We start from the raw sequence: 567,500 nt of genomic DNA, 5'->3' as shown, positions 1-567,500 counted from the left end.
TTTGTTTCCAGTCACTATTTTTCAGTGTTAGCTTACCAGCTCACAAAAGCGTATACTTTTATTAACAAGATGTTAATTGCAGTATTCAAACAAAGCTGATTTATTCATCACTGTCCCATTTCTGAAATCAAAGCTATCCATTTTTCAATTTCTTCACCCCAAACTCTCCTGGAAGAGTATTATCTTTACCTAAACTTAGCGACTAAGTTGAGCCCCGTGAATATTTGAAAGACATCAGTTGCTTGTACCTCAGGTTAGCATCTGAACTCGACACAAAACTACACAACCATGAAGGAGGGATGATAGGAAACATGGGAGAAGTAATGCAGCAGGGCACAAAGCTATTACGCCTACCCTGAAAATAATTCACAGGGGACAAAGCAGCTTTACGGCTTCATTCCTGGATAAGAATAAAAGGAGGGGGGGGTGGGATTTTGTCTGGGGAATCACGAAAAGGGAGGGAGGGGGTGGCATAATTAGATGATCACAAACTGTACCAGCGGCTCAGTTTTCACTCTGTGGTCCAAATTACAAACCGTCATATTTTTAAAGTCATGCTGACATTCTTTCGTCCCCAGCAGCTGCCAAGAACAACCGAGGCCGAGCTTGTTTTGGCATCTGATCAAAAAGAAGGACCAAGCTCCAGTCACACAGCAACTGAAAACATTTACACAGCTGGGACCCTCGAACCCTGAGGCTGCTCTACCTTACTGCAGAGACCTGTGCTGGGGCAACGGGAGAGAGTGGAGGGTGGAGGAGGGACCAGGTGCTTCTGGGGGAATGCAGGAGCTCCAATGATGGGGCAAAGGATAATGACCAGAACGAGCTCAGTGTTGTTCCCCCATGTTCCAGAGTTCATGTTTACATCTGCCCTCATTTTAATGGAACAACAAAGTACCTACATGGTGCATACAGGACAGTGCATGTACACAGATATTGACTTAACTCATTTATAAAAAATACACATGCATATTTTAAAGATCAGATCAAAAGAAAACATTGATAGGATTTATCTTTTTCTTCGTAAGTGAGTCTTTAACTATGTGTGCTCACGTGTATATTACGAGTATTATTCTGTTTGAAAAGCTGTGTTTGTTTTTTTATGGTGGGATTACAGTAGTCTCCTCCAGTGGATCAGGAGGAGTCTGCTCCATAGATTACTCATTCCACCCGTAAACCAAATGCAAATACCAGATGAGCTACTTGTTTATGCATACATCTCAAGCCTGGACTCACTCCCAGCTCATCATATTGTTGCTTGGCCAGAACCCCTTTGGTCTTACATCACATTTCTATGAACTGAGTACCCTTAAGAATCTCTCATTTCTCAAGAAACTGTTATCTTTCCCTCTATCCACCCAGCAAGTAAGTATAACGCTTAAGAAATAATAATAATAATAGAAATAATAAAAACTCCATCCTACCTCATTATTTTCACTTTGTGATCTTTTCTATGTTTCTATGTTGTAACACTAAAAAGATGCCTTGACTGTTTCTCAAAGTCAGCAGGCAGTTTTACAAGTATTCTGACGGTTTTATGCATCAGGGTTGAAAGCTGGTTGTTTATAAATCAATATACCATGCTTGGATAAGTGTAATTTATAAATAATTTTAAGTCCTTTACAAATTATTTCTACACATCTTAGTAAAATGCAACAATACAAAATGCAATACTGCTTTACTCTGGCTCTCCTGTCTGGTCAATTCTTGTCACCGGAGGTATACTGGGAACACCTGTTAGTATCAATACAAAAAAAACAAAAAAACAAAACAGGAGCCTAATTCATGAATCCCATCAATTTAATAATTTGTCTTCTAAAGTCTTGATCAAACACTGGGCCTTTATTCACCCAAGACGCTGCCATCTTTTTATTTGTCTGTACTCACTAATAATGGGGGATTCTGTTTTAATTCCAGGATTAAACTTTGAAAGTTTTGAATCTACTCCAGCTGAGAAGGAGGTAAGCGATTGAAGCTACCATAGTAAAAAAACTTTGGAGAAGAAAGGTAGCGTGTTTAGGACATGGCGTTGGGGAGGGGGAGGTGGGGAAGAGCAATGAATCCAAGGTTGTGTTGACCCCTCATGACCTCATCCCAGTAACTCAGAAACCCCAGAGGAACAATGACATCACTCCTTCATTTCAAGACAAAGAATCAAAGTACTGCAGTGCTGGACTCTGCACTCTGCACGCTGAACTATTGCACCCTTTTTCTAACGTGCGTATGTTCATGTAACCATCCACAACCATGGAAACAAGAGAAGAAGTGGGTTGGAACTTCTCGTAAGTAGAACCAGATTTGATTTTCAGGCATATAGGCCCACAGTTGCTTTTGTGCTTGAAATCTACTCTGTGAAAACGATGACATATGAACTGACATGACGATGACTTATCACTTCAAACACCTTATAACTTTTTCCTCTTACCTATATTCCCACAGCTAATCCTATAAAAACAGGAATACCCTATGTCATGATTTATGATCAGAAAGTGAGAAAGCTTAAATATCTCAACACCACAGACCACCAGACACCCTAGTAATTCATGGCTAGTCTATGAAAGGGCTCTTGAACTGCTGACATTTTATAAATAATTCCTTTCCTGCATTTAATTATTTTGATGACGTTTGTTTGAACCGCTAAAATCATACAACCTAATATCACAACAAGGCCCATTGACCTGCCTGTTACTGCCCAGGAAAAAAGGTTAGTGGTACACAGCAAAATCACCAGTGTCTTTGACACTCTTTTAGTGTTATTTTAACAACATTTTGTGTAAAAGTAGAAATTTTAAAATAAAATTCATTCTTTTTTTATTAATTCGCCATGGTATATTTAACACTTTAGGTGTTAGAAAGCATTTCATTCTCAAACTATAAACTAAAACTTGATGAATTCTACTCTGAAAGTTTTACTTTTACAATAAATTGTGGTAAAATAACACTAAAAACAGTGGGCACATAGACACTGTCTAGTGTTAATTTAACACGGGTAATTTTACTGTGTACAATTTGCCTGCTCAAAAAAATCATGCTAAGCAGTCACATAGCAACGTGTATGTGTGTTTTCAGAAACAGAAAGGAAAGTCCAAACTTGAATCAACATTTGAAGGGTGGAGTAAAACTCAGGATGTTCACCCTGAAGTCTTGGGTTGAAGCATTGTGTGGGATCAGCAAGGCCATTATTTTGGGACTTTCAATTTGCTTTACTTCATTTCCACTACAGGAATTTTGACTGTTTCAGTTTTTAAGTCAGATGTCAAAACCTACTTGTTCAGACAGGCATTTGTCTTGTCATGTTCTGCTGTTTTCAGTTGTTTTAATTATGTTTTCTATGTTTTGATTATTGCACAGCTAGCTTAAGTGCCCTGAAAGGGGTCTTACAAATAAAATGTATAATTAAAGCTGCAAGCAGCGATGAACGGGCCCTCGCGCCCTTGTGCACATTCAGGCGTGCTGCAGTGGAAGTGCTTGTATGACTTGCATGTAGATGTCTTCAGGCCTGGACATTTAGCGGATGACACCAGTCACGACTCTCTATGTCAAACCATTCAAAAGTTATGGCAGAAAATAGGGACTATCAAATATTGACCAATCAGAAGAAGGGACAGGGCTAATTCAGGCCAATGAAGGTCAAGTACTCAATACCGAGTCCGATGACACCACCCATATGTCTTTATCACAACCTGTTGAAAAGTTATGGCAGATGAAGGGGCGGGGCTAATTTGCAGCAATTATGTTCAAGGACTCAAAACCATGTCCGATGACACCACCCACGAGTCTTTATGTAAAACCATTCAAAAGTTATTGCAGAAAATCGGAACTATCACACACCGACCAATCAGAAGAAGGGGCGGGGCTAATTTGCACCAATTAAGGTGAAGGAATCGAAACCGAGTCAGATGACACCACCCACGACTCTCTATGGGACACCATTCAAAAGTTATAGCAGAAAATAGGCACTATCAAATATTGACCAATCAGAAGAAGGGGCGGGGCTAATTCAGGCCAAGGAAGGTCATGGACTCAATACTGAGTCCAATGACACCACCCACGACTCTTTATGTCAAACCATTCAAAAGTTATGCCAGAAAATAGGGACTATCAAATATTGATCAATCAGAAGAAGGGACGGGGCTAATTCAGGCCAATGTAGGTCAAGTACTCAATACCAAGTCCGATGACACCACCCACATATCTTTATCAGAACCTGTTGAAAAGTTATGGCAGAGAATAGGGACTATCAAATATGGACCAATCAGATGAAGGAGCGTTGCGCTTTTTGGCGTCTATCGTCGCCACGGTAACGCTTTGACTGAGAAAACAAATGTGCATTGTCGCAGGATCTAGACGCACATTTTGATGTATAACACACCTGAGTGCACGTTACGGTTGGGGCCGCATTAAATGCCGAAGGAATGGCATAAATTGCGTCAAAATTACCCGATTAATTCAAAATGGACTTCCTGTTCGGTTTCGGCCATGGCGCCAAGAGACTTTTCTTTAAGTTGCAACATGATACAGATGTGTATCAATTTTCGTGCATGTACGTCAAACCGTATTGTGGGGCTTGAGGCATGAAGTTTTATCTGTAAGTTTTCTAGGGGGCGCTTTTGAGCCATTAGACCACGCCCATTAATGCAAACCATTAAATATAAATTTTTTCGCCAGGCCTGGCTTGCATGCAAAATTTGGTGACTTTTGGAGCACGTTTAGGGGGGCAAAAAGGCCCTCATTTCGTTGGAAGAAAAACAAGGAAAAAAAATAATAAATTCCTACAGATACACTAGGGCCATCGCACTGTAAGTGCTCGGGCCCTAATAATAATAATAATAATAGTATTTTCAGCAGCAGGTGCCAAAGCCTTTTGAGTCTATTATGGTAAGTACACTTTCCAAGATGGTTTTAAAAAGTGTGACAGTATTTTTATGGAACTCATAAAGATATCACCATCTTAGTGGGATGCATTAGGAAAAGACATGGAAGGTAACAAAAATTTCAAAAAAAAGGATAAAAGGTGATTTTAGTTTGCATTTTACAATATTGCATGAATAAAATCAATTTCTATTTTATTTTCACAAATAAAAATTCTGTTCCCTTCATGTCATTAATAGTTGGTCAGAATGTGAAAAAGCAGGACACTGCAAGCAGAAATTTGTGGCTGGACTGTGTTCTGACAGGAAAAAGGGGCAGACATGCAGAAAGGGACAACAGATCCAGACTTGAACTTGGGCCAGCTGCAGAACTGCAGCCTCTGGGAATCCTGCTCAACCAGGTGAGCTATCTGGCACCCTGGCTGTCTTTGGCCATAATGATAGAGCCAAGATAAAAGAAGGACTGCAGTACAAACACAAAGCTTGGTGAGTACCGTATTTAAGAATGATTGAATGTGGAATGAAAATTAGGGATGGTTTTCATCTGTCCCGTTATGTCTTACATACTTAAAAACTTTACTTCTTTCCCTCTCTTGATCTGCATTCATGAAAGAAACTCAGTTGTTCTTGTGTTACTTTCTTTAATTATTTACTTTAGCCGCTTGTTTATTGATATCTGTTACAGTACATGCGTATAATTTATTACGCTAAGAAAGGTTGAACTTCTTTTTGATTGTGGCTTTGTGTGAGTACTATGCACGGCTGTCAGTACACTTAACTACATAAATTATGAATATTACGTGTCTTTCTTTGCCACAGCTACATTTTGTCATAATATAAAGCCACGTGTTTGTAAAATGACGTTAGACCCACTATGTCGCTGATTAAATCTGTTGCCAACTGCGATGTTAAATGTGAGATCTGCAGCTAGATGAATACTATCATTTACATTTCTGAATGTCTTGCAGATACTTACCACATTCATATTTGTTTCCAGACACCACATACATATCATAAAGACCAAATACATATCGTAAAGAATTAGTCACTGGCTGGAATAGATCAATGCAGAATTGGATTTAGATTTTATGACGGGAATGGACTGTCCATGTAAGTTGCTTCTATCAGTAGCCCCTTTTACATTGGCAAATACCCTGTGTTTAACGTATGGATCTAGCGTGTCGTGTGCCCCTTTTACATTGACCGTCACGGGGTGTCCATCTGCTCCGCGAATAACTCACTTCTGAGAGTAGTCTTAACCGTAGGTCAGGTTTAATGTAAACAGAACTAACGCTGGGTGGCGGGTCGTGGGAGGGGTTTGTTGATCACGTAACCTGAATACAACCCACAGGGAGCTGTTGACCTCGACTGGGGACATCATCTGACGGTGGAAGTAATACTCCTTTGAGGATCTCCTCAACCCGACTGACATGCCTTCCACTGAGGAAGCAGAGAGTGGGGACTCGGGGACGTGCTCATCCATCACCCAAGTCGAGGTCACTGAGGTAGTTTGTAAGCTCCTCAGTGGCAGGGCACCGGGGGTGGATGAGATTCGCCCTGAGTACCTCAAGTCTCTGGATGTCGTAGGGCTGTCTTGGTTGACACACCTCTGCAACATTGCATGGAGGAAGGGGACAGTGCCGATGGAGTGGCAAACCGGGGTGGTGGTCCCTCTTTTTAAAAAGGGGGACCGGAGAGTGTGTTTCCACTATAGGGGGATCGCATTTCTCAGCCTCCTCGGGAAAGTCTACGCCAGGGTACTGGAGGGGAGAATACGGCCGATAGTTGAACCTCGGATTCAGGAGGAACAATGCATTTTTTCGTCCCGGCCGTGGAACACTGGACCAGCTCTACACCCTCCGCAGGGTGCTCGAGGGTTCATGGGAATTTGCCCAACCAGTCTACAGTACATGTGCTTTGTGGATTTGGAGAAGGCATTTGACCGTGTCCCTCATGCCATTCTGTGGGGGGCGCTCAGTGAGTATGGAGGCCCTCTATTAAGGGCTGTCCGGTCTCTGTATGATCGGAGCAGGAGTCTGGTTCGCATTCCCGGCAGTAGGTCAGACTTGTTCCCAGTGCATGTTGGACTCCGACAGGGCTGCCCTTTGTCACCGGTCCTGTTCATAATTTTTATGGACAGGATTTCTAGGCGTAGTCAGTGGCTAGAGGGGATCCGGTTTGGGAACCACAGGATTTCGTCTCTGCTTTTTGCAGATGATGTTGTCCTGTTGGCTTCATCGGACCGGCGACGCGGCGGGGATGAGAATCAGCACCTCCAAAACCGAGGCCATGGTTCTCCACCGGGAAAGGGTGGCGTGCCTTCTCCGGGTGGGTGGAGAAGTCCTGCCTCAGGTGGAGGAGTTCAAGTATCTTGGGGTCTTGTTCACGAGTGAGCGAACAATGGAGCGTGAGATTGACAGACGGATCGGTCCAGCGTCCGCAGTCATGCGGTCGATGTACCGGACCGTCGTGGTGAAGAAGGAGCTGAGTCGAAAGGTGAAGCTCTCGATTTACCGGTAAATCAACGCACCTACCCTCACCTATGGTCATGAACTTTGGGTAGTGACCAAAAGGACAAGATCGCGGATACAAGCGGCCGAGATGAGTTTCCTCCGCAGGTTGGCTGGACGCTCCCTTAGAGATAGGGTGAGGAGTTCGGTCACCCGGGAGGAGCTCGGAGTCAAGCCGCTGCTCCTTCACATTAAGAGGAGTCATCTGAGGTGGCTTGGGCATCTGTATCGGATGCCTCCTGGACGCCTCCCTAGGGAGTTGTTCCAGGCATGTCCCTCCGGGAGGAGACCCCGGGGAAGACCCAGGACACGCTGGAGAGACTATGTCTCTCGGCTAGCCTGGGAACGTCTCGGACTCCCCCCGGAAGAACTGGAGGAAGTGTCTGGGGTGAAGGAAGTCTGGGCATCTCTGTTGAGACTGCTGCCCCCGCGACCCAGTTCCGGATAAGCGGCGGAAAATGGATGGATGGATGGATGGATGGATGGATGGATGATCTTAAAACGTCATTTGAGGAATTGGAGTACATTTCAACCACAGCAGACATCTGGACTTCCCACAATAGAAGCTTCAAGGGTGTGACAGCCCATTGGATCAATCCCAATACCATGGAAAGAGAGAAAGCCACTCTTGCCAGATGGTTTAAGGCAGGGGTTCTTAACCTTTCTGACCTTGGGGCCCAATTTTTTCAGTACAGAGTGGCCCGGGGCCCATTAAATATTAAAATTGTATAGCAGGGGTATTCAACAAAAACTTTAAGAGGTCCATTTAGAGAGGATTTACTCAAGCGAAGGTCCAGAACATCATTATATATATATATATATATATATATATATATATATATATATATATATATATTTATATTTATTTATATATATATTTATTATGTGTGTGTGTATATATATATATATATATATATATATATATATATATATATATATATATATATATATATATATATATATATTATGTGTGTGTATATATTCAAGTAGCCTCATAGTTGTATCAACATCTGCATCTGACTGTTATATTAAAAAAAGTAAATTTCAAAAATATTGCCACTTAACATGTGTAACTTGAATTACACATATTTTTTTCTCTTAAAAATAAAAATGATTTTATTTTATTTTTCAAATGCTATCTTATTTTATTTCTCTACCAGCAGTTTGAATTTCCCCTTTTCTTTGTTAATTGTCTCAACACATTTTTATAATAAATGAATATAAACACATCTTAGCAATTGAACAGTTTTGCCTTGTTTGTCTTTCTTCCCCTTAATCATATGCCCCCACGTTCTGTCGTTCAGTGAGAGAACTGAGCTCTAATTTCTCCTGTCAGGACTTTAAATCTGGGCTGGATGGTGTCAGGTTTTCATGCACATGTGAAGGTGCTCATTGGTGAACCTGGAACGATATTTTTAATTATGTTCATTGTGGAGAAAGCTGCCTCACAGCTGTATCTGGACTCAAACATGTGTGTTTTAAGATTTATTTTATTTAAGATATTAAATTAATCAGTTGTCAGGACTCAGCGTGTCGGGCTTCATCCGAGCCTGATCAGCTGCGACGGGCTGCGACGCGCTGCAGCCCAGTCACTTTCCGATGCTTTTGCAACAACAGTCCAGTCCAGACCAGCAGACACTTCAGCCCACGCATCTACCATCCTTCAGCAGTAACGACAGAGCCCGCCGCCGCCCGAGCGGCAGCCGACCTCCGCGGCCGCGGGGACGCGTCGGCTCCCGCTCAGTCGGGCGGTTCCACCGGCTCTCCGGCCCGCCTCTGCGGGGCAGCTCCCCCGGGAGTCTCGTCTCCTTCTCGGCAGCGAGCCCCAGGTCTCCCGCGGCGGACACCTGGGGCGGACGGTCCGCAATCACTGGCAAATCAAGCCTCCCTTCCCCCTTCTCATGGTGGCTTCAATTACGTCCGCCTTAAGCCTGAATTATGGTTCTGCGTAAATCGACGCAGAGCCTACGCCGTAGAATCCCTGATCCTGGTGGATCTAAACATACTCTGTGCAAAATAAATGATTTTTTCTGTAAATACACACCATTTCTCTTACTATTACACGTACAGCTAGCTGAGTGTCTTCCTCTCCTCATTTGGTCGGGAGTTGCTATGCAGTCCCGCGGCCCTCGCGGCCCACACGTACAAAACTGAATTTTTTTTGCGGCCCTCTAGAGGGCGCTCGCGGCCCAACGTTGGGCCGCGGCCCTATGGTTAAGAATCACTGGTTTAAGGGGCATCATAGTCATGATGCCATTACAGTTGAGCTTGACAATATACAGTCAACATATGGGATAGCACACAAAATCACAGCAACAGTGACTGACAATGGCTCCAATTTTGTCAAAGCATTTAATTTTTTTTTTTCCAAAGCATTTAAGAGGTACCAGCCACTTGAGAAGAGTGATTCTGAAGACGATGAAGATGAGGTGATATTTAGACATTAATGATGCTCTACATGCAACTGATGATAATGATGGTGATTTGATCAATTTGCCCCCCCACAAGTGATCTGCATCACACACACTAAACCTGATTTCATGGACAGATATCGACAAGTGGCTGCTGTCAAAACCTTCAACAAAGGCTATTTACAGAAGTGCTTCTTCCAAATGTACAGCCCCATGGAACAAGACCAGTCGATCAAGTTTGGCTACTGAAACAGTTGATGAGTTGGTGTCGAAAAACTGCTTGTACAACACGAGGGGATTCCTTTTATGATGCCCTGGCTCGAATCTGCGAAATATCCACCTTAACACCATCTCCTCCAAATTAGGACTCACAGCAATAACAGAAAGGGAAGACCAGTTTTTAAAGGAGTACTATTGTGGCAGGGTGGAGGATTGGGCGTGGTCTGCGGGGAGCAGCACATAGGTGGCGCCTGGTTCTGCTGATTGGACACACCTGTGCCCAATCAATCTCTCCACCCTGCTTGGCTATTTGAACAGCGGCTGCACATCAGCAAGCGGTTCTTCTGCTCTACAGGGACACAGAGCAGTGCCGATCGGTGTCTTGGTGAAATTAAGAGCCAAAGATTTCTGCACTAAACCCTGTGTCCTCTGTCCTGTCGGTCCACCCCAGTAGCACGAGCGTACTACAGTGGTGCCCAACGTGGGGCCCGACAGGATGACGGAGGAACGGACCCTCGAGACGCTGGCGCAGGTGCTGGCGGAGGTGCTGGCGGTCCTGGACGCGACGGCTCCGGAGGCGGTCATGGACGCGATGGCTCCAGAGGCAGTCCTGGACGCGACGGCTCCGGAGGCGGACCAGCTCCTGGAGCAATGCTGCATCGGGGAGGGGGTGGTCCTGGGCGCACCTCGGCCGGGGCCGCGGATTCCGTCTGACCCAAGGCCACCCTCGGCCCAGTCCCTGAGGGCGACCCCCCGAACGGTCTCGCCGGTCGGCCCAGCCCAGAGGGCAGCCTCTAAAGCAGTTTCGCCGGTCGGCCCTGCCCAGAGGGCGGCCTCCGGAGCTGTCTCACCGGTCGGCCCAACCTGGAGGACCCGAGAACCTGGAGGACCCGGTGGCCTCAGGCCCGGGGGGTCAGATGGGGTCCCTGGCCTCTTCTTCCACTCCGAGGGGAGGGGGAGTTGGCTAGGCCGGACCGTCCACGGCCTGAGTCAGGGGATGGGGTGTGTGGCAGGGTGGAGGATTTGGCGGGGTCTGTGGGGAGCAGCACACAGGTGGCGCCTGGTTCTGCTGATTGGTGCCCAATCAATCTCTCCACCCTGTCTGGCTATTTGAACAGTGGCTGCACACCAGCAAGCGGTTCTTCTGCTCTACAGGGACACAGAGCTGCTGAGTGCCAATCGGTGTCTTGGTGAAATAAAGAACCAAAGATTTCTGCACTAAACCCCGTGTCCTCTGTCCTGTCGGTCCACCCCAGAAGCACGAGCGTGCAACAACTATACTGCGACAAAGCCCCCTTGTTATAATAATAACATTGATTTGTATGGATGCATACATTGTATGTGACTATTTTTTTTCATTTAGCGCTATCAAAATCAGATTTGCAGATGTCTTGGGAAATGAAGAGGCTATACTTGCTGCCGCAACTCTTCCAAAATTCTAATTTTGCTGGCTGCAGTCACAGGAGTTAAAGGATGAGGCTAAGGCAAGTTTGCTGGCAGAGTCCCGGAAAGTTGCCCTTGAAGAACCACAGCCAGGTACCAGCGCATATTTACATCACACAGATTCAACCAAAGAAAACAATTTATTTTCCTTTAAAGAGGATGAGGACACCTCGTCTTCAGCAGAAAATGAAGTGGCAGACCATTTTAGATCTTCAGCACAAAACTCTCTGTGTGGATTTTCTCATCAAGAAAATTTCACTATGTTACAATGCTACTACTCCATCCAGTACACCTGTTGAAAGACTGTTCAACCTGGGCAAGCTTGTCTTCTCTCCGAAGAGGAACGACTGTCTGACAAAAGATTCGAAAGGCTTCTCCTCCTACGTTACAACTACTGGTTTAGTTGGAGTATTTTAGTATAGATTCATGTATTGTTAATTTTCACAGAGAACGAACATCATGTTAATATACATAAAGAAATGGATAGCGTTTATTGTTCAATAGAGATTTGCACTACTTAATGGCCAGGTCTTCCTTTGTTTCTTTTTACCCAAGTTTACATTTGTGTGTCTTAGTTTTGCACTTAATTGTAAAGTGTGTGAATAACTAAATATTATTTATTGTCAATATTTAACTTTTATTACTTTACTGAATATTTAAGAGTTGGATAGTGCTCTGTTTATTGTGCAGTGGTATGAAGGTACAGAGAATTGCACTACATCAGGGGTTCTTAACCTTTCTGACCTTGGGGCCCAATTTTTTCAGTACAGAGTGGCCCGGGGCCCATTAAATATAAACACTCTATAGCAGGGGTATTCAACTAAAACTTTAAGAGGTCCATTTAGAGAAAATTTACTCAAGCGAAGGTCCAGAACATCATAATATATATATATATATATATATATATATATATATATATATATATATATATATATGTGTGTGTGTGTGTGTGTGTGTGTGTGTGTGTGTGTGTGTGTGTGTGTGTGTGTATTCAAGTAGCCTCATAGTTGTATCAACATCTGCATCTGACTGTTATATTAAAAAAAGTACATATTTGCCAATTAACATGTTTAACTTGAATTAAACATATTTTTTTCTCTTAAAAATAAAGTAGATTTTATTTTATTTTTCAAATGCTATCTTATTTTATTTTTTCTCTACCAGCAGTTTGAATTTCCCCTTTTCTTTGTTAATTGTCTCAACACATTTTTATACTAAATTAATATAAACACATCTTAACAATTTAACAGTTTTGCAGTTTTTCTTTCTTCCCCTCTTATAATCTTATGCCCCCACTTTCTGTTGTTCAGTGAGAGAACTGAGCTCTAATTTCTTCTGTCAGGACTTTAAATCTGGGCTGGATGGTGTCAGGTTCTCATATGCATGTGAAGGTGCTCATTGGTGAGCCTGAAACGATATTTAGTTTTAATTATGTTCACTGTGGAGAAAGCTGCTTCACAGCTGTATCTGGACCCAAACATGGGCAGGATGTTTTAAGATGGTCAGTTTATTTTTCTGTGACTTCAGTTCAGACTTGAGTGGATATGTTTGATGAAAAACTTTGTGTTTTGTTTCAGTGGCGTTTCACTTTCGCACTTTGAACGCCACGGTCTCTGAACGTATGAGACACTGGTTTTGTCCCAGTGGGAAGACTGAACAGGATGAATTTGTCCATTCCGGGTTGCATATTTAAAAATACAGCGAGGACAAAACTTAGTTTGATTTTACTTTAAGTTATTTACATTAATAAGTTGTCAGGACTCAGTGTGTCGGGCTCATCCGAGCCTGGTCAGCTGCGACGGGCACAGCCCGCACCGCAGCTCTCTGGTCGCGCTGCAGCAGTTACTTTCCGATGCTTTTTCGAAAGCCCGAACAGTCCAGTCCAGCAGACACGACAGCCCACGCATCTACATCTACCATCCTTCAGCAATAACAACGGAGCCCACCGCCCGAGCGGCAGCCTCAGCCGACCTCCCCGGCCGCGGGGACGCGCCGGGATAAATGATCACGCCGCGCTCGCTCGCTCTGGGCGCAGACCCAATTAATCGATCCCTAATCCTGGCGGATCTAAACCTACTCTGTGCAAAATGAAGGATTTTCTCAGTAAATACACACCATTTCTCTTACTATTACACGTACAGCTAGCTGAGTGTCTTCTTCTCCTCATTTGGTTGGGAGTTGCTATGCAGTCCTGCGGCCCTCGCGGCCCACACGTACAAAACTGAATTTTTTTTGGCGGCCCACTAGATGGCGCTTGCGGCCCAAGTGTGGGCCGCGGCCCTATGGTTAAGAATCACTGCACTACATAAAGGCCACATTTTCATTTGTCTGCGCATATTTTGCATTTGAATTTTATTTTCAATATTTATTTTTTATATATTTTTATTTCTATCCATATCATATGCCAGGCTGCACTCTATTTAGTTCAAATACATACAAAATGTAATAAAATACTGTATATAGTGTCTTTATTCTTCAATGAGTGAATATAAACATCTTTGACATTAAAGATGTTATAAAATGTACAGTAATAGCGTATAGGACATGAAAAATAACATCAGTTACTTTGTTCAGTAACTAGTTTCTCTTACAATGAGGTAATTGAGTTACTAACTCAATTCTCCCTGCAGTATATCCATTGAGTTACTAACGCAATTACATTTTGGGAGAAGTAATTTGTAGCTATAACTAATTACTTTTTTTTTTTTTTATAATTGTATCCCAATTTTTTCAGATTTTTATCACCCAGTGCTCCTACCTAAGTCAGTCCTGGGCATTGCTCCCTCTACCAACCTCGGAAGGGCCCACACTGAGCTCAAGTCTCCTCCTTAACTTAACCCTAGATTCACACCGAAAGCGTCAAAAATCGCCTGTGGTGGCTCAGGACGCCTGCATTGCGCTGCTTGCCAATGTCTGTCGTTGCCTGTCGACGCCTGCAGTAGGCGGGGCTTTCAAGCTGCACTGCAGAACTGGAGTGAACTAACTGCATATAGCTTACATATATCTATATATATAGCGTGCACATCTTCAGTTTCCTATTTCACCATGGATCACACTTTGGGAAGCCTTCTTTATATTTTGGCGTTATTTCCGCATAGAAAAGAGTGAATTTGATGCTCTCCTTAACAAGGTTGGTCCACGGATCAACAGCAACCATCAGCGAGCTGTTGCTCCCGGTGAACGCTGCGTCTGTCTGCGGTGAACACCACTGACAAACCGGGTCGTAGCGGATTTGGTCATATTGTTTACACTGTGTTTTGTGATTAATAAGCACGGTTTTTAATTATTTAGCGTTAGATCGATGTAGCAAATAAAATAGTTCAGACCATACAGCTCCTCAACCATCAGTTACATGTTTCACATGAGCAGAGTTCAGGTAAAAACGGCAGTCAAACCAGCAAAAATGTCAGTTTGCTGGATGAAATATATTAATTCCTGATAAAAAGTTTTAGTGCACAGCTATGTGCATGTATGCATGTGAATGAGTGTACATGTGTGTGTACACGAAAGTACAATCTGCATTGAGGCTTCTTGCTTCGGGAATCCCGGTCTTTGATTGGATGCTGCTGCGGCGTCGCCGCTCCTCATTTGCATAAAGTTGAGATTCTCTCAACTTCAAATTGACGCTCTGGACGCCTCCAAGGCGCTGCTCCCGACGCCTCCAATGCCTCCAATGCCTCCAATGCCTCCGTGGCCTCCGACGCCTCTCGCAGCGTGCTTTCATACAAAATGAATGGCAGCCGGACGCCTATGAGGCCTGTGATGCTTCTGGTGTGAATCCACGGTGAGGAGTGAGCAGGCCCCTTCTTTTCACCAGACAGGGTGGGGCTTCTCCGGCCGGACGTAGGTCGTGGAAGTATCAAGTTATTCCGGCCAGATCCTCCCCACCCCATCTGGCGCCCCAGCTGGCCAGAGGGGGCAGTGTATAGCCTAGGACTGCTGCATGTTTTTGTGAGTAGCTCACTTTTTTTTTTTTTTTAAAGGAAGATGCCCAACACTGCTTAAAACCTGTATACCTCTCACCCAACTAAAGAGTCTCGTTAAATACACTGGGCGTTTTGTGTTCTCAGAAAAGTTTCAACAGTTCTAAATGTGAAATAACTTCTTAACTCATATCACTGACACAAGAAACACTATTGTCATCCAGGTCATGGTAACCCCTCAAATAAACTTCTGGATGCAAGGTGGATGGAAGATTCCCCCTTCTTGCTGGCTTTCTCCATGTCTTTGAGCCCAGTTGTTGTTCTATCTATGTTTTGCTTTCTTAGATAATAACATATATTCATCCACATTTTACTCTTTCTAATTATCAGATACTACCGTGGGCATTCTTCTTATTTGGCATTGTGGTGCACCAAAACATGATGTTTCTTTTATTCTTTTTTTATTTAATTTTTTTCAGCTGGCCTTGGTGCACAAACGAAGAAGATATACACACATATACACTCACACCCGTCCACACACACAGTATAACTGAGCCTTTATATTAATGTACGCACACACAAACCCAAATATACACTCACCGGCCACTTAATTAGGTTCACCTTCTAGTACCGGGTTGGACCCAATTTTCCTTCAGAACTGCCTTAATCCTTCGTGGCAAAGATTCAACAAGGTCCGTATTGACATGATGGCATCACGCAGTTGTGGCAGATTTGTCGGCTGCACATCCATGATGAGAATCTCCCGTTCCACCTCATCCCAAAGGTGCCCCATTGGAACGAGATCTGGTGACTGTGGAGGCCATGTGAGTACAGTGAACTCATTGTCATGTTTAAGAAACCAGTCTTAGATGATTCGTGCTTTAGGACATGGTGCGTTATCCTGCTGGAAGTAGCCATCAAGAGATGGGTACACTGTGGTCATAAAGGGATGGACATGGTCTCAGGTAGGCTGTGGCGTTGACACGATGCTCAATTGGTAATAATGGGCCCAAATGTGCCAGGAAATTATCCCCCACACCATTAAACCACCACCACCAGCCTGAACCGTTGATACAAAGCAGGATGGATCCATGCTTTCATGTTGTTGATCCCAAATTCTGACCCTACCATCTGAATGTCGCAGCATAATTGGAGACACATCAGACCAGGCAACGTTTTTCCAATCTTCTGTTGTCCAATTTTGGTAAGGTTGTGTATTGTAGCCTCAGTTTCCTTTTCTTGACTGACAGGAGTGGGACCCGGTGTGGTCTTCTGCTGCTGTCGCTCATCCGCCTCAAGGTTCGATGTGTTGTGAGTCAGAGATGCTCTTCTGCAAACATCGGTCTAAAGATTGGTTATTTGAGTTACTGTTGCCTTTGTATCACCTCGAACCAGTCTGGCAATTCTCGTTTGACCTCTGGCATCAACAAGGCATTAGCGCCCACAGAACTGCCACTCACTGGATATTTTCTCTTTTTCGGACCATTTTCTGTAAACGCAAGAGATGGTTGTGCGTGAAAATTTCAGTAGATAAGCAGTTTCTGAAATGCTCGGTTTTAACTACAGCAGATAGTCTTGATCATGTCTACATGCCTAAATGCATTGAATTGCTACCATGTGATTGGCTGATTAGACATTTGCGTTAACAAGCAGTTGGACAGGTGTACCTAATAAAGTGGCCGCTGAGTATATATATATATATATATATATATATATAGGGCACCTGTAATAATAATCAGTAAATACATTCACCTACAAAAACAGGCTCCAAATGAAGTTGTGTGTGGACCCGCACAATTTCATTTTCACATTTTGTCGAGACAGTTTGTAAAATAATGAAGAGCCCTAAAAATAGCAACTTGCTAATTGTGGTATGCGGTTGCCACTTTCAAGTTATGTGGTTGGTAATAAAGTGACTGTGTTTAGCTCCAAATCATCCAGAAGATGCATGCTGAGCTGTCTAAAGCAGGCAGAAAGGACTGCTCAATTAAAGAACAGATTTAAGATGAGAGTGTTGATTCCCAAGCCCAATTAATTAGCACTAGAAGCAAGGAAAGGCAGCCAGAGAGCAGAGGAGATATCTAGCCAGAAGGTTTCCAACAGGGACTTGCTCTCCTGGTCCTTCTTTCTCAACCTTGCTATGCTCTATTTCCATCATTCTCCTTCTCATTCTTTTGTTCTAACACTCTGCTCTTTTGACTCCTAGTTTTCCTCCTGCTCTCCTTACGTCATTGACAATTTTTTAGGGTCAAAGATACAAGTATAATTGTGGGGCTATCGACACCATTGCACTCTGTCCAAGTTACACTAAACATTCAGTGTAAAATCTTCTCATTAAATACGTTGAGGAAAACTGTATATAAATATATATATATATATATATATATATATATATATATATATGTAAACAACTTAGCTTATAATCAGCAAAAGGCTTATTAATTGTCTGAAAAACAAAGAAATCTGCTTGTGAGACATTGTAAAGCCAGCTGAGCGCACAAGATAATCTCCAGAGCACTAAATCAATATTGATAGACATTTGAGCCAATAGTTATCAACTGCCCAAATAAACACAACTGTAGACATTTAAAAATTACTTCCACGGCCTTGTGTATTGGAGTGATTAGCCCAACACTTAAGCCCACCATCAACTTGATGAGTTACTAAAAAAAACAGTTATACTACTTTACTTTCCAAGTTTAAAAGATCTGTCAAGGTATTCACTGAGAAAGAAATGTGGCATCTTAAATTAATTTGAACAAAGGCCAGAGTGTTGCTTGGCTTTCCTCTGCGGCCCGGTTGTGCTGGGAGTCGGCGTGGCGTGTGGCCGGGGGAGCTCGTTTTGGCTAAGTTAACCCTGTTTGCTGTCTTGTGCTTGGGTTCAGAAAAGAAATCCATAACAGCACGAACTAGCCATGATGAACTCAGCCGACACTGAGCGTGGCTCATTGCCAGCTGCCCTGGAGAGGCAGATTCGGATGGCCAACAGCCGTACTCACCAGTTGGAGGCAGCCGCCATGGCCATGCAGGTCCAGGTCCAGCCTTTGCAGGCTTCAGTGGCTGGCCTGATCCAGCGGCAGGAGGTTTTTGCAGCTCAGCACACGGAGATGATGGAGAAGCTGTGACGGTTGACGGCGGCTCTCGCCAGTCGGCTGCCAAGCCAGCCAGCGTGGGTGGTGGGTCCGCTTCCGGGGAACTCTTCCCCGGTTAGTCCGGCGGTCCGCGACCCAGTATCCCGGGAATCCTGCCAGTGGCCGCCCCAACCTCGCCTTGTTCCTGTTCCAGCGGTGGTGCCGGACGCACCTCGCTCTGTTCCTGTTCTGGCGGTGGTCCCGGACGCACCTCGCTCTGTTCCTGTTCCGGCGGTGGTCCCGGACACACCTCTCCATGTTTCTCTACTGAGACCCATGGGCTCAAGTGAGCTCAGCCCTCCGGCCATCGCCTCGCCTCCCACCTGACTGATAATTGGTCACCCCGCCTGCACAGTTTCCCGGACAAGCCGGGTAGAACGCCGGGTGGTGTTCGTTGAGGGGGGGGTACTGGACACACCTCCTCATGTTCCAGTGGTGTTCCCGGACGCACCTCAGCCGGCACCGTGGATCCTGTCTGCCCTGAAGCCACCCTCTGCCCTGTCCCGAGAGTTTTCCTCTGCCCCGTCTGCTCAGTCCCGAGAACGGCCCTCTGACCTGTCTGGCCGGTGTGCCCGGTCCCGAGTTCGGCTCCGAGGTCGGCCTCCTGAACTGTCTCTCTGATCGGCCCGGTCTCCTGGACGGCCCCTGGAACTGTCTTGTCGGTCTGCCCGGCCCCGAGGACGCCCCCCTGAACTGTCTTGCCCCACTGACCTCCTGGGGTTCAAAGCCTTTATTTGAGCCAGATATTTACTTCTGATTCTCATTTTTATAAGTATGACCTAGCATATTTTTATGCCTTATGCATAATTAAAACAATTTAAATAATGCCTTGATGAACACTTTGTGTGGGTTAGCATGTCCACTAACATCTGTGAGAATTCTCATAATCTCAGATGCTACTGTTTGGAAGAGCTAACGAAATACTAGCTTGACAGTGAAACTGATCGTAATGTTTCTTTTGCAGTAATGCCATGTGCATAGTCCATAAAAGCAGACGGCAAAACTGCAAAAATTTCCCTTTCTCAATGCTGCAGTGAAGTTTCCATTAACCCAGAAAGTAAATACTATCCCTAAAGCAGGAAAATATTTTATATACCATCCAGAGTTACACATACTAGTGCACCCTTAACACTTCCTGAGCCATATCTAATCAGTTTCTTCTTACCAGGGATTTTATAATCGCATATTTGCATTCATACCAAATATAACAGCAGAAAAAAGTGATATAAAATGGTTGAAATATATATTGTTTTAGGCATGCACAAGCATGCATTTTTGTTCATAATCAGTGCAACATGTTGACATGCTGAAATAGCTAAAAATACCTCAATGGGTCCTACGGGTTCTTACAGGGTTTGACACCGAAGGTACTTTACGCAGCAAAAAGACAAGAGAGACAGACATTCGCCAACGCTCTCAACATTCCTGACAGCTGATTGTTGACTTGGTGTCTTGAGGGCCCTAACATGAATGCATTTAAACTGCAAGTGAAAAATGAATCATCCACAGAATACCTAGAAAGACACAGGAAGAACATGCAAACTGCTTACATCAGGGAATCAGCCGACCAGCAAGTCTGAACCCAGAATCTTCTCGCTGTGATGTGACAGCAGTCATCACTGTGCCATCTCATCTAAACATCTTTTGAGTACATTAAAGGATACAGTGGCCAATATTTCCAGATATACACAAGAATACTGTCCTTGAGGATGAAAAGTATTACAGAAAGAAACATGTAAATTAACATGCTATAAGTAAAACACTAGAAAGTCCCTCATGGAGGCTATACCTACTATTTATTTGTGCAGGATTACTGATTGTTTCAGTGATGCTGACCAGCTCTTGATAAAGAGAGGAAACTCTTTCTTATGTGGAGGACTAGATTGATCCACAGATTAGGGCCCGCCACCAAAGATTGTCTGGCTCCTCAGATTTTGAGCCTGGCTCTGAGAATGACCAGCAACAATTGTTTTTTGGACCTCAGTGTTCTGACCAGAGTGTGGGGATATTTAAGTGCAGACAAGTGTGGTTGTGGCAGTCTATTGATACTACAGGTAGTACAGATCCTGCACCATGGAGTAGGTGTGCTTGCCATCTTTTCCCATTCCAAAGTGTAGGTGTAAAGTAAATAGCCTACCGTAGTCACTGTTGGCAGGTTTTAAATATGGTGGATGTGGAAGAGATGCCTTCAAGACTCATCAGATATGTTACAATTAGGCTAAACATTGGCCTGCAGCCTGGCAACATTGCATTTTCAGCCTGACTCAGCTCATTTAGAACCCTGGTGCAAAAACAGGAGTTACTAACAGGTACTATCACCTAGTGGAAAACCTGTAGTGTAGAGCTGAGCAGAGCCAAGCTGAATAGTGTAAAAGCTCAAAAGATATTGGACGCGAGACATTAGAGACATTTTGCCACGAGTATATTTGATGTACAGTACATGAAAAAAACGATGGATAGACCCACAAGTCAGTTTAGGTCTTGTTGCCATATTACACCAATAGAGGTCCGGCGGGGGTGACGGGGGTTCTTTTAATCTCAATCGCTACAACCGCATTGTATGTTTAAAAAAAAAAAAAAAAATGCAAGTACAATCTGTTATTTATGTTCTTCTTCGGTCGGCTCTGTTAGAGGTTCCTGTCTGCCAGATTTACACTGAACTCGTACTAGTGGAAATGTGCCTAAATTAAGTTGATAACGTTTATTTGACTTGGTGTGATGTGGGCGATGGGGAGATGGTCCAATTTATTGATTTAAGTTGTTGACATATGCTGATTCAGGTTACAAAACACTTTTGAATTTGTTATAGGCTATTACTTTTTTCTTTTTACAAAAAATATTTTGCCTTTGTCTGTGTGAGACTTGCTAGATTTTGTTACTGATGGGAACTATTGACAATTGCAAAACATTTGCCATTTGTAGTTTAGATTTAAGAATGTTTGATTTCATGTTAAACAACAGTAATGTAAGTTAAGCCAAAGTCCAGGGTGTGTAATGGAAAGTTTGCCAGCGTGAATATATAAAAAAAGTAGAGACTCTGGCTCAGTATAGTCAAATTATACTTTTTGGGAAAGTTAATCACTCTCTTTTTTTTTCTTTTCTTTGTGTAATTCTGTCGCCAAGTGGTCATGAAAATTTTAATTTTACTACATTATATGAATGTCGATCAGTCATTACAATGAGTGGATTTCCACAAAGTCCCAATGAAACTCAAATGAAGATAATATTATTAATTTTTAATTCCACAGACTTGTTGGATATTAGGAGTCATTCTTTTGTCACTGAAGGAAAGCTGAGTTCTTTGATTTGAGCATACCCGGTAGTTGAAGTAGAGTGCACATACTCTGTATACACATATATATATATATATATATATATATATTAGGGCTGTCCAAGTTAGTGCGTTAACGACGCGTTAACTTAACGTTCTCTTAACGCCGAAAATTTTTTTAACGCACACAATTAAAAAAAAAAAAAAGAAAAAAAAAAGGTGCATATCATTTCAGGCGCTTGACGGCACCCGTAGTTCGAGGAAAAGTCTGGTGAACTGAAAGATGGAGAATGAAAAGCGACTTTTGAACAGCAAGTTCACTTTCAAAAAGATGCCAGATGGTTCGCTGGACAAGACTGAAGTTATTTACATGTACCATCGATTTGAAATGAATTACCACCGAAGTACGTTGAGTCTCAAATACCAGAGAGCGCAGCGCTGCTCCGCCCTCCCCCCCTCGTCAAAATCAGACAACGCTGGATAGCAGCTTGCAAAAAAGGACGAGTCAAATCAAATCAAACTGCATTTGTTAAGCGCTTTTCTTACAAAATAAGAAATGCAACGCAAAGCGCTTTACATAAAACATAAAACTCAACAATGCTCCCCCCCGCCGCCGCACACACACACACACGCGCGCGCGCGCGCACAGACGGGCGCACACTGCGATTCGCACTGAGGATTCAGGTGAGGAAATGGCTGAGTTACTCCCGTTCCATTACATGTGCACTTTATTTGTTTGTAATTCAGTTTTTGTATCCCCCTGTTTTTAACCCACTTAGGAGAAGGGGATATTTTTTGAGCCTTTTATTTTCCTCCATATGAGAGACATAATTACAGGGAAAATTTAACTGACCAATGCACTTCTTGATGCATATGGTTCATTGTTTTACACTGAGCTGCTTAAAACAGGAATCTTAAATTAGTCTTTCCAAGTGTAAAGTTGGGGACTACATTGTGTTTGTATTTATGTTACATTCAGGTCAAAAGCCTTTTTTGTGGAAATTGAATAAACATTGGCATAAAGCAGCATATTTGCCCTTTCTCAGGTTGTTAACGGTATTAAAAACATTTAAAAAAAATACCTTGAGGTAATTTAGAACAGCACAAAATGTGTGAATAAATATGAAATAAATATGCGATTAATCGCAGTTAATTACAGAAATCATGGATTAATTAAGATTAAAAATTTTAATCGTTGGCCAGCACTAATATATATATATATATATATATATATATATATATATATATATATATATATATAAATGTGTATATATAATTTTGTGTAGAAGATGGGTGTTTTACATGAAACAGGTTACTATAACCCTGAAGTTGTTGTGAAGAGAACATATTTATAATCTAAACATTAAAGCTGATTGCAACTTGGCAGTTTCAGTAAAGTCGACTTCGGAGCTGCGGACCCTTCAAAGACTAGTGGATTAGCTCTAGCTAGGGCTGGGCGATTTTGGACAAAAATAAAATCCCGATTTTTCTCTCTGAAAACCCGATTTTCGATTTCGATTTTTTTGGTAAAACTACAAAAGACTATGGAATAAATTGTTTAAAATATTTTATCTTTATTTTTAAAGAAAAATAGCAAACAAATTTCCCTATTGGGAATGAAGTGCAATTGAAAGATACTGTAAATCCTCCTTGAGTTTAGTAAAGTGACAACATTTACAATTTTCTTGACCAAAGATGACTAGACGAGCTCTGTCTGTAATGCAGCCAGCTGCAAAAAAGGAAAATCGATTTTCCGATTTTCCTTTTTTAACATCGATTTTGATTAATAAATCCGATTTAGATTTAAAATCGATTAATCGCACAGCCCTAGCTCTAGCTTAACTAAATGTATCATTGTTTTGTTTTTTTTAGCCTTGGCAGCCTTGTTTCAGGGGTAGTTTCAGTAGCAGCATCTGAAATGAGGATGAACAGACACATATGATCAGAATTAAGATTGCATTTAAGGAGATAAGGGGATTGCAGCTAGCATCACAAGTTAGCATGAGGTAAGCTATGTTAAAATAACTAGCTTGGGTTAACTAAAGTCACAGCCAGGCTATTTGATCCTCCCATTGGCCCATTTTTGGATCAACCGGGGTTGGGCAGAGTCAGCTCCTGCCAACATGGCAGCCCCCAGACCTTCAAAAGATGGACTTCAAGGCCCTGTCACACCTTGATGTACACAACATAAACTTGACAACTCGACATATACAACATAAGAGTAACTTATACAGAACATTTCAATAACATATGGATGACTTATACCAATGTTTTCTTGTTGGCGGTGTTCACAACTTATGTCCACTGATTCATAGCATGCTGCAGCGTATCGCCGACAATGACCTGAAGTAGCCTACAAATATTTTGCCCCTTGAAGCCGTGTTAGATATCGCAGAAGTCACATTAGCCACATCAACATCATAGTCATGCCAAAAACCTTGAGGAATTCTACCAAGAAGCCTCCCGGCAAGGAGTATCCACCATCCAGTGGCGAAACTACCATATATGCAGACAATGCGACTGCATAGGGCCCCGCACGTAGACTCTGCGTTGGTTTAACACGGAACCATAAATCAGCCTTCAGAGTTGAACTGTTGTCAGGAAATAATTAATGACTTTGCCCAGCGGAAGGCCCGGAAAGTCAAACTGTAATGGTAAGTAATTACTAATAGTAATTATTAATATTTGTTATAGTGATAGTCTATCACTAGTTTGTTTGTGTTTATGCGTGTTTATGATGTTTTTATTTGTGGGTTTATTCTCAGCTGTTGGCACTGCTGGTGTTCTGTCGCACACCGGCGCACTGTGTGCGTTATGCTGTTGGTTATATGTGCTTTTTGTTGTGTTTATGCGCTATGATTGTTTTTATGTGGTGTTCTGCCGTGTCATCAAATTGCAATGTGCTTGTGTTATTGATGTGGATTTTTTTTAAACATATCTATCTGCGCTGTGGTTGTGTTAAGGGTTAAAGTAGTGCCCGTTGTCATTTGAATGGTGATGCATATGCTGTGAGATTGCGTCAATCACAGTGTGTCTGTTTTGCATTGTGATGGGCAGGGCCCGGTTTAATGATCTTGCATCGGGGCCCGGTGCTGAGTTGTTTCGCCACTGCCACCATCACCCTCATGCTTACTCTCTGATGGAGATGATGCAGGTCCCAAACCCTCTCGGGCATCATTAGTGGCCACCATAAGCTGGTCATACATATCAAACTTCCAAACTACAGCACAGGGGAGCTGCACTGTGCTCCAGGGATGAGCAGCGCTCATGGTTAAACCCCCTCACAACTCAAAAACAGTAGCTGGTAAAGAAGACCCAGACCCTCATTTAGCCTGATGAGCCACGGCGCATCCATGCCGTACCACTCATCCCTCTCTTCCACGCGCCTCTCATGCGCATGCACAGTCTCACACACACCAGGCCCAGCCTGTTAAAGGGACCATGACACTCTTATGACAAGGTCATGTTGATGTTGGAGGACAGCTATTATGTATTCACGTGTCAGTCTTGCTGGATGCTCATTCCCTCAGATGGACATCTGCTCACCAGAGTCTTGAGGCAAGTACTGATGTGTTCCTCCTGTGAACACATCAGTACAAATGCGCCTTTATAAGGTAGCTCTAAGTTGGAAATATGTTCAGTAAGTTCTGTGGTCATCCAGAACATGTCAAATACGTCTTCATACCTCAGTATACGTTCTCATCATTAAATAATTAAATTTACCACTAAATAATTAAATATATCATTAAATCATTAAATATATCAACAAATAATTATATGCTCATCATGCTTATCATGCTATTAAAAAATGTTACCTACATTTTTACATAATTAATTTAGATACTAAAATGTCAGTTTTTAAGAAAATAATGCATTTAAAAATCTATTTAATTATTTCACTTTGTATTTATTTATATCAAGCCGTTGTCGGTGAATAATTTAAATTGTCAAACCCAGCCATCAAACGCAGTGGGCGGGACTTCTGTGGCTTGTCCACAGACCCTGACATCTGATTGAAAGGAATTGTTACATTTTTTTTGGTTGATATTCGATCCACCTTACTTACCACTGCATCTCCTGATGATCCTTCTCGACACTAAGATATTTTTCTTGGTTGTTTCCTTGCAGTCTCTTCCAAACCCACGTAAGGACAATTACAACCCAAATGTTTTGGAATATGTATTCTGGTTGTTCTAAACCCATAATCTGACGTCGATTTGTCTTGAATTGCTGTGTGCGGCAGCCAATCAGACATCAGTATCTGTGGATAAGCTACACAAGTCCTGCCCACTGAGTTGGATGGTCAATGTCAAAAATGCAACACTTTTGGGGGCACGGTGGCGCAGCTGGTAGTGCAGCCAGCTCACAGCTAGAAGATCCTGGGTTCATTTCTGTGGGTGCTGAGTGCTTAAATCCCCCATGACTTCAGCACACCCTGGGTGGGGTTGGCAAAGGCTAGCTAATTTGCCCCTTTATTAAAACACTGCCAGATGGGGTGGGGAGGATCCGGCTAGAATAACGTGATCCTTCCATGCACTACCTCCGCCTGGGAAAAAAATCGGGGATAAAAATAATTTTGAAAAAAATGCAACACTTTTGAAGGACAAGCTGTCTGTAGTTGCAGGTTTCACTACAAGAATAACTGAGTTTACTTATTATCTTATAATGCCCATACTATGCTCATTTCAGCCATCTAATTCTAATCCCTGGTACCTCTGGAATAGCTCTGCACCCAATATAACTCCAAAAGACCTTATTATTTCAGAATGGAAAATATGGAGAATCATAAGGAGAGGCTCTTCCTGAAAATGAGCAGATTCAGTTCAAGTGATTTTTAATTGGTCAAATTCCTGGAGGCTCACCCATGGGCAGAGCTAATGGCTCATGAACATGCACAACTCCTGTTGCCAGTCAAACACACATTTTCAACATATCAAAATTGTTATTGTCATTACATTTTCAACATTTCCTGTAAATGGCCTCATCACATTAACCCCTTCATTACATGTTCAGTGAGAATCAGATTCATGATATGAAAGCAGACAGAATGATGAACTGCAACAACGGCCAGAGATCTCTATATGGTACATGTGGTGCTGAACTACTATGGTCAATGTTTGCAGTAAAATTCATACACACACACCAGTTGTTAACACAACACCGTGTTAATTAATAATAGAGTAAATTCATTTTTAATTGAATTTTCTACCACTTACAGTTGGAAAACTACTAACTTCCATCTGTCTGCAAATTCAGCAGCGTACAGGTCCTTGTTCATAAACAGTTCAATGTGAAGTGTAATAATTTAATAATTACAATACTGTAGATAAGAATAAAAGCATGGTAAAGCATAATTTGGTCACTTAAAATCCAGTTCCACTGAGAAAACTTTTTAGAATTGGACTGCAAAATATGTTTCATCTCGTGTTTAACTTCATCTTTAAGGTTTATGTTTTTCTGGGCACCGCGTGCCGCCATTCATAACCATAACAGCTCCTTCAGTGGCTCTCCGATATTTGTGCAACACAGTGTGGAGCCCAATTAATGCTCTTTTATAGCCATTAGTGTCTGTATTTCCAGAGCTAATGCAGGTTTCATCAAGCCAAGTCATAGGTTTGTTATTATCATTCTTTTTAAATTTGTTCATAATGATGTGAGACCTTTCTCTTGAGTTAGTAGCTCAACAATGCACATGACACCTATTATTTGTGCATTGAAAAAAATACCAATCTACAACATACATATTTATTATGGGACGTAGCCAATAGCTGAGATGGTTTGTCAATAAGCAAGGGTTGTGAATATATAGCGTGTGGATCCATGACCCCTCCTTCTTTAATGTCAAATAACTTAGAGCATTACTGCCACAGTCCCTCGACCATCTATCACACCACAGTAAAACGTCAATAACGCAGGCCTGTCCCAAAACTTTAAAAATTACCTGGTTAGGAGGAGGAAAATAAAAACTAATCAATACTTTGCTTGAAAGGAATGGCCACTACTCACTTTGCTGTATGAATTTTTGATGCGTTTGCTGCTTAAGTTCCAGACTATCAATTACAAGATAAACAGGGTCTAGGTGATTGTTGTCATGGTGCGCAGGGTTGCCATCCAATTAGACCCTTCTCCGACTAATGTGTTAATATCTTACATAATTGGCGTTGGGGGCTATTTCTTTCCTCCCTCTCTCAAATGCCAAGCCGATCCTTATAGAGACTAATACTAAACCATTAGCACAGTCTTATCTGGGCAAAGTAATATAGATGAAATATACAGAAAGACACTGTATAATTCAAAAACCCATTTCAGCGCCTTGACAGACTATTTTCTCCTAATCGTCACCTTTCTTAGATTCCACTTTCTTCCCTTTTGGTAAGCCAAAAAATTTAAACAATCACTTGGACACAGTGTTCCTGCCGCAGGTCACGTGACTCTTCTGATGATGATCATTCCTTTAGAAAGCTCTCTGATTAAACAAAACCAAATTTATAATCTGTTTTTAGGGAGTAGAAATGGAAGATAAAACTTACAAAGACTGGAAAGGATAAAACTCGGATACAATGATGCATTGAAAGAGAAAGGAATAAAGAAACAACAGAGCAGAGAATATATATGAAGAGCAAAACAGGAATCAAAAAAGGAAGGGCCATAAGGAAGAATAAGAGAAGAGAAAGAGAGAAGGGAGTAAGGGATGAGACAGCTGCCTGGAAAGACGATTAGTATTCATGCGGCGTGGCGCTCCAGAGAGGATTAATGGACTCTGATGCCTAATATCCTGGAGAACAATTAATTTGCCCACAGTTTTGTCATGGTTGAAAGTCAAATGCTGGAACAGATCGATGCGCACAGCCGCCAGTGAAATCGCGGCAGCCCCTTCTGCCAGGCGCAGAATTTTAATTTCATCATCATCATTTTCCCCGGCTGCCACCCTCAACGAAGCTGTCCCTGACATGGCTGAGAGGGCCGCCACATCCCGACAGGCACGGTATACACACACACACACACACACACACACACACACACACACACACACACACACACACACACACACACACACACACACACACACACACACACACACACGCACGCACACACACAAAAGCATACAAACTCACACACATGCTTAAAGAGAGTACAGAAAACACACAAACATGCTGCACACACTTATCCATTCACATGTCAGTGAAGAACTCTCACGCAACCTTGCACATGTACACAAACCCGTTCTTCTGAAACAAACATAAATAGAGAGGGTCACCTCAAAATTATGCACTTTTTACGTTTAAATAAAAAACAAAACAAAATCTGCATGAAGAATAAATTAGCTAAATTTCAGTAATGAATGTCACATTAGGAGTCATGTAACACGGACCTACTGTTTAAACAGGACCTTTTTTTTTTTTTAAAGAAGAAAAAAATTGGGTTAATCAAAATTTCAAAACATTGAAGCCTAATCCTGAATTTTCGGAGACATCTAGGATTTCAGCGAGGGAGGATCCGGGCTGATAATATCAATAGCACAATGGCATGTTGACATCACCATCAGCAACACAGCGCTGATCGCCACGCATCAACGAACCATCGTCAGAGAGGCAGTAAATACTTCATCAGGGATGCGGATGTGTCAATTTAAGATATGTAGAGACACAGCAAGATGCCTCATCTGACTCTCGTTTTATTTGTCTTTTAGGTTCTCTGCCTAGCTCAAGGATATTCTTATTAGCACATTAATGCAGCACAAATGAGAAGGACACAGGAGACAGCCAGGAAACCAAGTGGCAAAAAATTAAGACACACTGTTGGAGGCCATGTTCCTCCTCATATGGGCTGGCACGGTAGCTTACACTGAATTTCAGTTGATAAGTCACTGGAGTTTTCTGCATTTTTAACTGACATAAAGGACTGTGCAAAAGTTTTCGGTATGTTAAGTACATATTTATTCTGAAGTCTATTTATTCAGATACAAACAGAAAAGACAATAAATAATAATATTTAAGCTAAATTGATTAATAAGATAGATAGCTAATTATTGGCAGTTTTTTCTTAATTGGTATCGATCTTAAAACCCACATAGGTTGACCTGATAATATGTACACAAAGTAAAACCGCACAGTTTTCAGATTAGCATGACTCTTCAAGCAAATGTCAGTAGTTAGTGTGACCTCGGAACCAAGCACATATACCGTAGGTCCTTATATGAGACTGTCTCGTTCAGATGATTGCAGTAATATTATTCCCTGGTTCTTGTATTCTTTGTTTGAATCTTAAAGAAATGGACAAATCAATATGTATTCATTAAAACTTTGAGATGACAAGACTTGAAATGTTTTTCACAGTGCCATGCACATCTAAATCGAGCTATTGGCAATAATCCAGCTAAGGCTTTAAGTGGAGTTTCCGGGAAATCTGAGTATACATGAATGAATGAATCTTTTATTTTGGCTTGTACACACTTTTTTACAAAACAAGAAGAAAAGGTAAAATAAACATTTCTTTTGCCGAAAAGGTGTAGGCTGAAGCCGTGGCTTATAGTGCCTACCCCTTTTTATCTTATGTTCAGCTTAAATATGAGACATTAACATTACTCTGTGGAAACAATACATAAAGAAGACAAAAATAAGTAAGACAAAATATAAAATTGACGTTTCACATTCTAGAATGTTTTTGATAATATACTTTATAATTATAGTGTTTTATATTTATTTACAGTATTTTCTTTAAACATTTCCTTAAACTTGAAGATAGAACTGCACTTTTTAGGTCGTTAACACAACTATTCCATATTTCTCTAGCCTTAATTGATGTACATCTCTTTTTAATATTAGTTCTTGCTGTAGACATCTCAAACATGAGTTTCCCCCTCAGCTCATAGCGGGTTTCTTTTATTTGGAACAGGATGCACAGGAAGAGAGTTGAATTATTGAGTGAGGTGCGCTCGACTCCACGATGCTAGGTGGCGCTAAACGCCTTTTCACATTGGCATTCTTCCGGTACATAGATAGAACAATTAGTAAATAAGCATGGCAGATTGGAAGCAAACGTAGAAGGAGGTAAAAAAAGTGAGAACAACACGCGAAGATATGGACGCCAACAATGCAGCAGCTCTGTACATTTCACACATACTAAGCCTGATCGTGTTGCACGTAACCAAAAGTCTTCCTCTTTTTCTTTTGCTACTGTGTTGTTCTCATGCCGTGACTGTTGTTATTTCCTCTTTCGTGGTCTCGTCACTTCTGGAAGGTGGAGGTCTCAGGCCAGTCAATAGATCGGCTAACCGTACTTGCCGTATACATGCTGAAATATCTCAATTTAGAACCACATTATCTGGCTCTAATAGCTCGATTTCAAGAGCTCCAGTTCGGTTTGACTACAGCCCGACTAAGGTGTATACATGGCTTTTAAAACCTGGCTTTTAAATCAGTCGGACTAAGGCAATAATTCAACTTTTTGTTAGTGCCTGTAAACACACTAAGGGTTGTACATTAATTCAAATGGAAATGGAACCAATTCCTGGCATGTGTAATAGAAATAACACTCTGCCTCAAAAGAAAAACAAGTCTAAAATGTAGTCATGTAAAAGCTGTTTTGTTTTTACTGTTATTTTTAGCATTCGAGTTAAAACCGTGTGAATCCTTCACTCTGACCTCCTCCTTTCATCAAGGCTTGTCATTATTACTTTACAATACATGCCTTCATTTCCATGATTTTCCTTTTTTCTTTTTTAGTAACCCTCTGTAGAGGCAGACAAAAAATTAGACATCATTCTATGAATTATTTAAGTTCCTAGTGCTAATTTATTTAATGAATTAAGAAGAGTCCAGTGGGGGGTATTTCAATAATGGAGCACTGTTAGAAGTGTTTTAATAAGGATGGCACACACTGATTGGGTAATTACATCTCAGCTCTCCCCATGCTGCTTCACTCCCTCAAGAGGAGGAACTGGTGTGGCAGTGGAGAAGCTGCCTGGCCTCTATATTTATCTTGAAACACACATCATGGCACGGAGCTCCACTCACTGGGCTCCCATTAGAGAATGAATTGGGTAGTGCCTCAATGAAGTTATTGGTCATCGGATAAATGGGTGTGCAGCGCACAATCAATCAACAAGCAAATGTTTGTGCACATAAAACTTGCATGCACAGGCACATTGTCTCCTTGTAACTTCATTTGGAGGGTTTAAAGGTGCAAAAATGACCTTTTGTCGGTTCTGTAAAGAAAGAAAAGATAGAAACTATTTTTTTTTGTTGATTTTGATCAATCTGAAAACACGTTGAGAATTACAGTAGATTCCAAGGTACTTGGCTTGTTTTTAAGATGAAAGGAAGTCCTTTCTGCTGTTTTAACAGTGAGTGATTTGAAATGGAAGGGGTTTGGTTTTGAATCTTATAAAAAGAACAGTAATGAACTCTTACAGTGTGCAATTATTCGGTTGTAGGAGTTACTAGGAATATGGCTCTCATTCACTTCTACAGTCATCCATGTACCATTGTAATATAGATCATGAGGTTTTCATGAGTCCATCACATTTGCGGACGTGACTGCTGGGATATAAAGCATCACTATGTGATAGAACCATACTTCATTATTTCACTGGGATGTGTTTTTATTAATTTCGGCATTTAGAGTTAATAATATTCATTACGACAAAACCCATTACTTACAGTATAAAAATGCATTTTTTACCATTAATGATGCATTATTTTTGTCAGCAAGTGAAATAATGTATTTAAAAAAACTGCAAATTCTATTTCCAATTTCTGTACTGTATATGAACATAAAAAATACATAAATTAGTAAATATATCATTCATTAATTAAGATTCGTATTGAGTCTTAAATAAGTTTTGATGAAGTATTAATTGATACAGATGAAAGCATCTTGAGAGGATGTGAATAAAAGCTTACTGAAGTTAGGTAAAACGTCATTAAGTTTATTAAAAACAACAACAAATTAAAGCTGCAAGCAGCGATGAACGGGCCCTCGCATTCATGGCCACCGCCCCCCCATAAGCATATCAGAAATGACACCACCCACGACTTTCTATGTCAAACCATTCAAAAGTTATGGCAGAAAATAGCAACTATGAAATATCGACCAATCAGAAGAAGGGGCGGGGCTAATTTGCACCAATTATGGTCAAGGACTCAAAACCATGTCCGATGACACCACCCACGAGTGTTTATGTCAAACCATGCAAAAGTAATGGCAGAGAAAAGTTTTCTAGGGGGCGCTGTTGAGCCATCTTGCCACGCCCATTAATGCAAACCATGAAATATCAAATTTATCGCCAGCCCTGGCTTGCGTTCAAAATCTGGTGACTTTTGGGGAACTATCAAATATGGACCAATCAGATGAAGGGGGGCGCGCTTTTTGGCATCTAGCGTCGCCACGGTAACGCTTTTGAAAGAGAAAAGTAATGCGCGTCGTCGCAGGATGGAGTCGCACATTTTGATGTATAACACACCTGGGTGCACGTTACGGTTCGGGCTCTGAAGTGGCTGAAGAAATGGCATGAATTTCGCCAAAATGACGACGATTAATTCAAAATGTTCAAAATGGCCGACTTCCTGTTCGGTTTCAGCCATGGCGCCAAGAGACTTTTCTTTAAGTTGCGACATGATACAGGTGTGTAGCAATTTTTGTGCATGTACGTCAAACCGTATTGTGGGGCTTGAGGCACAAAGTTTTTTCTGTCTGAACCAATCAGATGAAGGGTGGGCGTGCTTTTTGGCGTCTAGTGTCGCCACGGTAACGCTTTTGACTGAGAAAAGTAATGCGCGTTGTCGCAGGATGGAGACGCACATTTTGATGTATAACACACCTGGGTGCACGTTACGGTTCGGGCTCTGAAGTGGCTGAAGAAATGGCATAAATTTCGCCAAAATGACACAATTAATTCAAAATGGCCGACTTCCTGTTGGGTTTCGGCCATGGCGCCAAGAGACTTTTCTTTAAGCTGCGACATGATACAGGTGTGTACCGATTTTCGTGCATGTACGTCAAACCGTATTGTGGGGCTTGAGGCACAAAGTTTTCTAGGGGGCGCTGTTGAGCCATTTTGCCACGCCCATTAATGCAAACCATGAAAAAAAATCTAATTTTTCGCCAGGCCTGGCTTGCGTGCAAAATTTGGTGACTTTTGTGGCACGTTTAGGAGGGCAAAAAGGCTCTTATTTCGTCAGAAGAAAGAATAAAAAAAATTCCTACACATACAATAAGGCCTTCGCACTGTAAGTGCACGGGCCCTAATTACTGTGACACCAGGACTGTGATGGTTGCTGGGCGGACTATTCATGTGTCAATGTAACAGGTGTGTTCAGTGTGATTCTCTGGCCATTAAAATTAAATCAAGTTATTAATATTAAACCAAGTTATTAATAGTCTCCTTGACCTGTATCAGTGTCACCAATATTTATATCGTATCATCAAAAGTAATATAGAGACAATCCAGATGCTATATGGATTTGAGGAATTTGGCTCTCTTGTTCACCTTAGTCTGTCCTGCTGCAACTACGACTGATTCAGGTTCTCATTTAATATTTATTTTCAAAGTTTACTTAAATTTTTAAAATCAGACATCAGTTCCAATACATCTTTATGTTTCAAAGGAAAAAGTGCGTAAAACTATACAGCTTCTATAAAACATCAATAGGGTGTTTTGAACGGCAGAAATGATAATAAAATAGTCCAGATGCTCGTATACAAAACCATGGAATATCAATAAACATATCTAATCACGTACAATATCAGAGAAGTAATCAATTCCAAACACTGAAAGGACCATAAAGGAAAGGAGAACGAGGGAGAGACAAAAATAATCATTCCTCAGCAAAAATGCCACCCTCAGTTATGAATTTTTTAGAAAGCAATAAAGCCCACGAGTCACTTCTGGCTCCTGTCTCACCATTCAACACATCCAATAGTTTGCAGTGTAGAATAGAAAGGGACAGGCAGCCAGAGGGAAAAAAGGGAAAAAGACAGACCACAAGTGAGAGCGAGAGAGAAAGAGAGAGAGTGCCTTTAATAGGGGCTTCATTGGTCCAGGCTAGGCCTGTAATAGGACTGGATCCCAATCAATAGAGATGCTCCTCGGGCCATTCGTGGGCGTAATGACTTTAGGTTTCTCAATAATTAAGATATTGTCACTGTGCTGACTGCAGGGTCAGCCAATCATTAACCTCATGTTAAATATGCCTTTGTTTTAATTGCTTTGCCTTAACTCCTCAAGATATGCAGCGATGAAAATTAAAGAGACAGCAACCATTTTCTGCATGCGTGTACGAGTTAGGGAGGGGGAGACGGGAAGAGATACAAGCCCTGCAGCACAGTTGTATGTGCACTGTTAAAATGTCTGTTTTCCGCACATTACCAACCTAATAATTATGTCTATTTATAGCGTCTAGGAAGGTGTTCGTTCTTTTAACAAAGGCATCAACTGTGTAGTTTTCCTTTTTTCTTTTTTAAAAGAAAGATGGGTAGACTTCTTAAGGTATGACATGAGAAGATCCAATGCATTTTTTTTACTCCTTTTCCATTAGACTAAATCCTAAAGCTAAATTACCTGTTTTTTTTTTTGTTTAATTCTTTTCCCCCTTTTTTCAAAAGGCAGTTGTAGTCGAATCAGTGCGCCAAAGCTGAATGTGGTGCCACTTATGGTAAAAGAGGGGTGCTCATCTCTTCTCTCACGCATTCACAGCGCACTCAGACGGTAATGTTCCTACCTCGCTCCCCCACATCCCAGCAATCATTCCCAGCCACTCATGTCCCAGCTGTGTGATGAGAAACAATGAATTTATATGTCATTCTTTGCTCTCTTCTACAGAGAGTTCCGTGCTTCCCTCTCTCTTGTCTGCAGCCTCGCCATTGGTTGTTGGTAAATGGACTAAAGCGCTATTCAATAGGCTGATGCACTCCGTCAAGGCGAGGGGGCTTGACCTTTCCTGGTGTGGGGAAACGCAATTCATATCGGCCCCAGACCAGCTGCCCGCTAAACGAACATCTCATCCAATTTCCAGACGCCTGCAACACAAAAAACAACAGTGGTGTGTGTCTATGTGTGTGTGCATGTGAGTCTTCGGTAGGTGGTGGTTGAGTGGGGGGTGTTAGAGGGAGAGGGGCTTGTGGGCAGGAAAATCCTGATGGATTTTAGATTGGTTTCTCAATTTCTCTTCACTCAGGAGAGGTGGGGGGAGAGATGAGACAAAGAGGAAAAACAAACACCAAATACTCAAATGTGCACACACGCCCACACGCACGTGTGCGCACACACACACACACACACACACACACACACACACACACACACACACAAAGAATCTTGAAAAATGGTTGCTTAAACTGATCACTTGATTTAGTGATTATTTATTTGCTTGCAGAGATGTTTATTATTCTAGGTTGTTAAATGATTTTATGGGCTATGACTTGATATATCTGACTGGAACCTTTCTCTTTTTTTCTCTCACTCTATCTAAATCATCAACACGAGACAGCCTATTAATGACGGACCACCAAGAGAGACGGTTACTGTGGAGACAGCATTCCCTGAGGACTCACTCATGACAAACACACAAACAAGAATATAAACACACAAATGAACACAAAGGAACCCAGATCCACAAATGCAATAAACTCTACTCCGGTCTGAATGCACGTGCACTCATACCCGGATACTTGCAAACACACAAAGCGTGCACAGTGATTCGTGCAACACTTTGTGGCTTTAAAGCTTGATCATTTATTAAATAAGAGAACTCGGAGTGTGCTGCAGAAAGGCAGAGTAAATTAGATATAAGATTTGTCATCATATACACACGCAATGTAAGACAAGAGCGCTCGGATGCAAGGCAAGCAAAATGTCTGAGAGAGAAATGAGCATCTGCCCTGAACATGGGAATATTTTGCAACAGGGGGTATGTGTGTCAACAAGATATGTATGAAACAAACAAAAACAACGCATACACAGATTGAGAAATTAAAACAAAAGTGTTTTGTGCATTGATATAACCATGGCTCTAACACAACCCAGTCTTTTTCCCTGTGGGGTCATCTGACTGCCGTCTACTTTATATGCTGCATACACAATATACTGTATTCTCTATGAATACATGCCCGCCTTTATGTTCACTCCTTTTGGTATTCTTGATGTTTGAACAGTTTTCGATGATTTATATTTTATTCATCAACGCTAGCATCACTGATTGAGTGGAAGTAATATGGTTTAAACTATTTTATAGCTGGGACTGTGTTTCTTCATTCGCTCCTAGGAATGTCAAAGAGGCTGAGTTTGAGCAAGCTTTGACAAAGATGTCTTTACGGGACTAGCATGCAAGCAAACATGCATACAGCATACATAGCTGGCACAAAAACACACACACACACAGTCACAAGGAGTAAACAGCTCCCTCTTTTAACAATTAAAGGTATGCCATGGGCAATAAACGGTAGTGGTAGTGGTAAATGGTAGTTCTGCTGCGTGAGCATGTTTATTGATAAATAACGAGTACTGGTGATTTGGTACAGGTCCCTTGAATAAGGCAACATGTAAGTAGAGCAGCGTTAAACTTTGAGTGTACCAAACAAGCCACACAGCAACACTGAGTCATCCACACAGGGCTCGATGTCTCTTGGGCACACTGCTTTTCCCTGTAGCCCTGTTTCTGTCTGCTGGTGTCTGCACAGCAGTGTTAGACCTGGCCCAATTAAACCTATTTAGAAAGCCCCTCGCCCTTGGGTTCACCAGGGAATCAACATGTCATCCCACCTTCCACAGATGTCACTTCTTGGCTTCTTGAAAGGCATTTCTTGCGGTATGATGTAACCATTCCCTGCTCCTTCTTACTGCTTGTTTTTACTTATGGCCGGGGTATCAGTAATACCTGTTTTAGGGTGACTGTCCTCATAGCTCCCTTCATTCTTGGCGGTAGTGATGGGTGGGATGTGGGATGCGGGTTGGCTACGAAGACAAAGATCAAATTTCCTACACCCCGCAAAAGCAAACACAGCCAGTCAGCAGTGAGTGCCATGCATCCCGGGAGTCCAACTGCAGCTCTGAAACCAATTTAGCAGTCCATGCTGCACGGAGTAAACCTCTGCCCCCTCCCATTTTCCTTCTATTCATCCATCTCTCCCTCCTCTTCTTTTCCTATCCCTTTTGTGTCTACTCAGTTCTCTCCCATGGCGTTACTTTTTGGAAGACAAGGAGGGAGGAAAGGGTGGGAGAGTTTGGGCATTAGAAGGGAAAAAGAGGGGAAAGGCTTCTCTTCTTTCTGAAATCATGCTCTGGATCAGTCTGGAGAGGCCTAGTGTGTTTGGATTGGCATGGCTGCTGGCAGACGACAGAGGGAGGTGGAGCTGGAGGAGTTATAAATAAACATTTCAACTGGGCTGCAGAGAGGTGTCGGCAGGCCTTAGGCCACGGATCTTCCACGGGCTCATTGGCGCCCCTCCAGGTCACATTACATGAGTAAACTGCCACATAAAAAACACTGTGTGTGTGTGTGTGTGTGTGTGTGTGTGTGTGTGTGTGTGTGTGTGTGTGTGTGTGTGTGTGTGTGTGTGTGTGTGTGTGTGTGTGTGTGTGTGTGTGTGTGTGTGTGTGTGTGTGTGTGTGTGTGACAGTAAGGGAGCCAAAGAAAGACTAGACCAGAGAGGGTTGAGTGTGTGTTGCCATAGCAGCAAACTCAATGAAAGCCTCACTACATGTCATCCTTCATGCAGTGAGAGAATTAGCATATTATTTGATAATGACAAAATGCTCCATTCACTGTTATCTCCCTGAAGATGTTGTTTTGTGGTAAAAACAAAATACATGTATACATTTATTTTATTGAACATTAACATAAAAAAAGTTTCATGTTGCTTTTACATGTTATTACAAAACAGAATGCCCAGAAAATTTCCAATCTCCTTAATACTGTGCAAAAAATGATAAAAGCAGCAGCCATTCTCACAGGAGTTATGGAAAATACAGTTGTATTTTTAGCTCGTATCAGTGGTTGAAAGCAGTACCCAAGTACTGCACTTATGTTAGAGTTTGGAAGGCATTATCTGAGTTTCTACTGTCATACCACTTTTCTTTTCTTTTTTTTTTTACTTCAACTCCACTTCATCTCAGAGCAAAATATTATTAATTTATATAATACATGTTACAATTTTGTTTTAAATAACACATTTAATAAATCTTTACTTCACAGCATTTATCTGAGAGCTCGTGTTAGTTTCAATTGCGTTACAATTGGTTTAATATCATAAATCATTCCCCTGTCATAAATATGTATTCATGTTATATATTTTTTTAACCACAGCCATCTAGTGACCCTTCGGAAATGCTATTGTGACCACTGATCAGGTCTTGAGCTTCAGGTTGAGATTCCCTGATTAAAAACATTTTCATTTTAGTTTCAGATGTTTCACAAACCAATCAATCAATTAAGAGACACATACTTATTTTATGGTATGGAATTTGCACTGTTATTCAAGAAAAGGGTGAAAATCCTCGGTCAACCACTCTCTAATGCCAATTTCATAAACATTTCAGTCAGTGAACTCACACTCCAGTCATTATTCTTGGCATCTAGGCTCCAAACTCCCTCCTCCCCATAGATACTAGGGGAGATGAACAACAACTTAACCCCATCTGTCTTGATCCTTACAGTTGGAGCCTACAGGTGGATGCTGGGATGCTCGTGGGATTTCTGAGCAGCAGCCAGTTTGGCACTTGTGCATCAGTTAGCAAGACAGAGATGAGCACAACCTGCTCCTTCAAATAGACTAGAGGGTGTAGTTAGAATGAGCCCTGCAGAGGTGTGTATGATCATTAAATGTCATTCTCATTCTGGCCTCACAGAACTATTGCTTTGGGGTCATCACAGTTGTGATTTGCATCAGGGGGACGCATTACAGTTCTATCCAAAAGTCTTAAAAAACCCCAGTCTTGTTGTTTAATGACATCCATATTTATTATAAAATAAAGAGACAAATAAAAGGGACAAATAAAATATGAGAACTCTAAAACCTAGTAAAACCTCATTACTATCATTTCAAACATGTGTTTTGTTGTTGGATTTTTTTTCTGTTTTTTTTTTCAGTTAAATACTTAAATCCACATTGAGCACTTGTGGATCTTTTTCAGTCTTTCTGATTCTTTATTGAGAAGAATAAATACACAGGTTAATGAGATTATAAGATAAGATCATCGCTCCTTGAAAAGGATGCATGAAGTACAAAGAAGTGGTCACATCAATGCCTGCAAGGCAATATGAATATAAAGGAAATTAAAGTGAGAAAAATGTTTGGATTTCATTAGAAGTAAATAACCATTAAAAAAATGATGTAATTGTATTGGTCTTTAAAAATGAATTTATATCTCGATAACAGCCACAGTATACTAAATACTTTCCCTTTGGGGATTGATAAAGTATTATGGAATTGAATTGGACAGATGTAATTTTCACATAATATAACATTTGATTTGATAGGTTTTTCTTATGCTTTGCTTGTAACTATTTAAATAAGCAACTGTCAAATAAAAGCTCACAATACTTATTTATAATATGATGGTGAAACAAAGTTAAAATGTTGCGACCTGAATGTCAGAGGAATAATCCATCGTGACGTACATCACATACATGTACTACATGTACATTAAGAGTAAATAAGGTGAAAAACACCGAGTGAATAAATAATAAATGAATAATACAAATCGAGCAAAGGGATAGTGCAACTGAGTGAAACCAGTTCTGTGCATGAGAACAGTACTTTGCTTACCCCGGGTCAGAGCTGTGCAGTTGGGCACCAGACTGAGAAAGTGTTGGCAGTAACACTGCAACTCTGCACTTTAAATATTTGTTTTGAATTGCCAAAAATGCATATCTTTTTCAGGTGTGGCCTGAAGAACGCTTACAAGAATGTCATGTAGTGTATCTCTATTTACAGATGGAGCCTCTATGAGATGTATGTCTCACAAAACTGAAGAGAATCTCTATAAAATTACACAGTATGTGACTTCTGTGCACAAATTTCTTTGTCCAGTATAAACTCAGCTTCCCAGAAAGTTTTCCACTCAATCAGACCTCAGCACTTTCTCCATGTTCCCCTGTGTAACTCAGGTTCACAGCTTGGGGGCAGATCCCTCCATAGAAAAAGAGACATTTTGGTTTTGTGGTTACTCATTGCAGGCAGAATTTTATGGTTGTATTTTGGCAGAGAGAACTGGTGTTTTTGGCTTGAGCTCTCCACATCTGTGCACTGCAGGAGTTATCTTGAGCTTTCACTGAAACGTCTTTTTAGAAAATTGAGGTATGATAATGATATTTTGCTGGATACTCGACTGTGTGGACAACAGGCTGAAGGAACCATGTACAAGGAAAAAATGTCTGTAGAAAATTTGTGTTTGACATTTTCATGGCTGCACTAACTTTGGGACTTCTTGAAAACATTAAGGCTTTTGTGGAAAAAAAAAGAACTTTGGTTGGACATCTGTAATGATAAAACACTGTTTTAAACAAAGAAACTATGAAAAAGAATGATACATCTGCATTTTGAATTAAGATGAAAGGGAAAAAGAACAGGGAAAAAAAACAAAACCAAGAAGAATTCAGAGGGAAATATAAACCACAAAATGCTATGAAGTCAGAGAAAGTCTATCTCTTTTTAGTCAGTTGTGGTTTTGCTCCACAATTTATTATAAAAACCTGGCAATGTCCATGGGGGCTAGTTAGCAGCTCCCACCAAAATGACTGGAGTTGGGTGGCTTCACCACATGGTTGGCCAGGGCTGGAGTGACTCATAAACACCAGGAAGTGTGTGCGCATGAGGGCGTGTGTAAGTGTGTGTCTATGTGTGTCGGGAGGATTGGGGGGGGGGCATTCACCTGTGGTCTTTAGAAACCAAATGATAATGATGATAAAAGCAAATCAGATGTTAATAATCATTACAAGTTGACAATTTCCCCATAGACTTAGTAAAAAATATTCTAGGGTTTAAAAAAAAACAGTTTCTCAATTTCTATTTGCCTTCTCTGACGGCATGTAAAAATAAAATCAGATCCCCACTTCCTCACTCATTGTGCAAACTATTGGTAATACATACATTAAAGGTTGTATTTGCTAAGAAAGTGTCTTCTGTGTATGAGAACGGTGATGCACCAATGACACAACGTGTATTTTTTACTTCCTACATGGATTTAAAGAAAGTAAAAAAGCACAGTGTATACTTTGGGTCTATTTCATGGCCCAAGTCCATTTTTCCACACATATATGTTATTACACATCTGTTTTTTTCTCCTTTTTTTATTCATCGAACGAGAGAGAGAGAGAGTAATGGGGATACAGATAGGAGGAGGAAAAGCAGTGCAATACTATTACCATTTCCTGTTTCTGTGGAGCCAGGGGTCTTCGGGGAGTGAACTGAGAGGAGCTCTGGCGGCCCACCACCTCAGATGGGCCAAGACATACTGTGGAAAGAGGAGAAAAATCAAGAAACCTGTCTGCAGAGAAACCACATGTAAATTATCCCAACACAGGACTGGGAGCAGTTGATATGCACTACCAGAACCTAATGAGAATTTTACTTAGAATTAGATAAGCATGCAAAATAATAAATGGAATGGCTTCACAATTTAGTTCTCTAACTGCAGCCACATTTTCTATGAAAAATCACTTTTCCTTTAATAGTACTTCTCAGTATTTTCTTTGTTGTCAACTGTAAATACTTGCTCGAGGCAACTCATCTTCACAACACTAAAGCAACTGTTTCTAATTAAGGTTTAGTACCATTTTCCGAATAGTCTTTACCAAGAAAACATTCTTGTTACTCTGAGTCTTTTGCACGGTGGTTTTTTTTTCCTCTATAAACACTCAAAATATTATGCTACAACTCTATTGCCAAAGGACAGAAATAAAACGGAGGCAATAGTCACAGTGTTTACGTGGATGTTAAAAGAAAATAGTCAGTATATATTTGAGCACTTATCAAAGTGCTTTAAAGCTCCACATTTGTAAAAGACTGCTGCAGCAGTAGCTGCTTTATGCCCAGTACAGAGAAAAAGAAATTCATCAATGACAATATGGTGAATGCTGTAATTACCGGTGATGGATTCAAATTAATATATCTGCACAGATTTCATTCCTGCAGCTTTGTATTTACTTAAACAAATGAAATTATCCTCCAAAATATGTCACTGAAATAAGTGTGTTTTACACAAACAATGACAACACGTTTTTGCCTAACTGTTGAGTCAGGATTTAATAAAAGTTGTACTTAACTAAAAATAAACTAAAAAATCTGTTCGAGAGAATGAGGGATCAGTTAAGTAAATAAAGTTAAATAGGAGATACATTTTGAGGAGCCCCTGAAACCTCCTGACCTGCCTTGTAAGAAACCCTCTCTCTCCCCAAACGGTGCTACCAAACACAACCTCCACCACTCCCTGCACGCTGCTCTCCTGACAAGCTCAGACTCTGAGGCCTAAAGAAAACAAACTGACTCTGATTATGAAAATAGTGCCGTAAGGCCCTCCTGGTGCCCGGCGTGTATCTTGCACAAGGCGAGCTTTGTGCGCCGTGGGGGCTTCTTGCTGGCCCTCAACCACCCCACCAGGTGGAGACTTCCAGGGCCAAACTCTCCTCCATCACTTTCTCCCTCTCACTGCCCTCGTGTGCGTGGTGTCACCTCCACGGAGACTGCTGTGTATATTTTGAAAGGGGAGCATCAGGAAATTGATCCACAGGCCCCACACTGCTCTGCGGGCTGAAGCAGTTCCTTAACAGTTGGAGATGATGAGACTTTCTAACCACGAAACGCCAAACATTGTTTCATGCATGCTGTATTTTCAATAAAGTATTGACATATGAAGAAACCATTACCTCAAGATGAGCATATGATGATTTGTTGAGTGATAAAGAAAAAAAAAGAAACACAAACTCAGGACTTAATTCATCAAGTTGGATTAGCCAAGTATGAAAATAATATAAAAACAAATCAGGAAGGAATGACAAGGAAAAACTATAAACAACTACTTAGGGTGACTGTCCTCACGTAGAATTTACATATAAGGATAGGTGTAAAATAGAGATGAATGTAAATACGATCGCTGCTATCGTTGCTGAATGTTTCTCCAGGAGACAGATTTCGACAACGATTATGGAGCTGTCAACTTGTTTCATGGTCCACTATGAGAACAGATGTTTCATTGTTTCTGACCTCAAAATAGCTGGATACAATATTTACATCGGCATCATTCGAAAGTCAGCGATAACACACTCCCAACCATGAGTTATGTTTCCCTTAATGTAACAAGCCAAGTCAAACTTCCAACAGTGCCAAGCTGGCTGGATTTTAAAGTTAGTCACCGTGGGCTATTTGCTGAGACCATCAACAAATATGTTACAACAGCATTTTAGGCCAGAAACCGATTAGAGCTCATAATTTATTTAACATATGATCTGATTAGAGGGTGTATTGCATAGACAGCCCTCCGATTTTAAAATAGAGATGACCTCTCGAGTCATGGCAGCACATTTGTGGGTGCAGGTCATTAAAAAAGTTCTGATTTGCACTCCTCCAATTTGTGGAGTCAAGTAAGGATTATTATTTAATTTGTGACTATAAACTGGACTCACAAGTTTTTGACCGCATACTCAAAAATAGGACCAAAAAATTCTCTCAAAGCAGATCAAAGTAAGGAAAGTCAAAATGAATGATATACCTTTCATCTGAATTTATTATTTCTAAGATTAAATAATGTGGCTAAATAATTTCATTAAAAAAAGCTCTCTAATATGAATATAACATTTCTCAAATAAAAAAATAAAACTACTAAACTTGGGGATGTTAGAGTTCTCAAGATTCCAATGCCTTGTTTTAGGTTTCAAACTGTACTCTGAATTTGACCTAATTTACAGGTGCGCGGATGAAGTGCTCACTGTGGAGAAAAAAAAGAATCTTTTTTAAACAAATGCTCCTCAATAACAGTTTCACAAACAGCTGTTGTTAAGTAAAGTGCAGGCTCTTCGATGTTGTGACATCTGCCTGAACACTGAAGTGAAACTGATGAGTTAAAGAGGGCAATGCTTTTGCAGTCGACTGACTGCAGAATTTGATTACCACTGATCATTTAGATGGCTGAACTTTTTCTCCACATTCCACAGCTGTCAACAATTTTGAAACAATTTGAAATCATTCTAATGATTCTGTTTTCTGAGGAGGACTTTTGCGAGTGAGTTTCCCAGCTACACTGCAAACTTATCGTCATGCAGTCATTAGTGTCTGCTGGGAAAATTAACAACAGCAGCAAGAAAATCATAATGTCAGTATGAAGTATGAATCAGAGATGTGCATAAGATGTGTTTGTTAACAATTACTCAAATTAAAAGCAACGTTCCCACATGCAAGATTTTTTGCATGGAAAAATGGTTCGAAGACCAGTTGTTGTGAGTCGTTCCACTACTTCTTCAAGATCTACAATGATTATGCCAACTTGTGTTCTTGCGAATAAAATGGAAATGTTTGTTTTTACGTTTAATTTTGCAGTTTTATACAACATAATTTGTCATTCCAGTCCAGCAGGTGGCGACAGCACAAAGACCGCAAAGGTTTTCATGCAAAGCGAAGGTTGCGCAAAGCTGTAGCTGCAACAAAAATGGAAATGGAGCAAATTCAGTCATCTGCTGGTAGTAATTTACTCATTTGTAAATGAGGTTACATTTTCACCTGTGGAAAAGAGACTAGCAGCAATAACAAAGAGAACTCAAAATGCTCGAGACAACGACGATGCTAAAAGTTGGAAGGAAAGGGCTTGTTGAAATAAAAGTTTGATACCAGGCAGAAACTTCTCGCTGTTCCCCTGTTCCTGGTTATGGATGAACATGGAACATCTTCGGAGGTTCTCAGACCCTGGGTAAAGTTCTTGCAGTGGGAACATGGTTTAAAGCCCCAATTAGCAATTTATTATGTCTTACCTTTGATTCAAAAAAGGCTGTAATCCTACTCAATCTTATTCAATCTCACCAAATATCTTCATGAAGACAAGCAATACTTATCAGAATTCAATAAAACTCTGGAAACCCATCTCAGCATGTGAGCTGATACACGGCAGCTGTAAGCTGCTGCAGTCCACCTTGAAAGTAAAGCGCAAATAAGCAAACAAGTGGTATAATTAGATGAGTAAACAAAAACATAATTCCAGTGTCTTTGTGGGCAAAACCTTAATTAAACAGCAAGTAAATGTTATACTTATCTTCATCATCAAGCTTATTGTTTACTGCGAGAAAACATTTTTTTTTAAAGAAAAACCTTTATATAGGGTATTAATACTAGATGATTTATGTGTTTACAGTTAACTACATTCTTTGAACACATACTCGTCTGAAACTGCCTCTTTACTATGAGCATTAATGTAAAAACAATTATTTTTAGCATTATTTTCAAAGTTTTAAAAAAACGTAAAAATAAAAAACGTAAATAAAATCCTCCTGTGGGTTCATGAACTTTTGTGTTTGGAAGAGGAGCACAGAGGACGGGGCTGTGTGCGGGCAGAAGCCAAAGGTGTGCATTTTGACATTTGGAACCCATGTTAATGAAACTGGGCCTTGGAACATGGACTTGTACCTCTTCAGTGGGGAAGAGACGAGTCTGGGGTGCTGGAATGGGCTCACTCATGTGGAAGCGGAGGTTTCAAAAGTAGTGCTAAAGCTTCATGGTGGCACAGCTCCAGGACTGGGTTCCTCGAGGCTCTAGCTATTCTGGGGTTGTCTTGGTTGACTCATCTCTGCAACATTGTGTGGAAACTGGGGGCAGTCCTCCTGAATTGACAGACAGGGATGGTGGTTCCCGTTTCAAAAATGGGGAACCAAAAAGGTTGTTCCAGTTAAAGTTTCATTTTACGTTCATATTTTATTTTGTACTTATGTCTGAAATTCCTTGGTGTTGCCTCAAATACAGAAGCACGCAGCAGGTGGAAAGCTTTCTTTTTCTTTTCCTTACAGGCCTCATTTTGTCACCTTTGAACAAACTGAAGTGCATCAATCTCTAATAGCTCTGCTTTGATTTTCTCTTTCCATAATTTTTTTTCACTGAAATATTTTGCCTTATTTTTGATCTTGTCTTTTATGCGTTTTTGTCAGTAAATAAATCTTCCTCGGCCTTGTATGCTACGGGTTGAAACTGCTCCTGTAGATTGTTCCAGGTCAGCCTGAACCTTCACAAATGTTCTCTGTTGCGCTTTCACCACACACCACAAACTGCATCAACCTTCACACACTTCTGTCAGTCTCGCCTTAGCAACACATCCTGGAAGCATAGTTTTGAATGTAGTAACTAACTTTTTTTTGTTCCAACATATGAGGTTTTGAAACGGTAATATATTTGGAAACTGTCTTGTTTACTTTGCAACTGATATATTTTTGGATAACTATCCAGATAGCTGTCTCATCCTCAACACTGTGAGAAAGAAACAGTGAAGAATCAGCACCTTTTCATACAGTAAAAGATTTATTGGTCAACTCAGGTCCTGTCAACGCAGAAAATAAAGTATGAGGATTTGTTTAAGTAATTTTCACTTTCTGAAAATTGGTGAAAGCTGTGTCCAGAGCAGTGCCACTAAAATTACTTTCTTAACATAGTTCTTGCTTGAACCAGATATTTTTCACAGTCATCAGAGTAAGAAAATCTGTATGATGATTATATATGATTCAACTCTGCTGGCAGCTGTGTACACAGTTGTAAAACACGAGTTTGCAGGAAGCCTGCAGTTTTCATTTTAAAGAAAATGGGTACAAACGAAGATGGTTATATTTTTTAAGTAAAGTTTATACTTTTACTAAGTGTTTATTTTTTTCTCACTTCATCCACAAGAATTAAACTTCATTGATCACATTTGTAAGATTGCATGATGTACACCATATGTTATATGAAAATGGGGAGCTGAAAAGCCATGTTTGAGCTACCCGCTATTGCGTTATCCGTACTTCAGTTGGGATTCATTACGAAGCTGAAGTTACATTTTTTTTCTTTTGGAAAGCAAGAGAAAAAGGACTTGTGGATGAGGCTGTTTTTTCCGAGGTCCTTGGAGAGCGTGTAAGTGAGACACTTGGGGTGGCGTCTATGAGAATGGGTTTGGATCAGGACTCTGCATCTGGGGCACATGTGCTTTCAGCAGGGACAAAAAGATAAGGAAAGAGAGCCAAAACATTTTTCCTTCCATCACTTTTTTTTTTTACTATTTCTCTGAATTCTAAGGAGAAGTCTAATTACTTTCCTTTTCATGCTGTGGATGTGCATTTACCCTCCTTCGGTCCTTCTCTTTCACAATACAGCTCTCGTGGCAGTCAGTATCGTGTGGACAATGAGATTACTTACAATCAAATGTGTTTATAAAACAACGCTGTTGACATTCTCAGCTGCAAAATGATCCCTTCATGGCCGAGTTCTTTGTGGGTACATTTGTTTGGTGGTACAGAGGAAACACAAACAGATACACAACACTACTAAAATCAAGAAAAGACAAACAAAAGGAGAGAGATAAAGAAAATGCAATGGATGTTGTAGTTCTCTGGCTGACTGTAAGCCACATCGAGTCCCCCTGGCAGTCTCTTGGCACAGTTGTTGCTAAACCTCCATTCGAAGCATCTGAAGGCCCAGGACAGCCGACAGAAGTGTGACCAGAGATTATTGTCCTGTGTGCTTGTTTGGGTTAAGGCTTTAGATCAGGAAATGGGATTAGGATAGGCCCGGCTGGAGAGACACACACTAATGGGAAGCAGAGGAGCACTCGGCTGATCCTGCTCCACTCACAGAGAGCAACCCTGTTATCCCACCTGATTGGATTAGCCCCCTGTTAAATGTGCTATGATAAGGGCGTACCACTGCTGAGACACTCCACAGTGCTGCCGGGATGGAGGCACATAAATATCGTACAGGGAGGAAATAAATTCCTTCACATTCTTTTTATTGTCTCCTTCAGGTCTGGCACTGTGTGGGCTGTGATTACACAATCATGGTGTGTATGGATGGTGAATTACATTTTGGAAACAACTCTGTAATCATCTCTGTCATTGGAATGATTTCCCATATTGATATAATTCAAACAATACCCTGTTTTTTTTCTCTTTTTTTCCAACATTAGTGCCTGGAGTGGACCACTGGAGAATCTTAACAGCAACTGCGTCTTGCAGTAAAAATCTTTAATATGTATGCAAATCTTCATGCCTTAAACTTACTAATTGCAGCCACTCTACCAATCAGACAGTAATTACTGGTATCCTGCCTGCCTTTCCTTCCAATGGCTGAGCAGCTAATTTGAGCAGAGGTTTAAACAGCTGGAAAACAGCATCCTGTGGCAAAACTGGATCAAGTCTGAGTGTGCTTGCATGTGTGTGCTAATGTGTTACTATTTATGTATGGTGCGTGGCACCGTCTGGAGTAAGCAATGTAAGGTATGAAGAATTTATCTAGTAGGAAAATCTGGGCATGTGTATATAATGTTACATTTGTACATATATTTGGATTCAATACCTCTTTCTTTGCACAGAAAATCAGTGCCTATATCAATATTTTATCATTTTCTGACCTACCTGTCTGTATTACCTGCTCTTTGTGATTGATTAACATTTTATTAATGTTTCCTTTTGCCACAGGTACAGGTGATATGCCATGACACACATTGCCTACACTAAGCGATGATTGGATTTAAAGGTTACTGATCTCCTAATTGCTTTTAAATTGCACTTCGTGGCAGCGCGTGTTGATAATGTAACGATTATCCACATCACACCAATCTTACCTCAGTGAATCTTTAGCCATTTAGTCATGATGAGGTGACATGTCACACTCTTCATCAAACCCAGACCCGCTCTGCTCCGACAAAAACATTTAGAAATCAATTACCATTACAGGTCAACGCTGCAAACTTTCAGTCCGCGGGCCAGTTTTATTTCTCCCACCAACTGGACATTTTCGGGTCACTTTGTCACAACCTCACAGCTACATCTTCCACATGAATTGGATGAACCGTCTAACGGCCAACAAGGCAGATGTGACAGGTGTTTGCCTGCTAAACCTGAGTTATGAATAAGGTGGTTTAATAAAAGGGATGTTGGTTGTCATAAGATAAGTAGTGCATTCAATCCTTTTCCCATGACACCCATGACTGAAAAGTTCATAATCACTCTGTTATCTCTTTGGGCAAAAGGCGGGGATACACCCTGGTCAGGTCACCAGCCCACCGTAGGGCCACTAGACAAAAAACCACACACTAACCTGACATAGATGGCATAGGGAGAACATACAAACTCCACACAGAAGAGCTTCAAAGCAGGAACCTTCTTGCTGAGACATCAGTGCTGTCCATGAAGACACCATGCTGCCAGAGATCATGATCACAAAGTTGAATGATAAAAGGCCACTTGTCTGAATCCACTTTTTCCTGAGGCTTATTTTCCTTAAATTGTTTCATTCATAAAACATATTTACTGCTCCAGAGTCATTTCATAAATGTACTATTTTCCATTTATACCACTTCCCTTTTTTATTTAATCTCTCACCCTTTTTCATTTCATGTCTTGGTCATTGTTTGCAGGTCTGTGACTTCAGCAGAAGCAGATCGAGAACATCCTTCAAATCCTGATTTGTCTGTTATGTTGTTTTGTGAACAACATTGAATCTTTTTTTAGTTTTTTTGGGAGGGGGGGCTGTTTTTAAAATATTATCATAGAAGTGCTCATATGGTCATTACGAAAAATGTTAAGACATTGAGCATAATTAAAAGTTACTTTGCAGCCTTTCATATTGGGGCAGAATATTTTCCATGAGGTTGTGTTTCCTTCATTCAGTAATCTCCCGAGATGAGAAGTGCCTCATGCTCCTGCTGTTGGTAATGAATGTGTCAGCGAAGCAGAATTTTGGCGCAAGTAGTCACAAAAGAAATTTGGCTCAGGATCCAATTGCTGTTCTTGTATAATGGCCCACTGACTGTTTCAGTCATTGGGTTTAATGTAAACCTAAACTTGAACTAACTTGAACTTACAACAAGAAAACTGAAAGGAACATACTGTGTGACGTTCAGCAGAGGCGTGTGTATGTGTGATGTGTTTCGAAGTCATTCCATTAGCAAGTAACATATTAATTACCTCAAATCAAATAGGGCATCTTAGCAAGTGTGCCGTCTGAGTGCTAATTGACTAGCAAGCCCTCACAAAGAGCAGAATAATCTGTAGCAACGTAACAATGATGGAGGGTCAGGAGACAAACAGTAGACATGTTATATACCTTCAGTGATGACAGAAGACTGCAAAAATGATCGTGTTTTCATTTTTTTCTGATATGATGTTTTTTTCCACTGGAAATAACAGGGGACATTTCTGTTTAGTCTATTTCCTCTGAATTGTGTTGCTTTCCCTCTCTGATTTTGTGTTATTCTGCTGGATAGTTTCACTTGCAACTAGTAAACATTGCTGAGGATGACACATCATTGCGACATATTTTATTTGCGCAGGGACTGACAAGAACAAAACGTAACAAAATCTCTCTCGTAGCATTAAATGGAAGAATGTGAGTCATGTTTTGAATGTTAGCATGTGTGTGCAGACCACCAGTCGAATGAGTAAAGTCAAGTTTCATATATTGTTTGCATAGTGTATTTTTAAATTTGCACATGCAAGTCCAACACAGAACACATCCGACTTTTGTGCATATGAATACATGTTTAAATGATTGCCTGTTGACTCTACGTTCATCTCTGTGTTTGTATGTGTGCTTGTGGATGTCTGTGGGTCTTTTTCACCCAGAGTAAGTCGTGAAAGCTAATTGTTTGCATATGTGGGTTTTCAAGTGTTTAGAATGAAGTTGGTTTCAAGAAGAAGCTCGAGGGGGAGCTGGGGTTTGGCGGGGGGGGGGGGGGGGGGGGGGGGGTCTGCAGCCAGAGACAGCCAGCCAGGACCCTTCCTCCCTCTGCTGAAACCAATGCCTTTCTCTTTTTCTGCTCATAGGAGTAAAAGGTCAAAGGTTGCAGGGGATGATGTGTGTGATTGGACACAGGCTGCATTATCAAAAGTGGAGGACACAGTTAGCCTGAAGTATGTAATGTGACACCCCCCGCATCTGATGAAAGTGATATTGTAAATGAAAACACCACAGCCAAAATTCCCATTGTCATGAGCAAATATAAAGGAAAGAGACAAAAAAAGAAGAAGAGAAAAGTCAGTTCTTAACACGTCCCTTCCCCCAAAGTCCTTCTTGGGAGGAGATAAAGTGTTCCAGAGACATGGAACCTAGTACAATTTTAAAGATGTATCAGAGGGTAAAGATGGAAAAGTGCTTTTAATCTTCTGTAACCCTATAGGGCTTTTAAATGTGAGGGGCTTCAGAGAAAGACTCCTTTAAGAGGACATATAATCCTAATTAAAACTCGGTGCAGGCCTACCGCTTGATCTAAGGGGCCTCAGCTGTAGTCCATCTATATTCTGGTTCAGGGTCTTTAGAGTAGAGCACAACTTTAATGTCCCAGTAGGGTCATTTTATTGTTGTTGAAACCACACTAATGAAATGGTTATAGCCTAAAGAAGCGAATCAAGCGATCATCATTGCTATTCCATCCTGCTGTAATGAATGCCTTCATTTCATGCAAATCCTATGCAGCATGTTTCGGCTTCAAAGCTCAAAGCTTCAGAATGAGTGGATGGAGGTGCTCTTTGTATTTACCATGAACACCCCGGAAAATATTTAGTTATTTAGCGTGATAAAAGTAGCCCTGTGAGAAACCTCTGCCTCCACCTCTATGAAACCTGAAGTGAGTTATAAAAAAAAGTCCTCGTTCAATATTGATACAAGTAACATTTGTTTCTGTGATTCTCCTTTTGTCTCATTTCTCCCAATCTGTGTTCCTTCTTTACAGTGTTCTCACACAGTTGAACATACACATACACAGATGCACACCCCACCTCCCTTTTCCATTGATCAAGGTAATTGAGAACAGGCATCCCCCCCCCCAACTTCTCTGCTGTCCTCTCGCTGTGTCCCGCCCCAGACTCTTGAAAGCCCAAACATCTGGTCTGCATACACCCCAAGTCTTCATCCCCCAGTCACCTCTGAGCTCCCTGTACTTCTCAACCAGACAGAGTCCCAAGACATTTCAGCATTTGAAGAACAAGAAGACGAAGGAATAAAAACAAAAAGACAAAGAGAGAGAAAAAAAATATGGAGATTACCTTCAACTCACAAAAAAAGTGTTGAAATGGAAGCCGCTAAAATCTTCTATTTGTAAAGTTAAATGCAAAAAAGGGGCGTCTCGTTTTAAATTTTATGTATCTCCACATGTGTCTGTGTGCTCATGCATTTGTGTTTGTGTGTAAGAAGGAGTGTGTGTGTGTGTGTGTGTGTGTGTGTGTGTGTGTGTGTGTGTGTGTGTGTGTGTGTGTGTGTGTGTGTGTGTGTGTGTGTGTGTGTGTGTGTGTGTGTGTGTGTGTGTGTGTGTGTGTGTGTGTTCATCCGGCAGTGGAGGCAGTGTAAGTTACGTGTTACAGATAGAGATCAGGCTGGGACAGATTTAATTAACAGATATCTCTCCTTAATGTAGATTCTTTTGGCTTCTTCCAATGCAACCCCTTGTGCTTATCCAACCAGAAATAACTTATCTTGGCTCTGCACTAGTCCTAATGTGTTTCTTACAGCGTTTAAAGAAACAGCATTTTTGGCAGACAGTCTACACCTTCATGTTTACTCGAAGCAAACAGGAGTGGACAAGATTAGCGCCCAACGTATCCGTCCTAATATCCACAGAACATTTTACAATCGCATAAATTCTGTATCCTGTGCAGCTTTAACTCCCTGTCTTTGGGAACTGGTTGTGTGCATATCTGCATTTGGGAATGTGTGGATTAATTTGCACCACACCCCCACCCCCCCGCCACCCACCTTTATAAACTAAAGCTAATAGAAAGTTGCCCTTTTAACTATCCCTCAAGGTGACCAGATTACTGACATCAATTAAGCAGGTCCTGTTGGCGAGATGCCCAAAGCACACGCTGTCCCTCAGAGGAAAAGAGAAAGATTGTCCAATAAATAACCAAAGGAAAGGAGAGAAGGGGAAGAAAATGGTTTGAAACTGGAAATTACAATACAGGGAGGACTTTGGTATCTGCATCGAACCTATTTGCCCTACAGCAGGTTACACAAAGTCCATTACAATCATTCCAATAAAGTAAATAATGAAATAAAATCCAATGCTTATGGGTAGCATGCATGCATTCTACAGTAAGTACAGACCGGTTAGTTATCACAGCTCAATGATCTGGAAAAAAAAAAATAGAAGAGAACATTACTGACAAATACATGAGTTTCAGCAGAGGAAGGCCAGGGCCAGTTTCCTGAAACTTTACGGAAAATATTGATGAAATCATGAAAGCAATAAGTTGGTTTTATTTAACGCCTCTGTTACAAAGTGCTTTATAGCTGTGCTTACAATTTGTGCTATTTTCAAAGTCAGTACAGTCAGTACATAATATTCTTTATACTATATAATAATCATGCACCTGTGTGTCAAGCCATGTGTGTTTTACAGCATATATTTGAATGCAATTCACCTAAACTATTTTTTATTATCAATTTTGCAGTGTTTATACATCGTATGTGTTTACAACTGAAACTTTTCTTTTATGCTTTTGCACGTTTCAGCATGAGTCACAGGTAATTACTCATCTCCACTCATTCCACTGATAGTCCTAAGCTGAAGTTGCGTTTGTGACTGTCAGCGAGCAGGCAGCCCACTTCACTCATACTTAACCCCGTGGATTCAAAGTATTACACATCATTATAGAGGAATGTGTGAGCCTGTGGCTCACAGGCTTGTTTAAGAAACACATCCGTGTAGTGAAGTGTAGCTCCTGTATTTATCCTCAGTATCCCCCTTTTGCAGTATTTGCCAGTTGCCATCAGGTGTACAACTACTTAAAAGTGAATCAATAACAAGTGTCTGGTAAATTCATGACGCAACATCTTTGTACATGTGAGGATGGGGGCTAATAATCATCACCCCCATTATGGAAATGTATATCACTACTGCTAAAAATATGGATACCATATGGCTGAATCAAACTTAATTCGTCAAAGGTTGAACATTTTATTGTAAGAAAAGTCAGTTTGTGAAAGATGGGTTAGTTTCAAATGGTGTCAAACATAAATGCACACGCCTTGCATGAGCAAGAAGTTAATTAAATTAAATTTGCAGCAATGTGCACACTCACCACATATACACACAATGGATCCATCATTAAAAGGACTGAAATACAATCCAATGACACATAGCACTCTGTTTAAAAGCATACTTTGAGGAGGGATGAGGAACTTTAATTAACCTGGGCTGCTGATAGGGGAGAAGCAGCAGTTATCCACCGGCCTTTGGCACGGTGCCCATTCAGCCTTGAGTGGTGAAATATATTCTTATGGATCTGAAGTCAGCACTGTGCGATATTCCCTCCCTTCACATGCACATTAACCTTGCAGGTATATGCACGGATAAAAATTGGGATATATGGAGAGAAGGCATACAAGAAATAAAGTCTCAGATAAGCGCAATACAATCAAGCCCCCGCACCCAAAAACGTTTAAATACAAGTCAATTTTTTTTTTCTTTAAATTTCTAATTAGATGTCTATTTTTTTCTTCAACAAAACTGCACACCTATACTTGTCAGATTGTAGTGTACCTCCTGGGTCTGTGGCCTACACAGTCTGTACCTCCCCCCTTCGACGTTCCCCTCGGGTTAGTGACTCTGTAGACCTTGGTTCCAGCTTTCCCAGACGGTGATTTAAAATAACAATTGCATGCATATCAGGTTTCAGGCCTCTGAAATGCATGTGAGATGAGGTAATGTGATCAGTGCAGAACGCCATGCAAGCCTCTCTACCCCCTTTGTGCATGTGCATGCTTACGTGCACATGTGTGGCTTAACTATTTGTCTTGGTGTTTCACGTTAAATGTAATCTATGTGTCATCACAGACATATACATTTGTTTGCTAAACAGGTTCTGTTGTATCAATTCATAACAAATGTAGGGTGTGTTAAATAAAGTCTATACAAAACATCAAACCAGTCAATTTTCATCATTTCGTGTGCTTAGTATGAGAGTTTAGTGCCTGGTTTCAATTAGATCCAAAGTTAAAACAGCATTAAACTCTTACATGGTGTCATTGAGTCAAAATTACAACTCAATTAATACCTCATAAAATGGTCACAGAGTTAACGATTGAGCAAAGCGACAGAGCCATAACATTACCCATAATATTAAAATCAGAAAGTCAGGGTTGCTTCACTGCACATGGAGAGACACAGGACGCTTGTCGACCCTGTAAGTGCCAGTGAGTAAACACTAATAATAGCTTCCATAAAGCCACTCATATGGCACTGTGGGCCAGGCCTATGGGGACCATTAAAAATTCTGCAGCACAAGGCATCCCTTGCAAGATCTGGGCAGAAATGTTATGGTTTATATGACACTGGTGGATGGAAGCGCAGTGAGGTGATAATAGAGGCTCTGGGAAACAAAGAGCCAGAGGGACAAGCAATTAGAGAGCATAATAAAAGCAGCTATAATGCTGGCCGAAAAAAAGGTGGAAAAAAGGTGAAAACTGGGCATTGATGGAGCAGTTCTCTGATTAGCAATACCAGGAGACCTGTTTTTTACTGATTAGCATTAGGACTTGTGGACTTTACAGCGAGGTCTGCATAAAACACTACCAAACTACTTGAGTACAGTTCATTAATAAAACATTAGAGAAGCCAGAAAGGATCCATGGGGAACCATTTTTATGCAATATCCTACAGTACGTACAGGACACAGCTCACAGATTATTTTCTGAAAACCCATGCGTCGAGATTTGTGCCATCCTCTTCCGTAATCACTCACCATCCATTCCCTCTTATTTACAACTTTACTGAACATGTACTCTTGGTTTAATCGCATGGTAACATGTTCGTCTTACTGCAGAGACAGGACTAAAATCGCTCACTCTCAGCCTCCCACATGTGTCTCTTCTATTCTTCTGGCCACTTCCCTCTCATGACAGGTATCCTTTCAGCTGGATAATTATTGGTTAAATAGCCGTTTTCCATTTCTGTCCCCCATTGAAGACTGGCCATGTAGAAAAGGCAGGGGCTTGTAGGGATGGCTGCTAATGGGGCGACAGACAAGGCTTCCCCATTTTGTCAGGGGGAGCTGAGAAGGGGAGCCTCTTATCAGCCATCCGCAGACACCAATTTTTCACCAAATTGCTGTTTCCTTAACACCTCCCCCTTTCTTCCATTCTCTCTTTTTACTTTCCACCATTCATTGCTCCTTGTGGACCCCGTCCCCTTGTAACCTTTGATATAACTGAAGAATTCAACTGTGTTTTTATTCGAATCGTTACTTTGCATGAGCACAAGTTACAGGTTGCTCTGAGAAATAACTCTGGAGAAGGACATCCAAAAGGGTCAAAAAAGGGTCAAAACTTCCCTTTAACAATGTCTTTTTTGTCATTTTTCAGTTCTTTTTACATTTCAAATTCTTGCACCCATTTGTAAGTGGAACCACTGATAACTTTCTGCCATAAAATGCAATTAAGCATTACGCATTACTCCTATTTTTCTCAATATTACCCAAATATTCCTGCATATGCTCTTTCATCCATGTATGTATGCAATAATGCTGCAATCTCCTCTCATGCTCTCCCCTCAGTCCCATATGTTGAGTGGTGAAACTATTGAGAAAGAGAAGTGTTAACCTCCTCTCCAAACCGCAGGCAGAAGGGCTACATTCCTGCCTGAGAACTCAACGTGCTGTTTATCTGCATCCATGCACTCTGTGGCCATAGCAACTCCAACCAAATACACTGGCCCGTTCAAGTCTGTTTAATTTTTTCCTCCCTTTTTTGATTTCATCACTGGGCTCCCATGCTCACTCTCACTAAGATAAACAGAGATGGAGTTCGTACTCAGCCAAGCCTGCTTGAGTTTATTTTGAGTCGGTGCCCAGTTCGGTCCATGACGCTGTTTCGCCATCCCTCTCACTTTTCACAGCTTGAAAACTGGAAAATGCTCTGGGTTTGCAGAGGCAGAGGGGAATGGATCTGTGGTTTGAGTTGGCTTGACTCAACTGAGACATAACGCCCTAAATAGTTTCAGAGCTTTGCACGACTTACGACATGTCACAGATGAGACTGGAATTTAAAAAAAAAAAGAAGTGTGGCCTCTGGGAGCAGGGAAGATTCATTATTTATCTGTTTACGCACTGTCATCACAACTAAAATAAACGTTTTTATTATTTTTTTAATACATTTCATACACTGGCTGCACACATGCAATCACACACAACCTGTCAGTTCCAGGAAATCCGGGGATGCCAGAGAGACAAACCCTAAAATTCACATTAATGGAGGAGCCTGCAAGACAACACTTTGTTCTCTTAATTAGCACTTCTTTTACTCCATTCAGTTGGTGTTCCAATGGTTGACTATCCCTTTATTAGGCAGGATTCCATCTCCAGCTTTCCAATAGGCACTTAACTCCCGCCTAATAGAGGATTTTCCCACACTTCCTCTGACAACCCATTCAACTGAGAAGAGTTAATTTGTTTCTAATGCTTGGCTAATGGAGGATTCTGATGACAGGAACTGAGTGCTGTTTTTTTTCTCTCTCTTTTTTTGCAGGATTGACTTCGATGCCACAGAAAGTGAAGTCCAAAAGATTACAATTTTTTCTCATTTAAACCACTGAGAGACAGTTTACCTCAAGTTTATAAGACTGGGGAAGATGGAAAAATTGAAGAGAAAAAATTAGCAAGTGCTACACAGTTTCATCTCACTAAGTCGAATTGAGTTTTGAAAAGCTTTTAAAGTCTCATTGGGAGGCAAACTTTTTTTTTTGGTAAGAAAGGAACTCTCTTGCAACGGTGCATATATTGTTGCTTATTTTCTCGCAGCGGATGTCAAAATGAGACTCTCCGGGACTATCTCAGCCCTGCAGTGGCCAGTCAGTTAGTGTCTGATTGACAGCCTGTGGCACTATCAACTGTCCTGCTGCACAGCAGGAGTGTCGGGAAGGGGGAGTATTGGCTGAGGGTGAGGATGAGAGAGAGCGAAAGGAATGAGGCCCAGCAATAGCTATCTGGAAATAGCCCAAATATGGCTGTTCTAATCAATCTAATTCTGTCGGCAAGCCCTGGCCTTCTTTCTGAGACGTTTCACTGTGTCAAGATAACCTTATCTTAACCTGCCACATCCTTTACAATTAGCGCTTTCTCTATAGACACACAAAACTCTCTCTCAAACACACAGATGCCTGCTGTCACGTTTGTACTTACACAAAACCCAACCTGGCCACAGGAATACAGTAGAAACAGCAGTACCAGCATCATAATAATTATATTAAAGCTTTGACTTTGGCTTTCGAAACCAGTTTTATGCAATATTTTGAAAATACACTGTCAACTGTCCAACATGATAAAAATTTGCCGACCACTTCCCCTTCATATTTAACAAACGACTGTGTTCAGACTTTTGACTGGTACCTACCAAATCAATTTTTGCGTCCTGTATCTTCTTCCACATCTTTGGTAAAGTCTGTTGCTGTTGTCAAGCATTAAGCCTGGTCTGGGAAATGAAGTGCATCCACTGGGATGATGCATGACAACAGCATGAAAAGGCAACTGCTGTATCATAGAGAAGCTCTGCGCTGCTTAGACTTCACACCTGTGTTCTGGAAGAGCAAGCAAACAGAACAGAGCATTGTAAACCTGTGACAGATGATCATCAGAGCATTTTGATATGGCTATCTGGATGTAGGGAGGGGTGGCTGATAGATCTCACTAGTGATGTGGACTCTGTCACCACATCTGAAACAGGTGCGGGTTGAAGGCTATGAAAATTAGACGTTTTAAGGTGAAACACCTAACACAGCTGTTCAACTCCTTTTTGCCATCAGAATAGTCAGTTTTCCTAATCTACTTGGAGGCAAAGCAGACAGAAAATACAAGTGGAACCATTAATGTTTATGCTTTCATGCATCAGAAAGAAAATAGATGCCTTTTATTTTGTTTCCTAATAAACTTGCTTTAACATAGCCAATTTGTGAAGATATCACGGCAGAATATAAACCTCTGCAAGGTCAAACTAACAAAGACTTTACCTCCTCCCTGTGTTCTCTGCGTTGGCTCTGATAAGGCTGTGGATTTCAACTACCTTCCATGAAGTCAGGGACACGAGCTGGTTATTGATCCACCGCTTCACAGTGCTTTCAATGTATGGCTGTGGCTGGGCCAAGAATAAATGAGTGTGTGCACTTGTACACCTTTGTTTGTGTCTGTAAAATTAAGAGAAGCAGACACACACACACACACACACACACACACACACAACCACAGGCCAACGGTGACTGAAAATAATTAGGAATAGTAATGAGATGTGGTGGGTGGTGTGTGTTTACTTCACAAATGCAGATGACCAATGCCCTTGAAGTCCATCACTGAAAGGAAGGTGATATACACCCCGATCAGGGCAAAGACAATAACACTGTTATGCAGAATGTTCAAATTAACTCTGTTTTCTTTATTTTAATGTTACAATAATGGATTTTGTTTGAATTAAAAGTAACTTTTTTGATCGTGTTACTTTGAAGAGCACCTGCTGTGTTCAACAAATAGTTTACAACAGTGGACTAACTCGCTTTCCTGAAGTGGACCATGTGCAACAGACAGTGCTTTTTTTTCTCTCGTTAATGACTGCACTATTTTATTATGCAATATTTATCTTATTTTGCACATAATATTTGAACAAAGGGTGAAATAGGTCGCACACATCCAATATCTCAACAGGTGCTGGTCTCAAAACATAGATGCAGGAAAGAACAAGAGAGGAGACCGCACACTTTTGCTCCCTAGTGCAGATTTATTTAGCACATCAATCGTCGTTACGTTTTGAGCACATTTTGCTCTTCTTCAGACAGAAGAAGAAGTCTGAAGAAGAGCAAAATGCGCTCGAAACGTAACGACGATTGATGTGCTAAATAAATCTGCACTAGGGAGCAAAAGTGTGCGGTCTCCTCTCTTGTTTTTTCCTGCACATAATATTTGATGCAGCTTGCAGATTTTCTTTGCACCTTACGTGGGCCAGTAGACCACTATACTAACATTCTTCACATTGTATGTTGGTACAATGACAACAAAGTTGTATCATATCTTATCTTGAGATACTGAAACCACATGATTTGCCCATATGTGACTTTTAATAGTAATTCAAAGGGTACTGAAGGCGTATAAAGATCATAAATCTTGTTCAGACCTCAGAGTTTTTCATGACAACTAGAGGAAATGTCTCTTCTGCTTTGTGCATGCACCGTAGGAGTTGCCTCTGATCATAGTTCATGAATCCCCCATCACCCCCCCACCCCTCCGATGTAACTCTGAAGTAGTTAGACACACTGCATGAATGCCACATTGATGGTGAACCATCAAATAAATAATTGCTTTGTAAGTGAAAATTGCAAATGGAAAAGGGAGGTATTTTTTTAAGAGAATATCACAAGTAAAAACTGTAAAGCTTAACAATGTGTAGATTGAGATCTTCCTGATCTTATTTAAAATCTCTCTGTTGTTGTTTCACACAACTGTCCCAAACAAAGAATGCCAATCCAAATCCCTCAAAAAATATATGAACTGAAAATGGTATGAACCCATGTTTTGTTGATTACAGGGCTTTTAAAAACATGTGAAAAACAAAAAAATCATAGAAATGCTGAACACCTCCGATACCTCTGATGGTACTGCATCAAATACAATCATCCATCAATTACTTTGCGACACCTTTGTCAAGCCCCCAAAGCTAAATTCACAAATGGCACTTAAATGTTACCAGACAAAAATTACATTTCTTATTAACCCTGTCTACTTGGCCCTGCTGTCTTTGGGCTTGAATGCACCTGCGATGGGCCGTTACACAGTGAATAGTAAGTAAGTAAGTAAGTAAACTTTATTTATACAGCGCCCTTCACAGACCATGGTCACAGAGCGCTTCACAATAAAAATAAAAACACAGTTAAGAGATACAAACAAATTTAAGATTAAAAGGCCAAGACAACACATTTACAATCATAACAGCCCCAAGACAATTAGGCAAACGCCTGCACAAATAAAAATGTCTTTAGTTGCCTTTTGAAGGAGTCAACAGACTCCATGGAACGCAGAGAGAGCGGAAGATCGTTCCAAAGCCTGGGAGCAACGGCCTGGAAGGATCGGAATAGATTACCTGTGTTTAGACAAGTCAGTTTTCCAGATCTTTTATTGGAAGAAATTATGTTTTTTTGGCTCTGGACCAAAGCAGAAAAGGACCATCCACATCATAATCTAGAACAAGTCCAAAATCACAGTCTCTGTAATGGTGCGAGGTTGTATCGGTGTCTTGCAGCTTATTTACACTTATACGGCATTATTAGCACAGAAAGAAACAGGGATATTTAGCACATGCTGCCTTCAAGATGAAATCTGTGTAGGGAACATCCATGGATATTTTCAACAACAAGATGCAAATCCACATTCTGGACACATAACAAAGAAATGGCAGGGGGGGGAAGAGGGCACAGGTGCTGGCCTATCTTCAGTCCTGAGCTGCACAGAGAATATGCAGATAATTTTGAATCAAGAAATACAACAAATACCTCTAACTGCAGGGCTATTGCACAAACCAACACCTGAAACATTCCTATCAGTTGGAATTTTCGATCCAAAAACATCACTGAAATAGATTAACTGAAATAAATGACACTGTACTGGATTAAACCAAAATGTATTGAAATGATTTGAATTAAATTGAAAAATGTGTCATATACCGTCACATACTGAAAAACAGTATGTTGTTCCAATGAAAATTATTGAGAAAAATGTAATTAACAAACTAAAATAAAAAATAAAACAAATCTACTGACAAACCCTTGGAAGTGTAGAAATAAAGACTTAAGTGAACTCTCCAGGAATGCATGACGTTTTGTTTGTAGCCTGTTAAAAACTGAGCTAATGACATCACATAGAGCACTGGTAGGTAACACAGGTGAATTCTCTTCGTAGACAACATTGTCAACCATGTCAGTCTCTTATGAACATACCAGATGGGGCACATACTGTATCAGATAGATCACTATGTTCACACATCACATGAGCAACATCTGCAACACACATTGCTTAATAAAGATACACTTGGGATTTATTTGTCTGCAACAGGTATTTCTGGGCAGCATTTCAGCTCCTAAATGACTACCTATCCTATCCTGGGGGTAAAAGGTGATATGACACAACATTTCAGGCTGCTGCTCATATCCTATCATCTTGCTTGTTAAAAATGCTCATTTTAATAGATATCTTGACAATATAATCAATAAAATGATCTAATGATCATAGACGTTTTTCTAATTCTGTTGATCCACTTAGTCTATTTTTCCAATGTTTTAGACTAAAAGAGGGGGAAAAAAACTAACAGCTTTACAAATGCTTTGTTAAAAGCCTAGGGAACATATTTAAAAATAGTAGCAAAGAGAACAACAGAACTAAATGTTTAACCCAAAGCACTTTGCCCCTTATCTGACACCACATTGCCAAATGAAAAAGGAAAAAAAAAGATTAAAATAATTGATCAATTTACTCAGAGACCAAACTGATCAATGAGATACATTATTAAAAGAAGGCTATTGATCAGGATGGAGGCAAGCCGGGGTAAAATGTTTACTGCAGCAGAGAGGCTGGGATCAATTGTGCGGCCAGTGCAGCTGAATAGAGCCCCATATGGATCACTGTCTGATGGTGCAATAGGGCATATGGATCTGACCACTGTCCACTGTCCCTTTGTAGCAGATGAGGAATGACAGAGTGAAAACCCGAGAGAGAGAGAGAGAGAGAGAGAGGAGCTCAAAGATGAGGTTCTGCCACCTCTGGTAGAAAAACTGATACTTTGTAATAAGGGGAATATGAGAAAGAATCTATTTAAATGAGGCCTTTTATAAAATATCCTTTTTTGTGTATGAGATGATACATATGTTTACATTCCATTTACATTCCATCAGTATTCCGTCTCTAAAATTCTTATCAGCAGTTATAAGTCTGTTATTTTTTAATAAGTTAATTTATCTAGGATAACAACATTTTGTTTCATTATTAACCCTTAAAAGAGTACAGAACTAAGTATGTGTCTGTGTGTATATACATGTACACTTATAGATGCATGCACATCCAAACGCATCAGTTAAGGTATTGTGCGTGTGTGCCCAGTATGAGTGTGTATGTGTGACTTCAAGGGTTATTGATTGTGGACACTACTCCAGCATCAGTTCAAGGAGCTATTTTCCACACTAAAGAATGCTTTTAGAAGAGAAAAGAGAAGGGCAGAAAAAAGAGACAGATTTTAAAATGTGCTCTAAAGAACAGCAGACTCAAGGCTCCTCTCTTCCCTCCCTTCTTTTCTGGCTCCTTTTCTTTGCAGCTTTAGAAAGGAACAGAATGATTGTGGGGTGCAAATGGAAAGGGAGGAGGGGGGGGGTTACTGAATAGACCTCAACGCTTTTACAGATTTCCTCTCTCCCCACCATGGAGGACATCTGACCTTTGAGGGGGGAGCACAAGGAGCACAGGGGAGACAGAGATAAAGAAGGTGGGGTAGATGGGAGAGAGGGGAGGGCAATCATAATGAAATGTGGTAATTCCTTAGAGAGGGGGTGAGAAAGAAATGGTTAAGGGCCAGTAATGAGATCGTCTGACTACCAGGTTCCCATAGCAACCACCACAGTATTACTATACACCAAACTGTATGAATGAACGAAAAACTATCTATTGTGACCACAAGTGGATCAGTCAGAGAGAAAAGAAACAACTAAAGGGAAATGTCAGGATCCAATGATTTCCAAAAGGTACCAGGCCATATAATGTAGGTTTGGTTCTTTTAAACTAAACAATGATTTAATCTATAGTTTAAGAGATGAGGTCCAAGCTGAAGACACAGACTGGGGATCTTCCTTCATGGACCATCCAGGAATCCAGGTGGAGCAACTTAACCCAGTGTAATTGGTTAGTGATTAGGTTGGTGAGGGCTGGACTCTCCCATCCCTAAACTAAGCTGTAGAGCTAATAATTGAGGTACCGTTGGAAAGCATGCTTCCACCACCTGCTCCCACTCTTCTCCTCCAGCCACTGATAAACGATCATCGCTGCAGATTGAGACAAATGATCTCCTTCGTTCCTGAAGTCCCACTGCCCATCTGTTTGCGCATGTGTCTGTGTATAAATGGGTGTTCTGGAAAAATGTAAGGGGAGAGGGAAGCGAGGGGAAGTTTTATTTATATCCATTTTAATATGTTTCTGAACTAGAATGCATTTATGTGAAAAAAATAATAATTTTGTTACCTCTGCGTAAACACATCGATATCCGGGGGACATTCATTACAGATCCATTTACAGATTTAGATTTTCAGTCCAACTCGCCTTTTGGAGTTTGTACAGTGCAATCGTGTGACACCGGCCTATGGGTACATTTCCTTCCTCGGAGGAAGTACTGGTTCATGTGAGCCCCGGAGACAGGAGGCGGTGTGGGTCAGTGATAATCAAACTGAATGGACAATGCTGCAGATAGGTCCGAGTAAGCTAACACGCATGCCGGGTGAGACAGGGAAGGCCTGAAGGAACTGGCTGTGAATACGCACTCACGCTACGGGGTCAACAACAAAACAACCAGATAAGACGTACAGACAGGCCACTTCCACTTTTTTAGTTGGTTTGTGTCGATATCATGGGAAAAAAAAGGACAAATTGAACAGGCCATTCACCATTCCTCAGCCCTGACTTATGTGTGAGAGTGACAGAAAGTGGAGAAGAAAACAACGTCAATAAAATAGCTGGATAACATTTTATTGCGATTGCACACTACTAAAATTACTTTATTTATTTGACGCCGGGCTGTTTTCGGCCTCAGTTTCCAAAGTTGGATTAACAGTGATTTCTTTGAATTGCAGCTGCCTGGAAAAAATCCGTCCCACTGCGACAGAAAATGCCACGAGAATGTTTTACAGTATTTTCATCTTCTCTGAGAGGAGACGGAGAGGTCAGCAGGGAAGGATGAAGGAGGAGTAGGAAGTGTGGACCAGTCACAGACACAGTCAGATTTTAAGAGACATACTGACCTCTTTATGCTCTTTTCATGCTTGCAACCAAGTTACATAACTGAATAGTGAGATCCAAAGGCTTAAATGAGAAACGCTTCTGAAATTTTTGCACATTGCATTTTGCATTGATTTTAAAAATGATTACGAATGGACAGCTATCAGAAATGTATTACCTGACTGTAAACACACACGAAATATTTAAGGCTGGTTGCACCAAATGTAGGTGAAAATCAGATTTTCTTTTGATATGATATAGAAAAATCAGTCTGTACTTTCTATGTAACAACTCACAACTGGAAACCAGATTTGATTCTTCTCCACCTACTGTATGTTGATTTGAAATTCTCTTCTAATACAGTTTTGCAGCTGATAATGAAACTGTAAATGCAAGATTACACTCCAGTGGAAGTGTTAGGCACGCTGTGAACACAATAAAAAAACAAAAAGAAGGCAAACAATGCCGTCATGATGGATTTATAAGTACACTCAGCCAAGTACAGAAAAGATTTGCACATATAGATTTTATCTCAACGTGTATCAGGAAGCACATCGAAACAACACTAAATAATCCACTGATCTGAGCACTTTGCCTTCCTAAAAACTGAAACGACATTGATAACACCGACAGTATCAACTAAGTCTTAACTGGTGCTACGTATCAGTATCAACTAAACCATATTAAACCAGTCATGTTTAATTTAAAGGATAAAATACATTTTCTGTGCAAAACCAGGCCAGCATGTGATGACGATGGAAGTTTGACCGGTTTATTTCCAAACTTTGCTTAACCTCAACATAAACATGTAAATAGAATACAGATTGAATATACAAGAAAATAATGACCTCATGCTACTCAAAAAGTCAAGCGCTGGAGCAACCGTCAACGGTTGCAAACCTAAAATCCTCCCAAAATTATAAAACAGGAAAAATTAATGAAGCCTCTAAGCAGCCGACGAAAGAAAATGTTACAAAGTGATGCCAGTCATGCCAATGAAACCAAGAACTGATGTAAAATTAGTGGAACACACTGATGCTAAGCTGATTCTCTCTTTTTATTGTTTTTTCCCCCCTTTTTTTACTGATCGTGTCTGTCTTTCCCATCCTGTGGAGGTCTTTTCTACTGTAAGGCTTACAAACAAAAAGGGGCATTAGGTTCCAAAACATCTGGACTCCCTGCACGTGGTGTAACTTTGGAATGAATTCTCTCAATTCTTAATTCATCAATTTTATATATTTTGATAAAACAGTAACCAGGGCAACCCCAGGATGTTTTGTTTTCCAAAAGCGGTAAGAGTGACATAAATGCCATTTCTATCTATGCTCTTATCAGCCATGGACCGGAGGACGCGGGCTGCCCTTCCTTGTCCCTGCGACTACAGCCTCTTTTTCGGAATCTGGGGCCACTGCTTGCCATTGTGCTGTCCAACAGGAAGTACGGTTCACTGCTCACTCCCAGCATTCACTGGGTTTCCTGTGTCAGGTTACCACGTCCTGTGTTTATTTTCTTTGCTTTTTGTCTGTATCCACCCTATAGAATTTTTCTGACATCCACCAAACTATACAAAGGAGAGGATGGCACTATCTCAGCTATTGGGAGGAGGCATTTCACATTGACCACTGTATTCTTACCCCTTAACCAGTGTACAGCATCCCTCCATGAAGGATTTGACCTCATCTTACTACAATCTAAAGTTATATATAGCCAGGAAAGGAATCAGGAACAAATAAATAACTGATTTCTTCAGATGGGAGAACATCATATTAACACAAACCGGTCAGGACACGGGTGCAGATGGATGAAGAGTGTGATTTAAATAGCCAAAAGCCTGAGCTCTGCAGAAGAAAAGTATTTTTCCTCACCTCGACCAAAAGAACCTCAATCAATTTCAAATTAAGCAGTTCATTCAATGGACATTGTCTTTGACAGATAAGCTTGTTACACCTTTAGAAAAAGACTGAAGGAAAGACTTTAAAACAATCTCTTCAAAGTAATTATTGCCCAGCTTTTTTTCTACTCTTCTAAAACAAACAGCTTTAGAAATCTTGGAGGGTGTGATTGATAGAGAGCATGAATGATGTATAAAGTCTATTTTGTTGAGATCAATACTGAATTTCATTAGAACACACCTTGTGGACACACACACACACACACACACACACACACACACACACACACACACACACACACACACACACACACAGACGCTCAGTATTCCGACTGAGAGTGTTGGAGAGTTTTCACTGACACAATCCCTCCACTGTATTTACATTGATGAACATAACGGGGTGAGTATGTGCCTGTTATCATCTTATATCAGCGGCTCCAAACAAGGTGACCTCTCTGATGCTGACTCTCACACTTTACCATAAGTTGTACTGATACGGCGAGGCTTTCCATGTGCTCCCACGAAGCGTCCACCTGAATGCTAAACACCACCATCTCAGCCAAAGTAGCACAGCCCCTCTTCATTTACCTGCGTGAGATTTCCCATGAGGATAGCTCACCTCTATTGTCCTTGCGCCTACTCTTCTGTATGCCCTCAGTGATGACTATGCTGCTCCTGCATTCACATTATCCACTTTAATAGCACCGTTGGAACCTGTAAAGAGGGGGTGGATCTGCAGTTATAAAATAGGCACATTCAAGGGAAACGTTTTGGTTACATGTTTCAATGAAACAAATCCACAACCAGAAAGACAACAGGAAGAAATAGCGTATTCAGTCATTTATTAGCAAAAGTAGCAATACAGGAAAGATTCTTCAGACAGCACAACCTTGACCTTGAAAGCTCACATTAGCCCCTGTGGCAGAAATAACTTTCCATACCTGATTTACATAATTGTCCCCTGGTCTATGACATTACTTCACTAAAAGTTTTTGCCATTCTTCCAATGGAAAAATCCCTTAGGTGTGAGAAGTTAGAGGAATGCTTTGTGCATTCACTGCCAAAATCAAAGCAACTCACAGTTTGAGCTCTTCAAATGTAGGTGTGGATTACCAGTCCTTGATTGGGTCAGGCTTGCCTAGGTCAGCTAGTAGGTAAGCAACAATTGTCCAATCAACTTTGACTCCAAACTGATTGCCCCATATTATGTTCAAATGCTTAGTAGTTGGGGAATGAGTCCAAGCTGCCTAATTCTTTTGTTTTGTTAGTTTTTTTCTTTACTTGCTTCCCCCAGTATATTTACTTGTCACTGTGGCCAAACAAATGTGTTTTTGTTTCAGATGTTCAGACCACATTAATCCAAAAGGCATAGGCTTTGATCAAATGTTTATTGCACTAATGTTCTTTTGGACAGCAAAAGCTTTTTCCTGGAACGTTTTCTGTGCAGGTCAACTCTTTCTGAGTCCGCACTCATGCACTTTGACACCAACAGCTGTAAGAATTACCTGCAGACCCTGGTAAAATTGTTAGGGCTGCTTGGTGATAAAAAAGAAAAATAAACAATAATAATAAGAAAGAAAGCTGCAAGCAGCGATGAACGGGCCCTCGCGCGTGCAATTTTCACCAATAAAGGTCAAGGACTCAAAACCATGTCAGATGACACCACCCATGACTCTTTATGTCAAACCATTCAAAAAATATGGCAGAAAATAGGAACTATCACATATCGACCAATCAGAAGAAGGGGCTAATTTGCACCAATTAAGGTGAAGGAGTCAAAACCCAGTCCGATGACACCACCCACGACTCTGTATGGCATGCCATTCAAAAGTTATGGCAGAAAGTAGGAACTATCAAATATGGACCAATCAGATGAAGGGTGGGCGCGCTTTTTGGTGTCAATCGTCGCCACGGTAACGCTTTTGACTGAGAAAAGTAATGCGCATCGTCGCAGGATGGAGATGCACATTTTGATGTATAACACACCTGGGTGCACGTTACGGTCCGGGCGAAGAAACGGCCGAAGAAATGGCATACATTGCGCCAAACCGTCAAACCGTATTGTGGGGCTTGAGGCACAAAGTTTTCTAGGGGGCGCTGTTGAGCCATTAGGCCACGCCCATTAATGCAAATCATTAAATATCCAATTTTTCGCCAGGCCTGGCTTGTGTGCAAAATTTGGTGACTTTTGGGGCATGTTTAGGCAAAAAGGCCCTCATTTCGTCGGAAAAATAAAATAAATAAAATAAATAAATAAAAACGAGGATAACATCTCCTACAGATACAATAGGTCCTTCGCACTGTAAGTGCTCGGGCCTAATAATAAAAAGAAGAACAACAAGAACAAGTCATTTATGGTGGAATTATTAATTTAAAAATATTATTTAGAGATGCAATGTTTGTTTTATGGCCATTAAAATCTCTTATATATATATATATATATATATATATATATATATATATATATATATATAAAAAGAAGAATATAAAAAAAGAGAAAGGGAGGTTTCACATGACTGGGGACAAACCTATCCCTCCAGAGTCTGAAGTTTTTAAGCAATGGAAAGAAAAACCATGGAGGCTGTGTGAATGGAGAACAAAAGACAGGGTCTGGAAATAATTTCCAACTGAGTGTTTATATACTGAGCCAGTACTGGTCTAGATGATGTTCAAATGCATGCTTGGTTTAAGGGGACTTCAGATATCCTAGCCAGAAACACCCAGGACAGAGCTGGTGACAGATGGGTACATGAAGACTGAGTGTTCTTGACCCACTCACATGGCTTTTACTCTCTAGAGAAACTGCACTTCTGCCCAACGTCTCATCACCTCCCATGTTATCCATGAAATACAGGATAAAAACAAGATCCTGCTCAGTAATCTCTAGAAATATTTGTCACACATGTGCTGGAGGGTAAATATTGCCAGTTGGGATGGATCCACTCAACAAAGAATATCAAACAAATTCAGAAACGAACACAAACATTACCCTACAAAGCCCCACAAGGCTATGCACCCTCAGATGTGGATCTGTGAGGAGACAGCATTTGAGCATGCATCACACTTGGCATTTTACAACAGGGGTCAATCACTGTGACCCCTTTAGGCTCATATTTCATGGCAGGACTTGGGCAGTGGACTGTGAGGCGGTGCTGGAGGGAGGTTAAGGATGTTACAGCTCAGGATCTCGTCTGCACGACTCCCAGGGGACACAGAGCCTGGGCTTGTAATGAGGTGCTTTAACTTATTTTACTTCTTATGGAAGAGGAGCGAGGAGCCAGGGGGTGGAGGACTCATGAGAGAAGCATGTGAACATCAGGCCTGCTGATAAATAATGACTCTTTATATGTCACATGCCATATTGCCACTTAAAATAATATTTTTTCCACCATAAATTATTTACTTCTTCTGCTTAGTTTTGTAGGAATTGAAGTTGTGGATAAAAGTGATGAATGCAACCACTATGGTTGAAGATTGGCTTTCATATTCCTGAATCCAGCTCTGGTTAGGCAGTCCATTGTGAATCTTTACAAATGAAATAATACCATTCATTTCTTTGGTTTGGCGTGGAGTGTTTGCTTACCTGACAAATTTTGATACTATGACCCAGTAATTCTGTCGGTATAAAAAGTCTCCTAGCTCACAGCTTCATAACAAAATCACAGACACAGAGAGAAGAATACTGTAGGAGTCAGTAGAGAGCAGGCAAACATAGCAGTGGGAGAAAGGTGCCGCTGCCATAACAGTACACAGTACGACACACTCCCTCATGTACAGCTCATTCATGTCTGCGCAAGAGCAGAAGTCTTAGTCCGCTCGGTGTATTTGTGCGCCTGTGAATACATGGAGGTGACGAAACCAGCAAGGGGTGAGACGATTTATACACACAAACCTGATGATCAGCTTTCTCCCTTGCCCACACATGCACATACACACACTCACGCTGCAAACATCTAACCGTTTTCTGGGAGTCACATTCCAGACAAAACATAGCCCAAAAGCCTCCGGGCCCCTTAAGAAATAAAGATGATCGTTACCGTGGTAACCTTCAACAACAGCAGCACACAACATCTCTGTGATGGACAGCATACTTCAGGAGGCCCTTGTGCAGGTGTTATTTTCTTTCAAAGCTAAAAAGAAAATATATACAGTATATATATATATAACTGTAATGTAGAGTAGAGGAAAAAACTTCAGCAAATGCTAATTTTTCCACTGAGCCCTATGAATTTTCTGGCACTGATGTTTTGCTTTCATCAAGAACAGAAATCACAATTTTTCTTATCTCTATGCTTAGATATTCAGACTGTTTATGCATTCCCCAGTCAGATTGTAAATGTTGTGTGGTAAGATTTTGCACCAGTCTGATTACTTTTTTATTTGAAAATTGGAAAAACTCAGAAACTTTTGGTCGTAAAATTATTCTTTCCTAAGATCAAAGACCGGCCACACCATTATAAGTCTGTCAATCGTTAAAAGGAAACAAACACACAACAATGGCGGTAAGGATGCAACACAGTATCTCAACACTTACAGTTTAAAGGTAAAACATCAGCTGGCATGATGCGGTGGCAAATTAAACAAACATCCAGCATGGTAATAATAAGAGATTAAAAGCCCAAGGAAACATGTGAAAGATAACAGGATGCAGAGGGGGAGTTGGAGTCGTGCTTGAGGATGTGTTAGTGGTGTGGAGTGTCGGTCCAATACTCACAAAACACTTGATCAGCCTAATTAAAAGAACCTTGGCATGATGCGTTGCACACAGTGGGGAGTCAGGCCCTGAGCCAAGTCTGCACTCACCTCCTCTCTCCCACACACATTCATGCATCTCCATCAACAACATGAAGTATGAAAGAGAGAAAGCAAATTTCTGGGCAAATTCACAATACACTGCGTTGCGATCCAGCCACAGCAAGGCAGGAAACTGTGTATGAAGCACAGTTGAGACATGCCGTCAAAGATGTATCTGCTGTCACCAACTATTGGCTCTCCTGTTTGTCCTCTTAGTCTGAAGAGTGTTCAGATTCCCTGCAACAGAGATTCTCGCATGCAAAAGTGAGTAATCTTTGGCAACTCAAAGTGGTCTTTTGGAGCACTACTGTATGTATGAATCAAACTTATGTATGTGGACGGACTGCCAGAACTTAATGTGTTGCACATTTCTGTAGCATGCACATTTCGACTGTATCTCAGAGTGTGCACACACAAATGCACAGAGATAGTACACACATGCAAACAAAGAGCTATGCATGTTCATTTAAATGTTTTTTTTTTTTATTGTTATTTTCTCCAAAGTAGATCCACCACGGGTTGCTACAACAGAAGGAGACCATTTACAAAACAACTTTGCTTAGGAGAGGAATATTATCTTTCACTGTGGGGGAAAAAAAGTAGGAAAAAACTCTTTCTGAATTGTAGAGAGGACTCTTCATTTTATTGTTGTAAATAATAAAGTCATAGTGAAAATAAAAAACGGCTGCCTTGTAAAGTACTCCATAGGTCTGGCTCTGTGACGTTTGCAGGTGAGTTGCAATGCAGCGCTTTTCGGATTGCGGTCTGGGGAGTCCTTTTAAGTTCATCAAGACATTTATGAGCAGTTTTGCTATATGGGAAGTGGTCTCCACAGCCTTTGTCAGGTTTTACAAAGTGCTTCACAATTTATTGGCTACACACATTCACACCTTACATATATGCTTCCTTATACATCTTTTCATGGTTGGCCTTCATTAGGAGTCAATTGGGCTTTAGTTTCTTGCTCAATTATATTTTAGCACAGAGGGGCTTGGGATTGAACCATCAACCTTACGATTAAAGCACAACCCACTCTAATACTTGGCTCACAGTTGCCACAAGCATTGTCCTGCAGAAGGTGGCTGCTACAACTGGAATTGCTACTGTCATGAAGAACATCTTCTGCTCAGGTGAGCATTGTTCATCCACATAAATGACAGGACCTTAAATAAGTTTCCAGAAGACATTAACCACATTATCAATTTTTTCCTTTTATGTGTCATTGTTGTTCTTTTTAAAGTATGACATTAAAATCCTAAATGAAATACCTAACAATAACCACAGAAAAATTATCTCATTCTTTCTTTCTTTTTTTAAAATGTCCACTAATGTTTTTTATTTGAACATTTTACCTGTATAATTAAACATACTCCAGTCGCAAATATTTGTCCTGTAATGTATATTGTATGTCCGCATGTCACCTTGAAAACCTTGAGAATCTAAATAGCAGTCCTCTTTAGATTCTCTTTAGGATGGGCAGATACACACAGTCTTGTCCCAGAGACTCTATTGGCACTTTTCCACTAGTACCTACTCGGCTCTACTCATCTTAACTCGGCTCAATTCAACTTGGCCTAGTTTCTTTTCCATAACAATTCAGCACCTGGAGCAGAAGTAGGCGGGATCGGAGCGAAGCTGCTGTGACGTATTTGATTGTGTGATCTAAATGGAGAAGACAACAACACTAAAGATGTAGAACCTGGAGGAGATGATATATGTGCTGCTGAGTCTGTGGCTTGTGTTCGATATCAACTTAAAAAATGAGAGTGAGAGAAGCTTCAAGCAATGACGCTTTTAAATTTTTTTTAGTTTGTCTCAGCGCTGCTGAAAAGTCAGCTGGGAGCCGCGAGCAGCTATGAAGTGACAGAGCTCCTGGTAGATCTGGTCGTTCCTTATCGCCCGTCTAGATCCCTTTTTAATTCTCTCCTCAGCCACCGGGTTTATGAATATCTGCACCTCAGAGTTGGATCACGAAACAGACTTTTGTGCTGCCATTGCCTGTCGAATAAAATGAACAAGAAGCCGCCGTCAGAGTCGCTCTTTCGCTGACTCCACATCCTGACTCAGACGTTTGACTAGCCAACCTCCTGACCAATCGGTGGCATGTGGTTTGATGACGAAAGATACAGGGCAACTCAGCCAGCTTAGAACCTTGGCAGAGTAGATACAGACAAAGTATCTACTCGGCATGGTAGACCCTTAGTGGGAAAGCGCCAAACCGAGTGGAGGCGAGCCGGGCTGAGAAGGTATAGTGGAAAAGTGCCATATGTCTTAGCTGTTGGACATTGATGTGGGAGCATCAACTGTCTGCTGGAATTATCAAAACCTGGACAAGTCAATGGTTCAGCAATGTTTGTTTTAATTTATGTAAGGATGATAAAAAGAGTGCATTGAACTAAACCTCCCAGGGGGAAAAAAATCCCCAAGCACAGTATGTCTGTATGCTGGCATATATGCAGAAATATGCATGCACATAAATTCTTACACAGTATGATGACATAGTTGTTTTTTTTTCTACATCTGCAACTTTGAGATAGAATAGACGAAAATAAACTTTGGTGCTTATATTTGCCTGTCCTCTAATCCTTCTCATTAACTAATACTATAACACTTCCTCTCCATAGCTTTCTCTATCAATAGAAACCACATTGTCACAGTTAACTTCCAGTTTCCCTCGATGCCCAAAGCCTCTAAAAAATAACCTTTGCTCTTAGGACTCTGTATTGTTGAGGTAGTCACAAGATGTTTATTATGATGATCATGTGGGCTGGACTTTCTTCTTCTCAGCCATGCATCATTTTCTTGCTCACCTTTTCTTGCTCACCTTTCAAAAAGCTCAATACTGAATGCAGCTGTGTTCTGCCCTCCCTGCAAACCATTAGTTTAAAAAAAAAGAGAGAAAAAAAATCCTTCATTTACAGCCTGCAGGTTACTTCCCTTCCTACTCGAGACATAATCCTGACCCCTCCGTCACAGAGTGGGGTGTAGAGGGTGGCTGGAAACAGGAGAAAGGGCATTACTGGGACAGATGTAGAATACAGAAACTCAGAGGCAAAGATGGAAACAGTTTGAGCAAGATATAGCACAGAGGAAACAAAGACAAGCGACATGAATACACAGAGAAACATGTATGAAAACAGATGGCGATACTGTTATGTGAAAAAAAGAACACTTTTTTTTCCCTCAACAGCTTCACTAAAAGGGGGGTTGGGGTGGCAGGAGGGGAGAAAGGGGAGGTCACCTGTCATCGATTGTTAACACATGTGTCCAGTTTTCCTATAGTATACTTGGAGAATGAAGGAGGTTCAGCACTAAAGATTTATGGCTCCTTGGGAAGAGGTGGAAGTGTGTTATTGATAAGTTGCAGGGAGAAGGTGAGGGGCGCCCACTGCAGTAATTAGAGGATGAACTTGCAGCCCATTGATTGAATGGAGTCCTGGACAGCAGCTTTAGTCACCTCATACAGTACAACAATCACAGTATGACCTCATTGTGGACAAATGACCTCTGAGCTGAGACCACAGCCCAAAGAAGGGCATCATCATAGGTCTCAGGGAAGGTACGATGGATCTAATTATTGTGTTTTTGGTAACAAACAAGCCTCTGTGTCTGGTGTTGCATGAGACCTCAGCAACTTACAGTCGGACTTGGTGATGAGGGTCAATTTCCCATTGTGTTGTCCATGTGTTGTCTATATATATATATATATATATATATATATATATATATATATATATATATATATATATATATATATATATATATATATAGGCAGGACTCTCACCCCTTCCACCCTCTTGTATAAGTGTACGGACAGAGACACACACACACACATTCCCACAGATACAGTATACATACATACATACATATATATATATATATATATATATATATATATATATATATATATATATATATATATATATATATATATATACATATATATATATATATAAATGTATGTATACTGTATCTGTGGGAATGTGTGTGTGTGTGTCTCTGTCCGTACACTTATACAAGAGGGTGGAAGGGGTGAGAGTCCTGCTTCTGTTAAAGCCTAGTATTATCCCAGCGTTCACCAGTGTTTCCAGTGACCACAGCTTTGGAGGTCTGCCCAATCTTTTTAGACGCTGCTTAGCAATGGGACCCACCATTGTTTGATTTGGCTCCATATTCTAATGTTTTCAGCATTGCCTGAAAAAGGAGAGGTCAGTGAGAGCAGTGAAGAAGACTGAGAGAAGGAAGGAGGAAGAGAAGAAATGAGGCTACAGTTGGCCTTCTCCCTATTCCCCGGCATAATTACAACTAAAGAAAAAACAACAGAAGCAGAGTATGACTTTAAGCTTTGATTTTTTCTTTACCGCCTTTTTTAGTAACAGAAAATTTTGGGGCTTGTTTCAATTGGCTGTTGCATCAGACGGATCAGGTTCATTTCATCAAGCTTCCTAAGATGCCGATAAGTATCTTTAATCAAGGAAATTGCATTCCTGTGATCCAGGCAATCATCTGTTCAAACTATTTTACAAAGTCTACACTTTTATGTTGTTTTTTATGGGGGGGGGGTCATCTCTGCCTTTTGCTCACAATGTCACTTGTTTAACTCAAAACAAAATCCAAGTGTGAGTCATAATTACATATAATCAATCTTTTTGTAATGTGTCTTCAGCATTTTGATATTTTATCTGATAGGAGTAAGACTTCATATACTTTAGGTACACTACAGTATATACATATATGCAATGTATTTTACCTGTAGTCCTCCCTCATATGGCACTTTTACACTAGTACCTACTCAGCCCGACTCGACTCGCCACGCCTCGTCTTGACTCGACTCGCCTTGCCCTCGTTTATTTTCGATACCCAGATGAGAAGTAGGCGGGATTGGAGCGAAGCTGCTGTGACGTATTTGATTTAGTGATCCAAATGGAGAAGACAAAAACACTAAAGATGTAGAACCTGGAGGAGATGATATATGTGCTGCTGGGTCTGTGGCTTGTGTTCGACATCAACTTAAAAAATGAGAGTGAAAGAAGCTTCAAGCGGCAACGCTTTTTTTTTTTGTTTGTTTGTCTCGGCGCTGCTGAAAAGTCAGCTGGGAGCCGCAAGCAGCTATGAAGTGACAGAGCGCCTGGTGGATCTGGTCCTTCCTTAGGAACATCTGCACCTCAGAGTTGGATCACGAAACATACTTTTGCGCTGCCATTGCCTGTCGAATAAAATGAAGAAGCCGCGAGTGGCTCTTTCCACTGATTTCCGCCTCCTGACTCAAACGTCTGACGGCCCCGCCCCCTGACCAATCGGTGTCCTGTACTGTGATGACATCAGATGCAGCTCGACTCAGCACGCTTAGAACCTCGGCAGAATAGATACAGAAAACGTATCTACTCGGCATGCCTCCACCCGCCTCGACCCCTAGTGGAGAAGCGCAGGTACTAGTGTAAAAGCGCCAATAGACATGTAGAGGTAAAATCGTCCAGTGTGTGGAGATACAGTAGCTCAATAGGACTAGTTTACCATTACTAATACTTTCAGGACACAAACTTACCTGGATCCCCTGGAGACTACATTTTAACAATACAGAGCTCCTAATTGCTGCAAGAAGCAGCCCTGGAAATATGAATGCCTGAATCCCTCCATCTCATTAATAGTTGATGTCCTCCATCCAGGATTGAAGATGTCGGTATATTTCCCTCCTTGGTTTTTATAATTCAAATGTATTCCACCAAAATATACACGGTTCTGGATCTTGGGTTTACTTTGCAACAACTTTGCCATCTACCTTCCTCCTGCAAGCCAGGAGGCTCGCAGAAAACACACAGACTAGGGAAACTTTCTAAGGACAGCTTACATGCCAATATTTTAACTTATCTTCCACAAGCTGGAAGCTATCAGTATTCTGTACAGCTAAACACCTTTAGCAGAGGGAGGAAAAAAATGGATCCACTCTGACTGTAAAACAGATTTCACAAACAGCAGTAAGTAAAGTATACTCCTCTTCATTTTACCAAACATACCAACCCCCACTCTCTGCAACTCCCTCCTGTGTCCTTACCCTCCTCTTCTGCCCAGGTGAGCGTTGTTCAAGCTGCAGAAGCAATGGAATTACACAAGCAAGACGAAGAAAGAGGACAATTATCTTCAATATCTGTCAGACACATGACAGCACCAGCCCCCTTCCCACCCACCAACACACCACACACACATGAACACACACAAAAGCCAAAGAAAAGTACAAAGAATGGGAGTGTGCTGCTCTTTTGATTGTTCACAAGCACAGAAATTGTCTCTATCTCTACTACTCCCCGCCTCACCCTCCCCCCCTTCTCTTCTCTGTTCTTTCAGTGCCTTTTTCTCCTCATTACCCACCACATTTGCATGCAGGCTGCCAAAGAGCAGGCAACTATAGGAAGGGAAATAAAATAAAAGGATTACAACAATGGTAATCACTGATGCTATGTGTGTATTTAAGGGTCTGTGTGTGTGTGTGTGTGTGTGTGTGTGTGTGTGTGTGTGTGTGTGTGTGTGTGTGTGTGTGTGTGTGTGTGTGTGTGTGTGTGTGTGTGTGTGTGTGTGTGTGTGCGTGCATTCATGCAAATGTGCCAGAAAGTGAAGAACAGAAAAAAGCATCGAGTATGAACACATCTGAGACTGCATTTTAAAGAGCGAAAAAAGACTAACAATATAAAAAAAACGCAGCTGGCATTAACCCTTGCTTTATGTCTAAAATACCATAACATGCATTATTTTTAGCTTTTCTATAAAAAAAAACAAACATTTGCTTCTCTGCTTCCACCTAAAAATGTAAACAAAAAGGAAAGATTTACAATTATAATTACATGTGTACAAACGTGTCCAAAATATGGGAGAAGGAAGAGTTTATGGTTTGAAATATTTTTGGAAAGAAATACATCCGAGTGTTCCAGCACATTCAAAAAAAAAATTGAAAAGTTGCAACATTTTCAAACTTTCAGGGTATCCTTTGGGTCTTTGCCTTCCAGTTACACCTTCTGGGTACAGAGGTGAGACCTGACATGAGCTCAGGCATGCAGAGTCAGACAAGACCTAATAAAGCTGGGCCATATCAGCAGTGCTGTAGGGATGGCAAGGACCGGCCGTAATACAGTGCAGGGTCAGACTGCAGGAAAGACTCTTTCAGAACGGGAAGGTCGATGAAAGAGCCCCATGAGCCACAGAATTGATTATGTCTCCTTCCCTCTCAGCACACTGATAACCACATCAGCTTCAAGGACCCCTCAGGGCTAGTTCAGGTGAGGCGAGCTATCTCTCTCACTTACAATCATGAATCCTTGATGGATTAACTGTTTCAGGCACATGTGAATGTAAAGTTGTCCAAGCTAAAATAAACAGAAAAGATGGGAGAGGAATCTGTTGGCATGGAGGAACTGGAGATGGGAGACCAATCAGCAGAAGCACAACAATGCAAAGGAATGCCAACCTTTGAAGAACCAGCAGTTTTAAAGAGGAGTGTGAGTGGGGATGTGTGATAATAGCACACACTTGATCACACCATTACCTCGAATTAGGGATAATTAACCTCGGTAAACTGGGCACAAAACACGCCTATGATGTTGGGCCCAGAAGGCATGCTGCGGTACCTTTTACAGCCCAGTGGTTGATTTTAGGCACACACAACTGCTGCTAACAGCACAGCGAGGAAGCGATAAAGAGAGTGGGCCCAACTGGCTGGTAGCAAACTGGGAGTAATTATCAAAGAGAGCTTATAATCAAACATCTGAATCACAAACATGGACTATAAAACCCCCTTTGGCATACATCCAGGAGTCGTTTTATCCAATTAGGTAAATGGCTGTAACGTGGGGGAAGGAGGTGGAGGTGGTGGTGAGGCAGACTGAGGCAATAAATGAATGGAGATCTGCAATCATACATTACTGAGGATATTTGTCAATATTTTTCTTCTCTCTGTTATTATCCCTTTATTTTCACTTGAAATTGCGTCATGCAACAGAAGCCCTGTTTTAGATTGCACATTGTAGTGATTTCAAATCTGGTTCCATCACATTTCTAACCTGGAACAATTGATCCAATTAGCATTCACTAGAATTAAATATTCTGGATGTGTATGTAATTAGCAAATGTTACAGTAGATGAAAAAGAAAATGTAGCTCATTTAACAACCTTGCCATTGCACAAAACACCTGGTTAAGACCTGCTATACTGTGAGCAGATGCTGGGTAATCCCAGTAGCCACATGATCTGATGCCAGATTTACTCTCTAAATACTGTATGTACATAGTAATCATCATCAAGCATAAACCAGCTGCCTGCAAGATAAACTAGTGAATTCAACTCTCATGTTAATATGTCCTGGTGGTTCTGATGTACCCTGACCCTTGTCACTCCTTTTCAGCATCGGTGCAAAAATACTGAATGCGACAGCACTCAGTTTAAAGAGAACTTGCCTCACTTACCTCTTCATGTGAGTTAATTGTGAGCAGGATTGTTTGGTACTGATGAAATCCAGATACAACCCCAGTGTGTGAGCAACAACTCCCCACATCTGCCACACCAGAGAGGAATGTACCAGGCAGGGTAAAGAGGGGAGAGTTGCTAAACTTGTGGCCTTCGGAGCGCCTAAAACCTGACAGTCACATTTCACATCATCTTGATACATTACAAGCTACTCGACAGTTTGGGTTCCTGTTTTGTGAGTGACTGGCCTTTACACAGTGGGCTGTTGCCATGCACTTGTTAACCCTGCCGCCCGTCCTTTCTGTCACCCAGGGCGCTAGTTACACTACACCAATACTGTGTTAAGAGTTACATAAATAGAAATATATATACCACAAAGGTGTCCGAATATTAACGAGAAAAAAAATGTCATAATCATGTAGAAAAACATGTAATGAGCAATTACCAATCTCCATTTGGGGACATTTGCTTATTTGTTGAAAGGATCAATATGGTTTGTAATCACCCATTGACATATTTTGCTTCAGAAAAAAATGTCATTTCAGCGCATACTTTTTATATTATTTTATAGTATTTTTTGAGGAATTATGCCCCCCCCCCCTAGCAAAAAAAAAACAAAACAAAAATATTGTTTTGATATCTCATAAGAGAGCAAATGTCCGTGCCTTTTGTTGTGGCCATGCCTTTTTTATAAATGTTTTTTTTTGTGTGTTTGCATATGTTGCGCCTGTGTTATGATGGTTGAATTCATGCATATGTGTGTCTGTCAGTGAAGGAGGCAGGCAATGACTCCTCCAGACGCACACAGCTATGCTGCACTAAGCCTCCAACTCCTCCGCTAATAAACAGCTATATAAGTTACAGCGTTTAAATCCAGGAATGTGGCATTTTAACTCTTCCCTGCCCACTGTGGACTCCTCCCAGCCCAGGACCTGCCAGCAGACTCAGTGAAGCATGAAATGCTGGCTGTGCATCTGTGTACAGGGCATGTCTTACATGCGCAGACACATACAGCACTACTCAATATTGAGGTGGCCTCAATCCCTGCAGGGTTTGAACAGGCAAACAAAAGAGCAACAAGGATGGCGTTCCCTGTAAACACCTCAATGTTACAGTGCAGGTGTCATGCCGACCTTAACAAAATTGTATATACGCGTGTGTTCGTCTCTGTGCAGGTAGTGTGTTTGTGTTTAGATCTGTTTTTTACAGTTTTGCTTGGAATAGTGTATAATCAGGCTTTTATTACATGTGCAGACAGTCGGTCGGTCGGTCGGTCGGTCGGTCGGTCGGTCGGACGGACGGACAGACAGACAGACAGACAGACAACACAACACCTGTTTGGTTTTGACCAGTCACATTCTTTTCTTTCGCCCTTCATCATTTTGTCAGTTGATGAGGAGAAGAAACCCGTGTGCCAACTAACCCATGAATTCAGAATGTGAACTCATTAAATTCACGTTCTGCTATACAGGGGTCTGAGTACTATGAGCCAGATAGCGGTAATATAGTTGTACACTTTTTGGTGGCTGCTTGGGTATGAATGTGGCTAAAGTTTGTAGACATTGGGGGGGGATGTGTCAGTCATCTGTTTCATCAGCCTCTGACAGGATAAATTTAAGCCTTTTTCTGGGTTCACCATCTTTTTGGAGGAGTCAAGGATCACAGATCACACATAGAGTGGCTTATATGCATCATTTGTGTGGATTTGTTTTGTTGTTGTAAGGACTAACTGGAGCTGGTAAAGGTGTACCCCCGCCTCTAGCCTGATGATAGCTGGGGTAGACTCTGACCCCGGCACAAACCTGAGTAGGATGAAGCAGAAACTATATGGATGGATGGATATATTTAGTCACACGCCAAAAGAAAACTTAAAGACATATACTGTAAATACATTTTGTAAGTATGTGCACATGTACAGAAGAAATATCCATGAAACTACCTTACAGGACTGTGTGTTTTTGTGTGTAAGTGTGTCTGCATGTGTAAAACAATCAGGGGTAGTAGCCTCCTTAATGAGGTCATTAATCCGCAAAGGAACCACACAGGTAGCAGATGCGGCTGCAGGCAACTTCTCTGAGAACTGCACAGGTGGGAGGAAGAAGCTGGGCCTGAGAGGGGTGAGTGGGTGGGGTGAGGGGTGGGGATCTAAGAACAAGTGAAATAAATATTACAAGGTTCAGAGATTAGATATGCCCTATAGTTTTTCAGTAGCGTTGAAACAACATAATCCTATAAGATGAACAGACAACAGCAGCTCTATGGGGAATTTGATCTGCAAAAGGTCAAACATAAATTGTGTGCCACATTTTTCCTGTTTGTTTCCACACATACATGTACCATTCTCCAAAGTGAGCTTGAAAATCTGCTTCACTGTAATTTTATAAAAGCATGAAACAAGCAAAACATTCATGTAAGCCCTGTTTTTGCTTGACATTCTCCAGTTCAAGTGCATCCAGCCTTACAACAGCCAGAAAGAGGATGCTCCTGCCTCTTTTTGTTGCAACTCTAGTGGCCTTTAGTTTGAAAGTGGCTAGACAGGAAATTTGGGTAGACAGAGAAGACGAAGACTCACAGTAAAGAGCCACTGGCTGGGATTCGAACCATCGCCACCTCCACAAGGGCGATAGCCTCTGTATATGGCGCGCCTGCTCAACCAACTGAGCAATCCAGGGCACCAGGATGCTCCTGCCTCTTTTTGCAGCAGAAGAACGGGTTCATACCATTACCAAGGACCGATGGTCGGTGTAGTCTGTAGATGATTCATTGTAGATTTCTTTTTTCTTCGTGGCATACTTGTAGATGATTGTTGACAGAATAGGCCTTGATCAGTCGCACAGATTCATATTGTTTTAATGTGACACTTACTCCTGCTGGCAAATGCTTCCCTCTCCATTAAGAAGGGTTTCTCCTCCCTTACAACCTGTCAGCACTTTGGGGTAGCTTATGAGACATCCACAGAAGAAAGACCAGACCCACTTACATTTTGATGTAACTCCCTCAGAGGTAGCAGCCAATGGCACTGTGAATTGGGATGCAACTCCAATACTATGAAACTGAGATTATGTCATAAGGATTTACGTAAATTGTTTTATATAGTAATAACAGACACAATTGAATATTTTTATGCCAGTGTGTAATTAAGCTGAAACCACAATAGGTTGGTGGGTTTAAAAACTGATCCACGTTAAGCTGGTAAATAGTGTTGTGTTATTATAATGTTAGAACTAAAATCTCCATCTCCATCAAAGCCTACATTTAGAATTTTGTAGGTTAGTGATGCTTTAAGGAGATCAGTGTGTATGGGTGTGTGGTTAGTGACACACTTTAGGAGTCAAGAGGATTGAATGTGTTCTTTGGAGCAGGCTAACAGTGTTAAACTGCGAGGGCTGCAGCAGGGCAAGCTCATGACTGATGTATTAAGAGGAGTATACATTTGTGGCTCCAATCAATATTGCTTTATTTGTTTGTGTGCTCGCAAGTGGAAAATTGTGTGTTGCCTCTCTCTGTCTCTATTGCAAGTTGTATAAGTTAGGGTCTTTCATTTAGGAAGCAGCAGTGAACTGCTGAGAGCAACGAGGGATGCAATGGAGAGATAGATGGCATCTAAAATCCCACAGAGAGGCAAGTGAGGAGGTTATTCTTGACTTAATTCACAGATACAAAAGCCCCTCACTTTTTCCAAGGCAGCAAAGAGGACATCTCATCCTTTGCCTTTACCTGCTGAGAATCAGGATCATGTTCCTCTAGTTCTCTTCAGTCACCGGTATCAAGTGACTTCTCCTGTGCCACTTTAAGACTCTTTGAATGAAGATGAGCAGTCAGGTTGCCAGAGAGGGAGCCTTTAGCACAACCATGCATTACACACATGAATTTGTGCTGTATTATTGTCACAACCTGCACTCTGCTTCCCCGGCCACTCATTCCTTTATTGACTCTGCCACGCCCACACTCCACTATTCCACTGCAATCAGGACTGATCACTCACACCTGCCGCTCATTACTCTGCCACTATTTAGTCCCCTGCTCCACTCACTCTCATTGCCAGATTGTTCTTAGCCATCTCGATGCAAGACGCTCCAGCATTCGCCGTTCTGATTACCCGTTGCCGACCCTGCCTTTTTTTGGACTCTTGCCTTGTCTCCTGTTCCCCTGTACCCGACCTTGTCTTCCGAACCTGACACTGATTATTGCCTGCTCCTTGTCCTGCATTCCTGCCGGTTCTTTGCCTCTGTTGTGGGAAATAAAGTTAACCAGACAAGCTACCACTGTGTGCTCTGTGTGTTGCATTTGCGTTCTCTGCCGGCCGTTACAATTATATTATTTCCCCCATTTACTTCCACACCAACCCAGAGCTTCAATTAAGTCTTCCCAAACAAAGTGAATGTCAAAGACTTAAATTAATTCTTGCTTTGCCTGGGGCCTGTGTCTAACAGAAAGTCATTCCTTGTAAGCAGCATGAATTTACATTTTCGAATGAGGTAATTTAAAACAATGGTCTTTTCACAGTTGCAGTACATAAGCACAAGGCTCCTTGTTTTAAAGACAAAGCTAATCACTGATCACCAGTATTAGATATTTTGGATATTACACTTAGTGTCACTGTTGGGAGTATCAGATCCACTTGAAGGCAAGACCATAGCAAATGAGTCAGCTCCTAGCCAATGGAGAAATAGTAATAAGACAGTGGGCAAGCAAACTTCTAAATATAACAGAGTACCTCCCATCCAATGCCAGGTGTGCCAGTGAACTATGGTTGTCACGCAACAATACTGACCTCCAAGAACCAATACCTGGCTTTTGGTGGACCTGTATTGATGACACTCTGGGGTACGAACACTGTATATAACACCCTCCTCTACACACTCTTAGACACCTATATAAGCCAGCCAGTACAACCCAGTAGGGTTCATTATACTTGTCCCTAATAGAGTCAAGGTTCTAAAGCAGGGCCTCCGGATACATGGAATAGCCTGGGATGATGTTATCAAACCTTTATAACTTCAAAATTTGTGGTCCACCTGCATAGGCGAGCTCAAGGACATTCTTCATGTAAAGCTCCACAGAACAATATGGAGATGCTCACATAGTCTTTGTGTTGGCCTGGTCCTGCTTGGTGCCAAATAAGTGCCTCTCAATGCCTTACTTGAAGCCACACTGACTAGAGATAAACTTGCCAGAAAGATCCAGACTGAGTTGAGACACCCCATCAACAAGGTTATCTGCTGACTATCAGTATGTTGCATTAGCTGAAATCCAAAGTCTTGTCACTTTGAGGACCTCAATGGCACTCGTGGCAGAGATTGAGAATCTGATTCAGAGCACTGGTTGGAGGTATATGAATTCAGCTAGTTAACTATGACAGTGCTGATTTTGACAGCTTTGATGCAAATTCACCCATAAACATCAGGTGTTGATTTCTTTAAGAGGTCTTGTGACCAATGGCCAAAAATGTCTGATCCCTCGGCTGAACCCAAATCAATGAACTCAAGAAAGGTGCCTTTGTCGGACTGAGCTTAAATGTACGATATTACTTGAAAGTATGATATTACTTGAAAGCATTTTCTAACATTGTAAGTTCCTTCCCAGTGTGGCTACCTCTGGAAATAGAGTTCTGATTACAATACAACTACAAAATCTCATCTGGCTAAAGTACATGTAGATCTAAAGTCCTAAGGCCAAACAGCCCATTCCAAAGAACCATCACCTAAGATATTTTGTACGGTACATGAGTTTGATGAAGTAACTGGCTTTGTCTGAGTTAGAAGACCTTGTCAAGCATTGAACCTTAAGTTATAGGCTACACACCCTATTCTTCAATATGCGAGCAACCATGTCACTAAGTTCCTAATTAGATACATAGAAACTACTAAACAGATTCTGGCAGAGCTACGATGATAGCATTAGATTGTGAGGCCATCTTTAAACACCAGCATTCATTTGCAAAGTGTAGGTATAGATTAGTTTGGTCCATTCTTGGCTAAGACGAAACATCAAGGCATAAGAAATAGGACGACCAAGAGACCGATGCTACTTTCTCACTTCTCTGAGGAGGATCGACCAAACCTATACAGTGTCTCTGTGCCAGAGACTTGATTTTTCAAATATTTAACATATCCAGTACATCTCAGTGGAAAATCTAGCAAACATACACTTGCACCAAGCAGACCACTGTGGCAATAAGAATAAAACCCAGATGACAGACCTATGCTGTGAAAGGCTCAGTGCCATAGATGGCCTCCTGGCAGTGGAATACCAGGATGATATGACAACTGGTGAACTATGGAACAGACATACTGAAACCAGACATGGTCCCCAGAAGAGTCCTTGAAAGAAGGCCATCTGTGCCACTGCAGAGGTGAGCTCCTCCAGCGTAATGTCCAAGCCCAGCGTATTACGCTCTGCTGCACTCAGCTGTGGAAGACCCTGAAGAAGCTCAGCAGCAGCATCCGTATCACATTCTTCTCCCTTGAACAAGTCCTTGTAGAAGGACACTGCATGCCTCCTCATCTCAGCAGGTTCTGACGTGATCCGTCCATCAGGCAGACCAAGACAGACCATCTTTTTTCCTTGACCCACAGACCTCTCCAGATTGAAGAAGAAGGCAGTGGGCGCGTCTATGTCCCTCAGAGTGGTGAAGCGGGCTCGGACCAGAGCTCCTTTGGCTTTCTCTTACAGAAACAAGTTCAGTTGTTGTTTTTTTAGGAGCAACTGGTCCATATTCTCAACGGACACACTCTCTAGCTCTCTTATCTCCATTTCTAGTTGCTCCATTGCTCTGCTAACATTTGCAGTTGAGTAGGATGTGTACTGCTGACAAAACACTCTTATTTGAGCCTTTCCTACTCCCCACCACTTACTCAGAGAGGGAAAAAGCTCTTTTTTTAATCTCCAGTTTTCCCAAAACAGTTTAAAATTCTCACAAAAAGTAAAATCATTAAGAAGTTTAACATTAAAGGAGCCGTCTGTAAGAAATGGCCAAAACTGGTACTGCAGTCACTTTCAAAATATTGTTGAGTGGCGTGTTCCCTCCCCCTCCTCCCCCCGACCAGAGGTTGCCAGGTAGGCTGCAGAATGCAGCAGGAACGTAGGCTGCCATGGCTGCGATAATTAGAGCCGAGCTGGCAACCCGGATGCCGAAACAATACTGACTTGGTGATTGGGAGATAGGTGGAGGGTGGAGCTTCAGGCCAAAACAAAAAATGACAACATAAACATCAGTTGAGGGCTGCAACTCCTCTTTTTAAACTGGAATATCCTGGCTTGAGTGCTATTGTCAGTGACATAAGTATTTGAAATGAACATGATTTTTAAATGTCTGTTGACATATCGGGATCATTTTATGATTCGTTTTATTATTGCTCTTACATACAGCTCCTTTAAAATGCCAGAATGACCTAGATTTGCCAGCAGGAGATAAAACCAAATCTAACACTACCAAATGATGGTCCGTAAAAACAACAAGGTGTATCTGACAGTTTACTGTCCGTTTAATAAAAACGGCAGACATGTACAGCCTGTTTAACCTGGCTGCACTGACACTCCAATCCACCATCCTCATCCAGGTGTACTGCTTAACTGCAGGGTTGTTCCTCCTCCACACATCCACTAAATCAGCCTCCTTGGTCATTTGTGATACAAATGAGGATGACTGAGGATGAGACTCCTGTCCTATCCTGTCTAAAACACCATCTGTGCAACAGTTCCAGTCCCCCCCCAGGATAACCCATTCCCCCAGTACACTGCTGGCTTACTCGTCTTTTAAAACCTGAAGCACAGATAACTGTTCAGGGCCTTGATTAGGTAAATAAACGTTGATAAAAATTAAAGTAAACTCTAATACTTCTACCTTCACCATCAGCACTCTACCTGCCACTATCTCTGTGCTGGATATGATGTTAGCATGGAGGATATGATGTTAGCATGGAGAACAAAACAGCAACTCCAGCACTAAGGTTTGACCCATGGCTGAGAGCATAGAAGAAACACACAGTGTTGGATCCTCATTTCGAAACTACCTAAAAAGTTTTCAACCTTTCAATGTCCGGGAATCTAAAAAAAATCATTCACCTCCTTCAAGGAATACAAATTTGCATTCTGAGAGTTAGAAACGCTGTCTGTAACAGAAACACTGTCAGAGTCAGCCTCACCGTCTGTTTCCATGTCAGTCACCTGACTGTTACCTGGAGCCAGGGCTCCAGAGTGCGACCTATTAGGTCGCATATGCGACCTAATTTATTAAGGTGCGAGTTAAAATTTAATGAGGTCGCGCCGGTGCTACTTGCAAGAGGACTAGTGGAAAAAAAAAATATATGTATATTTTTTTTTCACTCGGCTGTGTTAGTGCATTAATGGAGTGGTTGATAATACAATCTTACTTTCTGGCTCATTACTGCGAGTCCTATTTTGTCCTCTCTCTCTGTCTGACTGCACCTGGTACGGTCTGCGCACGTTACGTGCGTACACGCAGCGCGCTCAAAAAGGTAAACAAAGCGCAGTATGAAGCGGTCTATAGTCGATTATTTTAAGAAGAAAGATGTGCCAGAGGCTGGTGGAGGAGGAGGAGAATGGTTAGCAGAGGGAACGACAAGAATCGGATTCTTCTTCTTCTGATGAAGAGAGTGACAGGTTGGCGAAAGACCCGGGGGAGAGTGGGGAGAAGAAAAAAAAGTACAGCTTTCAACAACAATGGCACGGTTCCCGTGGTTAAGATACGAGGGACAGGCCCAGGCCCGGTTCTACGAGGGTGCATCAGCATTGCACCCTCAGTTTATGTGTTTGCTCAGTTGAAAAGACGAAAAGAAAACTGATAAATGCGCCCGCGTTAAGCCTCATTTATGGTTCCGCGTTAAATCTACGGCGTCGGGTACGCGGCGACGCGCAGGGTACGCACCGTCCCCGCGTATCCTACGCCGTAAGATCTGCGTTGGTGTAACGCGGTACCATAAATCAGCCAGTGTCCGTCACTCATTTGCGTCCAGCGCGCAGTTTCCTGCAGCAGCAAGACGCTGCTCTCTGCTGCTCCGTTAACACAAAGTAACCATGGATATTCAGAAGTGGTTCAAGCACAACCACGCCAGCAAGTTTACAGGACTGTCTCAGAAAATTAGAATATTGTGATAAAGTTCTTTTATTTTCTGTAATGCAATTAAAAAAACAAAAATGTCATACATTCTGGATTCATTACAAATCAACTGAAATATTGCAAGCCTTTTATTATTTTAATATTGCTGATTATGGCGTACAGTTTAGGATTAAGATTCCCAGAATATTCTAATTTTTTGAGATAGGATATTTGAGTTTTCTTAAGCTGTAAGCATGATCAGCAATATTAAAATAATAAAAGGCTTGCAATATTTCAGTTGATTTTTAATGAATCCAGAATGTATGACATTTTTGCATTACAGAAAATAAAGAACTTTATCACAATATTCTAATTTTCTGAGACAGTCCTGTATATTAATGGTTATATTGATTTTTGTTGCTAGATTGTCTGATGGGTGAGGTAGTCCAGACTAAATGTAGCATTTTCTTGGTTCTGCAGCGATATTGCTGCAAAAATGCACTTTACCATAAAGTCACCTTAATTAGCCTAACATTAGTTAGTACATTAACATTACTAAGCATTTATATAAATTATATTATCCAACTTTTAATTTATTAACTAACTCATCACATTAATTAGCCTAACTGTAGGCTATATGTGTTTCCTATACATAATGATTGTTAATCTGTAAACAGTTAATTAATGCTTAATAATGTAACTAATGTTAGCAGTGAAAAATATGGTGCTACCTAATTTGTTTTGGTGCTACTAAATGAAAAGCTAGGTGGCACCAGTGCTACCTGTGAAAAAGTTAGTCTGGAGCCCTGCCTGGAGCTGCCCAGACCAGCCCTTCCTGCTGCCCAGAAACAGACTGCAGCTTCTGCTCTGTCTCTACAGCCTCCACTTGTGCTGTACAAGCCTCCACCTGCCCTGCAGCCTCCACCTGTGCTGCACCAGCCTCTTGTCCTGCAGCCTCCACCTGTATTGCCCCAGCCTTCACCTGTCCTGCAGCCTCCACCTGTACTGCACCAACCATCACCTGTCCTGCTACATCACCCTCCACCTGCTCACCTGTCCCCACCACCTCTCCTCCACTCCGCTTCTCTTCCCTCCCCACTGCTCCTGGTTCTTCTCTCTCAGCCGAGGCCTCGGCCCCCCCGCTCACAGCGGTCCCAGTGCTGTCAACCCCAGCGGGTCTCACCGTGTGTGGTCTGTTTGAGCACGCAACATGTTTGTGTCCTACATCCCCGCACTCGAAACACTTAACGGCCCCAGAACTGGCATAAACCATATAAAAGCCGTCCTCATGTCTGACTCGGAACGACACGCCCAGTGTCTGAGTCGGAGAGTCCAAAAACATCAGCACCTGTCTCTGCAGGGACTGAACATGCTTCAGTTTGTCATCCTTGCACCCCAATCCAACCGACTGAAACCCGTTCGCAAACTTACCGAAGCGTTTCAGTTCTCGCTCCAGCACTTCATTCGGGATGAATGGGGGGACGTCAGACACGGTGATCCGTGTGGACGGCACTGCCAGCGGTGGCACTTGAATGAACTCATCATTCAGTGTTAATCCGCTCTCAATAATGTCGGTCACATATTTCAGGTCCTTAAAGAACACCACCACCGCTTTGTTCATGCGGGAGGCGTAGACGATGTTCCTGAGACCTACCTGTTCCCCCACAGCCAGCAGCACCTGCTCCACGGTGGAGCTGGGCTGGGCCACCAGCCTCACTCCGTGTCTCAGAGACACCGGCGGCGTCCCGGAGGACGCCATCCTTGCCACGAGACACGGAATAAACACTTAAAACTGACACTAAACTAAAACAATACACAAAAATCACAAACAATTAGGCTATGATCCAAAAAAGAACATTAGGAAAACAAAAAACTAACGAAGTTGGCAGACACCCTCTTCCTTCTTTCCAGACACACCTCCACCACCGAAGAAGAAAGCAAGAAAAAAAGAAAGAAAGAAACCTACATGTGATACCACAAGCAGAAGTTTTGGGGGATATGACCAATCAGCCATGGTTTTCCTCTTTTTGTAATATCTGTGGATTCTGGGGCCAGTAGATTCTAGAGCAGTGTTTCCCAACCCTGGTCCTCGAGGCAACCTGTCCTGCATGTTTTAGATGTTACCCTGCTTCAGCACACCGTGATACAAGTGGCTGTGTCATCAACAGAATTGTGCAGGCCTTGATGACATGCTAATTAGGACCATTAATTAGAATCAGGTGTGATGATGAAAGGAAACATCTAAAACATGCAGGACAGTGGGCCTTGAGGACCAGGGTTGGGAAACACTGTTCTAGAGAATAGCTGCAATATTCAAATATAATAACACCACTTGAACTCATCAAAAATAGATGTGCTTTACACATTTTAGTGTACCTCTTAACACGCTCTACATTCAAGCAGAAATGTCCTTAAACAGCAGTCAAAAAAAGCACAACATGCATTGTCAGCCCCTCTGCTGTTTTCAGGTCCATGATGGAGAAGAAAGGCCAAGTGTCAGCACTGGGCACACACATAGCCTCTGACCTAATCCACGTCACAGAAATACAAATAGCACATAACCTCAGAATCATTTAATGGCTTTGAGAGAACTATTTCTGAGAATGATGAGAAGCCTCTATAATTGGAGCAGGAGTTTGACCTTGCACCTGTTCTGTATGACATTAATAGAATGGGGGATGGAGGGGGTAGGGTAGTAGCTGCTCATGTGAGTGCCTTGTTGTGCACCCCTGTGCTTTTCTTTTTTGGATCCTGTGGATATTTCATATCAGGGCAACTTGATTTGTATTTATTTTTTTATCTTGCGTGTACTGGTGCAGTGCAGCCATGTACATGTGCACGGTTTGTAATCCTCCTTACCTATGAGCTTGTGTGTGGTCTTGTGAGGAAAAGTTGTGGGCGCAGTGTATGTGTGTGGTGCTCCCCTGCCGGTAAAACTTCAACCCCACCCCTGCCCCCCTACAGGGACAATGCAATCAAACGTCACCACGGGAACCTGTTATAATGATCGCTTTGGAGTGTGCTAATTAACACTGAATAGAGCTCATAAGTACCATCCCTTTGCCAACAAATCAGCTGACAGCACAGCACACAGGCATTTGTCAATGAGCGGCACAGCTACAGGGTCACATACACAAAATCCACCTCATTACCAACCATGCTGGTACCTACAGATGCATGTGCAGCACGCTGAAAATACATGCTACTTTATCATAAGTGAAAAAAGCATGACGAGTTAAAGGCCTTGAGGGAACCGTGTCCTTATTTTGGTACCCAAAGGCTGTTTTCAGTCCCTACTGCAGTAAACAGAATCATTATTTATATCACTGTTGCCTATGAGGATGTGTGAACACACTGAGAATGCACAATACTAGCTGTTAGCCTCACACGTACTTGAACACACACTCATACACAGCCGCTGGTCTCCTTTGAGATGTCAGCGATCTGCTCACGGTTTGGTGGAGCCATTGTTTAGATGGGCTCATATTCTTTAACGGGAGGGGGGTCCTTTTGTTGTTGTAAACAGCATGAATTTTTAATCCAGCCCAAGATTCTGGGCCGGTAATGAATGTGTCTCGGCAGCAAGCCTCTCTGGGGAGGGAGGCCCCTGGCTCCCGTTGCTAAGTTTCAGCAATGCCTAAGTTCTGGAGGAATCAGACTGTTACGCCCCACCAATCTAGTACACAAACACATACACTCTAAATATGGGCATGTGGACACACATATATACAAAACAGCGTTCACTTGAGAACACAATCCCTGATTTATACAAATACACAATAGCCTTTTAGATAATAAACAGAGTCTATCAGCAGGCAAAGACAATACAATACATATATTCTATAGTAGATATTAATCTTCTAATGAAAAACCAATCTTAAAATATATGCAAAGATATACACTGAAATTCAAATGTGTAGTTGTTTGCAGAAAGAAGACAACATGTTTCAATTAACTCACTCCCCTTCTATTAAGTCTCTTCCCCTGGCCAAGCTGATTTGAAGAGTTCTGTCTTTTCCAGCTTTGCTTTTTTTCTCCTCAGAGAATCCATATCTTCGATTCTGCACCAGAGGCTGTCACTCATTTTATTAGCCTAAAGCTTGCTTGTTCAATAATGTCAATTCAAAGCCTTCACACATTGCCCTAAAGGAGCTCCTCCTCAACACGCAGCACAAAATCAACCACTGTTTCCATAGAAAATATTTTCCATCATCTTGAATGTCCTCCTTTTTGCCGAAAGTTATTAGACAAAATTTATAGTTTACCTCCAATATGACAGCTCCAGTTTGAGTAAAAATGTATGTAGTCATGTGAAAAGAAAAAGAAAACCCTCACGTGAAATGTGTGTTGGAAAATTACAGCCTTTTGTTTTACTTTAAAGTTATAACTATAAGGCAAAATATGTAAAGTTTTTATGAGATTAATGCTTTTTTTGTTTTTTACCAAAATGGAGAGGCAATGTGTGGAAAAAATAAGTAAACCTTTTGAACTATGGAATAGGAATTAGGAGGTTAAGTAGCTGCTCAACAGCTGAAAAAATGTGTTTGATTCATTCAATGTGTTTACGTGACATTAGAAAAAAAAATTCATAAGTCTGACTGAAATTGAACTAGACCAAACTTCTCATAGTTTGAATAACACACCTAGATATTGTGGTTGAAGTTGAGCTAATCCCTGGTGCGAATGTTCCAACAATAAGTAAACCGGTCTGATCCAGAGTTCCCACCCTGAGCTTTAACTTAGAAGTACTGGAAGAAGATGATGCAGAGTGATACAGAGAAAAAAATAAAAACTAAAGTCTACTGGACTCAATAAATGTACAGAGCTGTAAATCTGTTTAATTTAACAGTTGCCAAACCCAATGCTAACAAACTGAGAGAGTCATGTGCAATGTACTTTGGTAGATATTAAATCAAGTTACTTCAAGTGCTTGTTTATGTGGACAAAGAAAGGAATCCAAGTCAAGCTATAGCAACATTTGATGTCATAGTAAAGTATTCTTGCTGTGTACTTATTGATCAACGAGTATGTTGAACACGTCTTTAAACGCAGAGGTTTTGGTAGTTTGCTGTTCTTGGCCGCTTAGATGTCAATGTCAAGGAGAAGTTTAGCTACAAGCTGAAAACACTTAAGAGAGTGACCAATTTTCTCAGAGATGCATACCAGCAGGTTCACATAAAGGGCAATCCCTGCAATTGTCAGAGAAATTGAAAAAAAGTAAAAGAAAATTCCTCTGTGATGGAAAAAACTTTTTTTTTCCGTCAAACTTTAAGTTTCATCTCCAAAAATGAAACCATAGTTTAGCTTGTGTTTCAAAATAAATCTCGTTCTTGTGGAGCCTTTCACAGGAAAAATACATTCCTAGAGATATACATAGTGTGTTGTACTGTATATAAGGGTTGTATCAGAAGACTGCTGATTTGCTTCACCAGTCAAAATGAACAACTGCAATTTTTTTTCCCTCTGTCAATCTCTGTCTCTCTCTTTTTTCTTTTTTGTGGTCCTCCCCTCCCAAAGCGATTAAATTGCTGATTGATTTTTGTATCTCAGCTCAATTCCTTGCCCCTCTCCCTCTCCGTCTCTTGCCATTGATCCTCGCAAGGCTGCTGACTCCAAAGTCAGAGGACCCATCCTCTCTGGCCTCCGGAAATGAACTTGTTAGATGGGCGGTGCGATTTATTGCTCATGAGGCTCGGGTGTCTATGTGAATGTGTAAGAGACTATAGGGGCTGAAGAGTGAGTGTGTGTGTGTGTGTGTGTGTGTGTGTGTGTGTGTGTGTGTGTGTGTGTGTGTGTGTGTGTGTGTGTGTGCATGAGAGGCAACACTGCTTTCACAGGGCCTGAAATTTATTGCATGTCTGCATTTCTCTGCACACAAGTGAATGTGAAAGAGAGCAAAGAGTTGACATCATACCTGTGTGTGTGTGTGTGTGCGTGCGTGCGTGCGTGCGTGCGTGCGTGCGTGCGTGCGTGCGTGCGTGCGTGCGTGCGTGCGTGCGTGCGTGCGTGCGTGCGTGCGTGCGTGCGTGCGTGCGTGCGTGCGTGCGTGCGTGCGTGTGTGTTTGTGTGTCTCTAGATGTTAGCTATGCTAAGAGTAGTATTCATATTCCTTGTTGTGGTACATGCTATGTTTAATACAAACTTTATAATATATATCTTTGCCTCTCATGAAATAGGCTTGGTGTATCACCTTCACAATATAAAATTGAGGATCAGGTTGATTTATTTTTTAGATGTTTTTTGTACCAGATGTTGGGGGTGGAGAGCTTTGGACTTGGGGTGTACTGGTCAACTCATCTGCCCAGTCTACCTGTGTGTGGTGTTAGACACAGCCATGTCCTCTACTGCAGCCTCCACTGACATATTGATTGGGTTCCATTTAAAAGCCCTGTTCTCCCACCGTTATTTACTCCAATAGTAAATCTTTACAATGCCGTAAAAGACTGTTTTACACACTTGGGTTATACAATCTCCTGCTGCAAGAGCCAGACAGGCGTGTGTCGGGAGAGGAGAGAAGAGGAGAGGAGAGGAGAGGAGAGATAGTTTTTTGGGGGGTTTTAACAAGCCCTTTATTGACTAATTCACAGAATCACAACGCAAAAATTAAAGCTGCAAGCAGCGATGAACGGGCCCTCGCACCCTTGGGCACGTGCAGGCGTGCTGCAGTGGAAGCACTTGTATGACTTGCATGTAGATGTCTTCAGGCCTGGACATTTAGCGGATGACACCAGCCACGACTCTCTTTATCACATCATTCAAAAGTTATGGCAAAAAATCGGAACTATCACATATCGACCAATCAAAAGAAGGGGCGGGGCTTTTTTGCAACGATTAAGGTGAAGCAGTCAAAACCGAATCAGATGACACCACCCACGACTCTCTATGTCAAACCATTCAAAAGTTATGGCCGAAAATAGGGACTATCAAATATTGACCAATCAGAAGGAGGGGCGGGGCTAATTCATGCCAATGAAGGTCAAGTACTCAATACCGAGTCCGATGACACCACCCACGACTCTCTATGTCAAACCATTCAAAAGTTATAACAGAAAATAGGGAGAACCAATCAGAAGTAGGGGCCGTGCTAATTCAGGCCAATGAAGGTCAAGGACTCAATACAGAGTTCGATGACACCACCCACGACTCTCTATGTCAAACCATACAAAAGTTATAGCAGAAAATAGGGACAACCAATCAGAATAAGGGGCGAAGCTAATTTGGCCCAATTATGGTCAAGGACTCAATACAGAGTCCGATGACACCACCCATGACTCTCTATGTCAAACCATTCAAAAGTTATAGCAGAAAATAGGGACAACAAATCAGAATAAGGGGCGGGGCTAATTTGCACTAATTATGGTCAAGGACTCAAAACCGAGTCCGATGAAACCACCCACAACTCTTTATATCAAACCATTGGAAAGTTATGGCAGAAATTAGGAACTATCAAATATGGACCAATCAGATGAAGTGGGGGCACGCTTTTTGGCATGTGCGTCGTCGCAGGACGGAGACACACATTTTGATGTATAACACACCTGGGTGCACGTTACGGTTCGGGCCGTATTAACTGCCGAAGGAATGGCATAAATTGCGCCAAAATTACACGATTAATTAAAAATGGCCGACTTCCTGTTCAGTTTCGGCCATGGCGCCAAGAGACTTTTCTTTAAGTTGCGGCATGATACAGGTGTGTAGCAATTGTCGTGCATGTACGTCAAACCGTATTGTGGGGCTTGAGGCACAAAGTTTTCTAGGGGGCGCTGTTGAGCCGTTAGGCCACGCCCATTAATGCAAGCCATGAAATATAAAATTTATCGCCAGGCCTGGCTTGCGTGCAAAATTTGGTGACTTTTGAGGAACTATCAAATATGGACCAATCAGATGAAAGGGGGGGCGCGCTTTTTGGCATCTAGCGTCGCCACGGTAACGCTTTTGAAAGAGAAAAGTAATATGCCTCGTCGCAGGATGGAGACGCATATTTTGATGTATAACACACCTTGGTGCACTTTACGGTTCGGGCCGTATTAACTGCCGAAGGAATGGCATAAATGCCAAAATTACACGATTAATTCAAAATGGCCGACTTTCTCTTCGGTTTCGGCCATGGCCCCAAGAGACTTTTCTTTAAGTTGAGACATGATACAGGTGTGTACCGATTTTCGTGCATGTACGTCAAACCGTATTGTGGGGCTTGAGGCACAAAGTTTTCTAGGGGGCGCTGTTGAGCCATTTTGCCACGCCCATTAATGCAAACATTAAATATCAAATTCCTACAGATACAATAGGGCCTTCGCACTGTAAGTGCTCGGGCCCTAATAAAGAAAGAAAAAATTCCTACAGATACAATAGGGCCTTCGCACTGTAAGTGCTCGGGCCCTAATTACATCATCAACCCATCAAAAGTAAACTCTCAAAACTGAAACAAAAGGTCGTCATTCTCCCACCCAACACAGCACAAGACCCCTTCGACAGACCATCTATCCACAAAAGCCTCCAGGTTGCCCATCATTTTGTAATATGAGTAGTCCACTCGAAGACGGGACTTCAGAAGACCCTTCAAAACTGCAAGTGGATCCAACACTACCAGAACCTGAAAACCGGTTCTTCCTGGTCAGCCAAATTGAAAGTTTAGCTAAACCACACACAAAATTAAGAAGCGTGATGACAGTCTTCTCTTTTGTACTGACCAAAAATAAACAAATGAAAAGAAAACACCACACCAAAACAGTGAAGCCATCTCCACAAAAGGTCAAAAAGACCAAGATGGGGACACTTGACGAATAAATCTGCCAGTGTCTCAATCTCTGAACAAAATAAACAGGCCTCACCCACACTAGGATCTAGGTGTGCTCTGTATCTCTTCATAGTAAAGTCCTCCACTGGAGGTGGGTTTGGGACTGGAGCTGACTTGGAGTGCTGGGATGCGGGCCTCTGGTGGCCCTTGGGGGTGGTCGTTGCGGTGGGGCTCTGTCCCTGACCCGGAGGGGACTTTGGTGGTCTATGGGGGGGGTTACCTCGTGGCGGTGGGTGGGGTGGTTGGGGAGGGCCTGGGTGGGGGCCGCTGCCTTAGGCGTCTCCGGACCATTCCGGGTGGGCTGGGGTGTGGGCCTGGAGCTCCCGCTGGGGGGGCTCGGCTCTGCCTGGGTTGAGGGTGGCTGCCTGCACTGGGGGGGCATTGCTGCCTTGGGCTGTCGTCGTTGGGTGGGGGACACGTGCCGCGGCGTCTGCGGGAACTCTGGGGCTTCTGGGGTGTCCGCTGTGAGGGCGCGGGGCCGGGTCCGGGGGGCTGGCCTCCCCCGGCCGGGGGGTGTGCAGGCAGGCGCAGTTGTGGGGGGAGTCATTCCAAAGTTTCTATGTTTTCTGTCGTTATTGTGAATGGACGGATGTTGTGCCATCTCCCCCTTCGCCTGGGGGCTCCGGCGGCACCGGGGGGGCGCTCCTGGGGGTTTGGTGGGTTCCTGGCCCGGCTCGGAGAGACTGGCCCCCGTTGACCTGAGGTGGCTGGCGGGGGAGCGTGGGTGCCTACCTCCTGGCTTCGGCCTCCTCTCCTCCTGCCCCCACGACATGACTCACGCCAAGGACACTTAGGGTCTTTGGAGGGGGGGGGCCATTGTCAAATGTGATACCCTGACTTCCCCCTCCCTGTTTTTATCGCATCAGTCAAATCCACTCAACACCAGGGGCGGGAGCGGGGCTTACTCCACCCGCGTTCCCGCGTCGGCCTGGGGCGGGGTGGTAGCGTGCCCGGGTCCTGGCGTGGGCTCGCCGCGCTGCCTGGGGGGGGCTGCCGGTCCCGGACCCCCCCGGGGAGTGGGAAATGGTGAGAGAATGAGTGTCCATGTCAAGGGTCCTGCGAAGGAAGATGCACAAAATTCATCAGGAGGACAAAAAAAATAAATTATTAGGGCCCGAGCACTTACAGTGCGAAGGCCCTGTTTTATCTGTAGGAATTTCTTCTTTCTTTCTTCTTTCTTTATTTTTAATTTTCCAACAAAATGAGGGCCTTTTTGCCCCCCTAAACGTGCCCCAAAAGTCACCAAATTTTGCATGCAAGCCAGGCCTGGGGAAAAATTTTATATTTACAACTTAAAGAAAAGTCTCTTGGCGCCATGGCCGAAACCGTCATCTGATTGGTCCATACAGAAAAAACTTTGTGCCTCAAGCCCCACAATGCGGTTTGACGTACATCCACGAAAATCGGTACACACCTGTATCATGTCAGAACTTAAAGAAAAGTCTCTTGGCACCATGGCCGAAACCGAACAGGAAGTCGGCCATTTTGAACATTTTGAATTAATCGTGTAATTTTGGCGCAATTTATGCCATGTCTTCGGCCGTTAATACGGCCCGAACCGTCACGTGCACCCAGGTGTGTTATACATCAAAATGTGTGTCTCGATCCTGCGACGACGCGCATTACTTTTCTCAGTCAAAAGCGTTACTGTGACGACGATAGACGGCAAAAAGCGCACACCCCCCTTCATCTGATTGGTCCATATTTGATAGTCCCCCAAAAGTCACCAAATTTTGCACGTAAGCCAGGCCTGGCGATAAATTTGATATTTCTGGCCTCTCGGGTGGTGAGGTTGCGCCCTCCCTCCTCCACTATAGTTACAGTTCAGGTAAAGCATAATTTTGGCTTTACACACACACAGTTACACAGACATACACACCTGCATAATGTTGATGTAAAGCACTTTGAATTACCTTGTGTTGAATTTTGCTATACAAATAAACTTGCCTTGCCTTGCCTTGCCTTGCCTTGCCTTGCCTTGCCTTGTCTTGCCTTGTCTTGCCTTGCCTTGCCTTGCTCACTCACCTACATGCTCACTCCGCATTTTTGGGGGACAGATAATCGCAGTAGCCTAGCTTTGATTCAGTCTCAGGGACCTGAAATGGTTGCTGCCTATGTCTCTGCCTGTTCTCGTGTCTGAATGTTTTTTCTCTTACAGATCTCCAAGGCTTGTGTGCTCGTTGTGCGTTTCCCTGTGTTTTCCGCGTTTTAGACTAGCAGTGGATGTCACCCCTCACCCCCACAACCATAAAGCAGCCACTGTGCAGTCTGAAGCCAAAAGGAAGCAATCTTGGACTGAATGTCAATGGGACCTTGTCATCCTTCTGCAACAGGTAGATAGAGTCCTGCTGCCCCAATCCAATGCCGACCAGACTAGAAGACGATCATGAGGGCCCTCTGTACCTCCTCCACCAGACCTGTGGGTGGTGATAGAGTAACAAGTCTGTGACAGAGTGGAGGCAACCAAGTTATTAGCAACCAAAACCTTTCCCCTACAAAACAGCTGAGGGAGCATCCAATTCCACCTAGACAACCAAACACACACCTTCTCCAGACTCCCCTTCCAGTTCATTAATCACCCCTCCCCTACCATAACCCCCAGCGAGACCAGGTACATCCTGTCCCCCCACCATTCCACCAGTAGATACTTACACTCTTATCGCAGTTCACCCGTGCAGAAGAAGCAGTTTCATAAAGAGACAGAGCACTCGTCAAATTAAGCATGTCAGACCGAGATGAAGTCAAGATGTGTACATCATCAGCATAAGCAGACACGTCAAAAGAATGAGAAAAATTGGGCAACGAAAGACCACTGAGCCGAGCCCTCAGCCTGCACAGCAAGGGCTCAATAGCGAGGTTGAAAAGTTGCCCTGAGATAGGGAATCCCTGCCTGACCCCCCCACTGCACACCAAACATTTCACCAAACATTCAGCACCATTATACAATAACTTTAACCAAGACAAAAATACATTACCAATAAAAAAGGCCCCCAGTGTAGAAAATAAATATGAATGATCCACTCTATCAAAAGCCTTCTCTTGATCTACAGACAAAATGCCACAATTCAAATCATACTCTTTACACAAATCAAATACATCCCGCATCAAAAAAAATTCACCATATTGTTCTTTCAGGCACACAATAAGATTGATCCAGATGCGCAATGTTATCCAAACAGATTTTAAGTCTGTTTGAAAAGGCTCTAGAAAGAATAGTGTAGTCCATGCAAAGTGGCCTCCAGTTCTTAAGCAAGACCAGATCCCCTTTTTTCGGCAGCAAAGCTGCCTGTTTACAGGAAATGGAATAGATCCCATCCTATAGCCATCCAACAGAACTTCATGAAGATCCAAACCAATAATGTCCCAAAAGTGCTTATAAAAGTCTGAGGAGAGACCATCAATTCCTGGCGCTCATCTAAGAGCCATCTGATTGACAGCCAGCGTCAACTCCTCTAAAGTCAGATCACCATCCAAAGCAGCCCTCCCCGCCGCGCTGAGCTGAGGAAGACCATCTAGGACAGGGGTTCTTAACCTTTCTGACCTTGGGGCCCAATTTTTTCAGTACAGAGTGGCCCGGGGCCCATTAAATATAAACACTGTATAGCAGGGGTATTCAACTAAAACTTTAAGAGGTCCATTTAGAGAAAATTTACTCAAGCGAAGGTCCAGAACATCATAATATATATATATATATATATATATATATATATATATATATATATATATATATATATATATATATATGTATGTGTGTGTGTGTGTGTGTGTGTGTGTGTGTGTGTGTGTGTGTGTGTGTGTGCGTGTGTGTGTGTGTGTATTCAAGTAGCCTCATAGTTGTATCAACATCTGCATCTGACTGTTATATTAAAAAAAGTACATATTTGCCAATTAACATGTTTAACTTGAATTAAACATATTTTTTTCTCTTAAAAATAAAGTAGATTTTATTTTATTTTTCAAATGCTATCTTATTTTATTTCTCTACCAGCAGTTTGAATTTCCCCTTTTCTTTGTTAATTGTCTCAACACATTTTTATACTAAATTAATATAAACACATCTTAACAATTTAACAGTTTTGCAGTTTTTCTTTCTTCCCCTCTTATATATGGGGGTATTATTGTTCCAATATTATTTGTGTGTGCGTATCTCAATCTGTGTGTGCGTAAAAAGATTTGTGTGTCTGTATTCAGATTTATGTGTGCGTAAAAAGATTCGTGTGTCTGTATTCAGATCTGTGTGTGCGTAAAAAGATTTGTGTGTCCGTATTCATATTTGTGTGTGCGTAAAAAGATTTGTGTGTCTGTATTAAGATCTGTGTGTGCGTAAAAAGATTCGTGCGTCTGTATTCAGATTTGTGTGTGCGCAAAAATCAGCCAGTAGCTCTCGATTGGCTGTCTTTGCACACGTGGATTTTGACACACTTCTGCCGCTGCAAATCTGTAAAAAGATCTGTGTGTAAAACGATTTGTCCGTATCTTTGGCTTTGCCCTGAGCTCGGACTCACAGGCTCACGCCAGGCTACAGTAGCAATGCAGCCTTCACCACTAGTCGGCGCGTAGCTCTCAGTCAGTACTTTACCTGCAGCAGTTCCATCGGGTTTCTGAACATATTACTAGACATCGTTTGGACTTTTATACTGCATGCAAACACCTGAACCCCATCTACTTCGGACCTATGTCGGACACTTAGTAATCGGGTTGCATATGGAGTAAGATAACTTCCAAAAAGATGTGTTCATGTTATAACTATCCGTATTCGTAATGATAAACATTTGTATGTAAATAAAAACGTTGTACTCAAAATTCCGCTGTCACGCACATGAGTCTGACAAATCATTAGGTTAAGAGTAAGAAATTAGGTAAGAAATTGACCTTTTACGTCTCATTTATTCATTCACACACGCACTAATATATTTGGGAAACAGTTAGGCACCAAATATAATATATTTAATTTTCTCAGAGGGCAAAAATAAGAACTTTATTGATCCCACATACTGTAGGAGTAATTCATGTCATATTAGAGAACAAGGTAGTGCCGAAAAACAATATATAGCCTATCCCCCCTCACAAAAATAAGAAAAATATATTTTCTCATCAACAAAGCATATTTTACATAAACATATAAAAAAAATTTCCAGTAACAAAATAACATATTTGAACAATTCTTCAATTTTTTCAGTTCTTTTATTGTCTGAAAAATGGTTCAAATGTGTTATTTTGTTATTTGAAAAAATTTAAATTTGTTTTGTTGATGAGAAAATATGTTTCTCTATTCTTATTTTTGTGAGGGAGGATAGATTATTGTTTTTTTTTTTCAGCACTACCTTGTTCTAGTACCTAGTTCACTTCGAGAAAAAAGTTGAAATGTCGAGAAAAAAGCTGAAATCTTGAGAAAAAAGTTAAAATGTTGAGAAAAAAGTCGAAATGTCAAGAAAAAAGTTGAAATGTTGAGAAAAAAGGTGAAGTTTCGACTTTATTCTTGAAATTGTATTTCAACATTAATCTCGACATTTTGACTTTTTTCTTGAAGTGCACAATAGAAAAAAATCTTAATCTCAAATATGTTTTCTCCTGCATGGCCCTGATACTCTTCTGTACAAATCTTCGTTAACAGAAATGTAATATTTATTCTACACATTTTTACAGCATTGGAAAACATTAAGAATGTTTGTGTCATGTTTGTCCTCCTACAGAAACCATATTAACACAAAAAAAATATATTTCCCTCCCCCATCTATTTCTATTTTCAAACATTTTTTAAAAAGCTCCAGGGAGCCAGTAGGGCGGCGCTAAAGAGCCACGGGTTGCCGACCCCTGGTCTAGAGCAGCCGGTTGATCTCAGAGCTGACTGGACTATGAAAGTTTAAAGGCTCAGATAAATAAGGGCAGCCATGGCAGGGGTACCGTGCTCACGCCGGTGCCTGCTGCTCTCTGGACAGCTAATTTTTAACTCAGTATTTCTTTCTTTTTCTTCTTACCCGTGACTGGCACCTCAATATCCAACATAGTGCGCTCCTGGCGCAGGATGGCGGCGCCCTCATCGATGATGCGCAGAGCCACGGCCTCCTCCAGCCGGCCCTCCTTGGTGAGGTGAGCTTTGAGCAGGTCCACCCGCGGCCGGCCCTCCGCGTCAAACACCTCCTTCATGGTGAGCCGGTGGGCCAGGGGGAAGGGGACCGCTGGAGAGAAGGAGGGGAACGAGGGAGGAGGGAGGCACAAAGCAGGTGCCAGGATAAGAGGGAGGTGTGTGAGAAAAAAGAAAGCTTCATATACCACGTCATTGTTTATCAAACATTAGTTCCATTAGTTGGTCAACTTAGCACACACCCAAATGCTCCAGTTTGCTAGTCTGGAGCATTTAGCTGTGTGCATTACAACAATGCCAAAGAGGAACAACATCAGCAGTTGTATATATAAAAATATAAACTAGATGGCGCTCGCGGCCCAAGTGTGGGCCGCGGCCCTATGGTTAAGAATCACTGATCTAGGAGATCCGTCCTGCTCTCCATGCAACAAGGCTGTTTTCCAAAGAAGGCAGAGTAAAAATCCATGGCATTATTCAGCATCTCAGTCTGATCAGTGGTTAGGCGTCCTCCAGGCATTTTCAAACGAGAGATATTTTTTTTTCTGAGCAACAAATTTTTCGAGGTTCAAAAAGAAAGAAGTCAGAGCATCCATGTCAAGTTGGAGGAATTGGGATCTGACCAGCACTCCATTCACACGTTCATGCAGAAAAGAGCCCAGCGCTGATTCCTTCTCCCATAACAGATGACCAGCTCCAGAATCCGGGCACCTCAGCAACCCGTCTTCAATAGTTTTAATAGAGTTCTCCAATTCACAAACGGTAGCTTTTAATGCACCAGGGGAATGTGAAGAATATTGTTGAAAAAAAATACGCATTTGAGCTTTGCCCACTTCCCATCAGTGTTTTATAGAGCCAAAAGAACTCCTACGGGCCCTCCACTGCTCCCAGAAGCACTCGCAAAAACCATTATCCTGAAGAATTTTATTATTAAAATGCCAGTATGACTTAGTCCCTACACCTGGTAAGATCACTAAACTCGCAGTGACGAGATGATGATCCGTGAACCCAACAGGGCTTATAGTACTACATGTAACAGCTGAACTCAAATTTCCCGAGATGTAAACACGATCCAGCCTTGCAGCGATTACTACATCATCCCTAACTCGAACCCATGTATATTTTCTAACTTGTGGAAATTTAACCCTCCATGTATCCAATAAATCCCACGGTATAATAACAGTCTTAAGGCTCAGAGAAGAAGGTGGATAAGGTTCCTCGTAAGTTCTATCCAGAGTTAAATTTAGAGTACAGTCAAAATTGCAAGTTTGTCCGGATGCCAATGTTCCAATTCAACATTAAGTTTATAAAAAAAAAAAAAACTCACACATAACCATGATTTGGAGCATAGACATTCACAAAACAAAACACTGAACTATCTATCTCTGCTTTAACGAATACCAGCCTGCCTGGAACAACCTCGGTCACCGAAAGGATGCTCACAGATAGATCTTTTCTAAATAAAATAGCTACACCTGCACTAAGGTTTGAGTCATGGCTGAGAACGAAATTACCGTCCCACCACAACCCCTACCTCATCTGCTGGAGTAGAATGAGTCTCCTGCAGAAAAAATATATCTAATCCCTTTTTGGACTTCAATTTCACAAATCCAAGTTCTCTTATTACTGTCCCTCCCACCCTTCACGTTCAAAGTTCCCACCCTAAAGTTATGCATAAGAAGGTCAAAGAAAAGAAAAACAGCAAATAGACAAAGGAGAAAGCCAGAGGCCCATATGATGCATCATCATGTAAACTACTTCATGTTCCTAGTCCTCATACTCATTTTACCTATAGCAGCTTTTCTCTGAATTGTTACATGCTTCTGAAGACAGAACCATGTCCTTTAATTGAAGATGTCAAAACCCAACAGTCTCTTTGGCCGATTGAATGAATTTATCAGAAGTAGGCGCTGACTTTAACTGACTTTTTACAACTCTCATCCAAAAAACTGTGTATGTCCTCCAAGGAATACAGATCCTTGGACCTAGTACAAGTATCCGCAACAGATGCAGCATCTGATTCAGAGTCATAATGCATTTCACCTTCATCCACACAAGAACTCTCCTCAACAGTCACAACACTGCTTCCAGCACCATCCACAGAAACACCTGCATGGGAATGTTCAGGATAGACTGCTGAACTCTGACTACATGAAGGTCCAACTACCTCAGGGTTTCTACTCAGAACACCACTAAACGTGGCCACATTACCAGAGGTAAGAGTCGTACTACATACAGTTCTCTGATTGGTTCATCGTTGCCAGCGATAGCGGACACCTGAAATTAGTAAGAGGTTGGAAAAACGTTGTATTCAAACATTTGATTATAATTGAATTATGATGTAGATTTGAAAATTGGGTTCATGCTAAAAAAACACATAGTAATTATAGTAAGGTTACATGGAGTAGATGTTGGATGATGGTTGCTCGCCAGCACTACATAATTAGCTATCTAACGTTGTCTGACGTTGGACCCATATCCAACCAAGGACCAACTTTAATACAACGTCCCTGTGTCAGCCTGGAATTGTCCAACAATCAGTCAAGCAGAGCGCATTAAAAGTTGTACTGAAACATTTTGACAGATTTTTGAGCGCAGTGTACCACACAAAATTGGTTCGAGGTCAGTAAGCACAACAAAATTTCTACATAAGGCACACCTGATTATAGGGAGCACTGCGACTTTTTGAGAAGAATTAAGGATTTTAAGTGCGCCTTATAGTGCAGAAAATACTGTATATGCTTGAGCTTAGGAGACTTACACCCCGAACTCACACTTTAATACTTGCTGGCAAATTATTCCAATTGGCTGAGTTCTTTCTCAAGTTGTTCATTAGAAAATATACAGGGGTACATCAGACACGGTTACCATGAAACTAGGACCAAGTACCAATTTGTCGCCAGTCCCAATAGGTGTAGCAAAATATTTTTTATATTAAACGCCCATCCCAAATAAAGGCCAGGTCAAACATTCTTTTTCTGGTGGCCCAAAAAATGTTTTACCGTATAATATAGCCTACATAAACACAAACAAATAATCTTAAACAAATTGAAAAGTGTGTGACTATTTGATTTTTAGATTGACCTGACTGATCTAAACCTGACTCATCTAAACCTGACTGAAGACGTGTTATGAAGTTGAGCAGCTTGTGCATCAAAGAGAAAGGCAAAAAACCAAAGGAGGGGAAAAGAGGTGAGCTTGTAGCGTCTAGCTCCTTACTCACCTCTTTTCCCCTCCTTTTTTTTGCCTCTCTCTTTTTCTCTTAGCTTGGATACTTAACAAGCGTGCCAGACACCAGCGTAAGTCGCAGAAGATTATACGAGTGATGGAAAAGAGTTGTATCACACCGTGGATGACAACGAGAAGCCGTTCGCGGCTAGTGCTGGCTGGCTAGATCGATTCCTGAAGAGGAACGCCTTCAGTGTCCGAAGACGATTTGGATTGCATGGAGACACACACAATAAATGCAGGTCCCAAATAAATGTAGGTCCCTAATAAATGCCTGTTGATTTTAGCAATTTAAGCAAATAAACACCCGGGCCTTTATTTGGTGTTTTACGGTATACATGTCGAAGGAACTGTCAGCGGTGACACCTGCACAAACACACGATTAATAAACACCCCACGTCCTACTAATTCGTGAACGTGAAGTTCATTGGTCATAAACGCAACAACACCCTTGTTCATCCGCAAAGCAAAATAAATGTTATCATTTCTTACCTGCTCACTTACGGCCAAAAGAGCATCCTCCATGGTTTGGCGGGACTATCCTGACTCCATGTCGAATAGACGGACGTGGCGTCGCAGAGGACGCCATCCTCCAATAAGCCACCAACTAGACTACAACAACGAAGACAACTGCAAAGTACACTTACCCGATTATGTGATCATGTACCTGAAGATGTATAAACCAAATCAAACTTCGTGCCTCTCACACATTACACCTCCGACTCACGCACCCACTCACACCCACCAGAAACAGACGAGAGGAGACGAGTGGAGATGAGAGGAGAAGAGAGAAGACTTCTTAGAGGCAGATGCAGTGCAAAAACACCAGAGAGGGTATTGGCATCACTTTAAAGGATAGTCTGGGAAAATGATGAACCTGCTCTCCCTCCACTTCATCCCTAACTCTCCACTGTGTTCGGAACTTCTTTATTCTTTTGTTTTAATCTGTTTTTTGTTGGGGTTTTAGCTTCTGCAGAAAATGATGTTGCAAAATTGTTCCACTTTATTCAAATAAGAAAAGGCAATTTTTGTGTTTTGTTTATTTAAATAATGATGATTAATTTGAGCATATGCCACAGCTAAGAATTATTGACACTCTGGACAAGCTGTGGAATGGATGAATGCTCAGTGTCCATTAGGATGTCTGTAACAACGTCATGCCTACCATTAAACTCACAAATTCTAGAGGTCACAATGCATCAGTGTTAATCATTCAGCTTTGATACCACTGAGGTCTTTATTTCATTAGAGGACATATGCCCTGATTGTTCCCACTGCATGTTTTCATAGACTACCCCAGGCCAGCCTACCCCAGGCCTTAAGCCTTGCCCAGGCGCATATTACTATCATCCGCATTGCCAAGTCACACCAGAAGTAATAATTACTTAATTTAGGAGAGGGACGGCAGGCCATGCTTGGTGTTTATTGGTCTTGATGCCAAGCAGACTTCAAAAAGCCACTAGGCCCATAATTTATCTCTCTCCATGGACCCTGAGTGTTTCAGGAACAGTGTGAGGAGACATAGAGTGTAAATGAGTGTGAGAGAGAGGAAGGGTGAGAGTATATGTCTTTCAGTGAGTGTTTAATACTGCTTGGCTGTTGACTTTGGTGTACTTATTCTTTGATGTCAGTAACATGATCATCAAGGATTTTTTCCCCAGCCCCCTGCAGTAGTTTTGCACCAGCAGCACCACATTCCGCCTCACAAACTCATCTAAGTTAGCAATCCTAATCATATGCTGCTCCTGGTGCTCACTCGGGATACCCAAGCTGAAAGTGTACAGTCAAAAAAGATCATTTAGAATAAACAATAAATAATTCAGAAGACTAGTTGAATAAATAATGGTGTGATATCTATTTCTTTGTTGGTGCTATTGCCTTCCTTTACTTATTAATAGGGTTAATACACATTGTCTTGCCATGAAGAACAAAGCCTACAAAAACCAAGAGTGAGTCTCTTGAATTAAGTCCTAAAAGCAAAGTTATAGGTTTATTCATCTTGTCTAGATCTCCATATGCTGTGTGCTGAGAAACAGAGCTCAGTCTAGACTTTTTTTTTATTTTGTGGGGGATATTTGGGGGAAAGGGTCAAAGAGTGACATGAGCCAGCTGTGGAATCCAGATTCCCCAATTCTTCCCCTCCTTCACTTCACACACATTCAAGCACACTCCCATCTCCAAATCTCCCGTAATGAGCATGAGATGCTCCAAAAATACCCTCCCCCTCTACATCCAGAGGAGGATATCCACCCTTCTCAAGGGGAGATAGAATGTCTCTCTCCATATCTGGCAACCATGACCACAAATTAAGTCGGGGCTTCTGTGAAATATTCCCTTCGTGTGGCTCTGGGTTTAGAAGCACCCAGAAGGATTTGGAAACTTCTCAGATTTTATATAAGCATTTGTTTGAACACTTTTCAGTTCGCAATTAAGTATAATACAACAGCCTCCTCAAGCCCTCTCAAACTTGAGAGCTTATTGTTTCTCAGTCACCCAGCCTTTGCTCTCGAAATTGGAATAAGAGCATTGGAAAATATCCAGTTCACCACACAGTACATCCCTGAGCTGAGCAGATGAAAGGAAAACTGTTACCGTGTTGGTAGCCCGCTGACTCATTTCATTTCTACTGTGTTGATGTTGGTTTTAAATGCCTAATTACAATCAACTGACAGCTAATTTATTCAAAGTTGACCACAAACCACCAAAAAAGTATTATTATAACCTGCTTATGGATTCCCCATCCTGTAATTCTTGGGTTAATAAAGGTGAACCAATGCAGCTGGCAGTGAACTGAGGTGGCTGAGCCTAATGATCTCCCGTTCATGTGTTGACACCTTCTAATATGTTGACAAATGTCTGCTTTAGTGGCCAGTCAACAACTTGCTAATATACAGCCAAAATACTTTGTGTTGCTGCAGATGGTTGAGGCAGTAGAGGCAGTGTGGAGCAGCAGGAGTGTAAGTGTTTTAGCAGATAGGTGCACAAGAACACACCGTCATCCTGAAACACGACTGCCTGCAGCCAGAGGCCGTAAATCTAGCGGTGCCTGAACTTCAGCACTGGCTACAGTGTCACCGTGCACCTGCACATAGTCTGCAGTCTGTTACTGCAGTGTTGTTGTCTGCAGTTGAAATGCTCACTGCACACTACACAAACATATGAGATTATTATAATACACTACTGCATGCTAAAATATGCAAACATTTGTTGTTCAGGTACACAAAATGACTCACACTGTCGTGTGCAGTCCTCACCCTCTTGAAATTTCCATGGGCAGTAAGAGGATAAGAAAACAGAGCTAGATCTGCACCCTCTGGCCTATGGCTGTTGGGAAGAGGATGTCTCTCACCTCCCATTTCCCTTGGTCCACAGGAGGCCCATCTCCAAACAACCATTGACCCATCTGTCCCGCTTGGCTAACTGGGCTCCTGTGTATTCACTGCTGCAGAAAAACAGTGAAGAGAAGGAGGGGTGAGTGGGACCTACAACATCTGGGAACCATCAAGCCAAAAGAGCCTCAGATCCTGAGATTCCAGTCTCCGACCCTTCTCCTCTTCTCACCCCCCCTTGCCTTCTCTCATCCCCTCCACCGCCACCTTTTCTCTCCATCTGTCTCCCTCCTTCACCTCTCCTCTCCCCCTCCTCTTCCTCTCCTCCTCTTGTCCAGGCTGCCCATCATTTCCACGTCTCTTCGGCAGTGGGCCTAATCCAAACAGATTGTCTAACTGTTCCAAAAACATACTCCCTTTCTCAGCCCCCTCTGCTCCCCCTTTTTTGTCCTGTGTTCATCCTAAGGAACAGACACTCTCTTTCATAGTGGAGGAGGTGCCAGTGTCAGACTGGTGTAGGTTAGCAGGTTACTGCTCCGCAGTGCTCCGCAGAACCATTTCAAGGAGAGTAAGCTAGCCAGCCCCCAAATCTCTTTGACAGATCCCCATTTAATACTCGAGCCTGACACATTACACGCCATCTAACCTCCTACTCCCCACCATGTCTGCAAAGGAATGCCTACAGCTGGTCACAGAGACACGTTCTGTGTGTGTGTGTGTGTGTGTGTGTGTGTGTGTGTGTGTGTGTGTGTGTGTGTGTGTGTGTGTGTGTGTGTGTGTGTGTGTGTGTGTGTGTGTGTGTGTGTGTGTGGTTCAAAGCCCATTGTCTCTAGCATATTGTCCAGCCACCAGTTCCACAGGCCAGTGCTGGGCTCGAGGGAGACCCACAGGGGACAGCCCCAGTAGGGAGCTTAGAAGCAGAGAGGTATCCCAGGAGACCACCATGCCTCCCACTGGGTTGCCAGCCTAGATCAGAGGCTTCCCCTGCCACTGCATGCTGAACTCCTGCATACTGTGTGTTGTTTAGAAGGAAGCTCTGTCCCTATTTACCATAATTGAATTAAAAGGATTAACATGGTTCCAATGTTGCTCACATCTGTGTTCTCTCTGATTCCACTCTTTCCCTGCATCTTGATTCTTTGAAGGAGAGGGACGAGCGATTTGCAGCTACTTAGAAAATCGATCCGATTAAATAAGTTCAAGATTTTACATGACAGAGGCACATTTAACAAACACAAAAACATGCTGAGCTCTTTTATTGAATGATTTAGGATTTTCTCTGGTAAAAATCTACCAATTCAATTACAAAAAAAATATTTCTATTTACATTAAAGTATAACTAACATTAAAGGGATGTTGTGAAAATGGACGGGGGTTCTCTGGGTTGATTTTAGCTGAAACATGCAGCTGCTATCCCAATTAGATTGTGACAGAGGGTCATAAGAGCAGTGGCCTCCAGACCAGAGGCTTGATCATTTGTTTACAGTCTCCCAGTGCAAACAGAACCCTCAACACCTCATTACACACACACACACACACACACACACACACACACACACACACACACACACACACACACACACACACACACACACACACACACACACACACACACACACACACACACACACACACACACACACACACACACCGTCCCAACTACATTCAGGTCTTGACAGACGCTTTGATTTATGTCTAGCCACCAACAAAAAAAAAGAGAGAGAGAAAGAGAACAAAATCAATTGGCTATTACTGCACTTAGCACTGGGCTGTCACCACTTGGGAGTAGGGTGTTGAAAATAAAAGACAGAGTCCGTACAACATGTCTATCCCACTCCATACACACGATCCCACCGGGCTCACAGAGCAGTGCTCAATCTCCATATACAAAATCTCCAAACGAGCCTGTGCAACACTTGCACTGCAGTGTTACAGTGGTAGCCAGGTGGTCAAAGAAGCTGGCTGGAGGTTGAGGTGTTGACGGTTCAAATTGCCAGAAAAGCCAGAAAACTGTGGATGGAGAATTCTGCAATGCTACTACAAGCCCTTGACAAGCCACTAACTTCCATCCTGGGAAATATTAGGGTTGGACTGGGATACATGCAGGTCAGAGTGATTATAACTGTGTCAATCTGAAGAAAAGTGATGTTGAAACATGACATGCGTTGCATTAAATAAGTGTTATATTTGTATGTTATCGATGACTGGTTGTGGTTAAAGTTGATATATGACACATTCAGCTTCAATTTCATCTGTCTGCACACTTTAACTTATCAGTCCAAGCTTCTCCTTCATTTCTTACTCTGTCTTGCTTTATGAAATAACAAAAAAAATCAAAGCTGCAAGCAGCGATGAACGGGCCCTCGCACCCTTGTGCACGTTCAGGCGTGCTGCAGTGGAAGTGCTTGTATGACTTGCATGTAGATGTCTTCAGGCCTGGACATTTAGCGGATGACACCACCCACGACTCTCTATATCAAACCATTCAAAAGTTATGGCAGAAAGTAGGAACTATCAGATATCGACCAATCAGATGAAGCGGCGGGGCTAATTTGCAGCAATTATGTTCAAGGACTCAAAACTGAGTCCGATGACACCCCCCTTGAGTCTTTATGTCAAACCATTCAAAAGTTATTGCAGAAAATCGGAACTATCACATATCGAGCAATCATAAGAAGGGGCAGGGCTGATTTGCACCAATTATGTTCAAGGACTCAAAACCGAGTCCGATGACACCACCCAGGATTCTTTATATCATACCATTCAAAAGTTAGGGCAGAAAGTAGAAACTATCAAATATGGACCAACCAGATGAAGTGGGGGCGCGCTTTTTGGCATCTATCCTCGCTACGGTAACGCTTTTGACTGAGAAAAGTAATGCGCGTCGTTGCAGGATCGAGACGCACATTTTGATGTATAACACACCTGGGTGCATGTCACGGTTTGGGCCGTATTAACGGCCGAAGACATGGCATAAATTGCGGAAAAAATTACACGATTCATTCAAAATGGCCGACTTCCTGTTTGGTTTGGGCCATGGCGCCAAGGGACTTTTCTTTAAGTTGCGATATGATACAGGTATGTACTGATTTTCGTGCATGTACGTCAAACCATATTGTGGGGCTTGAGGCACGACGTTTTCTAGGGGGCGCTGTTGAGCTATTTTGCCACGGCCATTAATGCAAACCATGAAATATCAAATTTATCGCCAGGCCTGTCTTGCGTGCAAAATTTGGTGACTTTTGGGGAACTATATAATATGGACCAATCAGATGAAGGGGGGGCGCGCTTTTGGCATCTACCGTCGCCAAGGTAATGCTTTTGACTGAGAAAAGTAATGCGCGTCGGCGCAGGATCGAGACGCACATTTTGATGTATAACACACCTGGGTGCACGTTACGGTTCTGGCCGTATTAGCTGCCGAAGGAATGGCATAAATTGCACCAAAATTACACGATTAATTCAAAATGGCCGACTTCCTGTTCGGTTTCAGTCATGGTGCCAAGAGACTTTTCTTTAAGTTGCAACATGATACAGGTGTGTAGCGATTTTCGTGCCTGTACGTCAAACCGTATTGTGGGGCTTGAGGCACAAAGTTTTCTAGGGGGCGCTGTTGAGCCATTTTGCCACGCCCATTAATGCAAACCATTAAATATCAAATTTTTCGCCAGGCCTGGCTTGCGTGCAAAATTTGGTGACTTTAGGCCCCTAAAGTTTAGGGGGGCAAAAAGGCCCTCCTTTCATCAGAAAAATAAAAAAGAAACAAGAAAGAAAGAAAGAAAAATTCCTACAGATACAATAGGGCCTTCGCACTAAGTGCTCAGGCCCTAATAATTTCTTTTTTTAAGGAACAGATCTTTTTTTTCTTTTGCAATTAATTTCTTTACACTGACAGGATGCAACAGTTTGCTGTGATAAGGTTGGCTAAAACGCCCTCCAGTGTACCCATTTCATCTTCCTCTGACCCTGACGTCGTACACTTAAAATTGTCCTGGTGTACTTAAGTCTTTTTATTTCTAGTGGAAGCTATTCTAAGCATGCATCATGAAAGCAATAGAGGGATATTTTTATGGTCCGGCTTCATGTGATGCAATGTAAGAAGGTAGGGAGCTGCAGTGTGGAAAAAGAGGAGACGTGTGATCTCAGAATCCTTGATGCTTCATGTGAAGCAAGTCAGGTGCAGTGAAAGACTGAAAAAGAGAGACAGAAAAAAAAGTACGTTTGGGAGGGGGTTGGAGTCAAACTACGTGTGTTTGCTCTCCCCTTACAGAGGTGTTCCGACTGCAGTTGTCAGCTTGTCCCTCACCAGCAAAGGAACCATGTCTGACCCAACAACTGTGTGTCTGCCAGCTGGAATGCAGGTCAGGGTCAGTGAATGAGGCCTCACAGCTTCCATGGGACTATTCTGAGAGCAAGAGCTCATCTCTGTTCTAACTCTATACTGGCGTCTTGTGACTGTGGTTAAAAATGGACCTATGTGCTCACTGATTTTAAAACACAATCGTACACACACGTACACACACACACACACACACGTACACACACACACACACACACACACACACACACACACACACACACACACACACACACACACACACACACACACACACACACACATATATGTATATAAATGCTGGAGATGTGAATATTTAAACACATTGGATGTGAACCCACAGAAGCATCATGTGGTTATGTGCCCTCAAAGTTGAGCTAATTCCATCTTTCTGGAGCATTATCATTGGAATCACTAGTAGAATTTGAATTTTGTATAAGTTGCATGTTGACCGGGAGTTAAGATTACAATACATATTTGTGGGCACACCTAAACAACTGATCCCATCACAAGGGTACTGTTGCTGTCTGAAAAAAATAAAAGCTCAATTATGTAGTGCAGTCACAATGTGAAAATCATCTCAGTGTTCGTCTGCACTTCTAAGTTCCAGCCCACTGACCATATGCTGTAATCACAGAGTATTTAGCTTTATCTTTAGAGTGCTGGCATTCACGACTCTTCTTTATGGCACCTAGGCAGTTAAAGTTTAACTGCCTGGGTCTTACTGTTTTAACACCAGTCCAGCGACCCTAGGGAACAGAGGAGCTTATGAGATTGAATGAGAGAAAGTCACCCACACCCAAGTTGGCTGCAGCAGCAACAGCATGACAAGAAGCAGCCAACTGCCCTGCAACTGCCATGTAAACAATGAGATACTATACCTTTATCACATCCAAATGTAACCCAAAAATGTTATGCTTTTATTTTTACTGAAACAATGCTTGTAATGTCCTCTCAACACAACCTTTACATGCATCCAGCAGTGGGTCTGGGGATGGTCTCAGACATGTTCATATATGTTTTCATGAATTCTCTCTCTCTGTCAAATTAGTTTTTAAAATATATAGATAAAACTGATATCCGTTCTCTTCAGCTCCATTTGACTTTTATCTCCAAATCTGCATGTGATATAGAGGCTTCTTGCTGTTAAAATCATCTATTTCATGAGTAACTGGGACTATAAAGGGAAAAAAATGCAAGAAGGCCATTAAAGCCTGACTGTGTTAATGCAGCCACCCATTAAAAATCCCCATGGAGTTAAGAGCTTGGATTCATACACTTAACCATCTGAAAACGTGCCAAAAGCCATGCAATCATGGATACACATAAAATGTAACACTGCAGACACAGATATATATTATTTACTTTACATACAACTGATATTGGACCACCACTGAGTCTTTGTGTACACTTAATAAAAAAATTAAATAAGAATATTAAAACACTACACAAAACAGTTCAATAATTTCATTAAAACTTATTAGATATTTGGGCATACACAAAACCTGAAACAATGATACAATATATGCAAGAAGTGCAACACAGAGCCTGAGAGACACCTGTTTGGACACTAAGATTGCCATAGCCCCAAGATAGTCTGTCATCTTTGGTGCTTGCTCACGTGAGCTCCTGGGGGTTGGGACAGAGTGGGCCTCTGGCGCAACACAAACAGGACTTTTATAGGCATGTTTACGAGCCCGTTGTCGTCGTCCCCCGTTTTAGGAAAGGCCAGACTGAGTTAGTGTGTGTCCAGCTGAGCAGGGGAGGCAGACCAGGATTGATGGCAGGAGGAACAGAGCAACCCTGTCTGGGCGGCTAGGTCATATACCATGGCCTCTGCTCTCTCTGGTTTCAGCTCGGGTTGCTGTTTCATGTGGGCTCTTCTTCAGGGGGACACTAACTGTCAACATGGCTCCCCTGTGCATGGCATAGGTCAGTACATACATGTGGTCGCAGAGGTTCTAGATGGTGCTCTCAATGGATCAAGAAGAGACAGCACCACACTGTGAGAATGAGCCCAATAAATAAGAGTTAACCAGGCTCCACTTAAGTATGATCCCAACCAAACATATATCTGTTGCTTGAGTCAGAGTACTGGTGTTACATTAACTTGGGATTAAATTTAAGGACATGATGAACCTTTAGGAAGGGCAAATATTCTGTCTAAGCCCCTGGGTTGTTTTGCACGACTGTAGCTATGTTAAAGGCCAGATGAGGTGTTGACCCCATGGACCAACGAATCATTATGGGCTCAAAAAGGGCCCTCTGCCAAGCCTCCACTCAATAAGCATGAATCCACATGGTGTCGATGCAGCTGATTAATTAGTCAAGCAATCAATGCACCGTGCCCTCAATCAAATGATTTCCTCCGCTATTATGCCCAGGTACTGTAGCATTTACTACACATACACATGACATGCACTCGTGCATCCACAGGCAGCACATGAACACATCATGTAGAAAAGTTTATGCACAAATCAACAAATTCACACACACTTGCTCAAAAAATGATAATGAGATACGAAAACAAAGAAAAACACTTTGAATTGGGGATAAGAAGGGACTATGGAAGAAAAGCTAAGGGAATAAGTAAGAAAGTTCTCACCTTCAAAGCAGTGAGAGCAGTCGGGCTGTCAGTCAGGAGAGGGAGGTGCCATTTGAAGGATCAGTCATCCCTGACAGTGCTGTCATGGAGAGCCTTAATTAGCCAGGATTACTTCCTCACTTAATGAAGCATGCGCTTCTTCGTCTCGGCCCGAATACCACTCTCCCCTCTTCCTATTTTTCCTTCCCCCAGGTTTTCTCCTCTGTCTAACTGTCTCACTCATTCTCCGTTGCTCTCCCCTGTTCTCTGTGTGTCTCTCTAGACAGGCTCCTCAAATCACTCTTCATACTTGAGACTTCTCACATCCTGTATCACAAACGCTCTGTCACTTTCGCTAACCCAAGTGGGTGTGTGCTCATTCACCCTTCGCTCGGTTTTGTTGCTCATGCACTCCTAATTCTTGTTCAGGTACAGCTTTTTTTAACACATTTTCACAAAGTACCTCTTTAAGCAAGAATTTCGATCTTGTAGTTGACTAAGCTAACAGCGCTTGCAAACCAATCATGAATTAATTGCATGGTCCAAGGTTCGATACAATTGTAGTCACATCTTAGATGTAAATTTAGCTGAAATGCCCATTTTTCTAAAACTTTTGACAGTATTCCAACTCATAAAGTAGACATGCATTACCATCTTTGAAACAACATAAACAGAACTTGTCACAGGACCAGAGAAGTAAATTGAAAAGTTGAGTTTGTCACTAAAGATGAGGCATGAAGGGAAAAAAAGGTGGTGATAGATAAAACTGACTAATAAAGTGGGAAGACGAGCAGAGAATCAAGAGAAGAGGAGGAGTGAAGGTGAGGTATTGGCTTGAAGGAGCAAGGAGAGTAATTTGCCGCCACAGCGCACACAATGTCCCCTCCATGCCTGTGGGCCATGTGAAGACTGCTCCTTCAATTACACTTCACACTGGTCAGGGAGAAAGAGACAGAGAGAAAAAGGAGGTGGGGAGATGGTGGTCGGTGAGACAAATATGGGCAAAGAGAGCTGTGTCTATACAGACTACACATTAAGGGGTCATGTCACAAAAAGGCAAGAAATGATCACAACCTGTTAGCAGGTCCAAATATCAGATATTGTTGTTGTTGGTAAGTTTGCATAAGTTCCCATTAACGGAAAGAACAAAGCAAGAAGTTACATCCACATTATACACACCTGCAAAAACCATGTAAGACATAGGTTTAAGGCAAATAATCTGGACAAATAATGTTTCTGTTGCCAAAGATGCTTTCACTCAGACTTGGAATAAACAGCTATCCAGAGTCGCACTAAAAGTTTGTGGGACATGGATATGGTTCCCGTTCCTTCCTCATTCCTTTTCCTTTGAGACCCAAGGTCACCTGCTCAAACTGTAGACTTTAGTCTAAACAAGTGAACACATTAGTCTGAACTAATTAATTGTTCAAAAACAGAGTTTTATTAGTGAAATGGCAAACAAATATCATATCCCTGTGTTAGTAATAACTGTAAAATGGTGAGTAGTAGAGAGGATAATTATTGCATATCTGCTGCTAGACAATGATTGCTCAGTTACCATATTTATTTTAAAAATTTACAATTGAGGCCGATGACAATTTTTTACAGTTGCATGACACGTAGCCTAACCCATCAAAGAAAAATAATGAACTGTGTTTGACCAGATAGACTTTGTAAATGACCAATCTTGCAGCAAAGCAGAATTTTAAGAACAAAAGTTAATTTTGGCTTTGATTAGTTCATTTAATTAATTCACTTGGCATGCAAAGAATGCAAGCATGACAAATCACCTGTTCTCTTTTCAGTATCATTTAAAATGTCTGCATTTTCACCACCATTCTCTTCCTCATTTGTCTTTAGTCATATTTAAGCTTGAATTGCTTGAAATTTACAATTGTATTATCAATCCTTCCCCTTTATTATAATCATATCTTGCATGTCACTTCGATGACGTATTGGCTATATAAGGACTTGTTATGGGGAAAAAAAGGCGAGCAGGGCCTGTAGTCAATACCATGGCCATGTTTCACCTGAAAAATGTTTTGAGATTTTATTAACCTTAAACTGCTTCCAATTGAATATTAAATGGGTTCAGTAGACCAAATGAGTGATCCAACTCAAGTAAATCAACTTGAGTAAATCAACATAGAAATACTTTCCATATCCATCCATCTATTAACTTCCACTTATACCGCTCACGCGTTATTGAACTTGGATATTTTCAATAATACCATAGCATTAAAAAAGATAGTAATTAAGGTTAAAATTTCACTGTCAGTCTTATTGAATGAATGAAAAATTAACAACACTGACTGGTAAACCTTCTTTTTTTAATTATATTTTATTAACATACAGTACAAACAGCGACAAAAGACGACATCAGTTACAATGATATGTATCTCGGTGTGTGTGTGTGTGTGTGTGTGTGTGTGTGTGTGTGTGTGTGTGTGTGTGTGTGTGTGTGTGTGTGTGTGTGTGTGTGTAAATAACAAAATGAAAGTAGATAAATAGATTAAGAATATTCATTCGAAAATAAATAAATAAACAAATAAATAACTATAATATAGAGTGATGTAATATAGCACGATATAATATAAATATATGTAATACTATAATAGCATAATAATATAGTAATATCCTAATCCTAATCCTAATAACTTTTATAATATTATAACATATAACAAAATGATATCAACATACTATAATATATAACAATATAATAATACTATAGTTTAACATCCCATGATATTTCATAACTTAATATAATAATACACTATGAAACAATGTATCATGATAATGCCAAGAATAATTATTAGAATTAGAATTGGTAATTTATATATTGCATATCTCTGGCTCTTTCAATGTTAAATGAGTTCAACCGACACTATTGACCATAGATAGGTTTCTGAAGAGTCATTTTAAAGCCTCTTTTTCTTTGCACTGCAGTCTGCCATGTTGCCAGGCAAGCCAAAGGGAACATGGTGAATGTATGCCAGTCAAAGTAGATGTGGCTACCAGCTCCATCAGCCGATACACTAAACACTAAAATAGCTGCAGAGCTGTCGGTGGACGTTTACAGGGAACTATTCCACTTCAGATATTGTTTTGGTGGCAAAATCAAAAATGACTGCTATGTTTAGCCAACATTGAGTTGTTATAAACCGCTGATTACTTCTCTTAGCTTTGTAGCATTATGATTAATGATGAGAAAGTAATAATGGATAGCCATTGCCAGAGCCAGCTGTCAATCAAAAAGTTTTGTCTTATATTAGAAGTAAAGTAATTGCTTTAGATAAAGTCCCCTGATGTGAAATCAAACAATGGGGACAAAAACTGTTTTTTTGAGCCAGGCTGTAAATATGTTTATTTCTGCTCTTTAGTTGTACATTTTCACATTTGAGACAATGAAAGTTGACTTGCTTTTGCAGCCAGCCTCTATTGGTCAATTGAAGAACTGCAACCAGTCTTAGTTCTGCATCGGTATCAAGCTGAAAGTTAGATGGTTGGCTCAGTAATCAGTAATCAGTAAGACCCCCCCCCCAAGCACTGAAGAGCAAAAATGCTGTTGAAAATCAGTTCCACAGGGACTGGAGCTCTGACTTCTGTAGCTTTCAGCTTCATAGAAAAACACCAGAACATCCTTAATTTGAAATCTGTTTAACTGAGTTTATGCCAAAAGAAAAATCAAATTAAAACTTATCGTACTTGTGGGGTTTTTGTGAGACTTATTCCAGGTTTCCCAAGAATATGTGCAGTGGAGTTTATGCTATTCCATTTCCTAAATCTAAACAAGACAGACCTCAATGCCTGCTTTGGATTAAGATGCCAACTTTGCATCCTAAAGATCAACGACAATGTCTGCATTTGTTCTGTGGTATATCAAAGCAGCAATGCTTTTAACTTTATTTACATTACTTAAATTGATTTAATTGCAATTGTTATGTTGCAATGCAGTTTTTTCCCTGGATAGGTTTGTTAGCTCACACTAAAATTAGCTATCAATAATTGCCACAAGTGTTGTGAGTTCAGATAATGGAGGTACCGAACACCAGTTGTGATAACTTTAAATATAGTATTTGGCCTTTTTTTGCTTTATATAGGTTTTATCATACACCTTATAACCCAATGCGCCGTATGTCAGAAAATAGACCTGTTCATTGATATTGCGCTTTATAATGCAGTGCGCCTAATGGGCCGTAAAATACGTTATGATTAAAATCAACACAGTTGTAAATTAAAGATCCAACCATTTCACCAGAATCTCCCTTTTTTCTTTACTTACACTTCTTACTAGCAAGTAAGCAAATGCAAATCTTTGATTTCCCATTTTAGTTCAAATTACATCATTAGGATGACTTTCTCAGGTATGAAAAAAGTCTGACACAGCAGCAAACCCCATTATACAACTGCGTACACAAATCTAAAAGTACTAAATAAATGGAGCTCTGTAGAGCTAGATGATGAAAATGTGGCTATAATCTATGATCCAGAGGAGATCCAGAAGAGTGGTGTAGTGAGGGTGATGGGGGACATGTTCTAATACAGGCCTCAGTCAAGATGGTGGCTTACTCCCACTCCAGCACCCCTCATCAATACATCTCCTCTCAAACGTGCCCACCAGACATGGGTTGACTGCTGGAGAGGGGGAGGAAGGAGGTGGCGGGTTGGAGGGATTGAGGGATTGAGGTAGGGGTTTGAAAGTGTTGGGGCAGACGCGGAAGGGTGAGGAGTGCCTGTATCAATCCGTCACTGGCTGACAGCTGACTCCTGTGCCTACCATGGCCATGGGCAACTGACCAGAACCAAGCCAGAGCTGGCCAACTGTTTGTGTGGATGCATGAGTGTTGGTGTGTGCAGCATTTCACACACACACACAACAACACACATACGTATACTGTATATCTATACATATGTTGTGTATATTTGAGTGTATCTGTGTGTGTGTCTGAAATGCTGTAGCCATATCTTTTGCCTCTCCCTACCTCCCCAGCCTGCCAGCCTGTCCGTGACATCTTACAAGTCAATCAATCAGTTTCAGTGTGCTGGCATGAGTGCACTGGATTTATACAGAGCGCACCCTGCCTGTCATACTTGCTCAAGTATTTTTATTTAAACTGACCTTCAAACCAATCCACTTTTCTCCCTCTGTAATGCCTCAGGTATGTGCAACAACACAGGATTCAGAGAGAAAGGAATGGCAAAAGGGAACATCTGGCGTCTTTCAGTTCCACTCTCAGCAGCTTGCACCTGAACTCCCAGTATTTGAAAATCTCTGTCTCTGGCATGCCCTCAGAAAATCAAATGATTGATTCATCGGTATCCATGTATATAATAGTGTGAAAGCTTATGTGTGCCCAAGAATTCACTCAAGTGATGGCCAAACACATTATGTGATGTACTACAATGATCTATTGGAGCTGACTGTAAACACTGTTGCTTGGTTGAGATGTTTTGAATATTTTATTTTCCATTACCTTATGATTAAAAGTTATATATCTGTAGCAGTTCATGTTTATCAAGAGTATGTGTTTCAATACTGTTTGCTTCAGTAATGAAGATTTACAAATACAGCAGAACTCAGCTGCTCCAGTTCCTCCTCTAAACCTCCGCTACAAATTTAGGAGGACCTTTTTACCCTAAAATCTGTTTTACCCCTCATCCCCATAATCCAACAACCTCTCACCCCCAACAATACTCCCTCTCCAACATGCCCCAGAAAGTCTCCCTTTCTACCTCCCAAAGCAGTTTCTGACAGTACCTCAGCAGGAGGGCTCAGCTCTGATGGATGCCACAGATGGGCCTTTCCCTTGGAGATCCCAGCCACAGCGCAGTGTGTGCTCAACAGGGTCAGAAGCCATGCCTCCCTATGAAATGTATGTTGTAACAGGAAACAAAAGGAGGGCCCCTGTCCCCACCAACAGCCACTCCATCCCCTCAAGCCTTTCTCATCTAAAGAACATGAGAGAAGCTGTGGAGCTAACCAGTGAGGGTGAAAGAGAAAGGGATGCTTGTAAGTTGAAAGTTGGGGGGGGGGGGGGGGGGTGATGAGTCAAAAACATGAAAGAGTATTGCTCAATAAAGAAAAACAATAGAGAAGGAGAAAAAAATTGTCTATAGCTTTTTATATCTCAGAATTGTGTCCTCGCCAGTGGGTGCATATACAGGTATGTTCATGCTTGTTTTTTGTGACTTGTTTTTTTACTTACTTTTAGCTAAATTGTATTCTGTCAAATGGCCAGCTCTTCTTAGGATGCTGAATATCATTACATTCATTTTTCTCATGACATAATATACACTTTTACACTATGCAAAACATTTATTCTTTGCTCCGCTGCTGTCAAGTTTTCAAGTTTGCTTGGAGCGAGATATTTTTTTTTTTTTTTGTTTTTGGGGGGGGGGGGGGGGGGGGGGGGTACACACGCAGAGGAATGTCTCCAGCCCAGTGTCCCATCGACCCAGCTTCTTCAGAAAGAACAGATTTGACTATATGAAATACACTGTTTTATTTATTTTATGACAAAGGAAAACACTGTAGTGGCCGTTGTCTCTTGACAATATTCCTGCTATATTAAATAATTTGTCTTAGTGATGTATCATACTAATAAAAAAATAAAAATAATAAAAAAAAAAAAAACAAATGGGCCCCTTGAACAGCAGTGGTCTCATTCTGTGCTAAACAAAGAAAAAAACACATTTAGCATGTGTGTTTAAACGTAGGTTACCTCCACTACGTCATTGAACGCTTGAAGCTGAAACTCAGACCTTGCTTGGCAACAAAAAATGGCTGAGACTGGCTGAGAGATTATATTTTTCTGATTGGCTGATAGGTTGGCAACTCCAGACAGCTGCTCTGAGCTGAGCACTCAGAGCACAGCAGTAGTCTACCCTTGACCTGTTTGTAAGATGGGCTGTTGGAATTACTGTGCGGTTTCTCAGTGTGAGAAATGCTGTGTGTGGCTTGAGAGTGTGTGAATTTTTTGAAATGGGTGAGTCTCACGCTCAATGTGTGAGAATTGAGCCCTGGCTCTGCAACTCTTCAGGTAGTTTGTATGTAAGGTCTACTAGCTTAGAATTTGATGCCAGCAATGCACCCATGATACACTGTTCAACCAAAATGTATCAAGCATTAGGTAAAAAAACTGCAGATAAACTTTACAACAACAAAAGAATAAGAAGAAACTCTAAAATTGTTTTTGAGTTTTATCAAAGATTGCTACAGTACCCCAATGGCTGATCCAAGGGCCACATTTTACAGCACCATAACTCTTTACAGTGTAACTTTATAATGACTGGGAGACTAGGAGCTGACAAAAAAAAATTAAAAACTGTATCCAGATGACCTGAGGAGTCTGGAAGGTTCGTACTGGGTCAGGAGGTCACTGATGTATTTTGGTCCTAGACCCTTCAGAACTTTATAGACCAGAATCAGAACTTTAAAGTCTATCCTCTAACGGACAGGTAGCCAGAGTAAAGACCTCAAAGCTGGACTGATGTGATCCACTTTTTTGGTCTTCATGAGGACTCGAGCAGCAGAGATCTGAATGAGCTGCAGTTGTCTAACTGACTTTTAAGGTGGACCTGTAAAGATGCAGTTACAATTAAAGCTGCAATCAGCGATGAACGGACCCTCGCACCCTTGCCGCACTTTCAGGCGTGCTGCAGTGGAAGCGCTTGTATGACTTGCATGTAGATGTCTTCAGGCCTGGACATTTAGCAGATGACACCAGCCATGACTCTGTATATCAAACCATTCAAGTTATGGCAGAAAATAGGATCTATCAAATATCGATCAATTAGAAGAAGGGGCAGGGCTAATTCAGGCCAATGAAGGTGAAGGAGTCAAAACTGAGTCCGATGACACCACCCACGACTCTGTATGTCATACCATTCAAAAGTTATGGCAGAAAAAAGGGACTATCAAATATTCAACAATCAGAAGAAGGGGCTGGGCTTTTTCAGGCCAATGAAGGTCAAGTACTCAATACCGAATCCGATGACACCATCCACATGTCTTTATCACAACCCGTTCAAAAGTTATGGCAGAGAATAGGGAGTATCAAATATTGACAGATCATCAGAAAAAGGGGCGGGGCTAATTTGCCAATTATGCTCAAGGACTCAAAACCGAGTCCGATGACACCACCCACGACTCTTTATATTAAACCATTCAAAAGTTATGGCAGAAAGTAGGAACTATCAAATATGGTTGCGACATGATACAGGTGTGTACTGATTGTCGTGCATGTACAGGGTTTTCCCTGGATACAAAATTAGGAGGCGGCCGCCTCCACCTAATTTCGTGCCGCCCCCAGCTCTCAAAACTCCGACGTCATGAAAATTGTTATTTTCTGGCAGGCGTTGGACTGGATGGATGTTATTTTAACTGCAGTTACAGCATCGCGCCGCTATGGGGGTGCTGTATCAACGACAGTGCACCAGTAGAAGAACAAGACGGAATCTCGAGAATTATTTTCCGCGTTTTTCCACTATTTGTTGTATTTAAAGTCAGCGTCCTGGCTTTCCCTGGCTGTTCAAACAGGTAAATATTGTTTCTTTTGCATCCGAGCATGTCTTTTTTATTTGTCTTATATTCGGACCGATACGGTACTTTAAAAGGCGACCTCGCGACCAGGAGAAGCAAGAGTGCAGGTGAAATGGTGCAGATAATTAACGTTACAGGCAGTTAAAAAGTAATACCGTATTTTCGCGACCATAAGGCGCACATAAAATTATTTTTTCTTTTTAAAAATGTGCTGCGCACCCAATGAAACAGTGCGCCGTATCTATTACCTGTATTACGGTAATGTAAAGCGGACGGCCACCATGAGAACGGTAAAGGGAGAACGGGGCGTATGAAGCACCTGTGAGTTGCGGACGTGAATGAGACCCTCCTCAGACTGAAAGCAGTAGCGCTGGCGGAAGAAATGGAAATTGAACATTTTCATGGAGGTCCGTCTTGGTGCTTTCGCTTCATGAAACGGTGCCAGCGCAGCAGCAGCGCCCGGCGGATTATATGGAAAAGATGGAGAGCTTCCATTCATTCTGCAGCCGACACATCACCGACAAACGCATCCAGCCCAGACACATCACCAACATGGACGAGGTGCCGCCCACGTTCCACATCCCGGTGAATCACACGGTGGAGTTAACAGGGACCCGCGCGGTGGATAGACGGGACCAGCGCGGTGGAGAGACGGGACCAGCGCTGTGGAGAGACGGAACCAGCGCGGTGGATAGACGGGACCAGCGCGGTGGAGAGACCCAGACAGAGGGACACATTTTTTTTTTTTTTTGTCTGCACACATATTATTGGTTGATACCATGCCGGTAAAAACCTAAGGCATATATATATATGTGCATTATTACTATATTTAGTATACATACATATATATACGCATACATACGCACAGGGCCGCTGCAAGGGGTGTGCGAACCATGCGACCGCACGGGGCCTCGCGCTATGGGCCGTTTTTTTTTTTTTTTTTTCAATTTTTTTTTTTTTTTTTTTCAAAATGTTTTCCTTTTTTCTCTTATAAATATCAAGAGTCACGTTCCATTACAGACCTAAATGTGTACTAGTCTTTGCATATCAATAAATATATGTGCAATGATGCGCGTGTCTGTTGTTCAATACAACTGCGTCAGACCAAGCGCATTGAGACAAGCTGCTCTGATCCAGACGGGTGGAGTGTGGAACAAACTCAGTACGTACACATGCAGCGATTCAACATGGTTGGAGATCTGATCAGATAATGACATGCAGAAGATTGAATCAACTTGTCTGATCACACATGCTGTTCTGAGATCAGACTGAATCAGATTGAATAAACCACTGTAACCAGAGCATGGCTGACTCCGTGACGCTAGGTGGCGCTGTACCCGAGGTAACCATGGTAACCATTTCAACAAAGAGCCACTTCCGGTTGACCTCCGCTTAACAACAACAAGGAAAGGAAAAAGTGCATTCTAACTGCTTTCCTATTAATAATCTGTCTAAAACAGCCTTTCTCAACCTTTTTTCAGTCATGACACCTTTCAAAAGTGAATAAAATCTCACGACACCCCAGAGTAAAATATAATTAAAAACCGCACTGCATCGCTCTGACTGTAAATGCATAAGTCCTGTTTATTTTGTAGCAATAACTTGAACACGTTAACTGCTCCAGAGTAGAAGTCATCGTTCACTGTTGTGCTTGGTTGCCACGCTGATGGACAGAAACTATGGTGACTTTTAAAAGAAAAGACTGCCTAAAGAGACTTTTCCAGCCGGCTGGAAAAGTGAAGCCTGATTTATGGTTCTGCGTTAAATCGACGCAGAGCTTACGCCGTAACGTACGCGGCGAAGCGCACCGTACGTGTGCGTCGCTGCATAACCTACGGCGTAATCTCTGCGTTGGTTAACGCAGAACCATAAATCAGCCTTAAGGCTGCAGGCGGCGTGTGAGCGACGGATGACTGAGAGGGAGAACAGTTTCTCCAGGAGTGGAAGGCAGCGCACTGGCACTGCTGATTTAGCGGAGCTCTTTAATGCAGAAACAGAGGATGAGACTTCACTGCTGATTTAGCGGAGCTCTTTAATGCAGAAACAGAGGATGAGACTTAATGGGTTTGATTAATGTAAAAACTGAAATAAAGTAGCCTACAATCAAACAAAGTTTTGCTCCCGCTGTATTTTTAAATACGCACACTTGTGTGCGTGTGTGTGTGTTCTTGTGTGTGTGCCGTTTCGGTCGGTGCGCCGTGTATGTTTTAAATACAGAAATGACACAAGACTGAGGGTGTGCCTTTCCACACGGCGCCCGTATGGTCGCGAAAATACAGTATTTATATAGAAATGTCAGAATAGGAAATATTTTGACGACACCCCTGAAGCAGTCAAACGACACGGTGCGTCGTCTCCTTTCACTTCTGGGTGAATCCCCTCCCCCGGGGGAAAACCCCACCCGGGGGGAAATCTCGAGCATGCGCAGACTGTAATATCCATGTCCCCGTACACATGGCATTAACAAGGCGGTTGCGACTGGCTTGCGACTGGCTTATCTAGGTGCTGCAAGCGGGTTGATGAATCCGGTCTGATCAGATTGACTTGACTGACTTAAGGTGTTCACATGCAGTTTAAAAGTCAGTACGATGTGTGCAAATGATCTCCAACCAGCTTGAATCGCTGCATGTGCAAGTACTGACTGTCACACACTGTCGAGAGAACGACAGATTTAGGAAATCTGAAAAAAGAAAAAAACAAAAGAAAATGGAAGAGTTTAATGCCTCTTTGAAAGGCTCGTTTGATAAATTTGTTACAAAAATCACTGATCCGACCGGGTCTCCAGCAGCCACGGGGCCCTGCGTCGAGGCAAGCCCAGATGATGATGAGGCAGGGGAAGGTATCCAGTATTTTGCTAATTGGAGAGTTGAAATTGCGGTGTGTACCGATTTTCGTGCATGTACGTCAAACCGTATTGTGGGGCTTGAGGCACAAGGGGTTTTCAAGGGGGTGCTGTTGAGCCATTTTGCCACGCCCATTAATACAAACCATTAAATATCAAATTTTTCGCCAGGCCTGGCTTGTGTGCAAAATTTGGTGACTTTTTGGGCACGTTTAGGGGGGCAAAAAGGCCCTCCTTTCGTCAGAAGAATAAAAATAAAAAAAAGAAAGAAAGAAAGAATTCCTACAGATACAATAGGGCCTTCGCACTGTAAGTGCTCGGGCCCTAATAATATAATAAAATAAAATAATTCCAAAGTGGCTGTGAAATATGGTGGTCTCAAAATCAGTATTGGTTTATTTCACCCGGCTCTGCCCCCGGTAGCTCTGACCAAAATCTTACTCCGCTCAGAAGAAACTAGTCCCATTTTGTGGTCTCGTTTTGAGCTCTGAACTTTTACTAATGTAAGGCTGGTGTAGAGTTAAGCCTTACCTTAATAAATTAAACCTTTTTCGGGTCGTGAGTAGGATAAACACGCGCGGGCAACTTCTCCTGAGCTCCAGTGTACTTTAATGTCCGCTCAACAGCGTAGGATTTTAGAGCATCAACACAGCACCTAGTGCTGTGTCACTCCGCCCAATCTAAAACATATTAACAACTACAGATAAACTGACTAGTGTCATTATAGTCCCTGATTTACAGAATATAAAGAATATATTTATAAAATAATGAACCCTGAATTACCAAAATAAACTTAAGCTGCTGCTGCGCGCTCCCGTGGGGGTGCGCGCATGCGGCCCGTGGATGAAAACAGCTTTCCGATCCAATGTATTGAACTCAAAAAATTCATTATAAATCGCCTGTTGCACATACATTGCTCAAATCGACATATTTTTTTATATCAGAGTAAACAACATCTTTACAAAGTTTGAAGTTAATTGGACATGGCATTAAGGAGATAGGAGGGTGACTTTGTTATGGCCTTTGTTATGGCCTTAATGTGTTTTTCCAAATTTAGATCTGAGTCCATTACTACACCTAAATTTCTGGCCTGGTAGGTAGTTTTTAGGTGTATAGTGTCGAAGTTCTGTGGTGGCCTGTAATCGTATCTCTTTGGCTCCAAATCATCCTCCTTTTTCTTCTTCTTCTTCTTCTTCTTCTTCTTCTTCTTCTTCTTCTTCTTCTTCTTCTTCTTCTTCTTCTTCTTCTTCTTCTTCTTCTTCTTCTTCTTCTTCTTCTTCTTCTTCTTCTTCTTCTTCTTCTTCTTCTTCTTCTTCTTAAAATCTTCCTTTGAGGATTAATAGAATTGAATTGAATTTTACAGCTGCAGCAGTGTGTTGATTTTAACTGGTTCAGGCAAATACTGTATAAACACGAAGTATGAATTGACCTTGCATGTTTTCTCCTTCTCTTACTCAGTGGACATGTATTTGTGTGTCCGCCTTGAGTTGAGCTAAGCTGATCATAGGTAGATTCCAGCCTGTTGGAGCAGAGGGTTGCACCAAGCAGCACAGTCTGCCTCTGGCTATTCACTAAATTAAAGGCCTAATGCACAATCCTTCGTTCAGGCTGACAAACTAATGAAATGGAGAAGCAGGAACCCCCGGGAGGATTGACCAGCAGATGAAAACACCTCCAATGGGGGAATTCAGCCCAGAAGCAACCTCCCAACCTTATCTCCCCATCTATGTCACTCCATCCCTCTTTCATTTTCTTGCTCCTTCTCACAGTTATTCTCTGTCTTGCACAGACCCTTCCTTTGGAGAGCAACGGATGTCAAAATCATATTCAAGTCTATGGGAAAATACAATTCTGCATCAAGAGTGTTTCACTGGATTTTCATTGTATGGTTGCATGATACCTAAGAGACAGGAAGATGAGGAACTTTTTTGTTGTTGGTTTTGGCTGTATTCTGTTTGTTGCTACTAAACATGATGGTCCCCACAGAGAACTTAACAGACTTAACCCAATAACCTTGGAAGAGCTGCTTTGTCTATAAATAACTGCCACCAATTAAAGCTGTTTTTTCCAAGTCCTCCCCACTGAGCATGGCACCTCAGAATCCCTGACGACTCATCTCTCCAGCAGCTCAGCAAAGAAGCAACCACCCTGTTAATTAGAGCTCCTATCATTCACCTGCCCTTGTGTTGGTGTTTGAGCCTTACCTTCTGTCTCTCACATACAAAATCACAAAGTTACGAATATCCGCCAAAAAACAATCTCTATGATATCCCAAGCAGATCGTAAACTCAAAGGAGACGCATTACTACTTAGCGCAATTGCTTGACATCTGTGATTTATCAAAACTGTCAACAACAAAGTGCACTTGGAAATTTACCTTAAAAGAACAATGTTTAACAGTGTTTTTGGTAAGTTAAAAACGAGCAGGAAACAAGGGGAAAAGACTGCTACTGTTGGAAATGGCTGGATTTCACTTTAATTGCCATCCGTATTAATTAGAAGTCTTGGAAATCTGTTGTGGTTTGCCCCCCCCCCCCCCCCCCCCTCCAGTTTGTGGTCCTTATGAAGCTATCTATTAACATCTTAATTGCTGCCTGGTCGACTGTGCTGCGCTGTGGCAGCCCCAGTGAGTTAAACATACCCTCCCTCACACCCAGCTCGGAAAGCTGGCTGACTGCAAGCTGGAGGGCTAGCTGGTTTGTGGGTTCAGTGAGCACTTTTGACTGGATCATTAACACAAACAACAAAATATCCAGTATGCAGGCCTGCATGATGCAGGCCCCGTCAGTTACTGAAATGAGTAATACTGGAGCAAAAAATAGATCTACAGCTGAAAAATAATGGCCTGCTTAAATGTTTCTTGTTTCTTTTATCTCCCCTCCCTTGTATTTGTCACTGTCGTGGGTGTGAAATTGGTCAGTCAGATACTGATGATTAAATGGGTGAAATGTAATGAATTCCATCTAGCCCGTAAGTGGTTGGGCCTAGGGTTGATCAGAGGTTAACACCACTTCACCCCTAAGACAGTTCCCATTAGCAATTATATTGGGTTAATACTAGAGTTTGTGCTATGACTTAAAATAGTCTGATATTGTCTGTGTGTTATTGATTTTTGTTGTTTTTTGTTGTTTTTTTTTAGTAGTATATTATTCATCTATTTTCCCATCAGTGCACAAGTATTCCAGGAGTATACAGCTGGCTCTGTGTAAACATGAGGAATGTCATATATGGCATTCACACCCACAGACAGGCCACAGCCGGGAACTGTCAATCAAACCCTATCTGTCTACAAGCATCCACTAACCAGCCTGAAGTAAGGAGTGTTGTGCTAAATGACATTTTTACACATTAATGCATTTGATTACACTGAGGGATGGCTGGGAAGCAGTGGCAGCTACACAATAGGATCTGTCCCCCAAACGCGATGCACAACAGCTTTGAACACACACAACGCTAATAGCCCTTTGACATTTCAAATAACAATATTATAGAACTCATTTGGAGCACAGAAGCCCCAGGCAGGAAGCTCTGTTCATCAGGTAGGCCAGAGATTTTTTGGGGGAGGGGGGTCAGGTGAGGTGGGAGGTGTAAACCAAGGGGTCGATGGGTGGTGGGTGTCAGGGCCTCTGGGTTTGACATTCTCTGCACAACAGACAACAGAGATGAACGCTGGGTTGCATTCCATGTATGCACACATGACAGAGCCCTTCCCTGCACACAACCAGCTTCAATCCCATACATGACCTTTCAAGGAAACTGAAGTTGACTTCAGGGTTCTTTTTTTTTTCCTTTTTTTTTCTGTGCTTCCGTGGCCCCACCTTGGACATGTTTTGAGAGTCGACGCAGCAGGTTGGCTGTGTGGATTAGTGCCAAGCTGCACACTATTACTAGTAGATCTAAAAACTGGCAACAGGTTGGTTTGTATGGATTAGGATCAAGGTAATCTCTTTGCTGCGGCTCTGTGTTCTTTCCTAGTCTTTAGCCTTTGGTCAGTCATTTGAATTCTTTGCGTATGGGTTTATATGGCGACTTTTATTTTTATTTTTTTTTATCTGTTTCCAAATGTGTGTCTTTGTGTGTGTTTTCTTTTGCAGGTGCACGCGGTATGTGTGTTTGAATGTGGGTGTGCAGGTTAAATGGGGCTCGAGGGTCAGGAGATGCTGCAGGGCTCTGCTGACGGCTGCAGGAAACCAATCAACCTTGTCTGTGTATTCCGCGACCCGTCGTTTTCGTAATGACCTGCCCTGACAGGCCCGCTGCAGCCCCAGCCAAAGCTTTCTGCGTTGCTCAATGGATGACTGGCCTCCATCAGCAACATGCTAATGATCGAAGGAATGGGAGAGAAGCAAAGGGGGATTATGTGGAGGATGCAAAAAGAAAAAAAGTGGGTAAAATCAGCAAAAGATTAGATTATTGCCCCTTTCTAAGAATTAAAGCTATTAAAACAGAGATTTCTACCTGACCTGTATGATGTCAACACCAGTGCTTTTAGTGCTTTTTAATACAGATTAAACATGATTATGTCCTGAGAATTAGTTTATTTATACTATAGGTACTTACACAGGCTTTGGGTAACCGGCACATTGAGCTTTCCGTCCAGCAGACAGCCGGCCATGTTTTGTATTGTCATTTTACTGCTGCCCATGTCTTCTTTTATGTGGAACAGAAGCAATTTAAATGGCAAGTAATTTCCACTATGTTCACACGACAAGCCACATTGAACAATTCGAATGCTGTTTGGATTTGTTTCAAGATCTGATTTGACGTTCACATGTGCCAAGTGTCTTACATCAGACTTTCATGTAAATGTAACAGCCGTGAACTGGCATTCCTGTGGACCAATACCTGTCAGCATGTACAGTATCAACAGGAAAACAAAATGCCATATTTGTGAGACCATATTGAACTAAGGTAGGATACAAACAGAATAGAAAAGATCATCAGTTGTTGGTGTCCATTAGCTCCAGGACATCGTAAAAAGGAAGAAATCTTATAAGAACTACTTTGGAATAAGTTGAACTGTATTTTTGAAATTCCTTGTTATGACATATGTCATGATTTGGGGCTATATAAATAAAGCTGAATTGAATTGAATTAAAAAGCTGTGTGTGAAAAAATCAAGGAAAAGACGATAGATTTTTGCTACTATGTTGTACATTAAATGCCAAGAAATGCAATGCTTCCTGCACAGGAACATGCATGGCAAAGACAAAAGCTGCACCAACATAAAACGCTCATCCAGCTGCCTGAAATTGTCTAAAAACAAACACTGATGAAGAAGACATGTCTTCATTCTTATTAATAACTCCAAAGTCTTTGTATTTTATACACTTCTGAAAGAATATTACACTGTTAAGCAGTTAGTTGTGCGTGTTCTCTTGATGAGAGATACATTTCTCAGCACGCATGCAGACCTGGGCACAACAGCTGTACAGCTTGATGATGACAATACCCAGCCCTTACGTATAGGCAAAAGGACGCATAAATTGTGATATACCTATCCTTATTAGTGTCGCCTGGCCACATGATGAAGGATCAGACATTTTAGTGACATAATCCAGAAAAAAAAATTGAACATGGACTACATCAATGGAACAACTTGGATATGGATTATTTCAGGCAGGTAGTGTAGACCTAGAATTAGGCATCAATTTAAATATATTAGTGAATAAAAACCCCAAATCTGAGAACCAAAAAATCAAGTGACACAACAATTAATTTCCCTTCAGGGATTGATCAAGTTTGAATTGAAAGTCTTTAGCTGAGAGAGCTGTAATCTTTGTCAGTTACGCTTTTCTTATCTCGCCAACAGCTGTAATTTGTTTTTGAATCATCTTTGTCAGTTGCGCTTTTTCTTTCTGCCTTTGAAATTCTGAAACAAGTGTAAAATCAGCACTGCGTTTATCTACAGCGAGGAGGTGGGACATAGCAGAGATCTTTTTTGCTTGGGAGTCATGTCCTGGGTCTCTGGAAAGCCCCTAGAGACAACTTCTGTTGTAATAGACGCTATATAAATAAAAATGAATTGAATTGAATTGAATTGAATTGAATTGAATTGAATTGAATTGAATTGAATTGAATTGAATTGAATTGAATTGAATTGAATTGAATTGAATTGAATTGAATTGAATTGAATTGAATTGAATTGAATCTAGCTCATTGGCTACTGAATGATTCAGTGCCTTTCATCAGCATCAGAGTGCCAAAAACATGGTTGTCACAGTCCTGGAGAACCAGCAAGCAAAGGTAAGTTATTAATGTCTGTCCCTTCTTTATCATATGATAAAGATGTTAATGTCGTTAATGACATTAACAACTTATCTCCATAAACGTTGACAAAAGGTGCTAATCATCTTTAAGACACCACACTAAGTAAATAAAATAACACACAAATCTCAAAATAAATATAAATGAAGAGTTTTTTTAATATTCATAAACAAATACATAATAAATCTACTTACTATCACTAAAACACTTTATTATCAAGCCTGATGATGGCACACATGAACAGCAAAGGCTGATTAAGGTTCACGGTTTTGTAACAGTGTTTTCTGTCACAATCTCCTGAATTGTAAACTTTTTTGTGACATTTCATGGTCACATTTTATGGCGCCAGTCAGAAATATTGTAAGAAGCTGCCTTAATAAAAATGTTTTTTGTCTCCTTGCGTTCACTCTATGCCGTCTTACTTTTGCACTTCTGCACCTTATTCATGCCCTTTGACATATGTTGCAGTGAAATTCAAGTACACTCCATCAGAGTTATCCTTCCATCTGTCCACCCCCATGTCGAAGCATCAATTTAGTGAGCCAACACACTGTCCATACTTGTGTTCATTTCTCCACTTTCTATACCTGCTCTGTGCTGCTGTCTGGTCATTAAGGTCATTGACCTGAAATCTGATAGCAGTCAATGAGTTAACCAAATGAGCCACCTAATATCTGAATCCTGCTCTAAGCACACACACTCTCAATACTGCTGTGTACATTACCAGCTTTAACCCAGAGGGGAGGAGTAAGAGGGGAAAGGGGGTCGGGCAGAGAGAGGGAGTTAAAGAGACAGAAAGGTAGGAAAACTGAAGACAACTGAAAAGGAAAAAAAAACCCTATGTATCAATGAACACAGATTTTATTTTCCTCTTACAAGAGGCGCCTGCACATTCAATTTATCATTTTTTATTTACAGGATGTACTTTGCCCCATAAAGCCTGGTAAAATGAGACACGTCTTTTGAATGAATTGCAAAAATTCTGTGTTTTCTGTCTGATAGAACTGTATTTCAATCCCTGTCATTGTGATGCTGCCAGAATCCCCTGGCAGGCACAGGGAGGTTTGGGACTTTTAAGCGGTTTGTTTCATCTCAGGTATTAACCCCAATTTTATACCTACGCAGAGAGATAATCATGGTTTCAAGCTGGTACTGTTTTCTTCACCGACTAAATCTACACATTTTAATCCCTGGAAACTAATTAAGATTTATATAATTATCACTTTTGCCAGTTTAGTTAAGTCACTTTGTGTGTCCTGATTTTGTGCATGTTGGTGGGTTGAGGGGAGGGAGAGAAGCCATAGGAGAGGAAATTAGAGAAAAGGATGTGGAAACCCAATGTCTTTAAGTGGAAAGTAAATGAAGGTAGAGTGTTAGACAAGGCTTCTTTTATATGTCTTAGGAGGCATCATGCTGGTGCAGGGCTTTCGGTGGGCACTAGCTGACCACCCTCCTGAACCCCCCTCACCACACACAAACTTACACACAGTCAGACCCTGGAAATACCTCACACTCCTTCCACTTCTCTGGCTGCTTTAGAGCCAAGGAGAGATAACAAAGAAAAATGCAGTCATTGAATACCAGCCTGCTGTGTGGCCCCAGAAGCTCTTTTTTTTTTGTTTAAATTAAAATGAGTGGACACATTTTGGACAATCACTGAAGAAGCATGTGGAGTTGTTGTCACCAATCTGAAAGTTTGATCCACACGTTTGTGTGCTGTGCGTTCATAAGGGAAACAATGAACCAGATATGCTTAAGGTTGTATGATGGTGAAGAGAAAGTGTTTCATACTGCATATACAGTGCATGTATAAATAACGAAGCACTGTATGCGTGTGTGGATGAATGAAAAACACACAGTAATGCATTTTGTATTACTGTAAAACAAAATTAAACGTCACTTTAGGTGGCTTGCCACTGATTTCACCCATACAGAGATATCTGGCTGTTCAGCTAATGAGATAGAGTGCACTGTACATCTGTATCAACCACTAACCCGACTCACTAGGTAATCCCATTGAAGTGAAACCTCATCCTACTGTCTAAGCAGCACGTTGTTCTTGTACCTGGACCCTGGCTTATAACTTGGCCTCCTCCAACCACTCTCCCCGGGGATGAGGTTTTCTCTTTCTCTTGGGATCAAGTTGCCAGCTCAGGTATCCTGGATTCCCTGGGTCTGTCTCCTCCTCTTTCACAGGAAGTGAAATAGGAGGTGAAACTATTTTGCTTTTGCCATGCTCAGGTCATCTACACCATTCTCCTCTTGAGTCTTCATGAAGATGACAAAGAGAGATGCCACACAGATGCACTGTGACTGATTCACTTGAATGTTTTGGTCCACTGATGCACAATCAAGATTGAATAGATGGTATTGCTTGAACAGGAGGTTGCAGACTGATTTCATGAGCCAGTTCATTATAGTGTAAGTGCAGAACTTGACAGTCAGGCGATGTTCTGGCTGAAGTCCCTCAAACCCTCTGTTGTACATTGGCCAGAAAAGAGGAGCATATAAACTGGAAGTATGATTCCCTTCTAGACTGACAGGTGGAAATACACTGTGATCCAACCATCACTACTGCACTCAAACTGTACCTAATTCTCTTTTCACACTATTAACTCTCTAAGACATGTATAGCCTGTATAGCCACTGACAGAACTAAATCCCAGCCTAGAGGACATGATCTTCTACATCATCAAGTTTATTTGTATATACTATCCAGTGATTCTTAACCATAGGGCCGCGGCCCAACGTTGGGCCGCGAGCGCCCTCTAGAGGGCCGCAAAAAGAATTCAGTTTTGTACATGTGGGCCGCGAGGGCCGCGGGACTGCATAGCAACTCCCGACCAAATGAGGAGAAGAAGACACTGAGCTAGCTGTACATGTAATAGTAAGAGAAATGGTGTGTATTTACAGAAAAAATCATTTATTTTGCACAGAGTACGTTTAGATCCGCCAGGATCAGGGATTCTACGGCATAGGCTCTGCGTCGATACTGCGTCAATCGATAGAACCATAATTCAGGCTTAAGGCGGACGTAATTGAAGCCACAATGAGAAGGGGGAAGGGGGGCGTGGTTTGCCAGTGATTGCCCGGCGGCGGCTCTGGGCGGGACACCTGGGGCGGACGGGGAGACCTGGGGCTCGCAGCCGAGAAGGAGACGAGACTCCCGGGGGAGGTGGGCCGGAGAGGCGGGCCGGAGAGCCGGAGGAACCGCCCGACTGAGCGGGAGCCGACGCGTCCCCGCGGCCGCGGAGATCGGCTGCCGCTCGGTCGGCGGGCTCCGTCGTTACTGCTGAAGATGCGTGGGCTGAAGTGTCTGCTGGACTGGACTGTTGCAAAAGCATTGGAAAGTGACTGGGCTGCAGCGCGGAGGGCTGCGGGCTCGTGCCCGTCGCAGTTGATCAGGCTCGGATGAAGCCCGACACGTGGAGTCCTGACAACTGATTAATTTAATATCTTAAATAAATAAAATCTTAAAATACCCATGTTTGACTCCAGATACAGCTGTGAGGCAGCTTTCTCCACAATGGACATAATTAAAACTAAATATGAGCACCTTCTCATGTGTATGAGAACCTGACACCATCCAGACCAGATTTAAAGTCCTGACAGCAGAAATTAGAGCTCAGTTCTCTCACTGAACGACAGAAAGTGGAGGCATAAGATTATAAGGGGAAGAAAGACAAACTGCAAAACTGTTCAATTGCTAAGATGTGTTTATATTCATTTATTATAAAAATGTGTTGAGACAATTAACAAAGAAAATGGGAAATTCAAACTGCTGGTAGAGAAATAAAATAAGATAGCATTTGAAAAATAAAATAAAATAAATTTGATTTTTAAGAGAAAAAAATATGTGTAATTCAAGTTAAACATGTTAAGTGGCAAATATTTTTGAAATGTAGGCTACTTTTTTTAATATAACAGTCAGATGCAGATGTTGATACAACTATGAGGCTACTTGAATATATACACACTAATATATATATATATATATATATATATATATATATATATATATATATATATATATATATATATATATATATATATATATATATATATATTATGATGTTATGATGCTTGAGTAAATCTTCTCTAAATGGACCTCTTAAAGTTTTAGTCGAATACCCCTGCTATACAATTTTAATATTTAATGGGCCCCGGGCCACTCTGTACTGAAAAAATTGGGCCCCAAGGTCAGAAAGGTTAAGAACCCCTGATATATACTATATACATATACATATGAAAAATGTGAAAAGTGAAAAGGAGGGAAAAAAGTTACAGTGCAGTGGCAGGATTCTTTTTTGAGAGTTACAGTTTAGTACAAAAATGAACATTGTTTAAAGTTAAATTCAGACTATTTTAAACAATTCGGTCAAAAGCAGCTGTAAACAAATTCATGTTTAACCTTGATTTAAAGGAACTGTTTCAGAATTCCTAACGTTTTCTGGAAGTTTGTTCCAGATCTGTGGAACATACAAGCTGAATGCTGTTTTTCCATGTTTAGTTTTGATTCTGGGGACACAGCTACCTGTACCAGAAAACCTGAGAGGTCTGGATGGTTGATATGTCAGCAACAAGTCTTTGATGTATTTTTATCCTAAATCATTCAACGATTTATAAACTAAATAAAGTATTTTGAAGTCTATTGTCTGAGGTACAGGGAGTCAGTATGAAGATCTCAGAACTGAAATGATGTGATCCACTTTAATAGTTCTGGGGAGAACTTGGACAGCAGTATTCTGGATTAGCTGTAGCTGTCTAATTGACTTTTCAGGGAGACCTATGAAGACACTGTTGCAGTAATCAATTCGAAGTTTTGTTAAACGCATGGATGAGATTTTCAAGGTCCTGCTGAGACATTTGTCCTTTGATCCTGGAGATGATCTTCTGGTGCTAGAAGGCAGATTTTGTAATTGTTTTAATGTGTACCTGAAGGTTCAGCTCTGAGTCCATGACTACACCCAGATTTTGGGCCTTATCAGTGTTTTGTAGCTGTAATACCTGAAGCTGTGTGCTGACTCTTAAACACTCTTCTTTTGGTCCCGAAACAAAAAAACGACTTCAGTTTTATTTTTGTTCAATTGAAGAAAATGATGGCAGATCCACTCAATTGGTGTTTTTAGATTCGATCCCGCTAATATCGCTGGATGATGAACCTTGTTTAACGCATGTTGGTAATATAAATGCAAGGTGTGTTATTTGTCACTTCGGACCTGAAAGCCCCAGTTTGTCATTGTATGTCCACTTGTTCAAACAATGGACCATCCTTTGTGGTTCCAGGCCTATGCAGGTTTATGGTGTCCTCCGCTCTGAGGCTGAGTAACTCGCAGATCTCTTTGTCCCCCCAGTTGCTCATCTTGCAAATATAAGCCCTACAAGCTGTTTCCTTATTTTCTAAAAGAATAATAAATTAAAGCTGCAAGCAGCGATGAACGGGCCCTCGCACCCTTGTGCACGTTCAGGCGTGCTGCAGTGGAAGCGCTTGTATGACTTGCATGTAGATGTCTTCAGGCCTGGACATTTAGCGGATGGCACCAGCCACGACTCTCGATATCAAACCATTCAAAAGTTATGGCAGAAAGTAAGAACTATCAGATATCGACCAATCAGATGATAGGGCGGGGCTAATTTTCAGGAATTATGTTCAAGGACTCAAAACCGAGTCCGATGACGCCACCCACGAGTCTTTATGTCAAACCATTCAAAAGTTATTGCAGAAAATCAGAACTATCACATATCAACCAATCAGAAGAAGGGGCGGGGCTAATTTGCACCAATTAAGGCCAAGTACTCAAAACCGAGTCTGATGACACCACCCACCACTCTCTATGTCAAACCATTCAAAATGTATGCCAGAAAATAGGGACTATCAAATATTGACCAATCAGAAGAAGGGGCTGGGCTAATTCAGGCCAATGAAGGTCAAGTACTAAATACCCAGTCCGATGACACCACCCACATGTCTTTATCACAACCCATTTAAAAGTTATGGCAGAAAGTAGGAACTATCAGATATCGACCAATCAGATGAAGGGGCGGGGCTAATTTGCACCAATTATGTTCAAGGACTCAAAACCGAGTCTGATGACACCACCCACGACTCTCTATGTCAAACCATTCAGACTGCAATAGCGTCGCCACGGTAACGCTTTCGACTGAGAAAAGTAATGCACGTCGTCGCTTTGCACGTTTGAATCAGGAAGCGGGAGTCAGCGCGAGAACGACTGGCGGCTAACAGCGATTTTATTATACAGCGCAAACGTCTGTTTGGTGATCCAACTCTGAGGTGCAGATGTTCATAAACCTGGTGGCTGACGAGAGAATTAAAAAAGGGATGTACACGGGCGATAAGGAACGACCAGATCCACCAGGAGCTCTGTTTTCTTCTTAGCCGCTCGCGGCTCCAGCTGATTTTCTGATCAGTGCCGACACGAACAAAGGGGTTGCGCAATCGAGAACGTCACAGCAGCTTCACCCCAACCCGCCCACTTCTCACCTGGCTGTGGAAAAACAAACGAGGACAAAGCGGGTGGAGCCGGGACGAGGCGTGACGAGCCGTACCGAGGCGAGTCGGGCTGAGTAGGTACTAGTGGAAAAGCGCTATTAGGGGGGCAAAAAGGCCCTCATTTTGTCAGAAGAAGGAAAATAAAAAAAGAAGAAAAAAATAAATAAAATTCCTACAGATACAATAGGGCAGGGGTCGGCAAGTAAGTTTGGCCTTGGGCCAAATTTTTTTGGAGCAACTGAATGGTGGGCCAGAAAATCACATCAATCAGGCGAAACATGTCTATATCTATAGGCTACTAGTATTATTATACTATTATATCTTGTACAAAAAAGTAATTTAAGAAAGTCATTAGTTTAAATAAAGTAACTTGAATTTGCTACGGACTGTTATTAGTGTGTTATTACTGCTTTAGCGCTACTCTGTGGCTGTGTTATGAAACCGCTTATTACTAACTGGGTAATAATATTATTATTTTCTGTCAAGCTACTAACAAATGCAGTCCTTCTTTAAAATACACAGAACGACATTAAACACATGAAAAACCCATGACGCACCTATGAACAGTAGTACGTTTACACGGAGCAGCAGCTCTCTGTCTGCTGAAGCGAGTGAGAGGATATGCAAATGAGGCGGATTTTCCGACGTATTTTTACACATATAATGGACGTTTTACCATTTAAAAGACCAACAGCAAAACTCAAGGTAAGTTATCGTCTTACCATTTCAACAGCTTCAGGAGTTTTGCGGGAGTCTGTGCCTACGTCACTCCTGAATATTTGTGTGCACCTCTAATAAAGGCCCCCCTATGCTACAGGTGACAGGGAACTATACAGAATTGTGTGCGTCCGGAATCATGAAGATCCTACTTTTATTTTATTTTATCTTTTCTAAATAAAGGCTTTGAATTCTCTATGAAATTGTCGTTTTTGTGATAGTAAATAATTTAAAAAAAAAAAAAAAAAAAAAAAAAAATTATAAAAAAAAAATATATATTTATCAAATTTTCAATGTCATCTGGCGGGCCAGATATTATTGGAGACAGACCAATTCTGGCCCGCGGGCCGCCAGTTGCCGACCACTGTAATAGGGCCTTCGCACTGTAAAATCGGCCGTCGGGCCGTGGGTGAGCGTCGGTGCTCGTCTGTCGGGCTAGTTTCCCCAGTGTGTCCCGCATGTCGCCACAGGTCGGGCGCCCGTCGGGACCTTTTCAGCCGATTCAACATGTTGAATCGGCGTCGGCGGGTCGGTCGAATAGCTCACTGTGTTAGGCTGTTCAGGTAGCGAATCAGTGCACGAGAAGAGAAACGGAAGTGACGAAAGTAAACAAACGGCGAAGGATAAGAGGACCATGGATGTATTATATTAGAAGAGGACACACAGGCTGTATCAGAATTCGGATCCCCAGCCTGGGCTCATTTTATCCAAATAACGCCTGTTAAGAAATAAACCAATATAAATATTGGTTTAATAGATGAAATCTAACAGTTGGAGCTGCCACATTAGTTTGTCTGAATATAAAGTGAAGCTTCATGTTTTTACTAGATAGATAGAACTTTATTCATCTATCTAGTAAAAAAAGAAAACATGAAGCTTCACTTTATATTCAGACAAAACTACAAACTACAGACAAAACAAAGCTACAATTGTTACATAATTATATATATTATATATATATATATATATATATATATATATATATATATATATATATATATATATATATATCCAGTACTCGAGTTGTAAAAAAAAACATCAAAGCTTTCACATCAAAGCTTTCACAATTTTAATAAATGTATTAAAATGAACATATCAGTCTATTGAATTTCATTTTATTATTAATAAAGTTCTTCTCCTGTCTGTCTCCTCTCTGTCGAGTCGTCTCCTCTCTGCAGCTCCTATTTCAGCTCCCGGACAACTTCTCTATCAAAACACAGCAATGAAAAGTAGTTATTTCATGAAAATACAACAAAGTCCCGATATATAACGTTGTCATAACACTTAAATCACTTTTATTTACCTAGCAAGCACGCTAAGACAACTAACAAAAACCTAACATACTATTAAAGACCTAACTTTTAGTGCAGCATTTGGCCGCCACTGAAGAGACTTCGCTGTTGTATTGAATTTGTGTTTTCTCAATAAAGCTTTGAAAAAAAAAAGCGCTTCCCAGAGCTTCCGGTTTTCCCTTGTTTTTGAGTGAATACAGACTACCGCTGCCTGCTGGTATGGAGGGGAATTACCTCTCACGCATGCGCAGAACGTACGTGCTAGTCAGGCCGTCGGGTGTCGTCTTTGCAGTTTGTTCAAAGAGCCGACACAGCCCGACACAGCCCGACACAGCCCGACACAGGCGACGCGAGCCGACACAGCAGTCGGCAGAGAGTGGGCAACGTCGGGTTGGTGTGTCAGGGCCTTAAGTGCTCGGGCCCTAATAAATAAAAACTTCCCTAGTGGGTTGTACTCAGGTTACGTGATCAACAGACCCCTCCCATGACCCGCCACCCCACGTTAGTTCTGTTGACATTAGACCTGACCCAAGGTTAAGACTACCCTCTTAGGCGAGTTATTTGCGGGGCAGCTCAACACACCACCCTGGGTTGGTCAATGTAAAAGGGGCACACAACGCACTAGATCCACACATTAAACGTGGGGTATTCGCCAATGTAAAAGGGGCTATTGATTTGTTCCATGCATCTACTCAACGGTTGTGGGGGCTCATTGTCTCCTGGTTACATTGTAATGTAAAGCTGTGTGTCATCTGCGATGTTATGGCAACTTATCTTGTTGTTTATTATTATTTGAGCCAGTGGAAACATGTAGATGTTAAAAAGGAGGGGTCCCAGGATAGAACCTTGCTGGACTCCACATGGAATTTCTGTTGATTCTGATGTAAAGTTATCTATTGACACAAAGTAGTCCTTGTCCTTTAAGTAAGACTAAAACCAGTCAAGTACTGTTTCAGACAGTAAAGACCCAATTCTCCAATCGCTCTAGCAATATATTATAGTCAACGGTGTCAAATGCTGCACTAAGGTCCAATAATACCAGCACTGTGATTCTTCCATAGTGTGTATTTATGTGGATGTCATTAAACACCTTGACAAAGGCAGTCTCAGTGCTGTGGTGAGCACGAAAACCAGACTGCAAGATGTCAAAGCAGTTGGTTAGAGTTAAGAAGGTATTTAACTGTTGAAACACAGCTTTTCAATAACCTTACTGATAAATGGAAGATTTGAGATGTGTCTGTCATTTTTTTAAAGCAACTTGTCCAGATTGTTCTTTTTCAACAATGGTTTGATGACTGGTGTCTTCAAGGTCTGAAAACACCTGACAAAAGGTATGAGTTTATTATTTGAATCAAATCCTATGCCATGAAGGGTAAAACTTTATTGAAGAAAGCTGTGGGTAAAATATCAAGATAACAGGAGGATTTGTTTAGCTGATCCATAACATCATCCAGGTTTTTTAGCCACATCCTTACTGCTTCCATGGGATTCAAGAGGGTAGTTGCAGCCAGGTGCTCCTGCTAATCATCAGCCCTTGAAGAACCAATCATCAGCAGAGTGAAAATGTCTATCAAAGTCGATGTTTTGCTGGTCCAAAGCCTTGTGCCTGTGTGCCTGTGTGTGTTGATACAATACCAAGAGGGAAGAATGTTATCAATGCTTTTGAAAGGGTTATAAAACAATTTTCAAACAATTTGGATGTCTTCATACCAGTTAGAAAGACTGTTTTGCAGAAAGTTAATAACCTTCCCAGCAGTCTAGGTCCCAACAAATATACCCCAAGGTCTAACTGTGCAGCCCTGAGAATAATTCAATAGTAAGCCAAGAGATACATCTCAGGAGAAAGCATCTTCTGTCTACAATTAATTTGGAAGTACAACTGAGGTTTGCAAAACTGCAACTTGTCAAATGTTCTGAAGCAATGTCCAAAGGACCACTGAAAACTTTGGAGTTGTTTGGCGATAACGTACAACACCATATTTGGAGATACAAAGATGCAAGAGAGTGATAGAGTCATCTGGAAAATGACTACCTAAAAGATATTGCTGCTGAATAATGGGTTAACATAGTATTGCCCACATTATTATTGCCATCAATTATTTTGGGATTCATTTTTGTTAAATAGATTTTGCCACTTTGAAAAAAAGTTGTTTAAAACAATAAAAACAAACAAATACTACTTTGTTGTTGTCTCTGAATTGAAATTACAGTGTATCCCCTCTTTCCTTGTGGGTTTCCCTGCAAGTAACATTACCCCATATCTTGCTTTCTCTTTTGCTGTAGTTCAGACTGCCCCAGATAATTAGCTTACTTTATATCTGTCTGCTGTTGAAGATGAATTGGCACTTGTCAGCTGCTAGGTGTGTCCATTTCAGATTTTTCTTTGTTGTATTTAGGTTTTGTGCAATTCTAGTGGTAATGGCAATTCACAAGTTGTCTTTGATGCATCTTTGAATAGACCTTACATAAGCACATCCAAGAAATGACATGGGAAATTACCCATCTACCATAACGATTGACTGCCAACTCGTAACTGCTGATCACTCCCTACTTTGCCTTGATCAAGGGTGTTTGTTGGTGAGCTCAGTGACTTGCAAATCGGGCAGCTTAAGTCACAGCTGGAACACCTTGAATCACCTGTGTGTAAAAGGAACAAAAGAAGACAGCCTTCCCTCATATTTTATGTCTTCACACTCCTTTGCAGATGCAATCAGCATGATCCTTGAGTTTCCACTAGTGTGCCTGCTCTGTATAAGTTAAGAGGAATGGTAAAAGTCAGCCTTAAAAATACAGACACATGTAGAAGGCCCTTTCAAACAGCATTTTCAAAGCAAACTGTGGCACTGTACGTAAGGTTTAAACACAAAGTGGAAGACAGCTGGTGTCACAGAGCTGAATCACTTTACATATGAAATGGAAACCCAGCATAGTGGGACACTGATGCTGAGGATATTGTGTCATCTTGATTCCACCATGCACCAAGTATAACAGTGACTCTGTGAATGAGTTAAGATAAGCAATAGCTTGAGTTTTCTTTGCTGCAATAATAAAAAAAAAATATGAAAAGGGCTATAGATTCAAATTAGGGACATCTCTTGGAAAACATCCAAGAAAACATCAACCATGAGTTGGAAGTACTTCTCCAGCCATTTATTTTCCTCAATTGTTATCAATTTTTGTCTGCCACTGATGTAGCCAATGTGACTGTTGAAACACTTTTGTGAGACACAGTTCATGAGGCATACTGGTCCCCTGCATGCTGGGGGCAATTGCAGAGACTCTACATCTATATCAATATGTATATCAAATATTTGAACATAAGTATATATAATACTCAACTAAATTTCAATATATACATTTCAAACTGACAAGCAATATCTGTTAGTGCATGAAAATCGTGAAAATGCTATTTCTCCGTGTTATCCATGACCTCAAACTCAGTGAGGTTTGAGGAGACAGACAGAAAGGAGGAGTCACTCCAATTTGGGTGAATTTTCGAGGCATACGAAATAGGGAGGGGTTTCCTCATTGGATGGGGCTGAGCTGTGAGCCCAGCAGGAGGCCATCACCCCCTCTGGAAGGGGTTCCACACATGGTACACCCTAAGGCAAGACAGGCAGACAAAGCCCCATAAGGTTGACATGATGGTAACACTGGCCGGCATCAGCCTTGTTACACATTGCCACATCCTCTTAAAAATGCCAGATCTTTGGGTGGGGTGGGAGTATTATTTGGAGGACAGAGGGTGGATAGTTTGGTGCTAATGTGTTCCAGTGGTAATCCCAAATGGCACAGGAAAAGCCCCAGGTAATGTGTTGGGAGAGCAGTGGCGACTCTGTGTCATGGCAGGCCAGGGCTAATGTGTCATCTGGGTGTTTCCCCAAACCAGCCTTGAACTCCACCGGGACAGCCCTCAAATAAAATAGACTACTGGAGATGGCATATGACATTGGCAAAGACTGACGCTGTATGCTTGTATAATGTGTAATTAATGTCACTTCATACACGCTAACTTTTTATTCCTCGGAAACACATGTAACATTGAAGGTGTTTGTGTGTGTGTGTGTGTGTGTGTATGTGAGCATCTGCATGCCTGTCAGCGCGTTTGTATGACTGAACCAGGGTGTGGCGTGGTCTCAGACGGTGGTTGGTGAAGTCTTGTTAATGTTGATGCAATCCAGACATCTTTATTTAAAGATGATGCGGTTAAAGTCCCCTCTTTCCTTGGTTCTGTGGTCTAAGCCTGTGTAAAGAGGTGTGCTAATCACTCTGTAATGTCTGCATGGAAGACGAGTGGGAATGCTCCCTGTAGCCCAGCAATTTGATCGCAGCTGATTAGAGGCACAGCCACGGCCCACAAGGCGAGCAGGTAGAAGGCAGATTAGTGCTGAAAAGCATGTAAGAATAGAGCATTAGTTCTCAGCTCAGGGGCAACAAAACACCTTTAAAGATAATTTGAATTGGCAATCTGAGCCATTCATGGAGCTGCCGCCGTTTGTGTCCCAGACGGTAGAGAACAGGAGCCATAAAGAGGTTGAGTGCTGCTGTATATCCTTCCCTTGCTTTTACACTCCTCTCCTGACAGAACTGCTGCTGAGCATGCTGCCTCAGGCCTGTTGTGTCTGGATGCTGCCATCCAAAGCCTACATGTCAGTGAGAGAGAGGTTCTTTCTGACCTCTCCAGCGTTGGGGGCCCACCAGCCCCTAGGAGACCACCGCCCCCCCTAACTCCATCACATCCCTTCCAATTACTGACATCCTGCCGCCTTTGAACACACAGGAATCATAGTGAAGAATAGCAGAGGTCAGACTGCAGATGGAGAGGGGTGGAAATGGCAGGGTCTAACTAAGAGGGAAAGAGAGAAAAGGAGGGAAGAAGAGTGAAAAGCTATTTGTGTCACTGATGCCTCTGTAGCCCCCTCCACCGAGCCTCCATCCTTTTCAAGGCCTGTGACTGAACCCTAATCAGGAGCAACTGTTTCAACAACAAAGAAAGAAGGGAGGGGAGAGTTAAAGACGGGCTCTCAATCGATTAAAACTGTGAAAACAGAGCACAATTTTGAGTCAGTTTAAACCTGCTCATGAGATTTTTTGTTAACATTTTTTTGGTTTCATCCCAACAAGTTTATCTTGTCCCAGAGAACATTTCATTACTTTTAAAGAAACTTTGTCACTGTGTGACATGTTCAGTAAATAAGTTAAGTTTATAGAGTTCCGTCAGGGACAACCAGTCACAGTGTTTCACAGCTCAAGTCGTTGTTGATCGAATGACTGTTCACTGGGAATAGCGAGGACCAGGAGTGGGGGAAGGGTTCGGGTGGTTGCATGTTTGAGCATGTGTGCATGTAGGCTGTGGCAGTTCTACAACAAATGGCATCTGAGATTTTTCGGTGCGCCTGGCAAAGGCCCAGTGCCCTTAAACCCAAATTAGCCTTTTCAAACCCATATTCCCCCCGGCACAATGAAAAATCCCACATGTACATATAAGCCCACACATTTTCATACATACACACTCACAAGAAAACCACCAATGACCTCACGCTCCTAAACTGTGGTGAGTAGTGTGAGGCCAGAACTCCCTCAGAGGCCTCCCTTTCAGACTGTAGGCAGTGTGCTGCTGAGTAGCCGTATCAAGGGTCATGATAGGTTCAGAGTGGGCCACTACTACACTCCAACAGTCCCTGCAATGCAAGCATAGAAAATGTGCATCACATTTCCGGTAATGGCTTACATCAGACAAGTTTTGATATGTTCAATACAGCATGAGAAGTTTAAAAATAGCTCCATGCTAAAAAACAAACCTTTTCTTTTTGTATTTTTGCAGTAGCAAAGAAGTTTTGTGTGCTCTCAATTCCACTCAAATGCAAAAAGCGTGTGTTTAAAAGAGAGAGAGCATGGTTGTGTTTGTGAAAGAGTTTAAAGGGTGTTGAAAACTATTAGCCAGCTGAGGAGAGGCACTGTGCAGAGAATGAGTGATGAATTATTGAAGTGGCTCTTTGGTGTGAATGAAGTGTTGAAAATGTCCGTTGCCACGGAACAGTCTGATGTTCCTGCAAGTCTTTCAATAGTCTCTGTTAAAATGCATGTGTTGATTTAGTTACAGTTCCACACCTATTTCTTTGTCAAAATTAACAGACAAGTAGGTTGCTACTGTTTCTCTCTTTTTCTTTTTTTACATTAATCTGCACTTCTCCTTCCACTTGTCAAAACATTTCACATCTCGTTTTATACTATTCTTATGTTTCCTTTTCATGCTGTACCTTTTCTGTCTTTTTCTCTCAACTTCTTGTGTTCTCTTCCTACAGCACCTTCAGATTTTTCTCTTGTTACAGCACATCCACTGATCACTCCCTGCGATTCCACTCTTTTATGTCTTCTGTGTTTCAAAGAGCTATTGCCGTCGGGGATAGTGTGAACAGGAATCTGAACCAATGCTTTTCGACAGCAGGGCCGCTTATGCGTGTTACACCCCAAAAGCAGCGGCGGAGAAAAGCAAGAGGGGGATTGGAAAGGAAAGAAGAGGGAGGCTCAAACACACATAACACATGAAAGTCACCTCACTCCAACCGGGAGAAATCGCGGGTCTGACAGAAAGGTAACAGCCAGCTGCAGGCATTTGGTGAGTTGCTAGGAGACAGTGAAGCACTATATGGTTGGCGGCATGAGTGGCTGGCTGGTGTATTCGCTCAAATGCAGCTGACTGACACTTACAACCATGTGACAACATAAAGCTAAATGTTAAACCGACTGAAATATGAAAAAACCAGAACATAAAGAAATTGGAAACATTAAATGACTGTATTCTAGTATTCCTGATTTGCACAATAACATGTATGCATTTAACCTAATCATTCACCTTATAACAGGAACGTGAATACAAAGTCTTAATCTACGCTGTCCCCAGCATCTATCCAAACTCAGTTGTCTTTCCAGAATGGAGGTGTTTTATAGGTAAGGGTGATAAGATAGCTGCTTTTCTTCCTCCTTCACCCATTAGTAAACCTGCAATGGTCGAAACGACTATACTAGAGGGATGGGAGATGGCAAAAACCATGCAACTACACCTGACCGTGTTCAATCAACAAGACTATGCTCTCCCTCTTACTAGAACTCTCTCCTTTCCACGGTTTCATCCTCTTGAGAAGAGCATTCAGGGCACTGTGAACTGCACAAAGCGTTTCCAATGATTTAGGTCCTTCACTATGTGGTGAGAGATGCTCTTTGGAATGAGCCAGCCTGCCCACTGATAGGGGTTTTTGGATGGAGCGGTGGGGAGGCTAACTTGCCTTATCTAAAGTATTTGGAAGGGAGGACGCAGACGCCTTCTCTTCCATTATGTCATTATGTAAACACAGGGCCGTATCACAGGTTGACAGGCTGTATTTCATAAATCGACAGAGTACAAGTCCGTGTTGATTATTGCACGCTTACATCATAGTGAGAAATCAATCAGTTTAATTGGTCAGCTTTTGTCAAATATACTAGATTAAGCCCTGTATGAGACCATTATATTGAATAGTGCAAATGAAGCTCTCAGCGGTTAAGAGTCCGAGCTTGTTGTTATGATTTATTGTGCTTACTAAACATGTTTTACCCCACTTGACTACAATGAGACTGATGGGAAAAGAAAGGGTGGAACTGCCTCAACTTATTTTGAAAGTGGTTCATTGTGAGTGAGTGGTTATACCTAATGAATGACAAAAACTTTAAAAAAAAAAAAAAGATGTTACTCTTTAGGGTAATGAAGCAGAAGAGAAATTTGTCAACGAAGCAGACTGGGTTTATATTATCCTGCACTGTTTTAAAGTCATGTCAAGCATTTTAGCATTCATACCAAGCACAGTGAGGCACAATAACAAGTAGTCTATTCAAATTAAATCAGTAATGGCATTGTCCATATTTCAGGCAGCTCATGCGTTTTTATTTATTCAAAGAATGAAGACAGGTCAGTTCCTCTCACAATTATCTCTTTTCATTTAAAGAATGGATGTGGATGTCAGGTCTTCTTTTAGTCTCTCTTTCTATTCTATGGAGCCCCCCCTCCTTTCCTCGCTGCCCCCACCATCACTGGGCGACAGTAGAGGTCGTTAGTGGAAGAGGGATGATGCCAAACTTGACTGGAGTCGAGCCTTATCTCTATTCTTTACACTCTCGCTTTTGTTTCAAGGGCTTTGTTTACACACGCCCCATTAATCACCTTCTGCCTTCCCACAATCCCGCAGCATTTAAAGTGGGTGCTCGTCTTCGGGACAATGTGCAGCACAGGTGCCAGTGTAAATCTCTCTTTTCTTTTTTTTTTTGCGTGCGTAAGGGAATTAAGACTCACAGAACTTCAGAACCTGAAGTTAAATTCAGAACCTTCTCTCAGGTTGCTCTTTTCTCTCTTTTTTCAGTCGGCCCTTGGCCCTGATTACTATCTCGACATATCACACTTGACCCTAGAGAAATCGCACAATGTCTAACCCATCCCATCAGCTGACTGACACTGTCCTTATCCAAATATGAACATATGTAGACTGGGTGCTGTTTAGCTAACATTAATCACACCACAGGAAGCTGAGGCAGAAGGGAAGCCACCCACCAATAGCGCCAAGGACTGCTGGGTCACCTCTGAACAGACACATCTCTCTAACATGCATAACAGCAAATGGCATGGAGACAGTTCTGATGCTACAAGTTTTTCATCCATGTTGCATCCATATACTCTGTCTTGCTGTATCAGTTGTTGAAGCAAGAAATAATACACTTGCTGCATATGTTCTCTAACTTTAACACTCAGAATATCAATGAGTTTGCATGTATAGGTGAAAAACAGATGCAATGTTACACCATAATGAGGAAAGAACTTCTTCTGGGGGCTTCTGTGTAGATGCATTTGAATATTGGTCCAATAGAGTACATGTGCAGAGCGTGTACAGCAACTCACTAGGAGTGGTTTAATGCATAGCCCTGTTTAATTGCGTAGTCAATTCATTCATCATTCAGAATGCAGAGCTTGGCTAAAATGAATTGAATTATCTGGTGCGAGAACAAAGAGATGTACATTGAGTTTGTACGTAATTTATTGTTGCAGAGAAAACCAAGCAGGGAGTAAAAGAGGCTGGGAAAACCAGAGGGAGAGAGGGTAGACAGGAAGACACGGAGGAGTCCAGGAAGAAACAAGTGGAAGAAAGAGAAGGAGAGAGGCAGAAACAAAAAAAAGATGAGGCAGGAGCAAAAAGATATAGGTCTGTGGCTGTGGGGAGGAGAGTGAAAGAAATGAGGGGGAGAGAGAAGATAGGGAGGTCAAGAGGAGTAAGGGGGACGAAGAGGAAGACAGGGAGGATGAGGAGGAAGAGAGATAATGGTAAAGCCTGGAGGAGGAAGAGAAGGGCGAGCAATGGAAGAATATGGGAGGAGAGGGAAGTGTGTGTGCAGAGTCAGAGATAGACCAGAGACGGACCTGACACCTTCCTCCAGATTCCTATGGGGATAAAACTAGTAGTCTGCATGCAGTGTGTCCAGGCCCACATCCGTGTACAAGTACAGAATATGACAACAGAGGATTCTGGGAGGTTTTACCAGTTGTTTCACAGTCGGCTACAAACCTACTACACAACCATCTAAATTACATCATTCATGATTCATCTCAGTCAACACACAAACACAGCCGCACGGACACAAATTTACTCTGCCAAGTCTCCATCTCTCTTCGTTGACTGTGAAGTAATTGCAGTAAGTATTGAAGGAGAAGGCGGTGGTGGAGGTGGGTGGAGGGCGCCGAAGAAAATCTATTTCCCAATACTATCTAACTGCTGCTTTCCTCTGAAAGGACTTGCATTCCTGGTACTGGCTGTGTCCCATTGATTCCTCACCAACATCATCTGAAAATCTATGAGCATAAAGGGCAGCTCCAAGAAGTACAAAGCAGATAAGTGCACATCATGTTCTATATGGTTGCTGTAGAAGGTAACTCACACTTTAACCTTCTCTCACTCCCTTGCTTTAAGCTCAACCTGCTACATATTATTATTATTCTTACTCCTGTCCTCAATCAGCAGGGGGTTATTCTGGATTATTCTGCATAAATTGTCGCATCCTCTGGTAGTCTGGAAGGTAAGAAATAGATATGCACATCCTACTGTTCACATCCTACTGTTCACACCCTACTTCTGTGGAAAGCCTATTGTGAACATACAATATAAAATTGTTGACTAATTGTTCTATAGTTAAAATCTTTTTTTTTTTATCCAATTTTCTTCACCTCTGCATACACACGTTCTGGTCAATGATAAAGCCCACATTTTGCCCTAAAAGCATGTATACAGTAATTGCTCTTATTTCTTTGATGGATCTATGGTATGCCTGAACCTACACTCCGTCAAGCAGATTGAGACTGTGCCAAATACCCAGTTCCTCCTACTTCAAATGTTTGCCAAGAAATGAATACCGTGGAATGATACACTTCTTGCACAGCTGGGCATGAGACAACCTTTTGGTGACAAGATCTTGAGGTTTTCAGTAAAAGTAGGTAAGACTGAGAAATATGTTAAAATTTCAGGAAGAGACCTGGGAAGCTGTCTTGAAGGATTTTAATCCCACTGCCGTGTCAGTCAGAGTTATAACTATTGATTACCTATACCTTGAACCACCCACTGATGATTATTTCCTGACTACAGGCTCCCTTTTAGCCAATTCAGGAAATATATAGAGTACTAAAATATTTATATATTATGCTGATATTTGTAAAATACCTTAGATGTGGTCAGCATTTCAACAAGAGGGTTCCATCTTTTCTGTCGTGGGTGTAATGAAGGCTCACTTCTCCCAATTTGCTGGTAACATGTTTGTGCACGGAACAGTTGCCATCATTGAGCAGCTATTCTTGGTCTGTGGCTTATCTCCTAACAGGGGTATCGTGCAATGCAATTAACATTTCAAATTGTATTTCCCTTTGACGGCTGTAGACATATTTCTCTCACTTGATAATTAGACTCGAACTGGACTACCCAGTTTTTTTTCCGCAGCAGACAGGACAAGCAGTTGAGATCTCACTACTAGAAATGAACAGCTAATTCATTATGCGTGGTCAGTGCCTTGACTGCACACATCACATGAACCTAAATCAATTTAACAAGTCCCATAATGGGGACTTGCCATACTTATGTGCAGAAACAATCCCCCTTGATGACAATGACTTGTACAGAGTAGGTCTGAGGAAAAAATGTCTGTGGCCTGCTGTTGGTCCAGGACTTTGATGTGCTTGTACTTAACGTATATAGTACATTTTATACTTATGTCTCCACTACATTGAATAGGTAAACCGTAGTCAATACTCACTTTAAAAATAGTGTTTTACATGTTTTCTTCATTCCACCGAACTTTAGTCTTCCCATAATCCTTTAGATTTATCTGGTGTCTGTATTTAAAAAAAAAGAAAGAAAGAAAAAACTATGTGAGGCAGATCAACTGCTTCCACATAACAATCTCTGCTTCAAAAAGCAACATGCTGCTGGCACTATTCAGTGCACGCATTTAATAATCTAATTATTTCATATAGCTTATGATCATGCAGTCAAAAGGACCAAACCAGTGAGCTACCTTTATTTTATTGCTTTAACATCTTCTGTAATATGTATTCATATTACAGGTGCATTTCTCAAACAGAATTTACTTAAAGTTAAAGTATCGGTAGCCGCCAAAGGCTTGAATGATTGGAAAGTTTATTTTAACATAAGATATTTGTAAAATGTCAAGCTGCTGTGCATATTTTAACTTTTAAAGCCACAAATAGTCATAGAAGTAAAAACCTGTATGTTTTTTTTTTGCTTTCCACAGTTAGATCCAACAAACTAAAGTAGGCTATAAAACTACAATCATTACAGTCCTAGTTTTAGGACCCTATGTACACGTACGTATGTCTTACATCTTAATTTGCTAACAAGAATTTAAACAAAAACTGCACTCTACATAAACCTATGAAGCCCATTACAGTCATTGAGACAACCATGTGAAAATATCGCAGATAGAAAACCTGAATAGCCAGCCAACAGGGGATAAACCAATCAAAAACTGTCTTGCTGTTTGTTTTTCATATATGGGTTCATATATGGACTTCACTGAACTATTGATCGTAGATGCTACTTACCGTATATGGGCTATTTTTCTAGATGTTTAAATTACAGTTTAATGTTGTAATGAGTATACCATTGATACTGATGATGATGATAATCAGTGACAAATGGGAAGTCAGAATATCTAACTTTCATCTGGGGAAAAAAATTTCACTATATGAAACTTTAAAAAAAGTACTTTATATAGAAGTGTTAGCTACAGTACGTTTGGGCTTAAGTTAAGTGAAACATAACAACTGATGACATTTTGAATGACTCTCTGAATTACATATTGCCATATTAAAATAACAAGGCCGTAGGTTTTAAGAAATTATAACCAGGTAGCCACTTTAAATGTAGAAATATATCATTTCAAGCTCAAAAAAGGTTGTCTGTTTTTTTTATTATATCAATTCATCCAAAGGAGACCTTTATAAAAAGATGTGGCTTTAATACACTAAAATTATCCTCTTGTCCTAAAGTATGTTGGTTAAGTTTTAATAATATGATTCTATTATCATAATTAGATTCTAAAATCATCCAAGTTTATGTTATATACACAATATATTTTGTGCCTATTATGTTATAGCTATACTTCACCTTCGCTATTCCACTAGTGTTACAACTTTTGGTGGACAAGAGTAAATATGGAAACAGTGCAACATTGTCCTTATTCTGGTTTTATTTTCCCCTTAAAGAGTAAAAAGGGAGGCGGTGTGTGTATTCACAGCTTTGCTATTTATTAGAAAATTATAAAAGGAAACATTCCCAAAGGACAAGTGGTGGTGTTGCAACATTTCATCAGATGTACTTGATATATATAGTAAACTGAAAGCGCTCATGGGTACTGCTTCTTTAAAATTAAATAAAAAAACAAAACAAAGAAAAGTGCTATGATAGTCTCGAGAAATTCTCTCAAAATATAAGTAAAGTTCCCAATATGATTTGCGTCCCAAGGGTGTGGCTCTATGTAAAAAAAAGTCCTAAGAGAGGAGTATCTTAAACCAGTGCTCTGCTTCAAAGATCAGAGCTCCCACTGACTGTTATTCAGCATTTCACTCTTCCTAAGCTGCTGGTGTCTTGGCATTAAATTGAAAACTAACCACACGGACTGAAAATCACGAATTACACGGAGCGCTCAGTCATGGTTGTCTGTTGATAGTTAAACCTAACCCTGTTCTCAGCCTTCAAAACCAGAGATCATAACAATTAAAGTTCAAAGACAAGACAACTGAAGCACAAGTGGATCAAAATGGACATTATGAACTTGGACTTACAGTAATAGTCCCATGAGTGTCACCATAAAACTGTGGGCCTCCTCCTTTTCCCATCACCAGCCCATGACCCTTCCAGAAGTCTGCCCATGGGGGTAGATTTAATTGTTTTGTCGTTGACTTCCTTTTTTGACCTTTATTCAATTACTTTTAGCTCATTCTCTTTAGTACTGTCCACCCGACAATGATGTCCAAGTTTAAAACGAGTACATCAGTTCAACAGCTGGTGCATTTTCATTTCCACAAAAACTATCAATTGTATGAGAAAATGTTATCGTCACAGGAATCATCGCGGGATATGCCCGGGGTTAACTCACCCTTTTGTGTCGGTTCTGAGCAAACTGGTTTTGGAGATCTTCTGTTGTCTTTCAGCAGTATTTTTTTGTTCTACGTATCATCTGTTTCTGAGCCAAAGTTTTTCTCCAAGCTATGGTCAACAGCCACATATCAAGATTCAAGTATTGCGTTCCTTCCACAGTCTCCGTTGCTCCGTCGTTCATGTTGCACCAATATGTCAGAAGTTGCAGCTGGTGACAGAAAGTAAAACATCCTGCCTATGTCATTAAAATGTCACAAATGCAGCAAAATAGGGAGAAACAAGGAAATACTGGCAGAGTCTACAACAATGTCAGCGACAAATTACCCCACCACCCAAATTAAAACATAAGTCATGGTTGAAAAGAATTAGCTTTGTTTGGGTCTATGTTTGTTTTTTTTTAATAGGAAGATTAGTATGACCGTAAGTGAGAATATTCGCCTGATGTTGGATGTCACGGATTTAAATACAAGCAAAATGCGGATTGCTCATAAGAGGAGATGTCGATGGTACGACAATGTTACTAAGCTTGAAGCCTGTCGCCTCTCCTTTAACTTTTCTGGCTTATCGCGTAAAACATGTGACGTCATCTGACAAACAAGATGCGATTTGTGGTAGAAGCAAGTGCTCCGTTGCTGACAGGTCCGAGTTTGTCAGACATGCAGGTGCCCATGAGTCAGAGGAGTTCATGGCAGTGAGACAGGTGAGGTCATATTCTCCTTTACCACAGGAAGCTTCCTGTGTTTTCAGCCTCAGGTGAATCAGCAAGTTGAAACTTAACAGAGTCGCAAGGCAATGCATCTATCTTCATGTGATCTATTCATTATGTTTTGTGTGTAAAGTGTGAGGACATAAATAAACCGTGTCAGCATGTTGCTGTGTGTGGTTGTATCTCACTTTGTCCTCTATGTTTAGTAAATCTCTGAGCTATTTTTTCCCTGTTGAAAGACGAGTTGTTGCTACAAGCTGCAAGTAGTGAACTGAAAGGCACTCCCATGATTAACTTGACTTTAGTAAATAGGACTCTGAACGCTTTTAAACCTTGTTAAATACTTACCACCTCAAAAGTGTGAATGATCTAATTTTACACCCCTACACAAACAGTTATGTGATTTAATAGGTTTTGACACACCCAACATGGCTACAAAATAACTATGATGCCTTATAGAAGAGTCACATAGCTTTGCCTCACACTTGGGCACAAATAAACCATGTGTAATACAACCAAGATACCCTGTGGTAAAAAAGCAGGCACAGAGCCACAGCTGTGTCCCATATGATCACGAATGGAGGCCTCAAGGACAACATGTCTGTGTCAAAAAATGAGAAAGCAGTGTCATGTATGCCCGCAAGCTGGAATACAGAGATATAAGGATCATGAGAGGTGTTAAATCGACTTAAAGCCCAATGGAGGACCGAAGGTATGTGAAATGGGGAACTGAATGGAGAGACAGGGTCAGCCGGGTACAAAGTAAGCACTGGTGCAATGTTAAACCAGACAGTGGAAATGACACGGTAATTCAGGTTAGCTGGTGCTGCTGCTATTACAGACACAACTATCCTACGGATTTTGCTTGAAGAAAACTAGTGTTTTCAGGGAAGCTTAGATGGGATGATGAATGGAAAACAGAGAAGGAAGCCAGGGAGGGCCGCGGGCCCAGAGGAGGAACACAGAAAAAGGATGAGTTCTTTCTAAGAGGACTTGGGACAACCGGAGCTGGATGCAAAAAAAAAAAAAAAAAAAAGATCCTGTTTGGTGTCCCCTGATACAGTATACACACTAAATAGACTTTGCAGCAGATTTCAGAAACAGACCCTTGTCTTTGTTCAGCTAATAGGCAGACCACTCTAAATGGGCTGTTTTTCAACCCTCTGACACAAAGACACTTTTTCATGACTCCTCAGTGCCATCGTTTTCCTGTTCTTCTTCTTCAGATATGCGGAACAGAGTCCTCTCTGTGTCTTGATGTGCAGCTCCCACAGCACAGGGCTTCTGAGCCGACTCTCACACTGCTCCGCATTGCCAGGCTCACATCCCCAGTAAAGCTACACAGTACTGCAGGACGGAAGCCAGGAGTGAGTAACTACAGGCACCCTCAAGGGGTCCCATAGAGTGAATATGTGAGCCATTAAATGACCAAAATGGTCAGTCATAATACCCAATTGCCGAAATCAACATTTTACTGCAGCACATAAAGTTTTTGCTCATAAAAATGAAATCAATAGTAGAAAATTATATCCCTCTGACAGCCTTATACGAATTTGTTCCATTTACAGAATAGTTGCACAAATGAATCATTCTGCACAATGATGATATTCATTTTAATAAGGTGTGTTGACCTTTTCCAAGATGATCTGTGCTTGTTGTCAGTTGCACAGTATACCCAGGAGTTGTTGTTACTTGACTGCTCTGCACCCTCAGGCTGTTTGGCTCCCAGTGGAAGTGAACTGAGTTCATTATCTAATAGCAATTTCCAGTCTGTATTCTTGTATGCAAACAGTAAGCTCCAAATGCATGCAAGGCAGAAAGCAACAGATTACATGCAGGTATCACTGTATATTTAGGATTTTTGACAAAAGAATTCATGCGTTGTGTTTAATGCACTGTATGTGTGAGTGCATTGGTATTTTCCCCACTTTCATTTTAGGTTTTAAGTGGATTTTATGAGCTAGACGACATGACGCTCGTATAATGATCTGTGAAAAAAAACCCTAAGGCGTATCCATAAAATGCTCCAAAATTTACCAGTTGTTTCTCTGACACCTACCTCCTTATCAGTACCTCCATTTAAGTGAACTACAATTAAGTCAGTCCATTTCTCATGTCTCTTTAAACTTTTTTTATCCTCTAACATCAAACCCATCATGCTGACCTAGTTTATTTCTTAACAAGGGGATTTTACATCTGGCTTATTTGCAAAAATAACTTATTCCAGGTTTTATTTTCACACATTCGCCATTCTTAATGGTCTGTTTTCATGAGTTTGGCATCAGATGTCACATGGGCTGTCTGTGGACTTTGATGGATCAATCTCTCTCCCACCAGCCATCCCCCAGGGTTTCATCTCCTTATCTCTGACCACTGTCGGTCTGCCTGACCGCCTCACTGCTCATTCACACACAGAGACTGCTGCAGCAACCCTGCAGCTCTCCCTTTGCACATACCATACTTGATGACCACACTGTTAGTGGAGGTGGGTTACATGGTCACATGATTTTTTTTTTTTCTTAAAATGCTTAATTTGAGTCAGAGATATAAGAAGTTGTTGATCCTTCTGCAGAAAATGGTCATCCGATTCCACGCTTCTCGTCATTTTGGGGAAAATGTATTATTTGTGGTATTTGTTATTATTTAAATCTGCACTTATCAAGTTAGAAGCATGTTTATTTCATCTGTATTTTATACTGTTGTCTGTTTGGTTTTATGATTCACTTTAATCAAACTCTCAGCAAACCTAAGCTCTTGATCTCCATTTTCTATACATGCACTTTTCCACTCTATTTATAGATTATTTTCCTTTTTTTTAAATGAGCAAGCTTATTTACATTAACTAGAGAGCCATATGCTAAATCTGACTGCTGCTGCTGGAGGCTTTCCCACCCTCTCCAGAGGGCCCTTTCAGCCCCGGGGCTGCTGTAGTGATGGGATTAAGGGAGGCCTGGAGCGTGTCCACGTCTGCAGCCGAGCTGGACTGCGCTCCAGCAACCCACCAACCTTAGCGTCATTGTTCTGCTTCCCAGAGACCCACTCCAGGTGCCAGGCAATAGGGAAGATGCTCCAAACTTTCCCAGGAATGAGGCTGACTGACTAAGATAGTTTCTTCAGCACCTTAAGCAACCTTTGCTACCCCCCACCATCTTCACTGCCGGCATCTCATTGAAAATCTGAAAAGAAGACTGTCATCAAAATAGAAACAGAAAAGTTGTCCTCTTGCTGTTTTTCTCTCTCATGTTGCACTCACTCACTCTTTTAAATATAAATTCTTTTTTTTTTTGAAGTTTTTTTGTTTGGGTGTGAGAGCCAGTGGGAAGACAGTTGTTTTGTCTTCCTCCATTGGGTGATTTACATCTCCACAGCTCCTCTATCAAAGTGGTCATTGTCAGTTCTGACCTATGAAAATTACAGAGGACACTGGGGGCCTTTCTCCTTTGACAGGCTGGTGAGCACACAGGCAGGCATGCACACACACAAAAACACAAACACTACAAACACACACTCTGTTGATACACACTTTGCAATTCTTTATTCTGATTTTCCACAGATGATCGACCAATAGCTCTCATTTCTACTGTGCTCTCTCTTTCTAAACCTCCAGAGACTGCAAAAAGGAGGGATGCCGAGAGGGAGGAGAAGGGGGAGGGGAGGAAGGGAGGGGGGTTAGAATCATCCAGGAATAAGGAGAGGCATCCATTTGCACACCAATTGTTTTTCCTTCTCTCTGAGCCAAGGAAAAGAGAAAGACCACCTCTTTCCCTCTGTGACCACAGTCCCCCACCTCCTCTTCTCCTCCCTCTTCTCCCTCCCCCCAACACTGTGAAAGCAGCGTGAATGGAGAGCCACATTCAGGGGGGATGAATGGGATGGGGTGGAAATGGGTAGGGGGTCATTCTGACCACCCCAGCCCTCCAATGCCAGAGCCACATGTGCAGCATATTAACATATGAAGCCCTGTCACTGCAGCGTCCACCCTCCCAACTGACCTCATTCACATTCACTCACGCACACACACGTACACAAACACTTGGAGCCTTTGGGTCAGGTGCGGTGTTGTTTTATCACTAGAAATTTCTGGGTGAATTAGGGGGATTGTGCGCCAGCGTCAGGGTGAACTTATGGGCAGCAGAGAGGTAGTGGGGGCCTCTGGGCAAGCGAGTGGGACTTGTTTCCACAACCTGCGTTAAAAAATTTAAGTAAAAAAAATAAAAGTAAAATGTGCCCTGCAGCAGTAATCAAAAGAGAAGCTTTCACAATCAGAATTGAAGGGGAAACCATGAGGCAATCTACAAATCTAAAAGCCATTGGACTATCGTTAAGCTAAAAGGAAGAAAAAAAGCAAGTTCAAAAAATGTGAGAGGAGCGCCAAAGAAAATGTACCTTGGGCCTTTGCTGCACAGGGACCTTTTTTAGACTGCCTTTCCTGTTAGACTTTCCCTCTTCGAGACAGTGCGTCACACACAGCGAGTCTGCAAGCCCAACAGTTTTAACCCTTTGCAAGCTAAACGGGAGTCTTTCCTGAGGAGGGCTCCACAGGGCCTGTTCACACACTGTCTGCCGAGTCCGGTATGTTTGCACTGAGTGTCTCACTGCTGCACCGTACTCCCCTCAGGCTCTAATCTCTTTTACAGCACAGAGGATTTAATGATCACATAACAACTTTTTTTCCACTGAAGAGTGTCTACTATTAAAAAATATAATAATGACAGATCTGGTTAGCAGCCAGGAGGCCCATGTTGAACCCTTAGAGTCATAGACAATTGCACTGTAATAAAATAACAAAAACGCGTGTATAGGGTGTGTGTTTGTTGGTAGGACGTGAGTTATTAATCACAGCCCGAGAGCTGACATCAGGCAGCCAGTAAGCGTTAATTAGGACCACCCTATGGCCGGGCCGGTGTCATTAGCTAATTGAGTTTGTTTATGTGTTTGTGTTTGCAGGGACAAGAAAAAAGCACGAGCGAGAAAAGGCAAGGCAGGGGAGGGAAGTTGGGAGGCTGAGGAGTGAGGAAGCGGAAAAGAAAGAAATGTGGGCTTGTCTCATCCAGTGCACTGTTGTGGTGACATGTCCTTCAGCTCAATTCGTTGGGAGAAAGAGGGAAAAGTGAAGGAAGGTTAGATGGAGTAATGTAAGATAAGATAGAAACCCCACACACACAAACACATGCACACAACCCCCCTACTGCTTGATCTTGGGATCCTGAGGCCTCGGCCATGCCCAGAAACTTACTCCATGGGAAAACTATGGGAAGAAAGGCATAAAAAGGTTTGACAACACGCTTTCTCCACTTTCTATCAGATTTGTTCCAGATACATTAAGGGCATCTGCAACTTCTAATTTCCACAAGCAAGTATGTTTATGAACAATATAAACAAACTCACATGCATAGAGTTAGTGCAAACACACACACACAAACATATTTGAGCTCATGCATCCTTCAGCCTTCCCTTTGTGTGTTTCACACACCACCTCCGTTGCCTCCCCAGGGTGTTTAAAGTGATGCTGAGTGCAGAGAGCAGCCAGCCAACAGCGTTGCACGGTCTCAGAAGGCCTGGTGTGGCTGGCTGTGGTTATGCCTGTTGAGTCCTCCTGACCACCACATGATGAATCACATCCCAGCTCTATCCAAAACCTCACACACATACTGCACAGGGCAACGCAGTTCTCTCACCAGCGCAGCTAGCAGAAGCCCAGGAAAGAGGGACAAAGGTCTTCGTCGAGTCGCCGTGCATGGAGATTGTCAGAGCTAAGTCAGAGCTCTCAACAGTAGTACAGAGAGCACAAAAAGCAGACAATCCAGCAAGGATTGAGCAAAGGGGAGGAGGGAGAAAGCTGAGCTGCAGCCCTCTGCTGTCAGGGTCTCTCTTCTTCTCTCGCTCTGATTTGTGCCCTTGGCCAGGTCCGATTCATGTCCCACAGATAGCTCAGCTCATGCCCTACTAGGCTTGTTAGAGCAGTTGAATGGATGCCTACATGTAGGGATTTGGCCCAAAAGCTAGAACAAAAAACAATAACAAGAAAGCTAATCTAGGCAGACAGACAACAAAGTGAGACCTTGCCCGATTTGTTTCACAACTTTCTGCTGCTGCTTATAGGCGGCACAGCGGTCACTGAGATCATTGTTGTCTTCAATTCTTGACACAAAATATCAGTGATTGTATAAAAGATATATAAACAGTTCAAAATCAATAATATATAACTTCTCCACTGCACCTTCTGTCTTACTGATTATTAAACAAAACCACAAAAAAAAACTCACCTCAAGCAACAAACGCGGAAAACCGCTTTGTTTAAATTATCCATTGTGAATTCTTTATCCTTGTCAACTTAAAATTCTGAAGCAAATCTGTTGTGGAAATCTTGGGCAAATATTGTCTTTGATTTTACAAAAGCGTTAACCCATGACATTAAATAATACACAGAAAATCCTAAATATGTTTTCATTTCATACTGAAATCCAAAACACCCACAATTTTGTCTTGAACAGATTCTAAATGATATATCTGTTGTATCGTTATGACTGCACTGGGTCATTTTATGTATGTATTTAACTGCGTAAAACTTTTTCATTATGTTAGTGGTGCAGAGGTCTTAGTAATGTATATACCAAGTATGATACACTATAGGGAAAAATGGAAGAATAATCAGTCCTTTTCATATTTATATAGTCACAAAGTAACTGGTCATTGTTTAATCTGCCCTCATGTTGTCTGACACTACATGTAAAATCCTGTCTCTTGTTCAATTTTACATTTTGTTTTGTAAAGGTGGTTTTATTTTTCGCCAACTGGACCTCCTGATGATTTCCATTCAGAATGACAACAGTGACGTAGGAGGCTCCCCATCATACGTTGTCCAAAACTCTACACAGCGTACATGACAGTACTTTGTTGGGTGAAAGGATCATGTTAAGGACATACTAGCTGCAGAGGCCCGTGCATGCATGTACACTGTCTGTGGGGTGAGATTGTTCAGCTCTGTGTGTCTCTCGTCTGGAAGAAAGCAGCCTCTTTCAGTTTTCTCTAAATCATGTGGTGTTCTGTCTTACTGCTAATAGATCACCAGGGAATCAGCCGAGCCAATCACCTTTGAGCTTACACCCGCGTGTAAGGAACACCACTCTTCCGGAGAATAGGATAAGCAAAAGAAAGAGGGAAAAAAAGAAAAATAATGAAAAAAAAAACATTACAGAGCTAGATTCATTGTTACCATGGCACCTTGGCATGGTTAAAGAGCATAAGCTTCTGAACTATACTTACAACCTCCAGTTTTCACAGTGTTCCGTCTTCCTTCCCCTGCAGAACACCTTTAATATGCCCCGGAGGAGCGTTGAAGAACTTATGTGGAGTACAAAAAGGAAAGATGCTCCTCCGCCAGGCAGGGGAGGAAAGACAACTCCAGCTGGATACTGGAATCCAGGGAAGTAGCTCTAAAATTAGCATCAGCATGGGGTGCTGGGATCGGCGAGGGTGGAGGGGTGGGGGCAGGGTTGAGGGAGGGAGTGTGAGAGACCTGTGGAGGAGAGGGAATGATGGCAGACAGAAATGGTGCGGAGAGGGTGGTGACAGCGCACGTCTAGAGACGCCCCTGTGCACATTCACTAGGCTGTGGCAAATTAAATGTCTGATGTAGCACTTCATAAATATACAGGCATACACACGCCTCTCCACACACAATTATGCATGCCCATAACAACAGCGAACATCCATCCACACATTTATGCCTCCACACATACAGCATGCTAGCACAGAAGTAAGGGACACATTTGATTTACTCATTGTGAGAATGCTGCGTGACTGTGCCGGGGCTTAAGCTCCTTGAATGGTCCAGTGTCAGTGGGCATCTGTGTCCCCGTGTCCCACTTAGTCCCCTGCCGAGGAGCCCAACCTGCTGCTCAGTGTGGGAGAGCAGAGGGCAGATGGGTAGAGTCCGATTATAGAGCTGTCTGACCTCACTCACAGGCAGCTAACAGCAGTCTATGCCCAGGGCCAGCACAGAAAGAGTGTTTGTTGTTGGTATTACGGGCTAAACGGCTTAACAGTTAGCAGACGTGCTTCTGGAGGGTCGAGCACACAGTTTTGACTCGCTGCCAGATCCTGAGAAACCAAAGCAATTCAGGGGCACTACATGGGCTGACAAAGGGGAAGGAGAAGGATAGTGAAAAGGAGAGGGATATGGAAGAAGGACTTAACTGTAATTGAACAGCACTTGGAGTGAATTTTGTACTTTCAGCACTTTGTCGTCGAACACAAATAGACATACTCACCTGTTTGTTATCTTCCATCCAACTTTTTTTTCTTTCCTGCTGGTATGCTTCTCACCCCGTGAGCATGCCTTCTGGAGACATCTGCTGTAGCTGCTGGATCTACAACAAAGTTACTTTTGAATTATTTTACTTGTGTGTCTACTTTCATCTTTTTCTATCACCAGTCGGAGTTTCTCAGCCTATGTCCGCATTCGTTCATTTTAGTTTTAAAATGCAGTTTAAAAGAAAAAAAAGATTAAAAAAGAAAGAAAGACTAAGCTGCCCCCACATTTGCTTTTCAACTCTCCGTCAGAAAACATCATCAAAAGTCACATCACACTGCCATCCCCGCTATACAGGCTTCCACACATACGTGAAAACAGGCTGAAACTTCACTCGAAAGAAACTTGATTGCAGACTACTCTCATGATGGCTTTCGTCTTTGACTTTTGACAGTTATGAAATGCTGATTAGTAGCCGTTTAACGCCTGATACCATACATGGATAAGTCAGCAGCTCGTGCTGCTCCATCTTTACATCGTTGTCGACACCATTACTAAGCTACATTTAGGTGTTATCTTCCAGTAATGGCCGTTGTTGAGGGTCAAACTCGCCTGACTATAGTGTCGATGCCAGGTATAAACTTAACAAAAGTGGATTTTTTAATGTTTTTTAATGAAAGATTGACTCATAAAACAATACATTTATTAGCGTAATAAAATGTATTGCATCAATCTGAAAACCTTGTGTGAAGATGGTTTCCCTCGGCTAAGTAGTTAATCACACATGGATGTGCGTGTTTACTAACCTAAGTGTCAGTGAAGAGTACATCCCAGTTGAATGTGAAGCCAATCGTGTCTGTTATTTCCGTAGACTTCTCAAAGATTAATTCTATTTGCAAACCGAGGCTAAATACACAAAGGAAATAGTAAACTTCACTAAGATTAAGTTAAAGTACTGCTAACAGATTGTGTCAACTGTGTGTGGAGCTAAGATGAAAAGGGCTACAGTAATCTCTTCTAGTCTGTCAATTTCCCTAATCTCCTGCTTTTGTTGTTGCTGGAACCCAGAGGAGGGTGTGACAGGGTCAGGGGTGAAAGTTAAGAGTCTATATGGATGGAGGAGGGGACAGATGAGGTTTCATGGCCTCAGAAGACAGTGCCTTTGGCTGAAACAGCTATTTCCTTTTTAACCCCCCACCCTGCACTAGAAGAGAGATAAGACCGAAGGCGTTTTAAAAAAATACAAACAGGTTTGGGACTCTGAAAGGGTTGAGGGTCAGTACAAAATCTTCTTGTGTTGAACATCTACTCCATCATATCCCAAGTAGTCCTGCATACCTGCTGGCTGGTTTACATCAGAACATCTTTAATCCCACCACAGAGGAATTCCAGCTGATGAATATTTATTTCAAACTCATTTAGGTACTCGAAGATCTAGCAAAGATTAAAGTCGAATGTTTTGTGAAGCTGCAGTGTGGTGAACTGTTGTACTGGGAATTACAAATATCACCTGAATGTAGACTAACTGGAAGAGTTTAGATGTACAGCTCAACAAGAAAGACGGAGAGAGTGATTTTACACACCTGCATGTGCACACGCTTGCTGACATACACCAGTTTGGAGTGAAGGTCCCTCCCTCCAGCTAAATACCTGTGGGATTATTATAGCACAGCCCCAAACAGGCTTGTCCAAGAGACATACCCACAATCTGGGTAAAAACATCCGAGCCGGGGCACTGGAGAAATCCCCAGGCTTTATGTGAGAGGCGACCAGAGGAGATGAGGTTGCACTAGCATGTCTTCTCCTCTGTGACCCCAGGGGGGTGATAGGTTGAGAACAGTGGTTCACATTGTTTGCCTGTGGTACCTTCCACTCTCCCCCACCCTGCCTTCCCTTCGCCTCGCACCCCACCCAACTGAAGATCGAGTTAACTCTTGCCTGCGGTCACTCCACCTCACAGGAACTCAATCCTGCACCGCTCTGTGTCTCCTTAGCCAGCTGGCGAGAGGTTAAAGCGTCAGCTTCTTTTCTCATATGATTCATTACCACCAAAGCCTCAATGAGGAGAATAATCACCATGAGACAGGCTGACTGCCCTACTGTAGGCAGATTTCAATCATCTGGTATAAGAAGGTGATATGCTTTGAGTTTTTTGCATTCCCGTAAGAGCCCGAGTGCAAATGTATTCCTGGGGAGCCGTATAACCATCGGCTTGTGTGTCAGCCCTTCAGAGATTGCAAGGGTGATAATGTACATCTTGTACATGAGTAATGCATGAATGTGAGCTATGTGTGCACAGAGAGAAGAGGTTTCCTTTGTCTTGTTCCCAATGCTGAGGGGCAGAGCGGGGCAGCGGGGCTGGCCAACAAGTCATAAATCACAGGAGAGGATAGAGAGAAACAGCTCAAATTAAGATAAAACCCCCTTAATTATCAGCTAAACAGCCTGGTGTCCCCTCTCTCCCTCAGCTATCTGTCACCCAGCAAGCAGGCCCAGTCATGAGCAGACAGGCTTTACTGCTCCTCACACTCAGAGGAGAGCTGCTGAAACACACACACACACACACACACTACAAATACCATCTCTACAACTCTTTTACAGTTATCTAACACACACACACATGCAATAAGCAAAGTCCCATTCAAAAGTTTACAAGTGTGTTTAGGCACAGCCAAATCACTATTCAACACATGGCTGTCAATCAAATTAACTTGTAATGTCTTGCCTCTTTGCATCTGTTTAATGTGCCCCCCACATTCACTGACACACACACACACACACACACCCACACAAACACATGCATGCACTACACTCTCTTCCTGCTTTTGTCTCTTCACTTATTCACCCCGCCAATTATCATTGCCTTAATGGCTTCTCAATGGCTCTCAGTCTTCTCTCTCTTCAAAGGCTATCTCTACCTTGTCCTCCTCCTCTCACTCAATTTGCAGCCCAATGAGATGTCCTGACATTCTTGCGCACTCGCAGCAACACACACAAACATACATGAGCAGCTCCCACTGCTTGCCCCGGAGGTGCGTTACGAGGCAGTCAGTGGGGAAGTTCGGCCGCCAGGGTCTACTCCAGCTGGAGAGGGTGGCTGAAGCATACTGACTCAATTTGTGTATCTGTGCACGCGTGTGTGCGTGTGTGTGTGCGCGTGTGTGTGCGTGTGTGTGTGTGTGTGTGTGTGTGTGTGTGTGTGTGTGTGTGTGTGTGTGTGTGTGTGTGTGTGTGTGTGTGTGTGTGTGTGTGTGTGTGTGTGTGTGTCAGAGTGCATATTTATTTTGAAGTAAAAGACAGAGCGAGAGAAGGAGGAAAAGAAAAAGGAGTGGGTGAGGAAAAAAGGGAAAACCAAATATGTCTCTTTTGGCATTTGTGGTGTTTGAATGTTCTTTTTTTCACCATCTCTTTTTATCTATCACACACACACACACACACACACACACACACACACACACACACACACACACACACACACACACACACACACACACACACTTCTCTTGGAGGCAGCATATTGATTTTATATTAGGCCCTGAGCTACCATCTGGCTGCTTTTCATTCCTCTGTTTTTATAAAGCAAGGAGAATAGAGGGAGAGAGAGAGAGAGAGAGAGAGAGAGAGAGAGAGAGAGAGAGAGAGAGAGAGAGAGAGAGAGAGAGAGAGAGAGAGAGAGAGAGAGAGAGAGAGAGAGAGAGAGAGAGATACAGAGCGAAAGAGATCGAAAGAGACTGGGCAAAAGAAAAAAAAGGAAAAAAAATTCATTATGCTTTAAATAAAGATTGAGAGACAAAGGGGACGGTTGGTGCTGTGTGTGTCTGTGTGAGAGGCAAAGTGCACCCGCTCTTTAGCATACACTTTCACTTTCAAGTATTTTGTTTTGTGTTATCACACAAGTTATGTGTTATAAAAATCCATGTGGGCAGCGAATGACAGCCAAACAGACTGCTAAGCTCACCAATGAAATGCAAATCATTTTCAAGATTTTCTCAGAGTAAGCTCTTCACACACTGCATCTCCCACCCATGGTTGTCCATCACCTACAAAATTAAAATTAAATTAAAATTAAAATTAAAAAAAAGATTTTACCATCAAGAAACATCAGTGTCTCCAGTCTGCAAGGACTTTTTTCCTTCCTTTTCCTTGTCTCTCCCCCTCCTCCCTTAGGAGCAAGGTAAGCAAGCACAGTCAGTCCCTTCCTATCAGACATTGATTTGTTTCATCGATGTGTGATCACTGGATGACAAATATTTAACATCCTGCCATAGTATTGATCTGCATACTGTGGGTATAAAGGGAATTGAGGATGTGTTTTTTTCCTCAATAGGTCAGGTTTGTGTTTACCCTCTGCCTGCAGTGCATTCTGCTGAATGCATGTATCATTTCTATGACTTCACTGTAGAGCACCAAACCTGCAGAGTTCCCCTGAATCTGTAAGTTAGAGGTTACATTGTTGTTTCTATTGTTACTATTATTATTATTTTTCATAAGTCAACCAGGCTGTGTTCAGCGGACAGTCTCCATGGTGGGGGACTTTTTTATGGCCGTGGACCAGAACTAGCCCATTTGCTGTGTGGAATGGTGGTGCCAGATCTAAAGACACGCCATAGCAACACTTCATTCAACCCAAAAATGCATGAAATGAAGCAGAACAGGCTCTATTCTATGACATGTCTGATTTTAAGTCAGGCAGTGATCTGGCTGGTGCCCAACATGTTTATCTGGAAATGTAAAGGCAACTGAAACAAGAATAATTGCAAGTATTAATAGGTTATTGACTGACACTTCTAAATTAAGTCTTCTTGCGAAACACAAGCTAGCCTTTTGCAAGAATACTTGAGAAGTGTAAAAGGTATTTATGCTGAAAATCAGAGTACATAATGAATATATATGCAGTCAGACTTAGAACCTTTTCATGATCAGTAGATTAGTGCAAACCTTAAATATCACAAAGAAAAACCTGTAATGCAAACATCTAGAATTTAAAAAAAAAACTGTCAAACGTCTCAAAAACCTTTTTGCCCTTTCATGAGGTGTCATTCACCACTCAGCCTGAGATCAATCATTAAAACATCCTCCGAGTCTATGAGATTAGGTTAAAAGATAATGGTAAGTGCACTCTGCGCTCGGCCATCGTGCATGCGGACCTGAGGGACATTAAACAGTCTAACTGAACTAGAAGAGCTGAGCTGGTTTAAATGAAACCAAACTGCTTAGATGTGAAAGAGCAAATGGATACTGTTAAAAGAAAGGTATTTTCATCACTTTCACTGTGTGAACAACGCTCATTTAAAAAAAAAACAACACAAAATAATTCAGTTCCTCTAATTATTCTTCACCTTTAAACCCACATTGTTCTAGAAATTCTGGCATACAGTGAAGAAGGTGCTCAAGAATGATAAATGTTTGATATCCAAAACATTTGTGTCATGAAACTATTATTTCTAACCCACTCAAAAAAAAAAAGATAAAAATTGTTTCCATTCAACCGCCTGTACATGGCTTACTCTGACTTTAGCATTAAATGGCCACACTGTATATGAGGATGCTCCTGACATGAGGGTGCTGATGCTGAGCAAGTTGACAGTGAGTGTGGCAGTGGGATTCTGATACAGGGCTGTTCTGTGATTAATGGTAGGGGACGCGCCCTCACTAATTGTGGTTCCTGACACAGGCACACGTCCCCAGACAAAGCAGGACAGGCCTGGAGCAGGCTGCCATGCTCAATCACCTTCCAGCAGAAAGTGTTGCTTGCTCTGGGGGGTTTAAGAGCAAAGAGAGGTCACAGGATATCTGGAGATAACAGTAGAGGGGAGCTCCAAAGAGATTTGAGTGTCCAACCACATGAGAGAATTGAGGAAATGTTCAATCTTTGGCATACAGCTGGGACAGGGACTTACAGGAGAGAAACACAGAAGACAAAGTTACAGAAACTTGGGATTGTCCTGAAAATGGCCTTACTTTATTATTTACAACAGTACATTATCCTCATTGGATTCGAAAGAAGTCTTCCTACAGTCTGCTAAATAACACAATGGAGTGTGTTATTTTTCTCAGAGACTGCAGTGTCCAAGTGCAATTCTCTGGATTTTTTGTGTTTTTAATACTTTATCCCCTTACAGCACAAGTAAAGATGTTACACAACTGACCCTAGCTCTATAAAAGTTGAATAAATGGCCCCAAAATGCAAATGCATTGTGCTTCCCCTCCACCTGCCGGCATCCTTTTAGAGCGAGGACAGATGGAAGTCATGAATTGCTGAAGCGGGGGACTCCAGACATTCAGCTCTATTAAGAAATCCCTTTATAGAGGGCGGGAGTTGGGCTGTTTTCATATTGTTTCTGTCAGCAAAGAGAGTACCACAATGGGCCAGTTCTCAGAAAGACAAGCACAGCCGTGTTCTCCGCTGATGTTATTTCACTTAAGACTGGGGATTGGAATCAGAGCTTATATACGTTAAGTCAGTCGCTAAATGTTGACTTTCATTGACAAGGCATCTTCATGTGTAATCATTTAAATAAAAGTATGTTTGAAACAGTATGTTTGCATGTGCCTGGACGTTTTTAATCCTACCTTGGTCTCTCCCTTGCTGTGTTGTCCTGGGTCCGAGTCATTCAGGCAGAGTCCCCCCCTTGTCCCTCTCTGGCCCCGAAGGCCCCCAGGCCCCTGTGAGCTTCCCACAAAAAGTCCACAATGCTATTCAAACAATAGGCCAAGGGACAAAGAGCACATTTACACAAGTGGAGCTTTCTTTGAAAGCAAAAAGGCACTGTTTGGAAGATTTCCAAATGCCCCCCCCCCCCCCCCCCCCCCCCCCAAAAAAAAAAGATCCCCCTTTGCCCCTCCATATCCCACCTCTCAATTCTCTAGCTTTACAAGAAAGTTTGCTATTCCAGTGATGGAGACGTGGGAGCCAAATATACTACACCCAGTCCAATCCCACCCGCCAGTCCACAAGCACCCCCAATTTAGCCAAACCCCCACTTTACAGGACAAAAGCTCTTTAGAGTCTGAGTGTATGTGAGGGTTCTGGTGGATACCATAGTGGCTTAAAGACCGTGGAGGCCTTTAAGAGACACTTCTTTTGCTTCCATTCCTCTTTCCTTCTCTCTATCTCGTTCGCTTTCTTTCCCAGTCTCTCTGAGGCAGTGAAAGGTTCAGTAAGGGGGTAGAAAAAGTTTGGGCGGAGAGGGGAGGGGTGGCTGTAAGCGGGGGTGGAGGTGGGGTTGTAGAGGGTGCTCTTGTGTCAACATTGTGGTATTTTCCCAAAGATGCATATCGCCTCTATACAAATAGAGATGTATTTATAGGAGCACATAGAAAGCTGCGTGAGTGGAGAGTGGTTGGCCGGACTCTCTGGCCACGGCACCCATGGCTCCATGGATGGTCTTGATGGCGAGTGAAATTGTTATTCTTTAGATGCACGTTGGCTGGGAAACACACAAGTTCTCAGGCGACCACACAGCATTCTCCCTCCCAGTATGGCTGCAACGGAGAGGAGCCCATTGACGGAAAAGGTCCAGCATCATTCATCTTGATCGGAGCCGATACCCCAATGTCTGTTTGTCGCTTCACCCCACAAGGGATGTGGTTTGGCAGACAGCGTGGTTGGGAAATCAGGGTATCTGGCATATTTGGAAAATACACGCAGAAAAATGTATCCGTTCAATCTAAATAGACTATTACTTTTAATTTTCAGAGCTGCAACGAACGTGTGCAGACAATGGAGAAGCATGTCACTTTGGAATTGTTTTATTTCTAGGAAAGCAAAACTCGTCAATAGAGCTTCAGGTACTGCTTCTGATAATTATGTGGGGGTCGATTGTGCATCATAAAACCTGTGAGAACAAGTTCTTCCTGTCCCTCCGTGACAGAGGTCAGCCAAACCAGACAGGCAAGTAGTGTGTCACAGCACAGGAGGAGTGTCCTGGTAAACACAAGCCGTTGTGACTCTCTAAGGATATGTGAAACTTTGGCATGAACAAATACAAAGCAGGAATCTTAGCTTCAGCAAACAATAAAGAAGCTCTTTTATTTAATATGTAACCAGTCACTCAATCCACCTCTGAAAATATTGGACTTGCCATTTGCCATTTGACTTGTGCTACTTCAAGTGCTTCGGTAATATACTAGTCAAACCAGCATCATCCATGACAGTGAACTTGCTCTTTTGTGAGGTAGGTTCTGCAGACATTAGAGTGGTGACAGTTTGACTGACTCTTAAAAGTGTAATAAAGATGTACACATTTAAATTATTTCGTTTAAAATAATGTGCACATGCAAAAATGAATATTTGAGTACTCAAATCATCTAGTGATTCAGAGTCTGAATCTAACAGGATTTCCAGCTGCAGCTCCATAGTGAGCAGTTGCAATCAGCTTTTATTCCCCTGCTTTCAACTACTTCCCTCCCAACAAAGACTCTCCCAAGTGACACGAGAGTCTCTCACATAACCAGCCTCTGCTGTTCGTTAACGCTCCAGCTCTCCGTGCATTACGCTCACAACAGGCTGTGCAATCCTACACAGCAGGCACCAAATCCAGCAGCAAGCTCAACCACACCTGAATAACACAGACAGGGTCCTGCGGGGAGCAGCCATTTGTGTGTGTGTGTGTGTGTGTGTGTGTGTGTGTGTGTGTGTGTGTGTGTGTGTGTGTGTGTGTGTGTGTGTGTGTGTGTGTGTGTGTGTGTGTGTGTCCCAGACAGCAGTGATGCAAGTTGATCACTGGCCCTGTTAGGTAGCATTGACGTCTCCACTTCAGAGCTGGCACACGGGGGAGTTATTGATTAGCATTAAGCATCCATGCAGATGGCCAATAAAGAGCAGGTGAGCCAAAGAGGGTCTGGAGAGTGGAAAGCGAGGAGGTTTGTGTGTAAGTGTGTGTATATCAGGACTGCGGGAAGACGTGGAAGCAGCAAGATGCCAGAAAACAAGCATAGACCTGATGTCATGAGAAAGGAATACAGTAAACATTTGTATTTTTGATATTAAACATTATTATACATGTTATTTAAGATAAACACTCTTCTTTTGTTTATCTTTTTATCCGTCATTTGAGATTTGCCATAGTTGCAGCACAGATTGTGAGCAGGTGGAAATGGATTTAATGATCTTAGTATCCAAATTAAACCAATTAATAAAAAGCCATTTTCTGAGATTAAAATTAGTTCCTACATGTTTGTCTGGGATTGTGCATCAATCAACAACTTCCCTGTCATTTTTGTCACTTTGAACATAATGTAGACAGCGATAACCCAAAGCACACACACACAAAATCCAAGAACACTTAAGATTCGCTGAATAAAAATTCTATGTGGTATATTGTGCAATGAACGCAAAAGATTACTGCTGATCTCTTTGTGATATTTTTCAAGAGTCGTCAGCACAAATGAAAGAAGTACAAAAGCCACCTTTAACATCATATTTATTGTTATTTAGTTACTCAATAAAACATATACAGATATATACAATATGCAGGAAAACAGACGACTGCACTTTACATATTATTAAAAAAAGAAAACAAAAAAAACAAAAATCCATTTGTAAATTGCCGTCACAGTCCTCCATCTATTGTTTGAGAAATTCAAATTCAACAGAAGCTTTATTTAAAGATTACAAGATTGCCTAACACACAGCAAATTTTCTCTTATTATACATGTGCAATACCAATAGTCTTTTTTTTTTCAATTCCCTTATTAAACAAAACCCTTGACCTCCGTTCCTTTTTAAGTTCCCATTGGCTGCATTGTATACAAGCGGTCGAGCTCACGAGATGTATAGAAAAGGAGAGGGGAAAGAAAAAGGGAAAAGAATGAGAGTAGGAGACTCTCAGCACCACCAACTAAAGAGAACTACAACTTACAGCAAAAGATGAAGGTCAAACTTTGCTATCAAAGACGGAAAGAGGCTGGGTTCACAAGAAAATTGCTGAGTTACATTCATGCATGATCACCCCTCTTCCTGTCCTCTAGTTCTGCTTCTCAGTGTTTGGGCCTCCTGGAATAAACCAGCAGGTCTTTTCCAACTGTGGGTTCAAGATTTCCAGTATGTTTTAGGATATGATGTATTTAGGGTAAGAATGCTGGGCCGAGGATGCTTAAATTGCTTCCATCAGAAGGATAAGGTACATAAGGCTGAAATACAAAATACTTAACACTGGTATACAATAAGAGCCAATGACAACTGGAATCTCTTCTTCTGCTTTTGTATTCTCTTCCTTAAGCATTTCTTTATTTTTTCTTCGACAAAGAAAGTAAAAAAAAAAAAAAAAAAAAAAATGATTTGAGGTTTTCCAGATGTGAGCTTCATTGAGTCGGGCCCACGCTGTAACGTCCAGCAGTGAGAGTTTTACTGCACGTATCGGAAAAAGAAAAAAAAAAGGTATTTGTGTGTGTGTTTGTGTGTGTTTGTGAATGTGTGTGTTTAATTGGGTTCATGTTTGCGTTTATGAGTGTAAATGTCTCTCTCTCCCTGAACAGGCAAGAGTGGCACACAACAAATAATCAACGTCCTCGTCATTGTTTTATTTTTTTTGTCTCCGAGGCTGTCCTCCTCCTGGTTTTCTAAACCTCTGTCCATCTTCCTCTGGGCTTGCTTCTCAAGTTAGCGCTGCTACAAACGTCCCAAATCGGTTTGAAATATCAGAGTGGAGTGAACGCCAAGAGGATACGGGCGCCCCTCGGCCCTTACTGTCCCCCAACTCGTCTGTGCAGTGGACGGACAGGCACTGCAGGTGGTTCCCTCCGCCATTCCCGCCGTTCCCACCTCCTCCTCCTCCTCCTCCGCCGCCTCCTCCTCCGCCTCCTCCGCCGCCTCCTCCTCCGCCTCCTCCTCCAGCCCCGGGGGTCGCTGCTCCAGCCTTACTCTGGCAAAGTTCTGATTCTGCAGACGAGCAGAGAGGAAAAGGTTAATTAAGACCACGCAAAAATGGAAAACAACTTCAAGCAGCTGGCATGCTCTGATACAGATGAATCATCAAAAATACACACGTTTAATTAAACCAGTGTCATCGTCACATCCCACTCTAAATCTGCACTGTGAAATTAATTCAACACCATCCCACCCCCTATCGATAAGACCCGAAAAGGAGCCTGTAAGCAAAGCTTCCTCTCTTCACAGTCCACCTCCTCACTTCTGATATAAATATGTGAGAACGAACACGCGCGCACACGCACACGCACACGCATCCAATAAACAGGCAAACACGCATGTATTCATTTGGTCCCAGCCAGGCATACAAATCTGGAACGGTCCTGCATGACCTCCCATCAGTGGGTCAAAGGTCATGGAGAAAACTGGCCTTTAACCCCGCCTGGCCCAATTTCCTGGTATAATGACCATGACACAGTATCGACCCTGTGTCACCAAGGTGTGAAACCCTCATTAGATGGTCTCACAAGGCCTTTGGAAAATCCATATCCAGGTTGATTATACTTCATATAAAACAATATATATATATATATATACATATATAACAAGTAGATACAATTAATACTGAAGCTGAAAACTGACAGAAAATCTTTGATTTTTCACAAACTAACCAAGAAGAAGACTAAACTACACCTGTGAGCTGACACAAGGTAGAAACCATGAAAAGTTTTAAAGAGGACACACAAAATGAAAGAGGAGGAGAGAGACACAGAAGCGACACTGATGGCAATGCCGCTGCATCCTGTGCTTTGGGTTTTGCCTCCGAGCACGCCCTGAGCACAGAGAAAATGTGTGTGAAGATGTTAGCGATGCTTCGTTTACATCACTTCGATTAATCTCCCATCTGCACAAAACACAAAGCACACCACTGCTTTGCTCCATGCGGATGGTTGAAACATGTCGGATCAGCCGGATCACACACACAAAGCTTTGCGGAGCAGGGACAACGTGGTGTCTGAGTGTAGAGGCAAGTGGAAAACAGCTCTGACAAGCTAAGTTACATGTGTCAAAGGGGGTGGTGGGGGGTGATAGACGACAGTCTGGGTACAGAAGCTCCACATCACAACACTCCAGTCATGGTGTTGCTCATCTAAAAGGAAGAGAGAAACACTGTGTGTATCATCCACAACCTTATTCTTTCTTTTCAGATTATCCTGCGCTGCTGTGTTTTTATCTTAGTTTCCATGCCACTTCCTCTCTGTTTTCTGAGAACTTGTAGCAGGACTAATGCAGTTTTGTACAAGAAAAAAAAAAAAGAATCAGCCAGGGAGGAGATGGCCAATCTAGTCTAGGAGAGACGAAGCAGCTAGGACAACCAGGAGAGGTAGGCAGGCAGATTTGCAGACACTGAGGCGAGTTTGCCCCCCAGCCAGTCTGGGCTGCAACCACTGGAACGGAAAAGTGTGGGGATTTGTTGAAAGGTCATGCAGCCAAACCTCCCGATGCTCTCTGTTTCATCCGCCTCCGTGGCTGCTAGTCTCTGTAAAATTCGCTCCATCTCCACATCGGGACCAGGGACCTGGTGTAAGCGGGGGCCGTCGGTGCGGTAGATGAGAGAGCAACAAGGGTTTAGAGCAGCGTCGGTGGTGGCTGTGACAAGATCTCACATTTGCCAGAGGGTGCAGTCATACACCTCAGATTGGCTGATCCCCCACCCCCTACCAGTTTCACCCCCCACCCCCTCACACTCCCTTCTTGCAGCTCTGTGCCCTCAAGCAGCAGCCAGCGGCTCATGCTAGCTGGGCACAGCAGGGTCCGCGCCGGCCTGAATAGGCAGCCAAGCGTTCCCCTGGCTCACTGCTGACACACAGCAAACTGACAACACACACAGCCAAAAACACACAACACACCAACCGCTGCTGCCTCTGCCATACTCACACCAGCTTTCAGCTGCTGCTCCGCATGCACACATGAGGCTGCATACATATGGATGTGCATGCACGCGCGCGCGCACACATACACACACACACAAACACAGCTACACACAATACTAGGCTTCAAAGCAAGGAAGGCACTGGATAAAAAGTGCACATAGCTTTGAAAGAAAAATCTCCAATGCTGGTTGTATAAGAATACCTATTTAGCTGCGATAATATCTAATATATACCAAAAAACACAAGAAATCTTGTCACATCTACACTGTATATCCTCTAAAAGCCACACTTTTTCAATTAACATCTGTAAAATCCGCCACTTGTAAAATAAGCCAAATACTTGACCACAAAAAAAAAATCTAGTAACTACACTTACATTGTCAGTATTATCCATGGCAGCAGATTTTCTCAAAGGTGGAAACGAGAGTGTGAAATTTCAAATCACACGAGCTTAAATCCCAGATCACCATGACATTTTACAAGCGGGCATTTTTTTTTCTTTCAGTAACATCTATCTGGTTATGGTTGTTCACTGACTGACGCAGAATTCATATCCATGGTAATATCTCAATAATAGGCTATTCATCCGTAGGAAACAAGCGCTTAACTCCAGCCAGCATGAGGGAAAATGCCTAATAAAAAGAGAACGGTGACAGCACGGGTGTTTGCTGCGCTGAGCTGCAAATACACCTTAATATTTTTAACCACATTAAAGTCACAAAAGATGACCAAAGATGTGTGTTAAATACATGATGCATTCAAAGTGATGTATTTATAAGCCTATCATTCTTACCTCAAGTGTTGTATATTTTTATTTGGTGGCTTGTGATGATGCACACACGCGAACACACACACACACACACACACCCAAAGCAGCAGGGATGTGAAGCTGTTTCACAGACACAGCCAGAAACGATTTACAGGCAGATGAGTAGAGCTCGGATGCCATGAAGGCAGAAAGCACAGCGCACAGCTCCGGTTGTCTGGATGACACCAATGTGTCTGGGAGCTGACGGCCTGACACGGATTTACATGTCATACCACACACACTCAACACACCCCATGCAACACAGGAAGGTAAACAAAAGCTGTGTTTTCCACCAGCTCAATAATAAGTGCTACAGCGGGCAATTAATTTTTTAATTAATCTTAAAAGCAGCCACACTGTTAAAAAAAGCTCCAATAACCTTTGAAGCTGACACAAATATTGTGTTTGTAAAAACAAGTGTTGCAAAACAGAAGCTGAGCTAAATGAGAAAAAAGAAAGTGTGTCAGAGCGATTGAGTCCACAAAGCTGCTTTTTGGGGCAGGTCCTTCGTCACACCGATTTCCCAGGCCCCAGTGTCTCATGCGGCCGCCCCGGTGCCCTTTCTATCCCAAGCCCTATGCTTCCATGACGATACTTCACCTTTAACCTCAGGCTCCCAAGGGCACGACCCCATCCTCTCTGAACACAAACCAGACCAATCAGATTGCTCCGCTCGCTGACAAAAACACCCAAAGGCCTTCACTCCTATGACAGTGTGTGACATCAGGTCAGATTCCTTTCGCATAACAACTACCACTCTGGTCTTGTGTGAGGACTCTGGCTTTGTCAGCACAAAACAACCATTCCAATCCATAGAGAAAAATTCAGATTTCCTTTTTTTTCTTCTTTTTTTGTCAAGGAAAAGGCCTGCGTTCAACTAGTAGTGGGATAAAACCAGAGGAAATCTTTCTGCAAGATCGATCTCATATCGTTTTCGCAGAGTTTCAAAAATGACACCACATGTGGTTCTGTCATCTAACGTAATAAAAGACAAAAATAAAAATAGTAGTTAGAATCTGCTCTTATGTTCTGAGGATTCTCAATGAAGCACATGGGGGCTAACAGAGGTATTGTCTCAGGTATCTATGCCCTGGGGTGGATGCAAGGGGGGGGCTCCCATGCAACCCCACCCCCTTCAACTCCACCCAACTGCCGTGGCGTGACCTTTCCCCAGAGCAGTGAGGATATCTGGAGGGAGCAGAGGGCACATTTCTCAGGCAAGGGCACGGGGTTTATTTTGGTTTGAATTTCCTCTCTGTTCTCTGCCCTGCAACATGAAGTTAAAAAAAAGAAAAGGAAAAGAAAAGAGAAGACAAAAAACTTGTCCAGGCAGGCACTGCTCAAAGTATTTTTTACCTTCTCTCGAAACAACACACACATTCCCAACCCCCTGTAACACACACACACACACACACACACACACACATATACCTCCCCCTCTGGCCACAAGAAGTGCTTAGGAAACAAGACACAAATCAGAACACGGGAAGTGATTTAGTGCCTCCTACATAACTCACAACCATGTCCAGGATCTGTCCGACATGTCATCCAAGTAAGTGACATATTGATCTACTTCACTGTCTCTATTTTGTCTCAGCAACAGTGCTGCACGATTTGTTTTCTGTGTTTGCGTCTCCTTAGAAAACGATAAACTACACACAAACATAGTTGGCATTTTGAAAACAGCAAGGGTCTCCGCGAGAGAAGCTTTTATTTTGAATAAAAATAATAGGTTGGGTAATTTTGTGCTCAAGAAAATCGCCACTGCTGTAGAACATAGAAACAAATCATTTCAGTGTACTGGGGCCCAGAACATTTTAAATGTATTAAGTTTTCTTTCGAATATTAAGTGGAGTATTCCAAAGATATAAATAAAAGTAGCTAAAAATGGATTTTCTCTAATCTTTTCTCTTCTATAAATGAAAATGGTAACTATTACCCATTCACTCGCTTCATAAGTGAAATTACAGATGTTCTCTGGAAAACAACTTCCTTCCATCTCCCTTACCGTCTCTTGCACTCCATCAGTCTCTACTTCTGTCTCTCAGGAGAAAAGGCTTCAGTGTCATAACTCATTTGTCAATTTCTCAATACAAATTAAACGACGCCTGACAACTACCTGTATGGCAAATAACATAACCGCTGCTGGCAGCGTGACAACATCCACACCTCCCAAAACCTGGAAACATGCGCACACACCTTTTGAAAGTTTTATCACGGAGAGCAACTACCAAGAGCTATGTGTCAAGAATTTTTTGGTCTTGTTAAGACGACTGTGACAGACGCTCAACATGACGGTGAACATTTGAGGGTTCGCGATACATCCACAATCTAAGATTTGGACCGTTTCTTTTCTTTTTTTATTTTTGCATTATCCAAACAAATTCAGCTCTTTATTCCCTGCTGCATCCGAAAGAGAGTATTTACCACATGCTGAGACAAGTTTCATTTTATTCGAACACCCTTCCCCAGGGAAAAACAAAATGCCGGCTTCTATTTTTGAAGAGTTGAAAATCCAGCAAAGCAAGCGAGAAGCTTGACACCTTTGTTCATCTTTTTCCCTCTTCATCAGTCACAAATACGCTTCTTTAACAGGCTTCCTTTGACTGTCACTAATGCTCAATGTCTGATATATAAACAAACTCAAATGCACGTACACATACGCGCACTCTCTTTCCAACACCGCCATAAATTCCACTTTCAATGCAAGTCAGGCGTTTTTCAGTCCTGCACTATTTACAAGCCGAGTAAATACTCTTAAATATTTTCAACACATTAGAATTAAGTATGCGTGTTCCACCCAGCGAGACACCTGAGATCGGAGGCTGAAGCCGCAAGCCTGACACTGAGTCTAAATAAATCAAACTTTATGTCTGCAGCTGACAAATCCACACTATCAGCTCGTAGTGCCGACAGTCCTGCCCTTTGTCACATACTGTGCATACAACACACACGTATACAAGGAAATAGTAAAAATGAGATATCTAAATATTGAATATGTAATTTTTTTTTTTTGTCCCCATCAGATTCAGTTATATAAAAGCATTAGTTATATAAAAGCATGAGCTTCTAGTAGTTGCTGATAGACGAGTTATAACTTTGGAGAAACAAAATAACCTGTGTTAATTGCAATGATTGTCACATTGATTATCATTACTGTAGTGTGTGAGAGGCTGGTTGGTGCATGTCGTTGCAAAAGTTAATACAAAACATCTTGTAATGACAGGTAAAGAACACAGACTGCCCCGAGCTGTTTTTACCACGTTTAAGCACGTGTCAATCACTCCCTTCTTTTTCTAGAAGAAAAGGAAACCAAAATTAGTGGTGTGATTTGTGAGGCTGTTGTCGTACTGAAATGTCAAAGCCAGGTAGTCCCTCAGGATTGTCCTCTACGGTGGAATATTAATACGGCTCGTTCTCCGCTCTCTAGGAGTGATACGATGCAAGTTCCTCCTTTTGAAAGCTGTCAAAGTTAGAGCAATGAAGATTTGATCATTATTTGAGCTATTTATGGACTGATCAGCGAATGTGAATGGTAAAACTAGTGGAAGAGGTCGACTGTGAAGTGCCTTCGCCGTGCTGATAGAAGAATGTCACACAAGTGTGTGCGGCAAAGAAATTGTGAAAAGTAGAAAGAAAAATAACTGAATCACTTCCTTCACCCGCTGGCTGCCTGTTATCAAGACGGCACACTAGCTTCAAATCGAACGGTCAGCTTCTGGTTAAGATATATAGTTGAGAAGGGAAGAGGAAGAGTGTAAAAAACTGTTTTTGAGAAAAGGAGAAATAATATTAACTGACAACGAAAAAGGGAACGTTCGTGAGCACTTCTAGACGTTGCATCTGTGGTAGCGTGAGCTGCAGCAGCATGCCAGACTCTGCAGGCCACAGGCTCTTAACAACTGGAGAAAAAAATAAATTGAGCAACACAATGTCACAGAGAGACAAGGCCAACTATTAAGCCCAGAGACGGATATTACTGCCACACGCATCACTTTAAACGGGCGCAGAGGGACTATAGCGCGGGTGAACTGGGACGCACTGAGTGAACAGACTTCAACTATGAGAGCAAAGCTCCTGCAAGCACAGACCAACTTTTATCAGTTGTCGACACATTTGAACATTCAGAGGAAGTCAGTAAATATCTGCACAGGGTCTCACTCGTGTCAAAGTGAGCTCCTGCCCATAGTGCTAAAAAAAGCACAAAAGGGAAAAAATTAATACATTTAAAAAAATCTGATGCGTCATTGTTTCACACCCATCATTCATCATTTCTCCTCATCAGTTCTCCTTATATGAATCAAACTGACCCTTGACCCCCCCTCAGCTTTTTTCAGTTTTCTGTGAACACGACGGCGTTATTCAGCTACAACAGCTCTCAATTACTGTTCTCTATGCTGCAGAGGAAAAACACACTTTACTGAAAAACAACTCATACACAGCACCTGCAACAGATTATCTCACAATTACGCACACTCTCTGTACAGCTAGACACATATCGAATAAAGTCACATTTATAATTTTAAATGGCAAAAAACTTCTTTCATTCAAAATACACTTTTTTTAATTCCTCAAAACAAATATATTTTCATATACACACACACACACATATATATATATATATATATATATATATATATATATATATATATATATATATATATATATATATATATATATATATATATATATATATATAAAATATACTTTTTCTAACTTTATAAGTGAAGGAAAGAAACTTTAAAAAGGTTATGTAAACTTGTGAAAAACAGCTGATGTTTTGTGCTGATGATTAAGATATAATTTCAACTCACTTTAAGTGCCAGTAAATAATAATTTCCCCAGGCACTGAAATTAAATCCAGTCAATCAGTTTCTTCCTTATTAGATCTTCTTTAATCAAGGAATATTTCATTAAAGCTAATGGACTATAGGACTTCCCTGATTTGTTTGAAATTAGCGCCACTGGCATCCTAATGCTAGTATCAGACTTTTATACACGAAATCGCAGACTTAAAACTAGACTGAGTCGTCAGAGCTAGCTTTTTTTCCAGTGAGAAAAAGCCTATGGGATGTTAGCCCTTATGGAACTACACTGCAGGCTATGACTTAAATTATTATGTTATTTTGCTCTCCTCTGTGTAGCCTAAGCATCAGATTCAATCTCAAAATCCTCCTCCCCTCCCAAGTCCACCTCCAACCTTTTTTCATCTTTGCTGTCTGAAGCACTCAAATGAGAAACTGTCAGGACCTGTGATTTGTGCTAACTAGCTATCGATTCCTCCAGAGCTGCATGCCTTGTGTCCATGCAGGGCGGGCTGGGAGAGGAGAGGAGAGGAGAGGAGAGGAGAGGAGAGGAGAGGAGAGGAGAGGAGAGGAGAGGACTCAATGCAAAAAACTCCTAGGCTTTCAGTGACTTTACTACTGATTTTTGTGAATTCATTATGTTTAAAGTGCAATCATTTCCCCAGGAAAATCTAACACAACAGAGTGAATGCCTGACTGCCAAGTAAAGTTGGTTCAAAATATTACTCATTACTAATTAATAAAAAGTATTGATTTTAAATTGTCTTAGGTCTGATAATACAAATGAATATTCACATTTGTTCCTCTAGTTTCCAGCTGAAGTGATCAAAGATACCATCAAGGTAAATTGCAGTCCACTGCAATAGTGATGGCATTAATGTTATAACCCGACACCCCGAGCTCAGTCTCACGCAAACAATGTGCCTGGTCAGTCCGCGCGGTGCGCGCCCCCGCTCCTCTCGCACCCGCACCCGCACCCGCACTGATCTGAACAAAGACTCTCAAAAAAGACGCTCTGCACGAACATACCCACAAATCCAAATGCTATAAATCCTGACATCCGCAGCCTTTTCTCCAGCTTAAATATGGCACGGCTTTCTGGACCGGTTTTGTGTGCACGCACACACGTGTACAACAATCCGTTATTAGAAAAACTAAATAAATAAATGCTCGAGAAGAATTAATGCTGCTTTTCTTAAGTAAACGTTGCAAATCCTACATTTAGGCCTACTTTTTTTCTGTTCAAGTTAAACTAAATCAAATAAAACTTCTATGTAATAATGAAAAAATTACGTTCATGATTTGAGCTTTTAAATTTGGCTTTTTATAATAATAACAATAATTATTATTATAACTATAATAAAAATAATAATAATGAATTGAAAACATAACCCAACATTGGTAAATAGTCAAATTATTTAAATTCAATTTTGATTCAGGCCCGTAACAAGAGCACTGCAGTAAAATTAAATAAACCCACTTTGCAATTTATAATTATATCTAGCCTTACTAAAAAACAATTTTTTAGCGTCGGGGTCTTCTGGTTTTCCGCTTTTTTGCATTTCAAGGAACTCTTAATGTATATCAAAATATTTTAACACATTTAAGTTGGGAAAAAATCGTTCAAAAGACGCGTGATAAAAAAATGCCATCACGCTGAATGACTAAATATGTCATTTTATTTAGTCAATATATTAACTATTTCGCATAATAACCAATATTGTTACTGAATGCAAGTAATTTCAGCATGATATTTAATCCTGGAAATCCCGTCCAGCCAATCTAAAATCAATCCACTTTCACCAGCTCGCTATTATCCCATGATAATGACAAAAACAAACACGCAACAAGGCGAGGGAAACCCCGCTGCGCAAACGCACATCCGCAGAAAGCTATTAATCTTCTCAATGTAGTTGTTCACCCTGAAAACCGAGATAAAGAACCACAGGAAATGTTTACTTTTCTTCAACTGTTCTTTTGAAGTGCCTGTAGGCTACAATGAAAAAGCCTATAATGCTCTGTAAAGAAAGGAGTCTACAACGTTTATTCTGTCCATTTAGGTATAGTATTTCTTAGAATGTATACATTGTGATGGATTTACAATACAAAACACACATTAATCTTTTTTTCTGCTTCATTAAAACTTGAATAGTAGATCTTTTTTCTCATAACAGCTAAATCTGTTAAATTCAGATATCAGAGCTAAACAAAGACAGATGCTTTCTGCCAAAATATGGACAAAGAGTCCTCTATTATCAGTTTCACCAAGACATTTTACCCTATTATGTGTGACTGAATTTCAGATGAAAAAAAACTATTCAAGAAAGAAAGTGTATTAACTTAACGAGTAAAATGTATCCGTTAATGTAAGTAAGGAGAAATCATTTACCTTCTTTGCTGTTGTTTTGGCTTTTATTTTTTTCCCAGGGTCCCATTGCCTTGTCATCCTCTGACCCGTCCATCATGGCCTTGTCACTGGGCACGTACCAGGTGGCGTGCTGCTCTGCCATGAGGGTGTCAAGGTCAATAGAGCCCATTGAGCCCTTCCCTGCATCCGGGCTGCAGCTCGCCAGCTCATTGTCTCCATTCTGTGAGGGACAGTCTCCACTCTTCTTGCCATTCTTCATGGCCAGGGGCTGGTCTTCAGAGATACTGAACTGCTGTCGTTGTAGCTGGATCTGGGCCTGCAGAATTTCCAGAGGATGGATTTCTTCCTGGCCAGAGGTGCTGGATGGGGTACGTACCTGCTCCACCCCAGGTGTGCCTGGGTGGCTTACCCCACCGACACCTGTGCCAGTATTCAGTCCATAACTGTCTGGTGTGGAGGTAGTATGATTGTTAATGCCCATGCCAAGGGGCTTTTGTCCATTTATCAACCCATGATCACTCCTCTGCATTTTAGGTGAACCTGTGATCATAGGGCTGCGATTGGGCTTGGTGGCAGAGGCCCCTCCTGCGTCTGAACTGGACGACACCTCGTCCTCATTGCCATAGTGGGTGCTGACATCGTCAGGAAAGTCCACTCTAGGTGAGCTGCTGTCAGACTTAGCAGCTACACTTTGAATCCCACTGTCTAAAGAAGACATAAGGTCAGCCTGGTCCCCCAACATTAGGTCACCTCCTTTTCCCCAGGAGGGTGACTGTTTCTCATGGGGCGTGCCCCCACCCCTCTCCCCAACGCCAGCCAAGGGGGTCTGCTGGCCTGGACTTACAACAGGGTTACCGCTTTCAGAGGAAAAAAAAATTCCAGGGCTCACATGTCCGCTGTCTCTTTTTCTCCTCCCTCTCCCTCTCCCACTCCCTGTTGTTACCTTACCCTCACTGCATGGGGTAGCGTCCATGTTGTAGTTTGGGGAGAGGGCACTGGCTTCCCCCTGCACCGTCTGGCTTTGACTTGCAGGCTTAGAGTTGCTATTCCCGGTGCCAGGCATCTGGCTGTTCTGAGAAGTGCTGCTCTGAAAATATTCAGGACCAGCACTGCCAGTCCCATTAGATGTGTTGCTATTAATGTCCTGCTCCGTCTGACTTAGCTTTCGCTTGCCCTCATTTTGGTTCTTCTTGTTGAATGTTACATTAAGATTTGGGGCCCCTAGGCTAGCAATCATGTTCTGGCAGGCCGTGGACAAAGCTGCCAGGCAGCTCTGGCCGAAAACACTGTCTTTAGCGCTGGTTTTGGTGAAGTTCCCGAGGGACAGAGCTCCAAGCTTACTAACAGACGACCGCTGGCCTGAGGGGAACTCAGGCTGAGGAGGATAGCTTCCTGGTGAGGTGCTCACCCCCTGAGGAGCACTGTGGGCCGGCCCCTGGCGGTTAGCGCCCCCATAGGGAAACGTTGGCTGCGCTCCCATCGGAGGTGCAGGAAAGTCAGCGGGCCGCCTTTCTGCTGGTGCATTTGGATGTCCTGCTCCTGCTCCTGGAGACTGCATTTGTGAGAGGCTGCCCATGTTGCCACTAAACTGCGAATGCATGCCAGGGGAATGAAGAGTCTGCACATGTCCATCTCCTGCTATTCTCATGGGCTCCTGCATGCCAATGCCTGGTCTAAACATCATCCCAGCCCCGTTCTGCTGTAGCCCCATGTCATGAGGCCCTGACTCATTACCTGCTCCACCCATACGCCGTGACATCATATCTCCTGGTGGGTGTGACCCCTGAAACCAGGAGTTCTCCTGAGGTACATGAGGATTTTGTCCATCAATGTTAGCCAGCCTGCCACTATTTTCCCTATCAAAGTTAGGCTGAGGCATGCTCCCAACTGGGCCCCCATGGCCCATTGGACCAGGAGGTACATCGCCATGGTGACCCAACTGCTGTAGACTTGGCTGCCTCATCCTCTGCTGCTGGTTGCGAGAGGCCATCTGCTTTATCATCATGGCTGCATTTTGACGCTGCTGCAGAGACTGTGGCTCAGGCCCTGGATGCTGCAGGGGACCCGGTGCAAAACCTTCATTCAGAGGTGGAGTGAACTCTCCAGGGAGACCGGGGTAAGCAGAGGGAGAAGGATGGTTGTCCATCGTGCCACACCAGCCTTCACCGCCATGAGAATTTGGAAAGTCAAATCTGGGCCGTTTCGCCATGTTCATATAAGGAGAGTCAAAGTGTTGCAGCCTCTGATTTGGGGGCTGCTGGGAGGGAGGAGGAGCAGGCTGTTGCATATTAAACATGGGGTCCCCATAGGGGTGCAAACCCCTATTTTCCAGTCTGTGAATGGGATATTCAAACTGGTTATGTTGGCCAGGCATCATGACTCCTCCATCCAGAATGTTAGGGTTAGTGGAGCCGGGTTCAGTCTGAGGGGGTCGGGGGAGGCCAGGGGGGCATGAGTTCTGTCTGGCTATCAAGCCAGGCTGTTGTTGCTGCTGCATGAGGGGATGTCTCGCATTGACTCCCGGCTCCATTCCCACAGGCACCTTCCGGCCGTTTCCAAAGCGTTCAAAAAACACTCCATGCTGAGGCTGCTGGGGATGTGGTGGTGGCTGGTGTCCCTTTGAAATGCCCTGCATGCCTGGTGTCCGCGGCATGCCAGGGTTCCCTGGGAAATTACCACTGGGAACTGGCCTTCCTGGCCCAAAATGTGGTAACTGAGATTCTGATTCTGATGGGGAAAATACAGGTACATCAAAATGTCCAGAGGGAGGTTCATTTGGGAAATTGTACTCTAATCCCTCCACAGCTCCCTGGTTGGGCATCCGTCGAGGCTCCAAACCATGAGATTCAGATGAGGTGGATGAGGAGGAAGGAAGACCATGGAAGGATGCTGCTCTGTTAGGTGACTGGTCCAGGGGTAGACAGGGGGCAGGAACGGCATGGTTGCCACTGGGAGGACCATGGTGTTGAAAGTCAGGTATATTAACAGGCCGCTGCTGTTGCTGCTGCTGCTGGGGAAAACCATCCCCTGCCTGTCCCTCAGCAAGAGGATCAAATCCTTCTCCAAAGCCCTGCTGAGGTCCCATCCCATTGTTGTTGTTGTAGCCCATTATCCTGCCACCATGCAGGCATGATGACCCTGGCTCTGGGCCTCCAAAATTCCCACTGAAGTGAGGGTGATGTTGGTGTGGGTGAGGTTGATGGCCGTGTGGATGTCCTTGATGAGGCTGCTGGTTGTTAAAAAATCCATGCATTGATCCTTGCTGCTGCTGCTGAAGTCCGCCGCCTGCATGCATGTCTGGGTGTCCCCTCGAATGAAAGCTCCCATACGGTTCTCCGTTCATGTTCATGTTGAGCCCGAGCATTTGTGGCTCGCTCATAGGGCCCATGCCGGGCTCAACGGCTCCAGGAGGGCCTCCAAAGCCTGGGCTTTTATAATGGGAGCCCATGTTTAATCTCTGTTGGTTTATGTTTCTCTCCGACTGGCCAGGGTTTCTGCTATTAATTTGAGAACCAAACTGCTCCAGCCCAAACATACTCCTCTGCAATCAATCCCACATGACGGCGACTTTGCCAGACATCGGCACACTGTGTATTTTTTTTACGTCTGTCCCCAAAAGCAAAAAGGGGACAAGTTATAGACCTACACAATAAACTATTCAAATGTCTGTAAGACTAATATGCTTATTATATTTTAAATGTTAAAACTTACCAAATAAAATTTAATTTCTCTGAATCAAGAGGTTTTTTTTAACTCCTCCAAGAACGCAGAACAGAGAGGGGGCAGACTGTGTCCAAATACGCACGCGAACTGTGTTTCTGTTCCTGCATGAATGCGCGCAACTGACTGCTGTTCCTTCTCAATCTTTGTTTAAACAAAAATGAAATACTGCTAAAAACTTCTCACACTCGTGAACTATGACACTCCAAAGTTTTTTTCTGTGCACATTTCGTCAGGACGAACGTGACACGAAACCAGCTCCCTAATAAACTAAAAAAAAAAGGAGAGCGCAAGATATATGGAGAGATAAAACAGTGAATATCAACAGTTTTTCTCAATTATTTCATTATTCCAACTCGATAAATGTCCCAGAGTGACTTTTTGTGTAAGGTCCCATAGTAGAAATAAGAAGGGGATTTTTAAACCTGGAGCGGTGTAGGGTTAAACTGCCCGTGTGGGTTTGCGTGAAGCAAATCAGTCTCTCAATAAATACTGCCCACAGATGTCCTTCAAAATCTTGAGTACGGCTGAAAGCAGGCTTGCAGCTCCAAGTCCGGCGTGCGGGAGAGTCCAGAAACACGGTTCTCCAAGCCAGGCACCGGAAAACCGGCTCGACAGTTTGTGAGAGCCAACCCGCGAGCAGCGCGGCGCGCACTAGCCGCGCTCCACACGCGCGGAGCTGGAGAGCATCCTTCACCCGCGGCCGCTCATGCGCCTCGGCCAGAGAGCGAGCACCGTGCAGCAAAAGTCTTCTCAGTGCGTGTAGCTCCCGGGGACGCACGTCCCTCCGTCTGCAGAGTCTGGTGTGGTGTGGTCTGAGTTGCGCTCGGAGGCGGTTCACAGATCCGCGCTCACTCCGCTCTGCCGCTCGGCGCTGTGTGGGATAAACGCGTCTGGACGATCCAGCAACAAGTTTTGCATTTCTGCAGCTACTTCCATCCATGAGCGCTCAGCCAATCACCGGGGCCAAATAAAGCTTAAGGGGCGGGACAAAGGCTGTTAAGGTGGTCCGTGGAGTCAATGAAATTATAAACTCTTGTGTATAAATCAGATCTTAGAATTGGCTTTCACTTAAAAAAAAAGTAATATATCCAGAACCAAGTATTGGATTTGAACTGTATGTAATCTCCCAGATTCGGAGATTAAAGGTCTTTTCCCCCCCCCACACTCTACAGTTTTACAGTGATATAGGTGAAGGGGAGAAACGTATTTGTACTGGAATAACATTGCTTGAGATGAAATTCTAAACGCTTGTGTTCTGTTAAGTGTATCTCTTCACGTATGGACGAACTCCTTTAAATGCCTTAAAACCACTGATACATGCACTGCCCAGCTCTTCAGTGGACCCCATCATCTTCTCAACACAATTTCAGGAACACATAAAGAGATTACTGATGACTTGATGTAACACACCGACACCAACAGACACTAAGATTAGATGCGCATCCAGCATTTATTTTTTCTATTAAAAGGAAAGAAAAAAAATCTATTGATATGACCTGGTATTCATTAATGTTTAAGCCACACGCTGAATGTTTGATTTGACCTCATGTGTGATCAACAACTGGGGATAATTTATATATATATATATAAATATATATATATATATATATATATATATATATATATATATATAAATATATATATATATATATATATATATATATATATATATATATATATATATATATACGCCCAGTCAGAGATGAACTTTTAAAGACAGGAGCTGATGTTGATGTTATGGGATAAAGTCACAAACCAGACTAAAACAATAAACTGTGCGCCGATCATACCTCTGAGACCAATAAAAGCCCTTCCAGTCTTTGTGTGAAACAGGAGTCCCAAAGGGGGAAATCCTCCTTAAAAGACCATCTGAACTAAATCATGTGGATGATATTGGGTCTCGGTTCCGATAATCAATAGAGTTCTCTTACCATTATGGTTTTTTAAAATAAAACACTTTAGCCACACCCGATTAGGATAACTAATTTCTAAGGTTAATTAGCTGCAGGGATACAATAGCAGGGGTTATCTGTGTAAGGTTAAGTGCTGCTATCTTCTAAGATAAGACATGAAATCATTTAAAACAGCCATGTTAATGGGAGACAATGGACATGGTACAGCAACGTCAGCACTGTCCTAACTAATACCGTCATTCTACTTTGCAAAATAACCTTCTGACATATTTCAATTTACTGCTGGCTCTATCCGGCATGTGTCAAATGTTTATATTTAGCGTTGTATAATTCAAAAAGGATTTTTCAAGTCTGTAACTCTGGTGCCGCTGGGTTTAGGTTGGGCCTATTTAGTTCTCCAGATCTCGTGGACCTTGCAGGAAACTTTCAGAGGATTTGGACCTGATCTGTTTTATTTACACATTTGTGACGCTTTTACAAACTGAAAACAGGAGGCTATTTTTAAAAATAAAATAAAATAAAGCATTTAATACTGACCGAACCCATGAGTGCGTTTCAGGGTGCCAGTGCCACACTTTTCCCATTTAAAAAGTTTGAGTTTATTTCAAATAAAGACTCACTACACATGTCTCATAGATACTTGTGAACACAGGCTACTTTCATTCACGTACATGGTTATTTTTCCCCCCATGTGGTGAAAGGAGAAGGCCGTCCCGAGCTTCCCCCGATCCCGCGGACAGAAGGATCTGGTGAGCGGGAGCTGCGCGCCTTCCCAGGGACGCACGCAGGCTTTTATTAAACGGACACAGTGCCACCTAGCGGTGGACCTGTGAGGAAGTACAGGACTATTTGCTTTCAGAAAACTGTATAACATGGTGGGAAGCATTGACATTTCAGCTGGTACACGACAGAAATGTACATTTTGAGCATCCAATAGACGTTTAGAAGCATTAATGTGCACTTGTTTATAAATATTGCAAATAAAGACAGTAAACAGTGGGATAACAAAAGCCTGAAAAACAATCATAGATTAAAGTAGTTGAATTTTTCATAAAACCACATGAAATTCTGTTGAATGCAATCGGTAGTAGGGGAAATAATCCTTTACGGAGCTGATCAGACCCTTCCTTCACAGGCTGGGCTGAAAGTTTTTCATCTTAATTTTGAAAGCAGGCCTATAATATAAAACTCTACAGGCTACGTCTTCTGATTTTCCGTTAAGTGTCATGGATGATTCAGTTTATGAGATGGTAAGAGCTGTAATCTCAATAGAGCAATAATCAGCCCCGTGCTGTACAAAAGCAGACATGCAGCTTCAGGAGGCCCGCATGTTCTGGCTGAGTCAGAAACCTGTCGGGCCAAGCTACTGCAATGCACCTCTTACGTTTGAGAGGATACAAGTTCAAAGTGCAGGGGAAAGTGTAGACATTTTGTATATGTGTGCTTTGTAGAAGACACACTACCTCCAGCTTTACCGTCAGGTAAAGCTGAGTGTCACCATATCTGGAAGCCATCACAATGTAGTGATTGAACAATTTTAGTTAAAAAGTCCTGAAAGTGTGGGCATATCACCCTCTTTTAGTCAGAGTCAGTCATAGTTCCATCGCTTGTCTGAGGATCCTTAGAAATACCAGGACTCACACATAGTCCCAACTGATAAAGCTTCTATATAAGAAAGTTTCTTCACCAACACCACAGATGAAGATTTTCTGGAGTTCAAGAGCAGGAAATATATGAAGATACTGCTCTACTTGAGGTTACACGTGTTTCTTTTGAAACACAGACAGAATATGACAAATCAACTTCTCATTGATGATAAATGAAAAACAGAGCAGTGGCTGCGAGGTGAATGCATGACAATGGACAGTCTACAGGCTGTCAAGCTTTGTCATATTACCTCGCTCCTCTGCTATGATTTAGTACTTAATCTATCTGTATATTTTAGTCAATAAGACAACATAGTTCTACCATGAATTCATGGTGTTTCCTCAACCACAGATATATTACAGTGGGGGCTGCCCAAAGAGGCAGTTCCTTCCCTTGTTGGGGGTTGGTATAGCGTCCTGTGCACTTCAGACAGTGGGGAGCAGAGCCTTAGTGTGTCCTCTATGGGCCTGTCACTCAGCCGAGCCATCATGACTCTCCGGGTCAGGACAGGTTAAGCAGCATCTGTCATCCAGAGAAGCACCATTGTATTTTGGGGAGCGATGCGACAGACACTATCTCTCTCTCTCTCACACACACATCTTTTGGCTCCTCACCTCAGGCACAACAACAGGAAAGACTCCAGAGAATTTCTGCAGCTGAATTTGACCCAAGTGTGGGAGATGAGGAAACACTGGTGACATCACAGCCAACCCATGTAAGCCAGAAATAACTCTCCTGTCCAAGAAAACCTGCAGACCCCAAACAAATCCGGCCCCCGGGGAGGCTCACATACAAAAGCACGGTCAGTGCGGAACAGACTGTGAATTTAATCGTCACTGTGCCACTTCCTTGAGAAAAAAAAAGGAAGGAGAAACAACTCTCACGCTAATGTTTTGTGTTGTGGCAGGAAAACAGCCCTGTAGTGCATCTTCTGTTTTTCTGTGTCACGCCGCAACAAACTATTGCAACAGACTTTTGTGTTGTTGATAGTGAATTCTGCTTATACATCGCTGCAATAACATGGTGATTTCAGTTATCTTATGGGTGCTTTTACTTCTGAACGCCGAGACTTTTAATGGTGGAATTCCTGGCTCTCCTGCTGTGTCCAGTCTTGTGCCCCCCCCCCCCCCTTAAAGATTCATTTCTGTTTCTTCATCTGTTGCTGAATCTATTTAAACGTCAGAGGTTCACTGACCCCTTCCATCTTCTCCGTGAGAGACACATAGATGGATAGATGCCTACTGCAGACTGCTGTGAGCCGCCACTTAACAGGAGGTGTGTGGGCGAGTTAGCCCATCTCCCCTTTTAGAAACGGCATTATTTGCGTGTAAAGTGGCAGAAATGACTGGTTTCCTTGCAGCAGACCCATGCGACAATTCCACCACAAACAATGAAAAACGGCAGCTATCTCCGCCAGCAGACTGGCGGCTTTTCCTGCTCTTTAGCACAGATTCCGCTGTTATTGTGCGACTCTTCTGACCTGCAGGTCACAGAAAGTTTCGTCAATATCGGTTTCACCAAATGCTTCGGTTAAACTGCTTAAGTCCTTCATGGGCTTTACAAAGAATAAAAAAACATTTCAGGCAGTTTCCCTCCTTCAAATTTCTCCACCTAATCTGAAATGGTATTATTTAATTACCAGTATAATAAGTGTTTTTATGAGTGTGTTACACCTATGCCGTATGTTGGGTTGCAGTTATTTTCAGTGTTGGACTTCTAAAGTTTCTAAGCCAATTTCACAATGTCAACTGACCTGAAAATGCACATTAACATATCAAGAAGTTCACATTCCTATTCTGTTGGGAATCTCCAAATTTTTGATTTCAGCATCTTATCTTTTTCCCCTTTTTCTTCTGTAGTTCCAAACTAATCACAAGTACTTTGCAAACATGGTACATGGTAATGTAATTTAGTAAAGGACAAAATGCCCACACTGCTCCAGACCATTCAGATGCTTCTGCTGAGGAGAGCACCTTTTTCAGTTGAGACCTCTGGGTTTCACATTACTGTGCTTGTTTTGTGCAAAAGAATAACACACATGCACGAATTGACATCTATAGATCATCATCAGCCAAATGCACCAAGACAAAAACAGCAGCCGGTAATCAGTTTTAAAGACAAAAATTTATTGATGCAATATGCAGACGTTTTAGATCTCCAGAAAGAAAAGGCACAAAAGATCATACATTCACCACCACATCCCCTGATTTTCAACAAAGCGACACTTTCAGAAGATCTGGTTGTAGATTTTATAAATTCAGACCAAGACAGCAGTTGCTTTGTGAATTCATCTCAATATCTTAATAGGTTGAAAACCATTGATTCAGACTCTTATTAGCCACTAAGCTCACTATTCAACTGCAGGAATTAGAAACACTGATTATGCCGTAGACCAACCGTTTCATACAGTTTTTGCTCTCTGAGGCCGACACATTATTCCAACAAAAAGGTGCCAAACCCATGAGGGAAAGAGCTTAGATTTATCATGGGCATCTAAAATTGAAATATGTCATACTTCCTAAAGAAAAACGATATGGGATGGAAATAGAAATAACAAGATCTTCCTGTCGTATCGATCACCTGAGAGTATTTTACTGTTTAAGACGCTTCCTCAGACAATCCTCTTCAACTTTTACCTACATTAATTGTTGAACATACGTAAACATAAGACATGCATTTAAACTCTTTGGACGAGCCATCAGCTGAAGAACGTCACATTCCCTCACTAAACTAACAGAAAATGAAGGCTTACAGTTACATATTTGGAACCAATACTATCTCTGTTTTTTGAAAAAACGTAAGAAATAAGATTTCTTAAAGTAAAGCTCCAAATTTCTGTTGTACAACGTAACAATGACACACAGCAAGAACACGGAATGCTGGTGGGATCTGCTGACTAAATGCATACTGTACATATGCAATACTAACAATATTGACTCCAGGCCCGTTCCACATAGTTCTGAAGCCTAAGAAGGAAAAGTGCACTATAGTGTCCAAAGTCGAGAATCATTCAAACAGCAAATTTCTCCAACATCTTATCTGAGGCAGAGATGTCCATCTGCGACCCTTTGCAATGACTGAACATTGCCTGTTACAATATCAATGCAAATGTTGTGCATACTGAAGGAATTGCACTGTCAGGTGCTGATGCAAGAGAAACTTAAAAAAAAACAAAAAAACAAACAAACTCCATCTGCTGAGATTTACTCACAAGAAGCAACAACTAGGCATAACAAAAAAAACGACTGCCAGTTAGAACTAAAGGAGGTAGCATGAGAAAAGGCTGGCAGCAGAGCTGTAAAAGGTACAAAAGATCTGGAGATTAAGGCAAGCGGTGAGAGGTGCTGGTGTTGACTGGGCACTAGACTGGTAAAGCAATTGTGAATCTGTAAACACGACTGGAATTAAGTGGACAGTCAGGACGTGTGGAAACGGTCTGGCTCTGAGAACCAGATGAGTGAGGCTGGTCTGTGGTGAGGGTGGTACGGTTTGGCTTGTGACAGGGCGGCTGGAAGGGTGTAGCACCATCCGTGGCTGTTTTTCAGTGCAGTTTTTCCTCTCGGGACATCTGTGAAGGAGGTAAATGCTGCGTTGTATGTTATGTGTAAATACCGTCAGACTAGTGAGGGCGAGGAGGGTGGGGTAACCGGTGAACAAGCCTACACAGATCTGCCCAGCTTGAGTTTTTAAAAACAGATCAGTCAGCACATAGGTATCCACACCTTTGCATGTGTGTATGGGGAAGAATGAATTCACACATTTATTCTCGTGTGTCGAGTGTAAAAGACCTAAGCAAGTGTGTGGCTTCTTGTTCAGTCTGAACAGGAGTGAGAGTGAAAACCTGTACAGGCATGATTGTCAGCGATGAGAAGATGCAGTGCTTCGGATAAGATGAGGTGATAGCAGGAGGATTATAATGAGGCTGGGAGCCAAAGGTGTTAGTAATCACTTAATGGAAGCTGTGGCAGGAAGGAACATGAATATGACAAACGGTTTCATGCCAGGGAATGCAACCCACTGGGAGACAGTGTTTACAGTTAAGACCAAACTGGAGACAAAGCAAGGTCACACAAGACATCTCCTTGTACGGGATGTGTTTGATGCAACCAAAAGAAACATTTTACTTTACATAGAAAATTAAACATTTGGTCCAACACCTGCCACTGTGGAATTAAGCTAATCAATTTGCTTATATATTCATTTGTGATGCAAGTAACTCCTCTTTCTGACTCACATGACTAGCGGGTCTTTCTCCGCCCACGACGAGATCAGAACTAACCAAAGTCTCATCAGTTAGGATCGTGTTGGTTTTCTAGTAATCAATTCCTCATTGAATAAAATGTCTATGATTGGGGTCAAGTTGGGAATCTGCTCTATCGATTGCAGGTAGCAGTAGTCCCTCCTCCACAGCTCGAATCAGTTAAAGTTAAAAGTGGCATCAATGGAGCTGCCTTAGCTGACTCCATCACTGCTGTCAACGTGGGTGTTTACAGTCCTGAGCCTTCTCATTCGTCTGCAGCGCTGGTTCCTCGTACTTCACCCAGTTTGCGTAGCTGTAGGGAGACGAGAGAAACAAAACACGCAAGTTAACTTTCTGTAAACTTGTCAGAACACACTCTAGAAAGCTTGATAAGTTCTTAGTTTCTGCACAAAATGGGTTTGACTTATTTTTATTCAATACATATTACCTTGAGGTACTTCTTTCTTTGGAAAATCATTAAAAATACAACAAATTGCTTTTTGCAAATTGAAATTCAGAGCTGCTTAGAAATCAGCTCCAACAGTCCTTATCAAGCCCCCTGTTTGTCTTCTAGGTAGATAAAAGCATCACTTTCAAATTCTCCCACCCTGATGCTGATGGATTTAGAAAGTCAATTAGTGTTAGAATCTGATAGCAAAACATCTTAAATGAAACGGTTCAAACCAACACTGGCTTTAAACAGAGGAATAGACAGATCTGATGAAAATAGCATGAGGATTTATCCTCAAACTTCTCCATCCTTTCCCCCCCTCTTCATCCCTCTCAATCACAGGCCAAACTGCTCAACAGCAGAATTCCATTTGTATGTTAATGAGAGGAAAGAGCCATCTCGAAGCAGCCGTACTCTTCCCTTTAACGCCAACAGCACTCCAGCACTATACATAAAGAACACAGGCATGACTTCATGCATTGTCTTCTTTATGTAAAGTTCCTCATCCACCCAGTGCAATCTAGTGTAGAATGTGAAGTGTGTTGACTGTGGTCAGCATCCCATGTGATCCAGTACAGTCCAAATGTGACCCGGCTAACCCTTGCTGAGGGGTTCAGGCCTTGACAAGCCTTCTCAACACAGTCCTTTGATGGCACCCGCCTGTTTACTTACTCCAGAAGAAAATGGGAAACACATGCTGAATTGGGCGAGATGTTCTGGGGGTGGGGCACAAAACTCTGCACATTGGTAGTACGCCAGGAATGTTTGAGACTGGCCCACTTTGGCCAGTCTAGTCCAGATTCCTCCCCTGCTCTCCTTGTACGGCCAAAAGCCGCACTAATATTTGGTGCCGCTCCAAAACTAAAGCAGTGGTAAGATTTTACAGATCGTGAGTAACAGAAATCACAGCACCTGAGCAGACAGAACACTTTCTTCTCAGTCTTGTCTGTTTTTAAGTGAAGGCTCTTGGTTGCAGGTACTAAGGCACACTTTCCATGCATGTTCTGACTTGCTTGCCACTTTTATTTAAAAAGTAAACTGCGCAATACAAGCCATGTTATGACATTTTCATGAGACTAGTGAAGGCTTTCATGATCCTGAAATACACCATATTTCTGTGGTACTGATTAATTCAGGGTGTTAATAACGGTGCAGCCAGAAATCCCTTTCACCTCACCACAAACAGTGGAAACAGAAAAACAGAAACCCAAGCGATAGCAGAGACAGCATCTAATTGGGTTTCTCCACTGAGGGGTTTGATTAGCTCCAGTGCCATGAATGCCCACAACCAGTCCAGCAACACTAGTTGGCTGTAAGCATTTTTCCACTGCACCTCTGAGAGAGACTTTAGAAGTGAACTTGACTCATTTTATGAAGTTATACCAACTGTGCAATGACTATATTTCCCTAAAAATCTTTCACAATAAAAGCATCCTTCAAAAATGCAAGTAGAGTGCCATTAATGTGCAGTTTTTGTGAGCTGTAAATGAGGACAGTTTTGACTGAGGGAAAAATAGGATTAGGCTTAATTTTACATATTTTACACACACACAGAGAGAGAGCGAGAGAGAGAGAGAGCGAGAGAGCGACGGTGAAAGAGAGAGACAGACAGACACAGACGGCTACGTCCCAGATTACGTGACATAGCCAGTCAATCTAAAGTAACCAAAATATAGTTTCTAGCAGTTTGTGGCTTCATTAATACAATGTAGTCGTACTTAAACATTATGTATTGCATGAGGCCTCTGAATAAATCACTTGCTGCCTTTGTCTTCTCTTGACTGTTTTTGCAACAGCGGTAGCGGCAATAGCAATGATCTGTCAAAATCTAAAGATGTTTTTGTCCGTCTTGTTCAGGTGAAGGAGACGTAACTAATGGATGCTGAACCTGGCCCTAAAAATCTTGTTTGGAGTCTGGAATGGACTTTATGCAAGTTTCTGTAATCAACATTGACGATGACCGATGGATGAAAGTAATTCTTTTTATAATTTAATAAAGCTCATTTTGTCCATGGCTTTACAATTTAACTTGCTGATTATTTTCATCGGACATGACGACAAGTCACTGAGGACAACAATGGAACAATGTGGACCCCCATGGGAAAAGGCATCCACAATTACCCGGTAAGCTATACGTTTTAAACTCTACAGAGGTTGTTTTAATATGGCAAATATGGCATAGATTTGGTTGGTTATAATCATCACGGCCCCCGCTGTTATGTAGGGTAAATGGTGATAGTTTGTGCTTTCCCCACAACCGGGGGTCAAAAAGCATAGAATTGGTGCCAAGTCTGGCATTAGCACCGTACTAGCACTGGAGCTGCTTTGCTGGAAAAGCTCCATGAAAGACAGAGACACATACAGACAGCGTTTTTAGATTGGATCCCGCTATTAATCGCTGGATGATGTTTAACACGCGTTGGGTGATATAAAAGTTAAGTGTGTTATTTGTCACCTTGTGCCTGAAGGTGAGTTGAAGGGAGGGAAGGTGAGTCAGGAGGCGTTATCTGCGAAACATAATGCAAGCTGTGTGGGCATGTAGAATGATGTATTATCCCTACATCAGCAGCGTAATATGCAGCGTCAGACGGATGTCATTTTCAAAACGAGGATGGATGAACATCGGAATGAGTGTATTTTGGCTGGGTTTTCCTTCTTGCAAAGTTCCGGTTTGTCTTTTTTGTGTCCAGTTGTTCAAACAATGGACCATCCTTCGTGGTTCCAGACACACGCCGGTTTATGGCGTCCGAGGCTCCGAGGCTGAGTAGCTCGCAGATCGTCTCCCCAGTTACTCATCTTGCAAATATAGATCCTACCTATTGGTATATGTGTGTGTGTGTGTGTGTGTGTATATATATATATATATATATATATCTTCCTTGATAACCATGTCTGCCTCACTCTGCTGCACCTCTCACTTTGTATTTCTTTGTATAATCTTTTTGTATAATTGTCTTGTAAAATTGTAAATAGGTTATTTTTATTTTATTCAGAACTAGTCCCTTTTCTTTTCTCTTCTTTTCTTCTCTACCTCAAACAGCTGCACCTTAAATGTTTATTCTGTATCATAGAAATACCACATTTGATTGTTTATTTTACTACCAAAGAGCGAAATTACCGGAGTCAAATTCCTTGTTGGACAATGTTCGAACCTGGCCAATAAAGCTGATTCTGATATAAAAAAAAAAAACCAACCCTTCCCTGGTGGGTTCTACTCAGGTAACGTGATTTACGGGTCAGTTCTGTTTACACTAGACCTGTAGCCGTTAACCCTACCCTTGGAGGAGTGTAGGGTTATTATTCGAAGGGCAGCTCGACACGCCACCCGCGTCAGTCAATGTAAAAAGAACAGGCAACACGCTAGATCCGTGCGTTAAACGCAGGGGATCCAGCATTGTAAAAGGGTTTACATAGAGGGAGATGAAGAGAGAGTGCAAGAGAGCGAGCGAGTGTCCAAACAAAATACAGAAATAGGGTCTTGATAAAAGGGGGTGAGAGAAGTAGCAGGAAGTTTAGGTATGTGAAGCAACCCGAGCAGAACACCAATATCTTATACCGTCTGCACGTAATTGGTGCTTGTGCATTGTCTGTTTATAATGTGCACCACCAAAAACAAATTACTGTTATGCTTGTGGACCTACTTAGCTAATAATTTTGAATGCCATGAAAGCACGGTATGATTAGGGATGTCACAAGCAGCCCAAGCCCGACCAGTGGAAAACCCCAGAAGAGACCCGTCTCTACCAGCAATAACTTACACACACAGACCTAAAACTGGCCTGGCTGCTCCTCTGCAGCCTTTGTACCTCGCACAAAACCCTTCTTAAGCATCTGGACAAAAATAAAATACACGATATCACAAACATGGAAGGTTAAAAAATGTGTGGGATAAGCAGGAATTACGTAACCATGTAAAGGTTTTATTAAAAGAAGCAGTTTTTTAAGAGATGGAAGTTGTCTAATAAAATTTAGAAGAGTACGCTGTAAAGTTTATTTCTACAAAACAAAATGTATGCTTAAAACAATGAACTGTGTATCTAAAAGTTTCCTTGAAATAAAGCATTCATAAACCTGTTTGTTTTTCTTTATCACCTCACAAGCTAAACATAGATTGATATAGTCCATAACAAAATAAATAAAGTCCACCACTAATGAGGGTCGAGAACTCCAAGGGAACCTTTGAAGATTTAACCTTAGTGCTTCTGTCCTATCCACTAGCATATATCTCATCTCTCAATGGTTCATGTGAAGTTTGGGCATCTATGACAAATAAATATCTGAAAGTTCTGTTAATTATTCTCATAAATGTGAAATGCTCAATATTTTGATTTAATTATGGGGAATTCTCTCACACACACCTCATCCAGCTCCCTTTGCGTCTCATCCTCCATCCGCCGGATATCATCCATGTTCAGCTCCACCCATTTATCGATCCAACAGAAGAGCTGGCGGTGGAAGTTGGTGAAGATCCTCTTCTCTTGCTGAGGGACACAGTAGCAGCCTCGGGTTACGACTTGGTGAGGTATCAAATCAGTTTCACACTAACAATGTTTGAAGTGTGTTCAAAACCTTTGTAGAAATGACATCAAAATATTTAAACCATTGCTCAATACACTGAACTGTGTTGTGTCAACATAAATTACATCTGACGAAGCCGGAACTCAAGGAGGAACACGCTTCAAAACAAAGTCAAAACAATATTGAAATGTTGCAGCACCATCGTGGGGTTAGTGGTGTAAATGTGTCACTCACCTCATGAATGAAGTGCTCCACTTTGTTTTGCAGGCCCCACCACTTAAACTTGACTGTGACTAGTTTGTAGGCGCACATCCTCGGGCAATCCGTTTTATTCACTAGTTCTTTCTGTAGGAAAAGGAACAGCAAAAGACGACTCAAAACTTACACCACCACTTTTTTTTCCCCCCTTTAATTTTAAACAGCACAGTTTCAGAATAAATAAGCCAGTAGAAACTTTGCAACAAGATAATTGTAAAAAACAGCATGAGCCTCAGAGAGTACCATTTTCAAAGCTAAAATTCATTAATACATAATGCTTTGGTTATGGAGCTCGCTGAAATAATTATCAATATGAAGATGTGCTGTGCTGAGATAAAAGTGCCCTAATCTACAACACACTTTCTAAATTCATCCTCCGCTGCTAGCACGCCGCCTTGCTCTGAAGAAAAGAAGAAAAGGAGGGAGGGGGTTGGGGCACGGCAAAGTGGATAAACTCCAGATGAAGGGACCATTTCTCTGCCTCTGCCCTGACAGCGACACTGCTCCCGACAGGCATCCCTTTGTGGCCACAGAAAGCAGATAAAAAGGTGCTCATGAAGTGATAAGGGCGCTGCAGTGCAAAGCTGGTTACATTATTAACACCTAGGACCTGCTCGCCCCAGAACACACATACTCTCCCTCTGAGAACACCTGTTTAATTAATCACCCCATTCTGGCTCGGCATTCCAAGAGAAATGCCACAGACCCGCCTCAATCACCCTCATCCCACTGCTGTTTGATGCAGCGATCATGGAGGAGTGCGAGAGGAGGGAAATGAGAAACATTTCTAAATTTGCAGTGGGTTTAGAAAAGTTGTCATCGCTAAAGGAGAACTTCACATGAAACGGATTCTACATCAAAACACTTACGGTGACATTTCTTCTCTCCCTCTCTGTGCCCCACTCAAAGGAGTCGAAGTTTTCAGAAATACAAAGGGTACCGATATGCAAGCATGTGTGCATGCAGAGATAGACAAGAGTTTTATTGCTCTGAGAAGCTGGCAGAAATTGTGCCTCTGTTGTCACACAACTGTTTTTTTTTTTTTTACCCCCCCCCCCCCCTTTTCTGAAAGTCTTTTTCTCTGTCCACAGCGGACGGGAAAGTGATCTAATTAAAAACACAAAATAAAAGTTGCTTCTCTTTATTCATACTTTTAAAAGCTGTTTGGCGGTCTTTGTTCTGGGAAAATTCTTGCAGTAAAGGAAAGTTTCCCATGGTGAACTTTGAGGGCCCCACTGCAGAAGACAGTCTCAGTGCTTTAAAAGCAAGCAGGACCCATTTTTGAAGCTGCAGGGTTTAAAGTAGAAGGCGAGAAAAATGTGTGAACGTTTCTCTTTGAATTAGCTATTCTGTACTGATGTATTTTTTGACAAAAAAAAAAAGTTAAAATCGGTCTAAACACAAAACCTCCATTTGTCAAATCAAGAACCAGTCTGTTAACTGGTGCTTCCCAATCTTTGTGTTCTTGTTGCATCTTACACATCCAGTCAGGCAGATCAATGAGGGCTCAATATCAATATCTGACCTGCTGACTATACATTTCTATTTCATTCAATTAGTCTAAGGAGAAATGCTGTGTACCTATGAACTGCTTGCACATGTATCCCTATAGGTTCCATTTGTTTGAAATTTAAAAGAAACTGAAGTGTTAGTGTTTTTTCATTTCTTCCCCCCTTTCTTAAAAAGAAAAAAAAAACGTTTAAGTTGTCACCCGGTTATCTATACAATACTTCCTCCTTCCATGCAGTTATGTCTTCTCAGGTCTAAGGCAGATGGATTCTTCCTTGCTTACATACAAAATCTACTTTTTTTGTATTTGGTTTGTCCGGGGCTTCAAGGAAGTTGCCTCCCTTCCTGAAAAGCCCACACTCCGACTGTCCTCAGACCTCTACTGGACCCTACAAATCCCACTATTTTGCATCAATTCACATGAAATTCTGAATTTAAAAAAAAAGTGGCCAACTGGACATAATCTTAGTACATGTCCCCCACTGGGGCGAGTCTTCAGCATTTTTAACAGATTTGAATAATACTTGTACAATAACGTTTGCCATTGTTTACTTAGATGTAAACAAAGGTTTAGAGAAAGTATAATGCAAGAGATCATACAACTCAAATTGATTTCACGACTTAAAATAAATTGTATCAAGTTGCACAAAGTCGAGTCAAACTTAAAAAGATATACATTTTTGTGGGTGTAAAGAAAAATTAGTCAGGGATAACCAGACTGTATAAGAGGAAGTGAACAAACCTTGCGTTATCACCCATATTTATTGTGAAAAATACTTTTGAAGACTCTTCTTCCCTTCATACTACACCATAGACCAGTGTCTCCCAACCTGGGGTCCGGGCCCCCCCTGGGGGGGGTGCGAAACTTTGTCTGCTTTGAAATTATGCAGTTGTAAAAATTATATTTGCGAATGAGTCATTAATAAGACATTGTTAGGAATAATTTATGAATGTCTTTGAATATTTTTTGTGGTTTTTATACACTGGTGACAAACAGGAAATTATTTCATTACTTATTACTATATCATTACTCAACATTTAATCTACTCCGACAGGTTGTTAAAGGATAAATGTTAAAAGATTTTGCTCTCATATTAAAAAGAGACTTTTCAGAAATATTTTTGTGTCCTTTTGTGCGTATTTTATACATTGGCGACACAAAATGAAGGTGATAAAAACAAAGTCATATGTATACAGGGTAAACCAAAGAGAAATGTATCAAAAAATTTTTTTTTCATTTTTTCCAATTAAAGACTCTTTTGGTGCTAGTACATACGGGTCGGGGGGCCCGGCTGGTCTTAGACACAAGTAGGGGGGCGCCCCCCAAGGAAAAAAGGTTGGGAACCACTGCCATAGACTGTATATAACAATGGACTAAGCGTGACCGGTTTTGAAACCCGCTTTTTTTCGAATACGGCACAGCCATATTTGGCAAGCTGAAGGGAACACGCCCCCCGCATGTCAATCAAAGTTGGCTTTGCTCCCAGCTCCTTCAGCCGAACCCTGCTGAAGTATCTGCAGAGGTGCCGCGAGACATGGCGTTTAACATGCCGACTCAACCGTGAAATCAAAAATGACTGTTGCGTTTATCTGATGCTAGGTTAATACAAACGGGTGGCTGCTTCCCGAAGCGTGGTAGCATGACGATTAATGGATGAGTAAGTGATAACGGCCAGCGATTGGCTGAGCCCTCTGCCAATCAACTACAATAGAAAGAAATGTGTTGCTTGATATAAATTCTCATGGCGTCTTAAAAAAAAACAACCCCCCCAAAGTCGTCATGGATGTGAAATCAACAACTGAAACCAAAATGGTTTTTGAACCAGGCTGCAAATTTGTTTATTTCTGCTCTAAAGTTGTACATTTTAGCATGAAATTTAGTGGAGAGTTAGTTGCTTTTGCAGCCAGCTTCAATGTGTGTCAATGCGGAATCAGATGGATGGCGCTTGTACTACACGGTGCCATGTTGCAAATGGGTGGGACGGCAGCTGCAACACACTGACCTTATGTTACGCAGTCTTAGGTATGTTAGCTGGCCTGAATTAGATGATAAGCCATGATACTAATTAACATTACTTTACATTTACCATTATCAACTTTGTCTAAACATCCTCATCTTGAGAAACAACATCTGAAAAGTGAATTGCCAGGGCTTTAATGGGGAGTATGAAAGCTCACCTGGGGTTCCTGCTTATTGCACTGGGTAAAATGGCACCCCAAAACCCATTTATTTTTTTCAAACCAGGCTGTAAATGTGTTTGTTTTTGCTGCCAAGACAACTGAACATGGCGGCCAACTGAGATGGACTGTCTTTTGGAGCCAGTCCCAGTGGTCACTTGAGGAACTGCAACTTTTCTTATTTCCAAATTGGCATCAACCTAGATGTTGGAATTTGGGGATAATGTGCAGTGAAATGGTACGGATTCATATTTAGTTAGTCATAAGTTTTTGTTGATTTTTTTTTAGGATGACAGTCCTAAGTCAGTGGGTTCAGCAGCAATACCTGGAGTGAACTGAACATCCTTGGCACAAAATGACATTAACTTGGGTTCCGGTTTGTAGGCTCTAAGTAAAGTGTGTTGTCGCTATGTAAAACCTGCATTCGGTGGCAAAGAGTGCATAAATATCAGGTTTGATGATCTGATATAGTATATAAAACATCCTATTGGTACCAGTTACTCAGCCAGTCTGACTGATTAATCTGGTTTGGATCCATTTCAAATGGGGTACATTTTTCTGTATTAAATGGCGTTTGTATATTAACATTAAACATCTCTTTTCCGTAGCTCACACGAGTATTACCTTCCAGGCCGGTCCAAGAGGTCCTCTCCCAGTTTTAAGTGACTTGAACTTGGCAGGATCCTCATCTGGCTTGTAGTCCTATTGAGATATTATTAATTAGTGATAATAAAATAAATCAAAATAATGCAGAGCAAAACTAAAAAAGTGAAATAAGCCAAGGCAATCATGAACACAATCGGACAGCAATATCTACAAAAAAGTGGATGATTAATACATCATTTTAAAAAAAGGAAAAGAACGCAGACACACAAAAATGGCCCATTTCCCCCCTACACCTTGAAATCCTGACTACTCCCAAATACATTTTAGGTTACATGAGGTGGCGTGCAGAGGAACCTGTTAAGACTTTATGGGACTTGTATAAAATGGTGAAATTCACAAGACACACAGGCTTGTAGCACCAGAAGATGTAGAAAACGTGACTTGGACACAAAAAAAGAAGCCCAGAGACTACCATGTACAAAGACCAGAGCAAAAGCACAGCTCACGCTTACAAACAATGCTTTTCCAGGCGAGGTGCACCGATATTCTACCTCATTTTTTGAAATATGAACGACCCTGAGGCAGAATGGCAGGGTATTTTTGTTCCACCCCTGTACTGCCTTGGAAGATAGCAACAGGAGGGAAAAGTGTGCATGAGGTTATGAGCCAGTAGGTTAAACATACCACTCTTATCAAAAACATAACCATCTATCTGATTCTGTGAACCTGATTAGTTGCTTGAACTCACACAATTATGTGGTATTGAGCCACCTCCACTCAGTCTGTGTAAATTACCACAGGGGAACAGCAGCGGTTTAGGAAGGATTGCTTTTTTTGTGAAATATGATGCAACTGGCCAGAAAGGGCTTTTGAGAGGAAGAAGGTCTATAGAACAAAAATGTCATTAATAATATTGTTTAATTACCAAGACATCCAATGATGCTACTGAACTCACTTGCACCCACTACCGATGTCAAGTATGTTTGCTGCACATTTAATATTATCTGTTCCAACTACAGCAGCACTAATATTTTTCTTTACATGTAGTTCATACAATGTCCAGTCTAAACCACTCCAGTGAGCTAATTATTGCCATTACAATGGGGGTTCTTGGTCGCACAGCAATATAAACTCAACACATACATAAATACAGAGGAACACAGAGTGCAGAGGCAACATGACAAAACACGGCAAACCTGACATCAAAGGAAAGGCAAATATTAATACAAATAAATAAAATGACTTTAAAATTATTATCAGCTCAAGGGCCCAGTAATTTTGAATAAATAATGATCTGCCTGCAGCTAAAAAGGTTCTTTTGCAGGGCTCTCTGTCCAACAAGGAGGGACCGAACCGAACCTGTAGAAAGATTGGAAGCACACCCGCAAACACTACCTCTCCATCTCTCACAAATATGGCTGTTTTATGCTCAGAACTCCATTACTATAACAATACACTGTGCTGCACTAATGAGGTCTGCGAATCGATGTGCCGTGGTACTCAAAGAAGAGCTACTCCTCCAGCGAGTGTTAAAGTGCAAGTATGTTGGGTGTGTGCCTAGTTCCAGCACATGCAGTAGTGTGGGCTTTAATTACACTAACAAAATCATCTGTGCCGATGGTACGCCCCAGGCCCTGCAGTCATGCCTGAGGCCGGGGGCTGATGGGGTCCTGAGATACAACACACTCGTCCACCAGGCAAATGTGTCTACCTTGTTAACAACCCAAAGCAAACAAATATGCGCACACACACGCACACACACACACACACCCTGAAATGAGGCAATGGGATGTCAAATAATAGCAATAATCTGTAATATCTTCAAATAAGATTTCACGGATTTCATAAAGCTGAATACAATTTTGCTTTCAAAAATTAGTTGCACCATTAGAGCACTTTAAAAAAAAAAAAATGTGTTCATATTTCCTCAAACTGGTCAATAAATAAGTTTTAAAAAAAAAACAAAAAAATTGAGTTGAAGGATAATTCTACCTATATTAGCAAAATTGCTTGCTGGGAGATGGAAGGCCAACATTTTTCTTTTTGAATTCGGTGAACCCTTTGTCCTTCAGTTTTTAAAACTGTTAGAACAAAACTCAAATGTTACTGTTCTTGTGTCATTTAAAGATCAAGCAATTTTCAAGTATATCAATTATGAAAACTATATTTAGGCCCACATTCAGTATCTAAAATACAAATTTAAATGAATCTGTTTTCAGAGACAAAATGTCCTTTAATGTTATAAAATATGATAGCCCTTGGTTTTGGTAAGACACATTTTACCCAGGTATAAATCCAGCCTTGGATGCACAATATCATACATATACACTCACCGGCCACTTTATTAGGTACACCTGTCAAACTGCTCGTTAATGCCAATTTCTAATCAGGCAATCACATGGCAGCAACTCAATGCATTTAGGCATGTAGACGTGGTCAAGACGATTTGCTGCAGTTCAAACAGAGCATCAGAATGGGGAAGAAAGGTGATTTAAGTGACTTTCAACATAGCATGGTTGTTGGTGCCAGACAGGCTGACCTAATAAAGTGGCCGGTGAGTGTAAACAGCCACTTTAGTGCATGGGTTTGAAATATACTAACAAATAAATGAATATATGGATAAATATTTAGAAAAAAATACTAATTAAAAGTTTGGATACCGTCATGATTTAAGTCTCTTCAAAGATTCATGTAGATTTTTATTTCCGTGAGCAGGAAGGATCTCCTGTAGTGATCAATAATGCAGCAGATCTGAAGAAGCCTGACTCCAGACACTGCTGCTGAATCAGTGTTGTGAAGAAGATGCGCAAGGTTGTCCATGATGTTCTTTTTATAAAGTATCCTCCTTCGCACAATCATATCCATAGGCTCCGGGGCAGTTCTCATAACAGAGCCAGCCTTCTTTCTCAGTTTGTTCACAGCTGCATAGTTATCAGAGTATTCCTACAGTTGACAGGACTTCAACTTGCAATGGAAGTCTGAGGAGTTCAGCGTGAAGAGGAATAGTGAGAGTACAAACTGCAGTGGGACCTGGAAGGACCTTGTTTGCTTTTTTCAGTGGGCCGGGATTTTCAAGATGTGAGATGTAGAGGTCTATAGTCATTAGGAGAAGATAGACAAGAACGTTTTGGTTCTAAAACAAGACAGGATGTCCTTGGCACCCCTGAAACCTTCTCGTGGCTCAGGCTGAGGTTGAAAAGGTGCTGAAGAATCCCACATAGCTGGTCAGAAAAGGCATTCACAACTCATTGGCTGACGCTGTCTGGACCTGCAGCCTTGTTGCTGTTGAGTCTCTCCAGCTGCATCTCCTGATGTAGTAATAGGAGACATTAAAAGCAGCACAAAAGATTCATGGCTAGGGTGGAAAATTACACAACTGAGGTGTGACAAGGAAGCTGTGGGGCAAGGGAGGATTGGACAGCTGTTTGGCTTGGGATGCCTAGCTCGTTTCTGAACTGAATCTATTGAAGAATGGAATCAAATCACTGGCCCCGTCGAGACTTAAGCTGGGCATACACTGTGCGATATTTTAAATCGAGACTGCCCCATCTCACACTGCACGACTAGATCGCGGAGTTCAAAAGTTCACCGCCCACGATTTATGTTCTCACACTGTACGACCCGATGCTCGGATGCGACCCGTCTGCTCACACTATACGATCATAATCCTCCCGTCGGACCTCTGTGTACTGGAACTCGAGGCCGGTTTTGGGGCAGAGGTGGGCTGTGCCCACCCAAACGTACGTCCTGCCCACCCGATCAAAGGTTATGGGGATCCTTTATTTTTATATATATATATATATATATATATATATATATATATATATAAATAAAAATCCCAAAATATCTGTACCGTTTCTGATTGGGTGGGCACTGCGCATCATTTTTAGACACAACAATGAACGCATACTGCAAAAGGCGACCCAGCAAAATGAGCACAACAGAGAAGAGAAGTGTTCAGAACAGCGCAGAGCGCGCACTGAAGGCTGATTTATGGTTCCGCGTTACACCAACGCAGAGCCTACGGCGTAGGTTACGCGGCGACCCGCACCATACGCGGAAATATGGTCTTTTTTTCTGCTATTAAAACATGATTTGTAATGTGAATTTGCAACACTTAAACTACAAATAATAGTTTTTGACGTGACATCAGATATTGCGCATGCTCTCTGCGAAAGGATGAGGCCAATCGGGTCGTAGCTGCTTCAACTGTGCGATTTCTTCACGAGGAACGACCAGGATTTCAAACACGCTTGATTTTCTTGCGAGCTCACGATTTGTGATCGGGAGCTCGTCGTGAGGTGTTAATCTCTCGTCGTTACCCCATGTACACTGCAGGACGCACGAGCAACGATTGGGTCAAAATCCGTCCCGATCCAAAAAATAGTCGCACGACTGGAAAATCGGCTCAAAACGAGCCGATAATCGCACAGTGTATGCCCTGCTTTACTCCTGCTTGAAGCCTGTGATCTTCATTCCTGACCATACATCTTCTTACATTGTTCTGTTGGAGCTTGTTCTCCAGCTTCCTCCTGTACACCTCCTTGTTGTCTCTAATTTTGACTTTCAGTTTTTTTCGTAATGTCCTCTATAATTCTCCGTCTCTTCCCTGAAGGCTTTTTTCCCCTCGTTGATGAGCCCATTTAGCTCACTGGTGATCCAGTGTTTATTATTGGGGAAGCACCTCACCGTTCTGGTGAAGATGATGTCCACACAGAAGTTGATATAGTCAGTCACACCCTCAGTCATGGCACTGATGTCTCCATGTGGCTCACAGACTGCATCCCAGTCTGTAGCCTCAAAACACAGCTGCTGTTTCCTCAGCTTTCCATTCCCACCTCCTCAGTCCTTTTGGTCACATGATTCCTCTGGATGATGGGTTTGAAGGTGGAGGAGCAAAAGGCCAGATTATGATCTGCCTTGCCGAGAACAGGTCATACAGAGGAGCTGTATACATCTGACAGTTTCATAAAACAAATCCAACATTTTGTTTTCTCTGGCGGAAAACTTGACAAATTTAAAACGCTGGAAATGTGGCAGAGAGAGACATGGTTGAAATCACCAGCGACGGCCTGAAACGAGCTGGGCAGTTGTCTCTGTAGCTTAGCAACAGCAGAGCTGATCACGTCACATGCAGCCTCTGTACCAGCTGATGGCGGGATGTAAACTGCCACCACAGTAACACTGGCAAACTCTCTCTGTAAATAATAAGGACGGAAACTCACAGCTAATAGTTCAATATCTGGGCTGCAGAAACTGTTTCACAGTAGCATGTCCTGGATTACACAATCTGTTGTTGACAAGCACTGAAATTCCATCGTCCTTGCTTTTTCTGCTCCTCTTCAAGTCTCTTTCTGCCTGTATTATCTGAAAGCCAGGCAGAGAGATGCTGAAGTCGGGGATATGTTCCTGCAGCCACCTCTTTGGGAACACGTGACTGCTGAAACTCCTGAGTACTTCAAGCTCGTCTATGTTATTTCTGAGACTGGACTTTCCTTACTATGATGGAGGGAAGAGTTGGCTTAAACTCCAGGCTGATGCATACTCTCCAAGAACAGAGACATTTGTTGTCAAGGTGGCTAGAACAAAATGAGATAATTTTGTTCTCGCCACCTTGATAACAAATTTCCCTGTTCTTGGGGAGTATGCGTCAGCCTGGATACATTCTCCCCTGGGGTCTCAGACTGGGTATAATTTGCCTTCTTGATATCTTGATCGGGTGCTTCTAGTTTTAAAAATACTCATTCATTGCTATGGTTACTCATCATAACAGAAGGTTTAAAAAAAAAAAAAAAAAAAAAAAAAAAGGGGGAAAAAAAAAAGGAGAAAGTAACGAAAGAAATCACTCGTTAGCAGCACAAAATACAAGCCAGAATGAAAAACTATTATTAAAATAAAAAAAAAGGAGGAAACTAGGACATCAATAAAAGAGAATCGGTTTAAAAAAAAAAAAAAAAAAAATGAAATAAGTAAAAAGCTAGTAACAGTTGAAAGAGCTACTACAACAAGCTGCCACCATGAGCTGTTTAGAACCATTTATCAATAACAAAGCCTATTTGGTTTCCAGGTATTTTTAAAATTCAAATTAATATAACATTCTCTTTAATTTCTTTTTTTTTTTTTAACAAACTAATGGCAGTGTACTCAGCTCTCAATGTTTTTTATTTAATGGGCTTTTAGTTACACTTTATGAAAACCACAGCCTATTTGAAGTGTATTGATGGCAAAATCACTTGTAATGACCACACTTGTCCACGTGGAGGCACTAAAATACACTTCCATCTACACAGAATGTAGCTGACTTTGTACTTACTGAGGCAGACACTTGACTTCTGTCCGCAATGTCGATAGGGACCACAGCTACATTCTGCCACGTAGAACTGTCTAGGTTGTGCACCTGAAAAAAAACAAGAGACATTTATGACAAGGGAAATAAACTAAAACTTAAAAAAAAAAAAGAAAACTGAATTAAATTCAATACTTGTTTGATTTGATGAGTACTCACATTCTCTTGTGTTCCCAAGTCTGGTTTGTGCCATGTTTCAATTTTAATGAAGAAATTGTCTTTCATGTATTCATTCTGTAAAATGCAAAATCTGTGTATAAGTGAGTACAGTAAGCATACATTCCTAAAAGGGTTATTATAGCTTATGAGTATTTGAATAATTTATACAACTTAAGGCTACATACCGTGACAACTGGATGAAGGTTAATCATATAGGGAAAAAAGGGGGGGGATACGCAAATTAATATCCAAATACTCACACATTAAAAACTAAAATTTAGAGAAAAGAAAGTAACAAATGGATATCAAGGAGATAAAGAGGGTTTTTAGGGTGAAGCAAAAAGAACTGATATGAGGAGGGGGACTCACTGGTTCTGCAATAGGGATAAGCATTCCAGGCTTTTTCATGGAATACCAGAGCACCTTCAGGAGCTAAGAGCTTGACAAACCCTGGGACTTTGCTGTAGGATGGAGGAATACCAATAAAAGGGTGCTTGAGTTCTCAGGGGTTTGAAAGGAAAGACTGCAGGAACTAGTCTGTCTGTCACATTTAAGGCTTCACAGATTAAACAACACTGCCACCGCGAGGCAGCATTGCACTATTACATGAAGGGTGATTAAAGAGGCCAGTAATGTGATTGAAAAGGACTGAACACATACCTCTTTAGATGGTAAATTTTGTGTGTATACTGTCCTTTCTCTCCATCTTTTTCATATGGTTCATTCTTGAGTACCTCAATGCCTTCACCACCACCAGTTTCATTTTTACTTGCTTCAGCAACAGAAAACAATTGTCCAACTTGATACTGTAACACAAATAAGAACATTTTTAAGATACACCTTTAAAAAAAAAAAAAAAAACCACAACGAAACACTAACTTCCACAAATCCAAGTCTTCCATTATAAAACTTCAGTTTTAGCTGCGTTTGCTTTAATTTTTGCTTTTAATCTTACTTTTACTACCTTGTCCAGAAATTCCAACAATTTTTGGACTTGTAAAGACTTGGGTGAATAGAAATGTCAGAAACAGTAAACTCAGAATGAATAAACTGTAAGTGAAACATTCATCAACTTTATGATCACCTGAGAAGTTATTAACCTCTGTCCAAGAGCTACTGTTACAAGCCATGTTGCATTTTGTGATTGTAGGAGCATGGCATTTATCTCGTTAGGGGTTTTAAAATTGATAGTTTATGGACACGGTCGAATTGCCTCGAATTTCCTATCACTCATCCTTCTGTTACACATATATGGATTGATAAGTAAAATATTCCTGACATAAACCAGTGATACATTGAGTAGCGTGCAACATATGTTCTATAAGAACATACTAAAAGTGATTACTCACCTCCTCAACACTACAGGGTAAAACCACTCGACTGCAATAGAGAGAAAAATGTGGTAACAAACACAGTTTCCAAGAGACACTCCTCAACATTAAGAATAATATCTCCGCTGTTTCCATGCAAGCATGGAAAAACAACCTTACTTCATCAAGTAAATATAGGAAATGACAGTTGATGAAACAAAAAGAGGATCAAAATGACTCACTTAATCCATTCAGTCAAACTGCACACTGTAAAAAAGCCTTCTAAAACCTCGGCAATATATGAAAATGTACTCCTTAAAAAAAAAAAAAACTATTTCTGAGCTTCTGGAGGAACTATAAATATGAAGTAAAAAGCATTTGAAATGTTAAAGCAGAGTAAAAAAGTACAGGTTTTCGTAATGATTATAAATAAATATAGCTTCGTTCAAATATGTTCATCATGTCTTCTTCTTAAACTAAAGTTGTTCTTTTGTTTAGAGATACGCGAGACGCTTCTGAAGAAGGTGACAGCTGAAACCGTCAAGATAACATCTCTTTATACCGCATGTCTTAACAAAAGGAACAATCAACTTTAGTTTAATATATATAGCTTGCCAAACGAGCATACCCATTTGCATGCAACACTACTTGTCGGCATTCATTTTCTAAATTTGTTATGATGATGAAAAGACAATGTTATATCTTCTGAAAGAATCTGGAGCAACGCTAAACCAATGCAGGAAAAATAGTGTGAGGCTACTACTACATATGCTCCTGAATATAAAACTGAAACAACCTTCAGTGAACAGAAACTTTTACTGCAATTGGCAGGAAGTTGGTTGAGGTCAGTCTTCCTGGGGAGGGGAGTAAACATTGCTACTACTGGCCTGTTGAACACTCCTGCTGACTTCAGCAAGATGAGAGAAACTCATCACTGGCACAATTTAAAGAGGCACGATTGTAGAGGGAGAGATGGAAGATTTAAAAGGAGGTATTTTAAGGCTAGATAGGCGAGAACAGCTGTGCCAGAGTGAACAAAGTTCATCAAAAATGAATCAGAAGTCCTTCAGCTATACATTAAGGGTGGAAATTTGATGAATAAAAAGCAACTTCATCATTGACTTTGATGAGTAAGAAGGTCCCACGCCAGATAGTACAAAAGAGGGGGGGAAGGGGGAAAAAAAGGAAGGAAGTTCTAAATGGTTATAAAACAAATGTAAGGCTTTACTTGGTTTACAAAGTGACACTTAGGTTTGATTTTAGACTGAAACCCAATGTGTTTTCTTGGTGAAACATGTTTCTAAATTCTGTCCAATCCAAGCTTAGCAGAATCCTGGTCCATATCTACAAATAAACTGCAATGAATTATTAAATGTAAGTCACATACATGTGGGCAAACAAGTGCAAACATTCAGACACGCATGCATGCAGGTGCCTCTTTAAATCCATTTTGGAAACTTGGCTGATTTGTTTTGTTGCTAAGGTTATCTGGCATGCGTCAACATATTTGAAATCAGATCGTAATACTTTGCTGGTGTAGTTGCCAATTCTGCTTATCGTATCCAACTTTGGCTTCTATAAAATCACTTAGATATAGTTAGCTGTGTTTTATTTGCAGTTAACTATTTGGACTCGCTCTTCATCTTTATTGGTCAGTCATCCACATTTTTTTCAGTGGCTGAAGAGGATTAACTGGAAAATACACAACGTGGCAGCCACTGGCTAATATCTCATGGCAATGTTGTTTTTCTAATTTGTTCCTCAATGAATTAAAAAGGCATGATGTGATGAGATTAGATTAAGTTGTATTTAACCCTTCTGTCAGCACTGTCTTTGTTTGATGAAGCAAGTCTAGTCCCCACTCTCTGAGGTGAACTTTGTTCCACAGGAGCCAGGCGCAGAGTTCACTCCACTGCAGTGTTCAGAACTGGTTTACTAGCCCCAAAATAATATGCAGATATCAATAATCTGCAAGTGAAAAATAATCTGGGCAACTAATCAGTCTACAGCAACTCTATTAGAATTAGCATTTGAACAAATAGTTGTTGTCCTACTCTAAGATGTGTTCAATCCCTATCCCACCAGTCACAGGTGACTGCTAAGGCTGGGAGAAAGAGTTAAAAATTAAAAGTCTGATTCAACCCAAACTAAAAACCATTTTAACCACACTGTGTAAAAGTCAATATAAGCACATCTTGTTCAACTTGCCAAGAACAGAACAAAACAAAAACAAAACAAACTAATCTTGTTACTGCATCTTTCAGCAAGATATCAAATGATTTGTTTTATTGCATTGGGTCTTTCCTTATATTTGTTTTGTATGGTTTCTCTCATACTAATCCTTCCATTATTTCCCATTGAGCAGTCGGTGTTTGTTTAATTTCATTTACTCTACAATGTAAAGTGTACATTTGGATGCATTTTAAATGAATAGGCATGCAATCTCTTACTCTCTTCAGTTCATTTGTAATTCTTTCAGTGACATATTGTAATAAGGCTGTCTAAGTGGCGTTGGTTAAACTTTATGCTGTTCAGTTTCAGTCGACCCCGTTTAATGGCTGATCACTTACGAGGTACAGTAGTTTTTAAGCATAATTTCTGCGTCTAAAATGTATTTGTCAATATAACACTACAAAAACTGTGGTCTCCAAAATGAGAACAAGCTTCATAGTGAAGTTGAGATCCCTAGAAACACAACACTTCAAAGTGATGATGAAGTTTCCAGAAGCAAAAAGGTAAAGTTAATATACGTTTCCCTCCTTCCCAAACTAATGCCACGTACACTGCCATGGCTTGACGTACTGCCTTTGAAAGAAAAGACATGTTAAGGGGTTTAAATTTGTACTTATGCCTCGGCTAACAGGCAATTAAAGTTGGATGAAAAGGTTTAGTCTGGCTCAAGACAGAAGTTTCCTAATTACTAGTGTAATTTTTTTTGAAGGGGGAAAGGGGGATTTGATAGTGTTGCCAACACTCCGTGCTAATATTAAAAACAAAAATACAATTTAAGGCAATAGTAAGCAATTCCTCCATCTAGGTAACGCTAGTATTAGCAAATTAGCCTTAGCAAATCCTTCACTATTTGGAAGCTGGAGTACACAAATGTTAATGCTCACGGTGCCAACAAACAGCACAATTTGTGCATTTAGCAGTCAATACTTTGCCACGAATTTAAGAGGAACTATAAGAAAGCATCAGCTGTCACAATGACACGCTGCTGTCAGCGCCGGGTGTTGTGACAATTTCTGCTCCCTGCCGAGAAATGCTACTTTGTGGTTCTGCGCATGCGCACAGTCGATTTTCAAAGTTTGATTGCCACGCTAAATGGATAATATGGGATGTTGAGTATTAGATCCTTCAAAATACACTACCCATGACATGAATTGCATTACACTTTGTTAACATTATACGATAAAGGAGAGAAAAAAACAATTCTATGGCTTTATTTGATATTAATTCAGTCATTGGCCTTTATTTAAGCAGGCAGGTCTTTAAGAATATTCTTATTTACAATGACGGCCTGACAAGCGACAAGGACCACTTGGGGGGAAAAGGAAGTGGGCTAGGGAGTAAAACACAGTAAAATTGTAGCTCTACAAAAAGGTAGAAAACCATAAGGTAGCATTTTTAGGCAAGGCAGCATAAATTGACAGAACACCGGTAGGCCGGAGCAGCGCTGCAGCAATCCTTTCCTCGTGTCCCACACCGACACTAAAACAAGTTTCACCAGGGTCCAGGCACTGAACACACGCCCCCGCCTTACTTTACTTGTTGGCATGAAGACACAGTGCCTTGAAAACGACCTGTTAAAGATAATTTGAGACGGAGAGAATGAACTTACTATTCTTTGATGAGGACCATCGTAACTTCTTCCTCTCGGCGCTGCCCAACTACCGCTGATTGCTGCTGACGTCATTGGCTCTAAGAGCGCGCTGGCCCCGCCCCCGAGAGCTGTGATTGGTCGAGCGGAGAAAGACGCGCCTACTGAACACATTTAACCCTTTAAATCCCGCTATCACTGTTTTAACCCACCCATCGCAAGTCTTCTCTGATTTTGGCATGCAACTCTATCTATCTATCTATCTATCTATCTATCTATCCATCTATCCATCCATCTATCTTCCACCTATCTATCTATCTATCTATCTATCTATCTATCCAGTCATCTATTCATCCATCTATCTATCTTCCACCTATCTATCTATCTATCTATCTATCTATCTATCTATCTAGTCATCTATTCATCCATCCATCTATCTATCCAGTCATCCATCTATCTATCTATCCATCCATCTATTTATCTTCCACCTATCTATCTGTCTATCCATCTATCCATCTATTTATCTTCCACCTATCTATCTATCTATCTATCTATCTATCTATCTATCTATCTATCTAGTCATCTATTCATCCATCCATCTATCTATCCAGTCATCCATCTATCTATCTATCCATCCATCTATTTATCTTCCACCTATCTATCTGTCTATCCATCTATCCATCCATTTATCTTCCACCTATCTATCTATCTATCTATCTATCTATCTATCTATCTATCTATCTATCTATCTATCTATCTATCTATCCAGTCATCCATCTATCTATCCATCCATCCATCCAGTCATCTATCTATCTATCTATCTATCTATCTATCTATCTATCTATCTATGTGATGTGAAGACAGTAAATCAAGAAAGTAACATGATGTTTTTATTGAAACAGTTTACTGATAAATGACAGATGGTTGTTGTGGATCTTTTCAGGTTTAATCTCAAAAAATCATGGGCTAAAAAGTCATACATGGTACTTAACACTGAATAGCAAGAGATTCCATGCTTCAGAGCAGACACTCAGTTCACAAAGAAATCAGGCAAAATGCCCTTTTGATTTCAATAAAAAATATTAAATCTTTTTTTCCACTCTATCCATCTTTACATGGTGCAGGTTTCTTCACTTTTTAATTATATAAAAATGCTTAATACTGATTGTGAAACACAAATTAATTTACAAAACATAATAATAATTATAATATTAACATCAATAAACAATAATAACAATAACAATTTAATTTTAAAACAAAAATAGAATGGAGGAAATCAGTCAAGGCTGTTGCATCTTGGCCCTCTCAAACAGCAAAGAGTTGGTGGGAAAAATACTGAATGGCATTTACATCTACCTGACACACAGTTACACACAAGCACAGTATCAGGTCGTTGAGTATTTCTCATTGCCATTTACAGTGTTATGGGCACGAAGACAAGACAGTCTCTAAAGCATTCATGTGTCTCTGCAGGAGCACGCTCACCAACCAAAGAAATCCTCCCGACTGTAGGTCGAGACTGGTGGACCAACGTGTTCTTAAAAACAGCCCTACTCCTCCAGCACACAGGATAGTAAATAATAAACAAAAGTATAGGACAGTTTGAAATGTTTCAGCATTTGGAGGAGGGGAAAAATCTTCCAGGTGACAGGAATTTGTATCCATTGCCAGCAGGTAGTCGGATAGAACGAGCACCAGGGCTACTGCTTGTAGAAATGGTAGGTGACGGTGACAATTTTCTGGGGTTGGAACAGTGGTGTCCATTGGAAGAGTTCTTGCTACCCCTATCCAGTGACTGCAGCCCTAGCTCCCGCAGCTCCAGGCTGTCTTGGGCATCATTAGGGGAGCAGTGGCGTGGAGAAAGGTTCAGAAGGCTCAGTACATCTCTACTGCCAGGATGTCCCGCTGAGCCGTGGACAGCTCTGACTGGACCCACATGTTGCTGTTGTTGAGCTGCAGCATTAGCCCAAAAGGTTTTCAGATTGTGGATAGCTTGGACTTTTTCATCAATTACCCCTCTTCTTAGCCGGTCTAAGTCCGGCACATCAGCTGATGTGGAACAGGCAGAGCCCGTAGAGGAGTAGGACAGAGCAGGGGATGGAGCACTTCCGGCTGGGGACTGGTGACCAGAACTAGGGGACACATTACTGGGGGAACGAGAGATGTGGCCACTGTACGGAGAGCTTGGGTACTTCAGTTTGAACTGTGCGTGGCTGTCCAGAGTGGGGGAAGGATGGCTGCCCTCCTTTTGGGAAGACTCGGAAACCGCAGGACTGTTGTACCCGGAGCTTATCTTCTGCAGGGAAGAAGAACGGGAAGGTGGTTTGGGTTTTGGGGAAGACTGAGCTCGACCACTAGCACTGCTATTGGGACGGCTGAATGCGCTAGTTTCCGAGGAGCGGAAGTTGCTGCCCCGAGCTGCTGTTCCACCTGCTGTCCCTCCTGCTATTGCCCCCTCTGCCCCAACCCGCTGGAGACTACCCACGGCACGTAAATGGCTGTGAGTCTCCTCCAGAATCTTCTGCGCCAGCTCCTGAGGATCGAGAGGGACAGTTTTTTCCTCCTGAGACTTGACAGTGCTATCTGTCTCTGTACTAGACTGGTCAGATTCCCCTGTATCTGAAGTGCTCACCTTACCCACCTTCTGGAAGGGGGAGTTGGGGCTGGGCACCAGGGAGGATTTCACAGGGGATGTGGGGGTGCTGACACTGCCCCTTGACGATACTGAGACAGTGTAGCCTCGTCCTGCCCCTGTGCTCGAACCTCCGACCCCTCTGCCTCCACGGTGGTGTCGCTGGCTGTGGCCCGGCGGCAAAGGCAGAGAGTCACAGTTAGTTCCCAGTGGCTCGCTGCTGATAATGGAAAAGCCCTCATATTCCTCTTCATCCCCCCTCGCTCCGGCCACTGCAGCAGCGGCCCCATGAGGAGACGAGCGACTACGGGGAACGTGGGGGTGTTTGTGGATGGAGTAGTGTGCCGTGGCCCCACCGCGCTGCCGATGACTCAGGAAATCACAATCTGACTTGGAAACGAAGCTCATGGAGGAGGCTACGGAGCTGAGGCTGTAGACTGAGATGGCATCTGATGCTTGATTGTCCAGACAATGAGGAGAGAAGGGGAGGCTGGAGTATCCCATGGGCAAGGGGTTGGACACAGACTGAGCCGAGGCTAAAGACTCAAGGGAAGATGAGCTGTCAAGGCTCAGTCGCTTGGGCAGTTCTGTGGAGTCTGAAAACAGAGAAGAGGAGAAAGGGATAAGAGTGATAATTAGCAAAACAACAGGATTGTTTGGAGTGCTTCATAAGCGCACATGTGGATTATTCCAATGAGCAGCCAAGCCCATGAAGACATTAAGACAGAAAACGTATAAAAGCTTGAGGAAATGTTTACCAAACAGCGCCAGCAGAGACTGGAGAGCAAAGTGCAAGGTGCGGCGGTTGGCCATCTTGCCCGTCTTCAGCACCACTTCTTCTTGGCCTACTTCACATAGATCAAATCCTACACACAAAAAAGAACAACAATTTGTAAATCTGAAAATGAGTGTGAGTCCAAAGGGGCACAGTGATGCTTGTGTCTTAATCATACATTGTATACACAGATCTGTGAATGCTTGTTGTGTGCTTTTAAACTTTTGTATTGTGAAGTACTTTATAGGTCTGTGTTGTAAAAAGTGCTACATAAAAAAAAACATGAATATTATGAATCTTAACTCAACTGTTTTCTTCGTTAACTTACCAAGAGCAGCCAGAAATTCATGGCATCCTGGCAGCCGCCATAGCTGCACACTAATGGACACCTGAATGGGCAGCAGGGAGAAATCCTGTTCTTTTTCCCCTGTCTGGAGTTGGACCAGCACCTGATGAAGCTGGTTAGGAAAGGGGATAAGAACACAATAACTGCATGAATTCCTTTTCATCTACAAGATTAAGTCATTTGTATTAATTCAAGAAGTTAAATGACCCAAGTCAGTTCCTGGCTCCTCGTGGCTTGTTTTGTATCCATTTGACGTAGCTAATATAATCAAAACCACCTATCAAAGGAGGACTGCAGTAAAATATTTTGTATTTTATCTGTAGCATATGTATAACAGACAGTATATACACACTGCATTGTGTGCATAAATCTATGTGAGGTTTTGAGTCCTATGTAGTAGTAATCAAGGCAAAGTAGGAAAAAAATCAACTGCCAGTGCTTTGTGGGGATGTATGTGTGGCCTGTGAGCACATTTGGTTTTCTTTTGGGATTATATGGCTTGGAACAGGGACACCTTTGTCAGCTTGACGTAACTGTGTAGAAAGTAAAAAAAACACGTCTCCTCACTCTCACCATTGTGGTTTTTACATCATAACTTTATCCCTGCAACTATTTTGATACTTTCCTCTGACCTATGAACCTGGGCCGCAAATCCTTAAATGCTCAAAAATCCAAGGCTTAAAAATCAGGAACTAAATAAGAAAAAATTATAAGCAATGGAAAACAATTGCTTGGTTTCATTTAGGCATGCAAATGCTTTAGTGTTAAAACAGATGATTAAATTGTCATGCAGTCTCACACTACAGGCTGATTGTTTTAAAATACAGCAGGACAAAAAGTGGAGCTTGGGCAAACAGAACAGAGTGGGATGGAGTGCAGGTAGGGGAATGCACACTTACCATTGCCACCATATTTTTAACAGCCTTCAGACCGCATGTTAGGAGCAGAGGAGAAAGAATAGCCTTTTAATTGCATGCATACCAGCCACAGACAAAGGTTACAAGCATTTAAAACAGTTAAAAGGACAACAGCAACAAGTTACAGTAGTTTTACTCTATCGCAGAGTTTGGTGCAAACAGCCAGTAAAGAAGAGGCTGAGACTGTTTCACGTCATGTGTCCTGAAACTGCCAACGTCACCGACATCTTACTGTATGGCCTTTGACACTGAGCTTGTGATTGCCGGGTTACACATGCACAGGGATAAACTTCTGGAGCTCGAGATTATTTCTCTACCCCCACGAGCTCTATTGCAACAGAACAGAACTCACGCTGTAACTAAAACTTTGCGTGGGAAGGATTTCTAGTTAGGCTCCAATGCAAAATTTAATCAGATATTTCCCTGATATTTTCTTCCACAAAGAAGTGTATGCTGTTAAGGCAAACAAAAGTTTCAGGGAACGCAAGAGAGCCTCGAATACTCGTTCCTTAAACTTTGGAATAGAAACAGTAGAAGCCGTTTGATCTGGAGAACACATTTTTATATGTTGCCATTAGATTTAAAAAATCCAGCAGCCTTTATTCAAAGCTGCAGGGGCCTACCCGATTGATGAGCTGCTCTCCTGCCTCTGAAGCTGTGATGAGTTTGCACAAAGCCTGGAGAGCTGGCGGTGGTAGACCTAAGGGATGGGATCAAAGGAACTTCTTTATTATTCATACAGGACACACTTATACCTCAAAATAACGTGAAACTAACACAAAGTGGGCATTTTTAGGGATTTCAGATCTTGAATTCTTATCACACAGTAATGCCAGCAGGGTGACCCCGATCAATCAGATTCAGATAAAAAGCTCGCTCCCATCACAAAAATAAGAAGAAATCTGACAAGGTCCTGATCCCAACATCACTTGGATTACTTATTTAGACTAGGGAAGGTGAAACAGCATAAATCCAAAGAAGCATGAAAATAATGCTAAATACTGAGAAAAATACTGTTCTGGACCAGTTTTGAATCTCCCTGATCAAACTGCGATGTGTGCCGGTCTCAACTTACCCAACAGTGATTGTAAAGTGGTGCTGCACTGCTGGAGCCTGTCCCCGGGGTCAGCAGTAGGAAAAAAGACGGCGGCAGGGATACCAGGGCCTGCAGAGTCGAGCCGGAAGCCCACAGCCGTGAGCAGAGCCTGCCAGCCAGGGACCCCCCCAACCTTGTTCTCCACGCTCTGCTGGGATGTGTACATGGAATTACGCTGTCCGTTCTGTATTCTCTGAAGAGATTTCTCCACCTGCGAAGGAAATTGTGGTGATGCATCAGTGTGTTAGCATCCTTTTGTGACATCTTCCATATTAAGCCTGGGTGTGCCTTACCAGATGAAGTAAAACTCTAAGTGCGTCACGGGCTCTATCTGGGTACTGCAGAATCTCAGCCAAAGCTTGGCCAATCAGAGAAGATGGGCTGTTAAGCTTCACATCATTGCCAATTAGCATGTATCCTGCATGGAGAAAAATCCGATAAAATATGTTAAAATGTGTTACATAACTTTGAAAAATGTCCAAGGTGCTGCAAAGAGCCAGAACACCAGCTTTAGGGTTATGATAAATGAAGAGATGAATGTATAACAGCACGGTATCTCTAACCTGCCCAGTTGGATGGGTGCGAGTACTGCTTGCTGCTCTGGACAGTCTTCATGGCATCTGCCAGTGCTGCACTAGCCTTGGTGCCATTGAGCAGGGCAGTGTAGAAGGCGTGGACGAAAACCTTGGAGGCTGCGACAGGGACGGGCCACAGGGAAACCAGGACACATTGGGCCCCGGCAGCCAGGAAGGCTCTGGTCAGTCCGACAACGCCGTCTGCGGTCACCTTGCTGCTGGACTCTTGGTACGACCTGTAGACGCGGCGACCAAGAAGGAACATGCGGAAATTAATGTGAAAATCATCAAATGTTTAGTAGATAAACATTTCAAGTATTTTACTCATTTCAAGAGTGAACTTTTACGTTCTCATTCATTTAATTACAATTATCAATGTTTATGGAGGTATACAGGGCCTATTATCTCCATTATAGCAATTCTAAATGTATCTAAATGTACGGGACTGTCTCAGAAAATTTGAATATTGTGATTTTCTGTAATGCAATTACAAAAAAAAAAATGTCATACATTCTGGATTCATTACAAATCAACTGAAATATTGCAAACCTTTTATTATTTTAATATTGCTGATCATGGCTTACAGCTTAAGAAAAATCAAATATCCTATCTCAAAAAATTTGAATATTCTGGGAATCTTAATCTTAAACTGTAAGACATAATCAGCAATATTAAAATAATAAAAGGCTTGCAATATTTCAGTTGATTTGTAATGAATCCAGAATGTATGACATTTGTTTTTTTTAATTGCATTACAGAAAATAAAGAACTTTATCACAATATTCTAATTTTCTGAGACAGTCCTGTATACCTTATCAGTATGAACATGTTTCCCTAACTGGTTTACGTACCCCAGGACCACAAGCTTTACTGGCAACCTCAAGTCCAGTATGTCTGCAGCTGTAAGCAGGAACTCCTGAAGCGGTGGGCTGTCACAGATACTGTCCACGTCACTGTTGTCATCCTGCATGTGCAGAGACTCTGGGATGGTACAGCCGCTTCCAATGGAGCCCTTCCTCCCTCGACCACTGCTACCTCTTCTCCCACCGGCTCCTCTGCCCAGCGTTCCTACTCCCACACTGGCGTTGGCCCCTCCAGGCACACTTTCGGGGTTTGGGGTGAGCACAAGCGCTGCCAGTTTCCAGGATATGTGGGTGGCGAAGTGGGCGCACTCGGCTTGCGTGAGGGCACTCATGACCCTCTCTTTGGTGGCAGCCGTGCTGGCCAGGGGTGGGCATCCCAGCAGCTCGGCAACCATGAGAGCCTCTTCCTCTGCGGAGGGCATCGGCCCCCAAAGCCAGCGGTCCATCACGGGCGAAGGAAGTTTGGGGTTTCCCACCACTGCTGCCATTGAGACGCCACCACACGGAGCTGGTCCGGGGCGGCGAGAGTAAGCCTAAGAGCATAGCAACACAGTTTTGTGAGATTCTTCAGTAGAAGTACGGTATCATTTTAAGTTATTTGAATATGAAGTATAACCTTTGCGCTGGTTCCAAGGCCATGGATGGAGGGCACAGCGATGAGGCTGAAACGCTCATACAGGTATTCATTAGAGGAACTTCCTTTTAGCAGGGCGAAGGGGATGAGGTAAAGCTCTCCTTCCAGCACCATCACCAGTTGTCTGTGCCTGCCAACAGGCCCGCTGGAGTGCATCAGGCCCTGTCAAACACAAGCATTAATGTGAAAATACACAAATGCAAACCAACAGACTGAAAAACAGCTTTTTCCCCAAAGCCATAATCACCCTGAACAATACCATATTTTCCACACTATAAGGCGCACCTAAAAGCCTTTAATTTTCTAAAAAAACCGCAGTTCGCCTTATAATGCAGTGCGCCTTATATATGATCATTACGGTAATGTCTGTTACTGTAGTCGGGGGGATTGTGGGTAATGTAGTTGGTGTCGCCGAAGTAATGGCACTAAAAACGTCAGGAATCGTCACAGACGTTCAAGACAACAGCAGCAACGCTGACTCGCATAATGGCGACTTTGACGAGACGGAGCAAAGCTGGTTTTTATTTTGTTAATAAAGTTTGACATACGGTACTTTTCCTCTTGCATTTGCTGTAGGATTTTGTAGCATTTCCTGTAGCGCAGCTCCATCAGGTAGATACGTAACTCAACCCCAGCCACTATAGTATGGTATTTTACCATATATTTAGTGCACCTTATAATGCGGTGCGCCTTATATATGGAAAACGTTTTAAAATGCGTCATTCATTGAAGGTGCGCCTTATAATGCGGAAAATACGGTATGTGAATGTCTTCATTACAGTTTTTTTTTTACCGTGCAATACTTTTTCCCGGCCTATATGTGCAATATTTCACCACATGGGTAGTTATGTTATTATCTGTAGATAGGATCTCAGGTCTTGATTTCACCATTCAAAATGCACCTTAACCTTTTTATATTATTTATATTTCTTATCTATTTGCACTGTCTTGCACTGGAGAGGTGATGCTGCTTTTAATCTCACTGTACCAATGTATAATGACAATAAAGTATTCTATTCTATTCAAATCACATTGTGTCATTGCACATGATATCAGTTCCCCAATACTTCTCTCTTCCTCAAAACTACACTAAGTATCCTGACAGGCTGTTACTTTCCCGGGTGGCACTCACCCCTTCCATAGGTGCGATGAGCAAATCATAAAGTGCCCGGAGTGGAGGTTTCCCAAGGTTACTGGAGCGACGAGGGAGGGAAGAGTTACCGTCTTTGGCAGGAGACATGGTGTTGCTGAACAAGCTGGTCATACTCTGACAACTCCTGCAAAGATAAAACACAAAGTAATGGAGGTTTTTTTATTTTTTATTTTATAAATCACACCGCGACAGAGCTGATTCAAGAGCTGATACACATCCGCACTAACCGTGAGCTCCATTTAGTGGTTTTTTCTCTCCAATGTTGTCTTTGTTTAAAAATAACAAAACTGTTATCAAATGATTCCTCATAGAAAATGCCACAGATTAACTGGTTTTCAAGTCTTTGCTGATATTTAGCCAGATGTTAAAATGGAGCAAATTAAGTAATCATATCAGCTGAACTGAAACTACCTTCGATATACAATGTATAATGACAATAAAAGGCATTCAATTAAAAACCTTTATTCATGAATCATGTACTGCATACCCTCTCAAACATAAATAGCATGTTGCAGGTGTAAACAAGCCTAATTTTAGTTTACATTTATGGTGGCATGCTTGCAACTACAAAACAACTGATCTCAGATAAGCGACATGGAGCAGAGATGAGTGACTTGCTCCGCCCCTTAAAACCAGCACCAACAGAAGCGTGAAGGCAGGACTGAGAAGAGAGCTACAAAGCCGGTGTCATGTGTGATGTATTTTGCAACAAATCTATCAACAAGCTTTTCAGAAGCGCTCAGATGTGACTGACAACTTCTATTGTGGCATTTGAGACAGTGTCACATCAGACAAGGCTGCATGGCTGGTGTGAAAGGCAGTGATCCAAAACTCAAGAATAGACATCTTCATCTAGACTGAAGCGGAACAGGGTTTGAGTCAGATGCAGGTCATGCGGGGTCTCTGTTGAGTTGTTGTATAAACTGGTGATTACAGTGTAATTACATAAACTACCACTAGATGGTAGTATTGAACTGCTGTGCTGATGCTAAATGAAACTGAATCAGTTTAGAGTCATCAATCAGGGGGCGGAGGAGCATAGCAAAGCTCATATCATCTTTAAAAGAACTTTGTCATAAACAATCACAGCTCAGAGCCTCCAGTTAATGGAAAATATGTCTATATGTGTCTCCACACACTTTCCCTGACTGTACAGTCATATTAAAGAGTATCTTACGACAACCAAAACAAATCCAAGTCTCTTTTAGAGAGACGTCTGTTGTGTGAAGAAAGTGACAGCTCTCTGCTAAGGCAGAGACACCCAGCATACTGACAACTGTGCTAATGGTGGCCCTGGGGTTAAAAGCCTTTCGGTTGGCCCTATGAGGTCCGGCTTTTTGCCTACACTTGTCACTGTTCTCCATCTGCTGCAACAGTTTCTAACAGATACAAGCCAGCAGGCTTCCATCTTGCTGTTGTGGTAGCCTCGGGCCACGGGCCTTCCTCCAGTCTATCTCTCTCCTCTGCTTTGCCATGAGCCTCCATGAGAAAAGAAAACAATCGTTTGTTAGCCTGACAGGAGCAATGAGAGAGGAGGCACGGATAAGCCGAGAGAAGGTGAGTGTCAAGTGTTGAGGGAAACAGAAAAGACTGCAAGCAGCTAGGCGGAAGGTGAAGAATGCGCTCAGCGGCTGTCTAGTTTGGTCAGCAGTTAAAAGAGAGGCCCTTAAATGGGATCTGAGCCCTAAACAAAGGTAAACAAGTCAGTCATTCCTACACAATGAGCTGTTTTTCATGAGGACAGAATGAAATAAAAAGGTTTCGTATAACCCCAAAATAGGGCTGGGCGATATGGACCAAAAGTCATATCTCGATATTTTCTAGCTGAATGGCGATACTCGATATATATCTCGATATTTTTTCTGTGACATAATTGGGGTTTCCTCCAAAGCATTATAGCATAGCATCTCTGTTAGCTTCATTTTTTTTCTGAGGCAAACCCTTAAAAAAACAGTCAGTTTTAATACAAAGCCTCGTGCCAAATGTCACACAGGTTCCTTTATTAACAGAGGTCTGCACAATATCAAAATGTATAAAACAAATGAAATAAAAATAAACTGCCTGCATATATAGAATAAAAATGCTTCTTGAATAAAATAAAACAAATATCCCTTTCCTGCATAACAATTAAATTAAAATACACTGTAATTAATACAATGTAGACAGTAACAGGCAGACTTTTCCACTGAAGTTGACAGTTGTGCAAATAACAAAACATTTGTGCAAATCTCAAATAAAACATTCAAGTCAATTTGTCACCAAATAAGCTATATCAAAATAAAAAAATAAAAAAATAAAAAAAATTCAAAAAAAAAATTTTTTTTTTTTTTAAATCGATATGAACGATATTGTCTCGTACCATATCGCGTTTGAAAATATATCGATATATATTAAAATCTCGATATATCGCCCAGCCCTACCCCAAAACTACTTGACCCTTAGATAACAGGCGTCTTGCGTGTCACTGTTACTGCTCCTTCACTTACAACTTCATCCTGACCATCCAACAGTCTCATTATGTGAAGATTGTGCATAATGACTCTTTCTGTTACACGCTGACAGGATTAGACAAACGCAGACTTTCATCACCACCTTCCAGTATTAATCCTCTGAAGCTCCTCTATGAAGATTAGTGTTAGAAAAGGGTAATTGACAGATCTTACAACGCAGAGTATATTGTTCCTGAAATTGATCGTTTCTCTTAGTTACAGGTAACCCTGGCAAGACTGCTCATTCGTTCTAATGAACACTAATACTACATTTTAACATGTAATTCAAAGAGAGGCCCTAAAAAGCACGTACTGCTGACTATCTGACACCAAACTGTTGGATTTAGGGAACGACAAAAAGGTTTCTCTCCATTTTCTGTGGCTTTAGCATTGCGATGACGGGCTCCTAAGCATGTGCTGCTTTAGAATTCAGAGTTTTTTGAGGCCCAAAAGAATGAGCGGATTATTACCAGCAGCCTATTAAAGGGGCTTAATAAGCACAGAGACTCAATTAAAGCTGGAATTACCCTCTCATCAAAGAGTAGCTCAACTGTGGACTAGGACAGGGACCCAGACACACATACGTGCACACATGGACACTTTCTTCTATTGGTATTTGTTCCCACTCCACCCAACGCACATGGATTCTTAGCGTAGTGTCAATAAAGACTAAACTCACTGACAGCTCCGCTGAAATCTCACAAAATCGACACACAGACGGAGCAAACACTGGTGTCAGTTTCTGGTAAAAGGATATATACATTGCACACACACACACACGCACATAAACACATCCACACACACACGAGGCTCCGTCAGAGAAGAGAGTTGATAAGGGCTTTAGCAGCTTGGCTCTGCTCAGTCTATTTAATAAGGAGGATTCACATACTGCCTCTGCGCTGGCAAAACAATGGAGGAAAAGGTCCTTTCACAGATGAGCCGCAATACCCACGAATCTCCTTACCACAGCAGATATTTTTCATCTTTTTTTTTCTTTTTTGTGAAAAAAAAGGTCCAAATAGCATTTGGCGCTTAAGACAGATTCATATTAACAGTCTAGCAGCGTTTCAGGTGATGTGCAACAGTCCCCTACCTGTTGAACAGGTTATTTCTTGACACCATGCGCAGGAAGCCTGTTGGATCAGTCACCGAGTTAAGCTTGTTGTTGAGCTCCTCAAACTGCTGGTCCAACAAATCTCCCGCCTCGCTCTCCGTCTCACTGCTTGAACACCCTCTGATGGAGACATAAAGAGATGGAGTGAGAGACGTCCACAGTCAGCCACGGAAATATTGGCAAGAAAAAGGGGAACTTGAGCACAGTGCACAATAAAGAGACTTACATTGTTTCTCTCTGCAGATAATCAACTCCACACACTCCTGATCTGCCATAAATACACACTATTCAACCCACACACTTGGCCTAATTTCCCAGACTTGTGTTCACACCCTGATAATAAGCGCAGTCAAATCCTTTCATTAAGATGCTGGTAATGTTGATCCAGTCCGACGGGGGAGTCAAACCCCCCACCCCACACTCTCCCCATCTCTGCATTTGTGCCCAGACCTTTTCTCTGATGAACCCACATCAAGCCCACTTTGGCCAGAAAACGTCAGCTTCTTGCTCTCTCAGCAGCCATGGTGTAACTTTGGATCTGTTGTAATCATTTAAACCAATTCTCCAAGGATGGAGAGATGTACTAACAGGAGGAAGATCGGATAAAGAATAATGAAGTGATTTCCTACATAAACACCTAAACCTGTCAGAATTTAGCATGCGCCAACCCCTTTATTATCCATGCTTTCACACACATGTGCTCCCTTCATTTTTCTTCATTCCATTCATTTACTCTCTTCTCATTTCAGAGTGCTTTCTCCCTTTGTCTGTGCTCCAGATAGTGAATGGGCTGGTAAGTGGTGCCATATTGTGCCCATTCAGGCGCAGTTGTGTCTACGGAACTACCCATTGGAGTGGTAAATGAGTTGGTAATGGGGCAGGAGGGCCGGGCTGCCAGGGTGACGGAGACTGGCAATGGGTGCACCAGCTGGACACCATGGATCAAACACCAACTAGAGAAACATCAAATGCCGTGCAGCACCACGGATGTCAGTGGGCGACTTTAACTTTTGACGTATTGTGCTGCATCTTCCCTCTCTTTCTGCAGAGTCGTGCTGGCTGCCTTCCCTACTGTCTGTCAGGTCTTCATTCACCACCCTCTGCTTCTTTGAACTCCCCTCATTGATTTGATCATCTCATCTCAACCTTCCTCTTCTTTCAGATACTCAGCAAACCGCTTTTTCTTCCCTTTTACTTCCCACGCCCTGCTCCAAAGAGCTGTTATTCCGTCTCATTTATTTCCACCGCGGAGAGAGTGAACTGCTTCAGGTTGGTGGTGGAGGCTTGTCATCACAGGGTGCAGCGGGGCAGAATAACCTTCTTTATACCCAGACGCATGATAGAATAAGCCTTCTTCAGCTAAATCTGGGGGAAAAAGTACTTTGTTGGAGCTACAGCTTCGGTGGTAAAGGGTTATTTCTCCATTTCGATCTGAAGATGTTTAGCTACCGGTTGAGTGTGAGCGTTTTCTACAATACTTATTTTCTATTTATGTCAAAGCAGTTTATATGGGAAATGTTTGGCCCTCCTCTTTTTAGGGATGGGCGGTATGGACTAAAAAATGTATCACGATAAGTTCTGGCATTTATCCCGATAACGATAAAAATGACGATAAAAAAAAATACCAATTCAACTCCACTTTAACTATAATCTATATGTTACACAAAAAACTCATCAACCGGAATCTATCTATCTTTCTTTCTTTCTTTCTTTCTTTCTTTCTTTCTTTCTTTCTTTCTTTCTTTCTTTCTTTCTTTCTTTCGGCTCATTTCTTTCTTTCTTTCTTTCTTTCTTTCTTTCTTTCTTTCTTTCTTTCTTTCTTTCGGCTCATTTATTTCTGGCTCCTTTCTTTCTTTCTTTCTTTCTTTCTTTCTGGCTCATTTCTTTCTTTCTTTCTTTCTTTCGGCTCATTTATTTCTGGCTCCTTTCTTTCTTTCTTTCTTTCTTTCTTTCTTTCTTTCTTTCTTTCTTTCTTTCTTTCTTTCTTTCTTTCTTTCTTTCTTTCTTTCTTTCTTTCTTTCTTTCTTTCTTTCTTTCTTTCTTTCTTTCTTTCTGGCTCATTTCTTTCTTTCTTTCTTTCTGGCTCATTTCTTTCTTTCTTTCTTTCTTTCTTTCTTTCTTTCGGCTCATTTATTTCTGGCTCCTTTCTTTCTTTCTTTCTTTCTTTCTTTCTTTCTTTCTTTCTTTCTTTCTTTCTGGCTCATTTCTTTCTTTCTTTCTTTCTGGCTCATTTCTTTCTTTCTTTCTTTCTTTCTTTCTTTCTTTCTTTCTTTCTTTCTGGCTCATTTCTTTCTTTCTTTCTTTCTTTCTTTCTTTCTTTCTTTCTTTCTTTCTTGCTCATTTCCTTCCTTCCTCCATCTTCCTTCCTTAAATCCGGCTTTACACAAAAGCGTCATCAACGGGAATTTATCATTTTTACCGCGAGATGACAAATTCTTATCGTGGGGAATTTTTTTGACGGTATATCGTGAATGGTAAAATATCGCCCATTCCTACTCCCAATGTATATTTCTGCAAAATGAGGAGAGATTATTAAAAATGAGAGGTGACAACACTTCTCAGAGATAGTATGTTGTGCAGTACGATTCACTACATGACTTATGTGACAGAGAATAGCAGGTGACATGAACACTACATTATGGATAATAGGCTGACAAGGCAGACAGGAGTGCTTCAACACATTCTGACAGTCACAAACAGCTCACCTGCTGTAGTAAGACTCCACTCCCAGAGCCTCGCGGGCACTGGCAATGTGCTGCTCTAGCGAGGAGCCGCTGACGACTGAACTGCTGCCTCCATCCTGGAAGTCTGACCCTCCGTCCGACACGCCCTCTCCCAGGTACACCTCGTGAAACTTTAGGATGCCTTAGGAGACAGGGACAAGTCAAGACTGGCTGCTTATATGTGTTTATGAAGTGAAAGTTTAATAACAAAAAAAAAGGTAAATGTAACCATTTCCTGCCATCTTTTTCTAATATGTTTCTATTAGATGCACACAGCGGGAGATTATTAGATGATTTCAACCGAGAGCTGTGAGTAAAGCCGTGAGTAGCATTGCATCTGTGGTGCTGAATGAATAAAACAAACAATATTCAATAAAAGATAAGAGTAGGCTGTCTGTGCCATCTGCTGCCTGGAGTGCAAGCTGTGTGTGTGTGTGTGTGTGAGTGTGTGTGTCCGTGGGTGTGTCAGCGCTGTACAAGGGGAATTTCTTCTCCTGGAAGTTTCATTTGAAATTCACTTAAATGATCAGGATCTGCACATCATTTCTCTGTGTCTTCATATTCAGGCCTGAATGTTATGAAATTACACAAGTGAGGTAATCGTGATTTTTTTTTTTTGTGGACTTTTGATCACTTGCACTCCTCGGAGCTGGCCACGTCTGCGTGCCAGCTGGATGCCAGGGAATGCCAGAAAGTGACAGACAGGCGATTAGTGAGCAAGTGGCTCCCTCTTAGCTTGGGGCGATATTTGCCGCTTTGAAGACCTACAATTGTCCCTGCGGTGCTCTTCCTGTCTGTGACACTAGTGCACGGGAGGGGGGGTCAAGTTCATCTGTTTGCCTGGGAGCTGGTTTTGATCAAATGCTGGAGCCTGGTGGCATGGGACACAAGTCCTGCCTCTCATTTCCTCTCGCACAGCAGAGAGCAAAAGGCAGCACAATGGCAGCCACAAGTCATGTTATTATTATTATTGGAATTTCGCCGCTCATGTACATGCCAATCGCAGGCAACTTCATCTTTGTGCAGGTGTTGGAGTAACTTTATGTTCCAACAAAAGACATTTACCGTATTTTCTGGACTATAAGCCGCACCTGTATATAAGCCGCATCCGCTCTATTTAAAAAAAAAAAAAAGATATGCAAGCCGCAAATATTTATGTTGTTAGATTAGACATTTACTACATGTACAGAACCATTTTGAACTGTAAATGATGTACATGTTTGTACCTAAATAGATCCTTTCCTAACAGTGTCTTTTAACACGGCAACAACTTTGCTGATTAAAACTGGACAGAACCAAGAGAAAATAACCGGTATTTATTTATCTATTTATCTGTTTGAAACCTGCTTCTACCTACTTCTATCTGCTAAAGAAGAAGTAGCGTATTCTTCTTTGCATTTATTTTGTCTTAGTTTTTATTCTAATTCCAGTTAGAGCGCCCGAGCGGTGGAAGAAAAATCCACAGAATAGCTGCACCTTTGTATAAGCCGCACGGTTGAAAACCTATGAAAAAAGTAGCGGCTTATAGTCCAGAAAATATGGTAGTTAAAATTTTATTAAAATTTTATTTAAACTATTTTTTTTTAACTATTTAATTAAAATGAAAGCAAATGACAGACATATAATCAAAAGAGTTAATAGCAAAGACTAAAATTCTGCTCTGACTTGGCGTCACAGCAAACTGTTTTCCTGTTAACATGTGTTAAGATGTTGCCGTTGTGGTTTGGCTGCCTCCCATAAGTGTCACTATCACTTAGCACGGCTCACTGGCAGATGCTTTCTGGGGTGAAAAGCCAGGCAGGGGGCAAGTCTTAGCCGTGGAGTGGCAGGTGGTGCTGCCACTTGGTGTCAAAGCTGGCCTTCTTACCTCCCGTTGGCTAAAACCAAGCCTCTAGCCTCAGGCCCCTTTTCTGCTTTGATTTAAACAAGCAACTGCATATGTGTGTGGATGCCCTAATCTGTCTAGCTGTCATGCTTTAATCTATGTACGAGAAGGCGTCTCACATATAAACAGAATGCATCTTAGTTGCAGACTGCTCTGTAAGTGCAGATCAGCATCAATGCTGTTTCATCACATTAGTAAGATCATGTACAGGTAGCAGAATAGACCGAGCAAAGTCCAACCTTACCTGCTCCCGGGGCGAGCAGCCAGCTGTACAGGTAGCCCGCAGCCATAGAGAAATACAGCACTAAAGCCCTCTGGCTGTTGACCGTATCCAAGATATGCTCAACCGTTACGGGCGTGTAGGGGTCCGAGTCCTGCTGGCCCGTCTGCCTCTCCACCAGCAGATCGGCGAAGGCCCGCGTACGGCCACGCTCGGCCACCGCCAGGGCCTCATCGTGGTGGCCTGTGGAGTTCAGAGGTCAATGTTGATGAATGGGTGAATTCTAACACTCAATATGTCAGGCATATTAACCTTTGTCTGGTGTTAGCTTTCTGTTACCATCTCCGATGTTAACGGGTCGGTTTTGACCCGTGTTTTAAATTATCTCTAAAATACACTAAAAGCAATTATCCATCATCCAATTTGTTTCTCATCTCTTGGTTACATTGTTAGGCTTCTTTATCCATGAAAATATTGGTTTTAATATTTTTGGTGTGGGAACTCTGGGCCTTTTTTTGTCAGTTTAGCCCTTAATTTCAATTTTAAAAACTGGTAAAATGAGCCTCAAGAGAATCATATGAATAAATAAACGCTTGTTACGGAGAGGTATTAGAACACATATCTTAGATACATTTGTTTCATTTATTTTTTCATTTTAATATTATTAACTATAGTAACATCTATGGTGTTATGGGTAAATTTTGACCCATTTACTTCAAGGAAATGGAAAAAAAGTAAAAGGTAACAATTTCAACCAGAGCATTTTATAATTTAGTGAAAAAAAAATGGTGCATATTATTTTGTTGAAATAAAGGTTCCTGACAAAGTCAAAAAGCCTTGATGCAATAAACGCATTTTTGTGGTAGTTTTACGAATTTAAAACCTAAGAACGGGTCGGTGGCGACCCTAACAACAGACGAAGGTTAAAAAAAGGGCATAAAACATTGTTATCTAACTGCATAAAGAAGTGGGAAAGATATTTGTTGGCTCACCAAGGCTGACAAGGACCCTTTGGAGAGCCTGGTAGCAGGAGGTTTGCAGGTCAAACAGAGAGAGTTTATAGTCGGTGCTGTGCTGGGCTTCATGGCGGATGGTCTCGAACAGTGCAGACGCCCGGTAGAGCTGAGTGTAAACAACAGCGACAGTGTTTTTAGACCTTTCAGTCACAGCATGACTATGTTATTATCATCGACGCCTGAAAGCAGACTTCCCCAGTCATAGCTTTGATAAACGGAGGAATTTCTCTTTATGCAAACTGTCGTGATGGTGTTTGAAATACATTTTGGATAAAGAATGTCTCCCAGCTGCCGTGTGTATGTTTGTGTGGGTGCACGTTCAGGCTCTCAAAGACAGACGGGGTTTCCGCCACTAGATGGTAGCATTCCTCCTCACAGGTCAGTACTAATCACGCCTTCCATTTCTGCATTCCTCTCAACCACGGAAAGCATTATAAAGTAGTTTGGTGAATGACCATCAAACACACATAAATGCTCCATCTGTTCCTATTTTCCTGGACCTGTGAAAGCGCAGTGGGACGCTAAACAATTGCCTGTGAATCCTGGATAGACAGAGTCTAAGGGAAATAAATGCAGAGAATTCAATGGACCTGTTGGTCTTATTGGACCTTTCTATTCAGTGCCAGACAGTGGATTGATGGAAAGAGAGAGACAATGGAAAAAATGGGGCGGCAGGCAATGCTGCACACCGGCCAAGCAGAGCTGACCAGGACTGCTGATTCATGTAAGCGTTTATTGATTTCCTATTTCTGTCACCTATAGCAAGCCCTGTAGGATGACTGAGGCTACTACAGAACCACTCTCCAGGAGTCCAGGTCCAGCAGAGAGTGTAAAACACTCACACTGCTTGACCGTAGTTCATACCAGATAAAGAGCTGCGGTGGAGGAAGCCTGGCGAGGATTAAATGAATGCACTGTGAGACAGAGTCTGTTCATTTCATGGGAGCGCTCATATATGTATCCACAGAAACCGTTGAGGCACATACCAAGGTCATGCAGGAAAGTGTGTCAAAAGAGGTGGTGGTGGGGAGGGGGAGGCGGTGGAGATCACCAGAAAAGAGAGAAAAAAAAAAACAAAAAACGGCGAGTTATGCTGCTTTTGTGCCACTGATGGGGCTCTGCCATGATTGCTGCAATGTCATTTCAGTACTTTAAGGCTTGCAAATATTCAATTTACGATCGAAACTGATTCCTCATGGTGTCTTTCCTCCGACTTGACCCTTTGTAACCCGGAAGGAAAGGGAAACGAGGAAAGTGGAGCTCCTGGTTGTGGCGCAAGTAAAAGCTGCAACATTCCAAAGCTGCTGTGTATTCAGATAAGCACGATTTTGTTTTACCGCCACTGACACGAACACCACTTTAATCTGACATGTTAAGTGAACATCGAGATCATGCTGAACCTGTCATGTGAGCAGAGTTTGACACATGCATAGCTCTAATGATTTCTTATAGAATAACCTCCGTCGGGAGTACTCATCCTCCACGCTCGATGATATCAGATGCGAGGCCTTAATCTGCAGCAGACCTCTGATATTCAAGGAAGCACAAATTCATCGATTTGTACTTGCTGAGATATGAATGTAAGCGCCTCTCAGGGGGGAGCAGACACTGCTGAAATAGCTGATTACAATCAGGACATGTCAATCAGTAAGTCATATGGAACCCCGGGATCACAGTTAGGGTGCTAAAATACACTTAAGCTTAAATATATAGAGAATGAAGAACATGAGGCCAAGCACTCCCAATCTACACCCATGGCTGCTTCATAAATTTAAATTCAGGCCATTACAATCGTGACAGGAAGTGGGTCAGAGTATTTACCAAGGTTATTTGTACCAGCAGGCCGGCTCATGAATAACTACTTGATCTATACCGTGAGGACAAACGTATTCTTCCCCACTACCGATTCACCCTGAGGGCTACGAGTGCACAGGTAAATAAATAAGAAATAACCTTTTAAAAAGCTGAGGTGGTTATAGGGAAAGAATTGTATCATAGCTATTTGCAACAAGGCCGACACAATATTTAGGATTGTTGAGGTCTTTGAGTTTGAACTGCAAAGTAAATGTGCAGTGGAAAATATGCTGCATTGGCTTGTTAGAATAATATTTTGCTTTAATTGAACACAAATTCCTCAATATGACTCATGAGCACACGGGCTCTGCTCTAGTCGCCACCTTGGTCCAATCTTTCTTTCCAAGCTCTGGTTACAGATAATTGCAAACAGACAAAGTTACTTTTTGAGAAGTATGATGCAGGACCTAAAAAACAAAAAGCTATCTGGGTCACCTAGATGTAAATTGTGTGTGTGTGTCATAACAAAAACATCTTGGACTAGATTTTGAAAAGGAAGGCAGCTTAAAAACATCCCCACAGACACATGTGACAGCCACCGCTGTCGGTTGACTGTCAGACTTATGTGGATACAAAAGCCAGGGAGGGAAAAAAGATAGAGGAGAAATTCAAATGTTGAACTGTGATGTGTGGACAGACGGCAGAGAGAGATGTTAAGGGGATATTCCATGCTTGCCAGGTGGGCAGTCGGCTGAAGAGGAGGAGGCGTGAATGCATGTGTGATGCAAAGGTTTGGGGCTCCTGAGACTAAATAGACTGATACAAAAAAAATCTTCACTCGTCTGTCTGGTGGGATGACAGCGTTTACCAGCTCAATAGACCTGCTGCCATCAGCCACGTCCAAGCTCTATAACCACATCTCCTTCCTTTTTTTTTTCTTCCTCTCATGGTTTTCTCACTCCTCTGGGCTTTTTCTTTTACCATAAGGTTATTACTGAAAGCTTATTTCCCACCCTTTATGTGTTTGGACATCCACGTCCACCTCTCATTTGCAAGCTTTGCCAACCACTAAGCCAACAGATGTGGGCTTATTGGAGGTCAGTTTCAACTACAAGGGGAGGATTTGCTGGAAGGAGTCCAGAGCGAGCAGAGGATATGAGAGGAGAAATGAGTCAAGGTGACTCAAGGCAAGAAGAGGAAAAGAGTGCGAGATACTTTACCTGATGTTGGGCCTCCTCCAGATTCCCACTGGCCCACAGCGAGAGCCCCAGACGATGGCGGATCTTTGCCTCGTCCTCACGCCGAGCCAGCTGCTCTGCCAGCCGCAAGCCTGTCAGAAGGGGAGGGAAAGAGGCACACGAGAGGGAGAGAGAGAGAGAGAGAGAGAGAGAGAGAGAGAGAGAGAGAGAGAGAGAGAGAGAGAGAGAGAGAGAGAGAGAGTAAGAATCATTCAGAGCAGGCTGACTCTTATGTATCTTTGTGAGTAACAGATGTAAGCATAGCATGGTACTGATGTTCTGACAGTGAACCAGTTTGGATATTTGGCTTCAGTTGTAAGAAACTGCTCATGCAAAAGGCTTAAAACGCACACGGACTTCTGGCATAGGGGGAGACTGTTAGAGCACTAATCGGACTGCATAGTAATCAATGCAGAGGATTGACTGGATGAGCAAACACAAATACGGGGGTAATGCTTGCATAAAGGAAGCTGCACAATATCACAAAGATGTCGACAAATATTTGCCGACAGACTGATGAGCTACTAATGGACTGTATGCAAATATGCAGTCAGAGTCTACGTTGTGATAGTTTATTTGCTGCGTTTTCAGAGCTGATCATCTGAAATTAGCATGTAGACGTGTATGGCTAGGGGTGTGCCATTAGCAAGTGTGCCTATGTCACATCACTCGGGGAGCAATCAGAAGATTTTTTCTTATGATTTAAAAGAAGAAGAAAAAAAAAGCCTCTGAACCACACAACACCCACAAGGTGCTAAATGCACAGCGCGCATTCCACAGTCTATAAAAAAGCATTGCTTGCTTAACACAGGCTCTGTATTTGCATGTCTATTCTCTCCTCCCGCCTGTGTGATGAAGGGGGTCAACACACTTTTTGGTCATAGAGGAGAGAAAATGGGCCAAGCCAACTTAGTCTGAGTCTGCTTTTCTCTGCTTTCCTGGAAAACAGTCTGTGGCTGGTCCAGATAAGCCAAGAACAGAGAGTGTGACCTGAAAAAGGCAGCCTATTCTGCAAGTCCAGCACGCCACGAAGCCATAGACTTCATGGCTCCTCCACGGCCACGCTAGTCAGCAGCCTTTGAAGCCAAAGCCTGCAACAGTCTCCTCTCTCCCCTTATCTTTTCGCACACCCTCCCTCAGCTTGCCTGCCTGCCCTCTTCCCCCATGCATCTGCTGTGCTCCTGTACCACCTCCTCTCATCTCTGTGCTTCTATCCCCCCCCCCTCACTCTCTACCTGTTTCATCTTTACTGTTGTGGCAGCGCTTGCGGGGACTCTGCACTGCTTAGGGCTCATTAGGCGCTGGAACAGGAGAGAGGAAACAGATCTAAATTACCCTTTTCATTTTCTGACATCCTCACCCCTCACTCATCTCAACTCCAGCTCTAAGCCTTTCATCTGCACATACACAAATGCACACATGCACACTCACACACACATGCACACTCACCCGCAAAACCTCTCTCCTTCTCCTCGCTTTTCTGTGATACTTCTTTATGATCAAGCCTGAATGTCAACCAACTCTATGTTTTCTTTATTCTCCAGCTGACAGTGAAATAATACATGTGAATTATGACTCATGCAGTTCTCTGTCTTTCCCCTCTGCCACCCCCCCCCACCTTGCCTTCTAACTTACTCATTCCCTCTCCTCTCCCGCTCTGTATCATTCAGTGTCTGTCACTGTCACCGTGTGTGCCTTCAGTGCACCCGGCAAGCACAGTCACGTCGCGGCGGCTGACATGCGGATGCGGCCGTGGCTGGCTGCACCCTGAAGAGCAACTGGAGAACACTTTAAAGGCTGCTTGACGGCCGGGAGAGACATCCGCCCGGAGCCCCCGAGACTCACGCAACCTCCTCGTCTCTGTGACTCCACATACACATTACATCTCTAACAAATAACCTGGCACATACAGGCGCGTGACACACGGCAACAAAGCGTCCTTTGATCATGACCGTGTGCGGAACAGTGAACAAGCGTATGTGATATCGTTGAAAAATGAGGATAACAGTGTACGGTTTCAGACCATTTCCACAGGGAGAAGGCCCTGCTTGTGATGCGCTGGACTGGGCAGATGAAAAGTGCCACAAATAGGTGAGTACCCAACAACAAAAGAGTGCTAGAAAGCTACTCTGCTTAAATTAAACAGATAAAAAATATATATTAAAAAAAAAATTCAATCTATGTGGCATTCTCATTACAAATTGTCAGCTAAGACGAGCTATTCTGCATGAGTGAACTTCTAAGGCGCATGGGCTGCGGGATATTAAAGAAAACATCAAAAATGTCTTAAAGTTCACCCGTCTTAAGTGCTGCTCAGACGACAGTCATTTGCACCAACCCAGACTTATATAATGCTGCTAAGCCCGCCGAATAATATGAGATAGAGCGGAAAGCTACGGTAATTCATTTTTCAATTTTACAAATTGTAATGAAAAAAAAGAGAAAACAATGGTACATATAGTTTGAGCGCTCCCGGGTCAGAATGATGGCGACTGTGAATAGTTAAGCTATGGCCTGATTTCAAAGAGGCATGAAATTAAAGACGACACATTTCTTTGATATTTGAATAAAGATTACCTTTGCGACAGTTATGGCTTTTAAAGGTTCAAAAATAACAAAAAGAGGAAAAGGATCTGTTAAAACACATTCAGCAGCCTGCATGGCAAGTACTTATTATCACCCACTTGTAAAAAATGTTTTGTAGGGACTGAGTCTTCAGGGGATTTTGTTCTGTTCTTCCTGCGAAAGGCTTCGTGTTCAGTGAGACTATTGAGCAGAAGTGCTACTTTCTGAAGTCTGTCTACAGATGTTTAGCTAAAAACAAGTGTCCTCTTTTCATTTGAGTCGGCTCTTTTTAACAAACGATGCTATGTTTGCAGGATTAATCCACACACATGCATAGCAGTTGGAGGCATGTTGTTTTCATTTAAGTTTCAGCCCTTTAACATTTAACCTTGAACCCCAACCGATTACGGCCAATTTTTTATCAATCCACAAGACATGTTTCCAAAAGGTATTACACTCGCAGAGATAGTGAAAACTTCTGACACTGAATTTCTGGGTTGCAGTAGAGGCTTTGTTTGATGAGAAGTGATATTTGTGCACTTGTAGTTGGGCAGTAGGACTGCCTTAAGACTTCCTGAAGGTCTTCTGTAGTCACACTGAGCTTTTGATATGGAAAGTCCGTCATCTCACAAGCAGTCCTACGGGAAAGCTTTACGGGTTGTCAGAGCTCAACTTCACATCCAGCATTCCTGAGGTTTTTCTGTTTCTCAATGACATTCTGAAGTGTCGCCATAAAAAGCCTTGCTGTGAGACAACCCTAGCTGCTGGTCATTTGCGTCACCGAGCCTTTCCCAAAAATGACTCTGAAGCAGCCACAATCTTGAGCCAATGAAGGCCTGAGACCTCACAAAAAGGTTACGGCCACTCAAAACTATTGTTTCTCCTTTTTCTGTCTCTGTCTCTGTCTCTGTCTCTGTCTCTCTCTGTCATCTAAAATTGTACAAAACACATATAAAGTGATTAGGGCTGGGCGATTTTGGACAAAAATAAAATCCCGATTTTTCTCTCTGAAAACCCGATTTTCGATTTCGATTTTTTTGGTAAAACTACAAAAGACTATGGAATAAATTGTTTCAAATATTTTATCTTTATTTTTAAAGAAAAATAGCAAACAAATTTCCCTATTGGGAATGAAGTGCAATTGAAAGATACTGTAAATCCTCCTTGAGTTTAGTAAAGTGACAACATTTACAATTTTCTTCACCAAAGATGACTAGACGAGCTCTGTCTGTAATGCAGCCAGCTGCAAAAAAGGAAAATCGATTTTCCGATTTTCCTTTTTTAACATCGATTTTGATTAATAAATCCGATTTAGATTTAAAATCGATTAATCGCACAGCCCTAAAAGTGATACATTAATCTTAGATAAATAGACTTTGATCAATATCCATGCTTTTTTGTCTTTTGGAGATCAGTTTGTCATAATCTCACACTGGACCACACTGGTTCAATGAGACTATTGATTGTGTTAATCGTTGAAAAATTAATTCTTCTAATTGGTATCCTTTAATTGCTATCATCTGTGAACATATCATGTGTATCACTACGCCACCCAGAAAACCTCTCTCTCTCAAACACACACACACACACACACACACACACACACACACACACACACACACACACACACACACACACACACACACACACACACACACACACACACACACACACACACACACACACACACACACACACACACACACAGGTTTGGAGGTTACATGATTTCAACAATATCTGCACTAGCTCAGAGCTGTCTCTCTAGCTCATCTCCCAATTAGTCTTTTTTGGGGAAACAAAAACAAAAAGCAAGCACAAAGTGTAGGGAAAAAAATAGGAGCAGAAATAGAAAAAAAAAAAAAAAATTGAAAACTGAAAGGGGAAAAAAAACAACATGCCAACTTTTCGGTTTGGGTAGGTTGGCCAGAAATAATTGGCTGTCAAGGATAGTGAAGGCACTGTTCTTTTTCAAAGCCATGCAAGGAACAATACAAGGGCAGAGCAGGGGACAACTGGAGGACAGGGTGGAGACAGACTCGGCCGTCCCTTTGTTTCCATTAACGTTCAACAAGTACGCCTTCAGTGGGCGTCCGGGCCAGAGAAGACCCAGCCCGCTCTATCAATGGCTCGAGGGCGGCTTGAGGACAGCTAGAGGACGTTTGTTTGTGTCCTTTCACGTGTTCACCTTGCAGGGTAATTTATAAAAATGTCTTCTTTACGAAACTTCAATTTTCTTGGAAGCAAGCAGGGTTAGGGCTCTACCGCAGGGTGAAGGTTGGTTGTGTGGACATTTATCTCACATCAATGAATGCTTCTGCCTGCCACATCCTCACTGACAAACATGCATTTCTGAAATGCTAAGCTGCAGGTTTTAATTTCACCATAATCTATACGGGACAAAAAAAAGTGTGAGAGGCAGGGTTTTGACAGCCACGGTGTGAAAAGATTCTTTTGGCAGCTCGCTGCAAAGACACCTCTGAGAAAGTAGATACAGAGGTGTGAGGAACAGTTAGAAGTAAACATGAGAAATACCTTGGCGGCATTCTTTGCACAGGCAAACACACACAAATGCCGCTATACCTATACAGCTCAGAAGACAACACTGACGCATAATGCTCACACAAAATCCCCTTGTGCACGTAAAACGCAGAAGTACAAAAGCCCATACACACACGCATGCACGCAGCCTAATAAAAGTGTGGCAAAGGCTTAGCAATAAATAGGCTCTGAATTTCATATTCATGAATTCACAAACTCTAAGCCTATCAGCTCAGGCAACAAAGGCGATCCTCTCCCCCTGCTTCCCTCGATTCACTCACCTTCCTGCAGGTACATGACTGCCTGTGAGTAGTTTTGTAGTGCATGGTGTGTTCTCCCCAGGCTGCCGTAGGCCAGTGTTTTGGCGGCCAAGTCATTAGTCTGAGCTGCCACACTTAGGTGTTGTTCCTGGAAAACAACTGCCCTTTCATAGTTTCCTAGCGATTCGTAGGTGAGGCCTAGGTTGCCGTAGGCCCGGGCCTGGCGTGCAGCGCTTCCAGTTTCCTCTGCGATCTCCAGGTCACTCTGATGGCATCGCAGTGCCGTCTCGTACTCTCCCATGGCCTGGTAAACGGCACCCAAGCCGCAGCTGGCATCGCCCTCCAGTAGTCTGTCCCGGGTGTCGCGGGCGATGGCGAGCTGGCGCTCCAGACAGGAGATGGCCTGCTCGTAATTGCCCAGTTGGCTGTGGAGGGCACCGAGCTCTCCGTAGGCCTGAGCCTTGCCTCCACACTCCCCGAGCTCGTGCGCCACAACCAGCCGCTTCTCGAAACACACCAGCGACTGCTGCAGGTTTCCCATAGCCCTTCGGATGAAAACAGAGAGCCAGCGTGAAGTTGGAATGAAGCGCATATAAACATTCAACAAGACAGTCCACCATCATCTGCATTTTCTGCAAAAAAAATGTCAGCTCCGAGACATAAATGACATATTTAAAAAAAAAAAAACACTTTTTCCAGGCTTGGGACTATTTGTTTGAATTACGGAAGTCACAACCATACAGACATTTGTTTCGTTTGAGCTCACCGAGGATCAAAGAAAACCCTTCTCATTCAGTAAAACGTTAACATTTGAATCGCAGACTCTTGCCAAATGATAGCTGGAACCAACATATATTGTGGGCTCTCTCATAAGATGTGACAAGCTCCAAGGCTTATTGAATGTAATACATTTCCAAATTTATTTTTGCGCATTTGCTTAAAGCTGTAGGATAGATTTAAGATAAGGCCCCCCCCCCCCACATACACAGGCTGACTATCAATCATTTTGCCCAGAGCACGTCACAAACATTTCATGAAGGCATGAGGAAATTGTGTCAACTCGTGAAAAGAAATTGTATTATTGGGCTCTTTTTTGGGCCACCGCACTACTGGAGTTAAATCAATGCTTTCTTTGTGTGTTTATTCGCATGTATACCACACATGTCTAATCTCTCAGCAGAGAATTATTGGAAGACGGCATAGAGTTTGTGCTGCAGCAAGACTTTAATTCACAATGGTAAGTTTAGGTTTTGTGTGAAATATGAATTCAATTGTTCATCCTAACGCTGATGGGGGCAAATACGTATGTTTTGAATACGATAAGAAATTTTGAATGCACTTATTTTTGAAGGGTAATATTTGCCATCCGCTAGTTTGATATGGGTGATCCCTTCTTCCATCTGAATTTTTTATCCGCCTTCAGACTTCAAACAGACTTCACATTCTCAGCCACACAATTACCAGACTGCAGTTCAAATGGTGCATTACAAGAAAAAAGCCTTCAGTTTAATGAATGTTAATGTATTTGCCTGACTAAGAGCTGCGGGAAGATGAGAAGGGATTGTGTGTGGTGTCTTTTATTTCCTTCCGAACACACACATGGCAAATCCAGATCTGTTATTGCAGTGGTGTCATGCTGATGTCACACAATGAAAAGAAAATCATCTCCGAGTAGGATTTCAGCAAGCTGTTTGTGTTTTATTTTGCGGTAGCTTTTCCAGCAGATTTCAAAGCCGAGGAGAAATAAGAGGGAGAATAGACACAAGATGCAAGAAGTTGCCTTTAAAAAATGTGAGCTCCCGCCAGTTTCTGGCATCTATGTGCCAAACTACTTTGCATACAGATAAGGCAAGGGCCACTAGTCTGCTGCTGACACAGCAAGTACTAGATTCAGATCCAAGCACTGCTCATCAGAAAGATGTCTCTAACTACTGGGGTCCTTGATAGCGAGCACAAAAAGGGGCTAATTATATGCAAACTGCTGTGATTATATAAAAAAATGCAGTCAATAGCATTATCTGCTACAGCAAACGTCAGTGTGAACGAGAGGAAGATGAGGAAAGGTGTTTTTCCTGTAAGTTATAAAAATGGTGAATTTGAAACTAAATTCCAGGCTCACCTGTGTCCATTGCCTAAGCCTCTATAGGCCTTTTCCTGGTCCTGCAGGCGATTTAGGCTCTGTGCCACTGATAAATATTGGTCGTAGTACTTGATAGCTTCCTCAAAGTCTCCCAGAGCCTCGTAGCAATCTCCCAGGTTTCCATAAGCCCTGCCCCGGTCCATTACTGCTTCATTTCCACTCAGCTGCTGCAAAGTTGCCAGCTGCTGCTCCAGGTAGCCTATAGCCTCCTCCATCACTCCAACATTCATTTTGGTGATGCCCATGTTTCCATAGACCTGCGCCTCCACCACGGGATCCTTCAACCGCCGTCCCAGCTCTAGCTGCTCCTCGTAGCTCTTGAAGGCCATGGCGTACTTCCCGAGGGCCATGTAGACAGCCGCGAGGTGGCCATGGGCTTTGCACTCTCCTGGCACATCGCCGAGCTCTTGATACACTTCTAGCTCCTGGGTGTGGTAGCCAAGGGCCTTGTCATATTTCTGCACAAGTCTGTATGTGGCCCCGAGGGCGGCATAAGCACAGGCCTCCATCCTTCGCTCCTTAACCTGAAACAAAAAAAGAATTCCAGCTTGTCAACAGTGCAGACATGGGTGCATTTATTATTTATAAGACGAACTGGTCTATAAAATACATTTATTGTGACCGGCCTCACCTGATGAGCTAAGGCCAGCTGCTGCTCATAAAACTGAATGGCTCCAGCCACATCCTTTTTACAAACAAATATGTCTCCCAGGTTTCCTAGAGCTCTGAAACGAGCCTGTGCATTGTTCAGGGACTGAGCTAGTGACAGCAAGTACTTCTGGCACTCCTCTGCCTTGGTGAAGTCTCCTAGGGCCTTGAAAGCCAAACCAAGGTTACAGTACGCCTTGGCCTGACTCAGTTTGTCGTGCAGGTCCTTGGCCAGAGCTAGGTCCTGCTCATAGTATTTCACAGCGTCCTGGTAGTTGCCCAAGCAGTAGTGGGCGTAACCCAGGTTATGACAAACTTTACCTTCACTCTCCATGTCTTGGAGTTCGGGGGACAGTCGGAGGTACTGTTCATAGTAGGGCACAGCCTGAGGAAACTCTCCTCGGGAGCAGTGGAAATTCCCTAGATTGCCGAGAGCCCGTGCCTCACTCTGGACATCTCGGAGCTCCCGAGCGATGTTGAGGTGGTTCTGGTAATGCTGCAGAGCGCGATCATGCGCACCCAGGGCTTGGTAAGCCACGGCCAGGTTACCGTGGGTGGAGGCCTGCGAAGCCCGGTCATTAACCTCCATGGAGATCTGCAGTTCCTGGCGGTGGTAGCGAACGGCCTGGTCAAACGCTCCGAGAGCATTGTAGGCATTGCCCATATTACCGTAAGCCCGTCCCTGGGCGGCATAGTCATTCAGCTCCTGAGCTATAGCCAGGTGTGTTTTGTGGAGTTTCAGTGCAGTCTCGTAGTCCCCCTTCATTTGGTGAATGATACCTGCAGAGACGGAAGAGAGGGTGACGTTAAATACCCACTCCAGGAAAAATCGGAACTGAGGGGAAATTCAAGTGGCTCATTAACTCTTTGTATCAAAAACAAGTCAATCGTGTGTTAGAGCGTGTTCTCAGAGCCATCTGTTCTCTGCTTACTCAACACACTTGCCCACAGAATTATGGTCATTTAAGTGTAGTGCAATCAAACAGAGTTACTGTAACACCAAAATAGACTCCTTTGATTGTTTTAACTGTCTTTGATGACTGTGTCTTCCAGGGATTTTACCAAAGTCAACAACTTCTCCGGATGGGTGGAAATAGCTATGAGAGAATATGACCAAAAACAAAAAAAAGAGACAGAGAGAGAGAAAAGTGACAGAAACAGATGGGAAGCTCAGCAAACAATTTGAGATAAATGTGGAGAAACTATAAATAATGGAGAAGCCGGTGCATTGAGCAGATTATCTGATAAAATACCATCCTCTGAAAAATAATAGCTATACTTCACAAACACACAGACATCTCGCACACAAGAGTACATTTTCCCGACATCCTAATAAATGTATGCCCACAAGTGTGTATTACGGCACACATACGAATCCACGGCAGCGAACAAAGACTGAAAAGAGATACATCTACTGTAACGCTTTGCTAGTCTCTTAGACTCCTCTTTTAAAACGGTCAGTAATACTAATTACACTGATAGTGTTCAGTACTCATAGTTTTCTTTTCATCAGACAATTGAATAAGAAGAGATTGTAGATGAGATGTTTCATACATGTGACCGTTTCAGCTGTGAACCCCAGCCTTCGTCAGAGCATCATCAGATGTGCTGCTGAGGTGTAAAGAAAGGCCGGAGTTCACAGCCAAAACGGTCGCAGGCATGAACCATCTCTTCTAAAATCTCAACTGTCTGATGATAATAAAACTATAAATATAATATCATAGGAGACTAAATTAACCAGATCAATCTATGAAAGCATCAGTGTTTGCTGACAGTGAGTGCTGACTGGTGGACAGTAGGGATGGGCGTTATGGACTAAAAAATGTATCACGATTATTTCTGGCATTTATCCCGATAACGATAAAAATGACGATAAAAAAAAATACCAATTCAACTCCACCTTTGTAACTATGAATCTATCTCGCTCTCAGATCCGCCATGTTTGTCATCAACGGGAATTTATTCATTCATTCTTTCTCTTTCTTTCTTTCTTTCTTTCTTTCTTTCTTTCTTTCTTTCTTTCTTTCTTTCTTTCTTTCTTTCTTTCTTTCTTTCTTTCTTTCTTTCTTTCTTTCTTTCTTTCTTTCTTTCTTTCTTTCTTTCTTTCTTTCTTTCTTTCTTTCTTTCTTTCTTTCTTTCTTTCTTTCTTTCTTTCTTTCTTTCTTTCTTTCTTTCTTTCTTCCTTCCTTCCTTCCTTCCTTGTTTTCTCCCTTCCTTCCTTGTTTTCTTCCTTGTTTTCTCCCTTCCTTCCTTGTTTTCTTCCTTGTTTTCTTCCTTGTTTTCTTCCTTGTTTTCTCCCTTCCTTCCTTCCTTCCTTCCTTCCTTCCTTCCTTCCTTCCTTCCTTCCTTCCTTCCTTCCTTCCTTCCTTCCTTCCTTCCTTCCTTCCTTCCTTCCTTCCTTCCTTCCTTCCTTCCTTCCTTCCTTCCTTCCTTCCTTCCTTCCTTCCTTCCTTCCTTCCTTCCTTCCTTCCTTCCTTCCTTCCTTCCTTCCTTCCTTCCTTCCTTCCTTCCTTCCTTCCTTCCTTCCTTCCTTCCTTCCTTCCTTCCTTCCTTCCTTCCTTCCTTCCTTCCTTCCTTCCTTCCTTCCTTCCTTCCTTCCTTCCTTCCTTCCTTCCTTCCTTCCTTCCTTCCTTCCTTCCTTCCTTCCTTCCTTCCTTCCTTCCTTCCTTCCTTCCTTCCTTCCTTCCTTCCTTCCTTCCTTCCAAAAATCAGCTTTACACAAAAACATAATCAACGGGAATTTATCGTTTTTACCGCGTCATGACAAATTCTTATCGTGAGGAATTTTTTGGATCGTGAACGGTAAAATATCGCCCATTCCTAGTGGACAGAGAAAGACAAACCACCTGCAGGGTTAAAAAAGATTACAAAAATCTTCTCCATCCACTCATCCACCGAACAGATTGACCATCGCTTTGCTGCATCAGCTTGGACTAATGGCTTAGTAGGATGTGGGAAAAAGCCACTGATGGGACATGAGGAATGAGGACGGCTCAGGAGGCAGAGTGGGTGAAATCAGGAACAGTTATCACCCACTTGCTGTGGTTTGTGGTGAGTATATCTTGGTGTTGCTGGGTTTAGTTAACATGTGTGTTCTCCTGTTTATTCAATACTAAGCCCGCCACATTATGGCCTGAGCTTGGGCTACATAAACAGCAGGAACAGAACCAAACAGAAGGCTTAAATGATTGCAGAAGTCACTCACTGATGTGGCTAAACTGTAAAGCAGAACATTATGGAGAATAATATCGTAAAAATGGTTGATGTTAGTACAGTTTGAGTCATTATCCTTCACACAGGATTTGACACATTAGAAGCGGTGTATTTTTACACATTCATAAAGTTTAAATGCACATGGCATTTTACACTTTATCATTATTTATCTGATGAAAAGGAAGAGGCATCCTGTGGAAACTGAAGTACACTCCCTCCTGCAGGAATGAAGAAGCTGTTATTGATCAAATGTACTTTATGAACTACTCCCCAGCAAGTGTTACCACCTCAGCATAAGTAGAGATTTAGTAAATCTACTCGACTACAACATTCAGGTGGGTGTTAGCACAATGTCGAGGAGGAGAAACATCAGCACTGATCCTAGAGAACTGAACTGTCGTTGCCCGTCAGTCTGAGAAGGGTCATAAAGCCGTTTTTGCAAACAATTTGAGGTCCAAGTAGAAAACATTAGAGACAAGTTTCCAACCTCTGAAAGAGAGGACATCTCCCCAAATTCACCCCAGGGTTAATTAAATTCCCAGATAAATTCCCAAAACTCAAAAAGCTCCATCCTATGAACAAACAAGACCAACGTGAAGACGTCTGGACATTATGCAGAGGGCCTTTGTTTTTTTTGTTTTGTTTTTTTGGTTCAGTGAATAATGACTAAGCCTAATATGCCATGGGGTTGTTCATTTGAGGGTGTATTTACCCAATTTTAAGACCTGGCAAGGACTAAACTCTAATCCTCTAGTCACTAGAGGATCTTATTTCATTAAAATCCAACATAAATTCTTGTAATTAAAAGAGGACGTACTTTTTGTCCTTATCTGCATACCTCTGGATGTACAAGGAATCTTGGAGGTCCACATACTGTATGTGGAGTTTCCATTAATCTTTCAGTGTAGGAGAAGATTAATTAAAACATGCCCCAGTCGGACTGGGGAAACATAATCAAAGATACCCTGCTTACTTAATCCCGACAATGATTCAGCGTATAGCACAGACCTGCTGACAAATCCTGCCCCAGCTGCTGTTTCTTTGCTTGCTTACTTTTTCAGGTGATACAACCTTAAATTACCCGTTAATTACAATGAGGTCACAAAACCTGAGGGATGAATATGCCTGGAGTATCACAGTGTGGAACAAAGAGATAAGCATAATAATTTAAAATAAAGACTCCCACAACTAAGGAAATCCATCTTATTGTAACCTGTGTGCTGCACAAAAACATTAACGCAGATCTTTTGGGGTTTATAAGGGTGCACTGGCACAGACATTCTCAACACCTCAGAGAAATTTTCCAATTTTCTCGCCTCGGAGTCTGAAGGCAGGTTAAGATTCACCGCAAAGTGGCTGAAAGAGCCCTGACAGGCACAAAGTCATTCCCAAGGTTGTGCTTTCCCCTGTGGATGGTGATGTTTCTGAAGATATAACGCCCACTGTAGTATTACCAGCAAACATGTTCCACGCCACAGGCTAAAAAGGTTTCTGAAGCTCAATCATGGGCGCAGAAGTCCAGCAGATAGGGTGGGCAGTGGCTGGGGGAGCACGGCCAGGTTTTAGGTCGGGGGGCTTGGAGGCTGCGGCCAAAATTGCTATAAGCCTTAGGGCTATGCCTGGAGCTACACTTGAAGCAAGAAAATATTTTCTATGCCCCCCCATATGGTAGTAGGATAATGCAGCCATGTGGGAATCGTATCCCAGGGAGCAGTAAATAAAACCATTCCAAACATGACAGTAAACACTGCTGCATCCTGAAATGGTGTATGAGAAGGTGCAGGGCGTGGGCTGGGGGTCTGGCTAATATGGCGACAGTGGCATGCATTCAAGTCTCAGTCTTCTAACTCCATCTAACCTTGTTCCAGTACAAGAAAAAATGAAATTGACTATAACGTAAGAAAGGATACGGCTCAGTTTTTCCCTTTTCACCTAGACTGAGAAAAAAAAGGTTTAAAAATATCTAAAAATTGCACATCACACTGTTCAAATTATTTTTTGCTAGTCCTATCGATCCCGCTCTGACCGAAGACATTGAAAACATGACAATGTGTCGTCACTTTCCATTACACAGCCAGCCAGTACATAGCGGGAGACGCAGCATCCATGACAATGAGGGATGGTGCCTTATTCAGAGTAAACGCCTGTGTCATTCCTCCAGGAGGGAGGAAGGACCACGGGGCTGCTCCTCCGTTCTGGGGGAAGGACGGAGTCATACGAGGTTAGAGATCACCAGCATGAGTCCACATGAAGGACATGAGTGTATTCCAATGATACTTAGGTCATCACTTTAAATTATGCACCTGTTTGTGGACACTTTATCTTGTACTAGTGGAATTTTTATGCTTATTCGGTTCTCAACTTAAGGAGGCCTGCATCTGTAAAATATTATAATTGGGAGGTTAGTCTGAGGGAAATTCTGGTGAGGGGAGACAATGTTCACATTTTATCTGAGCACAGCTTTGATAAATACTTTAATACCTGTATTTATCTTTTATCATTTCCGAGGGTTATGTCTTGGGGAACCACCCGCCTGACTGATAAATCAATACGACTGTTTATCAAACGGACTACATACTAAAGCTTTGAAATGCATAGCGTACAACATACTTCTATTTTTTCTTTCCAATATTGCACTGGTTCTGATTTAATAATTCTTTTAACAATTCTTTAGGCAGTAATTCAGTCCTTCCCCTGCTCTGAATACGTTTAAATTATAAATGGCAACTAACACAAACTTTAGTTCCATTATGAAGTTGAGAAAATAAATCACTGGCATTAATAAAAAGCACGGCGAAACAAGAAGATCAAGGGTGTGTACAAGCTTCCATAGGTAACTTATGACCATCATAAATGAAAGGATTGAAGGGAGACATCAAATCATGTCTCTGAGAAAGACTACGTGATTGCATTATTTTACATGTCAGAAGAGACTTGAATCCTAGAATAATATTTCAATATTTATGATCTTGTTGGGCGAGGCAGTGAGCTGGAGCAGCAGACGTTAGACTCCTGGGGTCTGCAGAAATAGCTGGAGCTGGAGGGGTCTGGGTTTAGGGTACCAAATCCTCACTGGCAGACACAGACATCTCCTGCAGTCTGACTTACGGAGAAACAGGAAGGAGAAGGATAAAAGAGAACAGGGTACGGATAAATGGATGAATGCTCACGGGTGGTCTGCCAACAACAACACGCAAAGTCCTCCATCTGATCTGCTTTCCCTTCAGTTCCTACTGACCTCAACCCTTCCTTTTTCTTCCTAAACCAGCGGTTTCTGCACTGTCTACACTAAAAGCATCTAATACCACCAAATGCATGAAGAACACTATATCTGAAATGTTTTGTTTCACTGCATCATCTGCTGTCTGACAGCAGATTGTATTTCATGCAGAATATGCAGATGTGCTAAAACAAGGGCACGGTTGCATAGTGCAGAATGCTACGACTCTTTTGTTTCATTCAGCAGCACTACAGTAAGTTGAATAACAGCTATAAGCTAAGCTACACCTTAATGTGGACAAGGACTATGAGTGTTTACCGGAGCCTTTAGTCCAGTTTCTGGCTCTGTTCCTAGTCATGAGCTGAGGGGCCAATGAAAGGGGAGGCATGGAGTGTCTGCTGTTTTTCCCACAAACAGAAATCTGAATCCAGGTTAGATCTGTCCACTCGCCTGGAAACACGTCTCATGTGTAACATGCACAACTCCTCCTCCTCCTCTTGGACCGCTGCTCTGCCTCCGTCAGCTGACTGACATTTACGTTGTCCTTATTGGAGCGGTGAAAACATCTCCAGTCACAGCTAAGCGCACGTTTTGTGCATTTGTGAAACACTTTCACTGTCTTTTCCCCTCTTACAGATCTTTAATTCATCTTGTGCGAGCAATTAGGCTCACTGTGTTCCACTGTAAACTTGGGCCCCTCGTGCTCACGGTCAGGCTAATAATATATGTAGACGCACTGGTGTTTCCAGAGACTTAGGTACAAAACAAAATGATCTGTTCGTCGGCGCTCCAGGCGAGTCTGGTCCCTGTCTGTGGTTTGCTCCAGCTGTGGCAGTCAAATAAACTGTGCTGGAAAAGTACTGGGTTTATATCCACACAACGGCAATGATGATGATGATGATAATGAGGATGATGCAGCAGAAGTCAAAGTCATGTGCTTACACAGACTGTTTTTGTGTCTGTGTAGGTGTGTGTGTGTGTGTCTGTTGGGAATGGGTGATATTTTACCGTTCACGATATACCGTCCAAAAAATTCCACACGGTAAGAATTTGTCATCTCGCGGTAAAAACGATAAATTCCCGTTGATGACGTTTTTGTGTAAAGCTGATTTATGGTTCTGCGTTAAATCCCCGCACATACGTGTGGAGGAAGGAAGGAAGGAAGGAAGGAAGGAAGGAAGGAAGGAAGGAAGGAAGGAAGGAAGGAAGGAAGGAAGGAAGGAAGGAAGGAAGGAAGGAAGGAAGGAAGGAAGGAACGGGGAGAAGGAAGGGAAAAAACAAGGAAAGGAGGAAGGAAGGGAGAAAAGAGGAAGGGAAGAAGGAAGGAGAGAGCAGGAGGAAAGAAGGAAGGAAAGAAAGAAAGAAAGAAAGAAAGAAAGAAAGAAAGAAAGAAAGAAAGAAAGAAAGAAAGAAAGGATAAATTCCTGTTGATGACGTTTTTGTGTAACAAACATGGCGGATCTGAGAGCGAGATAGATTTATAGTTAAAAAGGTGGAGTTGAATTGGTATTTTTTTTATCGTCATTTTTATCGTTATCGGGATAAATGCCAGAAATTATCGTGATACATTTTTTAGTCCATACCGCCCATCCCTAGTGTCTGTTGGTTATTTTACTTATTTACTCTCAAAACTACAATTCATTTCACAATCAGAAGTGAAACATAACTTGCAACAACAATCACCTAAGAAACGAACAACTTCTAACAGTGTCATCGTTCCAAAACCTGGAAAGCAGATGTCTGGTCGGAGCCGCTTTCTGCAACTGATTATCTGAAAGTATTCGAGCGCTCACTCTCTCATGACTTGCAAATGAGAAAAGATATAATGCCCAAACTTTATCACAAAAAGGTCAGACACTACTTCAGCATACCCTATACGTTCTTTCTTTTTTCCCTGATATCAATGATATGATCTAGATACAGAGCATCTCAGCACGCATGATCTCATTCTGTTTGGGAACTCTCTCTTTCTCTCTGTCTCTCTCTCTCTGTTATTTTCCTCTTTCTGTTGCTTTTGTTTTTGTGAACATCAGCAGAAGCGTTCCGCAGGGATGCTGGATAAAAGGAAGAGAGGGAAAGAATGCTTAATTAGGCCCTTTGCCTCCAGCCCATCCAGCTGATGGGGTCCACCTTCCTTTAGACACGTGGTCAAAAAGGAGGCGTGAGTCAGGAGAATCTAGGACCGACAATTCAAACAACGCAACACTAACCCTTCCCATCCAGCGTATTTAGGATCTCTTTGAAGTGAAACATAAGGGGAAATAATACCATTTAGATTTTGTTTTTCAAATACCTTTTTTCAGACTACTGCATGGGAACCCACAGCTTGAGTCCTGGCTCAGATATGAAATATTGCTGACTAGGGGGTAAGTTAGCCAATTAATGAATAATAAATGGGGCTGGAATGCAATGTTTTCATATCCTTTATAGGTCAGAGTGTCCTAAGCCAGCGTTGCTGCAACCGCTGGGCATCGTGGTTGGATATTAGAGTGTAGCAATCTCGATACAACTGTAGCTAGGAGCCATGTCAGCTGCTGCTCCACCCACACTACACGCAACATTAACGACAAGCTGAGGGGGCATAATAAAAGTTTGTTCCTCCTTGTTTCTGCAACTTCTCCTTCCCACCTCTCGCACACAGTGTTTTCTTTTATCATTGCTTGTTAATCTTCACTTGATCATCTGCTCCCTCTTTGTACACAGCGCAGAGGCAGCGTATTTTTGAAGTGAGGAACAACATCCTGTTGTGCTAGCCCGTATCTTCTTGGGCAAAGCAGGCTCGCGGGCACCGATGGAGTAAAAAAATAAATAACGCACTCTCTTCTGCTGCAAACAAAAACAACAACAATGGGGCAATTACAGACTTGATACTTCACAACCTCCACTTCTTTTTCTGTTATCTTCATTATTCAGCTCCTCTTGAATCAGCTATTAAAGGTAATTAAGCGATTCATCAAGTCAGTTTCAATTACTGGGAGCTTGACAGCTCCAGATTACAATCAGTGGGGGTGAGGTGAGATGGGGAGAGTGAGAGAAGGAGGCATCAAAAGGAATTGAGGGAGAAATTAGGCAAGAAGTTCAGCAGCACAGAGATGGGCAATAATCCCCCTTGGATGTCAAGTGTTACTGTATCCACTGAATGGTAGACGTGTCCGCTTCGCATTCGTGAATCAACAGGCATCATCACCACGGCCCACCCATGCAGCAGACGCTATGTCACCAGCTGAGAGTCTGCGATACTAAAGCGCTACAATATCATTACTCTGTCATGACTGGAAGATCTGTGATACCGCAGCTTACGATGACTAAAAGTGCCATGAGTGCAATGAGACTACATACAGCGCAGAGATAAATTTGCTGCCAGACACAGAGCGCCCCACTTGTAATAAAGTTCACTTGTACTGAAGAATCATAAAATGTTCTCACCACAGCACCAAATTTATGACAACCAGTTACCAGCTCAACCACTGAGATCAGGTGTGTGTTGTATCTAAGAGCAACCCAGGGTGTGGGGTCATCAGGCTGCTTAAAGCTCAACTGCGATTTATGTTTGGACGATTAACCTTACATCCAGCTTGCACAATTCTGCACGTTGGGTTAAAGGGTAATTCATTTTGAAGGAACTATCATGCTTCTTACTTGTCCATTAAGGTCCAGCTTACCACTGCCTTGATGGCTATCATAAGTCATACAGCAAAGGTTATAATTGCTGGTCTAAATCCTGAAATACTGCCAATATAATATATCTAATGTGGTGCTACAAATCCTCAAGGACACATTTATTCCCTAAGGTTCCTCGTCTTACGATATTAGGAGAGTTCACAATGTTGCTTTTAAAATCACCCGTTGGATTAAGATGATACAACATATTAGTTAGAAACAAACTTGGTAGTGTTTTTTAATTCCCATATATAATAAAGACGCAGATCTGTAGTACACTGTAGTATTTGATATAAGGCTGTATAGGGTTAAATTATTTTTCTTCCCCTACACCCAGTGCTCGAGTGGAAAAAAAAAATCAGGGGGGATGGTGGATTTTATCATATGGGGACAGATAATTTGTGCTGATTACAAATAATATAATATATTACAAATAATAGCACTGACCAAAACACCTACAGAAATACTGCAGGAATGACATAGCAGCAGTTAAATGCAGCCTTCTGTAAGCTTTAAATATCCACTGGGCTTACATCAAATACATCAAAACACAAAAATAAAAAACAGTTTTCTGAACTTATCAATATGATTCTGTCCTTCACAGGATAAGTAAAATGGATCACTGCAAAAACTCAAAATAAGAATATTTGTCCTATTTCTAGTTAAAATGTCTCATTTTAGTAAAATAAATCTCATTACACTTAAAACAAGACTCATCACTGGAAAAAACAACAATTTTCACCTGTTTCAAGTAGATTTTCACTTGAAATAAGTAGAAAAATCTGCCAGTGGAACAAGATTTTTTTGCTTGTAACGAGAAGATAAATCTTGGCACAAACCTGTGAGGGATAAACCTGCCTCACTGGCAGATTCTTCTACTTAATTCTAGTGAATATTTACTTGAAACAGGTGAAAATTGTCAAAAAGTTATTTTTCTGGTGATGACTCTAAATGTTGAAATAGCAGTAATACCACATCCATTGATGAAATGACATAAGGGATGGAAAGGGGGGATGGCAGTTTTACTGGGGGGATGATTTTGACCGTTTTTATTTCAAGGGGGATGTCATCCCCCCTCATCCCCCCTCAACTCGAGTACTGCCTACACCCTATTTCACTGAGCTTTTACTAGTGCGAAAGTGACGGCATCTCAAACATCTAGAGACATCCTCTCAGTGTGGTTCATTAGTGCTTTTGATGGTGACTGCTATATGTTGGCATTCATCGTAATACAGCTCCCAGCTTCTTCTCGGTTTTCACCGTGAAAAATCCCAGTTTTAAACAATCTGCAGCAGGGGTGTCCAAAGTCGGGCCTCGAGGGCCGGTGTCCTGCATGTTTTAGATGTCTCCTTGCATCAACACACCTGATTCAAATTACTGGTCGTCACCAGCTTGCCATCAAGGTCTGGACAGCTCTGTTGGTGACACAGCTGCTTTTATCACGGTGTGCTGAAGCAGGGAAACATCTGAAACCTGCAGGACACCGGCCCTCGAGGACCGACTTTGGACACCCCTGATCTACAGGATATCCTCCACCGCAGAACTCAACATAGCCATAACATACCTCATTTATAAACAGTTTACATCAACTACAGTTTATCTCCAACATATAACATCCTGATACCTTAAGCTCAAAAGTAGCAAAAGCACACTGGTCATACTGACTACACTGGTCGCTGAAATAAGTAAACAGGCTTTATTAAATGAAGACGAAGGAGGGAAGGGAGGCTCTCAGGCTGCTCACCCAAACACAGGAAGAATAATTTATCTTTATATCTGTAACATTAACCCAAGAAAATACATAAGAGTCCTCAGTGAACATGAACAGTGATGCTCAGTCTTAATAGTCTTTTCCTGTCTCACTTCAAAAAGCTGAGCTCTAAAGTAAATAACTTTAATTGCCATGATGCAAAAAACTATCAATGAACTCTTGAAATCCACCTGCAGTCTGCAAGATTTCTTGTACTTTCCAACAAACAGGTGCTTCCTTGTATATGAGGATGTGCGGCTGGAATCTATCTATCTTTCACATTGTTCTGATCGGCAGCGCTCAAAAAGCTGCCTCAAAGGAAGTCATTCATCTACTAGACTCTACATGTTTTGAGTGAACTTTGATCTGTCGTGATTAGATGACAAATCCCACTAATCAAGTGTGTGAAGACCAAAATTAGTCTCACATCCATGGGAGATGATCAAAGCACATTAGCATCAACTGACACAATAGGTCTGTGTTCAGAGCAATAGTCGTGGGCCTAAAATAGAGCTGGCTCCTACAATTACTATTCACTATTTTTAGTGAACTATTTCAGTATATGCATCCTGGAAACTGATGGTGATTCTTATATTAAAGGGAGGTTGTTTATGTTGTTGTTTTTGACTTGAAGTTCAAAAAACTGTAAAAGATTAAACATCTGTACTATCCACTCCTTCAAATAAGAAAAATAAGTAAAACCATGCTTCATCTAAGCACAAAAATTAATTCACTTCCCTTTGGGGATTAATAAAGTATTTTTGACTCAAATTTGAAGGAATGAATAAAATAGGGCTCCACAATTGTGAAAACTGTGATTTGAATTTGAATTAAATCTTTTTGATAAGTTGCTTTTAATTTAGAGTCCATCACCTCCGTTTCCTTTCACATCCAGAAGGTTTTGTTTTGTTTGTGATTCCATAACCACAGAATAAAAAAAGATTTCCGTTTCTCTACTTCACCCACAAGCTTATTTCCACATTCTGTAAAACAGCTCTTATGTGTAGTTGCTTATGTCGTGCATGCCTCTCTACGATGACTGAGATTTAAAGAAGAACCATTTATGTGCACGGCCTCATATCTCACTAAAAAGAATGCATATCCACATTCTTGCCTTTGTATGTACAAATAGTTTCCATTTTTAACCGTTGAAACACGGAAATAGAAATACTGGTATATGTGCTGGAGAAGGCAGCCTACAAGTATGTGTGAGGTGTATCAAAGTTTGGCAAGAATAGGAGTAACACTGACAGTACGCACATTTGCTTTACTTGTTGCCATCACAATCTTCTCCATCCAGTTAGCACCGTTTACTAACACCACTACTGGCAAAAAAACTGCTCTTCTGTTCCTGAATTATGGTCTTCAATAAAAGTGTTTTTGCAAAAAATTATAACATCACTGTGGATCTGGCCACATTTAGACATGAAATGTCATTGCTTTCCTTTTATAATCATTTTCCTGAAATCATTTCATTGTTGAGTTTAAGTACATGGTAATGGCATAATTAACCACATTCCTTCTGTATCCTTGCACTATAAAGAGATAACTAGCTGTCATTACACAGCCGGCCCAGTCAGGGTTGGTAACATGGCCTTTCTATGTGGACTGTCTGGGTTTCATCACTGATTGTGTGGATGTTTCACCGTGTGATTGTCCAAAGGCATGCGCTGTCATGTGGAAAACAAAGTGCACCCAAGATCTAAGGTTTAATGTTTCAAGACATAATAAGAGAGTCTTCCAAGTGAAGAACAACACGTACCATATTACATCATGTTGTTATTCATTTAATAAAAACTGCTAAGAACTAGTGTCTCGCAGTGAGAAGGCAGCCGGTGAGTCTGAGTGAGAGTGTGCATGGTTGTGGATCTGTGATGGTCTGGTGAACTGTCGGGGGTTAGGGTTGCCCGTGGCTGATGACAGCTGGGACGGGCTCCAGCTCCGCCCACGACTCTGGACAGGATGAGGCCAGTATAAGGGATTGATGGGTGAATGTATTACTTTTTTCCTTTTCTCAGTTTTAAGATCATTAAACCTAAACTATAAACACGCTGAAAACTTTGGTGGAAATGTTATAATCACTGAACAGCTGTTTTAGACTTTCACATACGTACCCAAATTGGAGGAGGCTCGTCCCTCTGCTGCCCTGTCTTTCAACCCTTCTGCTATGGACAGCTGCTGTTCATGGTACTGCTTGGCCCTCTCCAAGTCCTGCATACAGCGAGCGGCATGGCCCAGCCCTGCGTAGGCTCTCATCTCAATGGACTTTTCCTCAAGCTCCTGGGCAAGCTCCAGAACGTGAGTGTGATAAGACATGGCCTTGTCGAAGTTACGATGGTAGTGGTAGGCACTGCCCAGGTTGCTATAGGCCCGGGCTTCCTCTCGTTTGTTTTCCAGGGCCTTGGCAATGCCTAAATGTTGCTCATGACACTGTACAGCATTTTCAAAGTCTCCCATGGCAATGTAGACTGCCCCCATGTTTCCAAGCTCACGGGCCTCAGACAGCTGATCCTTGGACTGCTTGGCCAGAAGGACACACTGCTTGTGGCTGGCTAGGGCATTTGGATAGTCCCCTATGGCTGTATATACATGGCCCAAGCTGCTCAGCGCCATTGAAGCAGCCTGGAGAGGGACAGACAAAGAGAAAGACAGACAACAAGTAAGAAAAAAAAGGTAGCAAGATGACAAGAAATCTTAAATAGCATAATTCATTATACCCATATTGTCTACAGTGAGTCATTTTGTCGACTGCATCACAGATTCCCAACCCATGCTAAAATGTCCTTTTACTCAGAAGAGCCTTACCGGTATATCAGATCAAAAAACCTGAATGGCAAACGCTCCAAGGAGCATGAATGCTCAGAAACCAAACAACAAACACAACCTGATTTGATTTTGACAATGCAGAAAGAGGAGGGGGTTAAAGTGTGATGCAGATCAACACAACAGCAGGCTCTCTTTAAAGCAGTCAGCGTTCCCACTGCAATTATGCCTCATGGCGTGCCACCACCACCAGAACAAAGATTGTTAATCAGGAGATGGAGATGTGGGATTTTAGCTTCACACCAGAGCTCTGTGTGTGTGTGTGTGTGTGTGTGTGTGTGTGTGTGTGTGTGTGTGTGTGTGTGTGTGTGTGTGTGTGTGTGTGTGTGTGTTTGTGTGTATGTATGTATCATAATAATAGTACATTTTATTTGTTAGGCCCCTTTCATGGCACTCAAGGTCGCTGTAAAACAATCAAAATATAAAAACACAATTTAAACAACACAAAACAGCAGAGTTTGCTGCAGAACATAAAATACATCATAATTCAAATGCCTATCTAAATAAGTAGGTTTTGCGATCAGATGTGTCCCCCTGCTTAACCCAGTACATGTCCAGGCCCGTCTGAAGTTTGCTAGAGAGCATTTGGATGATGCAGAAGAGGATTGGGAGAATGTTATCTGGTCACATGAAACCAAAATAGAACTTTTTGGTAGAAAGAAAGCTGAGTTGCATCCAAAGAACACCAAACCTATTGTGAAGCATGGGGGTGGAGACATCATCATGGGGATGTTTTTCTGCAAAGGGACCAGGATGACTGATCCATGTAAGGGAAAGAATGAATGGGGCCATGTATCGTGAGATTTTGAGTGAAAACCTCCTTCCATCAGCAAGGGCATTGAAGATGAAACGTGGCTGGGTCTTTCAGCAGGACAATGATCCCAAACACACCGCCCGGGCAATGAAGGAGTGGCTTCGTAAGAAACATTTCAAGGTCCTGGAGTGGCCTAGCCAGTCTCCAGATCTCAACCCCATAGAAAATCTTTGGAGGGAGTTGAAAGTCTGTGTTGCCCAGCGACAGCCCCAAAACATCACTGCTCTAGAGCAGATCTGCATGGAGGAACGGGCCAAAATACCAGCAACAGTGTGTGAAAACCTTGTGAAGACTTACAGAAAACATTTGACCTCTGTCATTGCCAAAAAAGGGTGTATGATAAAGTATTGAGATGAACTTTAGTCATTGACCAAATACTTATTTTCCACTATAATTGGCAAATACATTCTTTAAAAATGTGATTTTCTGGATTTTTTTTTCATTTTGTCTCTAAGTGGGAGAACTTGCACAGCTGGTGTCTGACAAAATCCTTTTTTGCCCCATTGTATTTCTGTATGTGTATGTATGTATGTATGTGTGTGTGTGTGTGTGTGTGTGTGTATGTATGTGTGCGTGCGTGCGTGCGTGCGTGCGTGCGTGCGTGCGTGCGTGCGTGCAGCTGACAAGTCATTTCAGGCTAAAAACATCCAGAATAACATCCTGTATATTATCATCTTCTCCAATGTTGATCTCAGTGTGCTCCGATGAAAATAAAGCCACTAAAAGCATTGGCCGGATCTACAAACTGAGAGAGATCCAGTGATATATAGAGCAGAGGATTCACAAAATACAGTTTTGACCTCTTCTGTGACACATTCACTGCAGACTTATTATATGCTTATACAGAGGATAAACAGTTGGGAATTGGGGTCACTTGTCTTTGAGTGAACAGATGTTCAATTAATCATGCAGGGGCAGCTAATAAAGCATATCCTTCCTGAGGTCCCACTCAGCATCTCCCAGCCAGGAAAGGGGTTGGATGCAGGCCAGCAGAGAGGACAGGCACACTGACAGTAAAGGCCACAGTCCTGCTCCTCTTGCCGAGCTTAGAGACTCTGGGAAAGTCAAAAGTCATCAATGGTGAGCAATGAACTTGTGCAGCTGTAAAATGTTTGTGAAAGCACTTTCCACATCAACATGGCCAGAAACCTTCTGCTTATGTTTGATTATACTACAGACATGACTGCCCCCCCTCCCTTTGAACATACATCCATATTACTTGAAACACATAAACATAAGATTGGGAAAAAACTGTATTTTGCTTTTGACGGACCTAATACAATTACTGGCTCTTCTGAATGAAACCCTAAGAACATTGTTGGGTCTTTTCTTTGAGTCTACCTTACGGACTTTTTCCAAATTCACACAAATACACAAAACCCATCTTTCCTTCATTCCACATAGCTGCTGATACCTGGAACCAATTATCTGCTGACATAAGGACTTCCAGCAGTTTGCTCAAGTTTAAAGACTCGACAAGGCATTATACAAGCTCGGGGAGGCAATTACCCTCCGTCACAACTGTTGCTGTTTCATGTTTCCAGATAGCCTATCAAGAGCTGCTCAATTACATGTGCCTTTTGAAGCTTCGCTCCATCTCTCCGACTCAAACTTCCACTTTTCTGTGCAGAAAACGGAGGATTCCTCATCCGCGTCTGTCTTTAACCGAGCACAGTGGGAGACGAGGAACGGGGGGAGAAAGCGAGGGGGAGGGTGCAATCTTTCTCCAGTTGAGATGAGGAGCTCCTGTGATCAGTGTCCCTCTAAAGGGAGACTGCAACACTGCATTTTTTTTTCCTGCGATTGGAGCCAACACGGGCAGATAATGAGCAGCCAGCCCTGCCAGTAACAGAGGATGCAGCGTGTTTGGCTCAGGGACGGACACCAGGACCATATGGATCTCCCTCCCTTCTGATTGCCATCCACCCCACTACTGCCTACTTCAACTCTTCCCCAATACTGTTAAATACTTTTTTTTTCTGGAGAGGGAATAATTCTCCCCAAAAAAGGACACAGTTTCTACTAAATTGGCTTCAGTCTAATTTCACTTTATTTCTTTCCTTATCCCCTCCTTGTTCTCATTCTCTCTCCCACCCCAACCACACACTCCTTCCAATTCGTCTGCAGAGTCAGATCTGATTGTGTTTACAGAATCCAGCCCTTCTCCGGATGTGGACTGATTTGATTAATCCTAACGCTGTCCATTATAAACTGTTGATAAACCACTGGCTCTTATCAGCAAACACATTTTGCACCAAGGGTCCCCTAATGAAAGGTAAACTAGTCCTGGCAGGGAGAGAGGAGAAGAGGAAAAGGAAGACGGAGGAGGAGGATTGAGATGACATGTTAATCAGAAAAGCTTGGCCACAGCAACATTATTTCATTACTTTTCTCTGACAAGGGCATTGGTATAGGATTTCGTGTTGACTCTCCTCTTGTCAGTTTCAAATGGGAATGTTTTCATTCTGTACTACATTAGAGAAATTGCTGCTTTCACAGCAACAAGCTCAAGGTAATGCATTACACTTAGCATGATTAGCCCCTTATGTCATGCAGCAGAGCAACTCCTGATGGCCAGGCTCGCTGGTTCTGTGTGAGATCTCTGACTCTGAGCCTCTGGTATGTATTTTATTCCTTATCCTGGAACAGAAGAGCGCTGCCCACAACTTGTCTGCTGTGTTTAGCTGTGTGGTTATGTTTTGCCTTTGCAGCTGTGTGACTATGCCTTTGAAAATACTCCTTATTTCACTTTGGATCTTGGAGGTCTGATGTACTCCAAACAACTAAGACTATCATCAAAGAAAGGCTCAGCGTATGGGACCAGCCTGGTTGTCATGGAGATCACAGTGGTTGGATTAGGTTTAACCTTGTAACAGCGACAACAACTGTTATGCTCAAAACATGGGTGTGGAACCTTCCTCTGAATGAACAAATAAAAAAAATACACTGCAGAAACAAGCATCTACCGCTTTGACCACACACAAGATCTCTTGCTGGTAGGATGTAATATAAAGTAGGTTCAACTCAGATAAGCTTTCTTTGCATTAGACGGCTCAAATACTAATTGAAAAGTACCCCCGAGGATTGCTTATCTCTTCTTGTAACTTAATGATACTCAAAGTAAAATAGTTTTCATAATGCAAGCACATTTTATCCTTGGTCAAATAAAAAGTGAAGTGAGCCCATTAAAGAAAAATAAAGCTGTTCTGTTAACACCAGGAATGACACCCAGCAGCTGAGAGAGAGAGAGGGAGAGGGAGACGGTGAGAAGGATGGAGATGGACAGAGTTGGGAGATGTGAGGTGTTAAAAAGCCCACAGCTTGCCCTCTGTCCAAACAGCATGCTGCAGGAAAGCAGGTGAGCCCTCACTTCGGTAAAGTGCTGTTAATGGGATTATGTGACAAAGGATCGGAGTTGCCCTCTCTTGGAAAGAGGAGACAGTGAGCAGGTTTGATTCCATTACCACACAGGTGCAAACAGCATCGCTGGTCACTGTACCAGCACAGATGTTACAGTTCTGTTCAACACTGTTAACCACAGGACACACCAAAACTCACAGCTGAAATCTACGGCATGTGAATGTGATACGTATATTTGTACATTACAGGCTGTTTTCTAATCTCTGAATGATTAAAAATCAAATACAGGGTTCTAAAGTCCTTTCGTGGGAATAAAAAAATAATCATATTTACACTAGGGCTGTTCGATTTTGCCCAAAAATAAAATCTCGATTTTTTTCTCTCAAAATCCGATTTTCGATTACGATTATTTTGTGAATTGACAAAAGGCAAAGAAATGATTTCAAATATGCTGTTTTTTTATTGAACATTTGCCCCATTGGGCTTTAAGTGCAAACTTTGCTCTTATTAAACCAAAAATGAATGAATAAAGTGCAAAACTCTGTAAAATAAGTTGAAAAAAAGCTTTAAAAAATATAATAAAATATAAAGTTTTATCTCTGAAAAAAAAAATCAGCAAATCAGCACTTGCAAACATACAGTAAGTTATATTTCCAATTAAATAAAACAAGACATTTTATAATTAAACTAAACTGGGTCTTTGCATGCTAAATAATAATGCAACCCATGAAGGAGGTAGAGGTGTGTAATGTCAGTCATTACATTTGCTATTCACATTTGCAAGTTTTTTGCAAGGAACACGAGCCGGTCTACCGCATCTGGCTTGAGGGATGCCCGGTGGCATGTTACAACGCCCCCTCCTACACTAAAGAGCCTCTCCGATGGGGCACTTGTCGCAGGTATTGAGAGGTATTTCCATCAAACATTAATATGGTATCAATCATTAATATGTGTGCAGACAAGGTAAAAAATAAAAATTAAAAAAAAGTGAAAAATCGATTTTACGAGTTTCACGTTTTAACATCGTTCTAATTACATAATCGCGATTACGATTTAAAATCGATTAATCGAACAGCCCTAATTTACACTAGTCAGAGTCTTCCTGCATGGGATGCCTGCCGTGGAGCTCTGATGGAAACTTTTTCTACCTGGCAGTACCTGAGATGATTCTGCAACTGAGTAAGAGTCTTCTTCTCCTCGTGTGTCTTAATTCATTAAATTCATTTGACAAAGTCTTGTTACCAGAATAAATGTTGGTAATATGAAGAGTATCAATACTTGTGTAAGACAGGATATTTCTTGTTTTCTGAACAATATTTCAATAATCTCCAAAAAACGGATTTTGCTTTGAAATGGCCAAGAATTATCTGAAAATAATGAGGGATAAAAAAGTAATTGAAAGTATCTGATTTACTGAATGGAGGACAGCATGGTGGTCAGTACTGATGCCTCACAGCAAGACCGCTCCTGGTGTGAATCCTGATAGTGAATTTTCCGTGTGGAGTTTGCATGTTATGTCCGGGTACTCAAGCTTTCTCTTGCAAACATGTGTAACTTTGGAACTGATTACTCTAATTGCCCATAGGAGTGAGTGCATCTCATTGTTTGTCTTTTTGTGGCCCTGTAATGGACAAGTGACCTTTCCCGAGTGGACCCCTGATTTTCCCCCCAAAACAAGCAGGAATAAGCTCCAACAGATCCAAACGATCCTAAATAGCAACAAGCGCAGTCTAAATGATGAATGGATGAACTGTAAAATACTTCCCAGAAGATAAATTATATTGTTGCAGTGTATATTAACAATTAAGGCCAAAGCTTAGCCGGTCTGAACACTTTACTTAGTCGATTAATTAGAACATGCCATAAAACAAGGAAAGATGTCCCTTCGTGTTTCCAGAATCAAATTCCTAACTAAAGATTTCAATAATTCAAAATAAATTCAATAATAACAATACAACACACGAAAGCAACTCATCATCAATTTATGAAACTGGATCTAAATGTTTACAACACTCAATTGTCAATGTTAATGTTTGATTAATAAAAGCTCCAAGATACTGAAGGCATACTGCTCTGTCTGGTTATCCACAACAAGCTACCGTGACTCTAATCCTTTCAAAAAGAAGACTTTTGTCACTAAAGAAAAACCTCACCTAACATTACAAACGTACGCTCACACCAATATATTCCACTGTAAACACATGCCCACTTGAACGGTAGCCTAATTAAAAGGCATGGGAGAAGGAAGGTGAGGAAGACCATGCACCAGTGTTTCCCTTAACGAGCCGGGCTCAGGCGGCTGCAGGGACTGGCTGTCTGGCTGGCAGGGAACAGAACTCAACTCCGCTGTGCTAGGAGATGAGAGTGTGGGTGGAGCAGAGTGGAAGGAGGAGGGAAGGGGGGGGGGGCATGAAAGGCTTTGGGAGAAATTGTCTTTGAAAGATGAGAGGAGAAAAAACTGGAGACATCCCCAAGGTGAGAATCTCTTTAAGATCTCCATTCACCTGTCGAGATACATTTTGACAAAAGAGGAAACATCTGAAGTGTAATCAACTAAAATGAAGCAGACCAGCAAGAGATATTTAAAAAAAAAAAAGAAGAAGAAGATGCAATTTTAAATGCATATTCTCGATGGTATGAGCCTGTGCAGGAAAATGTGTATGTGCATGTCTGAATAAATGAGAGCGATATAATGAGTTCACAGGGAGCATGCTGGTGATGTCAGCGTGGGGGCCTGAGGTGGGGATGGGCACCATAAAATATCTGTCTGGTTTTATGGGGGTTTACTCCATCCTCTGTCCTATCTCTGTGTTTGCACAGAGATATGACTACAAGGGGGAGCCACCATCAGATCCGCCAAATGACTGCCTCCCTGCCATATCAAAACCTTCTGTTTTTTAAGCTGGGAAATGTTGTGCTCTGCCAAGCGAAGGCAGGTACAGCTGTGTTTGATTGCGCTTTTCATACACACTTGCGAGCAAACATGGACACACATATGCACAGACAGCTGTGCTGCCATCTCTTCAGGAGACGTTACGCTGACTTGCATACTGTACATGTCCAAGCAATTCAACCTAAATGTAACTATAACCAGACACTGATTAAATTAATTTTCCTTAACTTCATAGAAAGTCTTCATCCTGATATTTTTTGATTTATGTCATGGTGAGGCATTTCTGCTGTGGAACCGCCTGAACTTATTTTTGATTTTACTCGACGAAGAATGTATATGCATGCACATTTTTCTCCAATTCTCCTGTAGAAACACTCTGCTGATACAAGCGTTTCCAAATCTCTTTCCATAATCTGATCTGTCACAAGAATGCATTGACTTGCACATCTCACATACCCATATCTGATGTGCAATAATACATAGAAAACTCATCAAATGTTGTAAGTGAGACATTTTACTATTACATGAAAAATATTCATTCATTTTGAATTTGAAGGCAGGCACATCTCTAAAAAAAAGTTAGAACATGGGTTACAAAAGGCAACAAAAAGAAAGTGGTACTACAAAAACACCTAGAGGTACACCGTTCAAAGAATGTGGTGACGTAGGTCAGTGAAATGATTGAGTAGAAAAAGAGCATCTACGAGTGGCAGAGTCTCTCAGAAGTAAAGATTAATTCACCACTGTGTTAAACTCTCTACAAGTTGCAAAAAAGCTTGCCTATATGGAAATAAAACACAAATGTATACAGGTTTTAGAGCTTGCCTGTATATGACCATTCAGGCAGTGTGTTTTTCAGAGTAGGCTAGGATAAGAAGCTATTAAATAAGAAACCGAGGGAATATCATCATTGTCATGTCCTGTAAAAATACAGGAAACAATGCCAAACACTGCCATTTCCCAAATCTTCTGAGACCTCATTCTTCTTTTTCTTAAGATGGTACATTTCCTCAGTTTAAACATGCCATGTTTCTGTTCTGAATATAACAAGGGCTTATGAGACTTGTCACAAGGTTTTTTTTGGAACATGTTTTGTATGAAGTGTGATGAAATACAAGTGGAGCTACATCTTCCTCTATGAAGCACAGGACCTCAAGCTTGTAGATAAGTGACACCACAGGGCCTGTAGCTTTATAATTCCTTTAGCCTTCACAAGACACACTCACAAAGGATTGATTGTCACTAAAGGTCAAGTTATGGCTGAGCACAGTCGTTACAATTTCAGTGCTGCTGGTCACACACACTCAGGCAGCAACACACACTGTAGAATAAGATAAAATCATGAAGTTACACCAATATTCATGTACTGGCACATCATTTGAATTATAAAAACGGACTAGCCACAGAGTAACAGACTGCCAACACTTTTGCCAGTAAGAAACAATACATTGTTCTTTTAATTTATTTATTTGTTTTTGAGGTGTGGGAGGCACTTGGGTCAGACAGAGGACGGATAATTTCAGGTCATTTCAGCCAGCATGTATTCAAAAGGCCAACCACAGAGAGATGTAAGTAATACTCAAGTAAACCAAATTCGTCCTTTGTGGGCTCTGTTGCCAGGTTTTTTAGCATCTTTACACAAGGACAACTATTGTCTAGTATGTTCTTGTGTGTGTTCTTTCCCCCCCAGTATATATTGAACGAGTTGGTGGTAAACAAGCTGGCAAGTGTGAGAAACACAAGAGGCACAAAAGAAAAATTTAAACTGACAGTCTCCACTAGTGCTGGTGGAAAATTTGACTGTTCCTTTTACATGGCGCGGGGGTTTGATATTTCAAGCTCCCTCTCTTTGACAATGTGCTAGACAAAACAATGTTTACATAAACGGCCAAATGCAAAGACAGGAAAAGCAAGGAGGGTGGACCAGAAGCTGAGCTTCCCAGCCCCCACAGCCTCTACCTTAGAGTACTTGTCCCCTGTGACAGGATGTCAGCATTGTTCAAATGCATAAACAGCCCACCTGCCTTCTGATATAAACACATGAATCTAAAGTCTGCTTGAGGAGGAAATTGAAGAGGTGGCACACAGGGGAAGTGGGGCACTCTGAATGAATCTTAATGTAGTCTAATTCAGAGCAAAGCCTTGAAGGGTTGCACAGCGCTGCTGTTTATTTCTGTACTAAAGTCAAATCTCCACAGGCAGAACCGTGTGATGCTTGCTGGTAAAGGGAATCAATTCTGGAGAGACCTTGCAGTGACAGAGGGGGAAATCACAGTGGTGTTTAAAAGTCATTTGAGAAGGGCTGGTGAGGCATGCATCATTGTTTGCCACTTTGCAAAGCCGCGAGCAAGGGGCAAAGTGGATAACTCCTGCTTCAACAGTCGGAGGGATAAAGAGCAGTGACACTGCTAAATGTGACCGAAAATAACCAAAATCGTGCAACACTGTGGCCAAAGGGTCCAAATTCAATGCGGGTGCGATATGCAACATATAAAGACCCTAAATTTAGAGTTAAAGGGATGAAACATCTGTTGATACATAATTTTCAAAATCTATCCATTAAAAGCTAATTAGCTGCTGTTATGGTTTCCTGCTGGGTCTGGGGACGCAGTGCCAAATACAGCATAGCTTCTAGGCCCCCACCTGCATATGAGAGTGTTCAGAGAGATGCCGGGCAATCGGTCCAAGGACGATGAAGTCCAGGGTTATTAAAGGGCGTTTTGAAGGCTGAAGGCTGAAGGGTGGAAGGTGGAGTGCCTGTCAGATCACAGAGCAGGCCAAATCGGGCGTGACAAACAGAGTTCAGTCTTTTTAATTGTTCACAGTAATCGGAGAGAGGAGAGGAGAAAGGAAAGAGAAGAAAGAAGAAAGGAGAGAGGTGAGGCAAGAGGAAAGGGGAATAGAAGAGAGAGGGGTTAAGGTCTGAGGACTCAGATCAATATAAGATGGCCAGAGCTGTTGCCTGGAGCAGCCTAACACAATGAATGAAATGAAGAGTGACAACCAAAAGTCTAGGCTCTCTGCACCTCATGGGTCTCTTTGAGAAGGGAGATTTTGTGCAGCTCTCCTCCAATCCATCTGCAGCAGAAAATAATTCATGCCAAATGGATTTAGACCACATCAGATTTCTGTGAAATAGGGAGGTACTGGGATTTACTCTCAAACGTTTACATTTATTTATTTAATTGTTTGAGTATAAAATGGTTAGATTAAAGAAAAAAAATAAAGTCAATCAAGTCAATGTTTTTAAGTTGTAAAGAAGAGAAAATTGGGTAAACAATTGCTGATAATATTGTGTAATCAACAGCTTTTGTTGTTTCCATTACCTACTGTTAGCTTCAGGATGGTACTTCAACTCGTAACAACGGCGTTAATTTTCTTTCTTTTAGCATAATACATTTGTGAGTGCTTCAGAGCAAAGGGCTCTGTCTAACTGTGGTTTTACTTGAATTATGATTTGATTATTAAAAACTGATTGAACTATAACAGACACACATGACAGCTTTTGCATTTTGCATGAGAAAGGGTAACATCGCATTTCTATCCAGACACCTAAACCCACATAACAATCAGTGAATAACCAGACCTTATAAAAGTGATTACTTGCAACTTGCAACCTTTTTAGGCTACGTCCACATTAATGCATTTTCATTTAAAGATGTACATTTTTTATTCCCAGACATGTGATGTGAATCGCTAAACTCTAAATACTCAGCAAGTGATGTAGTTGCACTGATTCACTTCATGATTATGCTCATCTGGGTCTCACCACAGAACCTTCTCTGATTCACCTCACCTCTTTCATATGGCCATCACCAGAAGGTGATGATCATAATGGCCGCCGACATGGCGGCATACACAACAATGTGGAGGCGGAGTAGTAATCACTGCTGACTTTGCTCTTCTCGGTATGAGCTGTTATGCAGCCAAAGTCTATATCTAATAAAACTGCAACTGTCTACATGTGTAGGAGGAAGGTCATTATGAGCCAAGGCAAGAACAATCTACACCAACGGTTATTTCCAGCACAGTTTTCACCCGAGCACACAAGCCAAGTGGGTATGGATGTCGGTGTGATACATGTGTAATGTAGATGGAGATCTTTACTGTAACAAAGCTTTTGAACTAACGCAGATGTAGCTTTAGGCCTGTCTATTTTACTAAATCCCTGTACACAGCTTGTTCAAAGAGGATCTAAGGGATCTTTGGTGGCCCAGAGTATTAACTGCAGAGCAAATAACGCTGGCAAGTAGCTATTGAATAAACTGGAATAGCTTTGGAGCTACACTACTTTTAAGAAAACTGTGATGACCATGACAGAATCAATCACTTTTTTTCTTCAAGAGCCAGAAAATGAAATGCCACTTTTGAAATAAGCCAAATCATTTTGGACAAGATTAGCATCCACAATCTGCAGTGCAAGAACAATACCTGGACGGCGTGCTACTGCTAGGAGATCTTCCAGAGTGGAACCCACCAATTTCGCTCACATACTATATTCCCTAAGGCAATGGCCTACCACGGCAAAAGCCTATAATAGTGATCAAGTGACTGCTGTCTTGGTTGTGCCGTATCACAGTCGCTTTTACGGTGGCATAAATGCACAATACTGTACACAGTAATGTATGCGCAGTCTGTAGTGTACAGTTTTGAAAACAGCCGTCCTCTACAGCTCATGTGGTTAAACAATTTAAGATTAAGAACTACCCTTCCGCTGAAAACAACTAAAAGTACCCCATCAAAGATCAAGGAACAGTATGTGGATCTAAGGGCAGCTGAATATCTGTCTTGGTTGCATCCTCAGCTAGCAAAAACCAACAACCACAGCTGTTTAAGAACAAAAGAAACAGCTCCCATCAAACCAGCCATTCACATTTTCTGTGTAACTGAAATAGCTGGTTCAATCACACCTTAAAACGACTCTTGTCATCATCCTCCATGGTATCGGACAAATAAATTAGCAATGACATGCAGTTGAGAGAGTGAAATATCTGTTCCCCTACCAGTCCAGTATACCAACCATTTTAATCCCCTTCTCCCTCTGTGCTTCAATTCCCCAAATGTAATTACAAGCCTGGTCAGGGTGACTGCTTTGGACCGGGCAGCCTTCAGAACACAGCGTCAACACCAAAGCTAAGCAGGATCAAAAGACGGGGCTATCCCTCCAACAGCACCTTCCCACCTTACTGCTCCATAGACAGTGGCTCCTTCAAGCGGTGTGAGACTAACCCCATGTGTTCAGCGTTGCTGGGCTCTGCAGTGAGCTTTAGCTGCAGGTGGACGGAGCTGGTTTGGTTGATAAAGACCAGAAGGATTTGTGCAAAAAATTCATAAACACATTACGCGCACATATCTCCACATGCTCAGAAAAACGTGAGGACACACCACCTCCCACAGTGATACTGAGTTGAAACAATAGCAAGGTTTCTAAGTGCAACAAGACAGATCCTGCGCCCCACATAACATCTGCCTAGGGCAAACGGTGTTTCTGTCTAAAAGCGTATGTCTCTTAAAAGCCAGAATTCCTTAATTAGTTTCTTGAAGTACAACATTTCTGCATGATAATACCGCAGTTTTTACAGAGACAGTAGAGGGATACAATCAGGATCTGTGAAAAGCAGGCTGAAGGGGAGAAAAGACAACGGATGGAAGATCAAAGGTGTGCCAGGCTGTTGCGAAGGGTATGGTGCTGATCAGACAGAAATTAATGATTTGGGAAAAAAATCTGGGCTTTTAGGGCTTGTTTTCAGGGAGATGCAAGGCCACCTGCCAGTGATGCTTCCAGCTGCAAGCACGCGCCACAGGACTCTGACTGACAGAGAGGGTAAATAGTTGCTAGCAAGGGTGGCAACTGTGTCTCCTGCCTCTGGCAGAACAGGACTCAGGGAGGATGGGCGACTGGCTTTTGTTGCAAACCTTTAAGCAACAAATTAAGCTGGCATCTCAGTTGAGCTACCAGAGATGGATGAACATTTGCTTAAAGCTTATTTCTGCTCCAACAATCCACTCGCAACAGGAAGCAGAGAAATAGAATAAGTGAAAAGAAACACACACGCATGCGCACGCGCACGCACACGCACACACACTCGCTTATCGGCCTATGCTACATTTAATCCTTATGAGAAAAAAAGAGCAACACGTGTCAATAGCGGAGGATACAGGGCTGAATAAGGTGCAAAAGGGAGGAGAGCTGGAAAGGAACAGAGAGCAGAAAGTGGGATATGTTTACCAAACACTCTGCAGGGACTGTGCTGGAATTTGGAGGCCTGATTTTTCTGGAATGCATGTTGTTCTCAAGTCACGCAATGTAAAAGGAGGATTGGGGGTGGATTGCGTAGGAGGAATACTCAGCTCCGCTGAACTCCAGCCACTGATGATGAGCTGAAACTAAAATTGGTGCTCCAGGTGGGGGAAAACTTCTAAGCAAGAGTTGAAGAGAGTCAGCTGACTCAAAACAGACACATAATCACCAGTGGAGTTTCAGTTCCACAACTTAAATGGGACATCTTATGGCTTTTTCTTTTTCTTTCAAAAGCTGACGCAGTTTTCTGAGTTATAAGTGAATTTTCCGTGACACTATTAAATCAAAATACCATATGGATACCAAACAAAAGCACTCTTTTCGACCTTTTGTGGAAGCCTCTGTTCAAAGCTGCCAGTTTTAGGGGGGCGGAGTCAGCCGTCTCACTTTACTTTGACCCCATCTTTCCATAGGATTGACTTCTTTTGAAGGTAGTGATAGGCCCCGTTCATACTGCAAGTCTTAATGCTTCATTCGGATATTTTCCTCAGATCCAGCTTTTTTGTTTGGCTGTTCACATTACATTTTGAAATGTGGCCTATATCAGATTCCAGTGTGAACTCTTTGCAGTTTAGAACTGATCCACGTGTACAGAAGAACAATAACAAAGAGGGCAAAGGCAACGGATTGGAACTATGGCAGGGATACACAGTGACAAATGTTGACGTAGATTGATGTAAAAGTCGCATCAAATCCACCCTGAAATCCACCAGATCAGATTTTTTTTCAAATCAGATCTGGGCCAGATTTGAGTGTTCCCACTACTCCCGAAGAAGTCTGACCCGGTCACTTGACCCCCAAAAAATTGTACCAGAACTGGCCATCTTCCATGTACAGTGCTAGAAATAAAGTACAGCGCAAAGTCAGATAGAAATAAAGAGTAGAGGTAAAAAAAAAATCTAAACTCATCGGGGTCTGTGATGTCACAATATGCTGAACCATTCACTAAATGACATGTTTGCAGAACAAGCTGGCCCCAACCTGACAAGCTTGGGCGCATTTCAGAGTTTTCTGTTTGTAGTCACTTCAGACACACAAATATATGCTCTCAAGCAAAGAATTATATTTTTGTCGTAATATAATAATGTTCTCTTTTACTCCTCCCGCACCCCGCATTAGTCATATTGAAATTGAATGAGATGGAAAAACTCTTCTTTTAATTTTTTTCTGCTTTAAGTCTTGCATATTTGGAGAACTAAACAAATACAACCTAGTTCAATCACATACTGTCTGGCAAAGCACAAAGCCCGTATCTATGGCATGCAATAAACAAATAGAGTGCTCACTGGAGACGGGTCCTTAAAAAACTCATCTCCAGGAGTATCGTGCACAGCCAGAATAACAACCATAAAATAGTCTTTCTCTTGAGCATTTCTTCTGAGCTACAGGCGTGGATTTGCAAACACGCAAAGTACACACGTACACAAAGACACTGCCGAGAGGGTCCCTTTTGTCTGCTCAACGCTGATGAAAAGCTACCCACTGCGAACTTCAATCAAATTCAAAAATGAGTTGGAGACATGCTGCAGCCTCGACAATGTCATTAAAGCTGCCAGTCAGTACCGTGGAGAGCGGGGAAGGTGAAACTGCCAGCGGCCATCTTCGGTGTGGTGGGTGGCCCTGAGTTAGACCCAGAGGAACCAAAACACTCACCTGTGCTGGATATATGTCTGACACATGCATAATTTAGCTATATGATCATGGATTATTCTTTGTATGTCTGCAAAAACCCAAATGCCAAACATCCAGTCAAAGGAATCATGCGTATTCTAATGGTGTTGGGGGTACGGTAAATTATAAGAAATATTATCATATGATAAATGATAGCAGAAATCCCATCATACATGCTCTCATGCATTAAAATCCATGCTATACACACCCAGTTGCATGCAAACAGTCAGACGCGCACACAATACATAGAGCGAGATAAGCCTCTGCATGCTGTCAGAGGCTGCTGTGTGATTGGCCTCCATGGAGCTGCCGTTTCTCTCATCATTAACTCTTCAGAGGATCACACTGCTCTAATCACGCTAAGCCTCTCTGAATGGTGATGAAGTCAAAAACGTGCCCATGCACTTATTCACAGATGCCCGACTCATTACACGCATACACACTCAAACACACGCATGACTGCAAACGCCATCTTCGCTGCTACGATCGCAAACACGCGCCAGCAGCTGGGTGCAGCCTGCAAAAGCACAATATGAAGCAGTTACGGGCAATTTTCCGGAAATTTAGAAATCAAAGAGTCACGTCTGTTCTCAAGTATGAGAAACATTATGTTGATGCTGATTTTTCTGCTTCTCTGTTTCATTAATTTCTCATAACATTGTGTCATTTCACAGTCCAGCAGCAAAAATGCTAATTCGTCTGAGCTGCCTATACTTAATTCCATGCACCCACCCTTGGAAGCCCATCTAGCAGAAATGTATATGTGCACTCTTTTTGTTTGTTTTTTGGTATAACCGATAATCACTTGTTGATCAAGGGAAGCAAATATGATTTTGAGTAGGTTAAGGCTATTATATAGAAAATTATAAACAGATTTTTCTTGCATTTTACTGCTACTGAACCATATTATTTTGTTGTTCATTTAATTTTTTTGATTTGTGTGTTTGTACTTGGCACCACGAGAGTGCCGATCCAACCCAAGGCAGCCCCACCTTGCCACACACAAAAGCGGCTGCAAATAGATCCGCAGGCCTGCACCTGCAAAAGCAACCGACTTCCAATGAAGCCACAGCGAAAGGAACTGGAGCTCTGTTTACCTCTGGGCCGAGTCCTAAATGTTTTACAACATTGATTTCACTTGGTCCTGCTCTATGTTTATAACAGCAAATTCGAGAGCTTTTTTTTTTCATTCTGAGGCTGTGTTGACTGTTATTTACAGAACATACCGCACGCGCCTCTGCAAGGTCAAGTATGAGCACAACCCGTAAGCCTACATCCCCTCCTAAGATGGAGTACTTTAATTTCACTCAAATGGGGCCTTGTACTTTCTCTTCATTTTATTGCCTTCTCTTCAGGCTTTGCACAAAGAGACATTCCACCTTCTCATACAGACACGGGGCTCAAGTCCAAGAAAGACTGAGGAAGGTCTGGATACTGTGGCAGAAGGACAAGAATGCTGACACCACTGTAATAGTGGACAAAAGCTAACGATGAGACTGGAGAGACAAAGTGAGAAAGAGAGCAAATCTAAGTGCGCCGGAGTTGTTAGGAGGCTTGAGCCGAGCCAAACTGAAGAGTTATAATCCCTGCTTTTGGCATGATGTCAGAAAGTCTTGCAGAAAACCATCTCCTCATCCTGCAAAAATGTAGTCTCCGACATCCTTGTGTGTGCAGCAGCTATATATAATGCAAACATCAAATGCTTGGAGCTGCGCTGACCTCTCCTCATGGGAGACCCCACGTTCCCCTGTAATACAGAAACCATTCCCCAAACACACTTGTCCAAAAGCTTGAACTCATCTCTTCTTTACAGATTGGTTCCTATCTCTGGCTTCCCTCTTGAAAGATCTAAGAATGCGGAGCACAGAAGGGGGGGCACATTTTCTCGTAATGCAACCTGTTTCAGGGACAGCTGAAAGGGCAAAAGGAAAAAAAATTACATTACACCATGGGAATGCACCTATACTTGGTCTGTTCTTGGTTTTACTGGATGGATGCATTTGTGAGGGATATCGGGACACAAACCAGCCATTCACACGTTCACTCGTGAATCATCTCAGGAATGATAAATACATTAGACACTTTTCTTTTCAACTATTTAGAGCAAGGTTTAAATAATTTAAGTGGAGAACATCAGAAAATACTGGAAGGAAGCCAAGATCTGAATGGTCTCTCACCTTCAGTTAAAAAAGGGGGTTTTCAAGCACTTTTGCTTCCATTACAGACACATGAAATGACTAATGAAAGACAATGTATCAAAATACATATTTAGGTTTTTATTTTGCAAGGTTTGGCTTTTGGAATGTCCTATGATTGACTGCATTTTTATTTTTACTTTTCTAAGACCATCTATTAAAAGTTTAACATAGAAATGCAAGCAACCAAGAAAACACGTCATTTTAAAGTTTATATTTGGAAGGTCCAGCTTCTCAAAGTTTCACATTTAAATCTCTGCCGGTAGTGCTAACACAAACCGGGCTTTCCGATCATGTTCTTACCTACATTTTTAAGGTTTTTATGTATGTTATAGTTTGGATACTAAGACGATTTGTTTTCCAAAGGATACGAGGGGAAATGGAATTTTCTGGCTGTTGGCAGTATTTTGTGATCTATGAAGTGCTAAAAATCCTCTTACTCTAAACCACTGACCAGAAGTAATAATTCAAAAAAAGAAAAAAAGGGGGTCATCCTGTGTTCAGTTTTCTATTTCTCATGAAAATGTACACAATTAAGGACCTTTTAGCTGGCATTTGCCTCTTATTTAACGTCATCCCTTGTGTAGCTAACATATTAGTAAATGTTGCTTTCTTGAAAAGACTTACAAACGTGCATTATTCACCTTTTCTGAAAGTCGGGAGCTTTGCCTGCCCACTGACAACTGTGGCTGACTAGATTAAATGTAGAAATTTGGCCATATGCATAAATCGATCATCATTTCCTCGTCCGCACAAAGTAATCGAGGCCGGTAGTTTGGCAGGGCCGCTGCCCGGAGGAGATTGCTGGTCTGCATCACTGGCTGTTCCTCACCTCTGACCTCAGATCCTAATCACCAATTAACATGCGCTCTTTTCTTCCTATTGACATAAAGCAAATGGCATCAGCTAAGAATGCATACTAAAAAGGTTAAAAAACAACAACAACAACAACAATGAAATCCTACGTGACATGCCAGCTTCGGAGGACATCCTTTTAATGCAAATGGACACAAATCTGTTGATACAAGCCAGTGTGCTGGATGAGGGCAGCTGTGCAGGGAGTTTTCTTGGACTGGTAGCCTCTCCCTTGTCACAACAATGTCTTTTTACCACAGGGCAGCTGACATGATTCATGAGCCAGAGGGCTTGATGTGGTGTTGGGGTGCAGGCCAGATGAAATCCCCTCAGTCCACTAATATAGGTTTCTGTGTTGGGCTGTGCTTTTCAAGTTACAGGAGCAAAGGAGCCATTTCATACTGTTGGGCTACAAAATATGTCTTTCTGTTGCTAAATCAAGCTACTCTGCCCCTCCCCAACCTTTGTCACTGTAGACAGTTTTCCACACACACACACACACGCACACACACACACACACACACACACACACACACACACACACACACACACACACACACACACCCTATAAACAAAAGCACACATTCCTGCTTGGCCTCATCTCTCTTTTTTTTCCTTCCTTCTGCTCCTAACTACTTTCAGCGGACCTCTCTCCCTCTCCCTCTCTCCCCCTCTCTCTCTCTCTCTCTCTCTCTCTCTCTCTCCCCCTCTCCCTCTCTCTCTCTCTCTTTCAGCTCCCTCCTTTTTCTGAGCACCTCTCTTTCCTATGCTCCTTCTCTTTCATTAAAATGGACTTCCTAAAGCCTCCATTCGTCTTGCTGACAGCTCCTGTATCGATCGGGCTGGAGAAAGGGATGCAGTTCCAGAGCTTTAAATGGCTCTCTAGCCAGCCCCGATGAGGGACCAGGCTGGCCTGAGGCCGGAGGGGAGGAGGAGCAGGGAGTGCCAGGTCTAACTGGGAGGTCTGCCCTGAGTCGGGACCCTGATGAATTTTTGATCAACAGTGAATAACGCTTGAGATTTCCACACCGGCAGAATTAATGTGAAAACGACTCAACACCTCCGTAATAAGGATTACACCGACACAATCAGATCATGAATTAATCTTGCAGACTTGAACGGCACATTATCCAGCCTCTCTGGACTGTTTGCACCCACTTCTCATAGTGAGCATCACTCAAAATAACGGGGAGCAGGAATGCGATTGTTTCAGCCGGATACCCTGACGCGCGTTTCACTTCAATCAGAGCCAGATGAACCAACCTTCCGCTGGCTGGCACCATTAATCGGGCTCCATCCCTTATCGTTTACCTATTATCTCAAGAAGATGGGTTGGCACATTCCGCCTTCAACCCCCTTGCCATTTGACATCAAATCCTTCTGCCAAGATTAATGATCCAATATTTCATTTTCATCATGATTAAAATTTCTTTGGTGTACTCGGTGCCCTCTGATTCAGTGCAAACCTCAAGCAGCACCATCCTCTCTTCCCTCTCATGAGCACTCTCTAAGTGTGCATTGGCTGTCATCTATAATCATATAGTGCATGACAACACTCTAACAGAACGTAAAGGAGTCTCATGTGACCATGTCACTGCTTATTTGTTATCTAATCTGTCCCTCTGTGTTGCCATTGATTGAAGCAATAAGACAGAAAAAGATGAAAAAGGTGTAATATTCAAGACAAATTATGCAACTTTCCACCATTGAGCTGGTCAACACTTGTGTGTTAAAAGTAGCCAAAGTAGCAGGGCTTGTGATGCTTACGTATTGATGCTTTATTCGGTCCAAACAGCATTCTACTTTGTAGAGTCAATGAAGACAACAACCATTACGGTAAATAGTCCTTTGATGGTGGAATGTATCTGCTTTTTCTAAAAGGCAACTCTCCAACAAAACATGGGGGTGCGGTCTACAATTCTGACTGGATTTGAAAAAGGAGATAGAATAAACGCACTTGAAAAATGGAAACAAGGGGAAATAAATAGGATAAAGGCAAGGAAAGAACATGCGAGGAGATGGGATGTAACAGGAGAAAATTAAAGACAGGAAGTGAAGGTGATGCGGAGGGGTGGAGGGATGGAGGGGTGGAGGCTATGAGCATGTGGCATTAAAGAAGGAGAGAGGGAGGAGGCGGCAGAGAGCAGCAGTCGATATCACGGTAGTCATTCATCTCTCTGACAGTCTTCCAAACGCTCCGCTGGGGGGACACCCGGAGCTGCGTCACCTCCAATGCAGCAAATGCTGTACCTCAAATACGCATGCACGTGCACAGGAAAAGCATGCTCACGTATGTTTATTCTGGATGGCTGTGCACACAAAAGGCAAGTAAGTGTATCATTCTGCATGTGCTGACTGAAAAGCAGTTAAAAATTAAAGCACTTTGCTTTTGTTTTATGTCCAACGTCCTTGTGCTGAAGCGAGCTTTACATCTGTCTGCTTGTCACACTGAAACGCTCCAAGACAAACACGCATATGGACAGGACTATTTCACGTGGCGCTGGAATCTGGGGGACACAGCTGCGTGTTCATAAAAATGCACACGCGCGCACAGACACACAGACACAGACAGAGAACACACAAAAATCCATGTTCCCCAGTTCTGGTCATGGCCCATTGGCTGACGCCTGCCGTCCATCCCTCATGATTCATGGCTAAGCGAACTGCTGTAAAGCAGTTCTGAACCAGTGGCCTGAGGAGAGCTGGTGTGTCATTAAGGCACAGTGGGCTGGATGTTCTTTTGGAGCTGCCTCGGTCTGGCACGGCAGTAGGTGAGGAAACAGGTACTTTGGTATGTGGCGATACCACTCATGTTGTAGTTTGTCCGAACAACAGTAATACCAGCAGGCGAGTGCGAACTCTCTGCATAACACCTCGCCTTATGAGGTGTGCAAAGTGAGCAGGAGACGTGTTACCTTTTATTTAGGTAGGCACCGAGCTCCTTGCGCACCCACCCAACAAGTCATCTAATTTGACCCCTCTAATCATCCCCAAATCATCCCTCCTAATCAGCAAAGCAATGGAGGCTAAAGAAAACAGACAAGTGTGCCAAGCGCCAAGCACCACCCCCCTAACCAAACACACACACACACACACACACACACACACACACACACACACACACACACACACACACACACACACACACACACACACACACACACACACACACACACACACACACACACACACACACACACACACACACACACACACACACACACACACACACACACACACATTTAGATTTAGAATCTAAATGAAAACAAAACTGAGGTTATTGTGTTTGGACATCCGGCTGTTTTAAATGACTCTGTTGATGCTCTGGGCCCCCTTGGTTCCAAAATGAATTCTTTTATTAAAAGCCTTGGTGTCATTTTTGATAGTGATTTTAAATTCGATAGACAGATTGGGTCTGTAGTAAAAGGTGCTTTTTTTCAGCTAAGGCTCCTGGCCAAAGTAAAGCCCTACCTATCTCCTAAAGACTTGGAGAGGGTCCTTCACGCTTTTATTACGTCACGGCTAGATTACTGCAACGCTCTGTACGTGGGCTTAGACCAGCGTTCTGTGCGACGCCTGCAGCTGGTGCAGAATGCTGCTGCACGACTCCTGACTGGAACTAGAAAGCGTGACCACATTACCCCGGTTCTGGCCTCCCTGCACTGGCTTCCTGTTCATTACAGAATTGATTTTAAGATTCTGCTGCTTGTTTTTAAATCACTGAATGGCTTGGCTCCCCAATACCTTAATGAACTTCTCCACTCTCACACACCAGCCAGAGCTCTGAGGTCGTCAACTCAGTTGCTTTTAGACGTCCCAAAATCTAGGCTCAAAACTAGAGGTGACCGAGCTTTTGCGGTGGCCGGCCCTAAGCTGTGGAATAGTTTGCCACTAAATGTCAGATCTGCCCAGACCCTAGTGGTTTTTAAGTCTTCTTTGAAAACTTATTTATTTTCTTTGGCTTTTAGTGTGTGACAACTTAGTTCCCCACATCTGTGTGAAGTGATTGTTTTTTATTGTATTTTATTACTATTTTATTGATCATTTTAGTATGTTAGTGATTTTATTGTTTCTACACTGGGTACTGTGTTTTTCTTTTGGTATTGTTTTATTCTCTTGTATGCTGTACAGCACTTTGGTCGACCTCGGTCGTTTTTAAATGTGCTTTATAAATAAAATTGACATTGACATTGACATTGACACACACACACACACACACACATACACACAGACACCTCCTGCCATCATCTATTAGCATGGCCCCAAAGAAAAGTGTTGGAGGCATACGTCCATCCACTAATGACTCCTTAACGATCCCCTCCTCTGCTGGCGTGTTCACAAATACTGACAAACCCTGACCCTGACAAGAGGAACACCCACATTTAGCCCTCTACTTCAACCCCTATTTAGAGGCCCATCTATTTAGAGGCTCATCTTTCTGCAAAGCCAATCGGAGAAAAAAAAAAAGAGAAAATGAAACTTGTTTGTATTCTTTTTACTTTTGCCTGATTGCGATTTCCATTTCAACCTGGGGTTGGAGGAATCCTTTTAACATCACACAAGACATAATTACAGAGTCCTCCACTGCCAGCTCGCCTCAATTTTTCCTAAATCCTCACACACCAAATTAGGGGTTACCTTCTTCTACTTAAACATACTATTTAAGACGAAAACGTCACAGACAAACAGAGACGAGGAGAAAGGGAGCATAACGAGGAAAGACCTAGTTAGACGGCTTTGTTTCACAATTACCGATTGTGCAGCCCTGTATGCTTTGGTCAACAGGGCTGCTGATGGGCCTCGGATAAAGCCAGGCGGGGAAAGTGGAACAAAGGCAAAAGCTGGAAGGAGCTAGAAAGCTCAGCAAGTTTGTTTATTTTATAGCTGCAGTGTATGCGACAGTTGAAAATCTGCAAAGGATATATCCAAAAGTGTGCGGGATGAAGAAAAGCACTAACTTCACGCTAGTCCATGACCTCACTGGTTTGGACTGCATCTCCCAGTCCCAGTTGTGGATGACAGAGTACTCACTCTTTAAGGCTTTCAGCAGCCCCAGCCAGCTTCTCTACTTCATTTCCTTTTTGGTTTTTCCTCAGTTCTTCCTCTTTTTGGTGTCCTGGTTAGATCCATAATAATCCATTAGTGTCACACTGTTCGCTGGTCAGCTGCGAAAAGTGGGCCAACTCCGATTTTTCTGTACCGCAGTATGCTATAAAGAGCAAAAACGAGGTGATAGTATGTTGCTACCGTACGAGATGAATAGAGATAAATCATACAGCACCGTCACTGACAACCTTAGCACTTGATTATCACCGCGGTTTAGACTTGAATTTAGGCCCAATCCCAATTCCCCTTCACTCGCCCTTCTTTTCTCCACTCGCCCTTCTTTTCTTCCCTACCCCCTAAAAAAGAAGGGGGAGATTTTAGGGCACTTGAGATCTAGGGCACTTGGCCCAGGTGCCTGTCCCATTTCTCCTACTCCCCCTCGTTTCCATCCCTACCCTGATCAGGAAGCTGAGAGCCAAAAGCTGTTTTAATTTCAGCTGTAGCTCTGTTAATATGGCACTTTATTAAGTTTTAATATTTTTCAGGCTTAAAAGTAACCGTTAAGATCCCCAACCGGGGCTCAGTTTATCCAAATAACGCCTGTTAAGAAATTTGACTCGACGTTTTCGGAGATGAGAAGAGCCGCCGGCCCCGGGGAGCAGCCTGAGCTCACAGCCCGAGTACAGACGTGATCGCTGGGTCAACCCAGCGCCGTCGTCCCGGGAGAGAAACCTGCAGCTCTGTTGAGAATTACACTGGCTGAAATAAATCATTTAGGAAGATGTTGGTTTAATAGATGAAATCTAACAGTTGTAGCTACGCCTGTTAAGAAATTTGCTCCGAAATTTCGAGATTTCTGTCTGCCGGCTCCGGAGCTTGGGTCCGCGTTAAATCGACGCAGCGCGTAGGTTACGTAATCTACGCCGTAGGCTCTGCGTTGGTGTAACGCGGAACCATAAATCCCTTTATTCTGGCGTGATCTTCGGCAACTTTATCTGAAAGTGTGTAAATTACCCAGATAACAGCTGGATTACTTTGTGGTTTCTGAAAACTATTATATCAGAAACATCCAAAACAAATCTGACGAGTCACAGGATTATTTCTCTCTATCTCTATTTCTCACAAAAAATGCTTGCTCCTTTGGTCACAATCTGAGACGAGTCTGCCTGTTTGCCTTCGGTCGGCGAGTCAAATCGACGCAGAGCCTACGGCGTAGCTTACGTAGCCTACGGCGTAGCTTACGTAGCTTACGGCGTAGCTTACATAGCTTACGGCGTAGCTTACGTAGCCTACGGCGTAGTTTACGTAGCCTACGGCGTAACCTAACAGCCTTTACTCCGGCGTGATTCCTGGCGAACAACGGACAAAAAAGTGATTATGTACATTCACTGAGAGAATATTAGGAAAGTAAAATATACATTTGTCGCTAGAAATGTAATCAAAACGCATTTTTATGCAGAAACTAACTCAAAATATTGATTTATTCACTAAGAAATGTCCGCCATGTTTTTCTTTTGGATCCAGTCCGCAAATGACGACGAAAAGCCTTCTGGATTTTCAGCCCCTAGCCCTCGTTATGCCCACTCCCCCTAGGTGAAAAGAGGAATTGGGACACCACTACCCTCACGGGAACGCGCAAAATTTAGGGGTAGTGAAGAAAACGAGGGCGAGGGGGTCAATTGGGACGCAGCCTTAGACTCGTTTGTGGTAAACCAAAGTCTTGAGTTGCATCATTACTTGCCATGTGGTATCAGTCTTCCTATCAGCAGATGTACACAAGGTAAGGGAAAAGCACCTGTACGATCATCTGGCTACTTGACCTCTTTAATGATGGGACCACTTGCCCAGATGTGAGCAATTAACTTGATGAGTACAATCATTGTAATCCGTACAGGCATAATAACGTCTCTTTGCTTCTGAATTTCCTTCTTAAACGACTGCAATTTAATTGGGTATTGGATAAAAAAACAGAACAAAACAAAGGGAGACACACATCTGTTACGTACCCATCCACCCACGCTCATATAAGCCATATCATACGCAGCGTATTATTCAAATGCATCTCCTATCATCTTCCCGTGTTTTTACCCTCATTATGAAAAGCTTAAGCTTAACAAAATCAAAACCCGTCGTCTCACATCATTCCAGCGCCACATGATCCACCCAGTCCTCTTAACACATCAATCACTTCAGTGTGGGATTTTAATCAAAGTTTAAATTCGTGAACGGCACAGATTCCCAAGGATCACGCAGGACTGGCATCGACGCTGCTTCTTCTGTTTAAACGTCGTCCGAAAGCTCGCAGACTTTAGGAAATCCAGTAAGAAACAACATCCTGTCTCAGGGCCCCGAGGAAGTGACCTCAGCTTCGGAAAGGCCAGATAAAAAGTCCACATCAGAAACAAAAACACCAGGCTGGCCGTAATGAGCTGAGCACCCAGCTCCAGCGTGCACTGAGAGAGACCAGGTGGTGTGACACACACATGACTCTGATTAGGAGGCCTTTAGATCAGCGGGAGGGGCTGGGGCGGCTTGTACGGAGTCCTGAAAGTTTTGTATATGATGCAACCATTAATGGTGTTCAGGGGCCTGAACAAGTCTCCTAAACAACATTGTAATCAAGAGGTGCAGAAACACAATCTGCCACATTAAATATATACATCTGTAAAGCAATGAGGAAATAAATGGCTAAATATGCACATGAACAAATATAAACAGTTATTATTGAACATAATTTGCCTCTTATTTCCCATTTTTTCTTACTCCTGTCACTTTTCTTTTTAGTATTTTGTCTTTTTTTCTGTTTTGTCACCCCCACTTATTATATGAACAACTAAATGAGACTATTACTTATTTCACCATAGAGATATACAGTATATATACAATATATAAATTAAAAATACCTAGCCCTATGCTGAATGTATAAACACTTTCACAAAAGCATATGAATATAAACGGATGTTTGGTCACCTAATTTCAGCTACAACCAACCAGAAGCTAACTAGTTCAGAGCAGACAACAAGAACCTGGCAAGTGTCCTCACACGAATCTCCATCACCAACCCCGAAGTGATACTTGTGCTCCGTGTGAGTGAGAGTTGTCAAGGGCATCTCCGGCTCATTCTTCAACAGTTTCAATCCTGGTGCATTGTGCTGCATTTGACAGGACTGTTTAAATGTCTCCTGATATCGGGGAAACACAAATAAGCGGGCCTGCCAGCCTGGTGGGGAGGATAAGGAATGAAGAGGAAACGGAGGCTATTCTTCTTCTCGTGCGACGGGTATTGTATTGGAACAAGCACCTGTCACCCACCAACAATGACCACAGAGGTCGGACAGAGAGAGCGAGAGAGAGCAGGAGAGAGAGAGAGAGAGAGAGAGAGAGAGAGAGAGAGAGAGCAGGAGAGAGAGAGAGAGAGAGAGAGAGAGAGAGAGAGAGAGAGAGAGAGAGAGAGCGAGAGAAAAGAGAGAGAGAGAGAAGTGAAGGAGGGAGGAAAGAAGGAGAGGACCAAGTAGTAAAAAAAACCTAAAAAAAAGATCTGAATGTAAAACCAACTCTGTATATAGCAGTCAAAACAGGTGTATGTTGCAAAGTTCCAGACTTATTGATCCAGAAACCACATACATATCTGAAAATCTGCTTTAATAGTTGGCGTTTGATAGTAACGTGAACCAGCGTATGCACATTTCTTCAACTGCCTAATTCTTTTTGCCTCTCCTATCAAGCTTCATCTTGTTCACGCTCATTTAAAAAAAAAGAGAAAACAGCATCACTGACTGCATTTACATGCAGTCAATAACCTTTTTAAAACCAGAATATTAGCAATAACCCGGTTTTGCACGCCCATGTAAACACCAATAACCCCTTTGAATAACCGGAATTTGCTCATATTTCGGTTTTTAAAAACCCGAATATGACCCCTGGGTTACTCCTTTTCTAACCCGAATATTCGGTCATGTAAACGGGATTTCCCCATCAAAAGGAACAGGAATTTGTTTTCTGCACATTTTCTTTTCGCAACGAATCTTGGTCTTTTGAGTCCAGGAAGTTCCTATAAACACGGCGAAACACAAGACCACGCCACACTTTTGGAGTGAGGAGGAGACTAATCATTTTATAAATGTAATGAAGGATATGAACATTTTGGCGTTTGTAGACGGTAGAAAGTACAGGGATAGCGAGATTTACAAGAAGGTCAGCGAAAAGTTGCGCGAAGCAGCATTTGTAAGAACGCCAGACCAGATCAAGCACCGCTGGAAGACCCTGAAAAAGACTTCTACTGGGCTGTTCATTATCCGCCGTGCTGCTGTTATTGTTGTTGTTTTGAATTTGGATACAGGAAGAAGAGGCGGAAATGACGGTAATTGCGTCACGATGTTCTCCGCGCGTCGCTGGTTTGATGGAGATATCCCAAATGATTAATTACCATGTATACAGGGATAACCCTGTTTGCTCACGCATGTAAACGGAATATTCCAAATGTTTCAGTAACCGGAATATTAGCAATAACCCGAATTTTGACTGCATGTAAACGTAGTCACTGTGTCTTCCAGACTCCACTCTCACGTGTCCTCTAAACAAACAGAACAGAGGAAAACCAGGGCACGGCACAATCCCACACATACAACATGATAAAAGACCAAAAGAAGAAAAAAAAAAATCTAAGCAACGACCCTTCATCGTCCGCTACAGTCACAGTTCGCCATATCTGCCTTTTTCAAGACCACTGCAATGCTTCTTACCTCTCTGTCCTTTAACTTCATGGCCAGAACCAGCTGGTTGCGGTGGTTGGTCAGAGCTTCACGGTAGTTCCCCTTGGAGAAGAATGCCGAGCCCAGATTCCCGTGAGCACGACATTCCCCTGTTTGGTCACCTGAAGAAGGAAAAGCAGTAAAATGAAAACCATCAGCAACTGATATTTACAATACAAGCTCCAGGATTACTACTCTTTAATTCACATGCTCCCACTGGCACCGCTGAACAGCGATGTGATAAACCACCCCTGCCACCGACATGCAACTGCGCCCTTAAAAGGGAAAGTGGCCGCTCCAAGTTCTCCACAGTAGAGCGGCTTCTCTGACAGCCGGTGGTGTTGATCTGAGGGGAAAGCCTTATTATTTCTGCCTGACAGAGAGGCCTCACAGAGAGGGCCAAAGTAAAGCACAAGTCTCTGTGCTCCACCTGAGAACCAGAGCTCCTTATCTCCGGCTGCTCTGCCCAGTCATGTGTCAAATGTGTGGGGAGAGGAGCCAGTCTGTGCCCCTCTCTTCTTCACATCTCACCCCTATCTTTCTTTTATTTGTTGTCGTTCAAGCAAACGTCCATACGTCCTCAAATTCAGTCCACACTTGAGAGGGTTCATTGTTCAACTTGAAAATTACCTGATATTTTGGTGCTACGTGGTTCAATTGAGAAAAAAGTGTCTTGACTATCAAAGAACATGATGTAATTTATTAAAATGCTCAAGATTAAGACAAACGGTCTTGCTAAGTTAACTACTGCATGAGGCGATACTCGGTGGGGCTAGCTTGCTAAAAAGCTTAATTTGATTATGCTAACATGCTAATGGCTCTTGGGCCTAACGTTTACAGTCATTTAGAGCATTAGTGAGCAGAAATGTGTTAATTAGCGCGAAGCATGAAGCACTTTGGAACTAATCAAAATATCATTAACCAAATAAACACAATTTGGATCAAATGTTGTTCTGACATCGGCACCAGAGGTCAAGAAGTCACTAAAATCTGAATGGTGCATGTAAAAATATTGTTCTATCTACAGTAATCCTGAGCAGCATCATGAAAATAATAAAAAAGGTTTTAAATTTTAGGATTTTTAATTTAAATTTGCTGAATCGTGAAAAAGCTTTAAGCAGGTGTAGTGGAATAACACTAAAGATGTCTCAGTAGTTGATGTTTAGCAAGTATAGAAACTCCTAAAAACACTGAATATTCCGTATGTGTCAACACTGATACAGGTTACAAAATCGATGATCAATGAAACAAACTTCAAAGGTGTGATTTCATATTAGCTATCTTGTGCGTTTGTTCATCAGGAGGGATAGAAGAAGCTGTAGAAGCCGCAGTTTCCTTTCTTCTACAAAAAAACACCTTGGACAAACGCTACACATTACAGTTCTGACATTAACAGTGCTTCAGATTTGGTACGCCTTGGAGGTTTAAAGGAAATCATCTGTGACAGCTCAGACAGCAAAAACGTGCGTGCATGATGTCAACCTATGTGGATGGCTTTTAAAACAAAAAACATCCTCCTTGTTTAAAGGTATCAACTGATAGAAAGTGGGGTTAGTTAAATTGTTCTGCTCAGAAGGGGTCCAGTATTTTTGGCACGTGTTTGCCAAGACCACGACGCCTAAGTGAAAAAGCTGTTGAGACGCGACTCTCAAAGATGACACTATGCTTGGAAGTAAATGGACAAGACTACTGGTTGGCAAAATCATTTCCAGTCCAAGCAGCTTGAGAGAATAAGATAACGATGTAAGGCGTGCTACAAAGTCACACGAGTTTGTAAAGAAGACAAAGGTTAAAACTGACTTTGCCGAGTATTTCACCTGACTTGAAACAAACAGACACAAAAATCCCCTTTAGGCAGTTTTAAAGACAAATGTAGAGCAACAAAAGCCCTCCAGCATAACGTGGCAGGAAAAAATAAATAAATATACCGCCTCTAACGTATGATAGAACATGACTTTAGGAACGTGTGCAACGATGAAGTTGTGCATGATGAGGAGGATGGCCTCAATTATGTATATAAAAGGTGAATTTATGAAAAACTAAAAGTCAGAAAAGATATGACTAACTATACTTAACTATAATACTCATCCGTTAAATTAGAAAGTAAAACCATTAAAGTATAGTGATTTTGAATTGTTTGCATGTGAAATTTAGGCTTTGGAATCACATCTGTCCAATCAATAAATAGCACCAATAATCAAAAAATGGATAATCACAAGTCTTCTCTACAGCATTACTTTCTCCTTCCCAGCCAGGTCGCCGTACCTAAGGTTTTGGCCACCTCCAAGTCTTGCTGCATGTGCGCGGTGCTCTTCTCTGTGTTTCCCAGGGACCAGTGGGCGCTGCTGAGGGCCGAGAAGACGGAGCCACGTAGCTTGAGGCTGCATGTGCCGATCTTCAAAGCAGCTTCGAGCACCACTACTGAGGCCGTGTGGTGGCCCGCTGTCAGCAGCTCCTGGCCAATTACCGACACCACCACAAAGGGACTTTTGTCCAGCTTCATTTTTTGCAGCTGCTGATAGGTGGGCTCCAGAGAATCTGTGTGGGAAAGACATGTTAAACAGATTACAAACAGAATACAAACTGTGCAAAGGCATAACCTGGTGCTGACATTCTGACTGACAGACATAAAAGACACTGATTGCTGTAAATCTGCTACATGCTTACTAAGTCTGACAAAAGTGAGCGCTTTCTGCATTCAGATTCTGCTGTCAACCACTAATAGTGGTGTTTTGTCTGCCTCGATAAGCATAGCCTGTAGCTTGACTGAGTGACGGCTTTCACTGACAATATACCAACAACTCAATAAACTGTTGGATCCAATTTTTATTCTTCCCCTATAAGTGTGATAATCTCAGACAATTTCCATCAGTACTGCATAAAAACTGCATAGATGCAACTATTTTACAGGCCGCAGAACAAGCTTGCGGCATATTTCTGCCTTTACTTCCAGGCAGTGCTCCTTGAGAAAACGAAGACGGGGTTTTGAAGAAGAGGTTAAAGAGTGATAGGGAAACTAATGCAGCTCATGCACAAAAGTAGATGCAGCGAGGGAATGCAGAGCGAAGAAGAGGAGACACACAAGGTGACCTTAGAAGAGGCTGAAAATGCAGACCATGACATAAATCAATGGAGGGCCACTTGGGATTGGGGATCCACAGCCCCTCCAGATTATAAAGGCTTCTGGCTGACACCGACATCGAACCTCATGAAAGGAAAGCAGGGATACTTTACACTAACTTATTCTCTTTTGTGCCTCTGTGTATTTTTGAAGCTAAGAATTGGAGCCTATCTAGGGCATGGCAAATATGCAAGGCCCTGCATTTGCAAATATTTTGTAAATTGCAACTGATTAGGTCAAATCATTATACAGATGATTGCGTGATGTTAATGTGCAGACTGGTATATTGGCCATGGGTGTAGTCGAGGTTACATTCTAATATGCTTTATTTGAACTATTTACAATTCATTTAAACAAATATTTAGACATAATGACATGTGAACAAACTTAATAGTTCTTAAAAGATGATGCTTATTCACGAAGAGACACAAATACACACACAGAGATGCGTTATGAGAAACCTCCCTTTACAGGCACACAAAAAGCATAACTGATGATGCTCTTTCAAGAGCAAGGCTTCTGTTCCTGCACTTGGCAGAATGTTGTGCTTATTGAGACAATGTGTGCATGTAATATCCATTCATAGCTTGTAATTGCTTTCAGAGTGACACAGAGAGTTGAGTCATAAATCAAACACTGAGAATGCTTTTTTTTTTTTTTTTTTTTTAAAGGTGTCATTGCTGCTGAATTCATAAACGGGTGGTTATGACAACACCAGAGCACTGTGTTTCACACACATTCACAGGAATACAGTCAAATGCTAAAGATAATGCACACTGAGTCTTGGGACAGATGTGCTGCAGGACCTTCAAGCTACACCTCATTGGTGTCTACCCTTAAGAACAGAAATTAAAATATGTAATTTTGCTCCTGACCGGTTCCCCTTAATTCCTTTACCAAAAGCTTCTTCGGTCTTGCCTTTAACTGCATTCAGTGCCACACCATACCACTGTGATATTAGACTTCTATTACCCTACATAAATGTGACAATAAGTGTATTATTTTTGTGTATTTCATTCTCTTCTGTCTGTCTACTCTGCAAAGATCTTGTACAAATGTACAGAAGGGTTGAGAAGTATTTTCTTCCGACTATATAACAATCAAGGGATTACAAGTTTTGTGATTACGATTTATGAAATTATTCAAAAATGTATGATTTAGTACGATGTTAAAATTGAAGATAAAATGAACTTATGCAATGTTTTATCCTATTCTTTCATGGTTTATGTGTTTTGATGTTTGTCTTTGTTGAAGTTTGGTTAAAGGAGACATTAGATTTTTTTGGGGAACTTAGTATTGTCCACATGGTTATCATTTTTTTTCCATTTAACTTTTGTAAAATAAATAAATGAGAATGCTATGTTAAAATAAACTCATATGTTGCTGGTTTTCTGTGTTTCTATATGTGCTTAATACTTAAGATCCACAGCATCCAGATGACTTTTGTTGGTTTTAATAAAACCTTATGATTAAAACTTTTCTTTTTTTTGTACTTTTTCACATGACCATAGGTGGTAAAAAAGTGACACGGTTTTGTTACAAGTGACTTTTTGAGTAAATACAGACTTCAAAACCCCAAATAATGCTCTCAAACAAAGATTATTATTTTTTCATATCTCATTTTAAGTTCTGTTGTTTTGCTACATATAATTTGGATTTATATGTGCTTGATTGCTGCTGTAAAAGTCATGTTTTGTGTGAATCTCTTATTTTGTTTAATTCCATTTTTATTTGTATTTCCCTTATGTGTGATTTTACATCTTATTTACCCATCCCTGTGTGCTCTGGATCAGCTGTCATTTTTATAACCTGATATGACTCATTCATTCATTCATTCATTCATTCATTTTCGATACCCACTTAATCCTATACAGAATGCTGGAGCTCATTACACCTTGGACAGGGCCACATATAGACAAACAACCACACGCACTCACACCTACTACTCAGGACCATCAATCAGCCTGACATAAATGTTTTTAGCCTGCGGGAGGAAACCAGAAAACACCTACGAGTAGAACATGCAAACGCCATGCCTTCCAAAACCAGCGGGGTCCGGGAGTCAACCAGGAACCTTCTTGTTGTGAGGCAGCAGTGCAAACCACTAAGCCATCGCGCCGCTGTATAAAACTGGATCTGACTCTTAGGTTCAATAGATCTACGGTACATTACCCCACAGTACTCGCACATGGTGTCTTTCATCAGGCAGTGAATCACATCAGGAACCAACAGTCAACACCTGTGTCTCCTCAGCCTCTAAGAGTTCAGAACTAGGGGGAGTTAAATTTGTCTTTTTTTTTTTTTTTTTTTTTTTAGGAAGAGTGAAGAACTATCATGAAATGTCATTGTTTAAAATCAGCATTATTAAACTATTATAGCCATTTTAAAGACTGATATTGTTAATACAACGCTGTATACAATAGTACTGCATAGAGGTCCAGCAGCCATCAATGATACTTAGTATGATATTGTTAAAAGTGATTAAGCTACAGCATAACCAAAAGTAGGTTGCAGCTTTCACTGTAATTGTTCGTAGTATTATGGAATACAGTATACAAGATGGACGGGTCGCCACCACACCGTAAATTCTTCAACAAATAGCTCATCATCCTGCTTTATTTAACATACTACAGACTGTGAAACTGTTCACATACTGCATACTGCACGCTACATTGTGCCTAAATAAGGAGGCAGTTGTTTCGTAGTCTGTAGTTTTAAAGGCAGTGGCCAATATTCCCCAGTCATCTAGATGCCATGTGTTTGTTTGTAGTTATTACAGACAGAAGATGGTTTCCCCGTCTTGTTTGAGGCACTCAGCAGCACATTTGGTTTCTATTTAAGACGTTAACTCATTCAAAAAACATTTTAGCCCAACAACAACAGAAAATCTCTAATAGCTGTTTTTAACTATAGATATAGCGTGTAAACGAATATTTATAGCAACAGAATGACGAATTTGATATGAATTCTAAATAATCTGCATGAACGACATTCCTCATAGTAAAAGTCATTTCCATCCTGCCAAACTTTTGTGCTTTTCTCATTATCAAACTGAAGAATAGGCTATACTAACACATTCAGTAGGGGCGAGTCACTCTCCAGTTTGATCTTTCTGTTGGGTTTGATGGAAATTATGTATAAATTAATTTACAAAACTGTCCCTGCAGTGCTTGAAAATTAAAAGCACTTTGCTTAAAGGCATCTCTGTGGGACACATGCTAATGAGCAGAGCGTCCAGTTTCTGTGGTTCAAGGGCAATCTTTTAATAGCAACTCAACCAGCCTGGGTTAGCAGCTGCCATCCCATGAAATAATCTCATCTATAGTTTAACTGGAAACACTTCCATTTGAAAAAATATTTTTAATCTCCATGGACCTTCATTGGCCCAAAGCAGCTTTTAATGTGACACAGCCTTGAATATTTAAAAGAAAAAAAAACAGTGAGAGGCTCATTTCTTGTGGTCTGTTCAACAATGCTGACAGAGGAGAGAAAACTGTCGCTAAGACGATCGGCATGTGCAGATGAGAAGAGACGGAAGAACATAAGCGGAGAGAGATGTGATTTCACCGGTCTGCCCTATCGTGACGAGCTTGTGTTGAGAGTTAAACTGCACATGATACAGGATCAAGAGTCGTAACAATAAAATCATTATACATATATTAAACGTACTGTGGAAACATGTCACAGTATGATAAGTCTTTAAAGACAAATGCTTCTGTATCATCCAAAGGTTCAGTATTTGCATTAGGCACCTTTGTTTTGTTTGTTTACTTATATTGACATGGATGTCATGAACTGGATCTCTTCACCCAGGAGCATAACATAAACACAAGTGTATTTTGAGAAGACTAAAAACATCCCAGCTTGTCGACATGCCTGCGGTAAGATGAATCACTGAGATAAGTAAACACTGCAATCACAACGAGATACAATCAGCTCTTTCTTGGCAACATGGCAACTGTAGTCCATAGAGTTTACAGTATACACACATGGGGGGGCGGCTGTGTTTACACAGCACGTATAGTAAAAGAGACGTAAGTGTAATTAGAAAGAAATTACTTTTCTGTGTGTGTGTGTGTGTGTGTGTGTGTGTGTGTGTGTGTGTGTGTGTGTGTGTGTGTGTGTGTGTGTGTGTGTGTGTGTGTGTGTGTGTTTGTTTCTGTTTGGAGATGATAGTTTCATCCAAAATATAGCAGTAAGGCTTCATGGTAATAATCCCTGGACCTCACTGAATGAACACACCATACTTATGAGTCACTGTGAAGTAGAGGTGTAACGATACACTAATCTCACGATACGATACACGATATTGAGGTCACAATAATGATACGATATTATAGCAGTATTTTTGCCCTATTGTTACAGTTTGTAATGCTTTATAACTGTTTAAGTTTTATAGAGAAAGCCAGGCCAACCATTTTCCACAAACTGAACTAAAAGTAAATGTCAGGTTTGCATTATGCATCTTCAGTTTCATACAATAAAAATATTTAGCCACAAACTGAATAGTTTCTCTCATGTATGATTTGACTTTTTTCTTTTCCAGAAATTTAACAACAAAAATTAAATAAATAAATAAAAGTAAATAAATACATACAATTTTACATCATAAAAAAGATTGATTCATGCTCACCTTATAAGTGTAAGAGGAGATTTATTTTTGTTAAGAAGGATATTTTGGTAATTCAGGGTTCATTATTTTATAAATATATTCTTTATATTCTGTAAATCGGGGACTATAATTACACTAGTCAGTTTGTAGTCAATCTGTAGCGCTTAGTATGTTTTACATTGGGCGGAGTGATACAGCACTAGGTGTTGATGTGCTAAAATCCTACACTGTTGAGGGACATTAAAGTACACTGGAATTCAGCAGAAGTTGTCGCCGTGTTATCCTACTCACGACCCGAAAAAAGTTTAATTTAATAAGGTAAGGCTTAACTCTACATCAGACTTAAAGGTTCAGAGCTCAAAACCCTAAAAGTCCGTGATCGGGACCGCAAAACGGAACTAGTTTCTTCTGAGCGGAGTAAGATTTTGGTCCGTGGGTCGAGGCACGGTTCGCACGCGTGGTCGGATGCGCGTTATCAGTCAACACAATAGATTAATATTAATAACCCAATATCGCGATACACTTTGTCACCTCCACGACACGTATTGTGGCGTTTTCGTATCGCGAAATTTCGCGGCACGATGTATTGTTACACCCCTACTGTGAAGTCACCTCTTCCAGGTGTTCTGATTCTGGGACGTTGACTAACACCAGCTAAACTGGTGGGAAAGGTGGTCAATAACCTGAATCCTGACCTGAGAGAAAGCAGGGCTGCCCTACCTTTCACTTATCAGGGGAGTTTGCCTGAGTAACGCTGATTATCCTCCCTGTTTGCTGGCGTAACATTGATTATCACCCTCATGTGCCAAGAGCCCCTCTGAGAGGATCATTGTTCTTAATCCTTTGACCTAGCTACCTCTCCTCCACACACCTTGGATTAGGTCCTCCGGTGGCTCCCTGGCACTCAGGGAAATAGGGTAAACAATTAAGAGATTAAGTGGCTTGGGCTAAATGTTGGCCAAACCCTACTGAGAAGATCCATTCTGGTCCACAATGCACAGGTCTGGGCTCACACCCAAACCCCATCCTTGTATCAGTTCCAATGGCAGGCTTAAAGGCTCATAGTGGCTAAGATGGGCCCTTCATTCTTTTTTCTTTGCATCTGCATGCAAATATTCAAAGGAGTATTCAATCAAAGACAAACTGATTCCTCGGTGAACAAAGGCCTACAGCTACTGAGCTCATTGCACAGTTCAGTCATTCTTGGATGACAAAAACTATCACATTTATTCAGAGATACAGTTTCAGCAAAGTCTGTCAAAGAAGTGATGACAGTGCAGCACTGCAGGGTGACTCAGTCGTTGTTGGCAGTCTCTCCCCATCCAGATTTGATGACTTTAAAAAAGGAGAAGAAAAACAGCTTTTGCATTGGTCATCAGGGATAAAAGTGCGGGGGCTGTCTTAGCCAGAATAGCAAGTCACTGCAGCGTCCTACTACGAAAGACAATAATGCTTAAAAAAAAAAACAACATTTTGGTGGTAATCTTGGCCCCACTTATAAATCCACTCAGCTTGAGGGAAAAGGCTACCACTGGGGCAGGCTCACACAATGGCATTAGTGTTGGATGCTCATTAAGATAAGAGGCTATCTGTGTGTGTGATCAGCCTGACTGACAATAAGATGTGCTGAAGCTGCAGGCGTTTTGCCTCAGAGGCCGGAGGTAAGTACTTGACACCAACAGTCTGTTACAAAGAAGGGAAGATAGACAGATAAAGAGAGGCCCTGCCTGCAGGACGAGTCCAAAAGAAAAAAAAAACAAAAAAAAAAAAAAACTGACAGGTAAAGTCACCCCAACACGGTTATTGACTGACAGAGTGAGGATTATCAGTGACAGGCTTTTAGGCTGTTGTACATGTTAAAACGGCAAAGCGCACGGACATTGACGACCACGTGGAAACCTGCTGAAGCCTACGCATAGACTCACCTCGTAGCGGTGACTTCATGGCGGCTTCCACCATGCCCACCAGCAGCTGTAGGCTCTTGGGGTCCTGCGCCAGCCCCGAGGCGAAGGCGGCCAGTGCGTCGGCATGACGACCAAGGTACTGAAGGGCAACACCCTGTCGGAAGTATGCCTGGAGAGAAAAAGAGGGAACAGACAGAGTTATCAGGGCTCCGATTGTTCGCCGCAGCGTGCAGCTTTATTCAAACACATTACCAGACACACTCATTTCACGCCATTTGCATTTTTTCCACATGAGTAGTTTTCCAAACATGGCATCTCTATGCTTTGTATTCCCATTATAGAGTGATCAGTGGGGCTTTTTTTTTGTACTTGCTAATTGGATTATAAGTTTTACATAAATGCACATGTTAGACTCTGGCTCGTTGCCTTTTCAGGAACAAGTGTTCCATGTCTATTTGATATTTTATGTCTGTTTGCGGTGGGAATTGACTGTACTAGTAGAGCGCTGGGATTTCTCTTTGGCTGTGTTTGAAAAAGTAAAGAGAAAGAAAAACGAGAGTGAGACAGATGTACTCACTCAAGTTTGTCTGTGGCTTAAAGAGGAACACCAACTGGATTAAAGAACACCAATTGTGCAACTCCTTTTGGCATGACACAGTTGTAAAATAGTAGCAACGGACCCAAGACTTCATATTTTTAAATCAGATGTGCATGTCCGTTATGTTAGGAATGTTTAAGTGCTTCTTCGAGCTTGAAAAAAAAGCTTAAATTGATCTGTTACCAGCCATTTATTCATAAAACTGAGAAAGTCCCATTTCTGGAAGCATAATAAACTGCATGCAACGTCTGACACACTGTATCTTTCAGTGAGAGACTAAAATGTTTTGGAATATACTGCAGAATGAAACTTAAAACAGACGACGTCTTTGGGATCCAAAGCCTTTCAGTGGGTGTGTATGTGTGTTTTTTTTTCAGTATGTCTGCTTGGACTCACTAGAGAGAGAAAAAAGATGTTTCATCCAGGCATGCGCCTGGGTTTGTGTCTGAGGCATGATCAGACAATCATCCAAGTTGTTAAAGCTAACTCCGGTCCAGTCTAACAACAGCCGCGAAGAGGGATGGAACGAGAAGCAGCTTATTATTCATGATCCAAAGCAATAAATCCACCAAAGGCAAAGGCAACTGTCTCTCAGAGTAGTCAAATCTGGGCTTGTGTCTCTTAAACACACAATTACAGGAGTAAAGCATGCGATAAATGGGGGACAAACTATTGTGCGAAGCAAAGAAATTGTCATGTTTAGAAAGCTAGCCTCTCTAGCGTGTGTTTGCTCGTGTGGGGCATCGGTCCAGGCTGCGGTCTGACCACCTCCACGGTGAGTGGGAAGTCATTCACTCACAGCTTCCAAAGCTGACATGAAGGCTAATTTGCCATTAGCATCTAAGAGGCCTTTTCATTAGTCTTTCCAAACCTCTCTGTTAGCACCAGCAGTAAGTGAGAAAGGCGGGAGGATTACGGAAAATGAGACATGACATTGAATTTATAGAGACCAGTAATTAATTATGCTTCTGTCTGAGCCCCCCACTGGCTACCAGTCTCTCCCCAGATCTGCCACTGCCCCCCCCGTCCCCCTCCCCCTACACAATTCCAGTTCCCCTCACTTGCAATGCAACTCCATTGAACATCTCGAGCAGAGAGATTAAATTCAAGGCATTAACCTTTGTTCTAACACTGTTATTATATGATAGGAGAGCGGGCCAGGGTAGCCGCTCAATATTAATTGCATTCTGCAGCAGTGAAGTTTGGGTAGGGTGCGCCGCACAGGACCGAGAGGCCCGCAAAACATTTTGCCCAAAGGAACAAAAGACATTTAAAAGCACTTCTCCCTTTGATTAGATTTAGCCTACAATGTGACTGCTCTCCCTTTTATTTCCTTAAGCGCTGTGCCCCGACTGAGACGACCAAGGAAAGAAGAGGACCAAAAAAAAAAAAAGGCTGCTAAAATAAAGCTACCTTCAAATAAAAAAACTGGTCTCATCTTAAATGATTTCACTTTAGCACAACCGGTCCCACATACGGCTGTGGACTGGGCACTGAATATGTTGAAGTACAGCAAAAATGGGAATAAATGTGTAAAGGAAAGCAGCAAGGTGAAAACAATAGAATCAATGCACCATAAGATTTTTTTTGTCCCATTAATCTCCCACTGCCTTCAAATTACATCACGAGGTTGCACAAAATAACCTCAGATTAATCCAACAATTCAATTTGATGCTTATAAAACAAACAGGTTCAATTGAATATGCATTGCAGCGTTTGAATACTAATTCTACGGAGGCCCAAGATAAACTCAAACTGGCATATTTAAGTGAAATCCCCAAGAGCATAAGCCAGCATACATGCAGGAAGGGTTAAAGCTGCAGCAATAAAACCAACAGGTCGGCCATGCTACCAGTAAGAAGCATGTGATGTGAAGGAAGAGCAAGATTTTACCCCTACACATTTCCTTACTTCACACTTAACAGGATCTTTTCTAAAAAACACAGCCACATCTGCTTAGCGCTGCTGCTACAGTGATTAGCACAGCCTTTAGCTCTTAGCCAGACAGAGAGACAAATTAAGCAAAAGAGAGCAAGAATAGAGAGAGGAAGAGAAAGGGAGAGTCCTCCGCAGATTAACTGTCTTGTCAACACACAGCATTAGATACACAAACTGAGTGGTACGAGTGAGCGCTCAGTCTTTCAGGCGAAAACATCTCCCTAAACAGGATGCAGAAGAGGGAGTCGCTCTTCAGAAAGCAAAGTTTTCGCAGAACACGTCCTCCTGAAATGTGACACAGCTGTTATGCATCTCATAAAGCATGACTTTCACAAACCATGACCCCCAATTATGGTTTTTCTTTTTCTCTTTTTTTTGCCTGAAATTCAGTGTGAGGTAAATTATTGAACCTTCCTGCATCTTTGCTTCCCATGTTTAATGCAGCAATGTGCTGATACGACAGAAGAGTGGATGGAGTGGGAAGGTTTTTCCTTCTTACCCATGGCTAAATTGAGAGAGCCCTGATGCGCATGCGTGTCATTATTAGAGGATAAAAGCTTTTCTTTTTTCTCCAATGTTTTAATATTTCATGAATACTTGTTTGATGTTGTTTTAAATATTCATGTTTTTTTTTTTGCTTAGGAGGAAGATGGGAATTGTGAAAAAAAGCCCTCCTTGATGCACTGTATTATACAGTGCGAGGGACCAACATGCACAAAGAAAAGCTCATACACATCGTTGCATGTGCTCTCTTTCACACCAGTGAAACACTTCCAATGAAGAACAGACTATTTTCTTCCGGTGACACCTCTGCTGCTCACAATGAGGCTCACACTTGGAGCAGCTGAACAGAAAGTTTACAAGATTAAGATTGTGAGTTTGGCGCAACACCAGCTGTTTCAGGCTCATTTTCCATGATCAGATTAATGTCTCAGCATATGTCCCTGCCCATTGCTTAGGCTCCTTTTGCACTGTAACCCTGGGGGTGTCTTCGGGGCCCAGGGAACTTGTCTGTGTTTGCACTTGTCTATCCTTGTTGGAGATGTTAAAGTAGGAATTCAATATTTCGACAAGCTGTTCTGTTACACCAAATTGATGTCAACAATGAGCAATGGGAGTACGAGTTGGCGCGTAACAATGAAGATTTACTGTACGTCGGCGCCTGAGATTCCACCTGATACAGTATGAGTACGCACGGTTTCTTATCAAGAGCTCTTAAATTAGTATGAATCCTTACAAAAACAGACCCTGTTAAAAACCCAGGCTCAAAGACGCTTCCAAAGGCTTAGAGACGAGCTGATTTCTCCAGGTTGCTGAGCTAACTTTTGAGCTATAACTTAGAAACGCTGTATTTATTTCTTTGTTTACTGCCATGCATTTAGAGTAGTAAAAGCTTGGCCACTCCGATGCCTCTTTAAACAAAAGGCTTAACTCTTCGTGCACAATACAGGAAGCCTGTCACCTAAGCAATAGCCCCAGCTGTGATTCAGTAGCTCGAGGCTTTGCGCTGCTTGCTGTGCTCTGATCGGTGATCAGCAATAACAGAGATGCACTCAAATGTGAAAATCAATAGGAGCCGCATAAGCACCAGTTTAGCCGGCGCCACACCCCTCACTGTTGTTGTGTTTAGGATTGGCCTGCTGCAGAAGGTTTCTGATCACCCACAGGGCAAGTGGTGCCAAAACACTGATTCTGAACAGAGCACCCGCTGGCGACAAAACAGAAACCAAATCAGAGCATCAAATAGGGACAGCAGGCTGCAAATACACAGCACACACACATGCACACGCAAATACAAACTCAGTGTCTCTTCTACAAAACCACCCATCTGTCTCCAATGAACACCTTATACTTAAAATCAGCTTTCCACTCAGACCAGGACACTGGAATTACTTTAATGCTAATAGCATCACAGGAAAAATTGCATTTTTTTTTTTTTTTGTTTCCCTTCCTTCCATTTCCTGGCTCTTTAACAGCCGGTGTGGCAGGTTAGGCCTCTAATGTGGCCCAGAAATGTCACGTTTCAACCAGAGTTTAAGACGCCATTCCCTGCACACTCAACTACAACACTTTCAGGGTTGATTCTCAAAGTACACACGGTGTCAGCCGCTTACAATAATGTTCAGGGATAACTGTCGTGCCTGACAAATTAGCTGAGAGTAGGGCTGTGCAATTAATCGATTTTAAATCTAAATCGGATTTATTAATGAAAATCGATGTTAAAAAAGGAAAATCGGAAAATCGATCCTTTTTTGCAGCTGGCTGCATTACACACAGAGCTCGTCTAGTCATCTTTGTTTGGTCAAGAAAATTGTAAATGTTGTCACTTTACTAAACTCAAGGAGGATTTACAGTATCTTTCAATTGCACTTCATTCCCAATAGGGAAATTTGTTTGCTATTTTTCTTTAAAAATAAGGGTAAAATATTTGAAACAATTTATTCCATTGTCTTTTGTAGTTTTACCAAAAAAATCGAAATCGAAAATCGGGTTTTCAGAGAAAAAAAATCGGGATTTTATTTTTGTCCAAAATCGCCCAGCCCTAGCTGAGAGACCCATTAAAAGAAGTTAAATGATATGACTGCTGTTTTAGATCTTCCGAACTACAAGTTCACACAAAAAGCCCAACTCAAAGCCAAATTCATACCCATGTCTCCACAATACACCTGCAGGTACAGGTCCTTATCCCTCACAGCTGAAGAGGTCCAAGGTCTGTCCTTGCCGGGGGGTGGGGGTGGGAGGGCAGGAGCATTACATTTGTCGCCTTGGGTCAAACATAAACCCCTGCCCTCAGGGTCACACGGAGAGAATCATGATACAGCTGCCTGTCTATTACCATCTCCCAGATCTAATAAGAAAAAAAGCCTAAAGCAGCAAACAGCCCTGACCTGCATCGATCAGCTGTGTGTTGTGTAAGAAAAAACACAGGCAGACCGGTTTTTACTCAGGCTGAGTGGACCATTTCTTTATCAATCTGGTCAATCAATTAAAAATGTTGCAGCCTTTTCTGGATTTTCTGCCTTCCTATGTGTATACTGCAAGGGCTTTAGGGATTTTTCTTTTCTTTTTAACTAACGTTATAAGTCCTGTTCAAGGTATATGTTCAGCACTCGTGCAGGCAAAACTGAGGCACCTTACAATCTGCGTGTAGGTAGACATAGTAAAATATTTATGATCCGCTGATGTATTGCTCCCAAAGGGCACTGTCGAATCTGGCAATTACTGTTCCATTCAAAGCCCTTAATTAGCCCATTAGTTTAGATGGATTTAACGAGAGCAAATTAAACTGACCATTCTTGGTGAAGCTGGCAATTAAAGGGTAAATATTTCATTATTCAGTAAGTGGCGCCAATGAAATCCAGGTAAACTTCAGTTTGCCAGAAAGAGATTTCAGAGTGAGTCTCTCACTGCTACAAGGCATTGATTAGCCTTCTCGCGTCAAACTGGCAAGCGGCGCAGGACTTTAGAATAGAAAAGGTCACAGTCGCGTAAGTAAAATCAATGCTGACCACTCTGTATTCACTGTGTCTCATATTATCTGACTGGGGGATGGTTTAACGTTTCCTAAAAAAACAATTACAAAGAGACAAAGGGAACCTTCAATAAAGAAGGTCATCGCCTGCGATGTGCATCTATTGTGACAGTCGCAGTGAAACAGAAGGGAAAAAAACTCATATTGTTCATTAATCACTAACAGATGAAACATTACAATAGTGGCAAGCTGTGGGGTCGAACAGTTGACATGCTGTCACAATGCACTGTTTGGCAGAAGAGATTTCATTTTCCCGTCAGTACGTGCATGTCCACCATGGACCATTTTTCCCCAAAGGAAACAGACCAATGGAAAGTTGGAAACCAGCAGATAAAACCACAATATGCCCTGTCTCATTGCAAGCATGTTAATTCCAATGTTAGAAAAGCCATGTCACGCTCTACCACTGTGATTTATAGCTCGATTTGTCACATGGATGCAGCTAGCATATTTGAAGTCCTATTAGCATCCTAAGAGTCTTTAGATGAGCGGCTGAGAAGGTCAGGGTGCTAAACAGATTTCCGTCCCCCTCTCAACTAGATCCTTGGCTCTGCTCTGCCTGAGCACTGCACACGATCCCTACAGCCACAGGGGCTGACTCTCAATTAAAGTAGGCATTAATTACTTAAAGGAGCTTTAATCAATCAAGGCCAGATGGTAAACCTGAAAAAGAGAACAACCTCCAGGCTGCAGAAATGCCTTCCAACCTGAATATACTCCAGGTGGCCGTGAAGGACTTCATTAGAAAATACACTCGTAGTTTACATTATATAGACTTTGCACTGCATCAAGTTAATTTTTTTAACAAAAAGAGCTACAATCATCACAGATTTGTTTTTTTCTTATTGTTGACTTCATTAATCTTCTTGCTGAACTGATTCACTCCTAAGCTGACTAACTTAATACAGATTTGGGGTTTTGTCCATTTCTGCGCAATGGCATGTGGCATTGTGTAGAAACTGGTGAGGCTACCTGGTCATGTTTCTGTGTTCTCCTGGTCCGAGGAACCATGTCCTCCATCTTAATTTGTTTTCCCTTAATTGGTTTTGACAGTGAACTCAAGCATGGCTGAAAAAATACCCTCCTATCTGTAAACGGTGCTTGAGAGACATGCTCTCAACATGAGAAAGCAGCCATGTTCATTAATCATTAAGATGGGGGCTTGTTTCCAACTGACCCTCTCTCAACAACTCTTAAAAGCACGACACTTTTGTATTGATTTTGTTGCAGTAGACAAGTTTAGAAAAAGAAAAAAAATCACACTCCTTTAAGTCTGAGCAAAAAGGAAAGCCGATCAAACTGACATTTTCTGAGATGTGTTTAAAAAAAAAGAAAATGAAAAAAAATTTCACTGGAAAAAAAAAAGAAAATCAGACACGTTCGAAGTCTGCTGTTGCCCTTTGAAGTCACGAAGGTCCCAGAGAAAAATAAAATCCAACAAGCCATTACCCCCTCAGAGTGTGACACATAGTAGGCGCTGCTCTTTGCCTCAGTCAGCACTTGTGCTGGGTTCATTAGCGTGCTCCGGCGTTAGTGGAAAGTTGCTTCATCAAAAAAGAGTCAGCAACACAGGCTGCCCCTCGGTCTGCGGCTCCTCCAGGGCTGCCCTGCAATACTTCAAAAGACCCACAGTCAGCCATGGTGGCCAGTCCTAATGAAAGCATGGCGAGATCCCCCGTTGCTTTTGACTCCGCTAGTATGTACTCATTCATGACCGAGTAAAGGCGAGCTGAATCGCTGAAAAGACGCCGAGAGGTTGAGAAGACCGGGCAAGGAGGAGGCCAGGGAGAGGAAAGACAGTGGTAATGCGGCACAAAGGGTTAGACATATACAATGAAGAGGTGGACAGGGAAAACAAGAGTTCGTGAGAGGAAGATAAAGGTTAGCACATGAAGGAGATGCAGAGATGCCTCTTGTTATTCGTTCCTCGTCTATTGTACATGTCTGCCGCCATCCAGGCGATCAGAGCCCCTCATTGTGAATGACCTATTTCTCCTTTCCATCTCCCAGTGCAGCAGCAGCAGCAGCAGCATCTGTATACCGGGCTTGTTGTGGCTGCAGTCCCTCAGCTCTGCCATGCTTTTGCATACTGAGAGCTCCCCAGATATGAGGTAAATGGACTTTAATTCACTGCACAGGCACCACATGTTCATGCGGCAGGAATTGGTGAACTTGCATTGGTGCAACATGGAGTTTATACTGCCATGTGATAGAGGCATGTGCATTATTTCTCTTTAGATGACCATCAATATTCATTTGGCAGTCTCTTTGTTACGATACAAAAATGAAATATAGTAATAACATTAGATTACAACCGATTTTGGTTGGCTGATTTTTGGCCGTTTTCTTTTCTTTTTTTCGATGAGCAGTACTGACAATAGAAAACCCAATATTGGTCGACTACTAGATCATTTGTACACAAGATAAAACCGCAAAATGTCCAGAACAAACAGGAGTCTGTAGTGAGAGACACCTTCATCAGAGCGAAGCACACATTTTATTCTTTTTAAGGTGACTGCCCTAAGCAGATGTCCGTAATGACATTACTGAGGAATTAATTCTATCCAGGTTTAAGAAAGCCTTTTTTTTCCTTTCCTGTTTGTACCTTAAAGAGGCTGGAAAATAAATACAACTTTTATTAAAATTTAAATAAGGCAACTAGACTTCTGTACAGTACTGTATGTATAGACACTTATTACCCCCGGGGCCAAATATAGAATATAAACTCCAATTTAAGTGTGTGATGAAATCCCTTGTGGACAGCCTCTTCTACAAGTCATATACAGTACATGGCATACTAGAGCATATTGGGGGCCCAGGAAAAGTAATAATAACAAAAGCTGAGAAAAGCAAGGTTGTGTATGGGCGAGTTTGGGTTCATTAATGTTTAATCAAGAGAGCTGCTCTCTGAGATGTTTCCTGCGGAGAATTATTGGTCAATCTTAGATGCAGTTAAGCCGAACAGCATTACCATTTTCCTGGGGGAACTGTCACACCGGCAGAAGAAATAAAAATGTGGAGTGCTGCTACCGCATATTCTAGCAAGAAGTACTCAATGTTTCAGACTGAAATCCTCAGAGCCGACTCCCACTGAGGACTAATTGGCACAGCTCCACAATGAGGAGGCATTTGCCTCTGATAATGCTGCATAGTCCCGTAACACATCTGCACTGTCTTTGTCTTAGTTCATTAAACAGCGAGTTCCCACAGCGTGCTTTGGCCATCACCATGCATCATTAATCGTGTCCGCCTGCTAATAACGCTGACTGCATTCCCCTGCCTTTGATGTCTACTTCCATGTGTGCCATGAGATTCGTTGGCCTGTCCAGTCATAAGAAGAACCAAGCGCATCTCCTTACCACCTGTAGACAGTTATATGTGGAAATAAAGAGATAGTAACTATGTTAATTAAAAGTCCTCTGACAACTGGTCTCAACATAAAAGCAAACTAGGGCTCGAAAATGCACGTATAAAGATGCTCAAATAAAGAGAGAAACCCACTTGCTCAAAGCTATGAGTCAGACCATGGATGCCAACAATCAATGGGGCTCAGTGCACCCAGCTGGCTGTTGTAGCAGAATATATTAATTTTCTCATTTAGAAACAAATATATACTACAAATAGATTAATGGTGTTTGATCAGCTTGGCGGAGCAGTGGCAATTAGTATGCATGGATGGAAAGAGGCAGGATGCTTCATTTTATACGCCGTTCTAAAAGCTTATGGCAGCTGCTATAAATGGTAAGGTTAAAATGAGATGACATTACCATGCCCACCTAACAGCTCTATTCAAAGGCATGCAGATCCAAAGGAAGGGAGAGTTGCAAGGAAAAAAGGAGGTATGGAGTGTAAACTGGATAGAAAGAGGAGGAATAAGACAAAGACAGCAGGAGCACAAGAACAGAAAAAACGGAGGCCACATTAGACGAGGACCAGGGCAAGGCGGAAGTGTCCATCTTTTCATACCGCACAATTTGGCAATTACTGGTGACAGCAGTTCACACCAAGACAGGGAAAAGATTGATCCAGACAAGCAAGACTCTGTTTGCTTTGTTAAAAGCAATTAATCACTGTGGCCACGGAGGAGTGGTGCCTCGAGTGCCTCACAATTCTGCTGAGTGAGCCAGTGCCTGCGCGTGCAGCCATATGTGGACGCAAGTGTGTACACGTGAACCGGCATATATTTTTGAACGTGTATCGGACAAAAGTCACAAGGGACCAGGGTGGCTGGGAGAACTTTTGGGAAAAGAAAAGAAAAAGGCAGATGGAATAAAAAAGGAAAGGGGCGAGATGAATACGTGCATGCTGCGCCCAGTCATCCACATGCATGCACTCAAGATAACCAATAATGCAATCCATCATAAGAGTCCAATCCATGGAGCACAGAAGTGGAACAGGGACTTAAGGAGGGAAGAACAAGGAAAAACTCGTTACATTACTCCTGCTGGACAGGGACGAACAGAAAAGAGGTGGGAATAAAATAATATAGTTGTTTTTGATGCTTTGAGGTGCAGACATGAATGATTCTCCATCGATTCATAAGGATCAAGAATGAATTATCTCAATTTTAATTGATAATGCAATGTAACACAAAAGCAGAGCTCTTAAAAGATACAGTCATGGAGTGCATATAACAGAGAGGACACAACATGGAAGTCCAATTTGACACACCCCACCTTAAAAGGTAATGCATGGATTACCATTAATGAAGTGGAAGGGGAAAAAGACCTTGTGAAGTGCCTGTCTAAATACAATTTCTGTACAGTAATCAAAAATACTTTTGAAACATGACGCACACGAGAAACTACATTACATTAGAAAAGTGTGCAGTAGTAGTTGCTACCTACCAGAGGACCAAGCAACTGATGTCAAAGCTTGCACACAACTTAGAAAAAGGCAAAGAAGCCCTGGAAAGGGGAAAAAATGCTTAAAGATGCACAGATGGTCGTTGTTTCATTGCATTGAAGCCCTCTGAATATAATTCCGACTCACCAAGAGATTTTCGTCACAAAAACAGACCATATTTTTTAGCATCTTTCACATACAAAAGAATGGAAAAAATGCATTTAAAAATACTATACACTGCATAAATCTGTGTAAATCCCTGTAGATAAAACACGCACACACACACACACACACACACACACTGTCCTGAAGCTCACAGTGGTGCGAGCCACACTCCCACCTCCCCACCCTTAACACTGCAGTGATAAGAGCAGCAGGAGCCCCGAGCCACAAAGACACAACACTGATCAATAACAGAACACATACACACACTCACAGTAACCGGGGGTCTTAAGGGAATGGGTGTCACTGTGCAATGGGAAAATTGGATGTGAAATTGTGAGTGTGGTAGAGAGAGAGAAAAAAAGACAGAAGGGTAGGGCATGAGAGTACCACGGGTGTTCTCTAGAGCCATATTTCTATCTGTAAGCTGGAGACTTAGAGGGGCACTCACTGAAGAGGTGGCTGTTCAACCGCGGGCCTGTACTCTAATAGAAACAGGGACCCTGCGATGTCAGTGCCTCCGCTGAGCAGAATGCTAAATCCCTCTCTTGTGCTAATGATCACCCCAAGCAAGGTGCAAGAGTGCAACACCTGTTTGCAAATGAAATCAGGAAAGCTGCAAATTCAAATTAGCACATTGTCCGTACCTGCTGATCTACGTTCACAGTTCTGCGGTGCAAAACATGGAGGATGCAATTTGGCTGGTAAAAGTGCAATTATCTGGCAGAAGCTGCAGCCAAAGGCTTAGCATTTCCTCACCGTGTACTTCCTGTTTTTCTACGTGATAATCCAACAGTCTGCCTCAGCACAGACTGAGGTTTTTAGAAGCAGACGTGGTGTGATGAATGGCAAAATGGCAGAGACCTTCTTCTATATGACTGGGCTATGTGAATTACGAAGCAAGGTACCCTGAGAAGGATGACCCAAGTTGACATACTCAGCCTTGCTACCATCATTCACTGAGCCGCGAGCCCCTGCTTGAGACATGTGGTATAACTTACGAACAAATGCTGGTCCTCCGCACCCACTGCCCTGCATGTTTTAGACGTTAGTCTGCTTTACTAGACCCCACGCAGATGACTGGATCGCCACATCAGCTTGTTATCAAGATCTGCACGAGTCTGTTAATAACACAATAATCTGAGTCAGGTGTGTTGGAGCCAGGAAACGTGAACAACAGGCCAGGCTGAGGGCCCTGAGGACCAGGACTGCGAAAGTCTGGTTTAGTAAGAGGTATGTATCAGGATGGCTTTTGTACTCCAAAAAGTGTATCTGTGCATCTCTATATGTTTCTGCTCTCTTTGCTTGGAAAACATTTTTTGACAGATTTCCTAAGTATTTTCACTTGCACTATTCTTTCTGCATCATTTATCATGTTGTGGCATTAAGATAACATCCTGCACTAAGCCATCTCCTAGCTCCTCCATAAATAAACCCCCTAATATCAGCCAGTGATGGCTCATTATGTTGGCCTATCATACTGGGCTGCTTTTAAAGTGTTTTCTCTCTTGGGTTAAAAAAAAAAAAATGTAGCACACTACTATCCTTTTTTCAGTGCTCCTAGATTAAGCATCCTGTTTAAAACATGTTTCTGCAGCTTTATCCCCAGTGCTTGCAGAGATGAAGAGGGCTTTGGAGTGTTCAGAGAGAATTTCATTCAACCTGTAGTGCTTCATGTTCCCTCGAGGGAGTTTGCTTTCCACTGTCAGGGGTCTGAAAGCTAAACAACCCGGAGGAGAGGGCCAGGGAGCCACTCATCTACTGTACAAACATGGTAAGCACCGACAGGCTGGAGCAGCAGGCTGTTTACAAGGCTAAGCAAGCACATAGATCACTCCTGATGACTCGCAGTCTCACGGATACAAAAAACATTTTAGCTTCGGACATCAAGTTAAAATTGTGGCACTGAGCTGACCAAATTACAGTTTTTAAAGGTTTTAGGTCGGTTTTCTTTCTTCCTTTTTTTTACTTGTTGGAAATGAAAACCAAGACTACTGAGTAGGGCTGGGCGATTTTGGACAAAAATAAAATCCTGATTTTTTTCTCTGAAAACCCGATTTTCGATTTCGATTTCGATTTTTTTGGTAAAACTACAAAAAACAATGGAATAAATTGTTTCAAATATTTTATCTTTATTTTTAAAGAAAAATAGCAAACAAATTTCCCTATTGGGAATGAAGTGCAATTGAAAGATACTGTAAATCCTCCTTGAGTTTAGTAAAGTGACAACATTTACAATTTTCTTGACCAAACAAAGATGACTAGACGAGCTCTGTCTGTAATGCAGCCAGCTGCAAATAAGGAAAATCGATTTTCCGATTTTTCTTTTTTTAACATCGATTGTGATTAATAAATCCGATTTAGATTTAAAATCGATTAATCGCACAGCCCTACTACTGAGCATGATTTAAAGTATATATATATAAATATAGTTGGCTTACAGTAAGGAATATCATGCCCAGCATGAAACAACAGTAAAGAGGAAAACCATATTAATTAAAACTCTACAAACAAATCCTAAGTTTAAACAATGTAGCTTTTGGGTGAAGTCCTACAAGGGCTCTTGGTGTTCATATATGCAGGTGAGGCTTGAACATCTGTCGGTGCACCTCTATCACTAAGTTGTCTTATTAAAAGCGTTGCCTGTTGAAACCAGAGTAATTACTGGGTCCCTCACAACACCTTCTGGACTTTGGACAGGATTCAGTGTGCTGCTCAAAATGTCACACACCTCAGCTGGCAATTAAACAGCCCTCTCTCTCAGATGCTGTTTTAATAGGCTTCTTCTGCTAAAAATAAAAGCTGCAAGGAGCTCTCATTTCACATTAGAAGGAAAAAAAAAAAGAAGCAATTGTGATTCTAAACCCGAGAGCATAATTTGTCTTTTATTTGCAGATATTCACAAGCTCTTAAGGTCAATTACAGCATGAAAAACACGTCTGATGAATTCTAACCGTGATTATTATTATTACAGACTGCTTGAACATTTGTATGTGAAATAAGAAAATCTGGAAAAAATATAAACTACATTTCAGACAGTATAAGACAAACCTAAAAATAGCACACACTTCCTTCCATCCGTCCATTATCCCGCCTCTTCCTGACCTGGGTTCACGGGGGTCTGCCCCAGCTCTCTTTAGGTGAAACACACGTCCATGTTTCTCCATTTCATTTCAGATCTTTTCATAAAACCCTGAACCCTCTCACCCTTTCAAAAAGGGATTTACTTTATGACCGTCAAGACACAGCTTTGGCCTCACATCCCAGCTCTGCTCTTTGTGTTCAACAACACTACAAAAACATTAACTGATTACCTACAAACAGTCAAAACACAAAGTCGGAGGGCAGACACAAAGTTTGACACCACTTTATGTTCGATAGGCTCCTCCAGTGACACCGACTCACGAGTCTCTATCAAGGCAGTTCACCCCTGTGTCACCCTGTAACGCATAAGGACCAATTAATAGACCGGTTTCCATGCGCGCATGTCACAGTGGCAGCTGCCTTACTTGCTCCTTCTTTCTGGGCACAGCTACAACGAGTGCTCAGTGTTTATGTCACCTCTTAATTGCATTTCCCCCCCATGGTAGAGGTATGGCTTTGTGCAGACGCCCCGAGGAAGAAAAAGAAGGTCAGGCTGCCAATTTGGAGCTGGCAGGTCAAGAGAAGCGGCAGCACTTAGCTTCACTTGAGGGGAGAAGGGGGGGTGCTGCTCATATATGGATACGAGGACAAACAAAAGAATTAAGTGAAGGGGAACGGAAGACGAACCCCCCCCCCTCCACCCATCTCCTGTCGTAGCTGTCTTAAATTCTGGGAGAGTGACAGTGGGCTTACGGTGAGCCACTTACAGCACCGGTTTGTGGGATTTGACGGGAGGGATACAGAACAGGTGGGAAGGATTTTCAAAAGGGCAGGTTTATGTCCTACACCACGGAGATGAGGCAATGCAAATACACACTGCCAGCCAAAAGTTTGGACACACTTATCGATTCACAAATATTTGACTGGTACTGTTCACATACGGTAGTGATCAATTCATTGCACAATGTTTGTCTTTTTAATTGAATTATGGGCATTTGTCAAAGTCTGAGCGCACTGAGCCTTTTCATCAGACATTTGTGGATGACCTAGTGTTGTTGCTGAGGAAAAGAAGAATTAAACGGGTGACACTGCGCCTTGTATTGATCAAATTACCAGTTTACTGGTGGACAAAGGCTAATTTCTGAGGGAGCAACTTCACTTTCCTCTGCAATCAGTAAGATTTTCTTCTCTCCCAACAACCTTTATGTGTAACTGGTTAGATATGAAATAGTATTTTAGGAGTAGTTTAAGCAGAAATAAGTCCTGATCATGGAACGGCACGCTTAATCATTCAAAATAAGATAGTATTGATAAACTCTGACATTATTGGTTCTGTTTCTGGTAGCATAACATTTCCCAGCATTGGTGGCTACAGCATTGGTACATGCTATAGTGGCATCTTGTTCATACACATGAACAGTGGTGGACAGTAACGGAGTAAATTTACTTGAGTACTGTACTTAAGTACATATCCAGAGGATTTGTACTTTACTTGAGTATTAGATTTCTTTGGTACTTATTACTCTTACTTGAATACATTTCCAAGACAAATATTTTTACTTTTACTCGAGTACATTTCTAGGAAGGCTGAAAAGTACTCGTTACTTTCAGGTCTGCTCTTTTTTCTTCTTCCCTAAAATCCTATTGGACACAAGCTGTTTTTGTCAAAGGAGGAGACCTATCACAGTGCACGCTCTCCACTGGGATGTCCGTAAAGCGGAAATACGTCAAGCCTCCTCAAAACGATACCGCCAAAGTAGCCTGCGTTTGTCAAGACAGAGCCACAACAAGTCAAGACAGAGCTGCAACAATGGCTACGCCTGCGTCAGGAGAAGAAAGACAATCCGCTGAGTCGTCTGAATCTGATAATGAGCCGGACTCGGAGCAGGGACTTTCACAAAATCCTTGGCTGTATCTTAACTCAATGTTTGAGTTCGACCGAGTAAAAAACCAGGGCACAGACAAACCCCAGACATTTATTTTCAAATGTTTATTGTGTCTGCCGAAGCAGAACTACCTCTCTGCTTTCAACAACTCAACATCGAATTCTCAGAAACAAGAATTAAAAGATCCTTTAATTAATTTAGAAAAAATATAGTAATTTACTGATGTAGAAAATAAGAAATTTACTCTTACTCTTACTCTTACTTTAAGTAAATTTAAAAGTATTTACTTTTGGATACTTAAGTACCTTTAAACGCAAGTACTTTTCTACTATTACTCGAGTAATATTTTGACTGAGCTACTTTTACTTGTAACGGAGTAAATTTTGACCAGTAGTATTTGTACTCTTACTCAAGTACTGGGGTCGAGTACTCTGTCCACCTCTGCACATGAAGCTGCTTTTATAGTAAATTGGTTTATTAAAATGCTACAGTCTTTGGGTCCTAACCAAAGTCTTTGTCTCGGTGACGTCAGTGTCCTGCGTGGTCTTTACTGTAGCGCAGTGGTCTTCATTCCAGCTCCTCGGGAGCCACTGTCCTGCATGTTTGAGATGCTTCCCTGCTTCAGTACGCCCCAATACAGATAACTGTGTCACTGTGACTGTGCAGACCTTGATGAAAAGTCGTTGATGACCACTAACTAGAATCCAGTGTGTTGATGCAGGGAAACAACAAAAACATCAAAAACATGCAGGACAGCGGCTCTCGAGGACCAAGAATGAGGACCAGTAGCAGATATCAGCAGCAGTGTGTAATGAGAGTAAATAGGGATATCATTATGGCCGTTTGGGTTAACAGTGTCTTATCAACCAAGCATGTTTCAGGACTGATTCTGGAGAGTATTAACGTCATCTACTATTACTGGAATCGACTGCCATGCACCCTACAATAAACATTTGCCCAAATCAGAGGTACGACAAGAAAAAGAAGAAGATTTGGCTCAGCATCAGCCATAAAAAATAAAATATAATTGAAAAAACTGCATATCTATCAAGTTCTAGTTCACTCAAGTCATCTCATAGATGACAGCCTGTGCCTCTAGTTCAGAGCAGAGTTTATAAAATGCATTGAATAACTGATTATAGTATGGCTAATTCTCAAATATTAGTTGCCACAAACTATTTTAAAACAAAACATTTTTTCCTTAGCTGTCAGTTCACAGGAAAAAAATGGGAGATTGTTGTACTGAATTGGAATTATACAGTTTATTATAAAGGCACCATATTACTGTATGTACTGACAGGCAGCCCCTAAAACATTTTTGTCTGCAGCTAGTGATTACTTGAGTTTGGTAATCAAACAGATTGTTTGCGGAGGAAATAAGCCTCTCATAATCTCGAAGTGTTTACACTACATAAACAACAAATGGCCTCTCTACACAGCTTGCTTTAATGCCCACTCCAGCTTGAGCAATGCCGACAAAAAGCCACAGAACCCTGGAGTTTTAATTTCGTCCCCATTTATGAACAATTTTTATAAACCTTTTCAAAGTGGTGGGATGTGGTGAAGGCAGAAAAAAAAATAAGGATAAAGGTGCTTCTGAGGCAGTTGGTTTGGGGCTGCATACACAAAAGAGGGGATAGGATTAGAGCTTAAAGTATGTCTTTCACCACTCCACCACGCTTTGAGTCCCATCAAAATCTGTGCCTATAAATATAAATGTATATAAAAGAAAGAAAATAATGTGCTTGTGACAACAAATCAGTTCCAGGGAGACTCCAGTCGGAGGCATGAAGAGGAAAACCGCACCTATCTCTTTGACCAGGCTCCTCCGGCAGCCAGCATAATCTCCATAGATCCTCCGACTTTGCATTCCAGCATGTCTGGGTCAAACTGTCAGTTTGTCTCTCACACTCACTGTCTGTTGGTCCCAATCCAGAGCATCAATGTACCAAGTCGGGAGGATGTGGCAGCTCTGGTCAGGAGTTCATCATGGATCAACAACCGGGGTCCTCCCAAGGGGCACACCATCTTTGTTTATGGAGGATTCTTTTTTCTTCTCTCGTATGCAGTCACCCATGAAGGGCTGAAGGTCTTATTAATGCAAATATGTCTGCATTACATATAGTGGTGTTTGTGGACTAATTGGGAGGGATGTGACTGAACCATTTCTTGGGATTACAACAATATTATTATGAGCGGCCGAGGGCAAAATTATCTATGAAAGTTAGGTATGATTGATAAGAAAGAGGTCACCCATCACTCAACGGGTGACCCACCTGACCGGGATAACGCGTCCCTCCAACTACCATGCAAGCATACACACGAGCTAGGGCTGGGCGATATATCGAGATTTTAATATATATCGATATATTTTCAAACACGATATGGTACGAGACAATATCGTTTATATCGATTTTAAAAAAAATTAAAATATATTTTTTTTTTTTACATTTTTTTTTTCACATTTTTTTTTTTAATGATTTTGATATAGCTTATTTTGTGACGAATTGACTTGAATGTTTTATTTGAGATTTGCACAAATGTTAAAAAGTCTGCCTGTTACTGTCTACATTGTATTCATTGCACAGTGTATTTTAATTTAATTGTTATGCTGGAAAGGGATATTTGTTTTATTTTATTCAAGAAGCATTTTTATTCTATATATGCAGGCAGTTTATTTTTATTTCATTTGTTTTATACATTTTGATATTGTGCAGACCTCTGTTAACAAAGGTACCTGTGTGACATTTGGCACGACTTTGTATTAAAACTGACTGTTTTTTTAAGGGTTTGCCTCAGAAAAAAATGAAGCTAACAGAGATGCTATGCTATAATGGTTTGGGGGAAACTCCAATTATGGCACAGAAAAAATATCGAGATATATATCGAGTATCGCCATTCAGCTAGAAAATATCGAGATATGACTTTTGGTCCATATCGCCCAGCCCTAACACGAGCACAGCTTTGCAACAGCACATTTCTTACATGTTGTTTCTGCAGCTGTCTCTGCCCATCAGTCATAAACCAACATCCCGGGAACCCACATAAACAAGACTAAGTGGTTTCTAACACCCTAGTCAATTACAGAGGTATATCTATCAGAGCCTCCAGACAAACCTCGCACACAAAGACTCCGTCTAAGTGCTACAATGTGGCTACTATCTCATGGCAGCAGGCGTGAATATAGCTAGCACTGCCTAGTTATCCTCAAACAGTGAAGTCCAAATATTTCCTATGATCGTGACCCAAACCACCCTTGTGACCCGGCACAGCAAATGACTGGGCCATTACTGTGAATCAACCTAAACACTTGGCTTTCAACCGGGCTGGAACCTGGAGGAGGCTTTGAACATCACTGGGATGCTGAAAGAGCGCCTCAGTACCAGCCTCAGGGGGGCCCGGGGCTTGGCCTCATGCTCATGTTTTTCAATACACAACCGCTGAAGTAAATGAAAACAGAATTTGAAGAAAGAAAAAATAAATGAAAAGAGCGTTGAGAGGAAATGGCCAAAGCAGTAAACGGGGAAGAGATTTTTTTTATGCCCCAGAGGACCTGCAAAGACTCAGATGTCTGGTAATTTCTCCACAGATATAAAAGTTAATACCACAAAATGAATAAGTATCTTTTCCTGTCTCGCCCTGCACCCCCACCCCCGCCCCAGCATTTCATTCCTTATGGGGGTGAATCCCTTTTAAAAGTGCCCATTTCAACAACGCTGCTTCCTCCTGGTCTCTGAGGAACAATTACAGCAACCCTGTCAAATACCTCTCTGCTCCAAAGGACCAGTTCACTGCCTGGGGGAGCCTCTTATACCTCTTGAAACCCCAATTTTAACCTCTGTGAAAGTTGCTGCACACCAGTCCCTTGAACTGAAATGAGCAGTCTTTAGAAAAAAAAACAAAAAAAAAACCCAGCCTTCCAGTAAACAGTGGGTTCCACCGTTATACTCCAGCTTATTAACCCATACCACAACCTCAGCCCCCCCAAAAAAGAGAAAAAAAACCCATACAACCAAATCTTTCAAAGACATCATCCATCCATTTCTAACTCCCTGGTGATTTATTAGTGGAGGGAATCCAATACTCTCTCTTACGTAGACCTTTGGGTCCTCAGTAGTAGCAACGCCACCCACATCTGATGAAGAGGTGAGCAGCAGCGATGACTCTATTGACTGAACTCCATGCCAGGAGGTGAGGGAGAGCACAGCAGGTTGGATGGGGAGCCTCAAAACACTTCTTATCACCACTTCTTAGAGTGTTTGTGATCGCATGGTTGGCCCTCTACTTTAATTAGTTGCCTTCTGGGGTCAGAAAAGGCACAACAGTCCATACTCAGTCCAACCCAACACCACAGATCCACCCAGGAGGGGAGAGGTGACAAATGTAAAGCAGCACAGCATCCATGCTAATGACAGTGTAAGCAGGTGGCAGGCTCTCAGGTCTGAACCCTGTGCCAATTACATACAGTCATCCTTGTTGCACAAATATCACAATACAATTGTGGTTACTCAAGATTGGCATGTGGGCCTACACCTGCCATGCTCAAGAGTTTAGTGTGACGTAGGGCTGGGCGATATGGACCAAAAGTCATATCTCGATATTTTCTAGCTAAATGGCGATACTCGATATATATCTCGATATTTTTTCTGTGCCTTAATTGGGGTTTCCCCCAAAGCATTATAGCATAGCATCTCTGTTAGCATCTCTGTTAGCATCTCTGTTAGCATCTCTGTTAGCTTCATTTTTTTCTGAGGCAAACCCTTAAAAAAACAGTCAGTTTTAATACAAAGCCTCGTGCCAAATGTCACACAGGTACCTTTGTTAACAGAGGTCTGCACAATATCAAAATGTATAAAACAAATGAAATAAAAATAAACTGCCTGCATATATAGAATAAAAATGCTTCTTGAATAAAATAAAACAAATATCCCTTTTCTGCATAACAATTAAATTAAAATACACTGTACAATTAATACAATGTAGACAGTAACAGGCAGACTTTTCCACTGAGGTTGACAGTTGTGCAAATAACAAAACATTTGTGCAAATCTCAAATAAAACATTCAAGTCAATTTGTCACAAAATAAGCTATATCAAAATCATTTAAAAAAAAAAATTTAAAAAAAAAATGTAAAAAAATAAAAATAAAAAAATTTGTGTTTGAAAATATATCGATATATATTAAAATCTCGATATATCGCCCAGCCCTAGTGTGACGGCCTACCTCCATGAGACATTGCTCTTACTGTCTTTGCAGTGTTGTATCATCCTAGTTCTTCTGCAGCACTGCAGTGATGGCAATAATTAGAGAAGCTAAAGAAAGACCAGGATGGATAATGTAAATGTCACCAACTTGAAGAAACCGAACTGAGCTCTCGCCAGGATTGCTTTGCATCTTGCTTCAGTGATCAAAGGCACACGCGGAGGGAGGACCACGGAAGCAAGGCCAGTTATAATAATCTTAATAATTTAAGTCTTTTTTTTTCATACACTGATAGCACTAAAACATTGATCATAACTGTCACCTAGAGTAATGGCTTTTAGTTCCTTTTCAACAGCTTTTAAGGCTTCACACTCTTAATTTGGAGCCCTTATACCCACATGGTGAGCCAGAAGTACAAAATGATAAAGCCTGGCAAACATTTAACAAGAAAAAGGAAGACAAGATCTCCGTTTCCTTTGAGCATGAGAACAAAAGGAATAATATCATCCGAATTATTATTATTCCATTTTCTTGCTTTATTAATTAAGAAACCAACCTCAACAATGCTACGCCAAACCGCCTTAATTGCGACTTAATGCTTCTTTAATTGCACATCTTGCACTGTTCTTGCATACATCTGGCCTTGCCAGATCGGCTCCACGCCGGAACACCGGGATATTCCACAATGTGATACAGCCTTGTCTCGCCATGGTGAAGAATTCATGTGTCTGTGTCTGTTTCGGGGCATTATCCAGGAGAATATACCGGGCAAGACTAGATTTATAAAGTGTGCATGTGGGGGGTGAGTAAATGTAGCCCCCTGTGCTGTGTGTTTCAATCAGATTGAGCTGGTGCAAGCGCAGCACATTATTCTCCCCTGCTCTGCATAGCGCTGTGCTAGGCTATGTCCTCCTGCTGTATTAGCGTGATGTATGATCTAAACACCGTGCTGCACCGCACCACACCGCACACACTCCTAACACACTGCACCCAAACGCCCTCTGCGGCTCTTTCATTCTACATGTCAAGTTGTTATTCATTTCTCCCTCTCTCTTCTCTCTCAGTCCCTCCCTACCCTCACACTTGCTTATCTTTTCACCCACCCTTACATCTCTCTGCCTTATTGTATCCATCACTTTGCTTGGTCTCCATGAGCATCTTTGCCGCTTTGTTTTCCTCAATAGGAATGCGATATTGCAAAAAGCTCACTGTGATTGTTACACACACGCCACTACACTGTACATACTGCATAGTGGCTGCGTGGATGCACCGAGCATCAAAAGGTGTCACGGCTGCCCTCTTGGCAGGACCGCTCTGACAGTAGCCCCTTTCACACAGAGATTCCGCAATATTGGTGTAAAGAAGTCCTGCCAATACGCCGCCTTTGTTGGTTCACACAGAACCATACAACGCCGGCATAACGCCGCTCCCGTCTGTAAATTCACACAGCATGCCGGCGTTCCGCAATCAGAGGCGTGACGACAGCGTCAGCGTCTAGTGGCATGCCGGCATGCCGGCTGTGTCATTCACACAGACCCCGTTTCGGCTCTGTGACTACCTCCGCTGCCGGCTTATTGGTGGGGCCACTTGGCCCCCCCATTCCGCCTCCGTGACTTTCACACAGAACAGCGAGGCGGCTTAAAGGCGCAACGTTCCCGCCTCGGACTGGCTGTGTGAAAGGGGCTAGTGAGTGATGACTTGTTCCATCAGGGGTAGTTGTCTGCATGACAACCAGTCAAAGAAAAAGCATAAAGATTGCCTCTTAAGTCCCACAAACTAAACGTGTATCTGAATAACACAAGTTGTCAGTTCATTGTAGGTTTGCTTAAACGAACGGAGGCTTGTTCAGAACAGGGGGGAGCGAGGTCTAAAGGTTATAAATGTAATATGAAAAAGACAATTACCATCATATAGTTTGTCAGGTTTATCTCAGTGGTATTTAGACCGGGAAGATGGTGAAAACATTGTCAAACGAATTTCCACCAACCGCTTCTTTCATTATCTACAACTGCTGGCTGCGGATACACTTAATTAGGTAGCTGGTTTCGTGTTACGGATGTCAGCCTCTATTTTTCTTCATGTATTAGTATGCTTTATCATTAAAATGCAAAAAGATGAAAGGCATTGTCTGCTTTTAAATCAGAATATCATTCACTTCTCAGTAAATATAAAACTATACAATATGGTGTAATTACAGGTGCAGTTAGAATATATGAACGACATATTTTCTTGTTTACATCTCATTTTAAAAAGAGTGAGTAGCATAAGTTACTAGTTTTCTAATCATACCAGTCAGCGTCGCAGCTTTGATAATAAATGTTGGTGAAGGCAGGCGACACAGCAGGCATGTGAACGCGGATCAAGACCTCTCCCTAAACTAGAACAGCTCAGTCAGAACCAGAACAGCAGCACACGACACCAACACAAGCAAATCTACGCATTGTGGAAATGACTTAATTTGGCCCCGGAGCAGATATCGAGCCATTATGTTCTTATTAACAGAGTGCGAGGTGGAGGCACACCTGAGTGCTCAGTGGATTTTACTTCGGGGGACACTGGGAGGGAGAGTGCGTGGGCAGCCTTTTAAAGACGAGGAGGCTAAATTTGATTAATCCATAAACTGATTTAAAACGCCTGATTATGGGATGGTAACACATCCGCATGGGGAGCGCTATGATTACACGAGTTATGGTTCATGGCCATCCCAGATAAGGTTAAGCTTGGCGCTCCAAAGAGGGACGAGACATAATTGAGTTAGTATTAGATTAATAAACGTGCTATGATTTCGACCACGATGTATATAAAGTGTGACATGTAGCTTGAGGACTGGACTCTTGGCCTGTGAACTGATATTTTTGTTGCCTGTATAATTATTAAATGACCTGCATTACTGTGGATTAAAACGGGGAGGTGACCAGAAATAGGGAAAAGTTCTGTTTCCATCAGGAGCGTCAGCTGAACTTAGAGCCGGGACATGCAACAGCCAGAAGCGGTGAGGAATGTAAGGTAGTCCACGTTTTCACTGTAAATTTAAAAACAACAACTTTAATTGTCATTTCCTAGCTTCCAAACTGAATAAAACTTGAAACAGAAGCTGACAATAGCTTTTATTGTGAGGACAAGCAGCAAATTTTGTGTTTGCTCAACAACGACACACAGGATGAAGTCATCATCACTGATATCATCCACTGACAGTTCTGAGCTTCAGTGGAGTAAGTGGGCATAAGTTAAATCATGTCTGAGAGACAGCAACATGACATGCTTGGGTATAAAGGGCTGATGTTAAAATTAAAACTGCTAATGTGTTGGTGTGGGAGAGTTATGACACCAACCCCCCAGGTGAGTGTCGCTCGTTGCGGACAAGTTATATAAAATACAGCAGCCATAATTTAAAACTGGGAATGTACCGAGCAGAGGAGCAGTTAATGAAACAGTAAAACAAACTGATGACACTGTAATGTACCCTCCAGCTTTGGGTAGTGGTTGTGCCAGCAGCAGAGGTAACCCTGACGCCAACATCATCAGTGTGTGGCTGATGGGGATGCGTTTTATTTAAGATATTACATTTTCTGCACTTGAGAGCATATATTAGAATGTTCAAAGAAACCAACTCAATAACTCCAGCTAACCCAGACCTGCCTCTTTGGGTCAGTGCGCCCATGAAAATGTGTCACTTACTGAAGCTGATTAGATTTGCAAAATAAATTCAGTAGAAGTCTTCCCATCTTTATCTCCATCTACAATCTCCACCCACAACTTCAAATCACTATCGCATCTTCTGTACCTCAGAAGTGGGAAGTCCCTCCTCTAATCCGTGCACCCATTTCTACACCTGATTCAGTCGAGAACACGGCTGTTGATCAACTTAGAGCCACCAATCAGTTGAACTTGCATGCCTCTGAACTGTGGGAGGAGGCAGACCTGGAGAAAGCTCATGCAAGCGTGGGGAGCGCATGTTAACTCCAGACAGAAAGTTCTCAGCCAGGATTTGAACCAGGACCTTATTACCGTAGCTTTGAGGAAACAGCGATAACCACCAAGCCATCGTCCAGTTAATATTACAGTGAACTAACGATGTAATAATGTTCTGCTAGTAACTTATGGAAGGTTTATAGCCTGATTAGGAAATCTAAGTTTATGTCGATACTTTATGTTTTTTTCCCAGGGGAGATTCTGTGCTTGTTGAGTGGATTAGAAACCACTGTTACCCTAACCTTCGAAGGAATATGACGACTAAAGTCGGGGTACTAACTTTTGCATGAGTGTACTGTATATGGTTGCATGACAGTGAACAAAGTAAAAAAATCGTACAAAAACTTTTGCACCAAAGAAAATCGGATCTCTGAAAGTTCGATAAAGGTAGTGCTGCAGGGGGTCGGTGTTGATCGCTTTTGACCATTGATCGCTGTTTTTAAAATAAATGTAATTCTTGTAGCTCTCTGCGTATCTTGTTCTGCGAGACCTCTCTTCAAAACAGCGAAAAATAAACTCTCCACGTTGAAGAAAATGTAATAAAACATCTTTACGACACTAATTCAAAAAACTCCTGAATATTGCAATATTCAGGAGTTTTTTGAATTAGTGCTGTTTCCATTACAGGATTTCTTTTTTGATATTTGGTTTTGCGCAAATCTAGGGGTGATGGAAAAGAGGGGTTGAGGAGAGCTAAGTGGCTCGCTCAACCCCCGACAAAAGGGTATTGAGAACAGAAATCTAAAGACATGGTTGAAATTCAACAAGCCCAAACGAAATTGTGTCAACAAAAAAAAAGAAAGAAAAGAAAGAAAGAAAAAAGCACAGCGTGCCTCCTTAAAGGTATTTGTGTGCACATTCTGAATGCTTTTACTCGGTGGCACTTGTGTGCCAACCTGGCTGCATCTTTGGGGCGATTGACACCTTGTTCTTCTTGACACCCCTGAAAGGCTGTCGTTGTGTGAAAGAGGATAATGAGTTGTTGGTAGCGCTTTATTCAAGTCTCCTGCATTTAATTCACAGCTTTTCTTCTGCAGGCATCTTATTCTGGTGGTCATGCCTCAGTAGGAGTTAATTACTTACAGTGGTACTGGTGTCTGAAAGGCATTTTACAATTTTAAACATTTCATTGTCAGTTTCACCTTTTCTTTAGCAGGTTTCAGCTGAGAAAACTGAGCTAACAAAAAAAAAGCCCTGCCTACAATTAAATTATGCATATCTTGAGGTATTGCTCATTGAGCCACATCTTAATCTTTTACATATACTTAGATGAAAGTTATTAAATTCAAACAATATTAAGGCGTTCATAGTTTGTAGCTGGAAAGTGTGATTAAGGAAAAATAATAAGGTAGGAATGATTAACGGTCTAATAAATGTGCACACACTGTAGTTGGACGTCAACTTTACATTGAATCTATTTCCTGAGACGTGCTAGATGATTCCTCACAACTAAATCGTTTCGCTTTTTTATAAGAATATAAACAAACAGCCGTGTTGAAAACATTCATTCAAACAGGATTTGTGGTGTAACTAATCTACAGAGCTGGTAATCAGGCAAAATTGCTCCATCAAATATTAGGAACACACGCTATTATCTGTTTCCTTACATAAACCAAAGCGTTAATTGTCGAGTGTGTGCAACCAAGCAGCATTAAAATGAAGGAGAGAGGAGACTTAAATGTTCTCAGAACTGCGCATATCAAGTAAGGTATAAATGTCAAGTTACATGTAAGCCATTTTGACGCATGAAAGGATTTTGCTCGTAGAAAAAAAAACATTTTTTTAAATTAAATCAGATTATATTTCGGGGGTTTATTCAATGCCAGAAGAGGGAGTCTGATCCACACAGAGTACCTGCTGGAAATATTAAATTAGAACGAATGTCACTTTTTGATCTAAAAGGGAAATTAGAGTTTAGCAGTTTATATAATTGAACCTAAAAACAAATTCTTCCAACAAAGTAACAATAAAAATGATTCCTCTCGCATGAAATGACCTGCACTGGTCCTTCTTGCTGCAGAGCTGAAGAAGACATTGAATGGCTATTTCACTGTGTTGCAGAGGTTACATAATATTGTCTGTGATGTTTAACAGCCTTTCTGATATCAGAGGATCCAGAGCAGTCCCCAACACAGAGCCAGTATGATTTTTATCCAATCCTTTAGCCTCTCTGGCTCTAACGATGCTGCCCCAACAAACGGCAATGAGACTGTGCAAGAAAAACTAAACACAAAATAAATAGGCAACAAAAGTAACAAAACTTTGTGCATCTTGATGAGACAAAGCACCAGCTGACTGGAGAGCGAAACCTCAAGAGCAGGAGCAGGAGGGCACTCTCTGACTTGGACTGCAAAGACGGTATTTCCGGAATGTTTAACCAAAACCTTGAGAGGCTGAAATTTTACACCCCTCGCTTGCAGGCCGTGAATGTGTGTGATTTGTTGCTCAGAGCTCAAAAGGAATGCAGTTTATGCATCTGTTTACTAACACAAATACTTTGTTCTAACCCCCCCGGGGGGGAGGGGGCGGGGGTCACGTTCCTCTACCAAGTCACTTTCAATTCCCCGTCAAGGTAAAAAAAAACTGCGCAAAAGTCTCCGGCACACACTGGCACAGAGTGACAGAAGCTGGTTTGAGTTTTCCAGACGGATCAAAGAGAGCTGAGAGAGGAGCACCTTCTGTTTCTACACTCACATGATACGAGAGGTTTCATGGTTCACAGAGCGGCACAACCAGACGTCAGAGAGGCTCCGCTCATGGAGAAGGGGGACTTATAAAAACACACACAGCCATTACGTCAGCCGTTACAGAACAGACGCATGCTCTGGAGCGCACGTGTTCACCTGACTGTGTAACATCTGCTGTGGGGTTTCAGTGGGTGGAAAGTACTCCAACTTGGGAATGAAAATCAGAACTACTTTTTCAAAGTGAGAAGCAAGTTATGAAACAACGGGAGAGAAGAAAAATTCATCTTTGAACATTAAAGGCTGATCCACGCCAACCACCTAACCGCCTGGGTCCCCCATGCAGATATGTGCGCTATTACACTTTCTTTGTCTCGGGCTTGATTGATGTCACCTCATCTAAAAGCGGCATGCATCACTAATCACTTCATTTCAGACTTCACACAAAAGGGGGAAAATTGACTAAGCATTGAGAAACCATTCATAACAAGCTGACGATATTAACTAGCAGGCATTGACTGGTGCCTTCATTTAAAGTTCACCCTCATCAACGGCCAACAAGCACGAGGAGCGTCTATGTGTACTTTGTCATCAGGAAGGGTGGTTGATCCATACAAATGAATGCTTTTTTTTTTTTTTTTTTGCTTCACGTACTGTTCAGGGTTCGGCCAACTGGCAGGCAGAGCACGGACCCTCTGATAGCGAGACAGTGCCCTTGCTTCCCACTCGAGCCGTTGAATGTGTGTGAGAATGATAAACTCAGACTAGGGGAATCCTGGGAAGGCTACGAGGCATTTTGTCAGTAATCTGACCCAGAGGCCAGGCTTAGGCCGAGCAATGCAGTGAAGGACAATGAGCCAGAGCACCGGAGAAACTCATACACAGCGGCTTCCCCCAAATGACTTTAGACACGCTTGCACGCGCAGAAACAGATTATTGCTGTTTATCCTCTTTTCATATGGAATTTTTACATGTGCACTGGAGTCTTTGGCCAGATAATGGCAGTTCTCCCCACCTCCCCTCCCGGCTACAGGCGGTCCAGCCGCTCCAGTGTGTACTTTAAAAAAAAAAAAAAATCAATTGCTACAGCTGTGAGATGAGAATGTAATAGTGAATACATTCTGTGTTTCCGCCTCTAATCTTTTCCCTCAACATGTCAGACAAATTGTGCTGCCTCCACCAAATCTAATATAGCTGCCTCCCTTTCCTGTCACAAAGTGTGCATATATACACACACAAGCAACCCAACACACACAGATACTCACAACTGGAAGTGCACAGAGATGGTGGCAATCACAGCCAGGAGAGGCTCCAATATGCATGAAAATACTGTGTTATAGGGGAAAGCGTATTCCTTCCACCCCAGAGGATAGACCACGCATGTAATCTGTACACGGCTGTCCCCGGCACCCCTGTGTTCCTGCTCCTCAAACTCATTCAAACAGACCCGAATCATTTGTGTTTTTGTATTGAAAGATAACAACTGCGCACAATGCCTTCTGGACCAACCGCTCACAGCTCTGCTTCTTCTGTGTCACAGTAAGGTCCTCCATACCTCTACTCATCGTGTCCCGGTTGCTTATCTCTTCTGCTTTTCTTTTTGCTGTAATTCACCATTCCAGCAAAACTGCCACTCCACCACCACGGGTAATGTATGCAGCAATTTATCCCACCACATCTTGTGACCACCTGTCACAAGGAGATAGTATTCTTAGTACTATTAAGGGAATGCAATTACCAGACAAGGGGGTCTCCAGATCGGTCGGCATCAGAGGGAACTTTTACCATGTGACCATGTGCTGGTGAGCCTGGCCACTGGTAATAGAGCTTCAGGCAAACATCAAGACAGACCTCAAGTATCTCTGGCAGGATGAAGGGAAAATGGAGACAAACCCTGCAGAGAAACAGGGCACGAGTGAAGGATGCCCCCGCGGCTGATGCCTTAGAAGAGGCGCAGCGATGGAGTCTTTCTAATGACAGCCAATATAACTAGCTGAATATCCACTTTTTTGTTTGAGAGCAAACAATCCAGTGTTGAGAAACTGAAGCACTATTCCTTGGCTGAGTGGTTAACTGTGGGGGGGAAAAAAGCATAAATACTAAAAGTGGGAGGAAGAAAATGACAGATAGGGCAGGAGGAATAAAAAGAAAGCTGAGAGGAGGAGTGTGTTAAAGGCAAGCACAGATATGGACAGTGTAAGAGGGAATTACAGATTGGGCTGAGATAAAGAGATGAAATGGTGGGAGAAAGAAAGAAGAAAAGGGGGAGGGGAAGGAAGCATAGTGAAATCCATGCTCAGCACTCTTCCTCAGGCTCAATTTCCAGGACATGATTAGTTTGGAGTGTTGGCATGTAATGGGTGCAGTTGAAAGCAAGAGTTCTGCTTCTCCAATGCTCTGGCTCTTGACTCCTTCGCTCTTCCTAAAACAGATGCCTGCTGTGATGCTTTAAAACACTTGAGACCAGTAGCCTTCATTCTCCTTTGGTTTCACAGCTGTCATGCTCCTAAACCATGACTAAAACAAGCCACTGGTCTCAAGTATCTGTCAGCATCTCTGTCTTTGTCTGCAACCCATTTGTTTAGAAGTGCCAGCAAAGCCCCTTTATAGTCTTTATACATGGCTTACTAACTACATAAAATAAAACAAAGGCCTTTTTATTTCCAACTCACAAACACCATCTCGGTGGCAACGTCTTGCCTTTTACTGATGGCTTGTTGACTTCACATTGATTTCTGTGCATTCTGAAGAGCAATAATCACAGTCGGGCTGGTTGACCTCTCCAACACTCATTTGTTTGCATTTACAGAGTAACAATCCAAGCTGTTACTGTAAAGGCCAAGGATTAGAGCCAGCACATTGCTCTTAGCACGGACAGGGACTGCATATAGGATTTGAAAATAAGATCTACTGTCGAGCTTCATAACGATGGCAATTAAGTAATATTGTCACGGCCCTTGGATGGATCGTGCATCTACAGTTGGTTCAGATGCTGGGTTGACCTTCACACATTTTAAAGGAAGATTCAATATCTGAGAAACACAGAGGGAACATGCAAATGCAAAGATTTGTCAATCTCTGTCATTAATGTGATGATTGGCTGACACAAGCAAAAGCATAACATAGCAAAAGGCTGCAAGCCCCCCCCACAGAGCTCCTCAGGGTATGATAGCTGAGCAACAGGACGGAGCACAAAGAAAAAAAAGAAAAAAAATAACTAAATCGACTAATCAACTCGGAGGCACTTGTTTTGGATTCGTAAGTTCTCTTAACATACCCTGCTTTCTCTCAGTCTACATCTGTGCTTCCCTTCTTCAACATATCTCTTTCTGCTCTTCCTCGCCTTTAATGTCCAATGTCATATCCTCTTTCCTCACCTCAGCAGAGCAGAGAACCATAGTTCAAAGTCCAATTTTTGCTGCCTTCTACTTTTGAACATAACACTGTAGTATCAGGTAGCAAGGGAACCCATTAATTTCAAATTTCCACCTCTGCTGTGCCATATCCGTCCAACCCAAGGCAGGGTAGCTTCACCCAGACCCCCTGCTGCTGCTGCAGGGCCCCAGACAGAGTGTCCTGGCCTGGCTCTACCCTAGTGAGCAGCAACCTGGTGTCAGCTCTGCACAACAGCTTGACTGCGTCTGTGCTAGCACCCCGGTGGCTAATGCAAATACAGTCCATCTGCTAATTTTAATCCCTCCAACCTCTACCGATGTACAAGCACAAACACACATGCATTTGAGTGGCAATCGTGAAGGATGAGATCATGTCCCATAAATGTGATTAATAGATACCATCACAATTGATATAAAGCTTTTGTGCATCCCATCACCTGATGATCAATGAAGATAAATGGCAGGCTGCTGTTGCATGTTTTCATGTCCTGCAGGGGAGGCGCATACACAGCAATATCCTCCCAGTTACAAACGTCAGCGAGGTGCGAAGCCCCCCCCCCTACACACACACACGCAGCCACACATTCACAGGTAGGCAGATACATGTATCAAGCTGCCACCTGTAACTGTAACAACCGCACTTAATATGAGATTGTGCAAAAGCATGCATGCACGCACACAGAGCCTGAGGAAAACCGGAGGAAGAGATACGGTTTAAGAATAAACATGGAGAGGGAGGATCATGAGAACTCAGCAGTTTGGGGCTGCTTAAAGATTAACTGCAGTTAAACAGAGAAGATACATGTACTAAATATGCTGCAGAGTGGTTAAGATAATCGCACTCATCCCTGAGGATTAGCTCATACACTCATGTTTGGGGAACCCTAGCGAGCCAGTGCTGTAAACACATTCAGGGGCAGCAACAGACAAACTGATCGAAGACGCATTGTCACGAAAGGAAAAAAGGGAAATCGTGATCTCTTCATATATGAGTGCAGCCGAGCGGAAAAGAATGACTGAGTCCCAGTGTAGCCTGGCCTATAAATGTAGGCCAAGTGTGTACACACTGACATTTGCATGTTTAACTGTTCTTATTTGCATATTTGTGTGTTCATTTGTATGCAAAATAGCTCACACTGCACGAGAGCAAGAGTGTGATTGTGTGCAATAAGCATAGTTGGCATGGCAAAGGCTCTGACTTTGCACATCTCAAATGTGCTGGAAGACTTCTCTCAGCATAATCTCATTTAAACCCCTTCACACACTATAATTCAATTCTCTCTTCTAGACAATGACCATGTCATCTTAATCTGGCAGGTAGATTATACAGCATCCCACACAAGACTGCTAATGCTAAGAGAACAGCGCAGGCTATTGTACGCTCCTTCAAGGTTGGACGGGCTGCTGCAGATTGCTTTAGAGGATTGCTTCTGCCACTCATGTTTTCCAAAACTGCTTTCTTTCCTTCAACCTGAAGAAGTCGTTTCCCTCCTTTTCACCATTTCAGGATCCTGATCATGTTTTCTCTGGGTTTAAAAGGCAAAATGTCAACAATCCCGAGTGCATGCCGCTTCTGAATACTTCACCTTGTTCATCTGTTTACCCGTACATCAGTTTTCATCACTGACTGAGGAAGAGCTAAAAATGTGCGGCTCTCTCATCACATCCCATTCTATTCCTTCACCCTGACACAGAAACACTGACCAAGAGGCAGACCGGTTGTAAATGTCTGCAGGTGTGAAGGCAGGGAGGCGTGCTGAGCTGTTGGAGATAAAGAGCTGGCACAACTCATCATTAGTTTACAGGCAACAGCTCCCATGAGAAGCGAGCGGGTAATTGAGCCAGAACAAAACCAGCTAATAATCTTTATTTTCTACAAATCCTACGAGATGGGGAATCAGATATAATTAGAAATTTTAATTACTGTCAGTAATCAGCTATAACATTCAGATACTATGAAGTGGCAGGTGTGCACACACTGGTTGTCAAGCTGTGAGGTCCTGATGCCACCCCACCATGGCATCTTGCTCAATCGGATTATAGCCAAAACCATTCAGCCATAAGAGGGCCTATAGGAGCTCCTTCGTACTTTAAACACTTATCCTGCCTTGATCCAACTAGCGCTGGGAATCCCTGTGTGCTTCAAGGGAAGCATGGCTGACGAAATTATAAGCGTGACCACAGAAAAATCAATCCATCTTATTGGTGTCAATAGTAGAAATAAAGGATTATCATCCTATGTTTAAACCATTTTGCCACGTGGGCACATTACCATACTAACAAGCAGCACTTGAGTGGGTCCTGCAGACTGGACCTGTGTGCTGCTAAACTCAGTCTAAACGCTGTGGCCTCAGGATCACAGCGTCACTAATGAACTGTGATACAGGACATTGTAATTAGAGATTCACAACAGAGCTGTAATTGTATGCATGACTTTCCTCCCTGCCACTCTTTAAATCACAAGTCAGATTCTCTGATGCAGGCCGGCTAATGAAAAGCACAGACCCAACAACATTCCTGAGAGAAACACCACGACAAACAAACACCAGACACCAGACCAAACACGAGAACCACACAATGAAAAGAGCAAATAGTCCAACCACAAACCTCTGAAATATTGTAAAGAATAGACTGCGAGTGCAGACAGTTGTAAGCCGTGCTTATTTTATGCAATACCACAGTATGTCACAATCTAAATCATTATTTTTGAGACTCTAGTTTTTGTTTTTAAACAACAGATATAAATAACATCTGCCTATGAGACGTAGCTCCGTGAACCAACGTTATCTATTGAGTAATAGTTTAAAGTGAGGACCACAAACGCAGGAACAGTCAACCAAGCAAAACAGAAGCAGAGAGTGTTACAACATATGCCAAACCACGATCCAAGCATCCACTACACACATCATGTGGCACTGCTGAGCTCCACAGCTTTCATTTCAGTGGAGTGCACTATCATCCTCTGAGCATTTGTATCCTCAGAAGTAGATCTGACTATATACCAGAGGCTGCTCCTGCCTGCAGGCCATTCCTGTGCAGGTCCCCCCCGCCCCTTCTCATCAATTCCCCCGTGTCCCTTTGTGGGTTGTCCAACAGGCCAGCCAAGCAGACAGGCTAAGTCAGACATGCTTTTCTCTTACTTTTGTTTTCCTCTTTTGACCAGAAGGAATGTTCTCCAGCTGGACTAAGTTTGCCTCACATCTCTTTATCTCCCCAGCTGCAGACTGTAGTTGTTTTGGGAGGTGACACACTACCAGACTGCCTTTCGCCTTGTGGATATGAGCGTGGATGTGTAAGCTGGGGAAACTGCCAGGGTGTGCAGAACATCGTAACCTCAGAAGAATGCATCATGTCCTCTCAGTAAAGTGTGTCACAGTGTGTGCTTACTCCATTGTGAGCCTCTGAAAACAATACAGCAAGTGTGAGCCAGAACTGTAAAGTGGACCATAGTGCAACCAGGTGTCCCTTCAGATGATCTCCGAGGTCGCATGTCAAGAAAGGATTTTGATATGTGTCACCTCCCAGTGGTTGAAGTACGTGGTAAGAATGGGCCAGGCTTGGAAATTTGAGCCGTCTTTGAAGATCACATCCCTCTCCAAAAGCAGGTTAAAGACACACATTAAACAGTTTTCAGGGCCTGTGGCTTCACAACATCAAAAGATGTGTGAAGAGTACAGAAGGATACAAATAACATTCATATTCACATACTTGCATTAGCATCGAGTCGATAAACACCATCAGACTTAACACCTTTGAATTGAATGACTGCAATATTGCTCGAGCATTTCATAATGCAGCTGAGTGCTTCTGTGGATTGCATTTGTTATTTTGTGTTCTGAAGCTGATGCTCAAAACCAAATAGTGCAACATAAATGTAATCCACACAGATCAACCAAACAGTAAAATACCTTCAAGTGGATTTTTAAAAATTCAACATTCATTTATTCAAGTAGTAGCAAACTGTTTCTGTCCTCCTGCAGAGGAGGTGATTTTAAGCCGTTGGAAAATATACCCGCGTTTTGCCAATCTTCACTAAATGTGGACAAAGATGTCAGGTACATGGATCAGGCCATTTGGTGTGCAAGAGGCTCTTTGATTTTAAGATATTAATCCAAGGCTCTTAGTATTTGTGCCTCGCTAGGTTTTCCATACGGAAATCACTTCAATCTATTTTCTCTGGAGGATTGTACTGTACTGAAAGGTTTTAAGTTAATGTACACTCTACTTTGGACTTCTCTTATTGGCAGCATTTGCAGTCTTCATTAAGTTAGACTAAGAAATTCAGGGCTAAAAGTCTTCCACTGACATCTACATTAGGAATGTATGTCATCCAAGTTTTAACCTTGTCTGCTGTCCCTTATTGAAAAGGACAAAGAAGGGTTTTCAATCAAAGACAGGGGCGAGCTGTGCAGGGAAGAAAAAAAAGCCTCTCTCTCCAGAAAGAAGGACACAGATAAATATAACCTCCCCTCTCACCTACTATTCTGTGTCTGCCATCAGTTTTCTGCAGCCGAGGTCCCAGTGGCACCACAGTCACAACCTAATAGACAAGTGGCGGTCCGTTATGTTCCAGCACCTCGCGCCGTGATTGGGGTCCCTTACCACCTACCAATGTCAAATGCTCCATTCAGACACTTCTAAATATTTAATCTGGACAAGTAGAAAGCAATCTCCTACATCCACTGGCATTAAACATTTAACACCCGTCTGACATGATATCTAGTCAGCCAAGACTTAGTCAAGAGACTGCAGACACGCGTTTTTCCCGAGTTATATTACAAACATACAAATCCCACAGCAGAAAATACGCACCAGGGTGAAGTGAGGACGAAGTCAGGGATCAAACACGCCGATATCCAGGCGTGTCATAAAAAAATAATGAATAAATATAGCTCATCCACAAACAATCTGGAAAAGGTAAACTTCTCTACAAACATATATCATCTGTGAGCGGTGAAGCAGAGGCGAAGCTTGAGTCCCATCAGTCATGGATTTAGAGTGAGGTTAAAAGCAGAAGAGTGCAACCACTGTCAGCACACACCAACAGGCCGAGGACAGAGCAGAAAGCGAAGGCCAAACTGAATGCTGTAAAATACATACATATATAAATATTTGACATCACAGCCCGGAGAAGAGTATATTTGTGATGACACTGTAACAGTAGTTATTGATAGGACATGCCACTTAACACTAAATTGCCAGTTAAAGACGGTCACCAAGTTCTTCACACCACTGTTTTCTGGGATTCACTAAAAAAATGTTGCACAAAAGTACCTAGGAGAAAAGCCCCTGGATCTTTGGATCTGGTGGGGAATGAAAAAGTGAAAAGTCTTGATTCTGCTTGATTGAAAACGTGTGAAAATGCCTCCAAGATAAGAATTGGAAAGACCACTGTTGCCCACTCCTAATCCATGCCTAGAGGTCCATACATGAACTCATGAGACCACTGGGCGTTGCACCGCAGTAGCATCTCAGATCAAATTCAAAACTACACACAGAAGGACTGTTCTTAGGGAAATATATTACTGCACAGCAAAGCATCTTTAAATAGCAAAGAGTTCCAGTATTTGCTGCTATATTAAAGTCTCTATTTATTTATTTATTTATTTATTTGCACAGTGATAACACAATATTTTTTTTTTTTTTTAATCATACAAGGACAAATAATTTGTGCAGGAGAGGAAAAGAAGCCCGAAGGGCTTATAAAAAAATCCTCCCCTCAATACAAAATCACCAAAACAAATCAGTCAATAGCAAAAGAATAGAAAGGAAAAAAGAAAAAGGTAAAAGAAACAAAGAAAAATACAATAAGTACACAAACAAAAATATCCATGAAATGGCAATTTCATTTCATTAAGAATAGCCTGTTAATTTTGTCTAAATAAAAGATACCCCACCAAGCTGGTCCTAAACATTTTTAAGGATGACACTAACTTAAGATATCTATCTAAACAGTTCCAGAGTTGAGGGCCATGGAATTTGATAAAGGATTGGTGACTGCAGGTACGACAAAGAGGTAAATGAAAGTTCTTCCCACCTCTAACTGAATAAGAATGAATATCTGATGATAACAGAAAAAAATTATGAAAAGTGCCTGGAATGTCTTGTTTGAAATGAATGAACTTAAACATAAACAGGCATGTTTGAAACTTGTTAATAGAGAAAATTGATAATAATTTAAATTTGGTAAATAAGGGTGCAGAAGGTGCTTGATGAGAAGAATATGAGATCATTCTCAAGAATCTTTTCTGAATTAAAAATAATTGGTTAAGGTACGATATGTGTAGTATACACACTATATGTAGTATACACTGAAATCTAGCAGCACAAACTGCAAGCTGCAACAAAGTGAACACTGCACATCAATTCCCACACAATGAAAACTGAAAAATGGGGAGAAAAAATATAAAAGGTCAGCTGAAGGGGCCAGTGTTTGGTTCACCCCTCATGAACTACTGTGGAGGTAACATGGGAGGGACGGAATATCTGAAGTAAACAACATTTACTTATTTTATTTAGAGGTATCTGTCCAGTCTGCAGACATGGGCGGATTTCCTCCTTTTTACAGAATATACAGTTACAGAAACGTATAATACATTCATTATACGCACTTCAGGCGTCTCGATACAGTAATAATAGATGTATTGTGTTTTTGACCACCACAAATTCCCTTCTTATTCTGCTTACATTTTCTAATTCCGACCCTCACATCTCGACATGTCTCAGCATACAACTATATGAGTTTACAATGTGAATCTGCTTAACGGTAAAAGGACAACAACAACAAAAAAAGTCCCTTATTTGTCATGCTATTAATCAGTTGTGCGTGTGGTCAAAGTCAATAGTATCAAGTGGTATCAATATACACATACAGGAAAAGGCACACAGAGAAACACAGCGATACAGATGCAGATACTGGAGGTGACCCAGCACTGTGACAGTGTGCAACGTGACTTGTTTAAGAATGCCGAGGTAAGAGTGATAGAGTAGCACCTAAATCCACCCACAGTCTGTGACCCGGCAATAAGTCAAACAGCAACGGCACACACACACACCATAAATAATCCTGTGTGATGTCAGGCCAGAACAGCCCTCCCTTTTCTAGGATTCATTTGCTAAATATGCTTTTGTTCAGACAAACATGATTAAAAAACAAAAACATACCCCATTTAACAACTAATAAGTGACTAACATTCTGTTCTTGATCGTCTCGCTCCCCTGGGTCACATATGGAAACCTAGAGCCCACAAATCGTGCACACAAGGAATTCTATCGAGCACTGGCGCTAATTCATGCAAACACACCGAAACACATCATGTGGGGTTAATAGGCCAGGTGTCCACTGCAGAGCTCTCTCCGTACTCTTGGCTCCCAAGCCAATAGTCTGGGCTAATTTGAATTTTAAGAAGAAAAAAAAAGGAAAAAAAAACTGAAAACATGATTCAGACTAATGTTCAATCTGTTGGTCTTTGACACAGTGCCACCTCATTTCCATTCCTGAGGCCTTACCACAAACTTGCCAGCACTGCAGTGTCATGTGGTAGAAATGGAGGATGGGGGGGGGGTTGAGGAAAAGAAAGGAGGAGCAGTGCGGAGCATAATTTGGTGGTGTTGAAACTCCATGAGCATTCAGCCTGAAAACTGCTGTTGCTAGTACACATCAATGTTTCATAAGAACATATTCAAGGACGCGGTGAAAAACAAAGAAAGGTACCAAGGCAAAGCTCCACGCGCAGTAAAAAGGCACAAATATCTACCACACAAATACTGGGGGGGTAATTAATGATGAGGCAACATTGTGAGGAAGAGTGGGCTACATAACGTGAGATGTACATAACATAATACAACAAAAAAAACGAATACTCCCAAGTTATTGATGCTAAAGGTTTTTCTAGAGGCTACTGAATAATTAGATGTACTTAGTTTTTGTCCTTCCTTCATGTAAGCTTAGTTTGTGTTAAATATCTGATGCTTTACTTAAGACCTGATCCTTTTCATGTCCCGAAAGATAAACAATAGAGCTGTATTATTCTCATAGATCCGCGATCTAGTATGTGTGTCGCACAAGCCGTAGTCTCCCAATCTCCAAGCACATAAAATGTGAAACAGAAGGAGACCAAAAAAACTGATTTGGAGAGCATAATAAATTAGGAAAGAGGATAGAGGCAGAAAAATGTTCTCCCATGATGATTTACCTCTTGCTTTTATGCATAGCGAAAGTTTCCATTCAATTTCCTCCTCTTATTTTGGCACTATCCTAAAGATAATATCGCTCAGTGTCTCTCGCTGCTCCAAAGGCATGAGGAGGGTTGCATAAAATTAGCTGCTTGAAAGGGAGACTGTGACCGGGGGCAACGTGGAGGACCTTGTTTCCAAAGAGCCTCGACACACTCTGTTCAATCCCCCATATCCCCAAGTAACGGCACAAGATCAGATAGAGAAGGAGCGGCCTGTTTAAAATAGCACCCCACAGACTGAATTTATGATCAGCAGCAGGAAAAAAAAAGAAAGAAGGAAGCATAGAGTGATGAAGTGCTGATGTTTTCTGCATGCTGTGTCTGTCTTGTAAGACTCTACCAGCCAAACTGGAAGAGGAATTACAGGAGGGCGGATTTAATGAATGCGTGTTGTTTGTTGTGGTCAAAAGAAAACGGTTGTCAGAAAACCACAGAGGTGAATCTGTCATCTCGTTCTTCATGCACTGAAAATAAGACAGGTTGAAGCCTTAAATGCTTGATCTACTCTCTGGTATCCCAGTCCAATTACAACTCATCCCAGCAAGCCCTCGATTTCCACACTCTCACGGGCTGTCAGATTCTGATATGGAGGGCGCTGCCATATTGAAGGTCGGTCAGTCTGCGCACTTAACCTCATTTTCCAACACTGTGCTTTGCTTCTTCAAGAAAAGCCTTCTGAAAAGCGGGATCGGGTTTGAGGGAAGGGGAGATCAGAACAGCCTCAGCACATCTGAGAAAGGATCTTTTTGGAGCGCAACTGCTGACTGTAGTTAGTCATAATGATTTCAATTAACCAAGGGACTGAGGACCTGCATATTTAACTGGAGCTGGTGCCATGTTGTCCACACGTGAAGACAGTCTGCTGCCAAGACGAAAAAAAAGTAGGACTCGAAATACATGGGGAAAAAGGGAACTTTGAAAGATAAGAAACCAGACAAAAAAAGGTAACGCAGTGTAGAAAGGAGATCAAGACAGAAAGAAATCAAGAGGGAAAATGAGAGGTCATTGGGACACAAGGAAGACCTTGAACTAGAGGGAAGTGGAATCATGAGATAACAGGGTGAAAAAAACCTAGAGGAAGAAAGTCTCCTCAAAAAGAGATTAAGCATCATCTGCATTTTAGCTTTTCATCTGCTTTTACCGTAATCATCCCTCTCTAAAGACAGATACCAGCCCCCACTCAAAATGACACCAATCTGAATGAGTGATTTGACAAATTGGGCTGTGAAAGAAAAGAGAGGGTACTCTTGTGACTGAAGGGGAGGGCTGCAGACAGTCAGTGGGGAGTCTGCAGCAGGACAAAGATACAACTGTAATTGGCTGATACTCTCTCCTTGCTCTAATCTGGGAGCATGGAAAGTGGGCACTGGAGAGTACACAAGAGCAGCAAGAGCAGCAGAAACACGCCACAACAAATGATGTTTCAAATGTTATGTACATGAATCAGAACAATAAGGGAAATTCATCTGTAATCCTTAGTAGGTCATAACAGAATTAAAAGACTTCAAAGCTGGATTATGCGTGACTGGACATACCAATTCCACACTGGCTGACTTCTTACAGAGCATTAACAATGTATGTCAAACAAGAAGCTAATCGTGGGTTTAGTTTGAAAATATCCTTTGACCTTTTGTAGAGGTCTCAGAATTAATTTTATGCTCCACAGATATCTAATTTTATGCTTTTACGGACTTACAAATTTGCAGAATAATGGAAATGTCCTGATTCTTTTCTTCACTTAAAAAAACCCACCAAGCCTGGTGCGCTGCAGAGTGTTCAGCGTTAAACACCTGCTTCTGTTGAACTGCATGGCCAGTATACAAGATGCTCGTGCGCGCGCTGACGGTTTGACAGGGAAATGCAAAGATAAAAAGAGGAGCATCTCTGGCTGATTTGAGAAAAAAACTTGCATCCTCTTGTGTCAAGGAGCCGGCAGGAAGACTAATGAATTCACACTTCTCCCAAAGTGCTAGGGTGGCAAGTTATCACCTGACTCCCTTCTACCTGCTGCAACTTCTGGAAATGAAATGTGAGAAATGAACCAATTTACAGCTGAGGGCTGTTTCTTCCTATGAGGCACACACATAAAGATGGAGTACAGAGGAGGTGCCGAGGTAGATGGGGAGAGATGAGGGGTTTGGGTTTAGATAGACAGAAAAAAACTAAGGGAGGGGGGTGGAGACATGGAAGCAAGATTCTGGCGCTAATATGAGTGTCATCTCTGAGTGTAGGCAGAAGTGCTTGAATCGCATTTCTGGCCTTTAACTTCTCTTACACAAAGAGACTGTAGCTGAAAACCAACTCTTGATCTTTCCAATCAGCAACCATGACAAGAGCTGCTCAGATATTCAACAATCAGATACAAAAGATCAAGTCAGCTTGAAGAAGTTTGCTACAGTCAGAGAAGTTTGAGAGAAAGATATAAAGAAGCTGGAAAAGAGTTGGAGGAACAAAGCCAGTCGAGAGCGGGACTACAATAAAGAATATGAGAGGTCCTCCATCTGTTCATAATTATGTTTGAAGTTCTCACTGCAACCAAAAGCAGCCTGTCGCCCACCACTTTTTAAGGATAGTACCATTACTTAGTTACAATATCTGCTCACAATGCCCTAACCGCCTTAGTCTTTAGTAAAACAATTAGGGAATTTACACGTGAGACCTATCACTTGAAGACACCAACACAGCACATTAAGGATTTCCATAATCATTTACAACCCAGGAAATGATACAATACCAACAGCATATCCGTCAGAAACACGGGCAGTTTCAGGGTACTCAAACATAGTGCTGAAAAGTACACACGCAAAGCTCTGCGACGGCTCTGATGTCAAATGTGGTAACACCTCGTCACAGCTTTGTGAGAATCAGTCCAGGAGGTGGAGGAGGTGGGGGAGTGGTCGGGGGAAGTAACCCCTCACGGGACCAGTTATATTTTATTTGATGGGAACTGAAAAACCAACCATCTGTAATTAGATTAAACACAGATAGAGAAAGAAAAGAATCCTCAGTTAATTAAGTCAAGTCATATTCTAATCAGGCTCCATCAGTCCCCCTCCTTTTAGCAACCTCCAATTTGAATTATATAGTAAATCCCCTAGGATTCACATTCAAACACGCCAAGAAGAGACAAACCCTCATAACAAGATCATTTGACGTTAATTTCTCAAACAGGAAAGCACTTAAAGATGCAGCTGAGAGTGGCAACAAAGCGGGCATTAATGGCTGTTATGAAGAAAAAAAACTGAATGAGTGAGAACATGTTTTGTTGCGAAAGTCAGAAAGTAATCCGTCTCTCTCTTTTTATTTTGAAAAGCCTCGCAAGACGAACAGTTCAGGTGCCGGAGTGACAGTTTCATCACTTCAGAAAATGAGGACAGGGAACTAAGTGGGTCTCTCTTGATGGGAATGGGGACGAGGGGCTGCAAGAACAGTCAAGGAGGTGTCACACATGAAGTGCAGCCTGCCACATTCACAACTCCATTATCTGTCAAAACACCAGTCCATCTGTCTGTTTGCCACAAATTTCCCAGAAGATTGACAAACTACATTTACAATTGAAACGTACAGTACACCGTTTGCAATGAGGAGCAGCAGGACCCAGAATGTTATACACGGCTTTGTGGGTTTCACCGTTGTTCAACAGTTTCCGTTTACTCCTCCTTTGGTAGGAATCATTTCCAGTATTTTATCAAAGCTCTCTCGGACAATGGCAGCTCCATCACACAGCCATTGCATTTGTCTCCCACTTTGATTAAAAATATACCCGCAAGTCTGTTTTTTATTTTCCTGAACAAAGAGACTGTTTCTCTGCTCCTGCTAGTTCGAAAGAGATGGTTATGGTGTGTCCAAACCTTTTTTTTTTTTAATGCTGAGAAGCGTTGCCATTTTTGTTTTCTTTGACTTTTTCTGTAATGTTTATTTTGACAACAATGTCGAGGAAATCCGAAACAACCTGCACAGTTCTCAGCTGCCTCAACAGAAGTGGCAAACCTCATTTTGGTCCAAAAAACAACACAAACGTGGGTAAACGAAATTGACAAAGAAGCCTTTTTTCCCCCAAAACAAACCCACCTGTATCCTCGTCTCCCTGTGGCTGTTTCTAAACATGCGTTCTTGTTTACTTGTCAAATGTCTGGCAAGTAGGAGCCCAATCTCTGGATGTCCTCTTGCGCCGCCCATTTTATCAAGTATGTATCCAGCAGACTTTTATGGACTTCAGATGGCAAATTATCCCAGAATGCATTTCGCATCAACAAACAGATGTAACAGCAAAAGAGAGAGGAGTACAAAATGAAGTTATAACTTTGTTGTTTTGATATGGAATATAGTTTTTAAGCTATTTTCATGAGAGAATATAATTCTTCTAACTTCATATTTTTGTAAGGGGATCACTCTCAGGTCTTTTTCATTAAACAGAATTTCCTCTGACATTTTTAAAGATTCCTTATTTTCGCTTTCACCAAACTTGATCACAATGCTAAAATACCAAAGCGTATAAGCGTTTAAAAACACATCATATAAAGTAATGGTCATAAACCCTTTTCGCCAGAGGAGTCCACCATTCAATCTAGGTTGTGTTGTTAAACGGTAGCATATATACGTCTTTGAATACGTGTTGACCTGCTGGCCAAGTTGTGGCCATGAAGTACACACGTACTGTTGCCAGTGACGAGCGTGTAGTTGTTAAGCTTACAATGCAACAGGCAATCTGTGCTACAGTAGCTCACGCTAATGGGCTGTAAGGTGCTGCAGCGTCTGCAGTGGTCACACAAAATAAATGAACTGAATTCATTAATTAAAGACAGAGTTTGTTCTTACTAAGGCAGCCTAATTATCACAAAGTGAACATCAGTCCATCATTAACGGAACATGGAGGTCCTTCAGGATGATGTAGGGCGGGGATGAGATTTTGCAGTCAATAACACTGACAAAAGTCATGGCAACACTTTATTTCAAAATTACAAAAAACCAACAGCTTTTGCTAAAGGGTAATGTTTTGTTTGTCTGGTGAGCCACTGCCTCACGCCGTCACTCTGACCCATGCTGCTGATAGCCTGATAGCACAGATGGACGCACTACAACTAGCCTTTGCAAAATTGAGGCTGCTGAAATATGGTAGGACACAAAGATACGCCATTAAACTTCTCTATATGTATTTTAAGAAGAAACCTATTGCCAAGATTCAAATAAGAGTTGGTCAATTGATAGTGATCAAGACCTTGAAACATGGTAATCCATCCACTGCACTACAAAGACTGACGTCTTGAAACATGGTGTGTTTGAAAGGTCCTGAAAGACACTTCAAAAATACCAACTGGCTGCTCAACACCCAGTCGTGTCAACATATTTGAAGGCAGCAAATTTCCCTCTATCTAAATTTGTCCTTCAGGCCCAAGAGCACGCTGGCGCATGGAGTTTCATTTCTGAACACCTGGTTTCTCTCCACTTCAACTACAAAATGCGGCCAGCAAGAGAGCTTCTCTTCTCTCCACCAAACAATATTGGTCTTCCATTTCACTGAGAGCCGCTCAGAGCCAACTGAAGCCCCTCGAGTGTAAGCATGTGCTTGTGCCACCATCACAGCAGCCTGCAGCTGTTCCATCTGAAACTCAGCTCTGTTAGCTCAAAGCAGCAGCAACATCCAGAGACAGAGCAACGACGAGCCGGAAGAGCATCAGAAAGTCAGGGAAATGGATCTCTCGGCGTTAAGTGTCAAAGGCTTAGCCGGAACCAACTTTAGTTAAGCTGCATAGCATTTGAGGGGCTAATATGAATTCAGGTTGATTGCTGTTGAGCTTGTGTGCTCTGCAATGCTATAAATAATGCAATGTTCCTGAGGGTCTGGGAGAAAATGAAACCCTATACTTCAAGGTAAGAAGCTGGAGTCCACATTCAGCTGCTCTCCTTACACGGCTCTGCTGAAGGCGGGCATGCTTGTAGCTTGTTGAAGGCTGCTGCAGCTGGTCGGAGCCTGATGGACACCTGTGGCCATGTTCCCTGACAGAACCAGGCAGGGATAATTTCACACGTCCAAATGCCAGGGAGCATACCTATGTTACAATGATGTCTCCTGGGCACTGTTGGAAAACCTTTACAGACCAGCAGAAACAAACGAGCAGCATTCTGAGTCTGTAAAAGAATATGTCCAATGTTCAGCTATCTGATTCAGTGCTGAACCATAATTTCATGTCGAGCTTATGGCACTGCAGAATTTTAATATATGAAAAGAAAGTATCTCTGGAAAAGACCACCATGATAGTGGAAGTGCTTTTAGAAAGTGAAATATAAAACTGAATAATAATAAGTTAAAAAATGAATAATAACACCAGCCCTAAAGTATCCACCCAGAATGTTTTTCATAAGGAACTTTGCATTGTTTATTGTTTTTCCTCCAGTCCTCAGTGGAGTAGCTGGGATGCTTGAACAGAAACGTTTCCTGGGGGTTTTTTTATTGCAGAAACTAGCAGTCATAGCACTTAACATAATTGTATTCAGGATAAATTCATCACACAAAAACCTCAGAAAGGTGGTAAATATGTGAAATGTTTATAAAGGCAAACATCTAACAATGTTAAAAACTATTTCTACATGTATGGGTGTGTGTATACTTTTGCCCGAATATGTTTCTCATTTTCTAATAATACGATTGTAAATGAAAAGAAGAATAAAAAAGAGAATGTTTCTAAAAAATAAACTTATTCCAACTCTATGGGTAACAGTGTATCTTAAGGAAAAAGGGGAGAAATGCTGAGATGGGTTTCATCTGCCTGTCTCTGCTCATGAGGTGGACGGTTCTCGCCTCTCTTTTCTTTTGGCCCTTTGAACTTTTCCAAAGAGCATTCTGAGCCTCCCCCGGCACTACGTTTGATTGCAAACAAGATGCCAGAGAGCGGACCAGCTGAAAGCACCAGGGCTGCCGGAGCGGGACATGCAACCCTTACTTTTTGGACAGTGTGCAATTTGGGTCAAGCAACCTTGGAAATGATCAGAACAGAAACACTTCATCAGTGACTTCAAAGGAGTTTCATCCACATATTAAAAGCTCTGATTATATTTATTATAATGTCACTTTGTCAAAATACTTTTGAACCCTTGAAAATGGACGTGTTTAGCTTGAAAAAGCTGTAATTCCTAAATGGTAAAAGCCATATTTGTGGGAAATGTCTTAGATTAAAACTGAAATTCTAGACTTTGATTATTTCTTGTTTTATTTATTTCAAATCTGCAGCAGTGACATTTAAAGCTGAAATAATAAAAACTCTTTAATTATACAAATACTTCTGGACCTAATTGTAAGAAACGAAGACTGATTACTGAGAGAAAACCCTCTCACAATTAGTCAAGAGAAGACTATTTATGAAAGATAATGAAAAGAAACAAAATCCAAATAAAATTACTATATTATTATTCTATTAAAATAGCTTTTATATTGTCTGTCAAATTCAGTCAAAGTTATAACTATTTCCAGTTCAACACGTTGGGCTTTGCGTGCAAATGTGCATAAATGGTCTGAAAAATCCTCCTCGCACATTCTTCCTTCAAAGTACCAGTCTATGTTTGGGAAGAGAAACACCATTTATGCCAACGGCCCCGTGTGTCTCTCATAAAAGAGGCTCACAAAGTTTAAGAGTATGAAATATTGCAAAGAAAGAATAGCTTGATGTCGTAGCTGACGGACCGTTCCCACTGAGGCCCAAACTTGGAATATTTTAAAATGCATCACTACAAAGCACACCAACAGCATGAAATGTTAACTACAGAGAGACTGATGCACTGATGTGTCTGTAAGCACCATTCTGAAGTCATGAATCCACTACCCGGTCTGCAGAAGAGACCGAAACTGCAATAAAATTCAAAAGAGTCAACGATAAAGCTGACATTACTAAGTCCATGGATCACATTTATTTGTGAAAAAACACTTACACGACACTAAAGTGAAAATGTATGCAGCATCTTTATGGCTATATTACTGGTAAATAATTTAACGATAAATAAATAACAATGTGGTGTTTTAGCTTCAAAGGATGGAGGTGAGGTGCAAGTCCCTCTGAATGAGCTTCTAAAAGTTGGGTTTATTTTGCCTGAAAACTCTCTAAATCACCTTAAAATGCCTCGAAGTGCGACTCTACAGCTTTTTCCTCTTTTTAGCGAATGCTGATCTATGAATATGCTTATACCGCCATGCCCATATCTCCGCCCATCTAATGAAAGTCTCCAGCTTCTCTCCTCCAACTCTGTTAATGAAAATGTCAATTCAAATTTTGGAGGAATTCAGCCAACACACTTTGAACCGCACAGCAATTTCAAGCAGAGGAAGAGGAATTAAACAAGGTGTTAACACCAGCGGACACAACAACATCAGGGTGGACAGCCCCATTTCTCACTGAGGGACCGAGAGACGCACTGTTCGAGTTTAGGAAGTGTGAAAAGAGAAAACATCAAAATAAACTTACCAGTTGACCGGTCCTACCCACAATGCATCCTGGATAAATAGTTAGAATAGCAGCAGTTTCTATAATTAGTATAGTGGCCAAATTAAACTGTTTTTGAGGCTAATTTTGTAAGAAAAATGAACACCAGGATCCACATCTTCTCCAGGATTTTTAATGTGATTGTTATGCCTCATAAAAAAATAGAGAAGGAGGGAGAGAGAGAGAGAAATCCCTTCTCTTGTATTTTAAAATCATCGGATAAGACATGGAGCCTTTAAGAATCTAGTTTCATGCTTCCACCCCCATCTTTGCAACAAGAGCAAAACACCAAAAAGTTTCTCCTCCTTATTTCTGTCTTCCCCATGTGACTTGTGCTAACTTCTCCTCATAGCTTGTCAGTGACTTATCTCAAAGGTTCCTTAAAACACATGTAAATTAACTGTAAAACCCCTCCCTGTGTGTCATGAGGAGGTTGTTTGTTCTTCCAAAGATCTACGTAAAACACCTGACAGCTGTTTGTCTTTATCTTTTTGAGACTGCCCATTCAAAGCAGAAATCCTTAGTAGTGGTCTTGATGACTAATTTTCCTCATGATGTGTCATGCAACCCATAAAAAAAACCTTGCTTTATATTTATCAAAGGGAAACTTGAAGGGATTTACTTGGTGACTGTTTAAAAGAAGCACTTCTTGACCTCAAATAACCTAAAACTCATCTAAACTATTTATGCAATGTGTTTAATTATTATAAAATTAGAAAGAAAAAAAAAATGATTAATGCAATCAAAATTATATTAAAAAAAAATATATATACGCCTATATGGGTGCTCCTTAAATTTTAAGTTAGAGGCATGGGTACTACTGGAGGAAAAAGGGAGTCTGGAGCCCTGATTTAGCTTGTTTAATGTCTGACTTGGCACTAAAGCGCTATATACTACAGGCTCATGCAGTATATTTAGACAGCAAAGACTTGCTGATGCTTGAGATTTCACAGTGGTAACCGGAGCCCTCTTCTGACTGCTGAACAATGCATGCTCCGATGTGGCCTCTGACCCAACTCACAGGAATATGGATCAACAGGGAAAAGTGGAGGAGGGGATCTGCAGGCTGGGTGAGAGATGGAGGAGGAAGTATCCCAGGATCTCTGATGGATGATAATATTGCGCAGTTGGCATCAATCATGTCGTATCTGACACTAGGCTATCGCTCTCTTGTCAGGACAAGCATTTTCCAGGAGAATTCAAACCAAACAAGCAAAAAAAAAGGGTCATCTCCAATACAGACGTATATTGTGATAGACAACTTAAAACATTTACAGACGCAAAACATCATAAACAGAGGTTTAAGTTACTGACGGCTTCATACGAATAAAATACAATTGTTTTAAGAGACAGTCAAACACTGCAACGTGTAAAAAGGGTAACATGGTTGTGTTGAATGGAGAGGACACGGTGATACTGTTAAGTATCTCTATTAGCCTGCAAACAGACACCCTGGTAAAATATATAAAATCTATGAGGCATGAGATTATTTGAGAAGGAGACACATGGGGGGGAGTGAACAACCAAGGTTTGTTCTGCAGTCCTTATTACAGAATCTATCTCTGTGTGCCTGTCAGTCAACACCTGTCTATCTGCCTTGTTAAGGAAGCTGGAATCATGATTCTCCCTTAGGAAACAAGCCCACAGAGTGTAAGGCAGTTTTCCTGGCCCACATATCTTAGCAACTACAAACATATGGCTGACATAAATATCCCAGTATAGGGCTCATATAAATATACCCAAAGTTACAAGTAGGAAGAGAGGGATGGAAAAGGCTCAGTGGGTCATGCTCAGCCCCATTTGTCATTCCTTACTGCTGGATTTTACAACTAGCAGTAAAAAACCTTTCTTTGTTACCCTCACCATGTCCAGTTTGGCTAGAAAAGTGAGCAGAGCCAGGGCCAGCTGGGTAGGAGTGATATTGAACAGAACTCAAAACAATCTGCTCTGGTATTGGTCATTTCTGTGACCCTCTGGAGAAATCCCTCTGGTTATGTCAGCCCTTTTTCATCTTCAATACCCATCAATAAAGTCCTCCCGGACATTGTACTACCCACCCGGGTGCCCAACCGAGCCGTTAATCCAGAAACGGAAAAAAAAAAAAACGGCGCAAACTGCATGACGACTACCACTGAGCTATAGACACGCCCCTGAAAATTGAGTCTTTAAAGAAAGGCTTATGAATCCTATCTCTGACAAAAGAAAAGATGGAATTAGTGGGGTTTAGGAGCATCAGTATAAGGCAGGGGGTATTAGTTCTTCTCACATCTCCATCCTGGTGTGTTCGAGGAACAACTGTCTGTCACAACACAAGGGCTGCGTTGGCTGGAGACAGCTGCAGGGCCAGGGCTGATACACTGCACTGCCCGACCCACTGGACACGATCCAGTGTGGAGTTACAGAGGAATGCAGGAGCTGTGGTTTTGGCAGCTGTGCTCTGATAAATGTTGTGAAAGAGGGAAAAGTATGCATGTTTTTCAGGGCCATATGCTGAGGGGGGATACGACTTTAGAGCCACTGACAGCCTTTATTTAAAACATGTTTTAGCAATCTTACGTCTGTAACATGGGCTGTCTTCCGTGTATGCACAGCCAAAGTGCATAATACTGAGGCTTAACCAATGAAAGAATGAAAAGAATGGAGCTCAAGTCCTATCGAGGACTGTTCCACCTCACAGGACAAGGAAATGTTTTCCTATTGATGTGGTCCATCAAGTCAGGTCTGCTTTATTCACTGTGGAGGCACCCGGAGACAGGCACCTCTTGATCCCCAGGAGCTGCTGACCACACCCCTGGAACAATGACCTCGATAAACTCAAACATGGGTCCATTTGCTCGAACAGAAGCACTGAGGGGAAAAGGAAAGGGGGTAGCAAATCAGAAATGAGCGCTCTGAGGCTTGGGGAGAACATTACAAATGGACTGTTCTACACATAAATCAATTTTTGTATTTACAACTTGCTATATCCAAAAATCTATCTCAACCCTCACAGTGCGGGTCCTAAGAATGAGGATTAATGGCCGCTGGTGGGCTAAGTCACCGTTGTCTCTCCTGTATTTTGACAATGGACTCCCAAGAGTGCCCTAGCAGGGATATTCCTCCTGCAGACTACTGCAAGGCTGGAGGCGAAAGGGAAGCCATCGCCTTCCAAAAGGCTGTACATTCTGTCCTCCATCGCTCTCCCACAGGGAAGCAGCGGTCTGGGATTAACAGAGTGAGTACAGCACATAAATTTCCGCTGAATTGCTGAGTCGATGTTCCCCAAGCTACCTGCAACCCTCCTTACTTGACCTGATGCTCGGCCTTATCTATTCACGCCTCCAGGGGGTGGGGCCAGGGGGGCTAGCCACGCCGCTGCATCCCGTTCTACTTCACATGCTGGGTTGTAAATACTGTGCAGCATCGGGAACAGCAGGTGCTATCACTTCCCATCATTAATTATCCCTGCTGTATGTCTCTAGGGCCTCTCACTCCTGAAATCCAAACCGCTATCACCTGCACCATCTTATTCTCTTGCTTCAAACTCCTCTCTATTTGCTTTTACTCGACGTCCAACAATCTCAAATTCTATTAATGTCTTCAACTCTACGGCAACCCCTTCTCTTTTGCAAAATACCCACCTGTCCAAATCTAGATCCCATTTGTTCCCTGACATAATGCAGTCTTCTTTACTTACACGTGTGTCGTCTGGCACAGTTTTTTCACATTCTGATGGCTTCTCGATTGAAATAAATACTGTCATTTCCAAAAGCTGCTCTGCTGCTGCCAGCCATAAGATGTCACAAGCACTGATCGATCACTGGGAGGGAAGGCATAGTGCTTTACCCCATCACTGAGCTCATAACAAAGAGAAAAAAAATCAAAGATGGAGAAACAGCACAATAAAATCCCAGAAGTAGAAACCAAAATAAACAGGGATAGAGATGTAGGAGTGCTCCTGATGATGGGTAAAGTCACTGCTCCCACTACGTCTGGAAACCAAAACATGAGAAGACCGTCCAGTCTGTCTCAGGTGAGAAAACCTTATGTCAACTGTGTGCAAGCCCGCAGAAACATCTGGCAAGACCACAAAAACCAACTTAAACTTCCTTCTGACTTTGTCAAAGTCTTTCCTTTGTAACATGAAGCCATCAAATACACTAACTGTGAGTAAGCAGTTTTGCTCAAGACTTCATGACTTCCAAAACACACCTGCAAAAATTCACGGTTCAGGAAAAAAAAACAAAAAAATTCAACTCCAACCACTGCAGTCCATAATACATGTTCAAACCTCTTCTGAGCTGTCTGCACATACGTACATACATGCAGGACGACTTGAGTTATAAAGCTTAGAATAACCTGGTGGCTACATTGTAAATTTCAGCGCAGACATGCTGGCATTTCTTATCTAATTCACTGAGTTACCTTCCCCCAAGGACAGAGTTTCCTGATTTTTTTCCTACGCTCACTTTCCTTTAATGCAATGCAACTAAAAAGGTCAATAGCTAATAGTATGCACCAACCCAATCCTGGCATTTTAACCTCACAAAAACATGTCAAAAGTCCTTAAAGTGATGGAAGCCTTCCACACGTCGATGTGCCGGGCTGTTAGGACCAAAAGAGGAAACATCTAAGCAAAAGCACTGATGATTAGTGAACAGACAGCATCATCTAACCTTAACAACACACAAAGGCAGCAGTTAATCATATGCCTCCTCTTCCACATTTTTACACTGTCAAGTCTGTCTTCCTTTATCAGCTGAGCTGCTCAAAACAACTCCATCAAATCACGGGAAGAGAAAGTTAATCACACAGCGTCTTTTACTCTCATTCCCCTTGGAGAACAGAAGGATTTCTGTGCCATTAAAGCAATTGCTCTCCTCTGTTTAACGTCAGACATTAAGAATTTTGACTCGTATGTGTAATCCATTATGAGGAGGTGGACCGGACACTCAGCCCGAGTCAGTGTGATTGTCCTACACCGCCTATTGATTCTTATCACTCTTTAGTAAGGAGACAGATTAAGAAGGTGATAAAGAGCCAAGAACAGGGAAAATTGAGGATCTTTTGTGAATTATTGCGTGGGTATTTTCTAAAGGGGAGCATGGTATTTTAAAGTAATTGCTTTCTATACAATCTGGAGCACTATAGCTGCTCTTTTGTTCAAGTCTCCTACTTGCTTTTTGCAGTAGCTTAGTCAGAGGACATCCTTAGCAATGGATGTGATATCAGGGTGGAGGGACAATGTCAGACAGGCACAAAATCACACATAAACACTATGTGCATGCCAGGTAATTCAAAATATTAAGCACTGTCCTTGAGGTGTGGAGTTCATGCTCCAAGAGTTTGTGGTCATTCATATGCACCCCGCCTGCAGCATTATCATCGGGTTAATTAATCAACATTACACAAGACAATAAGCCTTTTTTCCTTCTTGATGAGAGCCCCAGAAATAAGCAATCTGGTGGGCACTCATCAGTGGAAGTTGTGAAATTAATCTATACGGAAAAGGCCAGCATTACTTCAGATATGTTCAATTAGAGCACAGTGCGGTGTGGTTAGGAATCAGCTCCTGTTGTGTGGAAAGGCTCTCAGCCCTCAAAGGGGGGGTCTCGTGGACGACTCTGGCAGAAACACTCCACAGCCGCAGAAATCATTAGAACATGCTCGTAGTATTATTCCATAATTTGACATTAAGTGGCTGGGTCTTGATTAATTTCACTCTCAAAGTACAGAATAATTACATTATCCAAATTCATGACTGTGGAAGCTGAACACACACACAACACGTAGACTTTCCCTGAAGAGGAATAATACTCCAGGTCACTTAAGGACTACTAATACCAGCAGCTGTGTACCAGTTGACAAAAATGATGCAGCAGCATCATCCTTACACACACACACACACACACACGCACACGCACACGCACACGCACACACACACACAGACTAAGGTATGCATCCATTCAATCTTCTTGTCACTCTAAATCAGTTTAAAACCCTCTGCAAAGGCACAGTTTCTTGTCAGAAAGGTGCCCCCTGCTGGTAAAAATCCAGACCATAGGCATTTTTTTGTGCTACCAATTTTTTTATAGACCCCAGATGATTTTCAGATATTTTCCATGCTGTAATACCCGAAGGCTTTGGAAATTGAGAAATAGGAGACAGCTAAAACAATACAGGCTTGAAGAGAAACCGTACTAGATGTCTAATCATAGAAATAAGAAACCGAGGCATATGTTAAGCCTTCCTGACAAAGTGGAGAGGAGGAAGAAAGGTTGCCTGTTCATTATGAAACTTCTGGACACATACATTGCAGGATGTTTTATATATGCTGTTTTTTATGTGTGTGTGTTTTTTTGTAGCCTATATGACAAAGTTATTCTACAATATGTGCCATGTGTCCCCATTTCCAGAGACTCCCTCCCAGATGCATTAATCACGGATGTCTTGATTAACCCCGATTAGGAATATAGGCTTGTGTGTCTGATAGTAGAGATGCAGGACACACACAAGCCACACTATATGGATTGTTAAAGTATTCAACGTATAGAAAGAAGTGTGGCAGCAGACGATTCCCTACAATTGTCAAGGCGCAGAATTGAAGACGCATCAAGAACCAGAGAGATCAAAGTGGAAAAGAAACTTATTTTCCCGTATTAGCTGTTTTGGGTATACTTATACCATGGTATGATCCCCAACTATAGGCTTACTGTGTAGTTGGGATCACTGCTATCTAGGTATAATTTGCAGTGAACGAACTGTCAGAGCAGCAATCTGAGAGCGAGCCTCCTCTTTCCAACTTGTGATCCACAGGAGAAAGCTTATTTATCGCCACAACTTAAAATATATACACATATAGCAAATTGCATCGACTTACCTTCTTCCGGGGCTGCCATTTCATCATATTTGTAAACCAAAATGGAACAGCATTAAGATATTATATGAGAAAGGAATGCAGATTCAGAGCAATCCAGAGCGCAAGTCATGCTGCCTCTCCACTTCCCTCGATTTTGCAGCAGATTTTCTCCAAGAAGCGATGCATGATGGTGTGCGAGTCTCAGCTTTGCGGCAATCTTAGGGGGCGACAGTGGACTTAACACAAATCACACCACGGATAAAATCCACAGCTGAACTCGGGGGATAAATCACAGGCTCGCGGTGTCGAGTGGCAATGTTTGGGTGAAAGGTTCTTGTGCGTAAATCCAAAGTGAGGAGTCCGTTAACCCACTCCCTCCTCACTAACCCCCCAGGACCAGTCCACACACCGCAATAGGAAAATAAATATCCTGCAACTTTTCTAAAACGATGTCGTCCGTCTAATCTCGCACACAACGTTAGTCCAACGCGGCGCGGATAAACAGTGTCCAATCTGTCGTTCCCGATCCAGCTGAAACTACAGGAAGACGAGATGTGTGCCGAAACGCAGAAATATTCATCACAGTGATCAAAGTCCCGTTTCTCGGCAGCCGAGACGCACTTTTTGGAAGTATAAGTGGAGAAACAGTCAAACAGAGCCCGGGCGGAGACAGCGGAGACAAGCTCTGAAATTGCATTAAACGGGGGAGGAAGGGGAAGAAATGCAAGAAAAAAATAAATAAATAAAAAAAAGAAATCCTTGGAATTTGTGTGAGGAGCTGGAAGGAAACCCTGATTCCTGCAACAGCAACAAACTGGACTACAGCTCTCTAGTGACTTCCTTCCCTGCGCTGCCTCGGCCCCGCCGCTCATGCAGGGTCATAGCGCCGCCGGCCGGCGCACAACTCGCCAAAAAGTGCGCTTTAAGCCTGATTTATGGTTCCGCGTTAAATCGACGCCGTAGGGTACGTCGTAGACTACGGCGTAGGGTCTGCGTTGGTGTAACGCGGAACCATAAATCAGCCTTTACGTTTACGCACGAAGCTGGTGTTTGGGCGCAGCCGAGGAGGAGGAGGAGGAGTGGAGTTTGGTGCGTTGCTGAGGAACACTTCCTTACGGCAGTCCTGAAATTGTGAACAGTCAGTACTCGAGTTGAGGGGGGATGAGGGGGGATGGCATCCCCCCTGAAATAAAAACGGTCAAAATCATCCCCCCTTTCCATCCCTTATGTCATTTCATCAATGAATGTGGTTTTACTGCTATTTCAACATTTCAAGTAAATTTTCACTTGAAATAAGTAGGAAAATCTGCCAGTGGGACAAGATTTATCTTCTTATTACAAGCAAAAACATCTTGTTCCCCTGGCAGATTTTTCTACTTATTTCAAGTGAAAATCTACTTGAAACAGGTGAAAATTGTTGTTTTTCCCATCGATGAGTCTTGTTTTAAGTGTAATTTTTTTTACTAAAATGAGACATTTTAACTAGAAATAAGACAAATATTCTTGTTAAGATTTTGAGTTTTTGCAGTGATCCATTTTCCTTATCCTGTGAAGGACAGAGGCATATTGATAAGTTCAGAAAACTGTTTTTTTATTTTTGTGTTTTGATGTATTTGATGTAAGCCCAGTGGATATTTAAAGCTTACAGAAGGCTACATTTAACTGCTGCTATGTAATTCTTTTCTGTCATTGTTTTGGTCAGTGCTATTATTTGTAATATATTATATTATTTGTAATCAGCACAAATTATCTGTCCCCATATGATAAAATCCACCATCCCCCCTGATTTTATTTTACAACTCGAGTACTGTGAACAGTGTTTGCATGGCACTCTTCTGTACCTCCCAAGTTATCCGTAACATTTAGCCTTCATTTCACAGACCTGTTGAGATGACACCTTCTACAGTATCATTACTACATTCATAATTCATATTCATTTTACATATAGATCCCTTAGGAGTTATCATTTAGACACTAGTATCAAACATTAACATGTTATTTTTCCCTGAAATCATTTGAATTATTAATGTAAATTCGTAAACAGATTGCATTTATAAAGGATTTATCTCGTTTTGTTGACTACTGAAAGTGCGTTTACGCCACAAACCAGATTCACCCATCTACATTCATACAGCACTCTCGTAGTCTATAGAGATCGACACAGATTTATTTTCCATTGAGTCTACGCAGGGCCAGATATACTGTGTATCTTATTAAAGATATAAATCTCATGAGATTTATATCTTTGTTTGATGAAAAAAGAGAAAAAAATGTCTGAAAACCCAAAGAAAGTCCATCTGCTCAGCAGATTTGTCAATCCAGTGCACAAACTCCCAGCAGTTTAAATGGGTTTTAACAAGGTAAGGAGATTGATATTACACCACGCTCTTCTGCTGCATTGCCCTGCTGCCTTAATATCTATCAATAGAAGCTACTGTCCTTGGTTATCTTTATCTTTATTTATTTATAGTGGAAAGAGTGATTGAATTCCTGCATAAAAAGCACAATTCACCAAAGTTGGAAGAACTTGGATGCTGGAGATTCCTATAAAGCCATTTTTACTGTATGTACATTTCCCCAGTTTTCCTCTGCTGAGAGCAGCTGTCACATGCGGTATATTGAGCAATATTTTAGCGCACATTGCAGTCAGATGCAGAATGTTGCCAGGGGTTTTTATTAGACATTGTTTGGCTGGAGTGAGAACAAAAATCTGCAGCTCTTACATGCTTAAAAAAACGGACTTCTTTTGCAGGGTGAGCAGAACTGAAAACAGGGGACATGCTTAATCTGGTAGGAAGCCACTCACAATCACAGAGTAAAGACGTTTTATAGCAGAACGACGGTCTACTACTGATGCTGAACCCAGCTGCTACAGAAAGTAAAGACTAATCATCAGCCGATATGCAACCGCATCATTACAGCAACTGGTACCATGTGAGGTTTCTTATTTATAAGATATAAGAATACAATTTAAAAAAAAATTTAATTAAGGAATTGTTCATTTAACAAAGCCAAAGTGAGAGGCTTGTGATTTAAATTGGTTTAGGTAATGGACTATATGGCGCTGTGAGCTGGTCAATAAGGTGGAGTCTCTTAGGGGTCAGAGTGGTCTGCAGTACACCTTGGGGTCACTCAGATGACAAAAGACAAGTAGGAGGGGGGAGACAAGCTGACATATGGCCTCATGGACACACTCCTGCAGTGCACAGGCAGTCCACTTGGTGATCCACATGGATGAACACAAACAAAATGTTTGACAGCACTTCCGCACCCACAGCTGCCACTGTGCTCAAAGCATCCAAAAAGGAGCTTCTGTGTATATACATATGAAAAGACTCTGGACTGAATGATACATAAGACATATGATACACTGATTACCTCAACCCCGCCTTCTAAAAATGTTTCTACACATGAGGTTGTTTTGTAAGGACCATTTTTAAGGACCAGTCAAAGGCCACCCCAATGTGCTGCTCAGCAGCAGTTTCTTCGTAGTGAAGCCTGTCATCTGGCATTTCCATACAGAAGCGGGCTCCCTGTGCGTGCCTCTGCTTTCCTAATCATAGCCGCACAGGAAATCAGACTCCAGCCTTCAGAGGGGAAACGAAAACCCCCTCTTTCATTTTCCACAACTTGGAGCTGTTTAAAAGTTTGTGCTTCCTTTTCTTGTTCTTGCCAATCACGCCCTCAAAAATGTCTCTTCTGCGAGTTCTGATGAGAGCCTGGCGGAGTGAGGCTGGTAGATGAAGTCCGCCTGACTCTCGGAGTAGGTCATATCAAGATGGACTCATGTAAGGCCCTGAGGTTTACTAATACCATCCAGTGCATCTTCAAACACCCAAAGTATGTCTTATTTTGGAGTTTGCACAACTACACGATACTACGGAGAGAAAACAACGCTGTCACTGAGTCATGAGAAGGAAAATTGTTTTTAGAGGCACCACTTCAGAACCACTGCCACCGCTTCACTTATTCATTAAATGTTTACAGAAAAATGTTCTGCGACTGTTTTTATTTTTCCAGCAGGCACATATTTTCGACTGGAATAAGCAGATGCAGTAGTAGATTGTGAGTGTTAATTTACACAGAATAGTTGGATGCGGTCAACCTCTGATTTGGATCGCTCCTCTAACATATTATTTTGCTGACAGAACTGTATGATTATATATATATATATATATATATATATATATATATATATATATATATATATATATATATATATATATATATATATATATATATATATATATATATATATATATATATATATATATACATATAATATATATAATATATAATATAATATATATATAAATATAGCCTGTAAGTCCTGTGTGGCACCCACAAATGAATATATGTTACAAGGAGACAGTGGATTTGGTATCTTTTTCATCTTAAATGAGCAACAGGGATCCTCTATTTAAAAGTATCCAGCAGGCTTGTCACCCCCTGGAGGATTAAGTTCTGTACATTACGTCTTTGGTCCATCCTACTACTACTACTACTACGACTACTGTCATTTAGCAGACGCTTTTATCCAAAGCAACTTACATCTGATAGAACACAAGCACAAAATCCTGTGTTCATATTTCACACACCCTTTGAAAAGGTGGGTCTTTGCCCACTTTCCTTTTGTGCATTCAGGTTTGGATGACAGAGCAATCACTTGGTTTTAAGCAAACTGAACATGTCAAGTGGAAACACATGATTAGGCGGCGGTACTCCGAAAGAAATTTCCGAGTAACCGTTTTATGCTGATAAACTTCTTGTGCATGCTCGATTGCACGTGTTCTTCTGCTTGCCTGATCAAAATTATCTGAAAAGTACATCATCCTCAGGATCACAACATAAGCTATTTGCAGGGAAAAAAAACTGATAAAAAGGTTTTTTCTTTTCTTTGTAAAAGAAAAAAAAAGACATGGGAAAAAACACTGAAGAGCACTCCAAAAGCTCTTCTTAATATCTGAGGGTAATTAATTATTACTCCTCACTCACAATAGTGGGATGTGTGCAGTATCTGTCCCCCGCTTGGATAAACAGCTGCCTTTTAATTGCCTTTAACTGGAGTTTCAAGGAAATACATTCTGCAGCTCCGAGGGACATGTGCTCCCAGTCTCAAATGGACAGCTACAGTAGAGCAGTAGAGTCACGTCTAGAAATAATAGCACCTCTGGCAATCCACATGCCTACAGACTGCCCAGCATTCTTTAAAGTGTGTAAAATGTGAAAAGACAAGATGTATAGATGTATGTATATCTCTCTCTCGCTCTCTCTCTGTATATATATATATATATATATATATATATATATATATATATATATATATATATATATATATATATATATATATATATATATATATATATATATATATATATATATATATATACATATATATATATATATATGAATGATCTATGATTCCATGATTTATGAAGGACTAAGCCATGATTACAGATGACCTTCATTTCCAAGTTTATAACATAAGAATTTCATTTACAGTATTTGACGGACGGCCTCCATGAAAAGACGCAGCAGCTGAATTAATATGCTTGGAAATGCTTAACAACATTATAACAATGAAAGTGTTAAACAGCAATGACACCCACCATTCTGTTGTGCTGAACATCACCAAAAACAAATAACCCTCATCAGCATTCATTCATTCACCTCTTTACACAGAGCTGTGTTGGTAGATGATGTTCTGTCAGAATTTAGCCTGCTGTGAAATATGTGAGATGGGTGAGCGTGAGTGTTTGTGTATGTGTGAGTGTGTAAGCGCATGAACGCTTGTGTCTTAGTTGGAGCTTGGTGTTGATTAAGTGTCTGGAGCCTGAGGGGGGATAATGAGAGCCTCTAATTAATGAGCCTGTGCATATCTCAGAGTCACAGAGTCCTATCAGTACAGAGAAACTGCATACACACACACACACACACACACACACAAACCTGAGTGCACCGTGGGGATTGTTCCCTGCACTCCACGGCATTTTCTCCAGGGAAGGCCAGCTGGGACTACGTCACTTAGGCTGCTGTCCCTGATAACTGTCTTCTAATAGGGATGGATGGAGGTTGTGAGGCCCCGCTATGAGAAGGTCACACGCACTGACCACCCAACGTGCCCTGACCCATGACTGATCTTTCCAGCCCTGAAAACCACTCCAAATCATATCTGTTAGTTGGGTTTGTGTCCACTGAAAGTAAAACGGTTCAAGAAAACTCATGGCAGAGCAAAAAAACAAAACCACACACACACCTGGCACAACAGCACACGCAGCACAAGAACAACACGTGTTCCGAGGAGAGACTTTGCAAGTCCGTCATCTTTAACCATGCCTCTAAAATAATCTGTAATCTGATTACTTGCCGTGCATGGGAGTTGTCAGCAACACTGACCCAAAAGATATAAGGATGGAATTACGTGTACGTTTACTTGTCCTCACTGGTTTGTGGATGCAAAAATAAAGTATGGTAAGAAGCTTAAGTTAGGGCAGTGTTCAGCTACTTGTACCACTACTAACTATTTGGTTTAATCAACTCCCTAAATAATGTAAAAATTTTGATTACATATGCCAATCTCTAAAGTGTAAAAAGCAGCTACTGTATATCTTTATATAGACTTTGCCCGCTGTTGGTCAGTGGGATGTACAGTGTTCAAATATGCAAGTAGATCATCTAATTTCCTATCACATCATATTCAGCAACATTGAGACTGAGAAAGCAAACCAATTCATGAAATCTGGTTACAGTGGGTGACACAGGTGGAGGAGGACAAAACTACATGTACATCACTCTCATAAACACAGTGTTCAGTTTTTCCTGAATGAGAACTTGCTGCCTTTGGAGTCTAGTCGCTTCTTTCACAAAGAACAGTGATCAATTATCTACCAAAAAAAGGACAATGAAACGGTCTTTGTAATTAACAACAAGAGCACAAGTTGTTCTGCGATGCTGTTAAAGAGGGAAAAAAAGTTGTCCAGCATGGCTGAATGGGTTATTTGGCTGCTTCCCAGGCTTGTATATAGCTAAATATCCACACTCTGCCTACTGTACAGGTAGTGATGAAGACAGCAGTAAAGGATTAACAATAGGGCTGTTCGATTAATCGATTTTAAATCGTAATCGCGATTATGTAATTACAACGATGTTAAAACGTGAAAATCGTAAAATCGATTTTTTCACTTTTTTTTTTTAATTTTTTTTTTTTTTTTTTTTCTAAATTAGAAAGTTTAATTAGAAAATGTCTTGTTTTATTTAATTGGAAATATAACTTACTGTATGTTTGCAAGTGCTGATTTGCTGATTTTTTTTTCACTTTTTTCATTTTTCATTTTTTTACTTTTTTTCAACTTATTTTACAGAGTTTTGCACTTTATTCCTTAATTTTTGGTTTAATAAGAGCAAAGTTTGCACTTAAAGCCCAATGGGGCAAATGTTAAATAAAAAAACAGCATATTTGAAATCATTTCTTTGCCTTTTGTCAATTCACAAAATAATCGTAATCGAAAATCGGATTTTGAGAGAAAAAAATCGAGATTTTATTTTTGGGCAAAATCGAACAGCCCTAATTAACAATGGGAATCAGATATTGATATTTAGGCAGTTTTAGTCTACGATGACTGTAAAAAGTAATGTGCTGCAGGGCCCAATGTGGTTGCATATCATCACCTGACAACCGACGACAACACTGAAGGGTTTCCGTCTATATGAAGACGGGAGTGTTGCAAAACAATCACCATGTTCCAGTGCATCGTGACAGGCATTTCTAGTCTGAAGGCGATCATGCCTCAGATGACAACCACAGTGGAAGACTGGTGGAGGCAAAGCCCCACTCTGTCCAACTGAGATGAAGTAGTGGATAAGGATAAGAGAAGCCAATCTGACTTGGGAAAGCTCCCAGAAGTCACAGCAAAAGGAACAATGTGAGACCGACAGGCCTGAAAGATGTTTAAGGCGTTCATGGAGCTAAGCAGGGTGTCCCCTCAGACCCAAGGATTGTAATTATTATTACTGCACATTCAGTCTTTGGAAATGACCCACAACACTATCTCTACCGCAATCTGTGTTAGCCAAGATAAATGTTTCAGTTTTTCATATTTATTGTTTTTACAGATAATCTAACGTTAATGAGGCGACTCCCTGGAGCTACTTCAAGCGGACATCTCAAGCTTCTTTTGCTCGCTCTCATCCTTCCACAAAGTTAATTCCAATTACTCCATCTTGCTTACTTTAGGAGTTAGTGGTATTCAGTTCTTACATGCCTTCGGATGTCTCGCCCGCCAAGCTCGCTGAGTCTCTCATGGCTCAGTCCCGCGGGGAGTGGGATGGCTGTGCTCCCGTTTAGCGGCCATTTTGCTCCGTCTTCAGGTCTGACCAGGAGCGCTGCCTACTCGGCCGGATTTATGAAATTATGAGTCTACCCGAACATTGAGATCACATGAGAATTGCACGGTAGTTAACGATGAGTTCAGTTTGTGCAAGACTTCAACTTCATCACCATCTGCTGTTGCAGCTGTTCTGCTTTCCCTCACTTCAAAACAAAGTCCACCCGGCACCGGCTGATTCAGAGTCAGCAAAGACGTTACTCTGGACTCTTTGCCGTATGCAGGTGTTAGTGATGTCTAGAAAAATCTGATTGCAAAGCACAAAGTGACTGCATCAGAGCTAAATAGTTGTGCATCTATTTAAAATGCTAATTTAATTTTTTTTTTAATAGACAAAAAAATCTATATCTATAAATATCTATAACTATATATAAAAAAACTCCCAACTAATCGCCCAGGCTGCTAATGGATAAATCCCCACTAGCCACGGCCATTTCAAACTGCAAATACTTGTTTGTATCTTGAATTACCCCACTGTAACATACCGGTGCCAGGCCTTTCCTGCGGAGAAATGGTGTTTATTTGTGATCCGTGGGTTGAACTCATTGCCTGGCTGACATCAGTGCTGCAGAACATCCATGCATCCATTCATAAACAATTTTACAGAGGCCTCTGAAGAGTAAACGCTTGTATCCTGATGAATCCAAAGAGCCCACTTTAACATCACAGATGAATCATAAACACCCCTTTCTGCATTGCATATGAAAGAGAACTATTAGTATGAAAAAAAACACTAAAAGCACTTTATCTTTCATTCTAATCTGTGATTCCTCAAATCTTCATGTTTTAGTCTAATCTTTCTATTCTCATAAGTCCCATCACTTGATTTTTTTCATCGTTCTTTTTCTTCTTCCAATCACACTAATGAAAAAAGGCTTGTTTATCCCCCCGGGGCGCTCAACAGTTGATTTGTGCTACGACATTAAGCAAAGCGAGGGACCTTTGCTTTAGAGTTGTGTTTAATAATTCAGTGGTTTTGGACATGGATGAAACAGGCTCCAGCATGCTGTTTCAATCAGACCGGCAGTTACACAGGCGCTGGGGTCTGACGTCTGCAGCAGGATCAATAATAACAGCGTTGCCACATACGCCGACACATGAGGCACAGATCCTGTGTGGTCCCCTTCAGTCCATACACCAAACATAGAGATGGAACAGGACAATGTCTTCACATGTGTTGGCGTCTATCCGCTTCCACGAACACAAACACACGCACACACGCTCACAAAAGCATGCTGTGGTCAGACCCGCCCATCTCCAGTCCCTCATTTAGAAATCCCCAAAACCAAACTCATGCCGCTCTTTTTCAATTACCTTTCTTCCCACCGTCATCAGTGCACCAAGTCTCCCACAGTCGCTGTTTCCTTTCCCTCTCATATCAAACGTACCCATGTGTGACACACCAACACATCCATACGCATACGGCCAGTCACACTCCACAATCTGGTACTAATAATGAGCACATTAAAACCGTTCAGATACAATTTATGGCAGATGATCTCTTGAAAAGATAGATAAATAGTAAACAGAGGAAAATATTCAGGCCATTGTAGCTTCTACTTTTGCAACAGCAGCTGTTAAAATATATAGAACAAAAAAATCAGACTGTCAGGAATGTCTGGATTCAGTTCAAAAACATTTCTTTTATTCATCAATGATCACGCTATTATACTCCGGGCTTAATATGTCGATGACAGCGCTTCCTACCCCTACTAATCTAATCCTGCGAGAGCACACCAACTGGGAATTAACTCCAATGAAGTGGCAAGAAAGAAGTGATGCACAAAAGGATTTGGTAATAAGTCCATCCCTCTACAGAATAACAAACGGAATAGTCAAGAAATAAAAAAATATATTAAAAAAAAAGTTATGCTGAGTATAGTGGTTACTGTATCATAAAACAACAGCACCATCAACTACTTTATTGTAGCTGCTGGTGGTTGTTGTGAAGGGGATGAGGTCAGTCTACTCCTTAAATCACACTGACTTCAGATCAAAGGGGTTAAAGCAGGATTAGGATTAATGCGCCTTGGTAGAACAGGTGATAATCCCTTAAATTAGCCATGTAGCACAGGCAGGCCTCTCTTTCATCTCAACACCTGACTGATGGGTTGAAAAACAGAGAGCTCAGTTGTGGGAGAGCAGTGCGCTTGTTGGCCCGCCAGGATTAGTTGTTCAGTGTCAACATGACCACTAAGATAACGAGCCTGCTTCCAACGTACCAGCGAGATGAGCTCATCTGCATGCAAGTGGGGTTCTGGTGTCAAACAACTGCGTTACCGGCCGACTTTGAGTCAAGGATTCTGTAAAGCTCAGTTTATGATTCAAAAATGCTACACGAACAGGGCGCTAAAGGGATATCCTCGGGCAAGGTTGTGCAATTACACCAACGGAAATAAAACAGGTCTCTGCATCCAGTCAAAGCTCAGCAGCTGATGCAGCAGAAGCAGGAAGTCGTAGGGGGTTTGACTCCACTCCAAGGATGGGAACACTCCAGTCGTTTCCTATTAAACTCACATGCTGCCCCTCAGCCCCTGAGCCCCCACCAGCTTCCTCCCCTGCTGTCAAACCTCTCTGTCACGGGTTTGACTTTTCCACTCACATCTTCTTCATCCCTCTCTAGCTCAGCCTCTAATCAGAGGTGGCAAACAGGAGACATGAGAGAGCAACACCTGCAACAAACAAACCCTAAATCTAAGCTATAACAAAAAAATCAGGTGCCAGTTACTTGTCTACAAATGGACAATGAGCATTTTGGGGGATGAGACGGGTGGCGGCGGAGGTGGAACCGCTCCCCACTGCGCTCCTGTCTGCTACCAGTTTGGCCGGTGGGTTTTGCTCCAGTCCCAGCCTGGATCCAGCCATCTGGCTAGCCAGCTAACAGCCAGCTCTTCTCCCCTACTAGCCCGCCGAAGACTGGTAGACAACCCGAGGAAGGTCAGGTCACACTAGACTGATCAGGAAGAGAGATGGCAGAGGATGTACAAGGATAAGCTAATGGATGAGAGAGAAAGTCAGAGACGGGCCGTGAGAGACAGAAAGGGCACTGTTTCCTTTTAGATGCTACCGTCTGCAGCTCAGCGCAATGACTGATGAATCTGTCTTTGCCTTTACACAGTGTGTGTGTGTGTGTGTGTGTGTGTGTGTGTGTGTGTGTGTGTGTGTGTGTGTGTGTGAGAGAGAGAAGGAGAGTACTGTACTGTGTGTGAGCATGTGTGCACGCATGAATACAATCCCACATTTCTCAAACTGATCATGACAGCTCACAGCCAGAACCAAAGCTTCATTTACCCACAATTCAGCATTAAATCTCTGATCCACAGCAGGGCTTCCCATATAGATGACCATTTGGAAGGTCATTACAAATGAAACGTACACGGAGGAGGTTTCTTCCCAGGACTCGGTGTAAATGGTAAAGTAATTACGTTTACATTCCAACGACACTGCATAGAATATGAATGTGCTCAAAATGTGAAATCAGATGGAAAAAAAATAATTGATTCACATCACCCACTGAGTTTTTCTATCTCGGCGTAATAACATCCTTTGTCCTCGGTCTTAGTTTTTCCGCTCACTCAAGCGATGTATGGGAGCAAAGTGAAGACAGAAAAATTTCAATTTGGAGCAGGTTTTACAGTTAAGAGATCATCTCTTCATGCAATCACATATAATTGTGATCAGATATTCAAATATTCTGGATTTTCTCATATATTGTTCTCCCACCTAATAAAAGACACAGATAAACAGTTATTTTGAAAGTGGTGATGTCTCATTTTCTCATATCATTAAAAAAAAAGTCCAATTCTAATCACAGCTAAAGGTTTATAATTAGCTAAACTGCAAAGCAGAGGTCTTTGAGGTAGCACATGAAACGTAGCCTTTATCCAAGTTTATCCGAGAAACACAAATCTCATTTGAATGGACGTTTCAAACTCTGAGTGAATTTTGACAAAACTCTGGCTGAACCAATGTGGTCTGGGTAGAATTCAGCCAAATCCTTAAGGGCTTGAATAAAAAGAGAAGAGGAAATCTGTTTCATTTAGTGGTCTCATTTCTGCAGCTTTAAACAGAAAGTAAACTGTTTAATGAGAACAATCATTTTTTTCTTAATGTTGCATTAGTAAGATCTACCAACCAGAGCAGCCATCTTGCCACTGCTGATTTTTTATGGTACCCCACTTTTTTGTGGGTACGCCTTGTGGGTACACACACACACATGCATATATATATATATAATATATATATAATATATATATATATATATATATATATATATATATATATATATATTTTTTTTTTTTTTTTTTTTTTTTTTTTTTTTTTTTGTGTTAGGTAACATTCAGTTCCCTCTTCCATTTCTCCTTCATATGAGCTTCAAAATCTAAAACACGTGTACACATTTACTGATTGATGTGTGAGTACACGTCTGTGAACACTTATTAGGGCCCGAGCACCTTCAGTGCGAAGGCCCTATTGTATCTGTAGGAATTTTTTTTCTTTTTCTTTTTCTTCTGACGAAAGGAGGGCCTTTTTGCCCCCCTAAACGTGCCCAAAAAGTCACCATATTTTGCATGCAAGTCAGGCCTGGCGAAAAATTTGATATTTAATGGTTTACATTAATGGGTGTGGCAAAATGGCTCAACAGCGCCCCCCGGAAAACTTTGTGACTCAAGCCCCACAATACGGTTTGACGTACATGCACGAAAAACGCTACACACCTGTATCAGTACACAACTTAAAGAAAAGTATCTTGGCCGAAACCGAACAGGAAGTCAGCCATTTTGAATTAATCGTGTCACTTTGGCGCAATTTATGCCATTCCTTCGGCAGTTAATACGGCCTGAACCGTAACGTGCACCCAGGTGTGTTATACATCAAAATGTGCGTCTCCATCCTGCGACAACACGCATTACTTTTCTCTTTCAAAAGCGTTACCGTGGCGACGCTAGACGCCAAAAAGCGCGCCCCCCTTCATCTGATTGGTCCATATTTGATAGTTCCCCAAAAGGCACCAAATTTTGCATGCAAGCCAGGCCTGGCGATAAATGTGATATTTCATGGTTTGCGTTAATGGGCGTGGCAAAATGGCTCAACAGCGCCCCCTAGAATACTTTGTGCCTCAAGCCCCACAATACGGTTTGACGTACATGCACGAAAATCACTACACACCTGTATCATGGCACAACTTAAAGAAAAGTCTCTTGGAGCCATGGCCGAAACCGAACAGGAAGTCGGCCATTTTGAAATCTGATCGGTCCATATTTGATAGTTCTCCAAAAGTCACCAAATTTTGCATGCAAGACAGACTTGGCGATAAATTTGATATTTCATGGTTTGCATTAATGGGCGTGGCCTAACGGCTCAACAGCGCCCCCTAGAATACTTTTCTCTGCCATAACTTTTGAATGGTTTGACATAGGAAGTCGTGGGTGGTGTCATGGGACTCTGTAATGAGTCCTTAAGCTTCATTGGCCTTAATAAGCCCCGCCCCTTCTTCTGATTGGTTGTCCCTTTTTTCTGTTATAACTTTTTAACGGTTTGACATAGGAAGTCGTGGGTGGTGTCATGGGACTCTGTAATGAGTTCTTAAACTTCGTTGGCCTTAATTAGCCCCGCCCCTTCTTCTGATTGGTTGTCCCGATTTTCTGCTATAACTTTGGAATGGTTTGACATAGAGAGTCGTGGGTGGTGTCATAAGATTCTGTATGGAGTCCTTGACCTTCATTGGCCTGAATTAGCCCCGCCCCTTCTTCTGATTGGTTGTCCCTATTTCCTGCTATAACTTTTGAATGTTTTGACATAGAGAGTAGTGGGTGGTGTCATCAGATTCTGTATGGAGTCCTTGACCTTCATGGGCCTGAACTAGCCCCGCCCCTTCTTCTGATTGGTTGTCCCTTTTTTCTGCTATAACTTTTGAATGGTTTGACATAGGAAGTCGTGGGTGGTGTCATTTCTGATATGCTTATGGGGGGCGGTGGACGTGAGTGCGAGGGCCCGTTCATCGCTGCTTGCAGCTTTAATTTACTTTTGATGTTGATGTTTTTTAAAGGTGATTTTTATACTAAACTAGAACCCAGTCGTAATATATTCACATTTCCATGTTCAAATACATAACTCTGGCGGTCGTCTGGTTGAGATACTGATTGCTGAGATAAACCTGTAAACGCAGTATCGCAGTAGTCTCACTTGACATATACATTTCATTTAACTTTTGATCTAGTTTTGAGTGGCAGCCCAAAACACATACCTGCTGATGCTGCTGTTGAGATTGGTTTCAGTTTATTAAAAACTGAGAAGGGTGTACAAAATAATGCTAAGGTTTTCTGACTCTCTCCCTGTGTGTTGGACACACAACAAGAGCTCATCATACTTGCAGATAATAAGTATTATAATCTTGAAATAATCTAAAAACGTACTGAATATTCATCGCTTAATAGTGTCAATATATTTCCCCAGTGTCTTAAAAGGTTTCACTTTATCAGTAGAAAATAATACGTACAATTCTGCATTATTGGCATATGGATGATGTGATATCATGGGATTCTTTATGATGGTTCCCAGCAGGAGACTATGATGATTACCGGGTAAAGGACTAAGACGTGAATCCCAGAGGTAATTGTTTCTTTCTTCTGATTTAAAACTACGTATTGAAACATAAAGGTTTCTGTCCTTTTGAGAACCAGTTAAGAACAAGTCCAGTCGGGCCGCTTGGTGGTGCAGTGAGTTAAGCAAGCGGCTCATATACTGAGGCTACAGTCCTCATGCAGCAGTCGCAGGTTAAACTTTGCTGCATGTCATCCCCATTCTCTCTCTCCCCCTTCCTGTCTGCAACTTGAATAAAGGGCCACTAGAGCCCAAAAAGAACAAGTCCAGTTAAACCAACTGAATCAGGAAGCTCTTGAATTAGAAAGTCAAAATAAAACATCTGAAAGTGAAGAGCTGAGGTTCTCTGTGAATCCCTGTTGATTTTGAAATCACTGATCTCTTTGGGAGCCACTGTTTCTGTTCAAGGCATAGAAAGTATCTTAAAGGCTGTTATTTCAAAGATGTCCATCCATTATATATCATTTTGTATTTAAGCTTTTAATCTGCCCAATTTTTTTTGTAGCACTACAGTTTTTTTTCTTCAAAGAGCTCAAAATCAATTTGAAATTTCTTTTTCTTTATCTTATTTTAGCCGTCCTGCAGATTCTTTCTGTATTTTTACTTTTTAGTAGCCACTTTCCTCCGTGGGCCTTCTATCCAGGATCAAAACAACCAGGTTATGTTTCCTGCGTGCCAGATGGGAAGCTTTAAAGTCCAGACGTGTTTAACCTACTGAGACTTGTTGTGATAGAACGTAGTTTTTATCTTTCAAGCCCGTAGTGAAGCACACGCAATATAAACCCTTTCCAGCCATATCAACTATTATGCAAGCTTTCACTCCTGTTATTATTTGAGCTTGAAATCACAAATAAACAGGTTTGACAGCTGAGTAATACTCACCTGATAGAATCACCTGATACTGTTTGAGTAAATACATTTTTCGGCGAAAAGCTGCAGACGTGCAAACGTCAGCAATTTTGAGAGTGGGTTAGTCTCTCTGACCCTCATTCTTTCTAGACCCACAGTCTCTCCATCTCTGTCTCACCCTCACCCTCCCCTCCCCGAGTCAGCCAGGACTCCTCTGTCCTTCATCCTCATTCTATTTCATGCCTCGTCCTTCTCTTGCCTGGTCCCCATCCATCACAAGCCTGCGCTTCCCACCACCCCCAACGCAATCCTTCTGGTATCCAGCACAGGCTGGACAGAAACAGATAGCGGGCCTCGGTGCTGACACATTGCTCTGTGACTCAACACTTCATTTGACCTGGTTTAGCATTCATCACCTCACAACGTCTCTATCACTATCTGACTAAAACACCATGAGAAAACAGTCATGCCCTCAGAACAGATCATTTAATAAATCCTTGTTGTGTCTCATAACTGAAAGAAACTGCTCTTAAGATGCATACCTGATGCAGAAAATTATTATGTGCTCTATGTAATCTCAAACTGAATTAAATAATGTCATGGGACACAAACCTGAGTCATGATCAGGCGCTTTCGCCGAGTGACAGAGATTAATGACAAAACCGCTGCTTATAAAAAATACATAGTCATTCTGATCTGATTTTTTTTCTAAGCTCTGTCGTCATCAATCTCCTTTCAGCTGTCAAGTAGAAACCATGTTACCAGTGTCAGAAAGAGAGGAGAGGCCTTCAGACGCTACATGATCTGACAGTTACTTAAGAAGTGACATCATTTGGGCTTGTTGTAGCCGTAAACTAATAGGGAAACATGAATTCAGTCAACATGAGGTTAGCTATTAGTTTACCTGGAGTTTGTCACTTAGCTGTCAAACACCCTGGGTTTCTGCAGCCAGGAGTGATGGTTGAGGGATGGATCTAACTGACAACCTGAGGCCACTTTACAGATCCAAGGAGTGCCACCCACAGTCCACCTGACATCCAAAGTAGCCACCTTATATTCACATATTTCATTGATAAATGAACACAAAAGAGATTAGACAAAAGAGACCTTGCAACATTATCATGAACATGAGCTGCTAAAATAGACCTTTTTTTCTGTTGTGTTTTTTTCTTTTTTATACTAAATGTGTGTATCTCTGCCAGAAACCCTGTTTTCTAAACAGTTACAGAGGATAGCTGGCTCGATTTTAAAAGACAACTCCCACCCTCTTAAATGTGAGTTTCAGCTGCTCCCATCAGGTCGGAGGTTCAGGGTACCTGCTTGCAAAACGAAACGTTATAAAAATAGCTTTGTACCAGTAGCCATCAGTGCCATTAATAAGTGAGGGGACTGCAACATAACTTTGTATTTATGTTTTGTATTGTTTTCTTTATCTTGTTTTTATGAAAAGGCACATTTTTTATCCTTAGGACCAAAACTGACTCACTTCAGGGAACTGCAGTTTTTGGCATTTCCGCACCGGCCAACTTCAGTAGTACCCGAGATACTGTTTGATTTCATGAGGTTCTGGTGTGACGATAAAATGTAAACAAGGGGTCCAGTTTCAGTTTTACCAAAATAAGAGTGGAGCTTTACACACACTACGCAGTGATTGATAATAAAAGGCTGCTATCAGTTAATGCTTCATCGTGACAACTACACAGTGTGAAGTATTTGTTTGTTTACCCTCCAAATCAGTTTTCCAAATCAGTATTCCCGTTCTTCTGATGGGAAAGTGTCAATGAACAGTTTGGTGCATTCTGACTATGTTTTTTTTAATTGAACTGGAAGCTTGCCATCTTAAAAACCTCAATCGTTAGATCCATTTTGGATCATATTTACAGTTCACAGGTGATACAAGACATAAATGTCAAGAGATCATGATTTTTTTTTGCAACTATAGGCTCAGTGGACAACATCCCCTTCCTGTAAATAGGCCTTTCCTGAGAACCATTTGATGTGGTCGGAGAAAAAGGCCAGCAGATGATGTAACTCTGGGAAAAGCTGTGTTTGAGAGTTGCAGTTTCCACACTGTGTCCCAACCACAGCTTCCCACACCCCAGTACCTCTAGAAGGGGATGGGCATCCCTCAAAACTCCCCCGAGGAGCACAACAGATGTGTGGATGCTCCGTGTGCATCAATCATCCATTGTCTTTCGTCACATTGACTGCACACAGTGTGCGGGCCCGTTTAGAGATAAGCAAGATGATGTAATACACAAGAGAAAACAATCCCATATTTTGTAATATAAATGAAACAAAGACCACAGTCACAAAACTGTACAAAATCAACACAAAGATTCTCAAAGGGGCAATGTGTGAAAGTTTCAAGCATGTGTTTTCCTAACACTGGAATACATAAATGACGTAGACCAAATAAGACCATTAACATCGGGAATTACACTTCCGCTGGTAGAAAACTATGTCTTGCTAATACATGAGGAAGCTCGAGTTTCTGCTCTAGATTTGAGCAGTGGGTCAGTTACAAGATGCAAGATAAAAGCGCCACCTGCACAACAGTGAATCACTGTCTGGGCTTCATAATCCACACTCACACAGCGCCCCCTGAGCAGTCTGCATTAAGAACGGATTATGCACTCATTATCATTGACACAAAATGTATTAACACTCTGCGATAAAAATCATAAGAACCAACTGCACCACAGCTTTAAGTGAGTGTTACAGCGTTCATTTTCACCTTCCACTCAGGATGAGCGTCGCAACAACAGGCTGAGGGGAAGTGGTGCTTGAGCCATGATTACTACAGTAAATGGCATCTTAACAAAAGGGGGATTTAGGAATAATTCAGGGGATTTTCTCATCAATGGTTTGGCGATTCAAGCATTTCAGCTGAGGCGTTTTATCAGAATCCCACTGAATCAGAGGCTAATGTGAGTTTCACTAAGAAAGGCAGAAAGGGAGGGAAGCCCGTGCTTTCACAGCAGCACCCGCACGGCCGTGTCTGGGGGAGCACACTTGCATTACAGATTTCAAATCTGACAAGTGAATCCCAGCTGCAAAAAGCTGTCAGTGTTAAGTGTTCAGTCTTCATCTGTCTGCCCCGATTAGCTGTTACTCAGGCATAAAGGGCTGTTTCTGAGCATGAAAGTTGCGACTGCCTGGATATCTTGGTGGAAATAGTGTGGAAATTCTGGGCATGACTGCACTGAAAGGAGGGTTGAGGGCAAGGAGGCGGTTCCAAAGAGGAAACAAAAAAACCCTCATGGAGCCCATAGTGGATGTTAATTACATTCTTAGAGCTTGACTGTTGGACACTTGCTCGTGTGGTGTGTCAGTGGGAACAATCAAATGCAATGGACTGCATCACCTCAAAGTTTGATTTGGGTGTACCAGCGGTAGAGCCGCAATGGAGGCTTCTTACTATTCAGATCCACAGGCTATGTCGCAATTGCAGCTGTTATACAGGTCAGCTCTGACAGTCCCAAACACGGTTCCAGCTGCTCCGCCAGCCTCAAATCTCCCAGACCTAAATCTGTTACACTCAAGCAAAGAGGAGAGCTCAGAAGTGGACACCTGAAAATATCACAACTTACATAAATGAATAAGTTCTATCATGTTTAGCAGTGGTGGACAGTAACGGAGTAAATTTACTTGAGTACTGTACTTAAGTACATATCCAGAGGATTTGTACTTTACTTGAGTATTAGATTTCTTTGGTACTTATTACTCTTACTTGAATACATTTCCATGACAAATATTTTTACTTTTACTCGAGTAAATTTCTAGGAAGGCTGAAAAGTACTCGTTACTTTCAGGTCTGCTCTTTTTTCTTCTTCCCTAAAGTCCTATTGGACACAAGCTGTTTTTGTCAAAGGAGGAGACCTATCACAGTGCACGCTCTCCACTGGGATGTACGTAAAGCGGAAATACGTCAAGCCTCCTCAAAATGATACCGCCAAAGTAGCCTGCGTTTGTCAAGACAGAGCCGCATTTGAGTTATTGAAAGCAGAGATGTCGTTTTTTGTTTTTTTTTGCTTTGAGGGGGATCCAGACTTAGTTGGATGGTGCAGGTTCATTTGGTTTCAGTTCATGATTGTTAATAAACTCTGCATCATCTGCTGTCTTCTTATGATCCCATTCATTTGATTTGTTTTTGGTGTTTCTGCAGGTTTTATATAACATTGTGGTTCTAAAAGCAGCACATCAGTGCAGCTGGTTTCAAAGAGTTAATTCTCAGAAACAAGAGTTAAAAGAGCCTTAAATTAATTTAAAAAAAATATAGTAATTTACTGATGTGGAAAATAAGAAATGTACTCTTACTCTTACTTTTACTTAAAGTAAATTTAAAAGCATTTACTTTTGGACACTTAAATACCTTTAAAAGCAAGTACTTTTCTACTCTTACTCGAGTAATATTTTGACTGAGCTACTTTTACTTGTAACGGAGTAAATTTTGACCAGTAGTATTTGTACTCTTACTCAAGTACTGGGGTCGAGTACTCTGTCCACCTCTGATGTTTAGTATCGAGCCCGTATAAAAAACACAGGGAACATTTTCTGATGCCCAACTCTACACCAGAGATAAACATGTTTGCACCCTGTTATGTGTAACTTAACAGGGACGGGTAGGATAATTGAAGTGAATTAAACTGAAAACAATGTGTTTATCTTCTTGAAACACATTTATCTTGCTTTAACTGAAGGTAAGGCGTTGCTCGGTGAGTATATTGAATTATTTCATGTCAGTGATGTGACACACCAGCCACAGCATTATACATATTTGATGAGACAATGAAACGTCTGACCTTAGAGTCACAAGCAACATTTGCCCGTGACTCTAGGGTCTCTTGAGTCACGAGCAAATGTGGCTCTTCCCTAACTTCCTCTCTGGTTTGGGTTAGGCATAAAAACTGCTTGGTTAACTTTAAGATCTTGGTATGCCTTTGATGCAGCCTACTCTGCAAATTCATGACTAAGCCTTAACATATGATACGTTTGCAGGACGGGTGCTTTTTTGTCACTTCTTTTAGATCTGAAGTGCTTGAAATATACAGACCATGATTTGCAAACGTGTAAAATGTTGTTACATGATTCACATAGTTGGGCATATTGTCAACATCAAACCCTTCCATACAAGTTTGAGAGCTTTAATCGATGTTGGCTGCTTTTCAAGCAAATTTAGACACAAACCTTGTGATTCAGTGATTTTGTATTTGATTCTTAGCTCAGTAAACATTGGAACTGTCACTCGTGGGTAAAATTAGGTATTGTCAAAGACCTGGAAGTAAGACAGACAAAAATCTGTAAATAAAACTAATGTCTCAACAATGTTTTGAAGTATATATTACTTTTTACTTCATAAATTCTTCATTCTTTATTAATATTAATTATCTTGTCTTGTACTTTGCTTTTTGCACGTTCATTATCAATAATGCATTTTCATCTAAGAATGAATATTGTATCTTTAAGACTATGAAACAAAACTCTGGTTCTATCTAGATGTCTTTTTTGTCTTAGAAAAAAGAGGTGACATGCTTTTTTATTTAATGACAAGCTGTAATTTAAAATAAAATCCTCTTTTTGTACTGACAGGAGGAATTGAAAGTGTTCCACAGTTGATGTCTAATCATTAAACTTTTTTTTCTTACAATAGTCACATTTTTATGTAAATCAAGACAGTTTTTCAAGAATAAAATAATCCAAGGGATGAAGTTCATGAAATGCTTCTTAAATTTCTCAGATTCGATTCCTCGTGTGAGAGTGACTTTGCGCGTGTCGCGTAAAGCATCATGTTAATGTGAGCTGTGATGAATGCAGATGCAAATTAAAATGTGACAACATCTCAATATACTACAAATGGTCCAGTCAAGGGGAGTGAAGAGCAAATGTGTCAGGATATATTAGAAACCTCCATCTTGGCACCACTGCCATCTGACAAACACACGCCTGGCGTGGAGCCCAGAGAAGAAGAGAACACAACAGATGCTATCCAAAGCACATCATCCCTCCTCTATGAGCCTGTCAAGAGGAAACATCAAAAAAAGTGCACCTCCGGAGAGAAAATTCAAACCTTCACCTGATTCACCTCATTCTATGTGCACAAATCCAAATGCTTTCTGTACACAAGGCATTTGTGGTATCATCAAAACCACACACAGTAAGATTTAATATTTATGTCACCTGTCTCCTTGCAGACGGAGCCAAAAGAAAGGTTTCTAAGAGCCTTATTAAAGGATGCTATAAGGGAACTTCAAAGTGGTACTTCTGCACGGTATGGTGGATGGAGATAATGTAAATTACACCTAATGTTCTGGCCCACGGCCTTATGTACAAATCTGAGAATGTAAAAACATACTTATGTTTTCCATCATTGTTGATGATTTTAAACTAATATTTGACAAAACAAAGCAAAAACAAGTCAATCTAAGACTCTTGAGAATTGAAAAAGAAAGTCTTCTGAAGGGTTATCATTTTGCACGCTTAATCAAAGAAGTCTTCATAATTTCTCCATTCCCAATGTTTAAAACCGTCCTGCAACAAAGGCAGAAAAATGGGTTTCCCGCTTCAGTACCTCCAACAGTAAATAGGCAGTTTTAAGTAGTAAACACAGATGTCATCTCTGCTGCTGGAAATCATTTAACACTCACCTCCAGCAGAAAAATTCAGTGTTTTCAATTTGTAAATAGTGAGGAGCAGAGTGTCTTCATTCAACTACAGCAATCTTTTGCAAATTAAAACTACTGCTGATGTGCAATTACCACCCCAATAGCCTGTTCAATAGTCCCAATCGCACAACGCACAACTGTCACTTTTGAAAAGAAGCCGCCTTTAGAAGGAGAGCGGCATCTGCAAAGGCAGGACAGATGAAGCGCCGAGAGTCATTTCAAAAGCCCTGTGGGCTGACATAAGGCCGTTAATACACACTGAGGGATAAAAGCCACAGTTGGAGAACCTCTATTGATGTGTTTGACAGTAGCATCTGGGCTAATATTGATCAGTTATTGACTGCAGCACCCTTCCCACAGTTTTATTTTCCATAAGAAATGAAAGCTTTGTCTACAAATGCACATGGAGAAAGAGGACGTAAATACACAGCACAATGACAACTTAAAGGGCATTTCAAATACAGTTGGTGTGTGAAAGTGATCCAAAACACTGACATAAACTGCAGTTATTTTACCATGGAATCCCCATTATCTGCATTTCACATTATAAAAACCATGGACATAAAAAAATATCCCTTTCAAGACACATGGAGATAAAATAGGCGCAGCATTCCAACTGAAGTGCTCTCTCTGAGTGAAGGGTTGAAAGCACACACAGTGCCTCCTGCTGGGTAAAAGCTGAAATCCCCTCCTGATGTGCCAGCCTCAACGACACAGAGGAGAAAGACACGGCTACCCTGGGAGAATCACGCCTCTCACATTCCCAATCATTCACACAACTCATCTTCTCTGCTCTTTGATACTGTGATCCAATAATAAATTGTAATATAGCTACGGCAGGCTTTACCCCTCCTGTCTCTCTGTTTTTGTCCTCTCTCTCTCTCCTACAGGACGCTCACGCCTGCACACTGGCGTTTTTTTACACTTTACTGTCTGAGCACTCACTGCTCACTTCTGAAACATAACATTTTTCAACAGGAGACTGAATCTCACCAAATGGCGCGTGAAATAAAATAGTGACACACGCACCAATGAAAGCTAATAAGACATCACATTACAGAGATGAGAAACTATATCATTACCATGGCAACTGTGAGGCACACAGCCAGAGGGCTGGCTGGGTGACAATAAAAGGGTGGAGGAGAAAAGGATGGAGAACGGCACGCAGGAAAGAGGAGATTTGTAAAGAACCATGTGTGAATGAATAAATGGAACGAATTGTGATAGATGATACTGACAGTGCGCTTTTCCAACTCTTGAAAAGATGGCTTTACAATAAACTCTATTTTGTCCACATTGTCACATGGTAACAGTCCAGTTCACTATTTCTCCTTGACACTGCCAAAGCTAACAACTAATTAGCACGGAGCGTAATTCCACTAAAAACGACTGCTATTCTCCTGCAAGTTCCTGGTGAGTGGCGGGATTAATTAGTGTGCTAAGCTCAGCTGACCTCCTCGACAGAGCTCTCGGTGGACCAAAAGTAAGGACCATATGGCTGAATAACTGTCAAAGCAAGAGAAAAAAGTAGCAAATCGCTTCCAACTTATCAATGTTTTTTGTGACTGAATCGTGTTTGTGAAGCCCCGAGACATTAAAAGCCCCATCTGTGCTTCCAGCATTTGCTCCATTCGTTACCTTATTCAAATGTGTCAAGAGCAGTGATAAAAAGAGTGTGCTAAGCAGGGTTCTGGTGTGCTGAAACTGCAGTAATATAGGATAATTTTGTGCACACTGCCCATGAAGAAATGCAGACTGAGCGTCTGTGAAATCCCAGCCTTTCAGTGGCAGCTGCAAGCAGCGTGGACGGCGTGATATCGAGCATCTGGAGCAGAAGGCAATGCTACGCTGTCTACAACACACGAGAACAGAGCATCGCTGCCAAACCACAACCCTGTTTATTTTTATACCAGCTGGTAAAGGAACAGGAGGCTGGATAAGGTGGCCAAGTCATTCATGGACTGAACAATAAGTGGAAAAGAGGAGGAAGGTGAGAATCAGTGTGAAATGAACAAGTAAAAGAGAGTGAAAGAGTGAGAAGCCGGTGGCAAACACACACACTGAGATCCCTCCATGCAGTCACAGGAAGAGAAAAACAATGGGCCACATTGTGGAAGAGGAGCAAATAAAAAGAAAATTACACACGAGGCACTCAGAGTAAAATATACTGTGGGAGACTACATTTGAATAATTTATCAGTGTAATACAATTTAATGACTAATCAAAATGCTGTATAGCACTAGACTGTCTGTGGGGCAAAGAGGCCAATACATTACATCCCTGACCAATCAAAATCACACGCTAAATAATAAAAAATCCAAAGCGCACTTATTATTTAATCCGCTGGTATTTTCAATAATTAAATAGACCTTCTGGTCCTACATCGCTCTCGGGCAGCCGCACCGCAGGAACACCAGCACACGCAACTCTTTACCCTCCATGAAAGAGATGCAAAGCGCCCACATTTAAAGTTGTTAACATGACAGACGGATGGATATGGAGGAGCTGGCAGGCGTGTGTCTTCATGTGCATTGCATTACCCCACGTCAACAACCGCTCAGGCTAGAACAAATATGAGACACATGCAAATGATCTAAACGCTGAAAGGACCTCAGGCAGGCTGCGCGACGTTCGCTGCAAAATAGTTTAATATGTATGCAAAAAAAAATGTTTACTATGAATTTCAGATGCTGTCACAATGTGCTACTGTGAAAAGTTTTATTGCCGGAGAAGGAAAATTAAATTACAGACAGATTATGAACGGCACAAACGTAATGACATGTATTGCACATTATTGTGGACCTCAAACTAGGACAGTATTTGTAATTTCAAGGATAAGTAAACTAATTAAATCCCGGTTAACTCCTGCAAAGCTTCATTAAGAATGAGAGACTTTGAGAAAATTCTTTGTTATCTAATCGTTCAGTCAATTTGAGAGGGAGGGAGGATGTTATTGCTGTATTCTCTCTGTTCAATCATGTAAAAGTCCTGTAATATTGAAAATATCAACACAGACGCCACATGACTTAAGTCTGTGTTCTACAGCTTCGGACCAAGCAAGAAGGTACGCATGATTTCATTTCTCATTTCTAGTTTTATTTGTCCCCTTTGGGAGACATTTGGCTTGGACAAAGGGAACACTGCACAACACAGTAAACACCAAGAACAAAAAAGCTCTTCCACATTCATAAGCCAGAGAGTGCAAAGTTATAGTTGAAACACGTCTTCGCTTGCATCATAAAGTTAGCAAAATGACCCACAGAATAACTCACAAGGCGCTTCTTTCACTGACTCTACGTCCCAGGCTGTCTCAGCTGTCTACTTTTGCATGATTCTGCAGCGACAGAGAGCAAGCACGTAAACAAGATACAGTAATGAATCTTCACAGTCACCGACACAACTGTGGGCTTTTTTTTATTATTATTAGTAGCACTGAACCTCTTGCAAGAATCCTTGCAAAAATGAGAGTAATCAGCTGTTGAACATCATCACCCATTTGAGACAACCAGATTCAGGTTTCATTCATCCACCGAGGCTGTCACTTAAGCCAAGATTTGAAATTGAATATTGGCTTGTTGTCAACAAAATCCCTGCAGCACAAATAAAACTGAAATGTGCTTTAAGAATTATGAGCTGTGTTCTATGATACACTGCAAGTGGTCACAATGTCAGCAAACTTCAAGCACCATCTATTTTATGAGGACGCGCATATGAATTTTACTGTGCAGCCTTCTCCCGCTGATGTGACGCTGACTCTGAAACAACATCAGAGCATTTTACTTTCAACGTAACGTTTATACTGGCTGGGAATATGGATGCTTGATGTCCCTCATAAGAACTAATGAGAAATTGCGATGCTGCATTTCTTCTTGGGAAAATAAGTCACACATTTAAGATTTCCAGTTGATCGATCATTCTATGCCCGACTCATGCATTGTGTATGCAAACACAGGGATGTTTTTAAAATATAATTCAGCTTCTTCTTTGTGTTCTGATTATTTGTCCATGTGCAAACACTGTTGTCGGTTACTGGAGGGATTTTTTGAAATAACCTTCCGGATGAAGATATGTAGCAAACACTTGCAGCTTGATATGGTCTGACAGCTACTACCTGCCCTTCCCAAGTCTGTAAGAGTTTAAATTGTCAAACTGTACAACACGTCTGAGTACTGCATTCTCCGCAAGCAAGGGGGTCTCGATTAACCATTTCCACTCGTGGTGTAACAGATTTACTAATCTCACATGAAGCCAAGACAGAGGCAACTCAAGCCTGTAACCTCTAAACATAACCATAGCCAGGAGTTCATTTACTAAATAAGCCATATTATCGTTGTTGTTGTTGTTGTTGGCCTCCGTCTGTCTCAAGAGACAATGAAATTCTGTGCTGTGCATCAGTCAGTTTTAGCATTGCAGCGCCTTCTATGGCTGTACAGTCCCACAGGCTCTGTGGCCGTTTACGCAGGTGAAGGCTGCACCTGCCTCTAAAGGTGCTGATGTTGCCCCCTGCTGTCTGACTTCCCTCCTCTCTCCCCAAAGTTCTTCTCTCTTGTCCTCACGCCTCTGGAGGCCTGCCTTTATCTCCAGCTGTTTTGGTCATCAGCCGCTGTTTCCCAGCCTGCTGGGTCGATGCCCTCATTTCTCGCTTACAGACATCCTTGTAGTGCAAGACGGGGCTCCCTGCAGGTCTGCACCCAGTGCCGAACTCCCTGTACAGAATATCCCTGGGGATTCGCCCATCACCCACTCTTCTGAGATGGTCGAGCCACCGCAGGAGACATTTGGCGCTTATCCACTAGTACCTACTCAGCGCGCCCCGACTCGGGACGCCTCGTCACGCCTCGTACCGCCTCGTCCCGGTGTCGGTGCTTTTTTTTCCCACCTGCTTTTTTTTACCGGCTCCCCGTACGTGATGACGTTCCGTCTTGTGATTGGCTTTTGACCGTACGTGATTCTGATAATTCCTTGTATATGTTTCTTCTCCCTTTTACCTCCACTATGATCTGCTGCTTCTGACTTTACAGAAGTGTATGTCTCTATATGTTCTCATTGTTGAATCTGTAAATGTCTAAGCAAAATAGTCATAATGCAATATATAAATATAATTAAAAAAATGTAACGTCAACTAAGCGCTCACTGATTAATCCGCAATTGCCAAAAAAGACGTTTTGAATGTGAAGACATGGTGAAAAACTACCTTCCTAGCTTAACATGGCAAAAAAATACCATTGCGGGGAAAAAATGCACACTTCCAGGGAAAATATTGCAGCCCGATACAATCTGGTACTCACACCGGCTCCACCTGCTTTGTCCTCGTTTGTTTTTCGACACCCAGGTGAGAAGTGGGCGGGTTGGGGTGAAGCTGCTGTGACGTACTCGATTGCGCAACCCCTTTGTTTGTGTCGTCGCTGATGAGAAAATCAGCTGGAGCCGCGAGCGGCCGAGAAGAAAACAGAGCACCTGGTAGATCTGGTCGTTCCTTATCGCCCGTCTACATCCCTTTTTAATTCTCTCCTCAGCCACCAGGTTTATGAACATCTGCACCTCAGAGTTGGATCACCAAACAGACGTTTGAGCTGTATAATAAAATCGCCGCGAGTTGTTCTCGCACTGACTCCCGCTTCCTGATTCAAACATCTGACGGCCCCGCCCCCCGACCAATCGGTGGCGTGGAGGGCGATGACGTCAGATACAGGGCCGACTCAGCACGCTCAGAACCTCGGCAGAATAGGTACAGAAAAAGTATCTACTCTGCACGGCTCTACCCGTCTCGGCCCGTAATGGAGAAGCGCAAGACGGGGGCGTGGCGAGTAGAAGCGCGCAGAGTAGGTACTAGTGGAAAAGGGCCAATTGTGTGAACATTGCAAACATGCTTGGGATGCCTGCTTTATTGAATACATCCTTGTTTTGGACGCATTCCTGCCATGTGATTCCTAGGATCCCTCAGGTGGTGCAGGTGTAAAGAGTAAATCCTGATCTCTTGATGGAAGTAGAGGGACCAAAACTCACTGCCATAGAGCAGTGTGTTGAGTACACAGACTTGGTACACCTGCATCCTAGTTCTGATGGTCAGCATGGGATTATCCCAGGCCCTCTTTGCCAGGCGAGCCGTGGCTGTTGCTGCTTTGCTGATTGGTTGGGTCAGCTCGGCATCCAGAGAGAGGTTGCAAAAGCTGAGGTATTTAAATTCCTCTACGACCTCAAGGATGTAGTCCCCAATGGAGATGCTCGGTCTGCTGCTCACATCTCGGCCCATGATTTTGGTCTTCTTTAGGATGATAGTTAAACTCTAATCCAAAGTCTAAGCATGCATTGGCGAAGCATTTGAGTTGCTGTAGAGCTTCATCAGAGTGCGCCGTCAGAGCTGCATCATCAGCCAAAATGCAAAACTAAGCAACCATCCCTCTGTTACCTGTCTACACTATATGGCACATGCTTTTAGGTCTTTTACTATAAATGAAAATTACTTTTGAAAAGGCAACAAAACTCTTATTTACAGTTTAAATTTTACACTCTTACTTATGTACCCTATGAACTTTTTTGTAAGTAAAAATAACATCTATTTCCATTCAGTATTACTCACAAAAGCACAATTGCAGGGCTTCATTTAATAAGAAAACCAAATAATTATGCAACCTAAAGAACTGATGTCAGTGACCATGTCTCGAGATGATGTACAGATACAAAGAAAACAAATGCAACCAGTTAATTTCATTAATGACCATTCTATAAATCTGAATATTTCTTTAGCAAAGCAGCTGGTGAAACATCCCTGCTGCAGCCTCCTGGCTTTCAAGTCGATGGGATTTGCCAGAGTAAACTGTCGTGACCTTGCCACGTCGAGGTAACCCTCCTTGTAAAAATAAGTGTAATATTTAACTCAGGACACAGTTAACATTGGGTTTGAACGGTCATAATTTATGTTCCTAATAATTCCGCAGATGTGGGCCAGTCAGCCGCCACAGCTTCAACAGCGGATAGATGTCATACGCTCAACCAGTTATTCAAAGCCGGAGGAGGGAAAATGAACGGGGGGAAAAAACAAGAAAAAAATGTCACAGTGCTGTTGCCAGTTTCTTCTGAAAGGCTACAAGTTGTGGAAGCTCCAAGAAAGAAAAAAAAACAGCAACTTTAGTTGCCAGAGCCAGAGCACATGCTGCGGTACATAAGGCAGCTGTCTCACACACATTTATAAGAAGTAAGATGAGATGTGTGTACTTGGCCTACAGTGCTGATACCGTACACTGTATAATACCGGTATGATTTCATAAATGTTGATTCAACATATTGGCTTGTGTATTTACCTCTCAGTAAGAAAGGGAGTCTTGTTTAGGAGTAATAAGAGCACTACTACTACTACTACGTTCAGTACTTTTTATTTATGTAATAGTAATCGTATCATATTCAGTTCAAACTTTTTTTTTAAACCTTTGAAATATAATAACTACAAACTGCACATATCCTTTTCTGTCCAGCTTAACACTGTATTTTGCATGCAGAAACTGAAATAATTTTTATTATGAATTGAGAATCTTTTACTGAATCTCAAGAACTGAAATTCTATTGATTTGTATAATACCTGGTATCGTGAGGTTTACGTGTCCATGCTCTGTTGAACTCAACTGTGCTTAAAATGAGACGCAGTAAACTCCAACAGCTCTGCACCCGCCGGAGGAGCAAGAAATTAGTGATCATGCATATCAGCACCTTATGCACAAATAAAAACACCCAGGCTGCAAGGAGATCTGCAAGAAAGTGCCATAACTAAAATAGTTAAAGGAGCATGAGGCTCCTTTTAAGAAATGAGACTCTCTAGCGCCACCCTTCACCACGACGGCCATCGGGGGTACTGCAGCCAACAGCGACGCCGGCACGGAAGAACGGGGAGAACGCTCATGCAGCGTCATGTGACGTCACATCCGCAGCCCAGCGCGGGAAATTCGGGCCCAGAATTGCAGCACATTTTGCAGCACACAGCCTGTTCAAGGCAACGGAGAGATACGCTAGAGGGCTCATTCTTTTTGGTTTGGAACGCTTCATCTGACATTATTACTAGAAAACTTAAAATGTATACGGATTTTTTTCATAAATCCTGCCTCAATCCTGCCTCATGCTCCTTTAAGATGGTGAAAAAAGAAGCAGGCAGTGGTGGCGGAGGGGGGGGGGGGGGGGTTCCTGCACCCCGTCAATAATTCATTGGTTTGGTTATTTACTTGTGCAAGGGTACAAGCTCCAGTTCATCATTCCTGCAGAAATGCATAAGGCTGCATGTCAGGGGAAGGAGAAAGCATATGGGAAAGTGCAGGAAGAATAAGACACTGACCATTTCCAAGACAACATGCTGTGTTTAATCACAGCACAAGGCCAGTGAAGCACTGGTTCCTCTAACACACTGCGCGCCTGCTCCGAGCCTGGGGCTAAGTTGTGCTCTGAAATGACACGCTCATCTATATACTATAAAATAATGAAGTCCTTCAACAGTAATAAGATGTACCGCATTGCTACACAGCCGTCATATAGCATGCCATACTCCACAGTGCAAGAGCAAAAGATAGCTGGGACAAAGAAATACATAAAAATGGAGCTATGACAATATATTGATGAGGGAAGCACTGCAGCATAGGGGGTGAGTCATTCACCTACAGACTGAGATAGACGAGAAAAAGCTTTTTTCAACACTTGACTGGAGCAGCGTGCGTTTTTTGCCATGTTTAAAGGTCATCTCAAGCAGACCTCTACTTTGTACCGGTGTCATCACTCTCCATTTCACCCCGCCTGTCATCGCAGCACGCTGTGACTCTGTGTTTGAACAACATGGAACCTCATGATCCAAGTCCTCACGCATGACCGGATATACAGGAAATCAGACAGCTTAATATATCTTTAGACAGTTGATGCACACCACTCTTGTTCATAACAAGGTAATTTTCCCATTGCCCAGCTCTTTTTAGTAGAAAAAAAAGTATAGCTGTGTTATTTCTGGCTTACAAAATGACATTAAATGGTCGCTATTCTTGCAATAACAAAGACCACATTTTATTAAATCCTACAACATAAAAGAACATGTATTCATCCCGGAGGCAACTAACATGGTTTAACATTATACTCAGCCTACTCTATTTTTAAAAAGGCTCCCAATGAATGCAGATTTTTTTTTAATTATAGATAAAGCCAATGGCTAAGACTTGCCATTTTCTCTTCTGACGGCCTCTGGGATACTGTGTGTCAGTGTTACGAGAAATTAAATGAAAGTGGCCATTTGATGAGCAGTCATTAATGCTGTTATCAAGTCACTAAGTGTCTGTTTGTTTACGTGACATCAACCAATTAAGATAGTGGAGGAGGGGTATTAGAAAATGAATTTTCATCATACGACACAGCCAAAAAAACATTTAAACTGAGCCTGACAAGAGTCAAACAGACCAAACATGAATCCTTTTAATAAAATAATCCTACAATGTCGGAATGGACAAGATATTGCTTAAATGGGTCACACCACCTTTTATATCCTGAGTATCATTATACAGTAGCAGTCCATAAGCCCTTACAGTTTATTTCAACTATTTTGATCTCTATCGCCTCCTCGTCATGTTTTCAAACTTCTGACGAGTCCAACATTTTGTCTCCTGCTCAGCAGTCAAGGCGAACTGATATAAAATGTTCACTGCCATCAGTCAGAAGCATTCCAGATAATTGAATTCATCCACGAATGTAATACTGCAAGTAAATAATTATAATACGAGCACATCTATCTAAAATCGTGTGTATTAAAGTAAAAGTAGAAGAATTGTGCCAAATGATCAGTTAGTGATAACTGACCAATTTTCAGCCAACAGACTCCAGTAACAGGTTCCAATTTTTCCCACACTTCACATACTCGACTTAGTTATTATGGCATTCATATTGGTCACAAAAGCAGTATATGTATGGTGCCAAAGACTCGTAAAAAAGAGGAGACATTAGACACATGACAAGGAAATTTGGGTTCATCTTGTTTCCAATATACAATCGACTAAGCGCCACAAAAGTACAGTAGGATGCAGAAGTTCAGGATAAGAGAAAAATCAAGGCTTGGCATAGTGCCATCAGTTCCTCCTGGCTTCATCTTTTTCACAAAACCAGGCTCAGGAGGTATGGCTTTGTCAAGCCAGGTGTGAGTAATCCAGGTAAATGCGCGTCCAAAGATTTCTTCAAAAGACCGTGAGATTGATCACAGATTCACTGGTTCTACAACAGATAAATTGTGTGCACCATACTTCTCACCAAATGAGTAACATCTTGTGATGGAGGCTTATGAAGAAATGAAGCACATACTAAAGAAAGGAAACACCGCGGCGATTATAAAGGGGCGACCAAGGGCATGGCTAACAATAGCGAAACGCCTGAATGCGTAAATAGCCTAAAATACACATTTTCTAACCACTACTCTTAATGGAAAATGTTATAATCTTATCATTCAAGGTTTTACATGACCTTTGCTCAGGTTAACAACTTTAAACTTATAAATGAACAGTGGAAGTCTATAATGTAATGTGTGAATCTGAAAGCAGATGAATTCATGTGACTCTGGACCCTGGATAGCTTGGTGGGCAGAGAGGGCGCTGTTTACAGAGGCTCACCTACTTAGAATAAAGGCCACTATTGCCAAAAAAATCTAAAAAAAAAAGCATGTTACTCTTTATTGTCACACATCTTATCAATATATATACAGTACAAACAGGACTGGACCAAACAGGACTTGACAAAAGGTCCAGATTAAAATTTTGCAGACCTGTAAGTATCTGGAAAAAAATGTTGACTACAACGTACAAATGGCTTGTTCTGACTTAGAAGCTGCCTGCTCACATATTTCATCCCTGTATTTATTTTAGCTGGTAAATAAAAGGCTTATGTGTTAGGTACAGGGGGTGGCCCACCATCCCCAGAATCCACGCCAGCAGAAGAGCTCACCTTTGATATAAATAAAGGGAGGCCTATAGGGGATCCGGGGGGGGGGGCACTAACTGTCCCACCCATAGAAACTGCCCCCTTCATGCATGCCACATCATTCCACGACTGAATAAGTATTATTTAAAGTCATATAGACTATTGGCACCTGTCTACACTAGGTTAATATGAGTTTGGTTAATGGTGGAATGATGAAATAAATTCATCAATTCAAAAAAAATTCAAGTAAGATTCGTCGCAGTTCCTCGACTGATCACTGGCTCCAAATGTGAGGTATCTCCCTTGAATTGCGTGGTAAAATGTCAAATTGTAGAGCAAAAATACACATTATTCAGTGGGGATCAGCTGAAGAAGCTGGCAGCCACACTTAACTATGATTGACAAATGGTGGACGTGTTTGAGTTGACTTCAGAAACTAATCGATCACGTGACTAATGCTTAGACCATTGTATTTACAGTCTATGCAATCGGGAAAAAAAGTCAAATCTTGGAGTATTGAGTATTGATTATTACATTGCAGTAACTCAGGTAAAGCAGAAGAAGAAAGCTACAGTAATTTCCGGTATGAGCGCAACAGCAGTTTTAAGTTGGGACAGAACACTTTCACACACAGCACCGTGTGAGTGTTGTTACATGTGAAGTTAAATGAGGTGATACGAGCAAGTAAAATTGCCTCCCGACACTTCTGGAGGACTTGGACGAAGACGCTGGCAGTAAATACTCTGTCGCTGCTCTGCTGTCCTTTCATCACATCGACCAAATATAGAGCTGGTGATTTGCAAGGGGATGGGTGGATGGATTTCATGCTCATTAATGAAACATAGACTGATACTGTTTTTGCACTTGGAGAGAATCCATCCGTAGCAACCAACAGTCGGGATCGACTGGTATTACTTTAACCCCCTTTAATAGAACGGGCAGAAAAATGGGACTTCTGTTACACAGCACGGCTCTAAACTAATCCTCAACTTAGAGGGTCCATGCTCTACCTGCAACCTGCAGGGACATTGCATACTTCCCTGCAGCATCTGTCCTCCAGACAACCATGAAAGAGAAAACTCATCAAATCTGGCTTTGCTGAGAAAATGTTTAATTATTACATGCATGAACAGCTACTAAAATTACTTAGTACTTAATTACAACACAATCATGAAGTGAAAGACTGCAAAGAAAAAGCAGACATGTTGTATTCACATTGATGCACTGTACGTGCCTGTGACCTACTGTGCTTTAACTACCATTCTTCCACTGTAAGGAACTTCATTATGACTGGAAACAATTAGTGGGAGCTACGTTTGTAATAGGCTCTCAGCTTCCAACAGCACAGTCAATAGCCTGGAAATGGAAACTCTGCTCTAATCTCTAATGAGAAAATTGTGGAGGGGCAAAAGGGGGAGGGAGAGAGTCACTAGGGAGTGGGGGTAAGATGAAAAAGCAGCTCGACACTGGTGCACTGGATGTCTGATAAAGGCACCCTAACGCTAGGCCATGAAGTAAGCGCTGAACCTCGCTGTCATCGTCGCAACATTGAATCAAGTCATAATTGGATTGACTGGTTATCAAAAAGGTAATTGTCTAACTTATTACTCTTCATCTGATCATGAACTCCCCATGAATAAATGATGTATTTACAGTCTGATTTGTAATTGACCCAAGCCTGGGGAAGGCTGTCGCAGAAATCACATTGGCAATCAGCACGGTAATAGATTAAGCCTTTATCCATAAAAGGGGACCAACTCATAACTGTGAAAATAAGCAGCCAAAAACACGAGGGACTGCTTCATCAAGCCCACTCAGCACCTGTGGTAGAGGCTACAAAAGCTGCAGCTAATGTGTGCAGTTCATATGAATTCCTCTGTGTTTCTGTTTTAATGATAGTCTAAACTCAATTTCCCTCGCTCCCATCTCAACAGAAATCAATGTTAAGGAAACACTCAAGTTCCCCCAGTAATAGCAGTTTCTGCCCAGACTGCTACATAGCAAGGAGGTGTTTTATGGTGGTAATGCCATTGCACCGCAGGCCATGATTGGAAATCTAATAAGCGGGCCTGGGAAATAGCCCTGTGCTCTTTCAAGCTCCCGATATCTTTCTCTTCCCCTCTTAACTACGAGGTTTATAAAACCAGAAGCCTCATTGCGAGTAAATTAAACTCTCTGCTTGTAGGACACAAGCTAAGAAAACAGCGTCATTGGAATCAATGCCATCATTCATCCTTTTTATGGGCACAATATATTCATGGTGCTGTGAAATCCTATGGAAACCAATGGTTGGGGCTTGTATTTGCATGGTGTCACAGAGATGTGCATTGGTGTGACTCCTATACCTTCACATCCTGTTACCCTAGCAAAAGCGTTGTGAATTATTGATGTTAGCACCGTGTCTCCCTTCCTCCCACAGTCCCTTACATGCCAGCCCTGTGCAAGGATCTCCGAGCATGGCTGAATCTCCCAGGAACACTCACTGCAGACAATCCCAGTGACAATATCCAATAAAGCAGAACAGGGGTGGGGGGGAGTGATGCACCCTGACATTTAAATCAATTGCTTTCTTTTTGTGCAACAACTCTATATGATTTTTAATCTGTTTTTATCACTGTCCCATCCTCGCAGCAATGGCTGGAGGAGCACACGGGTTTCTATGCGATAGGGAGAAACAACACCTCGGACTAACGAATCTCTCCGTATCCATTCTGCCGTTTGAGCACAGATGGCAAAAATAGTCTGCTTATATCAATAAAGCTTAATGCAGTAAGGCTGGTTGTGATGGAACTCAAACACTGAGCTCAAGCTATGGGTGTCAATTATTTGCTAATGCTTTATCCTGATATCTCTATCGGCACGCAGTGTGTTTAACAGGATGTGCAAAAGAAAAGGCACAGATGTGTGCAAATTCCCAAGGTCTCTGAATGCATGTTTTATCACTCAGCCTCAGAGAAGTTGTGTGCGTGTGTGTGCATGAGTGTGTGTAAATGTGGAGAGGCACCTACATGAAGCAGCTTCCTCGATTACTGATGAGAATATCTATGTAAAGTAAACACATAGCAGAAATGGCTGTATAATAGAAAGTAAACCTTGTTTAAAATGTAGTAAAGTAATCCATATCAAACAAATGTGCGTAGAGGTTTAAATGTACAGTCTCATTTCTACTTAGCACTACGCTATTATATCAGTAACTTTAACTGATTCAGTCATCATAAAGGTATCAGAAGCCCATGCAAATAACAAACTAAGTAATGCGTACCAGCAAATATCACTCACTATGACTGCTATAATTCATTATTCATAAATCTCTTTTTTATGATACTGGGAGCCAAGGGGGTGAACAAAACACAGCAAGTCTGTACAAAGATAACGCTCATGTCTGCACTTTAATATTTGAAGAAGCAAAGAAGACAAAAAGGTCTCTCGTGTAAAGGCAAATGCACAACATTAAGTAGTCTACTTAAACAAAAGACTGCGAATCTTCTAATGGATGTCTTTTGTTAATGGTTCAGGGTCAGCTGATTTATGCTGACAATACTTGTTCAGGGTATATTGGCATCTATTCCCAGGTGGTCTTCTGTTTCTATAAACCCTTAGGCAACCGCGGCACTCGAACCAAATTGGTTTGGTAAATATCCCACCATATATATTGATCATGCATAAATAATGTGCACGAAACAAGCAGCCCAAGGGACAGAGCCTAAAATCTGTGTTGAAAACTTTGAGCACCACAAGGCTGGTCGTTTGAAACCTTTTTGTGGTATCTTATAATTGAGCAGAAAAAAAAACAATCGAAAACAAAACGCTATTTCATGAGTTAAAAAAAAAACAAAGAAAAACATGATTGGTTTGGGAATCTGGGGGCTTTTTTTTTTTCTAAGACACACACTCCAAAAATTGCATTTGTCAGTAGAGGCTTCTGAGGTCCACCAGTCAAAGCAGACTGAGAGTGTTAGGAGGGAACAGGAGGAGCAGCCTCCCCAGTTCCTGTTTGTATTGGAAATCGCTAAACATGTAAACACAAATAACAATCTGTTGATATATATTACTTAATAAAAAAAAACTGATCAAAGGAAAGACACAGATGCCACTTAGCATAACAATAGGTAAGGAAAAATAAATGAATAGGCTTCTCGTGTCCAACCCTCTTGAACATAAAGGAAAAACAATACTAGCCTCAAACAAAAGACCGGGAAAGATAGAATTAATAAATGGATTCATTGTTACACTCAGCAGGAAGGGTTAGCACTGTGGTGACAGTCCCCGAAAGTAAGACAGAGCAGCAAAGAAGGTAAGATAACGGCAGAGAGAAGAAAAGCACTAAAACGTCTGCAGCGCATTAATTGTTCATGAGAAGGAGCATGCAGCCAAACAAAGCTGTGATGAATGGTCTCATTTGTTCCATGTGAGAGGCCCCGCCCAGCTTGTACGCTCCCCAGCTCCAGTCCCCTCTGCACTCAGACTTATGCAAATATGGACCCCCATTAGCTGAGTTAACAGGTAACTGTTTGGAAGCTACCCCTGTTGACCAGGCTTCAACGTGGACGTGATGGATAGCTCACAGGGACTGATTCAGTGTCACTCAGGCTCAGAGGGAGGGGGCTTCTCTCCATGAAAAATATGATTCATAAGATCTCAAATTGAACAAACACCTCCATTTATCTTGTCCCCACCTTTTACTGTCTCTTCTTCCCTACGCAGAATTACACAAATGGAAACCAGAATATACACAGCTAATATCACCTTATAGGCAAACAGGAGCAGGAAGAATGATTACATTATGAAACATTAATGATCACACACTTGTCTCTTCCCCTCTCCTCACAGAGTAATGTCTCTACAGAGAAAATTAGAGCCTTCTAATACTCCAATCCAGATGGTTCTGCACCAGACAGAGCCACATTAATAAGGGGAAAATAGAAAAATAGAGACAGCTGTTTATTAAGGAAAACATGTCCCATGAGACCCCCATCAGACTTAAGGGACCCACTAGTGAAATAGGCTGCGCAGTGGAGGCACACAGAAACAAAAGAGGAAGCAACATTAAATGCTGAAACAAAAAACATATAAAAAGACTGGAGAGGGCGGCATATCTTATTTATTTTCTGCTGTTCATTACTGAATAACAAAACAAGCAATTACACAGAAAATGAAGGTAATTGGGTGGGCAGCTGTGGCAGTGATGACCATGTCCCTCAGAGGGGGTTCTCCAAAAGGTCCAACAACAACTGTGAAATACCGGGTGATTATTGAAAGTGTGTTAGCAGGTGAATACGGCTGGATCTGTGCAGGAATGTAATCGCAGTTGAGTGGGCAGGATCCATACAGGAGGGATATTAGTTCCAAACCAAAGCACGGATTGCAGGACGCTCATAATCCCGGAGCGTCTGTTTGCATAACTACCTGCATGTACACTAATACGCGCAGTTGCACTGCCACGAGTGGGCTTTGAGACGGAGCTTGCCATTTTCTGAGGGGGTGTCACCAAAGGTCAGGTTGACACCTGCGTTGTGAATAATGCATGACAATGTGAAAGCAGTTTCTTGAAATAAAAAGGCTGTCGTGGGAACTGCCAGAATTAAAATGCCACAAAAGCTGGAGCAAGGTTGTAATTAGTGCCCCCGCTCCCCAATATGTCTGCCGCCCCCAAACCACCGACAGCATTCACACCACTGGAGACCAATATAGAACATGTATGTTGCTCCAGGTCGGGTTTGAGGTTAATGATCTGTGTCATTAAAAAAAGATATCACATTTTAACAAATATAAGAACACGAAAAATTGTTTATTGAGGTGCACAGAGACCCACAGCACAAAGGAAGAAGTGGTTTACCACATATTAGTGAACATAGATTCATTTAATGTTTTTATTATTGGAGAACTCACCCCTGTTTTCCGTCAGCTTTTTACAAAGAAAAATATTTTCTCGTACCTTTAGATGGAGAGGAGTAAAAGAAATCAACATGAGCGCATTAATATGTCATAAACAAATCTTGTGCATACTGGATCAGCACTGGAAATGTTGACACTGAATCAGTCAGCTCTGTTCAGGGGTGAAAGCATATTTAATTTCTTGTCAGAATTACCACAGCTGTTTAACTGTCTTAGCTTCAAGTCTTGCGAAAAATGTACCATGGTGCATCTGCTTCCAGTGTGATTGCACATTAACTAACTCTTGTCACTAACTGAAGTAAAGTAACAGAAATTACTGTTAAAGTTTAGTGTGCATTAAAAAAAACACTTAAGTAGAAGCGGAAACAAGAATAGTTAGTGCTAACTATCTGTAACGAAGGGTCAAAACACAAACTTGGACAATTGAGAGGTAATTGGGCAAACACGTGCAAATCCTGTTGAGCAGCAGTTGCTAGGCGACCTGAAGGTTTTGCAGGACAGCAGACATAAACTATTTTTTTTTTGTTTTTTGTGGACCTGCATGCACACTGTACATTTCTACCTGTCACCCATGAAAAAAATTAAATTAAAAATAACATTTGCTACAGATGCATTGATGAGTAAGTGATGATTGACAGCAAAAAGGACGAGGGTGAAGGTCCACGCAACCCTCAAATAAAGGAGTTGGAAAAGCTCCAGCTCATCCAGGAGCTGCAGCTTTACACTGACAGTTTTTAGGTATAAAAATAGCTTAACCCGGAGAGAAGCATCAAGATTCACAAAACTGTGGACGATTTGGAGTAGTGGGATGTTCAACAAGAACAAAAAAACTAAAACAATTTGGTTTAAATAGGCCAACATCTGAGAGCTCAAGTTGTTGGAATTCTTTCCACACCAAAGCCCATGTCACAGTATATCTATAAGCTTCGCATATGCAACTCAGGAAGAAGGGACATCGCCAAAATCAGCTTTCCCCTTCCATTTTCTGCATGCTTTGTCAGGCTGTGTCATTGGAGTTGATTCACCAAAGCTAAACAAGTTTGAACTCTGCATGCCTCCAGCTTTGGTGCTCGTAGAGATGAGGACGTTCCAGAGCCGAGTGTAGCACCGATCATGTCCTATTGGAAAGAGCTTTAAGAAGCGGGTAATAAAGTGACAATATTAAGATTTTATAAGATTAACAGAAGTTCATTCTTGTTGAAAGGACTATTGTGACCACTTCTGCTACCAGACACATTTTTTCGGTGGGTTCTTTCAACTTTAGTTCTTTCCACAGATATGACACATTTCCCCGAGCCGTTTTCTCGTAAATATTCTGTTGTCATGATTCTGTATCCACAAAACATAACATAAAGCAGTATGATTTCAGTTGTGTCATGAAGACCTGAGGTTTTTCTTTATGAAATCTAATTCTTAGCCCTATCTTTCTGACGTGTCATGTACAAATGATATTTTTTTTCAGCGATAACGGTGCCATTGGCGCTCCTGTACGGCTCACATCCGCCTTAGACTCCTGCAACACAGGATGTGTTTCTCCGTGAGTGACACATCGCTGGGCTGCTATAATCCCAGTCCAGTTCTCCCTTAAGTCTCCTGAGGATTTGTGGAATATAAGACATGTTCCACAACACCACACACACATACACACACGCACACACAAAATCGCCTCCCTCCTCATCTATACCCTTATCACCAGCGTTGACCCCTCACCTCAACTCCAAAGTCAGACTCTTTATTAGACTGCCACATCTAATAAAACCTGCCTTATATAAGACAATGAAACCCACCTTCCCTTCTTCCTGTGGAAAGATCAAAGCACAGGTTGAGACGGCTCGATGAGACAGTTTTTCAACCCTATCATAGCCCATCAAGATGCACTGATAGTGGAAGTTAAACAGCCACTAACCACAGATGCTCTTATCACCTTGGGTGTAATACATTCGAAAAACAGAACATTTTTCTGTTTTTCTGAATTTATTTTTCTGCCCTGCAAGTGTAATTGCCCATGTAGAAAGGAAATGGATTTAAAAAGATAGAAGATAAGACAAAGGAAAACACATCAGTGAAATCTGAGACGCAGAGCTAAACCTGTGTCTCAAAATTAGCATAATATCTGAAGGTTTTAGAATTGTGATCAAGAGTTTGGCCCTGAGCATCACAAACACATATATATATATATTAAAAGGATAAAATGAAGTGGAATATATAAGCTCTTAAGGAAATATAAAGAACTAACATGATCTGTGACATATATATATATATATATATATATATATATATATATATATATATATATATATATATATATATATATATATATATATATATATACGTGTACAGTATATACGTCTGTGTGGGTTTTACTCAACACTCCCACACACACACACACAGAGTCAGGCGGAAACTCAGATGGGGTAAATTTCACCAATCATAATATAATCATTTGCTGGAAAATATTGACCATAACAGTGCAGCAGAGATAAAGATGAGAAATGCCACCCCAATCAAACTATGAATTATGATTCATCAGGACAAAAAAGACTAGAATGTCCAGAATGAAAGGAACATAATAAAAGCCTTCATCCTTGTTATTGGCAGTGTTGGCAGCAAACTAGACATATTTATTTGCAGTAAAGCAGTGGAATTCAATCATAGCTGCAATATGAAAATATCTATCAAAGAAAATCATTGGGCTTCTCCCCAAAGAGTACTTCTCAAAATACCATTTTATCACATTTGTCTAATACAGACAACTGAGACAAAAAGAAAAAAAAAAAAAACTTCAGATTACACCTCTACTTGTGATTAGTTTAATCTCCCAACACGAGTCTTTCTGTGTGGAGATGCATGGAAGGATGGACGGACGGACGGACGGACGGACGGACGGACGGATGGACCTTCTTTCCCTGGATGGAGGGATTTTTTTTCTTTCAAACATAACTCACAATTCGTGAAAATAAGTGAGAGTAGGAGCCTAGATCGACTGGTAAACAGTGCGCTTTGTCTTTGGGCTCAGCTAAAGCCCCCTTGTCAAATCGCCACTAGTGTGGTGGGGGAGAAGCTATCCTTGAAGCTATGTTGTCTAGTGTAATTGTCCTGGGACGGTCTCCCGAGGCAAATTGGTCCTGGGGAAACAAGCCAGACAAGGATGATTCAATCGACTCATGTGGATCATAAAAAATCAAGAGCTGGATAATAACCAGGACTAAGGAGACGGGGACCCCACCCTGGAGCCGAGCCTGTAGCACTCTGGTGCCTGGTGGCCAGACCCTAACCCACGGGGGCCAGCCAGGCTCAGGCAAAATAAGCCACATGGGTTCCCCTCCTCTGCGAGTTAAGCCCCTGCAGGACTGGCCATACGTGCAATCCATTTAGTGTGCTGACCCTCAGTTTCCAAAACTGACTGAACAGAGCATAGCCCAGTAAACGCAATACAGTAATGCAAACTGTACTTGCATGCGGTGGAAAACATCCTGCCGCTCTGTGTTCCCTGTAAAGACCAGCTGAGAAGCTGTCCTGACCTCCACAGACCTCTACCTTCCAAACATGCCTATTTATAAACTGAACGGGTCGGCAGAAACACATTTTAATTTCCCTCACAGTAACATATGCATCCTCTACATTTTTGTTTTGGCTTGATATCCACTACTGTATGAAGACATTTCCTCATTTTAATGTTTGTTTGTTTATTTTATTTTTTATTAACCCAACAGCTGACTCTTGACCATCAAGGGTGGACACACACACAAAATCGTGCTTGGTCATTCAGAAAAGCACAAACAAGGCATTTAAATGCACACTAAGACACGTAGTATCGTCTATCTTATTTGTTTTTCTATCATGTCAGTATAAATTAGTAATTTTTTAACCATTGTGTTAAATAGTAGTAGCATAATTGATAGAAAATACATTTTCCAAACGTCTTTGACCTTCTTTCCCTGAAATTAAAATGGATTTCCCATCTACACACACACCCAAGCAAGGTAACAGTGTTGAACCTCAGACTATGAGATTGTTAAATCCCATGTGACATAAATGAATGCGTTGTGCTATGGGTGTCGCTTGGGGAAGAAGAGCTGCCCTGGTACTGCAAATGCAAATATGCAATTATATGAAGTAAGAAGATGACTTGGAAAGGAGATTGCATCATAAATAAACATGCAAGAGCCAGGATGCACAATATATTCTATTTATAACTCAATGCAAATTACAGAATTGATTAGAAGCATTGTGATCCTCCATTTATTTGTATTACCATGTGTGTTTGTTTAACTGTAAATACCCTTGAAAAAGCTGGGACATAAACTAAGATAGCACAATATAAATGTCTTTATAATGCTGTTTGCTCATGGAACATCGACTGTGATGTTGCAGATATTCATTAAATCTCCCATCTTCAGAGAATAGCGACTACAAGTTAGGTAATACTTTTATATTCAAGTGAGCTATCAGTATTTACATTTTGCTTGGTTATCAAGTAAAAAGTGAGTCTTTAGTGTGTTTTGATTTTCGCAGCTACAACTGTGACCCTGGCTGACAAGAGAGGTCATTTCCGAGCTTTGTTGACAAACTTCCAAACAAGTTTCCTGTTTTCAGCTCTCGGTTGGATATGAATTTCCCCACGACGGTGCACACAGTGAAGGTTCTGACCTCATTTTCAGTCGAGTCGTTTCACACACGCAGTTTGACGCAACAGAGGACAAATCTAAAAGATGATTCAAAAGAAGAAAAAAAAACTCCTATCCTGTTTCATATATAATAAACATCCTTCCTGCACAGGGTTGAGCACAGTGAGGAAGGTTTCAATAATGCACATGTAATAGCAAATAAAAAAAAAAAAACTGTTAACTGGCCCTGTTTGTGTCATATGATGAAGAGTGTTGCAGAGCAATGTTCTGAAATAGGAAAACTTGAAAAGCAGAAGAAAAATCACACTGCAGCACAACTATGATTTAAGTGAGCGCTGAGATGACTTCAAACCCCCACCCCACCCCTAAATAAGTGAAAATATTACGCAGTGAAGATTTTATTGAAAGTATTTTCAGCAACCTAATCACAATGCAACTGATTGATCTTACCATTTAAGCAACTCTAGCGTGCACTCAAGATGAAGTACGGTTCTAATTGCGTCTGTGTAGAGGTCTTTGGAGCTACAAAGTCTTGAACAAGCAGATCATGTTTCTTTAATGACATCCCCTTATACTGCATTCAGAATGGCTTTCACAAACTTGCATCATTTAAGCAACAAAGTTAGGTGCCAAGCACTAATTAGGTAGCGCGAATCAACAACAAACAGCTATGCTGCAGCTCAGTAATTTGGAATTATAGATGCAATAACTCTCAAAGTTTTATTTGACACATATACTCGTGCAGTCCTTCTGGTCTTTCAAATAAAGTTTCAACGCGCTTTAAAAGGCTTCAATATAAAAAAGCATAACAAATGTAGCTTTGTTCTTTACATGTGGAGTAAAGAGAATGAAATATGCATATGAGTACTGAGTCTTCTGGTGTGTCCACACTGAGGTATGAGAGGATTAAAGTTAATGAGGAGATGGCAAACCTCTAACCATCGTAACCTCATTCACATCTTTGGGCAACTTTTACAGTCTCTTTACCTACAACACCTGCTGTTGTATCACAGAATTATTGTCAGCATTTACGACTGAGATGTTAATATAATGCCAGAAAGTTTTTTTGCAGCTCTTCATGCTTTTGTTTTTATTCATACTTGCTTGCATGATTGTACAATGCACCAACAATTCAACAGCACTACCCCAGAGTTCACATGACTTAAATGCTACCAAATAGTAAGAATCCTGAACCACAAAAAAAAACAAACTCAAAAACATCATGACTGTCTTGTGACAATCATGAATGAGTTTCTTATATCCAAGTAAACCCAATAAATGTCAACTATTATTTGGCTCAAAGAGTCCATCTCAAATAAAACCGCAATTCCCCAAAAGTTTGGACTCTCTGTAAAATGTAAATAAAAACAGACTGCAATGAGTTGAAAATCTCATAAACCCGTATTTTATAACCAGTAAAATATAAACATGTCAGATCTTGAAACAGAGACATTTTAACATTTCATCAAAAATATTTGCTTATTTGTAATTTGATAACAGCAGCACATCTCAAAGAATTGAAACGGGGCAATAAAAGAAAAAATAATTGGCCCAAATCAAACACAACGGAGCGTTTGACAACTAATTAGGTTAATTGGCAATCAGTAGCATGAGTAGTAAAAAAGGAGAATTTCAGAGAGGCAGAGCCTCTTAGATGTAAAGATATGCAGAGGTTCACCAATCTGTGACAAATTCTGTCACAAAATTATCAAACAACTTTAAGAAAATGTTCCTTAACTTAAAACTAGGACGATTTTGGAAATGTACAGTGTAAAATAGGCTCATGATCTCTGGGCCCTGAGGCAGAACTGTGTTGAAAACAGGCAAGATTCTCCACTGGAAATACTACATGGGCTCAGGAAGACTTCCAGAGATCACTGTTTGTGAACACAGTTCACCATGTAATTCATAAATGCAGTTTTCAGCTCTATTATGTAAAGAAGAAGCCCTAAGTGAACACGATCCAAAACGTAGTTGTATTGTGTTCATTATGTCTTCAGTGTTGATAGCTTTGTAAGCTATGATCCAAAACTATCTTCTCTGGGCCAACACTCATTTAAAATGGTCTGAGGCTAAATGGAAAACTGTTCAACTTTGGTTGAAAGAATACAAATTTGAAAATTCTATTTGAAAACCATGTGGACACAAAGAGAGAGAAAGAGTAAAATCCTGCATCTCTGATGGTATGGTGTTGCATTAAGGCCTATGGTGTCGGCCGCTTACACACCTGGAAAGTCAATCAATGCTGAAAGGTACATAGAGTTTTGGAGCAACATATGCTACCATCCAGACAGGGAATGCCTTGCATGTTTAAGCAAGACATTGCTAAACCACATATTGCATCCATTGCACCAGCATGGCTTTACGGGAGAAGAGTCCAGGTGCTGAGCAGACCGGACTGCAGTCCAGACTTTTCACCCATAGAAAACATTTTGTGCATCATGATACAGAACATCTGGCAGCGAAGGCCCAGAACTGCTGTGCAGCTAGAATCATGCATCAGACAAGAATGGGACAGCATTCCTCTAACTTTTTGTTGCTGCCATCAAATTCAAAATGAGCTAATGTTTTCCTATAAATGGCAAAATGTCTCAGTTTCATCACCTGACATGTTTATGTTGTTTATGTTTATTGTTAATAAAATGTGGGTTTATAAGATTTACAAATCATTGCATTCTGTTTTTATTAACGTTCTTCAGACCACCTGAACCTTTTTGGAAGTGGGATTGTATTTCAGTTGAGTGGGTAAGCATGTTCATGTTTAATGGACAGTTTGGGGGAAAAAAACATAACCAAGCAAAGACCTCAAGAATGTTTTTGTCATTAAGGAAACTGCAGTCACAAAAAAAGTAATCACACACATACAAAATATTAACCGACTATAGAACAATTTGCAGTAACAAAAAAATTGGTTTTGTTCTTTTTATTTATTTATTTTGTTTGTTTGTTTCCTTTTGTAACAAATGGTAAACATCCTTCTTAATTGTCCTATTCCTTTTAATGAGGATATGGATGTGGTCATTAGCAGTCTCTGAGTTATTGAGTTCCTGCTTTTCAACATTATACAATGACGAAGACACCAAGTGAAGACGCTAATGGCAGTCTGAATTTGGTTGCCCATGGTAACTGGCCAATTAACAGGGATGAAGCTAAATTCACCATGGTAATGGAACAAGTGTCGGACAGTAGCCTTATCATCCATTACAACTCGGGTGAAATTCAAACTTTTATTTTATTTTATTTTTTGCTGCCTTCTTAATATCATCATGCGGTGAGGTAATTGATGTGATTTTACGGATAAAAACTTTATTTTTTTGCCACTTACAATTAATTAGTTTAGTGAAATTTTCACAGTGTTTTTAAAGGAATGTGTTGTGCTGGATTTGACATTTTTCAGGGTGACATATTCTTTAGTGATGCTGCTTGATCTTGAATTGAGAGCCACTTTCATCAGTCAGATTTTTTTATTTATTTATATTTCTAATGGTATGGTATGCATGAACATCTTTAACAATAAATGTCCCACATAAAACAAAAAGCAACCAATCTAATTGAATTCAGAGATGATTTAAATTTTACATGAAACAAGGAGTATTAAGTGTGTGGTGTCAGTTGTTCAAGTATGTGAAGATAATTTAGCTTGTTATTATGTTTGATACAGTCTCTCTCTGAGATCCACAAGAACATTTTCAATGCAATTAAATTCAGTTTTGGGGAGAAACAAAAGCACAAGGTGGAATTTTGCACATCCATCACTGAGTCCCATCATGTGATTTTTAGATAAAGGTTATCCGGTTGATGTGAAAACACAGATACATAGAAATGAGGTGCACATATGCATATTAGTTATATTCCATACAATACAAATTATGGGACTGGAGATTTAAATTTAAAAAAAAATCAGAAAGTGCATCATTACGGTAGTCTTTTTTTGCAGTAGCCTAAAAGTCACTACCATTTTAGGTCATTACAGGAGTAAAAAGTCCCAATAAAACCAGATTGTCTTTTATGACACATCTTTTACACAATATAATCACACATAGTGTTATGTCAGGGTTTGATTTTGGAGAAAAATTGTGAAATATGTTATTTTTAATGTTTACCATGAGAAAAAATAAAAATATTTCACATCAAAATCAATGTTGTTAAAGTAGCTGTATGTAAGAGCAATAATAAAACGAATCATAAAATGACCCCGATATGTCAACAGACATTTAAAAATCATGTTCATTTCAAATACTTATGTCACTGACAGCAACACTCAAGCCAGGATATTCCAGTTTAAAAAGAGGAGTTGCAGCCCTCAACTGATGTTTATGTTGTCATTTTTTGTTTTGGCCTGAAGCTCCACCCTCCACCTATCTCCCAATCACCAAGTCAGTATTGTTTCTGAAGCTCCACCCTCCACCTATCTCCCAATCACCAAGTCAGTATTGTTTCTGAAGCTCCACCCTCAACCTATCTCCCAATCACCAAGTCAGTATTGTTTCTGAAGCTCCACCCTCCACCTATCTCCCAATCACAAAGTCAGTATTGTTTCGGCATCCGGGTTGCCAGCTCGGCTCTAATTATCGCAGCCATGGCAGCCTACGTTCCTGCTGCATTCTGCAGCCTACCTGGCAACCTCTGGTCGGGGGGAGGAGGGGGAGGGTACACGCTGCTCAACAATATTTTGAAAGTGACTGCAGTACCAGTTTTGGACATTTCTTACAGACGGCTCCTTTAATCAACATTGTTATATTTAAAACTGATCTTGAAAAAAATATATATATATTATAGTATTATACTGAAAATACCTAATTTTATGGGTTTTTTTCTTTCATAAGAACTGCATTGTTATCTGATCAAATTGGCATTTAAATGATTAAAATCATGAAACTGGTTGAATTCTTGGTAGTTATAATTGGGACTAAAGTTGAAGGAGCTGAGCAACAGAAAAAAGTGGAAGAAATTACATCTTTATAGCATTATTATATAACCCTATAGCTTTTTTTAAGAAGTGACTTTCTTGTTCTCTAATTTCCTGAAAGGGAAATACATTTGTTCCCAGTAAAGCACTGACCTTTAAAAAAAACCTCTAAAAAACTCCATATATTACTCCATATATGAAGTAAACACCATCAAAAATGTTGGCCAAAAGTTGAAGGAAATATCACCTGAAAGGATAAAAAAAAGATAGGATCCCTAATTACGTACAAGGGCTAGTGAATTTATTTTATTCATATAGGACTTTACATATTCTTTTTAACAAGCATGTTTTGATTGTCCAAGTCATTAAAATGTAACTCACCTGAGTGTGTGTGTGTTTCGTTTCAACCAATAAACCACCTGCATTCCACGGTTTGTCAACTAATATGTGTCCCCAGGCATTAGCATTTTGGTGCTGTGGCTGCTGTTGTTGTTTCCTTGTCAAACTCATTATGCAGAAAAATAATTAAAAGGTAAGAATCTAGGTAAGACACAGCAGCGAAGCATTCAAACATCTAATTGCAATAACGTGGCACAAATGAGTGATTTAACTACCTAAAAGCGAGTCTTGAGAACCAGAAGGAGCATTTTTGTTGAATGAATGAGCCCAATCGACCTTACCTGTCAAGAAGTTTAGTAAAAAAACAGATTCATCATTTACTCAGCAGGATTTGAATATTAAATGTCCCTGCATACTTATTGATGTCGAAATCTGAGATTATCAGAGCAGCCAGTTAACATAATGTTGTGCATATTGCTGTCTTTGTTCTCAACTGGCTTCCAAATATTCATAATTTATAAGCAATCATCTATCATTAATCATGCCAGTTAAGTCAGTAATTGCAGAAAAATTATGACCATGCAGCACTGAAGTACGGGGTAAAATGAGGTCATGCTTAAACTAAAGCCTAATTAGATTTCATGTCCTGGTTCCATACGAGCAACACTGACAAATATTACTTTGTTTTCTACTGACAGACTAAGTCTTCGCTTCTGAATGAAACTGACAGACTTTTAAGAGACGTATTGTTCCTCTATTAATCCATGCTGACATTTCACATTTTGGAGTGCAAAATACTGTGAGCTGTCTTAAACTGCACAAATGAGAAAAGACAACTTTTTCCACTTTCTTGCTGTTACTCTAAAGAGTTTTGATCAGGCTTGGTACAACAGAGAAAGCTTCAAACACCTCATTTATGTTGGTATCTGCGATTTTTAGAAACAGCACTTTTCCAGCTTTCATTCAGTGAGAAACCCATGATTAATATTATCAATACAAGTTGAAGGAGCCATCATTTGTCTGATTATTTAGGCTGTTTTTTTTTTTCTAGTTGTCACTGCAGATTGGGGTGGTGATTTGGTCCTCGTCATGATTGGCACGACTGCTAGTATTTAAACACAGGTGGCTGGGGGGCTGGGGGGCTATTTGGTTACCACTCTATGAGACACTGTTGTTTACCAGCCAAAACCACCTAAACCCCATCACTTTTCCACAAGGTAAAACATATTGTGGATGCAGAATTAATAAATGGAAATCTCACCCAAAGTGCATGTAGCTGTGGAAAATCATTCATTCACTCATCCGTCCAGCTGAGCGTGTTAAAACAAGTCCCATCCCGCAGCCAGCCGACTGGCTAATTGGTTTCCAGGATAGTCGCTATACAAGTGAAGATCAACTTTGAGCCGTGCACTGCTTAAATAATATACGTGCACTGCATTTTAACTGCCTTGTAACTGATCATGTAAACACTTATCTATCCATCCATCCATCCAGTTCAGGGTCAAGGGTGACCTACTAGAGCTTAGCCCAGCTCTTATTGGGCAGGAGCAGGGGAACAACCTTGACAGGTTGCCGGTCCACTGCAGGGCTGTAAACAATCAGATAATTCTGGTAATCTTACTCTTATTTCAATTCCCTGTATGTATAGCTCAGTGTACATGTGTAAATTACAATAAATAAAAGGCATTCATTATAAACAAATATGATTTGCTACTAGGCGTGTAACAATATATCGTGTCACGAAATTTCGCGATACAAAAACGTCATGATACGTGTCGTGGAGGTGACAAACTGTAGCGCGATATTGGGTTAATATTAATATATTGTGTTTACTAGTAGTACTAGTATTGGTGCAGAGGGATCACGTGACGACCGCGCCTCGACCCACGGACGAAAATCTTACTACGCTCAGAAGAAACTAGTACCGTTTTGCAGTCCCGATCACGGGACTCTTGCAGGGTTTTGAGCTCCAAACTTTTACTTATAAGGTGAGCATGAATCAATCTTTTTTATGATGCAAAGATGTGTAGTCCCCAAAGGTGGGAGCAGGATAAAACGATAACGGGGTTCACCTTACGGCTGAAGGCTGGGAGCATGTGGCTGAAGCTCTTAGCTCTGTCATAATGCATTTTGAGTTTGGGACTTTTCCTAGTTTATTTATTTACTTTTATGTATTTATTTAATTTTAGATGTTACATTTCTGGAAAAGAAAAAAGTCAAGTCATACATGATAGAAACTATTCAGTTTGTGGCAAAATATTTATACTTGTATGAAACTGAAGATGCATAATGCAAACCTGACATTTACTTTTAGTTCAGTTTGTGGACAATGGTTGGCCTGGCTTGCTCTTTAAAACTTTAAAACAGTTATAAAGCATTACAAACTGTAACAATAGAGCACAGCATTGTTTTGTATTTTGTATCTTTCAAATAAAAGACCATTTTTTCCAGGCATATGTTCCTCATTCAAGGTTGTTAAAAAAATACTGCTATAATATTGTATTGTATCGTTATCGTGACCTCAATATCGTGTATCGTACCGTATCGTGAGATTAGTGTATCGTTACACCCCTATTTCCTACACTTAAGACAAAATAGGTCAAGCTGAAAGAAAGTAAAGCTGAAACAAAAAACACTTAAACTGCCACATAGTCATTCATTTCAGTTTAACATTTCAGATGGTGAATTTTTCTCTTACACTTTTATCCAAAAAGCTCATTGCCTCATTGCCAATACCTGGGACGGCCTTAACTCTGTAGTGTCACAATCCATGAAGTTTAAATAGTGACATGACAGCACGTCCATGGATGCTGTTTTCTACATGGCAGCCAGACTTGTAGTACTCGAGTCCAGAGCTCAGACTGGACACCAACACAAACCAATGTTACTAAAAGTCCAGGAGAAAAATAACTTTGGACAAAAAAAACCTGCTAATTAGTATAACGTGCAAATGTACACTTGCAGACACTTTAAATGGGTTTTAAGGACTGTGCATTTGTTTAAGCCTTACAACGTATCTAATTTCCAGTGAGGACTCGCAAATGACTGGGATATAAAAGGGAAAGGAAAGTGCAGGTCTCGATAGGCTTGCATGGAAGTCTGGGGATTATGGTCTTCCACCAGCCCCTCTCTCCTCCTTTATAGGCGACCGTGGAAAAGTCATCAGTCCAATGTGTAGCCAGACATGGAAAGAGGGCGTGACGACATGCATATTGATACATGCAGCACGAACGTCCCCACATATAGAGATAAATTGCCACTTTTAACATCAAGCTGATGACACACTGAGGCGTAAGCTGCATCTCTGTAGGAGGCTGAGAAAGAAAAGCAGCAAATGTACAATTCTAAAACCTTTAATGTGTGATCTTGCAACACTTTCTGCAGTGAACCAGCATAGCTGTTACAACTTCTGCTCTGAGACTGAGATTGCCTGGAGGCAAAATTAGTGGCACCTTTATCCCTACCGTTTTATTTCTCTGGGAGGAACAGAGTATATGACTCATTCACAGAGGGAGGTTACATCATGAAAAGGTGGGGTGTGAACCAGACCTCAAGCTAAGAGAAGAATTCTTTCCACTCAGCCGTAAGCCCAGACCACACTTTGCACCTCTTTAAAGAGGTGCAAGATACAATAATACGCTGGTGATATTACGCATCAGCAAAATGAGTTTTCTTTCATCTGACACAGATGCCGGCGCTTAGCAGATCGCAAAAACAAACCTCTCAGCTCTGCTGTTCCTCTTGCCCTGTTTCTGCAGCGTATATTGATGGGCATTATGCTCTTTCCTTGCTCTCCAATGGGAGCCCTTCCTCACCGCGGCAGAGCCAGGCTGTGCTAAATCTGGAGATATCCAGGTCTCTGGACCTGAGATGTGCTTTACTCCCAAGTGGGAGGGGCACAATATGAGGCTGACAGCAAAATGAACCCTTATTTATATATATATAAAAAAAGGAAAAAAAAAGCATGTGCATAACCCAAGAGGTTATGTGCTAGGAGCAAAGGACAATTGTTTTCCTCATTTCCTCAAGCTTGTAAAGCTGATCCACTATCAGAGACAGAATGTTATGCCATGAGCATGCCAATGAGTCTCCTTGCTATGGGTCTTTTGACATTTTCTCCAAAGTAATAGCAAGCAAAAAGCTATTAAGCTGGTAATCAGTTTGTGTATTTGAAGGGAAAACACTCAGAGGTTGCCTACATTCTTTCAGATGATTGAAAGTTTTGTGTTTGAGGTGCTTACCTGGTTTTCAACATGCATTATTTCTTTTGGAACAAAGAGGCCACCGCATTTAAATATTCAAAGTACAGTCTCTTATGTGCAAGACTGTATGACAAAAACGATCAATGCAAGTCTAACATATAGAAAAATGTCAGTTTTAAGAAATTTAAGTCTTAAAACAGCCCACCCATGCAGGGCAGATAGTGAATAATATCAAATATGTTTAGGTGGGAAAATGATTCAAAATGTCACAAATGTGTGGCGCCTGGTAGGTGTTGATAGTGTGCAGAAAAACTGGACAGATTATCATCTGGATGACATCAGCTCCCATCCCTCTGGCTCATCCCTGCTCCCTGGACAGTCCACAGACACACAGCTGTGGGGTCACAGCCGACCAAATTACATCATCCACAAAATTTGCACTTAAAACTGAAAGCCTTTTTTAAATTTGAAGGATTTAGCAGAACCAAATGCAGATATTCTTCTGGGTTTATGGTATATTGTGAAAAAGAGAAGGCAGGTTCATTTTCTCTCGGTCCGTGTTTTTTGAGAGAAAAACCACTTGAGCTCCATCCCGACATTTCATGTAAGGAGGTTTTTTGAATCGGTCTTTCAAGCTGAAATGCATGTCGAGTTCAGCTGCAGAAGAGATGTGCGCACTCTTTTTATATTAACCTCTAGCTCCATGGCATCCCACAAGTTTTCTGTTGCATTAAGCTCAGGACCTTTGATGTGGGTAATCCAAAACATTAACTTTACATTTCTTCTTTTTTTACTTCGCACAGCAACTTGAGAGTTTGAGATCCCATTCTTGCTGCATAACCTTTTCATGAGATTGTGACGGGGACCTGAAGAATTTGTTGGTGTCATTCAGAATTCATTGTTTCTTGAATGATAAGTCATCTAAAACCCATGACACTACTACCACCATGTTTTACAGTCAGGACAAAGCTCTCGTGTTGGAATTCAGTAAAGGAATCTGTTTATTGGCTGACGTAAAGCTGACTCTACTACTTTAAGCAGGGATTTTTCAGGCAACTCGTCACACACTAAAATTTAGCTCTGCACATTTCATGCAAGCTTAGCTCTTTATTGTTTATAAAAATGAGATGCACAATACCCTTTGATGTTATTCACTTATTCTGCTACTTCTTAGGCGAAGCCTGGGGCCCGAATTGTGAGCATGAATTAAATTTGATAGTTTAATACTGTAGATCACAGCATTTTACTGCACAGGTTAGAGAGTGCTTTTGGGATTAAAGGGACAGCTCTCGGCTGGTTTAAAACATATCTATCAGACAGATTCGAGTTTGTTCATGTTAATGAGGTTTCTTCTGCACCGACAAGGGTCACGCAGGGTTCAGTGCTATGGCCAGTCTTGTTCAGCATATTCATGCAGCCCTTGGGAAGTATAATCGAGAACCATAGCATACATTTCCATTGCTACGCTGATGATACCCAGTCGTATCTGTATGTGGAACCAGGTCTGACTCAACGGTTATTTAAACTTCACTAGGGATTGCGTGTTAAGTTCCTCCATGACTTCAGCACCCACACCCTGGGTGGGGTTGGCGAAAGGGCCTTTCTGTGTGGAGTTTGCATGTTCTCCCCGTGTTCCCTTGGGTAGCTAATGTGAGCTACCTTCACAAAAACATGCAGCAGTCCTGGGCTACACATGCCCCCTCTGGTCAGCCAGGGCGCCAGATGGGGTGGGGAGGATCTGGCCAGAATAATGTGATCCTTCCACGCGCTACGTCCAGAGAAGCGGCCTGCTCTTTCCTCAAGTTAAGCAGGAGACCTGAGCTCAGTGTAGGGACTCCCAGGGGGGTAGAAGGTGAGCAATGCCCAGGACTGACTTAGGTAGGAGCACTGGGTGATAAAAATGGGAAAAAATCAGGGATAAAAATAAAAAAAATAAAAAAAACGTCACTATGGGCCATGAAAACTGGATGTCCGCAAACATTTTGCTTCTAAATTCTGATGAAACATGTCGGGGCTCCTACTATAAAACAATAAAAAGATATTTAAAGAGAAGGGGGAAAAGGGGAGAGGGAAGGAAAAAGAAAAAAAAAATATATATATATATATAGAAGAAATAAAAAAAAAAAATATGTGTTGAACTTGTTAAGGGTTAGTCTTACTGTTTTTTGCCCAAGTCTTAATATGTCCATTAGGGAAGGGAAGGAATTTTCCTGGGAAGCATCGTCCTGGATTTTCCCTCCAGGAACTGCTGTGCTAGACACTGGGCTAACCCACGAATGTCTATGAAGTCTGACAAAATCTCTGGTATTCCCCAGCAAGGCCTTTGCTCATCAGTAGGCTTGCAGTCAGACTGCTAGCATTAAAAATAAAATGAGTAGCATCATTATTATTATTATTTTTTTTTTTTTTTTTTTTCTTCTTCTTTCTTGTTTTTCTTTATACTGTACTTGGTTGTTTTTCTTGTCTCTGGGTCTGTTGTCAGTGCTGGGTTGGGGATGGGAATGTGGGAGGGATATAAAAAGATGGGAAAAATGGAAGGATGGAAGTATTCCCAGTTACTTTGCTTTACTACTGTTGTACAATGTGAAACTATTTCCAATAAAAAAATTTAAAAAAAATAAATACATTCTGATGAAACAGAGGTTTTATTTTCATTACTATAGAACCAACTTCCAATTTGGGTTAAGAAGGCTAACACCACCTCCTCCTTTAAAACCCAACGTTTCTGTTTAGTAAAGCCTGTAGTTAGTGTAAACTCTAGCGTGTTAGGGCCAGCTACAGGACAAGACTACAGCAGGTTCCTCTTAAACATAGCTTCATTGTAGATATGCTGCTATATGCCTGCGCTGCAGGCATTTTATTCTCTTCTTCCTCTTACCTCTCATTCCACAGTTATTAATTAGAAGTAAGCATAACTGCAGTCCATTGTTCTTGTAGTTTGTTGTGCGAGTCTGTCCCTCCTTTTCTCTTCTGTGCATGTTTGCAGGCCAGAGCTTCCAGAGCAGCATGGTGCTCAGTCCCACCCTCTGACCACCTCAGTCATATGTACATAGAACTCTTAGTTCCAGGGATAATGACTACTATTTGTCTTATGCACCTTTGACAATATATCTTTTTTTCTGTTCTTCATTCTCTCTTTCTGATCTCCCTTTTTCCTGCTCTGCCCATCTGGCCTTCGGCAGGAGGGTCCTCCCTTATGAGCCAGGTCTTGCTCAAGGTTTCTTCCCTCTCAAAGGGGAGTTTTTCCTTTCCAATGTTTGGCTTAAGGTTTTTCTCCCACTAGGGGATTTTTACATGCCATTGTTTCTGTAATAATTTCTCGGGGGTCATGTTCTGAGTCTCTGGAAAGCGCCTAGAGACAGCTTGTATTGTAAAAGATGCTATATAAATAAAATTGAATTGAACTGAATTGAAATTGAACATGTACAGGAGTAATTCATTTTAATTCAATAATTCATTAATTCCAAGCACATTAGCTGTGTGTGTGATTTAGTACACACACACTCACCATATTCTTAGGTATATCAAGTGTCCCTAATAAAGTGGTCGATGATTCTAGGTTTATTACAACCAACAATGATTTGTTTGTTTTCTGATATATTGTGCATTACATGCATCAGTGCATCAATGATCGATTAAACAACATTATTAAACAACATTATCAATAGCCGGTGTTAAAGTAATAGTAATTAAGGAGTTATTCCAGGTCCTTTGGTCAACCCAGTGAATAAACAGCTGGTTTTGTAAAGGATGTGCAGATTTATCCATTGTGTTCAGCCACTTATTCAAGACTCTTTTTTCAGCTCCAGGAGCTCAACAGCAATCTCCAGCTCACCCAGCAGATGACTACAGGTTAAACTGCACTCTCCAGAACAATATACGCAGCATCTTACTGCAAACAGTAAAATAGCTTCCTATAAATACAGTCTGCTCTGGCCTCGGTGTCACACCTCCATTCCAGTCTACACTACACTTATCTCCACATCTTTTTCTTGGTTCAAGAACTATGACTAATACCTCCAGTTACCTTCTATTTAAGCACTTATCCAGATGATTATACGTATAACTTTCAAGGACTAGTGTGTAAGCCACAAACTTGCTACATTAAAGAGAGTCTTTTAACGCTGTAAAAGAAATGACGACATGAACTGGTGGTAGATAATATGTTGCATTTGGAGACTTACTAAACTCAAAGAAAGGATGCAAACTTTATCAGGTTTGTAATAATGTATTAGTTTAAAAATAGCAATTCAAGAAAGACTCTTTTCTTAGAATCTTAGAGAAATAAAGCAACACTCTGTTGTGGAAATACGAGACAGCAGCACTGCTAAAGAAACCAAAAACTGCAGCTCAGGATGAGTTCCATCTCATCTGCGTAAAAGACTGACATGGCTGCCAAGGAAGTGGTGTTGAAATCAAAACAGACGACTTGTGTGTGTATGTGTGTGTGGTCATTTTCCCTCCATCGTGCTTGCTGCACATGTGCTGCAATGCTTAGCCACAGAGGCCCTCTGAAAGGAAAAAAAAGTCAGAATTTAACTGCTCCCGCTAATTTCACAGATTTTCCAGACAAATAATTTCAGGTTTGTGCCCACTAGCGCCAACCCTCTGTCCGTGCCGGTCTCTGCGGCCTATAATTAAATGCCATTCATTTGATTTGTTCATTAGGTCAAGCCTCGGCAGAGTAAAAGCGAAACGGAACCCTCTCATTAGTGGTTCATGACTCTACTCTCTCCATGGTGAGCATTGGGGCTATGGTGGAAAACAGCCGAGCTCAAATTGTGGTGGGGGGGCTGTCATGATTTTTTCTTCTTTCCTTTTTTTCTTTTATGTGAGCAAAAGCTGATACTGCTCCAGATACCGTAATGTTAGCTACTACAATGAGTTCGCCTGTGATAACTGTGCCATGTACTGTACGTGTTACTCTATTCAATTTACTTGTATAGCGCTTGTTCACAGAAAAGTCATCTCAAAGCACTTTCCACGAAAAGCATTCAAAGTTTACAAAATAAAATATAATCCACTTAACCCAAATTATATTCCAATTCAGTGTAATTCATTAAAATTAATGCAAAATCCAATTCACTTCAACTGAGTTGAAGTTGAAATTCACTTCAAGATTCAAATTTCTTGTTACATTACATTTCGTGTAATGTAACTCTTGTAATGTAACTTTCCTTTCCCATGGCCTAGGAATTACAAGTAAGCCCACAGTTTGACAGCAAAGTGCCCTATTTTGTGAGGGTACAAAACTGTAAATTGTCTAAAGAGACAAGCAGCTTTATATATGAGAAGAATTTAAAACTATCCTGAAAGTGAATTTAAGAGGAAGCTAAGAGAACTCTTCTGCTTTCATCATAATGCGTGTCCCCTGTTAAGCCAAATCTGTAGGACTGTTTTCTTAAAATGCATGGACACAATAAGAAGGACTTATTATGTAAGGAGAAAAAAAGAAGCATGCTGCCATGGATACTTGAGAGAGGTCAGAAATCAGCTCAAAGAATCAGAACTATGAAACTGTATGTGTGGTCACTGGGGTAACAAACAGTTGAATAATCATTTAAAGAAACAATGCAACTATGAGGTAGTTAGAGTGATATGCACCTACAGTACTAAGAGAACACACGAAGTAATGGACTCAAAATGACCCAAGCCAGAGTGAAGGCCCTCAGTTCCTCAGAGGGCTTGGGTATCCCTTAGCGCCTTTCCAGGGCTAAAGAACTGTAAATCTTATGATAAAACCAACAGAAACACCTCTAGAGAGCTGAAGAGCTAGAAATTCGAAACCAGAGCTCAAATATAAATCCCAAAAAGTTTTGGGCATTTCCCAAAAGGCAGGGGGGCTTTTTTGTTGTGTGTTTTTTTTTTTTTTTTAACTGGGGCAAGTGAAGGAAAACTCAAAACAGGGACAACATTAAGGATCTGGCAGAGAACAAAGGAAATCAAGGAGTCTATATACAGATAGAGGTTGACACCAATGGTAAACAGGTGTGTGGTGGGACCGGCACCCTGGTGAAATCTAAACAGGTGTGCTTGGAGCCGGTTAACATCGGAAGTAAAACAAATGATAATGGATTGGAAAACTTTCAAAATAAGACAGGGAGTAAAATTAACTACACAGAAAAAGTTGTATCTAGAAACCCACACGGACGCAAGAAAAGCCGTAAACTCTACACAGGTAGGCCCCAGCCAGGGTCCAAACCAGGAACTGTCTTCCTGTAACACAACAGGAATCCAGGACACCGCCGATCTGACCAATCCACCCATTCAGAAGACAAAACTCAACCAAAACCAAAGATCATTGCACTATTTCATGAAATAAACATGCTGTTTTTGTCAGAGCACCTAATTTTTTATCACAATGGTTTGAGTCATCTAATCTGAACTACTTTGAGCTAATCAAATCTGCTATATACAGTATGAATGTGCACGTAGAAGTAGTATGCATGTAGATGTTTTACCATAAAAGCTCTTCTAAGAATAACTGTCTTTCCACTTAAACTGAGAAGGCATTTTAATATGACGTGAAACAGCAAATATTAAGTTTGTCATAACAGCTAGTCAAGCTGCATCATTTCAAGCCTTTTTGTTATCCATCTCCTGGCATGCAGTGTGGACTTTCAATGAAACAAACCGCAATTACAGATAAGCTAAGTAACAATTTTTCAACATACCTGGGCCAACTTCCAGAGGAGAAATTTATGAAAGCTGGAGTTTCACGCATCTATCAAAGATTATAGGGATATCCAAAGGAATGAATGGACTTCCAGTTGGCTCCAATGTGATTACACAGCTACGTGAAAATAAGGTGCACCACTGTATTTCACAACAAGTCATTTTAGAAAAATAGGATAATTCATTTGAAAATAAAAGCCTGCCTCTAATAAAAGGCTGTCCCAAATGAAGCAAATACCTCACAAACAGCAGCAGTTGTGCTACAAGCAGAACTTACAGAAAGTTATTAATGACAGTGCTGTTGAATGTTCTGTTATTTACATGTGAAGTCATAAATAACATCACAGTGACGATCTACCTGGTTTACAGCTGCAGACGTAAGAATGATGAAGACGTAAGGGATTCATTGTAGATCATAAAACACGAGCTGGACTTTCTTCTGCGAAGTAAGAGTAATGTTTCGGACCAAAAATGCAGACAAACAAGCTCTGAGACGGGATTGTTTCAGGCAGGTTTAAAGCAGCACTACGTAACTTTTCCACCTTAATATCATATTTCCATAGTCTTTGTGATGGTACATCAACTTACAACAGGTTTAATGACACCTCTGTCATGGTCTGAGGGGTCTGTATCGCCTTCACTGGCACTATGTAACTTTGAGGTGGATGGTAGGAACCCTCCCACACTACTGGTAAAGCACTACCGCTTTTGTCCAAAGGAGGCGCCAAACTCAACAAAAGCTGAAAGTTACATTGTGCTGCTTTAAACTTAGTATAGTGATGGAAGTGTTAAGTGGATAGCAATAGTTTAATGAAGTAGCTTTAAGTGCACCACTACAGATTAAGATTAAAAGGAAATTATTGCAAAAATGTTACAGCCTTTTGGAAACAAAATTAGCATTTAGAAGCGTTTAATATGCGTCACAATATGTAGTCGCTATCAATTATAATAGTCTTTTGTCTGATTAGGAGGTCGCTGCTTTTTGAGAATTTGTGCTGCTCAAAAAAATAATTTATGACAAAAAGAAAAGAAAAGAAATCTGGACCAGATCCAGATTTAAGGGTGTATGAGGGATAGGTTACCAAAAACTTGTAGCAAGCCATTGAATATTTCAATAGGAATCTCGCTAAACTCCATCAACCATGCATTGAACAGGATGGCTGACAGCGACAGCGTTTACAAGTTTAAATTATGTAAACCAGTTTAAACAAATTCAAGACCACATAATGAATGTTGTCAGCTCCACAAACAAATACGGGCCTGATTTCACATCGTTTTAGCCGCCCTAGCGTAGCCTCACTGTGAAGCTTACAATGAATTTTTCAGCATTTATTAATATTACAGGAGAAGTCACCAAAACAATCTGGGAATTCATCTACTACAGCCTGCTGACTTAGCACGGTCGGTGTACGCGTTATAGACTATACGCCATAAATATTTCAGATGCTGTGAATGAGAGCGAGAAGAAGCGTACAAGCGCTATAACCAGTCATATCAAAAACATGCTCTTTCTTCTTTACAAACACTGAGATCAGATGAAAGCTGTTTTAACGGACTGTCATTTCAACGGGGAGGCGCTGCACCCCAGTGGTTTTCATCCACATGAAAAGCACAGTGCTTCTCAGACAGTGGCAAAATATCAGCTCTGCAAATCAAATGCGCACAGACATGGAGTTCTTTTCTTCCTATGACACATACAATGACGGAAAAATCCAGTGTCATCACCCACAACTGCAGGAAATGCAACTTTTATGCCTCATCAGGGTGTCAGCTGGCGATGCAGTTTTCTCTGCTGATTCTGATTTCCAATTTATGAACATCCTCTTGGACTTAAATAGACATTATTGTTGTCCAGATATACAAAGATTTGTACACAGAATGAGATTTAATTGCGTTGGCTCAGCACAGTATTAAAATATGGTTTGAATCGAGATGTAAATACAATGGTTATAATAAGGGTCTAAAAAATATGTATATTGTATATATATTTTATATATACGGTATATATATGAAGGCTTTGTAGGTCCTTACCTGCCAGGCCAGATTTTCTCCATGAACCCTATAATCAACAGCATTTTTGTTGTTGTTTTGTTCTGAGAATAAAACATTGGCTATAAATAACTTTTATATTTTTCTGGAATAACAGAAATTATATTTAGTGATATCTACTGTAAGTGACCTCGTGAAATGGTTCTGTTTCTGTACCTCACCACAGTCATGCACACAGGATATTCCTGTTTTCAAGTAGATTCGTGGCTTACCCATAAGTCAAGCTTATACTCTTGCAACCTTTTTTTGCTGAGCTAATCGTCAGATTTTGAGGGGACCCCAGGGGCCGCCTGTGGGAGGAGAAGGTTATGATTCACTAAATAAATCGAGATTCTGCCAATTACAGCACGTTTGCGAGTCTCACTCTGCAGAAAACTCGGCCTGGGACCGAACCAATTTTTTTTACTTGTAATATTAGATTTCCCAAAACTTTGCAGCACCTTAACCACAGTCAGCAAAGAGCTGTGATCCCCTTAGAGTAGTGAACAGTTTTAATCCATCTTCTTGTAGTGTTTGCAACAGATAACTTATTTGACATCTCTGTTGGCAGTATGGCTCTGCCAAATAAACCCTGATGAGGACGTCTTTCTTCCCCTTACTTGCAGACACACTGAATGTATTACCAGACAGTAAACGCATCAGAAGACTATGGACCGTGCTGCCTGTCAGTGATACTAGAAAACCCACTTTCCCTTCTCGCAACCACTAACTCTTGCAGTAATCACAATGCCTTATGAATATTACACAATGATAGTTTTGGGCCATGCAAATCAAAGTTTGCATGGTTGAGCCTCTTTGAGACACGATGCATTCACTACTCCCCCTCCCAAAAAAAATAAAACAAATACAAAACAAAAACAGTATATATCTGCAGACCTGATCTGCTGGTCACAGGTCATACTCAGTGGAGCAGAAAATCGTCCAGTTTCCGGGCTCTGGCTGAGCAGCCAGTGCATCCCTGGTGTCAGCATTCAATTCCTACACAATTACTGGATGTGGTGCTGCTGTAATTCGCGTCCCCTTTCAGCACCCCAGACACTGTGACCTTTTCCAGTGCAAACACTCATTGTGACAGCTAAACGCAGAGCCCTTCCACAGAAAAACATATCCACATAATGGCGCACATTGAGAAAATATGTGTTCGAGCCTTATTTTAAAACTGAAGCCTGATAGTGTTTAATCATGGTGAGTGTGTGTCATATGGAACTTTGGCAACAAGCATTTGAAGAGGTAGAATACCCCTGATAAAAACCATCATAACCCATAATAAGAAGCTACACTATGCAAATGATAGCTTTGTTTCCCCTGACGCTGCAGTGCCACTTTTCCTTCGGTTCCCTAGAAACTCTCCTGTCAGCATTCAAGCAGGAGAATGAGAGTGATACCAGAAAGGACTGTTTCTTTAACGTGTCACTCGAACAGCAGCGTTGCGAGGGAGGGACCAGATGGAGGAGCAGAACACTCTGGGATTTAGTCTGACTGTCATCCCAGTCGCGTATGTGGATGTAAAGGGCACGTAAGGCACACCAAAGAGTTACAAAAGCACTCAGCGCAAATTAATGCTGAAATGTTTTCCATCGCAGATAAAAGGCACATACGTACATCAAACAAAAACGCTATAGTACAATAGTTGCAAGTTTCAACAGTTCCTTTTGCACTTCAAAATTAATAAAGTACAGGAAGAGGAGCCCAGTTACACAACACAAATTCTGTCCCAGTTTCCATCCCGCAGTGGAGTCAAAATGTGAACCGACAGAGGTGTGCACCCTTCTTTATGAAATGGCACTCTATTTTGTTCTCATTTATGCTTTTTATATTCAGTGAAAGAGAGAAGCACAAAGGGCCTAAAGCTGTCTTGGGTCATTTAACCACACATTTTCTTTCTTCTCCCAGAATGTGTTTTTCTGGCAGTTAAAGCATGGTACACTGACAGATTAGACAGGGAATTCCTTCACAGGCTGGCTGCGGGCTTCAGGAGGGTGGGCTGCTCGCTGGGGCTTGGGGCACCATAACCACGCCTGTCACTGGTTGATGGGCCAGTGCAGAAATGCAGTCATAGGGAGGTATGATTGATGATACTATGTACTCGCCCAGGATCTGAATGCCAGCACACTCCTGTAGTTTAATCCTTGTTACTTCATCAAAAATCCAGGCATAGCAGATGGACTGCAAAACACAAAGCGTCGCTTTCCACGATGCCAGAGCCAGACCACCATCACTAATTGATTCTTTGAGGTGGTACCAACCGAGCCCAAGAGTTGTAATACATAAATATAATTCATGACCATTATGCGGTGGATCCAAATACACAAAACTGAATTTCAATTCAAAGAAGAAGAAAAACAAAGAGAGATTTATTGCGGCATTGGTCTTTTTTTTCCTCAAAATTATATATGTTCAAGAACTCTTCAGCCGGTAAGATAAAACCCATTCACATTGATCATTTAGTTTACTTTGTGTCTTTTTGACGCTCCGCTTGACAAGACTGACCCCTAGTGGCGGCTCAGCAAACTTCCTTCGATCAAGCATCTCTGCAACTGTCAGTCCCGCAGATGTATTCATCCCTTTGTCCCAAGTTACAAAGTGCAACAAAAGGGTCAAGCTGTACCTTGACATTAAGACCGAAGACCTAAACTTGAGCCCAGGAGTCAAAGCTGTCAGGCACTAAATCCAAGAATAAGCAGAGCTACACAAGCTAGATTAAGCCAACCATCCCCCAGTCAGAGCACAAAGAGTTCATTGTACTTGGATAGCATATAAATAGGAGGAGAATGATTTTGGCAGCGATTTTCAGCAACACGTTTGGTCTCACTGCCTCAGAGGGTAATAAAATATAACTCCAAATGAAGTGTAGTACAGGTGTGACAATATAGAAATTATTCTTGTAAAATTTGTAGTGTGGTGTTAATAACAAGTTGAGGACAACTGTATATTCTAAGCAGCACAAATATGAAGAACTCTAGCCAGTTGCAGGTGACAGATGTGCTGCATATGTGATGTTATTCTACTTTTGAAACGATGCGGAAAGCACCGAACATGATCTCACACCAAGTTCCTACTCTAATGACATACTTTCACCGAGGAGAAAACCTACCTGACCATCTGACGATAAAAGAAGAGGTGGCCACCGATGCATCATTGGTAGTGACACATTACCATCAATACCACTCCACCACATTATCATCAATCTCTCTCTTAAAAGGCAAAAGTATCCCTCCATGCTAAATCAGGTAATCAATGCAGTTCTGCTACTGAGAGGAATTGGACTCCAAGTGATCTCTGTGGCTGACTAATGTGAAATCTATCACAGGTTAGTGCGTGTGGCCTGGACAAGATCAAAGACAAGACCCCAGAAAAGTCTGTATTGATCAGCAGCCACGAGGACGCAAGCGAGGGGTGAAAATGTGATTGGAATTTTGAAACACACTAAATGAAGATAAGTTTTCTTGTTCATGTGAGAAAAGAAAACACACAAAGTTACTTCTAGTGTAGTAACACCTCTGTTGTGCAATCATTAATTACAGCTCTGCCAAAACTGTGACTTTCATCAGCAACCCTTGAACAAAATAAGGCCCTCGAAATAACGTACTTTTTAATAAGCACTTGTCCTAATTTTGTGTATGGAGCTAAGTGTTGATGACCTTCAAATCTGCACTGATATGGATATCAAAGCGGCAAAATTAGATTAAACACCCAAAATTAGATCTAAGCTTGAGATTTATCTGTCTTTGCAGTGATATGTCATTAGTGCAAAAGTCAAGGCATAATTTCGGTGAATGGAGAGTTTGAGCCTTGGAAGCGCACTTACCTTGGGCCACTTTGGATTTAGCTCACAAGCTTTTTCGGCATCATCCAGAGCAGCCTGGTGCTGACCCAGTTTGAGAAAAGCTGCTGAACGATTACTGTAAAGGATGCAGTTCTGCGGGTCAGCTTGCAAAGCATCGCTGCACAAAAGGACAGCCGTCTGAAAGTCGCCCCGGTGACACGCCTCGTTGCTCTGCTGCACTTTCTCCATGAATTCCACCTTGCTGAGACCATACCTGGCCCCGTCGTCCCCGGCAACACACCGAACAGGCCTCCCCGCCGTCCGAGAGCCGAAGATGGACAACTGGAGGAATGAACAGAGAATGACTTGAATCGGTCTGTCTTTTTTCTCAGCAGCACAGGTGAAGCTAATGTTGTGAGCTCCTCCATCATGTCTCCTCACAAGCCATGACAGTGAGCGCACAGCTAAGACGCTGGAACCTGCACTCAAGACATTTATGTGCTTTGGCTGGTTTGACACGCCAAAACGCCTGCTGTCAGTGGGCACAACATGCTGAAATGTTAGAAAATGTTAGTAAAACTAAAGTTTTCCTCACACACACACAGAATACTACGGGGAAAAAAACTGAGGAGCTGTGGTCCGTTCAGCTCCAAACATCTTTGCACGCAAACACAGGTCGTTAATACAGCTTAAATGACGTAACTACATTCGTTATTCATTCCTCCTGGAATCATTCTGATATGACAAGTCAGTGCCATTACCGGTTGTCACAACAAAATAATGAAAAAACAGGAAGGCTACAATCTGTATATTATATTTGCATAACACTGTACTAAGGTGGCTACGATCCAGTTGTAGTATAAAGTTGTAGAAAACCTCGGGAACTCCCATGCTATTATATTAAATAGCTTCAACTTTAATAAGAGTTTGGAGGGTTTTCTTCTGTGAAGAACTTGCAGACATCTATGACATGCAACTTTTAATGAAACCATTAAGGTCTAATCAAACCATCTAGCATATAAAGTCTTTGGGATCCTGTCATCACTGCTCACTTCAAAATAAAGCCCACATCCATCCCACTTTTTACTTTTATAGCAGTTTAAAAAGAGCAAACAGCAGGGTAAATTTCAAACTAATGACACATCATCATCACACAGATAAACCCCCGACCACAACAAAACCATTCCTGACTCAGACTGAGTCGCTCTGTGGCATTTAATCTGTGATTGCAGCCACGCTCCCCAGCTTTGGGGCAGGAGGAGCAGTTAACTACACTCAGGTCTGCCGGGAACTACATGGTAATGGCCGACCGCTTACACCGTGCAGGTGAGTGTCACAAACTTTTAACACTAACAGAGTGCTAATGTTTTAGATGATTATGAAATTCATCTGAGGCTGCATGTTTCTTTGGCCGGCTTCCACCACACCTCTTACTCACCACACCTCCTCCGCCCGAATCCAGGGATAGGGCAGGCTTGATAATTACTTCCAGAGGCCCACAAAGGAGAAGCAGGCGAAATGAGGACGTTGGGTATATCAAATCCGTTCAACATCAAGAAACAATGCAATGTCAATCATCTACTGTTGCTTGGTCTTTCCTACATTTCCTTTTTCTTCTCTAACAATTGCTGGAAAACATTTTTCTGCCAACAAGTGAAAGATTACCTTTTAAGTTTCCACAAATTCAGAATCTGAGGACTCTAACCTAAATGATGTTGCAACATAAAAATATGCTGGGTTGTGTGCATGGAGGCTTTTGGGATCCTTTTTTGCCACCCTTGCCACAGCTGTCACCCAACATGCAAAGGTTTGCACCCCAAAGAAGCATCTAGTATGTATTAGCTCCTCCACAGCTCAGGAGCCTGCAGCTTTTTCTTGCTTTTGCAGGAATCTGCTGCAGCACACTAGGAGGGGGGGCTGCCTTCTGTATGTGGGCTGCACTGGGCAGGAAGGGTGGAGAGTGAGAGATAATGAGAGCCTGCACCAATGCAGAGGACACACTACCAACGTGATCACTCTGAGGCAGAGGCAGAATGAGACCTACTCACTTCTCCAGACACATTCGGCTGGGATTGCACATTTTAACAGTCCTGTTTTGGGAATTCTGCAGATTTGCTCATGGCAGTCGAGGCAAACTTTCTGCCTGCACAAGATTCTCCTCGTGCAACACTAAATAAGTGACATAAAGGCCTATTTTCAGTCAATCCTCCACTGACATAAAATCACATATAAGTTGGTTATGGCTGGCTCCAGGAGAGCCCACACATCCACTCTGCAGCTCACAACGCATGACTGGAAAATCGATAGAGGTTTTTACGAGATTTTTTTTTTTTTTTGCAGGAATGGTCATTTTGTATTTCCTGCCTGGGACGCGGAGTAAAAAAACAAAAGAGAAAGAAAGAAAGAAAAAAAAGTCAAATCACAAAGTGACATCTCGTGTCACAATAATTGAGTGGGAAAGCTGTTTACCTTTTCTCTCAGAGTCTGTTGTTTCTCCATCCTGTGTGACTGCGTCGGTTTGTGCGGCCAGTTGTCGCTCTCATCCCATCACACTCTCACACTTCGCGTCGACTTTTCCTGCATTCACCACTTTTTTAAACGTGACTAAAAAGGCGAGAGTGCGGCGTGCGCGCCGTTCAAAGGCGAGGAAAGCCACAAAAAGTGAGCTGTGTGCTGCTCTAAAGAAACTTTCCTCAAGGAAAGTGCGCCATGTTGTCAAATCGTTTTCTCTTTTTTTTTTCCTTTTTTTCTTCTCTTTTTTCCCCCTGTTGCCATAGCGGATCTGGGAGCGCTGGCTGCGCAGAGTCATTGAAGGTCTGCAGGAGCCTGAGAAGAGAGAAGAGATCTACAAGAAAAACACGCTTCATTTGAGAGCACTTTGCCTGATATTTGATGCATTGCAAAGATTTTTTTTCAAAGTCGACAAAAGTTTAACAGGAAAGTTTTGGGTCAGAGGCGTTCAAACATTCTTCAAGGGCAGGTGTGAAAGTGGAAGAGGGCCACCTAGGGTGCTCACAGGTAGTTATTTAGGGCTATTTATTTATTTATAATCTATGTGTCTGTACCATGATTTATCTAGGATCACAAAAGTGAAGTTTATTAACAGTGCGTGGGCTATAAGAGAAATATCTGACTCCGGTGAAAAGTGACAGAGAGGAAAGAATTTGCAAATGAAAGCGACTTTTTTTTATTCCAGGCACGCAGGGAGATGCAGGTTTTTACTTGAACTGCTCCTGATGTCACTTTCCCACAAAACCTTTAACCACCCTCTGCTGCCAACAGACAGCTGTACATTTCTCACTATCTAGCACTTTTGTACATACTTTTCTTTCATACACCACAATCATCAAATAATAAAACAGGTTTTATAGTTGTGTAAGCTTTCTCTCAGGATCTTTCTTTGTGGAACAAAAAAATGCACTTTACACCTTTGTAAATTACATGGTCATTGGAACTCACTGGGTATGCACACACACGTGGAAACAGACCTAAAAAACCTCTGGAAATAACTTTTTGAAATCCCACTCTATAGGGCCAATTTAATTGATTATTTTATTTATTCATTAAAATATTCATTAAAAAGCCTAATATTTTACCAAATCTGCTGGTTAGTTATGCTGAATAAATGTTACCAGATGTACTTAACTTTACTGAGCATTTTCCAAAATCAATTTTGACCAGGGTCAGTTTAGATTAGGAGTTAAATAAAAACAACAACCCATACATATCAGACACTGAGCACGAAGGGATCATTTGACTAAGATTTTGTCTAAAAACATGAGGAGATAAGACAGACTGATGCCGCTGAAGTCTGATGCAACAAGATACATAATATTCTTAGTATATGCATATCCTGACCAGCAGATGGTGTAACAATCCCACATGGAGAACCTTTTGACTGGGCTATACTAACTGAAAAAAAAAATTATAATACCGGTAATTAATATACTTTATTTTGTGATATTTTTTGACAAACTACTAAAACTGAGAAAATGGAGCATAAATATTGTTTCATAACACTGCTCGAGGTCTGATACTGTATATGAGATTTGTACTAAATATATTTGTTATGGCATGTCTAACTTTCTTGGTGGTTTAATTGCATTTAAGTCCAAACAAAGAAACATAGCCTCTTTTTTTAAAAGGTTTGTCAAATGGGTGACTTTGGGGTATGGTGTTTTAGGAATGTCTCCTGTGTGGACTGCTGGACAGAATAAAGAAAGATAAGAGAAAAGTAGGAAACTGATTCCAGGTGCAAATGTTGTCATGCTGTTACACCCAGGGCTCATGATACAGCTTTGATTGGTGAATACAATTGTTTGGTTAATATTGAATTCATCTCTCTCCCTTTCCTTATATAAATGAGTATATCTGTTTATGGAGGTTGTGAAATACACCGTCTACAAAGTTGAGCAAACGGTAGAAGTTAACTAATAACAGAAATCATCATATGTAGAGGTTAAAGTACTTGTGTGGTTGTGTTTAAATTCTGGTATTTGAATAACTCTGAGCACGCATAAGATGAACTAGATCTGATGATATGGTTTAACCATCGGAAGGGGAAAAAAAGACATGTCAGATTTTGGTTGCCTGATCAGGAGCAGCTGAGTAGCTGCAACACCAGGAGGACTGGACAGATGAAGAAGAGAGCAATCTCACATGGACAAAACATCAAATGAATGCAGAGAAACAAATAATAAAATGAAATGCTGATTGTCTTCATTTTGTCTTGAGTATATAATCTAGAGGCCAACCAATGCAAATGATCAGCAGGCTTACAACACAGATTGTAATCATTTTAGTAAAATAATTTGAAAATGATCCAAGTTTTGTATGAATATTGAAAAATGTCTCCCAGGGTATATTTGAGTCAATATACTTTAATTTCCTGGTGGTGAATTGTATCAAGCTCACATTAACAAATTAACTTTTTTCAAAACTACAACAGGACTCAAAGTGGACCCGCATTAAAATATAAGATCCATCTGAAAAGTCAGCATGAGATTGTGGCACCTCCGGATTCAACTCCACCACCACAGTTTAATTTATACATGAGGCCTTTCAGATCTCCAGCTGGTTTAGATATTTCCAGCTCCCCTCAACTTGACAGTTTGCAGCTTTCTGTCTGGGTCATCAAGGACTCCGGATCGTTCAGGTTTGAACCGTCCACTCTCAGCCTGTTCTTGACAGCTGAAGATCGGTGTTAAAATAGTCACGACTCTTTTGGGAATGTCAGCTGTGACGGCCTTCCTTTAGAGGGGAGAGAACACGCAAATGAAATGGAGTGGAAATGTCAGACCAAAAGAGAACATTGTGAAACTACTATACACTATTACATTGTGTAATACATGATAACAATAATAGTAGTACTAGTGGCCCTAGTAGTAGTAGCCCCATAATGTGTATCTTGCTATCTGTGGCAGCAGGGCTCATCTTTTATGTGATCATTTTCCACGCAGTCCTGTTGGTCACTGAGATAACCCTGTACAATAGAGCCCCTCTTAAAACTAACATTTTACATCCGAGTTTGATCTTGCAAATAGGTTAAAATATTGTGACCTGGAAGTTGGATGAAATTGCTTGAGTGTCCATCTTCTTGGTGACTGGGAGGGAGCTGGTGGCACAAAGCCTGAAGCTGATTGGTCCAGAGGTGTGCCTCCTTCGGCAAACCCACACCAAAGCATGTATATAATAGTTATCCTTCCAAGAGGCTCTGAAATAAGGGGGATCACTAACATTCAGCCCAGCTCCAGCTTGCTTGTCTTCCACTTGTCTCTGGTAGGTTGAAGATGTCCATGTTATTCACTTAAGAAAGAAAGAAAGAAAGAAAGAAAGAAAGAAAGAAAGAAAGAAAGAAAGAAAGAAAGAAAGAAAGAAAGAAAGAAAGAAAGAAAGAAAGAAAGAAAGAAAGAAAGAAAGAAAGAAAGAAAGAAAGAAAGAAAGAAAGAAAACAGCCAACATTGATAAAAAAAAGTATCAAGACGAGCCAATTAAAATATAATTTCCTCTAGTGATTTTAATGTTTTGACTTATGTCGCCTCAAAATCATTCCCCTGCTTATCTTTTCATCAGTGAGATGAAAACCCAGCAGCAGCCTCTTCATGTGGCCACTCCAGTGAGGCAGAGCCTTGCTCTGAGCAAGGTGGCTGGGACCTCCGTCTACCTTAAGCTGGACTCATCTCAGCCAACAGGATCCTTCAAGATCAGGGGCATTGGTCACCTCTGTAAAACTGTAAGTAATCTGATGTGATTCAAGCCTTTTTCTCCAAAGAAGTTGTAATGACCTACAATAAACCCATCCAAAAGACTGATGTGGCTTAATGTGAACCTGCCCTGACTTGAGGTCTTCTTGTGGGTTTCCTTGTAGTGGGCAGAGCGAGGGTGTGAGAGATTTGTCTGCTGCTCAGGTGAGCTTTGGAGTTAAATGCCGTCTGAATTTGCTTGGGCGTGTGGAGGTCTGAATGTGCAATTTTGACCATCCGGGTCTCCACAGGAGGAAACGCTGGCATGGCTGCTGCTTATTCTGCACGCCAGCTCGGAGTTCCTGCAACCATAGTCGTTCCAAGTGTCACACCACATCCCACAGTGGAGAAGCTGAAGGATGAGGGGGCCACTGTTATCATTCATGGCAAGGTTGATAATACCATATGTTATTAATTACACAAGAATACAGATGGACAATATTTTTTGAAATTTCTTGCAAGTTTGAATGATTTGAACTCTGCAAACGTAACAAAACTACAACCCGCCCTTTTCAGGCTCTGAATGAAAGCATTGAATATGGACAGCAGCTTGTAGCAAACAACCTGGGCTGGATATTCATCTCTCCCTTTGATGACCCCCTCATCTGGTAAGACAGTCTCAGTGCATCTGCCTGGCTGAGATTCATGTTTTTATGTGGAAAACACTTCATAGGAATTTAAGCAATTTCTACTTAAGAAATGTCTTCAGCAGGAGATAAATACATATCTGACACTGATAGTAACACCTGTCATATCATGTACAGACATCCATATAAAACATCAATTTATATATATATATATATATATATATATATATATATATATATATATATATATATATATATATATATATATATATATATATATATATATACCTCATTCAGCTGAAAGGGCTGAATGAGGTGATACTGTATGTCAGATAAAAAAGTTTGTTATCACAGATCTTACTTTGAGAGGTTGTTATATAATTGACTCGCATCAAAAAGTGTCAAATACAACCATAAACAACACCTAACATATTATCATGCTGCTCTAAAGGACGCAGCATTCGTAGAGTGTTTACATTTGTGTACACTTCAGAGTTGATTCTGAAGTTTGTGTTTGTGTGTGAAGGGAAGGCCACACGTCTCTGGTGAAGGAGTTGGAGCAGGACCTGAATGAGAAGCCCGGGGCCATAGTGCTGTCGGTGGGAGGAGGGGGCCTGCTGAACGGAGTCGTGGAGGGACTGCGGCGCGCCAACTGGGCTGATGTGCCCATCGTTGCCATGGAAACCGTAGGAGCCCACAGCCTCCATGCAGCCATGAAGGCTGGAGAACTTGTTACTCTTCCTGCAATTACCAGGTACTGCACATGACCTCATTAACATGGCTTCAAAGGAATGTGTTATCTGGCCGTGTTGCTGATGAAAAGCGGATCTTTTGTTTGGCTCCCTTAGTGTTGCAACCACGCTGGGCCTGGTGAGGGTGTCTGCACAGACGATGAAACTGGTGGGCGAGCACACGGTTTTCTCTGAGGTCGTCACGGACCAGCAGGCCGTTAAAGCTGTCGAGTGCTTTGTTGGTGAGTGCAACTTGCACCTGAGCAGATGTACAGTACTACGGACGTGAAACTACAATAATCAGCACTGAAAATGAACAAATGTCCTCTCTCTCTGCAGACGATGAGAAGATTCTTGTGGAGCCAGCCTGCGGTGCTGCTCTGGCAGCTGTGTACAGTGACATCATCAGAAGACTGCAGAACGAGGGCAGGCTGTCGCAGCGGCTGGGCCCCGTGGTGGTTGTGGTGTGTGGCGGCAACAACATCAGCATGGAGCAGCTGAAGAGGCTAAAGAAGCAGCTAGGCATCATTTAACGCCCCTGACCACCTCAGGTCCTCTTCACCTTTTTGTGTCGTTCACCATCGCCGCCTTCCTCTTCCTAGACCCTGTTACACATGTGCTCCATAGACCAAACCATTCCAGACCGAAGCTCTCATGAGCACTGAGACTGACAATATAGGGGTTTTTTTTAACAAAAGAAAAGGTTGAGGTAGTTTCTGACAAGAGAAACCTACTGTTATTTTTTATTTTTTTTTTAAAGTGAAAAGGAACACTGACTCACTGAATACGTGTTTGCTTTTATAATAAGTGTGCTTGCTTTGTCGAAACGCTTCTATACTATTGTCATGCTTTTGTACTTTGAGATGTATTTAACGACTAATAAATTATATTTCTCTGCCTTGTTATTCCTGACGGAAGACTGATCTGGTATTCCTTCTGATAACACAAGCTTCAATAGCTAAACACACAACACTTCTAGTTGCCCTATAAGTTTGCCAAAAGCAAAAAATTGTAGAAGGGAAATGTCAAGTAGGCTATAAATTTGAGGTTATAAAAAAAACAACATACTAGTACAGTATGTCCACTGCTCACCACTGTCAACTCAGTTTTTACGAATTGCTGAGCCCGTCATGTACATTTATGACACGTTTGTAGTTCATTCTCATAGAGGAAGTATTTTTAGATAAATGTTATGGGGTTGGCCCTGTGATGGACTGGTGACCTGTCCAGGGTGAACCCCTGCCTCTCACCTGAAAATAGCTGGGATAGGCTCCAGCAGACCCCCGTGACCCTGCAAAGGATAAAGCGGGTATAAATAATGGATGAATGGATGGATGGATGTTATGGGGATATTGACATGAAAAAAGAATAGTTTTAAATATACAATATATTGAACAAAATGCACCACGAGTTAGAAAAAAGAAAAAGTATTCCCTTACATGAACTCACGTCTAATTTGCTTTGTAGATATGTATGATATCTAATATAATCCATGATGAAAATAAATGAATAAGAAGAGTATGTTTGAATCATTCTGGCTACACAGATTCAATATAATCTCCCCATTTTTGTTAACCTGCTTGTTCATTCGTGCAACAATTAATATCTGGCTTGTCATTTTATTTTTGCCTTAGGCAGTGTTTTGAGATATGCTGCGCTTTCAGAAATGCATCAGTCAGCATAAACGGTTTTAATGCCATCCATAACTTTCAACAAAGCAAGTGAGCTGATGTTTCTCAGTTAATTTCTCTCAGTATCGTCAGCATGAACACACTACTGACTGTAAGAAAATATTCACACACTAGTGTCTTCCAGTCATGTCAAGTGGCCTCAGTGCCTTAAAGATCTTCAGGCCCTTTAAGTAGTTGCACATCATGTGACTGCATTACACATTGTTACACACAGGGCTGCAGTGTTTTCAGGTTGCTGGTTGGTTAAGGATGTGGGTTACTTTCCAAGCTCCTCATTTGACTGGAGATTATTAGAAAAGGAGTGGAAGACTGGTTCCAGAGATAGGACAGAGAGAGCCGTGTTGGAGGGTCAGCTGACTGGTCCTGTGAAACCTGTCAACCTGTTAGAGACATTCCTGGAATTCCTCCAGAGTAACAAACTCCATATTAAGACTTGGAAAAGCAAGGTTGTTGTTTTTTTTTCTGTCATACTTTTCTAAACAATTACCACATTATTCTAAATACTGCCTGTCATGGGCACAGTTGGGAGTTACACGCAGAGCATGTTCATTTTAAGTAATCCGTTTGATGTGAAACACAGATACATAATATACATTGCACTTTTGACATGAAATATGAAATAGAATAAAATATAAATGATGGTTTTCAACCCATGTATTATGTCACTGTGAATGGATTCCTTTGAGTATTGTAAAAAAGAAAAAAAGGGAGCTGAGGCAATCAGGTGACATTTGTAAGGGACATGGGAACAGATCCAGCTCAAACTGGCCGTGCTCAGCACAGCACTTGCTGCTCTGTAAAGGTGTCGGGTTTATAGTCAGAGGTGATGCAATCAAGCCTAGCTGTGGAGTCTTACATAAGAAGCACGATAAAAGACACAAATCATGCTTCACAGGGATCAGTCGTCATGACAAACGCTTGCCGTCAATGCAGTCGTGTCCTCTATTCATGTAAACATGGGCTCATGTGAGCACTTTCCAGCCATTTGTGGGAACGATGGCCAAGAAAATATGTTTTGTGATCCGGGCAACTATTTAAAATACAAAACTAACTGATCACAAAATACACAGCATTTATAGGAAAGAGAAAAAAATGAAACATGACGGTATTTATACATGAAGACATTTCTTTATTATGACACAAATCTCAAATGCCATTTGATTCTTTACATCTGTATAATCCATCTTAGATGTTACGTTTCTGATGTGCAGAGGTAAGACAGTAAAAGTTAAGTTAATGCAACCATAAATAATTGTAATAAATATCAAGTAAATGTACAGCACACATTTTATCGCAACACCTCTTTGTATAGATATGTCCTTTTTTATAACCTTAGATACCCCTCCTGAGGAGGAGGAAGTCAAAGAGAGAGCATCCCTGTTAGCAGCGGTATATCATCCTCCAAAAGAACTGAACCAAAACCAGAACTTGCAAGCAATTCCTACAACCCAATTTGCCAAGTTACTTCTGTTTTTAATTTGTTCTAAGTAAAATGGCGATTTTACTCACACAAGAAAACATGTTTCACCATGAGTAGAAGAAATTCAATCCATCTGAGTACAAGACAAAAGGTGATAAGATTATTTGTATTTCCAAAATTCATAAAAAATAACAACACAACAAACTGGGTATCCAACAGACATCACCTAGTTTGCTCATTTTAGAACTTTTTTTTTTTTCTTTTCCATTTCTTGGAAGTGTGCAAACCAAAAACAAAAATTATAATGTGAAGTGGAGAAGCAAGTAAAAACTGCGATAACTTCCATAACAGCAGTTTATTTACAATTTTTCAAGCTCATTTTACCCAGGCTTATCATTTGGTTGTGGGTAAGCTGAACAAAACAACAAAAAAACAACAAAAGAAAACGCAGAATACTTCATATTTCATGAAGTAAAATCTGAAAAGGCAGAACTCAAGATATTCCGCCGCCACTCCTCCAGTGTATGTGTGTAGACTGTGTATGATGGAGGGCGTGGGGAGGGCTTGTTGCACATTCAGTAGCACGCAAACAGTTTGGGAGAGCAGCTCATGAGATCTCCTTCCCATTTTCACAAAGCCACATAGGTTTCACAAACCTGAAATGCAAGTATATCGGAATCGGCAGGCCTTTGTTATCATCGACCTGCTTCACCTACCATGCAGTCACATCTACCTGCATATGAAGAAAAAAAAACTCAAACAGCAATTTTCATAAACTAATAGATTAATATGACTTTTTACATTACCTAAATACCCTTTCTTCTGTCTCTTAATGTAGTTTATATAGGCATAAGTTAGTTTGTCCATTAGCAGGTTGTATTTTCTTTAAACGGGCAGTAAAACTACATCCTATCCTGTACAGCACTTGTTCACATATCTGCCTGCTCCTTGCTGATGTGCCAGAAATAGGCATCATATCGGTATTTCTTATTTCCTAGTAATCGTACCTCCTCTTCAAATGTCAGATTATTATTTGACAGGCATTTGGATTTTTCTGTTTTTGTCTTTTTAAAATCACATATTACCAATATAGAGCTCGCAACGGAGACCTATACAGCAAATGCTTGGTTCAGAACATCCCCATCCCTTAAGAGGACACAGACAGAGGCAGCTGTGTGCATCATTAGGGGGTGGGGGTGTTTGATTGTAGTCTGCATAGCAATGCCAACTCCCACAACTACGAAAAGAGCTGGTCTTGCAGACCACTGTTACAATGCTAAAACATTCAGCAACTGGACATGCACCTGCAAAGTGCTGACTGAAATGATCCCATTAAGCTGTTAAATTCACAGACCTGACCTCTTCAAACCCTTTGTTGAAGAAAGAAAAGGGAGTGAAAAACAAGACAAACGAGAACTGTCTCACAGCTAATGCCATCTTCAAACTCAGTGTAACTGGATCAGACTCAGAGATGCAAGTGCTGATCGAGATCGTCTTCCCTGAATTCCCTAAAAAAAAATACCAAACGTAATCATGAAATGATGAATTTTTGTAAACAGCAATAAAACATCTCAGATAAAGAAAACCTTAAATGCCACCAAAAAATAAAACTTTTTTAATTTAGTGGCTTATCGGTGCAGTAAAGCATATTATGGACTGTCTCCGGGGACGGTCCATGAGTGTGGGAGTGGGATTGAAGTGCCAGGTACATATGTTTGGGAATGTTGGGTGGAAGTTTGTTTTAGCCACTCAGGGGGTCCTCGCGGTAATGGATGGCATAGCGCAGTTTCTCCAGCATCACGTCCAAAGAAGTGTACTGAGGCAGTTTCACCATGAACATGCAGGTTTCCACTCGAATGTAGCGCGAGTCTGGCTGACCTGGAAAGGAAACAGGAAAGAGTAACATAATTATCTTGTGCTTGTTTTCCATAAAGGAAAGTGTTATGAATGTTTACCCCCTTGGAAATGTCCTCAGAACGGTAGAAGGCCAATGAGTTGCTGTGTAACAAGTCTTACTGATAATGAGTAGGGGTGGGCAAAAATATCGATATGGCAATATATCGCGATACTTGTCCAGCCGATTCAATATCGATATTCAAAATTTGAATATCGATTTTTTTTTTTTTTTTTCCCCCATTATATCACTCAGTGCTCCTACCTAAGTGACAGTCCTGGGCATTGCCACTCTCTACCAATCCTGGGAGGGCCCTGCACTGAGCTCAGGTTTTATTTCACGTTGTATTTCATTTTATAATTTATTTTTTATATAACACAATTGCCTGTCCTTAAAAAATGAAAAATAACGGACAGAGGTTTATTTATTTATGGATTTATATCTATACTGACTGATCACTGTGCCTGTCCTTGGTTTTAGTACCCATCTTTCTTGTGTTTATTATCATTTGCCACATAATTAAAGCAACCTCATACTAAATTTAATGTTAATTTCATATGATGTAAATAATATGAAAAACATATACAAATATGTTGTAACTTTAGCTTGTATAGTTATAATAAAACATTGTTTTGACTCAGTTTGTCCCATGAATTGTCACTATAATCTGATGAACGTGCAACTCGGATTTTAAGATCCATCACTATTATCTGATGTACATATATACAACTTGGATTTTAAGATGTGTAATGCATTTTTACATTTTTCGGTGAACTATGTAGAATATAATAATCGGGATATCGCATAATCGGGATATCGCAATGTGTATCGTATCGTGGCTCAAGTATCGTGATGCGTATCGTATCGTGAGGTCCTTCCCAATACCCACCCCTAATAATGAGCTCCTTCCATCGATAGAAGTGAGACACACTGTTGAGCAATCCTATCTAATGTAAATCATAGACAAGTTCACACATCAAGTCTGTCTGTGCATTTTCTCACATGGAACTGCTCAGTGTCTCTCTATTGTATAAATCCATTTTCAAACACAATGAAACCATGACAAATGAGATGTTCAAAGTCTGCCTCAAGTTACAAGACAAGTTGAGCTGTTTTATCATTCCTATCAGTAGTTTCCACAGCAACAGCTCTGATGTAAGAAGCTTACAGAGATAGTCAGATCAGAAGGGAGAGTTTGTTAGCCATTACCTGCAGTCCCGTCAGGAGGAGCAATCTTCATGGGATATGGGGGAACATGGGCTGTGTCCGGCCCCCCATCTTTGCAGGGGCAGGTGAATGGGATGCGCTCCTGGTTGCACGCAAACTTAATGAACTTGCAGAGCTCTTCCTGAGTGAACATCTCCAGGGCAGTCCAGAAGAACTCTATGTGCTGGTCGGTCTCCATCAGACCCACTTGATACATGGTGTGAGCCTACACAAGGACACACTGTTAGGATGCTGAAGATAAAATGTGGCTGATGCTAATATGTAAGACAGATGAGTTGAAGGGATTAACAGGGTTTATACAGCAATCCTTATGTTAAATTTAATACCAATTTAATACCTTTTTCACTACCTTCAGATTTTTTTAAAAAACTGTCACAACATTAAGTGTTAATCACGGACCTTTTAACATTAATACAGATTTTGACCTATAGAACACTATACAGAACAGATTTATAGACTCATTGATGTTGACCAGATGTTTCACATTTATTTCAATTTGTGAATGACAATAAAATAGACTGATTAAAATGTAAAAGGTAAAAAATAATACCAATTTAAAAAAAAAAAATACCTCTGACAGTGAATTTAACACTTTTAATGGCCTTAAATTTGGCAATTTTCATTTATCACTTTTTAATACTTTTTAAAACCCCGCGGAAACCCTGATTAAATATCAAAACTGTGTTCACTAGAAGATTAAGGTGCTGTGATCACAACTTCCGCAGAGCGTTTATGTCTAGAGTAGAAGATGTTTATGTCTTGAGCTGCAGTAGAACAGATCTGAAAGGGCCTAATCCCGCGGATGTGTGCCTCACCTTGAGGAATTCCAGGTTGATGTAAGGCAAGCCACAAGTGCGCAGCTCGATCTCCAGGGGGCTGAGCATGGTGAGCAACTGCAGGGGGATGATGGAACTGAGGCCCGCGCGCACTGCTGTCATGCACTCCACATTCAGCAGCTCCCTCATACGAAGGCTCCGCACAGCTCGCACATACATGTCTTTGTTCTCCCAGCTTAACGCACAAACACAAGTACACAGATTACAGAATGGAAACACCTCTGAATGTGCTGTGGCCTTGAAGTAAATACTATTTTAAAGAGAACTTTCCTTGCATCAAGATCATGTCTGAAGGAATCCAAATATGATTAATCATTTGATCTGCACTGTACCTGACTGTGAGGCTGTGCCCCCCCTGACACAGTTCCACCTCTTCACCAGTCATAGTGATGTAGGTGAAAGTGCAGCATGGGCGGCTGGGTGAGTCTGGGCTTTCTCCTGAATGATGCTGGGAGGAGATTTCAGCACAAAGAGCTTCCAACTCACTCTCATCAGTCACCTGCAATATTGTAGAACATTGGCCATTTCAGTTCATAGCAGCTACAATAGTGTTAGGGTAAAACATCTCACACCACAAAACACATGGGCAGACCAAGACGATTTACCTCAAAGTTTATGCTAGCAATTAAACACAGCAAGTGTGGGTACATTACACACTACGGTCTTGTTGGGCTGATGCCCAATTATCATTATCGAACTACATGTGTTGCAAGAGGTTAAACACATATAATACAAACATATGATGCAGCAGTAATACGGGCAATGTGAGAACCGCAAAACATCACGGAAGGCACAGGGTGGTTTTGCATACCTGCTCATTTTCGGTCTCACCTAAAGATTTGATGAGAAGAAAAGCTTTCTAATCATCATGCCTTTCAGAAAATCAAGGACATTTTATAGTGAAAGGGATTATATACTTGTGGGAAGAAATACGAGTTGGCAGATTTTGTTGGGCTGCAGGGTGGAGGTACGCAGACCTGAAAGACTGCGATGAAGTCGAATCTGACCGCATACGTACTGTAACTGTCTTGGCCCCTAAATGTTTTTAGCTTGTCAGCTGATCACAGGCAAGCAGTCACCAAATTCATAAATACATCGGTAATGTCTGTGGAATTTGACTCAAAATGTTTCTGTAAAACACACACATCCAATCCGTTGAGATATACTGAAATCCTGCTGACTTCGCTCATGACACTGCCCCGCTCGTAGTCAGATTTGGCTTCGGCCCAATCTTCCAGGTCTTCTTACGGCTGCTCTGGAGCATAACAAATTTCACCAACCCTTGTTGTTTCTTCCTGCAAGTATATTATCCTTTTCACTGTAGAATGTCCTATAACTCTTTCCTTGATTTTCTGAAAGCCATGTTGATTAAAACATCATTTATTTTTCTTTAATTTTTGAGGTGAGCTCAGAATGTCTGCAACACCCCTGTGCCACCTCCTCGTGAGATTTCCAGGTTGGCTGTATTGTGCAAATATCTGACTTGACATATTTTCATACATATACACACACAATAAAGGCTGAGTTATGGTTCTGCGTCAAAACGACGCCCTGCCTACGGCACGTGGTACGCGTCGACGCAGACCACACGCCGTCACTGACGCCGTCACTGACGCGTACTGTACCTCCCAAAAATTGTAACTACGCTTCGAGGCGACGCAGACCAAACGCATATGAGAGGGCTGTGGTTGGTTCGCTTGGAAGCAACGCATTTCCGGTTTCCGGTTGGAAGCAGTCGTGAACTTTCAGCGCTCTTTTCTTCGTGTATGTGTGATTTTTTTGGTTTTGTTTTTTTGCACAATAGTTGTCCTTATCTCTTTGATTCACTGTTACAGGAAAAAGTCGGATAAACCATTCAGGAAAAGATTGCGAATTAGCGGTCACGGGGGTACTGCACCGTTGCGAAATGGAGTGACGGAGAAGTCCGAAGGGTTCACGACGGCGTCACGGCGATGGCGTCGATTTGACGCAGAACCATAACTCAAGATTAACAGTTCCTTACATTTTCAAATTTTTTAACGTAGTTGTAGGTGAGCAAGTCGGCTTCCTGCAAGTCCTGCTCTGGATCAAGAGGCTCACCCACAAGGCCCTTCCAAAAAGAGCCCAACAAGTCCAAAGGAAGTGGCACATCTGCACGGATGGCTATGCCCAGTAGTTGACCAAAGAACTGCAACAATTGTTCCTCTGCATAGCTGATAGGGCAGGGAGTCAGGATGTACTTTCCCTAAGAACAGTTAAAAAAAAAAAAAGATTCTTTTGAGAGACACAATATAGAATGATGATGATATGCACAGAATGCCTTGTTGGAAAGAACAAATGTTAACAAAGAGAAAAACATGGTGTAAATTGTACCTTATTACGGTTGGCTGCAGCACTGGGACAGGGGAGAAGTAGGGAAAGTGCTGAGCTCTGTAACTCCTTGCACACCTGCCACAAGAAGTGTCTGAAAGAGCCACCTGGACACACAAAATCACGTTAGATCAACTCATGACATCAAGCACAAGACAGCAGGGCAGATTAATAAAAGAACAAAAAACCAACTAACTTGTGCCATGAACTTCCTCTCCAGTGAAGCGGATGTTGAAGGCATAGGTTGGGTCTCCTCCACTGGCAAGCTTGACACAGAGCTGGGATGATGGGACACAAGCTAGCTGCCGTGCTGCTTGGCAGAAATATGTGTTCTCTGATGATCTGATTTCACCTGAAAGACAATTACCAGATACACAAAAATATATACATATATATTTTCATTTTCCAGAATGCATTGCAACTGTGGTGACATGTACAAATGTGAGGGATGCCTACCACCAACAATCTCCAGAGGGTCCAGAGTTATCTCTGGAGCAGCATGGTCAGCTGTTCGCTGGACTGTGGCATTGAGTACTCTGTTCATTACAGTAACCTTTGCGTCGTAGGAGATGAGACCTGTTATCAGGGAACATAACAGGAGTGGTGTTTTTTAAATGAGGCAAGACAGATTCTTAAACACATTCATACAAATACATTTACACCAAGTTGACCCACATAGTTGGATTTGATCCTACTCACCTTTGGCTTCACACAGCAGGGATGCAATACTGTTCTGATACGTAAATGTCTGTCTCAGCTCCACCAGCGGCAGGAAGAAACTCTCCAGTGTGTTGTTGAGAGACTGCAGCAGAGCAAAGCGCAGGCGCAGGCTCTCCACAGGCACATCTGAAAACAACCACATTTATACCACAAGTTATGTACAAGTGACAAAACAATGAACAAATATGAACCCATGATGAGCTGAGAGTTTAGTCCTCAGGAACAGCACATTACATTACAGATGAAAGTATGTAGAATGGATTCATGTAATCATATCTCCATCATGTCATATTTGGTCATTTGAGTCTCCAAAGTTGTTCAGCCTGTTTACAGTACATGCTTGCTGGTAGGGTACTCACTGAGCAGGCAGGCCACCCGAGGATCAGCAGCATCATTGGTGTCCAGGTACACTTCATGGGGGTGCAGTCTGGCTGGTGTTATAGCCAGGTGACGACACAGTCTGTTGATATACTGCACCAGTGCCACGTCCATTTCCAAGCTCCACTTTCTACAAGCCTTCTGGGCATGGCGAGTGTCTATGCATGTGCACCTGGTACAGAGGGGCAAGTGCTTTTAAATAAAGAGATTCAGCTGCAACCCACAGGTCTATACAGTCCAGTTTTAAAAGGTGAATAAAGAAAAAATACTGTGTACATCATATGAGGAATCATGTAAAAATATTACCGGTATATATGAAAATGTTTAGTATTAATGTTTTGCTGTAGGTTATACTAAGCAGGCCCTTTCAATTGCATTTTCTAAAAGGGCCAGTATATACAGTGCACCTTTAAGACAAATTTTAGGGTCTTTGTCAGCAGATACTGAGCCTCTGCATACTTTGTTATCATCTTTGATAAATTAAGAAAATGCAAATTAAGGGAAATCTAATGCAAACAGACATCTTAATTTAGAAGTGTGTAGACCATGATTTCCAATTGGATTATATGATGGAGAAATACTGCACTCATCTCTCTAAAGTTAGTTTAAAAGTGTCATTGACATAACGCCAAACCTGAAAAGATACAAACAGTTGGGAAATATGTGTGTGTATTTGACCATATTTGAGATAAGCCAATTAGCTGGTTTTAGGCATATGACTCTACATGTGTCACCTTTCAAAGTGTAGATCATAACCACACGCCAAAATGGCCCTCCAAACGCTGCGAACATCCTGCTTGGCACGATCAATCGAAAATTTATGGAAGCCTTCCAGTGTCAGGTACTTCTCCTCTGGAACTTCAGAAAAATAAACAAAGTTGAGTGTGAGGAGACAGAACAGGACTTGCTACTTCTATTCTATTTCACTCTGTTTTGGGTAGAGGGAGGTAGTGGGTCATGAGTTGTGCCTCATTTGACATTTGGGACACATTCAAATTATCCAAATTAGCTTACTTAAGTATTTGGATGTTAACACAAATTTTCTTTCACCCAGGATGGATGGTAGCAACACAAACTGTACAGCAACATGAAATGCACTACCTCTGCTGGGGCGGTTTGGCAATTAAAGCTATTCAAACATCCAATTCATGTGGGATGTTTAAATTGGATTGTCGGCACTTTCAGTTCCAATACCTCATGTAAATAAACTTAATTTTTTTTTTTTAAAGAAACCAAAGCCAACTCAGTTTTTAATATTTCTAAAACTAATTATAACTGATGTTTCTCTTTTGTTCATATCCTGAAGGAGGAAAAAAATTAAAGTTTTCAGCAAATAGGAACAAGTAAGTCAGATCTCAAAATATAAAACATCAAATCAGAGAATCTATTTAAAAAAGGCGAAAACATAAAGTTGTTGATGAGAATTTTGTTCTTCCTTTCATTAGCAACATTTACAATGTGTTGAATTTATACAGAGAAATTTTACCTGTAATGGAGCATTCTGAATCTGTGGAAATAGTCCATTTAGTGGGGTAAAACATCATCTTAGTCCTTTTACCACTACGTTCAGTTAATTCACTAACTGTTCCTTAAAATAGACAAACACAGGCAAGAGAGACACATCTAACTGCATCAATTCTTCTCCAGATTAAGTGTTTGTTAGAAGCATTACATTAACTAATACATTCAGCGATTTTATCCACGTGTGTCCAAGTGTGTGCATTTTTGCAAACCTTCAGTTTTTTTAGCAGGAGATTTTTCCACATCTTTCTCATCGGGTCTGGATTTCTCTGGAGATTTTGGCTTCAGAACTGTTTTCTTCTCACTCAGGGCAGTCCTTGAAGAGGGGGAAGAAAACAAGCAAATTTAATTCAGCTATCATATGTCACTGTCTTTCTGTACTGACACACGTGATAACTACTTCTGTCACCTCATATATATATTTACATAGATTCAAGTATGTGAGAAAACTCACCTGACGCTGTTGAGAACAGACTTTTCCTTGGTGGGAGGCTTGGTGATGGATCTCTTGGTGCTCACTACCTTGCTTTGATGCTGTTCTTTTCCCGCCTTGCTGTATTTGTTTTTGTTCGGCTTGGGCGTTCCATATTTTCTTAGAATCTGAATAAAAGAAAATATATTTTGACATGTTAAAACGCGGCTGCATGGTGGCTTAGTGGTTTGCATTGTTGCCTCAAAGCAAGAACGTTCCTGGTTTGACACCCGGCAGGAGTTTCTGTGGAGTTTGCATGTTTTCCATGTGTTGCGTGGGTTTTTTTCTCTGGGTACCACGGCTTCCTCCCACAGTCCAAAAACATGTATGCTAGGTTGACTGAGTAGTTTAACTTGCCTGTAGGTGTGTGTGTGTGTGTGTGTGTGAGCATGAATGGTTGTTTGTCTTAAGATGTGGCCCTGCTATCGACTGGGGACCTGTCGAGGGTGTACCCCTCCCTTTCGCCTGTAATGAGCTGGAATAGGCTCCAGCTGCTCCCCTTGGCCATGTACCGGATTAGGCAGGTATAGAAAATGGATAGATGGATGTTATAATGCTAATTATGTGAACCAATGGAAGTTTTTAAAGGGACAACTTCTAGAAAAACAAAACTCTGTACCTGAGGTAATATATTTCAGTGTTTGAAATGACTACAAATTCAATGCCAACTAATTCACGCAAATAAATAATATTGGGTAGGCAATTTAAAGGAGCATGAGGCAGGATTTATGAAAAAAATTTGTATACGTTTTAAGTTTTCTAGTAATAATGTCAGATGAAGCGTTCCAAACCTAAAAGAATGAGCCCTCTAGTGTATCTCTCCGTTGCCTTGAACAGGCTGTGTGCTGCAAAATGCGCTGCAATTCTGGGCCCGAATTTCCCGTGCTGTCCTGCGGATGTGACGTCAAATGACGCTGCATGCGCGTTCTCCCGTGCCGGCTTCACTGTTGGCTGCAGGAACCCCGACGGTCGTCGTGGCGCTAATGAGTCTCATTTCTTATTCTTGCCTCATGCTCCTTTAAGTATATGTAAGAATGCTGAGATTTACTGTTAACCACTTGTTGCAAACCTGGGTAAGCTGGTCTTCAAGCATTTTCTTTGGAGAACGAACATTGGTGAAGAAAGTATGCAGCAGGTTGCCAGGTGTCTGAGAGTTGATCTGCTCCTTGCTGAGGTAAATGTCAGACACTTTCACAGGTTTGGCTGGCGTGAGGCTGAGCATCTGTTCCGAGAGCACACAGCTCTTAAAAATATCTGTGAGAACATCTCGTGCCCCAGGTACAAGTTTGTCACCTTAAATCAGAGACAGATTATTTTAGATTTTGACTGAGCAGAAATAATGTAACAGCTGTGAATAGCTGATCAGTCCAACACAAACCTTTGATTGACTTGTCCAGGAAGTAGTCTTCAAGGGCAGAGCTTCCCTGTGTGTCAAACAGGCTTTGGTTAACACTAGAAGCAGTGAGGATCTCCTCATTGGTCAGCTCCATTAGCTCCTCTTCACCCTCCAGGCTGGACAAGCCAATCAGGTCACTGCTGTTAAAAAGACTGGCCCGGATCTTTTCCACTTTGGCCCGAGAACGAACCTTTAAAGCAGAAAATACGAGTTCATCAGATTTTCAATCAAGCCCTCAAATACAAAATACAATATTTTGAATATTAATGCTTTAAGTCCACCCACCTCAATGACTGCATAGCCCTTGATGGGCCTCGTAGTGGCTGCATTGCTCTCCAAAGAAGTGACTGTGTGCAAAGAGCCGCCATCTGACACAGATGGCGTTTCTGCAGTGTCGACAGGCTCTCCAAAGCTGCCCAGACTCCCCAGGCTCCCTGTGCTGCAAAGGGAAGTGTCAAGACTCTCTTGACTAGAAACTGTCTGAGGGTCTTGTGGACCTTGTTGGGGATATGTAACAGCTGAAGCAGCAGCCGCAGGAGTGACAGGTGGAGCAGCTGGAGGCTCTTGATCCACAGAGAGTTCACTGGCAGTGCGGGAGACCCCCTGAGAGGAGCTGCAGATGGAGGTCTGGCTTGTAGAAGCAGAAGCGCTCACACTCATCGCTGGAGTGACACTGCTGGAGCTGTCAGGACTCTCTGTACCTCCATTGTTGGAGAGGGGCCGCTCAGGTTCAGGGGCCCCCTTACCATCCTGAGGAATTGCCCCCCCTGCTCCCATTTTCTTCTTGGGATCCTCATCCTGCAGAGGGATGAAGACTTCATCTTTGAAGAGTCCTCCATGTGAATTGCAGGCTCTACGGATAGCATTTCGAACCACAGCTTCCTCCAGGTGCGTGGGGATTCCTGAGAGCACCAGCAGGCGACTGTGGGCGGTGGGACCCACGAGGGCCTGGCAGGCATCTGTCACAGCATCGCTAGTTACGCTCAAACCCTGCGGGTCCTTATTGGCAAGATGCCGTAAGATCATCAGGAGAGTGAGGCAGCGGTGGAACCACAACATGTCCTCGGGTTTACTACCCGCCATGTTCAGCAGGGCACTGTCACTCTCCGACAGTCTTGCACCTCCATTTCCTCGTTTGCCAGAAACGGCTGCTGCCACAGCAGCTGCGGCCCTCTCACGCTTCATCTTTACCTTCTTACGTTTGGATAGCAGGCTGGGACTCTGTGGAGTCTGGCCTGGGGACGATGAAGAGGATGAAGAAGAATCACTAAGGTTGGGGGCACTGGTGGAGGACAGGGCTCCCACTGAAGAGCTGCCAACATTGAGTGGAAGAGTCACCTCTGCCACAGCCAGACATACTTCCATTAGGGCATGAAAGTAGGTGGAGAACCGACTCTGCTCTGCTGCCAGCGCTAAAGCAATGCCGCCAGATGAAGATCCTCCTGCTCCTGCCGCTCCAGCTGTCCATCCCTGAGTTTCCCTGTCGTACAGCTTTCGGAGTTCTGTCTGCAGTGCCATTAGCACTGCAAGGCAGGGGTTGAGTAGTAGAGCTATAGAGCTGGAAAGTCCAGCAGGGCTTTTACGCTGCTCCAAGTGGTGGATCTTTCGCAAAAGTTCAGCTAACAAATGAAAGACGAGTTCTTTGATGGAGGGAGCCAGATCTGTGGTCCAAAGCAAACTACCTATAAACAGAACAGAAATTATTTTATAAAATTGAATGCTGGGAAATATGTACATCCATTGCTCATACTTGCAAAATTTGGACATTCTTTGATGTGAGGATCTATTGGTTTAGCACTGTTAATCTGTGGACTTAATGTGTGAAATTTGGAAATGTTATGTATTCAATAAAGACAGAAAAAAATAAAAAGCCTACAGCTCAGTAATATATAGACTACAGTTCATCAACAACACCAGCTGCCACTTAAATAGGTGATTCATTTAAGTCCAGCTGTGTATTTTATGAGACATAATCATTTCAAAATGCATTAGTTGCAGTTATCAAGTAGCAGGTCAGCATTTATTGTGATTATCAGCTCTTGTGTCTGCTTTAAAACAATGCACGCATTGCTCCTACCTTTCAAAGTCTTTAAAATGTATTAAAAAAAGTAAAAAAATCTAACGCGTTTACTGTAGTTCTTAAAGATGAAACTTAAATCAGCATGTGAGAAATTTACAAAAATTGGAATCTGCTATGAAAATTACAGTCCAACACACATCTACACTCCCAAGCAAAAATATTTTCATGTATAAAAAATATTTTTTATAAAAAAAACAAACAAACAAAAACAACAACAACAATTATTATACAAGGCTTCAAATTGCGGAGATCAGCCCCACTGGGACCCGATTAATTGCATTTGAACGGGAGAAAATGAAAAATGATTATGAAAAAAAGTAGAGTAGGAGAAATTGTGACTCGCGCATATTTCACTGCTCTTCTGACTGTGCCGCTGCATCCTGACTCGCTCTGTAGCGTCTTTTTCTTCTAAAGCCTGCGGTGCAAGTGTGTTTTTTCGAGAGAATAACATAGTTATGGGTAGTTGTTGTCGCTCTTTTTTCTTCTGGGCAAAAAGATTCTTATAAACCGACATGCCACCATGGATTATATCTGAGAACTGTAATGAACGATTCATCAAAGGCTCCCGTTCTTGAGCTGCTCGCTGAAGTTCATTGGCCATTCTCAGCATTGTTGCTAAGCGACCAACGTTATTGACACAGGAAGTGAAGAAGCGGGGAGACTGTTTAGCCAATCAGAATGCAGAATACGATGCACAATGCAAATCCGTGAAGCAGCGAGTCCGTGAAAGGTGAACCGCGTTACAGTTACAGTTACAGTTACGCGTTACAGGATTACTGTACATCTAAAGAGGCTGACTTACTAACATTTTCATTAATGAGGTTCAGTAAATGCTGTAAAATAAAGATGTTTAACATACCTAGGAGCTCAACCACCTGCAGCAACACCGATGAGGGCACTGTATCCAACTCATCCTCCGATCGCTCACTACTTTCACCCAGCTTCCATGTCAACAGCTGTTCAGCAAATGCCATGGCAAGTGGAAACTCTAGTGGCAAGGAGTGCAGCACGACCACAGCACCAGGAGGGGGTGAAACTCCTGCAGTCAAAACAACAGGATATTTAATTGGCCTTCAATAAACAAGAGTTTGTTGGTTTTAAGAAAATTAAAATCAGACATAGGTTCTTTTAATTTTTCTTCAAGGAGTAAGATACTGACCCAGCTTGATGTGTACTTTATCAGTAGGGATGATCACAGAGGGATATTGGTTGGTGGTAGGAGGGGGAGTAAGGCCTGTGTTGGCGGGTGAGGCATCCAGAGGATAGCACACAGCCTCCATCAGATTTAGCTGACCATTCCGACGCACTTTGTGACCCAGTCCATACACCATGACCCGGGCCCAGGGAGCCTTGTACAGGCTTGAGCTGATGAGGTGACAAGACATGGGAGAATATCATTATTTAAAAAAGTAGACAATGAAAGTTGTATTTCTATAACTTAATAAACAGTGATGTTAAATTTAAGATGTAACTCACTCCTTGCGGCAGCCTAGCTGGCTTTCTTTACAGGACACAATCACAAAAGCAGCGCCTGGGAAACTGACGTCCATGCTAACCTTCGACTCAGCCACAGGGAACTCCTCAGATGTAAACTGCTCAGGTGCATTCTGTCAATGTGATCAAAATTAGAAGAGAGTTCAAAAGCTGGTGGGAACGTACCCAGAGACAATGACATTAACTCTCGTTCTGACGAGCATAGTTGACCTGTAGGAAGCAGCAGATCTGCTTTGTGAGCTCCAGTAAACTTTCTTCTCCTTGATGCAAGGCACGTGTGATCGCTACCGTCAACCACTCCCGAATGGGTTGAGCATTGCCCTGGTAAAACAGATCTGTGGGAGAACAGCTTTGTCCCTCAAGGTTGTGCAGCAACGACTGAGCCAACAGAACAGAACTAGAACTAATAGTACCATCTGAAAAGAGAAAAAATTGGCACATTTGGAAAATCCTTCTCTTTATGTATACTTATATGGACGCACACATTCATATACTCACCAGGAAGGGGTGGGGCCAGCAGCTGATTTGACAGAAGCTGCAGGTGTTCCAAGGTAATGTCACGGATTGCAGGTATGTGGAAGAGACGAGTGAAAGTGTGGGGATTTTTGGGAGCAAAAATGTTTAGCAAGGCCATGCGGCAGTATAATCGTGCCAGTGCGCTTTCACAGCGGAGAAGCTCTCTAAAGAAAAGCAGCAAAAACAAGACTTCAGCTCTGGTGGAGGATTCAGATATACCATGATCATATGCACTGGCTTCAGGTTACCTATGAATCTGAATGTTGCTGCTATCCAATGAGACTAAACCATTTGCTGCAGTGCGTCGAGACCCGGCAGGTGGCCGCTCAAGCATTTCAATAGGATACCAGTATCTCACTAGTACACCCTCACTTCGCAGATACGTCTCCACCTGCACCAGCTCGTTTGACTAAGAAAACGTAGATGCACAAAGAAAAGTTATTTTACGGATAAATCTGTTGACATTACAATGAAACACTGATAAAAAAAAAATATTGTACTCACAGAGTCCACATCCAGCACTACGCCATGCAAACCAAAGGTTTTCAACATGCCTCGGATAGCAAATTTGGGCAATGCTGTTCCCCCTGTAGTGCTGCTGGTATTGTTAATGTCAGGAGAACGGATGACAACAGTCAGCCCTGTGTTGAAAAAGTATGTTATCATCAAGACTAGTTAAAATACATTAAATTACATCCTTGAGAATACCCTTTGGAGGGGAATACAAAGAACTAACCATAACCCCTCAAAGAACAAATGACTGCAAGCATGTTAATTCAACAGTATAAATACTAAAAAGCGTTTTGCACATTGTGTTTTTATTTAGTCAGGTACTTTTCTGATGTACCTTTGCGAACTTTGTCAATAGTGAACTTGTTGGCTTCGTCTTTGATGTCCTCAATAGTAGGGAGGTAGAGATCACGAGGAATGCCACCATTTTCTTCATACAGGAACTCCACTGTCTGTCTTGCAATGTCAACCATGCCTGTTTTCAGTCAAACACAGAATGTGGAAAGTGTCAAAGAAAAAAAACAATGCCTTTAAAACGGACACGGGTTAGTGATTCATTCATTCAAACAAGTCTGACAACAACAAATGTATTTATATTAGGAATTTTACTCAGCTCTTCTGGTGTAATGTATCTAAAGATCACAACTTCTTAACTCGTATGAGTGCACCTTAATTCTTAAGAGCTTCAAAGAAAAACAAAATGCAGTGGAGGTGTCTCTTTACCTTATATGAATTCTATTGCATTTTCAATTTCTTTTTTTTATTTCTTTTTTTATAAAAAGGTTCAACATATAGTAACTAATTATTGATTAAGAATTATTGACTGATTAATCAAATTATGTTTGATGTTGGCAAGAGAAATACATAGTTTAATGTTAATATACCATTATAAATACCCTTGTAATGATGTCATAAGCCCATTTTCTTTATTATTTACCCAGCTGCAGAGCTCCCTTTATTTGGTCCAGGCCGGATTTCCTCTCCGCCTCATTACGGAACCGCCTCCGAATTGTAGGAAACACTTTTGTTTCCCAGGCCTTCACCAGAAGTGCATAGTGATCCTCCTGATGGCAAACCCACATCAAAGTTATAAACAAAATTCAGAGGAATGAAACTTTATCAATCAGATAGAGCATCTGAGACTTCACTCACTCTTGGGACATCATCGTCATCTTCATCATCACTCTCATCATCTGCAATAGGTGGGGGGTGCGGGTCAGGCCCAGACGTAACCAGGTTCTCATAGCTCAGCTCTACCTTGTAGTGGCAGGATAGGTCACTGTTGTACTCTGTACCAAAAGAAAATGTAGGAAACATTTACAATGAGCAACAGTTAACTCACAAAGCACATGATAAATAAAGGAAAAACTGGTGCAATTTGGATCAAGGCTGATGTATAAGTGAGAAACCTACGTTGCTGGGCAACTGCAACAGCTGCAATTCGACAAGGTGGTCCGTGAGATCCAGAGTCTGAAGTAACACTTGCACCTGCATCATTATCACTGTCTGAGGCCATAGCAAAGGGAAGCGCTTCAAAATTTGCACTTATTTCTTCTGCCAGGTCTATGCACAAGTCAGCTGCATTCCTGTGCGCTTGGCCTTCTGCGTAAGCAAAAGGGCGGCTTCCAAAGTTTGCACGGATCTTTGAGTTCTACGGAAAAAAAGGAGACAAACAAAATCTGTCACAGCAGCAAAAAACAACAACAAGGAGGACAGGAAAAAAACAAACCGCTACATATTAAATACTACAGATAAACCAAATTCAAAGTTTATACTTCAAAGACAAAACCACAATATAATTTAAAGTTGCAGAAACCAACCTTCTTTTGAATATGTACCAGGGGCCACATTCCACCCGCCACATCCTCAAGAACAGGGCTCAGCCGCTGGCCACAGTAAGTAAAGTACACCCTGCCTTTAGGGGCCTGACCAGGAGGTGGGGGAGTGCCTTCAGAACGCTCCCAGCCTATTCCAGCCACGTCACCTGAGTTAATGCAAGAGCAAGGCCTTGATCTCGGTAATGAATAACACAGCGTATACGTTTTTTTGTTTATCTTTAAAGAATTAAATTAAAATCTAAATTATTAACAGCTGTATGGATATCTATGCTGCCTGAATGAAAAAAAACCGAGGCATGATATACATATATATGTATAAAAAGAAGGATGTTTATTGTCTTACCAGGAAGTAGAGCCACATCCAGCCTGACACTCTTCCACTGCAGCAAGCTGGAACCATTATAATGCACTGCCCTACCATTACTGCCAAATACAATAGATACAAGGAGTCCAGGAGACAGAAGCAGAGACAAAGTAACGTATAAAAGAATGGCAGTTAGCAATCAAGTTAGAGGCCGAACCGAGGAGAAAAAAACAATATAAAACTAAACAAAAACATGAAGTCTATCATATTTAACATGTAGGTGTACATACTTATGAAACAGACATGTTCCAACAGGATTTGTCCATGCTCCATCCCTCTTTTCTGCCTCTGTGGCAAAGCCAAAGGACACAATTGGGCCACTGTCCTCTTCAGAGTCTCCATAGGAGACAATTTCTATCTCCCAGTAAAACGATGGTGCCTGTGGGAACAAACAGGAACAAACAGGAACAAACTGAAAACTGTAGATTTGCTTCAAACCAAGTGGATTATTTAATCTGACGTTTACTTGCTCAAAAAAAGAGGATGTGACATATAAACCCATGAAGATTCTACATTGATGTGCTTACCTGCACTGGTACAGGAGAGGTGGCATAGATGAAGGTTCCTCTGGGGAGCCCTCCTCCAGCACTTGGATCAGCCAAGAAGGTCACAGAGGTCAGACGGGATGAGAACATACAGGCACGGACAGGAGGGAACACTCTGGATGGACACCAAGTGATCTCCTTGGGCTGGTGTGACAAATAAGATGATAAATTGGACCAAAAAGAATTAAATGCATTCCGAACTGAGACTTAAAGATACAATTGTATTGAGCTGTAAGTCAACAAAATATATGTATATGTGACACATTTAAAAACTTTATCAATGACTTTAGATCCACTGTAATAATGGATCATGTGATTAGCTCTCACCTGCCGCCTGTCTGTCTGCAGTGGTGGAGGTGGTGGACGAGCACAGTCCCGGTACAGCATCCTTACCCTTTCACACTGAGCTTCAACCATACTAAGACGCTCTCCTTCACAACACAACAGAAATCTGTCAGAGAATAATGGTACAGCGCTGAGAGGTTTTAACTGCTGTCATAATCTTAAATACTTACCAGGGCTGCACTCCTGTGCAACCAGATTAAGGACCTCAACCGCAGCAGGACACTGTTGAATGAACTCTTCACAAAAGGAGCTGTCCTCCAAGAGCTGTGCCATTACGAGGCATGCTCTACAAAACAAGCAAACAGACATAAAAACATTGTTTACATTACGTCAAATAAGAAAATGATCTGAGAAGGCCAACGAGGCGAGTTTATGAACAGTAGTATACACTTACCGAGTTCGGATTTCAGCTAGCAATCGGACTGCAGCCATTACCGGGCTGGAGCCATCTCCTGTAGCTGGTAGAGAGGTGTGAATGGAGAGACTGCCCTCCTGTGGCAAAAGCATAGACTGCACTGCTTGTACCACCTTTTCTGTGATTGAGAGCTTATACAGAGGAAGAGCCTGTTGTGGGCGAAGAAAAAGTGACAAAGAGACGAGTGAGATTAGTGTTCTTGTTTCCCGGAAGAATAAAGGATGTACTTGTCACTAGAACTCCTACCTCAGATCTAGGGGTGCAAAGTCGTGATATTGGAACAGTCAGGGTATCTGAGGCTTTGCAAACTCTCCTGTACTCACAGGAAGGAAATTTGACAGTAGCAATTCCTTCCTGCTCATTTATGGACATAACTACACCCACACTCCCCAGCACTCCTCTACCCACCACCTGTACCAGAAAAAATAAGTTAAAATGACAGTCCCAGGAAAAAACCTGTAGTAAAGATTGTTGTTTTGTCTTGTTTCACTAACCTGGACTTCAGATCCAATCTTAATAGTTTCCTTAAAACCTCCCAGTGCACAGAGTGCAGCAACAGCCTGTCTTCCAATTGCCTGAAGTTTAGCCAGTTTTCTGCCACTGCTGCTGCCGTTCTCCAAGATGCTCTCGGCATATTTCCCCAGTAGAGGGATAAACATTAGAGCACGGGAAAGCACCTTCCACCAAGAAAAAAAAAACATTAGTCTTTTGACAAAACACCTTATGAACATAAACTTTGGTCCAAGCAATAGAGTAATAACTTTCAATACTTTAAAATGATATAGGCTACAACTATCTACATGCAGTTCTGGTGCCAGCTACCAACATCTAACATGATCATTGTTGAAGGTTGAGGCATGAAGCTTTACTTTTTCCACAGTGCTCGTCCAGATCTGTGCAGTGTTGGACTCTGGAGCCGTGAGCAGACTATGCAGCAAGGCAATAACTTCAGCCGCCATGCTGTTGGCAACGTGGCCACTAATAAATGGCCGGACAGGGTCAGACCTATTCAAGGCAAATATTAAGAAGAGGAGTTAAAACCACAAGAATGCTATCTAACACATACACATGTTTGGTAAATTCTGTGTATCAAATCACAAAATAAATCAGAACACCTGGCCAACTCAGCATTCCTGTCCCTACAGACAACAGTCTGAGCAGTTTTCTTCTTGTCACCGGTGGTAACGCCTCCAGCAGTCTCTTGGGCCAAGGTCTCCACAGGGGGACCAACACTCACAATGAGTCCAGACTGAGCCCACTTGTTGGCCTTCCTTAAAGCAGCAGATGCTTCTTCTGTGATCACCTCGCAGCTTCCATTCTGCCAAGATTTAAAACAGGGCAGATGTGAGAAGAGCAGCTAAAAGACCACTCATTTACATATTGGGAATATGCATCTTTTGAGTTCCCTAATTTTTTACACTCATATTAAAACTCTTACCTTCGTCATATCTCTGTCCATCTTTACCACCTTTTCCATGTTTGCTCCAGTGCCAAGTCTGAAGGGACGTCCCTCAGAGCTGCTATATTTCGGGAAAAGTGGAAGAACACTCAAGTGAGCGCAAACCCTGAATAATCCTGTAAATATAAATCAATTTCAAGACTATAAGAAATATTGTACCTTAGAAGTGGTTGGAGAACCTCGTGAGATGACTGATCCTCTCTCTTGTGGATAAAAATTGACAGTTTGCCATCAACTGCCTCTGCTTCCTCACCAACATCGTCAGACTTGAGAGCTCCTTTGGAACTGGCCCGGGACAGACTAGTGTCTGGCTCAGAGAAGCTCGGAGACAGAAGGGTCTGGCAACCTGGAGAAAGAAGGGACCTTGTTAATAATGAAATGGATGTCATGTGATGCCATGGTTGTCATTTTTTTCAAATGTTTTTTCAGCATTTACATCTTTAAGAAAAGAGCAAACAGAGAACTCCTTGCCAGGAGAGACAGACCTGGTACAACATAGTCTGCTAGCTTAGCTAGCAGCAAGGCAGCGATCCGGGATGCTGGGTCACTGGCATCCAGTTGTTCAGCATCTAAAGTGTTAATAGAGTAGCTCCATGAAGGCAGAGCTACATTACCACAGTCCTCCACACTCATAAGAGGCAGGGCAGCTCTGCATAGCTGCAGGATGATGAGTACGAGCTTTGGAGAAGGTCTCTGGTCAAGCAGCAGAGACAAGAGCTTAGAAACACAGGCAGGCTGACTCAGGATGGCTTTTCCTATGTGACTCCTGGGATGCAAAACAAAGAGACATGTAAGTATATAGCAAGAATACATATGTATATAAACAGGCTCAGTATAAATGCAAACATGACTTTCACCTAAACTACAATTGGTACCTCGAAAGATCATTGAGCAGACTGAGCACATCCTGTAAAGCATCATTTCCAGCTGCCTGATTGCCACAGCACTCTGTTGCTCTGGCCAGGTGATTGGTTAGCAGGCTGGAGACCTGCCTTGCCAGACCAGAATGAACTGCATCTGTAGAGCCGCCTTTGAAGAGAAAGGGAGGGGGTGAAATCCTGCTAAACACCTGTAACACCCGTTCCTAGATAAACTCAAATAAAATCAAATTTGATTGCAGTTCATACATATTCGGAGTAAACGTCTATAACTTCTTATACCTTCCACCTTCTCCCACTCGATGCATCTGTTGGCCAGCACCTGAAAGGCAGCCCAAGCCATGGTGGCCACCTTCTGCTTCTTTGTCTGCTTCTCATTTGAGCTGGATTCTCTCTGACCACTTAAACTACACAAGCTATCCAAAAGCTGAACAAGACCACTCCGAACAAGGCACTGCTCCTCACTCCTGCAACAGAAAAAGTTAAATCAGATTCAAAAGTGTTCTAGTATGACAAGATAATTTACCACACAGATCATTCATAACTGATTCACTTGCCTGGTGTAGGGGATTGTGCAAAGCAAGCCAATACTGTTGGCACAAGCAATGGGGTAGCGAGCACACAGTGACACTACAGATGTCATGGTTTCTCCAAAGGCCTCCTGTACCTGCTCTACCATTCCACCACAGGTCAGCTCCTCCGTCCTGGACAGATTACATACAAACACAGATATTTAGAGGAAACAACATGTACAAATATCTGTTGTGCCTGAATATGATGACTTCAAATCAGAAAATGAATGAGTAAGTCGGCAGAATGTGCGGCACATTCAAAGTGCGTTTGGAGTCGCTTACCTTGGACCACCTTGCAGCACCATAGTGACAGGTCCGACCAGATGGGTGACCCCACCCACTCTAACAGCGGCCGTGAGCAATTCCCTCATGTGAACTAGTGCTTGCCTCCGTGTGCTGCCTCGTCGCCAACGTGTCTGTGCAGCTGACAGGAAGCTGCTGCTCGACACCTACAGACGTGGAAGATATTAAGACATGTCAGTGTCAAACCCGAATTCATAGACTTATTCTCATGCAGCTGTGGGAATAAATAACAAAGAACAATTTAGAAAAAAAGGATCTGGGTGCCATTCACAGTACTTACAGCCTGATCAGGTGTAGTCCCAATAAAAGCAAAGAGCTGTCCCAGCAGCACGCTGTACGTTGGTTTATCTCTGCTGTCATCAACAGTCAGAGACTGCAGCAGTGTAAATGAGCTGCTGCGATGACTGGTCGGATGGTGTCGCCTTCTAACAATAAACAAACAAAGAAAAAACATTAATCACCTCTATGAGTGGAGACATTTTTTCTTTCAGGTTATCAATAACAAATACCTTTGTGGAGCATGTGTAAACTCCAGATCTTGGTTAGCAATCATCTCCAAGTCAGAGGGTGCAGACATGCTGCGCAAGAAGACTGGCTGCTTGACCATAGGAATCACCGTTTTGTTATCGGACACGGACTTTGATGCTGAAACAAAAAATGAAAACAATGGATGGAAAAACTAAATAACAAATTCAATTCTATTCAATTAAATTTATTCCAATTCACAACAAAAGTAATCTCAGGCACTTTACACAAAAATACATTCAAGACCAATTATATTCCAATTTATTGTTAATCTAATCAATCCCAATAGAGTCCAGATTCAGAATTTATATAATCCCAAGTCATTAAAAAAAACAACAAAAAAAACTTCCTAACTCAGCAACCACACAAATTGGACTGAATCTTAACTGGTCAAATTCCCCATCCTGCCTGCTGACCAATGAGGCATATTACATTAAAGAAGAAAAAAAAAGTGTGTACCTGGACTTGATGTGCCAGCAGGTGTGTTAGTCAAACTTCTGCCGTGCGGAGAGATGGTAACATGGAGTAGCAGCTCCGAGCGGTTCATGAGACTTTTCACCAGCGTTTTTGTTTTGGCTAGCGGGGTGTTGTTTCTGATGTTTGACATGTTCACCTCCTGAAAGAACTTCTCCCTGATAGCAAAGATATACCATGTTAGACTAAAGACTAACCATATATAATATCAAATAATGTTAAGATATATTTGTATTAACTACCTCAATGCAAGGACAACATTTTCCAAGTCACCAAAATCAAATGGGACCTCCTTCAGGGAGCACAGTAATTCCAGCTCCTTCATTTTGTTCTGGTTTAAAAAAAACGACAAAAATAGCACTTAAAAACTTAAATAAAAATAAATAAAGTCTGTATGGTTAAATCCCTTAAGGAAAATAAAACAAAAAAATTGTGAATGAGTGGGTACCTCAAAGAAGTGATAGTCATGGAAGAAGGGAGTATTGTTTTCCAGTTTTCCTTGCTGGGCCTCCTCTACTTCACTCTGCCACTTCTGCTCCAATTCTGCTACACTCTGAAAGCAGCACAGAAGACCATTACAACCTGATTTATTCTTCAGTTCTGTTGTGGTTCAACTTAGTCTGATCATTTAATTTTTTTTTTGAACACTATATTTATTGACATTTTTTCCAATTATTACAACAATACAGTTATCTGTAAATAAAATGTACAATAAAAATTTAAAAAAAACAATGAAAGAAAAAAAAACAAACATAGCAGACAAAGATACAAAGACAAAACAACAACATAAAAAAAACCTTACGCACAAAACTCAAAACAAAACAAAAACAAAAACAGAATCCCCCCTACATCATCATTCGACAGAATCATCCAGTACAGGTCCCGACGGATTACTCCTCATAAAGCGCATGAACTGTCCCCAGATTTCCCAAAAGTCATCAGATTTCCCTTTCATGGCATATGTCAGTTTCTCTAATGCAAGACAATTTGAGAGTTCTTTGTACCATTGCTTTATGTCTGGTTTGTCTGGGTTCTTCCAAAACAATGCTATCGAATGTTTCGCCTGGAGAAGAGAATAAGTTATCATACTCTTCTTTCTACTGTTTATTTTTAAGTTATCAGGAAATATACCTAAAATACACAATTGTGGACAAATAGGAACATCTTCTGAGATAATCTGGGATAAATTACAAATTACTTCTTTCCAAAACTTGCGATCTCTGGGCATTGCCATATCATTTAATTTTAAGTCATTACCCTAGACATTTGATCACCCATAACTAACCACCTTTTTTAAAAAAAAAATACAAGTTAAGTTTTAAAGTACAAGTTCAAACTGAAATGTTAACTTTGCTATACAGCAAATGCTTACCTGCAACTGACGCTCCATTGCATTGATCTTTTTGAATGTTTCTGCCATGATCTTACAAACAAGATCATACTCCTCTATGTGATCTTCACGATACTGATAGTTGACGAGTGATTGAAGGGCATCCATCAGACTTAGATGTTTTATGACGCAGGATACTATCACTTCTTCCATAACGTCCGGCCTGATCACCTCCCTTTCATAAGACAGTGTAAAGTATAAAAGTCAAAGTGTTTCTGACAACACTGCTAAAGAATAAATATCAACATCAAGATCAACAAAGATGAGTTAACCAACCATAGGTTCCATTAAATTAAGCGTTGATCCTCAAATAAACACTTAAGTAAACACAGAGGAAAGTGAGCACGAAGGCCGCGTCGTGACAGCATGACTGGATGTAACAATAACAGCAACTTCCTGGACTTTTTTGTGATGTTTGCTAAAATGTACCATAACAAGATGGAACTGTCCCGATGTGATTACAGAGTGCAGAGAGGCTGAACTGCAACATACAGATCCAGTGACAGTCAAGATTAATTGTGAGAGATTTGCCTGATTTTACTTGTTAATTATTTTAAAGCCCTTTTTTCTGGTGTGAGCTGGAAGTATATAATATGAACAAGCCTTCAAGGCACATCAAATGTAGCCATTTTAGTCCTATTTTAAAAACATAAAAGATAAAATGACTAATCAATATGATTAGAACGTCAAATTATACTTTGTGTCAGTTGATGTTACATTTGCATCATGTGAAAGACATAGGCTATGTATTTTCCACCTCAGTCGCACAAAAAGAATCTTACTTAATGCTAGGACGGAACTGTGGTCGAGCCCTTCCAGACACTTCTCTCAGCCTACTCATGATCCCTGGTGGAAGGCGGATACGAGGTAAGTCAAAGTAGGTCCCAGGCATAAGACCTGGAGGTGGGATGAGCACATCAGAGGGGTAGGTGAACTCCCTGTCCTCCTCAATAGTGAGGGGCAGGGGGGAAGGGCTCGGTGTGAGAGCCGGAGAAATAGCACCATTTGCCTCCACCTGCCACTGACACCTAGAAAAAAGAAGATATTAAATTGAAAACAGACCCAGTCACCTGTTTTTCACTTTAGAATTCAGCACTTTTATTGGATTTAACTCTATACCACTAATAAAAAGGCATCCCTACTTAAAAAAACACTTTCACCATTAATTTAATTGGGAAATATTTAATTAATATCATTAAGCTGTGCCACCTTTGCAAGAGCTTCGAGCAGAGCAAATCATGGCAGGCTTCCTCCTCTCTTGTCACCTCCGGCCCGTTATATAGAATTCGGAGCATTGAGCAAGCCAACACGGACAGACCCAGTGCAAGGTCAGCGAGAAATGGAAGGCCTCCAGATACATCCTCAGAGGACTCCTGACAACAAAAACCAACATGTTCAGAATTACTATTCATAATGCCAGTATGATTAGTCAAATGTTAATACAGATGTGAGAAACATGCAAATTATTTATTTACCTGAGCTCTGACAGTGCAGGAGAACCCCCACATGGCTTTATCAGGAGTGTTGTGTTCACGTCCACTCCTCATCTCAAAGGAAAATGTAACAGTGTCTCCTTCAACCTAAAAAAAAGAAGAAAAAAAAAGGGAGAGACAAAAAAATTACCTCATGTAAATAAAATATGTGCTCTTTAGTCAGTCTCCAAAAAAAGAAAAAGGTTTCTATTACCTTTACAAGGTCTTTAGGCCATCCTGTCCCCAAGACACTGCGACTGCCATAACCTAGAGTGTTTCCTCCATATTCTGCTACTTTTCGACTGTTGGTGTTGGGACCAGCATAGATAACCAACTAGAAAATCAAACAAAAAGCTCAATACAAAATAAATAATCAAAAGCCAGAGAACTACTGTACTTGATAAATTCTTCGCACACAAGCTACAAAGTATGTGGGTCAGTGTTGCTAAAGTTGGCCAGAGTCATTACCTTGTCATAGTCATACTGTGAAGAACACCGAGAATCAAAACGAAGGTACAGGCAGCGGGCCCCTGGGATGTGTACCGTCTCCTTGAACTTGTAATTATCCCGAACAGGGTGCACCGTCTCTACCGTTTTCCCAGCAGCCCATGGGGCAGGGATCTTCAGTCCAGTCAGGAAACCCGGCTCCTCACGTTCATCAAGAATTCTTATTTCAAGAATACAATTGGAATTTAATATTAGTATTAACCCCCTAAGGGAAATTGTATTGGTGGAGTATAAATTATTGAGCAACAAAAGAAATGAATAATTAAATTAATTCCAAAAAACAATGGTAAAAAACACTTTGGTGTATTTTAAAAAATAGGTTCCAACAATTTTAAATCACATCAGAAGACAAGTGTTAAATATTCTACACATCTGTAATTTTTGTACATAAATGAATAACTACATTTAGAAAGTACATTTATGATTAATACCAGCAGTAAAATGAATATACGTGGTTGCACAGGGAATAAGAATTCCCTGATTACACTGATGCATCACTGTTACGGCTGTTGCCGTGTTCTGTGGATTTGGTAAACAAAAGGTCCAATATACTTTTTTGAATCCATTTTAAATATTTCAACAGTTTTTCTTTTATGTATTTTGAACGCTTACTTGTCATCAGCTATGCATGCCTTAGTTCCTTGCCCTACAGAGCCAGCCACATGTGGAGGATCGTCAGTGAAAAGTGGAGACTGAGTCTTGAGCAACAGAGCAGTCTGGAAAACACAGTGGAAATAAATACTTTACTGATTATTTCTTTTTTGGCTCAAGGATGTCTGTCTCATTAAAAGCAAAAAACTGTTTTTGGATTGGCAAAACTCCAACCTGGCTTGTGTAGAGCACTAGCTGCACCAACTGAGGCATGAGTGCATCAGCAAGAGTGAGTGTCTGCAAGTTGGGGTGCATAAGAGTTGTGAGCAAGACAGGAAGCAGGTGCCCAAGCATAGTTGCTTTTGTAACCTGTTCCAAGCCCTTCAACCTGAGCATCAAAGAGGGAAAAAAGGACAAATGAACTATTACGATCACAGATCATGAGCCAAAAAAAAAAAAAGCCTGTGGAGCCCGAATTAGAAAACAAAATCTAAATAAAACTATGTGTAAGTACTTAAAGGAAAGATACATTGAAAAGCTCACCTGGTCTCTTTGTCAGGTATGTCACTGTTAATGAGAGCTGTGGTCACCTGCTGCAAGGTCTCCAGTACTTCATCACATCCAACTAAGATTTTGGTTGCTAGGGACAGAATGCTGCTTTGCAGGTCCTGAAGACAACAAATAGAATTGGCCGAGACTTATGTAACACTGCCTCCGAGATTTTCAATAATTACAATAACGTAATATAAACTGGTAAATTAAATGTGCACAAAAGATCAAGCATTTTCTTTGCAAAACTTTCTACACCCATTGATTTAGGTGATTGGTTAGTTTCTTATTGACAGACACGGTTATGAAAAAAAGAAAGAGGTAGGGGTAGTTAAAGGGGGATGTTTACCTGTACCTTCATTGTTTCCCCTTGTAGGGAGCTATCACTGTCATCATTATCATCCGGACGGATAAGAATGGTGTTACTGAGGAGGTGGTTTTGAACAGCCATGAGGTAGCGCAGACAAGGTGAAACCACCTTGAGAGAGGGAAAACCATTCAAACTTGGTAAGACTGCAATATTTTTGAACATATGAGCTTACTCCACATAGTGACATATAAGAGCTGCTGAACTGATATTCATACTGGCACAGTGGAGAGCAGCTTCTGGAAGTCATCTCTTGCAACAGTCTGGCATTTGGTGATGAGGAGGCAAGATTCACGGACTACAGTCTTGAGGATACAATGCAACAGCTCATCATTCAGTCTGTAAAATAGTGGTATAAAATTACTTCAAAAAGGCATGCTGCAGGATGATGAGTAGCCAGACATCTACAAAGGATTCAAAATCTTTAACCTAAGTGGTGATGAGGAGGCAGCATTGCCACTTACATGTAGTGGTCATCTTCTTCACTCCCAAATCTATTCTTCTGCAGTTGGCCTGCCAAGTTGGTAAGGATGACATCCCGAAGTTGAGACAGTCCACTGTTTCGTTCTCCTGTGTATTCCACACAAAACGCACCAGAAAAAGACATTATAGTCACCAAACATGGAAAATACTAGTCATATAAATACTTTCACAGCAATCACCTTCAGTTAAAACCAGTTTCAGCAACTTGTTGAGTTCAGCTTCTCCCTGATACAAAGTATTTAGGCCTGAGCTACAGAGAAAGAAACAGAGGTAGAAGGACCATGAAAAAATAAATATGACCACTGATTATATGTCAACACTAAGTTATAACCATATCCCCTTTTTATAAATGTATAATATGAAGTACTTTCTGTAGAATTTCTGACATACCTGATAGCCAGGCACACTTCTTTCTGTATCTCTGTTCCTATCTGATCCACTGGAGCCATAAGTAACTGCCAAAGGAGAAGACCTGCACGACGCACACTCTCCCTATTCTGCTCCGACTGAGGATTGAAAAACCTAAACACCACCTAAAAACACAGACAACACAATTAACAGAACTCGAAGGTGGAGAAATCGGTTTAGTCAATTTAATCTACAACTTAACTAGACTACGTCTAAAACAAACCTGGAAGACCACTAAGATGCAGCGGATGATGCAGGTATCTCCATTCACCATTGCCTTCTCCATAATATCACAGATGCTGCTGAAGTGACGAGCCTCAATGGGATGTTGTTTACCAAGTAGGGCCCCCAGGGGCAGGTTGTTGCTGCTAGCGGCCAGCAAGTTCAGCTGGTGGATACACATAGCACCTACATGATGAAGTAGCTGATTCATCACCTCACCAGTAGTAACCACTTCCTCTGTAAAAAGACGTTTTGCAGATGATCACATCTCTGATTTCACTAAATAAAAAGTGAAACTTGAAGAGGACAATTTGTGTCTACCTTTTGGTTCTTTGATGACATGGCTAACACCGAGTCTATGGCACACATGATGAAAAGCTTGATTCCCAGGATTGCACCACTGATCAATGTAATCACTGGAGCAGGTCCATATCAAGTTGTTCATTGCATCATAACAAGCTCCTTTGAATTCAAAGATTTTTGAAATAAATATCAATAATTTTGATTATCCACTTTGAGACAACAGTCTTAAATTCAAAATATATTTATTAAGAACAAAATATACACAAGAAATGGCTCACCTAGCCCTGCCACTTGTGCTCCCCTGCCAAGAGAGCTGCCAGGAGCATCAATGAGGTCTGCACGGCTGCTGAACTGGCCATCAGCCAGGTTAAACACCAGGCTGGAGGCTAAAACTAAACAAAAATTATCTATTACACTCAGAAAAACATAACCTACATCACAGTACAAAGCAGTAGCAGTTTACTAATTCTTAATGAATTTCTTCATCAACAACTTTATCACAGAATATTGTTACTATTTTCTCAACTAAGATGTCATCATTAATCCCTACTAAAAACTGAATATATCTGTTAGACTTAGTTTATAAAGAATGTCAGAACCATCAATCAAACATGGTGGAAAGTTTTCAGTAGAGTTTTCTTATTTCCCAAAATTAAGAAAAAAATAAAAATAAAATCACAGCACATCAAATTAGCCCAACACAGCAAAGATTAAGCAGTCAGGGTGGACTTACTTTTAAGGGAGGACAGGCTGCTGGTACCTCCAAATAGGGAGCGTGTGGCAGAGCTACCAGATACACCAGGAGGCGAAACCAGCATTACTAGATAGGTTCCACACACATACATTGGAGTCTTCCTCAAAATCTTCAGAGGGAGTCCACAGCTTGTGTTGACAGCTATAAAATAAACCAACAACAGTGTCACAGTAAAATATTGAACAATACTATCAAGTATAACTGCACATTAGAGCAGATATGATTTTAATCCAGGTTCATTATAGTTTTCTACCATTACCAGACTGTTCTTCTTTGACTGTGTTGGTGATTGCAGATCCTGTGAGAGCAGCCAATGTGGCAGAATGGGAGGCCCGGAAGCGTGACATTCGACTCAAGAGCAGTTCATTCAAGCACTTGGAAGACTCGCCTTCTTTACGAGTAAGAATTACCCTTTCCTGCAAGATGTCAGCAACACACAACCCTGTTTGTGTCTGTGCCATGGAGAGGAGAGAGGCAAAAAAGAAGTATAAAATTAGAAAAGACAAAATTAATCGAGTCACAGACCAACCAAGTATAGCTGCAATTACACAGTAGACAACATTTGAAAAATCAATCAAAAACAGTTGCACGTTATGCAAAATACTTTGAACAATATACATTCTTAGGACAGCTGAGTGTTTTTGATCAACTTCAACTGTTCACTATAGTACTCATAGTACATGTAGTGGAGCACTCACTGTTAGGTGAAACACATCCATGAAGACGGAGTGACCTTTCTGTGTCTTCTCATTGAGACTTGCTGGAGACCAGACCCAATACAAGTAGCTTCCATCTGAGCATAGATGCAGCGTGGTCATGCTGCTGCCCACAGGAAAGTGATGGGTTGGCATGGGCACAATCTGGCACACCTGACCATGAACAGTGAACATTGGGGTTGGTTTTAGCCACGTTTGTTATATTCATCTTCCTGTATAATGCCCTTTCTCTGAGTGATGCAAGTCCATACATATACTTTGTTTATTACTACTCTCCATCCTGCGTCTTCAACTATGCAATTTGTTTGAAAGACACATTAATGTAAATAATAAAACTGCAATAATTTAAACATTAAATGATAAAACATTAACATTTCAAACATTTAAAGAAAGGATGATTCAACAAGCATCTGTTCAGAGGGGACTGAAAACATCTACATTACCTGGAGGGTGAAGGGGTCAATGACCTGGCACAGCTGATGAGGCTTGGCATCAAAAGAGGCAGGACGGTGGAGGAGGCGACCGTTGCTGAACACCACCCAGCCAGGCTCCAACTCTTCATTTCGACAATACACAAAACCCCTACGCAAACAAAGAGCATGCACAGCTTTGTAATCTGAATCATAGTTGAGATCCCAGGATGCAATTACTTAGTTCTTAATCAAATACTAAATTGTTGACAGAACTGAAGAGCAATGAGGTATCACATGACAACACCAGACAAAATGTCAAACTTAAATTGAAAAGATTAGGTGTTACTTTTTATATTTTTTTTTTTTTTTGTTTAAAACAATGATAAATGCAGCAAGGTTTAGTATTCCATGTTTTGCTGCAAGGTGAGAACCAAGGTATAATGATGAGTTTGCATTGCTCTGCAGTTTTATAAACATGACATATTTGAAAACTACCACTGTGAAATCGTGGAAAGCTTTTACTTTGAAAAACAGAAGACAGCAACATGCTAGGTAATCGTTTTTAAATTTGTATATCCTGCAGAGATAGAGTTACATCTCATTCTTTCCCCATACAAAGGCATGGATTCAGTCTCTCTCCCTCCTTCCCAGAAATGCAGTCTCATCCTCAATTGTGTATTCACCACTTCTGTTAAATTTGACTGCATTTTTGTCAAAGCACCTCATGATATTAAGATTGTGTATTGTCCTCTTACTGTTATGAGATTCATACAAGTACACTGCTTGCACAAAGTTCAATTGATTCTTTTCTGTTTACTAAACCAAATAACCTTGAATGGAAAGATTTTACCACAGCCGTATTGCCGTTTTCATCAAAAATGGTACACAATAGTACTGTTCATTTACAAATGCTTTCTTTACACCCCACAAACAGAGTATTTACATGTTATGGTATAACAAAGTATATATAAAGTTATTATTATGTATGTCATGCTGTGCAGTCAGTAGGTTTCATTCCAGAAACTTAAGCATCTTGTTTATCTGATTGAGAGTTGACTGTGAGAAGTTATCGACGGTATGTTCTCAACAGAAAGTGTCAGCAAGCTACCTGACATGCCGAGTCATGCTGTGAACAGCTACATTCAGTGGAGTACAAGTGAAGTGATCAGCATGGGTTGATAATAGTCAGTCCTGCTACAAGACCACAGCAGCGCAGTTTACTGCAGTTGTCCCCTGCTGTGAAGCTGCAGAGAATAGTCTGTCTTCATCCCCATTTGCATAATTTCTCCACAGAATTGCTTTCGAAGATATTATTCCAAAGATGGAATCAAGAAAAACAAAAGGTTCTTCCAGCATACAAAAACCTAAACCGCTTAGTTAAATCTGATACTCTGCTAGAGTTTATGCGACTAAAATTGAGTTAAAAATGTTAAAAAAGCCAAATTCTGCTTGCAATCTGAATCATATGCAACCACAGCATGAATTCAAGATGTGGTTTACACAACACTTTCTAGTCCATTTGAAGTTAAAATAGCTTGAGAAAGTGGCTTTGTAATAATGTTACTGGTTTGAAAATATCCAGGAAACAGCATGACCACACTGCTGCCTTTGAATGTATAAGAAATTATTTTCGCTGATTCTTCTGTCTTGCTCTCTTGCTATTCACTGAATGCTGCAAATGAAACCACCCATGATGGAATGAGTGTCACATTACCTCAGTGTCCCATGTAAACCAGAGCCCAGCTTGCCGAGTCCTCTCCCACAGGAATTAGTGGTATATAGATATAGCCCGTCTGTGGCCAGACAGCGCCCTAAGTCTGTGTCTGACAGGTACATGAAAAAAAAAAACCCAAAAAGAAACATTTTGAAAAATCCCAGAGATGTAAAACAATCAAACGCACAAAACCAAAGTGAAGGAAAAGTAAACATATAGATAAAGTAATTAGTGGACAAAAGCAGTTGAGAGAATCAGGATTCTTTCAAATTCAAGAATTGTGATGCATTTAAAACTCTGATCACAAAAACCCAGAACGCCTGAAGCTTTAGGTTGGCCTAAAATCTAAACATGCATGCATATATATACTAATATATATATATATATATATATATATATATATATATACATACATACACACACCATGATCAACATCTCTCACTGTACAAGGTCAGCTGATCGATTGCTGCGTCAAGTGAGTGAGACATCACTTTCCCCTCTTTTGTTTTATTTCCTAAACCTCTCAGTCACAACTCTTTATTTAATTTCACTCGTGATGAATGGCTTTACAAATTAATAAAATAAGAAAGAGGTATTATGTCAACAACAACAACAATGTTCTCCACACAAATTTTACTGTGGCCTTTAATAATACTCATATTTATTTGTTAAAGAAATGTCCCAAATTGTTTAACATGGTTTTTACCTTTACTCTCTGTCCCTCCAGCAGAATTATCAGGTGTGGGAAGCATGTCCTCAAAACCCCAGGACACACTGTGTTTGCCCCCCAAGAGGCAGGATGGAGAGCCTGGGCCTCCTTCAAGGAGCAAAAGTCTTTTGCAAGAAATGTACAAAGAGGTTACGTGTAGTTATAATCATTAACAATTGTCTTTTACTGAAACCAAAGTGCTTCCTTCACCTGTAAAGAACATCTGATACAGAGAGCTGGCCCAGATCAGATTGTTTCTGCAGCAGGTGAACTGTGTGGATGAAGGTCTTCAAGGAACCCCTAGAAAATAATTTGGAAAATTAACCACCAAACCTCGGCATAAAATAAAAGTGTAAGCTCTATGGTGGGTACTTTTGACAGGAATAACAACTCAGCTTGATAATGGAAAGGATATGATGTCTACTGATGTAATGTTTAAATGATTATTTTTTAAACTCTAATCAAATACATTCCTCTCATCTGTCTAAAAAACTCAAGAAAGATTTTTTTCAAAAGCTACACAAAGAGACAAATATTTTCAGACAAAGTGAACTTTCAAACAGTGCTACAAGCCGACGCTGACTGATTTTGGTTCAGTCTACAAAAAACAAGTTGTTAACAGCTTGAGGTTGGAACACTGCATGGAGCGTCTTCATCTGAGAGAGTTCTTCCTTCCCATTATTTCTGATGCTTTCACATCTTGAAGAGTATTGTTTTAACCATCTAGTAACAGGAAACCTTCCGGTAAGTGTTACTCTAATATAAGCTTTTGCAAACACCATTTGCTTAACACATTATTTACAAAAACAATCAGAAGTTGTAGAGATGGGACAGCAGTGGCAGAATAGACGGGCTTACCTGGCACATGCGAGGGCCACTAGTGCAGCAGCAGCATTTTCCCGCTGTCTTTGAGTGTGTAGAATTTGTGACCGAGGTTGGCCTGACTCCTGGGCACCATCTTCCAGCCAGGAACAAAGCAGTCCTTCCAAGCCATTGAGGCAGTCAGCGGGCTCTTTGCTGAGGCTGAGCGGCTGACAGTCCCGGAGGCAAGCTAGCAGTACTTCTGCAGTGACACCACAGAGTGCCGGGTCACTGCGAGTTTGGGACTGCAACAGGGGGAAGACCAGCAGCAGACCGACACGGGAAGTGAAGGGCGCCTGCTCAGGTTGCTGGAGCAGACCTTGTCTTTTGAGCAAAGCCAAGGTCTCCTCATCAGCCCCTCCAGTTCCCTCTCGCTCCTGCTGCTCCTCCAGGGCCAACTGCCGCTGCGCCCCCCACAGGCCACGCAGAGCATTGAGGCGGTACTCCAGTAGACGGGCGTATGCATTGCTCTGATTCCCACAGACAGCACGCAGACGTTCGGCAAGCTCTACAGGGTTCTTTGTCTCAAACGTCAGAATCTAGAGGGCAGAGGAAAATGTTTGGCAAGTTTTTCAAAATTTTGTCTGCAACTTCAAGCAAAAAAACTAAACAAATTGTCGTTAGAAATAACCAACAGCTCAACAGACTCAATATTTCACAGCAGAATCTGGGTAAATAAAATTTAAAAATATCTTTTTGTTTCCAGAACATTTTGTAAGAATATATTTATCCAAGAACATCTAGCTATTTTGTGGATTCACTAGCTAGTGAAACTAAGACAATTAGTTGAAATAACTTTCACAAAATTAGTTTTCAACTGGGCATTTCTTTGTACCAATGATCAGAAAAAGCAACGCAGATTATGATTTTCATATTACAAGTAAAATGATGTGCCACATGTGCACTTAGACAGCTTTTCAGATATTGATTACATTCTGTAGCCCATGAATCAAGGACTGGGAAAAAAAAATCCATTATACCATTTAGCAGGCACAATTTATATTGATTCAGTTTCTGAAATGCTGCTTATGTTACAGTAACACCCCTTAACTGGATGCTGAGCCATCTCCACCTTGCTCTGCAAAGCAATGCTGCCAGTGGATAAAAATAGTCGGCATCACAACACCTATAAAAACACCACTGAATGGCCGAGTCAGTCTTGATGCTGGACACAAATAACCAAAAATGTAAAGAGTCCGAAAATAACAGAGTTTTATCTTTTTTCCTTCTGCTTCTTCGAGGAGAGGATCATGTTGACTAATAAGTCACCGCTTAGCTTCATACCATGAATATATCATAATGTATGAACAATGACTCCACCAATTTTAATGCTATGAAATGTCCATACTTTCAGTGTCATAAATATTTGTACATTGCTGTACGTCACCTGACTGCGACAATATCTGCAAGATAACATTGCTTTCAATGCTCAGACAAGTTTAAAAGCAACCAACAGTCCTCAATTCATCCATGTGATTCTATGGATTATTTGCACAGCCTTGTTCATGTCTTTCCACTTGCAAAGCTAGTGGCTTTATAGACAAATAGGACTCATAATCTGTTATGACCCAATAACTAATGTAAATAGAACAAAGACTAAAACAAACTATCAGTTATTATTAAGTGGTACTAGAACAAATCAAGGGGATAAAAAGAGTTTTGTTCCGCAACAAGATTAATCTACACAGCTGAATGTAGATCCCAGTCCAAACTAAAACTAAAACAAAAAAGGGATCTCTCCTGCTGATATGGACCCACGTCTTATACCTTCCTCATTATCTTCTTGTAACAAATACCGCTGTACCATAAAATGTAATTTTTTTAAAACAATGTCGACTTCTTTTACATTATCTCTGTGTTATTTTGACCAGAGAATGTTTTAATAAGACATTGTGTCAAGAACCTTTGAAAAACGGCCCATCGCCTGACTTCATTAAACATTTCAAGCGGAATTTCACTTTATTTGAAATAGCTCTATGTTCACTACTACCCATTTCCTAATAAAATGGAAGAAAAAAAACAGAATGGTCGGTCATTATATGTCAGCACAACATGTGACAGAAGCAAGTCCTTTACAAACTAATGGATGCTACCATACAGAATGATCCAGGTTGTATAAATACATTGTTGGCTCGAAGTTTCTATAGTCATCATTGTAAAGTTTTACTCCACTAACATGACAGAAATATCCGGTTTACACGACTTGCTTTCAAAATAAAAGCATTGTTTGTAAGTACGCCATGTGAACTCCAAAGTTCAAACATCAACAGTGAAATTAACTGTAATTAACTAATAATAAATCCCAAAATATGTGTTTTCATTTTAGATCAATTTAAATCTTTGAAACTATGTAGCCCATAACATTTTCATAAAAAACCTCCATCATCTGACAAAAAACACTTTATCGATAGTTGGATAGATGGAAGATGACTGTAGAAACTGACAGCAACTACTGTTTGTGATCTCTGATGAACCCACAGTAGAGTCAAGCTCATTAAACCTTGTACTACATTACTGCAAGAGCCATGTAATAGCTTTGCCATGTGGTATGATTAACTACATAAAATATATGTTGTTACGTAAAATAAAGTTCAAACCTTACCTCGGTAATATATAGTGTACACGGTTACATTTTATGTTCAATATATACATTCAATGTCAAATAAAGCTAAATTGACGGCACAATTTGACTTGGACGCATACACTATATATCTTTGCTGCCCAATAGCACAATGATATACATTCTTTGGGGGAATGTTTGCCATTAGTAAGAATATAATGCCTTACAAATGCAGAATCTATAAGACAAGTCGTTATATTTGCGAAGCTTATACAGGACTGTCTCAGAAAATTAGAATATTGTGATGAAGTTCTTTATTTTCTGTAATGCAATTAAAAAAACAAAAATGTCATACATTCTGGATTCATTACAAATCAACTGAAATATTCAAGCCTTTTACTATTTTAATATTGCTGATTATGGCTTACAGTTTAAGATTAAGATTCCCAGACTATTCTAATTTTTTGAGATAGGATATTTGAGTTTTCTTAAGCGGTAAGCCATGATCAGCAATATTAAAATAATAAAAGGCTTGCAAAATTTCAGTTGATTTGTAATGAATGTATGACATGTTTGCATTACAGAAAATAAAGGACTTTATCACAATATTCTAGTTTTCTGAGACAGTCCTGTATTTTGAAGTACTCCAGAGGAAACCAGTTGACAACAGTGGGATTTGACGGCAAATCAATGACAGGCAGAACAGTAAACTTGCAAATATCAGTGCTGTCGTTTATTATTAAGGTTGTATTGCAGTAGACAATGAAGTAGACACTAAAGTGACCTAAGCTAACACTATTAAGATCAATACTGGTGATTTTAAGTTCCCCAATCATTGTTATTTCTGTATTTATCCTAAACTGTGAGAGATTAAAGTGTGAGAGATGTCTTTCTTCCACCCACCTCTTGTTCGGTGTCGCCCTGCTCTGAAACTCCGATCTCACTGGGCAGCTCTGCCAGGTCCGTGACCCGAATGAGTCCGTCGTGGAGAAATATAGTCTCCTCCTTCACCGAGAGCCACTGGGACGAATCCACGGCCCCGGAGCCCATTGCTCTCTCCTCCGACAATGATGCCAAAAGGGTCGAACATTAAAAATTCAGTGCCAGAATGACAGAAAAAAACGCCCTAGTCAAGTCAGTCAGCTAGTACAAAAACATGACCGTCTGATCGGACTGTGACGCCGGTTTAGGAGCTAACGGAGCACGGCCGGGGTGGTGAGGGAGCGGCGGCTGCAGGTGCTCATCCCGGGGCTCACCTGCCCCGCTAGCAGCTGCTGGGTTAGCCGGAGCGGAGCTAACGCACTCACCGCGTTAGTGACCGGAGCTGCTGGTGCTGGTGGGCGTGACACCTGCACTAAATCCGCTATTATTGTGTCGCGCCTGTGCGACGACCGTCCTCTCGGGACGAAAACGGCATCTACGGCGATCTCATGTACACAGTTCAAATGTGAGTGTGGCGAGCCCCGCCGCCGGCTCGGCTGCTGTGTCAGCGCCCTGGAGGAGATAACAAGTCAGCAGGCTGTCAGTGCGACGCCATGTTTCCAAGGCCGACTGGCCGCTCCCAGCATGCACCGCGCGCCATAAGCGAAACCGTCGGATAATAAGGCAAGGCAAGGCAAGGCAAATTTATTTATATAGCACAATTCAACACAAGGTAATTCAAAGTGCTTTACATTGACATTAAAAGCGGCAAGACATAATTAGACAGTAAATAATTCGACATAATTAGACAGTAAATAACAAACATGATTGAATAAGATGATAAGAAAAGAAGTAAAATAATAAAAAGCACAAGCTGTTAAAAATAAGGGCAGTAGAATACAGCAGGTAAGTTTAATTTAGGGGTACGCTTGAGTAAACAGTAATGTTTTTAACCCTGATTTAAAGGAGTGGACAGTTGGAGCTATTTGGGGTAAGAAGCCCATAGTTAAGGCAAGGCAAGGCAAGTTTATTTGTATAGCACAATTCAACACACGGTAATTCAAAGTGCTTTACATCAACATTAAAAGCGGCAAGACACAATTAAACAGTAAATAACAAATAAAATGACAAGAAAAGAGGTAAAATAATAAAAAGCACAAGTTGTTCAAAAATAAGGGCAGTAGAGTACAGCAGGTAAGTTTAATTTAAGAGTACGCTTCAGTAAACAGTAATGTTTTTAGCCCTGATTTAAAGGATCTACAGTTGGAGCAGACCTCAGGTCTACAGGAAGTTTGTTCCACCGGTGAGGAGCAGAATAACTGAACGCTGCCTCACCTTGCTTGGTTCTGGTTCTTGGGACACACAACAAACCAGATCCAGATGAAGCTCAGGGGTCTGGGAGCTTCATAGGAACTTTTGGTCCAAGACCATTCAGTGCTTTGTAGACCAGCAGTAAGATTTTAAACTCTATCATTTGACTAACTGGAAGCCAGTGTAGTGATAATAATGATATGTTAATGCAACATTTATAACAAAACAATTTTGGCAAGATGTTTATCGGTGGTTAAAGACTGGGATAAACAACTTCAGCAAGTTTCAGGTCCTAATTTATATGGATGGTCTGCCAAAGAAGGTATCCAAGATGGTGAACATAATTCTAATTTTGGGTAAATATCATATACATAAAAATAAATGGAAAAACAGCAAACCCTCCATAGTATGTTTTAAAAAAGAAATAAAAAGTTATATAACATCTATTAAGGTACTTTCAAAAGAAAATCAGTCTATAAATGATTTATGTGAAACCATGTTAGAGTCTCTTGCTCTTTATGATACAATCTTGCTACGCTTATACATTTTTGTAGAAATGTCAACCCCTGTGATTATTTTATTTTGTGATTATTTACATTTATTTTATTTTTATTTAAATTTAGAAGTTTATCTTGGAAAAAATGTATAGTTACATATTCGCTTGTGTGTTGTGAACTTATGTTTCAGTTGCAAACTAATGTTTCCTCAAAAGAATTTTGTAATTTTGAAATGTTGAATAAAGTTTGTTAAATAAAAAAAATTATCTAACAAAACAATATGAGACACATTAAGAACAGTTTATCTAATTTCAACTGCAAGATTTATGATTTTATGAGATCTGATATTTTAATATGTAATATTAACTATTTAAACTGAGTATCAAAAGCCTTAACCCTTGTGCTGTCTTTGGGTCAAAATGACCCAATTCTTCTATCCTTCTTTCCTCCTGCCATGCTCTCTCCTTCCTTCTTCCTTTCCTCTTTTCCTCCTTTTTTACCCTCCTTTTTCTTCCTAGCTCCCTTTCGTCATTCGTTCCTTTACCTTCTTTGCTTTTCCTTCCTTCTTTCCTTATTTTCTCCATTCCTTCCTTCCCTCCCTTCTTTCTTTCCTTTTCTCCATTCTTTCCTTCCTTTCTCCCTTCCTTCCATATTTTCTCCCTTCTTTCCTCCCTTCCATCTTTTCTCCCTTCCTTACTCCCTTTCCTACTTCCTTCCTTCTTTCCTTCTTTTCTCCTTTCTTCCTTACTTCCTTCTTTCCTCCTTCCATCTTTTCTTCCTTCCTCCCTTTCATACTTCCTTCCTTCTTTCCTTCTTTTCTCCTTTCTTCCTTCTTTCCTTCCTTCCATCTTTTCTCCCTTCACCCCCCCTTGACCCAAAGACAGCACAAGGGTTAACTGGCTCCATGTCATGGACAGCTACAAATCAAGCCAGAAATCTTGGTGTTATTATTGACTCAGACCTGAACTTCAACAGCCATCTAAAGTTTATCACTAAATCTACCTATTACCACCTGAAAAAAAATGCTAGAATTAAGGGGTTTATGTCTAAACAAGACATGGAAAAACGTATTCATGCATTCATTTTCAGTAGGTTGGATTATTGCAATGGCATCTTTACAGGCCTTAACAAGAAATCAATCAGGCAGCTGCAGCTGATCCAGAACGCTGCCGCCAGAGTCCTTACAAACACCAGGAAACTGGACCACATTACACCGGTCATGAAATCACTACACTGGCTCCCAGTGAGTCAAAGGATAGAGGTTAAAATCTTACTGCTGGTCTACAAAGACCTGAATGGTCTTGGACCAAAATACATGCTTGATCTGTTAGTTCCCTATGAAGCTCCCAGACCCCTGAGGTTCATCTGGATCTGGTTTGTTGTGTTTCCCAAGAACAAGAACCAAGCAAGGTGAGGCAGCGTTCAGTTATTCTGCTCCTCACCGGTGGAACAAACTTCCTGTAGACCTGAGGTCTGCTCCAACTGTCAGCTCCTTTAAATCAGGTCTAAAAACATTACTGTTTACTGAAGGGTACTCTTAAATGAAATACTTACCTGCTGTACTCTACTGCCCTTATTTTTGAACAACTTGTGCTTTTTATTATTTTACCTCTTTTCTTGTCATTTTATTTGTTATTTACTGTTTAATTGTGTCTTGCCGCTTTTAATGTTGATGTAAAGCACTTTGAATTACCTTGTGTTGAATTGTGCTATACAAATAAACTTGCCTTGCCTTGCCTTAACTATGGGCTTCTTAACCCAAATAGCTTGCTGCTTTACTTAAATTGCATGTTAATTATTTTGATGTTGATTAGAATAAGTAAACCTTATGATGTGAAAGATCCTCGTGTTTGTTTGTCTGGTGCACAAAATACCAGTGAACAGAATCAAAGTTATTACAAGCTTTATTATATCATGCACAATGTTTTCCAGCCGGAGGTACACTTTTCTCAAACCACATAGGTAGGAGAGAAATGCACACTGTGGTCACCAATCCAGTCATATTTATCCTGAAAAAGGGAGGTGTTTTTTGTACGTTATAGGAGCAGAACCTTATCTGTTGAACCTTATCTGGAAGGCCAACTGCAGTGAAAGAAACTTAAACATGTCACACTTTCAGCCATATATTTTCTGTTGTCTATCTCTAATCCGACATGCCAACCCAGCAAAGATCTATGACAACCAAAACCCAGAGAAAAACAGGAGGGGACCCATCAATCTTAAACATCCGTTCCTCTTCACCGTCCTCACCTAAAGAAGAACTCAGCTAATCAGTCTGCTCATAAAAACAGGAGGTGGTTCTGCGCTGAGAGTAACCATCAGTGTACAATTTAAAAAAAATAACCACTCATACTTTTAACAATTTCATAAATCTTAACAGATGCAAGACTTTTTTTTAAAAAGGAGCATGATGAATATAATAAATGAAGACATCATGGTCAAACTTTCTGTTACCGTTACCAGTAGAACGAGCTGATTCTTTAAAAGAGTTAAAAAGCAAGAGGTTAAGTGCTCAATGACGTTTGAGTTCTTGCACCATTTGAGTTACGTAAGATCTTACATCTTAATCATCTTACCGTATTTGGGTAATTCTTAGTAAAAATATCTCTTGTCAGGGAAGGCTGAGTAGGACAAATCAGGCTGCAAAGTTTCTTGACTACCGGTACACTAATCATCAAACCTTGTGCCAACAATCAACCCTCAAAGCCTCCTTCAAGCAGTTACCAACAATCTGGAAATCTTTGCTCATAAAGACAAAGGTTACAAGAAAGTAAGTGTTTTAATGTAAATTTTGTTTAGCTTTATCTTCACTTACTTGCGTAAGAATGTAATATAAGAATGTAACAGGATGAGAAGAAGTCAAGGTAATGTCGGGAAGACCAGCAAAACATCACAGATAAATTATTGGAAGGATTGCTGGGAAGTTATATAAAAACTGTCTTGACAGCAAAACACCCTCAGAAGGATTAAGCAGAAACTTGAGTTTTGATGCACTGACTTTTGTGGATGAGTTGTCAACTGAAAATCTTTCCTGTATCCTAGTTCACCACAAAAGTCTGCATAAATTACTGTAGTAAGTACACATGAATCTGTTTATTTTTAATATTCAAATAGAACTCTATGGGTGGAATGGAAAATGGTTTGGGATTGGAGGGTGCTGAAATAAACCAAAAAACTGTTGTTGAACATGGGGGTGGAATTGTCATGATTCAGGCTGTAAGTTTAACACATGATGTTCAGTGGGAACAGAATGAGGACAGAGGCTCCAACACACTTGATGAGGACCAGAAATAGAACTGGGTCTCTTCGCAAATCAATTCACAATGTAAAAACATAAAAAGTTGGGTACATTTTTTGTTGATGAACTTTTTGGTCAACTTTAAGAGGACAGAGTTTAATTCCCTTTAAAAGCTCTGTGTATAAAAGAACAAAAAACAACTGTACAGTATTTATGAAACACACTGTTTATTTTTCCTCAATGAGTCAATATGCACTTCTGCAATGAAAACTGTACTCTGAAGACTTTGATAATTGGTTATTAAATGTCTTTTACATAATTTAAAATTTCCCATTACCAAATCAAGTCATACATTTCAACTTATTTCATTTTCAATACGGAATTGAATGATATGCAGCTTTCAATAACACATATTATTTATAATTAACATTTATGTTTCAAAATTATAGGGTTTGAGGAATCAAATAACTTTTCCATTTCAAAGTATCAAGGAGGAACAATAAACACGGGAGCTATAAAGTTAATTATTGCTGCACACAGCAGCTCAGTCTTCAATCATTGAGCAGTGCCATTTTATCAGCTCCCTTCGTTAGCTTCAGGCATCGTTTATAAAGGCGAACAGGAATCCCTCTTTTTCTTTCACTTGCTGAAACTCTCATTCCAGAAATGTCTTTTCTTTTAGTCTTTTTAAGCACTCGATGTAGGTCAGAGGCTTTTGCGAAGCCTCTAGAACATCTAGAAAAAATACATAAGGAAAACAATGCAAGATTATCCAAATGTGTAATCTGCTGGTAAAATGAACTGCAGTAACACATGAGGAAAGCAACGAGCAACCCTGCAAACAGAAACTGCTAAGAGATTTGGCATCAATCATTATATCTGAATGAACACCTTTTATTGCAATGGAATTTCTTCTCCTTCGGCAGCTTGAAGCACTGTTGAGAGACGAAATCCTTCAAGAGAGAGGGAACGATACTGGATTGCTTGAAGCTGTTAATTCGAGCAGCCAAACTGAAAATTTGACAAAAAGACAAATGACAAGATTCAACAATTATAAAATGCTTACAAGCAGGAGTTAGACTTGTTGCACAAATGTAGACTCCCATTTTTTAGTTAAAGGTATAGTCTGTGATCGTATTCAAAAACATTTATTGTTATACTGGGTGAAATGGTCCTTCCACCCTGAGAGTAGCCAGTGAATAATGTGTTCAGAAAAAGGAAAGAAAAATATCCAACCTCTCTGACAGCTTTAATCCAGTAAAAACTCTGACCAATCTGTTTTTTGCGGTCCGAATGGCAAGGATTGGTCAGAGGACCAGAGGCTTGGCAGGGGGGAAACAACCAATCAGATGCCTTCATTTTAAGTCCCGCCCACGCCCCCCTCTGTCCCATACGTGCACTCTGCTTCCAGCCCCCGTGTTCGCTTCCCACGGGTCCTCCTCGGCTCAGAGTGTCCCAGTGTAACCCCCACCGCTCCTCCAGACCGACTGGCAACCGCGGCCTGACATCGGAGGGCCCCCACCGTTCCCGGATTCACTTCCGGCTCGCGGTCGGCCGGTCATGTCGAATGTAACGGCTCGCCCTGCTAAAAAGGCTAAAAATGAAATCCCCATCCCCATGGGGGTCCGTGGGGATGGAGGCGTCTCCATCCCGGCGAGGGCGTAGCGCGCCGGTGCGGCTGGCGGTGCGGCTGGCGGTGTGGCTGGCGGTGCCGTGCAGGCTCTGTTGCCACGGCTACACCGTAGGGCTACGCCGTAACCTACGGCGTAGGGTACGCGGCGACGCGCACCATTCTGCGTTGGTGTAACGCGGAACCATAAATCAGCCTTACGGCGTACCCTATGCCGTAGGCTCTGTGTTGGTGTAACGCAGAACCATAAATCAGCCTTCAGTGTGTGTGCTGTTCTGAACACTTCTCTGCTGTGCTCATTTTGCTGGGACGTCGGGTCCCTCCGCCGAGACACAACTTTTGTGGTATGCGTTCATTGTTGTGTCTAAAAATTATGCGCAGTGCCCACCCAATCAGAAACGGTACAGATATTCTGTGCTATTCTTTTATATTTATAAAAAAATAAAATTATAAAAAAATAAAGGATCCCCATAACTTTGATTGGGTGGGCACAGCCCACCCCTGCCCCCCCCTAAAACCGGCCTCGCTTACAGGTGAATGAGACATGGGGTAGTTTTGTTGAAAATGTGCTGTCCAAAATGTCCTGGAAAACTCGACTCCTGCAAATGCGCGTTCCCCAAAGTTTGTGGGGGCGTGGCTTTGGACGGAGCGCTGACGGGAGGGGGAAGAGGGGGCAGGGCTTAGAGGAGGTGCCACTTTCAAATCTTGCTAGCTCTCCAAAATCAAAGACTGTACCTTTAAGTAAATAAAAACATACATGCATAAAGCAAGCTATAAAGCAAATAAATAAAACAAATATAAATGTATAGATTGATTGATTTTGTTCAATAGATGGCTCCATCCATCCATGTGTTATACCCGCTTTATCCTTTGCAGGGTTACAGGGGTCTACTGGAGCCTTTCCCAGCTCATTACAGGCGAGAGGCACATGTACACCGTGGACAGGTTGCCAGTCTATTGCAGGGCCACAGACAACCATGCACACTCAAACTGACACATATGGGCAATTTAGAATCATCAGTTAACCTAGTATGCATGCCTTTGGAAGCCGGCGTACCCAGAGGGAACCCACGCAAGCACGGGGAGAACATGCAAACTCCACACAGAAAGACCCCCGCGGATTCGAACTAGCAACTGTCTTGCTGTAAGGCTCGAACTAGCAACTGTCTTGCTGTAAGGCAACAGTGCTAACCACCAAGCCACGTGCTGCCTTCAACAGAGAGGTAATTTATTTATTTTTTGACATATTTTTATTCTGGGGGACATTGTCTTCATAATAACCCCTTCATAATATATCAGGATTCTTTTATTTTATGACAACACATTTATTCCCCAACTCTTCCAAGATTTGTGTAAATAAATACATATTTTTTGCTCAAACTATATCAAGCAATCTATATATTTCCATTTAATTCACTAATTCTTCTCAGTATTCATTTAATAACGGGAGGTTGAAGAGGTTGTCAAGGCAGCCCGCTCAGCATCTTCCCCAGGCCCAAGTGGTGTACCTTACCTCGTCTACAAGCGCTGTCCAGAGCTTCTCCGGCACCTGTGGAAGAATTTGAAGGTGATCTGGCGAAGGGGGAAAGTGGCCGACCAGTGGAGGTGTGCAGAGGGAGTTTGGATTCCCAAGGAGGAGGACTCGAAAAACATCAACCAGTTTCTGACAATCTCACTATTGAGTGTGGAAGGGAAGGTGTTCTTCAGCATCATCTCCAGAAGACTGACTGAGTTTCTCCTCAAGAACAACTACATTGAAACCTCAGTGCAGAAGGGTGGGATTCCTGGAGCTCCCGGCTGCTTAGAACACACTGGTGTAGTCACACAGCTCATCAGACAGGCCCGTGAGAACAGAGGCGACCTAGCTGTGTTGTGGTTGGACCTGACTAACGCCTATGGGTCCATCCCACACAAACTAGTTGAGCTCACATTACACCTCCACCATGTTCCCAGAAAGATCAAAGACCTGATCCTGGATTATTACAACAATTTCAGGCTCAGGTTCACTTCTGGGTCAGCAACATCAGACTGGCACCGCCTTGGGAAAGGAATAATAACAGGGTGTGCCATCTCTGTTACCCTTGCACTGATGATGAACATGTTGGTCAAGGCAGCTGAAGTGGAATGCAGAGTGCCCTTTATCCAGATCAGGTGTTCGACAGCCCCCGATAAGAGCCTACATGGATGATCTTACTTTCACAACAACATCAGTGCCAGGGAGAAGGTGGATCTTGCAAGGACTGGAGAGACTCATCACATGGGTTAGAATGAGTTTCAAGCCCTCCAAGTCAAGGTCCACGGTACAGAAGAGGGGGAAGGTGATTGACAAGTTCCGGTTCTCAATCTCAGGAACTGCATCCCAACCATCACGGAGCAACCAGTCAAGAGCTTGGGGAAACTCTTTGACCCCAGCCTAAGAGACCCCGCTGCCATCCAGAAGTCTGGCGAAGACCTTGGAGCGTGGCTCACCAAGGTGGACAAGTCCAGCCTGCCAGGTAGATTTAAAGCCTGGATGTACCAGCATTCCATCCTGCCAAGAGTCCTGTGGCCTCTCCTTGTCTATGCAGTCCCATTATCAACTGTGGAATCCCTTGAAAGGAAGATCAGCAGCTTTCTCCGGAAGTGGCTAGGCCTTCCACGCAGCCTCAACAGCGCTGCCCTGTACGGGTCTAGTAACAACCTGCAGCTACCTTTCAGTGGGCTCACTGAGGAATTCAAGGTAGCACGCACCAGAGAAGCCCTACAGTACAGGGATTCCAGAGACTGCAAGGTAGCATCAGCTGGGATTGAAGTGAGGACGGATAGGAAGTGGAGGGCTGAGAAGGCAGTGGAGGTGGCAGAGTCTCGCCTAAAGCAGAAGGCACTAGTGGGGGTCTTGGCAACAGGAAGAGCAGGCTTGGGCTACTTCCCAAAGTCCCAAGTCAGCCAGGCCCGAGGCAAGGAGAGACACCATCGACTCAAGGAAGAGGTCCGAGCAGGCGTGGAGGAAGAGTGAGTGAGCAGGGCGGTGGGACTCCGGCAGCAGGGAGCACAGACAAGGTGGGAGAGCACGTTACAGCGCAAAGTCACCTGGTCAAACATCATGCAGGCAGACTTCCATCGGGTTCGGTTCCTTGTGCAGGCAGTCTACGATGCTCTCCCAAGTCCAGCAAACCTCGAGCGAGACACCTTCCTGCCCCCTTTGCTCCAAAAGAGGCTCCCTAGAACACCTCCTCAGCAGCTGTCCAAGGGCCCTGGCTGATGGCCGCTATCAATGGCGCCACGATCAGCTGCTCAAAGCAGTTGCGGAGAGCATAGCCTCAGCTATCAGCACCAGCAAACAACAGCATGGTCCAAAGAAGGCAATCCCCTTTGTCAAAGCTGGAGAGAGACCCGCGAAAGGCCCACAGCATCAGGACTCCTCCACACAGCCCCTGATTGGCAGCTGCACGTCGACCTCAGGAAACAGCTGAGGTTCCCCCAGCACATTGCTACATCTCTCCGGCCAGACATGATCATCACCTCCGAGGCTTCAAAACACCTGATCATGCTGGAGCTGACAGTGCCCTGGGAAGAGCGGATCGAGGAAGCCAACGAGAGGAAACGTGCCAAATACCAGGAGTTGGTGGAAGAGTGTAGGGGCTGGAGAACATTCTATGAGCCCATAGAAGTCAGCTGTTGAGGCTTCACGGGACGCTTGCTCTGCAAAGCCCTAGGTCGCTTGTGCATTACAGGAGCAGCAAAAAAGAGGGCAATCAAATCTGCAAGCGAAACTGCAGAGAAAGCCACAAGGTGGTTGTGGCTAAAGAGGGCAGATCCGTGTGTTGCTACTGGGACGAAAGCCGGGAGCTGATCAATCCTGGCTGGGTCGCCTAGGAGAGGGTGTCTGATGTTGCGAGACCCGAAACACCCGATGACCCTAGGATACATCACTGAAGATGCTTCCCAGTGCATCCAGGAGATGTTTCTTTGAAGCTCTAATCCATTCATTTTCTATATGCGTTTTATCTTTGGTAAGGTAACGGAGGTCTGCTGGAGCCTATCCCAGCTCACTACAGGCAATATTCCTCTAATGTTGAATGAAATGGCATTCCAAATGGCAAGATTCTCAAAATTCAAACAATATAGAGTGATAAACATTGTGAGTGAGTGAGTGAGTGAGTGAGTGAGTGAGTGAGTGAGTGAGTGAGTGAGTGAGTGAGTGAGTGAGTGAGTGAGTGAGTGAGTGAGTGAGTGAGTGAGTGAGTGAGTGAGTGAGTGAGTGAGTGAGTGAGTGAGTGAGTGAGTGAGTGAGTGAGTGAGTGAGTGAGTGCGTGAGTGCGTGTGTGTGTGCAAGCATGTATCTAGAGAGTGACACATAGCTGAAAAGAGAGCTGCTTATGTGGGCAGGCTCTTTTGTTAATTGAAAAAGGAATATAATGACATCTGTGTGAATGTCATTATAATATATTGGGATAAAATACAAGGGTTCCCATAAAAACTAAACCATTCCATTCTCACCAAGTCTAGATGTTTTTCTAGCAGAACATTTTGACAAGTGATGGCAAAAATAACGGGGAACATTACATTACTGCTGTACAACTAATGGCTCAATTTTGGATATCTATTTTTCTAGAGCAATGCCATGACCAAATAAAAAGATCTAAGAAATTTGTTATTATTAATTACATGCAGGAGCTAAACTGTGGCTTTGCCCCACACATGGATTGTCATTATGTATCATGCATGGTGAACTTTTCATATCTCTAGCACACAGTCATAAGAGATTATTGTAACTTGGTAGCGTAACTGTTTATGGCTTCTATGTCCGGCCTTCATGACCCATATTGTAAAGCTCTATGCAGATTGTCTGATTGATTAATGCAGAACAACAAGTGATGTTCATTAAAACACTATAAATACATAAAAAAATACACATTTGTGCAATGTAGAGTCAAAATGTTCTTTTAACCCCTTAATGTGTCTGATCTAAATTTGATATTTCTTAGACCTCTGCACCACGCCTGTGAACAAATCAATTTAAAAGTTTTATACAATAATAAAAATAAATAATTCTAAAATAAATAAATAAATTGACCCAACATGTTACCGGCTGATGCAGTCACAGTGGTAAACAGTCTTGGACTCCTTGTTTTCCAGATTATATTTCTTCTCCTGTGGAGGAATTTTGAATTTACAGTCATCCAGGTGTTTGAGGCTTTGACACTGGAACTGATCATCTGCTGGAGCAGAAATAAACACATGTAAATTCACAAATAATCCCAACAAACTCACTTCTTTTTATATAGTTTATCAGATATCGGTTGTTATAGAAAAATGTAATGCCACATTTTGCTTCTATATTTTTTGTAGTAAATGTTGCTTGTGAAGAATAGTTTCTCTGCCTGTCTCGACCACCACGGAGAAGGCAAGGCAAGGCAAGGCAATGCAAGTTTATTTATATAGCACAATTCAACACAAGGTAATTCAAATGAGAAGAGACTAATAACAGTCCCCTCCATAAAGGAAAATTGCCCTGAGCCACCTTTTGAAAGGCAAATAATCTGTGAAATTTTCGTGGGCTCAACCCAGTGAAGGCAAATGTATGGGCAGGGTTGATAGCACTTGAAGTTGAGAGGGCCTATCTGCAGGTGCAAATAATGCGTAAACATGTAAACAGAAAGGGATTAAGAGAAAAAACAATCTGTGGAAGGTCCCGATTTCAGACAAGTTTAAACCTTCGAAAGGAAAAAAAAGCATATTATGGGCTAGTTTTCACCACTACAGTTTACTAATTAATAGATAATATCTGGTGTTGCAACTATAACCTGAAAGAAAGGTGTGAGAGGCATGAAATTGATTAAATGTCTAACTCATATCCTGTGTGCTACAGTATAGTCTCTTCTATCTTTGATCATTTTGGGTGAAATAAGTGTTATAAAAGCGTGTGAATTCAATATTTGTCCCATGGGTTACAATTAGTTTTTAGGTAGTCTCAGTCTTTTGAATTCCATGCTATCTTTGGTATTATGGTGTCGTGAACAGAACTTCCTTTGGTTCAAAGGGGGCCCTGGTTAAAGACTGGAATCAATGATATTCACTCACCTGTCATGTTGTGAAACACATTATTTTCTTTCAGGCTTTCCACTGCATGGATATTTTGGGCTATGGTACCACCCAAAGTCTCTTGGCTTTTAATATTCCACGGTGGATATAAATGTATCCGCTTTTGTGGCTTGCTATTTCTGTGAAAAGAGGCTGTGCTCTTTAGTTTTGTAGTGATGGGTGTTGCAAAGGTAGTTGCATTCCAGCGAGTTGCTGAAGCATCCCAGGCAGGTGTTTCTGTTGTCTTTTTGAGATGAGCGCTCTCTTGTTTCATCTGTTCTCTTTGTAAACCACTTGTAGTTGTTTTTGCTGGTGTAACAGTTGTCATCTTGAAAGCCCCTTCCTGTTTCAAACAGCTTTTACAATGTCCCTGAACAGTGTCTCTCCTCACAGGCATGCTGGGTTCACAACAGCGACTCTTCTTTGTGATTTTTTTGTGACCTTTGGAGGTTTTGGTCACTCGTACAACTGGTGCTGTTGATCCTGGTCGACGTTTCAGGCTCTGTGTTAAAGATGCAATACTTGAAAGTGTTGTAGATGATGTTGCTGGGTTGGAGTTGGTGGCAAAGTGGTTGGTGGATGGTTGGTGGATGCGGCTTCTTTTTGCAAAGCCTGGCAAGCCCTTTCTGATTAGTGTTTTATTTTTAGAAAGACCCATATTCACATACAGAGTTGTTGTGTGTGCTTTCGATGTTACAGGCACTTGTGAGGGGGCTACTCCACCTGGTTTACGATGCCGGTTACATCCTTTCCCCTTTTCCCTTCTGCGGTGGAAGGTGTCTCCTCTGGATGGCTGCCTGAGGCCACATCTATGTTCAGCTTTGGGTGACTTCCTCTGCGGGCTGGTCACAGGGTTTTGGGTTAAAAGCTGTCCTTCACTGCTCGTCAGATTGTTGTTATGAGCGTGTTCGTATTTGTTTGTAACGTCAGAGCTGTTGTAAGGTAAGGGGCTTTTGAAGACTGCATAAGGTGCCTCTCTGGCAACTTTGCACCTGTTAGGAGTAAACATACAAGTTAAAATCAAGCAATTGATGGTTTGGAAAAACTTTTTCAAACACTGGATTTGTTTGATACTAAACCAGATCACACTTACTAGAAATTTGTGAAATTAATGGAACGTGTAACTTGTACTATATTTTCAACTGAGAAATAAAGTACGAGAGTAAGACAGTGTGATGATTCTCTTCAGCCAGTTTTATTGTACCTTAAGCATATTGCATGCATTTATGAACATTTTGAAAGAATGTAAAATTATATGCCATTAAATTTCTCCAATTGAGTTAGGTTCAGAATATAATACGTTGAATTTTTCTTTTTTTAAATTGAAAAAAAAATAATAAAATAGAATACAAAGATGGTCTTCAAACCATATCGTATTAAATTTAGAATAAGCATGCTTCAGATTTTTAAACCTTTTTTTAATTTCTATTATTATTAATATCAATAGAAGTCTATAAAAAGCTCAAAGACCAGAGGTGATGCTCGTGTTACCCAAAGAAAAATTGTGACATTTAAAAATCTCTTTTGCATGCGTATCCTGGCCAAGACAGGCAGCAGCTCAGGTCAGCAACAATACATGCAGATTCCATGCAAAATATATAAGTAATATATATCCAATTCCAATCCAATTTTATTTGTTAAGCACGTTTAAAACAACCACAGCTGACCTAAGTGCTGTACAGAATAAATAACAAGACAAAACGGCTCAAGACATAAAATGTTAAATAAAATAAATAAAATAAGTTAAAAGACATAAAATAAAGGTAACAGTCATACCATCAATCAATAAAATAGGATAAAATAAAAGATAAAGAATAAAATGAAGAATAAAAGTATAAAATAAAGTCAACTGTCTTGCTAAGTGTTAAAAGCCAAGGAGAAAAGATTAGTTTTGACAAGGGATTTAAAAACAGACAAAGGAGGCCTGTATATATAAACTTTGCATAAACTAATATGAAACACTCCAAAATATTAACTACAACAGTTATCACAGGCCACACTGCAGCAAAACGGTTAATCAAAACATATATAAGCAGAAACCTTTGACTTTAATATGTTTAAAATTGCTTCCATTTGATTAGTCAGACTATTTCCTGAAAATTAAACAATTTGTCTATTTCAATTAACTTTAATTCAGTAGCAAAGAAATCAAATAGGAATTAAAAATATATTTTAATAACGGTTTCATGCACTGTTTCGAGCCACATTGTCATGGGAAGCTCCAGCCCCTACCCCCTACAGGGCTTTGAACTGGACTCAACACCTTTTGGGGTAGCTTCAGCTTCCTACCCCCCGTGCAGATCCCGACACCTCGGAAGTTGGTTCAAACAGACTTGAATCAAGAGAGCACCCTATGGGGTGATTTGGAGGTCTGTGACAGTCATGCCAAATGTCTGATAATGACATTTGGCCCGATTCACATCCGACTGTAAATTACTTTTTGTCTCTCGCCTGATTCGTGTATTCCTGCATTTTGTTGTTAAACTTCTTGTATAAAAATCTGGTTATAACATCACTCGAGGTCAGCATTTCAACCAGACCCCTGGTCTGTGTAGACGTGCTCACCGCCGGCTCAATAAAACCTCATAAAACCACAAAAGCGGACTTCTGAACTGGTTTGATAAATTTCTCAACAACTGTTATGGGTTTATTGCATGTTTTAATAGAACGCAAAAATCCATTGCTTACACTAAAATCCTAATTTTTGGTTATAACCATATTTCACTGATAACATAAATTATTTATCATTAATAAAGTCTTGTTTCATACAAGATTTGTCAAGAACCTGAGGGGTATGATAAATGTTTTGGTCAAGTGTCTGGCTTATTAATACAAACAGAAGAACATTTGTTGCTGGCATTGCTTGTAACCAAACCTGCACTTTTCACAGGCAAAAGAGCAACTGTTGCATTGAACAGTATTCAGTCAAAGCTTCACGCAACAATGCTGTCTCTGTCACTTACATTCCCCACCAGTACATCTCTGTGCACCGTTTTAGCTGCTTGAGCTCGAAGCAGGGAACCTGCAGGATGTTGAAGAAGCTGTAGCCCACCATACTAGAAATGCTATCGTTCATGCCCAGAAGGCAGAGTCGAAACCTGTTGAGAAGCAGAGAGGGAAATGTTCAAAGGATTCAAAGTTTTTGAATTATGTCTTCTTTCTAAACCTTTTTGTAAGCCATGTTACAACTACGTGTAACGTTTGAGCTATAGGGTTGAGTTAAAATGAGAATAAAATTATAGTGAGTGAACAGAGCACATGCATGTGCACTTGTAACAGGATGAACTGTCAAGTCATCAAAGTAATAATTCATATATTTCGGTGGATAAAACATTGTTTAAGAGCACAGGAATGCCAAAGAACACAGAAGCAGGGAACGTGTTCACTCTTGTGGCCAACTGAAAGACTGTAGCAAAGTGCCTTGGATTTAATCACATGGCCCAAGGTTATTCTCCATGAACCAGTTTAACATGAATGGCATATAGTCAAAATGAGTTATGTTAATTATGTATATTAATTATGTCAATGTGAGATGGTATTAAGGTAACATACAATTTTAAACTTCAGTTAAATCCGACCTTACTTGACCATCCATACCAAACAGAACTTTGTGAATTTACAACTTGCAGGAGTTTCTCTGGAGGCAATGAATAATTGGAATCCAACCTCTGGTATTACAGAACCAGGGGGTGTGGCTCACCTTTGATCACACTCACAGTGTGAGACGGTGAAGAAGTTACGATTGAAGACACCATATTTCATCTTGAAAGCTGGGATGATGTGCAGGCAGTGGTCATGCTCACGGCAACATTTGTCCGCTCCCTCGAACATGCCTGTGTGCATATGCAAGATTTTGATCAGGGGTTATTAGAAGCAAACCCAAGTTCAGATCAAGTAGATGGTATGAAAGACAGTTGTTTCGAAATGATCCCAACAGCCTTATTGTTAGAACACTGTAGAACTGCTGATTCCAAGTGAAGTTATTACATGCTTTGGTTTGTTGGAAGCACGTATTTTTGAAACAACTCTATCTATCTATCTATCTATCTATCTATCTATCTATCTATCTATCTATCTATCTATCTATCTATCTATCTATCTATCTATCTATCTATCTATCTATCTATCTATCTATCTATCTATCTATCTATCTATCTATTTATTTGTCCAAGAAAAAGTCCACTACTTATAGCTTTGCATTCTTTCAGAGCTCTCATAGCTGACGGCTACAGCTTAAGTGACAGTTTTATCTATTAACTGTCTCCCACCGATCCAGCACACCCACTAACAAGCCACATCAGGAGCAAAATGCCTGTGCCTCTAGCAATATACAGTCTACTATGGGTCCCCAAGGTACAAGGTCAGGCTCAAAAACACTATTTGGGGCTAATAAAATAAAATGCACCCAAATAAAAACATTTAAGCACTTCACTTCTTTGCAAATTACTTGATTTTTGCTTACAAACGTGCAAATCCACGACGATACAATTTCTGATCTGGTGGCTTTTTTTTCCTTAATTTTATTGTATTTTTCCAAATTTGAGGACTTTATAAGTCAAAATTCCGGACTTTTCCATATTTGCAGTTTATAAACTCAGATGTGCCCTCAAACAGACCCTTGCATAGAGACCCCAACACACTAAAGGCTGATTTATGGTTTAAAACGGAACCATAATTCAGGTTTAAGAGAACTCCATCTACAAATTCTGTATTCAACATCCTCACCTAATTGTTCGTATCCAGCCGCTTTGCTCCCACTGCCGCACCACAGTGTGCCTGGTAATATCCAGGAGGAGCGCTTTCTCCGCACTCTCTTCTCTCCCCAGACTGTTCTTGTGCGCCTGGAAAAATCTGGAGCCCTGGAAAGCGTGCATGGAGCATCTGGAGACACCACCATACTGATATTAATCCTCGTGGTGACTTCTTGATTCCAGGTTTTGCAGAGATTACGATATCCTTTCGTGATGCGCCGGTTGGACTCTATTTCGCATGTTACTAGATGCGCATTTTCGGACCACGTGGTGATGTACAAGGAGCGCACACCGGCGACGTCTTCATGCAAGAAAGTGATGCGCCTCTGACCGTCAGCGCCGTTCGACTTGATGCAGGAGAAATCCGCTCCGGTTACATACTCTGAATTTGATACATTTGATAAGATAAACGCGAAAAAGGCAAAGGCGGGTTGAAGTAGGTGTCTTCTTTTCATTTCACTGCGTACGTGTACAATAAGTTCTGTTTAAGAGCATCGGAATTACGCTTCTTCCACGTTATTTTGGAGACCTGTGCAGTTTTACACCGGACGGCTTAAATGCGCGCTGTCTCTGACGCACTCACTGCCTTTAAAGAACACCTGGAGCAGAAAACTGTTTTTATTGGTCTGTTGATGTGAGGAAATTTGACACTCAGTCCTTTATTATCTACATACCCTGGAGTCCTAAAACTAGGAGTAGTAGAATGACTGTACTTTAGTTTCTTTGGATCCAACAGTGGAAAGCAAAATAAAATACAAAAGTTTTTACTACTATGGCTATTTGTGGCATGTGCACAGTAGCTTGCCGTTTTAGAAAACATCTTATGTTAAAATAACTTTTCCAAGCATTCAAGCCTCTTCAGATCCTTTGGCGGCTACCAATAATTTAACTGTAAGTAAATTCTGTTTGAGAAATGCACCTATAGTATAAATAAATATTACAGAAAATGGTAAAGCAATAAAATAAAAGTAGCTCACTAGTTTGGTTCTTTTGACTGCATGATCATAAGCTATAAGAAATAATTAGATTATTAAATAAGTGCACTGAATCGTGCCAGCAGCATGTTGCTTTGATTGTTATGTGGAAGCAGTTGATCTACTTCCCATAGTTTTGTTTTCTTTCTCTTTTTTATAATACAGGGACCAAATAAATCTAAAGGATTATGAGAAGATTAATGTTGGTGGAACGAAGAAAACGTGTAAAACTGTATTTTTAAAGTGAGTAGTGACTATCAAATATCATACAAGAGGTTTACCTCTTTGGTGTAGACTTAAGTACAAAATGTACTAAATATATGTACTATATATAGTACTATATATGTACTATATATGGTCCTGGACCAAGCTGCTCAGATCTGCATAAATAAACATACTGTACTCAAAATATATACACACAAATATCTTAAAAAGGAACTTTAAAAGAAAAACTTGTGCTCTATCTCCTTCCTTTGATATCCTCTTCTCTGATCATCATAACCTATTATAATTTGAGTTTTCTATTTCTAAAAGGCAATTACACACACAGTCATTTTTTTGTTGTTGTTAGACTTTATTGGTCCGTGTAAACTCTGCAAAATTTTTACATGCAAAGTTCTTTGCAAACATACATATTTCATCTGCATGCACTATCTATGTACAAATACAGAGATTAACATTCCACTGAACTGGCAGAATCAAGTAGAAGACAGCTAGGATTATAGCCCAGAGAGAAGCCTGTTTTTTTTTTTCAAACAACAATAGATGATGTTGATATCATGTAGCTGAAGTGCACAGTGTAGGGTTAGTGGATGTCTGAATTACTGCCACATGGGGGCGTAGTGGCCTTACAGGAGAAGGGAGATATTGGAAGGATTTAAATGTGCAGGTACAGGTCTTTTCAGTCAAACATTGAGATTACTCTTGGTCTGACACTGATAGAAGTAAATAAGCTCTAATGGTGATGTGCTTCATTGGTTTTTTAGTCAGTCCTGTGAATGCTAACGAACCAGTTTATTCAGATTACACCATAGTCATCATAGTCATGCAGAGTATGGCCTCTCGTACAGAATATAAAGTATCAATAGGAATGTAATGGGGAAGTAGTGTAAACATTAATAGAATTACAATAGCATTTATTTTATCTTTTTTGTTTTTACAAAGTATATATATCTTGACCCACAAGACATTTCATGCATAGGATTTTTTTGTTTTTGTCTTTGCTTTGACATTGGATTAACTTGCAGACAGCTGTATAAATTGAGGTCATTCCACTTTTGTAAGGTGTGCTTTCCTTGGTTTGCTGTGAGTAGTGATAAAACACACACCAAAGCCTTGGATGATCAGTGGCAAAGGGGAAAAGGGCCCTGCTTTGTTCAAAGGGTACGTTGGGGTATAAGCGGGCCATGTTTGCCCCAGGCACATGAGAGTCACAAGCACAGTGCATGCAGGTAAAGCTGCACATTACTTTTGACATAATCTGCTCCACCTTCTCTCCTCGTTGAACAAAGCAGCCACATTATGTAGGCATGCCTGCAAGAAAACCTAACTTTGTGCATTCACTTGTAAACACTGCAATAGAAAACCTCTGAGGTGCCAGAGTGAACCGCGAGCTACGAAGAAGGGGGAGATGCAGCAGGACGAGAGTCCCTCTACTCCTGCCAGATCTCACCGTAACTAAGTTATCAAATGAAAAAGCTTTTTTTTAGGTTTCTCTACACACATAGTTAATACTTCCCACAAACTTAAAATTCACAGTTTTTTAAAACTATATAGGTGTGTGCTATCGTATTTTAAAATCACAAATTAACAGCAACATATTAAAGATTCACCTAGCTCATGATCCACTCACTTATGAATCATCTGTATTGTCAGATGTCTACCCTAACCTGAGCAATGTATCAATATGTAAACATTTCTTCACGGAAATATACATTACGTTCATACAGCTGAGATATTTTAAGGTGCAGCTGCGTGTTTTCTTGTGTGTGTGGCGTGGCATGCTCATACAGTTCTACGTTATACATAGCATCATGAAAAAGTCAAAATAATACCTTGAGATGTGAGCTCAATGAAGGCTTTTATGAGTTTGACTGATGTTTCTGAGCCATAACATATTGCTTTTCTTCTTCTGTGCCAGTGAAATTCAAACTTAATTTCTTTAAGTGAAGAACGTGTCAAGTTAGGTGCACTATATAATATCAGTGCCTGGCATGAAGGCCTTGTTGTAGCTGTGTGATGTTTTTATTACACTGATAAAATTTCGGACTTTATTTATTCTATGATTTTCTTGCCAAAGGCAGATTCAGCATCACCACAGGCGGAGGAATTACGAAAACAAGGAAGGATGAAAATGAGCAGCGCCAATGTGATGGTCAGGTCTAACAAGTAAAATTGACTCCATGGAAAAAAGTGCGTGAGGATATGAATGAAAGCGGATCAGGGAGGACAGGTGTAAGCCCGTGCTGTGTGGTTAATCACTAGCAACATGATTTTCATTAAACAAGGTGTGCCAGCGCTCAATCTTCTTGTCCTTGTTCTTCAAGCACTCATACCAGTGCTTCAGTCTCTCCCCTTTGGCAGTGATTCCCAGCTGACATCCACCTGTCAGGATTGAGGGGGCTTGTGAGTGGCAGGTGAGAAAGTAACATTCATAGCATTATATCAGAGACACTAGTAATATATTTACCAATGTAATCGTTGGACTTCCCAATATCATAATCCCACACGGAGACGTCCAACATCTTCTTGGCCAAATCACTGTGTTTGATTTCATAACTGAACTCCTGAAATCAGATGCAAATATTCAAAATGTCCATAAAACTGCATGATTTGATAACGTATATCCAATCTGCTCATTTGTATTAGTTTTTATTTTTGTTATCTTAAACCTTATTGCAAACCTCATTGAATTCAGGGTTTAAGGTCCTCTTCTTGATTTGTGTTTTGCACTTGCCCTTTTTCCCCATGTCAGGTTTCAGACATCTGTTAGAAAAAAAACCCAACAAAACAATACACAATGCCACCTCTGGAGTCATGTAATGACCAAGCTGTTCTTTTCAATCTGCTCCACCTACATTTTGACATATGGGTCAGAGTAGCCATTAGCATCCATGGCAGCCAGGTGAACACAGCGCACCACGCCCACAATGAGACGATTCAGCTGGGTGCTGTACATGAGGGAGATCAGGATCCGACCGCGCTCTTCTACCTCTGTGCCATCTTTCCCCGGCTAAGACAGAGAAGAGGAGGACAAAAGCTAGTTGAGCTGGATTAATTGATGACAGCTGGATAAACCTGTAAAAGAATTTGTCGCGTTGAGACGTGCCTCTTCTTCGTAGAGTGCGATCCCTCTGGCTCCCCCAGCTGTCGCAGTTCTCTTCGTCTGCGAGGAAGAATGAGATTCCAGCAGGTCAAGAATGGAAACCAAAAAAAGAATATAAATATATGTCTGTTTTTTTTTTTATTTGTGTCACTCACAGGTACGACTCTCTCTAGACAGACGTTGAAGTTTTTCTTCTGATTCATCTTCAGCTTCTTCAGCGCCACTCGGGTTTCCCCGATAAACTCATTATGCCCAAACTTGTCTTCATCACACACAGAAAGCCTGTGGAAATGTAAAGAAATGCTAATGTTACCCTTAAATTAGCAAACTGAGGACAGATAAAGTTTGGTCTGTAGCTGCTTCATGAGCTCTCTTCTGAGCTATAGCATCCACCTGAGGGTTTTGCGCTGCATGTCCTCATCTGTCAGGCCGTGGTAGGTGAGCTTTTCGTTCCAAGCAGGGTTAATGGTATTCCTCAGAGTCTTTGTGCGCAACTTGTTTGACTGTTAGATGGCAAGTAGATTGGACATGGAAATAACACTTTCTAGATATCTTAATTTTCAATTCACTTTTAGGATTTGTGTACATTCGGACCACCACAAGATGTCAGACATGAGCTGGAGGAGGTGTGTCTCATCAAACCACAGGGGTCTAACACAACACTGTTTTTTATGCATAACAGGACATTAAGGTAATTAATCTTTTAAAAGCAATAAAAACTTCATGGAAGATAGGTGTACCTTACTGGCCCCTGGCAGCAGATGAAGCTTCACATAAGGATCTGCTAGTCCATTGGAGTCCATGGGCTTCAGTCCCTGAGGAAAAAAATAAAATAAAGAGCGTCTTATTCATCAGATCACAAACTCCAGGGAGCAATTAATCGAAGTGCCATTCAGGAGCTTTTTAACATAAGCCACTTGACTGAAATTGCTTATTTGTGTGGGAGAATGAGGAGGGCAGCGGTACCTTTGCTTTGAGGATGCTACAGTGGAGACTGTTGCTCTCCTGTTCATAGAGCAGGCTGAACTCAAGAGAGCCCAGAGTGGCTGAAAGAGACCAGACCAGTCGTTACATGTGGATTACAGGGAGACAGCAATTCTACTCACAAACATTTAAGAGCGTAAATATGGGTGAAAATGTGCAATAAAACAAGTCTGCTACTGTGAATTGGAGAGTGAATAGAAACTAGATGAACTGAAAACTGAAAAAGTATTAACCCTCCTATATGAAACATTCAAATGATTCTGCTCACATTATAAGAATCTTACAGGTAATGAGTATAAAAGAAATTAAATTAACTTTTTTGAGTCTATGAGGAGGATACATGTACATAAGAATTGAGATGCTGCCCACACAGAATGTCTTTGGAGGAGTTAAAGCTGCTGGTGGACAGGATAATCACATGCCATCTATTAACACACCTACTTACTTTACTTGTTTAGATTTATCTCTGATTCAAACAACATTTTAGTTAGGTGAGGTGCACAGCCAGCAGATCTAATAGGCTTTGTTTGTACGGTGCTCAAACTGACCTGTACATTTAATGATTTCAGATGACAATGCTAATATAAAATTATACATTTCACCTGCAAGCAACATATATAATGACATATAAGCAATTTTCAAATATACACTTTCACAGGGCAAAAAAGGAAACTGCTACGCTAACATGAAAATGGACCACAATAATTATTTTTTTATCCAATAACCAAATATTTTCCTGTCTTATCATCCAAAACAGATGTCCTGACATGATCATGCATCCCAGCTGAGTTCAGTCTTATAGGACAGATAATTTGTTTAGTCATCAAACAAAATATGTAATAAACGTAATCAATGTTGGCTTGATGGTTATTTTGGAAGTTGATTCCTGTTTTTGTACAATTATGAGGGGCACACTGGTGTCCACTGCTCCAGATGGTGAACCACATTACTGAGTCATTGACCAACTCTAAACAACCAAACACTAACGCAGGTGAAAATAAGCCTCACTGGCTCATTTTGCAGCTAACAATTTGTTCTACAGAATATATTTCATTTCCACTGTGTAATAAATGAAACCACACACATATTCAGACCCAAAAAACTATAACAGAATAAAGTCACCTGAACATAGACCACATTACTTTTATTAAGCTTTGACAACCAAAACATTTATATCAGCAGTAGTTAATAGAGCTACTGAAATTAACCAACACCTCAGTATCAAACTGTTTTTACCAGTCTCTATTGAGAACAAGCACATCAAACTATTATTAATTCCGCCATGTTCCCAATTTACACCAGGGAATGAGTCCAGCACAAGGGGGAATCTATAACTTGTTAGCACCATTGCATCTCAAATTATTTGCACATCTCCAAAGACCTAAAAAAATTAAATAAAATTAAAGCCAGTTCCCCTGAGTAAAACGAGAGTCCACTTGGCGCTGCAGGCTGAAAATGGTTTGGTACCATTCTCCCTCATTAAAATGAGACGTAGGAGAGAAAAAAAAACATTCAATCATCTTTCTATTACTTACAATTACACACAATGCTTATCATTTAGGACGATTATTTAGGAATTTATGGATTAATTGTAAATTAAATATTGAAAGCATATAAAGATGCAGAAATTAAGTATGAACATGGTATCAGGGTACCCAGAGAGGAACAAAGATGATGCCAGATTAAGCAGATTAAGGACACAGATACCCAAAACGTTATACTTGGGGGAATCTAGATTTTGTTATCCACCTGTAACGACTTGAATAAAACCACAAACTGTGCAAATGAAATTAAACTATACAGATGAGCCACCTGACTCAATAAAAAAAAAAACAAGAGGAAAATGGTTTACTCACTGGCTTCATCAGAGTCATAGTCATTGGCCTCCTCGTCCACCTCAGCGGGAGCAGACTGCTGTCGAGAGGGAGGGCTACTATAGGCAGTGGGCTGCCTCCTTTCTTCTCTCATTGCAGGAGGTGCTCTCTGCTCTGGAGCAGCAACACTAGAAGAATAAGCACCTCCATCTCCTGCTCCAAGACCAAAAACCATATTGAGATTTTAGTCATCAGAAACTGCACAAAATAAAACTACTGCCAAAGCATCTTTCAATCAATGACTGAGCTGCTTGTGAGCTGCTTCTCACCCTGCTGGGCCATGGTGCCTGTGACAGCAGGCTGTGGTCTGGAGCTCTGGACAGGCACCATCTTTTTCATCACTACTGGACTGCCCTGACCCGCTTCTTCAGGGCCAGCCCCGCCCGTGGCCATGCGTGCAAGTGGTTTAGGCGCCACAGGTGGGTAACCAGCACGGCCCTGAGACTCTGCACCTGAAAAATAAGCACCTATAAGTTAAACATGGACATTCACAGAATGGATAAAGGTGAGATGCATAATCAACCCATTCCAGGCATTTACTGCAGTAGAATCTGTAATACTGCTGAGTCTCTCCAGATACGTTTGAAGTTGCAGCTTTTCTGTTGCAAAAGTGCTGACCTACATACAAGCTGCGGCAACCAGTGCCTGTACATGCACCAGTCATATGGTTTCTCTTTTATGGTGGAACCACACCGCACAGGTAATTATGCAGATCGTGTGAAATTAAGCTGTGTGACCCATCATGCCAGCACCACCTGGAGGATCATTCCGTGTCACAGCATGCAACTTCCGACTGTTTAACTGAGGACCCCATCCCCCTCCAGTGCATCAGTGGGTGGCACTGGCAAATTTGGGAAGGAGATAAAAGGTCTGAAGGCTGGAACAGAGAAATGAGAGGTGGGGTTTCATGATGAAGAAATAGGATCTAAACAGAATAAACAGATGTTCTTCTAAACTAGAAAACAAATATAATGAAAAAAAGATGGTCAAAGAAGTATTTACAAATAAGAGGTACCACGCATTATATTGGCATATTGTGGTTATGGCTGTAAGCTACCACCTAAAATTGTTGGTGTTAATTTAATTGGTGTTTTAGCTTCTTAATTCATTCACCTCTATGTTAGGTATCATTACTGAACTTTGTCAGTGTGAAAATCTTGTTTCCAAATCTTCTGCACATATTAAATAACAGTAAAAACCAATGACCACTTTCCAGCAGCTTCAATGGTTTAAAGTCAGGGTAAATTTGAAATAAATGTGCAAAGTGAATTTACCTTGACACAGAAAAACATTAACAATAGGAGCACTTATCAAGTCTACAAAATAAAGTTTGAAATTTTATCAGAAAGTCAGCAGTGTTCTCTGCTTAGAGATGATTGAGTTATGGCTGCTGAAGAGGCTGATTGACAGATCTTTGGCCAATTCTAATCACTTACATTGACAAGAGAAGTGGAGTTTGATTTAACCAAATCAAACTGCTTAGATAATGCATTAGAACAGTTTGCAAAGGTAATAAAAATGAGACAGGTCTTGGCTCTTTTATATCAAACATCATTAAATCAACATCCACAGACGTGCTAACTGTAGTTACTCCTGTAACTCCAGTTCTCTGAATAGGAGGAAAACTCTTTAGCCACAGTACATCAGCTTTTCACAGAATTTATCTCTGTGTATTATTAAGAAGAATAAGACTAAGATTCTTTATTGTCATTGTACACATTGACAAGCTGTAGGCACGACAAAATTACAGGGGTTATGACATAGGTGCTTGTCCTTATACAGATAAAGTGCAAAAAAATAAAAGTAAAGTAAGTAAAATATAAAATAAATATGAATAAAAAAGATAAAAGAGATGCTAAAAGAGACGATGTTACACACATTTTTACAATGCAGTTATTGCATATGGCTCGACATGCTTGATGCACAAGCACGGTAGGAGGTTGTACATGTAGGTATTTGTTTTTTAATGTTCAAAATATTTCTGTGTGGTGGAGGTCAGATGCGTGCGTTTAGGAAAGTGATGGCTTTGGGGAAGAAACTGTTTTTGAGTCTGTTAGTTTTGGATCTAATGCACCTGTGGCATCTGCCAAAGGGGAGCAAGTGGAACAGGTGGTGGGCAGGATGGGTGCTGTCTCCGGTGATGGACTGCGCTCTGCTGAGGCAGCGCGATGTATATGCATTAACACGTACAGTTTAATAAAAACTGCGGTATGAGATAGTTAACTTGGCTTTTCAATCCATCAAAAATAAACCCAATTGTCGGAGCTGGTGGTGAGCCTCTCCAACATTTGTGGTGCTGCGTTTCAACTTTACTCATCACAAAATTAATTCAGTTCCACTTCATCTTATTACTTCTCTCCGACTTAACTTGGCAGCCCAATTTCAGCAATTTCTGGCATCCAGGGAAGAGGCATTTATGTGATTAATGCAGAACTGTTAGCTGGTTGATACAGAGATAAATGACAGGTTCTGCATTTAAGTAGGCGTGTCTATACATTAGTGCTACGGGAAGAGTTTATTTTGTCTCCAATGTCGTATTAAATAAAGTTAAAAAATGTCAACTCTTTCATTAGGATAGTTCTTATTCTTTTGTTTTAAGTAATTAACTATTAACAGGCTCCTCATCTCTGCAATAACAACAAGAAACAAAATTCACTTTTTAACAATAAAGCATGTAAAGCCCCTCAAGCAGGTAAACATTAAAATAATCAATTAGTAAATGGCCTTTATGGCCTGAATGATCTTTAAAAAGGAACAGACAATGTAGCTGAGAAATGGAAACCTTGCAAGTAGCACTTGTAGTTTGGTCCAAGATCTCTCGAGGTTAAAAACGTGCCTGAAATGTACTGTTCTTTTGCTGCAGTGGCAGGATCCCTACTCTGATTTGGACCTAAATGAGACATATTGAACACTGCCAAGATGCCTGATAGAAAAATGCATGATATAGGAAAAAGAGCTGAAAGCTGAAGCGAGGCCTGACTGAGTATACCTGGTGGTTGTGGCTGGGTTAGTGCCTCCTGGGGCTCAGAGACTTTTGGCCTCTGAGGCTCTGCTGCTTTCTGTGAACCTGCTTCTGGCTTAGATAATGGCATGGGTGATGGCAAGAACTGCTTAGGAAAGCCTTTGAAGAACCAGGCACCAGACCTCTTCCACACCTGACAGGGCAGAAACAAATCCCTGTGTTAAAACTATTCCAACAGTCTGTCAATCACTCATTTCATCGGCCAGTGATTACATCTGGAGTTAAACACTCACCTCTCGCTGTTCTCTGCAGATCTTGCACAGCCACACAGCACGTGGCCGGCTGCCACATTGAGTACCGCACTTGGTACACATGTTCTGCACGACAAGGGAAAGCAAAGATGTGAGCTCTATACCGATCACCTCTCGCTGATCAGTTCATTGAACATTGGCAATTGTGTTTTCTAAACGTATGTTTGAGTGGAAGCAGAGGAAGGGGTTGTTTGTCCCTGTGATACAATTCACTACCTTTTTGCAGTCCTCACACACCACTGAGCTGACCCCAGGTGAGCCCAGCGCTTCCCCACACAGCAAACAGCGGGAAACTCCATCCCCACACACGGTCTTCTTCATGTCGTCCAGGCGATTTATCAGCCGCCTGCAGCACACAGTGAAATCTTACTCCAACTGTCTCTATTTATTATGCTTGACACCGGCGTCAACCTGATACTTTGTTTTGATTTACTCCAGTCACAAAAGCCACTGTATTCACATTTCATCAACTCTCACCCAATTCTCTCTTGCTCCATGACCTCCATTTTCTCCGCACGGGCGATGACGCCATTTATAATCTCTTTCTCTTCATCTGTCAGCTCTGGAGCCGCACCAGTGCCTGGCTGCGTGGTCCAGTTGCCCCTGTTAGCCACACATAGTCTCCAGTTGAAGGTAATTTACTACTTTAATCACACACAGACACACTTGAATACAGTATTAGGACAAACAATGCAAACAAAATAAACAAATAAACACGACACAAATAATCAGCTTCAACACATGCTTGAAGTGAGGAGTTGGTCCACTTACTGCTCTTTATCACTGTGTCACAGATCACACGTCAAAGACAGATGCAGATGAAACGAAGCATGGCATGATTAGGAGTAAGTATTGCCACTAGAAAATGTTACTGAGACAAAATTGCTGTGACAGCTACGCTTACCTCGCATGCTTGCTCCTCTGTCTGTCGTTGGACATCCAGCGACCCGAGCCGCTGCTCATCACCGTGTCCGTCATGCTGCACTATCGCAGTCCCCAGCTGGATGAAGAGATAGATGGGGGACAGATATGAGTAAAGCATTCAGTGAAGGCATTTAGAAAAGCTGTACTTTAAGTCATAAAAAGATGGCAGTCCTGTATTTAAAGCTTCAGCAATGTGTCTCAGGTCCTCACTCTCACCGCATGCCAATGAAGCACTGGCTTAAGTGTGATCCCAAACTGCTTTCTCATCAAAAATAACCTTTGCAGTGCAACACCAGCAACAAGCCCGAACATTAACAGGCAGCTAATCATGACAACACACTGGTGAGCAACTTGAGCCAGGCAGCTGCTAGAAACAAGACAAAGAAAAAGAAAGGTTGTTTCCAGAAAGTGAAGTTTGACTTCACGGCTCCTTGTTGTCTGTAAATTTCCATACCAAGTAGGAAAGATATGACAACTTTTAGTGGAAGCATAAACACATTCTTGGTGCCAAATGTACAGCTTGAATCAGTGCCATCTCATCTTGCCAAGCCAGTCTGAACAAAGTCCTGCCACTGATATATTTGAGCGATAAATGCGCACCAAAAAAATATTGCAGGCACACGACATAAAAAAAATCGGGAAAAAAAATCAGTAAACTTCAAGTCCAAAACCTGCTCCCATAAAGTTGGTCTAACAGGAGGAGAGTTGTATGCTGGCATAAAGCAAAGGAAACAGATTCAACAAAGTGAGTCCCCACCCTGTACAATTGGATCAATTGAATTTATATGCTTCCTCTGCAAGGGCTGTGGAGATGCTGCTGAACAAATTTGGATGGCATGATGGCTTTAATTGTGCAGCTTATGAGTCTACACAGTTAAATGATACTATGATACAGTGACTACAATTTCACAGTATGATGGATCATGGTGTGTTGGTTGAATGTCTGTTACAGCGCTCAACAACTCTTACTAATTTTCCAGGGAGGCCTGTAGAAATGAGTGTGGGTTCAAGTGGTGGAGGAGGCTGACGTTAATAGGATGTCTTGGCAGTCTCTCTTTGTCATGAAATTGGCAACAGAAGGTTTACAGACAAGGAGGCAAAACGCCACTGTTGCTGAGAGGAAGCCTGTTCGGACAGCAGTGTCATCACAGTATTTAAAGTCGATGATGGAAGATAAGATGCCGCAGTCGTTTGGGGTATATGGTGCAAGAACAGGCTGAGCGGACTGCTAATGATGGCAGTAGAAAACAGTGAGGGCCTTACGCATTTTATACACCAGCACCGTAATTCAATCTTGAAGTTAAGTGGGGGGGATAATACAAAGACGTCAACAGAAATGATGGCAAGCCTGCACACTTGTACGTGTGGGCTTGTGTGTGCTCCTGTGCAAGTGCGTCTGCTAGACTTTACACAGAGGAATGCTGCAACTGCCATATGTCCTGAAGGAGCATACCAGTACTCAAAGAAAAGCCGCAGACTCCAAACAGGAGCAACATGAGGACCTGAAAGCGTCTCTTGAGCTTCAAATATGAGGAACTGTGGCAACGGAGGATGAGGAGAGTGCTTATAGCATATTTACAAGAGAAGGAGAGCGACAGCCAGGAATGTCTGATGATAAGGAGCAAAGGAGGAAAAAAATCTATACATTTTATTTGTCAGTTGCACCACTGTCTCTTTCCTTAAGATGTCTCTTGTGTAGCAAAACGTCAGACAGCATACTTTTTTGATTTCTAATCTGCTGTCTGTCTGGCAGGGGGATTCACAGATGAGCAACAAATTTACCGTGCTATCAATAGACAATGTGGGTGGGGGCCTTTCCCTTCAATGCTGCTGCTGCATGCAGTCAACAGTAGCAACACAGTCATCAGGGAGAAGTCTTTTCCCATTTTGTCAGCAGCAATCTGCTAGATCACACATAACTCTCACTGTACAGTAATGTACATACATTGAGGCTCTCAAGCGTGGCCCTCCTTCACCTGCCAAAATGAATGATCCCACTTTTGTGTAACGTTATTGTCCGAGATAGATAGATAGATAGATAGATAGATAGATAGATAGATAGATAGATAGATAGATAGATAGATAGATAGATAGATAGATAGATAGATAGATAGATAGATAGATAGATAGATAGATAGATAGATAGATAGATAGATAGATAGATAGATAGATAGATAGATAGATAGATAGATAGATAGATAGATAGATAGAGAGAGAGAGAGAGAAAGAGAGAGAGAGAGAGAGGGAGAGAGAGAGAGAGAGAGAGAGAGAGAGAGAGAGAGACTAGGAGACTAGATGGGAGGCGGTTTTTCCGAGCTGGACAGAGACTAGATTGGGCTCTTTAGTGGAGATGGATGTTTCTGCATCAGGGAAAGTAGACTTTTTACTTAGGTGGCAGTCCAATTAGCATTCAGGGGATAGTCTGAGGGCTCATACACAGACTTGTGAGCTGTCAGTATAGGGTGAAATACTTTGGAAGCTACACCTTGGGTTCATCTATATTAGCTGGAACCAATTATAACTGTGTTTTGCTCAAAATGTCATACTGGGCCTTGTAATTCTGCAGACATGACATCACTGTGACCCTCGCATTGTGTTAAATGCAACTAATCTGCATCATCTGTGACTCTATGACAGTCATCTTGTGCGTCTTTTCTTCCTGGGAAAGATGACTCAGATATTTTTTGGTCCCCTCTCCCAAAATGTTACAAAAGCAAATGTGATGATGCTTTCAGACTTGATCTGAAAAGTGACGCAGTCAACTCTTAACAGACGGTACGGAGTTTACAAGTAACACATTATGTGTTAGATGTCAACAGGAAACACCAGTGGGAGAGCATCGACTCATTGCAGTTCTCTGCCTGATCCTTGTATGTCATCCCCACAGCAGGATCTCTGTTTGCACAGGATTTCATATGGAGGTGGAGAGACCAATTTAGAAACCTGGGCCGAAAGAGGATTGTCAACATAAATCTGCATCGGTGTATCTTTAGGGTTGTATGTAGACACAGCTCGCAAAGCACAAACTACATATTTTCTACCTTTTTTTTTTTGGTCCAAATGTCCATTAAAATGAACATTCAGCATGTGTAATCTTTAAGTCTTGTCAGGCATTTTCACGGATTAATTTTGTTATTTAGCTTTTATAGCATGTATACAGCTCATTTCATGGCCATAGATGATTGGAAAAGAAATCGACAGAGAAGAAAGTCCCTTGCTACGGTGCCAGCTCAACATTTTTTATTCCTCTGACACAAGCAGGAAATGACTAAAGCAGGCAGAGTGACAACAAGACAGCGGTGCTTTCAGGGATTGATCTGACATGGATCATAATGGATTGAGCACAAAGAGCTGAAATGGAACAGAAGGAAGTCGCCTCACTCCCACCGAGATCTACAAAAACAAAAGCAAGGTTTTACGCCAATGTTTTCATGCCATTATAAAATAACTTGTAGAAATGGCCAACATGTGAACTGATATGAATGATAACGCTGAAATGTAGCTGTTCCGTTTTTCAATTTCCAGGTAGATAGGCAGATGATATAAAACTGAAAGGCCAAACAGAGAGAACTTCAACTGCCAAGATCAATTGCCTATTTAGCAATTTTGAAGAAAGCGGTTTGCATCCTTACAGTACCAAAGGTGTTAAAGATTATTCATTTAAAAAATATTTTACTGCTCTAGTAAATTTGCCAAAAATGTGGCCCAGTAGTTTTTAAGTAAGAAGCTAGTAGCTAAAGATGGCGATGTTTTTCAACCTTAGTTAGTTTCTAAACAATACATTACAAGACAGTTTCCAGTCACAAAAACTCACTTACACACCTGAAGAGGGCAAACTGCCAGACAAGGTGCTCGCCTGCCATCAGTATCTACTTGGGGCTGATTGTCTCGTCTCAGGACATTTTGATTTGGGCAGGAGCCTATAGGCACCAAACTTAACCCCTAACCCTAATAGTGGACAATCGACATCAAGGCGCTTATCTGTGCCTTGAAGAAGAAATAAGTCCGCCCTAAAAGCAATTACTGCTGTATCCAAGACTTGATGAAGGACACATTATAGAAAGAATAGAAATAGAAATAGAAATAGAAAGCCTTTATTATCATTATATTTCTACAATGGAATTAGGCAGCAGCTCCGTCAAAGTGCAAAACAAAAAGACTATATAAACTATATAAACAAGTAGACTGTACACAACAAAAATGAACAAAAAAAGTAAACATAAATATATATATATATATATACACTATAAGGAAAGAGTGAATGGGAGAATAAAATAAAATAAAAATGTACATGAATGAATGGGTGGAGGAATATTGCACTTGGGTGGGTGGAAGAATATTGCACTGAAAGAATATTGCACTGAAAGGATAAATAAAGATTATAAATGATAGGGGCCTACCGTTGTTGACTATGTCTGTACTTAATGACTATACTTAACTGGCATCTATGCCATTTGTATGGTTATTTTTAACAGGGTGGGATATGTCCTACTTGGAACTTTATTGAATATGACAGTGAATTCCAGGGCGACAATTCCCTCGCTATACCCCAAGGATGTTTCTAAAATGGGTTAATGACTATTGGAGACCAATCGAAGTCCTGCAACTGGTTTCAGTTTAATGTATCTTTTATCAGGCCTCCACTGGCATTTTTGATGCTATGCTATGAAACTTTCTTATGTATGATGGAAGTTGGCCTAAAACTCTGCTGCAGCCAAAACCCAATCACTCATCAGCAACCCTCGCAGCTGACCAGTGCAGAGTCCCCGTGGACTCAGGTGAGCACTTTCTTCTGTTGCTAAGAGGATGAGATGTGAGAGCTGATATTGATGTCAACACAGCATATTCACCCTAAAGGTGATTGAATGACCTGGGTGTGACAATCTGTCCTGCAGTGAAAATGAAGGTGCTATGACATTTGTTTTATTATTTCATTACATTATTATTATTATTATTATTATTATTATTATTATTATTATTATTATTATTATTATTATTATTATTATTATTATTATTATTATTATTGACTCATCTTGGTTAACTATTCTAAAACTGAACAGATGCCGGAGATGTTTAAAACAGACAGTACTGGCCAGGCTTCAGTCTCACCTCAAGTCTTTTGGAGCATGTTGTCTTTGTTATTTTTAGTCCCCACATTAATTCTCATCTACATAGAACGACTCATTCTAGAGCCAGTCAGAGATCAAATCCAGTCATTTAAAATGATTGGACGAAGGGAAGGATGTTTATGACAGTATTTCCCAAATACACAGGAGATCAATCATTTAACAGTGTGGAACTGCACAGCAGCACCTCGTTCATAGCACAGATGATGCTTTATGGTGTCAAAAAATAGAAAAAACATATATCTGATCATTTAAAACGTATCACTGCAATAATAATTTAGGAGTCATCGACATGATCTAGCCAAAATTTCCATAAAAAATGTTTGTTATTGTTGTAGATATAAAATGCCTCACAATGCCGTCACAGTGCTGATCAGGGATGGAGGGATATGCGTTTCAATAGCTGTAATTTATTACTGGCAAAGGATGTGTGAAGAAAGACTCGCAGCTCAGAATAAAAAGAAGAGACTTATCCTATTATAGATTCCTAGAGCTACAAATTGCAGTTTGGGAGCCAGGGGGTTCATTTAAGCCATTTTAACAATCTGGATCTCTTAACGGCAACATTTTCCTGCCAGTCAGGTGGCCCAACGCTTTGGTCCAGATAAGAAATATCTCAATAGCTATTAGTTGGATGGCCATCAAAAACACAGATGGTTTCAGCAGGATTAAGGTTTCCACTTACCTACTGAACCTCCTCAACATCTGTTGGGGAATTTGAACATATTTTGAGGGAATTCATTGCCCCCAAGGTGTCCTAATAATTTAAGTTGTGCACTGACTCTTTCTTTGTTGTGCCATTCAGCTCATATATGCTGTTTTTAACTCAATGCTTTGACAGCTGTGGGTTGCATAGTTACATTTTTTACAAACATTCCTATTCTGGTTGAGCTCTTGAGCCAACATACTAAACTTAAATAGCAAATATAGTGACGTTTATACCTGCTAAAATGCAGCCTGATAGTAATATCACTGTGCATATACGCATATATGGAAGGCATAAGCACAACAGATTTTCAAACTGATATTAACTTCTCAGATTTGATCAAGGGAAAGACATCTCTGTCACTACTAAATCTTCTGACGACTTGGGCTTCTAAACTAACATCACAGGTTTTTTATAGCTTATGCTTACCCATTAGTCCCTGAGGAGGCAGGGTGGAAAGCATCAAAAAGCACGAGGAAGCCACCCACTTCCAGTAGCATCTCCATCCATCCTCCAAGAAGATGGTAAGATGCCAATGTGGCAACAAACTGAGGCTTGGACCTGAACAAGATTGTAAAGCACTGCAGCACACGAAGTGCTCTGCTGCAGGAAGAATACATCACTCAGCAAATTTTAATAATTTACAACTCCTAGCCACATTGCCTTTCACTCTGTGCAAGTTGCTTCTTTGAAGCTTTATCACTGTTTGCATCGAACAGCAAAACAGACATTAGACAGATGGAGGTAATTCTGTTTTGGGAAAAAGAAGGGATGTTAGTCTTTTAGATCTGTGACATTGACGAATTATCCATGTTTTTGTCTAGACGATGGTGTTGACAGGGGCCATCTGTGGAGCCATCTGTGCGGACTCTTCACCTCTCAAATACTGTATGAGACTGTTGTCATGTTTTACATACACACAACTACCGGCACATTCTCTAAGCAGGCATGGATCCAGGTCCTGCTTTGCTGGAGAACAAACAGGAAGGACCATCCAGTGACCAACAAGCCACCGTGCTGTTACCCTGTTAATGTTGGCTGTTGAATGTTGGATGTTGGCTCTGAGCAGCAGAACTGGTGGATGCGTACATGCAAACATAAAGTATACACGCTTTATTAGATTTCAAATCAACATTGTACAATGAATGTCCAAAGTTTACCATTGAATTTATATATTAATAATGAAATAAAATGAAAAATATCCTGATTGTGCATTATCTATGATTGACTAATTTTCTTGTAATGCTTTGACTACTTTCTATAAGCATTCCTTTTGAACCACAGCGTTTCTGGAAAAAACTAAAGGCTACAGAGCACTCAACTAACTGCAGTCTTGCAAGAGCCCGCAGCCAGTCTGAAATTTCCAAGCCTGATGATGATTCATCCCCCTATATCCCAGAGGTAAGAGGTGGCACTGACAATTAGCTGCTGATAAACTGGTCAGTTCATGTTCTTTCAGTTTTCTTGTCATTTTATATCAGGGAAACATGTGCCACCAGAACAAAGGCAGTAGATCAGTGCAGCAGAAATTGGCTGGATGGCTGTTGAGATGCTCTGCATCTGTTTCTTGTTACTTTCTAACATTAAGCTTAAAACTGGCTTGAAGGCGGTGTTCTGTGGAGATGTTGTAAGGTTATAATATATAAGGAAAAAGAAAAACTCAGTTTTGCAGTAGTTTAGCCATGATTCTGTCTTTTCTATTTTACTACTGGCACATTTTAGCTGCAGGAAATCTGATTCTCCGTCTTGTCCCACTGATAAACTCTCTTGTACAATACCCTTGGGCATTTTTAACAGTTCACAGTTGGCAAACTGTCCTGGTCGATAGACAGTAGATCTGTGGAAATGCTTAGGTGCTCTTGCGAGATTAAAACCTTTGTGAAGAAGCTCAGCAATATGACTTGAGATGTGAGTTTTAATGCAGCTAGAATACACGTGTACGTAATCATGATCACCTCAATATTCATGAAGGGTACAAAAAAAAAACGGTAGTGAAAATGTGAAACAGTCACTAATTGAAGGACTGTTTTTTATATATTTTTTTCTAAGTTGAACTCTTTGCTCTCTTGGGAAAACTTTGTTTAAGGGCCACATTAAATACCTTTGTCTTTTCCAATATGCCACACTGCTTAAGCAGATCTAATCACCAGTATCAGAGAGGCTTGTGAATCGATTCTCCTCCACCACTCTGATGAGAATTGGAAGATGAAGCCACTCCCTTCCGAAGCTCAACCACCGCCGGCAGGATAACGTAGCTCTGAAGAATTTAGAAACGGAAAACTGGCGGATATTTAGACTGTTACATGTGAATTAGGATTAAAGCTCTGCATAGGGATTGTGAGGAGCAAAGAAAAACATAGAGTCATGCACCTTTATCAACTGTGGCCATGGTAACAGCAAAATCAGAAGGCGAGAATCAAACTGATTAAGCTCTTTGTGTGTGCATATGTGTGCATGCGTGTCCACTATAATGTCTGTTCATAATACCTGTGCCAAATATAAAATCTCACGCAGAAGAGGTCAGCTGCAATCGACGTAGTTGAAAAGGAAGGATGGGTAGAGGAAGACACGGTGAAGAAATGGGATTATGGGTATGGTTGCTTGGAATCCTCCAGCTTTAAATAATGCATTTAGTGTGCAAAGCACTTACTTCAGTCCCCCAGTTTTTTTTGTTTGTTTTTTTATTTTATATTTTTCCTAAAGCCCAATGTCTCCTAGTGCTTGCTGTGCCTCGTTTTCACTTGTTTTATGTGGCAAAAGATCCTAAACCATCTTTTCCCTTTCCTCTTCCTTCCTGTGCATGCAAACCATCACTACTACAACCGCAAGGAAACACAGAGAGAAAGGTTGTCGTTCAATCACTCTACTCTAGCTGTTCTTGTGGGAGCAGGAAGCTGCAGATATCTCACAGACTGTTCATTCAGTCCTTTCTCCCCTCCCCCATTTAATCCCCATGCCTCAGGTCTGTAGGAGGAGTTGGAGATGGTAGAACTGGCATCTTGTTTTTTTATGTTCCCTGTTTTACACATATGCTCAAATACATTCAAAGCAATTAACCAACAGTATTTGGTCAGTTCACACCATCTATGTGCAATAGCCCTTGGGTGCAGGACACATGATAACATCGCAACAGTAGGCAACTGAATCACCTGTCATGTGGCACAGCTGGAGTTGAGAGCTGCCCTGCCCACAACAGCATTTGGAGGCATTACTGATATTTTGCCTGGAGCTCTGCAGGCATCTCATGAGTATGCTTTAGAAAAAGAAAAAAAGAAAAAAAATCCTGCAGCAACGCCCTGGGACTGCATTCACACAATCTCCCAAATAACTGACAAGGTCTATCGTCTTATCGGATGTTCAACAAGCACTTTTGTCACAGGAGTGCAACCTTTCCCTGGTCTTGTTTATGGGCATTTAGGGGTAGGTAACCTACTACACCTGGTGTTATATACTTCATTCATTAATGAATAAACTAAGTCCACAGTCAGAAATTCACAGCACATTGTGGTAAACCAGTGTAATTCCAAAAAAGGAGGTAATATATTTCAGCTCCTCTGAATGAATGACTGTGTTTTTCCTAAAACAAGAAAATCTATCAAATTTTAATTTAGATGATTGGCACTTCAGGTTTAGCAGCAGCAGCTTGATGCATACTGTTTCATCCATTCAACAATTTACCATTTTCATTCAAATCAATTGGTAACTGGCTCAAAAAGACAATAAAATGTACTCCATCAGATTAATAAAGGCTATGAAATAGGTTCCCTCCTAAGAGATGATTCACAGTCCCCCTCTCTTGTGAATGAAGTGCTGCATTCATTCAACTTGGTTTTGAGACAATTATAAAACACTGAGTCACTGGCCAAACGCACAAACCTCAAAGCAATTTCAGGGTGAAGATGCAATGTTAAAAGAAGAAAAAACAGCATTGGAGAAGGTTTTTCGTACCTACCTGAGATACAAGCCCCGCTTTTCTCTCTTTCTCTCCTCTCCTCTCTCTCAGGATGCTGTCAGGGAATGATGCGGACTAGATGTGTGTGCAGCGCCTGGATCCTGCCACGGAGTTAGTCATTGCGGATGGTGCCTTCACCAAAACCCTTGCGTTTCCTTTTTTTTTTCTCTCTCTCTCCTTTTATCCCTGGCCTGGATGAGTTGTGTCTTGCTGGAGACACAGCGGATCACCACAATGCGTGGGAACTGGTCTTCTATTGTGAGTGGAGGATAGAAAGCCCTTGGTACCGTGGGAAGGAAACCCCTGGATCTAAAGTGATAACACTGATGCTCAAGTGGGCAGTTATCACCTGATCCAGTTTCTTTAACTACAAGTGCCTACATTTATCTCACCACCCGAACAGTTCAGGGGATCAATCAGTCATTTTTATTCATATCTGCAGCCCATTGGTTGTGGGGGTGGAATTAACATCAATTTATGATGTTTCAGTAACAAAAAACCACGTTTACAAAACTGAATTGACATTTGGCGTTTTAGTGTTTTTAACCCAACTGAATCCTTTCTTTCCAATTATATTCCATCTAATGAGTCGTCTGCTTTTGTATTTTGTTAATTATTTTTGATGTTTCATTGCTGAAAGAGCTAGCAATCTACGTTTTGTCACCCAACAATATTTCTTAAAGCTCTTCATTCTGCCTTCATGACATGTGCTGACACTTACCTTTTTTCTTTCTCGTAATTTTGGCAGTATTTTTTATTATCTCATTTTATTTTTATGTTTGTAGTTTTTTTTAATAATCATTATTATTATTGTTATTTACTTCGGTGAAAAATGATCTAATAATGCAGAAATGACCACAGAAATTCTACTACGAGTGCTTCGATGACGAGCGCACAGTTTCGTATTAAACAAAAGGCAGGTTCCTACAGTGGATACACTGCGCCATCTAACGGATTAAGTATTTATAGCATCACAAACAGGGGGAAGGGCACCGTTTTGCTTTTGCATTTATAATTTTATTCATTGTACCATGATAAGCATTGCTATAGTATACACAATCTTTGGAATAATGTGTTTTTACAAACATATGAGGCCTTGTTTCACTTGTCATGGTCTTTAGTCTAGGCAGAATTTCTGAAAATGTGCTTATTTAAAGTGCTGAAGGCATTTTGTGAATATTTACAATATATAACATTTCTAGGGGTATTAAGGGGTGCTGAATCCAAATCTGCTGTATATGAAGCTCAAAAATGTCCCAAAATGCCTCAAAATTGAGAAATCCAACATGGCCGCCAGGCTGAAATCTATTTTTCAGTATATCTTTTTGACTAAACAAGGTACAAACATGAATTAGATGTACTTTTGCAAGTTTTCCTACATGACAACCTCTTTATCACTAATGACCACCTTTTTCTCTATACTTGTGCTGATTATTGACACTTGATCTAAATCAGGACAGGGTGTTAAATTCCCATGTGTGAAAACCTGTGAACATTTCATTCAAGTTCGTAACTTTTTGTACATTTGTTTGTACATTTGACCTCAAAACAAAATACAAAGTAAGTAAAAGTTGCCTAATAACAATAATAATAACTGAGTAATTATTAATAGTTAAAAACTACTTTTTTTGCAATATCTAAGCAGTTTCTTCACATTACATCTCAATTCTGAATATGGCATCGAATTGCCCATGTAGGAAAACTTACAAAAGTAAATTTAATTCATGTTTGTACCTTGTTTAGTCAAAAAGATATACTGAAAAATAGATTTTAGCCTGGCAGTGGCCCATGTTGGATTTCTCAATTTTGAGGAATTTTGGGACATTTTTGAGCTTCATATACAGCAGATTTGGATCCAGCACCCCTTAATACCCCTAGAAATGTTGTCAGTTATAAATATTCGCAAAATGCCTTCGGGGTTCTGATTTTGTGAAAATTGACCCTGTCTACTTGATGTGCCGCATGATCCTTACACAAGAAAAGACTACTGGTGGAGCAAGATAGTTTACCCATCGTACTTCATTATTTGTATCCGTAAGCGTACCCTGCTGGGCAAAATAAAAGCTATTACACTGCTTAGGTTGTCAATATAAATGTACTTTATACTATACTGTAATTCGATGGATATTTGTTTTACTATGATAACTGAACCTGTAGTCCTACTACAGAATTTAATTTGTATTGGGCGTTTGTACATTTTTCCACATATCCGCCATGCTGTGAATTATCTTGTTACGGAAGTATCTTTGGTCACGTGATCGAGAGCAGCCGCTGAAGTCACCTGATTTGATGTGTCGCTAGTACGGAAAGATGGCTGCTCATCTGTCGTATGGCAGAGTCAATTTAAATATATTGAGAGAAGCAGCACGAAGAGAGCTTCGAGAGTTTTTGGACAAATGCGCAGGAAGCAAGGTAAGAAAGCAAAGTGCACACCTCCATAAAGTCGAAAAAGAAGCGATTGAAATGCTACATACCATCGTCCATCTAGTCTCCTCAGCAGAACATGTCAGCTGTGTCAACACAGCCAAAGTGTTTTTGTTGAGGTATTCTTGTTTCTTTCAAGCAGGTAATCCTTTAAAAAGTTAAATGCATGCCTACCCTCTGTAAATAGTAGTTTAGAGTAAGTGAACTTAGATTTTTGGGTGTTGTACTGGATGACAAATTGGCATGGAAAGCTCATATATCACATGTTTAAAAAAAAAGATTTCCAAGAGTATTTTTGTTCTGAACAAAGCAAAATATGTACTAGATTATAAGGCATTGCGAATCTTATCTTGTTCACTGATTTTACCTTATCTCAATAATTACTGTGTGGAAGTCTGGGGCAACACATACTAGCAATGTACATCCATTGTTTATCCAGCAGAAAAGAGAGGTGAGGATCATTCATAAAGCAAATTACAGAGAACACACCAACAGATTATTTATTAATTTAGGACTTATTAAATTTAAAGAAATAGTTGAGTTACAGACATTATTAGTTATGCATAGGGCAAAAAGAAAAGTATTACCAAGTAATCTACAGCAGTTGTTTGTTTTTTCGAATCCAGAAGTTATAGATCATAGAAGGAAATATAATTTCAAACATCTGTATGCAAGGACCACTTTCAAGCAGATGTGTACATCAGTTGTGGGAGTAAAACTGTGGAACTCTCACAGAATGATTTAAAGGAATGTACACATTTACTTAGGTTCAAAAAAATGTATAAAGATAAAATATTTAAGTTATATGATCATGAATAGGCTGGGACTTAAACAGTACTATTGATATATGTGGTTGGTTTCTATTTAAGTGTATATTTTATTGTAAATATTGGTTACATGGACTGTTCTTTTTGTTTTGGTATTGAATAAGGGGCAGGTAAAATAAGACTTGTCTTCATCCTGCTCCTTTTCGGTCATGGGTGTGTAGATTGAAGTGTACAAATGTACTACTGTAATATTGTCAAACTATGCACTACCATGCACGAAATAAATAAATAAATAAATAAAAAATAAAAATAAATGAGTTAATTTTAGAAAGCGTACGCTGATAGTGACTCAACATTTCTGTATAGTTTTAGTTTTTCCCATACGTATATCTGATATGTGCTGTTACTCTGTAGGCCATAGTTTGGGATGAATATCTGACAGGACCCTTTGGGCTGATAGCTCAGTACTCTCTGTTGAAGGTAGGTTGTTTTGTTTTGTTTTGTGCAAAATGGTTATAGAAAACTAAGCAGTGCACATTATGTTGCTTAGACTTTTTTAATATTAACTATTGCCTTTAATTACTTGTGTTGCACGATTACTACATTGCATTTTAGGAACATGAAGTGGAAAAGATGTTTACCCTCAAGAGTGGCAGGGTCCCCTCTGCTGATGTCAAAAACGTTATCTTCTTTGTCCGTCCCAGACTGGAGCTTATGGACATCATTGCTGAGAATGTATTCAAGTGCGTATATGTGTATTATCCTAATACCTCACAGTTTAAACGGTGATGTGAGTTGTTCACTCGTTCTTGTGTTTATGTCGATTAGTAAGTGAAATGTTTGTGCTGTATTGTACACCTTTTTAGTGAGGATAAACTTCATTCATCACGAGAATTCCACATTTTGTTTGTGCCTCGGCGGAGCATGCTGTGTGAACAGCGGCTAAAAGAACAAGGTGTGCTGGGCTCTTTCATCAACATTGATGAATACATCCTTGACCTGATTCCTTTTGATGGTGACCTGCTTTCCATGGAGTATGAGACTGCTTTCAGGGTGAGTTCATACTTACACTACATCTGTGCAGGCTAATCAGCCTCAACGTTAGAGCCACCTGCCTAAAGTTGGGTAGATCTACCTTGTGCCAACACAATATATGTGACCGATTCAAGTCACGGACAAATTCAATTCAATTAAATTTTATTTATATAGCGTCTAATACAACAGAGTTGTCTCTAGACGCTTTCCAGAGACCCATACCCAGAACATGACCCCCGAGCAGATATTACATAAACAATGGCAGGTAAAAACTCCCCTAGTGGGAGAAAAACCTTAAGCCAAACAGTGGCAAGGAAAAACTCCCCTTTAGGAGGGAAGAAACCTTGAGCAGGACCAGGCTCATAAGGGGGGACCCTCCTACCGAGGGCCAGACTGGTGGGTCAGGGACGGCAACAGCACAGCAGGCAGGTGGAAGCAGCAACGGGATGACCAGGGGTGGGGACCGCAGGCCAGCACGCAGCTCCCGAAGCTCCGGCCCAATCAGCAAGTCCCAGGTTGGGGTGCAGGGTCGGGGAAAGACTTGTGCTCCGTAATGCAAGCTACAAGCCACCCACGACCACCTGCAGGACAAAAGAGAGAAAAGGGAGGAGAAGGGGGGGCCAGCAACGGGATGACCAGGGGTGGGGACCGCAGGCCAGCATGCAGCTCCCGAAGCTCCGGCCCAATCAGCAAGTCCCAGTTTGGGGTGCAGGGTCAGGGAAAGACTTGTGCTCCGTAATGCAAGCTACAAGCCACCCACGACCACCTGCAGGTTCCGGTGTCCGGCAAAGGATGCTGCAACATGGACAAAAGAGAGAAAAGGGAGGAGAAGGGGGGGCCAGCACAAGAAACTACAGGAGCGACTCTGACACACTAAAGTTTACACTACCTAGAGATTTACCAACACCAGCTAGAGGTTTACTAAACACTAACTATAGGCTTTACTAAACAGAAATGTTTTAAGTTTAGTTTTAAAGGTGGAGGTGGTGTCAGCCTCCTTAACCCAGAGGTTAAGGAGGCTGATCTTTGTGGATGTCCTGTGGAGTCTGGTGCCACAGTGTTGGCACTGGTTCTATTTTTTTTGTTCTGTCCATGTGATTTATAAAATTGGGGCTCAGTGTATAAAATTTTGGTTTTATTCTTGTTTCTTCCTGAGGTTTTGTGGTGTGCTGAGACGACCTGTGTGCTTGGTCTGAAACAGTGTTTAGGGGGATTTGATCCATCAAACTGGCATGAATATCACAACCTTTCTCTAACCAGAACATTGAACTGTAATGCAGTGATTAATGTTATACATTGTTAATGTTTTGCTGAGTGAGCTTTAACACCCCCTCTGCAGCTCTAAAAGGAGTCACCCTTTTGCATTTCATTTGCATTTCAAACTAGAATTAATTCAAACAGTATAGTATAATAACACAATTATGATTGTCTTTTCTTTTTCAGGAGTGCTACCTGGAAAATGACCAAACAAGCCTGTATCACACAGCAAAAGGCCTCATGACCTTACAAGCACTTTATGGTACCATTCCACAGATATACGGGAAAGGAGACTGTGCACGGGTGAGTCTTTTGTAACTGATCTATATCGTGTTGAAACACTCGATTACACATGTGCAGAATCTGAGTGGGTTTGTTCTCATAATAAAAACTTCTCTGCTGATTCTCAGCATGTTGCCAACATGATGCTGCGGATGAAGAGGGAGTTCGCCGGCACTCAGAATCAGATTCTGCCAGTGTTTGATACTCTTCTCCTCCTGGACCGTAATGTTGACATGCTCACTCCTCTGGCCACACAGCTCACCTATGAGGGTCTCATTGACGAGATCTATGGAATAACTAATGGTCAGAATACTGCTTTTTTTAAGTTACTATGTCTGATATCTTACTTTTCTCTGCTGTTTTTAGTTTTGGAACCTTTTTGTCTTATAAAAGCGTACATTTTTACTTTATGTATTTTGTGTACATCAGTTAGCTATATGTTGATCATTGGAATCTCAGAGTGACGAGTAATTTATTTTTTGACAGTCGTAGTCCAGTGGTCCATCTTAGGATGTACTGCTGCAGCATTTCCATGTGATTTTTCTAGGGGCTGAGAATGTTTGTATCATAGATCAGTTAATCTTATATATTTAGTCCTTTGTGTTTAAAAAAACAACAACAAACAAACAAAAAACAAAAACCCTGCCTTTTATTTTATCTGCCTTACAGGCTATGTCAAACTACCTCCTGAGAAGTTTGCACAGAAGAAACAAGGTGAAGCGAGTAAAGATTTGCCCACAGAGCCCAAAAAGTTGCAGCTAAACTCAGCAGAGGAATTGTATGCAGAGATCCGGGACAAAAATTTCAATGCTGTTGGTGCAGCTCTCAGCAAAAAGGCCAAAATCATATCTGCTGCCTTTGAGGTTGGTCTTGTTTCAACTTTGCCATTGTTTCTGTTGAGCCATGATTCTGGTATAATATCCCATCACCTTCACAAACATTTCTGAATGTGGTTATAATGCCTGAGGATTTCCATGAGTCAGAGTGGATTGCGTCTAGACCTCACTGCTGATCTTATGTTATTCTAATTCCTGTTGTATTCTAAGGCAATGGTCACAACATAAATATGTTACGGGTTAATAAAGTGATAACACTGACAGATAAGATAAACTACTATTTCTTCAAGCAGAATGCTGAACAAGACAGAAGAAATAACTGCTTTCCACTGGGTATATTCATCACAATGTTAAACATCACTTTATTTTTGAGTATTAAGGACAAAGCTCCTTCCTAGAAAAAGGTTTCCAGGAACATTCATTCATTCAGTTTAAAGGATTTTATTTATTTATTTATTTAGATAGACTTCAGATCTGTTATGAGTGGTCTTTTTGATAAATCTGAACATTTTATTAATATTTCCACCACACTTACTTAAGTAGATAAGCCTTTAGCTGCCTGTCTTTGGTGGACTTCAAGCGATGTGCAATGTTTATAACATTTTCATTGATTTTTTTGTTGTTGTTGTTGTATTAGTTTCTTATATTAGCTTTTTTAACCAAGTCAACTAAAGTGACCAATTGGTTCTGTTTTTCAGGAGCGCCACAATGCTAAAACTGTGGGAGAAATAAAACAGTTTGTGTCCCAGCTTCCACACATGCAGGCAGCCCGAAGCTCACTGGCAAACCACACTTCTATCGCTGAGCTGATTAAAGACATAACCAGTATGTAGATTATAAGTTGCCCTTAAAGTGTATTTGATTTGTTGTCTCTATACACACCTTGCATGCAATTTTGTGTGAATCTGCTTGTGAAAAAGAAAAAAAACTATCATTATCCATTAACTCAGTGTGATTTACCTTTTATATAATACAAATTATAACAAAACAATTCTAATACAGGTATGTTGCATCAGGTATAAATATTTGCATAAAAAGCTTGATACACTAGTTTGAAAAGTTCAGTACACCATCTTGGTGCTCTAACATTTTGCTTATCATATTGTTAACAAAATAAATAATATCTTTAGCAGGTCTTAACATTAGGCAAATAAAACCTCATAAAATGCCCAAAAAGTTATTTCTCTGTATTTTCAGACAAAATGGCAATAAAACAGTATACATCTTACTGGATATGAACTATTGCAACATCAGTAATAGCACTTGCCCTTTGGATGTTAATAAAAAACTAAATAATTTAGTTTTAAATTATTAAACTGAAGAGAATTAAAATGAGTATCAGCGTTCTATCTGCTCTCGAGCAGTTTCATTAGTTAAAATCTGATTTCTTCTCATCCATGTTTGCTCTCGTTCTGCATTTTATTATTAATCCTATATAAAGTGATTCTTATGTGCATGTTTTTGGTTTCTGTTATCAGTCAACACAATGAGTCATAAATAGAGACTGAATTAATTGCAATTAAGACCAGAAACGGCAGAATTTAATCAAATAAAAATGATACAGGTCATAATTCGTAGAAAAGGGTGAGAGACGAATATTGTCATACAGAAAACGATTTTGTCCTGCAAAAAGTTTAATTGTTGGGTGTTTTTAGTTTTTCTGCACTTTTTATTAGTTCTTATTAAAAAAATAACACAATATAGTTACATATTGTTCATTTGAGATTATAATTACAAAATTGTATGATTTGGAGTGGTCCAGATAAGGGTTTTTATGTTATTTTTTTATTGCTCTAATTTTGCCACAATATATAAAACCGTACACATGAACTGAATATAATTTTTTCCTATTTCAATTGAATGTGTCATCTATTTTTGCTACAGTGTGGTTAAAATCTAATTTGTCCATTTTCAGCATCTGAGGCCTTCTTTGATAACCTAACAGTGGAGCAGGAGTTCATGACGGGTGTCGACACAGACAAGGTATTTTGCATCTTGTGAGTTATGGATTGCTGCAGTAAACGGTCTCAGGTAAACCCTACTATATCATCATTAAACAGGTGAATACATACATAGAAGACGCCATTGCCCAGAAGGATCCACTGATCAAGATTCTACGTTTGGTGTGTATGCAGTCAGTCTGCAACAGTGGCCTAAAGCAGAAAGTGTTGGACTACTACAAGAGAGAGATACTCCAGGTAGAGCAGAAGTGATGCTCATTTGCTGTGTACTGTTATTTTTACAAGCTTGATTCACTTGTACTGAAAGAAAAATAAAAAGTGATTGGGAACTAATATGTATATTTTAAACATCCTTTTCATATATCTTTTAAGACCTATGGATATGAACACATACTAACATTGAACAACCTGGAGAAGGCGGGTCTTTTGAAGCTACAGTCAAGCTCAAGGAATAACTACCCCACTATTAGGAAAACCCTTAAACTGTGGATGGAGGATGCCAATGAGCAGGTATGAGACTTAAATGAGAAGAGATCTTTGAAAATTAAACTCCTGCAGTTTTTGAGGGCAAGCCTTGAATCTTATCATGTGAATTTTTTTTTTATTTTTTTTTATTCCTTGATTTCCCCAGAATCCCAACGACATCTCGTATGTGTACAGCGGCTACGCTCCACTCAGCATCCGACTGACCCAGGTGTTGGCGAGGCCTGGGTGGCGTAGCATCGAAGAGGTGTTGAAGATGCTTCCAGGCCCTCACTTTGAGGAGAGACAACAACTTCCATCTGGACTTCATAAGAAACGTGAGGTTTAATGCAAACTGGATGGTGGTGGTATGAAGCTGGAACATCACATTCAGGATATCTTTCAGTTATCTCTCACAGCCAAAAGACTTTAGATCAAGCAACAACAGCAATGGTGGCACTACATGATCAATCAAAAATGTGGATCTAGAGCTGTATACTTCAACAGCAAACAGTAATTTGAAACTATTATGAAGAATTAAAAATAAAGACCGAAAGCAGCTTAAACCAAAAAAGAAAGCTACCAAAGAGTGTCAGTAATTTACAAATCAATTATTTTATCAGTTTTAATGAGCAGTTATTAAGGAACAAGCAAATCCACCCACAAATGCAGATGTGTATTTTATTCAGTTGATGTTTTTACAGGTTTATTCTTTTGAGATGTAGCAGAGTTTTAGCTGTATTTACTTTACCTGGTTATTTTAAATGACCTTTGCATCAATTAACAACAACATTAAAAATGGTTTTTCTCTTCCTTCTACACATTTTGATGCACGTTCATTTTCTGCTGCATCCAAACTGCTAAACTTTTGAATTGTCCAGGTGCTTTAATTATTATTGTGGAGGGGACATATAATGCCTTTTTATTTCCAAAACTTCCTAAGGTCCTAATCAAATGTCTGTGAAATGATTTGGTCAAAACACCACAGAAACGCAGCACAGAGACACCCTTTTAAATCATGTCTTTACACCACTGTTCATAGCAGCTGGTTTTAAGGTTGGAATTTATTTAATTTTATTGTATGTATTTAATCTTTAAAATAAAACAAACTCCACTCCCTAAAAGTCAGCATCTCAACTCCACTCCACCCTCTTTACAAAAGATGTGCCTTACCCGTGTTACAGCTTAGCATGACCTACTTCCAAGGTACAGCAAATGCAGCAAGATATGAAGTTGGGAGGAGATAAAGATGAGGAGCCTGGATCATTTTACTCTAATCCATGTCTGGACTAGGTTGGATTTGTTGAATTGGTAGTCACATTCGACACTCAAATAAATGCTCGCCTCTTAAACCAAAAAAAAATGTTATACACGAGTTAGTGGTCAGCACGGGCTTGAAAATTAACCCCGAGCCTGCAAACAATTCAATACTGTAGGTAGACGCTGGTACCAAAATAAGCCTAATGAGTCAAAACCCAATACTGCGCCAAGCAGTTATAGGGGAAAAATTAAAAACGTGATATGTGCTGATTCTTGAGAATAGTTTTTGGGAAAAAAAAAAGTCAGACTCAAAAGTGCGTCTCTCTTTAATTTTTTTTCTCCTTTTTTGACTCTTCTTGGTTTGAATGTGGTGCTTTCACATGCTCTTTTATCTTGAATATAAGCTGCTCAGGTTCAGCAAATGTTACTGAAACAATACAACACTCCAAAATTGCTGTTGTGACCCTGGAAAAACGGAGTTTAACCTGAAGTCAACACGCTGAGACATCAATCCTGCTTCGTGGGGCTGTGCCTGCTGTTCGTCCTGCTACTGGCAGCGGACAAAAAAAAAGAAAAAACAATGGCTTGCCTGCTATTTGTAGATAAGACACAGGCCGTGTTTTAGTGAAGGCAAATCCTGAACAGCAGCAGATTGATGGCTGAGAACTGACAAAGCATAAGAACCATTGCTCGTGTTTGTTTTTTCTGTGCCTGTGTTATAGGGAGTGATTAAAAACATGCTCTGTTTGATTTGGGAATGACAGGCAGTTTTTTTTCCTCCTTAGTTTTCAGCAATTAATTTTGGTGGTTTTATATGCAAATAAAAAAATCTATTACACACTTAATTTGAAAGGAGCTAATTGGCACTGCAAGTTTGGACAGAAGGCAGCTTATTTGTTGGTACATGCATGCTGTGCAGTAGTTTATGAAGGTGATAATGGAAACATTTCATCTGGGGAGGGAATGGAGCTAAATTAGTATTTTAGCAGAAGGGTTTGGAAATCTTTTTACCATCAGAAGTATTTTATTAACATAATTCATGTCAGTGATTTAGCCATGTCACATTTCTTTCCCCATTACCGTTACTTTAAATATGTCTCCTCTTTTACAGGCCAACAGGGAGAAAGCCGGACAACGCTAGTGTTCTTCCTCGGTGGAGTGACATATGCAGAAATAGCCGCCCTCCGTTTCCTCTCTCAAATGGAAGACAGCGGAATGGAGTACATTATAGCAACTACAAAACTCATCAATGGCACAACTTGGATCAAATCTCTCATGGACCGGCCTGAAGCACAGACGAACTGAATCTCCTGCGTGTACAGCCAACCACATCAAACATCCATCCATCAGTAAACATCTTCTGCTCTTTTTAGGTCCACAACAGGGTACTAACTGCAAGTGTGTCATTGATGTGTGTTGTGGAGTTTTCCTGTTAAAAGAAAAACAATCTTTATGTTTTTGACAAAGCCACAGTATATTAATCTTCATTCATATTCAACATTCACAGCTTGTAGTAATATATCTCTATGGTTTTACGATCTCTTGACATTTGCTTACTATATGCAGTTTATAGTGTATTGTACTTTTGCTACATGCCTACTACTGCTTTACAATGGTGATACTGTATACATGTCGGATTCATTAAAACCTTTGGGATGTTTCTAAAGGTTTCATCCACATAATAAAATATGTGCTTTCATTTTGTATTATAGCAGCTTTTCCATGCCTTTTTTTTTGTTATTTTGTGACTTTTGCTGGTGTTGAAAATGGGTAAATAAAACTGAAATCACTCCTGTATTACCTGGTCATGTGATGAGCCATTCTGCATGTTGTTTAGTGGACAATTTTGGGAAAGATGGAGACGGCAGTGTATCCGTCAGCAGTGGTCCGGCCCTCTGAAGAAGCAATTAGCACAGTAACAGGCTTCCTGATCAGCCGATAATGGCCCGGTGCTGTCTGGAGAGCTCAGCCCACAGCAGCCTGTGATTTGACAGCGCAGGACACTGATTTAATTAGGAGGCCATTTGCTCCATGTTCCGGTAGAGGATAACTGTGCTGCGGGAGGGTGATCTCTGCATCAGTCAATACTCACTCCATGCCTGATACTGTATACACAGGGAGACACCTGCTGACAGATATTTTTGGTGTACTCTAGTTGGGTCAATGTTAATTTCCTCAGTGTTGATTTGGCTAGAAAGAATAGAACCTGCTTTAGTTCAACTATTATTATCCTGAAACGCCAAAATCCACGACTTGTGTTTCTTTAGAGGAGCAGGTGTGCTGAAGACGTAAATTGACATCACATCAATTCAACTGGGATTTAGATCCTTGTGATCAGTTGTTGCTTCTGGCCCCTCCTCTGCGATGGGGGCTTGAAACGCTCAACACTGCACACACCAACTTGGACTTCAAAGCTGGAAGCACAGGTTTCCACCTTCTGATCAGTTTCAATACTGCTTCAACAACATCCAGGTATGAACATTTACATGTTTTTGAACTACATAAACCCTGAACTTTTTGGGAATTTACTACATGTGTGTAGTACTGACTACATTGTAACAACCATTTTTGTAATTTTAAGACAGAAACAAAGCACTGAATTAACATTTACTTCAGTTTATAATTAATCTTACAGTTGATATGTGATCTTGGCTGTGACTTCTGTAGTGTGACAAGTATTACTTTATATAAAACACAAATAAATGTTTTCCAGTGTTAGTGTAATTCGGTGTCTTTGTAAAACCATCAGAAGATGTTCAACTTATTGTTTGACAATCAAACAGAGCACATCCATACAAAACCCACTTTAGTGCAATTTACAGATAAATTATTCAGCAGTCTTGTAACAGGAGTATTCACTCAGCCTCTATACGAGCCTTTCACATCTAATCCAAACAAACATTAAGTATCACATAAACAACAAGAAATATTGTACTGGCTACTAAAGTTGGGATGGCAACAATTATCCCAATGACTTGCTGCATTTGTAATGTTTTTCTTAACTTCTACTAATCACTTTGCGCTTTCTTACTGTTACAAGTAGTTTTATTTAATACTGTGCATATATTTGTAATTAGCATCCATATAATCCTTAAACACAATTCTGCTTTCTGACTTTTTGCATTGAAATCTGACAGGTGTATATTTGTAAAATGGGCCGAGGTGGGAACATGGGACCCCTGGCTCAGCCTGGTCCACGGCTGAAGACGCAGCAGGAGCCTCTGGATGTGGAACCTTTGTTGATCCGTGTCCTTCGGACATTCAAGGAAATCCTCAAATTTGTGCTCTACAGCTACACCGTGCTGTTCGGTGCTTTACTCCTGGCCAGGTGGACCACTTACTTTATGGTGGGGAAGTAAAATGAAAACAGCAACTGAAGAATGAACCTGTTTTTGGACTTTAAGCTCAAATTGATCAGACAGACTTTCTTAGGATTTAACGTCTATGCAGTTCCTAGGAAGCAACAGTAACAGATGAGAGGCTCTATCAAGTTTGATGCACCCTTTGATTTGTGCTCCGCAGTAGAACTCAACGCTTTTGTGTGCTTTGTCAAAATAAAACTAAAGAGAACGTAAAGAGGATCACTGAAGTGAAACGTGATTTAATGTGCTTGTTGACTGTGTCTAAATGTGTCATTTTGAATCTGTGTGTTACAACATTACCACAATGAAAGCGATTAAACATGTTCCATATATTGTTTGACAGACAATTAAGCACTGCATATTCTTGATAAATGAAGACTTTAAATGTTTATTTAGAGGAAATATGTAAGTATTGGCAATGTCATTTGGGCCTTTTCCCTCAAACTACACCTCCTGATGGGATCTCGTGTCTCAGAAAGCTGAATCACAGGGCAATCATAACAGGGGCTCAGGCTCCCAGAGGCCATAAATGCCACAGGTTACCGCACTGCTAATATTTTTGGGGTAATTTGGTAAAGTGGAGGCCTGTGATGGACTAAACCACCTGTCTAGAGTGTACACAATGACAGCTGGCATAGGCCCCATCATGAGCACAAAAAACGCATATGGATGATAAAATGGAAATTTGTTTGTCAAGATTGTTTGACATTTAAACCACACCATTTACAGAAATACGGTTCTTTCTTAATAAATGTGTTATCAGTACAGTACATCAGTACAAAATTTAAGCTTCCATATTAATCCCCTTTTCTAAGCTTCAGATGGGATGTTTGCAATCACTGCAAGGCAAAAATTTGAAGAGTTTGAGAGGGATTTTTATTCTTAGGTTTTATGAAATAAATTCTGATATAATGCACAACAATTGAAGGACGGGTAAACGATTTTTGGATTATGTGAGGTGTGGTAATAATCTAAACAAAAGAAAAATCAACAAAACTTGAAGACGAGCTCCTCCTTTGCCCTCTCTTCAGCCAGTGCTCCCCCAGTAAAACATGTCCCATCATGAACTCTCCCAGATGATCTTGCTTTGACTTGCTGACATGATAACAGTATCAGCACCTGTGATATTCCTTTAACTACAAACTACAAAAAAATTAGGCTGGACCTAATTATGGACAAATCACAACACAATCACTGGATGTCCTACACAGTAAATTACTTCTTTCTTTCTTTTTTAAAATGTCTGTTTTAGAAAACCTACCTTGAACCAGAAAAACCCAAACTCTTGTGCTGCAGTGACAGGAAAACAGCAGTGCTGATTTTTCTACTTGTCAGGCAGTTTGCTTCTTTTTTTTTTTTTACTCCATTTTAACCACTGTGTTTTAAATATATTCTAACTTTAACAATTATATTTAATGTGTACTTTATAAGGGGTCTAAGCAATGATAGTTGAAAAATGTACCATATTTGTTTTTGATGATATAGTTTTATTAGTGTTGTTGTTTTTTGGGATTAGGAGTAAATTTCAGTCTATTACTTTGAAGTGTGGGAGTAAAACTATGGCAAATAATATGATATTATCAAGGTATTGTAAAAAGTAATCTAATCTCAAAATGTTTTCATTAAATCAAACTTAAATATTGCAAATACTGCAAAACATAATTATAATAATAATATAAAAAAAATCAGAGATCCAGTTCGTGTTTTAAAACAAAGAAAGAAATTACAAATCTTGTCAGCTATTGTTCTCATTTCAAATAAAAATTAATATTAATTCAGTAATTGTAATGAAAAAAAAAACACATTAAATTATTATATTTACAACTTAAAAAAATGGTAATATGCCAAAATGTTATTTACAATGCAAAACACTTAAAATCAAATCAAAGCGAGTGAATCTGTACAAACACATTTTGGCAAAAACGGCTACAAAACTCAAATAATGTATATATTAAGTAGTGCTTTCAAAAATGGTTCAAATCATTGAAATGTAATTAAAAAGTAATTAAATTAAAAAAAATAAAAAAGTAATTAAATTAAAAAGTAATCCCTGCCATGTAACATAAATACTATTACAACCTTTTTTTTTAAAATGTAATCACAGTTGATTGTTTTAGTTTTCTTGTTTTTTTGCAATCTGGTAAAGTATTCACACGTACTTATACTCATTCATAACCCAACCCAACTACAGACTAAACCACATAAAGAGTGTTGTTTCCTGTGCTACAACAGCAGTCAATGGCATTTATTCCAGTATTTCTGGCTGCAGTTTAATTCCTCTCTCAGTGCGCGGGTTAGTTCGATTTCCTTCACTGAAACAATGCACATGGGCGGGATGCATCCATTACTTGGTTTTTATAAAGAATATCTCAATTTATTTTAAAGTTAGAAAATTAAATCACAAAAAAGCCAGTAAAACGTAAAGCTGTCTGCGGTCACTTAAAAGGACACTCTTCGCTGACTACTTGAGTGAAAAGTTTCCGGAGCAGCAGCACCATCTCTGCTCTCTGATTCCTGCCGTGCGCCGCCCGCGCGGCGCCATTTTGAGAGTGTTAGCAGGGAGGAAGAGGCGGCGGCGGCGAGGGAAACCTCAAAGTAGAGTGCAAAGTCTGCGGAGCGCTAGTGAGGGCGGTGGGCTGCTTTCTTGGTGCAAATCTGCTCCACGTTGTCTGATCAATCGAGAGCGAGCAGTTCTGGGGCTAAATAAGCGCTAAAAGCATCCACTGTTGCTCGGTCAGAGCCTCCCAGCCAGCCAGACAAGCCGACCCGGGTCAGCGCTCCAGAGATCCCCGCCTGAGTCACCATGGCAGGTAGGACTACAGAATGGACACGGTGGAAATGTTTGCAGTGCATTCATTGTCGTGGTATCACCCTGTTATGAGCGATGGGTTAAGTATCTCTCAGTTGACCAGCTCAGGTTAGCTTCGAAGCTAAAGCCTGATTTATGGTTCTGCTTTAAATCGACGCAGAGCCTACGCACGTAGGGTACGCGGCGACGCGCACCGTACGGCGCGCGTCGCCGCGTACCCTACGGCGTAGGCTCTGCGTTGGTTGTGACGCGGAACCAAAAATCAGCCTTGAAGAGATGCCTGTGCAATTTCCTGGCTGTATCCATGTGGGTGTTTCACAAACTAAAATGTTTAAACTGCCCCACAGAAGTTGTTCCTGCAGCCATTCATTTCAGGCATCATAGTTGGCCTCCAGAGCGTGTTAAAGTAGTGTTTGGTGTTAAATAAGCTGGGGCTTGTGTGTGCAGGGCCCGGCGGTGGGAGCAGCGATGTGCAGTGGTGCTTCTCCCAGGTCAAGGGAGCCATGGATGATGATGTCGTTGAGGGTGAGTACTGACCCAGACCCTTATGTGTGTGCTTCTGTACAGGTTTCTTTCATTTCTTAACTCGTTTTAACTATTTAAATATAATTGCAAATCTCTTAAAACTTCCAAACACCAGGAAACTGGACCATATTACACCCGTCACTGGCTTCCAGTGAGTCAAAGGATAGAGTTTAAAATCTTACTGCTGGTCTACAAAGACCTGAATGGACCAAAAATACATGCTGGACCTCAGGAGTCAATATAAGTAATATAAGTTGTACAAACAATATCCCATGCACACTCACACACACTTATTTTTTTGTCTTTATTATTTATATATTGCGTTATTAGTTTGTCATCACTTTTGTGTAGTTATACTTTTTGTTTTTGTATGTTAATCTTGTGTTCTTTATAACACATGAAATTTTAATATCTTCGGTGGAGGCTTCAAATAAGCCCATTGGGTTTTTTGCCTCTTCCTGCACCTATAGTATTTATATTTGATATTTCCTGTATATTTTTTAAAAACTGTGCAAAACACTAAACTAAACTAAACTAGACCTGTTAGTTCCCTATGAAGCTCCCAGACCCCTGAGGTTCATCTGGATCTGGTTTGTTGTGTGTCCCAAGAACCAGAACCAAGCAAGGTGAGGCAGCATTCAGTTATTCTGCTCCTCACCGGTGGAACAAACTTCCTGTAGACCTGAGGTCTGCTGCAACTGTAGATCCTTTAAATCAGGCCTAAAACATTACTGTTTACTGAAGCGTACTCTTAAATGAAATACTTACCTGCTGTACTCTACTGCCCTTACTTTTTAACAACTTGTGCTTTTTATTATTTTACCTCTTTTCTTATCATTTTATTTCCTTTTATTTGTTATTTACTGTTGAATTGTGTCTTGCCGCTTTTAATGTTGATGTAAAGCACTTTCAATTACCTTGTGTTGAATTGTGCTATACAAATAAACTTGCCTTGCCTAAAACTGCATACTTTGAGCAGTAATCGGTGTCCACTGAAGTGAAATAATCAGTGGTGTGGCAATTGCTTCCTTGTAGCCCATTAGATATGTTAGGAACTGACAGCATTTTTTTTATAACTGGTGCAAAATATCCATTGACTTTTTTTTTTAATTAATGTGAGCAATTAAGTTAAGTTAAATTAAGCCATGAAAATGATTCTAGAGTAGCTTAGTGATCCAACGTTTCAAAGCATGGCAGCTTTACATGTCCCCATGAAAATTAAAATCAAGCACTAAAATACTACATAGTGAAAATATTTGACTACCGGTAAATGGCTGAAGAGCTGTTCGTAGTAAGCTTTGACTAAAAACAAGTTTAAAATAAAATAGAGCCTCTCCTTGTGTCAACATAGCAAATACTAGATGAGGTTTAGATTCGACATCACAGTAGTAGTATTATTTTAATCCTGAATTTACAGTATTCTCCCCCTGCCACCATTTGTTTTATACAGTAGCTTGTATGGCGTTAGGTCGTATCAGGCACATTGTGTGCTGTGTTCAGAGTTAAAAAAAAAAACAACCACATTGTCCACTTCAAGGATTGCAGCAGCTCAGAATAATGCTAGTCTGTTAATGGGGAGTGATTGTTGTGCTGTAAGATTTCTTTACAAAAAAGTTGGATGGGGACGGAGAGCTGTTTGTTTACCCCCACATTAGGTTTCACTGTGCTAGAACTCTTCATGTTCACCTGTCACATGTGGGATGAAGTTATGTTTATACTGCCAACAAAGCCTGTCTGATCAGAAGATTTCTGACTAACTGTGTACACTATAATTTCCAAGTGATCAGATCGGATCCTTGCTGATGTTTCCTAATCTATACGGTTGATATGGTAACATATGTAGTAGAAATATAATCAAACCAAAATGGACACTAGCAAATAGACTTATTTTCACAAACATTTATGTGGAGCCCTGATTCAAGTTTTCTATGAGTTACAAGATAGTGCCAGTGATGGAGGGTGCTTCTGTGTACTTATTTATTTTAGGGAACTGATATGCGAGTACAGCAGGGTGCATGGTCCAGCCGGGTACGCTGTTGGCTAACAGACAGCCAAGGCTAGTTAATGGAGGATGCCCTCATTACAAAAATAGTACAAAACTGTTCAGATTGAGATGCAACTGTGCAAATCAGATTGGGATTGCACGTGAAACTGCCTGCATATTGTGGTTTGAATCTCATGTGGGGGAAGGAAGAAAAAAAAATCACATTTCATGTGGATTTTGGCTCCTCTGACTTTCAACAAATCTACCTAGACAGGAAGTGGTTTTTGCTAAAAAATTGGATTTGTGCCAGCAGCATGAATGTTTGCTCTAAGCAAAAGCAAACATCAAGCGTCTTTCAATCTGCTCATCGTGTATACTTGAAATTAAATCACCTTTCAACCAGAAGAGCCTTGCAGCGAAGCAAAAATATTTTTACATTTATAAATTATACATCTTCAATGGAGTTGCAAACATTCAAATAATTATTGTACATTTATCAACAGCTGACATCATATCTACTGTTGAATTCAACCAATCTGGGGAGCTACTTGCTACTGGGGACAAGGGAGGTCGTGTTGTCATCTTCCAGCAGGAGCCGGAGGTATGTTCATGTACCATCGTTTATAAAATAAATGCATTTATGTTTAAGAGTTCTGTAGTTTTGTATCCTGAAACATGCCTGTCTGCTACAAGCATGAACTTACTATTTAAAAAAAAAAAAAGTCAATATTCTACTCTTAAGCTAAAGTCTGTTGTTGTTTAGAGCAAGAACCAACCTCAGTGTCGAGGGGAGTACAACGTTTACAGCACCTTCCAGAGCCACGAGCCTGAGTTTGACTACCTGAAAAGTCTCGAGATTGAGGAGAAGATCAACAAGATACGATGGTTACCTCAGAAGAATGCAGCTCATTTCTTGTTGTCTACAAATGGTTTGTAAACTACTGCACTTAAATGTTTTTCACTCTGTGGTAGAACTCAATTTGTGATTATTTTCTTATTTTTTCATCTGAACCTTTTCACATACTCTCTGAAGACTCAGCCGTAACTTTTGTGCATATTCAATTGTCATTGGAGATAACTGTTATTTGCTGTTTTTCTCACCGGCAGATAAAACGATTAAACTGTGGAAAATTAGTGAGCGTGATAAGAGACCAGAGGGTTACAATTTGAAGGAGGAGGATGGACGATATAGAGATCCCAATACCGTCACAACACTACGGGTATGTATCAATTGCTTTTTCACATACAAAAACATTTAGGCCTACAGTAAAAGATTGGGCCCAAATTAATAGGATAGGATATTATAGAGTAAACTAAATGTTTTCTATGAGATTCTATAAACTTATTTCCACTTCTTCAAGCTTTTGAATTATGGGAATTCTTTTTTTTTTTCTAAATTCTTCTGTAGTTGATGGAGAAACGAAGAATGCATAACTTTTTTTTTGCTTATTTTTTGTTATTGTGGTCATATTGTGCTAATTTTCAGACATGTTTTAATCCGTGGAATCGCAAGAGTAGCTCTGCACAAAGCATAACTCCAGAGGGACACAGTTCAGTTAACCTTATGTAAGAAAGAGCCAGGGAATTTGTAAAGTTCTAGAACCCTAACGTCTGCAAAGCTGCAAATTCTGTTTCTTGTGCACTCTGTAAACAAGACGGTTATAACCTTTTTTTTTTTTTTAAGTGTCAAGTGTGGTTGTTGATCTGATGTTGTATTTACCTTATTATAATTGTTGGTAAAGACCAGAACATTTTCTTGTGAATTGGTTTTCCACATGACCGTAAGTGTCTGGTGACTTGCCGTGTCCATCAAAAAAAATAAAAAATAAAGACCACCCAGCTTTAGGTTTTACTACATATTGTTCTCTTAATGTGTACCTTGTAGTTTGAGAAGAACTGATCTACATATAATCGTCAGTTTTCTAATATTCTGTTGATCGCTAGTCTGAATATAAAGGCCAGATCTCCTTCCTTTGTGTCAAAGATAATATTTTTGTGTCTCAAAATGTAGATTTTCAGAAGAACCCCATTTGTCTTCACACACCTCAATATTTGGGACAATTTCATAAATGAAAATGAAACATAAAGTCAAAAATTGTTAAAAAAATATATATATAATAATAAAAACCCTCTCTATTTTTCTCTCTACACCTAGGTACCAATATTCAAACCCATGGACTTGATGGTGGAGGCGAGCCCGAGACGAGTGTTTGCAAATGCTCACACCTACCATATCAACTCCATCTCGGTCAACAGTGATTGTGAAACCTACCTGTCAGCCGATGACCTGCGCGTTAACCTCTGGAATCTGGAGATTACTGATAACAGCTTTAGTATCCTTCTGTTGGTGTTTCCCCAAAGCCACCCCATATTTCATCCCAAACTTTAATCCTGTCTCCTGTAATAATAATATGTGGTTTTGCAATGATAGTAACAGAAAAATGCACACCTGCCCGTCCCACGTTAGTATGACTTTGCACTATTCTGTCTTCCTCTGAAACTCACCGGTTTTATAACCTTTTTTCTGCAACATATTAAATTGTTGAATTGGGCTTTTATTGATTAGCACAAATCAATTGCTATGAGTTTGTCTTTTAAAATATAGTCTAAATGTTAAATGGACACCCAACAGAGATAAGCAAATGTGCTATTTGGTCTCTCTTGAATTATGGTGTTATATGTTACATATCCACTAGATGTCACCAAAGTCAGGGCGTTTGAACTTCCTCCTATTTTATATAGCTGTGTATACTGTCTGTACGTCCTGTCTGTACGTCCCGTCTCCTTACTTCAGTGATGTTGTGGTCGAAAGATCAGTATCAGCTCAACATCATGCATGTCTTCATTCCTAAAACAGACCTAGAGGAGTTTTTTTTTTTTTTTTTTGACAATTTTTAAGTGTTCCAGATGCTTGCTCTAAACATGTCTGGCATTTGTGATGTAGAACATGGCACATTATGTGAATTTATGAATTAGAGTAAGACTGAAAATGTATGTTGTCACAAGCGCCTATTTATGCTCTTCAGACACATATGACATGCAGTGATAAAGCGTAAGGAACAAACACACAGATGATGCATTTGTGTCACGTGTTCATAAATTAAGAGTGGTCCCCTGCTTTTCATTATGTTTTTATATATATATTTTTCTTTTTCAAGATGTAAAAAAAGTCACCTTAACATTTGCTCTTCAGATATTGTTGACATAAAGCCAGCTAATATGGAAGACTTAACAGAAGTGATCACGGCTGCAGAGTTCCACCCCAACCAGTGCAACACGTTTGTCTACAGCAGCAGCAAGGGAACCATCCGCTTGTGCGACATGAGGGCATCAGCACTCTGTGACACCCACGCCAAACGTAACTCAGCTTTGTTAATGCTGTATATGCAACCAGTTAAAAGTTTGGACACAATTTCTCAATAATTTAAATGAGAAATTGTGTCCAAACTTTGGACTGGTACTGTATAGGCCAAGTTGTTTGGCAGAAATTTCAGTGTGTTGTATTTAAAACAAATTATTGTTTTCATTCCCCACAGGAGCCTAAATGATTCAATTAATTTTCAGTGTGGGTATTCAGTAATAATATACTAGTTGTATAGTAAGGATGCTTCAAATTGCAAAACCATATTAGGCAAGGCAAGATTATTTGTATAGCACAATTCAGCAACAAGGTGATTCAAAGTGTCTTACAGAGACATTAAAACATCACATAGCAAAAACTAAAAAGAATAATTTTACATTTTAACAAAAAGAAAAAAAGAGCAATCAATAAAGGCAGCAGTTAAAATATGATCACGTTTTGAAACTCAAGCTTAAAAGTAACAGTGGAGATTTGGGATTTTATTCAAATGCTGGTGGGGACAGGTGCGTCCTCAACCTGGATTTAAATAAAATGGGTGTTTCAGCTGTTCTGACGCTTTGGGACGGAGTTTGTTCCAGACACGTGGAGCATAGAAGCTGAAGGCAGCTGCTCCACATCTGGGAGCTGATTGAAATGTTCATTATTGTAATTATGCCTTTTTTTTTTTAAATGAGAGCCTACAGTAGGTTGCCAAATCCAAAATGTAATGGTCTGTCATTAGCTATGGCAACATTTGCAAATACCTGAAAGGAACAGATTGGAAAGAGGTTTAGATGAAGTTATGCTCACACTTTAGTCAGAGGGCGAGCTTGTCTCCGCTAGAGAACACAAAACTGTGTAATGTACAGTTCAGAAAAATAGTTTTATATTATTTTTGTTTTCCTTTTAGTCTTTGAGGAGCCAGAAGATCCAAACAACCGTTCCTTCTTTTCTGAAATAATTTCATCAATCTCTGACGTGAAGTTCAGCCACAGCGGGCGGTACATGATGACACGTGACTACCTGTCTGTCAAAATTTGGGATCTCTACATGGAAAGCCGACCAGTAGAGACGTACCAGGTCTGTCCCTGACAATAAGAGTGTATTTTACTGATGCCAAGTATTTCAGGCACTTGCAACAATATTTTCCCTTCAACGCGACTGTTGGTAGGAACTCTGTTACATCCTCTTTGCTGTCTTTTAACAGGTGCATGAATACCTCAGGAGTAAGTTATGTTCACTCTATGAGAACGATTGCATCTTCGACAAGTTTGAATGCTGTTGGAACGGGAATGACGGGTGAGTTCTGTTTTAATTTACATTTCAATTTATTTTAATTCTTTTATGAAGTTTCCAGTTGAGGACAAGTTCCTTTTTTGGAGAGCTGTTGTAACAATTTAAATGGAAACAAGCATTAATAAACATAATCTTCCCTGATATGGAAAATGCATGCTTGCAGAAAACAGAAATATTGGGATACCCTCTACTGAACCCCAAACAAGCTTATCGCCTACTCTGGTTATCTGCCCAGTGCAGAGCGCAGGATCAGTGCCAGAGGGGCTGCACTCTAGGATTCCAGCCATCTTAAAAGTGAAAAAACACCCTGTGCGAAGGGCATTTGATTACATTAACTGACATGGCTACGGGATCATGTTTGATGAAAATCCTCTAAATTGTAGTTGGATGCTAGCTGATGAAGCATGAACTTAATGAAAAGTCATTTTTATGAGCATGGTAGATTTGGGGGAAAATATGGTATACACCTTACTGCTGTATGTGTGTGTGTTAATAGTCTGTAATTCCTCTGTTTCTTTCTATTCCTGTGCATGTTTGGCTTCTTTCTGCACCGTTTTAATTGTGATTGCTTTTTACAAAAGGTTCCACTGTCATTTTCATCAACATCAGCATTCACATTGGTTCATTCAAATGTCACAAATTGTCCCAAATTTGTGACACGGTTAGAAGTTTGTCTCTCCTCAGTTGCAAAACAACAGCAATCTTTGAATCTTTCACTGGCTCAAACGCATATAACTTTTTGATCGTTTTTATATTTTTCATCTTTAAAAGCAGAAAATCACGCACCAGATACTGTTCTTACAGGGGATATTTTCTTCTAAGTGGCATTTCCCAGGACTTTGTTTGACATCGATATTGACCAGTGCTCAAACTGCTGCTCACAGACTTGTCTTCTCCACAGTGTTGTGATGACGGGTTCCTACAACAACTTCTTCAGGATGTTTGACAGAAGTTATCAGCAGGATGTGACCTTTGAGGCATCGCGGGAAAACAGCAGGCCAAGATCAGTACTGAAGCCTCGCAAAATAAGCACAGGTGGGAAGCGCAAAAAGGATGAGATCAGTGTAGACAGTCTGGACTTCAACAAGAAGATACTCCACACTGCCTGGCATCCTCTGGACAACATCATTGCTGTGGCGACCACCAACAATCTGTACATATTCCAGGATAAGATGAACTAGCATTTGCTGAACCTCTATGACCCTGGTTTTTGCTTGCGCCTCATTGCCCTGATATATACAATAAACCCAAATGATTAGGAGCCAGTTTTTGGCTAAATTCAAAATCTCGATAATTTCTAAGTAACAAAACCGACTTTGTGAAACAAAAAAGTGATGGCATCAACAGTAGATTCAGGAAGGCCATCACAAGCGCATCTTTAAATGCAAAGTGCAAGTTTAAACGTGCAGGGTGAGATCTGAGTCCAGACCAGGATTTAGGGCCGTGGGTTTCCCGTTTCCACCATTAAGAGCAGTCCAGTCATTGAACCACCATTTGCAACCCTACTACATCCCAAACCAAAGGGAAGATATTGTTTCATTTTACATTTGTGCCATAGTGACATGATTTATTCATCTGTCATAACAAACAGTTAGGTTTTTGTAGCTAACATGTTTTACTAGTTTGAATAGGGACATTTCTTCAACTGTTTTTATGCCTCTCATATGTCATTCAGTTCTTGTTTGTATTTACCTGAAACGCTTCTAATACAAGTTGTCAACACTCCATATTGTCCATTAACTGTAAAGTTGCCCACTTCTCTCACCTCCTCCTTTCCTTGAATGTACAGTTTGATTATGCTGTTAAAGGTTAAATCTAAAACATGTTTTGTCATGTTTTAGCTTATCCTCTGAAAGTGGTATATACCTGACTACTAATATTTGTCCACAGTGCACAAATGCATATTAGAAGTAACTTAAAAATTCAAAGCATGGACTTCTTGTTGAAGAAGCTGCAGCTCTCAGTCCCAAATATGATAGGATGTACAGCAGTTTTGACAGTGCCCTTAGCTGATTATGTAATAATATTATTTGGCAAACTCTTTAAAAAAAAATAGATCATATGCCAAATTGATGCAAGCACCTGTCCGTCCATTAGGACGGGTCAAGTCAGAGCTACAGTGATATTTGCCATTTGAAGATGAACAGGAAGCTCATTAAAATGTAATGCCGATGTGTTCAGTTGTTGGTGGTCAGATTGATAAAAAAGAATTGCATGTCTGATTGGAGGCATAGTTGCGTGTTATGCTAAAATTGAATGAAAGTCACTTGGATGAGTAAGTCCGACGCAGCAGTTTACAAATGCAATAGCTTTTAACCCACCACGGCCCTAATCTATGATAATGAAGCATCCCAATCATTTGAGGAACTTTCGAGGAACTTTTTTTTTTCTTTTTTTTTTTTTTTTTTGATAAATGGTCTGATGTCTGCTGCAGCTTGACCCAACTGCAATAAATGTTCAATAAGCAATTCCCTTTCTTAAGCTTCCTTTAACATGCAAGATGTTCCTTTAAGTGAAATTAAATGTATGCATTTTGGAAAAGGTTGGCACTGATTTATTAATTTCTAACGAATAGCCAAAAGTGTTAAACTGTCAGTGTACTCCTTTTAACAAGGACACTAGACTGGCAGACACTTGTCAGGTATAGTGGTTTTGGATGTAAAATAGGAATTAATCATGCCAAAATAATCAGTCTTGTACAATGAAGTTATTTAATGTTGTCTTAGAGGCAAGGTGACTTTGGTTCTGCCAGTCACCCCTGCACTTGTGTTGACAACCATATAAAGCTCAGGATATAAGCGTATTTATGTGAAAGGCTGTGATGATGTGAGGTGGCCATGTCCTATTCTCTTAGTCTGTGGCACCAGAACCGAGCTCTGCTGCTGGCGTCCACACAGCGCCTGTGGGCTTGTTGCAGATGGATTGCTTTAACCTCTGAATTCATTTTCTTTTTATATATATAATATATATATATATATATTATATTATATAGTGTGTGTGTATATATTATATAATATATATATATATTATATATATATATACCCGTGTGTGTGTTTTGTACTGTACCTGATTTAAAAAAAAAAAAAAAAAAAAAGGTTAACCACTATAGCTGATTTATTTTTGTATAAATGAATGCAATAGGATTACAGTCTAATCACTGTTTAGTGACTCAGATTAACTGCAGATGGAGGTTTTTTTTTGTTTGTTTTTTGTATTTTTTGATGAGTACACATTTTTGTGGCATGGAGGGTTTATTGTAAGAATGCCCGAAAAGTATTTGTAGGTGTCACTACTTGTAGTGATAAGCACTATTACTTTTTTTTTCTTTCTTTTTTTATGAATTTACTTGGATCTTAGGGTTACTTTTATGTGCCATGGTTTTGCATTATGAATATTTTTCTTGCTATGAAAGACTTTGTCTTTGTTGGGTCTACATGGGAAACACAAGTCCTCTAAAGCTAGTCAAGCCAGTTGACTAGGAAGAGTTACGGTTTTGAACTATAAAATGCCTTCTGTAGATGTGTTTGATACATGCATACGTACATATAAAAACAATTGATCAGTGAATATCTTTGTGTGCAGATTGTTAAAGTGAAGTACACAGACCAAAATGTAAAATAAATAACTTTCTGTGCAACAAGCCAGCCTTTTTCACACAGCCCATTAAAGGTGGGACTGTTGCTCTTTGGTAACCTGTTTGTAAGCACAGGGGCTGAATGTGGAGGACTAGGTTAATGATCTGCTGATACGCCTAGTCATCTGTTAAAGTTAGTAACAGGACTGGAGTGGCCAGTGTGTGTCAAGTGGAAGGCACAAGCTGCTTTTACAAACTGCTGGTTTTCCTCAGCTGATAGCAAACGGCAAGCAGTGCCAGCTCACTGTTGAGACAGGATTCACATGAGGATATTTCAGGGTTGAACGATCTTCATCTTCATTCAGTTTGAATGGTTGACTTCCTTTATTGAATTAAATTCTGAGTCTCTTGCTTCCATTGTCAAGCATATGCTGTCGTAGAAACTGAAGACAATAAGGTTTAAAAAGTGCCAGCCATTAAAATCATTTGACCAAATGCATATCTGATCTGATTAACTATCACTATGACTCCAAACTCTAGCCCAGCCCACCTTTGAGCATTACTTCATCATGTCTGTGTGAATCCACCCTGATTTGGGAGTGACTGTGCTTCTAACTAGAGAAAGGAACTGCACCAATTTAATAAAGAAGTATTTTATGTTTTGTGCCAATATGGCATGGCTGCTGTATGAAAAGGGGTAATGCTTTATTCATATTCTCTATAAATACATGTCTGTGAGCAGGTATTTCACAGATGCCACTAACAACTGCTTCATTTCAAACATCCCAGCACAGTGTCATGTCTTACTGCAAAACTTTGTGAATCTGAACTTGTGCACAAAGTTTCTTGATCCATAACTGTAGTTTAATGGGCCGTAAGTGTTGAGCACATAAGTCAAATAAAGGTAAATGTGTCAATCTGCCACCAGTCTCTGTATGGTGGTGTTAGAGCAGTTAAACTGTCAACTGTCAGTCTCAGGGCTATAGGTTCTGACTTCTAACAGAGATGCTTTTCTAATCCTGCATATATTTTTTTTTTGGTGCACAATCTTTAAAACAAATGTCTGTTTTGTAATCCAAGACTGTCAGTTGTGTTATTTACCTCGTTTCACAGATGTGTAAACCTTAAAATGTAACACTTTTGTCCCATTCGATATTCAAAGCTGATATAAAAGAAGGCATAAATGACACGGCGCATAGTGGTACAACAGAATTAGCAAGGATGTTTGAATTATTTAGAAACAGTCATGGATTTTTATTAAAAATAGAAAATTAAATGACAATTTAACAAATCTCTTTCTGTTTCCCCTTATAATCCTCATACACCAGCTGTTTTCCAAAGGCTGATATAAACCATAAAGATGTTCAGGAGAGTCTCTGTTGCCTTTCTTTTATAGCACTCAGGAATAAGATAATCAAATATATAGTCAGTACAGCAGAAATAAATGTGTTATGTCACGTATACAGAACAATATATTAACCACCTAGTCTAATTTCATTCATTTAGTCTCCATGGTTACAAAATTATTTCTCAGAATTATGATAAACTGATTAACGGTTTCTGCTATGAGGTGCTGGGTGATTTCTGCTGTGGATGCTTGAACTGCACCAACAAGCAGTCTGAGCTGAACTTGTATTAATCCAACGGCACTTCTTGGCTGTTAAATCACAGTTGTAATCTGGCTGTGATGAGTGTCTGTCTGGCCAAAAGTTTGTAAAAACTAGCAGGTGAAAATGGGTTGTTGGGGATCATCCACTGACCACAGTGACTTCAACTCGTTGGATGGGCACAAAGCATTCCTGTGTTGTTTATTACTTGTGTAGGTAGAAGGCATTTTGTTTTTCCTTCACGTTTAGTAGTACTTCAGTGTAGGAAGCAATCATCTTTCATCTGAAAATATGCTAAAAAAAAGCTTTTACTGCCTGGATTGACCACATTTTGTGAGCTTCCTTTGTTGCTGCAAGATGCATCCTCAGAACTAGGAAATGATTGCTGCATGTCGCTTTGCTTTTCTTTTTAAAAATTCTCCAGTTTATTAGCCTCTGGCGTACATCCTGTGATCATTCTTGTATTGATTCTCCATCCAGTCAGTGGTTTGGAGTGTTCACCATTTTATATTGTTTATTTTACTTAGGACTTCAAAGTAGTATTGTAGTATTTCATGTAAGGAAAAATGCTATAACTTCCAAAGTGCAACACTGGCTTTTAACAAATTAGTCCCATTGCAAATGCAATATGACATAATTGACTTGGCTTTCAGTTCACTGAGCCAGTTGAGAAAGTCTTCTCATTATTCCTCTGAATTTCAAGAAGGCAGTCTAACTTCTACAATATCTGGCATCCGAAGAACAAGTTCTGTGATAAAGGTGATGCACAGATGGATGGTGTAGTCAACTAGTTAGTGGCTGATGCCGGACTATTTATAATACTACACAGTTAAAGCCAATATCAGCTTACGTTTGTAATTTGTTATGGAATCAGTATTTCTGATGTGCCCAACAAGCCTTGAGCATGAACTTGATATAAACCTGATGTATAACTCCATGATTCAGTATTAAATGCTTAAGCCACTACTGTCTAACACATCTAACATGTCTCCATGCAAATCGCAGAATTTGCTTTACTCTGACTTTCAAGTTTCTGGTGCAAAAAAACTGCTCAGGGGAATTTTCTGCTGCTCAGTGGCCTAAACCTTATACGTTTTAAGAAAGTAATTTTTTCAGGAATCAAACAAAAAATGGTAATTTAGAGTTATATCTAACCTTTCTTTCTTTCTTTAAAAAAAAAAAAAACTAGATGTCTAATAGCCTTAGTATCTACCATCATCTTAACTTCCCCTTGTGCATCACAACATTCCAAGGAATGTTGTTAAATTGGAGTTATGTTTTCCACTTTCAGCAGCATAATAGACATGTAATATACTACAGGGGTTAAAAACAATGCACTTTTACTTTTGTGTTTTTTTTAGGGGCATTTGAATAAAGATTGCAAGAATTTTGATGGCCTGTTTTGAGGGAACAAACAATAAATGGTTAATTGTACTGTATTGTTTGTCAAATGGAATAAAGGACAATTAAAGATGAGACATAATAAAGGTTTTTACATTTTTATTTTGTCTGAAATAACTATCCTGTTTTATTTTTTTCGAAAAAAGTTTTTTTTTAAGATGTCAAAACCTGCTATTACTGCCTCCGCTTTTCTACCATTTTAAAAAGCTTGTACCACAAGTTTGATAAGGTGTATAATCTTTTTTTTTCTTTAAAAAAAAAAAGCCTTTTATGATAAACCATGCACATCTCGTAGGCTCTGCGTTGATTTAACGCAGAACCATAATTCAGCCTTTAGACTGTGTGCATTATGTTCATCAGATATTACCAGTAGTCGAGTTGAGGGGGGATGAGGAGGGATGTCATCCCCCCTGAAATAAAAACAGTCAAAATCATCCCCCCTGTAAAACTGCCATCCCCCATTTCCATCCCTCATGTCATTTCATCAATGAATGTGGTGTTACTGCTATTTCAACATTTAAAGTCATCACCAGAAAAATAACTTATTTGACAATTTTCACCTGTTTCAAGTACATTTTCACTTGAAATAAGTAGAAAAATCTGCCAGTGGAACAAGATTTATCTTCTCATTACAAGCAAAACAATCTTGTTCCACTGGCAGATTTTTCTACTTATTTCAAGTGAAAATCTACTTGAAACAGGTGAAAATTGTTGTTTTTTCCAGTGATGAGTCTTGTTTTAAGTGTAATGAGATTTTTTTACTAAAACGAGACATTTTAACTAGAAATAAGACAAATATTCTTGTTAAGATTTTGAGTTTTTGCAGTGATACATTTTACTTATCCTGTGAAGGACAGAGTCATATTGATAAATTCAGAAAACTGTTTTTTATTTTTGTGTTTTGATGTATTTGATGTAAGCCCAGTGGATATTTAAAGCTTACAGAAGGCTGCATTTAACTGCTGCTATGTCATTCCTGCAGTATTTCTGCAGGTGTTTTGGTCAGTTCTGTTATTTGTAATATATTATATTATTTGTAATCAGCACTATTATCTGTCCCCATATGATAAAATCCACCATCCCCCCTGACTTTTTTTTACAACTCGAGTACTGGATATTACCTATATTTAGGTGCACTTCTATACATTTACTAAACGTTATAACAGATCTTGAAATCATTTATATTTCTATCAAAACCTCATTTCGATCTTTGAATCGATAAAATCCAGATAGGCCATGTTGTCCCTAACTCATCAGATCAGAGCCCCAATGGTGGCGTCGTGGCTCTGCGCATGCGCAGATCACGGTCTGCCTGCGTCTCGTGCTGAACGTCAGAACTGTTGTCAACATGTCCACCGCTGCAGCTTCTACAAACAATAACGAAGAGCCGGGGCTCCAAGGTACGCTGCGTCGACAGCTAGTGCACGCTGCTTCTCTCAAATGCCATCTAACTGTGTTCTTTACCAATGCCTGTTTTGTTGAAAATATTATTGTACTGAAGGTTTTATTATAAAAGTTACATCGGGGGTGGAATTTCCTTCTTCTGGGAGGGGTGGAGGAGTCTTGCTTTACGTCATCGCTCGGTAGCCAATCACATTGCGCTAAGCGTTTGATTGACGGCCCAGGAGCCAATCACGCTTAAGAGTTTGCGATGGGCGGGCTTTAGCCAACATGAAAACAACTTTGGGACAAAAGGCGATGTGAATTTAGCATTTGTTTTGTCGTTTTGGGGGGGTTTCCTTTAGATATTGCGATAATAAAACGTATGACTCAGTCTCAGCGTGCAAACGTGTTGCCTTTATATTCAAAAGTCTTAATAACTGTCAATAGCAAAGGTCGGATGTTATCTCAAGTATCTGCGGCTGCGTTCCATTTACCTCGGAACTCGGAACTGGGAATGACGTCACAGCCGAGTTATCAGCGTTCCAGTTATAAAGTAGGTAAACAAGTTTGTAGTTCGCATATACCACATGAAAAATGTAAATTACACTATAGCAGCATATATATGCCAAACAATACTTGTATAGGACTGATTTAGTGTGACCAAAACTAGAATGAAGTGCTGGGAATTTTTACGGAGCTCTCGTCTACTGTTTACAACTGGGGCAGCCATCTTGGAATGTGAACTCGGGGGTGGTGAAGACTCTCCCACTTTCCCAGTGGGAAATCCCACTTCGAGGGGCGTTCCAGTTGAAAAATCCAACTGGGAACTGGGAAATCCCCACTTCCGAGGACAAATGGAACGCGGCATGCGTATAAACGATACATAAAACACATTTAAAAGACTGAAGTGTCCGTTCAGACTTTAACTGATTATAAAATCAGAAGTGATCAAAACAAAAGTTGATGTTTAATTAAAAAAAAAAAAGTGGGGCGTGTTTGGCTTCTTTTTGTATCAGCATCGGAGCTGGAACAGCGACATGTCTGGGCGAACAGTCTCTCATCGCACCACATTACGCAACATCCCACGAGAGCAGGGTGTCAAACTGGTAGGACAGTGTGCTCTCGATCAAGCTTTCATTGCGTGCGTGCTGCATAAAGCGAGATCAAAACAGGAATTGGACGTCTCATGCTGTCACAAGGTTTTCAGTCGGTGCTTGCACAAGCCTCACTGACTTTTAAGGGATTACATAACTGCTTGTGGGGCAGTGGCACACATAAATGGATGCACTGCACAGGCAGTTCATTTGTATGCAGTGTCAGAGGTGCAGGCAATGTAGGTCAGTTGGATCCATTAGAAAGAAGGCCTGTTTATATATAGTACACAGTCAGTTGTTTGTTTATGTATTTAAAACGTGGATCAAGGCAATGATACAATGTAGGTCAATGGAGAAAATAACTTATACACTAAAAAATAAACTTGGGATTTATGAAGAAATCTGGAAACCATTTGATCAATTTATTAAAAAAGGAGACATAGGGGCGCTTCTACGGGAGGACAATGCAGGGCAGGATACCTAAGAAGGAATCTGGAGGATGACAGGAAAAGGGTAATTTTTGATTATTTTGTTTAGGTTATGTATATGTTTAATTTCCTAGAGGTACCACTGGACTGTGTTGTTATTTGGTACTGTTATTAGGTACCAACTTTGGATTGTATAACAAGAAATATGTAAAGAGAGAAGGGATGTGGGATGGGATGGGGGGGGGTTAAAACTGTTAGGTCAGAACTAGATGTGAAATGTCCAAGGGCGTAGGTTTGGTCTCAACATTGGTAGGGACGATATAACAGCATAACCTGCATGTACACTTTTTTCTGGGGACGGGACATTAATAAGACCAAACAGATTGGGCTAAATTTGTCACGAATATGAACCTAATTAATTGATAGGCTAAATGATCAATGCAAAATAAATCTGTATTGACTTATACTATTGGTTCACCTGATACACGGTTCGATTCAAACTTTTGTTTTCAAAAACTACCAAAGAAACATTTTGAAAACTTCCAGAATATTCCAGGATTTTATTAGCAATTTAAATTGCAATATTTTAACATAACTTAAAATATATTAACATACACAATAAATACAAACTTATTAATAATCTCTTAACTACTACTTAACCTATATATGGAACTACATGTTAGCCTACATTGTCCTTCACCACAAGAGTAATACAGTACATTGCTTTAATTGGTTGTCTCTTTCACCTTCTTTTCCCTTATTTTCATCTCTAAAATGCATCAGTGGGTTGAGCAATTATGGAAAAAATGGTCAAGTCATCAGTCAATCAAACGTGCGTTTGAGGGAAAAAAATGGACCGGCAAATTCAGCAAGCGAAAAGGGGTAAATGTAAGTCTGAACATAATGAAAATAATTCACTTAATAATGGTAGGGTCAAATCTAACCATACAAAATTTGGGAAGACAATCTAAATGACCTTTATATCAGAACTCATTATATACTTCAAATAAGGTTGCTTAAAAGTTGGTGGGGACAATTTGAGCGTCCTGAAAAGTTGGTAGTGTTATGTCCCTATGCAAACCTACGCCCTTGGAAATGTCCTTTATTATAATATTCTGTTTGTAAATGAAAAAACAATAAAGATATTGTTTAAAAAAAAGAAAGAAGTCCTGTTTATATATAGTACACAGTCAGTTGTTTGTTTATGTATTTAAAACATAAAGATGCCTAATTTACCCCCACCCCCCCTTCCTTTGGCATCTTGATTACTACTTTACCAAGGTTCCTGGGTAGAGCTGGAGCTGAATGGGAATACAGGGGCTCAGGGAAGGCAGACTAACCTGCCGACACCACCTGCTGCAGACCAAATAAATGCCAATGCCGACATGAGTCAGACACTCCAGACCTTGGAAGTGGTTGAAAGTGACGAAACCCTGATAGGAGGACTGGAGCATGTACCATCATCCTCATCTATCCATAATGGAGACATGGAAAAGATTCTTCTGGATGCACAGCACGAGTCCAGCCCAAGTAACTCCTCCTGTGAAAGGTAATGGACATTCTTTGTTCTGTAACGCTAGCCAATATTACATATTTTCATCTAATAACTTATTGTTGAAGTGAAATGATGTGGAGCGAATATTCTCTCAGTCCTCACAGGCCACAGAGTCCAGAGCAGGATGATGGACAGATAACATTTGATGTGGAGATGTCCAGCCCAAGAGATAGTCAGGTAAGGCAACATATTTTATTCCTAAAGTTAACAACTATTTTGTTTTCCCTGCTAAGTGATTTACCTTTGTACATCCAGTCAGAAGAAGAGAATGCAGACAGGGATGGGGAGGATGATATATTGATGAACAAAGAAGTAGACTGGGTTGCAGACTGGTCCAGCAGACCTGAAAACATTCCGCCAAAGTAAGCAGGCGGTCTCCTTTTTACACATGCACTAGCATATCATGATTATATATGTTCAGTTACACCCTGAACTTTTTTCTTTTCCATGAATCGGTTGTGTGATTGTTCTTCTCAGGGAGTTCCACTTTAGGCACCCCCGACGCTCGGTATCTCTCAGTATGAGAAAGAGTGGAGTCATGAAGAAAGGGGGCATCTTTTCTGCTGAATTCCTCAAAGTTTTCATCCCTTCGCTGCTCATCTCACACATCTTCGCTCTTGGCCTCGGGTAAGTCTGAATTTATGAAGGCCTTGTCCTCCACAGCCTTGTCTTACATTTGGAAAACAATGAAAATGATTTCTCTGTCCCCTGCATACTGAGGAGGTGATGAAGGGGCAGGGAACCATGAGCTGTAAGAGTAGCTACTGATGCTTTTAAATTGCAACCATTCACTGGAATAAGATTTGAGTCACAGCAGGAAGATGCCTTAGATAAATGAAAATATAGGCTTTAATGTAATCTGTACTAATTTTGTATTGTTTTATTTGATTTAGACTGTTATTTAATATATTTTATGGCCTTTTTTCCAGGGTGTACATCGGGAAGAGAATTGCTACAGCCTCCACCAGCTCTTACTAAATAGAAAATGAAGTGTCTGGATGTGCTCCTGTCTCCAGTCTCTCAACCTCCCGTAGTCAAGCTCTGTCTCTGCATCTGTCGTGCACCCACGTTTCCTCTCCAGTCAGAATTAATTGGTGCCACGCTGTAGATGTATACTTATTATGTCATTGCACTCCATAAGATTTTGACACAGAGGGCCATATCATGGTATAAGCAGTCACTGACTTTAATCCAAGTCAAAAATATGCAACACAGGGTTGATGTCTGCTGGTTTCAGGCTGAAGTTTTGTCTTCCTGTGTTTGTGTTAAAGCACCAGAATTCTGTCCTTTGTCCCAAGCTGCAGCTTTCCTCTGGTGTTTTCAAAGGCAAAAATGAACCAATAATTAGTGCTAAATCTGCAGTATGAATTAATTAAATTGGCTGCGGGAACAGAAAGGACTTATCACCTCAATTTTTGAACTTAACATTCACGGTGCAGTGAATTCAGGGTAAAGGCTGGATTATGCTGCACCATGGGATCAGTTTTTTTAATTCTGCATATTTTTCAGGCCAGAAGTTGCATCATGTTAGCCCCAGAGGTTTTCCTGTTAAAAGCTTTGTTTTTTTTTTAGGGTTGAGAAGCTTAAGCATGAATCTGGTACACAGCTTGATAATTTTAATGTGAGGTCGATGGAGAGTTTTATCATAGTGGAACTCAGAGTGGAAGGTAATATACCAGGCCATATGCTATTTTTGCCTACATATCTTTTTCTTTTACACATAACAGCAGTAGCAAAGTGCCAAAATTTTTATCTTTCACCACTGCACATTGGTGATTTGTCTTAGTTTTTGTCAAATATTTAGGTATTTAAAAATGTAGATGTGAAAAAATAATTTAAGCTGTGATCTTCCCCATGTAATAGTCTCCTGTTAACATTGTATATTTCTTTATAAATTGATATAAATGTATATCATATCTGATACATTGTGGCAGTGTAAGTAATGCTTTCTTTCCTGTTGCTAAGTTGCCGAAGCTTCATTGACAGACACCACCAATACAGAGGAGGCTCTTTCTGAGGTGTCTTTTAAGAGTGTTATCTGACTTTAATGTAGATTTCACTGTTCAGTAATGTCACCGGATATGAAAAAATACATAATGCACGGTGTGGGACATCTGGAAAGAGAACAGACATCATTTCCTGAGGAAAATGCATGCATTTCTGTATATTGATGCTGATTGCACGACTCCTCTGAAAGTGTAAAATGATGACATAATTATATGAAAATCACTGACTATAAGGTACAATACTGGCAGTATTGTAATGAAAGCCCTCATCAAGGTTTTAATGCATGTTGTAATTTGTACTAACCCATAACATGTACATGTGGTCCCTACAGGCTGATGTACAGCTTATTGGCGTGCAATACAGACCATTGTGAAATTTGAATAAAGTTTGTACTGTATGCAGTTGCTGATGTATAAATACAGAGGGAGGAGATCTAGCCCCACTGAAATCAGTACATTGTTTTCTAACCATTAACAGGCACATATTAGAAGCTTCTGCAACGCTTAGAGCAGTGGGCTTTGTGAAATATACATTCTATTGAAAACTCAGACTGAGATGTGAACACAGTTGTAGTCTGTGGAGGTTAAATGACATGTTGCCTGTTTAACAAAGAACACAATGTAAGCCTGACTGACAATGTTTGTGATAATTGGGAGGCTTGGTGAATTTTCATAAACAATAAATGGCACTAGGTTACAACCCTGGTGGTAGCTGGCAATATTACCATGATCGCTCAAAAATAAATTTTCTCTTGCTTACTTGTGTGCTAAAAACCCCTCAGATGATTTTTTTTATGCATCTATGACGTTTACACCTGCTGAGAGATATGTATTTTTCCACTCTTGTTAAATTCTGGATTTGTACATACATGGATGCAGCTCATTGTTTCTATAACGAACCTCTGAGCAGCTCTACAGTTGACAGAGTTGCCCCTCTTGATAAGATGAGAGGGAGTCATTGGAAATTTCTAGCCTCACATTTGATTGCACAACTTTTGTTTTTAATCAAAGGCCTAAAATTATAAGGGTCACTGCTTTATGAACAGCAAACATATCGGGAAGGAGCATTTATTGGATGTGACTTCTAATCCCACTTATTTGCATATGGTATCAATCAACTGTCACATTTTAGTAACGTGTTCCATGAGAAATGTCTGATCAGCTGATTGCAAACAGAATATTTTCCCCTTCCCCTTTATTTCACAGATGAAACATTCTTTCTCATAAGCAGCAAAAGATACAACTGATATTATTCCCACATTCAGTACACCAGTAAAGTGAGAGTCTGATTGCTATCAAATTGGAAAAAATTACATTTGGGAATTCAGAAAACACAACAAAAGTGCCAAACAAGACAAGTTCTCAGAAGGAAAGAAGGCAACAAACGCTAACAATCTGTATCAAAAATATGTAACATCCCTAAAATGGTATTAACTCAGACATGAATAGTTTTTGCTACGTTTTCTGTTTCTCAATTCACATGCTGACATACGTATGTGAGCAAGACACTACATTGTTCATCAAATGTGTTCTTCGTTTGTAAATTTGCTTTTGTATAGCCAAGCGTCTCGTAGAATAGAATAGAATAGAAGACTTTATTGATCTCCCAGCCAAACACATACACGCTCAACGGTTTATACAAAAAATTAAAAGAGAAATAACCAATAAATAGCTAAATAATTAAAAAAAAGATCAATATAAAATGTAGAACAATTTATAATGTACAAAAAAAAATAGTAAACACAAAAAAACGGATAATATTTACATGTGCAAAAATACGTGAGGTATTTAGTGGGCAAAGGTTATTGCACTTACAAAGAGACAGGTTATTGCACTCGGGTGGCTACAGTTTGTTATTATAAAGTCTGATGGCTGTGGGGATGAAGGACCTGCGGTAGGGTTAGATGCACAAAATGTAGATGCCTTATTTACTTATTTTTAGATTTGTCTCTATGGCACCCAAATAACCTTTTGTAGGACTAGGATGCTGACCTGTCACGATGAATTACCCCCGAACTATTTCATGAAACTGGATGCAGAGCATCAGTAAAGGCTGATTTATGGTTCCACGTTGCACCAACGCAGAGCCTACGGCGTAGGGTACGCGGCGATGCGCACCGTCGTATGCTCTGCGTCGATTTAACGCAGAACCATAAATCAGCCTTAATGAAACAGGGATGAGAAGCTGAGCAGGGCGGGGCAGTGCGCATGCGCCGTATCTCTTTGTGGCCCGTTAGTCTTCTTGGTGGTTGTGTGGTTGTCAGGGACCATCAAAGGCATTGGCATCCCTTCTCATTTAACACCATCTGTTAAACGGCACCGTGCAAACCAAAGTCGCCGCAGATATACAGTATATTTGCAGATATTCTCGTCGACCGAGCGCCCTGCGGAGCATCCATTCATCCTTTCATTGGCAGGTTTTCTCGTCGCGCTAGCTCACGTTAGCCCAAAGGCAGAAGGCTGTGTCACACCGAGCTTCAAAATGTCCGGTTACCAAGGAAAGAAGAACATCCCCCGCATTACAGTGAGTATTCTGGTTTTTATGTACGCATCTTTTTTTAATCCAGTTGATATTTGAGCGTGCTGTGCCGCCCCTATAATTAAGAGGCAGAGCCAGCATATATATATTCATCAGCTCGGCTGCAGCTCCACCTTTTAAAAGGATCAGTAAGAAACAAAATAACCCATCTGTGTTAGATTCTTTAACAAATCATGGAGCTTTGGTAATATTGTTCTAAATGCACATAAAGAGCAGCTCTTTGCTTCTGTAGCTGCCATTATTACCTCTCCTCCTCCTCTTCCTCCCCATCCTCCATATCCTCCTCATTCTCATCAGCATCCTCCCGTTAAGGCTGATTTATGGTCCTGCGTTACACCGACGCAGAGCATACGCCGTAGTGTACGCGCGCTGCTGCGTACCCTACGGCGTAGGCTCTGCGTCGATTCAACGCAGAACCATAATTCAGGCTTTAGGGTGTAGCACAAGTTTCATCATTCTCATCCTCTTGCAATAACTTTGTCTGCCCTCTTCAGTGGCCCTTACCCACATTTTTTAAATATTGGTAATTTAGAGGGATTAATCCTTCATTGCTTTTACTTCATTCATGTCTGTGTACACGATGGTAAAGTGAATTATTGATAGCTAGGAGGAGTAAAATGTATTCAGTAAGTGGGTCAGCAGACCCCCGTTTTTTAAACAAGAGTCTGTCAAATCCAGAGACCTGAGGTGGTCTAGGTGGTTGTTGGGTCTCCCAGAGGCCCAGCCGGGGTTGTGAACGCGCAGACATAACAGGCTGACAGCAGCAAGTCCGCAGCAGTATCCAAGGCCTGCAAGGGCACACATTTAAAAGAAAAGAAAATATTCAGCGTTTTTGGGGTATTTTAAGTGACTGCAAACTCAAATACATTCCAGTGTAACACAACCTTGTTTGTCGCCACCTGAATTTGTGCCGTGAGCTGTTCACATTTGCAGGATACTATGACATCACAAACTCAGATTAGATTAGAATTATCCAGCCGCCACATCATTATCTCCTCAAAGTTCACATCTTGCTGCATTTGTTGTACCTCGCGAAGTGAGTAGGAAAATAAGATTGAACACCTAATTTAAAAGAGGCCCAACCCAAAGAAGTGGAATTGAGATGCTTACTCCAGCCCTCCTAAAACCTGCCGTTATGAACAGTGTTATACATGTCTAGTTTTAAAAGAGCTTTTGTGCTATTTCACCAGAATATGTCACTGAGATTTCATTACGACACTAGGATATTGAGGAAAAAAAAAAAAGGACATGATAGGTCTCCTTTATTACATGGATTTTAAATGGTGTGCATTTATATAGAACCCTTTTTATCTTCATTCAAATTCTACAAATAATTTTACAATGTGTTTCTTGGTCGCTCATTCATACAGTCATACAACATTTCTTATTGTACATACACTCTATATAGAGGCTGCTTTTTCCCTTTTTCCCTTTGAACCTTTAAGAAAAGAGGATTAATTACCAAACTGTTTTATTAAACTGTATTAATTTAGAAATTTGTAGCTTTTAAACTTCAGTTCAGCTCTGTGTATTTATAGTTGTGCTTAGATTTATACTGAAGACTGCTCGACTCTTGGCATGATGTACAAGCAGCTCGCAGTAATCTGCTCAGTTCAGTGACTGTAGATCTCAGGGTTCATTTTAACCGTGCTGCATATGCACTTTATGTTCTTTGCTTCCTGACTCCGTCCTTTAGCGAGCCATAAAAACTAGTCTTTGCTGCAAAATGCTGCACTAGGTGCGCCACTTCAGTGGACCCATTGCTTTAGTTATATGGCCCACTCATGACAGAGCAGTAGTGTACAAGATCATGTCAACTTCATCCCGGCTTCTACTGCAGTGGCGTCAATTCAGTGGAAGCTAAGGTATGGCAAGGTTACGAGTCACAGAACTTAACTAGAGTATCAATCAACACGTCCAGCAAATACTCATCACAGAAGTCTGCTATGTAGCTTATCTGTGTGGTCAAGAAAATTGGAACTTTTTCAAATGCAGTCTCGCTCACTGCAAAAACTCAAAATCTTACCAGGAATATTTGTCTTATTTCTAGTTAAAATGTATCATTTTTAGTCAAAAAATCTCATTACACTTAAGACAAGAGTCATCACCAGAAAAAAAACTTGTTATTTGACCATTTTCACCTGTTTCAAGTAAATTTTCACTTGAAATAAGTAGAAAAATCTGCCAGTGGGACAAGATTTATCTTCTCATTACAAGCAAAACAATCTTGTTCCATTGGCAGATTTTTCTACTTATTTTAAGTGAAAATCTACTTGAAACAGGTGAAAATGGTTGTTTTTGAGTCTTTTCTTAAATGTAATGAGATTTAAAAAAAAAAAATTAGACTAAAAATGAGACATTTTAATTAGAAATAAGACAAATATTCTTGTTAAGATTTTGAGTTTTTGCAGTGTATAATAACTAGTGAAATCGATCATGTTGTTCTTATTTGCATTTGTAGTTATTACATAAATGTATTTAAAAAACAAACATTTACATTTAACCCTTGAAGCAAAGTTGTGGCGGCTGCCATACCTTGCCATACCCAATTGACGCCCCTGTTCTACTGTACACCTAATGCATTCATTCACTCCCATTGTCCATGTCCACACATTCTGGATATTAATCCAAGTATTTTCCAGGTGTGAAGCTTGCAGTAAACAACCTTTGCCTTCATTAGCTCCCGTTGCCCTCTTTAGAGGCCCCAGAATGTCGGCAGCATAAGTGGGCCAACCTATAGGCTCTCCTTTCATCTCATTCAGTTGGAGCTCATTGTGCCACTTAAGAGTCTTTGCTCTTATTTGTGAGGAAAGATTGTCTCCGTTCGGAGTAGGGTTTGTGGAAATAAAAAGGCTAGAGTAATCCTGAACATTATTTTCAAAGGATGGCAGTTTGGGTGAATGAATTCATGATTTATAAAAGTAATATGATCGCCATTTTGTAACTTAAGCAGTCTTTCTTGTTTAATGGGGGGTTTGCTGACTCCTCTGAACAATCTAAGCTAAATCAATCACTTGGGTCAATCCAAGGTTCTTCTCTTTTTAGAAAGGTATTTTTTGTTTGAAATAGGTGAAATTAAGCTGTCATTTCTTTTGTAAAATAGTGCTGTTGGGGATTAAAACAACAACTGATTATCTCAAGCTAAGAAAAGAAATAACATATGGGTGTTTTAAAATAATGTCCTCTCCTTTCAGAGTGACCGCCTCCTCATCAAAGGAGCAAAGATAGTGAACGATGATCAGTCTTTCTTGGCTGATATCTACATGGAGGATGGAGTCATCAAGTAAGCTCATCTTAAAGGTTAACTATGCCTCTTTTTTTTGTGTCTTTGAAATTGCAGCCCAGGAGTGCTCTTACCGCTGTGGTTCCAAACGCAGTGTAGAGTGTCACAGGTTTCCTTTTCATTTATTTCTACTTATTTTGCTTTTGTTTCTGTCAGGCAAATAGGAGACAATCTCATCGTTCCTGGGGGAGTTAAGATCATAGAGGCACACGGGGGAATGGTGATGCCTGGGGGCATCGATGTGCACACCCGATTCCAGATGCCCGACCGGGGCATGGTGGCAGCAGACGACTTCTACCAGGGCACTCGGGCGGCCCTGGCCGGGGGCACAACCATGATCAGTATGTACTGCTTGTGTTTCTACTACTTAAAAACCCTGTTGTCTTGTTCCCGCTAGGCCTGTGTTGAAATGATTGATTCTCCGATTTTAAATCGATTCTCATATTAATTCCTAAAAATCGATTCATATGTCTAAAGATCGATTTAAAAAAAAATAAAAATGTTTGTGTTTTTTTTCATCATTACATTACAACTTTTGGTACTTTTTTGTTTATGCCCAAAAAAGGAATATTTTGTTGGACACGAGAATAACTGGTGCCATTTTTTTGCCTTTAAATATGTTTAAAGGTATGAAAACATTAAAATTTTCAGTTATAATTGCATAAATTGTCTATATTTCTTTGCTTTATATACTGTCTTGGGGTTACATTTGCATAAATGTTAAAAACCAAATTCTCATAAATGGGGAAAAAATAAAAGCGATTTCTTTCGTCCCCTGTTTGCTGCCCTGGATCTGTTTGATAATTCTGACCCACACGATGTTTCTGAAAGCAGTTATATCAGCATTCTGGGAGCTGATTGGTCCTTACAGCATCATTAGCTGCCAATACTTGCTGTTGAATCTCGATATAATACTAGTATTAATATGTTGCATAACTAGACAGTCATATAATTCATGCAACAGCTGAAAAAACTGTTTTATTAACAGTAACCCAAATCAATCGAATCGAATTGGATCAAATCAAAGCGTGATAATCGATTCTGAATCTTAAGAATCGGAATCGAATTGATTCTTGATATTTGAATCGATCCCCAGCCCTTCCCGCTATTATAAAGCTGCAATGCACTTGTCGTGAAAGCAATTATTTAATTTATCGTCTTGCATGTAGAGAGAAAAATCCGGCTTGTTTATTTTTCCGTAGTTGACCATGTGGTGCCAGAACCTGGTTCTAGCCTGGTTGCTGCTTTCAAACAGTGGAGAGAGTGGGCCGATAGCAAGTCCTGCTGCGACTACTCTCTTCATGTGGACATCACCGAGTGGAACAGGGGCACTCAGGAGGAGATGGAGACGCTTGTGAAGGATCATGGTATGTAGGCAAGATAACCGTTTGTGGGTGCCAGATCTCACATGGGAAAAATCAACCCTCTCTCACTGACTGAAAAACAACGAAAACCAATAACTCAGTGTTTCTGCTCCGTAATGTTTGTCCCTTTTGATTTTACTTTTCTCCTTCGCTCTGGGTTTTCCCTCTTTTGCTCTCTTTATTCCACCTTCGACTTTTTTCTCTCATAAGTTTTCTATCTTTAGGTGTCAACTCTTTCCTGGTCTATTTGGCTTATAAGGATATTTTCCAGCTTTCTGACTCTGAGGTATGCTTGGCTTGTGGTCAGCGTTGGCGGGATCTCTGCTGGGGAGCCTGTCACAGCATATGTTTTTCAGGCTGTTAGAAGTCTGGTGGGTAATTGGTATTGTGTTCTCGTAGATCTATGAGGTGTTCAGTGTCATCAGGGATCTTGGAGCCATTGCACAGGTGCATGCTGAGAACGGGGACATCATTGCGGAGGTAATAGAGCTACCGAGTCAGATCTCAGCTGTCAGCACTCGTTACTTGTCATGTCATGTTTTTCTTGTGGGGATGTTGTAGGAGCAAAGGCGCATATTAGAGCTGGGGATCACTGGTCCTGAAGGTCATGTGCTCAGCCGTCCAGAAGAGGTAATCCTCAACGGAGGCAACACTTAAAATCCAGAATATAATCTCCAAAAGAACAGAAGTCCATGTGTCTGACCTCTGTCTGTTCCTGTCATTGTCTGAAGGTGGAGGCTGAGGCGGTCAATCGCTCTGTCACTGTAGCCAATCAGACCAACTGTCCCCTGTACATCACCAAGGTGATGAGCAAAAGTGCTGCTGACGTCATTGCTCTCTCCAGGAAAAAGGGTAAGTAAGGGGAAATTTTTTTTTTCCATCTGCCCGTTAGGGATGGGCGGTATGGACTAAAGAATTTATCACGATAATTTCTGGCATTTATCCCGATAACGATAAAAATGACGATAAAAAAAATACCAATTCAACTCCATCTTTTTAACTACAAATCCATCACCACATTCAGTCTTTGGAGCTCTCAAAACACTGCTCTAAAAGAATACTAAATGCTACTAAACTAAACCAATTATTACACCACTCTGGTGGAGACCTCAGCAGCAGCTGTTATATATAATAATATGTTATATATAATAATATATAATGTAAAATTTATAATAAATTACTTGTATTGCCATCCTTTGCACTCACTGTTTTTTTGCAAACTCTGCATATAATAGATGTTGGCTCCTCGTCTCTCTTTTTAAATCCAAACCAGTTCCAGATAACGGAGCTGGAGCCTCGTTTAATAACAAGCTCCTCGCTCTCAGATCCGCCTTCTGCCATGTTTGTTAAGGCTGATTTATGGTTCTGCGTTAAATCGACGCAGAGCCTACGCCGTAGGTTCTGCGTCGATTTTTAGTTTTTACCGCGAGATGACAAATTCTTACCGTGGGGAATTTTTTTGACTGTTTATCGTGAACGGTAAAATATCGCCCATTCCTATTGCCCGTATACAGGATTCCTCTACTTTGCAGTCATTCACATTTTTGCTCATGCAGGTGCTGTTGTCTACGGAGAGCCCATATCTGCCAGCTTGGGCACAGACGGTACTCATTACTGGAGTAAGAATTGGGCCAAGGCAGCAACCTTTGTCACCTCTCCACCTCTGAGTCCTGATCCCACCACTCCAGACCACCTCAGCTCTCTGCTGTCATGGTAGGACTCAACGATAGCTGGAACCCACTGATTACTGATGTGTTACTGCTGTCTGCAGCATTTTATTTTTACCCTGCTTGCTTTACTTTTGGAAAGCAATATGCATTTTGAAATAGCTTTTGCGGGGACTTAAAGCAGCACTATGTAACTTTTCCACCTTAATATCATATTTCCAGAGTCATTGTGATGGTACATCAACTTACAACAGGTTTAATGACACCTCTGTCATGGTCTGAGGGGTCTGTATCGCCTTCACTGGCACTATGTAACTTTGAGGTGCATGGTAGGAACCCTGCCACACTAAAAAACTACACATTTTTACGACTTTGACTGCTTTACGGCATACGTCACTTCCCCCTCCTTCCCGATTCGTAGTCGAGACGAAAGCTTGGCGGGGCGTGGAGCGCAGAGCTCCGCAGAAGCTGGTATCATGGCCGAAGCAGCGAAAAAAACGAAGAAAATAAAAGTTTTATCGGCGAAAAAAAGGAAAGTGGGAGAGTAACAAGTTAAATGCCCGGACAAAAAACAATAAATAAAAAACAATAAATAAAAAATAAAAATGCCCGGACAAGAATAAACATTGGCCCGGCGTTCACTCGCTGGCGTGAGATGAAAGACGAGGAGGGATGTCCGACAAGAGAGACAAAATTGTTATGATACAAATGTAAATGTAGAGTTCTATGTTCAATAAGAATCAAAATTAGAATGTTACAGGGGATTCGTCTTGGGTTCTAGTATTTTTCCTGAGAACTGTAAAATTGTGCAGGGCTGATCTGCAATATATAAGGAATGGGCATTCAGTTATTCACAGGTTATAAAGTATTTTTTTATTTTGTCAGTAAGTATGTTTGACTACTGATTTATGACGAAGTCCCTCTAAAAAACGTTTGTAGTTTGGGGCGCATTATCTGGCTGAAACAGCACAGGGGGGCGAGGGTGACTTCACTAATAAAACCAAGTTGAACTTAGTGATTTTCAACATCGTCATATTACGGTATATTATGTTTATGTTTATGTTTATTAAGGATCCCCATTAGCCGACGCACAAACGCCAGGCTAGTCTTCCTGGGGTCCTATTTAAAAAGTACAATATAAATAACAATACACAATAACATACAATTCCAGTTACAAAACATACACAGATCAAATTGCAATTAAAAAGAGAAGAAAAGAAGAAAAAGAAAAGAATAAATCACAGTTCCCAAAATGAAAACATAACACTATTAACTCTCCAATCTAAAAAATGACTTAACATGTTTTTTAAATGATTTCTTGTTTGGAATGCTCCTAATATTTAAAGGAAGAGTGTTCCATGATGAAATTGCTCTGTATACTGTTTATGCTCTGCTCTGTATATTGTTTAGCCAAAAATAGATACATTACCTCTCCGCTATCCATCCTGCAAACGACTGCTGAAAACAGAAAAGTAGTTTTGAAAGTCCGTCCCGTCTTATTTAATTATCCAAACAAATGCACGCGACGGGGACAGGAGTTTTCCGGCAGTACACGCTGGTGCTCATGGGAAACGTAGTGTTCTTTCTGGTAAAGCACTACCGCTTTTTTCCAAAGGAGCCGCCAAACTCAACAAAAGCTGAAAGTTACATTGTGCTGCTTTAATACATTGATATTAAATATACCAAATCAGTGTTGCAGTTTTCATGATTGTAATTGAGGAAAAATGGCACATATTGCATTTACAGTATGGGGTAAAATATATTTGTCTTGTTTTTTTTGTTTTTCTTATAAAGTGGGGATTTGCAGGTGACTGGTAGTGCTCACTGCACTTTCAGCACTTCTCAGCGTGCTGTAGGCAAAGACAACTTCACCATGATCCCAGAGGGCACCAATGGCACTGAGGAGAGGATGTCCATAATCTGGGACAAATGCGTGGTGAGTGTCATGTATCTCTTCACATATTAGCAAATATTCAAAACATCACATATCGTTGTGTATGTTTAGCTGTTGGCGTGTTGTGTATGTTTTTTGTCCTGTTCAAAAAGGTTACTGGGAAAATGGATGAGAACCAGTATGTGGCAGTGACCAGCACAAATGCAGCCAAGATCTTCAACTTGTACCCCCGCAAAGGCCGTATTGCTGTGGGATCAGATGCTGACCTTGTGTTATGGGACCCAGATATGAATAAGATCATCTCTGCAAAGAATCACAACCTGGTGCAATGGTTTATTATTCTCTCTTTGTCTTGATCCACAATTTATTTGTGTTATTGGAGTGTGAGGGGCTGCCATCATGCACTCCTGCTCTGATGCAAAGTGAACTCATGTATCTGGCAATTGATTGAAGCTTTTCTTCTTGCAGGCTGTTGAGTATAACATCTTTGAGGGGACCGAAGTACGCGGAGGTCCTCAGGTGGTGATCAGCCAGGGAAAGATTGTGCTGGAAGAGGGCAGCCTTCACACCACTGAGGGATGTGGGCGCTACATCAGCCGTAAGCCCTTCCCCGACCAAGTGTACAAGAGGATAAAGGCGCGCAGCAGGGTGTGTTTTCAGTTCAGATAGATGTACCTCTGAGATGTACCCTTTCTCCTCTCTCTTAAGCTGGGCAAATACTGTGCAATATTTTAAATTGTTTGATTCAGCCCCATCTCAAACTGCACGACTAGATCGCTGAGTTCAAAAGTTTGCAGCCCACGAGTAATGGTCTCACACTGTACGTCCCGATGCTCTGATGCGACCCGTCTGCTCACACTATACGTTCATAAGACTCACGTCGGACTTCTGTGTGTGGAACTGCAACGTCAAAAAGAAGTGGAAGAGGAGGAACCCCGAAGTGGGAGACACCGAAGATGCTCAGCAAAAACAAACGCGCTGCCTTGGCAATTTGTGCCATTCTGTGTGGCGATAAATGAAAAAAGATTAGACAAAGTCGTGATTGGACAAGGAATTGGCTGGGCAGACGTGGGAAATACGGTCTTTTTTTCTGCTATTAAAACATGATTTGTAATGTGAATTTGCAACACTTAAACTACAAATAATAGTTTTTGACGTGACATCAGAGATTGCGCATGCTCTCTGCGAAAGGATGAGGCAAATCGCGTCGTAGCTGCTTCAACTGTGCGATACCTTCACGAGGAGCGACCAGGATTTCAAACATGTTTGATTTTCTTGCGAGCACGTGATTCGTGATCGAGAGCTCGTCGTGAGGTGTTAATCTCTCGTCGTTACCCCACGTATACTGCACGAGGCACGACCAACAATCGGGTTGAAATCTGGCCCGATCCCAAAAATAGTCGCACAAGTGGAAAAATCAGTTCAAAACGAGCCGACAATCGCGCAGTGTCTGCCCGGCTTTAGACAGGGAGGAGAAGGGAAGTATGAATCCTTCACTACTCTAGTGAGGAGCTTTTGGTCTCATGTATTTGCCATTCATTTAGCTGACAGAGCTGCGAGGAGTACCCAGGGGCCAGTACGATGGGCCAGTGTGTGAGGTGACTGTGACTCCCAAGGTGATGTCCACGGTGTCCTCAGTGAAGACGTCCCCTGCCAAGCAGCAGCAGCAGCAGCAACAGCAGCAGCTACTTACTCAGCAGCCTGTGCGCAACCTTCACCAATCAGGCTTCAGTCTGTCTGGTGAGTGAAAACACAAGTTTCATCTCTGTGAGATAAATCAGAGAGCTCATTTTTCTATTGGTATTTTTGATTTTCAAGGTGCCCAGGTTGATGACAACATTCCTCGTCGCAACACTCAACGCATTGTGGCGCCCCCTGGTGGAAAAGCAAATATCACCAGCCTTGGCTAAGCCACTTCCTCCACTGAGCTGGGGTGCAGGGTGGCACGGCACCAGAGGCCATAGTTACCAATGTTTCATCACATCCATCATGACCTCTGACTTCCCCTGCACCTCCATCTGTCCATTCACACACCACCATCACGTCACCTTATTCCAGAAATACAAAAGCACTATTCCTTGTTTCACCTTTCCTGCCATATTCCCGTATTGAGGAAGGATCAAGTGAATTCAAGCCACTTTTTCTCTGGTTTTGACATCATTTTCTCTGATTTTAGTAATTTATAAATTTGTTTGTTTACACCTTATTGTATAATTTTTGCAATACATGTTTAAACTGTGAATTTGCCCTGTGTCGGAAAGCTGGAAAATGAGTAAACAGAGGATGGAGTTCCCTGATATTTAGCGGTAGTGGTTGTTTACATGTATACTTTTTGCTTATGTCCCAGGTATTTTGTTTTATTGCCACCTTCAGTTGAAAGTAGATCTCTTGCTGGTGAACTCCTACAGGGCTGTATTAACACAAACAACACAACATTGTTGATGTAGAAACGTCATAATACTCTCCATAAAAGATTACACCAAAATATTATTTCAGACTCTCTTAACACCTTTTACTTTTATTTGAGTTTTGTTTTTGTAACAGTATTCAGATGAGCAATTCACCCATGTCTTTTTTGTGTTATAGCTGTTATTCCTTCTTTTTTATATTTAATTGATGTTTTATCTTTAATGAAATCATTTAAAAAATGTTAACTGCACTGAAAGGGAAAAAGAGGGTACTTTGGGGTTAAACTGCTCATTCAGAGCTTAGTTTGCCCTGACACTGAGGGATAGAAATGGCTGACTCTTGACATTTTGTTGGAGAAATTTGAAACTTTTCCCTTGTTTCATCATCGTGTTTTTCCCCCCGTGTTTTTTGAAAGGTTGTCAAGACAACAGGCCTTCACTAATCAGACTGGCGTATGTCATTCTGGAAACACGTGGATGCCACGATGAAATTCAATAGAAGGTTTTGCCGACAACCTCTCTGCACCTGGTGCTATATGAGCTTTCCTTTTTATGAGCAGATGATGTCGACACCCACGCTGCAGCCATGGAAGCTTTGTAATAATAGCAGCCAGGCAAGAGTCACCATTTACCAACTTTTGACATAAATTGTTTTGCACCTGTAACAAATCAAATGGTAAATGTATATGTGCGCTTGCAACTTTTTGTTTGTATGTTTTAGGGCATGTGTTGAATTGAGTGACTTTCCTGCCTGTTCTGTAAGAAATTGAAAGCACACTGTATCTATGAAGGCTCTCTAAAGAAGTGAAACAATGATTTTTTTTTTTGGAGACCTGATGAAAAATGCTTCTGTATGTATATGAAATCCCTCACAGTGTGCCGATGGTGTGTTCACTGTTCTTGGTGTTAGTGTTGTGAATGAAGTACTATAGATACTGTATATTGTTTCCTCTACTTGCCCAAATTCACAATCACCAGAGTCACTTAAGGTAGTAACTGCTCAGCAAAAACCACTACAGGTTGTCAGTCATGCAGATCTGTGCAGCCACACAGCCAAACACTGGATTATTTCTTCCTCATTGCCTTGTCAAGTGTAGGTTTTTGTATGCAAAGGTATAATGTGAAGTGATTTACATTCGGGGAACATTCTAGAAAATGGTTATTGAGTTGTAATGTTGAGCTCTGTCGTTTGCCCTCTTCCACCTGGTGTGAAACTCTTGCTCATGTATGTTTTGGGGGGTAATCATGACCCTGTCAGCATTTGAGCTCTGTGTTGACTTAAGTGGATTACAATAATAAAAAATCAAAATAAATCTCTTGGCACGCATTTTTATTTATTTTTTAATTCAATGAGTCAACTCTCTAGTTTCCAAATGGTTTAACAGAGAACGATAGCACTTGTAGGGAATAAAGACAAGTGAAAAATGTAAACCTTCACACCCTGTTGAGAAGAGATCTGGTGGTTCTCTGCTGATGTGGACCAGGTCTACTTATTCACTGAAAGTAACTTTTATATCCTTGTGGACAGAATTTGAATCCTGATATGCAGCACTTGCTGTGATTGGACTGTAGTCCAACTAAACGTGGGAGATGCTTTTGTGCAGGAAAGTGTCCACCACCAACAGCATCCAACCACTGAATGTGTATTGAAAGATGGGGATCCCAGCTTACAGGAGAGTTTTATAAACCTAGAGTCGGTGTTGAGGCACATTGAAGCTGATGGGATTGCACGTTGGAAACTGACATCCTTTCATATTACATTTAATTAAGCATAATGAGTCACAAGCGGGGCACCACGGTGGCTTAGTGGTTAGCACTGTTGCCTCATAGCGAGAAGGTTCCTGGTTTGACTCCCTGGCCTGGGAGTCTTTGTGTGTTGAGTTTGCATGTTCTCCCGTGCTTGTGTGGTTTCCCTCCGGGTGCTTCCTCCCACAGTCCAAAAACGTGCAGTAGGTTAATTGATGATTCTAAATTGCCTATAGGTGTGAGTGACTGTATATGTGGCCCTGCGATGGACTGGCAGCCTGCCCAGACCTGCCTTTTGCCTGTAATGAGCTGGGATAGGCTCCAGCAGACCCCCGTGACCCTGCAAAGGACGGAGCTGGTATAGAAAATGGATGGATGGATGGATGGAGTCACAAGGGTTTTAATTAATATATTAGAGTTATTGGGGATTTTCCATTAAGCTTACTGAATTCTACATGACTAAAAAACAGACCTTCATTTAAACCATCCCATCTCGTAATAAAATGTTAAATGTTTACATGTTAAACAGGACAAAAATACCTCATAGCTTTTTTGAGTTGGAAATCCACATTACCTTCTGTATTTCAGAGTTAGGAATGGGGAATATGCATCACACAGTCCCTGATAAACTGCAGTCATGTCAGTGATTTTCTTGCAGTGAATTTTTTCCTTGTTTTTTTACAGTTCTTGTTTTAGATCTTCTGTTTTTCTGTCATTTACGATAAAAAGAGGAAAAGCACAGATTGAGATAAAGAGAACTTGGACTCAAATCATTACAACCATTGTTCAGATTTTCAGGTGATATGGATATAATATTGATAATATTATGAATAAAAATCACTGACAGTGAGTGTCTCTCCAATGATACAATAATATACAAAATATTGTATCATGTGTCAAAGAGGCATGTTTTTAGTAAAATCTTGCTTTTCAAATAAAGTTCACCCTCTTCAGATTCAATTAACACATGATACATTACACCATGTCATTATTCACCGAAACGAAGACTAAGATTACCCCATTACAGCTTCACTTTCTTAGACGATAAGAAAGTAAGTAATGAGTTGCTGCTTATCAAGTGCACTCAGATCCAATGCACAGCAAGCGTGAGTCCCACCAGTACTACTACTACTACTACTACTACTACTACTACTACTACTACTGTCATTTAGCAGACGCTTTTATCCAAAGTGACTTACATCTGAGAGAACAAAGACACCATTTCGCCCGGGGAGCAATTAAGGTTGCCCACCTCTGTAGCCACTACCATCCCCCCATCCGTATATGTCAATAGTGATATTAGAAAGATAATGTATTTTTCTGCCCATCAATCTGGAAAAGGTTCGATGTTATTCATATAGGAGTCCACTGTTATACATTCTACTTCATTCAGAAGTGGAATAATTCAGATTAGATGCAAATCTTCCCAGGAGTGGCTGCATCAGCAATCTCGGGTCGGGCTCCAAAACTGCTCGAAAAAAGATCAAACAATAATACAAATGAAGTTGCATGGAGAAGGTGTTTTTTCTCTAAAAACAGCATGACAGCACATTTAAGGCATACAAAATTGCATATGAACGAACAACATGACCTCTGGAAAAATGTCCTTTGGACTGATTAGACCAGATAAAAAAGGTAAAGCACAGCATCATGTTTGGACAAACATGTCAAAAATGAATGTTAGACATGGGGGTGGAGGAGTGATGATTTGAGCTAGATTTGCAGCCACAGGCCCCGGGGACCTGGCAGTCATGGAGTCGACCATGAACTCTTTTACACCAGAGTATCCTAGTGTCTAGTCTGAGGGCATCTATGGGACGGCTGAGGTTTGCCTGGGTCTGTAACAGAGCAACAATGCCAAACACGCAAGCATATATATAACCTGGAGAGTGAAAAGGAAAAGAATCAAGATGTTGCCATGATCAAGAGCTCAACATGAATCAAATGCTGTTTCAAAACCATGAAATGGAAAAACTAAGCAAAGTTCTGCAGTAACATATTTCAACAAGTGAGATGAAGACGTAAGTTTGATACTTTCCATTGGGTTATGACATGGCTCATGAAGTATATGAAGACATTACCTGGTCATAAAAACATTTTAGTCAACTATATAAATTGACAGTTGTTTTGTTTTGTTTGTTTTCTATCACTAATGTAAGTGAAGACATATATATATATATATATATATATATATATATATATATATATATATATATATATATATATATATATATATATATATATATATTTATATGTACAGTATATAATCTAAATATATTATCTTGGTTATATAATAATGTAACTGAAGACGTTGCAGAGGTGACATTTCCAAGCAGGAGTGAGTGGAGGGAGTGACTACAGGGAGACACTAGGTGGAGGTGCAGAGTTGTGGCGCTCACTGTCAGTATAAAATCAGCATTTTAATTTTCTACACAAGTCTCCCAGTAAAACAGACAGATCAAGACAAGGGCTACATGACACACATCAGCAGAGTTGGAGTGAAGCCCTTGGATATTTGACAGTTGTCCAATTAGGACTTGACATGATGAGTGCGCTGATTAAGCCAGAGAGGGGAATCCTATAATATGAACATTTTAACCCACAAATGAAAGCTTTGGGCGGTGGGGGGGGTGGGGGGCATCAGATAGGTCTTACAAGGCTAAAGCCTGTTGGGGGGAGTTTGAAAACATGAGTCACCAGCAGCCCCAGCATAATAGCAGTCTACTAATGCAGACTGCTATTATAGGACCACACTCCCTCACATAATTGATCCGTCATGACACGCAGAGTCTTCCATATTAATAGACAAAGCATTAAGAATATAACTCTTAGTATCATTGAAAGTGGGCTCAGAAATCTAATAGAGCTAATACTACACTACACTACAAGGATTATTCAGCTGATGTAGACCATGTACCGTAGATGAAAAAAATATTCTGCTGGATAAACGCTGGCGACTGAGTGTGACAAAGCAGCCATTCTAATTATGGTATTCATTCCAGCTAGTGCATTTGGAAGATTATAGATCTTTATAAAGTACTGCACGCAGGTACTTTTTGGCTGATGTCGTGTTCATAATCACACCACTTTCTATAATTAGAGACAAAACAGGGAGAAGCAAATTAGGTCATCTGTACCATCTGTAATTTATTGCTAGACCTGGCTGCTCTCCTCTTAATGGCATCCGTGCTGAAATGGTGAGATTCACAGGTTCACAGACATGCCAGTCAATGACAGTGAGGACAGTCACGTGCTCTGCCGCAGCTATCCCTCCCCTGTGGGAAAGCTGTCGACTCCACTTCTACAACTGAACTTAACGTGGAGAGGGGAAGGCTGACTTAACGATGCTGACTGCATCTCCTTCCGCCCACATCTGAAAGGGAGTGCATCGTGGTGCTACAGAGGGAGTAGCCAGGAGGAAATAAATCGATACAGTTGGCAGCAGTTGTCCTCTTGCCCTTTGATGCAACTGTGAAGGCAGTCTTGAATTCTCACTATAAGCACACTCAGTTTCTCACCTTTTGGTTTGGACTTCACTGAAAAGTACCCACACACTGGAGGCCCGACGAAGGCTGAGGGAAAACTCAGCGCTATATTTGTAGATGATATATTTAAAAATGATCGGAAACAGAAAAAGTAGTGCGGCCTGAGAGAAGAATGTCCAAGACTGTGTGAGACTAATCTTGACAAATCTGGTGTTTTTTTTAAGAGGCTTGGGGTCGATCAGGATTGAGGCCAGCAACCACAAGGTCAGTTAAAATTCCCCAGAAGTATATTAAGACGTCCATCTGGCTTTCCTCCGAGGTACATGGAATTGTGGGAATGTGGTGTAGATGATCCGGCCTGCAATTTTTGAGGGGCAATATATCCTGTGAATCAACTCATGAAAAGGAACAATCCGCATAAATAATATTTGAACACCAAAATATGTCTTGACCATTCCTTTCTTGGAAATATGTCCAAAGGATTTATTGTAAATGACACAAAGTAAGCGAGGTCCCTCGGTTTTCACTGTGTACAGATCAGTACCCAACATGAACACAAATGGAACAGCGGGACAACAAGAGCATCAGTATTTTTAAATATCTTCTGAGATCTTAGAGTCAACCTTCTTACACTTTAATACACTTATGACAACTTTGTTTAACATTACGTAAGCAAACATCTAGAAATATCTTCCTTAGTTGTTACACATCAGGTGAGGGGTTTAGTATATTTTGGTTTTTCCATATTTCAAATATCTCTACATTATAGTATTTAAAAAAGCTATCTTAAAAATAGCTATATATGTTTAATGAGCTCCGATCCATAAAACACAAAGTGACATAATTATATCAAAGCAGCGATATCTGAAAAGCAGACATGGTTCTAAAGGAGAAAAATTAAGTATATTATAATTTTTGACCTTTGAAGAAGAGTCATATCTAATAGTTGAATGATTACAGTGGTTATACAGGCTCCCCCTTTTCTGAAAGGGAAAGCTGGTGTATTTTAATGGTGGGAACGTCTCTGACAGGAGGGGTCTCTTGTGGGGGAGTCTCAGCATCGAGGATGCAGCAGCAGGTCTGGTGCAGGCTTTTACTGCAGAGTTTGGCCACTTTAGCTCCGCTTGTTTTGGTTGACCCGGGTCTTCCCGGTCCCCCGGAAAAGACCTTCCATTCCCCGCTATTCCTGGAGGAAGGAGTTCTGGACAGAGCTACAGAGGAGGAGGGGCTGAGCCTGCAGGGAGCCCCCTTGCTGTCGAGGCTTAAACTGAGGCTGTGGCCCTGTGTTTGACTTTGACTTACATGATGTTGGTGCAGTCTGGGAGTTTTTCTCAAACAGTGAACTCCAAGCAAACTCTGGAAAGCTTTTTTAAACTCCTGGTTAGAGCACGGGTAGATGATAGGGTTGATGCAGCTGTTGAAGTAGCCGAGCCAGAAGGTAATCTTGAAGACAGTGTCCGATGGTCTGTATGCAGGGAACATGGAGCCTGTAGTGACAGTGGACACACACGTTTTAGTCAAATAAAAACAGCAGTTTTGTAATCATTATTAGGAATCCCTATTCAGAGAGCTTATGCCAGTAAATTCAGCAAATGTGGTGCTATAATTTATACAAAGTGAAAATATTGATTGCTGAGGGCCCCTGAGGAAAAATCTGTGGATCCACCAAATCACCTGGATTCATCATTTGAGTATAGAATTTCTGACAGTCCATCCAACAGTTATTGAGACATATGAATTGGTAGACTGACCGATATTGCCTCTAGCCATGCCATGAGCCTTTCTAAAGTAATTTAGAGCTTTTTGTTTT

The 567,500-nt window shown here is 41.3% G+C and overlaps 12 protein-coding genes across 25 annotated transcripts in view; 5 read left to right on the top strand and 7 right to left on the bottom strand.

Moving 5' to 3' along the window:
* Nucleotides 1-177,449: 177,449 nt before the first annotated feature.
* mn1b (meningioma 1b) lies at nt 177,450-192,689 on the bottom strand. Of its 2 annotated transcripts, XM_061728849.1 has the most exons (3): nt 191,798-192,689; nt 188,108-191,692; nt 177,450-178,183 (listed from the first exon to the last, which is right to left on the bottom strand). In XM_061728849.1, the coding sequence occupies exons 2-3, from the start codon at nt 191,619-191,621 to the stop codon at nt 177,900-177,902; spliced, it is 3,798 nt and encodes a 1,265-aa protein (XP_061584833.1). In that variant the 5' UTR covers nt 191,622-191,692; nt 191,798-192,689; the 3' UTR covers nt 177,450-177,899. The 2 variants fall into 2 exon arrangements, with proteins under 2 accessions (XP_061584833.1, XP_061584832.1); XM_061728848.1 differs by having other exon boundaries at nt 188,108-192,689.
* A 4,785-nt stretch (nt 192,690-197,474) lies between these two features.
* On the bottom strand, nt 197,475-220,839 carry LOC133450319 (phosphatidylinositol transfer protein beta isoform-like). The gene is made up of 11 exons (XM_061728847.1): nt 220,786-220,839; nt 216,984-217,014; nt 216,295-216,440; nt 216,004-216,095; nt 215,820-215,827; nt 215,635-215,709; nt 215,443-215,526; nt 209,148-209,225; nt 204,813-204,923; nt 204,419-204,541; nt 197,475-199,922 (listed from the first exon to the last, which is right to left on the bottom strand). Exons 1-11 carry the CDS (start codon nt 220,803-220,805, stop codon nt 199,875-199,877), a joined length of 816 nt encoding a protein of 271 aa, XP_061584831.1. The 5' UTR covers nt 220,806-220,839; the 3' UTR covers nt 197,475-199,874.
* Nucleotides 220,840-221,655: 816 nt separating this feature from the next.
* On the bottom strand, nt 221,656-426,049 carry LOC133450318 (tetratricopeptide repeat protein 28-like). 4 transcript variants are annotated; one of them, XM_061728843.1, is made up of 25 exons: nt 425,776-426,049; nt 423,349-423,648; nt 302,596-302,743; nt 295,203-295,475; nt 292,929-293,059; nt 264,343-264,850; nt 250,369-251,165; nt 249,717-250,261; nt 247,619-248,142; nt 242,217-242,326; nt 239,179-239,308; nt 238,211-238,429; nt 236,064-236,223; nt 233,338-233,478; nt 229,735-229,879; nt 228,585-228,764; nt 227,957-228,501; nt 227,094-227,341; nt 226,824-226,948; nt 226,510-226,741; nt 226,058-226,134; nt 225,417-225,440; nt 224,500-224,629; nt 224,155-224,262; nt 221,656-223,992 (listed from the first exon to the last, which is right to left on the bottom strand). In XM_061728843.1, exons 1-25 carry the CDS (start codon nt 425,803-425,805, stop codon nt 222,377-222,379), a joined length of 7,446 nt encoding a protein of 2,481 aa, XP_061584827.1. In that variant the 5' UTR covers nt 425,806-426,049; the 3' UTR covers nt 221,656-222,376. The 4 variants fall into 4 exon arrangements, with proteins under 4 accessions (XP_061584827.1, XP_061584828.1, XP_061584829.1 ...); XM_061728844.1 differs by lacking the exon at nt 225,417-225,440; XM_061728845.1 differs by lacking the exons at nt 423,349-423,648; nt 425,776-426,049 and adding an exon at nt 357,441-358,212.
* A 2,987-nt stretch (nt 426,050-429,036) lies between these two features.
* Nucleotides 429,037-431,755, top strand: LOC133450317 (L-serine dehydratase/L-threonine deaminase-like). The gene is made up of 8 exons (XM_061728842.1): nt 429,037-429,084; nt 429,379-429,538; nt 429,674-429,713; nt 429,800-429,939; nt 430,065-430,156; nt 430,662-430,889; nt 430,984-431,108; nt 431,206-431,755. Exons 2-8 carry the CDS (start codon nt 429,383-429,385, stop codon nt 431,397-431,399), a joined length of 975 nt encoding a protein of 324 aa, XP_061584826.1. The 5' UTR covers nt 429,037-429,084; nt 429,379-429,382; the 3' UTR covers nt 431,400-431,755.
* Nucleotides 431,756-434,932: 3,177 nt separating this feature from the next.
* On the bottom strand, nt 434,933-472,661 carry LOC133450316 (probable E3 ubiquitin-protein ligase HECTD4). Of its 8 annotated transcripts, none has more exons than XM_061728833.1 (77): nt 472,011-472,661; nt 468,545-469,086; nt 467,897-467,986; nt 467,684-467,811; nt 466,978-467,086; nt 465,294-465,432; nt 464,833-465,003; nt 464,394-464,586; nt 464,114-464,275; nt 463,659-463,772; nt 463,399-463,539; nt 463,079-463,314; nt 462,838-462,980; nt 462,627-462,697; nt 462,429-462,534; nt 462,183-462,327; nt 461,947-462,075; nt 461,592-461,716; nt 461,283-461,436; nt 461,070-461,173; nt 460,419-460,617; nt 460,165-460,284; nt 459,954-460,058; nt 459,688-459,851; nt 459,261-459,506; nt 458,461-458,653; nt 457,537-457,641; nt 457,331-457,419; nt 457,074-457,246; nt 456,599-456,734; nt 456,370-456,514; nt 456,069-456,235; nt 455,772-455,918; nt 455,497-455,681; nt 455,212-455,365; nt 454,822-455,102; nt 454,496-454,682; nt 454,316-454,397; nt 453,993-454,195; nt 453,747-453,882; nt 453,372-453,554; nt 453,124-453,288; nt 452,857-453,026; nt 452,633-452,748; nt 452,445-452,548; nt 452,100-452,261; nt 451,803-451,951; nt 451,552-451,631; nt 451,191-451,354; nt 450,784-451,021; nt 450,523-450,659; nt 450,308-450,434; nt 449,708-449,845; nt 449,365-449,501; nt 449,109-449,269; nt 448,843-449,024; nt 448,555-448,760; nt 448,327-448,457; nt 448,010-448,215; nt 447,710-447,889; nt 445,056-446,452; nt 444,753-444,960; nt 444,444-444,667; nt 443,357-443,502; nt 443,115-443,218; nt 442,868-442,969; nt 442,116-442,239; nt 441,363-441,553; nt 440,983-441,129; nt 440,740-440,859; nt 440,480-440,635; nt 440,287-440,390; nt 439,937-440,158; nt 438,267-438,433; nt 437,914-438,109; nt 437,081-437,303; nt 434,933-435,855 (listed from the first exon to the last, which is right to left on the bottom strand). In XM_061728833.1, exons 1-77 carry the CDS (start codon nt 472,155-472,157, stop codon nt 435,719-435,721), a joined length of 13,470 nt encoding a protein of 4,489 aa, XP_061584817.1. In that variant the 5' UTR covers nt 472,158-472,661; the 3' UTR covers nt 434,933-435,718. The 8 variants fall into 8 exon arrangements, with proteins under 8 accessions (XP_061584817.1, XP_061584821.1, XP_061584818.1 ...); XM_061728837.1 differs by having other exon boundaries at nt 442,868-442,888; XM_061728834.1 differs by having other exon boundaries at nt 461,953-462,075.
* Nucleotides 472,662-477,530: 4,869 nt separating this feature from the next.
* LOC133451254 (group 3 secretory phospholipase A2-like) lies at nt 477,531-488,598 on the bottom strand. The gene is made up of 6 exons (XM_061730224.1): nt 488,468-488,598; nt 487,731-487,865; nt 484,768-485,759; nt 483,773-483,902; nt 477,966-478,085; nt 477,531-477,809 (listed from the first exon to the last, which is right to left on the bottom strand). The coding sequence occupies exons 1-6, from the start codon at nt 488,596-488,598 to the stop codon at nt 477,626-477,628; spliced, it is 1,692 nt and encodes a 563-aa protein (XP_061586208.1). The 3' UTR covers nt 477,531-477,625.
* Nucleotides 488,599-491,057: 2,459 nt separating this feature from the next.
* LOC133451629 (rabphilin-3A-like) lies at nt 491,058-510,895 on the bottom strand. 3 transcript variants are annotated; one of them, XM_061730856.1, is made up of 18 exons: nt 510,653-510,895; nt 500,853-500,948; nt 500,720-500,731; nt 500,426-500,551; nt 500,165-500,294; nt 499,931-500,014; nt 499,665-499,830; nt 496,945-497,127; nt 496,658-496,828; nt 494,784-494,863; nt 494,558-494,632; nt 494,211-494,320; nt 493,973-494,099; nt 493,821-493,877; nt 493,570-493,724; nt 493,396-493,477; nt 493,182-493,278; nt 491,058-493,096 (listed from the first exon to the last, which is right to left on the bottom strand). In XM_061730856.1, exons 2-18 carry the CDS (start codon nt 500,924-500,926, stop codon nt 492,966-492,968), a joined length of 1,860 nt encoding a protein of 619 aa, XP_061586840.1. In that variant the 5' UTR covers nt 500,927-500,948; nt 510,653-510,895; the 3' UTR covers nt 491,058-492,965. The 3 variants fall into 3 exon arrangements, with proteins under 3 accessions (XP_061586840.1, XP_061586839.1, XP_061586841.1); XM_061730855.1 differs by having other exon boundaries at nt 510,657-510,895; XM_061730857.1 differs by lacking the exon at nt 500,720-500,731 and having other exon boundaries at nt 510,657-510,895.
* A 2,031-nt stretch (nt 510,896-512,926) lies between these two features.
* On the top strand, nt 512,927-522,731 carry vps33a (VPS33A core subunit of CORVET and HOPS complexes). The gene is made up of 13 exons (XM_061729931.1): nt 512,927-513,068; nt 514,262-514,327; nt 514,463-514,590; nt 514,714-514,900; nt 516,326-516,442; nt 516,550-516,724; nt 517,091-517,284; nt 517,956-518,082; nt 519,173-519,240; nt 519,318-519,455; nt 519,591-519,728; nt 519,850-520,018; nt 522,052-522,731. Exons 1-13 carry the CDS (start codon nt 512,967-512,969, stop codon nt 522,243-522,245), a joined length of 1,803 nt encoding a protein of 600 aa, XP_061585915.1. The 5' UTR covers nt 512,927-512,966; the 3' UTR covers nt 522,246-522,731.
* A 3,983-nt stretch (nt 522,732-526,714) lies between these two features.
* On the top strand, nt 526,715-540,940 carry ppp2r2aa (protein phosphatase 2, regulatory subunit B, alpha a). Its single transcript, XM_061730854.1, has 10 exons — nt 526,715-527,112; nt 527,559-527,636; nt 530,124-530,221; nt 530,384-530,549; nt 530,728-530,840; nt 531,776-531,953; nt 532,814-532,978; nt 533,871-534,040; nt 534,168-534,259; nt 535,158-540,940. The coding sequence occupies exons 1-10, from the start codon at nt 527,106-527,108 to the stop codon at nt 535,435-535,437; spliced, it is 1,347 nt and encodes a 448-aa protein (XP_061586838.1). The 5' UTR covers nt 526,715-527,105; the 3' UTR covers nt 535,438-540,940.
* A 1,208-nt stretch (nt 540,941-542,148) lies between these two features.
* Nucleotides 542,149-548,004, top strand: bnip3la (BCL2 interacting protein 3 like a). The gene is made up of 6 exons (XM_061730853.1): nt 542,149-542,238; nt 545,025-545,292; nt 545,394-545,475; nt 545,554-545,660; nt 545,776-545,925; nt 546,228-548,004. Exons 1-6 carry the CDS (start codon nt 542,187-542,189, stop codon nt 546,274-546,276), a joined length of 708 nt encoding a protein of 235 aa, XP_061586837.1. The 5' UTR covers nt 542,149-542,186; the 3' UTR covers nt 546,277-548,004.
* A 1,522-nt stretch (nt 548,005-549,526) lies between these two features.
* dpysl2a (dihydropyrimidinase like 2a) lies at nt 549,527-561,772 on the top strand. The gene is made up of 14 exons (XM_061730851.1): nt 549,527-549,828; nt 553,038-553,126; nt 553,283-553,467; nt 554,329-554,493; nt 554,715-554,776; nt 554,890-554,970; nt 555,052-555,120; nt 555,222-555,342; nt 556,047-556,203; nt 557,952-558,093; nt 558,204-558,374; nt 558,520-558,699; nt 559,596-559,791; nt 559,870-561,772. The coding sequence occupies exons 1-14, from the start codon at nt 549,787-549,789 to the stop codon at nt 559,959-559,961; spliced, it is 1,752 nt and encodes a 583-aa protein (XP_061586835.1). The 5' UTR covers nt 549,527-549,786; the 3' UTR covers nt 559,962-561,772.
* A 4,389-nt stretch (nt 561,773-566,161) lies between these two features.
* adra1aa (adrenoceptor alpha 1Aa) overlaps nt 566,162-567,500 on the bottom strand; it is a 13,797-nt gene continuing 12,458 nt past the window's right edge. The window contains exon 3 of the mRNA XM_061729930.1: nt 566,162-567,177. Within this exon, the coding sequence (XP_061585914.1) occupies nt 566,654-567,177 (524 nt within the window). The 3' untranslated portion in view covers nt 566,162-566,653. The remainder of the gene's footprint in view (nt 567,178-567,500) is intronic.

This window comes from Cololabis saira, chromosome 9, assembly GCF_033807715.1.
Source record: "Cololabis saira isolate AMF1-May2022 chromosome 9, fColSai1.1, whole genome shotgun sequence".
Taxonomy (NCBI): Eukaryota; Metazoa; Chordata; class Actinopteri; order Beloniformes; family Belonidae; genus Cololabis; species Cololabis saira.
This window is presented reverse-complemented; position numbering and strand designations above follow the sequence as displayed.

Excerpts from the sequence above, each read along its gene's own strand:
- LOC133450319 (XM_061728847.1), bottom strand. The coding sequence starts at position 220,805 with ATGGTCCTCATCAAAGAATA. Across the intron at positions 216,096-216,294 it reads AAAATTTACCATCTAAAGAG|CAAAGTCCCAGGGTTTGTCA; the intron begins GTATGTGTTCAG and ends TCCATCCTACAG. Across the intron at positions 209,226-215,442 it reads GAAGTCAAGTGTCTGCCTCA|GACTACAAGCCAGATGAGGA; the intron begins GTAAGTACAAAG and ends ATATCTCAATAG.
- LOC133451254 (XM_061730224.1), bottom strand. The coding sequence starts at position 488,598 with ATGTTCGAGGGAGCGGACAAATGTTGCCGTGAGCATGACCACTGCCTG. Across the intron at positions 487,866-488,467 it reads CACTGTGAGTGTGATCAAAG|GTTTCGACTCTGCCTTCTGG; the intron begins GTGAGCCACACC and ends GCTTCTCAACAG. Across the intron at positions 483,903-484,767 it reads TGTGTTTCACAACATGACAG|ATGATCAGTTCCAGTGTCAA; the intron begins GTGAGTGAATAT and ends CTGCTCCAGCAG.
- LOC133451629 (XM_061730856.1), bottom strand. The coding sequence starts at position 500,926 with ATGACGGACACGGTGATGAGCAGCGGCTCGGGTCGCTGGATGTCCAAC. Across the intron at positions 499,831-499,930 it reads TCTGCAGAGAACAGCGAGAG|GTGTGGAAGAGGTCTGGTGC; the intron begins GTGAGTGTTTAA and ends CTGCCCTGTCAG. Across the intron at positions 494,864-496,657 it reads CTATGACTCTGATGAAGCCA|CCACTCTGGGCTCTCTTGAG; the intron begins GTGAGTAAACCA and ends GGTCTCTTTCAG.
- ppp2r2aa (XM_061730854.1), top strand. Across the intron at positions 531,954-532,813 it reads GATTACTGATAACAGCTTTA|ATATTGTTGACATAAAGCCA; the intron begins GTATCCTTCTGT and ends TTTGCTCTTCAG. Across the intron at positions 534,041-534,167 it reads GACCAGTAGAGACGTACCAG|GTGCATGAATACCTCAGGAG; the intron begins GTCTGTCCCTGA and ends GTCTTTTAACAG.
- bnip3la (XM_061730853.1), top strand. The coding sequence starts at position 542,187 with ATGTCCACCGCTGCAGCTTCTACAAACAATAACGAAGAGCCGGGGCTC. Across the intron at positions 542,239-545,024 it reads CGAAGAGCCGGGGCTCCAAG|GTTCCTGGGTAGAGCTGGAG; the intron begins GTACGCTGCGTC and ends TACTTTACCAAG. Across the intron at positions 545,661-545,775 it reads CCTGAAAACATTCCGCCAAA|GGAGTTCCACTTTAGGCACC; the intron begins GTAAGCAGGCGG and ends TGTTCTTCTCAG.
- mn1b (XM_061728848.1), bottom strand. The coding sequence starts at position 191,621 with ATGTTTGGGCTGGAGCAGTTTGGTTCTCAAATTAATAGCAGAAACCCT. Across the intron at positions 178,184-188,107 it reads CCAAAACAACAGCAAAGAAG|AATCAGAACTTTGCCAGAGT; the intron begins GTAAATGATTTC and ends GCTCGTCTGCAG.
- dpysl2a (XM_061730851.1), top strand. The coding sequence starts at position 549,787 with ATGTCCGGTTACCAAGGAAAGAAGAACATCCCCCGCATTACA. Across the intron at positions 555,343-556,046 it reads TGCTCTCTCCAGGAAAAAGG|GTGCTGTTGTCTACGGAGAG; the intron begins GTAAGTAAGGGG and ends TTGCTCATGCAG. Across the intron at positions 558,094-558,203 it reads TAATCTGGGACAAATGCGTG|GTTACTGGGAAAATGGATGA; the intron begins GTGAGTGTCATG and ends CTGTTCAAAAAG.
- LOC133450317 (XM_061728842.1), top strand. The coding sequence starts at position 429,383 with ATGAAAACCCAGCAGCAGCCTCTTCATGTGGCCACTCCAGTGAGGCAG. Across the intron at positions 429,940-430,064 it reads CTGTTATCATTCATGGCAAG|GCTCTGAATGAAAGCATTGA; the intron begins GTTGATAATACC and ends CGCCCTTTTCAG. Across the intron at positions 430,157-430,661 it reads TTTGATGACCCCCTCATCTG|GGAAGGCCACACGTCTCTGG; the intron begins GTAAGACAGTCT and ends TTGTGTGTGAAG.
- LOC133450318 (XM_061728843.1), bottom strand. The coding sequence starts at position 425,805 with ATGGAGAAACAACAGACTCTGAGAGAAAAG. Across the intron at positions 228,765-229,734 it reads TCATCGCACCTATGGAAGGG|GGCCTGATGCACTCCAGCGG; the intron begins GTGAGTGCCACC and ends TGTGTTTGACAG. Across the intron at positions 226,135-226,509 it reads CACTTTACAATCACTGTTGG|GTCTACCACCGCCAGCTCTC; the intron begins GTAAGTTGAGAC and ends CCCATCCCTTAG.
- vps33a (XM_061729931.1), top strand. The coding sequence starts at position 512,967 with ATGGCTGCTCATCTGTCGTATGGCAGAGTCAATTTAAATATATTGAGA. Across the intron at positions 514,591-514,713 it reads ATTGCTGAGAATGTATTCAA|TGAGGATAAACTTCATTCAT; the intron begins GTGCGTATATGT and ends ACACCTTTTTAG. Across the intron at positions 517,285-517,955 it reads TCATATCTGCTGCCTTTGAG|GAGCGCCACAATGCTAAAAC; the intron begins GTTGGTCTTGTT and ends TCTGTTTTTCAG.
- LOC133450316 (XM_061728833.1), bottom strand. The coding sequence starts at position 472,157 with ATGGGCTCCGGGGCCGTGGATTCGTCCCAGTGGCTCTCGGTGAAGGAG. Across the intron at positions 467,987-468,544 it reads GTGGCCCTCGCATGTGCCAG|GGGTTCCTTGAAGACCTTCA; the intron begins GTAAGCCCGTCT and ends ATTATTTTCTAG. Across the intron at positions 455,682-455,771 it reads TGCACAATCCCCTACACCAG|GAGTGAGGAGCAGTGCCTTG; the intron begins GCAAGTGAATCA and ends TTTCTGTTGCAG.